The sequence below is a fragment of the Manacus candei genome, unplaced genomic scaffold (assembly GCF_025592945.1).
Source record: "Manacus candei isolate 608988 ecotype Guabito, Panama unplaced genomic scaffold, ASM2559294v1 h1tg000073l, whole genome shotgun sequence".
Classification (NCBI taxonomy): domain Eukaryota; kingdom Metazoa; phylum Chordata; class Aves; order Passeriformes; family Pipridae; genus Manacus; species Manacus candei.
In genome coordinates, this window is record NW_026138121.1 from 793,864 (window position 1) to 1,329,212 (window position 535,349).

General features: G+C 56.3%; 29 protein-coding genes and 1 long non-coding RNA gene across 63 annotated transcripts; 15 read left to right on the forward strand and 15 right to left on the reverse strand.

The window, feature by feature from the left end:
• The first annotated feature begins 13,533 nt into the window (after positions 1-13,533).
• Positions 13,534-26,770, forward strand: BAK1 (BCL2 antagonist/killer 1). 3 transcript variants are annotated; one of them, XM_051808710.1, is made up of 7 exons: positions 13,534-13,965; positions 17,051-17,169; positions 20,235-20,370; positions 20,466-20,609; positions 23,463-23,643; positions 23,959-24,036; positions 26,087-26,770. In XM_051808710.1, the coding sequence occupies exons 2-7, from the start codon at positions 17,082-17,084 to the stop codon at positions 26,174-26,176; spliced, it is 717 nt and encodes a 238-aa protein (XP_051664670.1). In that variant the 5' UTR covers positions 13,534-13,965; positions 17,051-17,081; the 3' UTR covers positions 26,177-26,770. The 3 variants fall into 3 exon arrangements, with proteins under 3 accessions (XP_051664670.1, XP_051664671.1, XP_051664672.1); XM_051808711.1 differs by having other exon boundaries at positions 23,959-26,770; XM_051808712.1 differs by lacking the exon at positions 23,959-24,036.
• An 8,266-nt stretch (positions 26,771-35,036) lies between these two features.
• TSPO2 (translocator protein 2) lies at positions 35,037-39,438 on the forward strand. The gene is made up of 4 exons (XM_051808720.1): positions 35,037-35,137; positions 36,174-36,380; positions 37,058-37,196; positions 38,083-39,438. The coding sequence occupies exons 1-4, from the start codon at positions 35,061-35,063 to the stop codon at positions 38,263-38,265; spliced, it is 606 nt and encodes a 201-aa protein (XP_051664680.1). The 5' UTR covers positions 35,037-35,060; the 3' UTR covers positions 38,266-39,438.
• A 5,187-nt stretch (positions 39,439-44,625) lies between these two features.
• On the forward strand, positions 44,626-49,859 carry APOBEC2 (apolipoprotein B mRNA editing enzyme catalytic subunit 2). Its single transcript, XM_051808474.1, has 3 exons — positions 44,626-45,019; positions 48,230-48,776; positions 49,312-49,859. The coding sequence occupies exons 1-2, from the start codon at positions 44,895-44,897 to the stop codon at positions 48,768-48,770; spliced, it is 666 nt and encodes a 221-aa protein (XP_051664434.1). The 5' UTR covers positions 44,626-44,894; the 3' UTR covers positions 48,771-48,776; positions 49,312-49,859.
• Positions 49,860-50,381: 522 nt separating this feature from the next.
• OARD1 (O-acyl-ADP-ribose deacylase 1) lies at positions 50,382-53,729 on the reverse strand. Of its 3 annotated transcripts, none has more exons than XM_051808477.1 (6): positions 53,578-53,729; positions 53,053-53,120; positions 52,311-52,455; positions 52,146-52,204; positions 51,332-51,444; positions 50,382-51,012 (listed from the first exon to the last, which is right to left on the reverse strand). In XM_051808477.1, exons 2-6 carry the CDS (start codon positions 53,086-53,088, stop codon positions 50,910-50,912), a joined length of 456 nt encoding a protein of 151 aa, XP_051664437.1. In that variant the 5' UTR covers positions 53,089-53,120; positions 53,578-53,729; the 3' UTR covers positions 50,382-50,909. The 3 variants fall into 3 exon arrangements, with proteins under 3 accessions (XP_051664437.1, XP_051664436.1, XP_051664435.1); XM_051808476.1 differs by lacking the exon at positions 53,578-53,729 and adding an exon at positions 53,393-53,546; XM_051808475.1 differs by lacking the exons at positions 53,053-53,120; positions 53,578-53,729 and having other exon boundaries at positions 52,311-53,036.
• A 198-nt stretch (positions 53,730-53,927) lies between these two features.
• Positions 53,928-68,505, forward strand: NFYA (nuclear transcription factor Y subunit alpha). Of its 14 annotated transcripts, none has more exons than XM_051808454.1 (10): positions 53,928-54,058; positions 56,449-56,547; positions 58,089-58,175; positions 60,442-60,588; positions 61,955-62,086; positions 62,723-62,828; positions 63,300-63,466; positions 64,094-64,267; positions 64,620-64,721; positions 65,421-68,505. In XM_051808454.1, the coding sequence occupies exons 2-10, from the start codon at positions 56,473-56,475 to the stop codon at positions 65,472-65,474; spliced, it is 1,044 nt and encodes a 347-aa protein (XP_051664414.1). In that variant the 5' UTR covers positions 53,928-54,058; positions 56,449-56,472; the 3' UTR covers positions 65,475-68,505. The 14 variants fall into 14 exon arrangements, with proteins under 14 accessions (XP_051664414.1, XP_051664417.1, XP_051664416.1 ...); XM_051808457.1 differs by having other exon boundaries at positions 63,318-63,466; XM_051808456.1 differs by having other exon boundaries at positions 58,089-58,172.
• Positions 68,506-69,218: 713 nt separating this feature from the next.
• On the reverse strand, positions 69,219-74,626 carry LOC127480375 (uncharacterized). Of its 2 annotated transcripts, XM_051808472.1 has the most exons (6): positions 74,122-74,626; positions 72,995-73,144; positions 72,520-72,613; positions 71,682-71,785; positions 71,394-71,446; positions 69,219-70,789 (listed from the first exon to the last, which is right to left on the reverse strand). In XM_051808472.1, exons 1-6 carry the CDS (start codon positions 74,162-74,164, stop codon positions 70,529-70,531), a joined length of 705 nt encoding a protein of 234 aa, XP_051664432.1. In that variant the 5' UTR covers positions 74,165-74,626; the 3' UTR covers positions 69,219-70,528. The 2 variants fall into 2 exon arrangements, with proteins under 2 accessions (XP_051664432.1, XP_051664431.1); XM_051808471.1 differs by having other exon boundaries at positions 72,995-74,626.
• A 238-nt stretch (positions 74,627-74,864) lies between these two features.
• On the reverse strand, positions 74,865-79,041 carry LOC127480374 (triggering receptor expressed on myeloid cells 2-like). Its single transcript, XM_051808470.1, is given in 5 exon segments — positions 74,865-75,701; positions 75,818-75,875; positions 76,207-76,551; positions 78,708-78,819; positions 78,821-79,041. Coding segments are annotated over 5 exon segments (828 nt in total). The 5' UTR covers positions 78,923-79,041; the 3' UTR covers positions 74,865-75,490.
• Positions 79,042-79,045: 4 nt separating this feature from the next.
• TREML2 (triggering receptor expressed on myeloid cells like 2) lies at positions 79,046-86,947 on the reverse strand. Its single transcript, XM_051808469.1, has 8 exons — positions 85,831-86,947; positions 84,599-84,916; positions 83,980-84,267; positions 83,348-83,677; positions 82,681-82,741; positions 82,066-82,181; positions 81,605-81,654; positions 79,046-81,149 (listed from the first exon to the last, which is right to left on the reverse strand). Exons 1-8 carry the CDS (start codon positions 85,877-85,879, stop codon positions 80,943-80,945), a joined length of 1,419 nt encoding a protein of 472 aa, XP_051664429.1. The 5' UTR covers positions 85,880-86,947; the 3' UTR covers positions 79,046-80,942.
• A 73,870-nt stretch (positions 86,948-160,817) lies between these two features.
• On the forward strand, positions 160,818-168,447 carry LOC127480506 (uncharacterized). Of its 2 annotated transcripts, none has more exons than XR_007907934.1 (3): positions 160,818-160,889; positions 168,144-168,264; positions 168,352-168,447. It is a non-coding gene; the product is annotated as an uncharacterized LOC127480506 (long non-coding RNA). The 2 variants fall into 2 exon arrangements; XR_007907935.1 differs by having other exon boundaries at positions 160,820-160,878.
• Positions 168,448-180,813: 12,366 nt separating this feature from the next.
• Positions 180,814-239,892, forward strand: FOXP4 (forkhead box P4). 3 transcript variants are annotated; one of them, XM_051808701.1, is made up of 17 exons: positions 180,814-181,081; positions 201,100-201,301; positions 209,272-209,361; positions 216,593-216,715; positions 218,196-218,282; positions 223,199-223,346; positions 223,849-224,053; positions 224,330-224,434; positions 226,715-226,802; positions 228,684-228,773; positions 229,141-229,342; positions 229,444-229,520; positions 229,742-229,843; positions 233,992-234,113; positions 234,240-234,306; positions 234,647-234,813; positions 235,030-239,892. In XM_051808701.1, exons 2-17 carry the CDS (start codon positions 201,116-201,118, stop codon positions 235,172-235,174), a joined length of 2,004 nt encoding a protein of 667 aa, XP_051664661.1. In that variant the 5' UTR covers positions 180,814-181,081; positions 201,100-201,115; the 3' UTR covers positions 235,175-239,892. The 3 variants fall into 3 exon arrangements, with proteins under 3 accessions (XP_051664661.1, XP_051664663.1, XP_051664662.1); XM_051808703.1 differs by having other exon boundaries at positions 228,684-228,767; XM_051808702.1 differs by lacking the exon at positions 180,814-181,081 and adding an exon at positions 191,390-192,417.
• A 5,494-nt stretch (positions 239,893-245,386) lies between these two features.
• On the forward strand, positions 245,387-260,444 carry MDFI (MyoD family inhibitor). The gene is made up of 4 exons (XM_051808507.1): positions 245,387-245,527; positions 255,238-255,420; positions 258,610-258,861; positions 259,254-260,444. The coding sequence occupies exons 1-4, from the start codon at positions 245,458-245,460 to the stop codon at positions 259,508-259,510; spliced, it is 762 nt and encodes a 253-aa protein (XP_051664467.1). The 5' UTR covers positions 245,387-245,457; the 3' UTR covers positions 259,511-260,444.
• A 20,145-nt stretch (positions 260,445-280,589) lies between these two features.
• Positions 280,590-295,171, reverse strand: TFEB (transcription factor EB). 2 transcript variants are annotated; one of them, XM_051808697.1, is made up of 9 exons: positions 294,873-295,171; positions 285,678-285,916; positions 285,346-285,600; positions 285,178-285,258; positions 284,413-284,533; positions 284,177-284,233; positions 283,695-283,770; positions 283,392-283,539; positions 280,590-283,063 (listed from the first exon to the last, which is right to left on the reverse strand). In XM_051808697.1, the coding sequence occupies exons 2-9, from the start codon at positions 285,870-285,872 to the stop codon at positions 282,623-282,625; spliced, it is 1,374 nt and encodes a 457-aa protein (XP_051664657.1). In that variant the 5' UTR covers positions 285,873-285,916; positions 294,873-295,171; the 3' UTR covers positions 280,590-282,622. The 2 variants fall into 2 exon arrangements, with proteins under 2 accessions (XP_051664657.1, XP_051664658.1); XM_051808698.1 differs by lacking the exon at positions 294,873-295,171 and adding an exon at positions 291,340-292,231.
• Positions 295,172-296,007: 836 nt separating this feature from the next.
• On the reverse strand, positions 296,008-299,242 carry LOC127480379 (pepsin B-like). Of its 2 annotated transcripts, XM_051808486.1 has the most exons (9): positions 299,160-299,242; positions 298,908-299,058; positions 298,330-298,447; positions 297,962-298,080; positions 297,263-297,462; positions 296,989-297,111; positions 296,766-296,910; positions 296,420-296,518; positions 296,008-296,221 (listed from the first exon to the last, which is right to left on the reverse strand). In XM_051808486.1, exons 1-9 carry the CDS (start codon positions 299,213-299,215, stop codon positions 296,069-296,071), a joined length of 1,164 nt encoding a protein of 387 aa, XP_051664446.1. In that variant the 5' UTR covers positions 299,216-299,242; the 3' UTR covers positions 296,008-296,068. The 2 variants fall into 2 exon arrangements, with proteins under 2 accessions (XP_051664446.1, XP_051664445.1); XM_051808485.1 differs by lacking the exon at positions 296,008-296,221 and having other exon boundaries at positions 296,508-296,910.
• A 1,230-nt stretch (positions 299,243-300,472) lies between these two features.
• On the reverse strand, positions 300,473-304,835 carry LOC127480380 (pepsin B-like). Of its 2 annotated transcripts, XM_051808487.1 has the most exons (9): positions 304,672-304,835; positions 304,245-304,398; positions 303,725-303,842; positions 302,983-303,101; positions 302,473-302,672; positions 302,192-302,314; positions 301,835-301,979; positions 301,067-301,165; positions 300,473-300,770 (listed from the first exon to the last, which is right to left on the reverse strand). In XM_051808487.1, the coding sequence occupies exons 1-9, from the start codon at positions 304,725-304,727 to the stop codon at positions 300,618-300,620; spliced, it is 1,167 nt and encodes a 388-aa protein (XP_051664447.1). In that variant the 5' UTR covers positions 304,728-304,835; the 3' UTR covers positions 300,473-300,617. The 2 variants fall into 2 exon arrangements, with proteins under 2 accessions (XP_051664447.1, XP_051664448.1); XM_051808488.1 differs by lacking the exon at positions 301,067-301,165.
• A 4,436-nt stretch (positions 304,836-309,271) lies between these two features.
• On the reverse strand, positions 309,272-319,747 carry FRS3 (fibroblast growth factor receptor substrate 3). The gene is made up of 7 exons (XM_051808960.1): positions 319,563-319,747; positions 317,569-317,697; positions 317,299-317,387; positions 316,130-316,316; positions 313,938-314,099; positions 313,244-313,401; positions 309,272-312,282 (listed from the first exon to the last, which is right to left on the reverse strand). The coding sequence occupies exons 3-7, from the start codon at positions 317,362-317,364 to the stop codon at positions 311,419-311,421; spliced, it is 1,437 nt and encodes a 478-aa protein (XP_051664920.1). The 5' UTR covers positions 317,365-317,387; positions 317,569-317,697; positions 319,563-319,747; the 3' UTR covers positions 309,272-311,418.
• Positions 319,748-321,741: 1,994 nt separating this feature from the next.
• PRICKLE4 (prickle planar cell polarity protein 4) lies at positions 321,742-329,230 on the forward strand. The gene is made up of 9 exons (XM_051808957.1): positions 321,742-321,770; positions 321,993-322,125; positions 326,079-326,231; positions 326,369-326,476; positions 326,553-326,690; positions 326,782-326,982; positions 327,232-327,418; positions 327,576-327,899; positions 328,175-329,230. The coding sequence occupies exons 3-9, from the start codon at positions 326,082-326,084 to the stop codon at positions 328,657-328,659; spliced, it is 1,593 nt and encodes a 530-aa protein (XP_051664917.1). The 5' UTR covers positions 321,742-321,770; positions 321,993-322,125; positions 326,079-326,081; the 3' UTR covers positions 328,660-329,230.
• A 77-nt stretch (positions 329,231-329,307) lies between these two features.
• LOC127480624 (basic salivary proline-rich protein 1-like) lies at positions 329,308-337,720 on the reverse strand. 2 transcript variants are annotated; one of them, XM_051808955.1, is made up of 15 exons: positions 337,314-337,720; positions 337,071-337,226; positions 334,767-334,880; positions 334,386-334,505; positions 333,203-333,367; positions 332,962-333,114; positions 332,691-332,770; positions 332,338-332,492; positions 332,105-332,244; positions 331,890-332,009; positions 331,504-331,620; positions 331,094-331,306; positions 330,779-330,937; positions 330,151-330,258; positions 329,308-329,846 (listed from the first exon to the last, which is right to left on the reverse strand). In XM_051808955.1, the coding sequence occupies exons 2-15, from the start codon at positions 337,080-337,082 to the stop codon at positions 329,664-329,666; spliced, it is 1,839 nt and encodes a 612-aa protein (XP_051664915.1). In that variant the 5' UTR covers positions 337,083-337,226; positions 337,314-337,720; the 3' UTR covers positions 329,308-329,663. The 2 variants fall into 2 exon arrangements, with proteins under 2 accessions (XP_051664915.1, XP_051664914.1); XM_051808954.1 differs by lacking the exons at positions 337,071-337,226; positions 337,314-337,720 and adding an exon at positions 336,143-336,384 and having other exon boundaries at positions 330,779-331,306.
• Positions 337,721-339,054: 1,334 nt separating this feature from the next.
• Positions 339,055-341,244, forward strand: TOMM6 (translocase of outer mitochondrial membrane 6). Its single transcript, XM_051808981.1, has 3 exons — positions 339,055-339,221; positions 340,204-340,305; positions 340,940-341,244. Exons 1-2 carry the CDS (start codon positions 339,082-339,084, stop codon positions 340,298-340,300), a joined length of 237 nt encoding a protein of 78 aa, XP_051664941.1. The 5' UTR covers positions 339,055-339,081; the 3' UTR covers positions 340,301-340,305; positions 340,940-341,244.
• USP49 (ubiquitin specific peptidase 49) lies at positions 340,335-368,322 on the reverse strand. 5 transcript variants are annotated; one of them, XM_051808953.1, is made up of 8 exons: positions 368,257-368,302; positions 366,744-367,163; positions 354,014-354,156; positions 351,645-353,052; positions 350,818-351,022; positions 348,888-348,996; positions 347,991-348,196; positions 342,057-346,911 (listed from the first exon to the last, which is right to left on the reverse strand). In XM_051808953.1, exons 4-8 carry the CDS (start codon positions 353,022-353,024, stop codon positions 346,721-346,723), a joined length of 2,091 nt encoding a protein of 696 aa, XP_051664913.1. In that variant the 5' UTR covers positions 353,025-353,052; positions 354,014-354,156; positions 366,744-367,163; positions 368,257-368,302; the 3' UTR covers positions 342,057-346,720. The 5 variants fall into 5 exon arrangements, 4 of the variants coding, with proteins under 4 accessions (XP_051664913.1, XP_051664911.1, XP_051664912.1 ...); XR_007907973.1 differs by lacking the exons at positions 366,744-367,163; positions 368,257-368,302 and adding an exon at positions 340,335-340,571 and having other exon boundaries at positions 342,602-346,911; positions 354,014-355,372; XM_051808951.1 differs by lacking the exon at positions 366,744-367,163 and having other exon boundaries at positions 368,257-368,322.
• Positions 368,323-369,052: 730 nt separating this feature from the next.
• On the reverse strand, positions 369,053-371,731 carry MED20 (mediator complex subunit 20). Of its 2 annotated transcripts, XM_051808972.1 has the most exons (5): positions 371,618-371,731; positions 371,276-371,427; positions 370,146-370,399; positions 369,497-369,708; positions 369,053-369,360 (listed from the first exon to the last, which is right to left on the reverse strand). In XM_051808972.1, the coding sequence occupies exons 1-5, from the start codon at positions 371,629-371,631 to the stop codon at positions 369,111-369,113; spliced, it is 882 nt and encodes a 293-aa protein (XP_051664932.1). In that variant the 5' UTR covers positions 371,632-371,731; the 3' UTR covers positions 369,053-369,110. The 2 variants fall into 2 exon arrangements, with proteins under 2 accessions (XP_051664932.1, XP_051664933.1); XM_051808973.1 differs by having other exon boundaries at positions 369,292-369,708; positions 371,618-371,730.
• Positions 371,715-374,466, forward strand: BYSL (bystin like). Its single transcript, XM_051808962.1, has 7 exons — positions 371,715-372,045; positions 372,127-372,283; positions 372,597-372,735; positions 372,843-372,976; positions 373,132-373,292; positions 373,369-373,471; positions 373,841-374,466. The coding sequence occupies exons 1-7, from the start codon at positions 371,775-371,777 to the stop codon at positions 374,187-374,189; spliced, it is 1,314 nt and encodes a 437-aa protein (XP_051664922.1). The 5' UTR covers positions 371,715-371,774; the 3' UTR covers positions 374,190-374,466.
• Positions 374,467-374,936: 470 nt separating this feature from the next.
• Positions 374,937-410,613, reverse strand: CCND3 (cyclin D3). 3 transcript variants are annotated; one of them, XM_051808975.1, is made up of 6 exons: positions 410,564-410,613; positions 409,647-410,521; positions 385,482-385,697; positions 379,620-379,779; positions 379,060-379,193; positions 374,937-376,665 (listed from the first exon to the last, which is right to left on the reverse strand). In XM_051808975.1, exons 3-6 carry the CDS (start codon positions 385,650-385,652, stop codon positions 376,507-376,509), a joined length of 624 nt encoding a protein of 207 aa, XP_051664935.1. In that variant the 5' UTR covers positions 385,653-385,697; positions 409,647-410,521; positions 410,564-410,613; the 3' UTR covers positions 374,937-376,506. The 3 variants fall into 3 exon arrangements, with proteins under 3 accessions (XP_051664935.1, XP_051664936.1, XP_051664934.1); XM_051808976.1 differs by lacking the exon at positions 410,564-410,613 and having other exon boundaries at positions 409,647-410,534; XM_051808974.1 differs by lacking the exons at positions 409,647-410,521; positions 410,564-410,613 and adding an exon at positions 387,207-387,754.
• A 328-nt stretch (positions 410,614-410,941) lies between these two features.
• TAF8 (TATA-box binding protein associated factor 8) lies at positions 410,942-417,507 on the forward strand. The gene is made up of 8 exons (XM_051808971.1): positions 410,942-411,001; positions 412,069-412,225; positions 412,820-412,918; positions 413,187-413,249; positions 413,623-413,747; positions 414,059-414,206; positions 414,931-415,073; positions 415,473-417,507. The coding sequence occupies exons 1-8, from the start codon at positions 410,942-410,944 to the stop codon at positions 415,614-415,616; spliced, it is 939 nt and encodes a 312-aa protein (XP_051664931.1). The 3' UTR covers positions 415,617-417,507.
• A 1,510-nt stretch (positions 417,508-419,017) lies between these two features.
• Positions 419,018-421,500, reverse strand: PIFO (primary cilia formation). The gene is made up of 6 exons (XM_051808977.1): positions 421,366-421,500; positions 420,898-421,040; positions 420,429-420,527; positions 420,144-420,277; positions 419,609-419,735; positions 419,018-419,238 (listed from the first exon to the last, which is right to left on the reverse strand). The coding sequence occupies exons 1-6, from the start codon at positions 421,388-421,390 to the stop codon at positions 419,170-419,172; spliced, it is 597 nt and encodes a 198-aa protein (XP_051664937.1). The 5' UTR covers positions 421,391-421,500; the 3' UTR covers positions 419,018-419,169.
• A 257-nt stretch (positions 421,501-421,757) lies between these two features.
• LOC127480630 (acidic mammalian chitinase-like) lies at positions 421,758-425,493 on the reverse strand. The gene is made up of 11 exons (XM_051808961.1): positions 425,406-425,493; positions 424,884-424,913; positions 424,224-424,425; positions 423,936-423,992; positions 423,666-423,831; positions 423,457-423,581; positions 423,127-423,250; positions 422,815-423,000; positions 422,450-422,569; positions 422,212-422,353; positions 421,758-422,101 (listed from the first exon to the last, which is right to left on the reverse strand). Exons 1-11 carry the CDS (start codon positions 425,428-425,430, stop codon positions 421,845-421,847), a joined length of 1,434 nt encoding a protein of 477 aa, XP_051664921.1. The 5' UTR covers positions 425,431-425,493; the 3' UTR covers positions 421,758-421,844.
• Positions 425,494-427,759: 2,266 nt separating this feature from the next.
• Positions 427,760-431,188, forward strand: LOC127480632 (acidic mammalian chitinase-like). Its single transcript, XM_051808963.1, has 11 exons — positions 427,760-427,865; positions 428,308-428,337; positions 428,796-428,997; positions 429,206-429,262; positions 429,368-429,533; positions 429,618-429,742; positions 429,948-430,053; positions 430,141-430,326; positions 430,475-430,594; positions 430,691-430,831; positions 430,992-431,188. Exons 1-10 carry the CDS (start codon positions 427,841-427,843, stop codon positions 430,823-430,825), a joined length of 1,152 nt encoding a protein of 383 aa, XP_051664923.1. The 5' UTR covers positions 427,760-427,840; the 3' UTR covers positions 430,826-430,831; positions 430,992-431,188.
• Positions 431,189-448,613: 17,425 nt separating this feature from the next.
• Positions 448,614-452,975, forward strand: BTG2 (BTG anti-proliferation factor 2). The gene is made up of 2 exons (XM_051808978.1): positions 448,614-448,834; positions 449,826-452,975. Exons 1-2 carry the CDS (start codon positions 448,675-448,677, stop codon positions 450,158-450,160), a joined length of 495 nt encoding a protein of 164 aa, XP_051664938.1. The 5' UTR covers positions 448,614-448,674; the 3' UTR covers positions 450,161-452,975.
• An 8,494-nt stretch (positions 452,976-461,469) lies between these two features.
• On the reverse strand, positions 461,470-468,145 carry FMOD (fibromodulin). Its single transcript, XM_051808964.1, has 3 exons — positions 467,838-468,145; positions 464,521-465,531; positions 461,470-462,683 (listed from the first exon to the last, which is right to left on the reverse strand). Exons 2-3 carry the CDS (start codon positions 465,515-465,517, stop codon positions 462,532-462,534), a joined length of 1,149 nt encoding a protein of 382 aa, XP_051664924.1. The 5' UTR covers positions 465,518-465,531; positions 467,838-468,145; the 3' UTR covers positions 461,470-462,531.
• A 24,252-nt stretch (positions 468,146-492,397) lies between these two features.
• Positions 492,398-503,077, forward strand: PRELP (proline and arginine rich end leucine rich repeat protein). Its single transcript, XM_051808968.1, has 3 exons — positions 492,398-492,518; positions 498,395-499,346; positions 500,986-503,077. Exons 2-3 carry the CDS (start codon positions 498,410-498,412, stop codon positions 501,162-501,164), a joined length of 1,116 nt encoding a protein of 371 aa, XP_051664928.1. The 5' UTR covers positions 492,398-492,518; positions 498,395-498,409; the 3' UTR covers positions 501,165-503,077.
• Positions 503,078-504,005: 928 nt separating this feature from the next.
• Positions 504,006-509,524, forward strand: OPTC (opticin). 2 transcript variants are annotated; one of them, XM_051808969.1, is made up of 7 exons: positions 504,006-504,123; positions 506,714-506,976; positions 507,361-507,496; positions 508,404-508,562; positions 508,674-508,876; positions 508,991-509,086; positions 509,190-509,524. In XM_051808969.1, the coding sequence occupies exons 2-7, from the start codon at positions 506,755-506,757 to the stop codon at positions 509,358-509,360; spliced, it is 987 nt and encodes a 328-aa protein (XP_051664929.1). In that variant the 5' UTR covers positions 504,006-504,123; positions 506,714-506,754; the 3' UTR covers positions 509,361-509,524. The 2 variants fall into 2 exon arrangements, with proteins under 2 accessions (XP_051664929.1, XP_051664930.1); XM_051808970.1 differs by having other exon boundaries at positions 504,110-504,142.
• Positions 509,525-535,349: the final 25,825 nt, after the last annotated feature.

Below are 535,349 nucleotides of genomic sequence, written 5' to 3' on the forward strand. Positions count from 1 at the left end.
CTTTGATCCCAGACACGAATGGTGCCCCAGCTGAGGGCACCTCGCCGTGCCCAGGGCTGTGCCATGCCAGTCCCACCAGCCCCATTGGGCAGGGCTGGGCAAGAAAAATCCTCTAGAAATGCAAAAAAACCCCATCACACTAAACAAACAGGCACTTGGCCTCGTTTCTCCTCCTCAGGAGAACTGGGAACAGCAGGACGAAGCCTCTTGAAGTGTCCATCCCTCCCATGGCAGAAGCAGCCCCTCCCCACACTGGGGTGGTGACAGTGTCCAGCTCGTGCTGGGGCTGAATGTTCCAGCTCAGCTGAGGGTGGGGAACCCAAAATGTTTCGGGGGTGCCCCCCTCTGCCCACCCTGCACCCTGGGGATGGTGACACTACATCTCCAGATCCTCCCTGGATGGACCTGGGGTGGATAGAACCCTCCCCACCCTTCAGCCCTGGCTCACAACAGCTCTGTCCCTGTGGTGGGCACAAACAGGGACCCCCAGCACCTGCCACCAAGGTTTGCCCACACAGAGAGCAGCACGGGCTGGTCGCTTCAAGGGAAGAAAAATTGCATTTTCCCTGTGGCTCAGTCGCTCTCAGCCACCCTCAATGGAGCTGTGACCACACCGAGCCATCCCACTGCCCACCCTGGGTGTCCCCATCCTGCACGGGGTCCCTTGGCTGCTCCCAACCTTCAGAGCCGTTCTGTGCACGGGCTCAGGCCCCAGAACACCGTGGGGAGCTGCAACCAGCCCGCAGTGCTCAGGTGAGCGGGAGCCCTGGGGGGCACCTCACTGGGCCAGTGCTCGGCCCCAGGCCCTGGGGAGACACAAGAGTTAAAAATAAGAGCGTTTCCTTCCTCACCCCCTACTTTAAGCCATGTGATAGAGAAAAATTGGGAGTTTCTGCCTCCTGGAGAGGAAGCGGCTGCGGGGAGGCAGCCGGTGAGTCAGGCCGGCAGCACATCCCTATCCCTGAGGCACAGCCTCCATCTCTGGCAGTGTTGGAGCCACATTCCTTTCACATGCTGAAATTGCTCCTTTGCAGGCAACTGTTCAAGCTGCAGGGCCCCCTCCCTGCCCACAGGATGCTCCTTTGGCAAAGCTCCCCTTACCTGCCCGCCCTTCCCACGGGGAGCCGGCAGCCAGCACTCCCTGCTGCGGGATGGTGTTGGCTTCCCAACCACACCACAGCCCTCCAGCAGGTCAGTGGGATTGTCTGGGGCTGGACAGGAGCCCACCTGGAGCTTGGGTTTGTCCTGATGCTTTGGGAGCAGACCTGTGGCAGATGGAGAGGACGGGAGTGGCTGTGCTGGCTGGGGCAGGTGGGCTGTGCTGTCCCAGCAGAACCCCCTGCCCTGCCAGGGCCCCCTCTGGCTTCTGCACGGGTCTCCTCGGGCATCCCAAACCAGGGCCGGGAACTGAAGGGTGAAACCACTTGGAAGAAGAAAGAGAAGACGAACTGTAGCTGCCTTTGTTTGAGGAGGAGGAAGGGAGACACTCAGTCCCTTGTGCTGAGCAGAGCAGGGAGCAAGACAGCTCTGCTGAGGGTCACACAGAGGAGGGGGATTCTTTGGCCAGGAGGAGAGTTTTCCCCCTTGTCCTGCTGGTTCTGGGTGTTCCCTGACCCCGCTGCTGCCCACAGACCCAGCACAAAGGCTGCCTGGGCTCTGTGTGGAGCCTTTCATGCTGCTGCCCAGTCCTCCCACCCCAGAGAGCAGCAGCCTTGGGGCAGGACCAATCCCAAGCTACAGCTGCCAAAAAAGGGTTATTTCAACCCTGTTTCTCCTTCTGAGTGAGAATTTCAGAGCCCAGAGCAGCTACCACTGAACAGAACCACTCCTTTGGTGCAGAAGGTGCTACACACACCTGGCAGCAGTGAGGGTTAGACCCCAAATCTGCTTTGCTCGAGGTGCAAGCCCAAACCTCCCCCCAGCAGCTGCTTGAAAGGCGCCCCAAGGTCTGTGGGGGCAGGGCTGAGCCCCCTCGGGTGACTTCATTAGCGGCAGAGACAGGAGCAGTTCCCTCCCGCCTGTCCCATCTGTGCCTCCGCCCGCGCCCGGCGCCTCCGACTGGGGCTGTGCCAACACCTCCGGGGAGCAGCCACCATCCCCCGAAATAGCTCTCAGACTGGATGACTTTGGCCCACATCCTCAAAGGTATTGAGGCTCGGGGTTACCTGGGAGCACCTGAGCCTCGGTCCCCACGGGGGTGGCAGGAGGTGGCCCGGGAAGGGGGCAGTGCTGGGGCACACGTGGGCCTGCCCGCCCGACCTCTCCACGCACGGGGCGATGCCCACGCGGGTCTCACCCCGGTGAGAGAGAGGAGGGTGCCAGAGGAAAATAGGACAAACCAGAGCGATTCCTGCACTCCCACACTCGCTTCTTGCCCCTGCTCCCATCCACACATCCAGGCCCACGGGTGGGTTCATTCTGCTCTGAGGGCGAGCAGCAGGAGCTGAGGAGAGGGGAAGGACCCCCCATTCCCACCCTCCCTCCCGGGAAGGGTTAAACGATGCTCACGCTGGAGACACTTTGTACTTGGATTTAAAAATACAGCCAATGCCCCGGTGGCTCAGCGCCGTGCAAGGCTCAGGTATATTTCCACACTTGAGCCAATAACCTTCCCCGAGGGAAATTTAGGCTTTTTATGATTAAAAGGGGAAAAAATAATAGTGGGGAATTAAATATAGTACAGAGCGAGAGAACAATTAGCAGTTGCCGTTAGCGACACCGGGCCAGGTTTGGGACAAACGCCTGGTTGTCTGGAGAGCAGCGGGGCTGGGGACAGCCACTGGGTGACATGGGACAGGGAGGGATGCTCTGTCCTTGGCAGATGGCCCTCAGCAGCCTGGACCTGGCATGACCCAGACCCAGAGCAGCCTGCCAGGCCTGGCCACACCTCACGGGCAGGAGTTTTTTCTACCTTCGCTTTATCAAAAGCAAATGGAAGTGTTTGCACAGGCTTGTAACTTCCCTAATAAGCAAACACGGGTTAATTGGGAGGTGGAGCAGGGGTTGGGGCTGCCAGCTGTACCCTCACCCCGGGCCACGATGGCAGCCGGTGGCAGAACAGATGAGGGAAGAGCCCCATTCCTCATCTCCCATTTCCCAGCCCTTCCGTGCAAGAGGTTTTGCATTGCCCAGCCCTCCTGGCTCCCCAGCCACTCCCTGCCCTGCCCCTCACCTGTCACCCCTGTGCAGCCACCCTGCAAGCTCCTCCACAGCTGTGCAACTGTTTTGCTCCAAATCAGCTGATTTTTGCCCACTGCAGCCATGCCCAAGTGGGACCATCACTAACGTCTTTGCTGGCTCGTCCCCAAAGGACACACACAATTTATATCCCAGGAAAAGCCTCCTGTTATTCCCCCAAGCCCTTCTTCACATCAGGGCAGGGCCCAGACCAGACTATGGATGTTGGATGGGGCTTGGAGCAACCTGGTTTAGCAGAAGGTGTCCCTGCCTGTGGCAGGGGCTGGAACGGGATGAGCTCTAAGCTCCCTTCCAACCCAAACCAGTCTGTGATTTCTGTGGGCGGATTTTCCTGAGCAGCCACCAGCTCCAGAGCCACCCGAGCACGGCTGGAGTCAGATCACACCGAGTGTCTCAGCCCCTGAAGCTCCAGAGGAGCCAGTGGCACAGCCTGTCCTCTCAGCAGCTCTTTGGAGATGGATTGCCTGGCCAAGGAGTGTTTCCTCTGCTCCCAAGGGGTCCATGCAGGCCCCTCGCCCGGCCCATGCTCAGCACTCAGCCTGAATGAGCAGCACATCCCATCGGGAAACGCTGCCCAGCCACAGCCCGGGCTGGGCACGGTGCCCACTGAGCAGTGCTGGCACCAGGGCAGGCTCTGCTCCATCCTCTGCCTCCAGAGGGGCTGTGGGCACGCTTTGCCAGGCTGACTGAAAGCGAGACACGACTGCCCCCGTTCCAGCTCCTCCTGGGGGTGGTCTGGTCTGGAGGGCACAGGGTCCTGCAGGAATGTCACAGAGAGAAGGGACAGAGGAGCTGGGTCCCTCTGCAGCCCTGCCTGGGCTCCATCTTTCCCTGTAAAGTTCCACATGAAATGGCTGAGCTGCAGTTCCTCCCTCCTCCCCAGCTTTTTAAGGTAAGTTAGTGCCAATCAACCTAATTACAGCCTTGGCTGAGCACACCACACACCTTCCTGCTGAGTGACAGGCTGGGTAACCAGGTGGCCCAGGGCCAGGACCAGCTGCCTCCCAGGTGGGGACAGGCCACTGCCTCTGCCACAGTGGTCACATCTCAAGGGATGGGGGACAGGCAGAGGCTGCTCCCCTTGGAGTGTGGGGCACAAGAGTGGGCAGACCCCCCCACTCCAGTGTCCTGGGCTCCCTCGGTGTGGCAATGGAAGGACAAGGGGTGCTGGGCTGCAGCACAGGGGCTTCTGCTCCCAGGTCACAGGACACACTCAGGTTATTGCTGTTCACCCCATGGGAGGGGATCCCATGCCCTGCTGTACCCCCATCCCAGCCAGGCAAGTGAGGGCTGTCCAGGCACCTGGTGCAGCCCACTGTCACAGAATCATGGAATGGTTTGGATTGGAAGGGACCTGAAAGCCCACCCAGTCCCATCCCCTGCCACAGGCAGGGACACCTTCCACAAGCCCCATCCAACCTGGCCTTGGACACTTCCAGGGGTGGGGCAGCCACAGCTTCTCTGGGCAACCTGTGCCAGGGCCTCACCACCCTCACAGGAAGGATTTCTTCTGTATTATTCCTTCTGTTTATATATTTACTGTCACCTCAAACTGGGGACCAGGTACAGTGCAGACTGCTGGGAGGTGAGTGCAGGGAGCAGGGTGTGCCCTGACCCGGGGTCTGTAGACAGCCAGAGCAAACCCCAGACGAGCCTCCTGCCAACCAAAGACCCCCCAGGCATGAGCACTCCCAGGGCAGGACTCACCATGGTCAGGCTCCACAGACCCCAGAGCTGTGGGAAGGAAACCACCCCTGGGAAATGACCCCTACCCCCTCCCCAGCTGACTCCCTCCCTTTTAAACCTCCACCCACCACTGCAATTAAGGGGCCAGGATGGGTTCACCTGCCCACACACACCTGGGTGATGCTGGACCAAAGACCTGGGCCCTCGGTTTCTTCCCGTTTAAGATTGCTAAGGAATGATGGGGTGTGAGGTAACAGTCCCTCATGGGACACATTTCCACCCTCCTCGTGGGGTGTCCCTCCCACGTGAGGGGCATCCTCCCATCCCGTCATGCAGGAGAGTGAAGAGAGGCTGGATGTGAACCCCAGCAGCAGTGAACAAACCCCAAAGCGGGTCCAAAACCTGCTGGGGAGGAATCGGCCCCGGCAGCACCGGGAGGATGGGCAACATCCAGCCTGGGATCCGATTTCAAGGGACCGGCCCCATCCAGTTCTGAGAACAACGTGCTGGGTGTGCTGGAGGGAGCGCCGGGCTCGGGGAGGGCAGGAGGAAGCTGCTCCCCCTGCTCCCAGCCCAGCCCTGTGCTCTGCTCCAGCTCCTCTCCAGCCCCTGCTCCTGCAGCGGGATCGGTGCGGGAGCAGCGCTGGAGGACCGGGAATCACCTCCTCGGGATGAGTCACCCTGTGCCAGGGCGGCTCCGAGGCAGCTTCCACCGGCACAGAGAAAGGCATGAACAAAGCCCCAAAATCCCTGTTTGTTGTGGAGGGAAGAGTTAGTCATGTTTGTGCTCCGTGCTGCTGAGTCACCCCGAGCCACGAGCGCGGGATGAGGGACAGGGAGGGTGGGAGCCGCTGTTTACAGACTTGACATGTAAATCAGTCGGGAGGTGGTGACGGTGCCATAAACCAGGACAGTCACAGGCCGGGAGGGAAGAGCCAGAGCTGGGCAGAGTTTAGAGCTGGGAAAGAAAAAGGGAACCACAGAAGTGTTTTATTTGTAGGGCCAGAGCTGGCTTTAAAAATTATAGGTAACATTATATCATATTTTATATCCCACCACCAGGGCCCAAAGCTGTTTTCTGTGCTGCAGCAGAGACAGCTGCATGGATGCAGCAGCTGTGGATGCCCCATCCCAGGAAGCATTCCAGGCCAGGTTGGATGGACCTAAAAGCCCATCCAGTTCCACCCTCTGCCAAGGGCAGGGACACCTTCCTCGAGACCAGTTTGCTCCAACCTGGCCTTGAACACTTCCAGGGATGAAATAGGTGTGTCCGTAGCCCACACTCACAAAGGGTTTCGAATCATTCCCCGAAGTAAAGCAGGAATGAAATCTGCCTGGCAAAGCAGCCCTTGTTCCCACTGCAGTAGAACCTCAGCCCGTGACAGGAGAGTTTCCTACCCACGGCTCCTGGGCCGCCTGCGCCAGGGCTTGAATCATTTCTCTCTTCCATGCAGAAGTCAGAGGATTTCCTTGAAAATAAAGTCTTTGTTTGGCAAATATTCCTCCCGTCTGGCACGGGGCTGTGAGTGCCCTTTGTTGGTTCTGTGGCAATCCCTTCCCCAGCCAGAGCGATGCCAGCGGCACAGAGGAGCCATCCCGGGGGCAGAGGGGGGACCCCACAGCCCCAGGGTGGTGCCAGGGGCACAGAGGGGACCCCACAGCCCCAGGGTGATGCCAGGGGCACAGAGGGGACCCCACAGCCCCAGGGTGGTGCCAGGGGCACAGAGGGGACCCCACAGCCCCAGGGTGGTGCCAGGGGCACAGAGGGGACCCTGTGTCCTGCCCAAGCTGCCGGGGCAGGGAGGAACTGCCGCCTGTGCCAGAGAGCAGGTTTGTTGTGTCACAAATACCAGGCTACATCCTTAGCGGTTTCGAATGTGGGGCACAGATTGTGGAGCTGTTCTGTGCTTTTGGAGCACCTGAAATAACGGGATCTGCAGCTGGAGGCGACCGCCTGGAGCCTCCCGGCCCCATCATCATACAAATGGGTCATAATAAAAAATAAATTAGTGTGAGTCCACAGAAAGCAGCAGAGCTCTATCGCTTTCACAGGCTGAGGATCCCCATGAATATTTCATTTAAAATATTCTATTCTGTTGGCTCGGATCACTGGAATATCCGAGTGGCTCACATTTGTAATTTGCAACTTTACAGCAGCTCGGTGAGCCCTGGAAATCTCAGCCTGGACGTTATTCCAGGCCCCAGCCATCTCTCTCCCTCTGTGTTGGTGCAGCATCGTGCCCAGAGGAGGCCACGGCCGGGTCTCTGTGGTGCTGCTGAAGGTGCAGAGTGAGCAGAACAAGCCCCCGTGTCCCAGGACAAGCTGCAGCCAAGAGCAGGATGATGGCAATGGCACTGAGCTCCCAGTGCTGGAGCGGTGCCACCAGCCCATCCATCTCCACAGCTGGAAGAGCCAGAACAGCCAGAGCACTCCAGCTCTGGATCCCATTCCCCATCAGTGTAGGGGAAGCCAGCGAGGTTGGCAGGGGCTCTTCAGCTCACACGATTTGTGAGCAGCTTCCCCTGCTCTCAAACCATGCTGGTGTTTGTAAACAACCCTAAAATACAGCGAGCAGGATGTGGGAGCATCACGTGAACCTTGTCAAGGTGACAAGTGCTCTCAGAGGGCAGAGCAGCTCCCCGAGCCCATCCCTGCCAGCCTGACCTGGCATTGCCAAGGCCAGCCCAGGGCAGTGTCTCCATATCCCACAGGGATGCTGGATGCTGTGGAAATGACTGGCTGCCCCTGCCAGACCCCGTTTAGCACGGGGCAGCAGCTGCTTCCCTCAGAGATGCACATAACCCTGAAAGGAGCTGCCCTGCAGTGACTCAGCCAAGGCAAACCCTTCCTCCTGACACCTCTGTGGTGTTTGACACTTGCCCTGGCAGAGGCCGAGTGCTAATAATACCCACATTTTATATAGTCCTTTGCTTTGGGAAATCTTGGGCGGTTTTGCACAGAAGTGAAGTCTATTTGGAGCTCAAGGCTTCTAAGGATGTGTCAAGGACACAGTTTTGTTACCCAGGAAGGTATTGTGGGCAGGGTCTATTGCCAGAGTGGCTCTGCATTGGCAGGAAAGTAACGATGCCCATGTTAATTTGCCATTGCTGAGTCCAAATAAACACCCCAGAGGTGGTCAGGGAGTGCATCTCTCTCACAGCCCTGGTTTCATGGGCTTGGGTGCTACATCCCCATTCTGTGATGTGCCCCAGAGATGGGCAGGAACACGAGGTGGCTGTGAGAGCATGCCACGCTGTGCCAGGAGCCCCATCCCCTCCTGGCAGAACCAAACTCACCCCGGGCGGGCGTGGGGAGGGACCCGGCGAGGCCTCAGGACGGCTCCCACAGAGCCCTGAGGAGGGCAGAGGGAAGCCCTGGGAGTGCTGCAGCCTTCACTGCTGGCTGTGTCCCGGGCAGGTCGGCTGGGTGTGTGCTTCCTGGCATACAATTCCCAGATTAGCAGGGGCTGGGCTGCCAGCAGCTCCTCCGGCCAGTGACCGTGGGCTGGGAACCACTGCAGGCTCAGGGTGCAGAGCCTGGTGCTGCCCAGCACGGGCAGGGCATGGGGTGGGCTGAGGGTGCAGGACTGGGACACCTCGTCCCTGCACCCAAGGGAAAATGAAGGGGCACTTCATAGTTTGGATTGGAAAGGACCTTAACAACCATCTCATTGCACCCCCCGCCACGGGCAGGGACACCTTCCACTGGCCCAGGCTGCTCCAACCCCGTCCAACCTGGCCTTGGACACTTCCAGGGATGGGGCAGCCACAGCTTCTCCAGCCCACAAGGACAGAACTCCAACCCCTCTCCAATACCTCTGTCAGAGGTTGGCTTTAGCTGCCGGGGATGGAGATCACCCCCAGCCAAACTGATCCCACTGGTCCTTTTACAGTGTGTGGGGAACAGAGGCAGAGGCCTCTTCTTACCCAGAAATTAATAAATAAAAACCTTAAAAGCCACAGAGAATAAATAATGAAAAAGCTGGAGGGTGGAAGGGTTGGGAAAGGAAGAAAGGTAATTCAGCGCAGAACAGTTTAATAAGGGAAAGTGAATAATCAGAGGGAGAAGTGAGAACATTTTAGTCACACTAAATGCTTAATCTAAGAAAAAAATAATAAAAACTTCAAACCAAAGCCAGGCCATGGCAGTCGGGCGGGTGAGACTGAAAGGTCCTTCCCGGGGAACAGGAAAGGGGAAAGGAAAAAGGAAAACGTGGTATGTTCATTAAGCAGATGGAAAAGAAGAGGACAGAGCTGGAGCTGAGGAGCCGTTCGGCCGGTACCGGGGTGGGGAGTGAAGCAGCAGCGCTGAGCTCTCCCTGCCCCGGGGCTGCCGGTCCGTCCGGAGCTGCTCCCGCCTCCCCCAGGAGCTGGATCTGGGGAGGGAAGGATGCGCCTCAGGGACCGAAGTGGCTGACACGGAGTGGCACCGCCACCCCCCTCCCCACCCCCTCCCTGCCCTGGTGCCCGTTCCCACCCTGACGGGGCTCCCGGGGCTGCCCCCTGCCCCAAACGGGGCCCTGCGGCGGGCACGGGGCTCTGGGCACCCCCGGCACCCCCGGCCGGGGCTGGACCCGCAGGGCACGGGGCAGGGCTGAGCTGGCACCCCCAGCTGCCGGCACCCCCTGGCCTCCAGCCCCCTGTGCTGCCCCGGAGAAGCCGGACAGCAGCAATTCCCAGGGGCTGCGGCTCCGGGAGCCGCGCCAGGAACGTCCCTGCCTTTATCTGCCCTGGAGCCGCGCTCATGAATCGGCATCTGTTCCCAGACACCCCTCGGGGGCTGAAAGGAGCTTCTGTGCGGCCCCGGGATGGCGGAGCTCACGGCAGAGGGGGCGCGGGGAGAAGCATCTCCTGAACTCCGGCTGCGTTCCAAAGCGCTCCGAGCACGGAGGGAGAACAGCCCGTGGAACGCCCGGGAGAGACAAAACCCGCCCCCGCGCTCCGCTTCCCAACCCTACTGGGGAGCTTCCCAACCCTACTGGGGAGCTTCCCACCCCCGGATGCGGCTCCCGAAGACGCGCCAGCACATCTGGCCCCGCGGGAGGCGGGGATGCTGAGGTGACCCCCCTGCAGACGTGCCCGGCGGGTAGTGAGGGCACAGAACCCCCTCCCCACCTCCAGACGTGCTCTTCCTGTGCAGGGAGCGAAGGAAGTCGCGTTTTCCTCTCTCCCGGGCTGTCCCTGTCTTTGGGAGGAGTGTGCTGGCGCTCGGCTGCCCTCGACTCACACTGGGGGCAGCTAAAGCGAGAGCCAGGCTGGGAAACTCCCCACGGGGATGGAGGGTTTCCACAGCCCTGGTCTGATACTGCCCAAAGCCCTTGCCAGTCCAAATTTTAGAGGCATTTAGAAGTCTAGCACTGACCCATGAGGCGCTCTAGAGGGAAGTAGCTGGTATGGAACCCCTCCTAGGAACGGGGAAACTGAGGCAGGGAGCACAGAGCCAGCCTTCTCACAGGGGAGGCTCAAAACTGGGCTTATTTCATCAATAACCTCACCTGGAACGTGCTGGGTTTGGCTGCAGAAGGCACCAGATTTTCTAAAGTGTTGCCCACCCGACATCGGCACTGCCCGGGGTGCCAAACCCGCAGGCGGACGGAAAACCCCTCTGGTCTGTGCTGAGACGGTGCCTTGCAGGCCCGCAGCGTCCTGTCCCCGCTGTCCCCGCTGTCCCCGCAGCCGGACCCGGCGCTGTCCGTGTCCCCCGGCTCGGCCCGGCTCGGCTCAGCTCGGTTGGAAGTCGGACAGTGCCACCTGGTGCTCCGAGGAGATTCAGAATCACAGAATCCTCCTGTGGTTTGGGTTGGGAGGGTCCGTAAAGCTCATCCTGTTCCACCCCCTGCCACGGGCAGGGACACCTTCCACTAGCCCGGGTTGCTCCCAGCCCCGTCCAACCTGGCCTTGGACACTTCCAGGGCTGGGGCAGCCACGGCTTCTCTGGGCACCCTGTGCCAGGGCCTCCCCACCCTCACAGACAAGAATTCCTTCCCTGTGTCCCACCTAACCCTGTCCCCTGGCAGTTTAAACCTGCCCTTTCAGTCTAGTTCTCTCCCCACGGCTCTGCCCAGGGGGTTCTGCTCCCCCCGGGCCCGAGGGGGTGGAGGATCTCACCTCCTGGCCAGCACCACGCCAGAGGGGTCTGCAGGGGTATCAGCAGCCACAGGCAGAAGAGACTCCTCTTCCCTCTCCATCTCACTTTCCAGGGCATGAGGCTGCAGTGGGGAAAAACAGGCAAAAGATGCTGTCAGTGCTGACAAAGTGTCTCTGCCCAACAGCTCGATTCTGATGTAACTGATCCCAGCAGCTGAGCTTGGAAAAATCTCTACCTCTCCCCCCACCCCTGCTGTGCCAATTCATCACCCAGAGATCTCAGAGCACCTCATGCAGCCGAGCAGACATCCCCTGGCCTGGATGGGAAACTGAGGCCAGCAGTGCCAGCACTGCCCACTGCTGACCAGCAGCACCCCAAGACCTTTCCCTGCTCAGCTGGGTTTTTTTTTTTTACCCTCAAAAAATATCATGTAAAAGGGCTATGACATCGTGACTGGTTAAACCCAAGATTCTGTCACCCTTCCTGTTCTCTCCCTCTTCCATCACCTGGCACAGAGCACAGCCCTCCTCCCCCAGGAAGGGTGTTGTCACCTCAGCCCCTCGCTCGTGCTGGCACCAGAGGAGGGCTCACACAGCACAGCTCCCTTTTCCTGCCCCCTTTTCCAGCAGCAGCACAGATTTAAACACCAATCATTGGTGAAACCAAGTTCTAAAATGCCATGAGAATCCTGAATGCAGAGGCCCCATCTCCACAGCTGCTGTGCACCTCTTATTTCCACCAGCAAATATATCTCTTTACTTCCACCAGCAAAAGGAGCTGCTGGAAGGAGGAGCTGGTGAGAGCTGGGAACATTTCATGTTGGCATCAGTGATCACAAAGCCAGGGCAGCAGAGCCAGCTGGGAATTGCTGCCTCCACGTCCCAGAGCCTCTGCAGCAGCACGACAGGCTGGCTGCACACAGGATTTACACCACTGCTCCAGCATCTTCCCACCAGCATTTCTCGAGGTCCATACTGGCCATTCCCATAGCAGAGATGGCCCTTTTTCCCTTTATCCCTGATATCCACCCCCCCAACCCCCTCCAGTGCTGTTTGGGGACACAGCACAGGAAGTCCCCACAAACTCAGTCCCCACAGCTCAGTCCCCACAAGCTCCTTGTGCTTTTGCTGTAGGCACAGATTTGTCCAACAATCCTGCACAGTTTGTTTTCCACTTCTTTTACTGCTCAACGTGAGCAGCAGGAGCCCTGTTATAGCTGATATTGGAGCATTTCTGGTTCCTAATAGGAAATTTCTGTGTTGATGCACCACAAAAAAAAGTCACCAGTGGCAGAGGCAGTTCACACCGAGGGACCTGGGAATTGCTGTTGGCTGCCCAGCACCACTTTCCCAGCTGGTTTTCTACAGCCAGACCACAGAGGTGTTGTGCAATGTATCCGAGGTGGAAGGGAAGTGGTTTGCCAAAAGGAAGGGTTTTAGAGGAGATTCACAATTGCAGAAGTTCTCACCAGAGCTGTCACCTAATGAGGTAATTCTGGGGGATGCTAAATCTGAAATGGTGGTGGGGCTCAGGAACAGCCTGGATTGATGTGGATGTGGTGGGGAGAAGCCCAGGACTTGTTCTGCAGTAGAGGAACAGCTTAAACCTGGCCACACATCACACCAGGTGTGCACAGGAACAACCACCACCAGCACAGATCAGTCACCCACAGTCAGGGACATCAGACCAAACAGCCACATTTACCTCTGAAATCAACTCAGAATTGAGGTTGGTGGTGGGAGCTGGACCCCCACCAGGTCCAGGAGCTTCTCAGTGGGTGCCCCTGGGAGGAAGGCAGAGCCCTTGGTACCAGGCTGGTGGGGACAGTCCCCCTTAGCTGATCCCTCACCTCCCTCTGCTCTGTGATTGTTTTACCTCCCTGAAAGCTGTCTCTGGCCAGGGCACCTCTTCTCCCAGCCCCTGTTCCCACAGTCACTCTGGGTGTCCTTTGCTTCTCCCTCCACATCCAGCTTTCCACTGTGTCAGTGCAGCCACCACCCTCAGCAGGGTCTGCCAAGGCCACATGCCCAGCAACCTCCACCTCCAAGGGAGCCAGGGCAGGACCCTCTGCAGCCAGGGGCCCATTTTCCATGGAAAAGCTCAGCCAAGTAAGCCAAGAGCTCAGAAATCTCTGGCTCTGGGGCAGGGAACATCCCCGAGGGCACACACAGAGCTCCTGCCGCTGGACAGGCAGGTGTGATAAGCAGCAGTCAGGCGTCTGTACCGGCCCCAAACCTCTGCTTATCTGGCCCTTTGCAGCCCCAGCAGCGCCCCTGGCAGCTCCCAAGGAGAGGAAAGGCAGCCGGGGCAGATCGCTGAACCCTCAGCACTGCAGCTATCTCGCTCCCCGCGGTGAATCACACCCCCTCCTTCCAGCTGCTGGGATTTTTCAGTGGATTTCAAATTTCCTAAGGCACTTGGTGTGAACCAGCTCTGCCACCGGTGGCTTTTTTTCTGGTGGATCAACACAAGTTTCCTCCTGGAAGCCAGAAATGCTCCAGTAGGGACTGTAACGGGGCTCCTTCGGGAACCTGGCAGAGGGCAAACCTTGAGATGCAGCCTTGAGGAGAAGGTCAGAAAACCACTGGAGAGCCCAGGGAGACGCCGAAGGCTCCCGGGGCAGCACGACGAGCAGAGTGCCGGGATGGGACGGGGTGTGCGGTGCCATCCCCGCAGCGCAGGGCAGCCCCCAAACCCCGCGGCCGGGGTGCCTCAGGTTCCCCTGGAGCCCCCCGAGGAGCCCCCCCGGTGCTCGGCGCTGCCCCGCGCAGGGGTTGGTGCCTCTAGAGGGAGCTGAGCGGGAGCCGCCCGCGTCTATGGTCCGGGGCTGGGTTTCTACTTGATGTTTTTTTTTTTTTCCTCTTCTTCTTTTCCCTCCTCCTCCCCGGCCCCGCTCGCTTCCTTTCCCCCGCCGCGCTCCGGGCAGGAGGCAGGAAGGGAGGCGGCGGGATGGAGCGGCTCCCGGCCGGGATGCGGTAGCGCCCCGGGACACGGTGAGTCGCGGGGGACCCCCCTCGCCCCCTCCCCGGGCTCCCCCGGAATGGGTTATCTCTGTTCTCCGGGCCCGGCTGGGACGGGCAGGGATGCACCGGCAGCCGCAGGGACCCCGCGGGGGATCCCGGGGGGCGGGAGGGGTGACAGAGCCGGGCCCGCATCCCGGGACAGGGAGAAAGTGCGCGGTGGTACCTCGGCAGCCGCGGCTGGGCGGACAACGGCCGGGCCGGGGCTGGAGATCCCGCCCAGGGCGGATCGCTGCCCTAGAGAGGGAATTTCTCCTTTTTTAACCGTATTTTCTCCAGCTGGGTTTTTTTCCCGCCTCGCGGGGCCGCGGCCGTGACAGCCACGCCCGACTTCCCTGTGCGCGGCATCCCCGAGGGGACGGGGGCACAGCGGTGGGCAGAGCTGTGCCCTGCCCAGGGGGTGACACCCGTCCCGCCACACCGAGGAGGGGGTGACACCCGTCCCGCCACGCCGCGGCCTCGGACACGGCACGTGTGGCCGTGCTGGCCCCGCGGGGACCTCCGGACACGCGCTCGGGCGTGGGGGGACCGTGGCTGCCGCGGCTGGGGTCGTCTGCCCTCCCTGGGGCCACCAAACCGAACAGACTGACCTGTTTGCTGTGCCAGGGCAGGCGGGGGGAGCGGGCCTGGCTCCGTGCTGGCCGGGCAGGGCTGGCAGCGGGCACGGGGTCCCGCGGGGTCTCTGTCCCGGGGAGGGGTCGCTGCCCTGCACGCTGTGATGGGATCTCTCCCATGGCCCAGGGCCAGGCTCGTCCCAGAGGATGCTCCGTGCGTTTCCTGGAACAGGATCTTCACACCGTGTCAGGGGCAGACTCCGGAGCCCCCTGGCTGGGCTTGGCCACAGGGGCTGTGCTCCCTCTCTGGGCCAGCCCTGCCATCTTCCCTGCTCCCAGGGCCCGGGAACTTTCCTTTGGAGGAAAGTTTCACTCTCGAGGTCTCCTCTTCTTAAAGGCCTTTGACCCATTTCCTGTGTGTCTTTGTAGCACACCCACCACTTCATCCAACTTCATCCTCCAAAGGAAAGTGGGGATTTTTTCCTCCCAAGGAAAGTTGGATGAAGTGGTGGGTGTGCTACAAAGACACACAGGAAATGGGTCAGAGGTCTTTAAGAAGAGGAGACGAGGGTGAAATGAGAAACAGTTGGAGGCAAAGGTCTTTGTTTTATTGGGGAAGGCTGGTGGGTTCCGGGAAGGCTCATTCTTTGCATGGCATGTGCTCTTTAATAAAGATAAGAGCCCTGTGCCACCTTGGAGGTGTAGCTAAACCCACACCTCAGGTGCTGGCTGCTGCTCTTAACATTTTGCAGCCTCCTACAAGACCAAAACACCTTGTAGAGTGGATCAGACCTTGCTCTCAGTGACCTGCAGCTTCCCCAAAACACTCCCTTGGGCCCTGTCTCGAGTCCTGGAGAGTTTTCATTTTGTGCAGCCTTGGGCTGTCTCAGTCTGTGGGTGTCATTTCCTGCTTCACACCCTTCCCTGCTCTCATGACAAAGGGGGAATGGGGCACATCGAGGGGGCTGGGAGGCAGGAGGAGCAGCAGCACTCTGGGTCCTGGAGGGGATGGTCTGAGACACTTTGCCCCCAGCAGAGGCGAGCAGAGAGCTGTGCTGGGCATTCACAGGTTGGCAGCAGTGGGAGTTTGGTGTGGGCAGTGGTTGGGGACCGACAGCACTGCCAGTCCCAGGGGTGTGTGAGCACGAGGCTGCAGAGGGTTGTGAGAGAAGAGAAGAGAAGAGAAGAGAAGAGAAGAGAAGAGAAGAGAAGAGAAGAGAAGAGAAGAGAAGAGAAGAGAAGAGAAGAGAAGAGAAGAGAAGAGAAGAGAAGAGAAGAGAAGAGAAGAGAAGAGAAGAGAAGAGAAGAGAAGAGAAGAGAAGAGAAGAGAAGAGCGCTGCAAGAACCCAGGAGGAAACCGAAAACGAAAGTTCTCACGGGGTTCAAAGGGTTGGCCAAATGCAAGCTTGAAAATCATGAGTCACTGCATCTGGGTGCTGGGCCCACCTGAGAGCTCCAGAGAGCTGCTGCCAGGCTGCTCCCCCCGAGCAGCACCGAGCCCTGCCAGGGCAGGGGCTCAGCCACAGCCCTGCTGGGCCCACCCAGGGACTGGGGTGGCAGTGGAGGAAGCACCCGAGGCTTCCTCAGTGGAGGAGGGGATGGGCACCTGCATCCACTCAGGCACTCCTCGAGCTCTCTGCATCATCCCAGAGCAGGGAATCCTGTGATTCCAAGAGCAAGGAGAGAGGCAGCTCTGGAGCCTGGGTCTCTGCTGATCTGGGCAAGTGGGAGCCAACTCTCTTCAAAGATCTGCTCTTGGTCTCAGCTGATGATCCTCATCATTTTTTTGTGGTTTTTTCGTCCATCCTTGGATGGGGATGTTTGAGCAAATCAGGAAACCCATTAGTTCAGCCCTGCAGAAGTCTGGCCTGGGAACATGCACTGGCATGTCAGACTGCAGGCAAGGAGCTGCTGTGATCCCTGTTAATCCTGACTGGAACCGTGTGGCCTCTCTCCCTTCTCTGCAAACCCTGGTGCTGAGGGTGAAGGGGCTGCCCCAAGCCCTGAACTGCAGGTCTGGGTTTGGGACAGCCGTGACCTTCAGGGGCAGGATGGGCCGTGCGTGTGGTTCTCATTTCATTTCCTCTCAGCCCCGGGTGAAGCCCTGCAGGTGCACTCTGCTCTGGGCTCAGGAAGTGTGGTGTTGCATCATTTCAGGGTGGAAAGAGCTGCAGCAAGCCCACGCAGAGAGGGAAGGAACCTTTTTCTGGCAAAAGCGAGAAAGTGCTCAGGAGGCATGGTAGGGAATTGTCCTTTTCTGGCAGATGACATCGGTGATAAAGAATCTCAAAGAGGAGAAATCCAGTGCAGTTAAAGGACTAAAGCAGAATTCTTTCAAGGAATGAGTGTGCCAGGCAGGGAGGAGCCAGGGCTCTGGCAGAGGATAACGGCAGCATTCCCACTCTCCGAGCACTTCCCGGGCTGTGAGGAGCTGAGAGGCCGCAGGGCTCCAGGGGTCCTGCCGGCTGCTCAGGCCACTCACTGACCCCCCCGTGGTGTTCCAGGTGCTGCTGACATTCCCAAGCACCCCCTGCAATGGCCTCAGGGAACGATGGTGACCCACCACGGGCCCAGGGACGCCGGGGCAGCGACGGGCGCAGGTTGTCCCAGGAGCTCAACCCAGGTAAGGAGCTGCTGGGACGTTCAGGGGACGAAGGAGTTTAAACCCTTTACTTATTTTTTTTTTCATTCCCTGCTGTGTTGCTTTGCTAACACGGGATTTCCTTCCTCCAGGGCCCTTTGCAAGGCTGGGATAACAAATCTGTGATACCTTGCTGAACTGAACTGGGAGGGCACGTGCTTGGTGCTTTTGGGAGATGCCAGGCTGGGCAGGGCTGGAGGCAAACTGGTCTGGTGGAAGGAGTCCTTGCCCACGGCAGGGGCTTGGCACTGGGAGAGCTTTAAGGCCCCTTCCCACCCAAACCAGCCGAGGATTCTGTGCTTGGCATTGGATTAGTGTGGTGGAAGCAAGGTGGGATTGAAGGGCACGGGGAGAACAGTGTGCAGGGAGCTGCTGGACAGGACACACACTGGTGCCTGGGGTGCTGTTTACTTTCCCTTCCCTGAGAGAGCAGGAGGTGCTTGGTGTTTGAATCCCAGAGGAAAGCACACCCTGGTCTCGGGCACTCGCTCTCAGGGTCTGTCCCTGCGGGTGACAGCAGCTCTCCTGGGCCTGGCAGAGCTGTGGGATGAGCTGCAGCCCACCAGGGGTGGGTCAGTCTGTCCATGTGTGAGCCCAGCCCAGCAGACTGTGCCACAGCATTTCACACTGATGGGTGTGAAAAACTGGGAACAGGGCCAAAAGGAACCTGGGAAAACCCTCAGCTCCCATTTCATCCCCAAATGATAAAATGTTGCTGTGGAACACGGTGACTCCTTGACCTGTTGGGCAGGTGAGATGTGAACCAGCTGAGTCAGCTCTGCCAATACCAGGGGCTGGGAGCTGCCCTGAACCCTTTGGGTGCCTGACAGTGCTGTTTGTGCTCTGGTATTGCCTGGTCTCCTGTCCACCTCAGAGTCCCATTTGTGCCAGATCCTGTGATTACACTGGAAGGAAAACTACCCCATCCTTCCCCATGCTGAAGTCCAGGAGGATGAAAATACCCAAACAGGAGCATGGTTTGCATGTGCTGGTTTCCTGTTGAGGAAACTGAGACACCGAAGTGAAAACCAGTGAGAGGGTCAGGCCCTGAGCTCTGACCACGCTGGGTCACAGTCACAGTTCTTGTTTGCTTGCAGGCACTTAAGGGCCTTCCTGGCATCCCTCTGCCTCCCAAAACTCAGGAGGTTCCTCTGGAATTTGGAGGATTCCAGAGGAATCCTGCATGCCTCTTAGGCAGAAGCCTTGTGGGCTCCAGTGGCAGCAGGAATGTGCAGATGTCACCAGCACGTGCCATGGGATTGCAGGGTGGAAGAAGGCTTTTGTCACAGGGGTTGAGCCTGGATTTCATTTGGGGTTCTGTTTGCTTATCTTTGGATGCAGAAGAGATTTATCTGCTGCTCGAGGATTTGGTTTGTTATCATTGTGACCCAAAGCAAATGTGTGTCTGTTCTCCTGTTTTTGTTTTACTAAAAATAGCACCTGAGGTAATTAAACCAGGGTTATTTTTAGCGCACCAATTTCCTCTTCTGTCTGGCAGTGTAACCCTCCTCTCCCTGAAACTCTGAGTCAGTCACTTTCCTTTTCTCAGGGGAGCCTTCACGGGCTCCTCTGCTTCCCAGAAGGTAACATCTGTTTGCCAGCAAATAAACCTGTTCCTGCAAAACAAAAACCACGCCCTGAAAACACAGCGATGGGGTTTGTCACTTCCCTTCCCTCTGTTTACCCAACCTGGAGTCGGTGTAACCTGAGCATGACAGGCCCTGTCCTGTCCCCACAGCCCTCTGGGACACCGAGATGGGACCAGCCAGAAAAACCCTCCAGGGAGGGCAGTGGTGTGTTGGGGGGACCTGGGTACGGGGTCTGTGGGGCAGCATGGCCAGGACAGCTGTGTCCAACAGGCCAGGTCCTCACTTCCCAGCCCCAGGACATTGCTCAGGCAGGAACATCTCAGGTTGGAAATGCAGATTCCCGTTGCTGCAGAGCTGCTTGGCCAGTCTGGATACCCTGGGATGGTGGGATGGGGTTTTAGCTGGGTTGGCTGCAGTGAGCTGCACTGCTGGACCTGCTGTCACCAGCCTGGCAGGACAACCCCCCAAACCCACAGTCCTGCAGGATCCTCCACTCCTGACCTTCCCCCAGGCAGCACCTTGACCTGGCTTTGCACCCCAGTTGTGTCTGTGAATCTCCACCCTGAGGGTGATGCTCTGCCAAAGGAGCCGAGCTCTGACCCAGCCCCAGCACTCCTGTCCCCTTCAAACTTTTATGCTGGAAAAGACACTGGGAAGAACAATGTTAGTGCTCCCTCAGGGCCAGCTCCCTGAGCCTGTGGGGTGGCTCTGCGGGGCTGACACTTGTTTGGGAGCTGCTGCCCCAGCCCACAGGGATTCTGGAGCCACCGAAACTGAGCTCTGACCCAAGACACCCCGTGACAGAGCAGGGAATTTCCCCAGAGCCATGGGATGGGTGTGATAAGGTATCGGTCACCACGGGGCCAGACTGCCTGGCCAGGGGCTCCCTGCTCCAGAGGGGCAGGTCCTGGGCACATCCCTGGGCAGTGTGGGCACAGGGACACGTGTGGGGCTGGAGAAGGTTGTTTGGGCACAGCGACACGTGTGGGGCTGGAGCCATCACAGACACGTGCACATGGGGGGACACCAGTTGTTCCTGCCACACAAGGGCACAGCCCTTGGTGATGCCGAAACCCAGCATTGTTTGCTGAGGGCTGATGGGCAGCACCAGGCTGAGCTTTGCCTCCAGTCCGAGCTGGGATCTGAGATTCCTGAATCGTTTGTGCTGAGCAATGTCCTTATCGAGAGGCTGGAGAGCTGCCAAGTGCTCCAACATCTGGTTTGTGTTGTGACAGTCCCAGGGCTGCCTCTTGCTGTGCCCCCAGGAGCACAACTGGCTTCAAAATTATTTTTCTGAGGCCTGACTTCTGTTGGGTGTTTCTTGGGTTTACTGCAAAAGGCAGCTGTTAATACAAATGGCACAAATTTAGGTTGAAAATGAGGGAATGGTCTCTTTCCAGCTTGGGAAAGGGGGACGATGAGCTTCTCCCTTGACTTTTCTCCCTCCTGTGTGTGTAGAAGCCCGAGTGGCAGCGGAGGCAGAGGAGGTGTTTCGGAGCTATGCCTTCTACCGCTACCGGCAGGAGAGGGAGGAGAGAGGGGCGGAGGTGCCCCCAGACCCAGAGATCGAGCAAATCCAGCAGGACGTGGAGAGGTAAATCCCTGGCACCAACCCCGTGCACGTCCCTCTGCCCATCCCGAGCCAGAGCCAGTCCTGCCCGGCCACACTGACCCCTGTTCCCTCGGCAGCACCGGGAGCCAGGTGGGGCAGCGCTTGGCCATCATCGGGGACGACATTTACAGGCGCTACGACGCCGAGTTCCGCACCATGCTGGACACCCTGCAGCCCACGGCGGCCAACGCCTACGAGCACTTCACCAAGATCGCCTCCAGGTAAGGCCCTGGCAGGTGGAGCCTTCTCCTGGAGCTCAGCAGGGAACGGGGTCAGACGGGTGCAGTGCTGTCAGTCAAACCCTCTCCCCCTCTCTGGCTCTGTCCCAGCACACAGCGATGGTCCCAGCACACAGGGATGATCCCAGCACACAGGGATGATCCCAGCACACAGGGATGGTCCCAGCACACAGGGATGATCCCAGCACACAGGGACTGTCCCAGCACACAGGGACTGTCCCAGCACACAGAGATGATCCCAGCACACAGGGATGGTCCCAGCACACAGGGATGATCCCAGCACACAGGGATGGTCCCAGCACACAGGGATGATCCCTGCACACAGGGACTGTCCCAGCACACAGGGATGGTCCCAGCACACAGGGACTGTCCCAGCACACAGGGATGATCCCTGCACACAGGGACTGTCCCAGCACACAGGGATGGTCCCAGCACACAGGGATGGTCCCAGCACACAGGGACTGTCCCAGCACACAGGCTCTGTCTGTTCAAGCTTCACCCACTGTCCCTGGGCCGAGCTCCCAGTGAGCCCACCCTGACTGTTTCTGTGTTTCCTGCCTGTCTGCTCCTCCTCCTGTGCCTTGCTAGGACAGTCTTCCCCTGACAGGCACCTCAGTCCTTGCAGGAGCTGACTGGGGTCAGACAGCCTGGGGGATGTGCCCGTGCATCTGTAGCCAAGTGAATGTCCCTGTGCCCCTTCAGGGGCACAACCAGCCCTGGGCCAAGGCAGAGCTGCTGCTGGTCCTGCTGCTGCCTGCTCCAGGCTGGGACATCCCGAGGAGTCTGGCTGCCAGAGGCACAAATGCAGCCACAGGATGTGGGGAGGGAACAGTTCTCACTGCCTTTGGTGTGGTCACAGGAGTCATGGAATCACGGAATGGTTTGGGTTGGGAGGGACCTTGAAGATCATCTCATTCCAACCCCCCTCCATGGGCAGGCTGCTCAGGGCCACATCCAGCCTGGTCCACATGGAGCAGGGATCCCTCAGGATGGGGGATTCTCCACAGGCTGGTAGAGCTTGTGCAGGTGCTGCACATCCAGCTGCCCCTCCCAAAGCACAGCCACAGGTGAGTGAGGGACAGACCTGCAGTGCCTGAGGTACAGCTCTGACCGAGGTGGCAGCCAGGGCTGCAGTGCCCACCCCGTGTGGCTGCAGGGACACCAGGACACTGCACACTCCGTTGTTTGCCCAGGCTCGGGCAGGAGGCAGAGGCAGGAGGGTTCTCTGTGTTCCCATGGCTCCTCTGAGCACCCCTGGCTCTGCACAGCCCCCTCTGTTTGTGTCTAACTGCTTCTCTTCTGTCCTTTTCCTGCTCCCCTGCCCGGGAAGCCGCGCTGGCTGAGGCGGTAACGCACTCAGGTAAAATAACCCCTGTCCTTCTCCCTGTGCTCTGCTCCCTCCAGGGCTCTAACTCCCCTCTCCCTCCATACCTGTGCCAAGGCTCTGCAGGGAGCAGTGCAGGCACCACCAGAACAGGGCAGCAGGTTGAAACACAGGGCCTCAGTCTACTCTCTTTTTTATTTTTTATTCCCTTCTCGCTTGCTTTGCTGGAAACCAGGAAAAACACCTTCAAAAACCGGTCTAGATAAATCAGTGTCAAACCTGCCCTCAGCAGCCAAACCCTGGAGTAGACACATTTGGGAGCCTCTTCCAGCCACAAAATCACCATGTCTGTGTGGCTGGGATGAGCCTCAAGGACTGGTGCAGCATTCCCAGCCCTGCAACCACAGAATCACAGAACTGTTTGAGTTGGAAAAGCCCTCTAAGGTCATTAAGTACCACTATTCCCCCAGCACCGCCAAAACCACCATTAAACCACGTCCCCAAGGGCCATATCCATGTGGCCTTTAAATCTATCCAGGGATGGTGACTCCACCACTGTTCTGTGCCAGGGCTGGACAACCCTTTCAGTGAAAAAACTCTCCCCAATATCCAACCTGAACCTCCCCTGGTGCAACTCTCGGGCTGTTTCCTCCCGTCCCGCCCGTGCCTCTCGAGCTCCCTCGGGCTGGGCGGCTCTGGGATGGCTCCGGGTACTGAGCTGGGGGATCTGAGCTGGGGGGTCTGAGCTGGGGATCTGAGCTGGGGATCTGAGCTGGGGATCTGAGCTGGGGGATCTGAGCTGGGGATCCAAGACGGGGGATCTGAGCTGGGGGATCTGAGCTGGGGATCTGAGCTGGGGATCCGAGACGGGGGATCTGAGCTGGGGGATCTGAGCTGGGGGATCTGAGCTGGGGGATCTGAGCTGGGGGATCTGAGCTGGGGATCTGAGCTGGGGGATCTGAGCTGGGGGATCTGAGCTGGGGATCTGAGCTGGGGATCTGAGCTGGGGGATCTGAGCTGGGGATCTGAGCTGGGGATCTGAGCTGGGGGATCTGAGCCGGGAGATCTGAGCTGGGGATCTGAGCTGGGGGATCTGAGCTGGGGGATCTGAGCTGGGGGATCTGAGCTGGGGATCTGAGCTGGGGGATCTGAGCTGGGGATCTGAGCTGGGGATCTGAGCTGGGGATCTGAGCTGGGGGATCTGAGCTGGGGATCTGAGCTGGGGGATCTGAGCTGGGGGATCTGAGCTGGGGATCTGAGCTGGGGATCCGAGACGGGGGATCTGAGCTGGGGGATCTGAGCTGGGGGATCTGAGCTGGGGGATCTGAGCTGGGGGATCTGAGCTGGGGGATCTGAGCTGGGGATCTGAGCTGGGGATCTGAGCTGGGGGATCTGAGCTGGGGGATCTGAGCTGGGGATCTGAGCTGGGGATCTGAGCTGGGGGATCTGAGCTGGGGATCTGAGCTGGGAGGTCTGAGCAGGGACTCAGCACCCCCCGGGCTCTGTTCCAGCCTCTTCGAGAGCGGCATCAACTGGGGCCGGGTGATCGCCCTGCTGAGCTTCGGGTACCGCATGGCCATGCACGTCTTCCAGCACGGCCTCCCCGGCTTCCTGCGCCGCATCGCCCGCTACGTCGTGGAGTTCATGGTGCAGCACCAGATCACCCGCTGGATCGCCCAGCAGGGAGGATGGGTGAGCAGGGCAGGGGCTGCCGGGGGGACCAGGGGCTGTCTGGGGGGCTGGGAGGTCCTCAATGGAGCAGGAGCTGTGCCGGGGGTCTGGGGGTCTCTGGGGGAGCAGAGGCTGTGCTGAGGGTCTGGGGGTCTCTGGGGGAGCAGGAGCTGTGCCAAGGGTCTGGGGGTCTCTGGGGGAGCAGGGGATGTGCCAAGGGTCTGGGGGTCTCTGGGGGAGCAGGGGATGTGCCGGGGGTCTGGGGGTCTCTGGGGGCTCAGGCAGCACAGCAGCCCGGCTCCAGCAGGACCGACCCTGGTCTCTGCTCCCTGCCAGGTGGCTGCACTGGACCTGGACAATGTTTACATGAAGTACATGCTGGTGGTGACCCTCATCGTGGTGGGGCACTTGGTGGTACGACGCTTCTTCAGGCTCTGAGGGGGGCAGGGCTGGGGGGTCTGGCCCAGAGCTCTCTCCGTTCTCTGCTCTGTCTCCCAGGAGAGGGGGATTCCAGGAGCCCCCGAGAGAGAGCTGGAGAGAGGTGGTTGGACCCCCTCCCACCACAGGGCCCGGGGTCTCTGCATCCCCAGGAGCCACGGAGGGAAGTAGGGGATGGGGGGGCTCCTCTTTGTTGTCTTTTTGGTGCCTCAACAAGCTGCTGAGGATGGGGCCCAACTGTGCTGGGGCATTGCTGGGACCCCCAGGTCCTCAGGAGGAGCAGAGGTGTGATGGCAATGCCTCTGTGTGTGTGTGTGTGTGTGTAGGGTCTCGTGCACCCCTGGGGCAGGTGCAGAGCCCCCCATTGCTGACAGCCCCAGCCCAGACCCCCTCTGTGTCTGAGCCCTGGCTGCTACAGTTGGTCTGTAAGCCCATGTGGGGCTGCTTCACATCCCCTCTGCTCCTGAGCCCAGGACTTGAGCCTTTTCCATCTTTATAACAGACACCCCGACCCCTTTCTATAGGAACACTCCTCCTGCCCCTCCTCTGGCAGGAGTTCCCTGCCCCAGCCCGGGCCTGGGGCCCTGCAGCTCCCCAGGGCTCAGAGGGTGCAGGGCTGGGGTGCAGCCTCACAGCCCCCCCAAACTCAGGGGCTCTGTGCTGGCTCCCCTGGGAAGCACCAGCAGGTTCCCAAACACTAAAAGCCTGTGGGTGCTCTCTGGTGGGGACAGGGGGGGTTTCCTGCCCACCCACCAGTCCTGCTGGGGGTCACTCAGTGGGTGCTGGCACAGGAGCAGCCCAGCTGTGACCAGTTGTCCTCCCTGGCTGTCAGTGGGGGGCACTGGGGCTGCATCCCACCCCTGGCTGCCCCAGGGCAGGGCAGTGACTTGACCTTGTTCCATTCCTGGTGATGCTTGAGTGGGATTTTTGGGGGAGGGAGGGAAGCTCCACTCTCCCATCCCCAAAGCTCCCTGACTTTTGCAGAACAGGGAGTTTAAGCTGGTTACTCCACGAGCTCAGGGGCAGGAACCTCCCTGCTGTCCCTGGCAGCTCCCTCCTCTCCCCTCGCAGCTGCCCAGGCTTAGCAGGACCAGCCTTCATTTTTTTAACACTCCCCCCCTCCTGTTCCTGCCTCTTTTTAACCGAATAGCAGACTTTTTAACCTGCTTCCATATCAAAGTCCTCCTGAGGGGAGAATCCCCTTGCTCCTATCCCTGCAGTATCCCTTTCCCTGGTGGAATGCTCTGGTCTGTGCTTAATAGAAAGGCATTAAAATATTGACTCTGTTATTCCTCTCTCTCTGTTTTGGTGCTTGCCCCGTGCAGGGCAGCCCAGCTCTGCCATGGCCTGGCAGTGCTGGCTCTGAGCAGCCCAGCCTGGCTCACCTGGGCCCACTGGGCTCATTTGTCCCCTTGCCAAGTGCATTTATTTGCATTTTTCCACACACAACTTCATTTCCCATCGTGCTGCCCCTTCTCCCAGTTTGAGATTTCCTCGAGTCCAAGACTCTTCTCTGCTGTGAAACAGCCTAACCAGTGTGAGCTGCAGTTCCCTCCCTCCTCCTCACCTCCTTTTTGGGTGCAAACACCACCAGATGGAGCCTTTTTGCCACGATGAAAATGAATATCGTTATTTCCCTTATCTCCTAATCAGCCACTCTGTTGGCAAATCATCGTCCTCCAGCCTGGTTCTCTGCTGGGGTTGTGTCTCCAGAAGGACTTTTTGGACGTCCTTGGAAAAAAACCCAGCACATCAGTTTTTATTCACTACTTCAGACCCACTCCCGGAACTCTAAGAGACTGGGGGGAGCTTTTGCTGCTCATAATTTATTTTCATTTCCCAGATAAAGTGTTTCCCCTTGCAAACCAAATGCAACTGTGTGGGCATCAGGCTTCAAATAAAGAATATTTTTCATATTTATGGTAGAGGATTGAGCCTTAGTGAAGTCTGGGGTACCAGGACAGAGAAGGGAACTTTTAACTGGGTGCAGTGCAAAGAAAAGTTTCCATTTTATGCGTTTTCTCAGGGGATTTGCAGGGAGGATTGTCTCAGGACCTCAGTGCATCGCCTCCCTCTGCTCTCACCTCTCCCAGCCTTCCCAGCACTGGTTAACTAGTGGAAAAAAGCTTGAACTGGGACTGTGAGATTGGTGTGTGGTGCTGTGTCCTGTCACAGCCCCAGGTGCCCCGTGGCTCCTGGTGCCTCTCTGCCAAAGGAAGAGTCTCATTTACTGAGCCTTTTTAAATCTCACCATCTCCCAACTCCTTCCCTCTGGCTGGAGGAATCTGCCCGAGCTGCTGCTCAGAACCTCCTCTCCCTGCAGCCCTTCCTCACCCCGGAGGTTTCCCCTGTGTTTGAACCCACACTGTGTCAGCTCTGGTTCCTCCTCCCTTGCTCCAGTGTCCCCACAGCTCCTTCCCAGCCCTGCAGGAGGGGACAGGGTGTGTGACAGCAAAGGACACTTGGCACTGGCTCTGGAGGGGAGGGACAGGTACATACACCTTCTTCTCCCGGGGGAGAGGAGAGGCAGACAGGTTCTCCCAGCAGCAGCAGGGAGGTGGGGAAGGAGCTCTCTGCAGGTCACCTTTGAAGGGCAGCAAAGGGGCTGTGTGGGACACGGTGGGCTGCTTTTATCTGAAAAACAGAACATTTCTCTCACCAAAACTCTGTATTTTAAATTATGTAATGTACATATGTCAAAATAAAAATGGTACCTTGAGTGCAAACTCATCTCCTGGCCGTGTGTGGGGTTTTCTTCCAGAGGCTTCCAGGAGCTGTGCTCTGGCTCTGGGGGGCTCTTGGGGGACGATGCTTTGGCAGCTCTGCCTGGGCTGGGGCAGCTGGGCCCGTGTCCCTGGTCTCTGAGCCCCCCAGACACTGCCCAGCTCTGCCCCCTCACCCCGACCTGCCCTCAGTGCTGCTGCCTCCCCCCTGCAGCCCCACGGCCCCTTTGGGGCTGGGGAACCCCCCAGTGCAGCCCAGAGTGTGCTGACTGGCTGTGGTGGGAGGCACCAGGGCAGGGCAGGGCTGTGTCCATCCCTCCTGTGTCCATCCCTCCTGTGTCCATCCCTCCTGTGTCCCTCCCTCCTGTGTCCATCCCTCCTGTGTCCATCCCTCCTGGCTGCTGAGCACGGAGGATCCTTCCAGAGCCTTCCCCTCCCTCCCTCCTCTGGGTCTGTTCAGGGGGATGGAGGGCAGGGCAGTGTCTGGGGGGCTGGGGGGCTGTGCTGGAGCAGAGGTGGCTGCACAGAGGGGTGGCCCTGCTGTCCCCAGGCAGGACAGCTCAGTGCCATCGCTCTGGGATGGATCCCAGTGACCCCACAGCTCCATCCCAGGTCCCCACCCCGGCCTGTCTGTCCATCAGGGCAGTGACAGCCCCGGGCCATCCCCCAGGGTCCCTGGGCTTGGGTTTCTGGATGCCACTGGGGTCAAAGGGGACCCAGGGCAGGATGCCTGCCCGGATGGCTGGGACCAGATGGAGCCACAGGGTCTGAACCCAGGCCGTGCCCATTCCCTGCAGGATTAATCCTGGGGAATGTGTTTGGAGCGTTGGAAGGAGAGGAGATGGAGGCTCTGGATATAAATTGCTGCAGGAGGAGCGTGGGCTCAGTGTTTCCACACAATCCACCAGTGGCAGATCAAGCATTGGAATCTAAATAAATATTTACCCCAGTCCCTGGCCTCCACAAATAGCCACATGTCACCATTCCCAGTTGGTACTTTGGGACTCTGCAGTGGGATTCCAGCAAGGGAGGAGCATTCCCAGCACCCTCTGTGCCCAGCCCTGCTCAGCTCCCCAGTGACCCTGGGCTGGGGCTGCCCTGCTGCCTCTGGGCAAGAAAAGGGTGAACTTTAGGGAAAGAGAAATGGCCCTAATTAAAGAGCCAGCTGCTCCCCTAATCCACTTTGTGTCCTGCCCCAAACCCAGATCAAGCTCCTAATTAAATTACCAAAAAAATAATTAAGGCCACAATATTTTTGCAGTATTTGCCTTTGGCCATTCAAATGGAATTGACCCTAAACCAGAATCCAAGATCTGGTGGCAATTTAGATCTAGAGCTGGTATTTGAGTCAAGTGCCTTATCTCTAGAACTGGGTCAAACTCCAAAACACCTGAGTTTCATGGAAATAAAGTTTTTTTCTAGATAATTTCCAGGACATGAAGTGAATGAGAGTGGGCAGGGAAAACACACTTGTTTTTGTCATCCTCATTTTTTGATCAGATATCCTTCCCTGCCAGGCAGGTTTCCCTCACTTGGCACGTGCCTGGAGATCCTCAGCCCCTGGTTGGGATCCAGCCCCTCTCACTGCCATGGCAGGATCTGCTCCCTCCCCAGGGTTTGTTCCCATCCATTCATCCACCTCACACATCATTTCTGTCCCCAGTATCCGGGAATCCACCTGGGACCTGCTGCCCTGGCACAGGGGAACTGAAGGGGACAGACCTTGGTCTCCTGGCTGAAGGGGAACAGGAGCTGCAGCACTGAGTGACAGGGCCTGGCACCAGCCCCTCCAGCAGCAGCAGGGCCTTTGGAGCAGCCTCTGAGAAGAGATTCCAGGAGCCCTGCCCTGAGCCAGAGCGTTTTTCCATCCTGCGAGTTGGCAGCCAGAGAGGCAGAGTGTTCTCATTCCCAGATCATCCTGACTTTCCCTGAGCAACTCCATGAATCACAGTGGTTTGGGCAAATTCAGGAGGAGAAAACCCTGGATGTTCCTGGGTCAGTGAGACGTGGGAGAGGAGCCTGTCCCAGCCCCTGGGGCTGCTGTGACCTGTGTGGGGCTGGGCTCTGCTCTGCTCTGCTGGCAGCCTGCAGGGATCCAGGCTGGAGTGTGTCCAGAGCTCTGGCAGAGCAGTTCCATGTCTCCACACAGCATTTTACACACCTGTCTCTGGGGAACACTCGGTAACTCAATGCCCTTGCACGGATTGGTTGTAAAGGCAAATCCTCTGCTACCAAAGTTAGTCCTGATTTAGCACAAAGAAAGCAATAAATCCAGTTTTCTACTTACAGCAGCCCTTGCAAGAGCCCGAACCATAACGCTGCCTTTACACAAGTCACATTCCTAATCCAGAACTCCCTCTCTCCAAAATAATCCCCCCATCTGCTCGGGCCGTGTCCCTGCCCATGGATTGTCCCACGGGAAGAGCTGAGGAAGGGCCCTGGCATTTCCCCTGGGCTGACTGTGCTGGGGGGGATTTACACCCGGGCTGAGGTGGGGTTGTTCTGCACTCACCCTGCAGAGCCTGGATCAAAGCTTGGGAAGCTGCCCTGGGATGAGCCTGCCCAGCTCGGGGGACCCCTGCCCCGGACCCCCGGGCAGCACAAGGTGCTGCACAGCCCCTTCTCCCCTGGGATCTCCTTGCAAAAATCTGCAGCTACACCATGGCCACGGGTGGGATGACCAGGGATCAGCTGAGTTTCCCTAAAAATGAAGCAATGCCACCATCAGGGCACCAGGCAGCAGGGCTGTGCCAAGGGAGCAGGGCTGTGCCAAGGGAGCAGGCAGCTTTCTCAGGAGAAATGAGTCATTTTAGCACTTGGCACAAGTGAGGAGGGAAAGGCAGACTCAGACAGACAGAGAAATCCTGGCATTCTCCAGCTTGTTCAGACTCTGAGCCTTGTCTTTTAAAACAGTCAGAGATGCTCATTTTGTCACTGGCAGCAGCATTCCTGCTGCATCCTCACCTCTGCTGTTCCCTCATCCAGATGTTGCTGCTGCTCTCCCTCCCAGCTGGTGCAGCTCTGCAGGAGGTGATGGTCACTGTGCTCACACACCTCCACACCTGGGGGGAAAAAGGAAGTAAAGGGAAAAACCAGGCTGGTACTGCCTCCCTCCCAAAGCCCAGCAGAGCTCCTGACTGGAAATGACAGCCAGGCTGGAGCTGCTCTCTCCAGAAAAGGATCACAGAATTCCAGAGTCACTGAGGCTGGAAAAGCCCTCCCAGCCCATGGATCCCCCTGTGCCCCATCCCTTCCTTGTCCCCCAGCCCAGAGCACTGAGTGCCACGGCCAGGCCTTCCTGGGACACCTCCAGGGCTGGGCACTCCAAACCTCCCTGAGCAGCCCCTTCCAGTGCCTGACAGCCCTTTCCATGGAGAAATTCCTCCTGATGTCCAACCTGACCCTCCCCTGGCACAGCCTGAGGAGGGGCACAAACCAATGAAAAAACCCTCACATTTATAATATCTTCCAGTATTGTGGGTTTTCTTCCTTTGACAAGCCCTCGATTTTCTGCAGAATCTTCACCTCAATTTCCCTTCGCCAGAATTCCCTCTGGTCCCAGTGTTCTTTCACCTTTTCACTTTCCATTTCTGCTAAGAGTGAAGAAACACACAACCCCCCACAGTTTTTCTCCAAAGAAAACCTTCTCCAAGCATTGTTTTGATGCATTTTGACAGTTTCACCGTTCTCAGCATAAATATTTAGACCAAAAAGAAGCAGCCAGGAAGGAAGTTTACTCTTCCCAGTAAAGTGGGCATTTCCTTCAAAAGAACAACAAAAATATTTTGATTTAAGTCTCTCAGTCAATCCAATCTTGGGATGAACTGAAATGCAGGTTTAGGGTGATGCTTGTCCAACTGTCCCAGTACATTCTCTGGGCAGGGAAATACCCAAGAGCTTTTCCTGCAGCTGCAGAAAACCCAGCTCAGGGCCCAGAGGTTTTCTGCTGCTTTTTTATGACCCCGGGGAGGTAAGTGCTGCCCCTCAGCTTCTGGTTCTCCTCTCGAAGCAGCCAGGAAAGGCCTCTCCCAGTATTTCATACCTGGTGGACAGCACGCCCTCACTCCAAAGCATTTCCTGGTTGGAAATGCATCCTGGCGTAATTTAGGGCACACCAGCACACGAAAGTGAACTTGATTTAAGCGAGTGCATCACTTGAAACTGCAATAGCTTTTCTCAATTAACTCTGCGTGTAGGAAAGACCTTGAAACGCAGCTCCAACTGCTCTATTAAGGCCCCATAAAGTCCTCTGAGAACACTATTTATTCTGGCTCACTTCAGAGCCGCTGCTCAGCCTGACACTGATCCAAGGGCTGAGGCTGTGGAGCTGCAGGACTGAGCAGCTGAGTGGTGATAACAAGGTCCTGCTGCACAACCCCCTGCAGGGACTGCCACCGTTTCTGTGGCTCTTTGATCCCGAGGGAAGGGCTGAGTCCTCTGGGACAGCACCCTGGCAGTGCCCACATCCCATGGCACAGCCTGGCCAGGGCACCAGGGTTCTGGGCTCCCCTGACTCAGGACAGCACCCTGGCAGTGCCCACATCCCATGGCACAGCCTGGCCAGGGCACCAGGGTTCTGGGCTCCCCTGGCTCGGCTGCTCCAGGTCAGCACCAGCGCTCCCAGTGCTCCAGCAAACCGGGACTGCTGGTCATGGGAGCCAAAGCAAAATGTTTCCTGTCAGTCAGTGCTGGGCCGGGCCTGTGCGTGGGGTTAATTAATGAAAGAGGCTCAGCCAGAGCGTGGTAATTTGGGAAGCAGCAGAACTCAGTTGCTGGCAGCCCTGTGCCCGCTCTGAGCCCCCTGGCAGAGGGCAGGGGATGAGCTGCAGCCGTTGGAATTCACTCCTTTGGCTGCAGAGGGGCAGCTTCTGGGGGAGATAAGAGCCAGCCCGTGCCCCAGGTTATCACACGAGGCAGCTCCACACACGGCCCCTGCAGCAAACAGGCACTGCCAGGAGGAGCCCAAATACCCACATTTTCCCCCCAACTCGGCTCCCAGCCGGCCACGGGCAGCCCTGGGGGAGGCAGAGCCCTGGCCAAGGGAGCTGCAGGAGCTGGAGTGATCCTGCTCCTCCCTCCTGGCACAGACAACCAGGGCTGAGCCCGAAAATATACAGGAGCCTTTTCTGCTCTTCAGCTCACAATATTTGTTTGTGGATTCACTGTAATTGGGATGGAGAAAGGATCCTTTGCCCCAGGGAAGAGCCAGTGCCCCTGTGCACCCCAACTCCGCCTGTCCCACAGGCAGGGCTTTGCAGCACACCAAAACTGGGCTTTAATGCTAAAAACGATCTGTTTGGAAACTGCCTCTAGTGGGGAGAGGGTGGGAATTCGGCTCACTGAGCAACACACATTGAAGTTGTGAGGAGCTGTGGGCTCCTGCACGAGCCAGCCCAGGTCCACCTCAGCCCACACAGAGAAAACCCCAACTGACCTACTGGAAATTCCTCCATCATTTCATACCATCCGGAATTTTTCTTTCAACATCGCCGCAAATTTTTAAAGAACATTTTTAGAAAAAATTAGAAATGAAAGTAGGGCGGTGGGGTTTTTTGGGGTAGGTGGGTGGGTTTAAATAGCCTTTCACACAGTAAATGCAGTGTTGGATGCTGCAGTGCCGGGCTGGCAGCTCCGGGGGGCTCAGAGGTGCCCCTGAGCTCCCTCCCCGGCCCAGTCGTGTCCTTGGGGGCAGCCGGGCGAGCTCCCGATCCCGACCCCGCCCCGGCAGCCCAGCCAGGACGCCTTTATTGCCCATGTAAATCAGGGAAGCTCCGCCGGCTTCCAGGAGCTCTGCAGATTTATGCCAGGAGCTGACCCGGCATCTCTATTTTCAAATCTAGGGCAGATTGAAATATGCTGGTTTTCAATAATATATTCAGGTTAACAGGGCTTTTATATTTGAGCAATTAATCTTGCATGGTCCGAGGAGCTCTGGGGAAGGCGTGTGGAGGTTGCTAAGAGGAGCAAACAAACAGGGTTGTGTAACCAGCTCTGCCAGGGCCCCCTCGGAGCCCCCCGAGCCCGGCAGGGATGGGGCTGCAGAGATCCCAGCCTGCCATGGGGATGGTTCTGCCATGAGGCAGCATTACCTCATCCTGCATTGCTGTGAAATGATTCAAAGCAGAAATATGGAGACATAAATCCCAGGAAAGCCAGCACTGTGCTGGAGGAAGCCTCCCTGGAGCGTTCTGGGTCTGCTCCCTCCTCCAGCACGTGCCCAGGACGAGGGAGCCTGGGGGCACAACACACTCACCTTGGGGTGTCTGTGCTTGGGCCAGAGGTAAATCCACACTGGGTCCAGCACTGATGGTGCCTCCAAAGTCTCTTCCCAAACCTGATCCTGGCCTTTCTGCCTCCCTCTCTCTGTCTCCTGCCGACCTGCTTGGCATCTTCAGCTTCACCAGCACCCAACAAACACCAGAAGAGATGCTCTTTGTGGGTCCAGGAACCACCTCCTCGTGCTCAGGAGACAGACACCTCCCAGGGAATGGGAGCCTGGTGGGAGCCACCTGGGGCAAACCTCTTACATTTCATCCCATTTTCCCACGTACCTCCTGTATTCACATGAAGAAATGAGGAAGAAATTCTTCCCTGGGAGGGTGGGCAGGCCCTGGCACAGGTCACCCAGAGAAGCTGTGGCTGTCCCATCCCTGGAAGTGTCCAAGGCCAGGCTGGACGGGGCTTGGAGCAACCTGGGACAGTGGAAGGTGTCCCTGCCCATGGCAGGGGGTGGCACTGGGTGATCATTAACAGCTCTTCCAACCCAAACCATTCCATGATTCCATGACTCACTGATCCCTTTCTTTGCTCTAAAGCTCCAGTTAGACCAATACACGACTTCTAGTCTTGAAATTGCCTCTGCTGTTTTTTCCCTCTTCCCATTTGCCATCCCCCCATCACGCAGCAGCATTCCCAGTGTCCCAGATTTACCAGATCCTTGTGATTTGACCCTCAGATTCTCGTTCTTCCAGCACATTAGACTCTAAACCAGCCTGGGCACACAACTGCTGTCTGCCAAGCCAACCAGCAATCATGGGTTTGGGCTCATGCCCAGGGGAAGAAATATTAGCTAAAAACTGTGGAATTTTGGGTTTTTGATGGAGTTGCCAGAGGGGGGGTCAGCCTGTGCTGAGCTCTGCAGCAGAGCAGTGCCTGACTCAGTGGAAACCATTCCGGCCCTTACAGTCCCTGCATCATTCCATGACACACATTTCCAATCACAAATAGCAACAGACTCTGGAAGAATATGCAGGTGGCTGTGGCGTGATTAATGAGTGCTGCATCTGTCACTGGAGTGGTAATTACCCTGCACAAACCCAGCCCTGCAACGGCAGGGCAGGATTTATTCCAGCTGAAAATCTGGCTCTTTACGCCGTTTTTTCCCTTTCTTTTTCCTCCCACAAAAAATAATTTCCTTGTGAGCCCAATAAGAGAGAAGCTTTCCCTGACTCATGTTATACCAGCAACATCCCACTCCGTGAGGAGCCAGCCCTGCTGCCTCTGGCCATGAAATCCAGGTAATGACCCAGAACTGCACTGAATTAGTGTTTCATTTCCCAGCCCTTGCCGACAGCTCCCTAATGGAAATTGATTTCTAGCTTTTTTCTTTTCCATTTAACATGCTTGTGTAACATCTTTATTTTACATTCCAGGGAATTTTAGCCAAAGGGCCAGTGCACAGGTGGCCCCTGAAAGCACCTGGTGAATCACTGCTCTGTTAACCAAGGTCGGGGTCCAGGAGGGCTGGGACACCCCAGGAGTGTGGCAGGACCCCTGCCCAGGGGCACCCCACACGTGCAACCCTGCCCTGTGCCCACCCCACTCTCTGGGATGGGTCCTCAGGGGGGTAAATGAGCAGATGTGAATCCAGGGAACAGGCCCAGCATTCCCAGTGCCACGGCCCCAGTCTCTCCTGCACTCCTACAACCAGCACGTCCCTTTGCACCTCACACACCACAGGTTGTACTTTCACACCCCCAGACAGATCAGAGCTGCCCCACCATCCCCTGCAGCCACCCCCTGACTGGCAGGTCCCCAAAGCAAGCCAGGAGCCTGGGATGTCCCATCCCTGTGGGGTCAGCCCCAGCCCCAGCCCTGCCCTTGCTCGGTCGCCCCAAATCCGCGGGAATTCTGCCCAGTCTGGGCTCCCTGGTGTAATCTGACCCAGCCCCAGCACACACACACACACACACACCCTGTTTTCTGTATTTGGGTGAAACTCAGCTGCCAGCTCCTTCACTTGGGGCAGCCCAGCAGCGGGGACGAGGCTGGTCCTGGATGTCCAAGCCCTTCCCTGGCCAGGCGGAGTCAGGCAGTGACACGCGGGGAGGCTTGAGCAGCTCCTGCACCTTCAGGTACAACAGCTGGGAGGGGAAATAAGGTTTTATAACAGTCCTGGGCCATTTTCAACCCTCCTTTACCTCCAGAGCCTGGAAGGTTTGGGTGGATGCTACAAAGGACTTGGGAAAAATCCACTTTTCTCATTTTCCTTTTCTGTAGTGTGTGGAGGAACCAGAACCCAGAGGTGCTGGTTCACACTTTATAGCAGAACTAAATTATAATTTTTCTCAGTTTTCAGTTATTTCCTAGTTCTGTAGGTACTTTTATAGCCCTATAAATTGTCTGGTAAAGGAATTGTTGGTTAGAGATGGTGTCTGGGGTGTCTGTTCCTTAGTGAGGGGTGAATTGGCTCGTACTGTTCCTAAACATGTTGTAGCGTGATGACAATAATAACAATTAGCTCAGGGTACAGCAGAGTGTTAATTGTGAGCTGAAATCCCAAACAGAGCTGTCTGTGCAGGTCAGTCCTCTCCTCTGCAGTGCCCAGGGATCCAGGACATCTCCCTGGCTGAGGGAATTCTCTGTGCCTGCTCCTCTCCTCTTGCATTGCTAAACCCCAAACCTTCCCAGGTGCATTTTGTACTTGTGCTGACAGCACAAACCTGCTGTGCTCCTATGTGTTATCCCTGATGAATGCTAATTTGGGTTTAGTTCCTTAATGGATCCAGAGGGAAGGTGAATATTGAGAGCAAAGGAAGGAGAACTGAAGAGTGGCAGGTTCAGAGCTCTGTAGAGATCAAAGGCAGGGGAAGGTACGGGACAGAGAAGGAATGCTGGATGTATCCCTGTGTTATCCTGTCTTGTGAAGCAACATTGTGTAATTATTAAAGCAAACTTCCCTTCCTTTTATACAAGAGGAAACCTGTGAGCAAATTAAGAAACTACCCCTGTGCCTCAACTCACTTGCAGGAGGCAGTAGCAGAGCTGGACACAACATTTAATACTTTCCCTCTGCCCTAGTGGCTGAAGTGGAATATGGAAAATTATAGGATAAAAGTAGGGAAAAATGGCATTTAAAAGTGATACTCTATTTTTGTTTTTAACTTACAGCAGGCAAAAGGTGACTTGGAGCCACAGAGGAAGGATGTGGGTTTACACTGTTGGGTTTACTGTCCTGCCTCACGTCGGGGGTTTCCTTGGCTGGTTCCTGAATCGAAAGGAAATTCCTGCCTGGTACGAGAAGCTGAAAAAACCTTCCTGGTGTCCATCCCGCAAGATGTTCCCTGTGGCCTGGACCGTCCTGTACACGGGTATGGGGTAAGTTCTGTGGCTGCTGCCCCTGTCCTGCCCCTGGCACACCCAGGGCAGCCCCCCAGCCCCTGCCGTGGCTCCCAGGGGTGCCCTGTCCCTGAGCCAGCAGGGCAGGGCAGGTGTGCCCGTCCCCCCTCAGGTACAGCCTGAGCCAGCCCCCGGGGGTGCCTCAGCCTGGCACTGCAGCAGTGCCTCTGGCAGGGACACAGCCCTGCCCTGGCTGGGAGAGGTGCCCAAACCAGCCCTGGGGAGGGGCAGGAGCCACACAGGTGTGAGAGGGCAAGGGACACAGGATAATAGAACTGTGGAATATCCTGAGCTGGAAGGGACCCATGAGGATCATCCCACCCTGTCCCTCAGAGCACTGTCCAAACCCTCCTGGAGCTCTGGCAGCCTTGGGGCTGTGCCCACTGCCCTGGGGAGCCTGGGCAGTGCCCAACCACCCTCTTGGGGAAGAACCTTTCCCTGAGATCCAACCTGAGCCTGTCCTGGCACAGCTCCAGCTGTTCCCTGGGTGCTGTCCCTGCTCCCCCAGAGCAGAGCTCAGGGCCTCATGTGGATGCTGCTGCCGTGCAGACACGACTGTCCTGTCAACCCCTGCTTGGAAACACTCCTACAGGAGAGACTTTGTCTCCCTTGGGGATTCACTCACTGCCAACACTAACCCGTGTCCCTCTCCACAGCTACGCCTCCTACTTGGTGTGGAGTGACCTGGGCGGCTGCAGCAGCAAAGCCATCGTCCCGCTGGGGCTCTACGGGGCTCAGCTGGCCCTCAACTGGGCCTGGCCCCCCTTCTTCTTCGGTGCCCAGAACCTGAACATGGTAATGGCCCCCGCCCCCATCACCTGCCAGGGCCTCTCTGCTGGGCTCCTGCCCCCCGGGTTTGGGCTGGCTGGGGTTCCCTGACTGACACAGAGCTGCCAGAAGGGCCTTTGCTGAGACACAGCTCCCACTGCTCCTGCTCCCAGACAGTGGTATCAGTGCCCCCAGCCTGGCCCTGCTCCTGCTCCCAGACAATGGTATCAGTGCCCCCAGCCTGGCCCTGCTCCTGCCCTGCGATACCGGGGTGGGCAGAGCCGGGGCTGCACCTCCCAGTTAAGGGTCCAGGGGGAGAGATAAGTCCTTTGGGGGGTCACACCCTGTGCCACACCACCATCCTTGGGGTGAGCAGCTGTGAGGGGCTTATCAAGCACACACACTGTGCAGTGCAGAGCACGGGGCTGAGGCACTGCCGGCTCAGCCACACCCGCCCTGGGCCACAGGGCACTGCCTCGAGTGCCAAGGCCTGGAGGGGATGGAAACACACACAGGGATTTATGTTTCCACCTGATTTTGTCACTCTGGGGGTAAAAGGCACAGTTAGAAAGTTTGTTTGGTGACCATGGCCATGGTATCCCCATGAGCATGTTCTGTGTCTGTTATCAGCACAAGGGGACGCTGATCACCAGAAACTGGGGGCTAATCTGTGGAATTTGATAATGAGCAAAGAAATGAACATTAATTAGTCTTGGCTCCTGGTGTGACACGTTCAGGTCTCACTGATTAGAGCTCAGGACCAAGCTCCCAGGCTTTAGGAACACTCCAAGTGACCGCTCAGTGCCGAAGGTCCCCACTGCTGTTCCCCCTCTCCAGCTGTCCCAGGGTGGTTTATCCTCGTGCTGGGAGGTTTGTCCTCGTGCCCTGACTCACTGTGCTCTCTCTGCTGCAGGCCCTGATCGACATCCTGTGCCTGGACGGGCTGGCCATTGGCACCCTGTGCTCCTGGTACCGCATCAACAGGGTGGCAGCGCTGCTGCTGGTGCCCTACCTGGGCTGGCTGGCCATGGCCACCTGCCTCACCATCCGCATCTGGAGGGACAACCCCGAGCAGAAGGCAGGGAAGAGGGAATAAATGAAGGCATTTTGTGTAGCTAAACTGTGCTGATGTGAACCAAGATCTAATCATCTGGGGGGTCCACTTCGGGAGTGTCCTGCTCCTCCTCCCATCGTGGCCCTGTAAAAGGTTTGCACGAGGCACCCACGGGCTCCTTTAAAGTAACTGGGCATCCTTAACCAGGGAGCTGTTTTCTCCAGCACTGTTGAGGTTTGGGGGCCACAGCTGTACCCTGCCCTTAATGCCATCAGGTCCAATTCCACCAGCCAAACTGGGATCTCACAATCCATTTTAATTCAGGGCAGCAACACCAGAGACCCCTCGACACTACTCCATCCCCCCAGAGCTAAATTGCATCTCCTCTCCTGGGACCAAACAAAAATGCCCTTCACTCGCGCACACCCATTTTTAAACACTTGATTTTTTTGCTATTTGTGCTGTTGCTTCACGTTCATATCACCACCATGGTTTGGGCTTTATACCTTTAACTTCTTATCTGACAGCTGCCAAGTGAGCAGGGATCTGTCTTGTTCTGCTGGTGCAAGGAGACTGGGCTCTGACTTCTATTGGGGAGTATCACACTCCTTCAGCTCATGCTCCAAGATAAAGCAGCAATGATTAGAATGCAAATGCTTCTCCCCAGAGGAAATTCCTTTCTTCCACCTCTGTGTGCCATTCCTCATCAGAGAATAGAAAAACTAACATCAGTGCCTTTGAAAAAATACTTATTTTTTTTTTTTAAGTAGAGAGACACAAGAGTCTGTAAAATTAAGGAACTTGCTCCCACTGCCTCGATGGTTGTAGCTACATAACAGGCAAAGAGTCTGTCAGGTGCAGTGCAAGTGCCTCATCCTGCAATCTTTCCATTCCTGAATATTATTTATCAGGGAAAGTTAAAGTACAAGGATTTCCTGAGCAATGGGACCAAGCCATGACAGATCAGACACAAGGGGTGCATGGACTTGCCTCTGTCCATCCCTTATCCTGGCCCTTGACAGACCCAAACCTGAGCTCTCACTATCTCCAGAGAGTATTTGCTATTATTTTGGATTGCTAAGAGCACCACTGTGCAGAGAAGGGGCACGAGGATCTTCCTGGCAGCTGGCTGGAGATTGGGGTGTGGGGGGGGACCTGCAGGGTGGGGGTGGAGGGGCTTAGCTGGGGCTGTAACATAAATTGTATTTGCTTTTAATAAAACCAAGCCACTACTTTTTGGAGAATAAATGAATCCAGTTCTGTTATTTTGATCCCATTCCTTAGTTTTCCCTCCTGGCTCAGGACTCCTTTGCCCAGGGCTGCTGCAAGCACAGGGCTGTGATGCCCCAGTCAGAGCTGCATGAGAACAGGTCGTGGCACAGCCGAGGTTGGGAGCAGGGGCAGGACCTCAAAGCACAGGCACTGCAGGAGGACTGGGGAGATCAAAAGCTACTGAAAAAAAAGGAAAGGAAAAAGAAACCCTCTATATTTCAGGGCTTTCTCTGCCCATCCATTTCCACTGCACTTATTTCCAGCAGCTGTGTCTTGCAGGGAGTCCCCTGCCAAGGGACGGGCACACAGGGATGATTTGTGCCCCAGAGGAGCTGGGCTCTGGCTGCAGGTTCCATTCCGGGCAGTTCAGGCTGATTTAAGGGCGCTCTGCCCGTCCCTTCCCAGGGAGCGCAGCACAGCCAGAGAACAGGGATGAGCAGGGCCCTCTAGTGAGGCCGGGAGGGATTAAACGAGCCTCTATCTGCTTTTGGAAAGGGAAGAGAATTATTTAAATCACGTTTAAATTGGTGACTCTAGATCTGGTTCAGACCTGCAACATTTTAATAACATTTCCACTTAAATAGATGGGCTCATATTTGATCAGCTTTCATAAATTAATCCTATTTCTCCTTCTTCCCACGTTTTTTCTGCAGGTAACAGAAAACTGGAATTAAGATTAATGGATTTTTTCCATGTTTCCCCTCCCCATTTTCCCAGCTGCTGGGACTGGCTGACTGGTTCTTGTTTTCATTCCAGTTCCTCCTCCTCCCCCCATCCCACCTGTAAGTGCAGCAGGAGCCTCTCTTTGCCTCTCTTTGCCTCTTGCCTTTTCTTGCAGGCAGCAAAAATAGCAAATGCTCCTCCATGTGATATCCAGAAGAGCTTGAAATCAATTGGCAAAATTAAATTCAGTGAAACACCCTCTTGTATTAATATTTAAAGCATTGTTTGGTGTATTTGCTGTTTAAACAGACAGCTAAACCCCTTTGCATAAAAACAACTCTAATGACATTTCAAAGTCAGCTGGAGAATTTCTTAGGCAGACTGTGCAGTGCAGACCCAAACCAGCCCCTGCCCTGGGGGGCCTCGAGGGGCCCTGGAGTCACAGGATCATGGGATCATGGAATGGTTGGGGCTGGAAGGGACCTTAGAGACCATCCAGTCCCACCCCCTGCCATGGGCAGGGACACTTCTGCTAGACCAGGCTGCTCCAAGCCCTGTCCAAGTCTGTGTTTGTCCAGCCCCCCCAGATTAGCTCATGGAATGGACACGACATTCCCACAGGAACGTGTCGTGGTGTCCATGACTCCCCAGTGGGTCAGACAAAGGCCACAAAGGCCAAAGGACAAAGGCCAAAGGCCAGCTGTCCTGGGGTCAGGGCACTTGGAGCCAAGAGCCACCTCGCAGGTCACCCTGTCTGTGCTGACCCTCCCTTCAAACCTCAGCCACTCTTTCCAGAGAGACAATTTGCTGTTAAACTGCTGGTTACACTCATGTCAGTGAGCACCTCCCTGGCTGCTGCATCCACAAGCCTGTGCATAAACAACACCTTTCTGCCTTTCAGCCCAGCCTCATTTCCCAAGCCCTGTCTCATTCAATAATTCACCAGCTGTTCCAGAAAACACTCTGGCTGCAGCAGGACGGGACTTTAATTGATTTGCTGATGTCTGGAGCCCTGTTCAAACATGAAGTCGATGCCAGGGAGGGTTTGCTGCCATGTGCAGGTGAGGCAATTGCCCTCCCCTGGCCCTCCTCTGGCCCTCCCTCCACGGGTGCTGCAGGACATAAATTCCTGTGCTCTGACCTTCCCCCCGAGCTGCTCCAGGAGCCCTGCAGCAGGAGCCCAGCAGGGAGGAGGCTGTGCTGCTGGGAGCTGTCATTAAGTCCCAGTTGGGCTCTGAATTAATTGGGGAGGCAGCAGAGCCTGCCAAGGCTCCTCGTGTCACAGGGGGGTGTGAGGGCTGGGGGTGGAGAGCCAGGGTTTGGCTGAGAAGATCAGGCAGGTACAGAGCTGAGAGCATCACTTGTCCCTGCCCCAGGGCTCCCCTCAGCCCAGGTGTAGCACCCTTCACCAGCACTTGGGTCAAACCTGTGGGACATGAGTGTTTCCAGCCCCTTCCTTTAAACCTTGGCTTTGTGGCCCTGCAGCGGGAGGAGAGGGACAGGTGAGAGCCCCCAGGGGCTTCCAGGAAGGAAGGAAGGAAGGAAGGAGGGAAGGAAGGAAGGAGGGAAAGCTGCCCCTGCACATCACGCTCAGTGTTTATTTATTTATCACGTAGCAGTAGTTACAGCTGGAAAAAGCAGGAGGGGGATTGCTGCCAGACAATGTCTCCAGGAGACGTTTTGTTAGTGCCACCAGCTGTCCCCTCGGAATAGAGAGCACGGCTGAGCCATGACTCACACCCCCCGGCTCTGATTTCACTCTCCCACCTATCCAAAAATGTTCCACCAGCCCGAGAACGCCATAAAAGCCACCTTTTCCTGGCAAAGCAGGTGTGTGTGCTCAGGACAGGGAACAGGCAGGATAACTTCGGGAACTCCTGCTGTGAGGGGGGCTCAGCTGGAGAAAAGGAGGCTCAGAGGGGACCTTCTCACTCTCTGCAGCTCCCTGACAGGAGGGGGGAGCCGGGGGGGGGTCGGGCTCTGCTCCAGGGAACAAGGGATAGGAGGAGAGGGAACGGCCTCAGACTGTGCCAGGGGAGGGTCAGGTTGGACATCAGAAGGAATTTCTCCATGGAAAGGGTGGTCAGGCCTTGGAAGGGGCTGCCCAGGGAGGTGGAGGAGTACCCACCTCTGGAAGTGTCCAAGGAAGGACTGGATGTGGCTCTCAGTGAGTGCTCTGGGCTGGGGGACAAGGTGGGGATTGATCACAGGTTGGACTCAATCCTGGAGGGATTTTCCATCCTCAATGATTCTGGGATTCTATGAACAAATTCAGAGCCAGTGAAATAAAATATCAAATCACTGGGGAGTGGGACAGGTGGAGGGAAACCTTGATAAAAATGCTGCTGGCAAGTGCCTGGTTTGGGGTAACCTGAGTCTCCCTGAGGCCCTTCCCTGAGCCCCGGCCCCTCTCGGCACTCGGTGCCCTCGGCCTGGCTCACAACAAGCTGATGGAAAAAACCTTCCCTGGCTGCCTCAGGCACTAATCCCAGGCTCACACAGCCCTGGACACACATGCACACGTCGGGGGAGCTGGGGTCACCTCCAAACCCCCAGCAGAAGTGCCCAAAGCCCTCACCCAGCCCAGGGCTGCACCGGGGGATTGACAGCAGCTCCAGGGTGCCCGGTTATAATTTTGGCACAGGCAGACACTGCAGGGGGGGATCATGGCTATTCCATGCACTGCCCTACAAGGAGCTGGGAAGCAGCTGGGGAAAGGCTGGAGAGAGGGAGAGTCTCGGTGCCACATTCCCCAGATTAGATTAGAGCTCAGCCCTGGACCCTGCGGAGGGGCCAGGCTGGTGAAAGCTAAAGGCTGCAGGAAAGGTGGGACCCCAGCCACCTACAGCTTCCAAAAATAAAGCAAAGTGGGTCAGGGGGACTGAAGAGGGGCTGGAATGCTGCTTTAGAGCATAAGGGTTAGAAGGAAACAAGCTGTCACTCACTGAGAGAGGATTCCCCTCCCCAGAGGCACCGCCTGAAATGTCAGAGGTGACAGGAACGGGACGGGGGAGCTGCAATCGGAGCGTGGTTACCACGCAGGAGGCAAAGGCTTCACCTGCCCTCCAGGAAAGTATTTTAAGCTTGAAAATAAATAAAACTCTGCACCATGAAAGATATATGTTCCATGAATAGGATGTCTTGGAACTTGTCAAATCTTTGGAACTTGTCAAATCGAGCTGTTGTCACAGAACTCCCTGTGCTCTGTCAGTCACCACATAAACAACCCTCATCACCAGCAAACAGAGGGGAAAGTTATCCCAAAACCTGCAGTAATGATGTCATTGAGGAAAAGCTCCAAAGGACATTCAGCACAGAAAGGCAGGCTGATAGCAAGGGGGCTGGAGGAGGTAGCAGAACTATTATAATAATTTATTACATATTGTTAATTATCTATTATAAGGTATTATTAATTTCCTATGATAATAAATGATCTGCCCAACTGCATAAATTTATTCCACTTTGTGATAGTGCAGGCTCCTCCAAAGCCTCTAAAAAGCTGACTATAACAGGATCTCAAAGGCTGACTTTGGCCCCAAGGCAGGTATTCCCACCTATTTGATCTCTGTGGAATACAGTTTATCCTCCCCAACACTAAGAGTGGTATTTTCACTAAGTACTGACTGAATACTCAATCAAACACAGCTGCATATTTCATATGGATCCAGATCTTGATGGTGGTGGGTTCTGAGCTAAGTGCAGAGCCCACAGTACTGAAGATTTGATTTCCAATGTGCTTTGGTTCCAACATGACTCCTGCACAGCCACACACTTCCCACTCCTTTGCCCAGTGGCATGCTAGGATCAGTCTCTGGGAAAAACCTCACCCAGGTTTTCCTCAAGCTTGGCTCATGTGGGATTAATACTAAGTTTAAATGATTAAAATTTAGAGTGAGAAATTGGAAGAATTTCTTATAATGCCGAAGGAAAATAAAAAAGAGAGAGAACCTCCCCTAGCCCAGAGATATCCCAGGACACTGGGAACTGATGGGACACTCAGGCAACAGGGAGGAAAAGTACAGAGCAAGGGGCAGAACCAGCACTGCTGCCCACTGTGAATTCCAATTGGACTTTCTGATATTTGGGAAAAGATTCTGGCTTGCATTTCCAGCAGTAGGATCTGACAGCAGCTCCAACAATGGGATTTCACCCTGTCCAGCTCCCGTGTTCAGTGCAGGGTGGGAGGAACCACAGGTCTCCTGCTCCTCTGGGCACTGCTGCTGGGATGCTCCATGAGGCCAAATCCACCAAAACCAGGCATTTTTCAGCAAACCAAATGGCTCAGCCTCGTGCCTGAGCCAAACCAGTGGTCCTTCAAGGTCAGCAAGAGGATCAGCTGGCAGAGGAAGGAGATGGAGAAGCTCCAGCTCTCCCTGTGCCAGGTGTCTGTCACAGGAACAGATAAATACACACTTGTGCTTCCAGGATTTCCACCCATTGCTTATCCCGCCCACAGCGAAGTTGTCACTTAATTTGAAATTAAAAGGGGAGCAGGAGGGATTGTTGAAAGGAGCTGGAGAAAGCAAGGGAAGGAGGTGACACCCGAGAGCCCTGGGTCACCCTACCCCAACCAGCCTCTGTCGCTGCTGCTTTGTTCCATATTTAGTTCCTGACAACTGTGCCTGGGGCAGGAACTCCCAGCTCTGTTTTCCCTCCTCTCTGCGCTCCCAGAGCTCTCAGAAATTGCTCTTTCTCTCTCCCAGTGGCCACAAGTGAACCCCACTGTGGTGCAGAAGATGGCAGAGAAGCAGGAGGAGCCCAGCAACGCCCAGAACGGGGAACCTGACAATGCAGAGGAGGGCGAGGGCAAGAAGAAGAAGGTGAAGAGGGAGGACCTGCCACCGTTTGAAATCGTGACAGGGTAAGAGATCTGGATTTAAACACGGGGCTGGGAGTGAAGGGGGGATGTTCAAAGGGCTCTGCCTCAGCTCTTATGGTGGGCAATTAAAGCAGCATCTTCTGCCAGTGCATTTCTGAATATGGTTAAAATTTATTTGGGGTTTTGTTAGAAGTTTTGCAGAGCTGTGAAGGGTGGATTCACACCAGGCAGGCACACAGATCCACTGGTTTTATATCAATGGGGCTGTTTCTGCACTGCTGGTTCCCTCCCAGGGCAGGCAGCCCTGGCATTGCTGGCTGAGGGTACCAGGATGGAGGGATTGGCCTTGATGGGAGCTGAATATTGATTTCTAGCTGTGATCAATGGCTCTTGTCGGAGAGTTTCTCTACCTGTGGATTAGGAAAAACACCCCTGCTATGGCTGATTTGCTTGATAGGCCTGAGGGACAGATATTTCAACAGACCTGAAGGTTCAGAGTTTCAAGGGCTCCACAGCCACAGCTGGAACCCGACTTTCATAAAAAGCCCAGCTTGCAGAAAGGTTCCAAAACAAGAGACAGTTTTCAGGGCAGTGGAGCAGCAGCGAGCCTGGCCCTTGAGAAAGGCAGATACCACTGAGACCTGGTGGAAGCTGAACCCTCAGCCATAACTGACAGCTGCAAGTAGGAAAAACCCTCAGGATCTGCTCTCTCCAAGTTTCCAAATGCTCACTGCAGTAGTAGCAAGATGCCCCTCGTCATTCTCCCCTTATCACTCACCAAGGCAGGGCCCAGCAAACAAACCAAAGCCATGATTTCTTCCAGCTGCTGGAACGTAAGGCTCAGGCCAGGCTCTAAAATCCCTCCTGGGATCCTCCTGCTTGTGCCATGGGCACTGGTAAGGAAGTTTCTGCAGATAAAATTTGGCTGGTGTTCTGACAAGGATGAGTGAGGCAGGACAGCACCTCTGGCTGTCACAAAATTGGGTTACATTCCTGTGCAGGGGTGAAAAAAACCTCCATTTTCTTCTCAAAATGTGTCTGCTCTGAAAAGATCCTTTCTTGGGGTGATCTCTGTCACACACAATCATAGAAATAACAATGCCAAGCAGTGGCTTTTAAGAAAAGCACGTCCCTCTGCTAGGAATGGAGCTAAGGCACCAAAAATTGTGGATATAAGCCATTGGACCAACTTTTGAACACTTAAAACATGTACTAAAATGACTGTCAATGAGGACATTGGATTTTTCAGCCTTAGCACCCAATTTACAATTAGAAATGCTGAGGAACTGAGCAGCATCTTCAAACTTCCTTGCTAACCCCAAGGATCTGTGCTAATCACGGCTGAAAAATACTTTCTCAGCATCATCTTGCAATTAAATTATTTGTTGAAATGCCTCGAGTGTTAGAGGATCCGACAGGATTTTCTACCCTGGAAAGGTGAGAGTGGGGAAGTAAAGCAGAAATCCCTGAAAGAGGTACAGAAACCCCAGGGATTTTTACTTTCATTTTCGGGACACCGAGAGTTCAGGACAGGCCTTGACCTGTGATCTCAGTGGGGATTTTTCTCATGATGTACAAATTTTCAGCCAATCAAGCCAGTTATGTGCATGATGAGGAAACACCCGACTGCAGCCATGGAAGCATTTAAACCCAATTACGTGTCATGTCAGCTTTAGCCCTGGGATTAGGGGCACCTCATGACTCACGGCCAAGTTCTCAGGCTGCTGCTCCCAGCTCGGAGGAGCCCGGTTTACAGGAAAGCATTGGGAAGCCAATTACTCAGTTTAAGAATATTAACCCCTTTTTCTTTGTCAGTATTCGGCTGAACACAGACCTGGGTGACTGTAATCCCAACCTGTGAGCATTTCCTCAGATCTGACACACTGTTCACACTTTCCCCAGGTGTAAATGAGGCTCCTCACAGCAGTGATAAGTGACCCCTTGGCTTCTGTTAGTCATTTACAGCTCGTTGAGATAATCCCTATTTCAATCCCCTCATTAGAAGTTCTCCTTCCCCTCTCCTGCCCAACGCACAGTGCCAGGGTCACGTTGGGCAGCTGCTCTTTCCCTCAGCCCACCTGATTCCAGCACCTTAAATCACATTATTTGGCCAGGCCAGTGAGATTCCCACAGACTCTCAGACTCTCAGTTCTGCCTCAAAGTTTCAATCTTTTTTGCCTCAATATGATCTAACAGGTGACAAAAGACTGCTAATCAGGGAAAACTTTGACAAATTAGATTTGAGCATTTAGAAATCCCTGAAAATCACCATTTAATGATGCTTTTCAGAGCAGTTGGAGAATGAAGGTTTCAACTTTTACCTTCCCACCCCCTCAGGTGAGTTGTGTCACAGCAAGTGATTTATATTGAGAGCATTGTGGGAGTTCAGTGCCTGCAAATAATTTTTAAAAGAACTTTCCATAGACATTTTTGCTCTCTACAACTCCCTGACAGGAGGCTGGAGCTGAGGGCAGGGGGTCAGGCTCTGCTTCCAGGGAACAAGGGACAGGATGAGAGGAAACAGCCTCCAGCTGTGCCAGGGGAAGTTCAGGTTGGACATCAGGAGGAATTTCTTCAGGGAAAGGGTTGTCAGGCATTGGAAGGGGCTGCCTTAGTGTTGTTTATATTCTCTATTGGAAAGTTATTTATTGGAGTGATGTATATTCCATGCTGCTGGGAGCACAGATTGAGGTGAACATCCCAGATAATCTCAGACACACGCTGAGATAAGCAATAAAATCCATCTGGAAGGGCTGACTAAATCCATCTCCAAGACAATCCATCCCAGAGTAGTCGCTGCTGCTTCAACTGCTCGTGAAAACCCAGCTCCAACCCCCTCGCTGCTGTAACCCCTTTGCTGACAGAGAGTTAAATCAGGCAGGGAGCTCCAGGTGACCCGAGGAATTTAAATACATGATGTTATTGTAACACAACTTATTGTGGCCTTGCAGAGTTTGCTCTGGAACAAGGTAATGGGTGACTTCTGTCAGTCACCATAGCTGGCCTTCAATAACCAATTAAAGAATTGTCAACCAAAGAACCACTCATTATCCAGGACAGAGAGCAGGAAACACGCCTTTTCATAGCAAGGTTGGATTTGAGCTGGGATATTTTAGTAAACAAGAGTCACAACGCAGACAAATACAGGGAGATGCAGCGGCTTGTCCACGGTCCTCCCAGGAACTGACCCAGTCCCCCAACCCCGACCTAAACCTGCCCCTGAGACGCTTCTCTGCTCTGCCCTCTCCCCAGGGAACGCCTCCCAGCCATATTCTTCAAATTCCAGTTCAGGAACGTGGAATACAGCTCGGGCAGGAACAAAACCTTCCTGTGCTACGTGGTGGAGACGCAGGGCAAGGAGTCGGCGCCGTGCCGGGGGTACCTGGAGGACGAGCACGCGGCCGCCCACGCCGAGATGGCCTTTCTGGACACGGTCCTGCCGCGCTGCGAGGCGGGCGGGCGCTGCACCGTCACCTGGTACGTGTCGTCCAGCCCCTGCGTGAGCTGCGCCCAGCGCATCGCCGACACCCTGCGCGGGAACAGGGCCCTGCGCCTCACCATCATGGTGGGCCGGCTCTTCATGTGGGACGAGCCCGAGGTGCAGGCCGCGCTCCGCAGCATGAAGGAGGCCGGCTGCAAGCTCAGGATCATGAAGCCTCAAGACTTTGAGTATGTCTGGCAGAACTTTGTGGAGCAGGAGGAAGGGGAGGAGGTGAAGTCGTTCGTGCCGTGGGAGGACATTCAGGAGAACTTCCAGTACTACGAGGAAAAGCTGGCTGAGATCCTGCACTGAGCTCACGTGAGTGAGGATTCCCACGTGGTCACTCACCCCCGGGTTAAATTAACTCTGTCCTCTTATTAACCCAGAGCCAATTTCAGCCACAGTCACTCAGATGGACCTGGCTGGGTTCACCTGTACCTGAACACTGAGAATAACCTCAGGCAGTAACGTTCCCCTTCCAGGGCAGGAACATGGCAGGAGCTCCCCCCAGCAGATTCCTAAGGGATTTAGAGCTTTTCTTTTTTCTCCTCTGAGCAAACACCTCCAGGAATAAAGAATTAAAAGGTATTTGAGTCACGAGGTGCCACCAGAACACCTGGTTTTCCCCACATGGATTATATGCAGGACACAGGTGGAAACAGGGAGAGGAATGTAGTGAAAAGGGGATTTTCCTCACCCCACGAAGTCTAACCCCCTAAAAAAACACCATTAAAGGAAATCACAATTGCAATTGCAAAATTCCCTGGGTTTTTGGATGGGGTACTAAAGAGTCACCTATTTGAGCATGAAACACAAAGCATTTAAAACTTCTAATATGTACCTCTTCATCCAGGACCTGCTCAGAGATCTATGAAGAGAAGTGACAGACCTGGACACCCGGGACACTCCACTTCCCAAAGCTTTGACTCCAGCAGGATGGAAAACCAGCTTCTGGAAGACAAAGCCCTGTGGGACTATGAACACAGACCTTTGGTGTTTGGGATTTTTTTGGGTGTATTTTGTTCCTCCCCCTCCCTGCCCCAACCAAACCCATGCTGTGGTGAAAGGGATGGCAGTGACCTACAGGACAGGCTGTGGGATCACATTCTGGGAATACTTCATGGGAAAAGATCTTAGAACAAAGATGCTGGTTAGATAAATACATTAGAAAGTCTGTACTTCACAAATGGGAAAAAGAAAGAGGTTTTCTCCCTCTGTTCTTCCCAACAGTCAGAGCTGTGATTTAATTCAGAGCCAACAGCTCTGCTTTAAGTTGTGATGGAGCCCAACAACTTGATTTCAAACACATCAAACACCTTCTCCCCTTGTGCAATGATATTTGGGATATAAAACTGGGAAAAGCAAAGCAAAATAAAATGGGAAGTCACTGCAAAAGCCAAAGCCCTGTTTATTCCTTCTTCTCTACTTGCAAGAAGTCCTAAATTGAACCTGCTTCCCAACTGTTATGTCCCATTTTTACATTTATTCAGCACACCTGGCACTTTTCTGGGCATTCAGTACGAGAAGTGAAAAAGATTTGTTATTGTGGGAGGGTGGGAAACCAAACATGAAGGAAATGGGGAGTCTAGTTCCAGAACTGAGCAACTGTCACAAACTTTCCAGAACCAGGTGTTTTCCAACAGTGATGAACGAGGGGTGTTACTGATTTACCTCTGCTGTGGGTGACGAGCTCCAACCTATGTGTAACACCTGAACTACAGATGCAGTGAACAAAGAAACGTGAAGATCCAACTTCAAACTCCACACTGGGAGTTTTTCAGAGCACAAGTCATTCCCACGTTCAGATTCCCCAAAAACTCAGCTCTGCAGACTATAAATTATATAGATATTGTATAAAACACACCCCCAAGGGGTATTTACACATTTCCAGCTTTCCCCCAGAAGAGCCACAGGGATGAGCTCTGATCCAACAGCAGGGCACCATTTATTTAACATCACAGCATGACCCTTAGTGAACACAAAACCATCAAACCCTATTTGTGGCTAGAAGGGAGAAATTAAACTGTTACACCTGTGAGAACAGGTGAAGTGAACGAGTGCCGGGTAGGACATTGCAAAACTTGAACAGCAGTGACAGGGCTCCCTGGGGCAGCTCCTCAGCACCGACCCCAACGAGAAACCAAAACCCAAACAACTCCCCCGGCAGCAGCAGCTCCGTTCCGCTGCCCAGGAGCTGCGTGGAGGCCCAGTGACACCTGGTGGCTGCTGGGACAGACTGGGAACACCCCGAGGGTTTCCACAACACCGCTGCTGCCTTCTAGTTAACACCCAAATTAACTCCTCTGGAGCTTGTTGCTGCTGGAAGCCTCTGTCACTGTCCCACGGGTGAGTGACCCCGACGCAGAACGTGCTCCCCAGGCAGGCCCCCCTTGGCAGTTCACAGCTTCCACTCCCAAAAGTGGGGGAAAAGGGGCTCTTTGACTCTTCTGCTCACAGGCTGTAAACTGTGATCTTGATGTCAGTGTTCTCAAACACTTCCCCAAGGATCGCTGAAACTTTATCCCACTGCAGGCCATCAAGTCCACATCCAATCCTGGAAGATAAGACATCCCAAGAGCTGGAATGGCCTCGTGCTGTGCCCAACCAGCCCTTGGAGCAGCTGCAGTTTGAAATGGCCCCGGCTCAGCTCCCCATAAGCCAACAGAACACAGTGAGAACAAGGAAACAACTCGAATTTGTTCTGTTGGTACTGAAGTGCACCGAGAAATGCAAATTTCATCTGCCCAGTTGAACAGAGGAGTTGGATAGGGGTGCATACTTGAATTCTTCTTTCACAGCAGGGGCTCATCCTGAAACATCTTTCTAGGCACGAAACACCCAAGCAGTGCCATCCCAGTCCCTGGTTCCCTCACCTGGGCATGGAGATGTCCGTGACCCCGTTGTGCAGGCAGTGAGCTCTCATGGCTTCCAAGCTCTTCCTCATGCTCTCGTACGTTGGTTTGTGAGACACCTTCTGCTTCGTGATCTGTGTCACAACACAAAAGGTCAGCTGAGCCTTTGGCATGACCACTGCAGACTACTGCCTGTTATAGAACATATTCCATGACATTCTCAAAATGCCTACCCGGATTTGCTACTGTGGAAAGACTTGAACAAAGCACTACGTTCACAGCTTAAAATACACTAATTCAGCAGCCAGTTCTGTCCATGTAAAGGTTAAATGTACATGCACAGGAACAGCCTGGCTGCTCCTCAACCAGCAGTGTTTGAGTAACACATGTCACACCTCTTGCTGAGACAACCTTTGCAGAAACTCCCTTCCTGTGCCTGAAGGGAGCCCACAAGAAAGATGGAGAGAGATTTTTTACAAGGGCCTGGAGTGACAGGACAAGGGGGAATGGCCTGACGCTGACAGAGGGCAGGGTTAGGTGGGATATTGGGAAAAAATCCACAGGTTGCTCAGGAAAGCTGTGGCTGTCTTATCCCTGGAAGTGTTCAAGGCCTGGTTGGACAGGGCTTGGAGCAAGCTGGGATAGTGGAAGGTGTTCCTGCCCATGGCAGATGCTGGGACTGGATGAACTTTAAGGTCCTTTCCAACCCAAACCATTCCAGGATTCCATGATTCCATGAACATGACCAAAAACCCCACAGATATTAAAGACTTCATGATATTGGATACTACAGTTTATCTACAGAGAGGTGCCCCAGGGACATCCCAGCTCTTACCAGGTAGTAAATGTATCTGTCATCTCTCTGCAGAACAGCCACCTCCCCCGTCTTCTTCTCTGTGAGCAGAAATCACAGCACATTTAAAACACCCACACCCACTCCACGAGCCCCGAGCAGCTTGGAGCAGCACCCCTCCCTGCAGCTCCTGCAGGTACCACTCACTTTGGTCCAGCAGCTCCTGGACGCCTCCGAACTTCTTCTTGAAGAGCACGGCGATGCCGGCGCCCATGCGGCAGTCCTCGCTGATGCAGTGCGCCAGCGCGTCCGACGGCGGGCACGAGAACAGGTCCCCCTTCACCTCCCGCAGCTGGGCACGGTCAGCAAAGAGAGCAGAGACAGCACAGGTGGGCACAGAAGGCCCTGGGCACAGGGAACGTGCCCAGCCTGCACAGGCTTTGACATGTGCTTCACTGACAGATGAGCCGGCGCGGATTACAAACCCCACACAGAGGATTTCAAACTCCATGCACAGAATGACAAGCCCCACACATAGAATTACAAACCCTGTACACATAATTACAAACCACTGCACAGGTAGCTAACTATCTTTACTACAAGATCACTTACGGGTATCACATGCCAGCCTGGCAGTTAATCTTACAAAATCAAAGCTTAAAAGGAGAATTATGTGATACAGCACAGCTGGATCAGTGCACACCCCCTGGTACCACCAGTGTGTCAGTGCTGGGTGTCTGGGCAGCAGGGTGAGCTCTCTGCTGTTGTGCAGCATCCTCACCACTGACAGAGGTACAAAAGCACAGGAAAATCTGCACTAGCAGCCACTTTGTCCCCCAAAGCTGCAGGATGCAGCCAGTGCCCTGCTGTTGGGGCTGCAATCGCGGGAAGGCCTCTTTGCAGAGACACGTGTCACAGCAATATCCCACGTAACCCATTTCCTACGCACTCTCTCCTCCTGATCCTTGGAGAAGTGGGTGGCCATGGTAACGTGGGGGATGGAGAAGGCTCCTGCGGCTGGAAAGATGAGAGAAAAACAGTTGTTAGGAACGCCAAGGCTGGCAGCAGGCTGGTGTAGAGAGTGCAAGGCTAAGCTGATGTATCTGAAACAGCTCAAGGGGAGGCCGGTACACCTAGGGAGGCCTGTGCAGGCCTGTGCGCCTGCTGCGCCCACAGCTCCGGCCGGGGTGGGGGGGACCGGCCCTGGGTCACCGCACAGCGGGCACCGCCAGGCTGCTGCTACCGCCCTCCTCCTCCTCCCGCCCCTCAGGGCCCCTCCGGCGCCGCACCCGCGGTGAGCACAGCGATCCGCCGGGCCGGGGCCGCGGCCTGCGCCACGCCGAGCCTGCCCAGCACCGCCCACATCGCTCCGGCCTCTCCGCAAGGGCGGCCCCGCCTCACTGGGACTCCGGCGGTACCGCCTCACGGGGGCATTGCCGGTACCGCCTCACACAACATGGCGGCACCGCCTCACCCCACACGGCGATACCGCCTCAGCCAACACTGCGGTCCCGCCTCACGGGGACATGGCGGTACAGCCTCAGCCGACACTGAACCAGAGCCGCTTCACGGCGACGGGGCTCTACTACCCCACACAACGTGGGCGATCCCGCCCCACAAAACATGGCGGCCGCGCCGCTCTGTGCGCGCGGGCGGACCCCTCTCTATGGTACCGGCCCAGAACATTCCGCGCCGAGGGGCGGGGCCTGTCGTGCCCGCCCCCGACGCGCGAGAGTGGGCGGGGCCCCCCCGCGCGTGCGCAGCGCTGCCCCCGCGCAGGCGCAGAGCCCGCGGGCGGGGCCCGGGAGCGGGTTGGGCGGCGGGGCCCCGCCCCTCGCCCCCTTTGTCCGCGGTTGGGCGCCATCTTGCGCGGCGGGCGAGTGCGGGCGCTGATTGGGCTTCGGGGCCGCGCGGCGGAGCCAATCAGCGCGGGGCGCGGAGCGGAGCGCGGCACGGTGAGCGCGCGCCGGGACGGGCGGGGCGGGGAGCGGGACGGGCGCGGGGCTCCCGGGAGGGGCCCGGAGCGGCGGGTGAGTGGGGCCGGCGCTGCACTCGCCTGCTCCGGGGCTGGCGGCGAACCGGGGCCTGGCTGTTCCGGCGCCGGGCAGGGCAGTCGGTGGCTCGTCCTCCCCCGGCGGGGCCCGGGGCCCGCAGCGCCCCGCCCTCCCCGGGGCCTCCCCGGCGGCAGACGGGCCCGGGCCGCCCCCCCACTCGTCCTGCCCCCCCCCGTTCGCGGCGGTTCGCGGCCGCGGTCGGTGCCGCCGGAGGTGTCCGGTCACGGGGGCTCCGGGAGCGGACCCGGCCCCTCGGGCAGCGGGGGGTGAACCTGCCCAGCCCTCCCGGAGAGCCCCGGGCCGGCGGTTCCCGCAGCACAACGACCCCCGGTCCCTGCCGGACTCGGGACCGATCCCGGGCCCAGCGCTCTGCCGGCCTGTCCTGCCGGGCAGCGCAGACAAAGCGCGGGGGTGAAACCCCGTCCGCCCTTCGCCACTGTTCTTGGAGGGACCGCGGCTCTGCCCTGGAAACTCCACCCGTTCAGATGGGACACGTTGAAACGCGTCCCGGGGCTGGGCATCACACGGGTCTGCCTTTAGAGCGGGCTGTCTGCTCAGGAGACTGGCACTGCTGCAGCTTCTGTGCACTCATATATATGTGTGTGTGTATAGACATGTAAATAAATATATATTCTTGGTGTGCAGGGCCAGGAATTGGACTTTGATGATCCCATCTGGTCCCTTCCAACTTAGGATATTCTGTGATATATATATTTATAGTGCTGGGACCGGAACCCTCAGTCATTCCCAGTGCATTCCCAGTGAGGAGGAGCTGCCTGTGAGCTCACTGGGGGAGGAGCTCCATCCTGCCGTCCACGGATCTCTGATCTTTAAAATTTAACTTGGCTGCTCTGTGTTAATGAAGGGAATGAGATAATCCCTTGCAGGATGAGGAGCCAGCACGTGGAAAATCCGGTCTGTAACTTTGGCCGTGGCTGGTGCAGAGCATTAGGATTACAGTGCTGCTGATATTGTAATTAAACAAGACAGGCTTGATCCGGGGGGCTGGGATGAAGCATTTCCGAGTAGAGGTTTGCCTGTGCTTGATTATTGGTTGTATCATTAAGGAAAACAGAGAACTCCTGGCAAATACAGTGTCCTGGCACCCTGTGCTGGATACTGGAACATTTCCCTGGAGAAGGAAATGTGGGAGCTGCTCTCTGACAGGCCCACAGGCATTTGGGGCAGAAATGAAGTATCCAGTGCAGAACTGAAAGGAGACACATGTCAGACACCAGCATGTTCAGGAAGAATATTTACTTGCTTTTATTCTGGCAGGTTGGGAGAAACTGTTAGTAAATGGGCAAAGGATGGAGCTGAAACGGCAGCAGTAACCACAGCAACTGTTCCAGGGAGTCTGGGACTACATTCTGTCAGCATTCCTTGGAAAACTGAGAGAGCCTGAGGGGGTTTGTTGCTTTAGGCTTTGAAAATTAAAGTTCCAGGCTGTGTTTTCTTTCCCTAATGTAGCAGGTACTTGTTCAGTCATGACATGAATCGAAGACCTTGTTACAGTAACAGTAAGAATTCTTCCCTTGATCCTGGGAGAAGCAGGGTGAGGGAAAAGGAGGTGCTGGAGCTGATGTTTTATTTCAGCACTGTGTTCATGTGTGTAGGGAAAGGGCCAAGGAACGAGAGGCAGCAGGAGGGTGGAGGCGCTGGGAAATCTACTGGTGGTTCCCAAAATATACAAGGAATATCTTTGAATATATAAGTTCTTTATGGGAGATATTAAGCCCTGTGAGGGTCGTGAGGCTCCCCCATCCCTGGAAGTGTTCGAGGCCAGGTTTGATGGGGCTGGGAGGGGGTGGAACTGGGTGGGCTTTAAGGTCCCCCCTGAGCCAAACCATTCCATGATTCTATGGAAATAAGAGGAAAGGGAAGAGATATGAGGAATGGTGTGTAGTGGGGGAAGGAGAGGGCTTCAGTTAGCTCTGCTGGATTCTTGAAATGTAGTTTGGTTTTACACCCAAATGTTGCATTTTTGGAGGTTCTTTAGCAGTGACACTCCCCCCACAGGCAGGTGTCTGTAGCCCAGGACATGCAGACTCCAAGAGGAGGAAGAACAGGTTCAGAGCTCCTGTTGGAGGCACTGAAGATCAGGACAGAACTGGGACACTCTGCCCCTCAGTCAGGGTAGATGTGCTTGAATTGACCTCTCTGGTTTGTTCCTGTCCCTCAGGAAGCAGCAGCTGCCTGTGAGCAGCAGATGCTTTGCTGTGCAGCCCCTGTAGGAGGACACAGATGTGCCACCTCGGGACAATAACGAGCTGCTCTGTCCCTCTCTGCAGGAGCCAGCCCAGGGTCCCGTGGCCATGGAGCAGTACACGGCCAACAGCAACAGCTCCACGGAGCAGATCGTGGTGCAGGCCGGGCAGATCCAGCAGCAGGTATGGAAGGTGGGAGGGGGCTGGGGGGGTCAGTGCTCACTGACACCCCCTTTGTGGCCCCAGAGGGTCACAGGAGCACTGAGGGGCTTTGTGACCCTGCCTGGACACGTGTTCACCTGACTCCTGGCACCTGCTCAGGGATCTGACTTGGCTGAAGGTCAGAGGAAACGTGGGTTTTATAATACAGGAATTATCAGATTAAATTGCAGGTGTGCAGGTTGCCAGATTTCAGTGTAGCAAGGAGTTGGCAGAGTTTGGGATGTGAGGAGAGGAACAAATCTCTGGAAATGGAGGAGACAGACTATGAACAGAAACAGGCAGTTGTCCACAGGAACAGTGTAGGGTCCCCTCCAAATTGAAACAGGTTTTGTTCAAGCCCACAGAGGCTTCCTCCAAGCTTCCTCAAAAGAAATATTTATTGAGATTCTTAATTTTACAACTACAGGTGGATCAAAAAGAACATACAGTACAGAAATTAAACAAACCATGTAGCTTGGGATGAACTGATCCCTTCCAGAAAGAAGTTCCTAGTTCATGTTACAATGTGCAGATGAGCAGGGCTGGATTTTTAAGGGCTTATTGATTTTTACTGTTAAACTTCCCCCGTTCAGATTTTGTGATGTATTTTCAGATAAGTTGTGCTGCTGCTGAATTTTTGTTGCATCTTCTGTTTGTTCTAGTTCAAGGCAAGAGGAGTTTAATAGTTTGTCATGCAAAGGGATGAGCCACTGGATCATGTTCTCAGCGAGATCTGCTTTGCTTTGGCTTCAGCAAGGACCAGCTTCTCCCATTGAATTTAATTAACTTTTTCAGGCAGAACAAGATTGCACTTGAGGTTAAAAAACTTTACATTAGGGTTTATCAAAAATACCTGCTTCCAGCAGACAACCAAAGATCTATGTGGTTTTATTGACACTTTCACTGTCAGTACATGCTCTTAAAGCCTGTGTTTGACATGAGATGTTTTTCTAAAATGAGTTGTTTTAACAGGCTGTTGCAGTACAGCTCTTAGGAAAGAGCTGTCCTTCCTCTCCCCAGCGCTAACACAGTTACACAGATTATTTTGGGACTCTTACCAAGGAGGCTAAAGATAGAGAAGGCTTTTAGCTCTAACTGCTCTTGCAGCCTCTCCAGATTGTCCTTCAAGGTCAGTGGTGGGCAGAGATTGACACAGAGGGCAGAGATGAAGCTCCCACTGTGCTGCAGGAAGGGGTTTGTGGCCTTTATTGTGACAAACCAGTGTAACCAAACCCTGCAGCCCTTCCCAGTGAGAAACCTGGGCAGTGAAGGGAGCACTGAGCAAGATAAAACCCTGAAACTGAGGTTTCACATTCTGCCAAACAATCCCTCCTGTCCCTTGTAGGTGAATTCAGTCGGGGTGTTGAAGCCTGTCTGTGGGAATTCCATCCGTAGGTTTGCTAAACGTTCCCACTCCTCGTGTTCCCAGAGCAGTTGTATGAATTTTACACTCACCCTCGTCGTTGTGTCGTGCCAGAGCTGTGCCTTTCCCTGTTTCAAGCTCTCCCTGTTCCTGTTCCCAGCAGCAGGGAGGTGTCACTGCTGTCCAGCTGCAGACTGAGGCCCAGGTGGCATCGGCCTCAGGCCAGCAAGTCCAGACCCTGCAGGTAGTGGTGATCTCTCTGATTGTGTTTCTGAGCACTGCATGACCCTCCCCACGCCACATATCTAATGCTGTGTTTGTTCAGGGCTGCAGGAGGGGCAGGAGCATGTGGCAGCAGCAGCACCTGTGCTGGATGCTGTAGGGCTCTGGGGTTTTCCATGGCCTTGGAGCTTGGCTGGGCTCTCCCAGAACCCCTGCTGCATTCAGGAATTCCTGCTGCTGTGGTTCTGAAAGGGAACAGTCATTAAATGGGGCTTCAGAGGAAAAAACGTGCAGGTGAGGAAGTGACAGTGGAGATAAACCCCAAAGATTTCCTGTAGTTCCAAGGAGATGAGTTTTCTGATCTCCCCCGTGGGGAGTTCTGTAGTTCTTCACTCCATGACAGGCAGAGGTGGTGGGTGAGCCCTGAGCTTGAAGAGTGAAACCTTTTCCTGTGATGGAAAGAGCACCTGGGGACAATATTGGCCTCTCTGGGATGGAGTGATCCAATTCCTTATTTACAAATGACTAACACAGGGCAACCCAGGAGCAGTGGGAATCCGAGCAGTAAATACATCACAGATGGAAAGAAATCATTTGTTTCAGTGTGAAGTATTTTCTGTCTGCAGATCCCATTTCCTTGCCTCACACAGGGTTTACAGGGGCTCACAAACCCTCTTTAAAGCAGCTGACAGACCCTGGGCAGCCCTAGCATTTAGCACTGCACTTTGCTCTCAGTTTTTTGGTTTCATTTAGTTTTGAATTCTTCAGAGCAGGAGAGTTCCAGGGGGCTGGAATGGTCTTGCCAGGTGCAAAGTGAACACAGCATTTTTTATGTTCAGAGTTAAAATCTGAATTGCTGGCTGACTTGGATTGCTTGGGTCCCTGTGGCCTCTGGTTGTTGCTATGTTCCCCACCCTCTCTTCATTTTGTCTTGCTCTAATTCATTAACAAAAGTCCTGGAATGTGTCGTTTTCCTTTCTGCTTATTGGATATTGTGCTGCTGCCTGTGCTTCTCTGTGGCTGACATGAGCATGCTCCTCCCTGTAACCCAGACCAAGTCCTGCTGATGTGGTGAGGGACGTGGATGTGACTGTACAGGCTGAGGGACAGCAGTGTCACAGCTGGGAGGTGACCTGTGAAGTCACCAGATTGGGGGTAGGACTCATCTCTGAGGTACAGCTGCATTCCCTGCATGTGCTGGGACCTCGCTCCTGAGGTGTGTGAACCCTGCAAGGTTCCCTCTGTTCAGGGATCCCAGAGTGTCCTGACTGTCCCAGGGATTCACAAGGAGAAACATGGGAACTCACTGACTTTTACCAGGTTATGTTACTCTTGTTCCCAAACAGCTCAGCTTCCTATTTCATAACTCATTTCACATTTAAGCTGTGGAGGAGAGCATTTTCCAAGATATATTTGGGGAAATGGGGGATGTGGCAGGTGAGGGTGTTTGAACAGAGAGGTTTTCCCCTTCTTTTTCTTTTCATGGACCTTTCTCCCAGAGACTTTCATGCCAAACTTACCATAGAATCCCAGACTGGTTTTGTTGGAAGGGACCTTAAAGCCCATCCAGTGCCACCCCCTGCCATGGGCAGGGACACCTTCCACTATCCCAGCTTGCTCCAAACCCTTCCAACCTGACCTTGGACACTTCCAGGGATGGGGCTCCACAGCTTCTCTGGGCAACCTGTGCCAGGGCCTCCCCATGCTCAGATATATATTTATGTTTATAAATCCACTCTAAGCCTTGTTGGGCTCAGAAGTGGCTGCTGCTCATCTGCTTTCACTTTTCCTCCCTGAACTGCATTTTGTGTTGCTCCAGTTACAATTTTCACTTAATAACTATGAAGAGTTTCTCTAAGCACATCACATGCTCCGTGTCAGTCAGGAAATGGAAATGTTGTAGGCATGAAATTGGAGAGAGCTGAAGCCACCCCAGAATCTCCCTGTAAGAGCAGCTTATCCAGAGCTCTCTCAATAGGAACCCCCATTAAAGATCAGTAATTGTGATGTGGAGAATGGAGTTTCTTTTATTCCACGTTGCTCTTGGGCTGTGCATGAAGGTAGCTACCGTGGCTCGAAAATCTAGTGCTGCTTTTCATGCTTTGTGGCAATTAGACTGCAAGAGAAGCAGATCATTGACTAAACCCCACAGCACATCCCGGGGAAGCTTTAGAAAGCCAGGCTGTTAGTGCCTGTTGCTGGGTTTCTGTGCCCACCCCGTCGCTGGGGGTGAGCCCTGGAGCTCTGGGTGGCAGTGCCAGGGGGTTTCATCGTGGCTCTCTCTGTTGCAGGTGCAGGGGCAGCCGCTGATGGTCCAGGTGAGCGGCGGGCAGCTCATCACCTCCACCGGGCAGCCCATCATGGTGCAGGCCGTGCCCGGCGGGCAGGGCCAGACCATCATGCAGGTCCCGGTGTCGGGCACGCAGGGGCTGCAGCAGGTGAGACAAACAGCCAGGGCTGGTGCCAGCTCACAGGGGACACACATGCTGGGTGTTCCCACAGCCACGGGGCTGGGCCAGAAACACCGTGGGCACAGGCTGCTTCCTGCGGGTGTGGAGCGCCATGAAGGGCCGTTGGGAACTCGGCTCTTGTGCTTTGTGGCTCGGTGCAAACCTTTTGGGTGAAGGTGCAAACCTTTTGGGTGAAGGTGCAAACCTTTTGGGTGAAGTCCACTAAAACACAGCTGGGTTGGTTTGGGTTTTTTTTGTACAGTTGTGGAATGGTTTGGGTTGGGAAGGACCTTAAAGCCCATCCCATTCCACACCCTGCCACGGGCAGGGGCACCTTCCACTAGTCCAGGTGTTTTGTTTGTTGGGATGGTTTTTTTCATTTTACCTGGCCCTTGCAGTGTACTTGGGGATCTGGTGCCTGCTCAATTTATGACTCAGAAAGAGGATTTGAAAAAAAAAACCAACCTGAAGAAAGCCTCTGGAAAACACCTCCTGTGCTTGAGCTCATCTAATATGTGATGGCTGAAGGGGAATTTAAACGTCCCCTTTGCACAGAAGGCAATACTGTAGAAGGTACAGAAGGTGGATTTTTTTGGAAACAATTATCTGGAAATACTTGTAAATTTAAAGAGGTGGTTGAAGTGTTTTTGTTTGTGAAGCAAAGGGAAGATCTGTAACCATGGCATAGTGGAAGTGTCCTGGTGATTTAGAATGGGATTTAGGAATCCAGTTCAGCAGAGTCCAGGAAGGCAAACAATGTCTTGGTGTTTTGAGAGGTTAATTTAAAATTTCTTTTGTTGAAAACGATTATATTTTGTGCAAGGTTTTTTCCAGTCTGGTTGTTGGAGGAAAATCAATAACTGGGTTTTTAAGCACAAGCTTCAAACCATGTTCCAGTTCCATTTTTTAATCTAAGAATGTTTCATGGTGGTGGAAAGACTTTGCAAAGCTGAGGACAACTTTATATATACCAGGAGTACTTCTGTATGCTGGATAATTAACTCTCTACAGATGTCTTAAATCTTAGTCCTCTTCTTCTTTCACCTGACTATTATTATTACCAGTTTCATGTGAATAATTTATTTCTTCTGACTGATATATTGTGTAAGCAGTGGAGAACTGCTGGAGCACAGTGACACAGCATGTTGGTCCCTCTGCTGTGTGGCTGTGGTGATGTGTCACAGGGAGGAATCCATTAAAACTCCTCATTTTAAAATGGAAAAAGAGAAGACTCGGTGCTTTCTTTTTCTGTGCAACAGTAAATCATCCTCAGAGATGACTTGGTCATGCTGAGGCCAAGGAGGGAGAAATCAGAGGCATAGTTAATGTTCCTTTCTGACTCTTTCTTCCACAGATTCAGTTGGTCCAGCCAGGTCAGATTCAGATTCAAGGTGGGCAGGCTGTGCAGGTACAGGGGCAGCAGGGCCAGACCCAGCAGATCATTATACAGCAGCCCCAGACTGCAGTTACTGCTGGCCAGACACAGGTAACTGCACCAGCATGAAAGGCTTTTCTGGAGAGGATCAGGAAGAGAAACTTGCCAAATGACTTAAGATGTGGTTAAGTAAAAAAGGGAAAAATATTGAGGAGAACTTGAGAATAAATGTCATGTTTTTGTAGTGTTTCCATACATAACTCTGGGGCAGAATAACTAGATTGCATGTTTTTATCCATTGTGTCTTTGTATTTTATTGGTTTGTGGTTGTTTTTGTCTATTTGTTGAATTTTGAAAACATGAAGCATTGCTAATTCCATACTTGGGCCATTTTGTGGAGTAGTCCAGTCACACCTGGGGTTTCTGCTGATGCTTTTGGTTAGGACCAAAATTAAATTTTGGAGCAGAATGGTTCTTCCTTTTGCATATTCATAGCGAGACAGGAAACCTAGAATTTGTTCTTTCAATATTGAACACTGCACTGTTAGAGGAAGTATCTCACATGTGCTTCAGGTGTTTTATCTCCAGTTATTTGGTCTGTGCTCCAGCCTGTTTCTTGATGCTGGTAATGAGGCAACAGTAACAGATGCCTGGAACACCTCAAGCACCATGTGCTAATTCAGGAATTGTAAAATGTGGGGAAAAAAAAGCACTCTGTAAAGTTCCTGTGTTGTTTGTTTTGTTTAGACCCAGCAACAAATAGCAGTGCAAGGCCAGCAGGTGGCCCAGGCTGCTGAGGGCCAGACCATCGTGTACCAGCCCGTGAACGCCGACGGCACCATCCTGCAGCAAGGTAGAGAGCTGGGGAGAAGGGGCTCTTGGGTTAGTTAGTGCCCTGGGGTTATTGTCAAAGAACACACTGAGCTGAGTGCTGGGATCACACTCTTGCTGTGTGAATGTGGGAGGAGATGCTTTTGTTCTGCTGGAATTCACTCCGAGGTTCTTTCCCCGGAACTGTGTACAATGGGTCTTGTCTTTGGCAAGGGCTGTTAGAACAGAAACCCTTAATTTTGCTGTTACACCTCAAGAGTACACGGTCTCTTATGTCACACAGGGGTTACTGTGCAGGCACAAATGCAAAAACCAGGAATTCTGATGGAATTTAGTTACTCAGTTCCGTGCTTTCGTGATTCTCTGCATGTTATGGAAGGATGAATGAGTAAAACACAGAAGTGGGACTAATGGTGTTCCCTTCTTTTTGTGTGCGTGTTTTTGTTTCGTTTTTCTTTTTTTTTTTTTTCTTTTGTGTTTTACTTCCTTAAAGTTACAGTCCCTGTTACAGGCATGATCACCATTCCAGCAGCCAGCCTGGCTGGAGCACAGATTGTCCAGACAGGAGCCAACACCAACACCACCAGCAGTGGCCAAGGGACAGTCACAGTGACACTGCCAGTGGCTGGAAACGTTGTCAATTCAGGGGGAATGGTCATGGTAGGTGTGAAACTTCCCACTGATGTCTTTAAGGGCTGAGGTTTAAGATGCCTGTACACAGACCTGCCTGGATTTTCACAGGGGTGTGGAGTGATAGGGAGCAATGGCCTTAAGGCTTAAATAGTTTGAGTCAACAGTTAATTTTCTCGAGGGTCCCTCAGGATTTGGTTCACAGAGGCTTTTCCTGCCAGCTCCTATTTCTTTTGTAGTGTGAGGCCCTTTACCTGGAGTTTTGTTGGTCCCCACTAGATGTCAGCAGCTCTGCAATGTTTGCTTAGAAATGCTCTGAAATTAGCATGTAATTCAAATAAGAGAGAACCCAAAAAAAAGGGAAGACTTGGTATGTCCTGTTTAACTGTACAAGAAGCAGCAACATGGTCATGGAATTGTGTAATTTATTGAAATTCTGCTTTTATCAGAAAAGAAAAAGCAAGCAGGAGTAATAAGTAATTGACTTGTTTAAATTTGTTCTGCAGTTTGAGAACAGCTTTGTTGCTGCTTTAAGCAGCTGCATTATCTGAGCAAAACCCAAACACTTTCCATTTTAATGGTTTGATTTTTTTAACTATTTTTAGTGTTCATTTTGTGTTGTGAGCTGCAAGTACTAAACCCACCTTCTCTGCACAGATGGTGCCTGGAGCTGGGTCAGTCCCAGCCATCCAGAGAATCCCTTTGCCTGGGGCAGAGATGCTGGAAGAGGAGCCCCTCTACGTGAATGCCAAGCAGTACCACCGCATCCTGAAGAGGAGACAGGCACGGGCTAAGCTGGAAGCAGAGGGGAAAATTCCCAAGGAAAGAAGGGTGAGAAGACAACTCTGATCTAACACAGGGTTGCTCTGAGAAAGGCACAGAACCACACCCAGGCTGGAAAATGAGGACTGGAATCTTGGTGGTTTTTAATGTTCTTGTTGTTCGTAAGCTACATCAGGGCAAATTTTTTAAGTCCTTTGGGGACAGTCCTGCTTCCTTTGGATGCCTTGGGGTGTCTTTGGAGCTGTGTTACAAGTGGGTGTTGACTGTACCCATGCTGTCTGGGGGCAGGGGGATGGATGGGGACGGGGCAGGCTTTTCCAGCGGTCGGGAATTTCCCCTAAGGAAGCACTGACCTGGAGATTGTGGCTGCTCTCTCACGTCCTGCTTCCCTTTGCTGCAGAAATACCTGCACGAGTCCCGGCACCGGCACGCCATGGCCAGGAAACGGGGAGAGGGGGGACGCTTCTTCTCCCCCAAGGAAAAGGACAGCCCTCACATGCAGGTCAGTGGGGTTTGGTCTGGCTGTTGGACAGCTGCCCCTGTCAGTCCTTCACGTTGCTCTTTACAGGTGTTGTACTGGTTTGTTTGGGTTTTTTGGAGCCTGCTGACCGTTGTCCTTCCCTGCCTTCGAATTTATGTTTCAGGCATTGGGGAAAAAACCTCCTGTCTTGTAGAGAGCAAGTGATGTTTGCCTTGAGGAATGTAATGACTGTAATGTGGATAGAAGTGTATTCGCTTTGTATTTCTTAGGGCAAACTCACACAAACATTCTGTGTTTGTAAAATAGAAAAATAAAACGTGAATATCTGATTCTTAGCTGCACATTGATTTGCATAGAAAGTGCAAGGCAGGTTTCAAAGGAAGGGATGCAATGGAGTAGAATCAGCAGGTTCTGTTGTTCATCAGTTCTTTGGAGCAGTCCTGTGGCTTTAGGGAATGTTTCTTATCCTGAAGTAGAATCCTTCCCAAATACCAGGCCAGTAATAGGTCTTCCTGATTATCAGGGATGGCACCTTCCTGGGAACTGTTAGGATTTTTGTATCCCAGTCTCTTACACTGGCCTGTAAAACCCAGGAACACTAGGACACATGTCAGTATGAAGGGAGGGGCAGGAGTGTCTGCTCCTGGTAGCTGTGTGTGCTTCTCCCTGCTTCATGGAGAAGTGTTGAAGTCCAACCTGGGATGTATTTTGTGTCTGCAGGATCCCACTCAGACCAACGAAGAAGCGATGACACAGATGATCAGAGTCTCCTAACCACTGCTTCCAGGAGAAAAGCACCTGGATGGAATTCCCAGACCTCCTGCCAGTCTGTCCTGTCTGTCCAGTGTGTCCAGCAAGTCTTTGAGTGGGACAATCACCCAGTCACAGCCTGTCCTTTTCTACAGAACAAGCACCACGTGTTCAGGGCGTGGTTGAGATTTTAACAACAGAAACTTCCAGACTTCCTTGGTGCACTCTCCTGATCCAGCACAGGGAATTTGGAGTCTCACTGCTCGTCAGCTGCACCACAGGACTGTGTTTGCCCAGCAGAGACTTATTTCCATCCACTCCTGACACCTTTGGACTTCGTTTCCCTGAACTGGTCCCTGTTGTTGCACTTCTGGACCTGGCAGAAACTGAAGGGGATTCTTTTCAGTTCCACCTTGTAAATGTGTAAAACAACAAGCTCTTCTCGGGGAAAGGTTCAGCCATCCAGTCAATGGTAGAAATACTCAAGATTACTGCAGGACTTGGTGTATTGTGTGTCTGTTCCAAGAACTAAGATAGGAGAGGGTGATGTGGGGAGAAGGATTTCATTAGTAAAAGCAATCTCTGGGGGGTTTTTATATGTTTATTGCCAGTAGTCGTTGCTTTGGAAGAAAACTGGATGCGAGTATAAAAGTGATTTAAACTTTTAAGTGAGTCTCTTCCAAAGGGTTTTTTGTTTTAAACCTTCCCTCTAACCTGCCAGTCGAGTGCAGAGTTCCTCCAGAAGACATCAAATCCTCAGTCTCAGAGTGTTGGCACTTGATCAGCTTCATGATGGTATTTCTTGATGCCCAGATCCAATCTACAATTCTGCAGAGTGAGGGGTGTTCATTACAGCAGCAGCTGGGGCAGCTCATCTCATCCTGAGGTACCTGAAGAACTGTTAACAAATGAAGGCAGATACTGAAGAACCTTTCAGGCTTTATTATAGGTTATTCTCTTTAAAACAAAAAAAGAAGTGGCACTTAATGAAAGAGGAGTACTTAGTTTTAAAAAAAGGGACTTTTTCATGACCTGCAGCTGGCTTTGGGCTGAGCAACTCCACAAACAGCTTTAGCTTTAATTCTGTAGCTCATTCCAGATTCTCAGCCTGCTCCATTTTTTCTGCTTTAAAATGTGGTGATAGGAGCAGTAGCCAAAAGCAGTTAACAGGTGAATCTCACATCATTCCATGCCTGTCCTCCTCCACCTTAATGAGTTTAAAGCTGCTCTGTGTATCAGGTGCCTGCTGGAGTTCTCAGATCTTCCAATTTTTGTGTTCTGTGGTTAAAACTGGATCACGGTGGTGAAACTTGGGATTGGGAATATTGCCAGGTAAATATGAACCTGGACAGGTGAAGCTGCAGAGTGAGGGGTTTTGGGGTTTTTGAGCAAAGCAGCCAAGGGTGGCTGAGACTGGGTGAAGTGCAGTGAACGTTGTTTTCAAGTGGAAAAGGAAGTAAATGCAGCTTGAAAAATAAACCCCACATTATTTCTTCCCCCTCCCCGCCCACATTTTCCCAGTTACTGGAAGCTTATGACTAAAGACAAAGTGGAGGATAAATTAGCAAGTTGTGGATACAAAAGACAGAGCCTTGAAAATTCTATTGACTTTGCATAAAAGAAAAGTACTAAACCTAAGAATATGAGAAGGAAGTGAGGGAATGCAAGAGGAGGGAGCAGAAATGTGGAGAAATGCTGGATGCTACATTGTCTGCAGGCAGTCCTGGAGGAAGAGGATGCCTGTCCAGGTACTAGGGGTGACTCCACCTGTGGAAGCAGGTGCCAGTGGAGGAGGAAATGCAGGTGGGTGTTCATAATTGGGCAGCTTGATGTTCTAAAGGATTCCAGTTCATTTTTCTGAATTCCTAGCTCTCTGTGCCCTCCCCACGGTGTTGATGGCATCGTTGGGGCCTTGGGTGCTTCTGCCTTAAATTCTTGCCCAATTCCAGCGTGGTGCTGATTTTCCTCACTTGGCACCTGAAACCCTCACACAGCATTTCCTGGGAGCTCCCCCATTTCAGGAACATGCAGCTCCCTTAGGGAGTAACATATGCTTTAGTTGGGTTTGCAGCAGCATTGTAAATATTTTTTTTAGAGCATTTGTACATTTTGTTGGTGGAATATTTTAGTGCTGGAATAAGAGCCTCTCCGTGATGTTTCTGCTGTTTAGCTGATGGTTAATCTCTGTCCTGAGGGAGCCCCTCTGAGAGCTGGAAATTGGGAAGCAAGGTTATTGCTCTGACATAGTTTTTGTTTTGGTTTGGTTTTTTTTTAAGGAGTAATTACTTTTCTTAAAGAACTTGTAAGCTTCTTCTAAACAGGTAGAACTTGTTTCCTGATAAGCCCTTCATATCTAGGTTCTCTGATCCATTGTTGTAGAATGTGTATGAAGACATGGATTTGTGTTATAGAAAGTCTTACTGTTGATACTTTAAATAGTGATGTGACAGCCTGAGTGCTCTGGTCAGATTTTTGTTTGTTTTGGGTTGTGTATCACTGCTAAAAGTCCTGTTTACTTGGTGAGACTGGAGTCACTGGTCAACACCACAGTACCAAAAATGTCTGTTTTCTTTTCTGGGGGAAATTTGTTAAATTGGAGACATCGTCCAGTTCGAACCTGTCTAGTAATTAAATGAGAATTCTTTGTTTATTGGCTACACTTGAGCAGAAACTTCAGGAGAGAGTAAAAGGGTGAGGATAAAAGAGGCTCGGGGAGAAATGCGGTCGATTGACCCAGAGCACCGAAGCAGTGAACCCCTCAAAAACCAGATTTATATGAGTGTAAAGAGCGGGATTTGGAAAAAAATGGTTCTCAAGTGATGCTAGATGGGTTTAAGGCCCTGCATGTTAAAAAGAAGGGAAAAATAAACTTTTCTTTGTGAATGGACAGGGGAGGGTCCTGAGGTTGAAGTAATGTCAGGCAAAGTTTGTATATAGTTAAAAGTTTATAATTTTTTTTATACGATGCATTTTTTCAAGTGTATTTTGGTCTTTAATAGATGCAATTGTAAGTACTGTGTACACTCTCCAGCTAATAAAATTTATAAACCGGGAAGCTTTTTCCCTGTATTTGGACGTTGCGAGTGACGTGGCAGCTGTGAGGGCAGGGGGTGGCTTTGGCCCCACTGTGGGGATGGCAAGGCCATCTTGGCATCCATCTCCCCTCAGCCCCATCCCGCCATCTTGGCATCCATCTCCCCTCAGCCCCATCCCGCCTTCTTGGCATCCATCTCCCCTCAGCCCCATCCCGCCATCTTGGCATCCATCTCCCCTCAGACCCATCCCGCCATCTTGCTGTCTGTCTCCTCTCAGCCCCATCCCGCCTTCTTGGTGTCTATCTCCCCTCAGTCTGACCCTGCTATCTTGGCCTCTCTCTCCCCTCAGCCCCATCCTGCCATCTTGGCATCCGTCTGCCCTCAGTCCCATCCCGCCATCTTGGCGTCCATCTCCCCTCAGTCCCATCCCGCCATCTTGGCATCCGTCTGCCCTCAGTCCCATCCCGCCATCTTGGCGTCCGTCTCCCCTCAGCCCCATCCCGCCATCTTGGTGTCCGTCTCCCCTCAGTCTGGCCTCACTGTCTTGGCGCTTTAGGAGACAGTTTCCATGCCTGCCTGTGATCCCTCTGGACATGCTGCTCTTCCACAAGTGCTGCTCCAGAGCTCTGCACAGGATTGGAACGGCATGTTCTCTACGGTGTTGGAAATATTTAATGGTATCGACCCCACACCAACGCTTCTGCCATCTCAAAAATGCGCCAAAGCACAAGGGTGAGTGTCATTAGTTCTTTCCAGAATTGGTCAATACAGTGATGATCATGAAAAAAAAAACGAAAAAAGGAAATAACTACGTAAGAACAGAGAATGGGAAGCTGGGACAGGAAGAGAACAATCATGCAAGGCTGTTTGGGAAGCCAGAAATAGGTTTCTTTAACTATTATGATGTAATTTTCTAGCTTTGCTTTCGTAAAATTTGCAATAGAATAACAAAACCATCTCAGATATAATGATAAAAAGCCTGATATTTTTTAGCCACATCAGAGCAGTCAACAGAATTTACTTCTGTCTCACTCAGAATCTCACAAGCACTCACAGGCAGATATATAACTCACAGAGTTTATACAGTCCATAGGTGTATTCCCTGCTTTTTCCCCTTCCTTCCCTCCTTTGCCACCCAGTGCCCAGACTGGAGTTTTCTTGCAATCTTAGTATCAAAAATTTAAACCTATTTTTGTGTTCTATTCAGCATCCTCAGCTCCAGCTTGCAGAATTAAGATGAATTTGGGGATTTATCCATAATCCCTGAGGGATGTGTGATCATATTGCTGTGATATCAGGGTTCTGTAGTTTGATCAACAGTTTATAGTAAAGTCAAGCTAGGTTTATCCTGGAGTATTGGTGTGTGTTAATGAACAACAAACAGGGAAATACAAAGTTATTTCTTTGTAAAACAAATCAATAATTTTGAATGTAAATTTCACCCCTGCATGTTCAAGCTGATGACAGTTTATATTGTAAAGTAAACAAATATTTTCTAACAAGACCCTTGTTTACTAAAACATGTCAAGTGCATTGCCTGTCTCCCTGAAGCCCAGGAAACACCTCGTGTGTTTCAAATAAAGCAGATTTTTACCACTTTGCTGACTTGGATCTTATCAGAGTGGGCAGTAATTAATGCTTTATCTGTGAGTATTCAAGTGAGCTGTCGAAGAAAGTCCAAAGGAAGCATCTCTCGTATCTCACAGCCCCTCGTTGGCTGTGGTGCTGTATCAGCTGCTGCCAGACAGAACCAGTTTCCTGTATTTGGGTTTACAGTTCTACGTCATTTAAAACCAGCAATTTGGAAAAGCAAACATACCACAGCTTTCTTCTGGATTTGCCCACCAGGAGCTGGGGGTGATGCTGTGCTGTTAGGAAAGTGCAGTTGTTTTCCAGGGAAGGTTTGTGCACCCACGTGTGTCCTTTCAGTTGCTTCTGCCCCCCACCCCATCGCCCACCTTCAGCAGCTGGGTACAAACAGGTTATTTTAAGTGCAGTTCTGAAAAATTCAGTGAACAAGCCCAAGACTTTGTGCTGCTTTCTTTAGGTGAAGCTGTTTTCCTCTGTTGCAGTGTCAGGATGTGGAGCTGTGGTTCTGAAGAGAACAGTCGCGTACTCCACAGGCCCCGAGGAGGCTGAACTTCCCGGCGGTTCCTGCAGGTGGAAGAAAAGCTTGGGAGCAGGCTGTACGTTGGCATACAGAACATCCTCGGGCCTGGGCTGCTGCTGGGGCCTGATCACAGCATAGACCGTGCTCCTGCTCAGTTCTCCTTCTGCCATCCCGCTCCCCTTGTGTCCTCTGAGCTGAGAAACCACAAAGAACAAGAAGTTAAAAACAGATTCAGCATTTTTTGCTTCTGAACATTAGCCTTGGCTCATCTACAGACACAAATATTTCCCTTTTGTCTTGTGAAGTTGGGGAAGAGGGGAGGGGATGTGTGGCAAAAGGAAACGTGTGCTCAGAGAAGTTTAGGAAACTTCTACACAAACTCAGCTTCCTAAAATTGAAGGGACTGGGGTAGAAAGGTGCAGCCGCAATCAACACACTGAATATTTAGGATTATAAAGTTTTCCTTTGATAAGAAGCTTTGGTGATGTTACTGCAGATCCAAGGCCAGTAAATTATCAACACTGTGTATTTGTTATTACATTTATTTTTCTGAGTACTATAAGCAAAATTAAGCAGAAAGGCTGGGATTTCCTCAAATAACCAAGGTAGGTTGTGGCTGCTTGGCAAAAAGATGTCAGACAACCAACAAGTACGGGCAGCTTTAGTCTGGGAGCTCGAGGGGATGCCTCTCACCCACTGCAGGATGATGGAACTGCTGCATGGTGACACAGAGCCAGTCTCTGCATGGCAGGGATCAACCAAAGCACCGGGAATGTGGGATTTCTGCTGGTGTCTTACCTGCAGTGCTCTCTGTCTGAAAGCAGGATGTTTGCCAGTGTCCATCCCTTTTCCTGCCAAGAACGACAGAAACTCATTTGAGTGTGAAACACGACCTTTACCTGTTCATTTTAAACCTGACTCTCCCTCCTGTCCCTTCCTGGATTCAGCTCACACCTCGCATTTGCTCCCAGCTCATCCCTGCCTCCTTGGAAAGGATTGCTGTGCACAGACCTTCCCTACATCCAGGGGGGTGGGAGGACAAGGTGAGGGGCAGGAAAACCAGACAGGAGGATTTGGGATCTTTACCTGCTCTTTTCGTTCTGATGTAGGTGGTGAGGAGGAAGAGAACAGCAGCAACCAGAGCAGTGGTGGGCAGGAAGGAGCTCAGCACCACGAGGGCATGGAGACTGCTGCAGGGAAAACCAGGATATCTCCATACTATTTACAGCAGCAGAGGTGATGAGGGTAATGTGGGAGGGGATTTTGTGTGTTTTACAATGAATTATGTTTCCAGGATAAGAACTCAGCACCCAAATACCACCCTTGCTGTCTCTAAACAAGTGCAGTTCTGTGAGGTCAGGACTGATCCACAGCCACAGAGGATCCATCCCACCAGCTGTGTTTTCCTTGGCACTTGGCAAGCCTGGGGAAGACTCAGGAGCTTGGATTCCCTTCCTGCAGTCATCTGCAGTGCTACCAGGGCTCAAGGGATCCCTCACCAGGATTCAGTAGCCCTTCTCAGGGTCTGTCTTTGATCAGGATCATTAATGGGGTCACTTTTGATCAGGGAACACCTCTGGTCTGAGGTGCTGTGGCCTTTGCTGGGGTGGATCTTGGGCTGGGCTGCTGGTACCCAGGCAGAGTCACTGTGGCATTGCCTGGCCCATATCTGTGCCCCTTTTTTAGCCAGTTAGAAAGCAAGGACATGGTCAAACTGAGCATCCTCAGCAGAAGCCCCACTTAGGGCTCCTGAATTTGATAGGAACCTTCTAGAGCTTCTCCTGGAACTGGGGAGGTTGGAACAAACTGTAGGGAGAAGGGGAAGCCTCTGTGTCTGTGTGTGTGTGTGTGCACATGCTGCAGTGTGTCACACTGCTCCTCAAATCCTGCTGTGCATCCAGAGTCTGGGAGTCGTTGGTTTTACCTCTGCTCCTTATTGGTGTCATCTGTGGCAATGTCCCCCTTCTCAGTGGCAAATGTAATGGGGTCAGAATCTGTATCCAAAGACCTATATTCCTCTTGAAAAAAAAAACAAAACAATGAGCAGGTGATTTTCCCACGTCAGTCCATCCCTGGGGATTCTTTCTCCTGCTAAAAAACTGGTGACTTTTTCTCCAGCAAAGATTTGGGTTGCTCAGAGCCTGTTCCATCTGCTGATGTAAATGTAAGACTTCATTAATCAATGAAGCCAAGCCAGGCCCCCCTCACACCAGTTGGCTCCAATTTGTTTATCCCATTAGTATGTATCAAAAATATGTTTAAAAAAAAGAAATTCAGGAATTACCTGTGTCTCAGGAAATTTCCAAAGGCAGCTCTTTAACACTGACCCGAAATCTTTCTTGTCAAGTGGTAAAAAATTGCTGACTCCTGGAAGATCATTAATTCTTTGATTAACTCACCCAAAACTTCCAGCTTGGTGCTATTCCGTGGTTTGTTTCTCCCCTGGAAATAGGTCTCGAGTTGATATTCTCCTGAGTCATTAAGTTGGAGCTTTCTCAGCTGCACTCTAATCATTTTCCATGAGAACTCATTCATCATTCCAGTCCCTCCTGCTTTAAGGAGACTTTGATCAGAGTTACCTTGAATTTGGGACACCATTTTGCACCAAATACAGCATTGGAGTTTCCTGGTGTTGTCTTGCACAGAAAGGGAGTGATGAGGGAGAGGAGTTCCCTTTTCTTTTGCAAACAGGCTCACGAATTCTGAAGAACCTCGAGCGGTGATTCATCAGAGGGAGAAGACAGGAAAAAACAACCCCCCTGGAGTGTCCGTGTCCCCCAGCACAGGGGCAGAGCCAAGGTCAGCACAGTCCCTGGTGTCCCTTCCCACCCAAACCATTCTGTGATTCTATGATATCTTCTGTCCCAAACCCACTTGGTTTTGATTAATACAATCCTACAACATGGCATTCATTGTTTTTGATGGTAACCAGTAAATTATTGATTCTTTTTTTTTCCTTTGAGACATTTTATTTAATATAGCAAAAATAATTTCCTGGACACTTCTGCCACTTGATACACACAGATACCTGTCGTGGTTCTATGTTGAACTATGTAATAGAGTTTTACCCTGTCCTGGATAACCTCTGGTGAGATCTTTATGTCCCAATGCAACATCTTTAGCTGTGAAACAAAAATGGGAATGACACATCATTCTTGATTCATTTTGGCTGTCTCCCACCCGGCACACTGTTGACCTCAGAGCTCACCCTCAGGTGAAACCACCATCTGTATTCCCTGCAGAAGAATATTCTGCAGATATCCACAGCTGAGGGCCAGATTCCCCCTTGGAAGTGCTGCCCTGATCACTGAAAACCAGAGATGTCCTGAGTCCATCAGTCCCCTGAGCAGTGCAGTGTGTGGAAAAGGTTAATCCTTTCTTTCCCAGGGAAGCTCAAGGCTAAGACTGGACAGGACGTTTCTGACAGCCCCTTGCACCGCTATCTCTTCTCCCATAACTTCTTGTTGGCTCTAGAGGACTCTCCCTCTGTGCACAGACACTCTTATATGGTTTCTCTGAGCCTTACCTGGTAGTGCCAGCAAGAGCAGCAGGGCTGGAAAACCTTCCATCCTGGAGCAGAGAGTGGTTTAGGGCACCAAGGGAAAAAACATCTCCTGGAGCTTCTTTATCCCCACACAGTTCCTGCTGCAGAGGAGCAAACTCACTCTGTCACTCAGAGGCTGCTGCCCCGTATGGTGATGCCAGTTTGGAATTGCTGAGGGTATCTTTTAACCACAATCTCTGAGTTATTTCTTGGGAGGGAAGGCTGCGTGGTGCTCACTGGCTGCCTTTCCCCTTTCAATACCCTGTGATAGCCATATTTAGCAACCAGGCCGTGGGGCTGGACAAGAAATGGGCATCTTTGGTCTCTGGTGCTGCTCTGACACATCCCAGACCAGCCTTCAGCTGGGAATGTTCGTCTGCTGCTTTGCACTTACATGGAATCATGGAATGGTTTGAGTTGAAGGGACCTTAAAGCTCATCTCAACCCACTCCCTATGTCACCTTTCACTAGCCCAGGTTGCTCCAGGCCCTGTCCAACCTGGCCTTGGACACTTCCAGGGATGGGGCAGCCACAGCCCCTCTGGGTAATGAGGGGTTGGGCTTTGAGCTCTGCTCCTGTGTGGCACTGAGTGGCTGGATGTGCCAGCCTGTCCCACTGGCTCTGAGCATTGTAAACACTCCAGCATGTTCCAGGTGTCACTTCTTCTTTGGGGGATGACTGTGACCTGGTGTCCTGCAGCCCACTACCATGAATCCATCCTAAGCCAGAGAATCAATTTTATTTTATTTAGTATTGCAGGGAAAAGAAGTGTGAATGCCCCTGGGTTTGGGGTCTGCCTGGGAGGCCCAAAGGCAGCTTCACTGTGGGGAGAGATGAACAACCACCACATGTTGGTAACATCCCCTCGAGTGGGGAGAAAAAACACAGGGAGAACTACAGAGAGACAGTTCATTTGCTCACCAAGTCCTTTCAGAAATGAGGAAGCAGGCTCGGAGCTGCAAGGAGACCACATCCCTTTCTGGGCTGTCCTGCAGTTCCTTATGCCTTTCCACAGGGACACCAAGGATCCACACTGTCCAAAGCAACAGTGGGAATTAGTCTTCCTCACCTTGTAAAGACAGAATCTGTCACCTGGCACTGCCCTGAGATGACAGGATGTTGATGGGTCTCAGTTCAGACTGTGGTGGAACGATTGGGGATGGTATCTGGAATAACTCTGCCTGGGGGTGTGATGCCAATGAGAAGAGGTGGTAGATGGTGACATTCCCTCTCCAAAGTGACAGGTTCATCCACACCTGTGTTTAGTAGTGATCCTTTTCTTACAGCAGGTGGCAAAGCTTTGCCTGCAAATGCCTGATGTTCCTTTTCCATGGACTCCCTTTGGCTCAGCTCACGCAGCTCTCTCCCGGGAGGGGCCAGTTCCGTGTCCGAGGTCAGCAGTGAAAGGGAGGACCTGCTGCTCACTCAGGCTTGGGTTCTGCTCTCTTTCTCTGTGCTTCCTGCTGATGCCAACGATACAGATCAGTACAGCCACCATGAACTTGGTAACCAGGAGCCCAGCAAGGATGTAGAAAACAGTGAAATCCACTTTGGGAGGGGAGCTGTGGGGAACCAGAAATACAACCATGGAGGAGATGGTTCAAACCTTTAAAAAACTCTTGAGGTACTGCCTTAGTCCTAGGAAGACTAGAGATCCCAGCACAAGTTTTAGGCTCACCTGGAGATGCTCTGCACAGCTCTGGGCTCCTCTGGCACTTGGGTCTCCAGGGCAGCTGCTGATAGAAATAGAACAGTTTAGTCTGCAGGTGCCTCTGGGTGATGTTCATTGGTGTCACCAGTGCCCCAGCTGGCAAGTGGCCAAGGTGAGGTGGGGCATGGGGCTGTGTGCCAGGAGATCACTCTGGGCAGCAAGAAGGGGATGGCGTGTTGGATGTCCAGCACCAGTGAAGTGACAGTGCTGTACCTCAGGAATAAAGAGAGGCGATGAAGCACAGAACCTCCACAGAGCGAGACAACAGTAGATGGTTACTGAGGTGACGCCTTGGCACCTGCAGGCACCCCTGAAATTTGAGTAGGAACTCGTGGAACTCAAACCCCAGGACGTACCTCTCAGCACTTCCACTTGCACCTTCCTCAGGCTCTTTGTGTCCCCCAGGAAATCAGTTCTGCACTGGTACAGCCCAGCATCCTCCTTCCTGAGCTGCCTCATGGTGACCGTCAGGACCCCGTCGTGGATGTTGTCCCTGATGGAGGTGGTGCTTTTCCTGCCCCTCAGGAAGGGCAGCCAGAAGGACCGGGCACTCACCACGTGCTGGCACTTGGTCTCATCGACCTGCCTGCACCAGCTCTTCTCTCTCCACCACTGCTGCTGGGGGTCGTAGGAGCAGTTGACAGAAATGGTGCCCCCCTCCATCCCATACACCACGGTGACGTTCTCTGCGGCACAGGAGGCTGGGAGGGAGGGAGGGAGGGGAGAGGGGTGAGCCCAGTCTCTCTCATGTCTATCCCTCACTACTGTGGTGATGCTGAACATCATTTTCACCCTCTACTGCTCTAGTGATGGCAGCTGTCACCTGTAGTGCTGCTACCTGGAAGGCTGTCACCTGTAGGGTTGTCACCCATCTGCTTCCCCCATCAATGATCAGTGAGCTCAGAGTCTTGGCTCAGGTGTTGTGAAAAATGTCTGTGGTGACCCTGTGCCTGGTGGGTGATTTGGCTCTTGCCAGGCAGCAGTTCTTGGGGTGGCACTGAGGGCAAGAGGTATCAGCTTCCTTAATATTTGCAGATTTTCTGAAGCTTGGGTAAACTTTGGTCCTTGCCTTCCCTCCTGGCCCTGTGGTGGCTGCTCTGGAGTCCGTCTGGAGCTCAACCACATCCCACCTCTGTCATCCCTGTGCTCCTGCCCAGCTTGTCTTCAGGATTCGGGCATTAAATATAAACTTGCCCCGTGCTCTGATCCTGAGGAGCATGGAGCTGGGCATCCAGGTAGGTTGAGCTGGCACCAGACAAGCTGCCCTGATTTTTAAAAGCTCTTTTACAGTATTTGGCTGTGGAATACCCTCTGCTGCAGAAAAACCCTTTGCAGTAAATGCCCATGAACTTTATCCCCATTTTGAAGCTCTTTACACAGGCAGAGCAAAGCCACACTGCCCTGGAAAATGCTGGAATCACACTGACACCTACAAACCACTGTCCTGCTTGCTGGCTAGGAGGTTGCTTCTGAATCCCACTCCTACTTCTAAATCCAGGCATTTAGCAGTTTTTTTCCACTCTATCTTTTAATATCTTACAAATTTTAACCATGTTGACAACTGGTCTTTGGCTGCTTGGCTTTTTTTAATTGTCTTGGTTCCTTATTTCTAATTTCCATTCCTCTTTGTGACAGGAAATGGCAGAGGGGACAGTCTGAGCTATTAATACTTCCAGAGAGAAGTACAGTGTGGTATTTGTGGAAATCTCTATTTCTAGTGAAAAAATTCAGAGGCAAATGTTTCTGTGAAACCATAAGTAACGATAAAACAGAAGTAAATTTAAAAATAGGCTCTTGTGAGGACTTTGTGCTGGCTGAGGCTTTTAATAACACTGCTTAAAATAATTTCAACAATTCTAAGTGAATTATAAACTAAAAGATCTGAAGTTCTTTCAGCTTGACTAGAACAAGACATAAAATAGATCTGTGCTCCCCAAGTGTCCAACACCTCCAAGTCTTTATCCCAGTACACTGCTGCACTCAGTTCTTCCAGTCAGGACTTACCTCAGACTGTGTCCTGTCCTGTCCTGTGCAATCCTTCCAGAACACTTTGCCTGCCTCTCCTCTTTCTCTTGAGGACCCCTCCTTCCTCCAGCTCTGCCCCATCAGTCCCTACAATTCCCACAGCACAGCAAAACACCTCTCAGTTGGAATCATTTAAAGATTTCCTGATTTCTCTGTGGAAAATATTGTGTCATTCTCTTTTCAACCAATTCTGCTGACAGATCAGAAACTATTTGTGTTCCTCCTCCCTTCCTGGGTTCTACTGGAAAAAGTATAGTGAACATTTTCCAAACTCATTCAGATTTTTGGGACAGGTTTCTGTGCTCCCACAGCCTGGGTTTGTTGCTATTCCCTGCAGTGCTGCAGAGAGCTGGAATCTCCAAAGTGGCTGGGGAGAGAAGGCAGAGAGCTGGGAGCCCCACCTGGGTCCTGTGCCTTGGTTCTCACTTCCAAGGGCTGTGCCTCTCCCAGCTGCAAAGAGCCAAGTGCCCGAGAGTTCAGAGCTCTGCCCTTCACTGGGTTTTATTTCCCTTCCCTTGAACCCTCCTGTGGTAATTTACACATATATAAATTACATTCAAAGCCCTGCAAATGCAAACACACAGGATTTTGCAATTCCACATTTCACAAAAGAGGTACACAGGACTTCTTTCATCAGTGTTTCCTGTTCTGACTCAAAAGGATCCCTGTGAGGAAAGCTGGGAGCACTGGGATCACCACTGGCCCTTTGGTAAATAAAAGGAAAGGAGAAAACTCCAAGGAAGGAGCCTTCAGGTGGAGACCAAGCTTTGCCCCAGTCCTTTACCCTGTCAACCCTTTTCCCTCGAAACCCAAAGCCACACGTTCCTCTTACCTGACAGGAAGACCAAGATGAGGTGGCCGAGCCTCTCCATGTGAGCTGAGCAGAGCAGGGCATGGGAGAGCAGCCTGGAGAAGAGGGACATGGGCTCTGCCCAAGGGCAGCTCCCTCTCCCCCTCCTTGCTCTGACGGAAGGAACGAGCACAGGAACTTGGCATCTTTTTCATCCCGCACGTTGAGCAATTACCAGGGACGGGCATTTCTCTCATGGGCTGAAAATTCAGGCATCAGCATTGCCCAGTCCCAGCCAGGGACTCAGCTCAGTCTAGACAGCCCAGAAGGGAGCATCATGTGATGGCCTCAAGCTGGGGCTGGGGGGTCCTGCTGGGCTCAGCTCCCACTGGAGCAGGACTTCACAGAGCCACGGAATCCCATGGTGGTTTGGGCCGGAGGGACCTCAAAGCTCATCCAGTTCCAGCCCACTGCCTTTGCCAGGAACATCTTCCACTAGCCCAGGTTGCTCCAGACCCCATCCAACCTGCCTTGAACAATTCCAGGGATGGGGCAGCCACAGCTTCTCTGGGCAACCTGGGCCAGGGCCTGCCCACCCTCACCAGGGGGAATTTCCCCCAGTATCCCACCTAACCCTGCCCCTGTCAGTGGGAAGCCATTCCCCCTTGCCCTGTCATTCCAGGCCCCTGTAAATGATTTACAGGAGCTGTGCATGGGGGGAATTACTGGAAAGCCCAAATGGAAAGAGTGGCTCTCGTGGGGATCTGCAGGTGGCTCTGTCAGCATCCCGGGGTGGAAGGAGGGCAAGGACATCATCTTGTGGGTTTTCAGGAGAAAGAAGATGTAGAAGAGCCTGCATATGAAGCATTTCTGTTTGCCAGCTAACCACAGGAGCTCAGGGGCACTGCCCTGGGTAAAGCTGTGGCTGCTTTAAATGAGCCCAACAGCCATCTGTGTTCTGGGCCTGGCAGAAAGGGCACAGGATCGAGGGCTGGGGGCACTGATTCCAAACCAGCTCAGGACTGCCCTCAGGGACCTCCCAGAGTGTCAGCAAACTGGGAGGCTGGGTGCTGGTTTCTGGTTTTGAATTTATTTATTTACTTGGAGATCTTCCATGCAAGTATGAGTAGACCCTGACTTCTTAACTGGTGTACTGATGAATCTGCAGGTCTGTCCAGTCTTAAATGTGCCTCTTTTCCTTTCCTTGAGTTAGTGGTTAAGAAAATGGTACCTCAGAGAAATTCTTTGTGAGGTGACTGATTGCAGTTTTTGTTCCTTCTTGCTCCAGTGAGCACAAATCTGGATTCTCTTTGAGAATCATCCTGAAAATGCCTCTCTTCCATTCCATTGTTTTCTACTATTACTCTTCCACAGCTTGACCCAATGTAACTGCATGAAGAGCAAATTGTTAGGGGAATCTTGGGCTGAATGAACCATTTCCAGAACCATTTTCTTTTTCTTTCTGTCACATCAACTCTGAAAATCTCAAAAATTCCATCAGCCTCCCTGCTGCAGCCCTAGCAAGAGAAGCCTGTTGGATGTGACTGGCCTGGGAATGAGGGATGGTTCAGGCTCCTTTGGTCTCAGACCTGTCTGCAGGGCTTGGGGCAGGGAAATCAGATGCCAGAGCTTCTGGTCTTTCGGAGAAATGGAGCTGAGCCCCAGAAAACTCGTTTCAGGTTGCTCCTCACATGACTGCTAAATACAGGCAGCAAACATGTCATTTGGAGAGTTTCCAGCAGAGAGAGGGAAGTGCAGATGTTGGTTCTGCTTATTCTTATAATCCAGCACTCCCATTCCCAACCCATTTCATGGGACATGAACCCAGGCACAAAAAGGTTCAAGTTTGATCCCTGCAGCACTGCAATGAGTTCACTCGGCCACAGGAGCTGAATCCTCAGGAATGGGGCAGAGTTTGTACCAGAGCATAGCTGGAATACCAAACCCAGCAATGTCCAGACAAATACTGCTCTTTTTCAAAAGCTCACACCTGCCTCTCCAAGAGTCTGCATTTTAATGGAACTGGAAAAACAGATGTACAAGGTATCCTGGGAATAACCCCACACCTCTGTCTGACCTGAGACAATCTGCCACAAGTGTGGCAAAGCCTCTACTGGCCATTAACAGCAGGGAGGTCAGAAAACGCACAGGCAACACACACATGGCAGCAAAACTCAGCTCCTCCCCAGTGTCCATCCACACACCTCCTAGTCCTCATTCCCACTTCGTATTCCAGTTTGTTTCTCCCATTTCTGGATTGTTTGGGGACTCTGTGCTTCATCCTGCATCATTCCTTGGGAGCTGGTTGAATGCGATGACAGCATATTCCACATTTTCCCCTTGGGGCTTCCTGTGAGCCTGGCTGGGTTCAATATTGCAGTAAAGAGGACCCTCAGAGCTGGGCTGGGATTGCAGGTCCAGGTTATTGTGTTTTAGGCCCTTGCTGTCATCCTTAGAACTTTCTCTTCTTTCAGTGCTGCCAAGCTGTGAAAAGAAAGGGAAAATACTTGTTAGCATGACACAGTGCCAGGTCACAGCTGTTACCAGGAGACCAAATTCTCCCAGAAGGAAAGGAGAAGCCATGTAAAAAATACCTTTGGTCATGACAGAGGTGAAAGAACAGAAGACTCTTCATCACCTCTCCTGGATAGAGGTAATAACTGCATGGTCTAACCTTGGTTACTAGTCCTTCAGTCATTTCTCAGGGGTTACTAGAATTTGGTCACCTGTGTTTTTTTCCTGTTAGAGTTTCCCTACATCTATTCCCCCCCGCCCCCTCCAGCTAGGAACATTCCTCTCTCTGGGGACATTAAATACCATTTCCCTCCTGCTCACAACCAAAGTGAGCTCCAAGGTCCTCATCAGGTGGGTCCAACAGCTCCTCACAGAGTATTGGTCAGGGACTCGGTACCACATGGGAAATCATTCATTTTCCTTACCTGTGCTGTGCCCTCTGAATTGTCATAGGTGTCCTCTGCTCCTTGGTTACCTTTGGAATAAACCAAAATCAGAGGTTTTAGAAGCAGAGAAGTCCATGAAAAGCCCTGGCATTGCCTGTGCCTCAGGAGGTGTGGGGAAGGCCGTGGGATTGCCCAGTGATAGCAGCAGTGGATGTGCAGTGGGACCCCTCTGCCCTGAGCCTGGGGAACACCTTGGGCTCACTTCAGTTCTCCCCTAACATGTTTGCAGGTTCCTGTGCAGGGTCTGCAGGAACCCAGGTTTGACTTATTGTGAGCAGAGATGGCAGCGAGGAATCTGCCTTGAGGCCTCCCAGCCTGCACCTGCCTGATCTGCAGGGCACTGGGAGCTGGGAAGGGGCTCACCTGGAGGGGGAAGCAGTGGCAGAGAAGGCTCTGTTTGGTACAGAGCAGGACAGGAGGCACCCCCCAGCTCCACATACCTGTTCTCTCCAGGAGCTTTTGCAGCCTGACACACAGCGCTGCCGAGGTGATGAGAGCCAGGATGAGCAGGATGCTCAGCACCACGGACAGTAGGATGAAGGTGTTGACATTTGAGCTGCAGCCAGGAGAGCAAGGGAGTTACCAGTGTTGGATGGTGTAACAGCCCAGTACCAAACAGTGACCAAAAGGGACAGGTTTCATGTTCTCGGTTCTATGCACTCAGAAGGAGGGTCTGGTTCTCCTGCAGCAATGCAATCTGATTTTTCTACCTGGTTGTGCCTTCTAAACTTTTCCTAAACTATTCTCCAGGCTTTAGAAACAAGGCACTGTTCAAAGCTCTGAGCACAATTCCAGGCTCCCTGGAACAGGAACTGTCTTTTCCTCCTGTGTTTTGCAGCACCTGGTGCACCAGAGCTGATTTTACTAATCTGCCTCCTCCTCTGGAATTATGCTCCGGGCAGGAGCTGGAACAGGAGAGGCCAGCTTTGGTAAGGATCCTACCATACTTAAGCCCTCTGTAGGCAGGAATCAGAGTACCCAGGGACTGCCTGCCCCAGATGTTTTGGGGACAAAACATGAATAACTTGTGTGTGTTCAAGCTCAGAGACTCTTACCTGGGTGTTGGGCTGTTGCCCAAAGGAGTTGCTTGACTTGAGCCTTCAGTGTCTGACAAAGCTGCAATGGCAGGCATGAAGAGAGGAACAGTCACAAATGCTTTGCATTTACCAGTGAAACCCCCCTGCCATTGCTGTTCCTGTGCCCAGGGGAGGGTGTGCAGAACCCACGTGTTGGGACTTTTTCCAGAGCATCACTGTCCCCTCCCATGGTCTGCACTGCCTGTTCCTCTAGTCCTTCAAGAGCCAGGTTGCAGCTCAGTGCCATCCCTTACTGTTAGAGCATCATGCTGAAAGAGAGCCCAAGTCACAGATCTTTAAAATACAGGTCTAAAGGTTGTTCCCTTGACAACCCAGTGTGAAGGTCTTAATAGCCTTTGAAAGCCAAGGGATGAGTCACTATAAAGGGGCAGAACTGGTATCAGAGGATGAGAGACAGAAACACCTCTCAGGACAGCTGAACCTGCTCCCAGGTTAAAGGGGAGCAGCACAGCACACGTGTGGTTCACCTCTCATCCCTGCTGCTACTCCATAACGTGGTGGCCATGAGAAGGTCCAGGCAGGTGTAAGGTGTGAGGTGGTGTAAGCTGGGCAGTGCAGAGGGACAGAGCAGGAAAGTGAGTCTGGGATCTACAAACACAGTGTGTGCTGACAGGTCCGTACGTACCCTCGGAAACCTCGAGCGTGACCTCCTCCATCCGGGAGAGACCAGAGCTTTCATGGAGCGCACACCAGTACACGCCAGAGTCCTGTGCCTGCAGCTGCTCCATGGTGATGGTGACGATCCCCTGTTGGGTGTCATCCTGGATCCTGACTCTGCCATCCTGAGATGTCCTTTGGTTCCCTGAGAGCCCTGAGCTTGTGGTGACCAGTATCTCACATGATGTCCCTGCTTCCTCTTTGCACCAGGCTTTGCTCACAGCCCCGTAGTCCGTGTTCTTGTACTGACACTGGACAGAGATGTTGCCTGACTCCTTAGCTGTGTACTGCTGGGTCCCTGGAAAACATCCGGAATGCTTGGTGAGATCCCAAAGCAGGCACAGTGGCACCCTGGATCTGCTTCTACCTCCAGACATGTGGAGCAGAAGGGGACTGGACCCAGATTACTGGGGGCAAAAATGACTCATAAACTGAGACACCCTGGGACACTGCAAGTGCAGTAGGTGCTCACTGTGGGACACTGAGAGGGCAGTAGGTGCTCACTGTGGGACACTGAGAGGGCAGTAGGTGCTCATTTTGGGACACTGAGAGGGCAGTAGGTGCTCACTGTGGGACACTGAGAGGGCAGTAGGTACTCACTCTTGAAGACAGAGAGCACGACCTCCATTACTCGGGTGCGGCCGGAGCTCAGTGCACACCAGTACGTGCCGGTGTCCTGGGCCTGCAGCCTCCTCATGGTGACGGTGAGAGTATTCAGGCGGTCGTACATCAGCGATGTTCTGTCGTGTGCAGCTTTGCTGTTGCTCCGTGTTGAACGGGATTCTGTGCTCGCCATGACTCTACACTCAGTCTGCCCTTCTCTCCGGCACCAGGTCGTGCTGTACGGGCACTGCACCTGCAGAGTGTCCAACTCCCACTGGAGCTCCTCTGAAACGCAAGGTGGTCACTTCCCAATGAGCAGTGGGCACAAGGGCATCCACCTCCCTCCCCGAGCTGGGCATCTGGGACAGACCCTGCCCTGGGGCAACGCCCTCATGGAGAGCCCCTCATCAAGGCAGGGGTAGGGGTGAGGTAAGGCAGGACAAGAGGTTGCTGGGAACCTGCAGGGCCAGCCAGGTCTGTGGAGCTCCTTCACTCACTGGGGAAGGCAGCAAATGAGGCTGGGAAGCGGGGCTGGGGGGATCAGGGGAAGCTGCTCTGCTCTGGGGGAGAGGGGAGCAGGGGAAGGAATGATGTGGCTTTCTGACAAGGTACTCACCCTTGAAAACATTCAGTGAGATCCTCTTCAGTGGAGAATAGGAACTTTCACAGGCATATGTGCCTGAGTCCTCTGCCTTGAGGTCCGTCATGGTGACGGAGACGATCTTAGCAGTGGGGTGATCCTTTATTGTAAATCTGTCTGGGATTTGGCTTGGGTACGTGGTGCTTGCCCATAAGTCATAGCATCGCTCATCTTTCAGGCGGCACCAGCGTTTCCACTGATCACCAGAAGTCTTGTCTGTGTAAGGACACTGGACATACAGAGTGCCCCCTTCCCGTCGTCTCTCCTCGGCAGGAGGTGCTTGGGCTTGGAGACCTGTAAATATCAGATGTGCTGAGGGAGAGGGGAGCTGAAGCAGGGCTGCCCACAGCCTTCCCACAGACACAGAGAAACAGGCTCTGACCTTCCCCTGTGGACAGGAAGGACTCCAAAAATCAGAGTCCATTCCCCCTGCCGAATTTACCTGCTTGCAAACAGGAGGGCTGATTTCTGGTGGGCAGTGCTGAGGTTTGAGCTGGGATTGCAGCTGTGGTTTAAAGCCCACAGACAAGTGGTGCTCAAGGTGTTGGACCTTCAAGCCTGACTGGAGACATCCGTGGCACAGTGTTGGGAGCTGTCCCAGCAAACTAGCTCCATTGTCACTGCTCCTCGTTCAGGCACATGGAGACCAACCCCTGCCCACACAGTGCCCTGGGTGTTGGTGGTCTGTTCAGGGTGGTGGGACAGGGCAGAGGGAAGGAGCCAGAGCAGGTGTGTGCAACCTGCAGCTCCTCAGTGCCACATCCCTGAGGATGCCCAGCAACCCCTGGCTGTGAGGCTGTGCAAGGTGCAGGTTGCCTTGATTCCCCAGCCTACCCCATGCTGGAAGCTTTGTGCTCTCTGCAGGGATTGGGGGCAGGCGGTGCCCATGAACACTGTCCTGATCCAGGGCTGCAATCAGAGGCACTGAGCTGGGCCAGTGTGATGAGAAATCCAACTGGGAGAGCTGCTAGGGCTGCTTTGGAGGTCACAGCTCTGTGCTTCCAGGCTGGTTTGTCCTGGGAGCCTGGAGGAGCCAGATGTGTGTGGTGGGAACTGGGGCTGCCCTTTCCCTCCCCACCCCTGCAAGTGAGTTGCCCCCATCAGAGTCCAGCTGAGGTTGGGGGTTCCCCCACTGTGGAGCTCCCCAGGCAGTGGGAGGTGGGGAAGGATGTCTCCCTCCCCTGGGACATGCCCAGCCCTTCTCTTACCTGGGAAGCAGAGCAGCAGCAGCAGGAGGGCTCTCAGCTCCATGGCCATGCTCAGGCCCAGGGAAGGGGCATTGCTGGGGGCTGCCCACCCTGTCTGCCCCTGTGTGTCTGCCGTGTGGTCCTTCCTGCCTCGCAGTGGCACGGCTGGAGGAAGTGCCTGAGGTCTTGCCTCAGGCGGAAATACCTCCCCATGTTTTGTTACAACATTGATATTAAGATGATTTCTGGGTGCATTTGGGGAAGTGCTGAGCACAGCCTGTCCTGATGTCAAAGGCCCGTTGCTTCTCTCGCCTGGCTGGTGTAATTTGCTTTGTCACTCTGCTCGTCCACCCCCCAGCCATGAGGCTGCCTCCTCTTCCTCCCAGGCGAGTGGGGGACGGGGCTGAGTTTGCTATCCACCAGCAGATCTTGGGCCCCAATGCCCCTGGTTGGTTCTGTGTCCTGGTGTGTGCAGGTGCTCACCAGCTTTTGGGTTGGTTTCGGGGTGTGGGGTTTGTTCTCTCGCACTCCGGTTGCAGCCGGATGTTTCTCTCTAAAACTGCTGCCAGGTGCTCCGAGGTTGCCAGCTGAGGCTGCCAGCACCAGCCCGGCTGTGTCCCTGGAGCACATCCCCAGAGAAGTCCCTCCCTCTGAGACACGGCCATCGTGTCCCCAGAGACAACACTGCCTCTGTAAGTCTGTGCTGGGCACTTCTGGCCGGGATCCGTCCCTGGGGAAAGCAGGACAGGGACTTCTTCCCTTAGTGCATCCTCTGAGGTGCTTAAAGGTCCATCTTAAAGAACTGATGAATGCTACTCATACTAAATTTATGGGATTTCCTTTAGGTGCACGTGGGAAGGGAATTATGAGGTTTTAGCTGGACTTGGTCTCTCCAGTTCCCACAGGAAAAGCTCACTCATCATCTATTGAATCTGGCCCTTTTTACTTCAGTGGATATTGTACATGGTTTTCCTGGGCAAACTTGGACTGTTTTAAGATCTTAATGAATTAATTAGATGAATGAATTAATTGGAATACTATGAGCAAATGAATTGTAAATAAATGGATTCAGGGATCTTAGTGCAATGTCACTGTGATGTGCCATAGGGAGGACACACCATCAGCCATATTGTCAAAATTTCCACTGAAAGCAAAGATAAGGAATGTTGTATCTCAGCATCCCTCTGCATTGCTAATGGAAAAACAGGATCTTTTCCTTATTCCAAATTCAGTTTTTATTATATTGTCAAGGATAACACCAATTTAAGTAAAGAATGATCTGATCTTTCATGGGAAGCAAATATATTTTGGGGTTCAAATTCACAAATATGCACTAAAATGTAGTTCTCCTCAAGCAAAGATTGCTGCCTGGCTGTGAAGGTCTGGTGTAGCAACTGTTCTTTGAGTTGCAGTGTTGGGGGATTCCTTGGTTTCAGTCTATCCTGCTGCATGAGTCAGGAACAGTCCCTTAAAAGAGGAAGGATCTGTGCTGTGTGGCTCAGGGCTGGTTTCACTGCAGTTCAGCCCAGTCCTTGGGATGGCTGGTGGGTTCAGTGTGTGGACCTGAGAGAAAGGGAGGGATCAGGCAGGAAATCAGTTGTCAAAAGATGAGGAGATTCTCCAGCTTCGGTTACAGCTCAGTTCTGTGCTTGGGGACAGAGCTTTTCATACCTATTCAAGCTTTGTGTCTAGAGATACAGTGAGCACAAATATCTATGGAATTATATTCCCTCTGTGGAATAGCTAACAGGCCTGAGCTGGCTCTGCGGAGGCTTCAAAAGGCTGAGGATATAAAAGGTTTGGTAAGGAAACAGAGGCCGTGTCAGTCGTGTGTGATAGTGAATCCCTGCCCCTCATTCCTGGGGGCTGCTGAGGCAGTAGGACACGGGGATTATCCCAGTTCCTCACGCCTTCTCTTACCTGAACAACAGAAGATTGGCAGCAGCAGGAATTTTGGCTCCATGCCCGTCTTGGAGTCTCAGAAACAGGGAGAAATGTTCCGTCTTTTGGCATCCCATAAACTTCCATGTGGCTGATTCTGCATCCGGGTGCTTTGCAGGCCTGGGCTCAACCAGGGAATGGGGAACAGCTTCTTCTGTAGCTTTTCTCCTCCTTTCCCTTGGCCTCCCCAAGAAACTTTGCTCCATGGAAATCCAGGCAAAGCCAGTTCTCCAAGTGAGCAAAGCCACCTGTGGAATCCTCCAGGTCAGTCACTGAGTGTGTGTCAGAGCCACCACCAAAGTCCCCTTTGGTGACAGCTGTCACAGCCCTGGGGGGATGCACTCATGGATGTTTCACAGCTGGCTCTGCCCCAAATAGCTGCTTTGGGAAGCACAAACAGCGAAAGGTCTTGTTTGCCTTGACTCCAAGCTTCCCTGGCCTTTGTCTCTCTAGCTGTTGTGAGGATGCTGGAGGAGGCCTGTCCTTCCACTCTGCTCCCAGACACCTTGTACTTGCCATGCTGGGAATTGTGCCTCTCATCAGCAGGGCTTGGCCAAGTCCCTTCTGCCTCCCCTTGACATCCCTGTGTCCTTCCCTGCCCTTGAAGGCAGTGACAGCAGAGCAGTCAGTGGCAGTGAGTCCTCTGCCAGCACAGTGCTCACAGCGGGGTCCCCTGGGCCAGTACCTGCCCCGCTCCACCAGAGCAGCACAGAGACCGTACTGACACCCTGGCTGCGAAGAATTTCCAATTATATGAATAAGCAGCTTATTAACAATACATTCTGGCTAATCATTTTGTGCTAGATATCTCCGCATTGTCTTGTCCCCAAATCCCTCTCTCATCAGGCACTTGATGCTCAGTAACGAGAAGAGGGAACGCGCTCGTGCTCTTGCGAACAAATCCCAGGAGTCTGCAATTAGTTCAGTTTCTGCAACCGGTTGCCTACAAACTGAGCCAAGAACTGTGCCTCATCCCTTCCCATGGCATTTGCTGCAGCCAGGAGGTCCTTTCTGAGGAGAGGCTCTTTGGGACAGGACAGGTCACGAAGAGATGCCTGCTCAGGACTCGGCATCTTGGAGCAGCAAGAACATAATGAAGGTGGTCCTTTTGCTGCACCTCTGACAGAGGATCAATATGACTTTTAATTATAGAATCACAGAAAAGAAGATGAATGTTATCTCAGAAGGTCACTTAATCCAGCCTGGTGACACAGCTGGATCAGCTCTTTCCATGTAATTTCTAAAGATCTGTTTAACCAGTTGAGGTTGCAGCGTTCCCAGTGACCTGCTCCAGTGCTGCATCAGCCCTATTTGAACATTTCTCCTAACTCTGACTCTCCCTGCTATTTAATGCCGGGGACTCGGAGAGCAGCCCGTGTTAACGTGGGTGGGTCAGCCCGTGGTACCCCGGGTGGATCAGCCCCTGTTAACGCGGGTGGGTCAGCCCGCGGTACCCCGGGTGGGTGGGTCAGCCCGCGGTACCCCCGGGTGGGTCAGCCCGCGGTACCCCCGGGTGGATGGGTCAGCCTGCGGTACCCCGGGTGCTCAGCCCCTGTTCCCGGGGGGTCCGCAGGAGCCCGGCCCGGCCCGGGGGGGGCAGCGGCCGCCAGGGGGCGGGGGAGGCTCAGGAATGGCGGCGCTCGGGGCTGAGCGGCCCCGGCCTCGGCGACCACCCCCGCCACGGGCACGGACACCTCCCGCTGCCCGGGGGCTCCAAGCCCCGTCCGAGGCCGTGCACGCTGCCGGGGATGGGGCAGCCTGTTCTGTGTAGGGCCTCACGTGCCTGGACGATATTCCCGGCTCAGCGAACTCACCACGTGGGGACCCCACCCGGGGGGCACCTGCTCGCTGCAGGAAGGTGCCCGAACACGGCGGTTCCTCCGTCCCTCCTCTGCCTCCCCTGGCTCCGGGGACTAGTGCCCACCCGAGCCCTCTTATCTGTGCTGCAGGGTTTGTAGAGAAGGTGGATGTTCAGTGAGACACCAGAACAGGCTGCCCAGAGAAGCTCTGGCTGCCCCATCCCTGGAAGTGTCCCAGGCCAGGCTGGACAGGGCTTGGAGCAACCCGGGATAGTGGAAGGTGTCCCTGCCCATGGCAGGGGGTGGCACTGGGTGCTCATTAACATCTCTTTCAACACAAACCATTCCATGATTCAATGATATTCTTGTCTCACCCTGCAGTGGGCCTTTCTTCCCAAAACTCTGAGCCTGCTGCAATCTTGAGACCTGACTGGTCAGATGATGGAGCCTTCCCAGTCTTTCCTGGGGCATCTCCACCAGCTGCTTCCTCAGCACATCAATACAGATCAACCCTTCACCCTCACCCAGGCCTGATGCTCTGCAGGGATGTGGGGCTGTGGGAATTGATCCTAAATTGTCTTGAAAAAGGAGAATATTAGGATAAGGGAGAAGGAGGAATTCTTTCAGAATAAGGTGGTGTAAGATGGCTCAGGGAAACAGTAGCAGCAGGGAGAGGGAAGCAGGGCTGGGGGAGGAAGGCAGAGCTGGGACCCCACACTGGCCATGTGTGTGGGGGCCGGGGCTGGTGGGCACGCGGGACCCTCGCTCCGTGAGCCGGACACGGGCTGCGGGCTCGGCTCGGCTCTGAAGGAGAAGAGGCCCCACAGCAGCAGCTTAGTGAGGGGCCTGGTGTTTGGTCTGTTCCACATCAATGGGGCGTCCAGCTGTGGCTGAGGATGAAAGCAAGCGAGAGAGAGAGGATTAAAGGCTCCCAGGGTCTCCTCTAACCCGCCTAAGACTCACCAAGAGGGCAGTGTGCGGCTTCAGGAAGGCTTCTTCATATGGAAAATATTATGTGAGGGAGAGAAAGAGGAGGGGGAAGGGAGCAGGGAGAGAGAGAGACTTCTGTCCAGAGAGTGCCGGGGGAAGACTGACCACTAAAAGCACTTTGGAGGTTCAGATCGAGCCCAGGAGAAAGCGCTGAGCTCTGCCACACCTGGGAGTGTGACGGGGCACAGGTGTGATGAGTTTGGGGGGCCTGCAGACAAGAGCAGAGGAAAAATAAAGGGATGAAAGAAGAGGGAAAGTGGAGAAGGGGAGTGAGGAGGCTGGCAAAAGGGAGGTGAAAGGAGAGAGATGGAAGGGGAGGTGGTGAAAGGCGGGCTGAGGGCCATGAGGGGAGCGGGAGGTGGTGACAGCCTGCCTGTCTGCTCCATTGTGCAGGATCCAGGTGGGCAGGTGGGAGCCCCACGCTCAGCCCTCCTGGCCCGTTCCCTACCCCGCCACACTGCTCCAGGAATGCCTGTGATGGGGAACAAATTGCTAACAGAAGTGAGACATTTTGCACTGCACACAAGCGAGTTTCCAGTGCAAGGTTTCCTGTCAGCGGCCGGGCCAGAGGGTGTGGAGCCCTCCTGCCTCTGGCAGGATAATCCCATGAGTTAACACACAGCCTTGGTTATGGTGCAGGATGAGGGACCTGAGGCCAGGCTTTCCTGCCTCCTGTTTTGGCTGCCACCGTTTCCCTGCTTCCATTCCCTGGTATTTTCTACTTCCCCTGCGTGTGGCATTCCCAGTCTCATTAGCCCTTCCTCCCCCACCACCTCCCACCGCTGAGATCTCCCCGGCATTCACAGGCTTCCACTCCACTTTCCTCCTTGATTTATCCTGGTGAACTGAGTGACCTTCCTCGACCCCATTTTCATGGCCATGTGAGCACAGGCAGGCACTCGGGGAGGGCAGGTCATCCCTCGCTCCCGTCCGTGAGCTGCGAGGACACCGACACTCCCCCTCACACCGGGCTGGGGTGGTGGGTGCTCACACTGGGTGGGTGCCCAGCACCTGGGTCTGCAGCAATTCCTTGCACACCAGGGTCAGAGACATGGAAAGTGCTGGCTGAAAAACATGGACCTGCTTGTCTTTGCATCTCTGCACACTCGGATGGTGTTCAGCTGAGCCCGTGTGTGTGCACCAGCAGTGTGCAGGGAAACACTCTGGTGTGTGTCCCTCTAGAGACAGGCACAGTTTTTCAATTTTCCATCACCTGTGCTTTGAGGGATCCCACAGAGATACCTGGTCTGTCCCTGTGAGAAGTGCACACAGATACCTTCTCTCCTTTACAGAATCCCAGAATGGTTTGGGTTGGAAAGGACCTTGAAGCTCATCTCATTCTCCGCCCTGCCATGGGCAGGGACACCTTTCACTAGACCAGGTTGTTCCAAGCCCCATCCAACACAGCCTTGGGCACTTCCAGGGATGGGGCAGCCAAAGCTTCTCAGGATAGCCTGTGCCAGGGCCTCCCCACCCTTGCAGGGAAGAGTTTCCAACCTGGCCCAGGTTTTGGTATTCTTGGTCATCACTGCAGAGGCTGAAAAGTCTCCAGATGGACCCAACAAGCCAAAATGCAGAGCTGGGGGATGTGCACTGACTCCCTGGTATGGACACACCTGCAAGGCGAGGGAACCTCTAGGACCACAAATATCCTGATGCCCTGTGACTCCTGATGGAATCAGTGAATTTTAACAGGAGAGAGATCACTTCTCCCTCCTCCCTAGAAAACACATCTCTGAGTCTCTGCTCTTGGGTCTGAGGAATTTTGGACAACAGTCTGAATGTCTGAAGTGTCAGAGGAGCAGCCAACCCAAAGGTGCTGCTGAGTTTTGGGGCAGCAACTCAGGTCTGATCCCGTTTGGGCACTCAGCTGCACCCCACCCAGGCTCCACTCCAACATCCCAAAGCTGAGTGTCTTCCACACATTTGCTGAATAGCTGGCAAAGTGGTTTGCCCCCTTCCCTCGCCCAGCGGCACATAAATCCCTTTGCCCCTAGTCTGGAAATCTGCCTTCCTGTCCCTCCCTTCCCTGCCTTCCTGGGAAGCCAGTGTGGATGCAGTGCTGCCGGCTTGCCTGTCTGAGCTGCTTAGTTAAGAATAATAAACAAACTCCTAAATGGAAGGATATTCTTTAAACCTGCCTTGTGCTGCCTGCCAGGGAATGCAGGCAGCAGAGCCCACCTCCTGTCCCCCTCCAGCCCCGGCTCCAGGCTCTCCTGAAACCTGATCTGCTCCGCTGTGGAGCTGCACCATGGCCTCTGCGTGCACCTTCCCCCCTGACCCTGTCTGGATTCTCCTGTCCTTTTCCTGACACACTCCCAAGGAGCACGTGCTGCTGGCTCACACACACCCCATGGAGGGGCTCACGGTGGCACAGCCACAGCTGCACTCCCAGGTCACTGTGCCACTGCCCAGCCGGGCACGAGGGGCACTTACAGGTGGAGAACCATGGAATTGGGGAATGGTTTTGGTTGGAAGGGACCTTGAAGCTCACCCAATTCCACCCCCTGCCATGGCCAGGGACACCTCCCACTAGCCCAGGTTGCTCCAAGCCCCATCCAACCTGGCCTTGGACACTTCCAGGGATGGGGCAGCCACAGCTTCTCTGGGCAACCTGTGCCAGTGCCTCACCACCCTCACAGCCAACAATTCCTTCCCAATATCCCATCTAATCCTGGCATCTGGCAGCATGAAGCCATTCTCCTTGTCCTGTGCCTCCAGGCCCTTGTCCAAAATCCCTCTTGAAGCACAGATGTTCCTGTGGTCACTTGCTCTGCTTCATAGTCTGCTGTTTGCAGCTCTTCTGACACAGGTATGTCCTTCCCTGTCTCTCCATGTTGCTCATGCACCTTTTATTCAGACACAAAGGCATCTTTTCCCACCTTCTTGTGCTTGTTCCCTCCTTCCAGCTCACACAGTTGCCCAGCTTTCCTTGTCTGTGTCCCATTTTCCTCATGCCAGCACTCACAGCCCGCAGGAAGCCGATGTCAGCTGGAGGCTGAGCAGTCCCTGGGACCCTCCAGCCCTGCCACACTTTTCAACCCACTTCTCATTTTTCTTCTTCTCTTTCTGTAATTTATTGTTTTCAGCTCTCCTCCTCCTCCTCAGTGCCTGCTGAAGGGAACTCATCTCCTGCCTCTTCTTTCTGTTTTCATCTTAAGAAAGAAGGGAAAAACCCATTTTGCTCTTTCCCCAGCTCCAATTCCCCTTCCACCCCCACACCCTCCCACCTCCCTTCCCAGCCCTGAAACCTTTTCCTGATAGTGTTGCTGTAACTGTTCAATTAAAGGAGCAATTACAAAATCAATCAAAGCGAACCGTGAGCCGTGTGCCGAGGGGGCAGCGCCGGGGAGCGGGGACGGCGCCGGGGCCCGGCCCAGCCCCAGGGCAGCTCAGCTCGGGCTCGGCTCCAGTTGTCTCCACTGATGGGGAGACGTTGCTCTGAGGACAGGGGCTGCCTTCTGCAGGGTCACACTGGCGTCACCAGCCTCACACACCTGCAGAACTCCCCTCTGGAACAAACCCTGGCAGAGCTCTCGGTGCAAACCACGCTTTTTGGGCTGAACCGGCCATTCCACGACTCCATGATTCCAACATGATCAGCCCCCACGTGGGTCTTGTGTGATTTCAGGGGGTTACTGACTCCCTGCTGATTCCCTCTCCCTCTGGAGTGGATGTTCCTGCTCCTGCTGCACCCAAGCTATGGAATCAGTGTGTGCCCTGGCTCTTTGCCACACGCTGTTTTCTCACCAAGTGGCACTCACACTGTCTCACTCCCCACTGTCCATGTCTCTTCAGAACTATATCCATGATTTTCACTGTGGGAATTCCCTTCCAACACCTGCAGCCCTTTGGTGCTGTCAGCACCAAGCCTGGTCCTGACACAGAGGAAGAAATCCTTCCAAACTCATCTCAAACAGGGGAGGATGAGCTGGAGAACAGGTTGGATTAAGAGGAAATTGTGCAAAGCAGATGAGTTTTGGTTCACATGTGGGCAGAATCATGGCAGCTTCCCAGTGGTGTGAGGAAGTCAGCTTTGGTACATCCAAGGAGACCCAGATCCTGCTCCTGGTCACACCAAGCCTTGAAAAGCTGAGGCAAACCACTGAGAACTGGGGACCAGAGACCTTAATGGAAAGCATGGGAAAGGCTTTCTTGTCTTCTTATGAAGACATCCATGAAAGGAACACCTTTTAGAAAGCCCTTTGCCTTAGTATAATCCATCAGAAGCACACCTTTGTCTTGCTTCTGGGTTCTGGTTGTGCTCTTCAAGGTACATTTCCCTCCAGATTGAAGGGAAGCAGGATTGGAGCCGTTTAATGATGAGCTCTTATCCCAGACTTGACCCTGATTTTGCACAGTCAGAGAAGCAGCATCCCAAAGGCTTATCATTCCTTTCAGAGCAGGAATCTGGCAGGTTTCCTGGGGCAGGAGTCCAGTTTGGCTTTAATTTTTAGTGAGTAATACTGAGAGCCTGGTCACCCTGCGGGTCCCGTGGAAACAGGACTGTGCTGACACACTTCCAGGGCAGCAGGAGGGACAAATCAATCTGCAAGGAGGCTTTAACGAGGCCCCCATCCCTGGTTTTCTTGTTTGGTCACACCCCGGTTCACTAGAGTTTTATAAATTAAATACTGAAATAAGCACACAACTGCTGCTGTACCCCGTTCCCAAGCTCCCATGTCTGACAGAGATGTTCAGTGCTGCTACAACACTCCTCTATTTCCCCACCCACCTGGAAATGACAGAATGAAGAGGGCTGGGAAGGGAGGAATTTGGCAGAGGGGTAGGTTGATTTTCCTGCAGTTTTTCCTGCTGCTGCCATGTTATCTTGGATTGTGCTGACACCATTTAGGGTGTATTTACCGGGTGTGCCAGGGGTGCCTGGAGCCTTTGGCCTTGGGGTTTGTATAAATCAAAGGAAATGAGTGTTTCCAAGCACTTTTAGGCTGTAACTTCAGCCCAGCTGTGCAGCCCCGTGGGGCGATGCAGGTCTGCGGGTGCTGCTGGGCTGGGACTGTTTTGGTCTTCTGTAATTTTGGGAGCTGCCCATGGTTGTGTCCTGTGGCTCTCTGTCCTACAAACATTTAACCTGTGACTTTCAGGCAGGCTGGTCCCATCCCCATCAGCCTTTGGTGACAGCCTGAAGGAAATTCTCATTTTTCTTGGTGGGTTTGGGTCCGAAGTGTCTGCGATAGGATTCATTCGTGGGAAAGATCTGAACTGCCAAGAGGGACAGGGAGGGATGTTATTTTGCAAGCCTTTTGTCCCAAAGCCACAAATCTGTCACTCACAGCTCTGCCTGTCCCTTGGCTCTGTCACCATGGGGGTTGTGGAGCAGCCTGGTCTGTGGCCCTGCAGGACCGTCCATCAGGGCACAGTGGGGAAGGAGCAGGTCCCAAATTTCTGATTAGGAGGGAGGAAAACCCACTTGGCTCCAGGGAGGACAAGTCCCCCTGCAGCAGAAAAGGACTACACAGAGGCTGCTGGTGTGAGAACCCTCTCAGTTCCTCCACTTCATTGCTGGGGCTGGAGGGAGGTGGAAAAGGGACCTGAACACGCTCTCGCTTGGTTTCTGCCAGGGGGAGAAACTGTTGTCTCCAAGGAATTGACTCCTGATTTATGAGGGTCTTGCTCCTGACTTGCAGTAAGATGAATAATGGGGAAATTTCTTACAATGAGGGTGGGGAGGCCCTGGCACAGGGTGCCCAGAGAAGCTGTGGTTGCCCCATCCTTGGAAGTGTCCAAGGCCAGGCTGGACGGGGCTTGGAGCAACCTGGGACAGTGGAAGGTGTCCCTGCCCATGGCAGGGGGTGGCACTGGGTGATGTTTAAGGTCCCTTCCAACCCAACCCAGCCTGTGATTCCATAAACACACAGCTCCTGTGCTTCCAGATCCCAGCCTGGAATTCCCTCACCCCCAGGCTTTGCTCCCAGGCTCAGGGCCAGTCCTGCCCAGTGTCCCTGTGGTGGGACAGGGGCTGGGTGGGGACAGGGCCACCTGCCCAGGGTGTTCAGGGTGCTGAGCTGTGGCACCGGGTATGAGCCTCTGGCCTTGTCCAGCTGCCTCTTTGCCATCTATATTTGGTAAAAAAATGATTTGGAATTGTTTGTTTGTGGCTCCTTGGAAACCCTCCGGTAGAAATGGCTTCTTTTGTTTGGTTACTTGGGAAAAATATTTCCCCCTCCTTCTTTCACTATTTTGAAACATTAAAAAAGCAAAGCTTTAAAGAGCCCAGGAATATCCCTGACTGTCACCAGCCTCTGTCTCTCCTCCTGGCTCCCTGCTCTCTCCCTGATACTCTGCTCCACCTTCCTGTACATCCTGACAACGAAAACACCATTTAAATGTCCTCCAAGTTTCTCCTTCCATTGAAAAAGGGGATTTATTCTCTTTTTTTTTTAATCAGAATTAATGTGATTCTAATGTGTTCCTTTTGATCTTCAGGGGATTTTTTACACTGATGATCCCTAATTTTGAATTTTTTTTTCTTCTTTTTTGGTTTTAATTGTTTTAAAAAGCTTTAGCGAAAGGGGAAAAAAAAAATCCATCCTACTTCTTTGGCACATCTTTAACCTTTAAGTACCTCCAGAAAAAAATGTTTAAAATATATTATACATTTTTAAAGAGGGTGCGTTTGACAGGTCAGTCTCAAACCTCTCTCTCTTTTCTTGCGCTGTGTTGGAATAAGACAATTTTGCAGCTTGGATTTTTTTGACAGTTAAATTGCAATGTAGGCAGAGGGTGGAATAGGGATCCTGTCTCTTTAACTCTCTAACTAGACAAAGACTTTTCCCCTCTGAGAGCTGAGCCCGGGATCAGAACTGTCAGATGATCTCGTAGCACTTGGGAGAGTTTGCAAAGTCATAATTATATCTTTTAACCTGTCTTGCTCTTTGCAAAAGAAAGGTCCTATTATATTGAAATGAGATTATTAGCCATCAAATACTTTCTTTCTTGGGATTCTTCTTCTTTAAAAAAAAATTCAAATACCTTAACTACTTTGCAATTGAATTTTTATAAGATTTACTTTTCGCTAAATAAGTGTTCTGCAGCAGCTATTTTTTTAAAGTATTTTTAAAAGGGTGTTTTCAATATGCAGATGCAAAAAAAATCAGACTAAATGTCTGAAATGTCACCTGGATAATTAAAGGAAGGTAAAGTTTCAGAGCTCAGTTCAGGTTTTTTCCCTGGCTTACTTGGTGAGCTTCGCTATTCCCAAACCCTGCTGCTTTTCCTCATTTCAATGCCAAAAATATATTTTCCCTGAAACCCAATCATTTTCAACCTTCCATTTTCTCTTTTTTCTTTTTTTTTTTTCCCTGTGTCTTTTCTTCATGAAAAAATGAAAATGAAACCCCAAATAACTGGAGAAGGTTTTTTTAATGCACACAATTGAAATCCCCGCACTGCAGTGTCAGTGTGGGCTGGAACAAAAGGGGACGAGTCTCTGAAGCAATCAGGGTATCACCAGAAATCAAAGGGAAATCCAATCCCAAATTCAAGAAAGAGCTTCTTAAGCAAGCTCATCCAGTACTAGTTGGCACAACAGTTACACCCAGGCAAAATTTGGAACTTGAGATTAGGAAACATGAGATATTTAACACGTTTTTAAATATCTGCCTGAATAAGGATTGGAAGGAATATGAAATAGTTGAAATTTGTGGACAATCTGTGCCTGATCCCAAGACCTCTGAAGCCAATCGAGGGTCCTTCCCCCTGCTCTGGCTCCAGCACCCTGTGCTGGGAGGGACTGGTCATTTTAATGGGATGATTAAAGTCATTCATGGCTGAATAATTCAGATTGTGTCAGCCTGTCCTTTATAAACTCTCTTTGCATGGGTGGGTTATGTGGTGGCCATAAAAATTCATTCTGAGATTAAATTCAGCATGTGCCAGTCTGACAAAGGATTTGTTCCTGGTGCAAACTCTGCAGAAACTCACAGGATGCCAGGAACTCACAACTCGTTTACATGGTTTTTAAGGGATTAGATACCTTTAAGTTTTTAAAATATAATTCTTAAAAGTAATTTTAAAGATGCTCTGTAGGGCTGCAGGACTCTCCATCACAGGAGTCTGGTGTACTTTTGAACACCTCAGGAAGGGCCTCAGCTGTGCTGTTTTGGTCACATGTATTTCCTGGTGACCATATTCTTCTTTTTTGTAATTCCAAAGCCTGAGAACAAAGACCATGGTTTAACACACCTGATTAACCTTCTCAGAGATGTCTGGTCATAACACAAACCAGGTGAGGGACAGAACAAAACAACCTCCCCACGCTGAAGGAGGCCCTGATTCAGAACGAGCCCCACCTGGAGAAAGGTTTTTAATGAAGAACCTCAGGACAGGAAGGTTCAGGAATTCGTTGAGCTGCACCTGCTGAAAGTTCCATAAACCCCAGTACCTGCTGAGAGGGACACACAGGGTTTCTGTCTCTCCAGAGTTCCCTTGTGCTCCTGGTGCTTTGGTATGGAAACCTCTCCCTGCCCTACCTGGTTTTAATACTCACAAGCCTATTGCAAACCAAAATATATGGGGTCTTTCCCTCGGTTTACAGGACAGACCCAGAGCCTTCAAGGAAACTCTTGGATACAATCACCAGGTGTTCTCTGTCCATCCAGCTTTTGGGTTTCATGCTGAAGCTGCAGCATCAGCCACCTCCGAGTTCAAGGTAGGAGCAAATGTCTGGTTTTACTCCTGCATTTGCGCCCTTGTATTTCTTTTCCAACTGGATGACTCAAGAGCAAAGAGTGACAGATATTCATATAGTACCTGACTAAGCTGCCTTTAATCATCTGTGTGTGCTGGGGAGCCAGGAGATAAGGCCAGAGAGCCAGTTCAACCTGTGTGAATTGGCAGTGGCCCCCTGACTCCCTGGAGCAGCTCCAGTTTACACCACTGAGGATCTGACTTGGAATTTCAAGGCTTTTCAGTTACTATCATAAATATCTCTTCTTTTTCTTGGCAATGAAATAATCTATAGAGTGGTTCCAAAAAATTAAAAGAAGCTGTTGGCAGATGTGTCTATTAGTTTGAGCTGGAGGTTTTTGGCTTTTTCGAGGCCTGAGCTCAGACGTGGGGTAGCCGGGAGGCTTCTGGGCGTCCACAGTAGCTTTACCTTTGGCTGTGCTGTTGTTCCTGGAGGAATGTGCTTTGTTTCTCGGGGTGTGGGAGAGGTTTAAATGAGAGACTCAGGAAGTATAGAACAAGAGGAATTCAAGAGCTGTCCGTCTGTCTTGCTGATGACCTCAGTGAGTCCGTGAGTCCCCTGAGTCAGTACCTGTGTTCCAGCCTCGGGCAGGGATGGTGTGTGGGTTAGGGAATGCAAGCACGAGGTGATGTCCAACTTTGCTTACTTAAAATATGAAAAATAGTGCCTTTTTAAGGGCAGATTCCTATAGAAAATGTTCTCAGCCTCCTGGGAGTCACATTCCTTGGCGGGGCAGGAGGTGCTGTGCTCTGGAGCCCGGCAAAGCCAGGCCTGCCAGTGCCATGGAGGGGATCGGGGCTGGCGCCGCCGTGGGTGTGGGTGTAAACACCAGCCAGCTGTGCCAACCCCAGCGTGCCCTGGCTGTGCTGCCTCTGGGGCCCTGCTCCACTTGAGCCTCTCCAGAGTGGTTATCAATGAGCTCCCGGTTCCGGGGGCCGTGGAAATCGCCGTGTTTACTCTCCTTTGGCAGCAGCCGCCGGCCCTCGGGGGCCCTGAAGTGCTTCCTTGAGCTCAAGAGCTGCTGCTCAGCAGCTTTGTAGGGCAGGTCTGGGAAGAAACCAAGCCCATTTTGGAGAGAAAACTGAGGTCTCCTTTGCTGTAGCTCACCCAGATGTACCCTGGTATGTCCTGCTGCTGATCCACTGCCGTCACTGGCCTGTGCTCACACTCACCTACACAAATCCAGGTGAAAGGTTGTATAAATTGCCTATTAGAGCACAAGCTGCCTGGATTTTATAATTTGGCCCCGGGACTCATTCAGGAAAGACGTCAAAGCCTTTTGCTCCGTTATTTGTGCTGAGCTAAAAATAACTTTGGGGGCCCCACCTCAGCTTACCACACTCCCTTGAAAACCCAGCACAGATGCTCCCGTGCTGCTCTCCTGGACTCTGGCAGCCACAAACCAGAGCCATCAGAAGCTCAGACCCCACTGCTCCTTGTGGTGACATCTTTCCTGATGGGAAGCATTGGGTCTCTTGGGACACAGGGAGCAGCAGCTCCTGCCCAGGGAGGAAGGACTTGGTGTGTTCCTCGTTCACCTCGTCAGCTCTCTGTGGTGACCTGGGGGAGGTTGGTGGTCCATCTACCCCCCACATTCATGGGTGCACCTGCAGACACCTCGTCCTTGGTTCCTGCCATGCTGCTGGAATGTCATTTGCCAGCACCAGAGACCAGTGCAGGCAGGATTTGTGTTGGTGTGCCCTTTTTGGTCAATACTAATATCCCAAACTTCAAGTGGAGCATTTTTCCTAAAGCAGCTCCACTTCTTGCTGGCAAGACAGTTTTATCACCCTCAGATACTCAGCACTTTCCAGGCTGGATCAATGGGCAATTGTTCCAGAAACACATTGAACTTCCCCAGGCTGTGTCTCTCTGTTGTGGTTTTTTATTTTTTTATTTTATTTCAGCCTTTAACAAAACCCCCAGAGATCTGAGCAAAAATAGTAAGAATAAGAAAACAAATTCTATCATAATTTTTGTCAAGGCCAGGGAAATAATTGCCCAGCCTGCTCTGCTCCTCCTTCACAGCCCCAGAAAGGTTTTACGAGCTGAAGCAGTTGGTCTCTCAGGAGGTGCTTGAGAGGAAAAGGAGACCACGAAGCCAGGGCCGTGTTTTCCATCTGGAGCTTCCCCATGGAAGCCGAGTGTTCTCCCCCAGCTGTGGCTCGGGCCAGCTGAGCCCAGGCAGTGGCAAAGCTCTCAGATCAGTGTCAGGAGCTGACACCAGGCCCCTCTGTGCTGACCATTCCTGGGGACCGAATACATCTTGATTCCATATTTTGGTTTTACAGGCCCTGCACAATAATCACCTCTTAATTCACCCTCCCTCCTCTCTCTGCTGAGGAACAGCAGACGGGAGATTTCATGTGCCATAAATATTTAGATTGTGCCTGTGTGTTTATAACACTTGCTGAGAGTGTAACTGGAGCAGCTCACACTCGGCAGCAACACCTGATGCCGGGGAAAGTTTTCCATCACCTCATGTGGGCCGTGGGGCAGCCGTGGGCTGGCCCACCCTGGGGACCAGTAGCCGTGTCGTCCTGCCCCGTCCTCTCCTGCCACCCCCGGGGACAACAACAGCACCAGTAATAACATGGATGGGATTTCGTGTCCCTGTGGAGCTGCTGCTCCAGAGGATGCTGGAAAAAAGCTGTGGCTGGGATGGAATGGAAAATTCCTGTGGTGTTCCTGTGGGGGTGTGATGGGGGGAGCAGGTCCCTCGTGTGACCAACAGGTTCCAGGCCTTGTGTGCCTGGAGATCCACAGGGCTTGTGTGTGTCTTGGCCTCTCCAACACAGAACCATGGAATGGTTTGGGTTGGAAGTGACCTTAAAGACCATCACATTCCCCCCCCCTGCTCTGGGCAGGGACACCTTCCCCTAGACCAGGTTGCTCCAACCTGTTCCATGGCTCAGTTCCCCTTGAGAAGGTGGAGTAACTAATGCAGGAGGTTTTCAAGAGCAGGTTGGACCTCAGGAAGGACGCTAAAGGTGATCTTTGGGAGCACAGGAAGGGCCTGGCTGAGGTTCTCAGCCCCTTCCCAGAGGTGGTGGCCCAGGCCTGGCCAGGCTGGGCTGTGCTGGTGGCCCTGTTGGGTGCAGACTGGGCAGACTGGGAGGTTCTGCAGGGCTGCAGCAGCAGGTCTGGGAGGGCACTCGGCTCAGCCCGGCGCTTTCCAGAGCAGCAGGTCTCTGAAGTGTTATGGAATTTTTTGTGCTTTAATAAATGTGTTTTTACTAATGTTTCTTTAGGGGAAAATATTTTTCTTTTGTTTCTCTGTGTAGCCTCTTTAGGACTTTCTGTGGAAGTGCAGCCAATAGTATGAGCTTTGGCTCTTTTTTCCCCTGTTCTGTGCTTTTTCTGCCTTTTTTTTTTTTTTTTGGAGAGGAAATAAATCTCAGTTTTCAGTCCCTTCCCTTGCTCCTATTCCACTTACCTGCTGGATTCAGTTCTGTGGCTTTAGAAACAGGAGTAATGACTCAATGGCAAACATGGGAAGGATTTTCCCTCCCTGGGCAGGAGCTCTGGTACTTGCCTGCCATGGGCTTTGCTCCAACCTTTTTCCTGGAGCCTTTAATGCTTGTCAGGGTTGGAGGTGAGACATCACATGAGATGGATTGTAAGAGGTGTCCAGTTTGGTGATTGTTGGCTCTCCAAGGGCTCTCTTTACCACCAGTGGCAAATTTTGAGTTTGGTGTAGGGAGGACTGGAATTAAGAAGGAAAAATGAGAAAAAGGGAGAGAGAAAACCCTTCCTCGTCCTGTTTTAGAATCAGCGGGTGGAGAGGAAACATAAACTCAATTTTATGTGGATTATAAGGCACCTATAAAGAATCATATGAACTGAGACACTTGGCTCTGTTACCCTAATGATACCTATGGAACAATATGTGAAACCTATTACACTATTCTGGATATATGTGTGTGTGTGTGTATATATTTATATATATGTACAGAGAATGAGGGAGAGAGAGACGAAATATGGGGCCTTTATTTTTATTGGCTTCTGCAAAGAATAAATTACACAGCAAGGGCAAGGTTAAATTATTGTAAATGTCTGTATGAAAGGCATCACTTAATTATTAACAGTCTGCTACAAATAAAAGGTACATATGCTAAAATGGCCTGACCTGCTGGATTGTGAGTTTGTTTAAAATTGTTGGTGAGGCCCACAGCTGACTTGTTCTGTTAGACAGGCTGGAAAAAGAGCCAGGGTAAGGTTTCATTGCAGGGTGGCTTTTAGCCCTCTTTACCAGATGTCAAATGAATGCCTAGAAAATGGGGAAGATGGGAGCATTCTGTGAGGAAGAGAGGATGTTTAGAACCACCTGGATGGATGGGGAAAGAGGGGAAGCTCCAAGAAGTGACTGCTGTAACTCACTGGGAATTGTGTCTCACAGTCTCTCTCCCTTACCATTTACCCACAAAGGGCAAGTCCACAACAGACACAATAGAGTTTTTTAAAGTGGATGCCTTCTCCTGTCTTAGTTAGGAAAAGGCTGGAACCCCTTTAGAGAGGGGGTTGCACCTGAGGAGTCTGCAAAAGGTAACTCAAAGAGAAAACCATTCCAGGATGGAATTTCCACAGGGAAACTTGGAGGCTTTACCAAGTTGGGGAGGAAAAAAAGGTCTGCAAATCCACTGGTCTATATGGATGAGAGAACCCTGTGGAAAGCTCCCCCCTGCACTCACCAAATTAAAACTGCTCTTGGCAAGGAAAGAGATGTCTCTGTGACTCCACATTCAGCCCCAAGGCCAGATGGAATCCCTGGGAGTGCCTGGGCTCTCCTCCTGCCCACGGCCAGCCAGGGATTCCTGCACACTCCAGCCAGTCCCTGGTGGACCTGCAGCACCATCTCTTAGGGAGAGACATCCCATCTTGCTTTAAGGATCCCCAAAATTTTGAGAATTTGCTGCCTTCCCCCCCTCCTTGATAAGCTCAACATTTGCTCATGTGGAAAAACAGGATGATTAAGAGAATGTTCAGTGTGAGTTTGATCCTGATGGATTTTAATGCAGTTTGGCACCTGAGGAGATGGGACAAAGAGGAGGATGCTCAGCAAGAGCAGGATGGCCTTGCTCTTGTTCCAAGGCTCAGGTTTGTGTAGAAGATGTTGAAGAAATTACTCCAGAAAAGGGGAATTTTGATGTGTTTTCCCATCACATCAGACTTCTTCATGAAGGTCTGGAAACATGAGCCTTGAGCAGCTGGGGAAATTTCAGGTCTAGGTGAAGACTGGTTGGATGGAATTAGTGACAGGTAAATTCTGTTCCACACGAGTCGTTGGGTCCCATCTCTGCATTTTACCTTTGTGGGAGTCTGATGTTTTCCCATAAAGCCCTCGATGACAGTGGAGCAAGAAAACACTTAACCCACTGCTGCTTTTAGTTTTGGTGGTGGATGAAAGCAGAGCAGAGGCTTTTGCTCTCCAGGCAGACAGGGATAGAATTCCTCCCTGGGAAAACCTGCCTCCACAGGAGGCTTGTCTCGGCACCAGGGGAAGCGTGTCGTGGCCATGCCGGCTCCAACAGTAGCACAGCCTGTGCAGCCCCATGGGCTGCTGAGGATCTCTATCATTCACATCTCGGGGGCTGCCTTGGCCCCTCTCCAAAGGCCCTTGGCAGCCGTTCAAGGCCTCGCAAGGTGCTGAACACGCTGAAGTTCCTTTTGTCTCCAGCGTGTGTGTGGGGATGGATTACCCGAGCTGCCCTGCGGGAGGGGGACGGGGATTTGGCTGGACAGAGCTGCAGGTGAAGGGTTTGTGAGGTGGCTTCACCCTGCCTGTGAGGTGCAGCTGTATCTCCAAGTGCTCCTGGCTGTTGATTACAGTTCCACTTGTAGCTACAGTGTCGGATGGTTGTGGGTGAGGCCACGGCAAAGTGTCAGGAATGTTGGTTGGATGGATCTGTATGAGGACAGGGATGGAGAAAGCCCCTTGTGTGCAGAGCTACAACAGCTCGGGAGTGGGAAGTGGTGACATTTGCTGCTTGGGGTTGTAGCTGCAAAGGGGTCAATGGCTGTTGGTTGAACAGGGTGAGGGGTTATGTCGTTGGGGTTGTGAGTAGGTGGGAAGGGCTGATTGCAGGTCAGGAACAGAAGGACTGTCACCACGAGCTGGGGGCAGGATGAGGAGGAGTCCTGGGAGAGTCAGACGCTTTCCCTGGGGTGAGAGGGGCAGAGTGTGTGGGAAGGAGCTGGTCCATGGGTGTGCTCTTGGCACATGTGTTCCCGCACACCCTTCTCCCAACTGGTCCTGGAGGGAGCTGAAAGGCCTCGGGAGCAGCTGGGGGCTGTAAAACCCGGGGTCTACACAAAGGGAAAAAGTGACAGGGGAGAAGCCAGGCCGGCCCCACCTCGCAGGGTCCGACTGGAATGTGTTTGCTCGGGGGGTGCAGTGTTGGGTTAGTAACGTGAACCCTCTGCAAATACCTCCGGGGCAGACAGGTCCGTTTGGGGCTGTGTTTATTTAATAAAGAGCCAGTGAAGTAACTGCAATTTCATTGTCAATTTACTAATGCGTTACAGTTATGTTTCTGAACCTCATTGTTTGGACTCGGGAGCTTGCAGTGCCTGGCCAGAACTTTCCTTTTTTCTCCCCCTTATTCCTCCCCTCAAGTGTAAAACACGTTTTATTATGACTAGAATGTCTTCTATTTATCAAAAGCTGGGATTAAAACCCTCGACTCCCCCCTTTCATGCACATATCCAACTTGGCAACAGGTCGATGATTAACCTCCTGAAAGCCTCACTTGCTCACTCGCCTTTTTTCTAGTCTCTCCCTTTTTTTTTAAGAGAGGTGAAACCACGCACGTTTGTGCACACACTGACACATGTAACACACACACACTTCAAAAGTTCATCTGGGAAGAATAGGATGGAAACCCTGGCTGGAGAGCGATGCAGCCGTGCGTCTTTGTGGTCTGGGGAGTCTGACTGTGGCCTCCTACTCTTTTGGATGGAAATCTGGGTTTGAAACACGACTGCACGTTCTCAATAATAATAAAAAGCCCCAACAACTACTCACCCCTCCCCAGTGGTGCCCTGAGAAATGAGCTTTTGAATGAATATGGGGAGAGGGTGGCAGAGCAGCTGCTGAGTTTTGGGCTTGAGCCTCAGTAGGTCCTTCCTGCAGCAGGGAGAAAGGGTGGAGAGCAGGGAGGTCTCCCTCAGCTGAGGTTTCGTAGGTTCCCTGGTCCCACAAGGTTTATTTTACCAAAGAATCCATGTAGGAGAGGACTTTTCCCTCTCTCCAAGTTGTGGGAAGGGCCTTGGGTTCGTCAAGTTTGACTTCAGGACTGATGTGATGGAGGTGGGAGCGGGGCAGGACCCTTGGGCAGAGCTGGGGGGGATTTCTGACTATGCCCAAAGGTGCTGGGGCAGCTGGAGTGCCCTGCCTGCCCTGCCTGCCCTGCCCTGCCTGCCCTGCCCTCGGCTGTGACCTCGCAGAGCCCTCCCAGGCCTTGGTCCAGCCCTGCACAGCACAGTCGTGACAAATGACCCAACCTGGCTTCAGGGGGAGCTGGGCTGACCCCCTGGAGCAGCCCTTGAACCCCACCTGGGGCTGGGGGCTCTTTGTGTGCGCGGCCCCTGCGGCACCGCCGGCTCGGGGCTTGTTCCGTAAGGAGAGGGAAGATTTCTGCTAATCTGCTCCTAAATGAGGGTCTAATTCCTCGAGCAGAAACTTGTCAGCTGCTTGTTAACAGCCTCTTGGACCCGCACTCACGTGGCCTTCATTATTTTTAGGAGGGTTTTCAGTTGTGCCTTCGGTTTGGAACACCAGTGTAAAAGTCGCTCGCGTCTGTGCCAGCCCCGTTAACAACACCCGGGTAAATCCCCTGGTTTGGGAGAGAAATACAGGGCACTGGTACCGGGGGACATTTCATAGTGAATTTCCCCCTTTTTTTTTTTTTCTTATTTTTAAATGTGGAAACTTTTAGACACAATCCCGGCCCTGTGTTTAAGTCATTAAAACATCTTTAAGCGTTTTCTGGTTTGAGTTTTCTTAGCAGCAGGCCTTTTCCTGGAATGTATTTTATTTTTCTTTTAAGTCGATGAAAAAAAAAAATAAATAAAAACCCACCCCTTGCATTTCCAGGCGATTTTTTAAGGGGAGTGAGGAGAGGGAGGGCGGGGGGAGGCGGAGGGAGGTTGTGGGATGAGGAAAGTGAGAGAACAGGGCCCTTTCTGTGCTTTATTTCTAATCCGCAGGAATCCATTTTAGCCTTTTATGGCTGTTGCACTTGCTGACAGGATTTACATTCTCCGTATGTTATCTGAAACATCACAATCTGGGGCTGTGGGATTGTTTCATGCCTGGGTTAAAAACACGCCAGTGCTTCTGGGAGGCTGTGGGGAGCGAGGTGAGAGCAGGGAGGGGGAGAGAAAGCTTTTAAAGAGGGGAGAAACAGAGGGGAAAGCAAGAGCCGAGCACTTTGCGGGAGCTGCTGCTGGCAGAGTTCATGGCCCAGACAAACTGATGTTTCAGTGAACCAGGGAGGGCATTATTAGATCCCTTTGATTCCGGCAGCGCTGGAGCACAGCTCCGGTCTAGGAAAGCAGCTATGGAAACACCCTCCCTTCTCTGAAGCCCCTCTGCACTGGGGATGTTTTGAGCCACGTCATTTCTGAGGCACAGGGAGACTCTGGAATCACAGAATGCTTTGGATCATCTCGCTCCACCCCCTACCTTGTGCAGGGACACCTTCCACCAGCCCAGGTTGCTCCAAGCCCTGTCCAACCTGGCCTTGAACACTTCCAGGGACTGGGGTCCACAGTTCCTCTGGGCACCCTGTGCCAGGCCCTCCCCACGCTCAGAAGGATATCAGTATTCCTAACCTAAATTTCACCTCTCATTTTGAAGCCATTCCCACTTGTCCTGTTGCTGAAGTTCAGTGCTGGTGACAGCAGTGCTCCAATGCCCTGGGGATGGATGGATGGATGGATAACGGGACACAGAGGCTTTTTTCTGCCCTATGTGTTGAGAGCTCCTTGAAAAAAAATCAATTGATTTTGGTAGAAACCAAATTAAATGCCATTAAAGTTCTAACTTTGCCAGGTGTTTGTTGAGAAAAGAGTGAACAGAGAGGATGTGGTAACTGCTAGGAATGCTGATGTGCCAATCCAGGGTGTCCACGAGACCCTGCCTTTTCAGAGGCTGAGCCTCTTTCATCCCAAATAAACATCCCTCTGTCTGTCTTAGTCTGGATACTCCAAAAATCCCTGCTCTGGGCTCTTTGGCTGTGCTGGTCCTGCAGTTCTCTGCTGTCCCCTGCTCAGTCCGAGCTGTGTCTCTGAATGCATGAGAAGGTGCCACTGCATCGTTGGTTTTCTGATCATGACCAAGCTCTAAGCTCTTAAGGTAGGGACTTCAGGTTTTTAATAACTCACGGGAGAACCCAGGGAAAATGTAAGTTTTATGGAGTCTAGAGAATATTTTTAAAGGATTTAGGTGTCTGGAAAAAGTGTCTTAGGAGGTTTAACTGCTTTTCAGTGGAAAAAAGAAAAATTAACAAATATTCTTATTTCTTTGTTAGTCCCTTTTGGAGCAGAACAGCCGCCACGTGTTCCAGGCAGGGCTGGGATCTGGAGGTTGTGGGCCAGACCCCAAATCAGTGTGAGGCAGCACAGCCCAGGTAGGGTGGGCTGGAACTCTGTCCTGTGTGTGTTACAGGGTGAAAGCTCCACAGTCACAGGAGATTTGAGAGGTGATATTTTTGTGGCAGTGTAAAAAGCTGGGCTGTGAAAAGCTCCATGCTGGAGAATCAGCAACATTATCCTGGATCCTAATCTAAACAAATGGGACTTTGGGCTTGCCAGGCTCTTCTTGTCCCCCCTCTGTGCTCCGTGACATTTTATCTGCTAAGCTGGGCTGGAATCCTGCTCTCCAGGAGCCACTGGAGCTGGATCATGTCTGGGCATCAGCTGGGGCTTTGTGCCCACGTGGGAGGTGATTTCAGGTTGGTCTGTGGTACCTGAGCTCTGAAAAGCAGATTTCCCAGGGTAGTGCTGGCATTTCCCAGGGTGGTCAGGCATCGGAAGGGGCTGCCCAGGGAGGTGGTGGAGTCCCCATCCCTGGAATTGTTTGAGGCCAGGTTGGACGGGGCTTGGAGCAACCTGGGCTAGTGGAAGGTGTCCCTGCCTGTGGCAGGGGGTGGCACTGGGTGATGTTCCACCTCCCTCCCCCTTGGGCAGTGTGACCCCCCAGCCCATGGCAGAGCCCCCTCCACATCACCCCCCTCTCCCCCGTGCTGGAGGAGTCAGGTTACTCCCCCATCCCTGTGAGTGAAAGAACCCACCTGTGTCTGCGGGGCCTGTTTTGGATTCCTGGGAAACTTTAACCTCTATTAATATCACTAAATTATTTCTTCATATGGCAAAGTACTTATGTAAACCGATCTGCTCCCGCCTTGGAGGAGGCAGGCGCTCTGCTCCGATGGATCTACCTGCTCTCGGGGGGCTCCCAGCCCTCCACATTCCTGCGCCGCTGCTTTTTGCTGCAGAAGGGAAGGACGTGCGTGTGCTGGGAGCGAGCACGTGATGGGAAAAGGGGGAGAGAGGAGAAGGAAGGGAGGAGTGAGATCACCGGGATAATTGGCTCGGAGGCCTCTGGAGCAGCAGCAGGTTGTGGCGGACGTTTGTCTGTCTCTCCGTCAAGTTTCACCGAGCTGGTGTCTGAAGGTTTCACTGGGTGTCTGGCTCAGACCTCCCCAGAGCTGGAGTAAATTAGGAGGAGGCTGGCTGGGGTCAAGTGGGCTTAGTTGTCATTTACACCAACACCTTTTTATATTGCACCGGCTCCCAGCACTGCCAGACTGGTGTGAAGGGACTCCATGGAAATGAGAACCAGGCCAGGAGGTTCCTTTTGCCAGTGGCTGCACCAGGTATTCCCAGCCACGAGCATCAGGAACTGAAATCGTGGGACTATCCTGAAATTCCTCAGATCTGATCATTTTTGTTTTGTATCTTGGGGCTTTATAGCTTCTGTCCTTGGCAGCAAAGGCTCAAAGTGTGCTTTTTAAATATGAGCAAATGAGTGAAAGATGAAATATGTCATGAAATCGTGGGACTCCAGCAGATGGGGCTCAAAGAAAAGAATGCCAAAATACTGCAACCTGGCAGAGCTGCTGGGTGTCCCTGGGGCAGAATCAGACCTGTCCCGTGTGGCAGGACGTTCCACTGGGAAAAGGGTTTTTTGCCTTCCTCCTGGCTGCCACCTGGCTGACACTTAGAATCATGGAATCCCAGAATGGTTTGACTTGGGAGGGACCTTAAAGCTCATTTCTACCTCCTGCCATGGCCAGGGACACCTTCCACTGTCCCAGGTTGCTCCAAGCCCCGTCCAACCTGGCCTTGGACACTTCCAGGGATGGGGCAGCCACAGCTTCTCTGGGCAACCCGTGCCAGGGCCTCACCACCTCACAGGGAGGAATTTCTTCCTAATAGCCAATCTAAACCCATTCTCTGTCAGTGGGAAGCCATTCCCCCTGTGAGAACTGGTGATTCCTGTGACTCTTGGTGACTTTGGACGGAGATGGCCTTTCTGGAAGGGGTGTTTTGGTCAGTGCAGGGGATTGGGTTAAGTCTGGACAAATGGAGACACAGGAATTACTGAGTAAAATGTCCTGGCCTGTCTTCTGCAGGAGGTCATCGAGATGATCTGTTTGTCCCTTCTGGTCTTTAAATCTACTAATCTATTTTCCCTTCCAGGAAATAGAACTGTATTCTGAGAACAGCCCCTTAGGAAAAGAGAAAAAAGCAGGCAAAGATGCCTTTGAAAAACAACAGCAAAGCAAAACCCCCTTCAACTACAAAATAAACTGAGGTACGAGGTGCAATTAACAATGCACCAACAGCAGAGCCTGGAATGTAAATTGTATTTAAATAGGGCTGTGAAGAATGTTTCAGTCCCCTAAATGGCTTCTCTCTCCTGCTGCCTTGAACCTCCAATCAAGCCCTGCCTGGGAGTAATTTGGGGCTGGAAATTGTTGCCACACGAACAGCTGAAGGCTGGCAGGGTCACCGGCCCCCCGTGTCACACCCTGTCATTTTAGATTAAGATATGCAAAGGCGACACGGCTGCGAACTTTCCCTGGGCTGCCGTGGCCGCGTCCGTCCCCATCCCCCGGCTGCAGCCAGGGGAAGGCGTAATTGGAGTCAACTGCTTGATTATGATAATTGCTACTGTCTGGGGGAAGAAGCAGTTGAGTCCTGGAGCTTGATCTGTGCTGCACCTTCGGGCTGATGCCTGTCTGTTTGCCAGCAGATGGGCCTGGCAGAAAGGGTCCTTTTTGGCCCCGCTGTGGCCTCTTGACCTTTGCTTGACCACTTGTTGACTCCGTGATTTCAGGCAGGGTCACGGGATTTTCTAGTTGTTCTCTGCTTCCCACCAGAGGATTGGGCCTGAAGGATTTATCCCCTAAGAGGGAAAAGGCCTTTTTAAAATTTATCCCCAGCTCTTCTCAGCCACACAAGCGGGAGATGAGGTGCCATATATTTCCCACTGGGATATTTATCGCTTTCATTGTACGTCTCGGCAACAATCTGTGGGAAATACCTCCAGGAAGCTTGGCTGGTCAATCTGTCATACCCTGCCCATTTTCATTTGCTGAGAGAGCAGGGATGGTCCTGGAGGTTGAAGCACTGGGGTGGGGACAGGGACCGGGCGCTGGGATTTCAGTGCTTCCAGCAAAGTTAACAGGAGCTAAGGCTGGAGTTCAGCTGGAGCTCCCTCATGTCCCTTTGCCTTGGTGCCCCTCTGAGAAGCAGCATCAGCCCCTACTCTTCATTGAGTTTATTTTTAAGGCTTTTAAACTGTCTGGAGATCGTGAGATAGGGAAGGGAGGATCTCAGGGTGTGAACCTCAGGAAATGCTGTTGTGTTCCCAGCTCCGTCCCAGGCTTGGGCAGGGCTCTGAGGCTGGAGCCTCGGAGCTGTTGGCAGTTCCAGTGGGAGTTAAACACTTCCACATCCCTGGGAAGCTTGGCTGGAAGCCCCATGTGCAGCAATTTCCCCTGGGTACATGGTAACCTTGCCCAGGAGTGGTGTGAGGCAGGTGAAGGCCCTGGAACAGAGATCACTTCCATAATTAAGGTGGCAAGAGCTTTATTGTTAATTCCTGGCTATTATCTATTAATATCAACCCTAAGTGCAAAGCCCAGCTCCAACTGTGGAGCAATAAGCACAGCCAGAGTTACAGTAGTAAATAACAACAAAGAAATTGAATCATTATTTCCTTGGTATCTTAAAAGTTTAATAAGATTGGGGGTTTTTAATATTAGAAGCAGAGAACCCTGATGGTGTACCTGCCATGATAGCTGCATTCCTTTAACAAAATAATGGGATAACATGTCTTTAGGCAACATTCTAGTAGAAGGTGTCTCTGCCCATGGCAAGGGGGTGGAACTGGGAGATATTTAAGGTCCCTTCCAACCCCAACCATTTGATGAGTCAATGACTGAGGCTGGAGTTGGATCCAGCACCGTTTCCCCAGGCAGGATTCCTGTTCCTTTACTTGTTCTCTGTTCCTGCCTGTTTCTGGCCTTGCTCTGGGACATGTGGCTGCTCTGCCCAGCCCTGGGCTCCGTCTGTCCCTGGTAATCTGCAGGAGTGCCCAGCCCCAGCTGCTCAGGGCAGGGTGCTCGTGCCCTCAGAGCACTTAATGCAATGACTTGGGACCCTGTGGCTGAGGGCTGTGACACTATTGATTCCATTAATTTATGGGATAACCAGTCCTTTGGGAGAGGTTCTTCCTAATCTCCATTAGTTGGAGATTGCTTTATCCTTTGCAGCAAGGAATTTTGCATCCCTTTCCTCTCTAAACTTTCTTAAGCTCTGTCCCTGTGGCTCTGGGTGTCGTGTATTTCAAGTGCTGTAGTTTTGTTTCCTCTGGTTTTTTTACCAAGGCCTCGGGAATATCTTGGGGAATGAGCAGAATAAGGCCTGCAGGTGAACTCTGCTTCTATGTAGAAGTCTAGATCTTTTTGACAGCTTTGTTTTACTTTACCAAAAATTGCCAAGATTCACTCAGGCTCTGTTCTCTCACTACTTTTTCATTTTCAGTAGGAAGCGCCAAAGGCAGCTGACAAAACTCCTCTGCTACACTCCCAAATTTATTTTACCAAATTCTGAGTTGTCACTTGCTGCCAGTGATTCCAGCTCTGTCATCCAGGAGCTGGGGATGCTCTGATGGAGGTGTGGGGTCAGGAGCAGGACGTGGCAGTGGGGGCTCTGTCCAGGTGTCCTGCCAGGTCACAGGCTGGGGCTGCAGACCCCGGCTGTATTCCATGGGGAGCTGCTGGAAGTTGCTCTCTGGAAGCTGGTTTGTCACAGGACAGGTTCTCCAGCCCCAGGGTGTCAGGGGGAGCAGCTCTTTGGCAGGAAGAGCTCAACACCCCATGGCTGAGCTGCTCTGGCTGTGCTCCCTCTGACCCCCGGGACCCCTCACGTGTCCCAGTGCTGCCCATCACAGAAATGAGTCCATGACCTCTGGGAAAGGCAGGTCACAGTCACAGCCCTGGGCACACAGGAACCCTGGTGGGATGGAAGTGGGAGTTGGTCATTTCTCGTGGCTGTCACAGGCAATGGGAGGCTGAAAATGGTAACCAGGAGGTGGTAAAAGATCTGCTTTTCTGGAACTTTCTGTGCAAGTGTGAAAGCAAACCTTGGGCCTGGGAGTGTGACTTTTCTTCCATCTTTGATCCCCAAATCAAACATTAGGAAAAGTGTTCACAAACCTTTAGCAGGCAGAAATTGTTGCCTCATGTCTCTGGTGCTGCCAAAGGAGTGAGGGAATACCCCCACCGTGCAGACCACCCCCAGCCCAGCTGCAGGGCCTCACAGCAGGAGGGGAGAAGCATCTTGGAACCATGGAATGGTTTGGGTTGGGAATGACCTAAAAGATCGTCTTGTCTGGGAACTGCAGTGGGTGATTTTGGAAACATGGGCTGGCAGCTCTGCCCTCCCCTAAGGCAAAGGAGCTTTCACCACCCATTTCCCTTCCATGGTGGAGGTGAGGGTTTTGTGGAGCCTCCTCCATGAAATGCTTGGGACTCTGGGAATACAAAATGCTGCCTGAGAGCAGGTTACTGGTGCTGCCTTGGGGCAAACAGGGAGCCCAGCTCGGTGCCACATTCCCACTGCCCCATTTCCTTCTCTGCACCTCCTGCAACATCTGATGGGCTGGGGGCATGTGGTGTTCTCTGGGAACTGAAATCCTGTCTCAGGAGGAGATCTGAGCTCGCTGCTGTCTCAGCAGTCAGTGGTTGGGTGCTGGAAGAGCTGGCAGTGGCTTTGGGCCGTGGCTGGGAGAGCTCAGGCTGTGGTGACACCCCAGCCTGGCACTGCCCCTGCCTGCAGAGGTGCTGCAGGCACCAAGTGCAGGCAGATGCTAAGCTGAGGTGCTTTAAGGAAGCTTTGCCTAAATCCCCATCAGAGGTGGACACAGGACTTCCCCCGCCGGCTTTGATGTGCTGCTGGAGCCCCGATGTTTATGCAGAGAGTCGGGAAGGGAAAGGAGGCATGGATGGCTGGGGAAGCATGGATGGAGCCTGGCTCTCCTGAGAACCCAGCCAGGCTTAATCTGCAGGCCACCAGGCCATCCTGCAAATCTGAGCTCCCAAAGCCCGAGGCAGGAGAGGCATCACCTCCATCTCCCACCACCTCCCACTCCTCATCCCCTCCCTGTGCCCGGTGTGAGGGACGGGCACCGTGCCCAGGTGTGAGCTGAGCATCAGATCCGAAAAGGTGCTGCGGGGAGGATGCATTTTTTTTTTTTTTAAAGAGCAAAAAAGAAACAGTAAATGCATCAAATAATAATAAAACCCCACCTTTTTCTTTGAGCCTGAATGTATGCTGGTGCAGTGCTTAGGGGATTAATCTCTTAAAAAATAAGTGCCATGTGAGTAGACAGGCAGTGATTAAGGTTTTAACTGATCAGTCTGTGTCTGACAGTGAACCAGCTATTATCTTAACGGAATCAAACGAACATTCAGAGCCTCCGCTCAGCCCCAAACATGAAAGGAGATGTCATCTGCTGGCAGTTGGCAAGCCGCAGGGGAAGGGGGAGAGGGAGAGAGAAGGAGGGAAGGAAAGCAAAACAAGGGTGAGAAAAAGGGGGAAAGGAGGGGAAAGAGGGAGAAGGAGTGAGAAAGGATGGAGGTGTAAATAAAAGGGAGCGACAGAGAGAATGAGACAAAAGGAAGGAAGAGCAGTAGAGGCTTGAAGAAGTGTAGAGGTCTGCTCTGCTCTTATGTTTCGTTCCTTCCTACTTTCCTAAACGGTTTGGAAACTGTTCCCTGAGCAACCTGGGCCTTTGGAGCCCTCTCCAACCCTTGCCCTGCCTTTTCTCACACTGGCTGTCGCAGTCGCCGCCAAGGTCTCCCCTAAACCAGGGAGGTCTGGCACTCTTGAACCTGAGGTCAAAAACAAGAGGGAGGAAAAGAATGGCCTTCAGGCCAGAGGAAGAAACCAGGGCAACCAGGCTCTTATCGTGATAAAAGGGCTTTATCTCAGAGCACTTAAACAAAACACACAAGCCTGAGAGAAGAGGCTCTGTCAAGTGTCCACTGGGGCCACAGGGAAGACTGCAAATCCCTGAGGGATAGAGGGGCTCATTCCTTAGGGGAGACTGCAAATCCCTGAGGGATAGAGGGGCTCATTCCTTAGGGGAGACTGCAAATCCCTGCAGGATTGAGGGGTTTGTTCCTTGCACTGTGCAGACCTCTGTGCTGGGCACTGGGGATGGAGGGCAGGATGGATTTACCTGGGCTGGAGGCTGGCAGCCAGCATGGAAATGAGAGTAATTCATGGGAGCTGCTTAACCCCAGCTCTGAGGGGAGCAGCCTGGAAGTGAGCAGCTTTTAAAGAAGGGATCCAGGGCACGGGGAGCAAGAAGCAGGTCTGGAGAGGGTCAGGAGGGAAGGGGAGACAAGGAGACATTCAGGAGCAGGCAGACACAAACCCATTCCATTCCTCTGAGGGTTTAGTGAAGATCAGTGCCATCCCTCCACACTCAGAGAGTTGATGCAGTTCACAGGAGCAGCTCTCTATGAAACCAGGAGCCAGGCTGGCCTCGGGGACCAGTTTTGCCCTGGGATGTGCTGGGGGACTGAAATGGAGCAGCTGCAGCCTCCAGTGCAGGGGATGTGGGCTGGAGAAGGGAGAGGCTGCCTGGCAGAGGCAGGTCATGTTTGCATGGTCAGTTCACATTAAGGGACAGCAGGATTTATGGGCTCCAGGGTACAGGAGGAGCTGGGCTGGAGGAGGATGAGAGAACCAAAACAACCAGGGCTTGTTTGCTGGGGTGACCCTTGGAGTGGGACTGAGCAGGAGAGGGTGTAAGCCAAGGAGGAGACTGAGGAACCCTGGAGCTTTCTGGGCCTCCTGTCAAAGATTACAGTAGGTTTATGCCGTGGAGAGAGGAGGATGAGTCTCTGAGTTGTTTCCTAGTGCATAGGAAGGGGAGTTCTCCATGCTGGAGAAAGGCAAAGATCTTGCAGCAGAGTTTCAGTCCCAGTTCCGGAGCTGGCAGTGCCTGACATCCCCCAGAGGTGCCCCTGGCACAGATGCACCTTCACAGGTTAAAGCTCAGAGGCAGAGCCCTGCCTTGTCCTTCCACAGCCCTCACCACCCCTGGGGTCTCCAGGCTGCAAATCCCACCTGATGATGCACTTTTCCAGAGGGGCTGAGACAGCTCAGTGGTACCCTGCTCCAAAAAGGCAGGTGGTTTCCTAGGGCTGGCTTTCTCCTTGATCCCTTTGGGACTCAGCTCCATCCCTCCCCATCCCTCCCTGAGAGACCTGTGATGCTTTGTGCCAGAAACCCCCTTTCTGGGGGGAGATGTCCTGTTCTCCACCTGCCTGCCAGGCTCCCCTCCTTGTTCTGTGGCCTTTGGCATGGGGCACATCCTCAAGCCCCTCAGTGCTCCCTGTGGGGACAGGTGACCTCAGGTGTCCTTCTCCACGGATCCCTCTCATCCCAGCCCTGTGCTGTGGCCCTGCCATGCTTTGGTGGATCACAGCACCCTGGGAGCCATGAATTTCCCTGGGTGCAGACCCCCCTGCCAGGCTGTTATTGCTCCGTGCTCTCCCTGCTGACTCCATCCGTCTGCCTGGTGCTGCTCCATGCCAGGAGGGCTCCGGGCCCGCCGGGGTCACGGCTGCCCCATTACAGGGGGAGATTTATCATTGGCAGGTGTGCTGCGGGATGGTATATTATCCAGGATTATGAACTGTAACAGGATAATCTCTCTAATGTAATTCAAGCTCTCGACATGGCTTATGGCTCCTTAATGTACCTCAGACTGAAGAATTACAAGAACATTTTCCCCCCTCCCTACCTTGTCAGCTCCTAAATGATTTAGGCAATCGCCTGAAGCCAGATCTTGGCCTCCAGTCATAACTCAGAGCAGTTCAGTAAATATGATGGGGAAGGAGTTTTCCTGGCTTTGCTCTTTCTTCCTTCCACTCTGCTCAGCCCTGGGTGAGCCAGGGAATGAGCAGGGAGAGCCGGGGCACACAGCTCTGTCCTCACCTCCCCATCATCCCATGGGCTTCCTCCCTGCCTGCCCTTAGCGTGGATTGCTGACACCCAAACCTCAGGAGCAGGGCATGGAGCACCCTGGGAGACACGGGACATGCAGCAGACCCTCTCCTGGGAGGGCTGTGTGTGTGTGAGCCCAGGACTGTCCCCCTCAGAGCATCACCCCTCCCCAACAGCCACAGTGGCCAAGGCAGGAGAGTGAGAGATCTCCCCACGAGCAAGGAAGATCCTTGCCTGTGCCTGGGACATGGCACAGAGCCACCTTCAGCAGCAAAAAGCACCTTCCCAAGGTCTCTGCCACATCCCTGGGAGATGAGACCCTCCCCTGTGCAGACTGGCAGGGTAAGATCTCTGCTGTCACCAGCAAGACAGATCTCCAGCCACCTCGAGGAGGGTTTTTTCCCCCTCTTCTTTTTTTCTTTCCCTTCCCTGGAAGCTTCTCCAAGACAGAGCCTCATAAATCTCACCTTCCAAACCCCTCAGGCGGCTCCATGTCTGCATCCTCTCCATCTTCATTTCTTTTCCCCCCTTTGATGCACTCAGAGGTGGTTGTGTCGTGCCAGGAGCCCAAGGTGGGAGTGGGAGACTCGATCCTTTCTGTCCCTGCCGTGACCTTGGTGGCATCTGGCAGTGCCTGTCCCTCCCTCGTGCTGGGGGGTGTCCCAGGGGACACTGTGTGGCTCTTTTGGGGCTGCTGTGATACAGGTGGTTAATAAAACCAGCCCCTCAAATGCCGGGAATCCCACTGGGTTCCCTGTTGGGTAACTCTGCAGTTGGTGGTTTGGTGTAAAATCCCCCAATGCAGGTGGTTATTTTGGGATGTCCAGCTGTACTCCAGCCCTTCCTGCTAAGCCAAGAGGAAGCTTTCCCATCTTTTACATAATTGGCTTTTAACTCTACCTCTCTGTTCATTGCTCTGAGTTAACAGTGGGGTTTGTGGGGCTGATTTTAAGTGGAGTCAGGCTCATTCCCAAGGAAAAGATGAGCAGTTGAGGCAGCACTGGGACAGAGCCCTCCATCCCAGCAATCAGCTGAGCAGGGGAGCAGCAGGATCCCAGGCCAGTCCTGCTGGGACCTACCAGGAGCCCTTCTCTGGCATCTGATCCCCTCTGCCCTCTCTCCTGGGGGCTCCCCCAGTCCCAGTTCACTCCCATCCCACTGTGATTCCTTCTGCAGCTGCCTCAGGTTCCCCGAGGACAAATTAAACTTTGTAAATGGGATAGAAGGAGAGGAAAGAAAGCAAAAGAGGAGAAAAAAAGCAGAGATTAAGAACAGGAACTGTGGGGATACAACTTCCACCCGGCAACAGACTTCAAATAAACATCAGCTCTGCAGAGCAGGGCCAGGGACCGCCGGGATGTGGAAAAAGAGGGATGCTGGAAAATGTCTCCTTCAGCATTCCCCGTGTGAGGCCTGGTTACCTGTTGCTGATGGGAGTGAGGCAGGTGTGTGAAGTGCTGAGTGATGGCTGGAGGGGGAAGGAAAAGGGGAATTTGCAAAAAGGAGGAAGAGGAAGAGAGAGCAGGTGAGGTGCAGTGTCAGACTAGGGAATGGCCGAGCTGCTCCTGGAGCAGAGGACAGTGATTCCCTGTAAGCACATCCCTGCCTGTCCCCCAAGATCCTTCCAGAGCCTCCCCAAAGTCCAGTAGGTCTGCCAAGGCCCACTTTGTGTCCTGTTGCTGTCCTGGGACTGCCCTGGGCACCACTCTGTGCCCACTCCAGTGGCTGGACATCCCTGAGGAACTGCTGGGGCTGCCTGGGGAGGGTGAGGTCTGCAGTGTGCCCACAACTCAGGAGAGGAAAGGAACCCTGGAGAGAGGGAAACAAAGGGCTGAAAGGGAAGAGGAGGGAGATGGGGTGCCTGCAAAGGAAGCAGCCAGTGGGTTGCACTCGGTGGCTCCTCCAAGGACACGCCCGGGAGCTGCGGGAGCCTGAGCAGGGACCCGAGGGAAGGACAGGAAAGCAGAGTCTCCCCTGGAGCTGCGGTGGCAGGGGGTGGTGTGGAGGCCTCCCGAGCCCCAGCCCGGGCAGGGCACCCGGCAGCTGTATTTACTGTTGCTATTTGTTGTCGCCCTGGCAGCCTCTGTAATGTGAATTTTCTGTGTCACTGGCTGAGAGGATTCCAGGCAGGTTTTTGATAATGTGGGGTTTTTTGTAAACCAGGGAGGGAGAGGGGGGGAAAGAAGCCACAGGCTAGAAAACTGCTGGGCCCTGAGCTTTTAACTCCTTCCTCACCAAATGGCTTTGGCTGGAGTTTGTGGTTCACAGAATCCAAGGACTGGGGGCGGCTTTGGACCAGCACCAGCAAATGTGGGGTTTCCACCACACTGTCCTCCACAGCAACCTCAGCCCATCCCTCATATCCCGGCACCAAGAAATGAACCCCCTGTTCAGCAGGTCCCACATCCCTGCCCAGTCCCCTCTCGTGTCCCTTCCCCACTCGGGATGTGGGTGCCCAATCCCCCCGTGCCTCAGCTTCCCCTCCTGCAGAAGGGGCAGTAGCTGCTGGCAGAGAGCAGTGCCCAGCTCGTGCCATGGCTCCTGGGGGTGGCCAGAGGCAGTGCCAGGTTTTCCAGGCAGGTGCCCACCCGGCCCCCACTCCCCACGGTGAGGAGCTGCATCCCCACAGCCCTGAGCCTGAGGCTCTTGCCACTTGAAAGCCAGACAAGGAGATTGCAGAGGGTTTGATCTCTCCATAAACAAACTCGAAATCCAAGTGTAATCTTCTGCTCCTTTGTTTTCGGGCAAACAGAGCAGCAGCATCTGTCCCCTCCCGGCACTGCTGCCAGATCCCTCAACACGCTGAAAGGCAGCACCAGGGTCTGTCCTTTCTTCCTTTCTTTCTTTTTTTCTTTCCTTTTTGTCTGGTTTGTGCTTTGGATAATTAGTGTATCATGGAGAGATGGTGTTGGGGGACAGGAAGGAAAAGCTGTTTACACAGTGAAGTAACTGGCAAAGCATCTTCAGACCTGTCTCTGCTTCCCAGGTGGCACCTCCGGCTTAACCTCTTCCTTCCTGTGACACAAAGGGGGATCCCTGCCAACCTTTGCCATCCCCTCCCAAAAAGCTTCCTCAGATTAACCCTTTGCTGACTCACCCGAAAGAGAGAGAGGGAGTTTCCTTCTTGTCTGGTCCCTAATTTCTAAGTACCCGTTGCCAGAGGAGGGGGCAGTGGCCCCAGGACCTTGCATGGGACAAAAAATGAGACTGAAATCTGTGTGGTTGGGCAAACATGGGGCTTCTCAGCCCTGGGTTTCTGGGTTCTCTGGCCATCACTGCTCCCCTGGGGTCCCTTTGGCCTGGCTGGGTCCCGATAGGGAAACTGAGGTGCTAAATTTTCTGGGATCAAGCAGCAAAGCAATGGTAGAGGCCAGCTCCAGCAACGCTTCCCCCAAACCTCGTGGGATTTAACACCTCCCTCAGACCTGCTCGGAAGCTGCCGGTCACCTCTGCTTTCCCAGCCCTCGGATTTAAACTCCTCTCACCCGGGCAGGAGCTGTGTGAGCCCCTGACTGACACTTGATTGACAGAGCCAATTAGCCAAACGAAGCCAGCTGCATTCAGCCCAGGCCCGCAGAAGGCTGGGGGAGGAGGGGGGAAGCGGAGGGGAGGCCAGAATCCAATTCCTCTCCCATCAGGCGTGATTGCTGGTTTTGTTTTATTCTCAGCCTTTTTTTGGAGCTGCTGCCTCTGGATGCCATTCAAACGGTGCTCACAGCTTCCCCCTCGGCTGTCAGAGAGCTCGAGGGGGTTGTCATCACCTGGGCACGTTTTCCCAGCTCTGGGATTTCCCCAGGTAAAGCGGGGAACTCCTCCTGCCGTAACACGTTCCAGATGAAAGCGCCATCCAGGGAAGAGACGTAGCCCCCTCCTTGCACCCGGGCACGGAGGAGGGAGCACAGGGAGAGGCAGGGTGGGCTGGTGCAGAGGCAGCTCCCAGGTGGAGCTACCTGTGCTTTGTTCTGTCCTGTGTGTCCCCGTGGCCTGGGGAGCCGTGGTGGGTTCGGGTCGAGGAGCGCGGCTGCGGGGAGGAGAGCGGGCAGGCGCAGGCATGAGAGGGACGGGCTGTGCATGGAGTTTGTCTCTGCAGAGATCTGGGTTTCTTCTCTCTCGATGTTTTTTGACTCATTTCCTCAGCTCACAGTCAGATATTTACTTAACCTTGCGACTGTGCTGTGCCGGGGATGCCAAGTTTGGGGGCCGCGAGCGCTCGCGGTGCTGCCGTGTTTGCACGGGGGGCTCACAGTGTGTGTCGGTATGCCCGCAGAGCTGGCACCTCTGTCCCTGCTCCTGGCAGGGCTCCATGGGGCACAGGCACCTGCCAACCCTTGGGGATCCATCGTGCCCCGCTCTGCTGCAGTGACAGACCCATCGTGCCAGCATGGACAGATCCGCCCGTGCCAAACCCTCGGGATGCAGGACACAAATCTCACTGTGTTTTGTGCTCGGGACCCAAATCCCTGCGGGCCCCTCAGGTGTGCTGAGTGCATAAACCATCATAGACCCAGCTGCTCGTGTTTTCATCCAAGCACAGGGCAGCCAACACGTGGGTTTTGGTCACCTCTGTTGTGCTGGGGACAGTCCAACAAGGCTGGGACATTGCAGAGTGGAGGAACCCACTGGGGTGGGCAGGGCATGTCTTTCCCAGCTGTTTTTTCCCAACCCGGCTCAGATGTTGCCATGCTCCCTCAAAGACTGCCCTGTGTTGCATTTCTGGGAGGCAAAGCCTCTTTGATGGGTGTAGAGTCAGCCCTGGCTGACCACCACCACAGTCTGGACAGAGCCCAAAGCCTTTACAGATTGTGACCACTGTTGAAAGGGTTCATTTCTTCCCCTAATGAGATGCAGCCCTCGCTGGGGGCACTGTGGCATCTGTTCAGCAGCTCGTAGCAACCAGGCAGAACAATTTGGTCGAGGGATAGAGTGGAGTGTGGTTTCAGCCAGGCCAGGGAGTTCGTACAGCCCTTCCTGCAGCACTTCCATGGCTCCTGCAAGAGGGATCCCATCCAGGCAGCCTTTGGGAACAGCAACACTTGCATGGGGTCAGTGGAGGAACCTGCAGTGAGAGCAGGGCTTGCACAGCTGGGGCACCCTGGGGCTGGCCCTGGCTCGGGGGAAGCATCCAGCTCCATCATCCTGCCCCCATCCTGCAGAGCCACCAGCCACTGTCCCAGTCTGAGCTGCTCCAGCCCAGGGCAAACAGCTGGAATGGATTGGATGGAGACCACAAACACGGTGCACAGACAGCCTGGTGTGCCAGAGAACTTCCTCCTCTTCCTCTTCCTCTGATGGCAGAGGCATCCCCAGGGCAGGGAGGGGGCAGGAGTCCCAGCGTGCCAGGCAGGAGCACCGTGTGTGTCTCCAGCTGGGAGAGGTGAAGGCGACAGCCCCGGCACATGGAACCTCACCAGGAGCTTTGCTGCAACCAATCTGTGCCCCAGCTTAGTGCACATGAAAAAGTCATTCCAAAGAGCCACTTGAAAACAGCTTCTCACTCCCATGCACACACCCAGGGTGTCAAGTGATTTCAAATCATCCAAGAAAGGCTGATCAGCGTTGGATGAATGGAAAGAATCCGGCTGACTTAGTGAGCTTTGGATCCAGCCTGCAGTTATTAGGAAGTAGCCATCAAACCCTGAAACAGGCAGCTGAGAGAAGTGAAACTCTACCCAGGTGTTAGAGATCCTTAAACTGGGAAGGAATTTTTCTTCCCCTTGGCCCTGGAACAACAACAACAGCACTTTTTTTTCCCCTTAAAGCCTATTTCTGAGCAGAGCAGGCAGGCAACTTTCATCCTCATCCTCACCATGATTATCTGGAGCTGTTTGAAGTCAGAAGTGGTTGCTGTGCCCAGGGGTCACACCCTGCAGCCTCTGCCAGCAGCTGTGACACACAGCCTGGCCGTGGGCTCTGTCCTCGGGCAGTTCCACGAGGGAGCTGCAGGAAGCAGGAATGCTGAATGCACCCCACAGCCTGGGCTCTGCCAGGGGAACTGTGCAGAGAAGGAGGAAACTGGCAGCAGTCCTGGAAATTTAAAGCCTTTTCACTGCCCAGTGCTTTAAAATAAGAAGTATTTGTGATAAATTAATGAATTAATATTGTTCTGCCTCCCCAAGCCATCTCACTCACTCTCCCTCTCAGGGAATAGGATCCTTATAAGCACCTCCATGGATAAACACAGCTCTGGGCCTCGCTGGTGCTGCCTCGCTGCTCGTCCTGCCCCAGCTGCCCAACAGCACGGGGAGTGTAATTCCCTTAATTCCCTTGATCCCAGTAACACGTCCCGGGAGGGTCTGTGGCTGCCAGGGAGGTTCCTACACCGCGTTACGGCTTCGCTGGCGTGTGCGGGTCCTTCCCGGAACCCGCCTTCCCAGCTCGAGCGTTTCTGGGAATGAGGTCCCAAGGCTGTTGGTTTGGGGAGCCTGCCAGGATGGTGGGGACTGGGGAGAAAGGCGAGGGGCCCCTGCTCTGGTTAACCCCTTCCCTGCCAGCAGCAGGCTTGGGATGGGCCCAGCTCTGCGGGGTGGAGCGACGGACGGTGCCTCGTTCCCTGCGCCGGCCAGGGACGAGTGCGGGAGCCTCGTGCGTCCCCCTCTGCGTGTGCGAGGAGAGATGAGGCTTCTCTGGGTGTCTGAGAGACACAGGCGGGGAGAGAAGAAACTTCCAGCCGGCACAAGGCAGCGAGAGCCGAGCCTGGGCCTGGCAAATCTGGGTCCATCCCTCACGGGTTAAGCGAGCCGAGGGCTGCGTGCGCTCGGGTCAGCACAGGCTGCACCTGCCCACGGGCTCCTGTGCGCGGCAGCACAATTGATGGCTTGTTCCTTTCATAAGTGCCGTTGGAGCGCGGTGCCCAGGCCCGCAGCCAGCCTGCTGATCACATAAAATATTATTTGTGTTTAAAAATTCCAGTAATTGACTATGCACCGGTTTTTTCCGAGCCTTCTGCCAAGGGCAGTAAAATCGAAATCCGTCCCAGGTTATTTTCATCATGCAAATTCCCATTTCTGTAAACAGGAGTGCAGCCGCGGGACCCGGCGCTCGCGGCCCTGCCGGGCTGGCTGCCAGTGTGTGCCGGGAGCGCCGGGAAGGTGATGGAGCAGGGGAGGCAGCAGCCAGGCCTGCAAGGTGCTGCCCCAGCCGGAGCCCCCCCTGCCCCGGGGGAGCGGGATGTGGGGCTCTGCTGTCCCCATCTCCCCCATCAAGGTCTTCCTGCGTCCTCCACTGCTGTTGTCTCTCTCTGTCACTCCTCCCTCTGTGGGATCTGTCTCCTGGGACACTCACTGGAGCCCAGCTCCTCTCCGTGCCCCGCTGCTGACTCTGAGCTCACACCCTCTGCTCGACCCTGGCTCTTGGGATGCTGCAGTCTCACACCGGGATCTGCCCGTCCTCCCTTCTCATATGTCAGCCCGGGCTGCAAGAAGGGAGTGTCCCTCAGACGGGAACTTGGCATTTCCTGATGGAAACCCCCTCACAGGCTGTGTGGAAGCAGAGGCGTCTGGAGTTGGTGTGTGGCGGGTTTTGGCTGCTCCACAGGGAGCACCCGGTGCTCCCACGCTGGTCCCTGGGCAGGGGGGGAAGTGCTGGTTACTCCCAGCAGGGCGAGGCTGGACCCCACCCAATTCCAGCACTTTTGTGCTCAGAAACCCATCAGGGCTGGCCAAGACCCCCATGGCAGGAGGGTCTGGTGGTTCTTTGTTGATGGTTTGCAGCCGTCCGTGGACACTGCAGAGACCACGGTGTGATGGGAGATGTCCCAAACCAGGACACAAATCCCAGACCCTCTGGGGAGCCTCTTTAGCAAAACCTGAGTGTTCCAGGGCAGGATTGGTGCTCTCGAGATGATGAGCAGATCTGTGGGGGATCCCAGCTGTTTGCAGTCTCTAGAGCTGCACAGGCTTTGAGGTTTCGAGGTCAGGGTTAGGAAGTCTAGAAAGCATCACCAAAAACCCCAAAACTTCTGAAGATGCATTAGAGAGAATAACAAGCTCTAACTGTGCCTCAGGGTACACACCAGCACCAGGCTGAGGTTGGGGCCATCAGCTGGATGAATTATCCCATTCTCGCTTGTTATGAGACCTCTTTGTACCCATTTTGGAAACATGTGGGAACAGCTGAGGTTTGGGATGGGACACTGGGCCACACAAGCCCCTGACCTACTTGGAAATGGGGTTTTTGCGTTCCTAAGGACCTTTTGGTTTTGCACACATAAGCAAAGATGACATTTTATCCTCTTTAAGGAGAGGGGCGGGAGCTCTCGCGAAGAATTCACATCTGTTTTGGAAACAAGTCAATGCAGGAAAACTGCCCACATGGAGCAGAAATGTGGTTTTGATTGTGTTGCACTCTATAGAAAGGAGGGCTCACGTATTAAACTCTATTAGACAGTATAATAACAGCTTACAGCTCGTCTGCCTTTCATCTGGCCGTGCTTCCCAAACGTCACAGGGATGCAGAAACCTCTCAGTGCCCCCGAGACTCAACCATCTCTGCTACACCTCTGTGAGCCTGGATCAGCCCAGCAGCATCTGACACCATCCACCCAGTAACCCCTGCCAGCATCCAGGGAAGCTGGACTTTGGAATCTGAAAGGTTCCTATCCCCTACACACCCCAAGAGTGGCACCAGGGAACAGTACAAAGGGAGCTACAAGACAGATGGAGAGAGACTATTTACCAGGGCCTGGAGTGACAGGACAGGGGATATGGCTTAAAACTGGCAGAAAATAGACTTAGACTGGATATTAGGAAGAAATTCCCCCTTGTGAGGGTGGTGAGGCCCTGGCAACGGGTGCCCAGAGCAGCTGTGGACCCCCATCTCTGGAAGTGTCCAAGGCCAGGTTGGACAGGGCTTGAAGCAACCTGGGCTAGTGGAAGCTGTCCCTGCCCATGGCAGGGGGTGGCACTGGGTGAGGTTTATGGTCCCTTCTATGATTCTCTGATTCTCTGAATAAGGGATACAGGGAAGCAACTGCATTATGTTTTATTTTAAGGTGATCCCTGCAGTCTAAATCTTGGCTAATTACTTTGGCTCCATCTTAAATGTGGCATGATTAATAGCTATGGATGTGTGTTTAACTAAAACCTCTCACGTTTGAAGGGAATAATAACAATAATAAGTTTTTCCATCCATTGAGATCTAGACCACTTATGATAATTAAAATTGCATGACACTGCCAGTGAGGGTCTTGAGCTACTTTCCAGTTACCCAGGTAATCCTGTTCTGCCTCCCGTTATTGCTCCAGGGATCTCAAATGGATACTGGCATTCTGTGTTATTTTTCCCTCATCCTCCTGGACCACTGCACCGCTCTGTGACACAGCCAATGGCTCCTGTCGTGCTGCAGGGTCTGGAGAAGCCCTTTTGCCTGTGTTTGGTGCAGACAAACCCATCACAGCAGCGTGGGAGCCCCTCGGAGGCCCCCTGGGACGGGGCGGGGTGGGTGTGCTCTGAATCCACCGGGAGCAGGGGCAGCAGAAGGGCAAAAGTGCTGCTCCAGGAGCAGGTCTGGCTCTGACTGGAGTTTTGCTGGGCCCTTCTTTGGTCAGGGTCCCACTGGTGTGGCCGTGTGTCACACCACGGAGGGGCTGACGGCTCGCCCGTTGTTTATACGCCGGCAGTGAGTAACAGGCTCCGCTCGGGAATTGCAGGAGGCTTTGTACAAACAAGGAGATGAGAGGCAGAGGGAGGGATCGGGCTTGGAAATGCCGGCTGTAAACACAACACGTCTCAAGCAAAGACAACTTGTAGCAGGGTGATCCAAACTAACAAATGTGGCAAGAGCGGAGCAACAGGGAGGGCGCCGCGCGCCCGCGTGGAGCTGAGCTTTCACAATAAATGATTAAAGCATGGTTCAGATCCCGTCAAATGGAACGGTGCTAATCTAATCACAATCCATCTGGCACTGCCACATCTGTCCCAACACCTCCACCTCTTCATTTTCAATCAGCCTTAAATAGTACATAATTATTAATGTCTACCCGCCTGTCAGACGGCGCGGGGGATTCACTTATCTCTCGCGATCAGCTACGGCGAGACACTGATAGAGATGGATCTAGCGCCAGGCTGGGGGGCAAGGAGCCTTTTGCCCTTGGGTTCAGTCCTCCCTCGGGCACTGTCGCTGCATGGATGGGAGAGAGAGTCACACAGGGACCCTCAGAGTTGGCACCAGCCGGGGACTTGGCAGCTGGCAGCGGACGGTGACCGTGGTGCTCGTTGGCATCACCGCTCTCCATCACCTCTGGCTCCCAGCAGCGGGTCAGGGAGGGGGTGTCGGGCTGGGAAAGGCTCAGATGTGCTGAGCTGCAGCCTGTGCAGGTGAATATCCCACCTGAGCAGTCCAGGGCCAGCTCCACCTGGGCAAGGCTGCCCTGATCTGCTGGGGACCTGCTCTCTGGGGACCCGGTGTCTGCTCGGTGCAACACAGAGTCAGGAGGGAAAACCTCAGACAATTCACCTAAACCTCAGTGGACTGCTCTGCCCAAATCCAGAGCTCACTGGCATTCACAGAGGCTGTTGCAATAGTTTTTTTCGGCTCTTCCAAGAAACAAGCCAACACCAAAGCCCAGCTGCAAACACCTCCTATGTCTGGGATAAAACCTGGACTCAGAGCTTTCCGTGTGGGCTCTTTGCAGCCCTGGGCCACACTGACCAGCCAAACTAAGCAGCCCCACATCTTACCAATCCTTAGGACTTTCATGGTGAGTCTCCCAGAATCTGGAGACATTTAGAGCCTCAGGAATCATGCGGTTATGTGAAAATCTCATCTCTTTCCTTTTTTATAAAAAAAATATTTTCTTGCCCTTCTGGCTGAGATAAAGCTCAAAAATATGAACCGGAGCAATGTGAAACCCAGAAAGTAAACACTGATCTTTCTTCATGATTTTTAAGCTCGTAACCTCAGGTGGGGGAGACATGAGCCGTGATTTCCTAACAGTCAGGATTAAATCCTCCTTCAGATCAGGCAGTCAGGACCGAGCCTCTGCCCCCACCCAAATACCTGCCCTGCCGCAGCCGCCGAGCCCGGCTGAGCCGACGGGAGAGGAGAGCTGGATGGCAGCACTCAAAAACAGCCTTAAGAAAGCAGAGCCGAGAGCAAATACCTCTTGCAAGTTGAGTGAGCCTCTCGTGGATGTTTACAGAATAAGTTACCAAATAACCAGTGTCTTGGGGATGTCTGGCGAGCCCTTGAAGCAAATATTCATTTTTTTGCTGGGCGCGATCGATGTGCGGCGGGCGCGCGGTGCTTAGGTGGATTTGGAGCTTGAAAGCCGCTCCGTCGCAGTTCACAGTTTGTTCACAGACAAATCCTGCTGGTTTGGTTGTTTGCGGCCCTTTCTTCTCGGAAAGAGCCTGCTCAGCATGTCCAGGTGAGGCAGCTGCTCTCACATCACCCTGGGCATCTAAAGCAGGGAGTTAAAGGCAGAGCTGCCGGGGGAGAGCTGAGCTGTGACAGGGAGTGCTCCTCTCATCTCCCTTCTGCACAGGAGGGGACATTTCCTTAGGGCTTCAAAGCCAATGGGTGCAAATTGCTCCTCAGTGCAGTGATGGAGGGGCCCAACCAGAGCCCCAGGGAGGTGGAGGAGCTCTGGGAAAGACTCATCTGTTCCCCGGGTCTTTTCCAGCTATTTTGGTTTCCTTAGAGACCCAAACTCATCACCTGTGTTGAACAGGGGATCAAGCTCTTGGATCTGGAGTTTGGGTGTTGAAGAGTGAGACAGCAGTTAGCTCTGGTCTGAGTCTGTCCTGGTTTCCCAGCGAATGCTGGCCCATGGGCTGTTTTGCTTAAAAAATAAGAATAAATCAATGGCTTCTCTTGGCTTGGATGCAAAAGCTGGGGAGATGGCTGTGATTTATAGGACTCTGGTTGGTTGGAGTTACAGGCTTGCTTGAAGTCTGGGGGGAAATGGGAAGGATGCAATGAAGGAAGGAAGAAACCAAACCCCATCTGAGACCAATGGAGGCGACTCAGGCATGGGCCACGTGCTGCATTTGTGGATCCCTTCTGTGTCCCTGGGCATCAGGGAGGATTTTGGGGATGGTTCTGCTCTGCACCCTAGAAAAAGCAGAGCATTGCTCTGCTCTGCTCCCTAGGAAGCCACCCTGGAAGCTTTGTTGGTTTTGGGGTACAAATGTGGCAGCAGCATGTGGACAAGGGCCTGGAGTGACAGAAGAAATGGGGAATGGCTTCCCACTGCCAGAGGGCAGGGCTAGACGGGATATTGGGAAGAAATTCCTCCCTGCGAGGGTGGGGAGGCCCCGGCACAGGCTGCCCAGAGAAGCTGCGGCTGTCCCATCCCTGGAAGTGTCCAAGGCCAGGTTGGACAAGAAGGGAAACCCGTGGGGCTCGGGGGTCTGGCTGTAGGCGGGGGATTCCCTGGGGCTTGCGGGCGAGCGGGACCCGGCGGGATGGGGCGGGGGTGTGAGGCTGCCTCGGGCGCGCTCCCCCCGCTGCCCCCGGGCCGCCGCCAGCAGAGGGCACGGTCCGGCCTGTGCAGCGCCCGCTCCCGGCTCCGGGGCTCCCGGGGCTCCCGGGGCTCCCCGCTCCCCGCTCCCTGCCCCGCTCAGCCCGCCGCTCTTCCCCCCTTTTCTCATACTTTCTTCCCTTTTATTGTCTCCATCATCTCTGGACACCGATTTTACTTTGATCTCCAGAAACTTTTGGCATCGCTCCTAAAATATATATGTATATTTTAGGGGGGGGGGGGGAAAGGGAAGAAGAGCAAAGCCGAGCCTTTGTTCCCGCAGCTGCTGCCGTGCTGCAGCAAAGCTCCACACAGGTATTAAACACTCACCATTGATCAACCAGCCGGTGGTCCGGTGTTCCCGGCACAGCCCTGCCGATGCTGGGTTATTTACACGAGGAATAATTCGGTTCCTGAGGTCTTGCTTGAGTTAAAGAGAAATAAATAAAAGCAGCGAGTAGCAAGGTGCAGAGATGGAAGAGCTGCTGTTCCTCCAAATAGCGCGGAGGGACCCGGGCCGGGCGCTTTGGGAGCACTGCAGGCCAGGACAGAAGCACCCTGTGGTGCCATGAATTCCTGGGATGGGGCTGCTTCCTCCCCATGGATACCCTGGAAACAATCAGCCCTCTAAGTTTCCTCATCATCCCCAGCCTGGCAGCTTCCGCAGTCCCATTGTCCTGGGGCTGTGCCAGGGGACCTGTCTGGCCTGGGACATCCGGGGAGGACACGGAGGGAGACCCAGTGCTGCCCAAAGAGGCGGGAGCATCTTCCCCCCTCGGGGCGATGCCGGGAGAGCCGGGGCCGGAGGGAGAAGGAGCGGCTGGCACAGGGCAGGGCTCTGCCCGCAGCTCCTGCCCGCTGTGCCGGGGGGACCATCCCTCGGCCCTGCCACGGGCACCCTCCAGGGCCGATGGGATGGAGCACAGCGGGCGGGTACCGCAGCGAAGCCGAGGGGAGAGGCCGGGGCATCGTCTGGCTCCCACATGTGCCGAGGTTGTTAGGAAGATTTATAGGGGAGAATGTGAGGCTTTTTCTTTTTGGCTTTATAATAATACATTAGGCTTTTAACCTCTGACCGGGAGCTCTGGAAAGGGGACGATCCAGGCAGCTCCCAGCCCTGCGGGGAGGGGGGGCGGTGGGGAAGGGTGCGGGGTCCCCGCGGGGGCCGGGCCGCGGGGCCGGAGGGGTTAACGCGGCGCGGAGGAATGTGAGAGTTTAGCGAGAGGCGTCGGCTGTCTTGAGGTCACCTGCGAGGGATTAGCTGGGCAGGCAGACAGTTGTTGTTTGAGGACTGTCTGAGGCCGGGGAAGGGGCGGCGGTGGGCCGGGATGCAGGGGGGGCTCGGGGGGCTGCGTGGCCCCGCGGGTGGGATCTTCCTGTCCTGCTGCGCCGCGATCCCGGCGTTTGTGAAAGCCCGACTGGAACTGGCCCGTCCTTTCTGCCGAGGACATAAACCTGTCGCCGTCGGGAAGGTGGGATATCCCCCAACGCCTGGCAGAGCCCAGGTGGGCAGCAGAGATGCTGAGGAGGAATTGAAAAGTTACAGGCATGGCCAGGACCCAGCAGGGCTGTCTACATCTGGGCTCCTTCCCGACAGGAACGGGCAGAGCTCCCTCCAGGGAGGACCATCAGGGCTCCCAAAGTGTTGAACTCCCCAGCAAAACCCCCTGTTCCCCGCACTGGGCTGAGCCTTCACCCCCCGTGTTTGTACCCGTGTCTGGGCTGTTGGAAACACAAAATAGGATGAGCAGGAGCAGGATGTCCGTGTGGACAGGCAGGTTCAGGAGGTTTGAGTGGGATCTGACCTGTCTGTCCAAGGCTGCTCCGTGACACCCAGCACCTCCCACGTGTCTCAGACCCAAAACATCAGTACCTTCTCCTCCATCTCCAAGCCTGGAGAACAAACCACCACGATTCACTGGCAGGGTGGAAGGGGCACGTGTGGGTGTGGGGGGCAGAGATGTGTGTGCCAGGGCTGTGAGGAGGAACTGCTGTGCTGAGCTCCAGGCAGGATCGAGCTGAGGGGTTATGCACCTTCACACCATCAAAACTGATTCAAAGGCTCAGCTGGGACTGTGGGACCTCACTGCTGCCTTGATACCTCTCAAACCAGGCTGTTCTCTGCCCCGGCTTTGCCCTCTCCAAAGCAGGGTCAGGGGATCTGTGCTCCTTCCCAACAGCTTGTGATTCGAATCAACACATGACTTTCCCCTGCACCTATTGCTCTAAGATCTGCTGTGCCTCTGCAGATGAAAGGTATTATATGAGGATAAATTCTTAATCATCACAATGATCAATCATTCTTTACTTATAATTTACTTGAAATTAATCTAGCAGATGAGCAGAGGGCCAAATGCTAATCTGTGTCCTGGGTGTCTTTATTGACTGAGAGGGAGAGAATCTTCCATGAAAATAAAGAGGAAAGCTTGAAAAAGTGCACCCAGAAGTTTTGCATTTTGAAAGGGAGGAAAGACAAAAAGAAAAACCTCATGGAAACTTTTAAAATTATACTTAAAAAACTGTCAAAACTTAAACAACTATACTTTTAAACCTTTACACTTTTAAACCCCTATACTTTAAAAAACTGTCCTGATTTTTAGTTGGTCTCTGGGTTTGGGCTGGATGTGACTCAGGGATTGAAATGCTGAAGGGAGGGTTCAGAGCTGGGAACAAGCAGGGAACACCCAGTGCTTACCTGCAGGAGGTTTATCCTGTGGTTTATTGAAATAAAGGAGCACAATTTGCATTTCAGGGCTTGTAGTTGCCCTCACGCCTGGGTTTACATGGAGGAGAGCTCTTTGTGGAGCAGGTTTAGGATAGAGCAGGAGTTGGGCTCTCCTGCCCAGCTCCAATTGGGAAACCTCCTGTGAGAGAGTCTCCCCGGGGCTAACAGAGGCTTGCTTTTATTGCACCAGCACTGCAATAAAACACAAAATAAAACAATTTTATTGAAATTAAAATGTAAATGGAAGATTTGTCTCACACCCCATCTCTGCCTCTAGCTGGATCTGGCAGCAGGAAGGAATCCTGGGTCCATTGGTGCTTCCATGGGCTCCAGGATCTGGGAATGGCACTGAACCTGACTCATCCTCCACTGCAGGTCACCAGCATGTCCCAGCGGGTTCCAGCCCCTGCAGAGGGACAGACTCTGCCCCGAGAGTTGGTGACCTGGGTCAGGACAGGATGTGGGCAGGGAAGGGGCTCCTGCTTCCCTGGGAGCGGAGCCAGGAGGGATTGCTCAGAGCTTCCCACTGGGGTTATTTGTAGCACTCAGCTTTAATCTGCTTCTGCTCCTCCTGTAGTCAATGAGCAGGGAGATTTTTTCCCAAAGGCAACACAGAGCACCCAAGAGAGCAGGAGAGGGGTGAATGTGGGTCTGGGGGACGGTGGTTCCAGCTGGATGCAGGGACAGCCTGGGCAGAACCACTCCTGACTCATCCTTAGCTCTGCCCCAACCTGTTTTGGCCATGAAAAGCAGCTGACAGAACACACACCTGAGGGGTGAGGGTCCCCTCAAGGGGCCACCATCCTGCCTGTGGTTTGGGGTGGCTGCCATCAGTCCCCCGGGCAGAGACATCTCACTGAGATGCTCCTGCAGATCCTCAGGCAACCTCAGCGGCTTCTGGGAATGGCCTGTCTTGGGGCTGGTGGCAGCAGGAATCACTCACGCCTGCACCCGAGGAGCAGCCACCCCCCAGCAGCGGTGGCAGGGCTCCCCCTGCCCAAATGCATCCCAGCTGTGGCCGAAGGAAACGCTCCCCGAGCCGGAGGAGGGTTCCTGGTAGCGGCTGAGGGACAGGATAATAAAACAGGAAAAAATTAACATGTAAGAAAACAGAGCTGCACCTGAAGCAACAGAGGCAAAGAGAGTCAATGCAGTTCCCCTCGATGCCAGAAAGGAACTGTAGGGAGGGGAACAGGCCGGTGCCCCCCTCCCTCCCTCCCTCCCTCCCTCTGCTCCCGCTAACTCCGATTTCAAAGGCGGACAAACAACCCACTGTACTGTGTGGCATCTCCACTCTTAAATCTTCCTGTCCTCGGGTTTGTGTAACGTGAGCCCAGGGCAGGATCTGACCCTCCCTGAGCTGGCCGGGGCACAGCCGGAGCTCTGCGGAGAAATCCCTGGGCTGGATCCCCCAAAGCCCCTGAACAAGCCGGAACGTGCCCTCCCAGGGAGGCAGCTGGTCCAGAGCACGGCTGCAGCCTCTGATCCCAAAGCCTCTGCTGCCTTTGGGTTCAACCTCGTGGGCTGCCCCCAGCACCTGCAAGGCACAGGGCAGTGCTGGCACAGGAACAGGCAAAGCTGCCCCATTTTCCAGCCTGGATGGGACCGTACCCACGGACCCCCCGAGAGAAGATCCTCCAGCTCTGCTGCACCGTGTGTGTTCAGGCTCTGCTCGGGCTGGGAGCCTGGAAGTGCATGTCTTCCCAAATATTTGTCCCCCATGTTGGGTTTGGGAAAGCAATGGGCAGTCAGACCTGTGTGTCTGTCAGTCACAGCTCTGTGGTGCTCTGGGTGTCAACCCTGTCTGAGACTGCTGGGAGCAGAGAGAAGCAGTGCCAGAACACCTCAGTTTTACCTCCTTGCTTCTGTCACCCATGAAAAGTGGGATGGGGAGGGGTCAATGTGCACCCACCTGGTCAGACAGACTCCCGGGCTGCTCCCAGAGGGCAGCATGGCACAACCCTCACTGCCCTTGTTGTCACTGGACCCGCCTTGCTTGGGCTGTTTTTTGCATTGGGAGAGCTTGGAAAGGGAGATGGAGATGGCTCTGGATGGAGCAGAGCTGGGACTCCATGGTCCAGCATCTGGGAAACCATCTCCTGCCAAGTGTTGCTGTGTGGGAGCTGTTTGTGTTGGTTGTTGGTTCTAGTTGACAAGGTGGTGATCAGTCAAAGGTGGGGCTCGATGATCTTGGATGTCTTTTCCAACCTAAATGATTTTGTGATTCTGTGATTCTGTTTTGCTTTGCTTTTCCTTCTTTCTTTTTTCTTCTTTCTCTCTTTTTCCCTCTTCCTTTCTTTCTTTCTCTCTCTCTCTCTCTTTCTTTCTTTTGCAAAAAACCCACCATCTCTCCCCCCCCCCTCGCTCACGCTCGGTGAGAGCTGATGCAGTTAATTGGAGCTTCTTGTAAGTGAACATTAACACAGGCAGAGCCAAGACGACGTCTTGGCAGCAAAATATCATTATCAGTTCTTGAGCTCCAGCCAAAATCCCCTTGCGGTCAAAACACAATTCTTTAAACTAAACAATTAAAGATTTGTGCAAGTGTTGCTGCCATGAGTTATCAAGGACGGGGAGGGGCCGCTCCGGGCCCGTGTCAGCACGAGTTAACAGCCCTGCTCCCTGGCAGGGGCGCAGGTGACAGGCTGAACCCTCGGGCAGCACCGAGGCACCGGGAAGGGGCCCTGGGAGAAGCTGGGAAAGGCTCTGCCGTGGTCGGGGGACGCCTGGGCTGGCGGCTCCTGGCTGCACCCCCCGAGCTCTACCCCAGCCTGGCTGCACCCCCTGAGCTCTGCCCCAGCCTGGCTGCACCCCTGAGCTCTGCCCCAGCCTGGCTGCACCCCCTGAGCTCTGCCCCAGCCTGGCTGCACCCCCTGAGCTCTGCCCCAGCCTGGCTGCACCCCCCGAGTCTGCCCCAGCCTGGCTGCACCCCCCGAGTCTGCCCCAGCCTGGCTGCACCCCCTGAGCTCTGCCCCAGCCTGGCTGCACCCCCCGAGTCTGCCCCAGCCTGGCTGCACCCCTGAGCTCTGCCCCAGCCTGGCTGCACCCAGAGCAGGGTGAAAATCTCTCTGTTCTGCTCTGCACTGCCCGGCCGGGACAGGCTGTGGACCCGCCCGGCGCTTCCTGGGGACAGTCCCGTGCCACCTGTTCCTATGGAGAAGCTTTTTATCACAAACACTTGGTAAACAGCTGCCGCCGGAGCCCCTTTCTGCCGGCCCGGGCGTTTATTCGGAGAAAGTCAATAAGGAAAAACAAACATTCCTGTCCTTGTGCACACACGGCCCTGGGCTGCCGGCGCTGGCCGGCTGTGCCTGCCAGACCAGGGGCTCCCAGATGGTGCCTGGAGCCAGGGCTGGTGGGCACGGCCCCAAGCCCGGCTGTAGGGCAGCTGGGAAGCCAAGGGGGACACGCCACCTCTGCAAAGGGATTTTCCCTTTTCCCTTCCCCAGAGCCAGGACACTTCCCCAGGAGCGAGTCCAGCAGGGTCAGACATGAAACTCAAACTTCAAGGGCTTCAGTTCCCAAATAAGTGTCTTGCCAGCAGGCTCTGGAGAGTGAGAAGTTGAGCCTTGAATCCCCCCGTTGCTCCCCTCCCGCTCCCACTCGCAGTTCCCGAGGAGGGGGAGAGGAAGGGGCAGACAGGATCCCCCATCCAGACAGGAGCTGGAGCTGGAGCTGGGAATTAACATGCTCAGGCTGTAATTAGGGCTTCAGCACCGTGACACCTGTACAAGTGTCTTTATTCAAAAGCAGGTAAATTGGAGCCTTCCTGGTTGGGTGCGTTAGCGGAGGGAGAGGTGGGGTGATGGTGGTGGGGAAGGGATCAGACAGGAGGGAATTATTTTTAGTGGCTTCCTCGTGCTGTGACAGGGTGACTGTGACCTGGGCGACGGGTGGGAGATGCAAAACTTGACAGAAGTTTCTGAGCAACCTGGTCTAGTGGAAGGTGAACCTGCCCCTGGCAGAGGGGTTGGAACGAGATGAGCTTTAAGGTCCCTTCCAACCCAAACCATTCCATGATTCTGTGGTTCTAAGTTGATTGGACTCAAAGGGGTGTTTGTGTAAGTTCTACATCTGTCCCTGTGGGAGAGCAGGGAAAGGGGGTGAAGCTGTGTGGGTCTGAACCTCCCACGGAGTGCCCGGGTTGTGCTCGCCCCACTGCTGGCCGTGTTCAACCCACCTGCTCCTGTCAGCACAGTTTGGCCTCTGCCTTTTTCAGCAGCAACCAGAGAGTGTTGGATGATCCGGTTGGGAAGGCACCCCACGGGCAGGGCTGGAGCAGGAGCAGGGCAGGGACAGGGGCTGGGGGAGCTGGTGGCAGGGGTGGAACCTCCTGCTGTCCCTGCAGCATCCCTGCCCTGAGCTGGGGCATCCCTCCCGCTGCCTTCCTGCTCCAAACCCCCAGCCTGGCTGCTTCAGAGACAACTTCAGCTTTTGGATGCAGCCGATAACAGCAGCAGCCTCGAAGTTCAAGATATTCAGATCTAGACCAATCTTGAGGCCTTTTTTTTTTTTTTTGACAGCTGCTGCCTCTACTTTAGGCAAGGACATTAGAGCCGGGAGGAAAAAAAATTTGATTTTAATGCAAGCCCCAGTAATCAGCTATTTGTGATGGAATTTTATCTGTCCTGGTCTCTAAGGGATGAGAAGCAAGCAGAGAGGAAAGAAGGGTCAGAAATTAGTATGCAGAAATATCTGATCAGCCAAAGTAATTTTCTTTAATAATCGTATTCATACTGGCTGCTCTCCGCTCACTAGAAGAATTAAGTATTTAATAGTAATATATTTCATCTGGCAGCAGTTCCGTTTCGTTAGGAGCTGTGATGCCTCGCCGGGGTGGGGGTGGGCAGGGGAGGCAGCCCTGGCACAGGGCGACCTGACGGGGACACAGAGCTGCCACCGGCGGGTCCCGGGGGGCTGCGGGCCCTGCCAGCCCTCCCTGCTGCCCACGGCCGCTGGGTGAGCTCGTTAGGGAGAGATAATTAACGGGGAGCGTGCTCGTGGCGAGGGGAGGGGGCGTGGGGGGACCGGGACGTGGACGTGGGGGAAGGACCCGCGTGGTTCCCGTTGGGCTCCGTGTCGGGAATCCTGGGCTGCATCCTCGAATCCTGGGCTGCATCCTCGAATCCTGGGCTGCATCCTTGGGGCTGTGGAGCAGCAGGTTCACCAGGGAGACAGCGGGTTCCACCCCGGCCTCAAATCCCTGGTTCTGTAATTGCCAGGAGTCGCACTAATTACTGTTGTTGGCACCCACTCAGCCAAGTGTTTAAGCGGTCGCTTGAGTGTCCATAAGTCCCGTTGGCTCCAATGGGACTTTACTACCTTCCTAAGTGCTGCCCTGAATACTGCTGTTTTCCCAAATCGGTGATTATTCACAACAATGCCGTGCTAAATGAGCAGCTCAGCCTGGGTCTGTCCCTGTGCCTGCCCCATCCCCTCGGTCACGCACCTCCAGGGATCAGCAGCGTCTTCCTGCCCTTCCCAGCCTTGCAGCAGCTCCAGTGCCGGGGCAGAGGGGAGGGAGCCTGGGACAGCAGCACCCCTGCACCTTTGTGTGGGCAGGATCACCCCCCAAGGGCTGGATGGGCTGGAGGCCCAGGGAAACACATCCCTGCTTATCATCCTCAGCCCCACGCCTCTGCCAGGGCTCCATCCGAACCAAGGGAATGGGATCACCCACCCCCTGCCAGGCCTGGCTCCAGCTCCAGGATTGGCACATGTAGGGTGAGAAATACCATGGAAAAATTAATCCATATTCACTCAAAAAAGAGACAGAGAGAGAGAAATTCAAGTTTGCGTTCAGATCCTCTCTGTTCTTTCAAAAGCACATGATATAAACATGTGGTTTATATATATATAAAGTGATAGTGGCAGGTCAGATCACTCAATAGTCTGGAATTAAAAACCTGTTTAACTGACAGTTCTCCAGGCAAAGGGGAAGGAGGCAAACAGGGATTTCAGAGTGCCTTGGCAGAGCAGTGACGTGGGGATAACTGCCCTGGAAAGGTGGGAAATGCACCCCTGTGGGCCACACTCCTCCAGAAATACCAGCAGCAAACCAGTACCACAAATCCTTATGTTGTCATTCCTTTCTGGACTATTTACAAGCAAATTGTCAATGACAAGGCCACGTATTGAGTGATTCAAGCTGGTCACAGGGGACAGACCTATTCTCTTTCTTTCTTTCTCTGTCTCTCTCTCCAAAAGTTTTGTGCTTTATGTTCCCAAATTTGCCAAGCTGCAGGAACCAGCACACCTTTCCCTTTGCTCCCTCCATCTCACTTCCATCCGTTCCAGCCTGGTGACGTGGGCTCTGCAGCAGGACCAAAAGCTGAGGTGCAAAACCAGCTCAATGGAGCTTGCAAATGCCAGAAAACACTGTTCTGTTGAGGCTCTGGTGAGCTGGGACTCGGCTCCTGTGATGAATTTACTGTAGTGTGGGAATAGTGAGTAAATAAATAGTGTAGCAGAGGCTGAGGTTTCTTTAATTGCAAAAATAGTGAACGTTCAGGGTGTTAAAGCTCTGAAGTGATGGAGAACTCTGATGCTGATGGCAGTGGGCTCTGGATAAAAGGCAGGATAAGTGATTGAGATGCAGAGCTTGTGTGATTGTGCATTTGGGGCTTTGCAAAAGGACGTGGCCTTGCCCAGGACACAAATGGCCTCCTTGGGGACAGGGAAACAACTGTGAAACCTTTTGGGGTTTCAGGTGTTCATCGATGCTCCTGTCTGGCCAAACCCTGGTCTCTTCTTTCCCTCCTGAATGACTGTTCAGGCACACCCTGTGTGTGGGGGAGGGAGGAAGGGATGTCTGTCTGTACCCTCTGTCCTCTTGTCCCCACGCTCTGAGCCTGTCCCGGTGTCACCCACTGACGGTGCCGTGCCCACGGGAATGGGCAGAGCTCAGTGCAGCCGAGGGTGCACCGAGCAGGTGAGATGTGGGCTCACCCCCTGCTTTCCCTGTTACCCAGCAGCACCCCGTGATGCCAGGCCCCTTTGCTCCACAGCTCCTTCCCACCTCCCTCATCCCCAGCCCCAAGTTCTCCCACCAGCTCTCCTCCCCTCGGCACCGGAGCTCCTCCGGGGCTGTCGGTGGCACAGGACGAGCAGTGGCCTGGCCTGTGCCAGTGGTCCAGCTCCTGGCCAGCACTCTGTGGATTGGTGACCCTGGACATCCGTCCCATGCACGTCTCCTTCCTTCCTCCCCTCCTTGCCGTCCTCCTCCCCGAAGCGCAGTCTGGGCGCGTGTTTGTGAGCTCACAGGGAACGGCGGGACACGGGCCTTTCTCTCAGCTCTAATGAAACCCTTTAATCATATTCAAATAGGTTACTGTTCAGGGGGAAAATAGAAATATGGATTTGATAGCAATAAATTTCCCTGGCTGGCTAAGCCCAGTTCTTAATTGTCCTGTCCCAGGGCTCGCACATTTCATTGTTCGTTAGGTGCTTAAGTCCCTGCTCTCATTTTGTGGCGGTGACATTACCGCTGATGGCTCTAATACTCTCATAATTTGAAAGGGGATTTGCATGATAGAACGCAGAGTATTAAAAGAAAAAGAAAAAAGGAGAGTTAAAAAAAAAAAAAAGGAGGGAGGGGGCGAAGAAGGAGTGTGTGGGGGGGCAGGGGAGCGGATTCAGCTTCCACTTAAAAAAAAAAGTCACTTTCTTCAAAGTCAAATCATTGTTTTCATTAAAGTGAGGAAAAAAAAGTGTCTCCTCTGCACAGCCAGTCCGGCCTGGCGCTGGTATTATCCTTATTGTTGCTAATGGTTATTAATTATTATTATCCTGCTACACGGAGCACTGCGGACGTGATGTCCCCAATGTCCTTGGGACAAAGAGAAAAAAACCGGCGGGTGTCCGAGCCGGGGCGGCTCCGGCGGCGGCGATGGGAAGCCAGAGGGGTTTGCCATTGTCTCCATTCAGCAGCGTTTTGGCAGGAGCCTTGGCAGGGATCCGCTGCCAGCCGGGCTCGGCTCAGCCCCTGGCTTTGATCCTGGGCAGCCGCGATGCTCTGCCTGCTGCCACCGCTGCCCACGCCCAGGAAGGGGTTATCTGGGGAGAAAACACGCCTTTAAACTGGGTCACCCTCATGCCTTTCTCCCCAAACCTCGGGTAGTGTTTGGAGACGAGCCCAAATATAGAATCACAGAATCGTGGAATATCCTGAGCTGGAAGGGACCCACGAGGGTCATCAAAGGTGAAGCTAAATTGTTGATCCTCGATGTCCAGAGGACATCGGGTGGCAGTGGAGCTGGGGCAGGTCCTGCACGGCTCCCCCTGAGGGAGAACCAGCCCCCACTGCAGAGCTGAGTGTTCCTAATCGCTGCTTTTAAAGCTGGGAAGAGCCATTACGATCGTCTGAACTGCAAGTACCAGACCCCCTCAGCACCTGGGGCGTCAGAAATCCTGATGTGGATTTTATAGTGGCAAACCTGTCTCTGCAGAAAGAGCGGGACACGAGTCCCCAGGCTGTCGTTTTGGGACATAAAGCTCGTGGGGAGCAGTGATTTCTGCCTCTGTGGCTGGCACAGAGTCCCCGGGCCAACACAGAACCCCTACACTGCTGATACCTCTGTTATTAGTGGGATTTGTGCCCTGTTGTGCTCATATCTCCCTTTAGTTCAGCTGGCTGGCTTTGCCCAGGCATGGAGAAATTCATCCCAATCCCTTTTTTCGCCTCTTTATGGGAAACCAGAGTTATATCCTGTAGTTGGTCTGAAATGTAATGTTGGTGCAGGGACACACACTGCAGTGTTCCCGTGCTCCAGGGCACAGGAGTCTCTGGGAAGGCTTTATCCATCAGCTGTTTATTTTCTAACAATAAAGTGGCAATCAGGAAGGTATTAATTATTATTGTACTGTCCAAGGCTTGAGCAGGATCATATTTTGGCTGCTGTTCTCTTACCGGGTGATTTAGCATCACTTAAGGTGAGCAGGGCCCAGGGAGTGAAAATCAGCCCAAGTCTGTTGATCTGGAGTGATTTTCCACAGCTCAGGATGCTGCTGTCACACCTGCCATCCCCTCTTTTCCCTGTAACTCCCTCCTCCATCCCAGAGACACTGGCAAAGCCCCAGGCTGTGAATCCAGATGCTTTCCTGGTTTCTCCGCATTTGCATAGGCTCTTTCCAGGCTTGTTTCAGTGGAAAGGATCCTCTGGCAGTTCATGGAGCTGATTTTAGCCCCAGAGCCACACTCTGACCTCCCTCCCACCACCTCAGGTATTTCCCAGCTGAATTCACCACATGTGAGGCCCCGAGGTCTCTGAGGTCTCCTTGCTTGGCCCATCTCACCAAGGGCTTCCATGAGACAGGGCTCTGGGCCCAGGGAGGAGTATTGCTGTGTCTGCCCATTCCCGAGACTGTTCACCACCCATTTCTGGGAATTTCACCATCCCTAATGCCCACGGGAAGGAACCCAAAGGGCAGAGGTTTGTTTGTGTGGTTCCCACCGCAGACACCCCAGCCCAGCCCAGCAGCAGCACTTGCAGGGAGTGCTCAGTCCAATTCCCAAATTCAGGTGGAATTTGCCAGCCCCATCCCGAGCTGTTTGCCCTGCCCTTGCTACCAACAAATCCTCTGGCAAAAGCCAAGATTCCTTGCCTTGCTCCCCCCAGGCCTGGAGCAAGGGGCAGGGATCAGCCGTGAGAGAACCCAGAGCACGGTGGGAGCCCCAAACCTGCCGGAGGGGTGTGGAGCTGCCAGAGCCCTGCTGGGGAGGGATGGGGATCCAGCACCTCAGGTGTCTAAACCCAGAGAGACCCTGGAGGGTGTGAAGGAGCCGTTTAGTGGCACCTTGAAGGAGGGATCCTGGTCAAAATAGGATCATCCCGTCTCTCTCCTGTTCTCTTTCTCTCGCCGCGCCGTTGGACCACTTCCCACTAACATATTTACCCGGCGAGGTGACTGCCATCTGTCTCCTCTTTATTAAAATACTCCAGGATTTTCCCCCATGAGTCGCCGCCCTTGGGAATGGGAAGAAAGGATGTCAGTGAGCTGGAGGGAGGGCCGGGAAGTGGGTCATACCCTTCAGGAGCGCTCTCAGCCCCTCAAACTGGGGCACGCCTCGAGTCCGGGGACACGGCGCTATCGGGCTCGGCTGCGCGACGGATCCCGGGGCGCTTTTTGCCTAAAGCTGCCATTCCAAAGGGTTCTGTGCGCTGCCAGCCCCCACCGTGCAGCAACTTGTTCCCTGATTACGTCACCCTGGATAAAAGGGAATTATTCAGACCTTCGTTTCAGCTGAAACAATACAGCAAATTAGCTAAACGTGTGCTCGTGCCCCCCACCCAGCTGCCGAGGAACGCGGCTGGAGCCAGACCTGTGCCGAGGTTCGGGGGATTAAGTCACTGAAGCCGATCTTGTGGAGTTCAGAAAACGCCTATTTCCTTTGGAAAAAAGGGCGAAAAGAAACCTAAAAGGGGCCTTGAAGCAGGTCCCTCAGCAGCAGAGGCTGCAGCCGCTGCCAGGCACGGCGAGGGTCTCTGGCAGCACCGAGCTCTGCTCCCAGAGCCGTGCCCACCCCGGCCAGGCCCTGCAGTCTCTCTGCACCCCTCCTGCTGCCCCTTCTACCTCGAGCCATCCCCTGTGTTTGGACAGCCAGAGGTCTGTCCAGATGCCCCCGCCAAAGCCTCAGCAGCCTCCACCACGAAGGACGTGGCCGTGCCCTTGTGTTGCCACCCCAGGGCCCTGTGCAGCTCTCGGGGGGATCCCACCACCCCCAGATCACCCCCTGTGCAGCAGAGCAATGTCCCCACTGCTCTCAGGTGGATGGTGGGTGTGGGACATCTCCCAGCACTGTCCCAAGGCCCGAGAACAAACCAGAGCCAAAGTGGAGCTTAAATATTTTTGTTCTCTCATTCACTTTGGGGTGGGGGAGGAATGAAGGGGGGAGAAGGGAGAAGAAGGGGAGGGGGACCAAGGGGGTTTAATAGGCTCCAGTGACAGCACAATGTCCACATTGGGAAAAGATTAATGACGAAAATTAATCGCATGACCTTTCTTTCGAGGAGCTGGAGGTGAGGCGAGCCATTAAAGCCTCTTATGTTGTAATTAACGTTTGAGGGGAGAAAAGACTGGCTTTAGAATGGATGCGATCATTTAATTAGGGTTATGCGTCAGTGCCACAACAGGTTCAGAGAAGTCATAATTTAACTATAGCTTTAAATTACCCAGTCAGAGCGAGGCTGGCAGGGTTTAATGGCAGGGAAGCACTGCCACCGAGGAGCAGGGAAAACAATTAAATAAACACCTCGCATGGCAGAAGGAGAGGGGACACGGCTGCAGGGGCAAGGAGGGCATCCCGGGCAGGGGACGTGGAGCTTGGGGTTGTTTGAGTGGGAATCCTGTGAAATCAGAGCAGGACGGACCCTGAGCCGCCTCTGTCCAGCCTTGCACCGCCAGCCTCATGTGTCCTCCCTGAACAGGGTTCCCAGGGCAGTGGGGCCTCTTCCCCAGCCCGGGATTCACTGACCAGCCCTGATTCCCCCTTTTTTTACCCCAGTGGGCACAGGCTGTAACTTGATTCGTGTCTGGGCACTGTGGCCCAAGATGCTGCCTCAGCAGAAACTCGTATTTGATGCTCCTGAGCAGCACGGGGCACCCACGATCACACGAGCAAAACAGCGTCTTTAGAAATATGAGACTTTCAAAAAAGGTCAGGAATTCTTCTTCCCTTCTAGGGGAAAAATTCACAAAAAAAAAAAAATCCAGAGAAATGCCAGGTTTCCCCTTCGCCTGAGCAGAAGCATCCCCTCGGTGCGAGGGGGAAGCTTTGTCACTTTGGGTGGTGACAAGGGACTGACGTGCTGCACCCCAGGGCTGCTGGCACAGCTCCCCAACCCTGTCCTGCCCAGCTTTTGGGGAGCTGGATCCGATAGGGAAAAGTTGGATTGCATTTGACTTTGGCGCAGGGGAGAGGTTTAACACTGCTCGTGTGTTAGCGAGGAGGTGAAGGTGGATGTGAAGAGTCTTTGCAAAATTATACGTGAGAAATGAGTGTCATGATCAAGTGCCGCATATTGGATGGATTATTAAGGTTCAAAATTAAAACATATACAATATTGCCGATGCCAAGAGCTCTCTAATCATAAATCAGTTCCCCTGACCCCTTCATAATCATGAGATTGCCCTAAAGAGCATGAGATTTTACATAATAATAAATGTGAAAGGGGTTTTTTTTTAATTGGCCTGCTGGTTTCCTGAGCCTGCAGTGGTCCCGTTTTCAAACTCTTCTTGGCCATTGGAAGGATATTTTATCTGGTTTTAGTGGAGGTTTTGCTGTAACGCCGTGTCTTTGTAAAATTGTGCTTTAGTAAAAAAACAGACATTCCTCATGTGCCCTTTCTTTGGCAGCACAGCAAACAGGGGTGAGGGAGTTGGAACTCTGAGATCCCAGTGCTGAGCTCCTGCATGGCATGGGAGGGGGGAGCAGCCTGGAATGGCAGGTTAAAGGCAGTGAATCAGAGCTCTGAACTTGGGGTAAATCACAAACAACTCTGCTGCCTTTGCAGAGGCAGAAATCTGGAGTAAATAGTGCTCTGAATCCATCCAGCTGCCTAAAATCAGCACAATACTCGTGATAAAAGGGAAGGAATTTTACATTCCCCTTTCTTGTCATCATTCCTGTGGTTGTCCTCTCTTTGGCTCACTGAGGGATGTGCTCACTTGGTCTGTGCCTCTCACTTTGCTTTTTATCAGCATTGCCTTTCGGTGAAGGTCCTCCTGTCCCCCCCATGCCTTTGGGTTTGGGCTGTGAGCCCTCACTGCTCTTTGGGGACAGTCCCTGGAATTCGTACAGCTCATACAAATAGGGAAGGAAGCCCCCAGACCCTCACATGTTCTGAACTGTGGGCTCTGCAAACCCTCCTCTCCCAGCCCACGTTTTCTGAGCGCCTCTCACTGAACCGGTGCCACCCCCGTGAGCAGCAGCCACCTTTGTGTCACCACCTTTGTGTCACCACCTTTGTGTCACCACCACTGTCACCCCCGGCCCACACAGCTCCCCAGGAGCAGCAGGAGCAGCTCCTTGCATTTTAATCCTGTTGGGGTTTTACTCTGAAATGAGGGAGAGCAGAAAGGAAAGGGAAAGAAGAGTCCTCAACCCCCGCTGTATTTCACAGAAGGGACCCTGGGCTGTGCTGGGTGCTGTCACTGCCCCCATTGTCATGCAAAATGCTGAATTTTCCACCCTCTCTGCACTTTGGCAAGCATGGCCACAGTCCTCCTCCCCGGGGTGGGAGCTGTGTGCAGGGATACAACTGCACAGGAGGATCTCAGGACCATCACCTGTTCCACCCCACACCCTCACGCTGTTGTGTGTCAAAGCAATCACCTAATTTCCCCCCTAAACACCTGTCTCTGCAGGAAAGCCTGGGATTTGGGAAGAATCACGTGCAGAAAGAGAGCAGTAGCCACTCCAAGCCCACATTACAGGGAGCCCCATCCTTGGGGATGTGCTGGGACCTCTGTGACCTGTCCTGGGCCCTGCCCTCCCCGTGAGCGTGGGGGCCACGTGCCTCATCAATCCCAGCTCCTGACTGTCCCATAAACCCCAGTGCCCTCAGAAGAGAGGAAAAATGGAAATGACTTCTCTCCTTCACGGAGGTCTCGTGGCCTTAAAACTTAATAGTCTCTCAAATGCCGTAATGCAAGAGGGGACTTTTATGGACTCGACAAGGGATAATATTATTAAGGTGTGTTATTATATTAATTCCAATATTTCACGAGATGGGGCAGGGGGAGAGGGTGAAGAATAAAACCTTTCCCTGGGGAGTTCTGGGTTGTGTTATCCCTTCCCAGGGATGCTCAGAGTGGTCAGTGAGGCTGCTGGGGGTCCTGGGGTGGCAACCTCAGCACTTTGCCAGAGGGGAAAAGCAAGTATCCAGGGAGCTCTCTGTCCAGCCACCACAGGCACAGGCAGAGGAAATCCCGGAGATTCTCAATCCACTGAACTCCTTCACTGCCCAAACAAGTGCCATGGGATTTTTTCCTTGCCTAATTCTACCTCTTTCTCCTTCTTTCTCCTAATTCCACCTCCCTGTTCCCTTCTTTTTCCCTCTTTCTACTCCTCTTCCCCCTCCGAGCCAAAGTGGCTGCCGGGATTTTGGAGTCCAGCCACTGCCCAGCTTTCACCGTGTGTGGGCAACCCCAAACAAACAGTCTGTAAATAAAATACCCCCTCTCACACACACACACATATTTTCTCCATTACCTCCGCTAATACTGTCTTTCTTCCATCTTGAGTTCAATGTTGTTTTTTGTCTCTCCCAATCCCCTCCTCCTCCTCCTCCCTGCAATTTATTCCAGCTGTGAAAACCTTCCTGCCACCCCCTCTGCCACACGGGCGGATAGGTGAGTGGCAGCGAGAGAAGCCCCTCTAAGCCACTGTGGCTAATCTATCCCACATGTGGGGCCTGGCGGGCGCTGCCGGCCGGACCGCGCGGCTCCGCCTGGAATCAGCCCGGCCCTTCCCGCTCCGGCTCTCCCCGTGCCAGCGGAGCAGCCCCGGCACGGAACGGGCCAGCTGGAGCTTTTCTGCCCCCTCTGCCCTTGGTGTGATGCTGTGGGGAGAGCCGAGGGGGCGAGGGGGAAGCCTGTGGGGTCACCGGGAGGAGGACGAGAGGATGTGCCATGAGCACATCCCGATATCCTGAGCTGCTGTGCTGACCCAAAGGGTGCCAGGAACCTTTGAATCTTTGCTCTTTGATACCGTGAATCTTTGCTCATCTCAGCACCTTTAGGGAGCACTTTCCACTCCAACATCAGCCCATTGGGTGACAGGCACCGTCCTCCCCACGGGCTGCTGGGGCAGTGGTGTGACACAGGTTGGGGTGACTTGTCCTGGATGCCACCTGAGCCCTCAGGGCTGAGGGAAGAGTTTGGCTTTTGCATGGCGTGTAACCACACAGGGTTCACCTCCACAAGCTGGGAAAGGGACAGAGGAGCTGTGACATCCCAGCTGGATGCACTAAACTGTTCAGCTCTGACGTGTTTGGGTCCCTCAGTGGCTGATGGAGACAAAACCGAAGTAAACCCGGCGCATTATTCCCGTCCCACGGCGCTGTATTAGTCAATAACCCATCCTTGTTCCTAAGCATAAAGAGCTCAGAGCATCAAATCCTTCCATCTCACTGTTGGTTTTTTCTTTTTTTTTAATAAATACGTATCGAGGCTTCTGCAAACCCGGCGTGTTTGGTGCTGGGCAGGACTTGGTGTGGCAGCCAGAGCGTGTCCTGCCCCGCAGATCTGCTCCTGTGTCACTCAGAGCTGCCAGTCACGGCACCCAGGGGACAGCTGAGAGCCCCAGCCCTGGAGAGCTGGGGGGGAAGAGCCTCACTAAACCCTTAAAGACCACTTGATTTAACAGAGAGCTTTAGCTAAGCAGTGGCTCCTGCTGGGCTGTTCTCCTGGTTTCCCTGTGGTCTCAACACCAGCAAACAGACAGGAATTCCTGTTGCAGCCCAGGGATGTGGTGAGAGGAGAGGTGTGCTCCTGGCTTTCAGGCAGGGTTGAGGCAGAAGGGACCTGCCCACTGTCCCATTGTGCCTGTTGCCACCCGTGGTGTGGAAGTCGTGTCTGTCTGACCACGTGGCTTGGCTGGATTTTAGGCTGATGAGAATCTTCACATCTTTCCAACTGCTTTCATCACAGGCAGCTGCTTCTTGCCCAGGTTGTGTTTCCAGCCACACTGGGAAGTAGAAAAGACCTTGAGGAGGCTGTGTCCTGGTGACACCAGGGGATCTAGAGAAATAAGCACAGCTGAGAGTTCCCATCCAGAGTCCATGACCACCCTCAGCCCTCCCCTGCTGAGACAGAACCTCCTCCAAAAACCACCTCCACGTGTGCAGACACCAACACCGTGACATCCACGGAGCACAGAGCCTTGCCACCCTCAGAGGGCAAGTTATCCCTAATTACCCAAAAAGAAACTGGGGCAGTCAGTCAACCCACCCACCCCCACTCCTCTCCCCTGCCTCTCACCTTCCACCAGGGCTGCAAGTAAAAACAAAGCAGAGTGTTGGAGGACCAGCGTGCTGGGGAGCTCTGTCCCACCACCATGAGCTGGTCGACCTGATGAGCTGCAGCCTGTGCTTTTAAATACAGATTTTAGAAAGGCAGGAGCTTGTTAAACAAATAAATAGGAGCTGCTCTTAGTGAGCCTGTCCCTGAGGCAGAGCAGAGGATCCCTGTGCTGAGAGAGCCGTGTTTCCTAAATGCAGTGTACGGGGCTGTGCAAGGCTCAGACACAGCAGAGAGGTCCTGACTCCTCCAGAGGGAACATCTGCTCCATAAATGTCATCTCCCATCTGATGGAAGCCGTTGAGGAAAGGTGTGGATTTGTTCCAGATGGGGAGTGTAGGTGCCATGGTCTGAATTCAAACCAAAACCCTGCGAGCTGAGCTCTGCTGAAGGGATCATCTTCCTCCTGCTCCCACTTCTTCCAAGCAGGAAGCAAAGCTGAAAAGGGGAGTGCAATGGGAAGGTGCAAGGACAAAGTGCTGGCTCCTGCTCCCCTCCCTGTCTTCTGTGCCTTTTCCCTGCTCTCCTTCTCCTCCTGGTCCCGCTCTTGCCTTGCATTCCCAAAATAGGATGCTGAGGTCTTTCCCTTGTGGGACTGCCCTGGTCATTCCAAAGAGCAACACATTTGACAGCAGGATGGAAATCCCACTGCTCAGAGGAGAACAGTTCCTGCTAAAGCCCCTTTACCACTTGGGCAAGGTTTGGGCCCCAGGTGATGGGGAACAAGGACAGCAGCCGGGATGGAGCGGTGCAGCAAGCAAGGATGGGAGCAGACCTGTCTGGTGGAACTCCTGGGGTATGGGCTGCTGGGACACAAAGGTGGGGAGAAGAAAGGAGAGTAATGGCCCTGGATTTCCCCCAGATGTGTGGCGGGCCCACATGATTGATGGCATCTGTCTCTCGCTTTATTAAACTTGTGCAGCCATGTTCAGCCAGGGATTTGCAAGCGGCTTAATGAGCATTAGGGAGGAATCTCCTGGCAGGACGGGGAGATTTCAGGGGTTTGCTGAGCCACTGGCAGGAAATGTCCTGCACCAGGCAGTGTGTCCTGCAGGACACCAGAGCACAGGGGTGGTGCCTGAGGGCACATTGCTCAGGTTGTCACCTCACCCTGTGGGGACAGAGGGGTGACACAGAAGGGTGACACAGAAGGGTGACACAGAAGGGTGGCAGGAGGGCTGGTGCTGTCTGAGGAAAACACACCTTTGTGCACAAGCGGGCCAGGACATCAGCAGGAATTGATGTCACAGCCTTGGTGTTCTCTCTGGGTCCTGAAAGCAGAGTCAGAGCTCAGATAGGAACATCCTGAGTGACAGTTCACTGGTGTGTTCGGGGACAAGTTGGCGTGACAGTCCCTTTCTGTGGGGATCAAAGGCATTTTGAGAGATGAGTTAACCCAGAACCTGAGCCCTGTCCTGGGCTCTGTCAGCCCTCTGCTGTGCACAGGCTCATCTGAGCAGCCTCTTCCTCCTCTTTCCCTCCTTGACAAGGGATTTCAGGGTGCCCAGACCTGTGTCATACACCTGCTTTTCTGAGCCAGGGTCAGTGTACCTGAACATGTGCACACAAGTGTATATATAGGGTAAATGAGTATAATCATATATATATGTGATATTTGAGTGTGTGTATGGAAGATTGACATGGAACTTTCCATTTGTAAACGTTTCCAACTCAAAAACCTGATTAAATAGAAAAGTTTCTCTGCTACAGAGGAACACAGTACCTTCCACCATGTCCCATGACCTGGGAAAACAGGGTATTTCCAAGTTGAGTCTCCATCCCTGTTACATGAAGCACCATGTGAGGCTGCCTGGGCTGTGCTGGTGTAAGGGCCCGGGTAAAGCTTCCCTTTCCTCTGCCCCAAGCACTCAAAACACACAGTGCCTCGGTCTTCTGCCAGACCCACTGCCCTCCAACCCTGCAGGTCACATTCCCTTCTTTCAGACCCTTTTCTGCATCACTTCAAAGTCTTTTTGTGATGGGAGACACCCCTGGATGAGCCACTGCCGTAGGAAACAGTTTGCCTTTTCCTCTGCCAATCTCTCCTCTAATCCCTCACCTACGTCACTCCCGGCTCCCTCCACACCCTCCACCCTGGGCACGTCACCATCACAAGTCTCTGCACAAACTCTGGCCTCTGAAGCACAAACAACAGTTTGAAATGGAATCACTCTGGTTTCGTTCCATTCAAATCCTGAGTTTTCACTTTATGGAGTTTGGGGTTATTTTGTTTAAACCATCTGCCTGGGCCACAGCAGCAAAATGGTTCATTTTGTGTTTTAAAAGAAATTCTGGGGTCCCACTTCCCCAGGGCTCATGCTGAAGGGCTTCCAAACAACTTTAAAGATTATAAAGAAAGGGGATTTCGGGAGAAAGTGGACCTGGAGCAGCAGGATCCCCGTGCTGGGGCTGGCTGGGGAGGCACTGGGAGGCGATTCCCTCCTCCAAGGCCAGACCCAAGGAGCAAACCCCAGAGCTGCAGCCCAGCCCCGCTCGGGAACATGCCCTCTGGCCTCCCATCCCTCCTTCCTCCCTCCAGCCTCCGCACTCCCTCCTTCCCCCCGAGCCTCCCCTCCTGCCTCCTCTCCAGCTCGGTTGTTTTTCTTATTTTAATTTTTTTTTTTTTTTTTTGCAGGGATTTTTTTTTTGGTGCCTCTCTTTGTCAGAATTAGTCAGGGCTGAACTGCCTCCACTCCCCAAGGAGACCCTATTTCACCCTGCCTAAAGTTCACCGCCTTGTCAAACCGAGCTAATCTCCTGCCGGGGAAGGAAAAAGGCTCATTTCAAACTGCTGCACATTCGGGGAGCGGCTGGGGGAGGAGGAGGTCTTCCTGGCTCCAGCCTGAAAAGACCCCGGACAATAATACCCCTTTTGTTCTAGGACAGTGGGAGGGGGCTCGGCGGTAGGAATGAAAGATGGGGGATATTAAAGGAGCAGGTGAAAGACATGCGTCTTCAACAGGCACAGATAAGAGCCGACCCCCTTCTAATCTGACTGAAGCTTATTATCTTACTGCCACAGTCATTACCATTAATATTAAATATGAAAAAAGAAAACTGCATGAGACAACAACCCTAAAGAGGCGGCTTTAAGGCATCAGCAGTGGCAGAGGTACCACCAGCGCTCCGGCTGGGCTGAGGAGGGGCTCCTTGGAATGCTCCAGTGGGGTCTGTGGGACAGGAGCTGCTCTGGCTGCGAGTGTCCCTTGGGGTCGAAATGTTTGGTGCACTCTGAGCCAGAGGCTCTTCTTACTTTATTTTAGCAGAAAGCAGCAAAAGTGGGGTCTCTGGGCACGGGAGGGCGAGGAGTGTCTGCACTGCCCAGCATGGCCCAGCCCTGTGAGGGAAGGGGATCCAGGGAAAAACTGGCACGTGGGGGTACACACTCCCTATTCCCCCCTGCACGTTCCTTCTGCCCCGAGCATCCCTCCAGCCCTCGCTCAGCCCAGGGCTGCCCAGGCCCCGCCGTGTCACCACCGGCTGTCGGGGGAAGGTGACCCTGAGCCCACCATGCAGCACCCGGGACTCGGTCTCTGAGTGTCCCCCCAGCTCCATCCCTGCCACAGGTGTCCTCGGGGAAAGCACTTGGGGGCTCTTTGTCCCCTTTCCCCTCTGCCAAGGTTTCCTTTGTTCCAGCAGCCGGTGAGCTCTCGGGCGGGGGATCGGCGCTGTTTGCTCAGCGCTCGCCCCAGCAGCCCCGGCCTCGGTAAATACCAGCTCGCAGCCAGTCCTGCTGCCTCCCGCAGTCCTGCATGAGCAGGAGGGGAACCAATTCCCCTCCCAGCACGAGCCAGGAGCTTCCCAGTCGAGCAGAGGGCCCGTTTCTGCTGTGGTTTGACAGACCCTGTTTCTGGGGCGCCGATGCTTTTTGCCCATGGAGGGGAAAGGAGGGATTTGAGAGTTGGGGGTTACAAAATACCAGCTGAGCATTGCACCAACCTAAGGTGCAACGCTCCCAGGCTGGCTCAGGGACTGAGCTGCTCTCCCAGGTGGTTCCAAATTCACTCCCCAAAGCCCCCAGAGTGCTCGGCCCCCCTGGAGGACCCCCCAGACCCGGGGCCAGCATCAGAGGGTCCGAGCAGGCTCTTTGTGTGGCAGCTGGAGCGCGGGCAGGCGGCAGCACTGGCAGGGCCGGGATGTTTGCTCTCCCTCTGACCTCCCCGTCCACCTCCTGCCCTCCCTGGCAGCTCCTCCTCTGCACGGTGGGGGGGCAGCAGGGATGGGCAGCGGCTCCTGCCAGATGTGGGGGTTTCCCTGCTGGAAAACTTCAGGGGGCCCTCGGCTGCCCCGGGGCCGGGCAGCAGCGCTCAGCTCTTGGTGCTTGCTGGGCCATCATTTATTAACCAGCTGGGACAGGAGGGACTGAGGGGGGAAAAGCCACGAGGAGGGGGTTGGCTGCTGATTTGGGGAGGGGGCTGTGGGGTGTAACCCCCTTCCTGACACTGATGGTTCAGTGGACCCTGAGTGTGAGGACACAAAGGGATCAGGGCCAAGCTCCTGGCACAGCTGTGCCTCTGGGGAAACGCTGCCCACTCGCAGGGACGGGCTGGCGTGGCCATGTCCTTCATCCAAAAGCTCCGGGGGCTGATCCTGAACCTCACAGACCTCATTCCAGTAAAACAACCCCCAAAAGGGCAGCCGGGGCCCTTTCCCCTCCAGCTGCACCTGCACGGGGCGGGCAGAGCAGGGTCCCGTGTCCGGCCGCCTTTCCCAGGCCGGCCCGGCGCGGTGGGAGAGCTCCCGCCCGGGTGAGGCACCGGGGAGGAATGTTTGCCACGGCCTCCTTCCCCTACAGTAAACATGAACGGGTGACCCCGCAGCGACAGGCGAGGGTTCAAACAGTCTGGCTGTGCTCGGCGGAGCCGTGGGAATGCGGCACCGGGGCCGGGGGTCCCCATGCCCGGGGGTCCCCGTGCCCTGGCCCAGCACGCGCCTCCAAACCTCGGGGGCTCGGCCGTGTGGGGAGGGAAAGGGAAGGTGATTATTTATTATCAGCAGCTGGCTGGGCTGGACGGAGCTGGGAGAGCTCAGATGGGTTGGTTGTATCGAAATATCCCTCGACTTTGGGATGGATTTGGGCATGGTATGTGAGGGAACAACCTTTGCACAGCGGCGTGGGTCCCTTGTTTCCATCTAAGACAAGCTTCTGGAAAGAAGCTGGGGAAATGGCTGCAGGGAAACAGCTCAAAGCTTTGCTAAAGTTTGCTGGGATAGAGCAAAAATGGGAAAGGTCTGCTCTTGGAGCCGACGGGCAGGTCCAGGACACAAGGAACAGGGCTCGTTCTGTTACACTTTCAGATTGTTTTGAGGGTTTTAAGAGGGCAGTTCCAGGAGCCCAAAGGCCTCTGGGCAGTTTTTTACTCTTGATGCCCAGAGCAGTAACCCAGACATGGAAGGGTGACTTGTTCCTTGGTTTCATGTTCCTGAGGAATCAGCCCACTGAGGTAGGGATGGAGGCTGGACCAGTTTCACGCATCCCAGCAGTTTTCCACTCCTGTTTTTCAAAGCTGGATCCATTTTTTTTTTGCCCTAGACAGCCTGAACGTGCAGCCCCTTATCTAATCTCGTATTGATGTGTCTGTTAGACAAGGAATGTGGCCTGTGTCACTCCTGAACACCGGCATGCAGGGCCTGCCACTGCTCTGGAGAAACCGGGAATATTTTTTGCATTTCACACTGCACAGAACTTTTTCTTTGCTGTTCTTAAAGCACTCAGGTCATTAGTTACTTCATTATCTTCCAGTTTATAAACTGGTTACAAGCAGTGTCTATCCAGACAAGCCAACCTTTGACACACACATGAAACCACATCAAGTGGAGGGAAACGACAGCAAAACCAGAGATATAACAATTGCAGGGAACCAGACAGCCCCAAAAATAAACCCAATTCCCCGGGCTGCATCCAGCATCAATGCAGTCCTGAGATGTTGGTTATTCTGGTCTTAACAAGTATTAATTAAACCTCTGAGGATGAATGTTTGTTGTATCTTTGGCTCTTGACACAACAAAGAAGCTACAAGAGCAGCAAACAACTGTGTTTAGTAAATATGTGCAAATACCCTGGCCCAGCTGGATGTTCAGGGAGGTTTTGCCCTCCTCTCCTTCAGGGGCTGGAAACAGACAAAATTCCAACAGAAAATGTTTGTTTCACTTTAGCTTTAAAGAAACATTGAGATGGGACAAACCAACCTTCTCTCTGGGAGCCCCAGATTCCTCCTCCTTCAGGCAGTACATCTTCAGCGGCCAGAATCTTTCCAGTTTTGGCCATAAATCCGTATTTAAGTGACTGAACAAGAATCCTCGGGATCCCGTAGCTCCTGGGGGATGGGGATGTGCTGTGGTTAATGCTGTGGTTGGTGTTATCATCACCAGCCCCCAAACAGGGTGTCGGGTGCTTTATAGCTCGTCGGAAGGAAGAGCCTCCTGTCGAGGACAGCGAAATCTGCCCTGGAATTAATTGTGGGAGATGGCAGGCAAACACATGGATGTGCTCACATTTGCACTGCAATAGGGCAGGAAATGGGGTTTTCTCTGCTGAAAACGTGACCTTTCCTCCAGGGGAGATGACAAATCAGCCTCAGTGCTCCCCTGAAATGGGGCTGCAGGAGGAGAGTGGAGGATGCACTTGGGGGATGTGCTTGGACCCGTTGCTGGATTTACCAGGATTCACTGCCTTTCTGGAAGGGCCAGGGGTCCCTGCTCTTGGTATAGTTTGGTTTTAAACAAAAAGTTGAATTATTCCTGGAGAAAAAGGCACAGAAATGTGTGGGGAGGAAGGGAAGAGACACAAATTCCACGGGCACTGGGTCCGTTCTGGGCACTGCGGGGTTTGGGCACGTTGGGTGGAAGCAGGGACAGGACTCGGGGGGTTCCCCACGTGTCTGTGGGCACCAGAACCCTCCAGGTCTGTCCATGGGTGCTGTGCCACCAGATTTTCCAACTGATTAAAAAAAATAAAAGGAAATAAAAATTCGAGGGGGGGGAGGGGAGGCAGGGAAGGTGGAATAAATAAAAGAACAGGATTAAAAAAAAAGTAAGGAGAAGAAAGTGTCAGGGAAAAGAGCAGAAGAAGAAGTAGCTTCACAAAGTGACACTTAATTCCAAGCTTTTACTTCGGCTTTTCCACCTCGGGAGCATGAAAGCAGCTAAATTAGCAAAACAGAAGTAAACTGTTGACTGCTTCATTGCAGGATTAAGTGTGATAAATGGAGGTTTTGTTCAGCCTCTGTCCAGATGTTGTGTCTACGCTGGGTGTTTTTTCTTCTTTTTTTTCCTTCTTCTTCTTCTTCTTTTTTTTTTTTTTTACATTCTTGGCCTAAGGCCCATATATATTTTGGATACTGCAGGGAGTATATAATATCATTGGAAAATGATGTGGTCTGGTAACCTTTTAAATAACATTTCCTCCCTCCTCTCTTTTCTAATAGTTTGTTTTTCTTTCCATGTTTTCCTTTTATTGGGGGGAAATTTTTGTTGGAAATTAATGAGGCCAAAGTTTTAAAACAAACAAAACAAACAACCCCCCCAAAAGCAAAAAAACACAGTATTTCCCTCTCCATTTAGGGGGGAAAAAGAGTTAAGGGACTTGTAAGGGCGCAGGCAAAGGATGTGTTTGGGACTTTTTTTTTTTTCCTGTCTAGAAAACCTTCCTGATTATTTTTTAACATTCCCAGTGCACTTGGCCCAGAAGCCAGGCTGGGTTTGGGACGGCACTTTCAGTTCCTCACTCTGTTTGTGATGTCGGAGCCCCCCGACCCCAAAAGCACATTTTTTGCCTGGTGTTCCATGGATCGGAAGTACCTGTCGCTCCTGGAAGCGCTGGATGGAGGAGGCTGATGACCTGCCTTCCCTGAATCCCAGGACAGCATCCAGCAGGAATTCAGGCTCCCAGTTTTAGGCACAACAAGCCGGGGAGCCGCTGAGGGCAGAAGAACCCTCGGTGGCACCGCCGGAGGGGAGGAGGTGCCCGACCCCTTCCCCACAGCCAGGCAGCATTCCCAGGGATTTTATCGTCCCCTCCAAAGCCAGCAAAGCCGTGGGGTTGACTCCCCATCACGGTGTGTTTTGGGAGTGCTGGGGGCTGCTGGGACCCCCTGTGCCCCCACCACGGGGGTTCCATGGTGGGCTCAGCTCCACGCTCCCCTCGTGCCTCCCGTGCTCCCCACAGGATCCTGGGGGTTTTTCCGGAGTCTACCTTAAGATCCCATCTGGGCGGCTGTGCCTCCCTTGGCTCGGGCTGGCTTTGGGAGCCGAGCCCGGCCCAGGCTAAAATTGGGCTGTTGACTCAGGCGCTGGCAGGGCTGGGGCCGGCACACCAGGCACACCACGGCAGGGCGGGACGGCAGCCCTGGGGTCTCACCCGGGGCACAGGGACCCCCTGGGTTAACCCTGAAAGGGCAGAGGGGGAGAGCCCTCCCCTTCCCTCCCCTTGGGTGTCTGTGGGAGAAGGGAGAGAAATAGGGGAGCAGCGTGGATGGCAATGAGGGGTCCCAAAATGGGTGATTTAACCCGTTTATCGCAGCCAGAGCAGGTCTGGCACTGGGGAAGTTGGGGCAGGACAAAACGAGGGTGTTCCCACTCAGACACAGGGTTTTCCCTCCTGGTGTGGCTGTCAGCACTGACAGTACTCAGGACTAGGTTTGCAGTGACTTTAAGAGCCCTGTACTGTCCCACTCTGCCAGCGCAAGGCGAAGGGCGAACCCACCGGCTGACCAGTGCCGGGGGTGTTGTGACTGTGAACATCTGGGAAGGGATGTGGGAGCATCCCTATGGTGGTGCCATGAGCGTGGCCAGCATGGAAACCCACTGTGGCTCTCAGATGCTGCCCCTGGTTGAGGCACAGACCCCGGGCACCCCTGCCTGGGACACGGAGCTGTCCCGGCATCGCTGCCGGCACCGGCTGGCCCAGGCTGCAACAGGACAAGTCCCCAGCCCAGCACGGCCCCGTGTCCTGTGTGTTTTGTTTTTTTCCAGGGTGACATTAAACAAACCGAACCCAAAAAGAAATAAAAAAAAAAAAGGTGAGAATTTCAGCAGATAAAACTGCAGCGCGGCGGCCGTTCGCGGCAGTAAACACCTCGGGAAGTCGCTCGCAATTTTTCTCCCCACCATCACCTCCCTGCCTCCCCTCCTCTCCCTCTCCTTCCCCCCTCCTCTCTCTTAAGGTAGCAGCGTGGGAGCTTTGCCAAAACACTGCGGTCCCGTGGGGAAGCTTTGCTCTCACTGAAAGAGCCCTTGCGCCTGCCAGCCCAATTAAAACAACGTGCAAGGAAAGCAGCATCTGGAATTGCGCTGCTCTCACAGCCAAGTCACAATTGTTTAGTCTGAAAGTCGTTTCAGGGAGAGCGGGGCTGGCGGGAGCGCCGTGGCCCCCACATCTGGATTTGCGGCTAGACAGCCTCTTTGGCTGCAGGCCTGTGTGCATGTGCATTTTTAACTTTAGGATATGCTGACAAGTTAAGAAGTCAGAAAGTCAGTCACAGTAACAGCCTCCGCGGCCCCTTCCTCCCTCCGCCCCTTTCTAACACACACACGCAGTTGACTAAATACAATTTTCTGACATCCTTTCATCTGGAGAGAGTTTCTTCCCGTTCCAGCCTGCAGCTCGGGTCCCTGATGAGTTATTTGAGCTGAGCCAACACATGTGAACAAAAAGTCTTCTCTTTGCTGCGTGCTCAGGGGCCCGGCTGCGCTGCCCCCGTTTCGTGGCAGTGGGGCTGCCCCACGCAGGGACCCCGGGGCCGCTGCCCGTGGGGGCAGGGACAGGCTGCTGTGGGGCTCACTCAGCACAGCCCTGGGGGTGTGAGCGGGGCCGAGCTGCCCACTGGGGTGCAGCACAAAGGGGAGGGCAGGGGCGTCCAAAAACGAGCTACTGATGCCGTGGGCGCTGCGGGAGCCGAGGCGGCCGCGCCGGGCTTGGGCCAAAGATTTTGCCTGTATTTATTTTCTCCTCCCCAACCCTGGCTGTGCTGAGGTGTTGGGGTGTTGGTCATTCGTTTATCAGGCAGGATCTCCCCAGAAAAGGATGGGGAGGGCCACTAAAATGGGGGATAAAATGAGGGACAGCTTCCACTGGGAGGTGGTTGCTGTGGGCTGGGGGACCTGCTTCCACCCAGCCCCTGCTCTCAGACCCACACCACCTGCACAGAGGCTGCTCCACACCGTGGTCATGGGTTTTCAAAAGTGGCCACTGATCTGGGGGCTGAGCACAGGCAGGGTCTGGGACACAGATCCCAAGCACCCCACACTCGTGGGTTCCCATGGAGAAACACTGACCTGCCCCATTAAGGCAAATGCCATAAATCCAAGGTCTGAAAAGCCTGGGGGCAACACTCCAAGGTTTTTCCCTCTGGGAAAGCAACGTTTGGGGGTTTTCCCTTGGTTTACACCTAAAACTAAGCTTATCCTGCCCCTACTTGTGTCAGGCCATGTTGCTTGGTCTTGGCTCAGCACCAGGAAATGGGACTCCCCCCGTGCTAGAGACAAGACTGGGAGGATCCCTGGGAATGACTGGCCACGCTGAGCCCCAGGATGGGAGGTGGGATGTTGTGCTCTGGTGGATGGCAGCTGTTCCAGCCGCCTCTCCCAGTGTCCCTCGTCCTGCCCTGCACACGCAGCAGTGTCGCCACCAAACTGGTTTAGCAGCTCTGTGGGGCGAGTTCTGTTGTTTCGAAAGGCTCCCAAATACGTGTTGTTCGAAAAGTTCCCCTGGATAAATAAATACTGGCATTTCTGCCCTGACCTTTGCTCTTTTGCCGGGTTTCTCCTAAATGCAGAGCACACAAAACCACCGGATAAAGCCCCGGAGCAGCCTGGACTGCCCTGTCTCCGTGTGCACGGTGGTGCAGGGACACCTGGGAACTCTCCTCTCCATCCTCCTCCCTCCCACAGCCTCAGACTTGGGGCTCACAAGAGACCCAGAAGCTTCTGAGCTTCTGCCCATAGCGGAGGGGCCGGAGAGGGGATGGAAAAGCTGTACCATCAATGCCAGCATTCACAAATCCCATGTGGGGCCTCCAGCTTATTCCAAACCAGGCTGGAAACCCACACCATGATGCTGCAATGGCTCTCCATGAGAAATCTGTTGGGGTTTTCTTTATTTGCCTTCCACTTTCCGGGGTAGCAAGGTCAGATCTCCAAGTGTGGCTGGGTGGCCAGAGCTTTTGCAATTGTGTCACGAGTCTCGTGGTAGCTGCTGTTTACTCTGAAACCTGTCCCGTGGCTTTGTTCCCTCCGGCTTGCTAAAACCCTGGGAGATCAGGGAGGAGAGGAATATTCATATGGCAATAAAAGGAAATAAAACCTCCAGGAGCCTAGACCCGGTTACAACTTTTCCCTGCAGAGCCTGCAGTGTAGGCTGATGATTTTTGGTGATGCAAGAGCAGCCCTTCGTCCTCTGTGTGAGTGAGGGAGGGACCCCAAGGGTATTGGATGTCAGAGCATGGCCTGTGGGCTCCCAGCCCTGGCCATCCCGAGGGTGCTGTGCCGGAGCCATCGACAGCTCCCTGATTGAGGGCTGGGTAAACTCACCTTGTTTACCAACGTGGGTGTCACACTGACAACAAACAGGTCCCTGCCTGAGTGTGTCATAAGCGAGGGAGGACAGTAAATACGGAATGACACGTAACGCTGCAGAGCCCTGGGCTGCTGGAAGCAGGGGAGCAGATTGCTGCTCTGCCTGGTGCTCGGTCACTGCCTTGGAAAGCACTGAGAAATGGTGTAAAGTGCTTGGAAAAAGGCAAATGTTTCACCCTGTCACTCCATTTGGGGTCTCGAGGGTGGGGACTGTCCTTATTGTGAGGTTTCCCAGCACGTGGCCACCGTGGCAGAGCTGCCAGGAGAGCTCCGTGTGGGCACCACGCACCCGGGGCAGGGCAAACGGCCCCAGGTACAGCCAAGGTGTGACTTCTAAACACTGAGGGCAAATGCTTTTCCCACTGCATGGTTCAGCTCCTCCAAAAGCACTTTCAGTCTGTTCTCTTATTTCTTCAGCTGGTGTAGGACTCAGAAGTAGCAGATCAGCCTTCCCTGTAGTGGGACCATCCGGCATTTAAACTCAGCTCCAGTTCCTCCCATTTACTTCCCAAGTGCCCTTGAGCACATCATTTCCCTCTGCCTCAGGTTCCCCACCTGTGAAATGGGGCTGAAAGTGCAGAGACAGTGTAGAGCTCCTCACTGTGCAGGTATTCCCGTCCTCATCCTCATCCTCACTGCTCTGGCAGTAACTCTGACCTCTCTTGGTTTTATGGCCCCTGCTCTGTGAAGTGAGCAGTGAGACACTGATGTGCCCGTGGAGGTGATGAGCTGGCTGTCATGGGCCCTGCTGAAACCTGCTAGAAATATATGTCAGGGAGCTCTGCACTGATCACTGGGATGAAACATTTCATGGGAATAGTGTACGAGATGGGATAGCAACACGGGATGCTGGACCCACAGATCAGAGACACTAAGGATGGCATTTCAGGAGGAATTTCTTCACAGAAAGGGCTGCCAGGTGTTGGAAGGGGCTGCCCAGGGAGGTGGTGGAGTCCCCACCCCTGGAGGTGTTCAGGGAAGGACTGGACATGGCACTGAGTGCTCTGGGCTGGGGGACAAGGTGGGGATCGGGCACAGGGTGGACTCGATGGTCTTGGAGGTCTTTTCCAACCTGGGACTCTGTGACCCCAGCAAGGACAAAACTTTCCCTTCCCTCCTCCCTGCCTGGTCCCCTCCACCCGTGCCACACGCACGCACACGCACACACGGACTCTCTGGGTTTATTTTATATTTTCCCTCGTAAAGATTTGTGCCCGCGCTGCTCTCGTATCAAAGCCAGCAGTGGCCCCTCGGATAAACATGCGGTCAGAAGACAGAAAACTCCAGGCTCAAACACTATTCGTTTCACCCAGAGCAGCATAAACTGAGAGGCTTTTAAGAAGGGCGAATGGTTTTCAGTAAATCTCTCATATCAGCAGAAACCTTTGAAAGAGTTTGTTTAAAGGCTGTGGAGATAAACAGCCCGGCCAAGTGTTTGTTTAAGATGTATGTACTCTGTGTCGACTGGTAGGCTGGTATTTATATCGAGGGGGGGAAAGCTGGGCTGGGATCTTTTTGACCCTTTGCTGGCTCTGGCTGCGTGGACTGGGGTGGTTTGAGAGGGGCTGGACTGGGTGTCACACAGGTCCTGGGTCACGGCTGGGGACGGAGCCCGGGCTGGGTGTGGGGGGTGCAGGGGTTTGGGTGAGTGTCAGGGTTTCCCTGCAGCCAGGGGAGTGCAGAGGTGTTGCTGAGATCGCCGTGCCAGGCACTGGGAGATAAATGTCTGTGAGGGATCCCCCACCTTGGACGGGCTGGGAGTGGAAAGAGCCCCACAGAGGGAACGGGAGGAAGGAAGGATGCACAGCCCAGGCTGCCCTTGGCCGTGCAGCAACCTTGGGGCTGATGTGGAGCTCAAAGTCACCTGAGCCCCACATCCCTGAACCCTGCACCCTGGGCCCCTCAGCCCTGCACCCCAGATCCCAGATCCCAGCATCCCTGAACCCCACAGCCCTGTGCTGTGCCTTCCTCTGCCCCCGGGACCGGCCTTTCAGCAGCTCGGCCAGGGCTGGATAAAGGTGTGTTGTGTTCAGGTGACATTGGCTGTAGGGCACAGAGCTGGCAGTGGTTGGCAGCCTGCTGGCACAACCCCACCACAGTGATCCCAGAGATGGGACAGTCCTGGCAGAGCTGAGGAGGGGTCTGGTAGTGCCCCAGGGGAGCAGCAATTCCAGCTGGGGAGGCACCTTCCTCCCTCCTTTTAATCATGACTGGCCCCATCTTGGTCCAAGACCCAGCTGTGCCTGTGATCTGTCCTCACCACGTGCCCACCCCAGCACTGGAGCTCAGCTCCTGGGGGTCCCACAGCAGGAGGGGAGGTTGAGGGGGGTCAGTCTGCCCTTGCCTGCCAGGACAGGAAAACACACCAGCAAAGAGGGAGTGGAGACTCTCCTGGAGACGAGCTGGTTCTGTCACCTTCCCTTCCAGACCTGTCCTGTAAATCATCCGGATGGCTTTTCCCCCCTAAACTAAACAGAACGTGGATGCTGAGCAGCCTGTCTCGGGGAAGGAGGTGCAGTCAGAGGGGACCTGCTCTAGATTTACCCTCGTGGAACAAGAAGCTGAATTTGGCCTGTTTCCTGGCCTGGAAGGGTGTGCAACACCCTTCAGCTGAGCTGGGCACGTAAATAGCACTTAGAGCATCTTCCCTCATCCTGAGGGATCCCAATAGCACATACAGACCTTCCAGGTGCACTCAGTGCTCCTCCTGCCACGTCTGGGACAGGTCCTGGGCTCAGTGTCCTGTTCACACCACCTGCTTATTGAAGCACCTTGAAGTTTGTTATGGAAATGCTCATTTCAGCCCTGCCCCAGCAACATTAACATCTGAGACCAGTTTAGGGTGAGCACCCAGCTCTGCTCTGCCAGTCCAGGTGGTGCTGCCTGGGGGATGCTCAGAGGATCAGGTCTCTCTCACAGGTGGCATCCAACCTCTTCTCTTAAGTCTTCTTGTGAAAGATTGTGACCTCCCCTGGTCACATATTGCAGAACCTTCATAAGAAGTTTTCCCTATCCCAAAACTGCAAAGGAAGCCCCTTCCTGCTCCTCCCACACTGGGAATGTGAGAGCAGTTGATCCCTGTCCTCACCACAGCAACCTTTTATAAAGCAAGGCCATTATCACCTGCCCTTCTCTGGGCCAGACTAAACAGACACAACTCCCCCAATCTCTCTCGTGGGTCATGTTTTCCAAACCTCTTATCTTCGGTTCTCTGCTCGGCTTTGAACTCCCTGAGCTCTCCAATCTCCCTCGGGTGGGTGATGGGCAGGGCTGGTGCCCAGCTGGGGGGTACCTGGCAGAGCCCCACAGCACCCCCTGACCCCACTGAGGGCTCTCTGGCCCTGCACGTTGTTGCAGGTTCACACCAACTGGTGTTCACCCCAACCCTGTGGTCAAACATAACTCTCCAAGCCTGTCCTTGCTTGGAGTGGTGGCAGCACCCGAGAGGGGATTTGTGACCCTCAGACCCTGGGGGTGGTGGCAGCTGGGGAGGCTGGGGCTTGTCATGGCTCTGGTGCCACGACCCTGCTCCTGCAGAGGGACAGGGATGTGCCAGACCATTCCCTCCTGCTCTTCACCATCCCCATCACCTCACTGCGTGTCATCAGACAAATCCTGAGAACCCACTTTCTGTGCTTGGTGGGAGTTTGGAGCTTCTTGGTTCTTTTTGCAGCCCATGCAAAAAGCCCATGCCTGTTCCCCTCCCTGGTCTGATTCTCCTCCACCCCCTTGCCATTTCTGTGCAAAGGAAAGTCCTGTGTGAGGCACTGATTTAAAACCCAGAAGCCAATGCTTTTCTTTTCAAACCTCAGCATTTCATGTCCCTCTCAGAAGGAAGGAAGCCCCTTTTGTTGAGTACACAGCCTGTAATTTCGCTGTCAGATCCAAGCAGCGGGTCAGTGTTGTGACTGACTGCCTGAGGATCGCTCCCTTAAGGGTAATTACACTAAATTCCCGTTTGAAGGACAGCTTTCTCTGGATATGATACAAGGAACCCGCTCTTTTCCATTCACTTAAATTCATGAATTCAGTGGCTGTCAGCAAGTGTGGAGCAGTCAGGGCCCTGCACCCCTTCCAGCTCCGTGGAGAAACCCGAGGAGCTGCTTTGGGACACGTGGGCATCGTCCGTGGAGAGCTGGGGTGGGATGGACCCTGCTGGGGATGGAGCTCCTCGTGGAGGATGGCAGAGGGCTCTGAGTTCTCTGCCCACCTCCACACATCTCCCCGCTCCCCTTCCCTTCCCTCCACCTGGGTGGCATCGCAAAGCTTCATCCATTACTTCCTGGCATCTCGACTGCTCCTGGGGGCTCACCCACCATGTGTCCAGGAGTCACTCATCAACAACAAACAGTTAAAAGGAAGAAAATAGGCTGGAAATATCAATGCACTTTGGTAACAATAAACCCTGCTTTTAATTTATGCTAATATGTAGGGTTGTGGTGACAGTAAGAACAAAATTACAGAGTGGCTTTCTAGCTGGTAATTATCCCTCCATTTTCGTTGCTCGGGAAGATGGACACACAATTATGCTCTCTTGCTGTATATTAATACGGATTCTTGACATCTTCAGCAGACCTGGAGCTGTCATCGGGCTTTTTGTCTACTTTAATTGAAAATTAATGGTTACTGTGTTACCACGGAAACCGTGGCAATGGACGCCAATAGCGCTCACATATCAAACAGGCACTGGTGGCATTGTCTGTCCGTGGTGACCTTGAAAGTTAAAAGAAAAACTTAAACAACAAAAAAAAAAGAAATAGGGAGAGGGGTAGGAAGGAAGGAAGGAAAAAAAAAAACAACCCACACACGGGAAACAGAGGGTGGGACACTGTGAGGGGAGGGGAGGGGAGAAGGGGAAAGAGGGACCTGAAGGGAAACTTGGTGCTTTTGTATCTCGGTGGGGAAAAAGAGAGAGCTCTGAAATGAAGGAGTGGGAGTGGTGAAGAGGAGGAGGGTGTTGGAGTGTGTGGTCCATGAGCATGTCTCGAGCAGCTCTGGGCCTCATGAGGCTCTGCCTCCTCGAGGTGCTGTGTGAGGAAAGGGTGCCTGTGGGGCCACTGGTGCAAACCAGGAACAAAGAGTGTGGAGGAGCCTCAAGGAGGGTGGGCAGCGCTGTGAGAAAGTTCCTAGTCTGTGTGGAGATAAGAGAGAAGGGTTAAAAAAGGCAAGAAAGGGAGAGAAATAGGCTGGGGGGGAAGAGAATCCAGATTTGCTTGGACTGGAAGTGTTGCCTGGACAGGGGAGGTTGCAGAGCCTGTGGATTAAAGCAGCCCCCCCTCGGTGCTCTGGAGAGTGTTTGGAGCTGGACACCTCCTCTGCCACACAGAGGGACCCCAAGCCCCTTCCCCTCCCCAGAGAAAAGAGCAGGAGGAGGGGGCTGGGGGTGTGGGGGGATCCCCCTCCAGTGCCTGGGATCGCTCAGTGTGGGAGGGCTGAGCCCACCCAGGGATCCTCAGCCCAGTCTGGAGCAGGTGGGACCTTTCCTTCATGGAAATGCAGTTTTAGGTAGGTTTTGCTTTCCTTCGCATCCATCTTGGGCTCTGTCCTCCCTTCCCCAGCTCACCAGGGAGAAATGAAGCAGTGCTGGTCCCTCGGGGGCTGCAGCTGGGGGAGAGGGCCCAGAGCAGCCTTTGGGAAGGGAGACCCCCAGCTCTGCTTGCTGGGGTGCAAAGACACAGCAGCCCCTCCCTGGGGACAGGGGAAGCAGGGCAAAGATGTGACACCAGGTGACAAGTGGCTGGGTCTCCTGGGGCCACGGTGGGGAGCAGCAGGGACTGAGGTGGTCCCTTGCCTGCTGGGGTCCCTGGTGGTCCCAGTGTCTGGCACCTAAATGAGCTGCACCACTGGCCTGGCTTTTCCTCCTCCTTTCTTGCTCTCCCTGAGGTTCCCACAGTTCCCATGGTCCTGCTTTTGGCAGGGGCTGGAGCGTGGGGAGAGGAGGCTGCTCTGCTTCCCCTTGTGGAATAAAACCACCCTGGAGCAAAGGGATTTGCAGCTGCAGGGAGAGTTGTCACCACCCTGGTGTCTGCTGCCCCAGCCCAGGAGGGAGTCAGGGATGACCCATCCCAGAAGCACTGTGGAAGTGGGAATAGTTTGGTCGGGAAGTGAAACAGTGACATTTTGGAAACTCCTGTGAAAAGGCAGATGTTCCTCAGGCCTCCAGGGGTGTTTGGTGCATCCTCCCACGGGGCAGCTCTGGGTCTGCCTGGGCTCTCCCTGTGACCACGGTCCAGCTGCTCCAGGGACAGCAGAAAGTCTCCACTGCATCCTCACTCCCCTCAGACACCTCCTGCTGCAGCTCCGAGGTGAACCCCGGCCTCTTTGGGAGCCTTTTAAAGCCAGGAGCCCGTCCTCCTCCCAGCAAACACGAGCACAAACACGGCGGAGATGCTCCTGAAAAGCCAGAGTCTTTTTTCATTTCCCCCACATCCCTGATCCCAACCTTAATCCCTGCTCTGAATCCTGTCAGCCCCGGCTGTTCTAGCACTGACATTGCTGCAGGCATCATCTCCGCTGCCTTCCCTCAGATCTGCCTCCTCCTGGGACATCTAAAGAGGACTCTGAGATTTCTGTGTTACCGGATGATTCAGCCCGTGCCCTCCAGCAAAGCGCGGGGTCCCGGGGGGCTGCAGGCAGAGCAGGACGGGGTTCGGGGCTGGTGGAGGCTCCAGAGCTCAGCCAGGACTCAGGGCTGCTGGTTGGTGGCTGTGGGATCTGGACATCCCACGGGAGTCAGCCAGAAGCAAGGGATGGGCAGGGAAAAGGGAGAGGGTGCTGCTGGCAGCGGGGCTGGGGGGGATGAAACCATCACCCCAGGACCCCGTGAGCCAAATTTGCTGCCAGGTCGTTATGATAATGATGTGCTGGAGTGTTTTCCCAACCCACCATCGATCGGGGGCTGTGAACACTCTGTGATAAACACATCACTGGGCCAGGGGCTGGGGGGGACAGCAGCTCTGAGGGAGCCTCCTGCCTTTCCCCTCGCCCACCCACGTGCCCAGCCAGGCTCGAGCGAGCCCACGGCCTGGCCAGGGTGGGGATAAACTTCAGGGAGGAAAAGGGGGGGTCTCTGGGGGTCTCCAGCCCTGCCCTGAGAGGGGCAGGTGCCACGAGCTCGCTCCTGTTGGTGTGACAGGGAGCAGACACTCCTGGTGATGTGCAGAGCCCCGGGATGAGCCCGTCTCACTTTGAGTCTCTGAGAGGGGGACAGAAGGGGAAAGGATCTGCAGGCTGGAGTCTCCTTGTTCATGTCCTGTTGCAACAACAGCACAGGGCCTGGATTGCTGCGGGGCCTGGGGATTTCTGCACCTCTGCAAATGGGATGGCCCCAAACCCCAGAGCCAAACACTTCCAGCGTGGGTTTATGACAGGAAAGGTGGCAGTACTACTGAACTGCTTGAGGCACAGGAACAAGAGTGGAAAGACATTTTCAGTGGGTCTCTAATAAATAACAAAGAACCCATCCATTAAAATGTTGTAAGCGATAAAAAATATGTGTATATTGTTGAAAATACACATAGTCCTCGGGAAGTTTAAATCCATTATTAATCTAAAAAGCCAACTTTGCCCACTGCCCAGACAAGAACCTCCCTGGGGATGCTCCATGAGGAGCCTGGCTGGTGCCAGGGCAGACACATCGCCGGGAACCCCCCGCCTTCGGGGTGAAGTTCTCCTGCTCTTTGAACACCCACAGCTGAAGGTAAAGTGGGCTCCGAGGCCGGCGGGAGGAGGGCTGGATTCCTGCAAGAGCCTGGAAATATCTTTCTCTTCTGCAATGTTTGTACAGCATGACTTGGCCGATTTACCTCCCAATATCTCACGCTGGCCTGCAGCCGAGGGCATTAGCGACACTGCGAGCCAGATAAATGATTCGAACGCTTTTCCTTCTCCCTATCTGCTGCTCCAATAAAAAAGGGCCTTTTCCATCCAAGTGCCTCCCGTTAACCCAGGCGGTGCCGGGGGGGAGCGGAGCAGGAGGCGAGTGGAGCTGGAGGGAGCAGGGGCCGGGTGTTTGCACAGCCAGGAGTGGAAAAAGCGATGGAGAGCCTGGATGCTCCCTGGAATGGCTGTGGAGGTGGGGGTGGAGGCCTGGAGAGGAGGGATCTGCAGGTAGAAGTGTTGCTGGAGGGAGCTGGTTTGGTATTCCCGTGCAGTTGTGTCAGATTCAGTTCCCAGCTGATGAGATATTTGGATTTTACGAGCCTGCATCCGTGGGTTTATGACAGGAAAGGTGGGTGCTTTAATGAACTGCTCAACACACAGGAACAAGCACGGAAAGACATTTTCAACGGGCCTTTAATAAATAACAAAGAACTTATCCTCTCCAGAGGCTTTGTATTCCCTCCAGCTGCCATCTAGATGGACTCCAGGATGGCACCTGCACCCGTGTTCAACTCATGGCAAGAGGATTTGGGGTTTGTCACCTGCTGGCTGGTGTGACCCACAGCAGGAGGGGACACAGGTAAAGAAGTGGCACGTCCCATGTGGGCCAGGACATCACCTGGGCTGCAGGAGCTGCTATGGGAAGGGGGAAGCATCCCTATCTCCTTTCCAGAGCACAAACCCCCTCTGTGCTGGCAGAGGTGCAGGAAGACACATTGGAAACATGTGCAACAAAGGTTTGGTTACAGAGGCAAAGGGGCTTTAATGTGAAATAACCCCAATTAACCTGCAACGAATTCCCAGCCCTTATTTTGTGGTGCTTGCGGGGAGAAGAGTGGGACTGGGAGGGCTGAGGAGCAGGTTTGGGCTGTGAAATTGCTGGGGCAGGAAAGGGGGTTGGGGAACCAGCAGGGTCCATCTTCCCCCAGTCTGCAGCTCAAGCCCTGCAGAGAGAGCTTGTTGTGACCTGAAGCAAGAAAATACTGATTTCTCTCAGTTAATTGCTTTAAAAAAGGACAAATCCATCAACGCTAAAGTGTTCAGGCACTCAGCACACGGCTCACACTCGGAACTGGGGTTGTTTTGCTGGGATGTGGTGGCTCCAGTCTGGGGAACAGCAGCCTTTGCAGCATTTGGGTAAATTTGGGCATATTTTGGACAACAGTCTCGCTGGCGAGGCCTCACCTCTGAGACCTGGAGGGTGCTGGTGCGACAGTTAAATACCATTTTCACCCCAACCAGTCACTGCTGAGCATCACCAGAGCAGATGTGGGAACCAGAGAGGTGTGGAAATGCCTGTGCAGTGTGTGCACACACGTGTGTGTGTGTGTGCAGGGCTGGGGAGCAGAGGATGATCCCCTTTCCAGTCATGCTGGGATTGTTGCTGTGCCAGGGCAGGGTCAGGTTGGATCTCAGGAAAAGGTCCTTCCCCCAGAGGCTGGTTGGGCACTGCCCAGGCTCCCCAGGGCAGTGGGCACAGCCCCAAGGCTGCCAGAGCTCCAGGAGGGTTTGGACAACACCCTGAGGGACAGGGTGGAATTGTTGGGGTGTCTGTGCAGGACCAGGGCTTGGACTCAGTGATCCTCGTGGGTCCCTTCCAGCTCCGTATATTCCATGATTCCATGATTCTGCTCCCCTAAACCCAGGGCAGTGAGTGGGGCAGGGATGTTGGGGGTTGGCACCACTCGGGCTCTCACACCCATCCAGCCGCTGCCGCATCCGCGCTCAGGTGCCTGGTTTGGCCTCTGGGAATTGTGCCACAACTAATTCCCAGTTTCCTGGGAGATGGGATGGGGCTCTGGAGCGAGCCCAAATGCTGGGTTGGGACGAGCCGAGCTCCTGGCACACCCCGTTTGGACCGGGCTGGTCCACACCTCCCGAACGTTGGTGACCTCATGCCGCAGACATGGATGAGGTCACTCGGATAATTGCTCTCCCAAAACGATGTATCTTGCGGGAAGAGGATGTTATGAAGCCGGAGAACTTGCTAGGGCAAAAAAACACATTGCACGCCCCTGGCCGAGAACGCTCCGAGGGGAAACTCATCCACGGGATGTGCCAAGAGCTCCCAACAGCGCCGGCAGCTCCGGGGGCATGGCAGGAGAAGAGACGCCGCAGCCGGGATGGGGCACGGGGGGGGGGCCAGGGGATAATTGCAGGAGGAAGGTGTGAGGTACCTGGCGGGGAGGGAGAGGGGCCGTGCAGGGACCTGCCCTCCCCAGGGCACGGGTGGGCAGAGCAGGATGTGCACCCTGAGCTCTCCCTGCCGCCACCCGGCCTGTGCCAGGCGCTGCCAGGGCCTTTCCTTCGGGGAAAGGGCCACGCTCACCCAAGATCTCCTCCTCATGTTGCCTCCTTCTCCCACCTCTTCCTTCTCCCCCAGTTAAAGCCCTGCTTCCGACACTCCCGGACAGATCAGAGCAGATGCCCGGGGCTGCACAGGGTACCTGGCTGCAGGGTCTCTGGGTGACCCCCTGCAGCACTCCCTGCCTCAGTTTCCCCACCTGCAAGTGCTCCATTATCCTCACAAAGCACCCGCAGAGCCTTGCTGCAAAACCAGCCCAGTTATCGCTCATCTACCCCTCCCTTCCCTTGCCAGGGGAAGCTCCAGCGTGTTTTACCCTCTGGTGTGAAGCTGCTGCAGCCGGAGCGACGTGGACTCAGCTCTGCTCGCCCGGGGTGCTGAGCCTTCCCTGCTGCTCTCAGCTGTTTCTTCTCCCCACAGCCCCTGACAGGTATTTGAAAAGAAGCTGAGAACAATCCTATCAAACCTCTGCAGTTCCTGGGACAAGCCAGACTTTAAGGAGTCTGAGTACGAGCGCGTTCCACAAGAAAACAAACAGAAATACTTCTGTCACTGCACTAGAAAAAAAACCCCAAGAAGTTGGGGAAAAATCGCCACTCTATGGAAAGAATCAACTCTTTCCTGAATAAAGCGGGGGAAAAAAAACGCGGCCGTATTGAGCTGTGACATATGGTTACACAAATAGAAACCACAGAGGGGAAAATCATGTTTTCTCTTTCATTATTTATCACTCTCTAACTGTCTCCAGCTGGGTGAGTAAACAGCCTCATTGGGCCGTAATGAGAACAGCCTGCTGCCACTGTGCTCGGGGGCTGCCGGAGCCCGACGGCGCGTGGCCGGGCCGGGCTGGGACACGGGGGCCTGGCCCGGGAGCCGGACCCGCTGCCCTCGGGCCTCGCCGCCAGCCCGGGATCCGGCGGGACCGCGGGCACGTGGCCCCGGCACCCGCAGCATCCTCCCTCGGCACCGCTAACGAGGCACAGGCGCGGAGTTAAATTAAGCGGCTGCTCCGGTTATTGTTCGGGGGAATTATGTGCCCAATTTCCCCCCTGAGCCGCGTTGCAAATTGACTCCTAAGTGTCCCGTGAAATGGCTGCATAATTCGCACATTTGAGAAGCAGGAGCAGGTCCGAGAGCTGGTTCTTTGCTTCGCTTTGCTTCCTCCTCCAGCTCAGCCGGTTTTTGCTGGTTTTATTGCCGGTTTTCGCCCATCCCGCGGCTCTCGCAGGGTTCAGTCACAGGGTCCGTGGGCTCTGCCTCTCTGAGTGCAGCCACCCTCCTGTCCCAGCTTGAACGGCTCCAAAAAGTGACTTTTGCAGCTCTCGCCTCTCTGGGACCAGACCCAAGGCCACGGTCCCTTCCCACACCCAGTGCCCTGCTCAGTCCCCGGGAGCCCCGAGGAGCCTCTGCGGATCCACAGCAGCTGGTCCCCAGCTCCCGAATCCCACTGCATCTTCCCATTTATTGGGAAGGGGGGGGATCAGACTTTAAGATTCAGATTCCCCCTGATTAGGGCAGGCTTTGGATTAGGCTCTGAATTAGGTCAGGGTATGGGATGTTCCAGCCACCCAGTTGCTGTTGTCTTTCCCTCCTGCCTCTTTCCCAGGGCACGGATGGACTGGATCCTCCCTGGCCGGCACACAGCTCGTGTTACACCCACAGGGTGAGTTACACATGGGAAGTGGGCACAACCACCACGACCCAGCTTGGAGCAGCCCCTTCCCTCCCCGCTCCTCACCCCCAGCACCCTGCCAGGACCCTCGGGAAGGGGCCGTTCATGGGCACCACTGAGGCACCACATCCATCCGAGCCTTTCGGGGGAGAAAGGCCTGAGCTGAGAGCCAGAAAGTCCTTGAGCATCACCAGTGGTGAGGAGTGATTTCCCAGGAAGATTAACCCATTTCTGCAGCCAAGAAGGGCAGCCGTCCCCTCTGCACCGCGCGGCGTCTGCAACCGATCCCAGTCCTTCCAACACATGAAAAACTATTAGTAAACGGAAGCGTTTTTAATGAAAACTGACCCAATTTTGAATGCCACTTCTCCTCCCACATCAAGAATAGGCTGTGCCAGAGTTTGAGTGAAATTAGGTCATTGTTGAACAAAGGTCATGAAGGAACTTGAAAAGCTTTTTGATGGGAAACCCCGGTTTTTATGGGGTTTTGTGGAAATCCCCTCCCAAATAAAGTTATAAATAGGGTGACAGAAAAGCACATGGAGCCAACCATCCCTGTGTTACCCATCCTGCCCTGCTGGGTCCTGTTAAAAATCCAACTGCAGATTTCCCCCTTCCTGAACTTGCAGAAAGCTGGGGGAAGAAATGGAAAACCTGGTGAGAACGTGACCTTTTTTCTGACTAAATCTTTGTATCCTTCAGGCCCAGCCGCTGCTGCCCTTTGGCAGGACGGGGATTTGAGGAAATGTCCCGGGACCTGGAGTTTGGAGTGCGGGCAGGGAGGGCTCGGCTGTGCCTCTGATTCAACACATTCCCAATCCCATTGACGGAGCCCTCGAACACCCTCCTGGCTGAATCAAAGGCCTCTTACAGTAAATACTCCCTCTGCTTTCACAATCGCCTTGGGATGATCTAATCCCTGCCCGTTTCCCTGGGAAGGGATTGCACAGGCAGCTCCTTTCTGCAGAACCCCAGAGGGGATGAGTGCCAGAGTTGGGATCACTGGGGAGCTTGTACAAATAAGAAAATACAAGCGGAAGTTTGGGGTTAGGTTTGCCCGAGAAAGTTTTCAGAAGAGCAGAGGATGGTTGAGGGGGCTCCTGTGAGGTGAGGGCCCCTCCAAACCGGCTCAGGAACAGACACCTCTGATCCACGGGGGTGTGCAAATGGAGCAGCAGCCTGAGAAACTCCTGCCTTTGGTTGAGTTATAGGATGAGGAGGCCTAATCCACCAACAGAGGCAGCTCTGATCCATTGAATGACTTGATTTTTGCAGGTTCATATTCACATATATTCGTGTCTGCAGGACAGGACTCAGTGTTCTGTATCTCTGACAGAAGTTTGGGCTCCATTGTCTGCCTTAGGCAGTGGCTCAAGGTGTTGGTGGGGACTTCCCTGGCTGGTCTTGCAGGACCAGCTCACTCCTGCCACTGTCCATCCCTGCTCTTGCTCATGCCAGGTTCAGAGCCCTGCTGCCACCCCGTTCCCATCCTGCAGGGGCTGGAGCTGGTACAAGGGCACAGTGAGCACAGGCATGGGCTGCATGTGTCCCTGCTGTCCCCTCGCTCCTGAGAGCAACTCAGTGGCTCTGGCCAGGCCCTGGATCTGGTGCCAGACCCAGGGATGCAGCAGTGTTGTTAAACCGAGGAGCCCTCGGTGGGGGCAGTGGCTCGAGGGGCTGCACTGCAGCCCAAACAAAGCGCTTTTGTGCTCCATGGCTTCCTGCTGCCCTGCTCTGGGGCTGCTTCCCCCTTCCTCCTCGTCCTGTCCTGCTGCTGGAGCACTGACCAGGCTAGACCCTGACCTCCAGACCTCCTCCAAACCCACATTTCTATCCAAGTGCACAGTCTGCTTCACCACCTTTCCCCTCCTCCTCCTCCTGCCGTGCCATTAGCATCCTCCCCGTGTAAATGTTAATGAATTGTCATCAGACCAAAGTAATCACCAGTCAGCAAAACTTAATTTTACTAAAAGACAAAAAGAGGCTTCGCTCTAATTGATGGAAAATTGGTCGTTTCTTGTCAGGTTATTGTTCATTTCCCGCCTGTTAATGACTCGATCCCGCCAGCCGTGCCCAGCCCGGAGCCCTGCGGAGCCCCTGGCAGCTCTCACCCTGAGTGGAGCTGCTAGGAAACCTGGGATGAAGAGGAATATTTTCATTAATAAACTTTAAAAAGGCAATGCAGTGGGAACTTCCAAAAGGAGCGAGGAAGAAGAGCTGGCATCCTGCCTGGCAGCTCTGGGGAAGTGGCATCGGTGGTTTCATCAGGGCACACAAACAAGCACCCAGTATGGATAAGAGAGAGGGAGATTACATTTTTGGATGCCTGTCTGTTTTAATCACCCCAGGGGGTTGGAACTGGGTGATCTTTGAGGTCCCTTCCAACCCGAACCATTCTCTGATTCTGTGGTTCCAAGACGAGAGCCAGGCAGAGGAGTCTGGAGTCCTGGTGCAAACCCAGCAGAGCTGTGCTGGATTCGTGGCCTCAGACATCAGAATGTCCCTTTACCACAATGTTCTTGGATCGTGAAAAATAAAAGAAGATAATTTCCTTTCTCCTCAAATATTGGCAGCCCAAAGGAAAGCAGACCTGCCTCCTGCCATCCCAGCCATGGGATTTAGGGATCCCACTGCAGCAGTGCCCAGGGACCTTGCTCCGGTCCCACCTTGTTTGGTGCCACCTGAACACACCCGTGGGGTCCGTGGAGCCTCACCCTGGGGGGAGCAGCCCCCGGGCTCCCCGCGCCGCTCCACGGGCTGGGTCTACACAGGCTATTACGGTAATTTGATAAGCCAGTTCTTCGTGATATGAATCTTCGCCTTCGTTAAAGGCAGGAAAAAAAACCCATCGCGTTTTGATGGCTCACGGGGGCAGTTCATTAAGCAATCAACCCTTTTAATGAAATATTTCTTTGTTAAAATATTCATTGATCTGCCGCAGGTTCGCGCGGAGCAGGGGAAGGACCGTGTGTCCCGAATGCTTCGCTGCTGAGTCTTCCCAGGCACACACTGGGTTGTGCCCTGGCATTGCCAACATGGGAATTTCCACAGCGACCCTTGGCAGGGACCCTCTGGGGAGCCTGGCTGAGCCCTCAGCCTGGAACAAGGATCTGGGGCTTTCCAGGTTTGTTTTCCCCACCTCTGTCCTGCTGTTCTGCCTCATGATGGCTGAGGTGTCACACCAGGCCCTCAGCCCTCGGGGGGATGCTGAGGTGGGCTCTGGTCCCCCTTGGGCAGAGTGTTGGTGCTGTGGTGGCCGGTGCCATGTGGGGATGTCATGGCAGAGACAGGGGAAAGTTGGGCAACTGTGGAGCCGTGGAAGGGGGCAGAGTGGGAAGAGGGGCATCCCAAGAGGAGGGATGAGTTCTTCCAGCTGGATATGAGGGAACAGGGGCCATTTTGCACCCATGGGACAGTGCAGCAAAGGACGTTTTACATCCCACAGGGACTTAGCCAGACTCTCCAGCCACAGTGTAAGACCAAGGAGGAGGGAGCTCAGGGAGCCAGAACGGAGAACATTGGCAGGAGAAGAAAGAGAGGAGGGGAAAAAAAATATATCAAAGAGTGAGAAATGAACAACTGCAGACAAAGCACCGAATCTGGCCTTCCCCCTCCTTCCTCAAACCTTACACCAATGAGTAATTCCCGCTCGGCACCGAGACAGCTCAGACAAGCAGCCACCACGTGCGAGTGAGCATCTCCCCAAAGGAAACAAGGCAGACAAACACCGGGAGCAGGGAGTGCAGACGGGAGTGGTGGGTGCCGGGTCCTGCTCCAGATGAGTAACGTTGTTGGAAAAGCAGAGAAATGAAAAAAAAAAAATGAGGAGGGAAAAAAATACCCCCCCAAACGGCGGCACACGCCCATGGGGAGAGGGGAGCCAGGTGTCCTGTGTCCGTGTGTCTGTGCTGGTGGCACAGCTTGGCTCGACACGGCTCGCAGGGTTCTGAGGGGGGGTCCGGCTCCATCGGGGCTGGGAGACCTGCAGCTCCTCCGCTCGCAGCTCCCTCCTCCCCCAGGCTGAGGCTTTGCAGGCACGGAGGGAAATCGGTCACTGTCTGGAGACCCCCCTCGCCACATCCTCCTCTCCCTGTGTGGGAGCAGCACTTCCAGGCACCGGGGGTTTTGCCTCACAGCTGCCTCTCCTTTATCCATCACCTTCGGCTCCCTAAAATCCAGTTGAGCCCGGGCTGCCCGTGCAATGCAGGGAAACTGAGGCACGGCCCAGCTGCCGGCCAGGGGGGCTGCCGAGGGCCGGGGTTAAGGTTAGGGCTGAGGCTGAGCCCAATTTGCTGCACTCCCCCCAATATTTCCCCATGTCCCCCTCTCTGTGTGCAGCTCCCGGGGGGTCGGAATCCCCCTCCGGGAGAATCCCCGAGGGATTTCTGGCCGAGCTGCGGGGGCCCCGTTGGCCAGGGCAGGGGGAGTGGTGCCAGCCCCCGGGCAGGCAGCGGCCTGTGGCTTTCGCAGGGAGCCAGGAGCCGCTCATCACTTACAGGAACTCGGTGCATCATCGCTTGGTTTTACGCAAGAGGCGAGCGGGGTCCAAGAGCTCCGCAGCGGCCGCGGCCCCACCAGCGCGTCCGGGCAGAGCCGGATCGCTCCGTGTGCTCGGCAGCCCGCGAGCCTCGGACCTCCCTCGAGGGTCTGCGCGGGACCCCTGGGCTCGCCAGCCCCGGGCCGGCGGGGATGCGGCGCCCAGAGCCGCGGGCTTGCCCGGGAGGGGCTGGTCCCGCTCCCGGGAGGAGCCCCGGGGGGAGCCCCGGACCCCCGGGCAGGGCAGGGAGCGGGCACGGGGCTGCGCCGTGGGCACTGCTGGGCACCGCAGCTCCACAGGAATGACAATGGCTGGAGTAATTTGGGTGGAAAACCGGCTTTGCTGCCCATCTCTTGGAATTTCCACCTTGGAAAGGATGGGACTCTGGGGTTTAGCTGTGTCAACGCAGAGCTCCATGCCCAAAACACTGCTCTGAAAGGGAAAAGGTACTTTCTTCCCTCATTTTCTCCATATTTTCCTATCCCAAATTCCCCTCTTTCTCATCTTTCCACATGCTTCTTTTCCTTGTTTTGCCTTGAAAGAAGGAGAGAGAGAATCTGAGACAAGGCGGGAAGCAGAGGAATTCAGGGGACTTGTTCCCATCATCAAATACAGATTTTTCAGATGAGCATCTTCAGAGAAGTCAGATTTTGTTTCTGAAGTTGCTCTTTCCATAGAGGAAAAAATAGAAACCAAAGGAGATGTTCTCCACCACCCATTTGCCAGAAATGCCAATTCATAACCTGTGGTAACGGGCTTTGGATTCATCTTGGAGAGGACTTTCCTGGAAGGATGAGGATGTTGCCTGATTCAGAGCTGCTTTGCCTTGGATGGGATTCAGGACAAACCCAAACTGACCTTTTCTGTGGAAGATTTCATCTTTCTGTCAACCTTATGCCAAAATGGGATTGTTCCCAGTCAAGGCAAACATGGGATCACAATCCTTTAGCTGAAAATTTTCACTTTTTAAAGGTTTTCAGTATTTTGGTTGCAAGATCAGACACTTTCTGGAGGAGGAAGAAAACCAGCTTTATTAGAAAAAAAACAGTTTCCCACAGTTCAGAGTTTGGGGGTAGATCGCAGAGGCACAGAGCGAGGATGAGCTGGGAAGAGGTGGGAGGAGGAAGGTGGAGTTTTCCTAGAAGAGCTGAAGGACACTGTGTTTGGGACTCATCCCTCACTCCACCCTGACTCTGCTGCTCTGGCCACGTGGCCCAGTGCTTTATATCTATGCAAAGTGTATAATCCCAGAGCTGTAAATCCTCCTGCCTCCTTGGACCCTTTGGAAGTGATCCATGCCCGAGGCTCTGCCTGGTGGAGAACAAAAGGAAGTTTTTTTCCCTTCCCTTTCCCTCTCTTTCTCTCTCTTTTGGGACCTCAGCACTGCTGCAGGAGCACCTTAGTCTCTCTTCCTGGGAATCTCCTCCTCCTCCCTGCAGCATCCCCAATGGCCCTGGGGGCTCTCCAAGAGCAAGGTGGATCCTCAGAGACCAGACCCCACTGAGCAAAGTGCTGTACAAACCCTGACTGAACCTGCTCCATCCCAGTCTCCTCACCCCGTTTCCTCCTCCCTCCTCTGTTTCATTTCCAGACTGACACAGATGAACAAAGAGGGATCTTTGGGCCACGCTCGTTTCACCAACTCCCCTCGGTGGAAGGCTGCCCATGTCCTTTTGTGCGGATCCCTCCCGCTCAGATGATATTTGATGTCTTCAAAGGGGCTCTTCTCATGTCAGGAAAAGAGGACAAGCGCAGGTTGGACGAGGCTCGGCACTCAAAGCTATTTTTTCGCTCAGAAAAGTGCCAGTTTGGGATTTAAAAAAATAAATATTCTGTTTTTCATAGACTGATATGTGGGTGGATAACTCATAAAGGTCTCGGAGCTTCCAACGCTCCCCGGGTTTGTAACGTGCCAGGAGGGATCTGGGCTGAACTGGGGGATTGAAGCCTCTGTGCTTCCCACGTGGGAACCCCCTAAAATGGGTTGGGGTGTCCTGTATCTCCGAATCCTGAGCACAGAAAGGATTGAGCCAAAAAGGACTGATCTGAGGGCTGGAGCCCCTCTGCCCTGGAGACAGACTGGGAGAGCTGGGGGTGTCCATCCTGGAGAAGGGAAGGCTCTGGGGAGACCTTAGACCCCCTTCCAGTGTGTAAAGGGGCTCCAAGAGAGCTGGAGAAGGACTTTGGACAGGGGCCTGGAGTGACAGGAAGGGGCTGCTCCATCCCTGGAAGTTCAAGGCCAGGCTGGACAGGACCTGCTCTAGTGGAAGGTGTCCCAGGGTGATGCTCTGGGATGCAGAGCCAGCCCCGCTCCACCATCCCGGCCACGAATCCGGGGCTCAACTGGAATCAGGGCTGGGGGTGGCTAAAGAGGTTCTCATCTGGTTTTTTGTGTCAAGGGAGAGGGGAATGCTGTCCCTGCCCAGAAGAAGGTGGTGGCGGGAAGCGGAGCCTCAGCACCGGGCACCGCGATTCCGGGAAACGGGCCTGGGGCCCCTTCCAAGAAGGTCGGGCTTCTGCCACCAGGACCTGGTTCTGCATAAGTGGGTGCAGCAGAGACTCCCCAGTGGGGGCTCCAGAGGGGCTGACCCCTCCAGAAAATCCTGGACCTCCAACGGGACTGGGTTAAGACCTGAGTTTAAGGCTCGGCACAGCCTGAGTTGGGGAAAACCAGCTTTTCCATCTCACAGAAATCCCCAAATTTTTCATTCACTAATAGATTAAAAAAAAAAAAAAAAAAAAAAAAAAAAAAAGCAAAAGCAAAAAAAGCAATTCCTGTAAAAAATTAAATTATAGGTGAAAAAAAAATCCAGGTGGGTTGAAATATTTTTCATTCCAATTTCATCTTCTAAAACTATTTTATCTACCCGTAAAATGGAAATTTCAAGAGAGTTACTTTTTAAATGAAAACATGAGAACGCAGAGTGGCCACACTTTGGTGCCATCGAAATGTAACTGGCTTTGGAAAACTCCATTCCACTCCTTCCCCGTGGGAGGGGCACCATCTGTCCCCAGCCCTCGCAGGTGCCTGTGGCAGGTGGGAATTCGGCTCCCAAACTGCTCGGAGCCAGGCACAGAGGCAGGGCTGGAGTGCTGCTCCCTGCTGTGCCCCCCTGACCTGCACAGGGGCGGCCCCAGCGCTGGGCAAGGGTTTGGGACCAGCACCTGGGTGATGGTTTGTACTCAGCATTTGGGTGCTGGTTTGGGTCCTGCACCCTGACGTGGCTCTGCCCCCCCCTCCCGGGGCTCTGGGGACCCTCTCCCTGCTGTGGGTTGGGCGTTGGGGTGTCACAGGGCCGGGCTGGGGCTGTTGGGGTCACCAGCTCAGCCCCTCGCTGTTCCCATCTGTAAAATGGGGTCGGCGAGTCTGTCCCGGCTCTGCCACGTGTGTTGGACTCGATGATCTCTCAGGTGTTTTCCCACCTAAACGATTCTGAGATTCCAAGCTGCGGGTGGAGGCCGGTCCTTCCCCCCGCCCCGGGACCCCCCGCACCCCACTCGCCCGTGCCTCAGTTTCCCTCCAGCGAACCCCCCGCCCGGGCCGGGGCTCCGCCGCGCGCCGGGGACCAAACGCAGCAGAAACCAATTAGCGCAGTCATTAATGAGCAAAACGCGGCGGGGGGGGCAGAGAACGGCGCGGAGGGGGGGAAGGGGGCTCTAGGCGGTGATGACACCTCCTCTCCCCTCCCCAAAACCAGCGAGCGGGGGGTGCGCTCCCCCCTCCCTCCCGGGCGGGGGAGGAGGCTCGGGCGGGGGGGGCCGGGCGGGGAAAGCGGCTGCACCTGCTTTAGAGGAACTATGGTAGGGCGGCCGGCGCCCGCCCCGCGCCGCCGCGCCCGCGCCGCCGCCGCGCCGAGCGGGACCTGAGCGCGGCCACGGCCCCGCCGCCCGCGCCCCCCGCACGGCCCCGCTCCGCAGCACGGCCCCGCTCCGCAGCACGGCCCCCGCGCCGCACGGAGCCCCCCGCCATGCCGCGCCGCTCCTGAGCTCCGGCCGCGCCGCGCCCGCCCCGTCGAAGTTTGGGGAAGGTGCCGGTGCGGGGGGGAAGAGGAGGAGGAGGAGGAGGAGGAGGAGAAGCGCGGCTCATGCCCGCCCCGGAGCGCGGCGCTCGGCGCGACCAGGTGGGTGCGAGCGGCGCGGGAGGGTCCGCGCGTGTCCCCCGCGTGTCCCCGCGCGGCTGCCGGCGGAGGGGCCGCGGGACGGGCCCCCCCGGGCAGGTGCGGGGGGCTCCGGCCGTGCCCCGCGTCCCCCCCGGCCCGCCCGCCCGGCGGGTCCGGCCCCGCGCTCGGCCGCGCCGCGCTCGGAAGTTTGTTGCGGCGCCCGGACAAAGGGAGCGGGGCCGGCGCTGGGCGAGCCGGGGGGGCCGGGGCGCGGAGGGGCCGGGGCTCGGAGCGCACCGGGCTGTGGGCGGTCCCCGGGGGGGTCCCGGGGGTCCCCGGGCTCGGCGCGCCCCGGGGTGCGCGGGGGTCCCGGGGCCCGCGGGGTCCCCGCTGCGGCCCCGGCTCGGGGCGGGCGCGGGGGTCGCCGCCGCCCCCGAGGCGTTTGGGCGGCCGGCGGAGGGGAGGGGGGGGTCGCAGCCCCCTCGGCGAGGGGGGGGTCGGGCCCCGGGAAACTTGCGCTGCCGGCGGCAGAGCCGCGCTGCCGGTGCCGGATCCAGACCCGCCTCCGCTCCGGCGCTTTGGGGGTCTCGCACCCCCCGAGAGGCTGCGCACCGGGGGGGCCCGGCCGCCCCTGCCCTGCGGCCGCCCCGGCGCTCCCTTTGTTGGTGCTTCCCATTTTCCCCCCGTCTTTCCTTTCTCTCGGGCAGTTTTGGTTTAATTCCGGCTGCTGGAGGGCTCGGGTGGGGTTTTTTTCCCCTCTTTACCCCCCCCGTCCCCCCCAACGCATTTTAACTCAGCGTCAACCCGCCGCTCCTCGGGCCAGGGGGTGCGATTCCCTCCTTTGGAGAGAAATCCCTAAGTCTGGCCCAAGTTTTGCAATTCCTGGGAGAAGGAGCCGCCGCCGTCCCCGACAACCTGCAGCCAGCCCGGCCGTCGCTCCCGCAGCGCCCTGGGAAAATCCATTGCCGTGTCCAAAAGCGTAACCCAGACTGCAAGGTGAGGGAGAGGAGGACAAGGCACGGCTTCGGATGGAGCTGGAGAATATTCCCGAGAAATCCCCGCAGGTTTGGATTCCGGAGGGGGTGACGGCAGCCGGCTGCCCCGCGGTTCACCCGTGCCTGTGTTTCACCCACTTGCAAAGTTTGCGAGGGTTCGGTGTGTCTTTGTTTGAACAGGGAGCGAGGCTGGGGGGGTTTTCCAGGGCCCTGAGGGGTCCCTCTAACCGGACACCGTGCCCGGTGCCGCGGGAGCTCGGGGCGGGCTGGCTGGGACGCCGCCGGCAGCGGCTGCTCGTGGTATCGGCAACAATAATGGGCTCGGATGGAGTTTTTATTACGGAGCGTCGTCTTCTGGGAGTTCAGAAATTCCCGGGCAAATAGCATGTGGCAGAGCTGGTGGTGGGTCACCTGGAGCCCCAGATCAGCCTCTTCCATCCCCTTCCCGCCCCGGTGTCCGCCGTCGTTTTGAGATGCTCTCCCGGCGCTGGCAAAGTTCAGATATTTCTATTCTTCCCGGCTCCCTCTCCCTGGTCCGTGGGATAAACAAACGCGCCTCTGTCTCCTCTCCCCTCTCCCCCTCTCAAGGAGAAAAGGCTCTTGGGGAAGTGCCTCGTTTGCAGCGGATGGCTCTGGATATTTCTTTTGGTGTAGGAAATCTGGTTTGAGTTGGCAGGCGCGTTCGGAGGTGTGGATGGGAGAGAACAAGTGGAGCGTAATTGGGTTTTCTTTTTCCATTTGGGAGTGATTCTGTTTTTTTTTTTCTTTCCCCTTTTAAAACAGAAACAAGCCAAGGGCCGAGTCTCTCCCTGTCTCCCTCCTGTGCATTTTTTAATACAAATGAAAAATGTGTGAAGGAGAAAGCAGGAATAATTCACAGGCGCCTGCGAACCCCACTTTGCTGGGAGTCGTGGTCGGGAAGTGCCCGCTTGGAAAACTTGTGCTGGGGTTATTTTTTTTTTCTTTGCTGCTCTTAATATAGTCCTGGAGGAATTTGTGTCCAAATTCCTGCCCGGGATTGCTCCTTGGCTTCAGGCAGCTCTTCCCTCCCCATCGGTTGATACCCCAAGATTTGCCTTTCCCCACCCTCCAAACCAACTTCCATTAGATTGAGACCTCACTTTTCCACGAGCATTGTAAAGCTGTGGGGCAGACAATAAAATTGTTATTAGTTTCTGTATTAAAAGGTTGGGTTGTTTTTAACCCAAACCAGAAGGAGGATTTACTTTTACAAATTTCTTCTGGTGTGTTAAAAATTTACACGAGAAATACGTTCTGTGGAGAGCAGGGATTTGATGTTAAATCAACCCAACATGTGTCTGGCGCGGGCGGTGTGACCCGGTCCCGGGTGTCGGCGGGGACGTGTTCCCTTTCATGCCTCCCTGTATCCTCAATTAAACATAGTAAAGTCTCAGGGTTTTGTGAGATTTAACTCTAAATTAGATGTTGTTAATTTTTTTTAATTTCCACCCCACCTTAAAGTCCATCAAAAAAAAAAAAAATTAACAGGCTCCAGGGGTGGGTGGATGGAGAAAATAATCAGATTTGGAAAAATTACCTCATTCTCCCCCTTTTTATTTATTAATTTTTTTTTTCCCCCTTCAGGTTGCTTAAATCAAACTGGGAAGGGGGAAAATGTGGGGGAGAAGGGACAGAATTCCCTGTGCCGAGCCTGGGAGCTTTGTCAGGTCTTGGAGCCCTGGGAGGCTCTGGCTCCTGCCTTTCTCCTGCCCTTTGTGGAGCGGGGCTGGGGGCTGTGGGGAAGAGCCTGGAGCCCTCCCGCTGCCTCTGCTCCGAAATAACGCTTGGGAGCGCCCGGCTTGAGATGCCCCCTGTTCGTTTTTATTTTTAAATTTTAATCTATTAGTTGTTGTGGGTCCCCCCCCCTCCCAAGCCCCTCTTCCTGGGGTGCTCGGGGTGGGGCCGGGGGTGGCTCCGCTCCCAGCCCGACCGAGCATCGCTCCGCTGATAAAAGCCAAGGCGGCCCCGTCGCACAGCACGAAGTTGGGTTTGGTGGGGAGGAAAAGTGCAGGAGGACGGGATCGGCGTGGAAAAGCCCCCCCTGAACCGGTGCAGCCCGGGATGTGTCGCCCAGCGGGGTCAGGGAAGGCGAGGGGAGGGCGGGGGTCTGCGGGCGGAGGGGGGAAGGCTGAGCAAACAGAGTGAAATGAAATAAAACGGATTAAAGTTGCTGCTGGGGGAGGCGGGGAAGGGGCTACTCTCAGCCCTGGAAAAAGATAATATTGAAAATATCTGTAAATGCCGTGTCCAGCCCTGCTCTCCTCCCTGGAAGCTGGGCGGCCGGAGGTTTTGCGTCCCCTTCGGAAAGGGAAGAGCAGGGAGCGTTTGAGGGGGGAAAAAAAAAATCTGTGTAATGTATAAAATCAAGTGACACTAAAATATCTCCTCGGGCCCTCGGCCTTTCTCTCCTAATAACCCGGCAGGAATGCGAGTGCACTCAGTTGTGAAGTTGCTGCCCGGAGAGCCCGGGAGCTTTTCTTTTCCGCCGCTGGCGAGGGGGATGCTTTGAGTCTGCTGATGTTTGTGTCTCGCTGTGGGGCTGGGAGGGGGGGCCAGGGCTCCGGCTTTCAGGGTTTTCTCTCCTTTTATTTTATTTTTTTCCCCCCTTCCCTTTCTCTTTTCTTGTCGGTCCGGCGGGGAGCGGGGCCGGGGGGAGCGGGGCCGGAGGAGGAGAGGTGCGGTGCTGGGCTGGCCTTTGTGGCAGCAAGGTGGGGGGCAGGCGGTGCCCCCGGCCGGGAACCGGCTCATTCTTCCCTCCGGAGAAAGGCGGGAGAGCCCGGAGGTCCCCGCGGGCAGAATTAACACACGTTTGTGGCTCTTTGCGCCGCGTTTCCCGCTGCACAGGCGGCTTTGGGAGCCCGAAGTATTTGGGAAAATTCCCTTATTGCTAGAAGGGAGAGCTGGGGTGGTTTTGCCGCTCCATCCCCGTTCCCCGTGGTGGGTTTGAAGCCTGGGAGAGCCCTGCATTGTGGCTGGCAGGTGGTTTGTGGGGGTCTTGAGGGGATGCTCCCTGTTCCTGGCATCTCAGCATCTCCCTGGATGCAGGGGGGGCTCCCATCTCCTCCTGGGGGGCCACCCTGCGTTTATCCTGCACTCCTGAAGTGACCCTGTGGCCGCCTCGGCGTCACCTGCCACTTCTGGAAGTGGAAACTTGAAATTTCCTGTCCCGTCCTCTTTGATTTCCAGCTCCTCCAGGGCGGGCACTGGGATTCCATGGGCTGGGGGACTCGGTCCTGCCCCAGAGGGGTGTTCCATGGGCATCTTCCCCATGGAGGGATGAGCTCTGTTAGTGGGAAAGGAAAGGAAAAAGGGGGAGGATAAAACCATGAATGCACTCAGAGCTTGGAATTCCATGCGTTTGCCTCGGAAGGTGTAAAAATCCTCCGTGAGCCACTTCTGGAGCTCCCGATGCACCTGATTGAAACTCGAGGGTAGGTGCTGGCTCAACACTAACCCCAGGAGCTGGGCCATCACTGGCTGGTGACCCTCGGGGTGGCCCCTGGCCCCCTGAGCCGCCGTGGGGTTGTGGCCAGTGCTGGCTCCTGGGCTCGCACCCATTTTATCGCCTTGCAAAACCTCCCCTGCTCACTGTGCTGCACCTTTTAAAGTCAAATAGAACTTGTAGATCAAGATGGGGCTGGGCACAGCTGGAAAAACTTCCTAATTTTTTCCTTCCCCCCCTCCCCCCTGTGAGTGTTTGTTGTATAAAATCCAGCCAAGATGCTGCTCGAGGGTTGTTTTTTTTTTTAAACTTTTCCTAATTCAAACTGCTTTTGGCATCGCGCAGACGAGTCTCCACGGTAAAACATGTTGCTGGTGATCCGGCTGCCCGTGACAAAAATGTGTTTGCAAGTGGAATGGCATCGGGGAGAGGGGAGAAGGGAGAGGCAGGAGCAGCAGAGCAGGAGAGCTGCTCCCTTCGGAGGCCAGCGGGGAAGAGGCAAGGACAGGCGTCCGTCCATCCCATGATTTATTTGGTAGAGATCCTGCTGGAGCAGAGATTAGATCTGGGACAGAGCTGGAGGGAAGTGGAGGGAGGTCATTAAGGGATTACAGGGCCGTGGGCACGGGGCAGCCTGTAACGGTCCCGGGGTGCCCAGGGAAAGGAGCCTGGCGGGAGCAGAGCGCTCGGCCTGGGGAGTCGGGATCCCTTCTCCTGGTTTTTATTTTTTTTTTTGAGGAAGAAGCAGTGCTGTGTTTGCAGGGTGTGCTGCCGAGCCTTCCCCGGGGTGGAGCGAGCGGGTGCCGGCGTTCCCCGGCCCTGGGTGACACTTCCCGCCGGCTCTCCTGCCCTGGCAGGTTGGCAGCAGCCCCTGGCAGCGCGTTCCGGCGGAAGCTGTCCCTCCTCCCGGCCGTGCAGCCAGGCTGGCAGCAAACACTCGGGTTGCAGAGTAAAATAGGGAGCGGAGGGTTGCTCTGGAGGAAATTTCACCCGGTCCCGGCTCTGCTCGGGGCTCCCGGTGTGTTCATCAGAGGCAAAAGTTAGGGTAATAGAATTATTGTATGGAAGGTTACTTGCAAAACTGTGGAAAGATGGGAAAAAAACACTTAAGGTGGTAGAGGAGGAAAAAAATCTCGTGGGGGGCCCTGATTTGGAGGTGATTTGAAAGCTGTTTGTTCTGCCTTGTTTGCAAACCTTCTCCCTGTGACCGGCTCTGGTGGGGAGCTGGAACTGGGCGGATGGGGCTGGGCAGCACTGGGATGGTCCTGGTGGGAGCAGGGGAGCTGCAGCCCCCGGGAGGAGGAGGAGGAAGCCCCAGTGTGGTGGGTCTGTGCTCTGGGTGCTGTGCAGGGCGTTTGGCAGCTCTGAGGCTCAGGGAGATGCTGCTCCCATTTAAACAAACATGGATCCCTGGCCGGGATGGGCCGGGATGTGCCGCTCCCTCGGAGCAGGTGGTGATGAAACAACTTATTTCAACACACCTTTGCCAGGTTGCTGCAGAGCCGGGTTTATCCAGTGGGACTTAACTGCTCCGAGGCTGATAAAGGCACAGAACAGCAGCGGTGCCACCTGGGGCAGCTCCCGGGACCTGGGCAGGACTGGCTGAGCATCCCACTGCCAACTTCCCTTGGGATCTGTCAGCTCGAGTCCCGAACCCTCCCTTCACTTGCTTTTTCCAAGCCTTGGTTTATTCCACAAGCTGTAGATTTTAGGTGAGTGATTTTCATTTTGCTGCTTACTGTGAGTCTGTGAGCCAGGGACTGGCCTTTATTTGTTCGCCTGTAGCCAGATGTGGCTGGGACCACCTGGGAGAAGCTGTCATGGACTGGGAAAAGATGCCTTCATCCTTCGAAAAGAGGGACAGTGGAGGAGTGCTTGAGGTTGGTGACTTAATGCAGAATGCAAGGCCGGGACTCGTGCTCGAGAGCGAAGGATGTGCTGGGATTCCGTGATCCCGGGAGTATCTCCTTCGTCTGGTGGCCCCTGGGGTTTGGATTCCTGCCTCCCAGGGGTCTGCTGTGCCTGTTGGTGGGGATGTGTTTGCCCAGTGACCTTCTGCTGTGCTCGTGGCCCAGGGACAGCTCACTCATGTCCTGGGGCTGGCACTGGGCTCGTGGCTCGGTCGGTGCCGCCCACCCCGTGCCAGGATCATGGCACATCCATGGGTTTGGCCACCATGGGATGGGGGTTCCAGCACGGGGGATCCTGCTTTGACCGTGGAATCCTGGGTCTGCTGGGGGGATGCTGCTGGTGCAGGACTGTCCCCAAACACTGCAGGGATGGGGGGCTTTGGGGGTACCTCAGCTCCTGGATGGCTTCACCTCCAGCTCCTGGGGAAGGAAGAGCCTGGCTGGGATGGCAGAGAGTGGCCATGTGGGAATGTCTTGCCATGTCTTGGGGTGTCACGAGTGTGTTGGAGGAGCTGCCCAGGGTGAGGGGACAACTTGTGGCAGGAAATACCTGGCAGAGATGAAGTTTCTTGTTGAGCATTGGGAGTTTTTGGCTGAACTGGACCAGGGTCAGGGTGGGAATGTTGGGCAGAGACTTTGTACTGGAGAAGGAGAAGTGCTCTCCTGTGACCTGGGGTGTTGTGTCCCCTCTGGGTGCCACTTGTCAGGCTCTGTCCCTGCAGTTGCCGTGTCCCAGCCGGGAGAGAGGCAGGAGGAGGTGCTGAGGTGCTCTGTGCCACCAGGAGGGTTTCCCAGTGGGTCACCATCACCCAGCAGGTTGGTCCTTCCTCCATAGTGTCCCAGCTGATCCCTGTGGGATGCTGCCAGACTTGACAGCAGGAGGGAAATTCCCTGGAACATGGGGTAACTCAGGTCTGGAATAGAAATACGGGCCTATTAAGAAATGGAAGAAGAAGAGAAAATAAAGGCGTGGGGAGAAGTGCCCCATAACTTTTGTGGCAGGAAATGTGAATTTTGGAAATGTGCTGTGCCAGGCAGAGCTGTAAAACCCCTGATTTTTGCCAAGGAGAATTCAGGTGGGGGCAAAGCCGAGGGTTTATGAAGTGCTGTCTCCAGCTTTGCCTTTCCCTGGGATTGTTTCCCGAGAATTTATGCTTTCTCTTTCACACCCCAACCTGCTTTCCCTGCAGTGAAGTCTCTTCCCGGATGGAGCAATCCCACCTCTGTTCTGCATTTCTGCAGCAGGGTCCTGGTGGGATGTGGTTTGTTTTGTGGGCAGAGGATGGTGTCCCCCTCCCCATCTCCTGCTGCTGTGTCCTGTGCTCGGCTCCAGCTCTGCCAGAGCAGGGTTTGGGGAGCCAGGCTGCCACAGATGTTCACTGTTAGTAAATTAAACCCTCAAAATCGGCAGGATTTCTCATTTGGAAAACAAAAGGAATCCTTGTCACCTGCTGAGGGGGTAAATCTGGGGCTGGGGGAGAAGGAGGAGGGTGCTGCTGTTCATCCCATCGCTCCCAATTTGTCTCAGCTTCTCAGCACCTCCAGTCGGGTCCATTCCCATCCCTGCAGCCCAGCTCCAGCACTGGGGGGTGGGTTTGTAGGGTGCTGCTTGCACCCCATGCAGAGGTGAAGGAAAGGGACAGGCAGGCTTTGCATGGGACCCGATCCTGACGGGGTCAGAGCTGTCCTGGTTTCCACAGGAGCCCCTGATGGGTGGGGATAAAGCCTACGGAGGCATCTGTGTGGTCTTGGGGAAGCTCTCCCCAGTTTTAGGTTTGTTGTGAGTGTTGGGGAGGGGAGATGCCCAGTCAATGCACTCCTGAGAGAAACAGGTTAAGGAAAATGTCCTAAAATCCATCCTGGGGGGGGGTGGGGGTGCGAGCATGCCAGAGGAACCCTGGGAACGGTGTTCATTTCATCCCTCCTGTGCCCCGGTGACAGGCGGAAGGTTTGTGCTGAAATTTGGGTCTGAGTTTTCCCGGCTCCTCTGCTCCGTGGCTGCAGCTCTGGGGCTGCAGGGTCCAGCTCAGCTCCTTTGCACAGGATGGATCCCAGGGCCGGGCTCTGCCTGCCCTGAGGGATGCTCGGGACCCTCTGGCTGCGGTGGCAGGTCGGGGTCAGCACAGCTCTGTTCGGGTTATTCACACTTCTCCTTTGAACCCAGGTTTTTATTTATACCCAGCGTGGCCTGTTCCGAAATCCCTTGAAGTCTTTCCCTTGATGCTGGTGGGCTCAAGCCCTGAACAAATGTCTTTTTCTCTGGAAGTGGAGCCGCAGCTCCAAAACCAGGTCAGACTTTGGAGCTGTCGGAGCAGCCCCATCCATGGATCAAACCCCACCTCGTCCCTGCTCCCTGCAGGAGTTACCCCAGTGCCGACACCGGTGCCGGCAGCGCGGGCTGCGGCTGGGCGGGAGCACCAGAGCGATTCCCCTCTGGTGGGTTTAAAATACTCCCTGATGATGAGTCTGGTCCATTTAGGAGTGCAATGGGATGGAGTTTAGCAGGTGAAGGGGTCATTTGGGGGTTGTTACTGGCTTTGGGGAGGGTTGGTGCCGTCTGGTCCCTCGTGTCCCTGCCGTGCCGGGGCAGCGGGTGCCGCGGTGGGGAGCGTCGGTGCTGCTGAGTTTCCAGCTGTAGATTTGGGATGATGCAGGAGGAGACAGTGGCTGTGCCCCTTCTTCTGGGAAAGGTGCAGAAGGACAGACCCCTGTCCCCTGCCCTCAGGAGGACTGTGCATGTCCTTCCATGGCAGGGTTGGTTCTTTCTGACCACCGTGGAGATCTCCGCTGGTCCTCGCTGTTACGGGTACAGATGCTCTGGGAATCACTCTGGGAACAAGCACAAGTTGCTGGTTTTAGAGGGAGGTTTTAAGTAATAATTGGTGATTGAAAGCTCCTGGCAGTGGGCAGGAGCTGTGGACTGTGTTGGGGCCGGAGTGGACAGGTACTGGTGGCTCGGGCAGGGAGGTGGGTTGTGCCCCTGGGGGACTTGGTGACCCAAACTGTGTCCTCTTCATGTCTTGCCTGATGCTGTATCCTGATGTTGTTGCCTTCCCTCACTATGATGTGATGATTTTTGGTCCAGGGAGGATGAGGGCTGTCCCCTGGGTTTGTGACAGCCCCCGTGGCACCGTGTCCTAGGATGGGTGATCCCAGCTCTCGCTGCCTGCCCAGGGCCATGTGCTCTGGGGACAGGGGAGAGGGCTGTGTGTGATGTGACCTGGTTGTGGGGGAGTGGTGCTGCGGGGAGCCGGGAGCTGTGGTGCAGCTGCCAAGGGCAAAACTTCTCGTGGGCACCCAGCCTGAGGTGGGCACCCTCATCTGTGGCCCCATGGGAGAGCCCTGGGCTGGGGGTTTCTGGGTTCCCCCCTAAAGAGAGCAGTTTGTGCCTTGCTGTGCTTCCCATCGGCCAGGAGGGAGTCTTGCCCTGTCCAGGGGACACAGTGGGAGCCAGGGGGGCACTGGGTACCTCGAGCCCCTTTCTGCCCCAGCACCCAGAGGTGCCTGTAGGGCCCCCGGACTGGGCAGCAAGAGCTGAGGTGAAGTGTGGGGTGTTACTGCAGTTGGTGAATCACTGACTGACCTTTTAAAGGCTGAGGGTTATTTTCAGGAGGGGTGGAGGGAGCACAGTTAATGGAATAACCCCCCAGATTTGCACAGTGCTGTCTGTCCCACGCCTTCCATGGCTGCTGAGCCTGGAGAATCAGCAGCCACCTGGATGCTGCTCCTGGGCCGTGCCTGGTTCCTGAAGCTGGGCTTGTTTGGGTTCTCGCTGTTCTTGGGATGAGCAGGGATTTGGGAGGTGCACAGCACCTGTCCCAAACAAAGCAGGGATCTGCTGCCTGGATTTGGGGAGATGCTGTGTCCTGATGTGCTGACTGGTACGGGCTGAGCCGTGGGGGTGCACAGGGCTCAGGAGTGTGGATGGATTGGCGTGACCTGGGAATGCTGAGGGTGATACTGGAGTGATGCCATGGGACCAGATCGCCTTCCCATGAACGTGGCTCATCTGGGTGACAGAGAGAAGGAACACGGGGCACCCTTGGTGACCCTTTGACTTCAGCACAGGGTCTGTGTGGGGAAACACTTCCTGCAGCCGAAGGGATGCTCTGCTGAGCCTTGCTCTGTTCCCGAGCACCCCAAATGTTAAGTGCACCTTCCCGCTCCCCTGTGTGGGCAGTGTGGCCCCGTGGCCACCCAGCACCATTCCCGGTGCAGGATCCCAGCACAGCCTCTGCCGAGCACGCTGCTTCCCAGCTTTTAAGAAAGCGCTGGAGAAATGTCTGGTGTTATTCCTGTGCCAGCTCCGAGCTGAGCTGTCGGGGCCGTCGGGAGCTGTGTTCGTCTGCGGGGCTGGGTTTGCTCTAAGAGGGTGCCAGGTGCCCAGGGAGACCAGGAGATGTTGAGTCTGTGCATGGAGGAGCCGAGCTGTGCAGAAATGAAATCAGGGAAGTTGTTTGGGAGCGCGGAGACGGGCTCTGGCAGGGCTGCGAGGTGGAGCCGGCCTCGGGTCACGGTGCCTCCGATTGGGATGCAAAAAAAAAAAAGGACTTCAGACCAGGAGTTTGAAAATGCCCAAGGATAGTTCTCCCCCACACTGCCTTTTTCTTCTCCCTCCTCGTGAGCAGCTTAATTTCTGGATGGAAACCAGGCCTCTTCCTGCACAGGAACGGGACTCGCAGTGGAAAGCATCGGCATGCGGCAGGGAGCGTTTAACCAGAGCGTTTTCTGGATGAATTTCTGCACAAACATGACGGAGTCTGGGAAAACTTGTGGCATCTGAGTTCCTCCCTCCTGCTCAATAGGCACCGTGACTGTTTTTTCCTTCCCTCTGGATTATTTAAAGGCCAGAAGAGACTTTTAGCAACCTCCGGTCTGACTTCACACGCCTCGGCTGGGAAGTTTCGCCGGGGTGTGACATGGGAACTGGAGTCCCAGCGCCGGGTCTCTCCTGGGGATGGCCCTGCCATCGCTCCTCGTCCTGCTCCGGTGTGTCCCTCACCTGCTCCAGGTCATTTTCTTCCTCCCTGGCTCTTTCCTTGCCCTTTGCAGCCTCTCCCCAGGGGCTGGGGCTGGGGCAGCTCCTGCGGTTTGGAGTTAATTTTGATGTAAGATCTTCCCCCATCACTGCCCCTTGCTGGGAACCTTCGCCCTTCCCAGGGGTGCCGGGTGCTGCTCTCGTGCTGCCGCACACCTTTCCCCCAGGGAAGCTGGGATGCTTTCCCGTGGCCCTCCTCTTTCTCAGCTTGCAATGTCCTTCGTGCCTCTATCCAAGAGGAAGATCTCTCCTCTCCCGGGGGTTCCCCAGGCTCTGGTAGGCGAGTGCCTCCGTGGGGACACCCGTGAGTGTGGGGCCATCCAGGCTGGCTGCCTGCAGGAGGCACGGAGGTGATTTTGGGGGTGTGTGGAGTGTTCCGTGTGCTCCGGGTGGGCTGAGGGCTCCGGCACCGCTGGGATGCTGCAGCAGGAATGCAGGGTGGGATGTAAACCAGGGCTGTGTGTCCCCACTGCGCCTGTGGCCGATGGGGTAAAAAATAGTGTGAGCTGGGCACTGGGCATGTGGGCAGAGGCTTGGACGGAGTTGGGATTTTTGGGGAGAAACCTTTGGAAAATTCATTTGGGACGATGGCCGCGTTGGTGGCATCTGCATCCCATCCCACGCCAGCGATGGGAGCTGCTGTTAATTATTTTAATAGGATTTGGGGGGTGATTGTGCTGAAAACCTTGTCCCATATCCTAAACCCCTCGTCCCATGTGGAAGTGCAGAGCGGCTCTTGGCCGCGAGTTGTGCGTGGTGGGAACTGCACCTTCTCCATCCCGTGGTATGTTTTTCTTTTCCCTGGGAGTTTGGAGGGCTTTTTTTGTTCCCTGTGATTTTTTTTTTTTTCCCCCACCCTCTTCATTATCATTTTTGTTAATTAGATTGTGCTGGGGAACGGTCTCTATTCAAAAGAAAAACCTCCGAGATGGGTTTTTACAAGTGCGTCTGCGTTTCGGGGCGGGAGAGGGGGGGAGAGAGCAAAGATGCTTAAAAGAAATAATTTTTAAAATAATTTCTTCATAAAGCTCTTTAAAAAGAGAACCCCGGGTCCCCTTCCCCCACCACGGCCACCTCCCCTCGCCCCCCCCCTAATTAAACGATTTGAATTTTCACGTTAACCGCTTGGTGCTTCCTCGGCGCCTCAGATGATTAGAAAGGGATATTCATTTATGCCTTTTAAACGCCGCCCCGATTAAAATCAGAGAGATTTTTTCCTTCATCAAAATCTAACATCCTTGAAAAATTAATTTGATGCCTCTTGTTATCAATTAATTGAATCTCGTTGGGAGAGAGGCTCGTGCGGCGGGTGGTTGGAGCTGGCCCTTCTGTTCTTAGTTGCTTTCCCCCCTCTCTGCTCCCTCTGCTGCTTCCAAACACTGTGACATTATAAAACTCTGCCTTTTTCTTTTTTTTTTTTTAAATATATTATTTTTAGTCATCTCATAAAATAAAATAAATGAATAAAACTTGGTCTCTCTCCCCGCCCTCCTCCCCCATTCCCTTGAGTTCCTCTCATATGAAAGACCCTTTTTTTCCCCTTCTTTTCTCTCATCCCTCTTTCCTATAACTTCCTATAAGGAAGGGGGAGAGAAAGAAAAGTTGGGGCTTTAGCAATTTCTCGGCGCAGCAAAGCGGCCAGGGTCCGTCTTTCTTCCTTTCTTTAACGGGGGATATTGGATATTTCATTTGAATCTCCTTTTTTTCAATTAAAAGTGCCCGGCTCCTTCTCTTCCAGCCTCTCTATTCTCCTCCTCTGGCTCGGCAGCCGGAGAAGCGATTTTCCTTTCTTTAATATTTCAGCTCTTCCCCCGAGACGGGCTGCCTGCCTTATTTTTTTTTTTTAATAGACTTTTTCTCCCTCTATTAAACTTTTCCAATCTTCGTCCCTTCATTTTTTTTTCCTTTCCCACCTCTTTAAACAAAAAAAAAAAAAAAACCAAAAAAAAACAACAGAGAAAGAGGAAAAGTTATAAAACGTGAAGAACTGGGTCATTCAGGAAGTTATTGAAATAACTTAAAAATTAGGCTTTCGCTTCATTTTCACTCTCCTTGGAGTCATTTTCCCTGGTTGCTGTTGGATTCGGACCCTTCCCTGGTGGCCCCATTATTTATGTCCTGTTGGGAATTTGGGATTGAAGGTTTTGGAGGAGTTTGGGGATAACTTGAGTGAGAGCTGAGAGGTGGTTTGGTTTTCTCCACAGGACAGGTCTGTGCCAGACACTGGTTGATTCCTGCTGGGATGGGGATGTAGGTGGGAGTGTCCCATCCGTGGACTCCTCATGGCTGGTGAGGGGACGTGTCCCCCAAGTCCAGTGCTCCGGGCAAGGGGTTATTTGGTGCCAAGACCCCTGGTGGAGGCATTCCCTGTGCCATGAGGGGTTTTGTGCTGAGCTGGATCTGGGATCCTACAGGTGAGAGGTGCCTTTGCCTCTTCCTGTCCTCACTGAGGTGCCTCTTCTGCTCCTGGGAGGGTCACCAAGGATTTCAGGGATGTTCTCGGGAGGTGACCCTGCTTCCATGGGCACAGAGGGCCACGTCTGCATTTTGGGATGTTTTGCCTTTGAATTCCCACTTGGAACACGCTGGGCAGAGGGAAAGCAAGTTTTTTTTGGAGATGAGGAATTGGAGGCTGCTTTAAACTCCCTCCCTGGTGCTAGGGCTGGACCTGGCACTGCAGTGGCTGGTGTAGCTCCACAGGGACTACCCAGAGCTTGAGCCCGGCCTTGCTCCCAGTGTGGGACACAGGAACCAGACCTGCATCCCGACCTGATGGGACACGGGAACCAGACCTGCATCCTGACCTGATGGGACATGGGAACCAGACCTGCATCCAAACCTGATGGGACACGGGAACCAGACCTGCATCCTGACCTGATGGGACACGGGAACCAGACCTGCATCCAAACCTGATGGGACACAGGAACCAGACCTGCATCCCGACCTGATGGGACACAGGAACCAGACCTGCATCCCGACCTGATGGGACACGGGAACCAGACCTGCATCCTGACCTGATGGGACACGGGAACCAGACCTGCATCCTGACCTGATGGGACACGGGAACCAGACCTGCATCCTGACCTGATGGGACACGGGAACCAGACCTGCATCCCGACCTGATGGGACACGGGAACCAGACCCGCATCCTGACCCACCGGGAGGCTCCAGCACTGCAGAGATGGTCCATGGTGGGTGCAGCCCACCAGCACCCATCGAGGGGCTGCCCTGCCCGGGGTCCCCTGGCCCCCCACGTGTGGCTCTGGAGCAGCAAGCCGGGAGCCCCCCATGCTCCACGTCACTATTTAATTAGATGTCCCTGATTAACAAAACTTGGCGTTCGGCTTCCTCCTGCCCTCATCTTTCCTGGCTCCGAATCAATGGCTTTGATATGCTAATTAGGGAGTAATTTAATTTCAAAAGGCCGCAATTAACAAGGGTGTTGTGGACATGCTGTAGTTAAGCAGCGTAATCTAATTTGCATTAGTAACAAGCAGGGACTAATTAGAAGCTTAATTAGACACTTAGACGGCTCTTGTGTTTACTTTCTTAATGAGATGGAGTGGGGCTCTTTTTTTTAATCTTTTCAAGAGCACAGCGAGGGAAGCCAGGATGGAGCAGGATGGAGCAGCGGCCCCGGTGCCTGGCACGTGCCCAGGGAAGCCAGGATGGAGCAGCAGCCCCGGTGCCTGACACCAGCCTGGCTGTGTTCAACCAGTCCCTTGTCCGCTCTGGGAGGGATTTGATATTCCTTGAAGCTTGGCAGGGCTTGGGAGAGGTGCCAGCCAGCCCTTGGTGTCTCCAGGAATGCCCCGCGTGGGATGGTTCGCTGGGATGGGCACCGGGATCTGCCGTGGGGTTGGTTGGCTGTGGTCGGGGTGTCTGGTGTGAGCTCTGGAGAGCAAAGGATGCTCGGAGAGGGACATGGTTTGGAGAGGCAGGTGGGGCAGTGCCGTGTCCCACTCACAAGCACAGTCCCAGGGCTTCCCTGCCGGAGGTGCTCGTGAGGAACCTCGCTGGGGTCGTTCTTGCTTGGTTTCTGTGGAGCAGCGACACTCTCTGCTGCCTGATGGTGATCCCGTGAGCGTGGCCAGGGTGTGATGGCACCAGACAGGTGAGGAGAGCCGGGGGGTGAAGGTGAGCGCCGCAGGCTGGCTCTTCCCAAAGAAGTTGCTGGGAGCAAGATGAAAGTGGGAGATGAAAGTGCCCAGAGGTGAGATCCCATTAAAGCAGTGACTGGGCTTAGCCAGTCCCTGGTTCCTTAAATATCTTCTAATTTACGGTAATGCTCTAGATTCGTCTCAGCTCCCCCAGACTTTTATTTTAATCCCCTTTCCACATTTCCATGTGTTTATGTGTTAATTAAAGGGTAAAAAGCCACTCTCGGAGCAATCCTGGCTGCTGCTTCTCTTCCAGCCAAAGCCTTTCAAGATTAGGAGCCGCTTCCCAAAGCCAGCGGTGCCGGAGCAGGACGGGCAGGCTGCTCAACTTTCCATAGCTCGGAGCAGATCCGGTGCCTGGGATCCATCCTCCCCGAGTCCTCTTCTCCCAGCTGTGCAGAGGAGCATCCCACGGACTTCCGAGAGCTCTGGGGGGATTTGCTGGGTCTGTTGCACCTCCAGGATTTACTGGTACCTGTGGGAGCAGCTGCTGGAGGGAGGACCCCCAGCGTGCAGCCTCAGCTCCCTCCACGTCCTGGACAGGCTGGAGCTGGAAGGAAGGGTCTGGAAAACGCACGTTGGGGCCGGGATGTGGTGGGAAGGGTGGAAATAGCCTCTGGAGCATCTCAGTGCTGTGCTGTGTGTCAGTGTGTGGTGTCACCTCTGCTGTCCCGTGCTGGTTCATCACCAGGGCATTGCTGAGCTCGTGGAGATGTGGGAGCATTTTCCCACTGGTGTTTCCCACCATTCTTCCTCGTCCCTCCTTGGGTGACAGTTTTGAGCTCTTTGAGTTTGGATCTGGGGAAACTGAGGCCGAGGGGCATCCCCAGTGGTTGGGGACAGGGATTTGGAGACAGGGACTTGAGGACAGGGGTAGAGGGGAGGAGGTGCCTGTGGCACTGGGCCCATACGTGGCACTGGTCCCTCTGGCAGCCCGTGAAGGGCAGCCCAAAGTTACAGAGCCCCTGAGGATCGTGGTATCGAGGATAATTAAAAATAGGGAAAGCTGCTAAAATAGGTGTTGAGGCAATTGCTCCTGAGGAGCTCGTGGTGGGGCTGTACCTGTTCCTGCGGGTCCCAGGGGCCAAGAGGTGCCATTTAATTCTCGTGTCCGTGGAGCAGAATCAGGTGGAGAAGTGGCATCGCTTTGGGTGGGTCTGGACACCCCAAAATTCCTTGGGAGCTTCTGGGGAGAAATCACTGTAAATGCTTCATCTGCTATTCCTGCTCCTGAAGATCCCACATCCTTTGGTGCAAGTGTTTGTTCCGAGTCCGTCGTCTCTCTCTTGCCTCTGTGTCCATCCTTCCCTTTCTCCCGGTACTCCAGAAGGCTCCGTGGCAGTGCCAGGCTCCGTGGCACAGCACCCACGTGGTGCTCCCACGGGAAGCGTGGCACACGCGTGTCGCTCGCATGCGGCGGGAGCCGTGTCCAACATCCCGGCAGCTGATCCGCCCCCTCCCTCGCAGGGAAGCTCCGGGCATCCATCAGCCTGTTAATTGCGCTAATTAGAGAGTGTGGAGGTGTTAATTGGAAAACCCTGGGATCGTGCCTGTTTGCGGGAGGGATGGATGTCAATAAAGCGGGATTGATGACTCGGCGTGGCACGTGCACCGCGCAGGTTCGCGGCGAGTCGGGGGATGTCAAGGAAATGTTACTGCTCAGACGAAGCAATTGTTAATTAAAAGCAAGGGTAATTAAAACACCCTCGTTGCCATATGGTCCCGCTGAAGGCAGGGGGATTCGTTGCTCCGTTTGTAATCTCCGTTTCCTTTTCTTTGTCCTACGGAAGGTGCGTGGTTGAGTAAAAGGGAAGAAAAAAAAAGGCAGAGCGTTGGTTCAGCGGGGAGATTTTGAGTCTGAAATGGTAATTAATGGTAATTAACGATCCACTGGCGCAGCTTCTGTTGCTGTTGCCATTGGAGGGGGCTCCTCCCTCCCTCCCCTTTTAACTAAACCCACCCTTTCCCACTTTATCCGGGTGTTGCATCTTCCCGCTGACTGTGTGGACGTGGTCCCTGCCTTTCTGCCTGGGGGAAGGTCTGATCCTGATTAGACCCTCTGGATACCAGCGTATGGAGAATCCCTGAAATCCTGGCTGTGTTTGAACTGCAGTAGATGAGAAGCAGGAGCTGGGATGCTGTGGATCCCCCCTGGCTGTGTGCAGGGCTGCACGTGTGCTCGGCATCGTTTCACTCTTCCCAGTGTAGCCTCAGTCATCCCGGATCAGTCCTGGCTGGAAAAGTGCTCATTCCTAGTTTAAATCCACTTTATAACAGTGCAGACACTGGCTTCATTTTTTTTTTTTCTTTAAGGTTTTGTAAAACTTTTATAGGAATGGAAATATTTTCATTATTATTATTATTATGACTTTCTTTTATGACTTCTCTTGCAGCGTTGGGATCCCAGACGCTCCAGCATCCCGTAGGGTTTGGGAACGGGAAGTCGAGTTTTACTAGACTTGGAGAGGGAACCCAACTGGCCCGGTGTCCCCGGCTCCGGGAATCACCCGGCCTGCGGGAATCTGCTCCAGCATCCCGCCTCTGGCAGGGCCGGGGCCGCCGGAACGAGCCCACAGCTCCTCCACCAGAAGAGATTTCCTCCTAATTCCCAATAGTTAAGCTTCAGTTTATGCCCGAAGCCAGGAAAGTTTTATATCCTTTCCAAAACCTTTTTTTTTTTTTTTTTCCCCTTTTTTAATACTTCCTGTTGTAATTCTGGATATTCTTGTTCTCCGTATAAAAGTCAAATCCCTGTTTGAATCCCGACGAGTTTCTGGCCGTGGTGATGCCGTGTGACTGCTGGACATGGGCAGAGCCCGGCACTCCCTGTGCTGCCTGGTCAAAACACGGAGCAGGCAGTGGATTTCGGAAGGAAAATGGGAATAGGAACAGCAATAATTTAACATTTCTGCAGGCATTTGTTTGAAATTGAAAAGGGGGAAGGAACAAATGTAGTTTTTAAGGCAAAAAGTGTTGTCTTTCTTCTAGATTTTTACTGCTAACGCAGCATCCTGTGAACACCTCATCCTTTCTCGAACCTTGGGAAGCTGCTCCAACCACGCCATGCTCTCATTCCTTCTCCTGTGCTTCAACCAACCCCAAATCCCAGTAATCCCGTTAACCTTGAACTGTCCCGCAGCTCCTGGTGTGTCACCCTGTGTGGATTCGGGAGCACCGGGACAGTGGGAGGGAACCAGCAGCTCCCCATGGGAATTAATGTCAGTCATATACCCTGCGGAAATGACTTTTGAAATGCATATAATCTCAAACATGCAAATGAGCAGCTCGCTGCACCCTGTTTAATATGAATGATCAGCCCTGAATAGCGATTGTTACACGCCACATTTCAGCAATTATGTTGTTCGTGGTTTGTCTCTCCGGCTTTTGGGGCGGGGGGGGAGGAAATGGGGAAAAAAAGAGGGGGAGAAAAAAAAGGGAGAGGCAGTGTTGCTTCTCCCTGTCCTCTTTATTCCCCTCTTGTTTCAAACTCTGCGAGCGGCGCTGGGTGAGACTGATCCCACACCGGCACCCACCGGCGGGGATGGAGAGGGATGGGATAAAATTGTCCTCTGCTTTTCCACTGAGGAAAGTGTGCTGGAAGGAGGGAGAGCCCCTCACTCTGGGGGGGTTCCCTCGCCCCTGATCGCTGTGTGTGTGTGTCAGGGCTGGATGTGGCCCCGGGGGTTCTGTGGATGCTGTCGGAGTGGCAGGAATTGATGTTGGATGCTGTGGTTCTGTTTCCTCCAGTGCCAGCCCAGATCCAGGAGTTTCTCCCAGAAAAGGGGACCCTCAGGTTCACAACCAAGAACCTGCCCACTAATCCAAGCCAACTGAGCAAAGGCTGGGAGGGAGGGAGGATTTTCCAGCTGATGTATCACTGTGTTCTCGCTGCTGTGTCCCAGCTCTGCTGAAACTTTGGGCTTCCTCAGCCTGCCAGCAAACCTTCTGCCGGCTGGTTTTTCCTGCCAGGTGGTTTTTCCTGCTGGGGAGTGCTGCTTTGCTGGGAGCTGAAGCACTTTGAGGAAGTGTTTCAACTTTGCTGGGATTTTCACAGTGAGATCTGTGGCACAGGCTCCTCACACTCCGTGTGCAGCCTCGCTGGGACTCCAGCTGTGCTGTCTCCAGCATCTCAAAGTGAAATATTTTGGGATTCAGTGAAAATACCTGGATTCCTGGGGCTTTGTGTCTTGCATCAGGCTCAGAGAAAGCTGGAATCATGGGTTTTCCCGAGGAACGGGTTGCACTTGCCTTGCCCAGGGATGTGCAGGGCCGACAGAGTGTCTGTGGCACCTCGTGCTTCTGCACGTTTATTTTTTGGGGTAAATTGAACGCAGCTAAAACTGGACAGGGTTTGACATCCCACCCCTGCAGGATGTCACAGGGATCAGGGGCAGGGCAGGCGGAATGGGGATGCCAGCCAGGGATCCCGGACTCCGTTCTCAGCCTCTGCTCTCCCTTCCTCCTCCTCCTCAGGTCCTGCTAGCGAGTCATGATGGTTGAATCTGCCTCGGAGACGATACGTTCCACTCCCTCTGCCCAGAACGGGGTGAGCAGCCTGAGCCAGCAGCCCGATGGCGGCGGGGGCGGCGCGGGGGGCGGCGGGCGCGACGGAGCCGCCGGCGAGGCCAACGGAGAGATGAGCCCCGTGGAGCTCCTGCACTTCCAGCAGCAGCAGGTAGGACGGACACCCCCGTTCCTTCTTGCCAGCCTTACAGGAGGCAGCACAGAACTGGGTATTTCCAGGGTGTGGTTTGGGGGCAACACTTGGTTTTACCCCTCCTGGTCCCGTGGGTTCCACCAGGCTTGGTCATCCCTGTTGAGTTTTGGGGTGCAGATGCTGCCCCAAAAAGCAGGTGCCTGTCCTTGGGGTGCACGTCCCTCAGGAGATGGAGCCCATCTACCCCTGGGGTTCCCGGTGCCCCAGAGATGGCTCTGTTTTGAGGGGGGAGATCCTGCCTGCTCTGTCCCCCATCGGCCTGGGAAAGCGGTGAGGAAGAGGAGGAATGTGAGGCCGAAGCCCTTGGCTGTAGCACAAGAGCAGGTGTTCTCCAAGTCTGTATTTGGTTGTCCAGGTGGGTGAGCCGAGCTGGTCCCCATTCCTTGGGGCTCCTGGTGCCTTCAGCTGAAGAATTAACCTCACACACATGGCTGAGAACACGTGTGACTGTGACACGTGTGTGCAGCAGCTCTGTCCCTGGGCACACGTGTGTGCCCCTCAGGGGGCCCCTGGCACACACATCCCCTCGGGCAGCCACGGGGAGGGGGGGCCGTGCCTGCAGGTTACCTTTCAAAACAAACTTTGGCAAAAACATAAATTTTCCTCCTCGGCTACTAAATAAGGCAATGATCCCTGCCTCGTACGGAGATCGCCTCCCTGAGCCATAAATTCCAGCGTGAAAGCTGTAAAAAATTGCTGTGTCTGATACTTTAGTAGTGAGTGCTGTAAATCCATTACCTGGATAACAGCCGTTTCGCACGCAGTTAAGCCCCTGTTCCCCGGATCCGAGGGGTAATCATGCGTGTAATGCTCCTGCCAGTGCCCGCCGAGGAGCCGCCCGCGCTCCCCTCCCCGAATTTCCCCTCCCCGAATTTCGGGGGGGGGGGTGGGGGTGGGTTGGAACAGGAGACCCGTGATCCCACACAGCCAAAATGATGCAAATCGTGGGTGTGAAACAGGGCATCTCCTCCAGAAAATCAGCATTAAAAAGGGCTTTTCCGAAGCAGAGCGCTGCGCTGTGCTGGCGGCTCATCCCTGGGGATGCTCCCTGGGCTCGCCCGGTGGATCCTGCCCTGCCCAAAGCAGGGCTGATGCTTCATTTCACCCTTTTGCATTTCTTCTCTCGGGTTCCTGGTGTGATCACCCTGGGAAGCTTGTTGGCACATGGAACTATTAAGGCAGAGAGGGTTTGGTAAACTTCCGAAACCAAATGGCATCTGCAGTGCCAGCGCCTTGGGAAGGGGGAGGACCCATCCCCAGGACTATCAATCTTCCTGCTTCAGGGAGCAGGCTGAGCACCAGCTGGGGTCAGGAATAAATGGCCCCATATCGGGAGTTTTGGACAATTAGGTGCTTTATGGAGGCTTTGCACCATCCTCAGGAGCATCCCAGCGTTCGCCCCGGGTTCTCGCACCACTGGGCTGTTCCCGGCTGATGGGGAATCCATCCCGGCTCCCGAAATGTCGGCACTCAATCCTTATTCTTACTGAACTTTATGAAATACCCAAGAAACCTTTGGAAGCCTGGAGGGGTGGGGGTTTGTTTGGGCGATGCTGCTCCTGGGGGCTCGTGCCCTGCCCTCGATTTTGTCCGGTTTGGACCTTTTCCAGTGCCTGTGGCCCCTCTGCTTTCACCCCCTTCAAGGGGTGAACCCAGACAGCTCTTTGCAGGGACTTTGTGGGTTCAGGCTCCTCTCTGAGGGTGCTGCTGGAGATGGGTGCCCTGGGTGGGATCTTGAGGGGAGAGGGGTGTGTCATTGGGTGCTCAGGGACCCCCGAGGCTGTTTTGTGGCTTCTGGGATGTCCCCAGAGCAAGAGGCCGTGGGTGTCTGGCAGCACCAGCCTGGTTTGCTGAGACAGGGGCTCCCAGCTCGGTTCCAGCTCTGCTCCCCCACGGAGCACAGCGTTCCATCATCATCCTTGTCCATCTGTCCTTCCCTACCCGTGCGACTGCAGAGCATCCCGTGGTCCGGAGTGTCTGAAGGGAGAGCAGGAGAGGAAGAGGGGCAGATCCGAAAGGAGAGTGGGATGGGGTGGGGAAGGAGCATCCCCCTCCTCTCCCTGGCTCTCCCCCAGCCCGGGGGCTGGCTCTGGGGTAAATCCCTGGATTTCAATGGTGGGATTGGGCTGAAAAGCCTGAATAGCTCCTGCCCGCTTTGTGCCGGGGTTGGCGCAGGGGAGAGGTCGGCCGGGGGCACGGGAGGGCCCGGGACCCCCCCGCCGTTGCTGTGGGAACGTGGTGGGACCTCTGGCACTGCCGGGCTCCAGAGGGCCCCGCTGGCCCCTCCTGCCATGCCAGGCCCCCCCAGGATTCCTGTCAGAGGAAGGCTGGGCAGGAAACGGGGGCAGTGGGGTGATGGGGGAGTCACATCCCTGGGCTGGGAGCAGGAGGGAGATCCTCTGGTTTGGGTATCAGGAGTGATGCAGCGAGGGGAGACCCAGGGTGGGCTTTGCACAGGCAACGGGTGCTGCTCTCCATGGCTTTGGGTTCTCCAGGGTTTCGTTGATTCCTAAAAAAAACCCGGGTTTCCAGCTCTTATCCTGGAGCTGGAGTTTAAATCCATGGTGTGCAGAGGGCCTGGGGCTTGGGGGTCACTGCAGCTTTGGTGTGCAGGGGTGAAAAGCGTGGAGGTGCTCGTGCAGGGATATCCTGGGGGAATCGTGGGGAAAATCCCCGAGTCTGGCACCGCACGGGAGCTTCTTCCAGCTTGCAGTCCTTGGAAAAGGAGCCATCTGGAAAATCCAGCTGCTCTAGCGTTGTTTGGTGTTATTTTATTATGCAAAAAGTACATTAAAAAGTGCAGTTTATTGCAGACAGACGTCAAAGAAATGGGGAATAATAAACAAAAATAAGTCTTGTTTTCGAAAAGAAGCAAATGGGACCTTTTTGGGAGTTGAGGAAGGGTGTGGAGGGGGAGGAGAGGCACTTTGCTGCCCTCAGAGAGATACCATTCCATAAAACATGTGATCACATCTCAAATATATTGTGTAATCCGCTATTATTAGGGTATTTAAGATAAAAACGAGGCTGGAGCACTTAAGTGAAACTCATCTCTCTATTTGCTTCCCTGATTCATATTTCATATTTTACTGAGGACAAACGCAGGAGCCTTTTTTTTTTTACTCTTTTTTCCCCTTTTTTTCCATGGAATGGGATTGTCAGGAGCATGTTCCTTGTGTTCTTCATTAGTGGGGATGGGTTTAACCCCTCGCCTGCGAGGACTGAGGAGGCAAGAGCAGATTAATAAAGTCCGGGAGCCTTAGAGCAGGGGAGCACAGCTGCGGCTGGGACACAGACATGGAGTTGGGTGTAAAAACTGCTTTTTTTTTTTTTATTTATTTCCCTGTCAAGAATTGTGTCATTTTTGTTAATTTGGATCTCCTGGAGTCATTTGGTTCTGGTTAAGCGGGGCCGGGCTGGGCTGGTGGAAGTGCTCCTCAATATGGCATCATTTACTGTTAATATCCAGCTAAAAATATCCCTGTGTGTTGTTTTAACGGCTCTAATTCTGGAATGTGACGATGTCATTTTTATGAGGTTAGTGTAAAAAATCTTCCTTTTTCTTTTTTGCCGTTTTTTTCGTCCCTTCCCAACCCCTTTCCACCCTCTGAAAGAATCGGAGGGAAAAGGGAAGATACAAACTCTCTTACAGGTCCTCTTTCCCTGCAAAATTCTCGGTCTGATGTCATGTTCAGGTGGTTTTTCACTCGTTGGGGGGTAAAACCCCATGTGAAGCTTTGATCCAGGTAGAAAACCCCTCAGCTAAGTTTGGGCAGCAGTTTCCATGGTGGTGACCCTGCTCCTGGCTCCGTCATCATAAAGTGAAATACCTGGTAAATAAGGGAATTTAAAATATCCCGGGCAAGATTTTCCATTGTACTATGATTTTTTTTGTTGGGTTTGTTTGGGTGGTTTTTGGGGAGTTTTTTTGGGAGGCTGGGGCTTGTGCTTTTAGGAAGACCTGTGGATGTCTCCACCCCCTCCAAACTTTTTTGAACCTCTTGACCTGTTTATTCCCAATTGGGAGGCCCTGGAGAGGCTCTGCTCGGGCAGGTTTTGAGGAGAAAAGGGCAACCAGGCAGGGATGAGGGGTTAATCCAACGTTATCCAGGCTGTAGGGTGGGATCCTGGTTGGGATGGGAGCCACTGTCTCCTTAACCTGCGCTTTTCCAGGGCTGGGACCAACTGGGACCTGGTGTTCCCTGTGGGAGAAAGGGAAGTTTGTGGTGTTTGCCATGAGGAAGGCAGCCAAAATCTGCCCCTCTTGGTGTCTGGAGGAGCCTCCCTCATGTGCAGGAGTGAATTTATGGAGCCTCACAGGCTGGAGCACAAGCCTGTGGGGGAAGAATTAAGGATTAATACCAGCAGGGTTTATTTATTGACCCCCTCCCCACCCCAACACACACCTTCCAGCATCTCCCATCTCTCCCTGCAATCCCTGGTGTGTTCCATGTCCCTGCACAGCCAGAGGGAGTTGTGGGCCTTCCCCAGCCTGGGTCACCTTCCTCTTCCTCAGCCCTGGAATGTGCTGCTGCTGCTGCTCTTGGGGAGGGCAAAGCCAAACCACATCAGCTCTGGATGTGCCTGAGACATTACAAAGTTTTTATGGGATAATTTGCTGATCAAAGGGAGCCATCCAGGAGCTGACACAACCCATTCGTTCCCAATTACGGGTCTCACAGTAACCACTGCTGGATGACACCGTGCAGCAGGAGAGGGGCTTTTTTAAAACAATCGCTTTTTCTCTGGTTCCCAGAGCTGGGAGGTGAAAGCCCATCCACTCCCACGAGGGGACTCTTCCTTCTGCTTTCCCATCTCCTCAGCCCCGAGGAGAGCCTGTGGATGACGCCTTCCCTGCTCCTCCCTATGGAAAGGCTTTGTCTCCCAGTATCTGGGCCACTCCTCCTGCCCTGGGAGGGCAACAAGTGCAGATAACCAGGGGCTCTGCATCCCAAAATTCCATCCTTGGTGCTCCACGTGCTTTGTGCAGCCGTGCAACAGGTTTTCATCCCTTGTTTGCAGGCTGAGCTCAGCTTAGGCTGGAGTGGGAATCGCTGCCGGGTGGTGAGGGAGGGAGGGGGCAGCTCTGGGGCGCTGGTGGAGAGGCCCCTGTGTGCAATTGTAAGGCCATGTCATTTTTTTTCCTCTAAATCTTGTAATTTCGTGCTTCAGAGCACAACAAAGTGAGAGAGCCAGCGGGGAGTGAATTAAATTCCCCCCTGAGAGGCGGCGCGGTGGGGCCGAGCCGGGCGGGCGCTGGGGGCTCGGTGGCACCAGCCACTGTTTGGGTTTAGAAAGAGAAATTCTGGGAGAAGTCCTGCGTGGCACTTGGTGCTGGAATTCTGTCCCTTCTGGTTTTCCCCTCTTTACTGTTTCTTCTGTCCCTGTTGCACTGGTTTTTGCTGGGCTGGGGCAGGGACCTGCCTCGCCGGGTCACCTCTGTGAGATGGCCCTTACAAACACCGCAGGAATTCCACGTGGCGTGCATGGAGAAACCAAATCCGTGCAAACCTCTGTTAAAGGACAGGTGGAAAAGCAGATAAGCTGAGGCAGTTGGTGTGTGGACACAGGGTGCAGCCACAGTCCAGCACCCATCCTGGTGGGCGCCTTGGCCGTGCCGCGCGTCGGCGCTGAGCAGCCGCTGGTTGAATTCCTCCACCCTCGGCTTTTAACTGGAATTACTGTTTTCATTTCAAAAAGTAATTAAAATATCAGACCTTGAGCTGTCATAACTGTCACATGGTTTTTGTGTTCGCATTACCGATGCACATCTATTCCTGCTAATAACAGGGCAGTAACGTGCCCGTGGAGAGACGCGCTGGGGCTGCGGCGGCTCCGCGAGCCGGACCACGGGCTCGTTCCATCGGTGATTCCCAGCAGTGAATCGCCGTGTTTGTCCTCCAGGATTTTAGTTTTTAACTGTTTGGATGAAGTGAGTTTGCGGGTTAGTGGTTGTGTAGCTTTTGAGTATCCCCAGGGATGCTCAGTGGCCGTGGGGCAGCTCTGGGTGTTCCCGTGCTGGGCACACCAAGCTGGGGGCAATCCTGGGATGCAGCCCTGGTAATTCATCATAGGAATATAAAATTAGGATCCATCTGCTTTTGGAACTCCTTGTTTTTTTACTTTCTTGGGGCTGTTTGGTTTGTATGATGGTGACAAACACAGCCAGGCAGGGCAGAGGGTGCCCAGTGCTGCGTCTGGGGCACAGTTGTTGGGTTTGGGCCCCTTGCTATGAAATTATAATTTTTTAAATTATATAAGTGAGACTGTATCTGTTAAACCCTTTGCTCAGCCTCCAGATTCAGCAGCAGCTTTAAATTCCCTCTCATTTTGCAAGTGCTCTTGTAGTGCCTGTCCTCCTGCATGGAGCAGGTTGGGTGGATTTGTCCACCAAAAAATAACATGGTACAGCTCAGGCATCCTTTGCTTTGGATCTGTTCATATGCTCTTCCCAAAAACCCCTGTGCAAAGGAGCACGGGGGGGACCTAAAATGCAGGGAATGAGTTTTCTTGGATGCCCCATTTGAGGAGTGGCCCTGTCTTGGGGTGCTGTGGCTGCTCCTTGGTTTCAGTCACGGGGTGAGCTCTGTGCTGAGGTGCGTCCTCGGGTGCCATGGGCAGTGCTGCTCCATGTGCCAGTGGGTTTGGGAGGGAGGGATGGAGAGGCAGTGCACAAGGCTGGGCTTTATTCTTTTTAGCTGGAAACACAGGGATTTAGCAAGCAGCCCTTCCTTGGGGTGCAGGGCTGCTCCTGGAAGCTGGGCAGGGATTTATGGGGGATGACAGGCAGGGGACCTGCTGGGCTCTGCCCCTGCACTGGCCCTAATGCAGCCCTGTCCTGCAGGCAGGGCCACAATACCCTGCTTGTTCAGAAACGTGCCCAAAAAAAACCAGAAGGAAGGAAAAGAATTCTTTAAAAGCAGAAATAAGGAGCGAAGGGGGAAGCAGATCTGGGAGCAGCGGGTTGTTTTCCTCAGAGCTTTATTCCTTCTCCTGGCTCCCAGCTCCTCAGTGAAGCTCCTTTTCTCAGCTCACACTTGCTCCTCTCTCCTTCTTGTCTCTTCACAGGATTTTCCTTCATTTCCCCTGCTTTCTCCAGCTGTCCACAGTGCTGTGCATGGCTCAGTTGTGCCTGGGTGTGTTTCACAAGTGTATTTGATTGATTTATGTTGGTTTCTCCCTCTTTTGCCTGTGGTGTGATTCCCAGCGAAATGCCTTCATCCCTGTAAACAGCTTAAGGAAACCCATCACTTTTTCTAGGCAAACACCCCCAGCAATAAGCAGGTTTTGTGGGAGTTGCTGAACATCTGCATCACCATCAACTCTGTGCAGACACATTCAAGGATTGATTCAGGGTGTGATCCTGCACTTGGCCTCACCCAAGTCTGGGTGGTGCCTGGAACTTTCTGGTGCTCCAATGTAACAATCAGATGTAAAATTAAATATTCACAGTGCTTTAGACACGAGGGACATCAGTGGCAGCAGAACTGTGGTGGTGGCTCCGTGCAAGGGTGGAATAAACCAGGCAGGAGCTGGAGCTTTGGTCAGGTACTGGTTGTGCCTGGCCAGGGGACACCTGTGCCAGGGCTGGAGTCTGGGAATGACCCTGGGGACAGTCTGCCAGTGGCACGGGGCTGCTGGACCTGGTGACTGCTAAAGATGGGGCAGGGGGTTCTGGAAGAGGATGGAGTTGCTCCCAGCTTCCCCTGGCCTTCCATGGCTCTGGGGGGTAGGAATAGGTGGTCTGTAATGGTGTGTACTGGTCATACTGGTGTGGCAGGGAACGCTGTCCTCCTCGTGCATCCCTCACACCCCGTGAATCAAAGCCATGGAGAACCAGAGCTGGAGGGGGAGTGTGCCCAGAGGAGGAGGAGGAGGAGGAAGAGGGCAGCCTTCCTCCTGCCCACGGTGCTGTGTCTCTCTTGCAGGCTCTCCAGGTGGCACGCCAGTTCCTGCTGCAGCAGGCCACGGGGCTGAGCTCCCCCAGCAGCAACGAGGGCAAGCAGCCAGCAGTGCAGGTGAGCCCCCAGCACGTGTCCCTTGTCACCCCCTGGGTGGGAAGGGCTCGGCTGCAGGAGTGGGACAGGCCACGGGTCACCTCCCTGGTCGGGATGGCTGGAGCACACAGGGAGTTAAATCCTCTGTAAAGTTCCTGAAATTTCTTGGGAGTTTTTTTTTTCTGGGGGGATGGGGGTGGTCCCCATTTTGTGCTGATGTGGTGGGAAAGGGGGATGCCAGGGAAGGGTTGGCTCCAGAGGAGAAAGGAGTGTGTGTGTGGGGGGAAGGTGACCATGTGCCACCTTACCATGGGACACATTTCAGATTGGGAGGCACAGAGTTTCCCAGGGTTCAATGCTGGGTGCAGTGAGTGTGGCACAGGGGCTGGAGCCAGGGCAAGTCCTCCCACGTGGGACAGCTGCTGGGAGCTACCTGGTTGAGGTGGGATTTGTAGCACTGGCAGGGAACCGGGGCTTTGGGTGGGTACAGGGATGGGGGGACCACCCCTTTGCTCCACTGCTCTGCCAAAGGAAAGGGGCTGAAAATGGGAAGAGAAGGAGCAGAAGAGGGGTGAAATCTGGAGAGAGGAGGAGGCAGGAAGAAGCAAAGCCCAAGCGATGGAAAGTGACAATTTAAATAGCTGTGTGGAGGGGCTCTCCCTTCAGGCTAATTAAATTTATCGGAGAACAGCAGGTTACCTTATTAGAGCCACGTGGGTTTAATTAACAAAGGAAAGTAATTAGCACAAGCACTCTCGGAGCTGGAGGTCCTGCCTGTGCCAGGCTGAGCCGTGTGGCAGTGGGAGGGCAGCAGGAGCCAGGCTGGGATGGGCAATCCCGAGCTCCTCTCCCAACCTGGAGAGCCAGGGCACGGCTGAGCCAGCCGGCAGCAGGTCCTGGGGCTCCCAGGGGTCAGGGCAGCCCGGGACCCCCGGCTGCCCCTCCGGGTTGGGGAGCAGCAGCTGGGTACGAGCAGTGGGAATTAGTCAGGGCTCCTGCGGCACAAACAGGCGGCTTTTTCCAGCGGTGCTTGCAGGAAGGAAATGCAGTCACTGCATGGAAAATGTCTGCAGAGGACAAAGGCAGCGAGGGTGAAGTCAGATTCCGGTAACTGGCGCCTCGCTCCCCTCCGTGGGTGTGTGTCCCTGCACTGCTCCTGCCTATCCCTCGGTGCTCTCCCCACCGTGTTCCCTGCTGGATACACGTGCTGCTGCTTGGACATCCCGTCCTCCCCTTCCCTGCTGCTCTCCAGCCTCCCCTCCCTGCCCATCTGGCCAGCGGCTTCGCCGGAGCGAACTGGATCTCCTTCCTCTCCCCTCCTCCCTTTCTGTGTTGCAAAAGGACTTGTGAAAGTTGTAGACGTGAGTCAGAAATAGCTCATAACTCAGCAGCGACCGGCTCTTCCTCCCCCCGCGGCCCCGCCGGCAGCTGGAGCGGGATCTGACCGAGGGGAGATAGAGGATTAAGCAGACTCCTTTGAAAGGAAGTTTATCTAACGGCAGAGTGGTGTGGATGAGACTGGCCAGGACGGCGGGAGGAGGAGGAGGAGGAGGAAGGCTGGGTCCCAGCGCAGCAGCCCCCGGCTGGGGAGGGAGCAGGGAGTGCGGCAGGATGGGAGGGTCATGGAAGTGTTTGGGAACTGGGGTGTCCTTGGGGTGCCAGCCTGGGGTCCCACGGGCTTTGCCTGTGGATGTGCAGGCTGGGGAATGGATTTTCACACAGTTGGGTATTTTGGGGAGGGGGTAGAAGTTGTGTCCATGGCCTCCCCTCAGCTCTGTGCCAGCCGGCTCCTGGCCCCCAATCCCAGGGGGAGGGAGCAGGAGGGTCCCGGTGCTGGCAGAGAGAGCAGGAGCCCCCACACCCAGCAGCACCACAGACCCCCCATGCTTGCCCACACTGTGCACTCTCCCTGTCACCCCCTGATGGGGACGGGACGTTTTCGGGGCACCAAGCCAGTGGGAATATTAATGACATTCCCGATGGCGTGCACTTAAAAACAACCAGGGAGCTGCTGGGCTCCGGAGCATCCTGGAGTTGGTTTGTTTTGGAGTATGGACCCTCTCTCCCCAGATGCCTGGAGGTGTGTGTGGAGAGCTTCACGCTGACACTCGAGTTACAGCTGCAGCTAAAAAAAAGGCAAAAAACCCTCCACCTTTGGGTGTTTTAAAATATGTAAAAATGGTTTTATTTCTCTGCAACTTTAAAACTCTTGGAAACTTGGTGGGTGCTGACAGAGTGTTGCATTTGAGGACTTTTGGTGCTGATGGACCGCAGGGTGTTCCCATCCTTGCATGGGGCTGGTGGAAGCAATGTATCCCCCTGGGATCTTGCTGGGATCTGGGGTCTGGGAAGTGGAATGAAGTGCTGGAAAGGCAGCACCCGTGTTCTCAGTGCTGGCTTGGAGACTCCTTGGAATCATGGGGTGACCTCTTTGGGGTCCCTCCCTGGCTCAGCCCTTGGAGCTGGGGGGTCTCCCCTCGCTGAAAGGGGAGAAGGGCTGAAGGGCACCAGGGGAAGGGAGAGGAGTTTGGAGCAAACTGCGGGAAATTGCTTTTCTTTTGTCTGCTGCGCGGGGAGGGCAGCGGAGCGGAAAAGTGTATTTTGTTGATTTGAAACTTGAGTGAAATGGGTAATGAAGACAGATCAATAGCAGCCCTTCTGCGTTCCCTCTCCAGGAGCAGACCCAGCAGCCCGTCCGTCTCGGCTTGCGCGGCGTTAGGCTTTTCCATTTGAACTTGCAGCATCACTGTCTGTCCCTGCTCCCACTCCTCCTTCCCGGAGCCCCCCCCACCATCCTGCTCTGGGATTGGCATTTTGGATAAACAGAGGAGCAAAGTCACTTCAGTCCCTGTAGACTGGTCAGTGTGATGAGCTGTGCCAGCACCCCGTGCCCGTGGTGTCCCCGCAGGGACACTGCCTGGGTGATGCTGAGGGCAGGGGCTCACCGAGGAGGGGGCTGTGGGCACTCCAGCACTGTCACCTCTGCTGCCAGTATCCCCAGCCAGCTCCTTCCAGCTTCCTGGAGCCCAGCCACGTGCCATTAGTGCCTCCCTGGTGGGAACACCATGCTAACGAGGATGCACTAATGAGGATGCACGTTGGGCTGAACACGCTAGGGATTGATTCCTCCTTTTCTTTACATGGAGCTGAACATCAGAGCCTGGTGTCCTCTACGCTGGTTCCTGTTCCCTTGCCCTCCTGCTGCCACCCCCACCGAGGGCAATCAGTCCTTTGGTGCTGAGGCTGTTCAGAGGGTTCATAAAAAACAAACCACAGCCTCAAAACCACATGGAGCTGAGCTCAGTTTCCCCTCTGACCCCGGGTAGATTTTAGTCCGTTGTCTCTGTCCCGCCCTGGTGAGGTTCAGACACAGTGTGGTGTGTCCTCCTGAGTGGAGGGATGGCAGAGCAATGTTTGGGTGGCCCTGTGCCACCCTCAGGGTTTATAGACCATGGCTGGGGTCACATTGGTGTCAGTGGCATCAGTGCCTGGCCCCGGGCGCTCGGAGCTCTCGCAGACGGTCTGAGCCAGCTGGATGTTGGAGCTCTCCCAGGGACGAGAGTGCAGGAGAGGATGCCTGGATGTGCCTGGAGGATTTGGTTTGCTCTTCTCCTGTGAGAAGTGGGTGCTCTGGGGTGGGGATTTGCTCACCCCCTGCCCCTGAAACAGCAGAACTCGAAGCTGCTCCTGGTGTTTGTTTCCCCCCTTCTATTCGCGACCGCCTCGGTTTGTTTCTGTTGGGTTTGGATTTGAAAAGGGTGTTTAAAATTAGGAAAAAAGAGCACAAACATGTTTTCTGTTGTTTCTAATGGGGACTTAAACTCCAAGATTAGATCATAGTGAGGATGTGCAGCCTTGGGCTCCGTGGGAAGCCCGGAACACTCCAGGCAGCTGCTGTGCACAGGGAGAGATGTGTTCATCCTGGTGGTCCCAGAGCCCTCCTCAGGTCAGCAGGGCTTGGGGACGAGGTCTGGGCTGTGCCTGCCCTGGCGAGGGAGCTGGGCTGTGTGGTTTAGGTGTGGTTTAGGTGTGGACCAGGAGATGCTCCTTCCCGTAGCACTGGTGACGTGCTGCCCCCGGCTCCCTGGGGACATCGTGGCTCCTGTGGTGACCTCCTGGCGTGGGTGACGGCACAGCTGGGAGGTGATGGTCGGAGCAGGGATGCTTTGAGGCTGAGCAAACCGCGGGCTGACGGAGGATGTCCCCATGCCGTGCCAAGCCAGCTGTCCCTGGGGTCAGGAGGGCACTGTCCCTCTGGCAGCCCCGCCGTGCTGAGAGCCAGGAGCAGCTGTCGGGCCGTGGCTTTCCCTGCTCTGCCTCGTGCCTGGGAGTTCAGTCTGCTTCCCATAAAAAAAAAAAAAATCCAAGAAAAATTTCCCTTAAGAGCCTCGCTCCCTCTCCTGCTGCGTTCCACCCAACCAAATCCTGGTTCCCTCAGCCGGCTTTGGCAGCGCTGCTCCAGGCTCCCGCCGAGCTTCCCTGGAATACCTGCCTCGTTTTCCACCCACTGCCTGCTGATCCGTGCCCGCCCGTCCTCTGGCACGCAGGGATTACGACCGGGACCGCCTGGAAAATCACCCCCGGAGATGCCGCTGGCCGGCCGGAGCAGCGCCGGGTGTTTCTGGGAGCAGCCGGAGCTGTTAGTAAGCAGTTCTGCGGGGTGGCAGCCGGCCAAGGCGTGAGTCAAACCCTTCCTGACTCGGTGTCTGGCAGATGCCAGCTCGTGACGCGTCGGCCGGGGACCAGCCGCTGCTGGGACCTGCTTCCCGAGGGATGTGCCGGCTGTGAGGACATTCCCCGGCTGCTCCGGTGCCCGGGGGTGGAGGGGGTGTGGAGGAGGCAGCTGGGTGACACTCAGCCCTCGTACCACCCCTGGTGCCCTTTGGCTTTCGCTCGCCTTGTTGACCACTCTGTCTGTCTGGGTCTCAGCTTTTGAGGTGATTGTTGCCCAGAGCCCCCCGTTCTCCAGGGATGCCAGGCTGGCCTCCGTTCCTGCCGTGGGGAATCTGGCACACCGGTGGTCACCGAGTGCCGTGGCTGCAGGTGAAGGGGTGTCCCAGGGTCACACTGTGCCCTCACCCTCCCCACTGGCAGATCAGCTGCCTGTGGGTGCCCCCATGGGGCGTTTGGCCAGGTTGGGATGGACGTTTCCATCCCCCTCTTGTTTTGCCAGGGCAGCAGCTGTCACCTCCCAACAGACGTGTCTGGGATGAGTGGCTGCAGTGGGAGCAAAACTGGCTGTAAGTGGGAATTTCCCCTTTTACTAAAGAAAGTTCCTGCTCTCCCTGGAAACCTTCACTGGGAGAGGGATGTTTTCCGTGCTGTGGGGAAATTCTTCATGTGGCTTTGGCATCCCCTGGGGCTCGAGGAGGCAGCAGAGCCCAGATGACTCTCACAAACAGCAGCACCGGTTCGCCCCGTTCCCACCTCAGCCCCGCACGAAGCCACCACCATTTCCCCGTGTCAGCTCCGCATCCGAGCACGGAAGAAAAAGCCATTTAATGCAGACAAAGGTTGTATGAAAATATAATTCTGCTTTTGTTAGCAGCCATCAAACTCTAAAAAGCGTCACTTTTGTTTTCTTGTAACATTGTGAAAACCTCGTGTCGGATCGAGAGCTGGGGCCCTCTCGACTAATCGCCTCTCCTTTGTGTTTTTAGATTATAGGGGCAATTAGTGTTGTCAAAACCTCTGGCAATTCTCTTTGCTCTTGACAGGGTGTCAGTCCGCTGGGCGAGAAATGGAAGGTGTTATAACTCTCCGGTAATTAGGATGCCTCCGATTTGAAAATGCCAGCAAACGTGTTGGAGGGGCCGCGCGGTGGGGGCGGGGAGCCCGCCCGGGTGGGGGATGCGGATGAGCAATTAATTAGGGGCTCTCATTCCGAGCACGTTGCCAGCTGATGAATTGGCAAAGGGAAATTAGCAGGATGCTCAGCTCCCGGGAGCGGGCGCACACCCCGCCCGTCTCGCCCTCCTCGCCGGCTCCCCTCCTTCCCAGATGTTCGCCGAGGGCTTTGCACAGCTGGCTGGGAGCACCTGAGCACCCAAACAGCAGCCCTTCCCTGCTGCTGCTGCTGTGGGGGGCTCTTGGGGCTCTCTGGTGGGTGCTGGAGCCTTTCCAGGGCGCTGTGGCTCATCCCTGAGGATGCTCCCCAGCCTCCGAGCCCTCCACGGCCGGAGCAGTGGGAGCAGCCCCAGCCCTTGGGTGGGAACTCGCAGTAATTAATCAATAACTGTGACACGGGGGCAGCTGGAGGGGGGATCACAAACGGAGCTCGACCCGTGTCCCACACCTCCCTCCAGCAGAATGCCTGAGTAAATAGATAAGCCTTGGCAGCCTCCCTTGAAGGTCAGAGCGCTCCCAACACCCACCACGGGTGGGAGGGACTGCACGGGGCTACCCTGTGGTCCCATCCCACTGGGCTGGCTGGAGGGGGAGGCAGCAGCCATCTGCTTTCCAAGGAAAAGGGGGGCACCCAGGAAGGGTTATTAAATTGCAGCAAAGCCATAACTTTGCCCAAAGCTTTGGGAAAGGCTTTGGGCTGGTGGGATCAGTGGAAGACTGGGACGAGGCAGCTCTCGATGGCTGTGGTTGGGAAGGCATCATTGCTCCACCTGGGCAGGACCCAGTAGGGCTGGAATCCATCACTGACACCTTCTCTGGAGCACTGCTGGGGGTGTGGACCCATATTTTGATAACCAAAGGCAGGGGCTGGCAGGTTCTCTCAGCCCTCCCTCCTCTTGGCATGGTAATTACGTGGGTTACCGGTGTCAGCTGGAGGTAAAGCTTTGATGTGTCTGTGGAGAACCTGGTAACCTCTTCCTCCGTGCTCTGCTTTGCAGAGTTATTTGGGTGATCAGTATCTTCCCACTTCCCTTGTGTTTCCCTCTGCCCTGCATGCTCCGGCACCTCAAGGGAAGCAGCTGTGGTTTGATGCCCAGTTCCCCCATCTCAACTGCATTTAAAGAAGAGCACCCTGCCCTCAGGGTGGGGGAGCTCACGGTTTAGGAAGCTTCACCCCAGTACCAGCTGCACCACGGGGCACCTCCCTGCCATTGCCACGTCCTGGCAGTAGCCTTGGCGTGCCAGGATGGACCAGGGGCCAAGGGCTTCACCTGAAGGTGAGGCAGGGATTGGGGGGCGTGAAAGATGTTCCAGGAGAGGTGGGAGGCACCTGTAGGCTGTTGGCACTTGGGGAGGGTTTGCCAGGGTTGGAATGGGGAGTGGTGACGTGTCCTTGCTCTCCCAGGTGCCCGTGTCCGTGGCCATGATGTCCCCCCAGATGATCACGCCGCAGCAGATGCAGCAGATCCTCTCTCCACCCCAGCTCCAGGCCCTCCTGCAGCAGCAGCAGGCGATAATGCTGCAACAGGTAACGCTGCACCTGGGCTGCATCCAGCCAAGCAATTCCCACTGGGTCTGGGAGTGCTGGAGCTCGCTGTGGGCAGGCAGGTGGGTCCCTTCCTCCCTGGGTTCTCGCATTCTCCACATATTTCCTTGGGGATTCCCAGCACGTTCAGGGACAAAAACAGCTGCAGGTGCTGACAGTACTGGCAAAGCTGGATGTTGCTGCTCAAAGCCCAGAAAATTCCTGCACGAGGTCTGGTTTGGGGCTGCCCAGCTCCTGGGAGGAGCTGTGGTCGGGGTGGGTGCTCTTGGCTCCATGCACCCCAAGCAGAGCCCCTGTGGCTGCTACTGGGCCTTGGGCATGTGCCTGTGTCCAGCTCCAGACCTGAGCACGTGGGTTTGTTTCTCATGGCCTGCTCAGCTTTTCCGGAGTGTTCAGTCGGATGGGGAGGGAAGAAAAAAGAGGAGAAGAAAAATAACAAACCTCAACTCCGAAACAAAACAGGTCTGCTTGGGTAAACACCTCTCGCCAGCAGGAGGGAGAGAGGGAGAAACCCCACAAGCATCCTCCACACCCTTCCTCCTGCCTCCAGTACCTGTTTACTCCAAACAGGCTGATAAGGATTCAAGGTTGGCCCCAGGGAAAGAACAAAGGGTAAACACTACCCTGGGTGGGTCCTTCCACAAGCCTCTTTGGAGCCGGATAAAGAAACACGTTTGACTGCAAATTAAACAACCCAGGCCGGAATAGCTCGCATTCTCCACCGGCAGAAAACCAAACATCACACCTCTCACCCCTGACCCAATGTTCCTGCGCCTGCTCGGCCCCGCTGCAGCCCTGGCTCCGGCTGGCTCTGGGGTAAACACCCAGCCCCTCCAAACCTGTTCTCCGGCAGAAACGGCGAAGTTGCTGCTGTCAGCGCTGTCAGCCCCGAGCTGATAAAGGATTCCCGGCATCCACAGGGGCATTCCTGAGCCCCTGCACGGGGAACGGGCGGGTGGGAGGGGGCTGCGGGGTCTCGCTGACCTCCCCGTGCTCTGCCCCCCCTGCACACACCAAATCCGTCACCCACAGTTTATTTAGGGCCAGACCAGGGGCTGTGGCTATTTCTGACCCCTTCCCAGCTGGGAGTCCCCCTGGCTCTCACTGCAATTGCCAGGGGGGTCTTGGGGTCCCACTGTGCCGAAAATGGGGTTTCCCCACAGCTGAAACACCCTGCTGCCAGAGCACCCAGGGCTGCTTCTAAGGGACAATAAAACAAGCAGCGGGTTTGGCACTGCTGGTGTTGGGAGATTTCACTTGCTGTGGGGATCCAGAGCCTTTGGGAACATGTGCCCAGGGTTCTTCTGGTGCCCTGACTCCTCTGGTGGGTCCTTTCCCTCCACCCTGTAGCCAGGAGCCTGCCCTAATGACACAGTGCCAGGAGCTGACGTGGCTGTGGCAAAGCCTGGTACTGGGCTTGGGGTGTTTCTGCTGCTAATCCGGTTGCTCTCTCCCCTCCCAGCTGCAGGAATACTACAAGAAGCAACAGGAGCAGCTTCACCTGCAGCTATTGACACAGCAGCAAGCTGGAAAGCAGCAACCCAAAGAGGTGAGCTCACGTGGAGGGCGCTGGGCCATCAGATCTGGCGGCAAATTAAAGGAGGACCGGAGCACAACAAGGTGTGCAGGAACCCCAGCACCCCGGGCAGCTGGGAGCCAGCAGGGATGGGGCACGGGGGCATCCTGCTCTGGGGGGTGTTGGATGGCCAGTCCAGGTGCTGGGAGTTGTTGTTCTTCCTCCTCCTGCCTGTGATCTGGCACATGCACTGAGCTGCATCGTTCTCAGCAGCGTGTCCAGGGGCTGTGGGGTGTGTGGGGAGCAGTGAGGTCAGGGCTGTGGGGCTGCTGGACCCTCCCCAGGGGCAGGGGCAGGTCACTGCCCCCAGCACAGAGCAAGGCTCCCCAGTTCCCCCTGGGGTGGGGGCAGAGGAGGCTCAGCTCAGCCCTTGCCTGGCACAGCTCGAGTTGGGCAGCCCAGTCTTGGCTGAGCTGGCACAGCAGCACCCTGGCAAGTAGGCAGGGCTGGTCAGATGGGAACTCAAAGCAGGGCTTTTCCTGCCAGGAAGGGCGGTTTTCCAAAACCCCAGCACTGTGTGGAGTAGCAGTGATGCCAGCAAAGGGCTTTTCCAACGGGAGACACTCAGCCAGGGGATGCTCTCAGCCCCTGCTGGCACCGTGTTGGCAGCAGTGGGCCCTGTCTGGGGAGGTGGGTGCCTGGTGGAGAAGCATTTCATGCCGGTGTGATTCCATCAGTGTTGTATAACTCCCTTTACACAACAGTTTTTGCTGTCCTTTCCCACAGTGATGCCCTGCCTGGTGTTGTGGCTGTATTTTGGGGATGTGCCAGTCACACAGGGGACCAGGGTGGCTGGAGTGGCTCAGGGTCGGGTTGGCACCTACTCCAGTCTCTGCAGACTGACCTGGGCTTTCACTGCGGGGTGGTGGTGTATTTATGGGGTCAGGTTTATCAGAGCCATCTGCAGGAGCTGGAGTGGCTGCTGGTGCTCCAGGAACGGGGGAGGCATAAATCTGAGCTTCCTCAAGGACTTTCCTCTTGGCCGTGGCGATGTTCTGTTGCAGCTCTGAGCAGGGATATAATTAAGCTCTAACAAAGCACTTGCTTAGCGGGCTCCGGCTTAAAAAGCGCGTGTTAACTTTTAATTAAATGGTACAGAGGAAATGGGAAATTCATCCACTAAGAAAGAGAGGCTGGTGGGGGGGGAAGGGGCATCAAATGCTGCTGGAGGGGTGTGTATCTGGCTCCTGGCAGCATCATGGCTAGGAAAAGCACCGAGGGGGTCCCAGCAAGTGGATGTCAGTGTTTCCCCTCCCCAGACCCCCCAGACGGGCTTTGTGGGGTTGGGTTCACCCCAAGAACGTGGGCAGCTGCTGTTCCTAAAGCCCATGCTCTGCTTTGCCTGCCGTGGCTGCCCCGGTGGCACAGGGAATAGCTGGCGTGTCTGGGATGCCGCCGCAGAGCCGCTCCTGGCCGGCGTCGGCTCCTTCCTGGAAACCCGCGGCCGTATTTCATTACAGCCCCGCTGCGAGGTTTGGAAACCCAGCGCCTCCTGCTTCCCCTCTGCCCCATTCCCGGGGCTCCTCTCGCTGTAACTGTGAGCCAGCGGCTCGGCCAGGGAGCAGCAGCCAGGAAGGTGCCGGGAGCAGCATCTCCTGGAGGAGCAGCATCTCCTGGAGGAGCAGCTCAGATCTCCTCGGGAGCAGCACAGCTGGGGGTCTCCCAGCAGGGAATGGGAAGGGGAGAACAGGAAAGGAGGATGGAAATGTGTCGGAAGCGCCTGTCGGCAGCATCCTGTCCTGGGGGGTGTTGTCTGTCTCTGGGCTGGGGGGAGCTGTGCCACAGTGGGGGGGTGAGGAAGGGGCCAAGCAAGGCAACTGATCCGTGAATCCATGAATCCCACTGGGCTGGGGCTGAGCTGCAGCACATCCCAATCCTCCTGGAGCATTTTCCTGTGCTAGGGTGTGATGGTGAACCCCCACCCCCAGCGGCATCCTGGGTGTGGGGGGAACAAGGAGCTGTGGTGCAGGGCTGGGAAGCTCCAGGCAGCCCCTCACCCTCATATCCTGCTCTTCCCTGAACATTTGGCTTCTCCAAGCCCAGTGCTGCAAGGGGCATGCGGCTGCAGAGGCCCCAGTGTTCCCTGAGGATGAGGCCAGAGGGTCTCTGTGCCCCCAGAGCTGCTGGGGGCGGGGGTCTGTCCCTCTGCCGAGGCAGGCGGGGTTGGGGAGGGGGTGGCACGGGGGGGCTGCTGGCGCCTCACCCCAGTGTCAGCTTAATGAACTGCTCCTGTCAGTCCCGCGTGTCACGGCGAAACTCCTCCTGATGTGCTCATAAATCAAAGTGACGGCGGCTCTTACCCCGTAGCTGCACCCGCTCAGCTGCGTCTAATGCACGGCAGCGCTCGGGACCCCGGCCCTGCTCTGGGACGGGGGCTGGGAATGGGCTGGGGGGGGCCCAGCGCAGGATTTGGCCCTTACACAGAGCCAGCTCCTCTGGTGGGTGCTGGGGGTCCCCTCTGGGGGGGACTCGGGCGGCTTTTCCGAGGGGAGCAGAGCTCGCGGGGTGAGGACTGGCACGTGAGGTTTTCCGTGAGGCTGGGGCTGTAATCCAGGCTCTCCCCAACCCACCTTCTCCAGGGAGAACTTGGCTTGGAGCCTGCAGGCTGGTGGGTGGGTCTGCAGGTGGGTGCATCTCCTCAGCCATCACTCTGGGGTTTAGAGGTCTGTGGTGCCACAGTTGTTCCCCAGCGATGGCAAATTGGCTTCCCCGGGGGGAGAAGGTCCTTGGTTTGACTCGGAGCAGCACCAGGACTCGTATTGCTGGGGCTGGTCCCTGTGTTTGTGGTCTGGTGAAGCTGGAGGGATGCACATGTGGATTTGAAGCGTGTCAAGGTCCAGGTTCAACCTGGACAACACCATCCCTGCCAGACCACGTGTGGGTCAGGGCTGCCCAGGGGCTTGGGGCATCCAACTCCACCGGCCACAGCTCCGGTCAGGCTGGGCTGGGAGAGCCCAGCCAGGATGTGGGGCTCAGGGACATGTGCAGGGATCCTCATGACTTCATCCCTTCATCCACTCCCAGTTCCTCCTGCTCCACAGTCTGGAAGTGACGTGAATGAGGCTGTGCTGGAGCAGAGCTCGGGCTTGCCCCGGGGCCCCCGGGGAGGGCGGTGGCAGAGCCGGGAAGAGGAGGAGAATCCCATCCTGTCCCATCCCATCCCAGCTGCTGTTTCTAACCAAGGCAGGGGCACTCGTGTCCATCCCACGTGGTGGCAGAGCTTTCTCTTGCCGGGAGGGGACACCGTGGGGGACAGAGCTGCCTCTGTTGAAGCCCTCTGGCTGCAGCCTGGTCCTGCCTGTTTTCCTGTATTCTGCTGATCCCATGGCCTGAAGCCCTCCTGGCTCAGGAGCGAGGGTGAGCACAGGGATTTCTCTTCACTGAGCAGAAATTGCTTTGATTTGTGCCTTAATCTTTAAGCCTCAGAGGTGCAGGGCTGAGGCAGAGCCAGGGAGGATCTAGACCTGACGCTGGGGGGGACAATTCCACCGTGGCCCAGAGGTGGACAGGTCAGGGAGGGTCTGCATATCCCTCTGAGGCTGAAAAAACTGGAATTAAACTGTCTCTGTGCCCTAGATAGGATTCATGGTTGTGCCTGACTTTGCAGAGCGTAGGGGTTTGTAGGGCAGTGTCTGGATCTCGTCCTCTCCCTCCGATTCACAAAGCCACGGCTGAGCATCCACAGGGATCTGCCTGCATCCCATGGGCCCAGGGTGCTGCTGTGGGTACAGCAGCACGTGCTCATTCCAAACTCAGTCATGGACTGGGATTGCCATGGAGAGTCTGTCTGCTGTTCCCTGCTGATGTAGCCTCGGGGATCATCAGGAGATGTGCCAGGTCCCTGGCATTCCCCATGCAGCGGGGCCTGAATCCCTATAACACTCAGGAAAAACAAGGACATTTCCCATAGCACAGCTCTTGTGCTCATCAGTAAGGACAGGGACATGAAAATACATCTTTTGGGGGCTGCAAAGTGCCCCCACTCCCGAGTGCAGCGAGCTGGGGGATGTGCTCCAGCACGGGCTTGGCCGGTGCTCTCCCGCTCCTCGCTCCCTGCCGGCACCGTCTGCCCCAACAGGGGGGTTCGGGGGGTTCACGGGGTCACGGAGCCGCCTGCCCCGCTAATGAGGCCGGGCAGCCCCGGGGCAGCTCCCCTCTCCTGCCCGGCTCGGATTAGCAGCTGCCTGTCCCCAGCCCTAATTGAATTCTCTCCCCTTCACTTAATTCTCATGGATTTCTCGGCGCCTCCCCAGGGACCCGTCCTGCCTAACTAGTTTAGGGCCAGCGATGCTGGTCAGAGCACGGCTGGCTCCTGGGGGCGGGGGGAGAGTCCCCTACCCGGGGGGTGCCTGTGGCTGGGGTGGGGGCACCGGTACTGGCACTGGGCACCCCCTCCCCTGCAGACAGTTGGTTTCAGCCCCTCACCACGGAGGGGCTCGTAGTGGTCGTTTTTGGCAAATAGGGATAATTTTCTGGCTTAAAGGAGGGTCCTGTGCATCCAGGGTGCTGGGAGCCCCCTTTTTTTGCAACGACGTTGCAGCTGAGCCTCCCCCATGGGACCCCACAGTTGGGGTTCACACCCACCTCCCAGCACAGCTGGTTCTTTGCTCCGAGCAACTCCCAGCTCCGCTCACTCCCTCTCTTTCCAGTGCTTTATTTTTCCCTTCCCCTTTTCCTTTCCTTCCCCTCCTCTTCCGATAGATCAAAGCCTCCGTCCGGCTCAGCCGTGAGCTGAGCAGGCCCGGCAGCAGGATGGGGACAGGGGCAGCCCCAGTGCCCCCACCACGGGCACCCCTGGCTGCAGGCACCCCTCCCCGCGGCCCCCAGCCCCTGCCTCCCCTGCGGGGCTGGGAATAAGGCACCTGGATTTGTCCCTTTTGTCTCGGCAGCCGTTGGGGAACAAGCAGCTGGCCTTCCAGCAGCAGCTCCTGCAGATGCAGCAGCTCCAGCAGCAGCACCTGTTAAACCTGCAGCGCCAGGGCCTGGTGAGCCTCCCTCCAGGGCAGGGCACGGTGCCCCTGCAGACCCTGCCCCAAGGTAAGGACCCCCACCTGGGGTGCCCCGCACGGGGGGGGCCCATGGCTGCAGATTGCCCTGCTCTGGGTGAGGGGGGCTGGGGAGGGGCTGTGCTGTTGCTTTTTCCAATGCCCCCGAAGTTGGGGTCCGATGGCATCAGTGGGCAGAGCTGGTGCAGGGTTGGGCTCTGGGTTCCTTTGGCAGAGGGGTGCAGGACTGGGGCACCTCTTCCTCTGGATAGGGGTGCCAGGGTGTGGGGAGAAGGGATCGCCTCCCTTCTGGAAACAGCTCTGTGTGGCTCCCTGGGTGCTGAGAGCACCTTGTTTTGGGCTCCCTGATGGGGCTGTGCAGCCTCCCTTTACCACTGCTGGTGTTGTGGGCTGGGCCTGGCTTTAGGTGATGGTTTCCCCGTGCTGGGCGAGGTCTGGGGAGCTGAGCTGTGCCAGGGGGCAGGGAAGGACCCTGTGGGTGCTGTGGGTTCTGCCCCATGCCCCTGCTGACCCCGGGCTCTCTCCTGCCGTAGCCGTGTGCCCCTCGGACCTCCAGCAGCTCTGGAAGGAGGTCACGGCTGCCCAGCCCGTCGAGGACAGCATTAAGCAAGAAGGTCTTGACCTCACCACCAACACCTCCAACTCTACCTCGTTTTCGGCCGCCAAGGTCTCGCCTCCCATTTCCCATCACCCTCTGCCCAATGGACAGAGCACCATGCACACGCCCAGAAGGGACAGGTAGAGCCGGGTCGGGCCCTGGCACTTTGTGTTTTTATTCCTGGAGAGGTGGAAGGGGCTGGGGTCTGTCGGCTGTGGGGTTGGCAGGTGGGTGAGGGGAGATTCTGCCTGCCCCATAATGGAGTCCTGTCACTGTTTTGCTGCACCCGTGTGCCCATGGAGGACAGTGAGCTGTCACTGGGGGGTCTCCTGTGGGTGCCCGAGGGCTGTCCCCTGCGTGGGAATGCTGGAGCATCCCAGCTGCCCTGTCTCATGGCCCCTTTCCCTCTTCTGCAGCTCTTCCCACGAAGAGACCCCCGGCTCCCACCCGCTCTATGGCCACGGAGAGTGCAAGTGGCCTGGCTGCGAAACCCTCTGTGAGGACTTGGGACAGTTTGTCAAGTAAGTGTTGTCCCCTTTTGGGGGGAGGTTTTTTTTTTTTGGACAAGGGGACAACCCACACTCTGAGGCTGGGACAGAATGGAGCTGGTGGAGGGGAAGACTCTGGAAGTAGGTCCAGACACCCCAAAGTGTCTGCCCAGAGCTGGGGGACCCCATGCAGAAGGAGAAAACGCACCAGGGGTTGCTGCTGGAGTTCCCCCATCCCTGGAAGTGTCCAAGGCCAGGTTGGACGGGACTTGGGGGCAGCCTGGGCTAGTGGAAGGTGTCCCTGCCCGTGGCAGGGGGGTGGAACTGGGTGGGCTTTAAGGTCCCTTCCAACCCAAACCATTGGATGAGTCGATGACTCTGGAGAAGGAGAGACCCCGTGCAGGAGGCAGGAGGGGGCAGGCGCCGGCAGCAGGCGCGGGGGGCTCCCAGCTCCCTCCTGGGGGGCGCGGGGGGAGCAGATGGCGGCGCGGGAGCCCCGCTGACACCGCTTGTGGGCTCCGGCGCTGACTGATTAACTCTGCTGTCGCAGAGCCCTCTGCCAGCGTCAGGGTCAAACAAATTGTTTTCACGCTTCGTCAGAGGTTTACTTAATTAGTTCATTTGCAATTAGATCTCTTTGTAGCCAGGATTTTTAGCAAAGACATCAGAAGGAACTGACGGGCTCGCTCGCTGCTTCCCCCGCCTCCCCGGCTGTCTGCCCGGCCGAGGCGCCGGGCTCTCCATCAGCCAGGTTTTGGGGTTTTACAGACTGACCCTGCCCTCTGCCACACCTCTGGCTCCAGTGGGAGCATCCCTTGGATGCCTCCTCATTCCCAGGGAAGGAGCTGGGCAGAGGCCTTACAGGGGAGGATGAGGAGGTGTGAAGGCAGCCTGGGGAGGTTGGGGTGGTGAGTGAGTGAGTGATTCAGGCTCCTGTGTCCTCCTTCCTCTGCCTCTGACTCATGGGGTGAACCCAGATGAGGCATCTCCTCCCACCTTGCAGGGCATGTTTGAATGGCACAGGGCAGATGAGTGAGCTCTGGTTTGGAAGCTGGAGCTGGAGTTGGCAGGGGATGGCCAGGGCTGGGTGACAGTGTCAGGAGAGCTGTGCTGTGCCAGCCAGGGCTGTGGGATCCCTGCATCCCACCTGCCTGTCCCCCTTCCCAAGGGACAGCCTCCCAAAAACACTGGTGAAGGGTTTCTGTCCCCTCTCTGCTAATGTGGGGACATGTCAGGCTGTGGGACAGGCAGATAGAAAACTTCCAGCTCCCAAAGGCCGAGCCCAGCTGGAGAGTGGGCCTGACCTTGAGTCTGAGCACTGGCTTTGAGCCTGCTCTGAGCATCACCTCCGTGGAGCAGCTCAGAGAGCCCCAAGGTTGGGGTGGAAAGGGGCAGCATGGCCTTTGAGCAGTGATTTATGAGGGAGAGGGTCAGTGGGAGATGTCTCCATTCCTGCTTGGCACAGCCTGGGCTCTGGCAGCCTTTTCCCTGGAGAAGCAGCCATGCCCTTGCTCTGCTGTGCAGGGAGAGGAGCGGGGCTGAGGCACAGGGGGGTTTGCTCACCTACAGGCTTGGCAGCTGGTCCCAGTTACCTGCCTTGTTTGTGCAAGTTGGGGCTGGAAGTCTCTCGCAAACAGCCGGGTGAGACTCCTGCCCTGCTCCTGGGGCACCTTCTCCTGGGGGCATCCCCAGGCTGCTGCTCTGCTGGGTTTGGGGGTGAGGAACCCCACAGGGGGCTGCTGGGATGTCCCTGCCTCTGCAGCAAGTGACATCCCCAGGAGTCCTATCCCCCCTCTGAGGAGGAGGGAGAGCAGTTGAGGACCAAAGGTCCTTCTGCTTCATAAACACAAAGCACCTCATAAACACGAGGCATGAAAGTGGTAGGATGAGGAACACCCTGGAAATGCCACCTTCTGCCTTCGGGGGTTTCCTTGGAGGGTGTAAGTCAACCTCCATAATCACACCTTTGTCCTGGAAACCTGCTTCTCAGGTCTTCCTGGCACCTCCTGCCAGCAGCCTTCTCCAGGAAAATCCGTGGGCTTTCCATCAGGCAGTGGCTGCTCCTAAACACCGTGTGGCTGCCACAGGCAGGGCTGGGTGGGTATGGCCCCCTTCCAGCCCAGGTCTGGGGAGATGCTGGTTTGCTCAGTCCCTTGCGTGCCTCGGTTTCCTTTCTGCTCATCCCACTTGGGGCACCGGTGCCAGAGCATCCCTGAGCAATTTGCAGGTCAGGGCTGATCCCAGGTGTGGCCACAGCTGAGGGGGAGCATTTTGGGCATGTCCAGGCATAACCCTCTGTGTTCTCCTCCCCAGACACCTCAACACAGAACATGCACTTGATGACCGAAGCACGGCCCAGTGTCGAGTCCAGATGCAAGTGGTACAGCAGCTGGAGATACAGGTGGGTGCTGCCCCTGCCTCCATGGACACGGGTGTAAAAAGCCATCTCCTTCCCCCTCTGCACTCCATGCCTTGGCTGCTCTCCTCAGGGGGGAGCAGGGAGGTTGGGGACCGTAACCACCCACCTGGGGACTCGTTTCAAACATCCTTCCCAAACAGCAGTGCTGGCCCTGGGCTGCATCTGGGTGGAAATCAATCCCTGGGCAAAATCTCAATCTGGTTCCCCCCATACCAGCATCCCTGTGATGGGGCTGGAGGAAAGGACAAGCCATCCCTCCTGCCCAGAGTGTCCCTGTGGGTACAGGGAGATGCCACAGATGTGAAAGGCACGTGCTGCCAGGAGGGTTCATGCCCACAGGTGGGACATGAGCTGTGCCACCTCCGTGGGAGCTGCAGGGCCACTGGGGTCCTTGGAAATCAGGCCACTTATTTTGGTGGCTGAGCGTGGTCTGTGGAGCCCAACTTCAGGGTGCTATTTTTGGAAAGGCAAGTTCTTTAAATAGAGCCTCTCTCAGCATCTCTGGCTCCCCAACGTGCTGTGCATAATTCGGTTAATGGAGAAGGGAGGGGGGGAAGAGGGGAGGAAATGGGGAGTTTTCATCTCAGGACTTGAAAGAGGGACAGGGCAGGGGTCTGTCAGGGGGTCAGTCACCAAGACCCCCGTGATGTGGCAGTGCCTGGGTGCCTGGCTGGGGCTGGCAGGAGCTCAGGGCAGTGTGTGCGTGACATCTCAGGGTACACTGGCCCAGGGGACAGTGGGATGTGATGTGGGGCACCCTTGGGAGCCTCCACCCTGAGTCACAGCAGCTCGGGGGGAGCTGTGGGATCGAGGAGAGGCTGCAGCCTCCTGGGTGATCCCTGCAATCCATCCCTGCTCCCCAGCCCTCGCCAAAGCGAGAGGTTGAAAGCAATTACTGGGGCTTAAAGAGGGGAGGGAAAAGAAAGGAAAAAAAAAAGCTGAAGGGCGAGCAGAGCTGTGTGTGCAGAGAGGAACCTGCCACGGAGCCACCAATTATGAAGTTTAGAGCGCGGAGCTCCCGCTGTGCCGGCGTGGAGCGTCTGCATCACGAGGGGAGACCTGTCAGCTCTAATGAGCACCACGACAGCACGAAGGCATCTGAGCTGCTCCAAACTTGCAGCAAACTCCGCTCTGGCTCCTGCCTTTAACTCCTTCCTCGCCCGGCCCAGGGCTGGGGCTGGGCTGGGCTGGCGGGAGCCGGCGGCGCGCGGGGAGGTGGCCGAGCCCCGAGCTTTGAGGGTCCTGCTGGAAAGGGAAGGTGACGGGGAGAGAGCGGGTGTCAGGTCCCATCGCCTCCGCCGGGCTCAAAATCTCTCCTGGTGCCACAGTGAATATTTCACCCTCCTCCGCACTCCGGGGAGCAAACAGGAGGGAGGTGCAATTACAGCGATGTTGGGCGTCCGGGGGGATGGATGGAGGGCTGGGGGGGGGGACAGGGAGCTGCTGGGGAGCAGGAGGAGGGCCAAGGGGACAGGCATGGCAGGCACTGGGGCACGGGCATGAGAGCACCCGGGAGGGAGCGTGAGGGCTGTGGTGGGGGGCCTTGCTGGTGAGTGGCAGCATGGAGGGGTGGGAAGGGGCTCCCTTTCACCGTAGATTTTTCATCTAACTGCACACATGAAGCTGGAATGGCCCCCGTGCCCCCCACACTGGGTGCTGCAGCCCCTATGGAGCCACAGCCCCACTGGGACTCTCAGGAACCAGCATCAGGCAGGAGGTGGCACCTGGGAAGGCACAGAGGGTCTGGGCTGCCTACCCAGACCAGGGCTGGGGGCTCATTGGCAGCTCCTCCAGGCCACAGGCACCTCCATAGTGAGTTGGGCACTGCCTGACCATCTCCCTCCTGCTCCTTGCCTCCCACAGCTGGCCAAGGAGAGCGAGCGTCTCCAAGCAATGATGGCCCATCTTCACATGAGACCTTCAGAGCCAAAGTCTTTCAGCCAGCCTGTAAGCGTGAGTCCCCTTCCTGCCCTCTACGTCCCCACAGCCACCCCCTCTCCTCCTCTTCCCCCTCACTGCTGTTCCCCCCCTGCCCTGTGCATGGTCACCACTGGGTGGGCTCTGTGGGATGGACAGAATGGATGTATCCAGGCCTGTAGGTGCATCCCATCCCATGGTTGTGTCCTCTCCTGCAGTTGCATCCCCATCCCTTGGTTGCATCCCATCCCTGCCAAGCCCAGCAAGTGTCCCCCCTGCCAGCCCCTCCCTGCCTGCTCTGGGGCACGAGCCAGCTCAGCCCTCCCAAGCTCCCTCTGTGCCGGGGGCTCTCCCAGCCCCTGCCTTCCCAACCACCCGTCCTGCCTCCCCCCTGTCTGTGCAGCTGAACCTGGTCTCCAGTGCCACCCTCTCCAAGAGCACTTCCGACACGTTTCCCGACGGTTTACCTCATCCCCCCACCTCAGCCACGGCGCCCATCACCCCCCTGCGGCAGGGCCCCTCCGTCATCAGCTCTTCCACTTTACACAACGTGGGGCCCATCCGCAGGAGGAACTCGGAGAAGTTCTGCACCCCAATATCTTCAGGTGAGCTCCGGGCTGGGGCTCAGCACCCTCCACGCTGCAGTCCCTGGCTGCCAAAGCGGGTCCCTTCACCCCTCGCCCTCCCCTTTCCTGTCGCCCCCCAGAGCTTGCACAGAATCACGAGTTCTACAAGAACGCCGACGTCCGGCCGCCCTTCACGTACGCCTCGCTCATCCGGCAGGTCAGTGGCTCCCCGTGCCCTGGGGTCCAGCTCTGCCCCCCGAGAGACCTGCCTGTGGGGCACCTCGGGCACAGCTGTGCTCTCCCCCACCCTCTCTGTCCTGGGGGAGCCCCCACATCCACTGAACCCCCGTTCTGCCCCTCGTGCCTCACCAGGGGATGGGCATCGAACCCCAGCGGGGCGCTGTGAGTGACGCTCTTGTCCCCTCTCTGGTTCCCCAGGCCATCCTGGAGACCCCCGACAGGCAGCTAACGTTGAATGAAATCTATAACTGGTTCACGCGGATGTTTGCCTACTTCCGGAGGAACACGGCCACCTGGAAGGTGAGAGCAGCCCTGCTTGGCACCGTGGGCTCACCCCATCCCACCTGGGCTCACCCCATCCCACCCGGGCTCACCCCATCCCACCCGGGCTCACCCCATCCCACCCAGGCTCACCCCAGCCCACCCAGGCTCACCCCAGCCCACCCAGGCTCACCCCATGCCACCCAGGCTCACCCCGTCCCACCTGGACTCACCCCATCCCACCCAGGCTCACCCCATGCCACCCGGGCTCACCCCAGCCCACCCAGGCTCACCCCATCCCACTGGGGACTCCCTGCTGCAGGAGATGCTCCAGCTTGTGTGGGCACCTCTGGTAAAGGACCAGTTCATTGCACAGCTCTGAGATGGTGCAGGAGATGATTTTATGGATAAATCCCCCATTTTCCCTACCCAAAATGCGTCGCTGGTCTGTGAGGGCACATCATCCCTGTGCTGGGCTTTTCTGTGGAGCTGAGGCTGGAGGAGAAGGGCAGAGACAAAAGAGAGACACTTGAAGTAACAAAGAAGGTTAATGATAACCTGGGGGCAGGTGACTCTGAGAGATGAGGTGGCTGGGCCTCAGTGCTGGCTGGGGGTGCAGGTGCTGGGCCAGGGGGATGGATGAAGAGTGGGGATGGCAGGGGGACCATCAGCAAGGGGAACTCCTCTGCCAGACCCCAAGCAGGTGCCTGTGCCCATCAGGTCCCCCCACCCGGTGCACGGTGCTGTACAGGCAGGTACTGAAAGTTTTTGTACCTGAGGAGCCATTTGTCACCAGCCTGGGCTGATGGAGGTGAATTTGGGGGCAGCACATGGGTGCTGGGGCTGCTTCCCCCTTGGTTATTTAGAAATTGAGATTTGAGAAAACACATCTCAGAGGAGCAGGGAGCTGTGGAAGGAGCAGTTCTGTGATTCAGTTATTGCCTCGACCAGGGAAGATTTACTTATTTATTGTTTCCTGCTGCATGTATTTACCGAGGCACAGCTCAGCTCCCTCCTGCCCAGGGCAGCAAGGAGTGAAGTGGCAGAGGGACACGTGTTAGTTTAAAATAAAAATAATTAGAATCAGCGAGGTGCAAGCGAGATGGAGCATTTTGAGAAGGTTGAGTAGGAGGAATCGGTTCTCCCTGAGCCCAGGGCCCCCGTGTGTCGCTGTGGCAGATCCGAGCTGGGATCTGCAGAAAACTTTTGGGTGAATAGCAGGGATTTTGGCTCCCCAGCACTCTTGGTGGGCTCTGCCTTCAGCACGAGCATCCCGGCACGCCGGGCAGGAGGAGGGCACTGGGATGGGGCTGGGCAGGAGCAGCCGGGTGCTGGGGCAGTTTTGGGGCTGGCCACGGGCTGTGTCAGTCTGGAGTGCCCCTCGCTGCACACAGCCAGCACTGCAAGTGCACCACGAGCATCACTGGCCACTGCCACTGCTGCCACCACTGCCACCACCCCGGCCTGGGACACCCCACACTGGGCACACGGTGGGCAGCAATGGGGAGCACTGGGGCAGAGCCCACTGTGGCCATCACTGCTCCCAGCACTGTCCAGGGCAACACTTCACCTGCTCCGTGCCTCAGTTTCCCCCTCTCTGGAATCAGAGAATGGCAAGTGAAATGTCTTTTTCCCACCTTTTTATTAGCTGGAAGGAGTAAGTATTTTGGGAGGGTTTTTGTGGCTTCCCTGCACCCCTTGTTACCAAGGGCAGGGTTGGAGAAGGGCATCTCCCAGCCCTTCTGCTTCCCATTGGTTTTTTCTTCACTTTTTCCTGTTCTATCGCCAAAGGGGATGGCAGGAGGTTAAAAAGAGCTGGAGGGGGGATACTTCTCTTCATAACTTCCAGTGTCCAAGGTCAGGCTTCTTCTGGAGGAGTGGGATACACAGGAAAAAATTGTGTATTTCCTCTCTTTGAAAACCACCATTTCTGCTGCGGCTTCTCTCTCATCTCCTGGAGCTCCCCTGGGATGGGGACCAGGGTGGGTGCCCCATGCCCACAGCAGGGGGGACCCACAGGGAGCCCCCAGCACAGCCCAGGGAGTGGGTGGAGGGTGTAAAGCAAACATCATTAGAGGAGAGAGATGAGAAGCAAACAGAGCAGCCGGGTCTGGCTCTGAACAAACACTCTGTCGAAACACAAAAGCCACGTTGGGCTGAGGCACCGTGGGGGTGGGTCCCATGCCATGGGGGGCTCACCTGGCACCTCCTCCCTGTCCTGGGCACAGCACCCTGCCCAACACCCAGCACAGGGATGGGGCATCCCAGGCTCTGGGGGTGCTGAGCCGCATCCTGCCCACTGCCAGGATTTATTTTACCTCCACTGGAGCCTTTGCAGGCACATCCCCACCCGGGTGCTTCAGAGCAGGGGGTTGTCACCGGGGAGAGAGGGGGATGTGGGCACTGCTGGGCCTGTGTCTCTGTGGGCAGGGAAGGTTCTGCTTTGCCACGCTCGTGGCTGCAGTCAGGGCATTGCTTGGACGAGGAGCCCCCTGCACAGGGAGGAGGAGGATGAAGGGGAGTGTGGGCAGGATCCGGCCAGGGAGGGACGTCCTGTGTTTGCTCACTGGGACAGGGGTTCAAGGGCAGTGGAAGGCCCCAGCCCTGGCTGGACTTCAGACCCCAGGCAGGGGATGGTGCGAGGACAGAGTGGGGGACAGGGGATTGTCCTACTCCCCCATGGATTTCAGGGTCCTCCTTGGAATTCCAGGTCCCTGGGATGTGCAGCCCGACCCTGGGAGATGCCAGCACGGGGTTTGAGGCTGAGTGGTGCCTCCCAGCAGGGCATGGCCCAAATGGAGCGTGTCCCCTTGGGTGACAGTGGCTCTGAGCTGGGACCCCAGGACCTGGCTTCAGCCACACCCGAGATGCTGGGTCAGCTCCCGATCTGTGGGGTCCTGCAGGGGTTCCCCCCAAAAAAATCACATCAGACAGCACTGGCTGGGCCCAAATCTCCTTCCCCAGGAGCCCTGAGAGCTGCTTACAAAGTTTCCCCTTTGGACTGTGCTCTGCCAAAGGGCCAGAGGAGCCAGAGCCCGGCCCTGCTGCCTGTCACCGTGTCACCCGGCCGTGGTGTCAGCACCGGGCACTGTGGCACGGCTGGAGGGAGGGGTCTGGGGGGGAAGGGATGGATGGAGGACAAGGGAAGAGCCCAGCTTTGTTTGTTTTTCTCCTTAAATGAGAAGCAAAAGGGGTGATGGTGCCATCTGATGAGGTTCTGGGCGCTCTGGCACTTGCCGGCGCGGGGGGGGCTCAGTCCTTGTGTCTCCTCTGGCCTTGTTGTGCTGGCCAACTCCTTTGTTTATCCAGCCCCCGCTCGACCTTTTAAATTGCTGTTAATGTTTTAGCGTAACGAATTAGTCTCTCATCACGAATCAGGACTCGAAATAAAAAAAAAAAGGGGAGAAAAAAAAAAACCCTCCGAGGCCAACTTCCTGAAATTGGGGTCATTCTCATTTGCAAGGCAGAGAATCTGAGAACCTTAATGCAAGGAAATTTATTCAAAGGCAGAGCCCCGGCGTGATTAGGCCCTTTGTAATTATAGCTCGGAGAGATTCCACTCCAGCCTCCTGCCTCCCTCATGGATTAGCAAGTGAGTCGGAAAAATACACAGGATTTAATTAGAGGCAAATTAAAATTGGTAATGAAATAGGGGCAGTAGCAAATGGCAGGGAGTTGGAAGGGGAAAAGGGAGCTGGTATCTCTCGGGGCTGTGCTGTCTGCCTACGTGTGTGTCTCTTTATTTTACATTTAGAAATGTAAAGATGGTCGATGTAAAGAAGAAAGGGAGGGAAAGGACCAAAAGGGGAGGGTGGGGGAAAGGAAAAGAAAGGGAAAGATTAGCTGGCTTTGCCGAGCAGAGAGGGTGGTTCTGCTCCCAGTCCTCGCTGCTGTCACTTGTTCCATACTGTCCCCTCTTCCTCAGCATCTGGCCAAGGTCCTCAGAACGGGGTCATGTCCCACGTGTGGTTTGGGGGCTCGACAACTCAACCCCCTCAGTGCTGGTGGAGTGGGGGAGCACTCACAGCAGCCTGGGTGGCTTTGGGGGGGAGCGTCGGGGTGGCCAGGACAGCCCGGAGCTGTGGGGACCTGCGGGGCTGGCTAAAGAGGAGAGTGGTGAGGAAGAGGAGGGTCTGGCCAGTGGGATGAGGGTCATGCCACTGAGCTCCTGCCCTCTCTGCCCACAGAACGCCGTCCGCCACAACCTGAGCCTGCACAAGTGCTTCGTGCGCGTGGAGAACGTCAAGGGAGCCGTGTGGACCGTGGACGAGCACGAGTACCAAAAGCGAAGGCCACCAAAGATGACAGGGTGGGTGCTCCTTTGCCACGGACACAGCCTGGGAGCTGTGCTCACACCTGCCCCTGCCACCAGCGTCCCTGTCCCCGGGCCAGCAGTGCTCAGCCCCACGTCCTTCTGCTTTCTCTCTTTCTGCAGGAGTCCGACCTTAGTCAAAAATATGATTTCAGGACTCGGTTACGGAGCACTTAATGCAAGTTACCAGGTAAGGACCCCGTCCTGTCCCTGACTGGGACACGGGGGCACAAAACCCCTCCATGGTCTTCTTTCATCAGGAACTGTAGTGAGGGACAAGGGGAATGGGTTCAAACTGAAACGGGAAATTTAGGTTAGACATACAAAAGAAGTTCTTCCCTGTGAGGGTGGGGAGGCCCTGGCACAGGTTGCCCAGAGAAGCTGTGACTGCCCCATCCCTGGAAGTGTTAGAGGGGCTTGGAGCAGCCTGGTCTGGTGGAAGGTGTCCCTGCCCATGGCAAGGGGTGGAACTGGTGATCTTTGAGGTCCCTTCCAACCCAAACCATTCTGATTCTGTGATGCCCCTGCAGGCTGCGCTGGCAGAGAGCAGCTTCCCGCTGCTCAACAGCCCCACCATGATCAACACCAGCTCGGCCAGTGCCATGCTGCACGTGGGCCACGACGACGTCAGCAGCACCGTGGAGCAGGTCAACAGCAACGGCAGCAACAGCCCGCGCCTGTCCCCGCAGCAGTACAGGTCAGCCTGGGGGACGGCAGGGACGGCGCTGGCGGGGGGCACTGGGGTGCTGGAGGGCTTGGAGCTAAAGGATGGTGACACATCAGGCACCAGGAGCTGCTTGTTGCTTCCCACGGCTCCTGTCCCCTGGGTGAGGAGGGTTTTGGACCAAGAGCTTTGTGGGGTTGTGGCTGGGGGGGAGCAGCCCCCCGAGGCTGAAGGCTTCCCCCCCCACAGCCACCCAGTGCACGTGAAGGAGGAACCAGCCGAGGCGGAGGACGACAGCAGACCTGTGTCGCTGATGGCCACCACCAACCAGAATGTGACGATTCCCGACGACAGGGACCTGGAGGAGGAGCTGCCAGTGGAAGACTTGTCCTAAGGACTCCTTCCTCCTCCCCACCGAGGGGCAAACCCTTCCCACCCTCCCGGCCGGAGACCAAGCGACGCTCCCACCTCCCCAAGGTGACCTTCGGCGTTAACCTGTTCTTTAAAGGCACTTCCACAAAGCAAAAGGGTTTCCTTGGGGCAACGACCCGTTGCTGCCGGCGCGTCCCCGGCGCTCCCACTGCCCCGCGCTGCAGCCGGTGACTGACCGACCCTGCCACGGGCACGTCCCGTGGCACGAGAAGCAGAAACCCAAGAGCTGGACTTTTTCTCCCCTCCTCCCTTGGTTAGTGACTGGTGAACGAGGATGGTAGGTTGTTTCTGTCCGAAATGGTCCCTTCCTTCCCTCCCTGTGCGCGGCGGGCGCAGGGAAGGCACCTCTGTCCCCTCCTCCCGGTGCTCGGCCGCCCCGAGGCAGCGATGGCAGGAACCCACTGTCGTCCCTCGGGCCCCCGGTGGGTTTTGCACTAGGAGGGACCGTGGACCCTGCCCACGTGTGCTGCCTCCAGCCAGCTTTGGGGGAAGAAACAGCAGAATCGGGGCTAAGCCCTCTGCCGTGCTCTGGATGTCGGGCTCGCACCGTTGTCTCGAAGCTGGGGAAGGACAAGGACTGGCACGTCAGTGGGACGGGGTCCCCTCTGCCTTGTCACCTCTGGCCAGTTGCTAAACTGCCTGGCAAGCAGAGCAGCCTCCCCAGGCTCTGCCTTCCACGGGCTGGTGGGGGCTCCTGGCACCCAGCAGTGCTGACCATCCACAGCCGACTGCCAGCGCCAGCAGTGAGGACACAGCTCCCCCCGTCCTGCTCCACGTGGCTGCAGCAGGTGACACCTCCCAGCCTGTGTGGGGATGGCATGGCCAGTGGCCTGACTTCGACTTCAGGGAAAGGCTCCCGGCCCCCTGCGTGCCTGTTCCACCTCCAGAGCCGGGGCAGGGTCTCAGTGGAGCAGGAGGGCAGCATCCCCCAACACCGACCCTCCTCCTGGGGGCACCTGCAGAGGAGCTGGGGGCCATCCCATCCCGCTGGGAGCAAAGCTGAGCCCGATGGATCCCTGTGGTGGCCAAACCTGGCCACAGCCCCCAAGCCGAGCCCGCTGCAGGGGGGCTCCCGCTTTCATCTTTTCTTTTCCTTATCCTTTTGTGTGCATCCAGATGGGAAGATACCAAAAGATTTCTAGAGACAGAAGGTCCGTAGTTCAGGTGAACAGATGGTATTAATGCCAAAAGAAAAAAATATTAATAATAATGAGAACAACACAACCAAACACCCCTCTTCTCCCTGCTCTTTCTTTCTGGGGTGGTGATGTGGGTACCCAGTGCCAGCCTCCTCCTGGCAGGCAGCGTGGCATCCTCAGTGCCCTGTGCTGGCTTCAGGGAGCATCACCTTCCCTGGGGAGCATCACCTTCCTTGGGGAGCATCACCTTCCCCGGGGAGCAGCACTTTCCCTGGCACAGCCGGGCTGGCACTGGCTGTCCTGGCACACAGTGGGGTCTTTGGGGACTCACTGTGATGGATGTGGGGCTGCTCACGTTTTTGAGCCCAGCTCCAGGCTCCCCCAGAGCGATCCCGAGGGTTGCTCCATCCCTCCCTGTCCCTGGTACTCCGGGATGTGACACTGGGGGGCTGTGTCACCCCACGGGACATGGGGCTGACACCCCGGGAGCAGTGTTGAAAATGCAACACACAGCTGTGGCTCATGGGGGGCTGTGTTTGTCTGGCCCCACGTCACCTCTGGGACCTCCCCAAGGGGCTCCTGGTGCTGTGGGGTATCCCCAGGGTGAGCCCATACTGGACTCATCCTTTTCACTGCCTGAAGCATCCCCAGTACCCAGGTGGCTGCAGAGAGGGGGTCCCTGGGCCCCCCCTGCAGCCGGGGGGACGTTGAGCAGAACCCCCCACCCCAGCCGTGTCCCCCTGTGCCACCCTGTGTGCCACCCCCTGTATCATCCCCTGTGTGCCACCCCCTGTATCATCCCCTGTGTCACCCTCCGGGGGCTGCCAAGACCCTCGGGGGGCAGCGAGGGGGGTGACACAACCCACTGGGGCTGTTAACGGGGGTCACCGGCACCCCCCCCCGGCTGGGGCTGCAGGGGTCCCTTTCCCATTCCCAAATCCGGGCTTTTCCCTGCTCCCCGCGGGTCCCCAACACCCCTGTAGGTGTCACCCGCGCTTCTCCCGCGCCGCGGCTGCGAGCGCAGGGACAGCCCTTCCCAGCCCCTTCCCAGCCCCTTCCCAGCCCCTTCCAGCCCCTTCCCGGCCCCTTCCCCGGCTCCCGGCCCCTCCGGACCCGGACCCGGCCCCCCCCGGGCTCCACCGGACACCAAAGACCCTGCCCGGGCCGGGGGGCACCACCCGACCCCCCCTTTTGTTGTCCCCCCCATCCTGCCAAAGGAGCTGTGAGGCTGGAGGCACCGGCAATTTTCCCCACCTACTTTATTTTATCCTTCTTTTTCCTTTTTTTTCCCTTTTCCCCTTTTTTCTTTTTTTTCCTTGTTTCTTTATTCCCCCTTTTTTTCTTTTTTCCCCCTCTTTCTTTCCCTTTATTCCCCTTCCCCCTCCTTTTTCCTCTTTCCTTTTTTCCTCTTTCCTTTTTTCCTCTTTCCTTTTTTCCTCTTTCCTTTTTTCTTTTTTTTCCCTTTTTCCTTTTTTTATTTTCCTTTTTTCTTTTTTCTCCCCTTTTTTCTCTTTTTCCTTTTTTTCCCGTTTTTTTCCCTTTTTATTTTTTTCACTTTTTCCTTTTTTTTTCCCCCTCCAGTTCTTTTCATTTTAAGTTATTGTAGTACCAAGTTTACAGCTGGCACGGGGGGATGTTGCTGGGGGGACCCATTGCTGCTTTACTCATACAAAGGGGAGGGATGGACAGGCTGGACCTTGGGGTGCAGCCCCTGAGCCCCTCACTGCTGCTTGGCCACAGTTCACCCTCTGTGGGGAATCACCTGCCTCCATCCAGGTTTTTGGGATTTTGGGTTGGCATTGGGGGTCATTGTGCCTCTTGGGGCAGTGCCAGCACCCAATGTTAGACCCCCTCACTGTTTGGAGGAGGTTTCAGTAGCTGCTCCCCTTTTTTTGCCCTTCCTGGTCCTTTTCCCTCACCTTCCTCCCGCTCTTTAATTTTTTGGCAGCTTTGCCCCCTGGATTCTGCACAAATCCAAGGTGGCCCCGGCATTGCCGAGCCCTCCAGGGCTTCTTCCTCGGGGTATGACTTTTTTTTTGTTTTTTTAAGCTTTTCCAGAGGTACAGACACCCCAGAAATGCCTCCCAGGGCCTCCAGATCCCCGTGGATTCAGCCAAAATCCCCCGTGTGCCACCCCCAGACCCCGTGAGGAAAACCTGGCACCTTCCCCTCCGTGCTGAGTATTCCCAGAGGTTTTCAGCTGCCATCCCAGCTCCCAAGAGCACTCTCTCTATATATTATATATATATATAAATAAATATATAAATATAAAGGAGTTTTTTTCTTTAAACACATGCACAGGTTTGGAAAGTCCTGTGGCTCCAGGTGATGCCTCTTCCCCGGGAATCCTGGTGGGTGATTTCACAGGAAACGTGCCCGGTTTGATACTCAGGGGTAAATTTAATTCCTTCTCTTACCCCCTGCCCAGCCCAGCTGCCTCTGCAGGGTCCCACCTGAACCAGGTACTGTGTGTGTGTCCCCACCCTCACTGCCCCCACCCCTCTCACCCCTCTGGTTGATTTTTTGCTGGTTTGGATTTTACTGAATTCTGCGTGTCTTACCTCAAACACACGCCGGAGGCCGGGGGGGAGGGAGGATCAAGGACCAAACACAACGTGTGGCAGAATTGTATGTCTGTATATATTGAGATATATATATTCTGGGTTTAAACCTACCAAAACAAATGGTTCTTTTTGGGCTTTTCTGTATTTTTGTGTTTTATTTCCTGTTTTTGCCCAACCCAGGGCACTTCTACGAGGGGAAGCTGTGGGCACCTCTCTGTACGTAGAGGCATTTTTCTGGTATCTCCCACTGAAGGAATTACTACTTTTTCCATGTGTTTTTCTTTTTTTTTTCCCCCTCAGTGACGTCTTCCCCCAAATAGCTCAAACAGGTACCCAGGGGAGGGGGTCAGAAACCAGCACTCCGAGGGAGGGGGTGCTGGCAGCACTGGGGGCTGCGGGGGGGGCCGGGGTGGGGGGGAAGGGAGAGCAGCAGCTGAACTTGCATCAAACCAAAGGGTTTCTTTGCTTTGTTTACACCCCTGGCCAGCCTCACGCCCCGGAGGTCCTCCCTGGATCTAGGTTTTTGTCCTGGAAGTGTTGGGGAAGGTCGGGACAGGCCAGAGCCAGGGGCTGGGGGGCTCTGCACCCCCGGAGGTGCCCGCCGTGGCCCCGGGGGAGCCCGTGGCTCGGGCACATCCCACCCCCGGCTGCTCCGGGAAGCGCCAGCCCTGCCACAACCTTTTCCTGTTTTTCCCCGTTTGTTCCCATCCTCTTTGGCGCTGGGTGGGAAGGTGATGCTGGGGAGGTGGGACAGGTCCGAGGGGGCCGGAGGGTGGAGGGGAGGGCGGATGTGTAAAGAGACCCCTCCCCTCGCTGCCGCCCTCGTGCTGTATAAAGGAAATAGCCTCGCTGTGTATTTGTACTCTGAGCTCCGTGTGTCTGCGTTGGCAGACGGTAAACCCTTGTACAGTAGGTCTAGCTGCATGTAATCTGTATGGACAATGGCATTATAAAATGCAATAAAATAAATTGCCTATCGTGCCGCTGTGCTGGCTGCCTTCTTAGGGTTGTTGGTTTAAAAAAAAATGTGCGTTTTTACAGAATCACTGAGGTTGGAAAAGCCCTCCGAGATCATCGAGTCCAACCTGTGACTGATCACCACCTTGTCAACAGACCAGAGCGCCACATCCAGCCATTCCTTGAGCACCTCCAGGGATGGGGACTCCACCACCTCCCTGGGCATCCCCTTCCAATGCCTGGCAACCCTTTCCCTGAAGAAGTTCTCCCTGCAGATCCCTGTAGGCCCTTCAGCAGCGAGGGGATGGGAATGAGGTTCCAGACTCCAGCCTCCTCCCGGCCCCCCGAAATGGCTGCTCCCATCTGTGTGCAGCCCCTGCCAATGTTAACAGACTGTTACATCCCCTTTCCCTCCGCCGCTCCCTCCCAGCCAAACTCACTTAATCTTTTTTCCAGTGGCCCTTTTCCAGGGCTCTGAGCTGTGTCCAGCTCGCCCGTGGCTTCCTGGGGTGTGCTGAACGTGCCTCTGCAGCCCCTCACCACCCACCCAGGGAGCTGAGCCAGCACCCATGGGTGCCCCAGCGTTAGGGGGGCTGCTGTCCCTGTCCCCCCCTGGTGTCCCCATCCTCTGCCAACTCTGTAGCTCCCTGGGGAGGGCAGGGGAGCATCTCTGGGGGGAGCATCTGGCTCTGATCGATTTAACACTTGCAGCTTTTCACTTTTAAACTAGAAACTTTTTTCCTTTTTTTTTTTTTTTTTTTTTTGACATGAAAAGCTTTCCAGAGTTGATTGCTAAACCAGTATGTGGATGGGGGGGAGAGACTGGGACCAGTCAGCCCCTCCCCTCAGCTCCTGGTGCAGAGCAAGTCCATGCACCCAAAAAACGCTGGCAGGAGGCACCCACCCCTCTCCTCCTCTTCCCTCCTGGTGCCCCAGAGCTGCACCCAGATGGATACCACCCTTCTCTCCAGCGCTCCAGATCCATGGGATTTTCACACACCCCTCCAGCAGGACTAGGGGGGAGTCACTGCCTTGAATGCACAGAGCCAGCACAGCTTCCAAAGAGCAAAGAGCCAAAAAAAGGAGCAAGAGCTTCGGGTTGCTTGTTTGTTTGCTTGTTTGTTTTAAATGAGCATTAGGAAATTGGAATATTGGGGCCAGGAGGGAAATGGCCAAAGGGTTCTTGCTCTGAGGTCTGGCCCTTCCCTGAGTTGATGGTGTCTTGGGGGTTGCTGGTCCCTGTGGCTGTATCACCCCAGGAGTGGGGCTGAGAAAGGGTCCCCAAACACGATGGCCACCCACCCCTGGGCTACCAGCAGGCTTGCTGTGAATCCCCTGCACCGGGGGCTCACAAAGTGCTGGGAAGAATAATTGTGGCTTTAGTAAGTGGGAAGGAAAAGAGCAGAAATGGGGGGAGCAGGCACTGGATGGGTGTGGCACCTGCTTTTGCCACCCCAGCCTCTCCAAAAGCCTCGGCTCCTGCCCGACTGTGCAGAAACCTGGGCCATCAGCCCCTGGCCTGCAGGTCCGGGTGGGAGGGAGGACAAAGGGGACCTTGTTGGTGGGTGTGAGCACACCACGCCCTGCCCGCAGCAGGACCCGCTGCCTGTGGGGCTCTGGGGGTGTTGGGAACCCAGGAGAGGCTCCAAACGGGGGGGGCTTTGCTGACCCTGCCCAGGAACGTGCTCAGTGTGAGCCCCAAGGCACCTGAGGGGCACCTCCCCATCCCTGGGTACACCGTACCCTCCTCAACGTGCCTCTTCCCACCTCAGCCCCTCCTGCAGAGGCCACAGGGGTGCTCAGTCCCTGGCTGGGACGGGGCCCTGTCACCCCACACCACTGGAGATCACTGAGACCCCCAAGCTGTGGTCCCCAGTGGTCCCCAGGGTGAGTGGCAGTGGTGGGGCTGCCCCAGCGTGCACACCATGATGCCCCTGTGCCTCTGCCCCCAACACCATCACCTGCCCACAGCCCCCCAGGGCGGAGCGTGGCACAGAGGGGATGGGGGAAGTCTTTAATTTTTCCATTTTCCAAAGATGAATGTCCATGGGGCCCTCTTTTTGTTGGTTTTTTTATTATTATTATTAAATGTCCATTTCCTTCTTTTTCTTTTTTCTTTTTTTTTTTTTTTTAATTATTTACAGAAATAGCTCGTGACTCATCAAAATCTTTCAGCAGCAAATGTAAAACAGTGGGGTCATTCACTGCGAACCCAGCGAGGCAGGCAGAGCCTCCTCCCCCCACCGAAGGGCTTGAGAGGGTTATTTTGTTTTAGAGACTCTGTGTGTGCACAGGGCCGGGTAACTCTGCTCCGCAGATCAGGGGGAGATGGCTCAGACCCCAAGCAAACACGGCTGGGGCTGCACAGCCCAGCTCTGTGCCGGGTCCCGGCCCCGGCCGGGCGGCTCGACCGCACGCTGCGGCTCCAGGGGTGTTTCGTTCCTTGTTTTCGGATCACACGCGTTTTCTCTTATTTATTTATTTTACTTTCAAAGGTTTCGCCGAGGGATAGATGCCGGGAATGTTGCAAAACCCTCTTTTGAACTGGAAAGTCGAGGCTTTAGTGCTAAATCCTCGCCGGAGACGGGAAGGTCAAGGAGGTTTAAAATCTCCGCCGCCCCCAGTCTGGGGGAGCTACGGGGGTGCTGGGGGACCCCCAGAGCCGGGGTGATGGGGGCAGACCTGTGGGTGAGGGGGTGCAGAGGCAGGGCAATGGGGTGCAGAGCCAGGGCAAGGGGTGCAGGCCCTGCTCCCCCCGAGGCACAGCCGGGAGCTGGGAGGGCTCGGGTGGATTTACTTTGGCGGCGGCGGAGCCGGGAGCGGAGTTGGAAGCCAGAGTTTGTGAATGTGGGTCAGTGCAGTCACACACCTACAGAAATGGCCTTGTTTTCCAAAATCCAGCCAGCTCCCACAGCGTTCCTCGGAGCGCAGCCGTCCTGGGTGTAGCCCAGGATTAGTCTGGGTGTAATCACTGTGGGATTAAATTGGACACTGCAGGGTGCCCCCAGTCCCTCTCCCACCCACCCCCAGCCCCCTGCTCGAGCTGCTCAGGGGGAGTTGTCTTTAGAGGGGACAACACTTTGGGGGAAAAGAATTTTGGTTTTGTGGAAAACACTGTTTAGGATTATGGCAGCAGAAAGCTGTTGGCATCATTATGCCGTGCCAGTGGTGAGTGAGAAAGGAGGGTGCAGACTAGTTTTGCAAGGTTGGATCCTGCTCTTGGCTTCCCTGTGATCCCTGTCACTGGGAGGGGAGCTACACCACTGGCACTGGGATGTCCCCACTTGGGTACAGGAGGCTCAGCAGGATGGCCCACGGGGAAGGCAGCACCGTGGCCCCTGTGTTGCTGCGGGTAAAGTCCTGCTGCTCTGTGGCCCTAAAAACCTTGAGAAGAACTTTCTTGAGTGGCACAGCTCCCACTGTGCCAGGGTCTGCCAGCCTGGGGAACCCTGTTCCCCCCCAAAGCCAGGCCTGCACAGGGGCTTATGGACCACCAAAGTTGTGACTCAGCTTCCCACCTACTCCTTAATTATTTTCTGGGTTGTCAGGTGGAGCTGCCAGTGCAGAGGAGGAGAGTTGCTAATCCCCACCCAGCTGTGCATCCTCATGGCCCGAGCTGAGCACGTGGCACCTGCATTCCCAGTTCTGTCCTTCCCCAGGCAGAGCACCCCCTGCTCAGGCAGCCACCCTCTGCCTCCCCCAGCTCCAGGCAGCCCCAGGGCTCCTGGGTCCTTCTCACATCAGCCCCCTCTGTCCAGTGGGGCTGTCCCTCGGGGCTGCCCTGGGGAGCGAGGGCAGCTCTGCCCCGGCAGGGCCGGGCCGGGGGTGTCTGGGCAGGTAAACAGGGAGGAATGTGCGACGGCAGCACATGGGGCTGGTGCGGTCCCGGCGTGATCCCGGCGTGACTCAGCCACTGCCTCAGCAGCCGGCGATGCCGACACACCCCACGGCCCTGCTTGCCATCACCAGCACGGCCAGCTCGGCAATGAATGCCATGGAAAGCTGGCAGGGTCCTGCTGAGAGCGGTGTCAGGTGAGGGGAGTGACCCAGCCCTGGCTCCCTGTGCCGGGGTGGTTTTCCCAGGGACTGGGAGTCACGGTGTCACTCGTTGCTTCACCCTCAGTGACAATCATGCACAGAGAAGGCTCTCTGCTTCCAGGATGGAGCTCTCGGAAAGATCCTGAGCAGTCAGATCCCTCCAGTCCCGCTTCGTGCCCCAGGCTGCCTCATTCCCACTTCCCGACCCATTTCCTTTCCATGTGACCGCAGTGGTGACGTCTCCCTTATCCCTCACCCCACCAAACGCTGCCCCAGAGCGTTGGTGACAGCCCCGATGGCAGCAGGGTTGTGGCATCACCAGGCAGGAGGGCAGTGGGATGTGAGGAGTCCCCTGGGTTCAGTCCTGCTCTGGGAACCCGGAGCCGAAGGTCTGGATTGCAAAATCCAGTTACTGCCCAGACTCCAGCGTGTCTGGGAAGGGGTGGCCGAGGGCAGGGCTGGCAGGGCAGGGAGGGCAGGGGGGCAGCCCCCAGTGCTGCCGGCTGGTCCAGCTCCAGGATCACACTCCAGGCTCCAGCACAGCCCGTGGCCATCCAGCCTCTCTCTGTTGTGCTTTGCGAGTCTGGGCTTTTAAACACAGGAAAACACGGCAGTGGGATGCAAAAACAACCTTGCAAATGTCCTGCCGGGTCCTACATGACGCTCAGCACGGGGACGAATTCTCGTGGGGCCCTGCAGGGACACGGTGCTGGAGCAAACACTGAACTCTGGGTTGGCCCTCTGGGGATGTGCTGCTGCTGCTTGAACCTGGGTGTCACGCTGGTCTCGGGGCAGTGACACCGTCACCTCTGGCCCCAGCAGCTCCAGGCATCGCCCCCAGGAGCAGAACCCCATTTTCCTGTTGGGGAAACTGAGGCAGGGAGGGGTGGGGGAGGCAGAGGCGTTTCCTGGACAGGCCATGGAGTCAGGCACAGAAGCTCCCTCTTTGCTTTCCTGCCTGGGGGAAGGCGGACAGGCTGGAGAACCCACCCGAGGGACCTGAGCACCCCCCGAAGGGTCCCAACGCCCACCCGAGGGGCCCGAGCACAGCTAAGCCCCATTACTCCCCCCGCAGCTGTGAAATCCCAAATCCAAGGCTGGCCCCGGGAGCCACCACCTCTGCCTGCCCCGCGCCTCTCCCCTCCCGGCTCCGCTCCAGCCTCCAGCAGAAGCTCCCGGAGCGCTGCGGGCGCGGGCGGCCGCGTGTTTGCGCTCCCAGCTTTTTGGTTGTTGTTGTTTTTTGTTTAATTTTGGGCTTTTTTTTTTAAGGAACTGGAAAAGAAAAAAAACCGAAAAGGCAGAAGCCCTGCCCAGAGGCAGCCCCGAGCCCGGCCGGCCCATCGCCGGGGCGGCGGGGCCGGGGGATGCGGGGCGGGCGCGGGGGCGGGCGCGGCGCCCCGCGGGGCCCCAGGTGAGCGCGGCGGGACGGGCGCGGGGCCGCCCCGCACTGAGCCCGCTCCGAGCCCGAACTGAGCCCGCTCCGAGCCCGAACTGAGCCCGCACTGAGCCCGCTCTGAGCCCGCACCGAGCTCGCACCGCCCGCCCCGATGTCCCAGCCCGGCAGCCCCCGGCCGAGCCCCCCGGAGCCGCCCCGCGCAGAGCCGGTCCCGCCGCCAGGTACGGGGGGTCCTGCCCGGGGGAGGGAGCGGAGGGGAGAGAGGGGTGCGCGGCTGGGGGGACACGGGTGGGTGCCTTGGGGGGCACGGGTGGGGAGTTGAGGGGGCGCGGCTGCGGGGAAGGGGCTCTGTGTGTGTGTGTGTGTGTGCACGGGTGGGGGGCTGTGGGTTCACGGGAGGGGGGGTGTAAGTTCACGGGGAGTGGAGGTGTGTGCACGGGTGGGGGGTGCGTGCAGAGCTCCGGGGGTACACGACAAGGGGATGTATAAATACATATGTGTGTGTGTGTACAGGGCTGGGGGGCACGGGTGGGGGGCTGTGGGTTCACGGCTGCGGGTGGGTCTGCACAGCGCCAGGGGTGTGTGGCTGAGGGATAGATACGTGGAGAGGTGTGCACGGATCGGGGGTGTGCAAGGTTTGGGCGTGTGGGTGCTCGGCATGGGGTGCCCCGTGGGGGGGTGCATTGCTGGAGACGGTGTGTGTGCACAGAAGAGGGGAGCATGAGTGTGTGTGCACAGAAGAGGGGAGGATGTGTGTGCGTGGCTGGGGGGCTGTGGGGGGGGAGCAGGGGGTGCGTGACTGGAGGGGTGCATGTAAGCACATTTTGTAGAGGGAGAACATACAGTTGAGTGTATGTGTGTGTGTGAGTGTGAGTGTGAGTGTGCACGGCTGCGTGGAGCTGAGGGTGTGTTGGTGCCCCTGGCAGTGTGTCCATGTCCGTGTTTGTGCGAGTGCAGCAGCTGCCGGGACCCCGCGGGGACTTTGCAGCACAGACTCTCCAGCAGTTTCTGTAGCGGGGCCAAGCACAGGGAGCGAGTCAAACCCCCGCCGAGGGATGGGTGGAGGGGCTGCTCTGCAGCCCCTGGGATGCAGGGGGGCAGGATCAGGCCATGGAGAAGTGGATGGAAAAGTTTGGGGAATCCCTGCATTTTCCACGGGGCAGAGCTGAGCCCCCCGGAGCCCCTCCAGGCTCTGCCCGGGTCGGTGCTCAGTCCCTGCCAAGGCTCACGTGCAGAAACGGCATTAAAAGTCCCAATGAGAGAGAGAAAAGGCAGGAGGCTGTTGGTGATGGTGGGACACGCCGTGGTGTGTCTGTCAGGCCAGACGCAAAAGGGGCCAAACCCTCACCGGGAGCAGCTCCCGCGTGCTCCAAAGGGGCCACGGGGCTGAGGGGCTGCGGGAGCACCGGGCACGGAGAGGGGCAGGATCCAGCACAGCTGGACCAGTCCCGTGTTGGCTTTGGCCCGGAGCACGGCTGGGCCCAAGCTTTGGAGAATACATCCTCTTGTTCTCTTCCCCCCTGCTCTTCCAGCTGGATGCCGCAGGCTCCGCTCCCCGGCTGGGCTCTTGTGCTGCTCTGAGCTGCAGCCGCGTCCCGGGGCCCAGGCAGCTGCAGGGGCTCTGTGGGACTGATTTCCCTGGATTTCCTTCCATTCCCTTTCCTTTCCAGGTGGGAAGTGGTGAACTGTTAGTGCACAGACCCTGTGCAAAAAGCTTTTGCACGGGAACTTGCCTCCAGCCCAGGTCAGGAGGAGTGCTGTGCACGGCTGCTGTGCCATCAGTTGGGGGGTATTTTAAAAAGTAGTTTAAAATTCTGTTGAAAATGCATTGGGAAAATGTTTTTGGAGCTTTTCTGCGTTCCCTGTGGCTGCACAGGAGTGGTGTGTAGGTAGAGTGTGGTTAAACTCCCAGTTGTACTGTTGTCCTGAGCAGGAGTGGTGGGACCCAGCCAAGGTGCCTGGGAGCATCCACGAGCACCCAATTCCATGTTGGAGGTGTAGCACTTCCATCCCAGAGCAGCCCTTAACCCACCCTCCCCTTCCCCAGCTCCTCTGGAGGGGAGTGTGGACCTGATGTATGAACTCAAGCAGAGCTGGACCAACTTTGTCTCCTTTAGACCCCGCTTTGGAGTGTTGGGAGCACAAGGGGGTCTCCAGGACACCCTCAATTTCCGTCTGACCAAGCTCCAGGGGCTAAATTTCATCCCGAGAGAATATCCCTGTCCTGCCTCAGAGGGCAGCTCTGTGGTGGCCCGTCTCGAATCCTTGCTCACACCACTCCTGTCTTTGTCTCCCTCTGTTTTTGGGGATGGCTCTCTGGGCCCGTTCGCTGTCGGGTACAGAGCCCTGATCCCTTGGGCAGCGGCCAGAGGCTCTGTCACGCACCACCGAGCCTGGGAATTTTCTCTCCATTCCCCTTCTGAAGTTTTGCAAACTAGACCAGCTCATTTGGAAACATCAAGGCTCTGGAATAAACAGGGAAACTGAGGTGCCAGGGCGGTTTGGCCCAAGTTAGCACATGATGGGCAGGTCGGGTTGGTTTTGCTGTGCTTGGTGCTCTTTCCCAGCCTGAGCAGAAGCTTATTTCCCCAAGTTTGTTCCCTGGCATCTCTGGAGATGGGCTGGGTGCCATCCCAGTCTCCTCCCACCCAGCAGGGACAGGGACATGGCAAACCAAAGCCTCGAAATAGCCACAGGTAGTTTGCAGAGGAGCCAGGAGAGAAGAGGTGACTGTCTGCCTGGAGGGGATGGGGGGTAATTACTTTTCAGAGGAATTAGCAGAAAACAGGAGGAAAACAGAAAGATTTTTGGCTGAGATTATCCTTCCTTCATGGGGAGGAAGAGGAGGGACAGCAGGGACAGAAGGAGAGGGTCTTTCCTCATGGGGAGCAAACCCATGTAAAGATGGTCGAGGCAAATCCACTTCCAGAAGCAAAACCTACCCCTTGGGTTTGACTCTGCTTATTCTCCCCTCCCTTCCTTCCCTTCCCAGCAGGACATCTACTGCATGAGACCACCACCCCAGCCCCTCCATGTCCCCCTCTATGCCCCCTCTCCGTGCCTGTGTCCCAGCTTGGCCCCTGGCAGCTCCCTGTGTCTTTGCTCGGAGCCAGCCGGGGATGGGACACTCACACGCACTTTTTTCCCTTTAATTCTTTCTGCCTGTTCCCAAGGATTTTGCCCCGAGGTGTAACAGGAGGCCAAAAGCTGTTGTGTGCTCAGCCCTAATAATGCAGCATTCAGACCCAAAATACCAGGGTGTGGGTGCCTGCACGAGGGTCTGTCACCCCCTCGGGGGGCTGAGTCCCGAGCAGGGGGTGCTGGGCAGGAGCTGGTGCCACTGCCAGGCAGGTACCCATTTCTGGGACTGTCCTGCACTGGGACAGGGGTAGGAACAAAGGGACCCCCCTCCATGGTCAAAAGAAAAGGGTCTTTGCTTGTCTTAACACTGATTTAAATGCAGGGTTGCAGAGTTGTACACAGGTACCTTCAAAGTGCAAAAAATCCCCCCTCAAAAGCCCTAAAAGAGACGAAATTATTTTTTTTTTAACCCCAGATAAAAACTTTTTGTGTGAAAGGGTCAATTTCTGCTTTTCTTTCAAAGATTCTTGTCAGCTTGTGAAAACACTTCGTTTGTGTTTTTCCTTTGAACAACAGCAAAACTTTGCAAAAAAAAAAAAAACCCCAAAACAAAACAACAACAACAAAAAACCCCAAATGCCAAACAGAAAAAGGCAGATTCCTGGCTTTTTTCAGTGTCTCTGGGTTCGTGCAAAACAAAGCAGGGCCTTCGGGCTGTGCCGCCCCAGCTCCCACTCCAGCTCCTTATTGAATTTCCTTGGAAAGCTCCTGCTCAAGCCTGGGAGCTGCAGAAACCCAAGCTCTCCTTGGGGTGTTTTCTGGAGTTCTGGTGATCTTCCCCAGAACTCTGCCTTGCCCAGCACAGCCCCCTGTGGGATGGGCACAGCAGCCCCCGGGATGAGCCCCCTCGGTCCCTCCCGCTCTGGCAGCCCCTTCCCATTTCTCCCCCCTCAGGGTGCCAGGTTGTACCAGTGGAAATGAGCTTTTACTTTAGTGCAGTGATGGGGTAATTGGGATTTTTTTTCCCAAAAATTCCAGTCTTCACCCATCTGTGATCTTGAGCTGCCTCGTTGGATTTGCAGACTGGGAAGTGGGCAGGAGCTCTAGGAAGTGTTTTCACCCCAGTCCCATCCTGTGTTGGGGTGGGTGCACAGGAGCTCCAGCTCTGGCTCCTTCCCCCAGGGCAGGACAGGGCTCACCTGGCTGGGCTGCTTTTGGTGCCAGGCTCCATCTCCAGGGGATGTTTCTTTGGGCAAATCCCATTTGTGTGCCTCAGTTTCCCCACCGGTCTGAGCTGTGCCGAGGTTGTTTCCACTCAGAGCTGCAGCTGAGCCCCTGGAAAATACCTGGAGCTCAGGTAACGTGTGATGGGCCCTGGGTTAAAGCCAGGGATGAAAGGGGCTGCAGAAGTGCAAATTATTATCCTCATTAATAACAGTGTCCACCAGCTCCCGTTGATCCGCTCCTCAATTAACTTCCTTTGAGGACTCTTAGCAGGGGGAAAGACACAAATTTTCCCTGGCAGGACCTGTGCTGGTTTAACCCCAGAAGGTTACACAATTACTGGACTGGCTTGGTCCTTAATTACTCTCTCCATAATTTTCCCCAGCACAGCTCCTTGCTCTGTAATTCCCAGAATCTCCTTGGATGTGATAGGCATCTCCTCAGCCGCTTTCCAGGCTTCAGGGATAATTGCTTTTCCTTAAGGACACCCAGGATGTCGCAGGATTTCCTCCTGCATCCTTCCCCCAAGCCAGGCTCCTGTGGTATAGGGTTGTTCCATCCTTTGAGGGGTTGTCCTGCCCCAGGGAGCCCCGAGCTGGCACAGAGCTCCTCACACCCAGTGCAAGTTGTCTCAGTCCCAGGCTGGGTCTCCGTGCTTTTGTTTTCCCATCGTTTTCCACCACTCCTTGGCCCCACGGTGAGTCTGGGAGGTTTTATGTTGCTCTTTGGATGAGGCAGAGCCCAGGCCTGATGCTGGGAGAGGAAAATAAGGAAGAAACCTGGTCCTGCTGGTCCGATTGGTGTCCTGGGAAGTTGTGTTGTCCCCGACCTCCAGTTCAGGCTTAGAGATTCCTTCTTCCCTTGCAGCTCCAGTTCCAAATGCTGCCCTAATATGTATAAAATATATATGTTAAATCTATTCTTACTGCATAAGCTATAGTTCCTCCCCAGTGCTGTGGTGACTGAAGTGCTTCTTGCAGTGATTTTACTTTTTATCTTCCCTGAAATCCCTTCTCGAGGGTCATCCTCACCACCCAGCTCTTGAGTGGGAGCAATTCTTCCATGAATTTGGTTGTTGCCTCCTTGGCAGGAGCTGGTTGGATCAACAAGGACCTTTGGGTGATGGAATTTGTAGGGACACCTTGGCACAGGGTCTGTGCCCCAAACCTGGAGTTGGGGTTTTGTCACTGAGGTCAAACTCCGAACACGGATGGACTGGATGGACACTGGTCCTGACCTGTCTGGCCCAAAATTCCTCCCTTCCTACCCACCCAAGGGCTATAAATAACAGATAACAACAACTCCCAGGCTGCTGAGCTATTTGGGGTTTTGTGGGTTCTTTTGCTTTGTTTTGCTTTTTTGCATTTAGGAAGTAACTTTTCATAGAAACCACTTTTTTTTTTTTTTTTACCGAATTCCTCATTGTCCCAGAACTGAACTGTTTATCCAAAGCACTGCCCAGGTGAGCAGAGAGACACTGGGGCAAAGGGAGGGAAGCAAAGATGTGCTGGGTCTGTCCCAGCTGTGCTCTGGTGCTCTGGGCATCTCTCCCCCTTCCCTTCCCACCCTCCTTTTCCTTTCCCTGAGTGTCACAGAATCTGAGAATGCTTCGGTGCATTAATTTCAGACTGAATGTAAATAAGCCATTTGGATTTTTCCCAGTTGAGCAAACTTTCAAACCAGAATTTTGCTTTCCTCTCCTCCATCCTGGCTCGTGGGATTGGAAGGATTTGCTTCAGTGCCGTCTCTTCTGCACTTGAAACCACTTAATCAGGCTCTAAAATACCCCTGGAATAGGTCAGACAGGCACCTGATTGGGCCAGGCAGAGCATAGGAAAACCAAGAGAGATTACACGCTCATTTTATCTGCATAAAAGAGATTAGAGAGCTCCCAAACCAAATACTGCTGCATGCTGTTCATGGCAAACACCTCCCTAGACCGTCTCTGTTTGTGTCTCCGGCCAACATTACCTGGTCCCTGTCCAGCCATTCCCAAGGGATTGAAGGGAGAGAGCAGGGGGGGACAGGAGGCTCTCCTGGGCAGGAGTCACATCCCATGGCATCAGACCTGGATGCTCCTCAAGAGCTCAGACGTGGATCCAGATGTGCTGGGACCCTTCTCCCTCCCTTCTGGTTGACACCACCTAAGGCAAACATCTGCCTTGCCAAAGAGGTGGGATTTGCTTCCACTCTCCCCAGCCCCAGCCTGTTTTCAGCTCCGTGTGTTGGAGGCATTTTCCCTCCCGTACTGTGTCTCTCTGGCCTTGGGCAGCAGGGATGGGGAAAGTGCCATGCTGGGAATGTGTGGCTGTGCTGCCTGTGGTGTGGCTCCTGTTTATGCTCTGCCCCATCCCAGCTCCCACCAGCTGCTGACACAATGCAGTTGCCTTTTGTTTGTCCAGCTCTTTGGGAATGGTTACCTCAGTCCTGCAAGCTCATCAGGACCTCAGTGTGCTTCCCACCCAAAGCACAAAGTGCTTTTTCCCCTGGTCAGGACCACGGGGGTGGCCCCAGAAGCTCCTGCAGACACTGGTCATGTGGAGAGGGTCCTTCCTGCAGCCATCACTCCCAGAGGGATGTCTGGACTTGGCAGGAATATTGCAGCAATGAAACCCTCCAGCTTTAATTTTTCCCTCCTCCCTCCTCTTTTCTCACCCTCTTGGTGGACTTTGGAGCTGACTGATGTCTTGGGCCTTTCCTGACGGCTGGATTTGGACTTTGGAAATGGGGAGAACAGTCAGAAAACCAGATCCATGTGCGTGTCCTGGGCTTGGCAACCAGGAGGCAAAAGAAAGTAGTGCCATGTCTATCGCTCCCCTAATCTTTTGTACCTTGGGGCAATGCTGTGATTTATTGAAGCTGGGCTTATTATTTTTAAATGCCTTATTAGCTCTGTTCCCATGAACAAGACGCCGGAGTCGCCCTCCCTGTGCCACGTCACCCTCACGTCTCCCTCCTGTTGTACAAGAGGTGGTGCAGAATGGGGGAGTGGAGACCCAGACCCTCATCTGTGATGGGCATTTATCCCACCCAGGAAGGGTCTGGGGGTGCAGCTGCCTTGGGGGTGCAGATGAGGAAAGGGATGGATGGCCCATCCTGAGGGCCATCTCTCCTTAGGGCTTTGCCTGGGCTTGTGGTTGGTTTCAAACCTGAGGGATTCAGGTCAAGCCTGGTCTGGCAGCAGGGGAGGGAGGGAGCCAGACCCTGCCCTGTTGGAAACTGGGAGAGGGGACCCCAGGGGGGCCTTGTCTTGGCAGGGCACCCCTGGAGAAGGGGCTGGGGGGGATTTAAAGGAGGAGAGGGAGCCAGGAGCTGTGGGATGAGCCTGTGCCAGTGCTGGGGGTCTGTCTGTCCATCTCTCCCTGTGTCAGCAGAGGTGATGCCTCCTCTTGGGTGCAAAAGGCAGACTTGGTCTGCCCATGGCCCTGCAGCAGCAGGGATGTGAGGCTGTGCAAGGCAGGGAAGGACCAGCTTCCCCAAATTTCTTTCCTGTCTATTTTTGTCTCTCTCCTGGCCACCTTGTTCCCGTGGGAGTTAATTTAATTGCCACCTCCCCCCCTGCATCTCTGTGGTTGTGTGTGAGACCTTGTGCAGGGTAATTACATGTGTGAGGTGGACAGGGCAGAAACGAGCCCTGTCTCCATCCCGGAGCAGCACACTGGGCATCCACATGGATCCAGACAGCCACTGCTGGGCTTTCCCTCAGAGCTCAGGGTCTCAACAGGCTGTCCTTGTCCTCATCCCCCTGGAACAGGCACAGAGAGGGCAAGGGATGTGATGGAAGCAGCACAGAGTGGCCACGGCAGGGGCAGGGATCAGCTGGAGCTCTCCCTGTGCCAGCCCCTGTCCCGCTGCAGCACCTGATTTTCCAGCTCTTTTTCCTAGTGTAAAATCACTGACCTGCAGGGAAGGGGATCTGGTGGTGATGGGGCTGCCCTGGGCTGCCCTGGGCAGCCCCAGAATCTGGGCTGTGGATTTTTAAGCCCTGGACTTCTCACAGCAGAACCCAGAGCAGCTCAGATCCCTTCCCAGGGACCTCGGGGGAGCATCACCTCCATGCTCTGTGCTGGGCACCTCTGGCTCAGGGCTTCATCCAGAGCTCCTCAGCCATCAGGGATCCATGTCTAGCTCTAACAGGCATTAGATCACGTCTGACTCAGGCTGGTCCAGGTCGGGACATGGCAGAGGCCGTGGATGCAGCAGCGTGTGGGAATTATTCATCCCCACACCTCACCCATACACTGTGGGTAGATGGCAGCTCTCTTCACCTCTCTGTTTTGCCCCGGGCTTCCCAGAGGCATGGGAACAACTTTTCTCCTGTCTGGGACTCACGTGCTCACACTCTCCAGCCAACACTGCCGTGTGAAATTCAGGTGGAGCCGCTGGATTTCCCTCGGCTGAGCCCCAAAATCACCCCACCTGTGAGAGCTGCGAGCAGGGCTCTGCTGGGATGAGCTTTCCTTCCCAGCAAACCCCCTGTCACAGGAGCTGTGCACCCCAGGCTGGATCAGCACCCTGGGGAGGGCAGAGAGGGTGGTCCTGTGGGGAAACTGGGGTGTGTGGGGTGTTGTGGAGCATCAGTCCAGACAGGCTGCAGCCCCTCTGCAGCTCCTGCTGACCCCGGGGTGCAGAGGAAGCCTCTCCCTCCCTCGTTATACTCCTGATTCCCCTTGTGAGCTCTGCCCACCTTCCTCCCTGGCTCCGTGTAGGACCCTCATCAGATGGAGGATAATGAATTGTCCCAGGTCTCTCTCCCCCTGCCCCCCCCGCCCCTGCCTGCCTGTGTGTGGGACCTCTTGTTATAGCCGAGGAAATTATGGGTCTCTGCTCTCCCTCCCTTCGCCCAGGCTATAATTTAGTTTTATATAAAGTGTGGTCCAGCCCCTGTTGTGCAAGAGGTTGCTATTCCAGGGGATGGGGACAGGGATGGGGCAGCAAGGAGGGTGGGTGGGGGACTGCAGCATTGCACTGAGCCCCCCTGGACACCCCACAGTTCCCCTGGACATCCCACATCCCCCATGGAAACCCACCATGAGGGGCAGAAAGCTCCCAACCTACAGCACTGGGCTCTGCTGAAGGGGGTTGTGGGTTTCTGCAAGGAGGTGTGTGGCATCAGAATTGATCCCATGGGGAATAACTCGTCTCCTTTTGGGTTTTACTTGCCCCATCGAGGGGTCCTGCAGTGGCTGCCCCTGTCCCAGAGTGCAGGAAGATGAGGGGAGGTGGCAGCCAGCTCCCACAGGGAAGACAGTGGCCCTTTCATGGGAAGGGGGATGAAAAATCCAGCTTGAACCGCTGAGTGTAACCAGATCCCTTGGCTTTTTGGAGAAGGAATGTGGGACCTCAGGAGAGTTTTTGGGATGGTGCTGCTGAGCTGCTGGCGCTGCACGAGGTGAGCAGCTGCAGAGTGGTGCAGCCTCCACGGCCATCCCGAGCAGCCCCAAATCCCTTGTGGTGCTCCAGCTCTTCCCCCCGCACTGTGTGCAACAGGGGCAGCTGGATTTGGCTTGGGAGTCAGAGCCCAGACGCCCTGCCCGGTGCTGATTGCAGAGTGTGGGGATGTGCTGTGGGTCCCTGTGGTTTGGGTGACCCCAGGGGCTCAGCTCCAGCCCCGTTTCTCTTGCAGAGGCCGGGGAGCCCTCACGCCCTTCGCCCAGGCCGATTCCAGCGGCGCCGTCGGCAGAGCCCCGGACACCCACCCGCCCCACGGTGCAGAGGAAGGAGAAACCCCTGGAAGATGAGGAGTCCCCAAAAGTCCTGACGAAGAGCCCCCGGGCCGAGCTCGCAGGCGCTCCCAAAGCTGTGACATGTGAGTGTTTCCCTCGTGGCAGCTCCGGCCACCTCCAGGTGCCAGTGCCTTGGGCTGCTGCCGCCTCATCAGGAGCAGGGCGCGTTAAAAAGGAGGGCAGAGGTGGGAATCCATCTCCTCCTCGCTTTGTTCCTCCCCACATCAAAGCAAAAGGCTTAAGCTGAGCGTGAGTCAGCTGGAGTGGGGAAAGTGAAGGGCGGCATCCGGGATGGCTCCGGCTCTCCTGCCTGTGGGCCCGGCTGGAGGGGCAGGAGGGGGGGCAGCTGGAGGAGCTCTCGGTGGTGTTGGGGTCCCCTGGGATGCCATAGTGGGAAGAGGGATCAGCCCCCCAGGGAAGGAGCTGGCTGCTCTATGGAACATCCCCCACAGCCACAGGGGGAGAGAGGAGACCCCCGGCAGAACAGCCCCGTGGGCGCTGCCGCGGGACAGGAGCACAGCAGCCACTTTGCTGGAGCAAAGGGAGATGCCTCCCCCCGGGACAGCTCTTGCCTTGGCGAGTCCAGGGCAAGGGTGAGGCTGGTGCAAATCCCGGGCGAGCCGGGCTGGCTGCTCGGAGGAGCTGGTTTTGCCGGAGGCGGATGTGAGGCCAGGCAGTACCTCCCCAAATCTGCTACCGCAGCCCTGCCTGTCCCCTCCCCATGAGAAACACCGTGCTGGGGAAGGGGCAGGGGTGGGGGCCCTCGATCCATTTGCCGTCGCAGGGGTGGGAAGGCAGAGCTGGCAGATGTGGAAGGCCACGGGCCAGGCGCTCCTGGAGTCCCGCTGTCCATCCTTTCCCTGGCCCCCAGCCTGGATCCGAGGGTTTCGCTCCCGGGCTGCCCCGTAGGCACAGCCAGTCCCCTTCTGTTGGATGCGAGAGCGCAGCTTTCCCTTCCAGGGGGAGTAAAGTGGACGGATGCTTCCCAACGGGACGAGGGAGGGTGGGAACGAGGTTGCACACCGCAAAGAGCGGGCAGGCGGGGTGGGAAGGGGAGGGGACGGCGGAACCCGGGCGCTCCCGAGGGCTACGTGGAGCGAGGAGAGCGCACGTTTCCTCCAGCAGAGTTTGAGCCCTTGCGAAGCATCTGGGAGCTGGGCCGGCTGCCCACAGACATTCTGCACGTCTGAGTCACTGCACAGCCGCTGCACCCCGCGGGCCTGCACAGCCCCCTCCCCAGCCCCCCCCGGGCACCCCCTGGACCCCGGGGCTGGCAGGCACCACCTCGGTGGGAAACCCCAAGCGAGCACCCAGGAGGGTTTTGGTCGTTGAAGATCCACAGGCAGGCTGTTCCGCCCAAAATCCTGATTTCCCACCGTGGTGCTGGTGGGTGGCTGCAGTGGGGGCTGTCAGGTGGGCTGGTCCCCCCCACTCCTGCCCTGACACCCATGTTGCTGGGGAGCACCACACTGCTGAGCTCGGGTTCAAAGTGTCTCTTTTAGAAGAGCTTTGGGCTCCTGTGAGTTGAAGGCTCTCCTAAAAAATGGAAGCTATTTTCCCTAACTTAGAGGGGGGGGATTCCTGGCTGCCTTTGGCTGCCACTCTCCAGAGCCAGAGCGTGATTTTGATTTACAAACAGTTTAATCTGAGGAATGCAGTGAAATGGGGAGCGCCAAGGCGAGCGAGTTGCATCCTGCTGCAATCCCAGAGAACCCGGCTGCTGTTGGACACTGCTGGGCTGCTGCTGCTGCTGCTGCTGCTGGGTCCCTGCAGGCTCAGCCCCTGCCCGGGTCCCTGCTGGCCCATCACAGCTCTGGGCAGCCCCAGGCACTGTGGTTCATCCTTGGTGCCACTTGGTGCCAGCTCGGTGGAAGCACCAGGGCACAGGCAGGTGAGGGCACTGGAGAAGGGTGAATGGGAAGTCAACACCATGTGAGGTTTTTTAGGGAGGGGGCACAATTCCCATTTTATCCAAGACCTGTTTTCCATGTCTCCAGTCTGCTCTTCTTCCATCTCTCCTGCTTCCAGCCCACTCTTCCCGCTCAGCCCTGGTTATTTTAAGTTCCCTTCCCAGCGTGTGTCAAAGACCAAGCCCCTGGTTAAACCTCCCTCTGCAGCCCAAGTCCAGCTCAGCCTGGCAGAGCCAGGCTCCAGGACCATCCACTTGTGTTTTTCACCTCCACCTGTTTTATTTTCGTGGGTGCAGGACAGGGCCCGTCTGTGCCCACCCCACCCCTGCGTCCCCCTGTGCCCTGCACAGAAAGCAGCTCCTGTTCCCCAGTGCCAGAGGTGCCTTTGCCCTCGAGCCTCTTGCCTGAATCATCCCTTGTTTACTGCCACGGGAGAGCAAAAGCAAAGTTTGGCCAAAGCACCATCACACAGGATTTTATTTGTGGCTTCCACTGGCATTGCTGTGGGGGGTGATGGATGCTGGAACCTCCTCCCTTGTGCTGGTTCCCAGTCCTCTCCCATGGATTTGTGGGGACAGGACACAGCACTGGGCAGGAGCGAAGGGCTGAGCCACAGCACTGGCTCTGGCAGGACACAGGGCACTGGCTCTGGCAGTGTCCCAGCAGGACACAGGGCACTGGCTCTGGCAGGACACAGGGCACTGGGTCTGGCAGTGTCCTGGCAGGACATGGGGCTGTGGCCGCTCACGGCTGCAGCGTGCGAGGCTGGAGGGAGGCACAGACAGAGCAGAGAGTTATTTTCCTCCTCCTGCAGGGAAGTTCAGCCAGAGGTTGGGGAGACCTTTAGTGAAGCAGCCAGTTCCCGCAGCCCCGGAGAGATGAGCACTCCGGCTCTCCAGTGGTGCTTCATCTCCTCCGGCTCTGCCGAGGATGGTGGGGACAGCCAGGAGCTCTGTCTGGCAGCCTCGGTGGCTTCATCCCTCCTGCCTGTGCCGGCAGTGCTGGGATCCCGGGAGACCTCCTTCTCCTTCTCCTCCTCCTCCTCCTCCTCCTCCTCCTCCTCCTCCTCCTCCGGGTGCTCTGCTGAGTTTCAGCAGTTGCAGCACGTCCTTCACAAAAAAATCTCTACTTCTTGCTCTTTCTTCATCCCTTCCTCTTTTGGAGCCTCTGCCTCCTTCCCTGCAGCCACCTCTTCTTCTCCATCTCCTTTTCCATCTCCATCCTCTTGGACCATCCACCTTTTAGCATCACTTCCCAGCCACGCTGGGGACCAGGTGTGGTGACAGGGGACCAGGCCCGTGTTTCTCCTCGGTGGAGCACTACAGGAGGGCTCGGGGGGTAACGTGCTGCTCTGCCCCCCAGGCCAGCCCCAGGTGAGACCAGCCCTGCAGCCCCCCGGCCCCTGCACCCACCTCCTGCAGAACGGCGCCGGGCGGGGGCCGGACCCGGGCGGTGCCAACGGGGACGCGGGGAACGGGCTCTTCCGGCCCCTCCCCAGCACGAAACCTCACCGAAAGCTGCAGCCGCACCACTCCATCAACAGCCAGAGCAGCAAGAAGAGCAAGGGCAGCTCCAAGTCGGCCTCTTCCCACATCCCTATTGAGGCCCAAGAAGGTACCAGCTCTCCCCGGGGGGTCCCCTTCCAGCCGTTTTCCAGCCCTTCTTCCCTTGGGGTCTCTCGTGCAGCATCCTTTCAGCCCATCGGGACCCCTGGAGCTGAGAACCAGCCGAGCTCCCCTCCTGGCAGCCTCTGTAGGGTGGGTGCTGAGTGGGGCCATCTCCTGTCCTCCAAAATTGGTCTCTCTTGAGGCCTGGGCATGTCCCTAGGTGTTGAGGGAGGACCCTGGGGCAGTGCCTGGCCCTCAGACCTACTTCCCATCCCTTCCTTTAATTCCTGAGGGAGGATTCCCACCCTCACAGTGCTCCCCGGGCATCCATCCGTGCCGGGTGCTGCCTCACCCATCCACGCCCATCCCCTCATCCGCTCTCTGGCCGTTCCTGCCCAGATTGCTGCGTCCACTGCATCCTCTCCTGCCTCTTCTGCGAGTTCCTGACCCTCTGCAACATCGTTCTGGACTGTGCCACCTGCGGCTCCTGCACCTCCGAGGACTCCTGCATCTGCTGCTGCTGCTGCAACTCGGGCGAGTGCGCGGACTGCGACCTGCCCTGCGACATGGACTGCGGCATCATCGACGCCTGCTGCGAGTCCGCCGACTGCCTGGAGATCTGCATGGAGTGCTGCGGGCTCTGCTTCTCCTCCTGAGGGGCTGCTCGGCGGGGGGACCTGCGCTGGGACCCCCCCAGCACCCCCCGCAGCGGGTGAGGGTCCCCGAGCCGCTGGGAAACGCTGAAGGACAGAGCCTGGTGAAGGAGGAGAGCACGTCCCCCACTGCAAACCTCATCCCCGGAGCTGGTGAGCCGGACCTGGATCCTGCCTGGGGAAGGGTGAATCCGTAGGGCCACGGGGACTCCAGGGGTGGTGGCATCCTCTCATGCTCTACCTCCTCCCCACACGGGCCGGTTCGTGAAGCACCTCCTGCCACCTGAGCCGAGAGCAGGAGCGCCCGTCCCGCAGAGCCCCCGGGTGCCACCCCAGGTCCTGGCCTTGGGGACAGCCTGTCCTGCTGCCACCACCCGGGGCTGCCCCAGGACAGTGCTCCAGGTGCACGGGGGGCTGACATGGGGGGGCACAGAGCAACCCCTTCCCCCCAGGACACCTCCAGGGCTGGTGCTGCACAGAGCCCTGCTCCCCACCGGGACCCCCAGTGCTGCTGGAGCCTCCAGCCAGGCACGGGGTCCCGTGCTGGGGACACCTCCTGCCAACCCCCCCTCGGTGCTGAGACCGGCAGCCAAGTGCAATACAGGCAGCCCGTCCCCTTCTGGGAAGAAGCTTTTCCTGCACCAGCCCCTGCAGTGGGATCGAAGCTGGGGCTGGGGAGACCCTGGAGCTGTGCCAAGCTGTTCCTGACCCCCCTGTGTCCCGGGGCTGGTGGGGCAGGGTGGCTCAGTTGGTGCCCAATGACCCCCATCAGTTGTTGTCCCCATCCCACCGTCCTGGGGGGAGGGATCTTGGCTGGGTGGGGGTGGCAGATACCCAATGAAGGGCTGGGGAAACAGGGAAGGAACTGTCACGGTATTTTATTTTTTTTTGTCCTTTTTGTTTGTTACTGTAAATAAAGGTCTTTCTTCATTTCTGACCGACAGTTGCCCCACCACATGCTCTGCAGGGCACTCCCTGGGGACAGCTCTGTGTCCCCCATCTCTGTGCCTGTGCCCCATCCTATTCCCAGCTGCAGGGGAGCCTTGGGCCCTGGGGACATGGGACAGGTCAGGACAGCCCCAGGGTGCTCCTGCTTTGGTCCTTGTGCCAGAAGGGAAAATGTGAGAGGACTCTCTGTCCTTCACTCCAGGGAACAGGTTGAGGTCCTGGAGCGCCCCAGCTCCCCTGGGACAAACCCTGGCCCTGTTGTCCCACTGTCGTTCCCTGCTCCTTCCCTGCTCCTTTCAGGCTCCTGAGCTGCTTCACCAGACCCAGGGCACAAATTCCCTAAAGGAGACAATAAATCACATGAATTCCTGGTCGAAGGGCTGAGGCTGCCCAGGGTTGGCATGAGGCTATGGGAGCTGGCAGCCCTTGGAATGTGGGTGGCTTTGGCCACTCCTGCTGCCACCCATCATGTCCCAGCCCAGTGTGGGACCATCAGCCATGCTGTGCCAGGCCATGTGGGTCAGGGACCACAGCCCCACACCAGGGTCTCGCTGCCCCTGGGGGGCTCAGCTGGCCCAGCTCAGCTGCTGCCTGGGCTGAAGTTGAACGAGGAGGGAAAAATACTTAAAAATCAGGGCCAAATGGGTCAGTTGGTCACGGTGACATGGGCTGGTTTGGGATCTGGGCTCTCTGCCCTCCGGCGCTGCCGCTCAGCCGGGAAACCTATTTTTAGTGGTGAGCGAAGGGCGGTCGGAGCCGGCAGGGTGCAAGTGCACAGAGGGGAAGAGGCTGGGGCAGGCAGCCTTCCTCCACCCCACACACCCCGGGGAGGGCTCGGCGTGCTGGACTGAGGCTTTATCTCTCACTAAAGGAGTGAGGGGCCAGGGGATGGGATGCACATCACTGCCCACCCTGGGGTGGACAGGATCGGGGCCCCATGCAGCACTCGCAGGGTCGGTGGGAGCTTTTCCACGGGCTCTGGCTGAGGCTCTGCTCCAAACTGTTTGCATCCTTGGCAAGGAGGGATGGAGGCGCTGGCCTTCCCCAGCCTGGCCTCACTTGTGCTGCTAATTAGGGAAGTTGGGGCTGGCAGGGCTGCTCCCACCAGCCACGGCACTGCCGGAGTCGCTTAATGGGGAACAGATTCCCCTGGTGTGGGAGGGCCCTGCGGGCTGGCCCTGCTGGTGTCCCACGTGGGTTGGGGGTCTCACACACCCTGTACACTCCAAGCACTCAGCTGCTCTCCCCCCCCGCTCCCCCTCATTGCTCCAGCCCTTCTAGTGCTGCTCCCAAGGGTCCAGGTCCCTGTCCCGAGCAGGGGGTGGGGGGCAGAGCCGGGCTTGTCGCAGAGATGATGTTCTGCTCGATGGATGTGATGTTCTGCCCGATGGATGTGATGTTCTGCCCGATGGATGTGATGCTCACGCCTACGAATGTACTGCAGTGAGAGCTGCTGCACTGAAAAAATGCAAATAAAGAGCAGTAAGCAGTGCAGGGCTACCCAAAAACTCTGATCAACGCTGCAGTGCTGCTCTGCAAACCCACCCTGAGAGAGGTCCCACCTTCTCCATCAGCGCTTCAGGGCTGGGTGTTGGAAGGGGCAAAGACAGATTTATTTCAGCCCTGACTCCAAACCTGAGGCACATCCACTGCCCTGAGCAGTGCTGGTTGCTCTGCTCGTGTCCCAGGTGCTCCTGAAAATCACAGGGATGGTCCTGGGATGTGGGAATGATGGATCAGAGCAGGGAACGATGGACCAGAGCAACTCAAGTCCCTGAAAGGGCTTGAAAAGCCAAGTGGAAGCCCTCCTTTAATGCAAGCTGATGTTGGCCATCCAGGTTGCAAAGCATCAGGGAAGGCAAGAGTTAAACTCTCCTGCCTGGGAATTAATTAACAACAGATGTGCTCTGGTTTAACTAATTACTCTCCTGCCAGCACTTGGTTTTTACGGTTCTCTCAGAGCTGGGGCTGGACCACTGTGCCCATGCACATGCTGGCCCTGCAGGCTGGGCTTTCCTGGGCACCCTGGGGTTCCCTGCCTGCCTTCCCCAGCCTGGCTGGCCCCATGTTTGCTGTCTTAGGTGAAACAATTCAGTGAAATGGGCTAAAATTCCTCAAAAGATGCAGTCACCTAAATTAGCCTCGCTGTGTTTCAGGCACTCGGTGCAGGGTCCCCCCAGTGCCACAAGGCTGTTCCCCAGGATGGTCAGAGCCTGATCCCAGCTGGCCAGCAGTGTTTCCTTCTCCCATATTCCCCTGCTGGTGATTCATTATGGATGGCACACTGGGGGTGTTCATGATGGGAGCTCATTGTCTAATTGCTAATGGGCTGCCAGGGCTGCAGCCAGTGCAGAGCAAGATGTGCCACTCGAGGCTTGGAAAGTCTGCAGGAGCCGTGGCAGGCAGGTGAGGAACCCTCGGGTTTCAGGGCTGGCCCATCCCAGTGCTGCAGGAGCTGGATGGTGCTCACGGGATGAGCCCCACGTCCAGCACTTGGCTGCTCCTTCAGTGGGGACGGCTTTCAGCAGCCTGGGCTATTTCTGTCCTCAATCACGATCAATAAAGCAAGAGAGGGTTTTTATTTTCCACTCCAAATACTTTCTCCATCCTGTTTCCTCCCGGTTCACACGGCAGACTGGGGTGCGCTCCAGCAAGGAGGCCCACAAAGCCATTTCCTCCTCCTCCTCCTCCTCCTCCTCCTCCTCCTCCCAGTTGCTGCAGCCCCCACTTCTGCTCCCACTCCTGCTCCTACCCCATCCCTGTGCAGCCCCAACAGTCCCCTCTAATTCCCAGCAATCCAAGGGGCAGGTTTAGCAGGAAGATGAGGGAAAGGCATCACACACGTGTGCACACACACACACACACACACTCACACACCAAAGAAAACACTTCCAGAGCCAAAGGGAAAAAAATAAAACCAGGACTTTGGAATACAGAGCAGCTCATGTAATCCCAGGTTCTGCTGGATGGGGGACGGGCCGAGGGGAGACGACTGCAGTCTATTAAACTTCCTTTGAGAACCCGCCAGACTGACAACAGCTGGAAGGAATTAACATTTCGGGTCCACCAGCTCCTCTCCTCACTTTCACCCTTCCCCAAAAACCAACTTGAGGCCAGAGGCCCAGCAGCATCACTTTTTTCCACTCCTTGGTGTCCCACAGTCTCTGGCCAGAGCTGATCTCTTTAATCCTGAACCTGCCAGAAGCGTGAGCATCTGCTGAATGAAAAATCCAGTGCCTGTGCTGGCACAAGCCCCCAGTCTGGATCCTGTGTGTCCTACAGGACTGGGACCAAGGTGTGGTGTCACAACAGCTCTGTAAGGTGGCTTTGAGCCATCTGGCACCTCTCAGCCTCCTGCACGAGAGCAGCACTGCCAAGGAAGGGAAAAATACCCCGGTAGGGGAGGGAAGGGGCAGGAAGGGTTTGCTTGGCCCGGGTTTGCTGTCGCTTCGTGGTGGGGGGAGCGGGGTGGGACAGGTCGGGGCTGCTGTCACCAGCAGAGCTTACCCAGAGCTGGGGTATCTCGAGGGGAGGGGGTGCAGGAGCGCCCTGGGCTCGGTGAGAGCTGAAGCAGTGCAGAGCTGGCACATGCCGGGGGTTTGGCTGCCAAAGGGCAATTTGCCTGGAAGCGCCGGCTCCTCCAGCCGGGCTCGGGGGCTGGGACCCGAGCAGAGCCCAGAGATCCCCACGTTCTGCCTCGCTACCAAGTTGGAGAAGGAAAATGCTGGAGTGCTCGTGTTAACCCTCTCCTGGAGCCTGGGAGGGGGGTGGGGAGAAGCCCAGCCAGCCCCTCACCCTTATACACTGCCAGAGACCTGGGCAACGAGGGCAGGAGAGGAGGTTTGTCCCCAACAACAGCAGGGACAAAGTCAGGATGCACAGGACAGCCAGACCCGTGTCCATACCCACATATACACCAACAGGGACATGGATCCAGGGACCCCACTGGATTTAATGCTGTGCCTTCAGCTCCTGCCCAAAGGGAGGTGGAATCCCAGGCTCAGGAGAGCTGGACAGACACTGTGAGCCCCTTGCTGGGTGCCGGGCCCCCTGTGCCTGCAGAGCAGCGGCCTGAACCAAGAACCATCACCAAGAAAACAGATCAGCTTAATTTTGCTTTTATTACAGCATTTATTGTTTCACCGAGGCATTTCTCAAGCCTTAACACACTCCCTGTTTCACCTACAGAGCTGCCACAAACCCCACCAGCTCGAGCATCTCCTTTTTTTCCTGCTACAACAGCCTTTTGAGTGGCTCTTGAGCGTCGCCTGGTCCCTCCTGGCCAGGAGGTGCCAGGGGCTGGCCCAGGACCCCGCGGCACAGCCGTACCTGCCCGTCGGGCGAGCAGAGCCTTCCCCGCACGGCTCCTCAGGAAGAGGTGCCTCCAAACCCAAATAGTGATTTCCTGCTGCAGCCGGGGGAGTTGTTTTCTTTAAAACTGCAGCTGAAACTGGAGAGGGGCTGGAGTTTGCCGAAATATCTGGGAGCTGGGGGGGAGCTGCGGTGCCCGCAGCCAACACACACACCCCGCACGCACCCGCCGGGGGTGCCAACATTTGAAAGCCATTAACGGGGATATTTGGGGAGGAAAAATTCGGGCCCTGCCTTTAACCCCACACAGAACAGCCCCGGTGAGTTATGGGGTGAAAAAAGTGGCACCATTTCTCCACGATTATTTTATATATTATGTATATTGTATAATATATATAATATTTGTGTTTAATATATAAAGTGTAATATATGTAATATATATTGAAAAATATATATATAAAAAGGCACATACACACACATATATATGCATGTGTATATAGACACATACCTAGACACACACATACACACATATATATATACACACAAATATTTTTGGGCATTCATTCTTCTGTATATATTCTTTTCTATGCTTACCTTAGTAGTACTATATCTGCACTTATATATAGATTTATTAATATATATTTTACACCAAAAAATATTTTTCTATGCTCACCCCAGTGGTATTACACATATATATATATACACACACATATATATGTACATATATATATATAGAAAAATACATATATATGGACATATATATAAATACATATATGTGCATATATATAAAAATACATATATATGGACATATATATATATATAAATACATATATAAATACATATATATGGACATATATATATATAAAAATACATATATATGGACATAGATGTATGGTTGTACTTAATGATCCTAGAGGTCTTTTCCACTGTTGATAATGGTAACGATTCTATTTTGCACTAATACTTATTTTTCTATACTTTCTCCAGTGACACTGTCTGCATTTTGGTGCTAGATATAAATTTATTTATATAGATTTGCACACACACACACACATATGTATATATATTTTGCACAAATACGTATTTTTCTGTAGTTGCCCTGGTGGCACTATATATATATAAATATATAAATATATAAATATATAAATATATAAATATATAAATATATAAATATATAAATATATAAATATATAATATATAAATATATAAATATATAAATATATAAATATATATATGTGTGTGTGTGCGTGTGTGTATTTATATGTATTTTTTATAGAGAGATTTGCACATATATATGTATGGTTGGACTTGATTATCTTCAAGGTCTTTTTAATGAGTCTATGACTCTAACAATTCTATAGTATTTCACACAAATCTATTTTATTTTATGCTCAGCCCGCTGGTACTATATGTTTTATATATCCATTATTATACATATATTATTATCTATATTTTTATCTACTGTTTTCTATTTTTCTATTTTTATTTTGAAGTTATTAATTGAAGATACATGTTGTTATATCTCTATTGTCCTGGCCCCAGGGACACTCTGCTCTCCGTTGTTGTCTCAGGCTCCAGCCCTGGGCGGGCTCTGGGATTCGTTTCCCTGCGGATGGGTTTCCCCTCGGTGCCAGGGCTGGGCTTCCCATGGAAAGCTGAACCTCCTGCCCCATTCCAGGGCTCGGCAGCCCCTCGGCGGCCCGGGAGCTGCCATGTGGAGCTCGTTATTTGCTGGCACGGCTGGAGGGATCCTGGTGGCTCCCAGCAGGTCCTGGCTCCATTTCCACCCCAGCCCCGTTGGTTTCCAAGCTCGTTAGTGCCTGAGCCCCTTCCTGGCCACGGGCACTGAAGGATTTTTTCGTGTAGGGCTCTTTAAAGTGCCTCAATCCATAAGTCCCCTGAGTCCTCATCACACGAGACACCCCAGAAAGTGCCTTTAAAGAATCCCCCTGGTTGCTGGGTGTCTTGCTGTGGTGCCCCTTCCCACCTCAAAGGGCAGACGTGCCCCTCGTGTCTGCTTTGGGTGTTTGGCTCAGGATTTTGGCAGCACGGAGGGGACTCCTGTGGCCCCCACGTGCCGGGTGTGTGGCCCCTCGGCTCTCTGGCTGTTTCCCGGGTGTGCTGCTCCCTGCAGGGAGTCCTTGGGGCTCCCAAAGCCCTGTGGTCGTGCCCAGCCTCCTCCCAGGGAGCTGCTCTCCCCTCTCCACACACCCTCCGGGCAGTGGAGCCGCTCACAAATGGCTTCCAGATGTTGGGAGCAAGCGGCTCCTGGAGGAGCTGGAGCTCAGGAGCCCCGGGCACATTCCTCAGGTCCATCCCGACCCCAAAAAACGCCCCGTGCATGCAGCTGGGCTGTCAGCTGTGGCAGTGTGGCTCTCCGGGCAGCTCCCGGAGCACAGCCCTTGGCCCTCCACGCTGTCGCCCTTGAACGCCCTCCTTGCCCAAGGTGTGAAGTCCTTCGGATGCTCCCACCTGGCTGATCCCAAATCGCTGCGATCCTCGGCAATTTTATCGGCTGGATGCTGCCCTCTAGTGAAGGCACGACCAGCGCTCCCAGTCTCACTGGGCCCAGTTGCCCAACAGCCCTCGAGCCCCTGGTTTGCCCCTCCATCGGAAAATCCGGACACGAGGATCACGTTTTTATTTCGGGAGTGCTCAGCGGCTGCACCTCATGCAGAGACACCCATCACACCGGCAAAGATTTAACACAGCTTGATCTGCAGCAGTTCTCTTAAAAAAAAATTTAAAAAATTATTCTAAGAGAGATTTAAAGGGATGCCAGAGGCTGCATTGGCTCCAAGCTCCCTTGCCCTGGCTCAGTGAGACCCCCAGACTGGAGGTTCCCTGGGCTCTGAGGTGGGCTGCCCTGCCATGAAGCTATTCTGGAGCTGTTCCGTCTGGGGAAGTGTTCCCAAGTTATTTTGAAGTTATTAATTTTTAACTTAAGTTAAAATTGAATTGTCTGGACACTGAGTTCCAGCCTTGCTGGGGCACAGGGTGGAGGACAGGGATGGCTGAGCTTGTGCTGGCAGGTGGGTGGACAGGGAACAGAAAAACTCTTCAGAAACTCAAAAAATCCAAGTAATTCTTAATCTACGGGGGGGAAATAGGCAATAACTGCACTTGCTCTTTGGCAAATTCCTTTTGCTTTCAGCCCAGATGAGCCAAGAGGTGCTCGAGGGTGGCAGGTTCATGGAGCTGAGCTGGCACCTTCTGTCCACACAGGTATTCCAGAAATCTTGAAGCTTTAGGGAAAGAATAAATAAAAGTTGGCTGTTAGTTGGTACCAGCCTCGAGGACTCCTCCTTCCTGCAGAAGAGTGTGGAGGAATGAATAAAAGTAGTAAAAAAGATGGGAGAAAAAAAAAAAAATCTATCAAGTTCTTCTTTTGCCACTATCTCCAAGTATAAAAGAAAAAACCCTGTCCCTTTGTCCCCTCACTTGTCCTCTACAGATGCACACGCAAAATCTAATTAAAATTTAGCAGAAGAGGGGAAAAAAAAAATTACACAGGGTTTTTAGCTTTAAAAAAAGAGAGAGAAAGAAAGAAGATCCTCAACAAAGGCCATAATATTAACAGGGCTGATTCGTCAGCCGCTACCTGATAATCTAGAGTTGAGCGAGCTTTATTAACGTTGGAAGCCTTGGCTCTTTGTTAATTACGGGCTTTGCTAATGATTTGGAATATTGGCCGGTTCTGGGGGATGTTGATGAATAGAGACCTCGCCAAGATTTATTCCTAATTATCTCATTTGTCTCCCTCCATTACTTTTTATGGCTGAAATTTATGGAGCTATTACCAGGGACCTCGCCACGGCTCCGAGATGATTTGGGAGAAGAGAGATGTTTAATAATAATAACAATAATAATAATAATAAAAAGCCAGATTAATAGGAAAGCGATTACACGGCGGCGGGGGCTGTTCCGGGGTGACCCCCGGGCCCGGAGCCACCCGGCCCCTGATGGTCCCCAGGAGGGAGTGATGTCCTTGCTCAGCAGCTGAGGGGCATCTGGAGATGCTGAAAGAGTTGGGGAAATCCTCGTGGCACCTGTAAGAGTTGGGGAACTCCTTCAGAAGGAGGCAGCAGAAATCCAGCAGGGTTTTTCCCACGGCTTCTCCCCGCAGCTGTTCCCAGCCGGGTCTCCTCCCTCCCCTCTGGACGAGGCTCTTGAGCCACTGTGATGCTCTGGCTCCTGGTACAACCCGGGACCTCAAATCTGTGACCCCGACAAAACCCCCAAAGCGTCCCAGGGACATCAATTTAACGCCGGTGTTGCCATTTCTCTGCTCATCCCAATAAAATAATTCAATGCTTTAATATTTGACACCTCCAGATGTTCAGAAAGGGATTCTCCTGGGTCCATGAGGGGTTGTGGTGGCCGTGGTGATAACAAGTCACGTCTGCCGTGTCTGGCCCAGAAAATCCAAGGGGTTTCCCAGGAAAACAACCCTTTGCCCCCACCCCATCCCGGGGCTGAGCCCACCATCCTTTAATTATCATGCAAAGCAATTATTTTTCTCGGCTGCGCTGGGGACTAATTCTCTCCCGAAGTCTCCCAGTAAACATTTTCCCAGTCCTATCGAATTTGCCACACAAAGGAGAGTCGGGGCTGCAGCTTATCTCCGTGGAGTATTATTCCCGTATCTTCCAGCGTGTAAACCTACTCTGGTCCCGATAAGAGGCCTCACACAAAAGATCAAAGGCAGCCAGACTCTCATGGAGAGGAGGGTTTGCTGCTGCTTTTTTTTTATTCTTTCCCTTTTTTTTTTTTTTTTTTTTTAGCACTATTATAAATTTGCCGATCCAGAAGAAGCCGCATTCCCGCCCAGTAATGCAGATTAAAATAATTACCCACAGCTGGTTTCATTAGCCAAGAGGGAAAAAAATGTGAGCATTAGGGATCTGGGGAACCCCCAAATCACAGCATCACTCGTGGGGGCTTTGCTGCGGGGATGGGGCTGTGGGGGGGACAGGGACAGGGACAGGAGTGTCCCAACAGACATCCCGGGGTGGGACAAGGGCCAGCACAGCCAGGTGGAGGTTGGTGCCAGTGGAAATCCAAGGCTGTCTGGAAGCTGGGGGAGCTCCTTCTTCCTTCAGGTTGGGAGGAAGATGGTGAGTGATTGCCATGGATATTTCTGGTCGGAAACGTCAGAGATGAGGATGAGGGAGATGGCAACGAACGGGACATCCAGCACAGCCCCAGCCATCTCCACCCAAACCGCCCTCCCAGCGCCCCAAGGACCAAGACAGTGCTCAGACTCTCCCTTTCCCAATTTTCCCTCTGGATCCAAGCTCTGCCAGCGGCTGAGGATCGGGCTCAGCGTGGGATTGAAGCTCCCCCTTCCCACCCGAGCTGCAGCCCGTCAACACAGATGGCAAAATCTAAATGTTATGATAAGGTATTTCTCCCAAATTTCCATCTTAATAGAATTACGAGCCTGTAATTACCCTACAAGCCTGAAAACCTGCCGGAATCCCAATTAGGAATCTGAGGGCATAATTGGCCCCTAATTAGAAAGATTTGTCAAATGCGCACAATTTTCTCACCTCTTCATTTTTTTCCCCCCACTTTCTTTGCCTCCTCTTTTCCCCCTGGTGAAAATACAGATATTTTCCTTTCCCCTCCACCTCTTTCCCCATAAACACAGGGCTGCAGTCCCAGCTGCACCACACTCCACATCCCGCTCCTCCAGGCTCTTGGGAAAGACGAGCTCTGCAGCAGGTGTTGGGCCAGTTTTTTTTAATATTTCCTGGAAAACTGAACTACTAAAAAAATAATAAAAATTATATAAATGAGAAAGAGAGAGGGAGAGACCTGCCAGACTGCAGCCTTGGGGTTTTGACTTTGCTCCCCTGCAAGGATGGACACCCAGGGCTGGTCGGGGTGGTGAGGTGGATGCTGGAGCAGCCCTTGGGGATGGAAGATCTGGAGAAGATGTTGGATGCTGGGCACAGTGTGCTGTGGTACAGAGCATCACCCCATGGCTGCCATCCCACCGGGGTCAGAGGGTTTTGGTGTGAAATCCACCCCAGGAGCCATGGTGGTTCTTGTGAGGCCCCAGCCAGGTAAGAGCACCCACTCACCCCAGTGTGCCAGTTTTGGGGAGGATGGACCCTCACCCCTGCAAACAAACAGCCATGTGAAACCTTGAGGGAGTTTTGGGCTCATCTCAGGTAGAGCTGGAGGGAAGGGCCTGGAGTGGGGCTCCATGGGGACATCTCCAGAGGAGGGTTGTGCTTCCTCACTAACAGTGTCATTAACGACCCCCATGAATGTTCCCACTGCCCCCCACAGGTGTTCCCACACCCCATCCCTGTCCAAAAACCCATCCAGAGCCACACACCGTCCCAGTGCCATGTGCTGGGAGCACAACCACCCCCCTCATCTTCCTCCCCCTCTTCCCACCAGAGGCTCTTTAGTTAAAAGCGACAACAGGAGGGGAGGGATGGGGGGGGATAGGGGGAAGCCTGGTTTTCCTAATTAACAATTAGCACAGAGTGTGCTGCTAATTATGTGGTTCCATGTAATTAAGAAGCTAATTAGTGCAGTGTCAATTAAGATTTAATTAGTACCCTTGTCAAAAATACTTGAAAGCGCCGTTTATATGCAAGTACTTCAATATTTCAATGGTCACGATCTCGGCGGCGCGGGGAGCACCCGCTGCCAGCCCTCACCAGAGCCTGGGAACAGCAATCCCCCCTCTACTGATACTGTCCTTTAAAGCCCTGCCACGTGCATCCTGGAACAGGCACCTGTATGGATTCTGCAGGCAGCTGGGGACAGGCAGAGCTTTGCTTCCCCCCGGGACGGGGCTGGCGTTGCCCACCGGCATCCCCAGGGATGGGCCAGGCGGGTGTGGAGCATCTCCTGCCTGCAGAACATGGCACAGGGCTGGGGGTGCCAGCCCCTGCAGGACCCTGCTGCTGGGAGCACAGGGCTGGCAGGGACTTCTCCAGCATCATCCACAACCCAAGCCCATGCCCAGGCAGCTTCCTCTCCTCCCCGGAGCTCCCAGGCTCTTACAAAGCCAAGGTGTAGCACCCACAGGGTGGATGTTTTCTGTACCCAAGTGCCCTGGTCCTTATAATCATTCCTGCTTCCTCCAAAGGTGACAACAACAAACCTATGTCCTTCCAGTCTGGAAAAGAGCAGAGCAGCTGGACCACATTGCATGTCCCCAAAGGGACACCTCGAACCAGTGCCGGGCCCAAAGCTGCTCCACTCAGCTCCAGACACAAAGGTGGGGCAACAAAGGTTCCCAAAAAGCCTTGGGAACCAAAGGCAGTGATGGCAGAGTAAGGAGGAGGCAAGAAAGGGAGAGCCAGGGGGAATAACATCCACCCCAACACTCACATTAACACAGAGAAAAGCCTCCCCTTGTCTCTGCTTGGCCCTGGTGAGGGTCCCACGGCCACCAGCAGCACTCCCAGCTCCTGCCCGTGGTCCCCAGGATTGCCCAGGAATTCCTCATGTCAGGAAGGGTGTGGGCTGAGGCAGGAGGAGGAAAGGAAGAAATATGTCGAGGGCTCTCAAGGCTTCAAGAGACACATAAACAAAAACCCACCTACACAAACACGCCAAGGAAACCCTCCACAGTTTGTAAATCATCCTCTGTGAGCGGCTCGGAGGCTCCCGAGCCCGGAGACGACGGAACAGAGCCAGACGTGGTGATTTTGCAGCTGGAAGGTGTGGGGCTGAGCAGGGAGCGAGCTGGGATGTGCCGTGGGAGCAGCTGGGAAGGGGACACAGCTTCCCGAGCTCACAGCCCGTTTCCACAGGCCCTGGGAGCTGTTCCGTGGTGGCCACAGGAGCTGCTGTGTGTTGTGTTCTCCTCCAGCAAACCCCTGCCCCGTCCCAGGAAATCCTCCATGGGTAAATCCAGCCCCAAGCACACACTCCTGCAAAGCCAGTGTCAGCAAATCAAAGCCTTATCCCCAGGCAGCAGCTCTGTGCCAGGCCAAGGGACCGGCCTGGAGCCCAACAGAGCTGGCATGGAGCATCCCTGGGTGATGGAGCATCTCCAGACAATAGAGCATCCCCAGGTGATGGAGCATCCCCAGGTGATGGAGAATTCCCAGGCAATGGAGCATCCCCAGGCAATGGACTTCCTGCCTCATCAGAGGGTTCAGCTCCTGCCCAGGTGACAGCAGTGGGTTTTACACCCCGGGGAGGAACAGGGGTGGGTTTCTTACCTCCACACTAATTGTCTCTCAGTGGGGAGCTCCCAGTGGGAAAACATCCGAGGGACTGAAAATGGGTGAGGACAATCCCCCAGAGTAACTCCATGGAGGAAATGAGCCAGGGAGGAAGCAGGGACAAGGACAGCAGCAGAGTGAATAGCTGGGGGGCTCCCAGTGCCAGCCTTGGGAAGGGACCCCAGTCTGATCCACAGACAGAGCTGGGACCTCGTGTTTTGGGGGCTGGAGGGGACAGACCCCATGTCATGGCTTTGAGCAGAGTGTCCCACGCACTCGGCTCCAACAGGTCTCTGTTGTCCCCCCATGGGAACATGGCAGAGCAGGACAAGGCGGGTTATCACCTGGTTTTAAAGCAGAGAAAGGAGATGAGAGATGGAGCAGCTCACCCTCAACCAGCTGCAGCCATCCCACCATCCCGAGCCGCTCCCGAGGGACGGGGAGTCCGGGGAGCACAGAGGACGCACAGGAGGTGCAGGGATTTTTTTTTCCCCCCCCTTCCCTTCTCCCTCCCCCCCTGCCTCGTTCGTGGCTGAGCCGCTGCTCTCCCACAACGGCTGCCAAAATACAGCGAGACAGGGTATAATTACAGACACTTACTGCGGCCATTACACCACCAGCACGGGCTGCGCAAAGTGACACACGACCCGTCAACTCCTTATTCACGCCATTAAGGGGACTCATTAGCATCTTCGCTCAGAAGCAAAATTACCCTCACTGCTCATTTCAAGATGTCATAAATTTTAATTTAGGACCCAAAGATAGCACAATGGGAGAGAGCTGGCTCTCTCCGGCAGTCGCTGGCTGGCTGAGGGAGGTGGAGGTGGTGGGAGGGAGGGAGGTGGTGGTGTTGGAGGGGGAGGAAAGAGAAATGAAAGGGCTGGTTTGATAAAAGATGGTGGGGTTTTAAGGAGAGATGGGGAAGGAGGGAAGAGAAGACGTGCCCAAAGGCCTGGCGAGTGCTCTGCCCCGCTGGAGGCAATGGAGGAGGAGGAGGAGGGAGCCCGCTGAGGGAGCAGCACTTCCCAGGAGGAGTGGGAGCAAAGGGGCAGTGCCAGATCCTGCCAGGGCACAACATGCAGCAGACTTGGAGTTTTGAGCCACCAGCACAGCCCAGCATCACAAATTCTCTTCCTTAGCAGACTGACCCATCCCTGGAAGTGTCCAAGGCCAGGCTGGACAGGGCCTGGACCAACCTGGGCTAGTGGAAGGTGTCCCTGGGCTAGTGGAAGGTGTCCCTGAGATGAGCTTTAAGGTCCCTTCCAGCCCAAACCATTGTGGGATTCAGTGATTTCATGACCCAGCAGCATCACCCAGGGCTGGGCTCTGGCTGGGGTTTTCCCAGAGATCTCACCTGGAGATCTCCCTCAGCCCCACCAAGGGGGTTCAGGCTCCCAGCCCAGCTCCCAGCACGGGAAAGCAGAGTCTGGGAGATCATAACCCAGGGCTGTGATGCTGCAGCAGCAGAGAGCAAATCCCTGTGAGAGGATGCTCTCCGTGCCTGTGACACACACTCTGCCTTCAGGCCCATTAATGGGAGACACAAACCATCTCCCACAATCCCATTACACGGCTCCATATGTTCCCACTCAGCACTGAGAGCAGCGGTGGGAGTGCTCACTCCACAGGGCTCAGCTCAGCCCCTGGGGACTGAGGCACCCACAGGGCATCCAGCTGCAGATTTATCTGGATTTATCCCCACTGGACTGGGATCTTTGCAGCCAGGGACTCAGCAGAAGAGCAGGAAGGTGTTATAACTCCCACCAAAAAAAAATTGCTTCTATTTTAGTGTAAAAGCAGCTGCTGGAACTGTGTCTGCACAGGGCACAGGGGAGGTTGCAGGGCAAAAGCCCCTCCAGTCCATCTCTCCCCCAGCCAAGCCCTGACAGCCTCCCTGACAGGTTTGGGGTACCCAACCCATGCCAGGACACCTCAAACTGTGGGTGCTGCTTAAACCTTCACAACGAAGGAGAGAGGAGAGACCCCTTCTCTCCCCCTTCCCTGCAAACTCTGCCAGCCCAAAACGCAATTACAAACCTCTTAAACTTTACCAGCTACCAGGCTCGTGATTAATGAGTTCAAATGTCCACATCTCTAAAAAACAGGGCGGGGGGGAAGAATTAGAAGAAAAGCAGCTCCAATTACAGGCAGCCGAGGGACTCTGGCCCACTCCTGTGCTATAAGAACATATATCCAGAAAGGTTATGTTAATTTTTAATGTACAAGACTGTAATTAATTTCTGGGGCTGGCTGGATTAGCAGAGAGTGTAAATTCCAGCCTCAGCTCAGGCTGCAGATAAACCAACACTGCTGAGGGCTGGGGCTCCCCAGGGCTGGAGCAGCACCAGGACAAGGCCACGGCTCTCGCTGGCTCCTGGAGACCCCAAATCCTCCCACCTGGCAAGAACCCCCTTTGCCAGCCCTGGGCACGGTGCTGGTGGCAGCAGGGATGGGGTTGTCACTGAGGGTCCGTCCACCCCTGCACCACATCCATTTGAGATGCTAAAGGACCCAAAGACACTTCAGAAAGATAAAAAATACCAAATAATCCCTCCAGAAGCCTTGGGAGAGGCTGGAAGGGAAGGGTCCGGACCTGGCAAGCAGGGATCATGTGGCCTGGAAAATACAGTAAGTTTTTAAAGGAAAGAAAAGGCTCCATTATTCTCCCATTAAAGTCTCCCCCTCTCTCCCTTCCCTCTGTCAGTCTCTCCTTTGCTCACTGACTTCCCCCAGCCTCTCCGAAGACAGATCGTTCCCTTAATCATTCTGGAAAAGAACCCCAAGCCGATATAATATTATAATTAATTAATTCACTAAAAAGGTATTAAATTTCTTTTCCCCCCTGTGGATATTATCTGAATTCATTGACCTTTAGAAAAATCACCCTCTAATTGTAACCAGGTTCAAGTGCATTTCCAGCCTGTCCCTTTTACATTAATAATATCTTCCAGGACTCCACTATGCTGCTTAAATATTGTATAAATTTCACTGCCCCCTCAAAAAAGGAGAGAGAGAAAGGCATGAAATGAAAACTATGAGCTGATTAAACCAGCTCTGGAGTGTGGGGGGAAGAGGGAAAAGGAATCCACAGTGGTGTGGGAGATGGACAAACCCACACTGGGATCCTGAAGTGGCTCAGGATGAGGAATCCCACATTCCCAAGGTCCCTGTGATTGCCCAGCTGGGAGAAAAATCTCAGGATCGGGGTGCAGGGTGGCTCCCAGGCAGAGCATCCTTGGGAAAGCAGATCGCCCAGGACTTTGGGGTGCAGCTTGGTGGGAGAAGGAGTCTCTGTGCATCCCTGGGGAGCTCCTTGTGGTGTCCACGTGGCTCAGGAGGGTTGGATTTCCAACAGGATTTCTAAACATCGAGACAATCAAGGCACAGCTCCCCCCAGCCTGGCCCTCCTCGGGGTCCCAGCACCCCAGGGTGCATTCCAGGTGCCCTGTGCTGGAGGCAGGGACAGGGCTCTGCTGCTCCCAGCTCAGCACGACCACACTGGAGTGCCCAGGCAGCAGCTGCTGCAGCATCCAGCTCTGTAAATCCAGCTCCAGCACGGAAAATCCAGGCAGACTGTCGAGTCCATCGGGTGTCCCGGGCCAAAGCTCACCCTGGCAGACATCCCAGCCCTGCCAGGGCCAGTGGAGCTGGGCCATTTGGCTCCAGAGGAGAGTCGGGAGTGCAAACTCCTGCTGATCTACCCAGGAGGCAGAACTCAAACTCTCCCAGTGCCCCAGCTTGTCTGAGCCAAACCTGAGCCAGGGCTGTGCACAGCCAGCTGGAAAACGGGGGTTTGCTCCCTGGGGGTTGAGCCTGGGAAGTTTTCATCCCATGGGAAAGGGGCTGCTCTGGCATCACTGCTCCACACGAGCTGCCACCTGCACCACAGGGGCTCAGGCCAGGGCCAGGTCCCTTCCCCAGAGCAGCCTCTGCATCCTCACTCAGGTGCTGAGGAAACTGAGGCACGAATATTCTACCTGCACCTCATTTTCCTCTTCCCAGAGCTTTTTTCCAGCACATCCACAGCCCTCTTCAGAACTCCACCAACCCTTCAGCCCCTTGGTTTACAGCACACAGCCACTTCCAGGAATCCTCACAGCCATCAAACCATGAGAGCTCCACTCACAGTCCAAGGAGCTCCCCAGCCCCACAGCCTTAAAAAGCTGCTGATGGAAAAACAACAGGCCAAACACATCCAGGGAGTGACCTTCCCGAGCCAGCGACTCACCCAGGGACCAGCCGAGACCCTTTGCTTTGGAAGAAATTTCTGGACAGGCATCAGAGGTTTTCTGGTCTCTCCCTCTTTATTGCATGCAAAGATTTATTTGCAGGGAGCTGTTTTGGTTTCTGGAAGCCAAGGCGGACGTGTGACTGTTCCCCCACCTGAAAAAGCCATCCCTTCCCCTGACCTCATCCCAGCCGTTGCCACAACCACCCCTGGAGAGACATCAGGGCAAAGGGTTTGGGCTTCAGGTGGGGAAGGAGCAGCAGAAGTGCTCAAACCACAGAGAGAGCTCGGACAGAGCCAGGAAGGAAATGAAGGGACATGGGGGGAGAAGGAAAACTCAGCAAGAGCCCATCACTGAGTCAGGGAATGCCTTCCAGATCCATCACTGAGGCAGGGAATGCCTTCCAGATCCCAGGTCCTGCTCTGCCCCGTGCCAGGGATGCCATGGAGCCACGTGGGAATGATTCAGTGAGGTCTGGGATGAAGCAGGGGAAGCCTCTCAAGCTTCCCACTCCTCTTGCTGCTCTCCACTGCTCTTCTGCTCATTTTTGGGGCAGAGCTGCCTTGCTTGGCCAAGCATCTCTCTCCAGAGGTGCTGATTGGCTTGTGCTCATTCTTTCTTCCTGCAGCATCAAGCCCATATTCTGTTTCCTTGAAGGTTTTTTCCCCTCCCCAGGAAAATTTTTTTGAAGAAAATTCTCTGGGATTTGAGAAACAACTTGGCATTTCTGAGGGGGTTGGAGATGTGTCCAAAGGCCAGTGCTGGGAACTCCCAGCTCTCTTCACACAGATCTCTGCTTTCAGACAAATCCAGTCTGACCATAAAACAACAGAACCAAACCCAGCCCTCAGACCTGTCCCATGGAGCAGTCCAAGGGGATGTGGTTCTAACCCCCAGAGCATGGTACCCACTGCTCCTGCTCCCAGAGGGTGTCAGCTCCAGCACAGCACACCGAGCTCACAGGAACAGGCAAATTCCAGCATCACCCACTGGGGAGACCTGGGTTCTGTGTGGGGTAATTCCCACTTAGAATCCTGAAATGTTATGGGTTGGAAGGCTCCTTAAAGCTCACCCAGTGCCACCCCCTGCCATGGGCAGGGACACCTTCCACTAGCCCAGGTTGCTCCAAGCCCCGTCCAACCTGGCCTTGGACACTTCCAGGGCTGGGGCAGCCACAGCTTCTCTGGGCAACCTGTGCCAGGGCCTCCCCACCCTCACAGGGAGGAATTTCTTCCCAATATCCCATCTAAGCCATTTCCTCTTGTCCTGTCCCTGCATCCCTTGTCCCAAGCCCCTCTCCAGCTCTCCTGGTGTGGAAGGGGCTCTTGGGTCTCCCTGGAGCCTTCCCTTCCCCAGGTGAACGCCCCCAGCTCTCCCAGCCTGGCTCCAGCCCTTGGAGCACCTCCCTGGTCTCCTCTGGACTCACTCCAGCAGCTCCAGGTCCTTCTGATGTTGACTCCCGGCAGCTGGAGGCAGCGCTGGAGGCAGGTGGGGTCTCACCTGAGTGGGGCAGAGAGTGAGAACCTGCCCCTCCCGTGTTGCCCCCACAGCCGGGTCTGCAGCCCGGGACACGGTGGATTTTGGGCTGGGAGCCCAAATCGGCGGGTCGTGTCCCGCTCACACCCCGAGCCCCGGGGCGCTCCCGCTCCCAGACACCCGCCCCGGGCTCCGGGATGCGCGTCCTGCCGGGCGGGCTCCCGGCCGGAGCCCCGGCTGCTCCGCAACCGTCTGGCTCTCTCTTGTGGCTGCTCAGCCCCGGTGCAGCCTCGCCGCTCCCACCCCGACCCGCCGGGAGCCCGCGGAGACCCAGCCCGGTTATCCCATCCCGGTTATCCATCCCGGCTGTCCCGTCCCGGCTGTTCCATCCCGGTTATCCCATCCCGGCTGTCCCGTCCCGGGTGCCACGGCCACGCGCGACGCCTCCACCCTCCCGGTCGCTCCCTCCTTCCTCCTCCCCGTGGGAACAGCCACAACATCGGGAAAAAGCGCCACAGGCAGCCTGGGACCGGCGATCCCACTGGGAGAGCCCGGCAGGGGTGGGGGGACAGAGGCGAGGACCCCCCGGGTGCAGCCCCAACCCCGGTGTGGTGACACTCGTCTGCTCCCCATCCCACGGCTCTGTGCACCCATCCCATCCCATCCCATCCCATCCCATCCCCACGGGCAGAGCCCTGCCGCAGCTCATCACACCCGCCACAGCCCCAGCCGCTGCTGCCTCCCTTTTATATCCCACTCGGAGCCCTGACACCGTTTTTTCCGTGGGTGGCTCTCAGACTGTAATTAAGAGCCTCCTCTCCCGCCTGCCCCAGCTCCCGTCTCCGCAGCTGCTGTGGAAGCCAAGGAAACCCCCTTTCGTCCTCTCTCTCCTTTGTAATTTTATTTTTCCCCCTCCCTTCGGAACATAAAGGGATGACAGTGCTCCGAGCCAGGGTCTTTTGCATTTCTGAGTTGGTTCTGTTAATTGGAAGGAGGGTTAAGAATCTGCAAGGTCGTTTCAATCTACATCTGACCTTCAGAGTAATCCTCTATGCCAACACCAGAGCATGTCATTAAAATGAGGCCCTCTTCCATATCCCGGCATCCCTTTATTCTCTCCTTGTGCACATTAATTGCTCATAAGTTGATTTGATCTCCCTATTCTGCAAGAAGTAAATTGCCCTCTTATTTCGCCATTTTCATCCTGTTTTCTTAATTAGGCCCTTAAAAATCTCTAGGGCCTCAGCCGGGCCGCAGGCCTCATCCTGGGAATAAATTTTGATCTCAGCCTGATAAAGAGTGAGCAAACCCGGAGATGGAACAATGTCATTCGCTCCCCTCCCTCCCTCCACACTATTCTCCTGACATGAAAAGGCTATCAGTTTTTCTCTGTGTTAATATAGGAAATAATTCACACTTCAGGCGTTGTTCTCTATTTAGTGTTCACACTCCCCAGATAAATCAAATCAGGGATTTTTTTTTTATTTTTTCTCTAAAGTGTCTGGAACCACTCGCTCCTCCTCTCCCCCCTCGGACTCCTCTCGCTCTTTTTTCCCCTCCTTCTTCTTTCAATAAAGTTTCCAAGATTAGCCCCTGTGATTTTCCATCCTGGGAAGTCTATTTTAAGGTGGATTTGCTTTCTTTTTTTCCCTCGTGTGTGTGTTTAACACCATCACAGAGGGGGAGTGATGGGGGGCAGTGGGAACCTGGCACGTGGCTGCAGATGTGGCGTGGGATGAGTTTTGCCAGGCACGGGCTCAGCAGGACACTTTGTAAGCAGATTTTTCCCAGGGGTGATGCTAATCCAGCCCCAGCAGCGGGAAAAGCCCCCACTCCTGCTCCAGAGGCCACCCAACAGGTAGGAAACACAGGTGAGCTCCTGGGACAAGAAGAAACTGCAACTGCAACGCTCCAGGGTGTTGTAAATAAATATATTTTAATGATTCTTCTTCCATTCCAGTTCATTCTTTTATACATTTATTTATAAAACAGTAGTAAAATTTTTTAATCAGAGCACAGTGCATTAAAAAAAAAAAAAAAAAAAAGAGAAAAACAAACAAAACCCCCAAAAGATTAAAAAAAAAATAATAATAATTATAATCCACAACTGTTTACTCACGGCTGGGGGAGACGCCACATCTCGTGCTCTGGTTGAGTCCTGCCGGTGCCCGAGGGCCCAACAGAACCACCCTAAAGCCACGACAATCCCAATTTCCTAGGGGATTTCACAGGCCTGCCCTGAGGCAGCCACGCAGCTCCTCTGGGGTGCACAGATCCAGGGATCCCCCCTCCCCAGGGACCCAGCACAGCGCCGGGTGCTGTCACCCTGCCAGGGGATAATTCTCTTTACAGGCACTAACGGCAGCACACAGAGGGTGCCAAGGCCTCCTGTGAACACCCCCAAACCCAACAGCTCCTCAAACCAAGAGCCCCTCGCCCAGCACCCTCCTTCCTGGCCCCTGCCCTGTCCCAGCGCTCCAGGGCCACTCCAACACCTCCTCCCTCTCCCTCCCCCCTCTCCTCCCCTCCTTCTGCACTTCCCCACACCCTCACACCCCACAGGCACCTCTCCAGGGGGGCACTGTGGCTGTCCCCCACTTCCAATCCCAAACCCAGCCACCATGGGGCATGTTTGTCCCACCTTGGCTGGGCTTTCCTGACCCCACACATCCCCCATCCCTGGTCCAGGACGGGGGGCACTCAGGGAGCCCCATCCCCGAGGGCACCCACAGCCCAGAGGGTGATGGTTGCCAAGGGGGTCTCCTCTCCCCCGCCTTCCCTCCTCTCCCTGAAGAAATCCATGCAGTATTTTCCCTGTGAACAGTGTCCCCCTGCCCTTCCCAGCTCCCTCCCAGCCACCTCCCAGGCTGGGAGGGCAGAAGAGGCAGAGCCCAAAGCAGATCCCCAGCACGGAGCCATCCTGGCTGGGGAACGAGCTGGTGACACTTGGAAGGGAAACAACCCCCAGAGTCCAAGGCAGAGAGAGCAGCAGCTCAGTTTGGCAACTGGTACAAACCATTCCCTGCTCACAGCCCAGACCTTCGTGCCCACATGGGGCAGGACCTTCAACAGGTATCCCCAAAACAGCGTGAAACCCCTTTATGCTTCCAGCAAAGAGCCAGAGCTCCGTGTCACAGGGCACCTCTGTGGGGGCATCTCAAGGGAGGCTGGAGGTCACCTGACACCGTGTCCAGCCCTTGTCCAGAGGCCAGCGAGGTTCTGGGGTGGTGGGTGCTGCCTAACCCCGAGCTGGGGTCCCCCCACAAGGTGGGGTCACAGCAGGGGGTTGGTGGAGCATCCAACACCCCATCCCAGCTCTTCTGGATGCCTTCAACACCCACCTGAAGTTGTAGCCTCAGGCCCATCTCACTCAGGCAACACCCCGGTGCCATGTTAATCAATGTGCTCCAACTAATTGGAGCCCCTGGTCTGCCCCCAGCCCTGTGACCCCAAGAGGTGGCTCGGAGGAAGGAGGAACCGCAAGGGATGTGGCACCGCGAGGCATCGGGGGCTCGGACACCACACTGGACAAGACTCCTTGGGAACGGGGGCTCCCGGAGCGGGGCGAGGAGGCAGCAAAGCCAGACACAAAGCTCGGAGCATTCCCTCTGCTCCCAGGGGCTGGGGGCTCCCAGAGGCACCCTGGGGAAGGGGGTCGGGCCGGGAGGGTTTCGCTGAAAGGCAAAGCAGCCGACACCACGCTCCCGGGCCGTGGAATCTGCAGTCAGGCCAATGCCACGGCAAGCCAGGAAGGTCCATCCCCGCCCCTGGCAAAAACAAGCTGAGAAAGACACGGTGGCACCCGGCGGGCACGACCCGAGCCCCCGTTGCATAGAGAAAGGTACTCCTGGGAAGATTCAAGTGCGTGGCAGGACGGGCTCCTCCTGCCAGGCGTGTCCTGTGACTTCACACCCCAAACCTGACGGGCCAGTCCTCGCAGCAGCTCCTCATCACAGCATGTCTGTGTCCTCCATGCTGAAGCTGCTCCGGCGACTGCTGGCCTTGGAGGCCTCCGGGGACATGGCCGAGAACAAGGGGTCAGAGGCCAGGGGCAGCATCGTGTCCTGCATCAGCATCAAGTCCAGCTCCTTCTTGGATAGGGATGGGAAGGAAGCGCTGTGCCCAGGCTCCAGGCTGTCCGGGAAGCCCTGGGAGCCGTCGTCGAAGCTCAGGCTGTGGGTAAAGTCCAGCTGGTGGAAGGGAGACTGGGGCGGCGGGGGCAGCGCCGGCTGCGGCTGCGATTCGGGGTCCGGGGGTGGCAGCAGTGGCTCCAGCGTCCCCTCGTCCCCGCTGGCCTCCTGCTTGACCACCTGCTGAGCCAGCTCGGCCACGTTGACGCCCGAGGGCGAGGAGGTGGGCAGCCCATGGACACGTGCCTGCATCTCCAGCTCCTGCAACAGGACACAGCAGGGCTTTGGTGGGATGTCACACACGGGGACACACGGACATTTATGGAGGTGGCAGGGACAGAGGGACTGAGCTCACAGAGAAGGAGCCCCTGGGAGAGGTGGAAGATGGAAAATGGGTGACCCATGCCAAGCTCAACAGGGTGCAGCGACCTGAGCCTCAGACATCAGGTTTGTCCGAGGACTTTGTCCCTGAGGACTTACCAGCCAGAAGAGGGATGAGAGCCCCTGCCTGTCCCCTTAGCAGGGCAGGAGTGAGCTGCCCGTGGGGCTGGGGCCGAGCAGAGGGAGGGAGGAGTGCAGGGAAGCTCACCTGGATGCGGAGCAGCAGCTGCTTGTTCGTCATCTCCAGGCGCCGCGAGTGATTCTCCAGGTCTCGTGACCTCTGCAAGTCCTTCTGCATCCTCTTGATGTAGTCCACAGACGCCTTCAGGATTGTCCCTTTGTTCCAGCGCACATCCCTGTCACCCAGGGTGGAAAAAGAGAAGGGCCTGTGTGCCAGCAATGTGTCTCCTCACCCCTGTTGCACCGAAAGCCCCTCTGCAGGTACCCCCGTGTGCTGAGCAAGCCCCCAGGACCCACAGTCATCCCCCCTGCAGGAGCCACAGGTACATACAGGTCGTTGGCCTTGGGGATCAGCATCCCCAGCTCTTTGATGCGGTCGTTGATGTTGAACCTTCGCCGTCTCTCAACTGCAGGTGAGAAGAGAGGCATGGAAATGAGGGGGCAGCAGGAGCAGGGGAGGCTCCACATCCCACAGCCCCCCCCAGCCACGCTGCTGCTCCCGGCTCAAGGGGCTGGGAGCCACCACTGTGCCCCAGTGCCTCTGGAGCTGAGGGGCTCAGGATGAGAAACCTGGAGCCAAACACCAGCCATGGCCCAGCAGGCCTGGCCTTCCCCCAGAAGGACAACGGGGTGTTTCCTGCACTGCATTTTGGAGAGTCAGGAAAGAGGGAGCCATGCAGGGTCTGGGGGTCTCTCCTGACAGTGAGGTAGGATGGGAAGGGAGACACAGCTCAGAGAAAGGAGGAATGAGGATGAAGAGTGATGGAGAAAGGGCTCTGGGGTCAGGACAGGGAGAGCCAGCACTGAACTCACTCAGGTTGTGATTGTCTTTCTTCTGGCGCTCCTTGGCCAGGGCTCGGCTCTCGGCATCTGCAGGAGACCCACAACATCACCCAGAGGGGACAAGGCTGTGCCTCACCCCACCAGCATCCCAGGCTGGCATCAGAGCCCCCCAGGACTCCCCAGAGCCGCCCTCCCTGCCCATGGGGATAGAGCAGCCCCAGCCAGTTTTGGCACTCGCTGTCACCACCCCAGCTCTGGGGACGTACCTGTGAGTTCCCTCTTCTGGGTGAGGTCAGCAGGGCAGGAGCTGCTGGTGACACCGACGAGCGAGGCCGTCACCTGGGGGTCCCCACTATAGACATTCATGTGACTGCTGGACATGGGCAGCTGAAAAGCAGAGGGACAGGTGGGTTGGCTCCATCCAGGATGGGGACCGGGATCAAGCCCAGCCCCTCGGCCTCTGGGATGGGAGTGCGTAGCCCAGGCAGGTGGAATTGTCTTCCCATGGCCCTTAAAGCAGCAATAATCAGAGCAGCAAAGAAAACAGGACTTCAAAGGGCACAGCTGATCCCCTCCCACGGCCAACATCTAAAATAGGGCAGATGAATCACATCCGAGAAGGGCTCGGCAGGATGAATCCCACTGGGAGGCACAAGCTGCCATAAGGATCTGACCCAGGAGATGGGGAGGCTCTGAGGGAGCTTCTTGCTGGGAAACTTCTCCCAGCACTCACATCCCCCCATGCTGTAGTGGACACTGGGTCCCTCCCCACGCCCCTCTCCCACCTCTCTGGCTTTTTAAAAGGATTCCCAACTGTCATTAGAGGGAAAGAAGCTGGAGAACTGGCTCTCTTAGAAAAAGGGAGACATTGCTGCCTGCAAGGATGGGGCTGGCTTGGGCTGGCACCCCACATGTGGAGGAACGTCCCCTCTGTGCCACCTCTGTCCCTGCAAGCACAGGGCTGTGGGGCCCCCAGAACCCCTCCCTCCCTCAGCCCCGGGTCTGACCCGTTCCTATCACCCCCCACTTACCGTGTTGGGCATGTGGACTTCGGGGTTCATGTAGCCCAGAACGTCATCCAGGCGCATGATGTCATCGATGACCTCATCGAACTGAAAGGAAAAGCGCAGGTGCCAACGGGCTTCCCTGCCCCTGCCAGCACCCTGTGCCCCCCCAGCTGCGCGCTGACACCCCCTCACCTCCCGCTCGGGGTTGGAGCCGATGTTGAGCATGGCCATGGGGCTGTTGGGAGCGCTGTTGCCCGCCGAGGAGGACAGGACGTGGCCGGGCCGGACGCCGGGGGACGCGGCGGGGGGCGGCTTGGGAGAGTGGCTGGCGGGGCTGACGTGGGCAGCGAACTTGTTCCCGTAGGTCTCAGAGAGATAAGCCTGAACCTTCTTGTCCCGTGACTTCTGCAGGTGGTACGTGGTGGGGTTTTCCAGGTAGGACTGGACCTGCGAGGAGACGAACCGTGAGGGACCCCCGCGGGCTCCCCCACGGCTGGGCAGGGGGGACACCCCCAGCACGGTACCTTGAGGACCTCTCCGGGCACTGGCGGCGGGGACTGGAAGTGAACGGGGGTGTTGATGGCCGGGGTGGAGGCCACGGGCATCCTCTGCTGCTGCATGTAGTTCATCATCATCTGCTGCTGCACCCGCTCCCGCTCCGCTTCCTGCTGCGCCTGCTGCTTCATCAGCTCCATGCGCAGCCCGATGCGCGACGCCATGGTGCTGGGGGGACACGCGGGCACCACCGGGCACGGAGCTCACCCTGGCAGGGGGACACGGCACGTCACCAGCAGCCTACTGTGCAGGAGGCAAACTGAGGCCCAGGGAGGGAGCAGACACCCCGGAGCACCCGCACCGGCCCTGATCCGGGATGGACGCCCCAACGCCGGCTGGATGGGTCTGTCCTCCTGCTGCAGCCTCCCACCACACCACCGCTGTCCCCAGGGACAGCCAGGGACCCCGAGGGGGACAGGGAGCAGCCAGGCCAGGGACCCCGAGGGGGACAGGGAGCAGCCAGGACCCCGTGCCCGGCGAGCGTGGACTCACATACCACGGCTGGAGAGCGCTTTGAGCCGCCAACTTCCCAAACACCGGAACGACGGGAAAACCCAGAGCCAGGGAGCGAAAGGGAAAGAGAAAGCAAGGCAAGAGCAGGAAGAAAAGGCCGGCGGGTGCCAGGAGCCGGAGGCAGGTTTAACCCCAGCCCAGGCTGTCCCAGAGCCGCGCTCCGGGGCGGGATGAACAAGGCGGGCTCTGTGCGGGGCCCGCACGCGAGCGCGGGGGCGGGGGGAGCGGGCGAGGCCCCCGCCCCGCACAGACCGGCCCTTGTTCCCCCGTACAAAGGGGACGGCGCCCGCGGAGGGCGAGAGGATGCCGGGGCACGGGGAGCTGCCCGAGCCGACCCACCGCGGCAGCTTTCCACGGGCGCCTTTCCCACGCGGGGCCGGGATGCGGGAGGTGCCGCGCGGGATGGGGGGTCCGGATCTGCGTCTGCAGGCTGGGAGGGAAGCAGAGCACGGGACCCGAAGCAAAGCTGCCAGGGGAACAGAACACCCGGGGGGCATCACCAGACGAATCCGGGGGGCTTTGCTATTTAAATACAAGGTGTGATGGCAGACAGAGGGGCCACGGCAGACACGAAACACCGGCCCTGGGACGCGGTGCCACGCGCTGTCCTGGGGGGAAATTAAATCAAGGCAGCACGGACAGCAATACGATTACACAGCTCAAGAGCAGCTATTGACCGGCAAGGGGAAGGGAATTAATTAGCCATGGTGGCCCGTCCGAAGGGGGATGGGAGCCGAGAGCCTAGGACAGTTATGCACTGGAGCTTCATTAAGGCTGATGTTGCACATGGCCTTAGAGGAGGGGACAGGGGGCTGTTTGAGATGGGAAACAGCAGAGGTCCATGGAAAAGACCCCAGTGACACCAGGGACAGCCCGCAGAGGGTGTCACGTGAAGGGTGCCAGGGTGTAGCCACCCACAACACAGCACCCACTCACCCCCACCGGCCCCCATCCCACTGCCCTGCCTGGCTGTGAGACCCCCTTATAGAAAATAGGGGTGGGGGCATCAAAAGCATCCCCTCTCCCAGGATGAGGATGGGGAAGGGTGGCCAGAGCCGGGCCTGATAATGAGAGGGGGGAAATTAGGTCAGGTTTAAAATAACCCCCTTGGTTCTGCTTGGCTTCCCCCCCACCCCCCGAAACACGGAGCAGCTTCTGCTTTCGCTCTGAGTCAGCCCTGGCGGGACAGGATGGGGACCCGGCTGTCATCGTGCAGGCACCTCACCCTGGGGGACACATCCCACCCTGGAGACACATCCCACCATCCAGGGGCACAGACATAGAGCACATGGGATGGCAGCTCCATCCAGGATACCTGTTATTCCTGGGAAGGTGCCCTGTGGTTCTCCAGAGCCGTCCCTGCACCAGTGGGAGCCCCAGACTGGTCTCTACTGGGAGGAGAGCCCAGCAAGGGTTCATCCTGGTTCACAGGGAGGCAGGACAGTGGGAGGCCCAGGGTGGGTGATTGAGCAACAGGAAGGGGATGGAGAGGCAGAAGAGGGGCTCAGGGGTGGGAAGCTGGAGGGAGGAGGAAAAAGGTCACGATCTCTCTCCACACCCCAACTCCTCTTTTCCTCTCTGGGGGGGACACAGAACACAGGGCTGTCCAGGCTCCAGCCGTGTTCCATCACCACCCGCCAGACCCACTGCCAGGGAACGCATCTCCCTTCCAAACATCTCTGCTGCTACTTAGCAGCGTGGTTATTTCTGGACCTTTCTTGCTTTCCCTCTGGGGGGTGTTATTTCATCAAGAACCCAACATGCCAGGATGGCACTCGGGGGTGGCTCCAGCCGGAGGATCCCCAGTGGCACCCAGAGCTGCCCCAACCCTCCCTAATCCCCTTCAGGACTTCACAGAGCCCCGAGCTGTCCCTCATCCCTGCAGTGACAGCCGGTGGCACGGGGTCGGCTGCTCAGCAACCACCGGGACGTGCTGGAGCTCCATCAGGTGCTGCTCCGCAACGCGAGGGGCCAGGCTGGCGACAGACCCGCTGCCCAGAGAGGCTGGGGCACCCAGAGACACCTGAGGGGACACAACACCTGGAGCCACGCACCCAGGCCCCAGAGCACCCCCGGGGGCTCCTGCCCAGGCGTGGGTCAGAAATCAAAGCTGCCCTGAGGCAGTTTCCAGATTTAGCCCCTGCAGAGTGCAGGGATCAGGTTACCCCCCCCCCCCCAGGGTGGCCATGGGGAGGTGGCACCCGCGGTGCCCCCCCTGCAAATGCCACACAACTGCCCATCACTCTGGACGGAGGGAGCGGTGCCCCACTCGGCTGAGAACCCCCAAACTCGGTGCAGGCGCCGCTGCCCAGCCCCGCTCCCGTCTGTGGTTATTTCCCGGTCGATCGTGGCCGTTTCATGAGCGGAAAAATCAATCGGCAGCTCCAGGGGGGAGTGGGACCCCCGGGGCAGGGGGGGGGGCCGGGGCCATCCACCCACCCACCCCCGCTCCGGGCTGGTAACTGAGGGGCAGCAAAAAGGAAAGAGAGAAGAAAGAAGTGAAAACAGCTTCGCTTCTCGCTACTGGCAGCGAGTGCCGGCTGAGCCTTCCCTTCCTTCCTTCCTCGTTTTTCGTTTTCAAATGCCAGGGGGGTGGGGAGAGACACCAGGGTGGCAAGTGAGGGAGCCTGGGGGTAACCCAGCCCAGGCAGGCACAGCTGGCTAGGTCCAGGTAGCCACAAGCCCAGTGGTGTTTGCTCCAGATCAAGGAGCATGAGCTGCCACCCCACTGGGCATCCACAAAGCCACCCCACAGGTGCCCACGGCCTGGGGGTGGGCTCTGCTGCCACCCTGCTGTGTGGGAAGGGGGACAACAGGGCAGGGGTTACCTGGGCGACCCTCCAGTGCCAGGGCCAGCAGGTCAGGACTCCTCCGTGCTCTGTGTTCCTCATTTTCAGGCCCCTGGTTTTAACGTGGCAGCAGCCACACGGGGTGCAGGGGGGGAAGTTGCAAAAAACCTCCGAACCTGCTTGTTTTTCTCACTGCAGCACAGGAGTGAGTAATCAGGCCACCTCCATCAGAATGAGGAGGGTGAGCAGCCCCAGGAAGGGGCAGCAGGACAGGGTCTGCCCTGCAGTGTTAGGAAGGGATTCCTCCCCACAGGGAGGGAAGTCTGGCAGTAAGGAAGGCAACCTCCATCCTTGGAGACCCTGATCCAGCACCAACATTAGCCATGCCCGAATCTACACCAGAAGCTCCAGAGGTCTCACCCAGCCTATGTCCCTCTGGGGTGAGGATGGGGAGGTGGGAAAGCAGGGGCAAAGCCCCATTTCCAACCCCAGAGAGCAACAGCGCCCTCCCCATCACCCACCCAGCGGGCAGGAGATGTGTCGGGCAGGTGGATGGGCACGGCCACTCCAGCCCTGCCCGGAGGCTCCTTCCCCGCCCGGGGGTCACGCAGCCCCGAAAGGGAGAAGGAGCAGGCGGAGGGACTTGGCAAAGACCGGCCGGGGTCAGTTGACAAGACCAGCGAGGGACTGAGTCACCGGCACCGTTTTTAGCCGCGGCATCTCAGAAACGTGGCCCGCGACGCTGTTAACAGGCCTCGGGTCAGAGGCCAAATGTTTTCCCTGCCCCGCGCTAAACACCGCGCCTGGAAGCGGCCCAGGGACCCGGCGCAGGAAAAACATTAACACCGGGCTGCAAGGCAGCACAGCTACAGGGCTCCCCAGAGCGCCTGACCCACCGAGGAGGTGGCAGGGACCCAGTGGAGAGAAACCCTGGGTATCACACAGGGCTGAGCGTCCCTTGTCACAGTGTCACTCCCAGGGCTCAATAAATGGGGTCCATAAAAAGCCCCCTGGTTCTGGTGGTGCCAAGGTATGTCCACAAGAGCCCACCTGTGCGTGGCAGCAGTTATGGGGTTAATAATACACAGCCTTGCTCCAGTGTTTCTTCTTCACCCCAAGAAGCTTCTTTTTCACCCCAAAAAGCCCCTCTGCCCAGCGTGGCACAGCTGAGGGATGGCACGCAGACCAACACACCAGTTAGACACAGCAGATGGAGACTGGCACCCATGGGCCAGGTCCAGGGCTGGGAGAGGCAGGGGGACCCCTGGGACCCCACCACAGTGGGGCCAGTTCCTGCCTCCAAACCGGAGCAAAACCCCTTCCTGCAGAGCAGCTGGAGCAGAGCAGGAGCCCTGATTGAAACATCACTGTCCAAATGACCACCCGGGGAATTCACAGCCCCTGCCGGCAGCCCCTGGCCCCCCTCCTGCCCCCCCAACAGCAGCAATCAAAAATAAAAGTGTGAAGAGGCAGGAGGACGGGGCTGAGCCAGCGGCAGCTTCACCACCCCGGGCTCGGTGATTAATCAGCCCCGTATCACGCCCGCCTTCAGGGGAGGCAGGAGGGGAGCGGGGTGACCTTGGAGGGGCTGCTGGGGACAGAAAGGCTCCACATCCCACTCTCAATCCCGCTGCACGTCCTGCTCACCTCAGCAAAGGAGACGCCCAGGAGTGGGGGCCCAAAGCAAACCCTGTCCTGCCCCAATTCGGGGTGACTCCAGGCAATTTGGGTGTTGGCTTTTTTAAATAACCGCATAAATGAGCAATAAGGGGAACTGGCAGGACAGCACATCCCGGCCCCCAGCTTGGATCCAGCAGGGCAGATAATCCACCACGGCGCTGGGATTTAGAGCCACCACACATCCCAAAATCCTAGAAACCATCCTGGCGAGCTGGGGTGCTCAGCCAAAGCAGCCCTTGAGCTCCACGTGCCCCAAGTTCACTGTGCCACTTGCCACGAGCACAAGGTGCGAGGTGACAGTGGCCACCCTGTGCCCCCCCCAGTGCCAGAGGCACTCCTAGCGCCGCCTCCATCCCTCCTCCCTCCCTCCCTGCAAGCCCCGTGCTGCTGGAAGGAGGTAATATTTATAAATACGCCGTGTCCAGCCCCCAAGGCCCGGCCCGGAGGCTCGGCGGAGGCAGAGCTCATGTAACCGGACCGTGCCCGGCAGCCCCAGCCATGGGAGACACAGCTGTTCCCATTCCCCAAGAATAAACAAGTTGGAGACAGCCCATGACTTGCCCTCCCAAACCTCCCCAGGGCTCATCTCGCTGCCATCCCACCCCACAGCACCCCCATGCCCGGGGAGCGCCCGGCCACCGCCGCTTACCCGCTGAGGAGAGGCTCCTGCTCTTCCCTCCTTCCCCCCGGCTCAGCCCGCCGCTTTCCTGCTCCGTGAAGGTCAAACTGGCCTCTGGGGAGCCCCCGCTGCCAATCCAGCCCCTGCCCTGGCACGGCACCGCTGCAGCCGGGTCGGGCCCTGCCACGGGCGCTGCCGCCTCCCCGGCACACGCTGCGCCGGTTCGACCACGGAGGAGCCCGGGGGTTTTTCCCACCAGGCTGGGATTTCTCCAGGCGAGCCCTTCGCCTGCCCCGAGCCTGGAGCGTTCCCCGAGGAGCCGCAGGGCCGGGGCTGAGTGTGGCACCCACCCTGCTGCAGATAAGGCAGGAGCTGTAGCCAAGCCCGTTGGCACCAGCTCCCTCCTCCCCTGGGGTGTGCGATCCAGGAGCAGGGAAAAGCTCCCCGTGTGCCGGGTGGCTGCAGCCCCCTCTTCATTTCATCCTCAAAATTCCCTACCCAACGCAATTTCACGAAAATCCCACACAGCCTGGCCAAGAGCCAGTGCTGCTGCCCTTGCTGGTCCCTGAGGCTCCCAAAACTCCCCTGCCCGTCCCCACGCTGGGCATTTCAGGTTTATCCGGAAAGAAAGTTGCACCCATTTAACTAGAGGGGATTTAAGCAGAGCACAGGGCGTGGGGAGTTTGTTTGGAGCTGAATGTGCTCATAGGAAAGGTGACAAAACCCCAGGAGCAATTCTTAGAAGAGACTTTAATGTGGCACAACCTCCTCGGAAAGGCTGTAGGACCGTGGGGATGTGGCACTGAAAGACCTTGAACCTTCCCCGGGTGAGCCCATCTAGGACAACCCACCCACCACCCACTGTAAATCCCTTGGGCATCCCACAGTGCTCATCCCACAGTGCTCCTCCTCCAGCCCTGGAGAACCTACCTCCCCAAAACACCTCCCCAACCACCCCCGTGCCTCCAGGAAGGGAGAATCCCCCACTCCCTGTTTCCTCAGCAAAGCACTGCCTTCACCTCCAGCCAACTCATGGGTCTCCCTGGAAGGTGAGGAGAAGGACACGGACCTCATCCTGGAGCACAGGGCTCAGCTTCCCGGATTCCTGGGCTGACCATGGCATGGGAATCCACATGGAAAACCTGCTCCGACCGAGAGCCAAGCCCCAGGTAGAGGGGCACGACCTTGGACTGAACTGGGGGGGAACCACTGAGGTTCCTCACGTACATACCAGTGGGGGAATGAAAAGATGAGCAGGTGCTTCCTGTGTGCTCAGGAAGGGACCTTCCCTTTCAGCCCTCCAGTGACGAACCCCCATCGCTGCATCCCATCCACCTCTGCACTGGGACCACACAGCGGCTCAGAAAGGCCCAAGTGGTGCCATCCTGGCTCATGGAGGTGATGCCACTTCCTCTTTGGGTGGGAAGAGGGATAATCCCATGCAGGGGAGTTACAAAATGGCTCCCTTTGGGCAAGTGCAGCTCAAGGTGCCCCCAAAAACCCACCCACAAACTCCAGCTGTCCCCAGGGATGGAGCACAGAGGTGACAGGGATGTGCCAGCTCCGTCCCTCCCCATCAGCTGTCTGCACCTCAGGAAAGGAGAAACAGCACTCCAGGGATGAGATCCTTGCTGTGCCATCACATTAGGCCTCCAGCTCCCCCCTCCCGTACCCCATGTTGTGGGAAGACCCACGAGGGTGTTTCTACCCTCAGCACTTGTGGCTTTTTAGGGGGACGCCCCCGGCATGGCCTCCCCAGCCCCGTTTCCCTGCAGGGCTGTTTTTTCCCCGCGGGGTTGTGCTGCTCCAGCCACCCCACCCTCGGCCCCGGGAATGTCCCCCCTGCTCCGATGATTCATCATTTTGTCCCACGGGGCTCTTCCCGTTCCCCACGGCACCGCCAAAATCCGGCAGCCGGGGCACCCTCACCTCGGCACAGGGGGGGACCAGGAACACACGTGCCGTAAACTCGGCGCCGCGGAGCGTGGAAAAAGCAATAAAAGAGCTGGCTGGAATCACAGCTCCATCCCAAACACCCGGATGCTGGATCGCCCCGCCGCAGCCAGCTCCAGCTCCACCCCGGAGCGGTTTCCTACTGATAAGGGCGGGCGGCCAGGCCGGCATCCCATGGAAAACACACGCGGCCAGCATCCCTCGGGAAGCAAACCCAGAATCCCTCAGGAAGCAAACCCAGCATCCCTCGGAAAACACCCGGCTCCTCTCCAGGCCCGGCGGGGTCAGCACGTGCTGCCGTGACCCGCCACCACACCCACCCCGATAGCCCAAATCCGGCGGTTTCCCAACTCCGGCCGCCCAATCCCCAATTCCCACCGGTGCCAGCACGGTTCTCCCTGCCGGATCCCCCGGCGGCAGGTAAGGGCAGGCTCGGCACCCGCAGCCGGGAGAAACCAGCCCCATTCCCTGCTCTGGCCGGAGCAGCCGTGCATGAAGCCAAGCAAACATGGCAGGGAAGTACAGAGGAGGGGGGGGAAAGAAAACATACCCCGCCGGTCCCCCTCTCCGCTGCTGCCGGACTCCCTGTTATATAAAAAACACAAACTCCCCCGTGCCCCAAGGGCCGGGAACGCGCAGGAGCGCCGGGATTCCTGGAAACGGGCCCTGCTTTCCCCGGACTCGCACCGGCTTATTTATTTATCTTAGAAGAGCACAATAACCACCAGATTTTCTCTGTCGTTCTGTTTGGTTGGTTTGTTGTGTTTTTTTTTTTAAGGAAATTTCCCCATCATCTGACTCGCTGAAGCTCCGGAGAACACGGGGGGCTGGCGTAATCCTTCCTGCCTCGCAATTAATTCATGAATATCATTAATCGGCGGCCGTAGGTTCGGGGCAGCCCCTCCTATGCCCCCTAAACTCCCCGGGGAGGAGTGTCTTCTTGGTGACCCCCTAAAAGCCGCGTGACACGGGGTACCCCCCACTCCTCCCAGCCTTTGCAGACCCCAAAAGCAGCAGGGCTTGGAGGGGGGGGACACTCACAGGGCGGGTCCCACTCTCGGTCCCCGAAACCGGGGGGGATTTTTGCGCCCTGTCCCGGGGGGGTGGAGGGGTGCACGGCCCCCCCCAGCGAACCCCGGGTGTCCTGGAGCATCCGTGCCTCGGTTTCCCCACGCGTGGGGTGCCGGGTGCGGGGGGGTGGTCCCGCCGGGAAAGGCGACCGGGGCAAGTCCCCTCGGGCTGCCGGTGGTCTCGCAGCCCCCCGGGACCCTCATTCTGTCGGAGGGGGCACCCGGCCAAGCTGCCGGAGACCCCCGAGCCCTCCCGGCAGCGGCGGGAGCAGCCGCGGCCCCGGCCGGGCTGGAGCCTCCCGTGCGCGGGGGCCGCTGCCGGGGGCGCGGGGAGCGCGGGGGGGGCGGTGTTATTTACCGCGAAACGGGGGGAAAAAAGAAACTACGAGTTCAAAGCGCCCTGCCGGGATGGGGCAGGAGCGGGGCGGGGGGGAGAAGGGGGGCACCCAAACACCCCCCACACCCCCGCACCAAGGTGGGCTCCCAGCCGAGCGACCCCCCTCCCCGGGACCACCCGGGACCCCGCACCCCTGCACTCACCCGGGGGGGAGGACGGAGAAGGCAACGAAGTGGTTCGGCTGCGCTCAGCCCGGTTCGGCTCGGCTCAGCTCAGCTCAGCTCGGCTCAGCTCGGCTCAGCTCAGCTCGGTTCGGCTCCGCTCGGCCCGGCTCGGTTCGGCCCTCCGGCTCGGTTCGGCGGAGTTGGGCTCAGCCCGGCTCAGCCCGGCTGCGCTCGGCCCGGTCGAGCTCAGCCCAGCCCGGCCCGGCTCGGCCCCGTGCCGAGGGAGGGCAGCAGCGCCCGCCCGGCCCGGCGCGGCCCGTTCCGCCCGCCCCGCTGCCCTCGCTCGCTCCGCCGGCCCCGGGCACGCCGGGAGCTGCAGTTCGCACCGGGGCCGGGCCGCCCGCGCCTGCCGGGACTTGTAGTCCCCGCCCGGCAGTTCGGGGTTGGTGGTAATTTCCTCCCCGGAACGGGAGGGCTCCTCCCTAAAAATGTTTTGGGTTTTTTTTTTTTTTTCCTCCCCAAAAATCGGGTTTTCCACCCCCAGAGCGGGGTGAAGGCGGGGCTGTGCCCGCGCCGTGCAGCCCTTTGCACCAGGATCGTGCAGTTCCTTGCACAAGTGTCGTGCGTCCCCTGGCACGGGGACCGCGCAGCCCCGGGGTCATGTCGCTGCTCGCACCAGGATTGTGCAGCCCCTCGCGCAAGGATCATGAGCGCCCTTGCATGACACTTTTAAATCCCTAATTTATTTGCAAATACACGTGGGCAATTCCCCCAAACCGAAGGAACCCGGAGCTGTTCACACGCAGCTCCTTGTTCTGCACGTCCTGCTCCAAACTGGTTCCTGAAGCCTCCAGCCACCACAGCAGCTCAGCCCTGGAGTCTCTCGAGCTGAGCACATGGTGCAGCCTGAAATTCTCCCACTCATCCCAGTTTTCCCAGCCAGCCCCAGCAGGCATCCGGGTCCCATTAAAAAAAAAAAAAACAGCCCCAGTTTGCCATTGCTGCAATCCAAAGGCTCCGAGCACATCAGGAAGTGCCTGAAAATCTCGAGCATGAGCTCAGATTTTGCTGTTCCACCAAGAAAAGCTGTGCCAGCCCCTGCTCAGCTGCAGCCAGAGGAGACACGAGGCAGCTGGATTTGCAGCCCTTTATTCACTACTTATCACCCCGCACAGATCCAAAGGAGGAGAAGGTGTTCCAGGGACAAATTCTGCCATGGGTGATGCTCAGCATCCCTAAGTTGCCAGGGCAAAGCCAACTCTGTTGTTGGCCATGTCGAAGATGGAGTAATACTGCCTGAGGAAGAGGTTGCCGAGGATCCAGAGGGGCTGGCCACTGGCAGAGGGCACATAAGTGCTCTCGACCCCCACGGTGCAGATGCCATCGTTCTGTTGGGGGAAAAAGAGCAAATTTCAGCTCCAGTGAGGAGCTGCTCTGGCTGGGAACAGGATCCCTGACAGGCAGCAAAAGCACCGTGGAATCGGGTGCTGGAGGCCTCTGTGCCCGAGAAGAAACTCGGATTTTCTCCCGAGCAGAACTGCCCTGGGATGGCAAAGACCTGTTGGGAATGGTCAAATCCCACCTACCTCTAGGACATAGACAGTGGGAGGCAGCGACAACCAGGCCCCACTGATGGCAAAGTAGAGGGTGGGCATGTTTGGGACACTGCTGCAGTCAACGAGGAACTGCAAGAGAGGCAAAGAGGGGCAGAGGGGTCAGGACCCCCGGGCTGGCACTGGCCTTATGCCGGTGGCCACACTCCTTAAGGGTCAGCACGGCTCTGATGGTGCCAGGGTTGTGCTGCCCCACACTTGTCACGTTTGGAAGAATTATTTCTGTTTCACAGCACTGCAGGGCCGTTCCAGGTGAGATGTTTTGCTCCCAGGTGTGTCCTTGTCCCTCGGCATCACCCGGTGCCTCCTGCCCACCTACCCCGTAGTCGCTCTCCTCTGCGCCCAGCGCCTGCAGCAGGGCTGGCATGAACTGCCCTGGGATGGTCAGCAGGAATGTCCCAGTGTCCACAATGCCATGGCAGCCCTGGCTGCACCAGCTGGTGACTGAATACCCAATGGAGAACCTGGAGAACCAGCAGGAAAGGCGTCAGAAAAGGCTCCCCCGCTCCAAGACCCGCCCTGAGCTGTGGGGCAGCACTTACTCCTCGATACTGATCTTCCAGTACAGTTCCTGGACCACAGGAGCCCATAAAACCTCCCCGGAGTACAGCTGGGGGTCAGCCCCCCCCAGGATGACTTCCCCACCGTAACTATATGTTGGGTTGCTGGAAAGACACAAAATGAGACCCAAAATCAGGTAGGATGATCCACGGGAAGCGCTGGAGCACAGAGGTGAGTGGGGAGAAGGTGAGGATGCAGGAAAGGATGGACCCACGCTGCGCCCGTGGAAGAGGGACCCACTGCCAGAGGTCTCACCGGGAGAAGTAGAAGCTGAAGATGGGTTCACTGAGCTGGTTCTGCTGCAGCATGTTCTGCATCAGCGTGTTGAAACCACTGATGGCAACGCCTGGGTAAGCCATGCCCAAAATCCCATCAAAATCCAGGTAGTAAAAGGGTCTGCTGGGCTCATACAGGCTCAGGCCAAACTCCTGGTTCCTGATGACGATGTTCTGGATCTAGAGGGAGAGGGAAGTTTGGTCACAAAGGCAAATCTACACTGGGAGATGCTGAGCTCATGCCCATCGCCGATGGGGTCAGGAGCAGCCTGACTCACAGTCTTTGTCCCATCACTCATTGTTTCATAAAAATACTCACTAAATGGTTTTGCCTCTTAAATTAATTAAAAACCAGGGCCTCTTAAAGTAATTTAAAATCACATTTTCACATCTCTTATGTCCTGTAAGGACAAAGCTCAGATGTATATAAAGCAAATTCTTGTGGCCAAAGGTATCCCTTATCCCAAACCAGGGGTGGAAAGCCCAGAGGACTCGGAATGAGTTTGTTTGCAGATCCCAGTGTTGGAGTAAATTCATGCTGACACACCTTAAACTAACCCCCAGAATGAGAAGGTACTTTCAGCTACTCCCCGAGTTTTTAAGCAAATTAGACTGATTGTAACCACAGGCACCTCTTACCCTGATGCAGCCACACACCAACAGGTCAGGAGTCACTTACTGTCACCGTGTCATATCCCAGCACCACCGACAGGTCCCCGAACCCATATCTCAGGGTGTAGGTCACGTCGGTGCCCAGGAAGGTGGACGACAGGCTGTGGTTGAACCTGGTGTGATCCTCTGCACAGAGAGAAGGTCACAGCCCCCAGATCACATCCTGCCCTCACCTCAGCACCCCTGTCCCCACAGGGGCCCCAGCACGAGGCTTTGCAGGGAAGGGACCATCCAAACCCAGCCCCGCGGTGTCACCAAGCGGAGCAGACACCAAACCCCCCCAGCTCTCACTGTTTCCCTGTCACAGCTCCAGGGAGCACTGAGGAGGGGGGTTCCAGCCCCCTTGGCACGGCTGTGTCCCCCAGGGGTGCTCACCACAGGCTGGACTCTGGCAGTAGGTGGAGGGAACCCACAGGTTGGAAGAGCCGGTGTCGAAGATCACCAGGAAATTCTGGGGAGGGGTCCCGATGCTGACCTCCCCAAAGTAGAAGGTCTGTGAGCAAGAGTGGGAGTGGATTTCTGTTTCTGCCTGGTTTTTCCAATGAGTTTTCAGCCCTGTGTCCCCTGCTAGACACCCAAACTGCTGTGGGGCCATAGGAAAGGCTCGTGGTCCTTGTGGGACAGTGATTTGCCTTTGACACAGAGGAGCAAGGCCAGGAGCAGTAGCTCTGCCCTAGAACCATCAACTCTGCTTTTCCTGAGAAGGCATTTCCCTGTTCCAGTTCAGGAACTGGTGCCTCCCGCCCTCCTCTCCCAGCATCACCCAGCCCTTGGAGCCAGGCTAAACCCCAGCAAAACCCCTGCCCACACCCAGCACAGCCCCTCGATGGGGAGTGGGGAGGGAGCCAAGCCCCCACTGCAGAGCTTCCCCCAGCCAGCCAGGAAAGCAGGAGGGCATCCCAAAAAACACCCGAGGGTGGCTCAGAGGAGGCAGGAAAAGCTTTAGCACTTACATCCAGGTAGTTCATGAGAGGTTCATAAGCCACAGCACCACTGAGCTGGTATTTCCTCCCCGGGTCCCCTCTGAGGTTGTTCAGGAAACCCTCTGGCAACCCCTTCTCTCTCATCAGCTCCCGGATGGACCTGCCCCTCCTCAGGGGGATCCTGGGGGATGCAGGAGGCAGCGAGATGCCGAGTGGCCCCATCCCTTTGTGCCCCCTCCCCTTGCTGAGTCCCTGCCCCTCACAGCCCTCCCCAGGACCCACCTGAGCGTCCCCTCCCCGAGCGGGAGGCAGAGCAGGGCCAGCACCAGCCCCCACATGGTCCCTGGTGCCGGTGGCTCCGTGGCAGCTCCTGTGCCAGGCAGGGTGTATTTAGCCAGAGCCGTGCCCAGCTCCTGCTCCAGACACCCCTTTGCCCTATCGCTGCTCCCACCCTCCACCAACACCCGCGGGCTGTTAATCACGGCAGCCGCCCTGATTGCCCTCCTGGCCAGGCTGCTGGGGCACCCAGAGGTTGGCCAGTGCCTCTGAGACCAAGTAAGTGGCATCTGACAGAAAGCAAAATCCTGTGGTTATTAACAAGCTCAAGTCTTTTCTCTTGCCCTCAGCACCAGCTCGATCTTTCCAGAAAACAAAGGCAAAACACACCCCTCACAGCAGATGGAAATTCCTGCTGCTGGCATTCCAGGGATGGGCAGGAGCAGCCCTGCTGTCCCCTGCTACAGGTGCCTGCAGAGCCCCAGTCCCTGCTGACAGGGGCCCCCATTCCCATCCAAGTCATGGAATGATGTTTGAAGCCTGCAGCAGCTCAGGAAACCCCTCAGCATCTTTCCTCCTCCATCACATCCTGATGGATCTGCCTCAGCTTGGACAGACCCTGCAGGGAGCAAAGGGAAGAGCAAGGATCAGCAGGGATGTGGTCGGCCCTCACCTGTCCCCTCCTGCCACTGCCCCATTTCCACCAGAAACCTCCCAGTCCATGGGGAGGAGGGAAGCCCTTCCCCGCTGTCCGCGCCCACTTAATCTCCTCTCCCTGCACTCAGCCTGTGTCAATATTTTGACACAAAGCACAGAGCAGTTTGTGTCCTTCCCCCGGTGAAATGACAGAGCTGTGAATACATCTGATAACGAGAAAGAGCTCCTACAAAAGGAGTCTGGATCCCAGGAAGGAGCAGGGTTACCCAGCCTCCCCCACCCGAGGGGTTTCCCATCCCCTTCGGCCACACCACAGTTCTGGTGCAGTTTTACCTGAGTGAATAGCCCTGCTTCAGGGGTTAGGGGTCATTTGGGTGTCAGGACTCACCTCATATTCCAACTTGGACTTAAAGCACAGGACTTTGGTAAACCTTTTCCAGCTGCAAGGAAGGTCAGGGGCTTCCCACATGAGTTTTCCCAGTGCCCAGGATGAGGGTTGGAGGTGGGGACTGACCAGCCCTGTGGCTTTATCCTCAGCCCTGGTTTTGTCACAGCACTTACCTTGCTGGAGAAAGGGAGTCTGAGACCTGTAACCCATCAGTTTGTGCTCGGCCATCGCTCAACAAACCCGGGAGGTCAGAGGTGATTTGGGATGTTGTGGTTTATTTGTTACAGGAGACACCCTCACACGGGAATCCCGAGGGATGGGGAGTCATGTGGGCAAGTAAAGGAACATTAGAAGTCCCTGGGAATGCCATGGGGCAGTGCTGGGCCAGGAGAGGGGCCGGGTGGTGCTGCCCCACTGCTCTACGCCGAGCAGGCGAAGCCGACCCGGCTGTAAGCTGTGTCAAAGATGGTGTAATATTCCTTGAGGAAGACGTCACCCAGGATCCAGAGCGGCTGCGTGTCCTGGGAGGGCAGGTAGGTGACCTCGATCCCAAGGGTGCAGTAGCCGTTGGTCTGTAAGAGGGGAACAACAGGGAGTCAAACAGGCACCGGCACCCTCCAGCTGGGCTGCAGGGAGGGAGAACATCACTGCTGGCCAAGGAGCTCCAGGGACATCACTGCTGGCCAAGGAGCTCCAGGGACATCACTGCTGGCCAAGGAGCTCCAGGGACATCACTGCTGGCCAAGGAGCTCCAGGGACATCACTGCTGGCCAAGGAGCTCCAGGGACATCACTGCTGGCCAAGGAGCTCCGGGTCCTCCCCTGGCCCTCTGGGACTCAGCAGGAGGAGCCCCTCAGCTGGTACGCACGTTCAGGACGTAGGAGGAGGGGTAGAGTGGGAGCTGAGCACCACTGATGGTGAAGGTGATGGGGGGCATGTTCTCGATCTCCTCACAGTCCACTGCATACTGTGGAGAGAGGGAGAAGAGGAGATCGTGGGTGGGACAGCACCCACAGCGAGGGGAGAGATACCCTCATATCCCAGGGGGACACAAACTTCATCCCATGGCAGTGCCACACCATGGAATCACAGAGTAGTTTGGGTTGGAAGAGACGTTAAAGTTCATCCAGTTCCACCCCCTGCCACGGGCAGGGACACCTTCCCCTAGCCCAGGTTGCTCAAAACTCCATCCAGCCTGACCTTGAACACTTTCAGGGATGAGGCAGCCACAGCTTCTCTGGGAAACTTGTGCCAGTGTCTTACAACCTCACAGGGAACAAATTCTTCCTAATATCTCACCTAAACATATTCTCTTTCAGTTTGAACCAATTTCCCCTCGTCCTGTCACAACAGTTCCTGATGCAGAGTCCCTTTCTTGCTTCCTTGAAGTCCTTTCAGATACTGAAGGGGAGAGGCTGTGAGGTCTCCACACAACCTTCTCTTCTCCAGGCTGAATAGCCCCAACTTTCCCAGCCTGAAAAGACTTCAGGGAAGGATATGACTTCATCCCCCCGACACACCTGCAGTACCATGTTCTGCAGGTGCCACATAGGTTTTGTGGGACCTGGTTGAGCCCACAGCTCTGACTCCCATGCAAGGCTCCCACTGCTCCCCCCCCCAGAATCCCTGCACTCACTCCATAGCTGGTCTCCTGGGCACCCAGGGCCTGGAGGATGCTCTCGAGGTACTCCTCGGGCACAGTCAGGAGGAACGTCCCCGTGTCCACGATGGCCTGGCAGCCCTGGCTGCAGCAGCCTGTCACTGACTGCCCAACAGCAAACCTGGGAGGAGAACAGTGGGAATGACATCGCTTGAGGCACCCACAGCACCTGAACATGCCTTGGCTTGATCTGTCACTCTGGGGTGCTCTGAAATGCATCCAGCCTGGAGCCTGTGCCTGCTGCAAAGTGCAGCTGCACCCAGGGGACAGCTGTGCCCCCTCCTTCCATGAGCTGCCCAGGGGATGATGCCCAGAGGCACAAACACCACTCACTCCTCAACTGTGACCTGCCAGTAGAGCTCCTGGGTCACCGGTGCCCACGTGATGGCCCCGTGGAAGAGCCGAGGGTCGATCCCCCCGAGAACCAGCTCTCCCCCGTACTGGTAGGTGGGTTGGCTGCAAAATCAGAGACACAGCAGCAGAGATCAGGATGTACAGAGATCGGTGTGATGTACATGGGCTAGAGAGGGATAAACCCAGAAGGAACACTCCTGGGGACAGGCAGGGGACACAGTGCAGGGGACACAGTGCCGAGCGTCCCGGCGGGTTTTTACCGTGAGAAGTAGAAGCTGAAGATGGGCTCAGCGAGCTGGTCCTGCTGCAGCATTCCCTGCACGGCCGTGGGCATCCCTCCCACTGCCAGGGAGGGGAAGGCCATTCCCAGGATTCCGTCAAAATCGGCAAAGTAGAAGGGCTGGGTTGGCTCTTCCTGGCTGAGCCCGAAATCCTGGTTTGTGACGGTGATGTTCTGGATCTGGAGGGGAAGGGGAGACCAGGTCAGCAAGGCAAACCTGAGCAGCCTTGGGAGGGGTGGATGGTGCTCTGGAAGCCCAAGAGCACTGCAGGGTCACAGCTGGTGAGAACAGCACCAGGCAGCAGGGAAAACCAGCAGGAATTGGGTTAAAACACAGTCGAAGCCCAGCTGGGTGACTGAGGGTGGCAATAACCACTTTGCACCCACACTTTGCCCAAGTGTTGGCTACGTAAAATCTGCTCTTGGGCTGTCCTGGGGCTCCTTCCATGGGGACACCCAGCTGGGACAGGACAGGGCCGGGGTCCCTCACCCTGAGTGTGTCGGAGCCCAGCACGACGGTGACGGAGCCGCTGCCGTAGGTCACGGTGAGGGACCGGCCATTGGGGGTGAAGGTGTCGGACTCGCTGGGCTTGAACTTGGCGTGAGTGACTGGGAGAGAGAGGAGGGGAAATCCTGGGCATGTGCTCGTCTGGCTGTGGTGGGATTTCACCACCAGTCACTCCGTTGGGAAAGCAGCTTCCCCGGCAGGGAGCAGGTCCTGAAGGGCAGAACAGGCTGTTCCTCTGCCTTGTGGGACTCTCTCAGGCAGGGTTTGCATCCCAGTGTTGCCTGGATCCCTCTCCAGGGATCACAACCACAGCAGCCACCCAGCAAAGCCATCAGCAGTGAAATCCCTGTTGCTCTCCCACTGGCAGAGTGTTCCATGGGGTGAGCTGTGCTGGGAGCAGGACATCAGCTCCTCTAGTCCTGGCTTTGCTCTTCCCTCTGCCTGGCTACGGAAGGTCAGGCACCACCACTGAGATTTCTGGGATGGCCGTAGGGATTTGTCCACCTTCATTAGCCAGGCAGAGGGCTCTGTGCTTCCCAGGGAAGGCATCAACCAGCACCAGGGAGCAGCTACCCCAGATCAGAATCCTGGGATCATTTCTGGTCTGGCACTGTGTTGTCCCTGACACGACTGGGCTATGCAGTGCCCCAGGGTAGTAGCTACTAATAACTGCTACTACAGGCAGTAGTAGTAGCTCAACTCCCAGCACACCAGGGGTACTCACAGCAGGCTGGACTCTTGCAGTCGATGGAGGGCACCCAAAAGTTGGAGGAGCCGGTGTCAAAGAGCACCAAGAACTTTTGGGGAGGGGTCCCGATGCTGATCTCCCCGAAGTAGGAGGACTGCAGAGAAGAGAGGGGGCACCTGCATTGGCCACGGGGTCAGGAACAGAGCAGGCTCTCACCTGGCATCCCACTGCCTTGCAGGGAGGTGAGGAATGCCAGGCTCACTCTTGCCCATAACCAACCAGGCAGGAGCAGACTGAGCTCTCATCCTGTTTTTTCTCCCCAGAAATGAAATATGAAATAATTGCTGTGTTTTTGTTACATACAGAAAGGTTTTTGTGACTGGGGCAAAACTTCCCTGAAGTCTAAACCAGAAGCTTAGAAGAGTGGGAGAAAAGCAGTTTCTCACTCCTGGAGGAGGCTCTGGGGTGACCAGATTGCTCCAGCAACTGGGAAGGAGGAGGGAAAGGGGAATGGGGTGTGCAGAGAGGCAGCGAGAGGGGAGCCTGGGCTACTCACATCCAGGTGGTTGGTTATCGGCTGGTTCACAACGTAGCCCTTTTTGGAGCTGTATTTCTTAACTGGATCATACTTAATTTTCTTCAGGTAGTCATCCAGCACTCCAGCTGCCCTCATCTTCTCCCGTATGGACTCGCCTTTCTTCAGATTGATTCTGCACAGAGGGAGGAAAAAAACCAACAAAACACGGCAGGAAATCAGGAGAAGATTTGGGCATTTTCAGATGCTCAGTTCTCTGGACTCAGTCAAACCCTGCCACAACAGGAGCCCTCCAGGTGCCCGGGGATGCCCTCCAGGGAGAGATGCAGCCTGGGCTGAGACCACAGTGTGGCGATGCTGGAGGCTGGAGCCGCTCCTGGCCAGGTGCCCTGCAGGTCAGGGCTCTGTTCTCCGCCCTCTCCCGCTCCTCCTGCCACAGGACACCCACCTCACCACCCCCTCTGCGAGCTGGAGACACGCCAGGGCCAGGACGAGCCGCTTCATGGTGCCGAGCTGTCCACGCACACCCCGGGGCGACAGCGGGGCCGGGCCGGGCCGGGCGGGCTCCCGGCTTTTATAGCGGGAGGCAGCGCCTGCCCTTATCTGCTGACCTCCCTTTCCATTCCCATCGGGCACCCCCGGCCTCAAGGGCTTCTTTGTGCTTCGGGGCCGCGAGGAGCCTGTGCCCTCAGCGGGCAGATCTCTGGCCCCGCTGGGGAGATCAAAGCGCTGCCATCGATAAGGGGTCAGAGCTTATCGGGGCCGGGGGACCCGACGTCACCGCCGGCCGATATCTGCGCTCGCCAGAACCTGTTCAAACCTTTGCCCGGGACAAAGGCGCTCTTGGCGCGGGATGGAAGCGCTTTGGTCTGCCCTCCTTCCGCCCGGGTGCAGGGAGGGATGGCTGCCGGCGGCCAGGCTCTCCCAGGACACGGGGCAAAGAGCCGGAGGACACCGGGATCCCTCTCTTGCCTTGTCCGGGATGGTCTCCAGTGCTGCTCTGCCTTCAGTCCTTCTCCTCTTCAGCAGCCTCCCAGCCCTTCGCTCTCCTCTCCTCCAGGAGGAGAGCTTGTTTCCATGTCATGCACCTTTCACTATCCGGACAGAAATCACATGTTTTTCCATCTATTTTTTAATTTTGGAGCACCCCATTCCCTCCCCATCCAGCATCCAAAGGCAGGTGCTGTGCCTCCCTGCGTGGGAAGGTGTAACTCACCCACAGGGGAAGCCCTGGGGGTTTAACCCACCCACCGCCTCCTCACACCAGCCCAGAAAGTCAGAAAATTCCTTGTTTGCTTTTTTTTCCTGTGGAAAAAAAAAAAAAGAGGACCACAAACACAGACTTCCCAGATTGCCAACAAACATCCAAAGAGACCAAAACGTTTTCGGTTATAACCCAAATATTTTCCAGGAAATGGACCAAAATGGGTTCGGTCATGATCTAAATATTTTCTAGCAAACAAATCAAAGCAGTTTTGGTTATAACCTAAATATTTTCTGGCAAATGGGCCCTCATCCTCTCAGTTACAGCCTAAATATTTTCCAGAGCTCCTCCAGCCCTGCTTGCATCCCCAATCCAAGCAGCCTGGCTCTTCCCAGTGGGGAAATCACCCTCTCCATCCTCCAGCATCACTATCACTGCTCATCCCATGTCAACACCCCGCATGGATTTCATTCCCTCAGGAGCACCAGGGAGTGTGTGTCCTTTGCTGGATATTGAGACTATAATAAAGCAATTATCTTGTTTGCCAGCAGGATTGATAGAAAGATCAACTTATTAAGATTGGATAAAAAGCAAATTCTGGTTGGAAGCAAAGTGTGGTTATCAGAACATCAACAGAGGGACGGCTCCTGGCACGGCCCCCCCGGGGCTCGGCCCTGCCACGAGACACAGGAATCAGGTGCCCTCTGCAGCACCCACACAGCCCACCTTTGGGCACTTCTTGACCCAAAGCTGGGCAGCCCTGAGGTGTTTGGTCTAACGGGAATCACGGATTTGCAGTTTCTAACATCAGATCCGGTGTCCCCACGTGGAGCAGGACTCGGCCAACACCTCCTTCCCAGGCAGGACGTCCCTCTGGAGCAGGGCCGGGGCATCTCCCCTCCTTTGCTTTCAGTTTCTCTTCTGTGTTGGTGCCACGGCCCAGCCCACACCGACAGCTCCAGCCCAGGGAATCCCATCTCCCTCCCCATCCCACGACTCCCCCACCAGCCATGCAGGATGTGAAGGGGCCTGCAAGGAAGCTGGGGAGGGACTCCTCATCAGGACTGTAGTGACAGGACAAGGGGGACTGGGTTCAAAATGAAAGAGTGTTAGATCGGATTTTTGGGAAGAAATTCCCCCCTATGAGGGTGGGGAGGCCCTGGCACAGGTTGCCCAGAGAAGCTGTGGCTGCCCCATCCCTGGAAGTGTCCAAGGTGAGGCTGGACGGGGCTTGGAGCAACCTGGGATTGTGGAAGGTGTCCCTACCCATAGCAGAGGGTAGAATGGGATGAACTTTAAGGCCCCTTCCAGCCCAAACCATCCTGTGATTCCATGATTCCATGAAGAAAGCCGTGGGGGAAGCTTTGCCCACGATGGCACGTGTCTCCCTGAAGCAGCTGTGTTTATGAACCTACACAAGCTCCTGGATCCTTTACCCAGTGCTGCAGGAGCTGGTTTTGGTGCTTTATTTCCAAAACAGAGATTACAGTACACAGGTGAACAGCTTCCATCCACATTAAAATAAAGGTTCCTCTTTTCCTACACGGCCATGAGAACAGCACCTGAACTAAATGGTTGGGCTCCAGCTCGGACATTTGACATCCCAAACCAGGTGAGGATCAGCCACTTCCTGATCCTGAGAACCTAAAGGGTCTCCAAGGGAGCTGGGAGGAGTTTGAGGTAACACTGAGGCATCTGGGCCTTTCAACTGGAAAATCACATTCACTTAGGAAGAAAAACAAATTAGATCCCTTCTTTACAATTAGCCTTTTCCACTCCCTGGCCTGTAATTGCCAACTTCAAAGCTCTCAGAATTCTCACTAATGAATTCACCTTCAGCAACAGGAACCTAAACCTGTTCTGCTGCCTGTGTGTGGAATTTCTAGACAAGCCAAGGTTGGGGGAAAGACAAACTTCCCAGAAAGACTGAGGGCAGCCCTCCCAGAGGCTGGATTTGGGCAATGGGCTCATTAACAACCTTTCATTAATGACTTTTCACAGGCGAGACACCACCCAAGAGGGCTGAGCAGCATCACACGGAGGGACAGTGGAAAGATTCCCGGAGAAAATGGCTGAGAGAGCAGGGAGCTGCAGTACCACCCCTGGCTTGGTTTGTCTCCCAGTGAACAGCAGGGCTTAGCTAACAAAGCCACCAGTGCCTCAGAAACAACGAACACATTTGAGTCTCTTTGCAGAGATATCGATCCTTTAACCCTCACCACCAGCCTCTCCTTCGCCATCCTCTCCCTGTAAGGCAGGAACACTCACAGCTATTCCAACCTCCTTCCCTGGGGGAAAAGCAGGCACTTAAAATGGGTTAAAAGAAAAAACCAAACCCTCCAATGATGAGCACTGGGAGAAGCTCTATTCCTACAACAGGTTCTTGGGAAAGGGAAGGGGAAAAGATCTATTTATGCATTCATCAGGGGAAGAAATCTGATGGATTAACTCAAACTTCATCAAGAACCACTCAAAAAGGTCAGGGCAGCCAAATTCTCTCTGCGCAGCCCCTGGCTGTTCACCAAGCCTTCCCTCAACTTCAACCCCAGAGTGGAGGAAGGAGCCCCCGAAGGGGTGAGAGAACAGGGACTCGGGTTCCCCCCTCACCTTCCGTCCCAAACCTGGATTCTCCTCCGGAACCGTTTCCCCCGCGGCCACTAGAGGAAGCTGCGACACCGCGCCGGGAGAATCCCAAATGTGTCACCTGTCCTTCCCTGCACTTTCACACCACCTGGAAAACCGAATATGAAGAAGTTCTCAAAGAGTCCTGGCGACTTAATGCAGACACAGCTCTTGGGAAGTTTTCCAGAAAAGCAAAAAAAAGTGGGAGAATCGCTGGGATGTGAACACGTGCACCCCGAAAGCCATAAATGCCAACTGCTTTCCCAGCTGCCTGCACGACACTTCCACGGCTTAAACATGGAACAACCCACTGTGAACAATGAGCTGTGACTGGCTTTTCATTCCTAAAGCTTCCCGGGGAGCTTGGGATACCTCTGGAGCAGAGCCTGCTGAGCCAGCAGAGCCGAGCCCCAGCGGGGAGGGGGAGGACACAAGGGGAGATGGAGCAGAGGATGCTCCACAGGGAAGCAGTGGATGCAGCCAACATCAGCTCCATGCTTTCTCTTCTTTGAGGTCAAGGAAATTCTTCTCCCTCCCTCAAGAGGTGCAGCATCTCTGGTGTACCTGGGATAAAGGACGTGTCGGAGAACAGCCCTCACGTATTTCTGTGTGAGCAAATCCCCCTGGCACTGCTGCTTTCAGTGCCCTTTGGGAGCACTGCATTTGCCAACGAGGAGAGAGAGGCCCAGGTGGGACAACCTAGACCTGGAGGACATGAAAACCAGCAGTTCAAACGATCCAAGCCAGATTTCCCAACACAAAGCTCAGGGGAACCACTGAAATGGGATTGCAGCTGGGAGCTCAATGTTTCTGAGGAACACCAGGGAGAATTCCCTGCTCCTGGGAGCTCACAGATGTACAGACCCTCACAGCAGCCTCATCCCAGCCTTGGGGACACGTGGCCAGGCTGGTGGCCACAGGCAGCACCCAAAATCAGCCCCAGCCCTCAGCTGCTGCCACCCAAGGCACAAACAGCCACCCACCGGCACCTTCCCTGGAATTCAACCCACCTGCAAACCCCCCGTGGGGGTGGGAAAGGGCCCTGACCTCCTCCTCCATGGAAATCCTCATTGCATTTCAGCCTCACCTCCTTTTCTGAGGAAAAAGGGAATAAGTATTTTGCATTTCTCAGCTCAGGCAGTGGAAAGGCAGGTTCACACAGAGGCTCCAGGGGGAGTTGTTGGTGCTCTCTCAGAGGGTGACATTGACAGCTCAGAAACTCTTTATTTAAATACTTTATTTAAAGCTTAACGCAGTTAACTTTTATATATATATATATATATATAGATATAAACAATTTCTTCTCTCACTTCCCTAAATGAAAGCTGGATTTAGGGGGATACATTACTTGGGGGGTTGTTTTTTCCTTCAAATAAAGTCATTTGTTATACATATAAAAATATATTACTTGGGTTTCCTTTCAGTTATAAGTGACACGAGGGTTGGGGTGGACAAAAGAATGGAAGACAAGCACAAGGACTTCCAAAAATAAAAACAAAACCAGTGAATTTAAGCATGTGGCACACTTGGAATTTATAGTGCAACAGCAAGCCAAGAACTCCACGTTCTGCGACACAAACATGGCATCACTCAGACTTGGATCACACGTCCTTGCTCCCAACAGGGTCACGGCTCAGCAGGACATTACAGCACCAAAACCCAAAGAGGCTGAACTTCCAAAATCTGGAAATCAAGTTCCTGGCCCTCAGAAGCAGGTTGGAACTGGATGATTGGGGTCTTTCCTCTTTCACGGACATCAACACCAGAAAACATCGAGGACAAGGGGAACACAAGGTTTGGCAACATCTCTGCAGGGAGAGGGACCCTCGCTGAGACTGGATCCAGCTCCCGAGCCAGGAGGAAGATGGATACAGACAGCAGGGAGGAGGGACCCCAGAGCATCCCAGAGCACTTGGATACAGACAGCAGGGAGGAGGGACCCCAGAGCATCCCAGAGCACTTGTCTCCACTGAAACAGGCACAGAGTAACCCAGGGAGGGACTGAGCTGCAGCAGGACACGCAGAGAGGGCTTGGGGGCCATCCTGGAGCAGGACAGGAGCAGAGACCCCGCGCAGAGGCAGCTCAGCCCAGCCCCAGTACCAAGACAAAGATCCACATCAAAGGCCACAAAATTTACCCGAGAGCCGAAATTTAGCCCTTCCAAGTCCGTAGTTGCAGGAAACAAACTGCACACTCACTCACAACACTGAACAGAGATTCCTCGAGGCCCAGCCAGGCACGTGGGTGGAGGCACCGACTTTGATACCACTCCAAGCTCGGCTGCCCGGCGGCTCCGCTCCCACTCCCACGGCTCCCATACCATTTCCCACCCACCCTCTGACAGTCAGGCCCGGTTAATGCATTTTTGATTTCCAGATCATCTTTTCCCCAACTTTTTTTTCCCCAGCTGGTGTCTCAGCAAAGCCACCAACCTCTTCTGAGACCTGTCCCCCAGACCGGAGCGAGCCACAGCGAGCACACGCTTCATATTGGCACCAGTTTGGCAATTAACTGGGAGGCAAAGGAGCATTTCATAAATAAATAGGTAAACAAATAAATAAATCGACAACACTTCTGAGCAGCTGCCAAAAAGAACCCTTCAAAAGCACACCAGGGTATGGCACGAGTGAAGTTTTCTACACCAAACCTCAAATCTCTCTCACGGTTGTGGCCCTTCCCTCCTCTTTTAGAGCAGGAAAAGGAATTTTAGGATTTAGGAAATCAGGTTTCTGTGATCACAGTGTGTGCCTATGGCTCTCTGTCCTCCTCATTTAATTTCAGCTGCCCAATTTAAATTGAATCTGAGAAAAGGACAGAAGTATAAAAAGCTTCAAGAAAACAGGTTAACAGTGAGGGTGGAAAGGCCACGGCATGAGCTCCCTCATCACCAGGGACCAGGGAAAACACAAGGCAGGTCCCGACTTTGGAGTGGCCTGGCTGCAGAGCTCTCCTGGAGGTGTCAAATCCACAGGGCACAGGCTGGATTTGCAGTGGAGCTCCAAAAGCAGCTCGTTTTTGGGAACAGGCCTCCCCCATGCCACTGCCCTGCCCTGGCACTGCCCTAACCCACACGAGTCTGTGCCCACACAGTGCCACAGTGTTATTCCTGGCATCTCCTGCCCAAGATTTAACCTTCTGAGTCGTCAAATATCCCACAAGGCTTCAAAAATGAACGACACGGAGACAGAGAGGGGTAAGACAGACAGACAGACGGACGAGCCTCAACAGCAGCTGCAGGAGCCCCGCCGTGCCTGCAGGGAAGGGGCAGGCAGGGAAGCAGAAGGCAATGGCGAATGGAAGTCACGGCGGGCAGGGCACCGAGGGGCAGGACCGAAGCCGCGACGCGGGGCTGGCACTTGGGGGGGCCCTCAGAGGGGCAGGTCAGTGCTGTTGTGCCGCGTTTTCCGCGAGGTCCCGTCGTCCCTGGGCAGGGCCCTCTGCAAGCTGGACATGGCCGCGGTCTTCTTGAGGTCAATGACGGCGTACGAGTCGGTCCGGCGGGCGCCGGGCGGGGCGGGCGGCGGGGCGCGGGGCGGCTCCCGGTGCCCCTCGCCCGGCTCGGCCTCCAGCTCCACCTGGATGTAGTTGAGCTGCCGCGGGGGCTCCGCGCGGGGCCGCGGCAGGAGCTCGAAGCCGAACACGCCGGGCAGGCGGGCGCGCCGGGGCCGGGGCAGGAGGGCGCTGCGCCGGGAGTTCGTGGGGCGGCCCTGCAGCGGGTCCTCCTCGCCCGCCTCGGAGAAGCCGCCGGGGGACGGCGCGGGGGGCTCGTCCCGCCGGGAGGGCTGCAGCTCCCACACCGGGGGCAGCGCCGGCAGGTTCTCGTAGTGCAGCAGCGCCGAGCGGCGCCGGGAGCAGCCGCCGTCCTGCCGGGACAGCCTGGAGAGCCCGGCCCGGCACCGCGAGGAGCTGCCGCCGGGCACCGGCCCGTTGAGGTTCTCGTAGACGCACTGGGGCGAGGGACAACCCCCCTCGCACTCGTTGTTGTTGTTGTTGGGGGGGCAGAGCGGACCCCCGCACTCCCGGGGGTGCCGGCACACCCGGCGGGAGCCGGAGGAGGGACCCAGCACGAATTTAACCTCCCCGGGCTGCAGGAAGACCTGGGGGTTGCGGTCTTCGAGGGAGCAGCTGTGGTTCCTAGGGGGGAAAGGAGGGTGGGCTTCAGGCAAGGAGTGCATACAGTGCCGGCCCCTCGGCTCCTGCTCCCCACTGGCCGTGTTCACGTAGGTGTGGGACTGCAAGGAGAGAAGCAGAGGGACAGTGAAAGGAGAAGAGAGCAGAGGCAAGAGCAAAGCAGCCGAGAGCAGCTGAGAAACCACCAGGAGGGGAAAATTCATCAGTGGCTGGTGAAGCAGGAGGAGAATGGAAGAATTTCGTAAGTCGAGAAGGTTTTGGGAAGCAAAACGCAAAAGCCATTTTAGGATTTGTGGGCTGGAGGAGAGACAAAAAGGAGTCCAGCTGCAGACACATAATGTATGTGTCCACATGGCTGGACATCAGGAAGAATTTCTTCCTGGAAAGGGTGGTCAGGCATTGGAAGGGGCTGCCCAGGGAGGTGGAGGAGTCCCCACCCCTGGAGGTGTCCAAGGAAGGACTGGACGTGGCCCTCAGTGCTCTGGGCTGGGGGACAAGGTAGGGATTGAGCACGGGTTGGACTTGATGGTCTGGGAGGTCTTTTCCAACCCCTGTGATTCTGGAATTCTGTCTGTGTCACGCTCAATGCATGTGGCACCGAGCAAAAAGCAAAGCCACTTGCAAAATATTTCCTCAGGTGGCTCCCACGGGGATCCTGCAGCCCTCACACCTACCCAGGCCTCCTGGGGGATGGTTTAGACAAAGCTGGATTTCGCAGGGGAAAATCCTAAATTCTAGAACTTAAAACAAAGATCTGAACATCAAAAATGAAAATGAGTCTGAATTTGGGGTGCATTTGCACACCAGTTTAGGGGCTGTGTGACAGCTGACACATAGTTGCCACCCAAATACCAGTGGATTTAGGACAACTCAGTTGGCTTTGCCAGGCTGATGTTCTAGTGAAGTGTCAGAGAGCAGGAGCCTCCAAGAGCAAAGTGAAGTAAAGAGAAAAACGGAATGACAAGGTGTGAGGATCCCCTGAGCTCTGAGTGGGAGAAACCCAGAACTGCAGAGCAAAACCAGCTGCTTGCCCCCAGCAGAGTTTAGGACAGGCAGGTTTACCTGCTCCTCAGGCCCAAGGAGGGGATGAGTGGAGTCTTCCCCCACGGAGGAATATCTCAGGCTGCTCGCTGAGGGGTGCCGGGCTGAGGAGTAGGACAGGCTTTCTCCAGGGAAGCTGTGAAATCCATTGGGAAATCCTGGGACAGTGTACCCCAGACCTGGGAGAGGATCAAGGCAGAGGAGCATTAGATTGGTACAAAATAAGAGTTATTTCACTTTGCTGCACCCTGGAAGGCAGAACCAGCTTGCCTGGGGGAGATCCCAACAGCGAAGAACCCAGCACCAACACAAGGGCCAGGGCCTCGTTTAAACCTCGTTTAAAACTTCAGGGAGACAGGAATTGAGTCAATCTGAGTTATTCCAGAGGTGGTTTCATGGAGAAACCACCTGACCTTTGTAGGTGCTACTTAGGAAAGGCCATTTGGTAGTGGCCCAGTAGAACCCAACTGAGGGGTGACAACTCAGGGGACTGTTTGAAGGAGGTTTTTGTTGCTGTTTCCTCAGAAACAAAATTCCACACAGGAATTGGGGCCTCTAAATAAACATGTTGCATGGGGTACACGTGGCCAAAAAGACATGGGACAGCACGTGGGAGAGACCCCTGGGCTGCACAGGGCAGTTTGATGGGAGCACTGCAGACATCACCCCATCTCTGTGTGCCCCCCACTCCTCCCCAGACACTGAGGGGTCTTACTGTTGGGGGCCTGGGGGGTCCGGGACAGCTCCCGCTCCGTGGGGTGACTGTTCCTGGTGATGACAACAGGCTCCTCCACCACGTTGATGCTGTTACACTGCATCAGGTCCTGCAGCAGATTGAAGATCTCCTCTGCTCGGGAGCACTTGAAGGCAAAAATCCCTGTGCAGTGACAGAGAGGAGGCTCAGAGGAGCAAGGAAGTGATCCTGCTTTTACAGGAGTACAGGAATTCCTGGCTCTAAACAAACAGGGAATTCTGGTTGCTTTTGCTGTGTTTAACACAATCAACCCACAGCCGCAGGAAAACAACCAGCAACTGGTGGATTATTCATGAAATAATCACCAGAAATCATGGAATCCCAGAATGGTTTGGGTTGGAGGGACCTTAAAGCTCATCCATTCCACCCCCTCCATGGGCAGGGACACCTTCCACTAGACCAGGTTGCTCAGAGCTCCATCCAGCCTGGCCTTGGACACCTCAGCATTGTGTTATCTGACAACAGCCAAGCCCACAGGTGTGCAGGGACAGGTGAACTGGTCCTCTTTCACCTCTGATCTGTGTGAACTCCCCCAGCACCCAGTGCAGTCCTCAGTGCCAGGGAAAGGCTGGGCAGTGCCTCCTCCAAGCTGGACTGGGCCCTCTGGTGTGTGCACGTGAGGGAGGGACAAGGACATCACACTTTTAAAAATCCCTGGAACTAAAGAGTGTCTCCCCAAAGGAGCAGCCCAGACCAGTAACCAATCCCAGGCTGGCACACACACACACCAAAGCCATAGCAACAGGAATGGCATGGCAACAAGGGCTGCTCCCAAAGAACCAGGTTTGCAAGGTTCTGGCCAAAAAAACCAGCTGGATCTGCCTTGAGTCAGGTAGGAAGCAGCATCAGGAAGGAGTCCTCCAGATAAAATCAATAAGCAGAGTAAAATCCTACAAGGAAGGGAGAAAACTCATCAAAACACATCATCCCTCTCATTTCTGCTTTGAGACTGATGAGTGTTGGCTACAAATTTTGTAGTATGTGAAGAGCTTTGCTTCTTCACCTCTGCCTGGACCTGAGCAGAGCAAGCCACACATGGGGCAGAATTTTAATCACTGGATTCAATTGTAACCACTGATCCTCACCCTGCAATAGGCAAAACAGACTCCAGTCTCCCACCACTGATAAGCACATGGCTCCAGGAGAGGGAACCCCCACTTAAATAAATATTAAAAAGGAGCATATGCCACTGCAGATTTGCACAGACCCTGAACACTCATGTGAGTCCTTCTGGATACGAAGGAGTTTACAAACACATTGTTAGAATGAGGAAACAACTTTTTTTTTTCCCGGGGATGTAGATGCCAAGAAAATGTTCAGCTCTTTAAAAGCAAGAGAGACAGACTGGTAAAGGAACTAACAGGCACCATTGTAAAACTGGAGACTATTCCCAGTGCTGCTGATGACTTGGCATGTACTCCTGGGTGACTCACTTCCCTCCTCCATGCACAGCATCCCCATGCATAACATCAGTGAAACGTAGGACTCCTTTCCCTCGCTGTTACAAAGTGCTGCCAGACCCCAAATGCAAAGCTTTGGGCAGAACCAGCACTGACCAAGGCAGGGGGAAAGCACCAAGGAAAACAAAATGTGCCCAAACCACTGTTGCCATCGACAGGCTCTGTGGAATAAACAATCCTAAGAGGGACCTGGAAGAAGGTGTGGGAGATGCCCTTTTGCTTTATCCCGAGTTAAAAGATGCTTAACAGCTTCAGTCTTGCAAAAAGTGCTTTCCAGATCCTCAGGAAGGTCCTGCTACCAGCTGGGCATCCTTTGGCACCGAAGCACAGCGCTGGCAGCGTAACAACCTCTGTGGCATTAAATACACCCCAGAAATGCTTCAGCAACCCCCTTGTGAGCACCAATGCACCAGCAAAACGAGACCACCAGATTCACGCCCAGGCCCTGAGCCCCAACGCTGTCTCGTGGGTGTTTGAACCGGGAGCATCCACTGGATGTGCACACACACACTGTGGTGTCTCTCGTGGGTGTTTGAACCAGGAGCATCCACTGGATGTGCACACACACACTGTGGTGTCCTGGGCACGGGGCTGCAGGGGAACCTGCTGACTGACCAGGGGCAGGAGTTTGGGAAGACGTTTGGGAACAGAAGGCTGAGCCTCGCTGCCTCCAGGAGGCAGTGCCACACTCACCCTGCCCCGTGTGGCAGCGCCGGCCGCTCTCGAAGGAGAAGAGGTTGGAGTCGTAGCCGTAGCGGCGCAGGCACAGGAAGGGCCACCTGACGGCGTCGCGCTTGTGCGTGTGCAGGATGAGCTCCCGCTGCGTCAGCTCCATGATCCCAGAGCCCAGCTCGTGCCCTTCATCGTCCACGTTCGTCACCTGCACGGCAGCAAACTCTGAATCCCAGAGCCACTGAGGCTGGAAAACAGCTCCAGGATCATCGAGTCCGCCCCGTGCCCCATCCCCACCTTGTCCCCCAGCCCAGAGCACTGAGGGCCATGTCCAGTCCTTCCTTAGACATCTCCAGGGGTGGGGGCTCCAAACCCCCCTGGGCAACCCCTTCCAATGCCTGACCACCCTTTCCATGGAGAAATTCCTCCTGACCCTCCCCTGGCACAGCCTGAGGCCGTTCCCTCTCCTCCTGTCCCTTGTTCCCTGGGATCAGAGCCCGACCCCCCCCGGCTCCCCCCTCCTGTCAGGGGGTTGCAGAGCCAGAAGGTCCCCCCTGAGCCTCCTTTTCTCCAGGCTGAGCCCTCCCAGCTCCCTCAGCTGCTCCTGCTGCTCCAGCCCCTTCCCAGCTCCCTTCCCTTCCCTGGACACGCTCCAGCCCCTCAATGTCATCCCGAGGGGCCCAGAACTGGACACAGCACTGCAGGTGCCCCTCACCAGTGCAACTGGTATCCAAAGCAGCCCACCCACCAAGCACTGTAATTCCATGGATTCCCCCCATTTACTGATGCCTTTCCCCAGCTGAGAGCAGGGATTCATGGCTGGCAGCAGGCGCCGAGCTGTCAGCCCTGGAGACTGCGAGCTTGGCAGCTCAGCTGATGTGTCTGAGCCCAGGCTCTGGAACACAGCCCTCAGCAATAAAAGGTTTCTCTCCAGTCCCCCATTTCCTTGCATTTCCCAAGCAGAGGCAATTTCCACAGCAAATACAAACACATTTGCAGCAGAGATTCCTTGAGGAAAGGAAAACAAACCCAAACCAAAACTAACACATTTTCAAATCCTCTCAAGTGACACTTGTGTGCAGGAGCAGAGCCTTTCCCTCCTCTCCTGCCCGAGTCCAGCCCACGCTGGGCTTTGCCAGCAGTTGGAGCTGTCACAGACTCTCTGACGGGGTTGAAGGTGCAACACTTACCTTAAATTTGGTGGGGTGGTTGTCTGGGATGCTGTCTGTGCACAGACAACTGCAGCAGCTCCCCATGACGCCAGCCAAAGGGGCAATCCCTGGGGAGAGGGCACAGACCACAGCACAGTCAGTCCAACCCTCCCACCCGCTCCAGACACGCAGCATTTACAGCTGTGTCCTCCTCCATCCCACTGGGTTTGGAGCTGAAACTCTTCAATCTGTTCCTTGATTAATGAGCACTGTAAATATAACACTAATTAAAAGCAACGGCTTTCTTACCATCAGGCAACTGTTGGATTTTTTCAGAGGAGTGAGAAGGAATTCCCACTGCTGTCCCTCTGTCTCCCTCGGGACTTCATGGTCACCAGGTTTCACCTAAAACACGAGGGAAATGGTCCCATCTTCCACCTGACAAGGGGAACACAATTAAATAAATGATAAAACCGGGAAAGACTAAAAAGCAGGGCATGGGGGTAGGGGTGTGACTAAAGTCCCCTTCAAATATCACAAGGAAGGGAGATGTTTGGGTTTTTTTTTTTTAATTAACTACCTGCATTTATATCAATAGAGAAAATTCTGCACAAAAATACGTAATGAACAGCTAAAAAAGCAATTAAATAAGAGATATTTTACTTCTTGGCTTTGGGATCCTGCAGGAGTGGGGCAAATAAAACACAACAGTAAAACTGAGGGTGGTGAGGACACAGGGAACCACAGGCAGCTGCTGCTGAGGAATGTGAAGGTGCCTTCACTGGAGGGAAGGTCCTTCAGGGTCAGAGAACCAGCAGCTGCTCTACTTTGGAGTATGAAAAGTAACTAATGCCAGAAAACACTCAAACTCCGATATCTGACACCGTCAGTGCAGGTATCAAACAGGCAGGAGTTGTGTGCATTAGCAGTGAGAAATACTCCTGGCTTTCTCACCAGTAGTGAGAAATATGAAATACTGCTATCTCTAATGGAAACTTAAGGGATTCCAGATCCACCCCAGGGCAGGGACTCTGGAAACTTGAAGGACTCCATGGGATGATGCCATGTTTGCCCTTGGTGAGAGCAGCTCATGGTCCCTCCATCTGAGCCCCCAGGATCACCAGCCTGGCACCAGAGCAGTAAATGAAAGGCACAGGCCATTGGGAACCTCTCCCCCTGCCATGCCAGAATCTGTCCCCTCTTTCTTCTTTATCCTCTCTCCCTCTGGTGTTTCCTCCACCTGCAGCTGTGAGGGGTCAGGCTGAAGTGCTGTGGCTTATCCTGAGCAGTTTTTATGGTGAGAACTGAACAAATGAGGAAAAAAAACAACATTGTGAGCTCCCTGAACACTCCCTTGGCGCTTCCCACTGCTCCTCAGTGGTGAATATTTCAGGAGCATCCCTTTCACACAGAGACTGGGGCTCCCAAGTCTCAGCACTTCCAACACACCTTTCCAACACCTGTTTGCCAGTTCAGAGCCTCAGCCAGTCAAAGCAAACACTCCAAGAGCCCAACACGCTTCCCTGCAGCAGGAGTGTGTCCCTCCTAAGACCACCAGCCCCATCCAGCCTCCCACCTTCCAGGATCCAAACCTAAATCGTCCTCAGACCTCCACAGCCCTGCCTGGCCTCCTCTCAAGAGCACAGCTCACCTCTCCCGAATTCCCAGCCAGGTTGTTCCTCTCCTCCCAAACCCCCCCAGCCTGCAGAAGCCCCTCGTGCCTTCACCCTCCTCCAAGCCCTTCTCTTAAACCCAGGACTGGAGAAGGGAGTCCCCACGATCCCAAAGGACCAGGGCACCCCGACCTCCCCCTGCCCAGGGATGCCTTGTGTGTCCCAAACCAACCCCCTGGGACAGGCAGGGACAGACCCACCGCCCTCCTGGAAGGGACGAGGGAACAGGGGGGCACGGGCAAGGAGAAGGGGCTGGAGGGAGGAGGAGAGGGATGGGGGGTGAGGAAAGGGATGGTGAGAGGTGGAAGGAGATGGAGAGAGGTGGAAAGGGCTGCAGGGACGGGGAAGGGGCTGCACGGAGGAGGACAGGGATGGTGGAAGGGGATGGAGGGGTGAGGAAGGGGATGGAGGGGTGAGGAAGGGGAGGGAGGGGTGAGGAAGGGGAGGGAGGGGTGAGGAAGGGGAGGGAGGGGTGAGGAAGGGGAGGGAGGGAGCAGGACGGGCCTGCACAGCCCGTGGGAACGGGGGGCCTGAGGAAGGGGCGAGTCCCGGGGCAGAGGGTGCGGAGGGGACACGAGGGGACCCGGGGGGCACGAGGGGAGGGGACGGAGGGCGATGCCCGGTCGGTACCTGAGGCGCTGCCCGGCTCCGCCATCCGGGAGCTGCGGCCCGGGGCCCCCTTGCCGGGGCCTGGAGCGTGTCGGGGCCCTCTGGCCGGCCCTGCCCGGCCCGGCCCGGCCCTGCCTGCCCTGCCCGGCCCGGCGGGTCCCGGGTCCCCGCTCGGGGCCCGGAGCGATCGGGGCCGGGCCGGGCCCGGCGAGCAGCGACACCGCAGCGCCGCGGGGCCGCCAGGGGGCGCCAGGGGGCGGGAGGGGCGGGGCCAGCGGGGGCGTGGTCAGAGGGGGCGGGGCCAGGGGAGCCGAGGGAAAGATTTGGGGGGTCAGTGGGGAGGATTTTGGGGGGTCAGTGGGGGGGATTTTGGGGGTGCGAGACGGGAGAGGGTGCTGGGGGGTCAGTGCGGGGGGATTCGGGCGGTCTGGGTTGCGGGGATGCCCAAGGGGGGTCAGTGAAGGGGGATCTGAGGGGTCTGGGTTGGGGGGATGCTCAAGGGGGGTCAGTGAAAGGGGGCCAGGGGGCGCGGGGGCAGGAGGGGCTGCTGGGGGGCACTTAAGCAGTCACAGCCCCCTGGTTCCCAGCCCCACCAGTACCGGAGCACTGAACCACTGCAGGCAATGGCAGCTCAGTGCTGGGGTCCCACAGGCGGCCGCACCCCCAGACCACCTCGATGGGCACCTGATTGCTCAGGGCCAGGCTCTGCAGGATCCCGACTCAGCCCCAGGACTCCTGATGTGATCTAATAAACGATAACACCCACGGAGGGCTTGTGGCCTGGGATGGGACACAGCTTTCCCGCCGGGAACACGGGGGGTCCCCAGGGATACTGCCGGTCACACTGGTCACCCCACAGTGCTCCAGCAGCAGGGACCCCTCGGGCTGGTGTCGTGCCCCTCACACACACCTGGTGCAGGTGTGGGCTCACCTGGCGCCCAGGGGATGTTCCCATGGGGCAGTGGCTGATCCCACCTGGGAAAGCCCTGAGTGACCCCTCTGTGCACTCAGCCCCCGTGTCTCCCAGCGAGGACTTTGCCCATTAACCCTCCTGCCCTGTGGAGGGATGGAGGAGTGGGGGAGTGCAGGGTAGGGGGGGGGCCCACCACCACCCGGGGGTACAAAGTCCACTGCAGCAAATGGGCCGAGATAAAGCTGCAGAAACCAACCTCCCATCAAAGCCAAACAGGGAATGAACGTCCCAGTGCACATCTGAGACCTTAAAGGGACCCTGGGGAGTGACAGCACTGGCTGGACAGCCCTGACAGGACCCCCGTGTGGGGGAGGAGGACACTGGAGATGGTCACCTGCCCCATCTTTTCCTCCTCCTTCTGCCCCTGCCCAGGTGATTTGGCAGAGAATCCTCGAATGGTTGCAGAGAGTCCTCGAATGGTTTGGGTTGGAGGGACCTTAAAGATCCTGTTCCACACTGGACGCATTCCACTAGCCCAGGTTGCTTCAAGCCCTGTCCAACCTGGCCCTGAACATTTCCAGGGATGGGGCAACCAGAGCCTCTATAAAGCACCAATAACCTGTGCACCAGCACCGCCCTGCGCGGCCTCGCCCAGCCTGGCCACGTCCTCTGACAAATTACCATCCCTGTGGATTTAGGCCACAGTCCTGACCCTAATCCCAAAACCTACACAAGCCACCTGCACCTCTCAGGGCTCCCAGCGGAGCCCCAAAACAAGCCAGAGCTCCTGAGGCACGTGGGTGGCAGAGATCCAGGCTGACCCCCACGGACGGCTGGGTGTCTGTGCTCATCCCCAAAGTCACACCAGCAGGCAGGAAAATCTTACAGCGTGTGAGAAATCCACAGAAGCACAACAGAGACGCTCTGCCTCGCGTCAGGCTCTGATAAATTTTGCCCTGGCTCCTGCCCGGGTGGAATTGCTGAGCCGGAGCCGGTCGGAATGGCTCGTAGGAACCTCGTCAGGTGTTCAGGGCTTGTGGAAACTAGGACATCCTGACTTGCCGCTGGCTAACTCCTTTGTGAGAGCCCAGCCAAAGTTTCTCCACCTCTAAATTGGGGTGTAATGACACTTCCCCCTCTTTCATGAAGCTTCAGCTCTTTCTGATGTCGGTAGGAAAATAAATCACCGCGCGGGATCATAAAAGCCATCAAACGGCAACCTGGGGTGAACCGAGCCGCAGAGGGAGGGAAGGGCGCGGGCGCTCGGAAAATGAGAGGTAGGAGCAAACCAGATGTCATCGGGAGCTCTTTCCCCTGTAGGGTTAATGTACCCCCCCCTTCCCCTCCCTGCCTGCCCTGGAATTCCAGCCATTGGCTGGCTCCCGAGGTTTAGGCTAAAAAGCCTGTAATTAGGACCCCGGCTGCCGCGGAGCCAGTGCCTGGGCAGGCAGGGGAAAAAAAAAAGAGAGAGGGAAAAAAAAAAAAAAAAAGAGCGTTTCCCTGAGTGAGCTTGGATGTTTTCCTTTCGCTTTGCAAAGTTTTCCCAGCCCGGGCTCCATTCCCTCGCGTCCTCCGGAGCAGGGCGGGACGGCGGCGGCCGGCGCGGGGCTGGAGCGGGCGGCGGAGCCCGCAGCGGCGGAGCGCGGGGCCCGCAGCGCCGGGAAGGGGCAGGTACGTGCCGCTGGAAGGGATGGCCGGGGTCGGGTCCCCCAGCTACGCGTGGAGCTGGAGCTGCGGGAGAAGGGGATTGGGAGGCGGGGGCGGCGGGAGGGTCCCCGGTCGGGAATCGCTGCGAGGGGAAGAGGACGGGAGCGAGGGGGACGGGGGAATTTCGGCTGTTCTTCTCCGGGAGAAATAATTGGGGCCGGGAGTGATATCGTTGCCCCCGCGGCCTTTGTTTTCGGGAAAACGTCCCCTGAGAGCGGGAGGTGATGCCTGTTCCATCGTGCCAGACCCTGCCAGCCCGGAGCAGGCAGGTGCGCGGGCAGGGGGCGGGCAGGGCTGCCCGGCACGACGAGGGGCTCCGGGAAGGGGCGTTGGCTCCACCATCCCTCCTCTACCCGAGATCCGGCGGGAATGGGATGTTTTGGGGTTGGAGATGGAGCTTGGCCCCCTCACACATCGATGTGCTGGGCCATGATAGGATGGCCGTGGGGAGAAGTGGAGTGATGGGTCTTCATCCTGGTGGCCACGGGGACACGAAGGTGGTGGGTCTTCATCCTGGTGGCCGCAGGGAGAGGAGGGCTGGGGGTCTCTGTCCATACCTGCGGATGTACAAAGGCTGAGTTAGGGTGGGTTAAGGGGTTACTGCTCCCCGCCCAGCTGGGACAGCCAGCCATGCCTGTGGGATGGGGGAAAACACACCGAGAAAAGCCCTTTGCAGCACTGGCACATCATCTGGTGAGCAAACAGGCCACAGCATTGGCCACCGTCCCCTCTGGTGGCGTGCAGAACACGGTGCTGTGTGGCAGAGCAGGATGCTGAGACCCCCCCCATCATCTGGGGGGCTACACTGAGCCTGGCCCATGATCTGCTGTGCCCAGCCAGTGGCACTAAGCATTGCTGCACCTCGGGCCATCCCAAATCCAAGAGGCACAGCAGGCTCCTCCATGAGACTGGCTCCAGGTCTCCAGCCTGGCTCGGGCTGTGCTGCAGGACTCGCTGCTCCAGCTCGCCCTGCCAGACCTCAGCTTATCTCACCCCAGAAGATACATCTTTATTGCTCTGCATCTTTGTTCCACGCACCTTCATCGCAGCTGTGTTGACAGGAGCTCAAGCAAAAACAGGTTATCCCGTGGGTGAGGTGAACACGGAGCTGTTCCTCTGGAAGCTGCCAGTGCTGCTGGGCGCTCTGAGGGGATCAGGGCTTTTTGGTCACGGTGAGATGTTGTGTTTCCTGGGGGTTGTGGAGCTGGGGAGTGTTTGGTGGTTCTGAAAAATTGGCTGGAGGGGGTCTGGAAGTGGGTCTTCTAAGGTGGAGAGGTGGTTCTAGAAAAGCAAAGCTGTGGCAGAGATGCAGGTCGGCCCCTGCCGTGCTGGGAACAGGGAGCCTGTGCTGAATTCCGAATGGGCTGGGGTGGCTGCACTCCAAGTTAATGTGTGACCTTGGCAGGAGAAGGCTGGGAGCCCACACATGCTCCCTCAGCCAGCTGGAGACAGGGGCTGCTCCCGGGGAGCCAAATAAGATTAATATTCCCAGGAATTTTAGCCGCTTGTACCCAGGGAGCTGTGCCTGCTTCCGATCCTTCGGAGAGCAAAGGGAGCAGAGCAATCGCATCCAGAGGAGCTCCCAGAGGCTTTTACAGCAAAGGCAAATGACAGCCAGTGGCACCCAGCCTGTCCAACTGGTCTGTCACGTGTGTCCCTTCCTGGGGACTCGCTGGCAGGGAGAAGCAACTCCCCAAAGTGCCACTGTGCCCCTGATACCTGGTCTGGGCTCTCCCATCCCTGGGTTTGAGGGCAGGGGCAGGCTGGGAGCATCCCTGTATCCCAGCAGGGAAGGGCAATAGCAGGAGTGCCTGGAGGCAGCGAGGGAGGGCAGGAAGGAAGAGGGGACAGGGATGGGGAGCAGAGGAGACAGACCTGTTGGGGCTGCCTGGCTCTTTAGCATGGGAGGCGCGTACCTGTGTCACCGTCTGGGGCTAATTACAGGGACTTGTTTACAGCCCAGACGGCTGCCAGCCAGCGTAATCACATCAAACTGGGCTGGGCTGGGCTCTCCAGCACATCCCCATGGATCCACAGCAGCCCTGCCCAAGCCACTCTCCCCCAGCATCACCCCACTGTGCCGGTGGCCCTGGGACAGGGTGCCCAGTGCCACAGGGCTGGGGCCACGCTGGCACCACCAGCCCCACTGAGTCCCTGGAGCATCAGCGGGGTCTAATTACAGCAAAGCCCCAGCAGATTAGACAAATGCAGCTTGGAGGCTTAATGAGCCAAGCACAGCCTGGGAATGCCTCCCACTGGGGAGAGAGAAACAGGGACACGTTACCCAAACCAGGCAGAAACAGAGCTGGGGCCGGACACTGAGCCTGCAGAAGTCCCCACTCAGCATCCTCAGGGACACACAGTCCTGCTCCTCCTGTAGAGCCAAGACTGTTTCCTGGCCCAGCAGTGGGCCCTCACCAAGCCAGCAAAGCGAGGGCTCTCCTTGAGCTGCAAATACAGAGTTGGGCCAGATTATTTCATCCCTATCCCAAAGCACAGCTTTGAACAGCACCCTGCACCCAGCCCTGCACCCTCCTGCGCTGCCCCAGGGCTGGCAGACCCCAAAGCCCAGGAAAAAGCAAGCAGCCCTTTTGTTTTATCCTGCTGATTAGCCAATGTGCAGCGTTAATCATTGACCCAGGTGCAGGGCAGGGAAACCTGAGCTGCCCGGGCTGAGCCCACCCACTCCCAGCTCCAGAGCTGCCACATCCCAGCACCCCGAGATGCTGCATAGGAAAGGGCACACTGGCAGCAGGGGCTGAGCTGGGGGTGTTGAAGGTGTTTAGTGGGAGCAGTGGGGATGCTGGTGCTGGCCAGGATATCCCAGACAGTGCAGGCAGGGGGAATACACCAATCCCATCCCAGTGTGGGGAAGGGAACGGGTCCTCATGGTGGCAGAGGAGTAGGAGGACCCAGGTAGACAGTTTGGGGGTTCCCATCCCTCAGCCCTGAGCCCGAGATGAGCTGTTTTCTGCATGGAAACACTTTCCAGAGCAGTTGATCCATCCATGGTGGGCGTTGCACTGGGTGAATGCGGGGGTGCCCTGGGGCCGTTTGGTCACACCCCCCCAAGCAGCAGTTCAGCTCCATCCCACCCACAGCCCACCTGCATCCCACCGGGGCAGGAATCACGGGTTGAGAGCTTCAGGCTCTGGGCTGGCGTCCAGGGAACCCCAGGAGCCACCACATCACCATCTCGCCTTTGTTTTGGAAAGCCAGGGCAGGAAGGAAGCGCGTGGTGGAAAGGAGGAGGGGACGGCTGGGGATGGGTTTCCACTGTGTGACCCCGGGGCAGGCGTGGTGGTGGTGGCTGGGCCAGCCGGGCAGGAACAGCCGCCCGGGGCGGAACAATGGCAGCCCAGGGGGAAGGAATTATTTTCCACTGAGTTGGGCTAAACCTCAGCCTGTTCCCACTGCCCCCGCTCAGGGCTGGGCCACTCGACCGGGGATTAGCCACCACCCAGCAGAGGACTGGTGGCAGTTGGGGAAAATCTCCTGCTGTGGATGAGCAAAAAGCCGGAGCTGTTTTCCAAAGCCTCTTCCAGCTTGAGCTCGGACACCTGGGGTCTTCCCTACTTGGCTTCAACCCATCACCATCACATCCCCTCCCAGTACCTCCTGCTTGGCAGATAGAGCCCCAGCCCTGCTGAGTGCCTGTACCCTGGGTGTGGATTTGCTGTAAGTTTTGCAGAGAAAGGAGCCCCCAAAAGCCCTTGAACTCCTGCAGTGGTTCAGCCAAAGGTCTTGAGGTCGTGGTGACACAGAGCATCCTCCCGGCTGGACCTGCTCCAGGGTCCCTCCCTGGGACAAGGGGCTGCTCATCCTGCTACCACGTGGAGACAGATTACGTGTCCTGGGGATGGTCTCTCCTCCCTGCCTCACCAAGGGTCTCACCAGCCCATGCCCTCTCTCCCCAGCTCATGTCCCTGCCTCGCCCTGCATGGCCCCAGCGAGATGAGCCCCCGTCCTGCGGCACCACCACCGGCCTCCCTCCGGCCTCCTCCGACAGCGACTCCGGCTGTGCCCTGGAAGAGTACCCGGAACCCCCCGCGGACCCCGCACCCCCCGAGGTGGGCAGCATCCTGGTTCTCCCCCAGCTCCGTGGGTGCCATGCATGGGAGGTTCCCACAGCAGAGCCCTGGGATTAAACACATTCTAGCAATGCAGCTCAATCCCCCTAAAATTCTGCCCGTCTCTCTCTCCCAAGGCCCCGCCGTGCCTCGGCCCCCGCTCGCCGCAGCCCGGCTCTCCCTCCGACAGGACGCGGCTCCGCGCCAGAGCCCTCCTGCAGCAGCTGCCTCCCCAGGACTGCGATGTAAGACACTTATTTTTGGGTGCTGCCCACCCCTGGGTTCCCCCCCGTGCCCCGCTCACCCCGTGCCCCCGTGCAGGAGCGGTACTGCCCCGAGCTCGCCGAGGAGGAGCGGCGGCAGCTGCGAGCGTTCAGCGCCCGCCGGAGACGGGAGGCCCTGGGCCAGGGGCTGGCACGTCCCGTGCCCGGTCCCTGCCATGGCTGCCCCTGCAGGAAGGTGAGGTGTCCCCCCCAGCAGCCCTTCCCTGGTGGGGATCTGTCCCCAAAAGCCAGCCTGGCCCCAAACCCCGCGTCCCTTTGCCTTGCAGTGCGGCAGGAGGCTGAACAAAGGCGACCCGGGGATTTCGGTGTCTCGGCTGGGGGACCAGTTCTGGCACCCGTCCTGCTTCTCCTGCCACTTCTGCCACCAGCCGCTGGTGGATCTCATCTACTTCCAGCAGGATGGGAGGATCTACTGTGGCCGGCACCACGCTGAGCTCTTCCGACCCCGCTGTGCCTCCTGTGACCAGGTGGGTGCTGGGCAGGGCGTGGTTTGACCTCCCTTCGGCTGCTCAAAGCCCCTGCTCTTGGCTGGGGGCTGCAGATCCAGCAAGAACCGCTGATGGGCAGGAGGAAATGTTCCTTCCTGAGCCTTGCTGAGATCCCCGTGCCCATGCCGTGGGATGGGAGCTCTTCCTCGCTCCTCAGCACAGCAAAGCATCCTCCAGACTGTGGGTTCTCCCGCTGGGTGCTGAGGATGGGCTGTTTTCCCGCTCCAGCTGATCTTCATGGAGGAGTGCATCGAGGCCGAGGGCCGGCGCTGGCACCTGGAGCACTTCTGCTGCCTGGAGTGCGACGTGCCCCTGCGCGGGCAGCGCTACGTGATGAGGAGCGGCCGGCCCTGCTGCCGCGCCTGCTTCGAGAGCCTCTTCGCCGAGCCCTGCCAGGCCTGCGGGGACCCCATCGGTACGGCCCGACCCCCAGCCCGGGGGGGCTGCCCATCCCTGCCGGGTGGGCTGGGAGGGCTGCAGAGGATGGGTTTTGGCACACGGGGTTTGGCACACGGGGTTTTGGCACACGGGTGCGGGAAGAGCCTCCCCGTCACCTGTGGTTGCCCCCCCAGGTGCTGACAGCGAGGGGGCCACCCACCAAGGGCTGCACTGGCACGCCCGGGCCGCCTGCTTCTGCTGCAGCCTGTGCCGAAAGCCGCTGCGGGGACAGCCCCTCACCTGCCGCCGCGGCCGCCTCTTCTGCTCCGACGCCTGCAGCCTGTGCCAGGGCTCGTCCTCCTCCTCCAGCACCTCCGACTCCTCCGACTCGGCCTTCGCCTCGGCTCCGTCCCCGGACTCGACGCCCCTGTCCCGAGCTGGCCCGGCCGGCAGGACCACGCCGGGGTCCGGCGGCCCCTCGGCTCCAGGGGGCTGCAGGCAGCATGTGGAAGGGGCTGGTAGGATCCTATGGGGGGGTACAGGGGCAATTCCAGGCTCTGCTCAGCCCCTGGGTGCTTCATGGGGAACGTCACACGGGGCAGCCCAGTTTAGGGCTGGAGCAGCAGCGATGAGCCCCCAGCCCACCTCCTGTGGGAGGGCGAGCGGTGGGAGCTGGGGGTGGGCTGCTGCCACCCCCCCTGATGTCCCAGGGCAGCCCTCAGTGCACGAGGGTCTGTGGGAGGGCAGGCTCAGCCTTCTCCTTCCTCATTTACCCTTGCTTTCCTTCTTCCAGAGGCGTTTTTGGATCAGGCCCCTGTGCATCCTGCGTTCAGGAGCCCAGAGGACCACGGAGCAGCTGCCAAGGAGCGGAGCAGCGATGCTGTGCACGCAGGACCACCAGCCACCCACCCCTCCGCCCCCCAGCCCAGCCCAGAGGGGCCCAATGAGCCTGGAGCCTTGGGCCACCCGGTTTTGGGGGGCCCTGACCCCCGAACACCCGCGGGCCATGGAAACCCCCCCTCCCGAGCGGGCACATCTCCCCCCCGGCACAGCCCCTGGCCGGAGCACATCGACCTGCAGGACATCACGGAGGAGGAGGACTCCTGGTGTCCCACCTGCTCCTCATCTTCGGACTCGGACTCGGAGGAAGAGGGTTTCTTTTTTGGGAAGCCCATCCCCAAGCCCGGGATGAATTCCCTGGGCAGGGAGCCCCCGGGGAAGGCTGGGGGCAGGACGGCCAAGCCCCGGGGCAGCAGCAAACACTGCAGTGTGTCCTAGCAGTGGGGACACGGGGTCCCTGACGTCCTGCCAGCCCCTGCTGGGTGCTGCCACGGTCTCAACATGTTCCAAGTGCGTTTTGGACGTGGCCCAAGGCTGGTGGGAGAAGCTGCTGGGATCCTTCCCCCCCGGCAGCTGCTGGCAAAGCGCAGCCTGCAATTCCTGCTGGCCTCTCCCGCAATTAGGAACAGGTAAAGCAGGAAGGGAGCAGAGCTCACCTGGGCTCCAGCGCCTCAGACATGGCAGCAGCTCCAGGGAGAGCGGCCGGTGCTCCAGACAAGGGCAGCTGCCTGCACCAGACCTCTGGGCCGGGGTTGGATCCTTTGGATCCTTCCCTGGGACTCCTCCTTGCAGGATGAGCACCACTGCCACGTGCTCTCCATCTCTGGTGCCGCCGTGTCCTGGTGGCACCGTGGGGAGGGACCAGGGGGGCAGCTCTGCTGCTGCCAGTGACGAAGCTCCAATAAAGTTTGGCTGAAATCTGAACGCAGGAGGGTCACCCACTGTGACACCGACAGTGCCACCAGGGCAGTGTGACCCCAGGGGTGACCTCTGCCCTCTGCCACACCCCCCATGCTGGGTTCACTGTAGGAACCCTCCCTCACCCACCCCAGGAGAGCAGGATCAGAATGACAGCGGAGAGAGGGCTGCAACAAGAACAGGGTTTATTTTTAGATTTTAAACCAAGAACAACTCCCGGGGTTTGTGGGCACATCCCGGGGAATCAGGAATGGAGTGAGGAGACTGGATGGAGGAGAGGGGCTGCTGCTCTCCCTCCCTCCCACCACCAACCAGTAACACCAGCTCCTCCTTTGGCTGCACACAGAGGTTTGGGCAGGGCTAAAACTGAGCATACCCCCACCTTCCTCCCTCTCCAAGAGATATGGTGGGACTGCCAACATGTCCACGCCACCCTGACCCGCAGGCTCAGCACCACCTGAGCACAGCAGTGCCCTGGCACGGCTCCCCATCCCTCCCAGCCCGGCTGGAGGGGGGGTGTCTCCTCAGGGGCTGGGGGTGGCCGAGTCGTAGCTGTCGATGAAATTCTCCAGCTCCTGCAGGTGGTGGATCCGGCCCTGGCGCAGGTTGGCCCTGAGTGCCAGCCCCAGGGTTGCCTCCATGGAGGGCTCCTTCTGCAGCAGCATCGTGGCCACCACCGCGAAGTTGAGGCTGAACTGCTGGTACGACTGCAGGGCCAGGGGGTCAGCACCCCAAACCAGCAGCACACAGCTCCCCTGAGGGGTATTCCTCCCCCCACGCCCATTTTTTGGTCCACAACCCTCCTGGCAGCACCTGAGCCTCTGCAAACCCCTTCTGAGCATCTTCCCCTGCCATCACCATCACCAGGAGGGGATTCCCACTGCCCCCCAAAACGCCGAGTGCACATCCCGTCACCCAGCATCGCTCCAGAAGGTCCTGGGCTGAGTCCCCCTCATCCTGCAGCAGGTCCCAGAGCCCCACACCCCTCAGCCAGGGGCCCCCAGGACTCACCAGCTCGATGGCTGCCTTCCTGGCGAGGACGGCGGCGGAGCGGAGATCCCGGCGGGATGGGGAGGGTGTCGGGAGCCTGAAGCAGAGCTGCTGCTGTCCATCCCCAGCCTGGGGGTGGGAAAGGCAAGGAAAGATCAGATACTTTGGCAAGGGAGAGGGACTGGGCCAAACTGGGGCTGCCAGTACTGATTAGCCAGAGACTGGTGACCTGTTGGGACTTTGGCTCCCCAGGGTTTCCCCCCTTCCCTTGGGTGGCCCCTCTGCCCCAGCCCCAGCAGGGAGAGCTTCCAGCAGATTTCTGTCCCCCATTAGGCAGTAACTAAGCTGCTCTGGAGTGCTCTCCTTGGCTTTGTTAAAGCTCCAGTCCCAGGGTTGTTCATGCTCCACACACTCCCCCACACAAAATAATTCCAGTTATTTTGTTGGCCTTTCTCCAGCCCTCTCCCATTTATTGGCATCAGGGGCCGATACGGGCTCTGCCTCCAGACAAAGCAGCTCTTTAACCCCAGCCCAGAATCCTGCTGGGGTTCCAGAGGGATCCCACTCCACTGCTCCTGCTGTGGCAGTGCCCCCAGGCCCAGGGGACCAGCCCCATGTGGGGACCCAGGGGGGCACCCAGACTCCATACCAGGTTTGTCTCACTGGAGCCAGGAGAGTGCTGGGGCTCTGGTGAGGTCCTTGGTGAGGTGCAGGGATCAGGACAAGCCTGGCTGGGCTCTGCATCAGCTTCTGCTGCAGGTCCTGGTGGGACCTGAGAGTTTTCAGGTGGCTGAAGGCTCTCGAGAAGCTGTGGGAGAGAGAGGGGCTGGGGGAGGAAGGCAGGGGCTGTGCAGGAGGGGCAGCCAGTGCTGCCAGCACAGCCCCACCTGCAGCAGAGGCCTCGAGGGGCTCTCACCTGGGGAGGGGGACACGCCACAGAGCTGCCCCATGCTCTGAGACCCACCCCATCGTGGGCAGCTTCTGCCTCAGCTTCTCCAGCTCCACTTGGCAAACGCTGCTCTCCCCGGGAATGGGGGCTCAGCTCAGCACCCACCTCTGCAGAGCAGCTGGATGCCAGGTGTTCCCTCTCAGTGGGATCCAGAGGGGCTGCTGGGCTGTGGGGATGTGACCCATCACCTGTGCCAGCCTCGGGGACAGCTGGACTGCCCCGCTCTACCTGTGCAAGGGGTTACAGGTGTGCTGCAGAGCCCACGGCGAGGGCGAAAAGGGGTCTGGAAAGGGGAATGTGCCTCCTCCCAGGCACTGATTTTGGGTGGGAATAAAAACTATCCATAGGGGAAGCAGTGTGCTGCTGGTGGGGAGGATCTGGGGAGCCCTGTGGTGACTCTGTGCTGCTCCCTGGGAATCCCATACCTCGAGGTGCTCCCCTGCCCCAGCAGAGTTCTCCTCCAGTGGGATTGGCTCCGCTCCCAAAGCACAGGGATCCTGGTCCTGGCTGCCCAGAGGTGTCTGCTCAGCTCCTGGCTCAACCTGGGGACAGGCAATGGCGTGAGACTGGGACATGCCTGTCCTGGGAGAGGAGCTGTGGGACAGGACCCACGGGGTGCTGAACCCCAAAGGAAACCACGAGGCTTTGCAGCCCCAGAGAAGAGTCCGGAAAAACTCCCATGCCTGGCAAGGAGACAGCGAGGTGGAGAGTGAAAGGGCTGGACTAGAGAGAGGAGGGAGGCATTACAGTGGCTGAAGAGCCCTGGGGGTGCAGCCCCCCTGCCTGCCCCGGGAGCAGGGGAATCTCCTACCGGTGTCCCCGGAGCCGCCTGCCCCAGCCCCGCAGCGCAGGGATCAGTGGCCGGGCTCCTCGGAGGGGTCCTGGCCGGCTCAGGGGTCTTGGGGACCTCCCCACTCCCCTCTGGCAGGTCCTGGGGGAAACCACGACACCACACAGGGCTCAGACCGAGCCCCCTGGGGTCACTGCTGGGAGCTGGGACGGGGGGGGCAGGTAAAACCCCACAACCTGGCTCTGTTCCGGCCTCTCCACAGGACCCTGGGGGGACACGGGTGGCTGGGGAGGATCAGGGGGCTGCAGCTCTTTCCTGGCCGCTGGCTGGCTCGTCTTGGGGCGGGGAGGAGAGGCCCTGGAGGGTGGTTTGTGCCCTGCAGAGCGGGAAACAACGGCAGCAGCTCCTGGCTCTGCTCAGGGAGATGCTGGAGAGCACCAAGGAAGCAGGAACGGGGGGCAGCACAAACCTCTGGGGGGTCTGGGACCCCACTCACACGGGATCAGGGTCAGCTCCCGGCGGCTCCTGCGAAGGCGTCGGCCGTGTCTCCCCCTGGGGGGGTCACAGTCCCAGGGGGGGTCACAGTCCCAGGGGGGGCCCCTGCCACGGAACCCCCCTCGTCTCCTGCAGCAGCAAAGGCAGCCCCGGGGCCGGGGGGCACTTTAGGAAGGGGTCTCCAGTGCAATCCCCCTCTATGCTGAGCAGGGCCAGGAGTGTCACCCCGTGGCTGTGCCCCCACGCAGTGCTCACCCCCAGCGCCCCTTCGTGCCACCCCACAGCCACACGGACCCCCTGAACCCCCACCCTGGGCACGGCACTCACCCTGGTGGGCCAGCTGGATGCCAGGGTGGGGGCCGCTCCTCCTCCAAGGGGGGTTCAGGACAGGGGCCAGGCTGCCACTCCTGTAGGAAAGGGGGTGGGTTTAGACAGGGAATGGGACAGGGAATCCTCCAGCAGAGCGGAGGCTGAGCTGGGAAACCCGTCCCTGCACCCTGTCCTTGTCACCAGGGCAGTGAGTGGCCCCTGCCCCATTTTACCCACTCCCCAGCCTCAGTCCTGCAGCTGCTACCACCCCCCCAACCCACAAGCTCACTGGGAACCAGTCCTGTGTGAAGTCCTCCTCAGGTCCTCTGCCATCCCAGGGGGGCGGGGGGTAGTCGTGGGGTGCCCATATCCTGTCCTCCTCCTCCTCGTTCCAAGGGATGCCATCAGGGCCAGGGAAGGGTCTGGGACCCCTGGGATGATGCTGCAACAAGGAATGGTTGCCCATGAGGATGGTGGCACACTGGGGACACTCACAAAGCTGCCACCCCCTCAGCCCATCTGCCCCTCACCGGGTCCCAGCCCTCTCCAAAGTCATCCACAGGTCCTCGGATTTCTTCTCTGTCATCCCAGGGGGGTGCTGGGGGATAGTCATGGGGTGCCCATATCCTGTCCTCCTCCTCATTCCAAGGGATGCCATCAGGGCCAGGGAAAGGTCTGGGGTCCCTGGGGCTGGGCTGCAATAGGGAATTGTAGGTGAGGACAGCGGCTCACTGGGATGTTCTGGTTTTCCTGCTGTTCCCCCTCCCCACTGAGACCCTCAGCTCTTTCTGCCCCTCCTGCTCCCAGGGGAGCCCCTGATTTTGGCTACCCTGGATTTGTAGGGGAACCTCGACAACACCTTCTTGTAGCAGGACACAATTAGGGTGAAACAGGTCAAATTTCACCTAATTGCAGAGTTACCAGCGGTGGAGGGGGAGTCACGCTGCTGGTGGTGTCCAGGAAAGCTCAGAGCAGCCTGGCTCAAATATCCCAAAATTAAACACCACGAGGATGTGAAACCCAGTGTGTCCTGAGAGCAGCTGGCACTGGAGGGGATGTGGGGGACAGATGTTTCCTGAGAGGAACCAGAGAGCAGAAATAACTTATTTAAGGATAAATGGAGTTGTGCTGAGCTGGCAGGGCTCCCCCAGCAACGCCTCACTGACACTCCGTGGTTTCATCCTATAAAAGCTCAACCCCACCTTCTAACAGTGGGATTTCCAGCACAGTCCTCCTAGGAGTGCGTGTGGATTCCTCCCTGGAGCAGGGACACCCCTCAAGGTCCCTTCCCGAGGCTGAGCCAAAGAGATTTGTGTTGGTCTGGGTGAGTAACATCAATCTCTACTTAATAATTATTAATTTAACTTTGAAACCATTGATTTAATAAACAGTGCACTACAGCAATGGTTACAACCATCTATAACATGATTAAGGCCCTTCAGTCTAATCATTACCACCAATGGAAATAAATAATTTATTTTACCTATGTAAATGTATTTGTTTTGCCATTCTTAACCCTGTGGGAGGGAAGTGGTGTGAAGCCTCCATTACACCCGTATAATCCTTCAGGCACAAACTTCTGACCAAGTCTGGGGCTGGATCCACGTGTGCCCAGACTCCTCTGTGCCTGGGGGCTCCAGGGGAGGGTGTCCCTGAGGAACTCTGGCTGAGGGTCCCACTCTGCCCGTGGCACATCCCCCACCAGCCCCTTACCCGGAACCATCCGCCCCGGCCCCTCCTGCGCCGGTGCTTCCAGGGCGGCTCATCCCAGGCGTCCTCGGGGCCGTGAGGGGGGCACGGCCCTGCTTCTGCTCCATCCCCCCACGGGCAGGGCTGTGCAGAGAAGAGAGTGGTGAGACCCCCCCTGCACCCCTGCCCCGGCCGGCTGCTGAGCAGGGGTGGGAGGCAGGAGCCCACCCGGCTCCTCTGCTGGCCGAGGGCCCAGACTGTTCCCAGTTCTTCCCCAAACTGCAGCAATGTTCCCAGGCTCCTCCATGCCCCCAGGGATGGAGCAGCGGGTGCCCACCCTCGCCCCCCAAAGCTCCTCTGCTCCCACCCGCCCTGGCAGTTCCCAGAGCGCCCAGACCCACTTACCTCCCTGGGGAAGCCCCTCCTGCAGCCCGGCGGTGGGAACATCCTGCCCGAAGGACGTCCTGGCCCCTGTCCCAGGGGAGGGGCGGAGAGGGGCCCCCGGGGGTGTGGGATCTGCTGGAAGGGAGAGGTGAGGGTGAGCACAGGGTGAGTACGTCCCACAGGACGTCACTGCCGGCTCGGGAACGCTGCCACCCGGGTGCCACCCTGCAAGGGGGGGACTTTCGATTTCGATGATCAGTGGAGCATAGAGGGGGAGAAAGTAATTCTATTAGGATGTGAAACCAGCCAGAGTATCGTACAATGTTACTTTACTGCACGAGTTAGCTGTGAGGCCCATTTTGTCTTCAGCAAGTTAACTGGATGTCCCCTATTATCAGAGCCGAGTTCCTCCTTGGCTTGCAAGATAGACACAAACAGCCTTGAAACAGAGTGGTAGAGGTTGTACACAGGGGTGAGAAAGATGCTGGTGAGAGGAAGATTCTGTGGGCAGGGGTCGCTGGCCCCTTGCCCTACAGCAGGGCATGCACAGACGTGCTATCAGGTGATGAACAGGCGGGGTTTGGCTGCCACCTTACACTACGTCCTGGCCCTACGTGGTGCAATGTAGAGCTGCTAAAATGGGGTGTCAGGACTGCTGGGGTGAGCAATACTCATCGAGACTGTGTTGCTCTGTGGGGACGCCCGCTAAGCCTGGGCACCGACCAGCTGCTGCAGATCCTGGCAGCCCTGGCCTGTCTGTGTGGGTAAGCACAGTTTATTGAGAGAAACCCAAAGTTTTATATCCTCTTTTGTATCCCTTTAATTCCCTTTTTACTAGTCAATACTGTAATAAAAGCTGTTTGTAGTATTGTATGAATGCCAACCGATAAAGTAGTTTTTCCTGTATTCTTTTTCAGCTTTTGATTCTCTTTGCTAGTAGTTTTTTTTTTTTCTCGCTGCAATAAAAGATTTTGTTTTTTCCTGGTAGTGTTTGAATGCCTGTTGTACTTGCCTTTATTCCGGGCATGCATTCAAAGGAATTAACACGCACCCGCGGCGCTCCCGGAGCGCTGGGACACCTCCAGAGCCCCCCCCGGCCAGCCTGGCATCGCAGTGGGGTGCCAGCCCCGCTCCAGGTTCCATCCCTGCTCCCACGGGACGGTCTGGGCTCTCCACAGGGACGGGGGATGCTCCCCAGGGCAGCCTTCGTGGCTCCCTCCCCGCCGGGCTGGGGGGGTCAGAGATCGGGGGATGCTCCGACCCCAAACCGCCCAACCCCCGGGGGCACTGAGCTGCAGAGCCACCCTCGCCCCGGGCACCGTCGGCAGGGACCACCCCGGGGTGGGGCCGGAGGGAAACACAAAAAACACGCTTTTGTCCCTAAATTGCGGTTTTACCTGGCACGGCAGTCTCGGGTCCTGCAAAGCAACTCTGAAGTACGGAGGAGGGTGGGTTGGAGCGCCCTGCAACCCCGAACCCCAATCCTGCACCCCAGCCCTGCACCTATGCACTCCCGACCTGCAGCTCTGCACCCTAATCCTGCACCCCTACACCCCAATCTTGCACCCCTACGCCCCAGTCCTGCAGCCGCACACCCCGCTCCGCTCCCCGGGGACGCCGGCTCTCCCCCAGCCTCTGGTTCCACTCCAATATCCGCCGGAACCGATCCCCCTCTCCGAGGAGCTCTCCCGGAGCGCTCCTGTCCCTCCCCCTGGCAGTTTTCCCTCCTCTTCCCATCCCGCTAACAGCACTGATTCTGCTTCCGAAAGCAAACACTCCTTACCGAGGGGGCACAGCCCCCCCAGTGCCCGAGGGTGCGCAGACCCCGGGCAGCGCCGCTTCCCTGATCCCCAGGACAGCCAAAATCCTCCGGGAATCTCGGGTCCATCAGCAAACCGGCCCCAAAGCGGAGTGGGACGAAAGACCCTCGACCGGCACCCCATCAGCCCCTGGGTCTGCCCCGACCCCACCTCTGCGGAGCAACCCTGGAACGCGGGTCCTGCACCCCCAGGGTACACAAAGGGCGTCCCTGCACCCCCAGGGCATGGAGCATCCATGCAGGAGCGGATCCTGTACCTCCAGGGCATGGAACAACTGTGCAAGGAGGTTCCCTGCACACCGTGCAACCCCCCCCCCCCTCCAGCGCCTGCCACCGTCCAGCATCACCTGGAGCAACCACACAGTCCCCGGGATGCTCCAAGCCTTGTGCCGGGATATTTGGGGGGGCAGGGTTGCAGCAGAGCCTGCAGGGCCGAGGAGGGGAAAGGAGAAGGGTGAGGGGGTCCGGAGAGCCCCGGCAGGACGGGACCCTCCCATCGCACCCACCTTTGCTGCCATGCGGGAGGAGCGGCCCCGGCACCCGGACGGGCTGGGGGCTGCTGGAACTGCCCGTGTCCGTCACTTCCCAGCGTGTCCCGATCACCTCCTGCCGCTGCAGCCGGGTTTGGGCCCGACTTGCAGCATCACCACTCCCCAGCAGCCCTGGGGACGAGGCTCAGAGGGTCTCCCAAACTCTCTGCCCCTCCTCCTTATCTCCCGGTATTCCCGCTGGCAGTGACGCTCCCGCACCTCGTTAGCAGCGGGCAGATGTGTTGGTACCAGGTACAGACATCCCGCCCAGCCCCCGGTCATTTATCACCTTCCCCTGCTCCGAGGCCTGGCTGGGGAGGTCTGGGGACGCTCTGATAACAAACTGGTCTGAACTGGTCCGCCCAGCAATGCAAATTCCTGCATCCGCACGAGGTGAAGACGGGCCGTGACCTTGCAGGGGCTGAGATAAGGGCGGAGAAGGGAGGCTCCGGCTGAGCTCGCTGATCCCAAACGCCAGCGAAGGAGGGGATGAAAGGGAAAACCCGAAGTGCGAGGGGGAGTAAAACCCTTCCAAGAATCCAGACGAGCCGCGCCGGGTGTGGGGCCGGGGCAGCCCTGGGCCCGTCGGAGCTGGCTGCTTCCCAAGGCTGCTCCCACCGGGCAGATAACACACAGCTCTCCAGCTGGCCCCTTAATGAGAGCCCCTAATAGCCCTAAATCAATTAACTAGCTGGGTGGATCAATTAGCTCGCTGGGATTTGGGAAGGGGATGCAGCAGCAGGGACAAATGTGGACGGACAGTGTGGCAGGACTGTCGCAAACAGTCTGATAAAATAACCGAGGTTGGATCATAGGGAAGAAGTAGCTGTGATTAAAAGGTGGAAGATGGCAAAGCACCGTGTGTAGGGTTGTTGGGAGTGTTGTGTTGGAAGTGTGCAACCACAGAAACCCCACCAAGAAGTTACTGGACCATTTATGCTGCTTGGAACCCTCCTTACCCTTCCCTTCCTGATTTGGGTATCATGGATTCCAACCAGGAGAGCTCAGTGGAACTGACCAGGGATTGTTTTGGAATAAAGATCCATAACCTATGGAACCAGTCACTGTAAAGGTTACATTTAAGAATGGGCTTAAGTAACAGAAAAGAAGTATAAAAATGACACACAGAACACCCCAAAAATGTGCAGCTATTGGGTTTGGGGCCCAGCCCTGACCCTCTGCCTGGGCCAGGCTCCCTCGGCAGGTCTGTCCCCCATTTCCCAGGCACAGGAGCTCGGGAGCAGAACACAGGGGACAGTGGAGGTCGAGGCTCCATCTCAGTGTGTTCATCTGCTCCCAGTTTGCCCAGCAAACGCCCTGGCTCTGCTCCCAGTTCTCCCAGCCTGTCCTGCTGTAACCAGCCGTCACGGTGACCCTGGCTCTGTCCGGGATTGTCTGTGGAACCACGTAATCCAAGAGTATGGAAATGGAGGTGGGGGGCCCACAATTATGACCTGAGCAGCTGCAGAGGTGGTGAGTGCCCCGGTCAGCACCGGTGCAGGGTGTTCCTGGGGACCCCGATTGCTCCAGGGATCCTGATTGTTCCTGGGAACCTTGACTGCTCCCGGGACCCCCACCTGCTCCCGGGGGGACACCCTGAATGTTCCTAGGAAACCCCGACTGCTCCAGGGAACCCTCTCTGCTCCCAGGGGCTCCCAAGTGCTCCCGGGAGAGCCCCAGCTCTTCCCGGGGACCTCGACTGGTCCCGGGGGGAACCCTGAACGTTCCTAGGAAACCCCGACTGCTCCCGGGAATCCCACCCCCCCCCCCAGTGCGGCTCAGCTCGGGGGCTGCCCGGCTGCGCAGCGGGGGCTGCCGAGCCCAACCCGGACCCGGAGGGGGGCCGGGAAGCCCCGCACTGATACTGATCCCGATCCCGATCCCGATCCCGCCCCACGTGGCGCCGAGCGCCGGCAGTGACGTCACTGGGCGACCGTGACGTCACTGGGCGCCGGTGCCGCCCCGGCCGGCGCGCGCAGGGGCAGCGATGGCGGCGGCGGCGGGACCCGGGTCGGGGCCGGGGACGCCGGGATCGGGACCGGCGGCCGTGGCGGCCCCGCCGAGGGGGCTCCGCGCCTGGCTCCGCAGCGCGTTCCGCTTCGCCACCGACCGGAACGACTTCCGCAGGTGCGGGGGCACCGGGAGCGGGGATGGCATGGGGTGGGATGGGATGGGATCAAGTCCGGGACCGGGACCGGAACTTAGATCGCGTCCGGGACTGAAACCGGGATCGGGATCGGGAGCCCGCGGTTCCGTCCCGGCAATGGCGTGTCCAGCAGGAGCAGGGCAGGGACTGTCCCCCTGTGCTGGCGCTGCTGGAACCTCAAATCCTGTGTCCGGTTCTGGTCACTCAGTTCAGGAGGGACATTGAGGGGCTGGAGCGTGTCCAGGGAAGGGAAGGGAGCTGGGGAAGGGGCTGGAGCAGCAGGAGCAGCTGAGGGAGCTGGGGGGGCTCAGCCTGGAGAAAAGGAGGCTCAGGGGGGACCTTCTGGCTCTGCAGCCCCCTGACAGGAGGGGGGAGCCGGGGGGGGGTCGGGCTCTGCTCCCAGGGAACAAGGGACAGGAGGAGAGGGAACGGCCTCAGGCTGAGCCAGGGGAGGCTCAGGTTGGACACCAGGAGGAATTTCTCCATGGAAAGAGTGAAGTTCTGAGGCCTGAACAACAGGCCCTGAGCCAAAGCTGACCTCTTGATGAACCTTCCAACAAACGTTACTTCTGTCTGCGTATCTGCTCGTTAAGGAACTGATCATTAGTGAAAGAATTTATTTATCTTTCCATATTTAGAGGCCGGTCAAGGCCATGGAATCAGATGCCTGGCCTTGTTTGGCAGGAGATGAATGGTCAAGGTTGACTCCCTTGGTTTTCCCCCTTGAGCCCTGGCTAGGCTTTGGGTGGAACCCAAGAGGAGAAGGAAACCAGATGTTTCTGCACTAGAAGTTATGTAAACTTGCTTTTTCAATAACATAAAACAATAGAAAAGCTGGAGTCCAGGGGAGGACTGGCCGTGGCACTCAGTGCTCTGGGCTGGGGGACAAGGTGGGGGTCAGGCACGGGCTGGAGTCGATGGTCCCGGAGGGATTTTCCAACTGAAATGCCTCTGGGATTGCAGGAACCTGCTGGTGAACCTGGGGCTGTTTGCTGCCGGGGTCTGGGTCGCCCGGAACCTGACGGACATCGACCTGATGGCCCCGCAGCCCGTCCCGTAGGGCCGGTGAGTGCAGGGATCTGTGAGTGCAGGGATCTGGGCGGGATCTGGGAAGGTGGGAACAGCTGTGCTTGGAATCACGGAATGCCCCAGGTTGGAAGGAACTACAGGGACCATCCAGTCCAACTCCTGGCCCTCACAGGACACCCCAGCAATCCCACCTTATCCCTCAGGGCATTGTCCAAACCCTCCTGGAGCTCTGGCAGCCTTGGGGCTGTGCCCACTGCCCTGAGGAGCCTGGGCAGTGCCCAACCAGCCTCTGGGGGAAGAACCTTTTCCTGAGATCCAACCTGAGCCTGCCCTGGCACAGCTCCAGCCATTCCCTGGGGCCTGTCACTGCTCACAGGGAGCAGAGATCAGAGCTGGACTCGTGAGGAACCTGCAGCCCCCTGAGGTCTCCCCTCAATCTCGAGGCTGAACAAACCCCCCAGATGTGTCCTGACACCCCCCAGGACGGGGCTGTCCCCGTGTGAGGTGACACAGATGAGGAGTGACCAGCGGGACCAACCCCTGAGCCCACCCCAGGCCCAGAAGCACCAAAGCCCACACGACCCAGCCTTCACACAGGGTTGTAAAGCTGTCACTAAGCTGCCACATGCCAGAACCCACCTCCACTAACACTGCTGAATCCCTGTCCCAGGAATTCCTGGAGCTGCAGGGAGCAGAGCTCACCCTCCCAGCAGGACCGGAGCCGTGTTGGGCCGCGACGGGTTCGCTGCATTCCTGGAAGGACGTCGTCGTTCTCCTCCCCTGCAGAGCTGCTGCTCCCAGTCCCTCCTGTCCTGCTCCAGGCAGTGACAAGAGGGAAAGATTTAAGGCTGAGAGGAAGAATTTGTTTCCAGTTCATTCCTCAAGGCACAACAAGAATGGTTTTCTCAAGGATGGTTGTGGAATTTCCTTCTGTACCCCCCCCAGATGTTTATTAAAGTCTATGGAATAACGACATGGCCCTCTGGAATTTCTTCTTCTTTTTTTTTTCTTTTAATAAGAAACTTCAGCTTACAAAAACAAGGTGTAAAAAGAGTAAAGATTTACAAAAAAATCATAAAAACATGATTTATATTTCACACCCGAGAGACAAAAGGGCCGAGCCCAGCCCTGGGGCTGCACCCGAGACCCATCCACTGATCCTGCAAAGGAAAATCCAAACTGGGACGAGCCCGAGGGGAACTCCAACCACCTGGGTTCCTGGGAAATGTCCCTGTGGGATAAAGCTGGGGTATGGAGAGGAATGATGGCTGTGTGTGGGAGGAGAAGCCATTTGGTGTTGCATAGCATGGGGTGCCCTGGGCTGAGGCTGGAACAGTCCAGCGGCCGGGGGACGAGGGAAGCACCACTGGGAGCTGGGATCTACTCACAGGGGACACACCAGCTCCTGGGATTTACTCACAGGGGACACACCAGCTCCTGGGATTTACTCACAGGGGACACACCAGCTCCTGGGATTTACTCACAGGGGACACACCAGCTCCTGTGAATTACTCACAGGGGACACACCAGCTCCTGGGATTTACTCACAGGGGACACACCAGCTCCTGGGATTTACTCACGGGTTACACACCAGCTCCTGGAAGGTGCTGTGGAGGAGCAGGAGGAGCTCCCAGCCCTGAGAGCCGTGGCAGTGGGGTGCAGCATGGCTTCACATTCTTTGGACAGTTTCACAGGGTTTTAGTTCAGGACATTCTCCTGGAGCAGCTTTTCCCATGTCTGGAGGACAGAACTGCCCCTCACCTGCTCCTCCCCCCCCCCCAAAAAAAACCCCTCACTCCACTCCCCATAAAAATCCTTAAAAATGCTGTTTTCAAAGCTGGTGTTTGGACATCCTGTAAAGAAACTAAATTCTTTTGAAGTCGGGATAATCCAAGTTATGCAGAAACAGTTTCTGCAGGAAAAGGGGATTAATTAGAACATTTCAGTCCCTTTATAGTTAATCTCAGTTTTGATTTACTCACACTAATCCCCCCCAGCCTGGGGTCAGGCAGGGGCCAGGCCGTGCCCATGGAGGCTGCCAGGGGTGACTTGGGGATGTTGGGAACAAACCTGACTGGAAGAAAAGCTGATGGGGATCAGGAGGCAGCTGGACAGACTGCCAGGAACAGTCAGGAACCATGGAATATCCTGAGCTGGAAGGGACTCACAAGGACCATCCAGTCCAACCCCTGACCCTGCACAGACACCCCAACAATCCCACCCTGTCCCTCAGGGCATTGTCCAAACCCTCCTGGAGCTCTGGCAGCCTTGGGGCTGTGCCCACTGCCCTGGGGAGCCTGGTCAGTGCCCAACCAGCCTCTGGGGGAAGAACCTTTTCCTGAGATCCATCCTGAGCCTGCCCTGGCACAGCTCCAGCCATTCCCTGGGGCCTGTCCCTGCTCCCAGGAGCAGAGATCAGAGCTGGACTCGTGAGGAACCTGCAGCCCCCTGAGGTCTCCCCTCAGTCTCGAGGCTGAACAAGCCCAGTCAGTGCCCTCAGCCACCCCTCCCATGGCTGCCTCTCTAGAGCCTTCACCATCCTTTTAGCCCTTAATGAATTAATTGATTAACTGGATTCTCTCTCACTTGCTGCTGCCTGGCAGTGTCCTTGAGGAGGACACTCCCAGCCTGGCACAAGTCAGCTCAACTCATTAGTGATGTCAGGAATGGAGCTGGAGCAGAAACATGAGGCTGTTCTGACTTAGATCCACTGAAAAATCCAGGGAATCCACCCAAGCTCCAGCTTGGCTCTTCACCCAAACGAGCACTTCCCTCCTGTTTTCACGAGGGCTGCCAGGGGATTCCATACCAAGGGAAAACTCCTCTCCTGTCCAGCCTCTGCCAACAGCCCCCTGCCAGGAACCTGAACCAGAGACTTATTTGGGGGTAAAAAATTGGAAGGTTTTTTCAGTGCTTTGCAGAGAAACTGTTTTTTTGTGGAATGCATAGTTTAACTTGGGAATACAGGCAGGAAAAGGGATAATAAAGGCAAATTTATGTAACCAACTTGCTAGTGGAAAAAAGTTACCTACAGTAAAGTGGCTTCCAACTGCTACAACAGATGCTGGATGACACCTGGCCATGGATACATGAAGATTCTTCACTCTTAAGAATTAAGGAAATCCCATTTAGTCACAGGTTGGATAGGATAAGGATATGCTGGGAACAGTTTCCTCCCAAAGGCTGCACATCCCAAGCCTGACTTCCTGCTCCTCACACAACAACCTGGGAGGTGCCACCAACCTCCCACTTGCTCCGAGCATCTCTCAAGGCAAACGGCCCCTGCTGCCAGAGTGGGTCCCCAGGACAGGAATCCCAGCACATGGAACAACAGACTGACTCCCAGTTGGACCAAAACAAAGGGGGTTGTGTTGCAGACACTTGGTTTGCACTCCCAGCTGTGACTGCTGAACTCCTCCCAGGAGCTGAGTCACCTCATCTACCTGTAAAACTGGTATTAATTCTAATAATTAATTCTAACAGAGCCTAAAACTGGAATTAATTCTAAATCTGCATCAGGGCAGGGGCAGAACTGGAAGCCACATGGTTAAGCAGGGACAGATCTGCTTTGGAGGCTGCCCCTTGTCAGACACACCTCAGTGGCTTCCCTGGAATTCCAAGCAGTATTTTCACCTTCCTGATGGAGAGGGTGACTTCCATGAGACTTTCTGGCAAACAGGACACTCTAAAACAGTGCCCACATGGAGGGAGCCTTGGGCTCTGCCTGTCTCAAGCCTGCAGGAGCCAACTATAAACCAACCAGCATCAAAAGTGCCTTACACTCTCGCTTCCAAAGAAAAGCTAAATATTCCAGAAACCTCACAGTGTTGGAAAAGGCAGGTTTATCTGAGTTTACTTCATTCCTTCCCTATCAGGGCTATCGTTTTCCTGGCTGCAGGATCTCCCCAGCTCAGCTGATGCCCCTTGGAGACTCATGACTAGAGATGTCACCTCGAGTCCTACAAACCCTGGCTGTGGGAACACTCCCAGCTCCCTGTGACCCCCCCTGAGAGCTGCAACTCCAGCTGAATTCCAAGATTAATGCCAAACACTCAGTCAAAAGATGAGCACTGATGGCACAGAGCCTGGGCTCGCTGCAGGAACAACTCAAGCTGCAGTGGGTTTGCCTTTCTATGGGATTTTTATCCAAAAAAAGGGCCAGCATGGCTTTGGGATGCAGGGAGGGAACCCAAGGGCCAGTTGGGAGCAGAGCAAACCACAAATAATCCCCTTAAAGGGCAGGCAGGCAGGCCTGGAAGGACACAAGGATGGGGAAAACACCTCAGATGAGGTGTTTCTAAGCACTATTTTGCCTTTAATTTGAATTTTCTCTGCCTCACAGAACATATTCTGCTCCAGAACGAATCCATCACGTGTCTGACAATCACAAGCACTTCTGATTCCTTCAGGAATGTCAACTTCTCCCTGGCTGAGCCCAACTCAGCTTCCCCTGCAGTCCCATTTGTTGCTATTGGATCTCAATTTGGCCTATTTTACATTTTTTGCATCATTACTGATTTCATTTACTGGCAGCACCAAAAGTCCCCCACCCAGTAAACACAAAGACATTCATTAATCCCTCCAGCCCTTGCAACACTTAGAGAACCAAAACTATACCTTTTTCATCAGGACTGTTGCAAACTGTCTCCAAAAAATAAAGAGTATCTGATCTCAGAACGACACTGAACTGTCAAAAAGACATTCTTTTAGGCTCAAAAAGCAGCATGTTGGTCAGAGCACAGGAAATGGGAAACTCAAAGGGCAGGGGAGCCCTCGTGTGATGCTGAGCTCTGGCACAACCCAAATTTCTTCTTGCTGTGCTCAACTTGCCCAAGGACAGGGGGGGTAAAAGTCCCAGGAGTGGCAGTGGGAAGAGTGGGATTTGGGAGGGTTCCCTTTTCACCCCCTCCCACGATAACGTGGGTGTCTGAGGGGCAAACACCGACAAGGATGAAAGGAGAAGAGGAGAAACACACTTTGGGAACTTCCCTACCTGAAAATGGAACCATTTTTTTGAAGAACCTCGTATTTTAGATTATTTCACCTTTTAACAATTAAAAAAATAACCAAGATTGAAAGACATCACCTGTTGGGTTTTTGTTTTTTCTTTTTTTTTTTTGCAGTTCCATATTCAGGTTAAAACATGAAACGTGAACAGCCAAACCCCAAATTACAAAAACACACCTGAGGTGCAACTGTAGGCTGAGAAGTGACTACAAATAGTCCACTAAGGCTCTGTGTTTCTCACAGGATTCTAAAATCAGGATGATTTCAGATACAGACATTTTTGCAGCCTTTCCAACTCGACGTGGAATTTGAGATTTAACTACATTCCTTCCCTTGATGGCCCAGCAGGAACAAAGACCTCACAGGGGGAATTCTGGGCACTGCCTGGATCCAGGGCCACCTTCCCCTGCTCTGGGCTCCTGTGACTACTGACTGTTCCCCCTCCAGAGGCAGTGACAGAATCCAGCTCTGTCCCCCACACTGTGGCATTCCCACCACTGCTCCCCTGAGGAAAATGAGCCACATTTGTAAGAAAGAGTGAGTTTGCCACTGTGAGATGCCTCCACACCACCAACTTCTGCTGCCACAGCTGTGCAAGCCACAGACTTTCTAATCCTGGGGACAGTGATGCCCCTCCAGCAGAAACCTGGAGCACAGGTTTTGGTTTTGCTGCCAGATCTGGCACACAGGTACATTCCTGGTTTATTACAGGGGTTGTTTTTTGTGTTTAAACACACTTTCTCCAGAGAAGAACTGTATTAACATCACATTCTGAGTGAATTTAGCTGCCAGTTGAGTTCAGCCCAGAGAATAAGCCATGAAGTGTGACACAGCCCCAGTGGCACTGACACACAGAGCTGCTGGCAAAGCTTCAGCCAGGGCTCTGCCCCCAGCTGATGGCAGAGAAACTGGTGTCACAGGGGCAGCTGAGCCCTGGGGGAAGAATGAAGAAGAACTTACACATTTCTGCAGCAAGAACAGCTCTGGGGCAGCCAATCCCTTGCAGGCAGTGCCTGTGATTCCCCTGGCAGAGGGAATGGCCACTGGAGGGGAGGGGACTGTACCTGCTCCTGCTGCAGTTTGCCCAGGATTGGTGGGGACTGAAGGGCTCTGAAGCCAGCTGGATGCTCCTCTTTCCTGGCTGTGCTCACTTGTCACAGACCTCACGCAGCCCCTCTGAGATGAGATGAAATTCAGCATCAAACTCCCTAATTTCCTTCCTGTGAGCCTAATTCAGCAACGAGACTCTTTAAAGCCAAGGTTCTGACAACGCCCTGACGTGTCAGAACTCCCCAGCTCCAGGGGCTTTCCCAGACCCGGGGTGGCAAAGATCCTGCTCTGATCCCACTCCTGCAGCCAGTGTTCTTCCCCACGGGAGGGAAGATGTGAACACCAATGGTTCCAGAAAGAGCTGAGCGTGCTGATGGAGTGACAGGGCTCCCCGTCATGGGAATGTCAGTCTTCTGTCCTTGTCACTGCTTTTGGGTGGCACCTGAGCTTGGAGTTGTTTTTCTGAGATTCCTGCTTCGTCCTGCACCGTTCTTTGAGTGTAAAAGAGAATGTAGGCCTGGGTCTTGCACACCTCCTCCACACTACATACATTCAGCTTGGAGTCATTGCAGTGGACCCAAAACCCTGGGGAGCAAAGGGAGAAAGAGGGCATTAGGGAGGGAGGCAGGATTCCTCCTGAATGCATTTTGAAACTGTTCATAGGAAACATCCACAATGCAGGAAAAAAGGCATCTCTGTTTGTTCCTCCACAGATGCTTTGGAGTTTCTAATCTGGAAAACATTCTGAGCCTTTTTTTTTTTTCCCCTTTTTTTTTTTTGTGCTTTACAAATACCAAATATTAATTTCATCAGTGATATATAACATCCCAAAAGCTCAATTAGGCAGACAAGAATCCCCTGGAGATGGCCAATTTGTCCCCCTTCCTCCAGCCAGCAGGCAGAGTCGATGCTAATTCAGCTGCTGGAGCCTCACCACCCCCTGCGGATGTTATTCATGAATAGTTCCTGTCCAGGCTCAAAACACTTTCTGTTTATCTCCTCGTCCCAAGGATACTGAGCAAAGACACCCAGCTGGAGCAGCTCCACGGAGTGACTCTGCCTGAGAAAATGGAGCATTCATGGTGCTCCCAGCAGGCAGGAAAAGGATCCCCGAGGGCCACGGAGCCGCAGCGGGGCCTTTGTGTGACCAGGAGTCCCAACCCAACCCCTGTGCCACGAGGAGTCCCAACCCAACCCCTGTGCCACGAGGAGTCCCAACCCAACCCCTGTGCCACGAGGAGTCCCAACCCAACCCCTGTGCCACGAGGAGTCCCAACCCAACCCCTGTGCCACGAGGAGTCCCAACCCAACCCCTGTGCCACGAGGAGTCCCAACCCAACCCCTGTGCCACGAGGAGTCCCAACCCAACCCCTGTGCCACGAGGAGTCCCAACCCAACCCCTGTGCCACGAGGAGTCCCAACCCAACCCCTGTGCCACGAGGAGTCCCAACCCAACCCCTGTGCCACGAGGAGTCCCAACCCAACCCCTGTGCCACGAGGAGTCCCAACCCAAACCCTGTGCCACCAGAAACACACCCGGGGGCAAACAAACTGCTGAGCTCGGCCCCGAGGAGCTCTGGAAGCACAGAGCTTCACGCCAGGCCACGTCTGTGGGATAAAAGGGGAGTTTGTGGGGTGGGGCCCCCGTCCCCAGGCACACGCACCTCCCTCCGTGTTGTAGCAATAAGCTGTGTAGTGTCCTGAGCCAAATCCCTTCCCGTGATGCATCACCACAGCCGAGAGGTCATACACAAGGGTCTCCTTGCCAAGGGAGGAGAGGGAGTCCCTGCAGCAGTAAGGTTCCATGTTTAATACCTGGTCAAAGAGGACATGGACCCCGATCTTCTCGCGGTGATTGCGCTCAGACCACCTGCAAACACAAGGGATCAGAGACTCGGGGTCTGCTCGGGGCTGGGGGGGTGCACAGGCAGACACTGCTCCACAACCCCCCAGTGAAGCATCACTAACTGTTTCCCTTGTTTTCACTTGAAAATCTCCTACAGCCACCTTTCCCACACAGCTCCTTCCGTCACTGATGGCATTAGCGGGGATGCTGTTGAGGTCACAACAGCCAAACAGCCTTTAAAATCCTCAGCTCTGTCAATAAACCCCCCACACACACCTGGCCTAACCATTTTAGAAGCTTTTCATAATATATTGAGCTTTGTCTGCCATTTATTCAACAGGTAAATACACAATACTGGCATTTAACTCTCGCAACCTTCCACCTTTAACAAATCTCCCAGCTCATCCACTGATCACCTCCCAGCCATCCTCCCAAGCTGTCTGCAAACCCAGCAAAGGCCCTCGAGGACAATTCAAGGAAACCAGGACTAATATTTACAAAACATTACACGGGGTGCGTGGCAGAAAAGATACCAGAAACAAATCTGCACGCCACAAAACTGCCCCTGGTTGCGAGGTGAGAGGGTTTCACACGTCTGATGGGTAAGAGGTGATCCACCTGCACTCAGCAGGACGTGGGAGAAGTTATGGGCCCCCAGTTCTTCCCCAAAAGCAGAGGGCAGTGTCTCTGCTGCCCCCACAGCGTGTCCCCTCACCTGAAGCGTTTAAGGTGCAGCCGGAGGACCTGAGGTAGTCTGTAGATCAGCAACTGCTTTTTAGCCTCACTCAGAACAAGAGGTTTAGGAGAAGACTTTCGCCGTTTGCCTGACAAAAAAAAAAAAAACCACCAAAAAATCAAAGGAAAGATTGTTAGGATTTGATTAATTCCCAGGAGAGAAAACCAGCACGTGATGACCTCTTTGCTCCAGCAGCAGTCGAGCTCAGGTGTGCTCGGGAGGGACACACAGGTAAATACTCATGAATTCCTTCACAGGAACTTCTCCAGGACCAAAACTCCCCCTTTTGTGATGCTCATAATCACACAATCAGTTGTCACCTTCAAGCTGCTCGTGCTGATGTTTTGCCCTGAGAAACACAGCAGGAATATTAAGACAGAGCCAAGGCCAGAGACATCTGAGGCTGCAGCAGTTCCAGTTCCCACAGGGCAACTCCAGCACACAAATAGCAGTACCTGATATTTTATTCTGTCTGCTACTTTGAGCTTCTTACAGCACTAGAATGAAGCTTGTAGCAGCCTGCACTAGCTCAAGGGTATTAATACAAGTCAGAAAATGCTTCCATCAAAGTCCCACCAACAGCAAACAGCCCCTGAACCAAAGCTGGAGAAGAGCGAGAACGGTTCCTCTTCCCAGGGCTTGCTCTTTGCAGGACACTGAACATATGACTGTCCCAGGAGGAAGACAGGTGGCTGTCAGAGCTTCCAATAGGAAATGTACCTGTTAATTAGATTTCTGCACCTCAGTGCACCAGCTCAGAGCAGATGGGTGCCTCCTCCTCCGGCACGTCTGACACGCACTGCCCAGATCATTCCTGGCACCTGGACTCGGGCTGGTGCCTTTCCCTGGCTCTTTCCAGCTGGTTAATGCTTCCCGAGCCATTTAATTCTGAAGTAACCATTAAAATTCAGCTTTCACAAAGAATCAAAGCAAACTGAGTTAAGATGAAGCTGAACTCATCCGCATCGACAATTTGTGAACGTTATTTGTGAATCAGAATCCATTCAAATCATATTTGGCTTTTTTCCAAGAACATCCAGTCAAGGATTATTTCCTAACACTCTGAGAAGATGTTTGGTAACAGATTTGCCAGTTGATAGAGAACAGATCTCTACAAGTATTTGCTCCTCCAGCTGCTTAGTTGCAATGCAAGTCAAATCGCTGGCATTTTCCTCCCAAGGGAATGAACGTTTGCCATAAATACCTGCATGAAAAAGAATCCAAATCCAGCTTATCAGAGTAGCTGAGCTGAATGGTAATACACAGGCTAAAGTGATTTTCAGGGATATAATGACCTTTCACTCAGAGCTGCTGCAGGAAAGCAAAGTCATCTACTAGCTGAGCACAGCAAAATCTGTGCATCACCTCACAGGTAATAACACATTACCTGAGCCTCCCTGGATAATGCCAGGTCAGTGCTTCCCAACAAATGCCCACACAGGGATGAAACTCTCACCTAGCACAGCTACAAACCTTGAGAACTCTGATTTCTGGGTCAAGGATTCAATCAAGAACAAGCAGCATAGAGAGGATGTGTTAGAAGAGCTTTCCTGCCACGCAGAGATGAGTAAAGCACGGGGGATAAAGCCCTTCTTTTGCCTCTAAATCCACCTCCCTCTCTCCCAAAAAATTCTTAGAAGTCCCCTCTAACACAAGTGAGGGCAGTTCTGACCAGGCTTGTATCAAACCTGTAGTGAATTGTGCTGCTGAATGGCAGAGATGAGAGAAAAAAATGACACATCAGATGCAAAAATGACACGTCGGGTCCCAACCGGAGCCCAAAGGAGCAGCATCTACCAACGGCAGGAACCAAACCAGCACGGAAGGACGGAGTTTTCCCACCCAGACATGTTTCCAGGCACACAAGACCCCCCTCAGACGCAGAGCTGGTGCCTCAGAGCCCACTCACTGTTGCACTGGTCGCAGGCGTAGATCCTCCCCTCCAGCGCCTCGGTCTCGGTGAACTTGGCCAGCATCTCGGTGAGCAGGCACTCTGCCTGCTGCACGGGCACAATGCCCTTCTCCAGGGAGTGGTAGCGCTCGGGGAACTCCAAGGAAAGGTCCCAGAAGGGCTCCACGGTGTTGGATTTGTAGTTGCACGTGATGCAGGTGACCTGGGGATGGGACAAACACACAAACACTGCTCTGTACCTGCACTCTGGCACTGAGTGTCACAGCCACGGGGCAGTTTTGTGCCCAAAGGGCAGAGCAGTTCCACAAAGACCTGTGAGACAAGAGAAACACTTCTCATGTCCAGTCTGAAAGCAAATCATTTAAAACTTCCTTCTCTCTTCACCTTTCTGGGATTTACTTCCTTCCTCAGATAAACACCAACTCACAGCTGGCACGTTTGGTGTCTCAAGATGACTTTCACATGCTGGCAAAAAAATTGTCACAGAGCTTGTGACCCTCATCGTATTCTTCCTAGGCATGGAAACAACACCAAATAGGGATAAAACAAAGGAAAAAACACTTTAAAAATCACACTCAAAACTTCAATCTAAGGGGTCAGAACTTCTGTACTTGTGCAGATTTCACCCTGAAGTGACAGAAGCCAAGTGATAATGCATGTGACAAATATGGAAATGCTGACACCTGCACAGCAACCCAAGGGATTTCTTCCCCAGGAGTTGCTCCTGAGCCACTCCTCACATATCTGGGGTCCTCAACACAGAGAGCCTTTGCTCCTCAGTGTGAACGGCTCCAACTGATCCCTGTGCCAGAGCAGGTCCGTACCTGGCTGAGCAACTGCCCATGGAAGATGGTGTTGACCACCTTGAGGACCTGCTTGGTGAGCTTCCTCTGCGAGAAGGGGATGAGGATCCTGCGCTTGGTTCCTTCCGACTCCAGCTCCTGCTGGACTTTATCCAGCAGCTCGCAGAGGAATTCCTGAGCGTCCTGCTGATCGTAGCCCCGGAAGGCCGGGATCAGGCTCCACACGGAGTGCAGCATGGCAAAGGGGGACACGAGGGCCCACTTGCCAGACCACATCACTCTGAAGAGGGTGTGCAGTTCGTGGCAGAGGGAGATGTGCTTCGAGCTCGGCTCCTTGGGCTGGATCAGTTCTAAGCTCCGGCTTATGGAGGAGCTCCCATTCAAGCCAGCTGGCGAGCTCTGCGTGCCAGATGATCCCACTTTGTCAGTCTTCCCTGACTCATTAGCAGCAGACCCATTTGCCAGTTTGCCAGGGATCCTGGCCCTCCCGTTCACAGTTTTAGCCAAGAGTTCTTCTGTTTCACAGAGATCAAGTGTCAAAAAACATTCTCTGAACTTCTGGAGGTGACTCAGCACTTGCAGGATGGAGTTCATGTAACAGGTGTTCCCCAGGTTCCTCAGCCCCGTGACCCCGGGGGTCATGAGGGGCTGGCGCCGGATGGAGTAGAACTGTCTGAACCTGCTGCTCTGCACCTGCCTTGAGGTAGGGGAGGAGGCCACCTCCCTGAATTTCCTTGGAATCAAGTTCTCCCCGTGCACGTGAGACAACAGCCTCGCGCTCTTCCTGGGGGGGGTGTTCGCCAGCTCCTCCAGGAGCTGCCTCTTCATCTCCCGCCGCCGCCGCCGAGCCGCCTCCTTCTTCTTCTCCAGCTCCTCCATTTGCCTCTCCTGCTGCAATTTCAGCTGCCCCCGAGAGCTCTTGTGGAACCAGGTCCGCAGCGCCCTGGCCAGCAGGGCCTGGCGCCGGTGCCAGAGCGCCGTGAGCATCTGGGACTGCCCCGGGGGGCTCCGGCGGCGGCCGCGCGCGCCCTCGCCCAGCGCCATGGAGCGCAGGGTCCTCCCGCTGCGCGCCAGGGGCTCCCGCCGCTGGCCCTGGATGGCCGACAGCGAGCTCCGCAGCAGCTTCAGGTCCCCCTCGGGGTTGTCGTTCAGCACGTAGTCCTGGCACAGGTAGCAGAACACGTACAGGTCGTGCACCTCCATGGCCAGCGGGTGCCGCGTCTCCTGGAAGTGGCGCAGCGCGTGCTCCTCCAGGTACCGCCCGCACGCCACGTGCGAGCACTTGAGGCAGGCCCAGAGCGACTCCGTGGTCTGGCAGTCCACGCACTGCCACTTCTGGGGGTTCAGGATCGAGTGGTCCTGGGCGAGTCGTAGCCGCCCGACATGTTTGCATCTATCCATGTCTCACAGGAGTCGTCGCCGCTCTGACCTGGGGAGGCGAGAAGAGAAAACGGAAAGGAGAAGGGTTTTAGAGCCTCGACACGCAGGTAAGATTTCTTTTCATCGTGGGAGGGACCCACAAGGATCAAAGCCCAGCTCCTGGCCCCGCACAGGATGCCCCCAAATCCCACCCTGTGCCTGAGAGCATTGTCCAAACTCTCCTTGAGCAACCTTGGGGCCGTGCCCACTGCCCTCCTTCTGTACCAGACCTGTGAAAACACCAATGTCGTGTCTTGTCAATCCCTCAGCCAACGACATTATTTCCGTGCACAGTTTTTTTTTTTGAAGCAGTTTTTAGCACCAGTGAAAGATATTGGATGGACCAGGTCTAGAGAATAAAGCTCTATCTGTCTCCTAAGGCCGGCCCAGGCAGCTGCCAGCACGTCTGGCCCAATCCACGGAGAGAAGGATTCATTCAGTCCACACACACGTTTGATCTTTTGCTGCCCCCTTGAAATTGATACACTCAAAAGGAATTTGGAATTGGAATGCATGTCATCAGCAACCAGGCTGAGGTTACCCACTTCAGGCAGAAGCCACTGAAATATCAGCTAATGGTGGTAACCAGAGCGTTTGTCCTCAGGCTTTTTCATCCTGCCCCCGAATTCCCTGATTTCCCACAGCCTCCCAAACATTCCGGTGCTGGAAAAAAAATCAGCATGGGAAAAAAAATTCAACGTGTAGGGGAAACCTAAAGGAAAATCTGTGTGTGTCCAAGAGAGACACACAAACAGAGAAAGCAGCTGATTTACTGAGTGACCACTGGAACTGCGGGGAAACCCGGGCAGGGACCCAAGGAGGTGCAAAGAGTGTCCCCACTTTGGCAAAAGACACTCAGCCCTGCCAAAGGCCCAGCTGAACCCTGGTGTGCCAGTGCTGTGCACCCTGGAGGGCAGTCCCTGCAGGGCTCTGACCCCAGGGCAGGAGCTCAGCCCCACACCCCCACTCACGCAGTCCTGGTCACACATCCTTTCCTCCGCCACGCAGCATCCCGGGCACGGGGCAGCCCCATGTTCCAAGGCAGTCCTGGCACTTCTTGGAGAATTTAATTGCCAGTTAAGTCTTCACTGCAAGGCAGCCCATCTTCAAAGCCCTGGAGAGAGAATATTCTGGTGATGCACGGAAACAAACCCAGGCAGGGCTGCTTTGGAGCACCATTAACCCCCTCAGCACACTTTTATTACAGACACCAGCATTTTCTGGAAGCCAAAGCCTGCTCACGCCCAGGAACCCAAATTCTCAGATGTTCAGGCACGTCACACGCAAGAGCCACTCTGGAATTTCATTTTCTGCTTTCATTTTCGGGCGAGCTGTAAATCTGCTGATCACATGGAGCCTCTCCACGGTGAGGCTTTTGTAGTGGATGACCCAACATATGGCAGAGGAAAAATGGGAGTTTAAAAAAAGTGAGGAAAAACGTGCCCCTCCTGTGATCACTTGGATTTTGGCGGCTTCGATCACTCGGTGAACGAGGGGGGAGGAGATGGGGGAAAGATTTAAAAAAAAAAAAAAAGAGCTGTGCTGAATACATTTCATTTCTAGGTGATTCTTCAAACAATAAAAAGGAAGTAATGGAGAGTTGTCAAGTGTGAACTGCAGCAAAATAAGAACTGCAGAGGAGAGAAAAATGGGTAAAAACCTGCCGAAAGGTAGAAGAGGTTGTAAAAACAGATCTGTTGGAATAATCCAGGAGAGACTGAATTAAGTTGCTTCCACAGCTACGACTATGGTATTGAGCACACACAAAGTAGTGACAGGGGACAGCAATCCCAGGCACAAAGTGGTTACAGATGGCACAGAGAGTGTGGAACCTGGCACACAGAATATTTGGTTAAAAAATCATTTTATAAGGGGCAAAGTTTAACACAACAAAGGCCCCAGCACAATGCTGCCAAAGCTTTGGCACAGGTACTGAGCCCTCACCTGGATGGGTGGGCAGAGACCTGGCCCAGGCTAAGAAAATATATTTTTAGTGGTCCTAAATCATGCAAGTTTGCTTTAATCACTGCCTTTTTCAGTGATATTGCTGTTAAAGATGGAATCTCTCAAGGAAAAAAAAATCAAAGCTCTTCAGTTCTTTCCTCCACTCCAGATTAAAGCTCAAGTGGCCACTTCAGCCCCCGCCTGCTGGGGGGACCCACAGTGCCTAAAGAACCATTGGAGCTGTTTATTAAACCAGCTCAGAAACCTCCCCACCCCTCCTTTGGGCTGGGCTCATTCCCTCCCAGACCCCAGGACCTGGAAAGGCACTTTTGGAAATCCTAAGCTGAACAAAGGACCGGTTTGGTCTCCTCCTTCCAAGTTGGAAACATCCCTTCCCACCTTCCTTCCTCCCTCCCCACCTTCCTCCCTGACCCTTTTCCCCCCCTCTCTTTCTTTATTTCTCTCCTCAGCTCTGGATAAAAAAATTGTTGGAATAATCCTGTCTAGCCTTGGTGAGACCAAGTGGCAGAGATTCCAGCTTGAGAGAGTATAGACACTATGGTAACATTGACAGCCTTCATTTACATAAAAGAATACTAATTATGTTGTATCATCAACATCTGTGATTCTGCTCACTGCCATATGCGACAGTGTGGGGAATTTAACCCTTGAGTCTCACCAGCGTGTTCTGAGGAACAAAAAATGGGCCTTATACACACAGTTTGCTAGAGAATAATCAAACAGCCAGTTGCTCACCAGCCCTGCAAGCTCTCAGGACACAGGGTTTTCAAAAACCACCGAATTTATCCCCAGTTTCCAAGGAAGAAGAACCAGTGGTGCTGGTTCCAGCTGGGTAACAGGCTACCAGGAAATCAATCCCACACCAGACCCAGAGCATTAGGGAACCGTGTTTGACAATGCAGGAGGCTGTCAGGAGATAAATCACCAGCCTTTTGTCAACTGCTTTTGCTTTTCCTGTGTGGGCCGGGAGATTTCCTGCTTGGAAAGGGAAAGAGACCCTGGCCACGGTGGGTCAGTTGACAGAGCAGCTTTGTTACACCTTAAGTCAGTAATTCTCAGCACAAAAGCATCTTTGATGCTGCATGTGAGACTCCCCACCTGGTTCTCTTTAGGTATCCACGGATAATTCCCTTGCAAATCCAAGCCCTAATTCCCTGTACCTTGGGCTGCTCTCAAAGTTAGAAAGAAACTGTGTTTATTTAACCCAAAACCACTGGAATGATACATTTTTCCTCAGAGAGGGGCTTCTCCACCCACCACACTTCAGAGTTCATCCTCACATTAAAGGTTTCTATTACTGACTCGTATTTTTGAGCCCTTCCATGAAAAAAAAAAAAAAAAAGGATTAAAATTGGTTCTCCCATGATCCAAAGGCAGCTGGAATGGGTGCAGGTCCAGCCCTGCAGCCCCCACACCCCAGAGAGCAGAATGAGCCACCAAACACTGGCACATGACTAAGAAGAGAAGTTTCCCCCTCTCTTCTCCACAGGTACACAAGCAGTTTGCCACAACCTCCTCCAAGAACAGGCTCCCAGGAGGAATGACAGGGCTGGGATTAAAGGAGGACACAGCCATGAGTCAGAACCTGTAAACAAGGGGGAAAACAAACCTGGCTGAGATCACAGGGCTGGAGCTGCCTCAGAGGCTGCAGGGCCTGAGCACAAATTGCTGTGGTTGGTGTGACAGACCATGAGCAACAGGAGGGTTTGATGATGGAGAATCAACACCTTGGATTTTAAAAGCCTTGGAAACACTCAGAGCTCTGCTCTCTGCAATTATAGGTCATCACCTTTCATTCTTGGGTTTACAAATTTTTCTTTTCCCATTAAGGTAGATGTCATTTTAAAGAATCTCTATAAACTCCTCCTTTCTCACCTACTTAGATCTTTCCCAGATAAGGGCTGGGGGAAGGAAAAGAGGGAGGAGGGATGACTTGATTGCTCTGCATGGAGAAGAGGCACCAGCAGCAGGAGGAGCTGCACTGCAATGCACTAAAGATGAGTACAACTGCAACAAAGTAATAGGAAATAAAAGAAAAATAAGGACATTAGTTTAGCCAATGACATTTTAGAGACAATCTGAGTATTTCTCACATTGCAAATCACTTAAACACGGGGTCAAACCCTACTTTCTTTCCTTGCATGGCTCATAACCCTGGAAAAACTCATGGCAAGAACCTCTAACAACTTCAAGAACCAAATGCAGCAGAAACAATTTGGCTCCTGACCCCAAAAGAGTGTTAAAATAAACCACATGATTTCATTACGTTTCTTTGTCCCATTGTTACACATTTGGAACCTGATTAAAGACATCTGTAGGGATCTGTTGACACCAGCTACTTTCTGTTTCTAAATCAATCTGCAGGAAGCAAAAAGAACAGTTCAGGGCTCAGGAGAGGTGCTGCACGTTTGGCCTTGGAATGATGCATCTTTTAGTTGTCCAACAGTTGATTCCACTCTTGTCCAAGAGTGTTCAGTACTGGCACAAACTCCTGGAAATCATCTTTCAGGACAGGTGGGAAGCTCAGCCTGAATGATTCTTTCATTCATTCCTTCCTCCCTCTCCTGGGAATGGCAGAAGTGAAACACAGCAGCATTTCACCAGCCCAGTGGGAATTGGTCCCACATTAAATAAAGCACACTTGCTTTTTTTTTTAACTTCTCACTTTGTTTTAAAACATTGTAGGAAAAAAATATCCTTGGGTATTCCTGGTTTCCATCAAAACTACATAATGAATACCCAGCATTTGGTCAAACTGCAGTGACAGGACAAGGGGGATGGGTTCAAACTGCAAGAGGGAAGGTTAGATGGGATACTGGGAAGAAATTCTTCCCTGTGAGGTGGGGAGGCCCTGGCACAGGTTGCCCAGAGAAGCTGTGGCTGCCCCATCCCTGGAAGTGTCCAAGGCCAGATTGGACAGGGCTTGGAGCAACCTGGGCCAGTGGAAGGTGTCCCTGCCCATGGCAGGGGGTGGCACTGGTGGCACTTTAAGGTCCCTTCCAACTCAAACCATCCTGTGATTCTATGATACCATGAAATAGGTTTAAAAATTCAGATGCAAAACCCCAAGTACTTTCCACTCCCCCCTGCCCAATAACCCATTTTTATGTGGAACTCTGGATTTTCCACCCTGCTGCAAACACCCAAAAATGCAACCATGGCGATAGCAGAGAGGAGAGAGCTCCAAAATTGCACACAGCGACTCCAACCCGTTATTGCTGTGATTGTTTCAACCTCCCCGTTTGTGAGGAACCAATTATTGAACCAGATGTCTAATGAAAACATGTAATCTGAGCTGCACTGGAGATGGGGGAAAAAAACTCCTGCTCAAGCATTCATGTTCCAGTTCTAAGGGTGTACTCACAGCAAAGCCCTGTATTTACAGAATCCCAGAATCCCTGAGGTTGGAAAAGCCCTCCAGGACCAGGGAGTCCACCCAGAGCCCCATCCCCACCTTGTCCCCCAGCCCAGAGCACTGAGGGCCACCTCCAGTCCTTCCCTGGACACCTCCAGGGGTGAAGACTCCACCACCTCCCTGGGCAGCCCCTTCCAGTGCCTGAGTGCCCTTTCCATGAGGAAATTCCTCCTGAATTCTTCCTCACCTCTCAAAGACTCTGGCAATGACATTTTTTTCCAAGCAGAAAAACTCATATCATTGATATTCTGTTAGAAAAAAAGGAATTGCTGCATCAAAAAACGTCACCACCACGTCCCCATCCTCTGTCCTTAGAGGAATATTCCCCATTCCTAAAGCAAGTCAGTGCCTGGAATGGATGAAATAACCTTATCCTGCCTTTTTTTGCTCTTCTCAGTCCTGGTGAACTGGTTTAGCTGCACTCCCCAGAACAACCTCCCTGCAGGCACACACACACACTCACACACTCACACTCTCTGCTTTCTGGTGAACTCCAAGGAGCCAGAAAAGCCACCAAGCTCCTTTGGTTGGGTTGGAATAAATTTATGACTCCAACAAAAGACTTGGCACTGCTGTGTCCTCCAAGAGCCATAATTCCAACTTCACACAGGCCAACAAATCCCTGCACATGTGTCTTCTATCCACATTCCTTCCCAAGGAAGATCCCATTAAACCGGAGCCAGTCCAACGTTCCCTACAAATGGAGCTGCAGCTCAGGGTTTGCAAACAATCCTGGCAAGGCAGAGGGAAGGTGCAACTCCTCCCTCCCCCTGGGAATGGGCTGCTCTGTGCTCACACTGCCACTCAAATCCAGCCACACCAGTCTAAACTTGGAAGTTTTTATAATTTAAAGTATTTTAAAGATGAAATAGGAATATTCTTATCGAGCCAAACTCACACTGTCTCTCATCTAAGAGATAAATAGAAATAATTGACTAAAACCTCAGGTAACATCCCACCTCTTGACTTTAGCTCTAAGAATCAATGTCCATGTGCAATATTGACTATATATTCTTTAGAGTCACTGTAAAACACACAAACAAACAAGATCCATGTGCTACAGGTCCCTGAAAATGTGGGAATTACTATTTAACTACTCGGGATGTTAAAAAGCATTATTAAAATGCTATATACACCTTAGCTCACAGCTTTCTAGAAGTTAATGCTTCTTCATTTCTTACAACACATAAAATCCCTCCTCCCCTCTCTTTCCATAGGCTTTGAGGCTTTTATTTTTGGGCTGGGTTTTTGCAGTGTCAGTAAGCTGAGAAGCACAACCTGCACCCCCTGTGCACAGAGGCCCTCTCTGGACATTAAAACAATTCCCAGAGTTTCCTCTGGTCCTCGTGAACCAGCCCAAAAGGGAAGGAATCAACGCAGCAATTCCCTGGCTTTTCCATCTGGAGAAGCCTGAAGCAATTACAGCAAACACATACAATTTGAATTATCAGACTCAAACAGGAAAGAGAACAGAATTAGAACAGGCTGGAAGCAGACACCGACTGCCCGACGGAAAGTTATAATTTCACTTCACCAGTCAAGCAACCAACCTGACAGAATCCACGAATTACCCAAGAATTGTTTCCACAGCTGTGACAGAGAGTTACATGTAATAGTGTCCTAAAGTTTTCTACCTGTTTGCCCCCAAACATTCCTCCTGAAACACCTCAGCCAGGGCAGGAGCTTTAAGGGGCACAAAATCAGTGGCACTGCCTCCCAATCAGGGGGAAATTCACTTTTTCAGCCCTTCCCATCCCAAAACTGTCAGGACTCACACCAAAACCTGGGTCTTTGCTTCCCTTCCCATTTCCCCTGCCCGGGGCACCGCTCCTGCTCCAGGCCCAGGGAGGGCTCAGGGCTGTGCCCAGGTTCACGTGGCAGCTCCAGAACCATTACCAAGGTGCAGGTTAAACCAAAGCAGCCCCGTCCATCCCAGCGTGCCCTGACAAAGCAGCAACAGAGATGGAGAGCCTTCCTCTTGGCTTCCCACTTTCCCTGCCTTATCAATCCTTTTAATCACAGCCAACCACACAAAACCCCACATTTTTCCAGACTGCAGAAAGCATTTTTTTTTCTTTTGCCCACGCTCTTTAACCATTATTTTCACGTTCAGCACATCACATTTACCACCAATTGTCACGAGAACAGCACATTCAGAGGTGAGTTCACGGCAACAGTTCAGAGATCATACATTAAAAATATTAAAAATCTCACACTCAGCCTTTTGACAGGGAAAATCCTATCAATTCCCACCCGCCTTCACAACAACACCAGCAATTGTTGGATTGCTGATCATTTTTGGACTGATGATCCTGAAGTCTTTCCCAGCCTAAACGATTCCGTGACTCTGTGACCGCAAGGGCAGAGCCGGTCACGTTTTGACCCCGGAGCACCTCGCCCCGTCCCCCCCCAGCATTCCAAAACCTGACTAATCCCGTATCAAAACACGGGGAATTTCCGAGCAAACAAACCCAGAGCCCTCGGTGGCACAGGGACGAGGGGAAGTTTGGCAGCTCCGGCGCGTCGGGGTCCTGGCGCTGCCGCGGGGATCCACGAGCAGCCCCGGGATTCGGAATAACAGCCTCCTCCAGGATCCCTTTGTGACAGACACAAAGAGGGATTACGGCACAGAGTGAAGACTTGCTAAGTTCTGGGTAGTCCTCTGCTGTTCTTCCTCCCACATTTTAATTCATATCCATCTTGGCAGAATCTCCGACAGACTATTAACAAACCCACCCCAAATCGCAGCTGATACAGCGCCGAGAGCCATCAGTCAAACGAACATGTCAGAGCCATCTCCAGAGCAATAAAGCACCAGACAACCCCAGCAGGCTGTGCCTTATTATCTTCACAGCCATAATGAACAGGCAAAGAGCATTAAATAGAAGTGCAATATTCCACAGGCTGTGGTTTAAGCAGGGAAGGTGCCTCTAATATGTTTGAGGAGCAGCGATTACAACAAGACAAAAATAACGAAGGGTTTTGACACACCTCTCCATCATTTTCTTCTCCTTCACTTGCCAATCAATTTATTGGTGGTGGTTTTTTTTTTTTAACCCCAAACGAGTGAGACAGAACAGCAGTAAATTTTCTATGGGTTTTATATATAAATGTATAAATGGGTCAATGGAGTGAAACACAGTGACCAATTTATCCAAATGCAGCCAGGACTTTGTTATCTCATTTGTCTGACTAACAAACCCCAGACATCAGCCCAGGATGCTCCATGGTATTTATCTGTAGAGTATCCATAAGCATTCCCACATCCCCAGCTCTGGAAATAGCAAATCTCTGACCCCCCACACTCAGACCATGGGGCTTGACCAAGGGCTCCTCTGTTTTCTTGTCAACAAAGAATTAGAGGGATTTACACATCCTCTTCCCCTGCTTGACTGATGGGCCTGTTTTGTGCTGGGAAAACCAAATTTACCCAGCAAACCCTCCTCTTCCTCAGTGTGCAAACGGGGACCTGAAGTGGCATCAACAAAACTAAGATTTGTGTTTTCAGTCCCAAACCTTCCCAGCCTCACACAGGGTTCGTGCCTCTGTTTCTGTTACATGAGGGAGAATTTCACTTGCCCAAATGCACCTTCCCCCCCCCCCCCCCCCGATGGAATTATTCCTGATTTGAATATTTTGAATCCTGTTCTGGCCGAAATCCTTTTTTTTAGGAATTCCAGGCAGGATCTGAGGGGTGCCTTTGTCCTCCCCACAGCACGAGGTCGGAACAGGGAACCCCATTTGTGAACCCTCAGGTTGTTAATCTTCCTTAAGAACTGAAGATCAACCCAGGCCCGATTCTAGAGCAGCTGTTATTTTAATAAATTATCCTACTAAGAGGTTAGAGTTCATCCCTTCAATTTGCCTTGAGATGGAACAACAGGACAAGGAAAGCAAAGAGGGAGAGGTGAATTTGGGTTTGATGCCACAAAAAGCTGCTCCTAAAGCCCTCCAATTTTATGATAAACAGGGTATTTTCTTCCTTATTCGCTGCCTCATTTCTACTGTGTCAAACCATCCTCAGAAGTGCAGAAGAAGAGCAGTGCAAATTCCAAAGCACATTTTTTCCCTTTGAAAGCCACTCACTATTTTTACTCTCTAGTATGAATATTATATTTTCTCAAAATAAACTCCTGTGAGAAGGATCTTCAGCCTTGCTCTGGTTCAGGTGAATTAACTATTCTTAGTTAAATAGATTTGCTTCTAGTCTTAGTCTGATGACAGATTAACTCATGACTGGTCGGATTATGGACTTACCTCTGGAACTAAATCACTTTTGAATCTGAGTTATAGCTTTTAGTTCTTTATAGCTCAGCTGAACAGCTTTTAGTACCTCCTTTGTGTTTCTGAAAGAATGATTAAACATCATTAAACCCAAGCTAAGGGCTCTTTCTCACAACTCCAGTGAATAAACAGCTGATCTAACTTTCTTTTTCTTTTAAGAACAGCACACTGTTAACATGGATTTTTTTCAGTGTAATTAATACCATTCTAAGTCTAGAATGTTTGTCTTTAAAATTAAAACATGCTTTTTGCTTTTGTGTTGCCCAGAGAAGCTGTGGCTGCCCCATCCCTGGAAGTGTCCAAGGCCAGGTTGGACGGGGCTTGGAGCAGCCTGGGACAGTGCCCATGCCCATGGCAGGGGGTGGCACTGGATGGGCTTTAAGGTCCCTCCAACTCAAACCATCCTGTGATTTAATATAAACCAGAGTTTTGCTGTTTGAAGAACGGGAAAGCACATTTGTCAGGAACTTACTGGCGTGGAGTCGGTCTCAGAGACACTGATCCCTCCCAGGGAAAAGGGAACAAAGCCCCGGCAGTGCAGAACCAGGAGCCAGCTCTGAGTGCCCTCCTTAGGCCACTCTTTCAGCATTTCCAGCTAAAATCCACTTATCTTCACCACCTCCCCTCCCAGGCCCTCCTTCCACACCACTTGTGTCCCAACTTCAAACCCCGGGATTGTCTCCAGGGGCTTTTCAAAGCCTGAGAGAGAAGGGGCAGAATGTAATTAGGGGACAGTATTTCTTAATCAAATCTGAGCCGCCCACTGCAAGTGAATGGGAAAATCTGGTCCCAGGGCAGTGCTCCTCCACAGAGGGCATGGATCTGCCTTTCACAGGGAATGAGGGACGGGATGAGGGCATGGATCTGCCTTTCACAGGGAATGAGGGCTGGGAGCGTGGTCACCATTCCCTAATCAGCTCAGCTGATCCCCCACAGAACCCTCAATGCAGGGCCACAGCTGTGGCCCATAACTCTTGACTCGATCTTCCATGGTTGGCCTGAAAGGCCTGAAAAGCCCAGAAATGCTCTAAAGCTTCTGCTCCAGTAAATTGGGGCTTTGAAAAGCCGGCCCTGGCTGCGCCCGGGGAGGGAGGGGGGGAAGGAGTTTCTTTCTCAGTGCACTTGCTCTGAGGTTGAGGGTGAAAGTTTTCCCGAATCTACACCACACCCCAAACTGTTATTTGCTTTTTAAAGTCCAAGCTGGAGCAGGCTATTTAGCAATTCCACCCTTCTGCAGGGATTCCTGTGCCCCAGGATGTGTTTTTCCCTCTCGCACTCCAGTCAGCAGAGTTACAAAACACTCGAACGCACCTCCTTAGTCTGAATTTTTCTTTAAATAGTGCATTTGTCATGACTGACACGTTACACAAGACACATTTCAGAGTAACTGGGAGCTGTCAGATCCCAGGATTTCAGTTCTCTGTCTCCATTTGAAAACGCAGCTGAATCACAGAGCCAAGCAGCGAGACAAGAAAGCAAGTGTGAGCACCGTGGGGAGGAACAAGAAAAGCTCCTGGTTTTCAGGTATTTTCTACTCTCTCAGCAAAGCTCTTAAAAAGCCAGACTTCTCAGTGAATTACTTTATAATTACCTAATTAAAGGAACCTACCTAGTGAGTGTGCTTTCAAAAATCTCAGGGTTTGTCCCAACAATTTGCCACTTTCTGAGGCATTTCAACCGATTTTTGTCATGTACTGAAGGTGTAATAGTTCATATGCACTCACTGCCACATTGTAAGCAAAAAGCTCATTAACAACACTTAGCACAACGCAGCCAGCTTCATTTTTTTTTGCCTGTCTCCTGTATGCTACAGACACTTCTCAACACCGTTGCAAAAAAAGAGGTTTTTTTTCCTTTCAAACCCAGTAGAACAGTGTATTTTAGCAGTGCCTTTTAATCTGCATTTTCCTCGGCACACCAGGATATAAATTACTGCAAACACACAAATAATCAGCTTTAGTTCACTGAGAAATTATTTCCCTGTGACACTGGCAAAGGGCAGAACCTCACCCCTGTTTTTACCTCCTGTCCCCTCGCTCCCCCTTTAATCTGTTTTGTTTCCCTGGGTGCCAGAGCTGTAATTCCCCGGCTCCTGAGCCACAAACGACTCTGCAGCCTCACATGAGCCATCTTTCAGCTAAAGTCTCATAAAACCAAGGTGAAGAGCGTTAGGGCTGGTACACACAGAGATATCAACAAAAAACCTGGGATATTCTCACCTGTAAATCAGATTTTTAAATGGTTTCTGTTACACAATTTGGATTTGCTCCCTCCAGAGCAATGACCCTTAACGAGGATGGTCTTCCTTTCACTGGTATTGAAGGGGGGCTTTTTTTCCATCCAACAGCCCCGGGTGAAGTGTTTGGGAAAGGTGAAGTGTTTACCCACCCAGCCATTAACAACAGGCTGCTGAGACAGGAACATCTCCCCAAAGGGGAAAAACCCAACAACAAAACCAACCCCCGATGAAATATTCAACATGAAAACCACAAAGGTTGTTAAACGAAGTGAGAGAAACTTCTCATTCACTGGAGAGGATTCCTGCAGAAAATAAAGGATTGGGGGGATCTTTGGGGTCTTTTGTCCCACCAGGCAGCTCAGGGTGACCCCAGCTCCCCATTCCCCCCTTCCACCTCACCTGCTGCTCCCAGTTATCCACAAAGATTTCAAGCAGCTCACTGAGTATCTCTCTGTTCATTTACAACAATTTGAAACCAAACCTCTTAGTTCTGTTTTGCCTCAGAGCTGACAACAACTTCAGAAACCCTCTTACACTTCCCCAAAGCAAAAAACTCGTGTGAAAGAATCCATGAGGACCTCATGGGACAGAAGCTGAATTCTGTAGTATTTCCACTTATTAACTGTTCTAAGTCAATCCAGTAACATCCTCTAAGGGCTGAGAAAACACTAAATTTCAATTTAGGAGCCTCAGCAAAAGGCCTAAGACATTTCAGTATAAAAACAGGTAACAAAAGGGAAAAAGGCCAAAAAAACCCAGGATCTTAAAATGCATTTTCAGTAATTTATGCTGAAAAAACCATCTTTGCTGCTGAGAAAGTGCTTCTTGTCACTTGTTCTGAGACAAAACAGAACTGCTTAAAAATAATAATTAACAAGTGAGTGTTTTAGCACTGCAGAAAACAACCTGCAGGGTGTGATGTGGACAGAGCTGGGTTTAAGGCAGCAAGGACCAGCAACAAATCCACTGCAGCAAAAAAAACCCAGAGCAGAGGGGAGACACAGAACCTAAAGGTGCCTTTTTCTGTCCCAGGGACCAGCAGCACAACACCCCATGGATACATCCCAATCCAGCCGATCCCCAGCCCCGGTTCATTCCGCAGGCTGATCCCCAATCCCTCATCCTCACAGGCCTCTTGTCAAGCCCAGGGCTTTGTACCACATGCAGCTGGAATCTCCGCAGGAACTGCAGCAGGAGATTCCTCACTAACAATCCTTGGACACACAACAGCCAAATAAATCCCCGGTTTTGGCTTCCCGGCTCTAACAGCCCCTAAACTGTTGCATATGTGACTATTGTCCAGCCCCGCTCCTGAACAAGCGGAATTCTCTGTAACAAACCCAACTTGCACAAGACCAAGAATTATTCCAGAGCGGAAAATCTGCCAACTTCAAAACACCCCTTCCACTTGGAGCCAGCTCGTATTCGCAGGGAGAATGATCAGGGGAGGAATAAACACACATTTATGGTTTGCAGCCTCGTGCTGAAAGCCCGGAGACACCAAATGCTGCTCACGCTTGGCACATCGTTTCCAAATATTTGCACCCAGCCTGTTTGGAAACCAAATAAAACGCCAAACGTTTTTGTTGCCCGTTCCTTTTAAAACATCCTCCAACCTCTCTGACGCTGGATAAACTGCAGCAACCCCCGGGTGCAGCTGCCCAAGGCAGAGCAGCAGAAATCCAGGGAAAATTCGATACGGTGCAGCTCCAGCCAGTTCACAGGGACACTTGTTTAATCCTAATCCACACTGTTCACACCCACACGGAGCTTTTAACTCACCATTCCACTGATTTACCTGCTCCTCATTCCCGTGCCCCTTCATTCCTCAGCTCCAGCAGCAGCCCAGCTCTCAGCCCCCTCCCTAAAACCTTATTTTCACTCTCCTTATCATCCCATTTAATCTGCTCCCTATTTCCTGCCTTGCCAATCGATTCTCCTCCAGGAGAAGCTCCTGCCGAAGTCAGAGTCTTCCCTGGAACGAGGAATCAGCAGCTCTTTCCCGGGTTTCCACGAGCATCTTCCCCGAGGCGGCAGCGTGTGAAAGGACCGAATTTTGCATCATTTCACGCCAGACGAGCTCAGCGACTCCGGGAGTTCGCAGCATCTCTCCGTGACTAAGAGTACAGGAGTAACTCCGCAAAGTAAAGGCGCTTCCCACCCTCCGGCTCCAATGTTTCGGGATAACGGGATGCTCTCCCCGCTCAGCGTTCTCCTGCTGGAGACCCGGAGCTGTCCTGACGCTCGGATCAGGCTCGTTCCCGGTAGTAACGCGATTAACGGGCGCCTTTCCTAAAATTAGCACCTTTCCCAGCACCGACTCCCCGTTCTAGGGGCTCAGTTATCCCTTATCCGCTATTCCCTCGGCTCTGGGAGCCCTCGTGGCGGGCGGGGGGGCTGTCACTGCTGCGACCCCTTTTGAGGTTTAAAAGGGGATTTTGAAGCAGTTTCTCTCCCGGGGTGGACATTTCCCACCAACAAACCCAACCTCAAGGTGCACCCAGGGCCCCCCCGGATTAACTTCTGCTCCTTCCCTCCCTGCGAGACACAAAACCGCGACTTTTTTGGGTTTTTTTGTATGCGTTTTTTTCTCCTAAATAAATACAAACCCGCACAGATTTTCCTCATTCTGGTGCCCTCCTACACCCCCCCCTCCAAGCACAGCACGGGGGTTTAAGGGGGATATTTTTAAGGCGCGTTTCTCCCCCCTCCCAGCAAAGCCACGACCCCCAGCACCCCCCCAGGGTCCCGGGGAGGGGAAGGGGTTTGGAGGGGGGGGGTCAGTCCTTGGGACGGGGGGGTCCTGGGGAAGGGGGGGGGGATGGAGCAAGGCGTCGGTGCCAGAGGGGGGAACTGTGGAGAGGGGGGCCCCGGGGGTGGAAGGGGGTCAGGAGGGGGGTCCCGAGGAAGGCGGGGGGGGATCCCGACGACATTCCAGGGCAGGATGGGGGGTTTGGAGACGGGGGTCCCGGGGATGGCGGGGGGGGGGGTGTCCCTCAACAAAGGGAAAGTTGCGGAGCCGCCGAACCCGGCGAGGGGGTCCCGCCCGCACACAAAGGCGGCGACCCCCGTGATGGGGAGAGAAGGGGTAATAAAGGGGTAATAAAGGGGTCCGCCTCCAACCCCCCCCAACCGCACCGCGCGGGGGGGCAGAGGGGGGGGCGCCGCTTTGAGGAGCAGGGGGGCAGCAAGGACCCCTCAGCACCCTCCTCACCCCCCTCACCTCCCGCAGCCCCTCACGGCTCTCCCCCCTCCGTGCCCTCGGGGGGGTCGCGTCCCGTGTGTCCCCCCCCCCCGTCCCCTTTATTTACCGCCATCACCAGCACGCGCGAGCTGTCACCCAGCGCGAGACGCCCGCGCCGGCCACGCCCCCTCCCCGCCCATTGGCCGCCGCGCCCCGCCCCGCTCCGCCATTGGCCGGGGCGCGCGTCACTCAGCGCCGGCTCCCGCCCCCCGCTGCCCGCCGCTTACGCCAATTGCGCAGCGCAGCGCCCGTTGCTCCCTACGGGGCCCCGCGCGCCGTTTGCGTAGGGCACGCGCGCCTTTTGCGTAGCGGGCTCGCCGCCGGCGGGCCGTACGCAGTCTGCGCGGCCGCCAGGGGGCGCTGCTCAATGGGCGCCGGGGGGGACGGCGCGGGTTCGAGTCCCGCCCCCCGCCCGTGACGCGCCGCGCTTTGTGAACCGCGGGGCCGAACTTCGGGCGAGTCGCGGGAGGGTAAATAAAGGTGTCTCGGAGACAAAGAGGCTCTTAAAGGGGCAGCGCGGGGGCTCCTCGGGGGGCTGCGTGGTGGCGGGAGGCACCTCGCGGGGTCCCTGAGGTGACAGGGTGGGCTCGAGGTGATGGGGGACCCTGAAGTGATGGGGGGCCGTGGGGGCTCTGAGGTGATGGGGGGGAACCCCACAGGGTCTCTGAGGTGATGGGGACCTCAAAAGAGTAATTTTGTCCATCAATAAAGTAAAAAAGCCCCACAGTAACATAAGGCAGCAGATCCCAGAATGGAGACCAATAGGCTTTGCTGAGACATGAATGACTAAGTCCTCCTCATCCTCTCCCCCGTGGAAACCCACTGACGTCGGGGGGTAATTGGAAGCAGAACGCGGCAGAGACTTCTCCAAAAATACAGGTTTATTGGGGTGGAATACAAGAAGACACCTTTATGTGGATATTAAAAAAAGAAGTAAAAAATTAAAAGCTCTGTTCCGTAGCTGTTTGCAGTCACAGAAGCTCTGCCCTTGCGTTTGGCTGGAATTTCTCCTTTTCCTGCAGTTTCCTGCTGATGGACACTGATTCCCTGCACGAAGCACTGCCCAAAGAACCACAGAACCACGGATCCAATCCGCAGAACCATGGATCTAATCCCAGACACGCTCCAAACCACGGAGAACAACCAGAAACACACACAACACTGGAAAACTCTGCTTTGAACCAGGGGAAGGAGATGCAGAAGGAAAAAAACCCGTCCCATGCCGCGTTTCAGAGGGACTCCCGATCCTGCTGGGCAGGCAGCAAGGAGGATGTACTCCCAGGAGGAGCTCCAGGGAATCCTCTCACCTGATCCCAGCCACGGGCACCTGCTGCTGCTTGCGGATCTTGTTGAAGAGCTCCATGTACTGCACCATGGTGTCCCCGGGGCTGTACACGCTGTCGTGCTTGGCCCCGAACACCGACGGGATCCCGGGCGTGTGGCTGCCCATGAAGCTCTGCATGAACTCCATGAGCAGGTTCCAGCAGTCGTTGGCGATCACACAGGGGCAGTATTCCACCTGGGAACACAGCCCACAGCCCTGGAGCTGGCAGGAGGGGCAGTGCCCTGCTCCCTGCCTCTCTGCAGGGTGTGCTTTCCTTGAAAACATCCCAGAATGTTTAGCATGTAACACGGAGGGGTAACCCCATCCAACCTGGCCTCGCCCCAGGGTTGGGGCATCCACAGCTTCTCTGGGCAACCCGTGCCAGGGCCTCTCCACCCTCCCAGCCAAGAATTCCTTCCCAATATCCCATCTAAGCCTGCTCTCTGCCAGTGTGAAGCCATTCCCCCTTGTCCTGCCCCTGCAGGACCTTGTAAAATAGCATCTCTCCATCTTCCTTTTCAGCTCACTGGACAGCCACAATTCGGTCACCCCTAAACCCTCCTCCTCCGTCCTCCCTCATGGAATTTCCCTGCGTGTCCTTGTATTCCCCACCCTTCCCAGAGGCCCCTCACCTCCACGGATATGCCCCTGGCGCTGGGCCCCATGGTGACGGTGCCCAGTTTCACCAGGAAGTCGCAGTACTGGTAGCGGGTGCCGCGGCTCTCGATCTTGTTGGCCTTGGCGTTCTGGAAGAAGCCCTTGAGCTTCACCATGAGGGTGTCGAAGTTGGCGTCGGCCACGAGGCAGGGCCCGTTCTCGAAGAGGGCGAAGCAGCTCAGGGGGTACTCGGAGTTGTGCATCACGTACATCAGCTTCCCTGTCTGCCCTGCAACGACAGCCAGGGGATCCGGGCTGGGAAACCAGCACTCCTGTGCTTGTACCCGCCTGACAGCACCACCTGGTCCTCCCTGTGTCCCCCCTGGTGCTTTAACTCTGCATCCCCACACGGATGTTATGTTATCCAGCCATTCAGGGAATAGATGGGATTTCATTCTGAAGGTTTACTGGGAAAACTAAATGTTCTGGTGCCCCAGGACAACACCAGCACGACTCTGGAGTCTGGGGGGGATCAGCCAAGAGCACCCAGCCCCCCCATCCCTGGCTGGGCACCCCCTGCCCACGGGCACAGAGGGAGCCTGGGCTCAGCCTCTCCTCCATGGAGATGTACAAGTTCCAGCTGCAGAAAGAGTAGGAAAAAGCTGCTCTGGAAGCTCCAAACTGCTCTGTTCAGGAACACTGGCTGAGCAGAGCCTGGGGCTGCACGGGCTCAGGGCCACTGAGCCACCTCTGACTGTCACAGCAGGGTCTGGAAAGGACGTGGGAGTCCAGGGGGAAGGAAGGAGAAGGGAAAAGGGGAAAGGAAGGAAAAGGAACAGTGGAATCACAGAATCGTCAAAGTTGGAGGAGACCTTCAACATCTTCAAGTCCAACCACCAGCCCCACACTGCCACTGTAACCTGTAAACCATTGAACCACATCACCCAGCGAACACATCACCCAGTGACTGACGGTGCCTCTTAAACACCTCCAGGGAAGGCAGGGAAGGAGAAGGAAGGTAAGGAGAAAAGAGAAAGGACGAAAAGGAAGGGAAGGAAAAGGGGAAGAGGGAAAGGGAAATGGGGAAAAAACCCAAAAGCGGGGGAAGGAGGTGAGAAGCCCGGCGGAGCCCCCCGCGCCCCGCCGGGGCCGTGCCGGGGCTCACCCTGGGTGCCGATGGCCCCGGCCGTGTGGTAGGTCTCGCAGTCCACGCCGAACGTGCCCTGCTTGTCCGCGCCCAGCGCCTCCAGCCGCCGCGCCAGCAGCTCCACCGTCTGCTGCACGCTCTTGCCCTCGGCCACCGGCACCTGCGACACGCTGGGACACGGGGCCGGGGGGTCACGGGCGCTGCCCTCCCACCGCCGGGACCCCTCACCGCTCCCTCGGGGCTGGCCCCCCGCCCCGGGCACCCCCTGCCCGCCGGGAGCCCCTGCCCGGTGCCGGTCCCACCTCCACCGGGAGCCCCCCCCGGGGCTGCCCCGTGCCCCCCGGAGCCCCCCGCCCTCACCAGGTGACCCCCATGGTCCCGGTGCCGCCGCCGGAACGGGCGGGACGAGCAGGCCCCGGGCAGGGGCCGCCCCGGAACGGGCGGGGCGAGCACCCACGTGCCCGTTCCCCTTCCCCGTTCCCAGCCCGGGCCCGCTTTCCCCTCCCGGCCCCCCGCGATGCCCAAGGCCCGGCGGGCGCGGGGCTCCGGCCCTGCCCCGGCGCTGCCCTTGGCCGAGCAGATCCTGCAGGACGCGGCCCCGCGGGCCCGGGCGCGGGGGAAGCGCGGCGGGGCCGGCCGGGAGCAGGGGGAGGATGGCGGGGACGGGTTCGTGGACGCGCGGCTGTCCCGGCGCATCCTGGAGCAGGCGCGGCGGCAGCAGGAGGAGCTGGAGGCCGAGCACGGCCCCGGGGCGCCCGCAGCCCCCCGGCAGCGCAGCGCGGCCTTGGGTGAGACCCCCGAGCCCCCCGGCACCCCCCGGCATCCCCGAGGGTGCGCGGCCCCGGCTCAGCCCCCGGCGCTCCCCGCAGGTCCCGGCTCGGACTCGGAGGACGATGAGGAATGGCCCTCGCTGGAGAAGGCGGCGGCGGCGGCGGGACGGGGCGGGGAGTACGGCGGGGAGGTGGAGGTGGACCCCGAGGACGAGAAGGCCATCGAGATGTTCATGAACAAGAACCCGCCGCTGAGGTGAGGAACCGCCGGGGAAGGGGCTGCACCGGGGCAGGGGCTGCTTCCCTGCACGGCCCCAACTCACTCGTGCCCCATGTCAGCCCCCGACTCACGCCCTGTCAGCCCCCAGTTCACCTTGTCCCCTGTCAGCCGACCCCGGCCCCTGCTCACCCATCCCCTGTCAGTCCCACACAGCCCCCGGCTCACCCTCGTCCCATGTCAGTCCCACACGACCCTCGACTCGCTCCCTGCCCCCTGCCAGCCCCCGACTCACCCCATCCCCTGCCAGCCCCTCCTGGCCCCCCGCTCACCCTGTCCTGTGCCGCCCCAGGCGCACTCTGGCTGACATCATCATGGAGAAGCTCACGGAGAAGAAGACGGAGGTGGAGACGGTGCTGTCGGAACTCTCGGGCTGCCCCATGCCCCAACTGGATCCCCGTGTCCTGGAGGTCTACAGAGGGGTCAGGGAGGTGAGGCCAGAGCAGCTGAACCCACAGTCACCCCCCTGAGGTGCTGAGGGAGGGGACAGCCCTGCTGGCAGTGCCCACAGCCATGGCCTGTATCCGTGTCTTTGAAGGTGCTGTCCAAATACAGGAGTGGGAAGCTCCCCAAGGCATTTAAAATCATTCCTGCCTTGTCCAACTGGGAGCAGATCCTCTACATCACCGAGCCAGAGGCGTGGACAGCTGCTGCCATGTACCAGGCCACCAGGTAAGGTCAGGTCGCCCCAGGGAGCCTCTGACATGAGCCCCTGACTCATTTTGCTTTTCCTTTCCATAGCTGGAATCAGATTTGCAGACCACCACCCTTTCCCTATTTGACCCCCTTTCCCCACCCCTCCTCCCTCCATGCTTTGGTGTTCCCAGGATATTTTCATCCAACCTGAAGGAGAGGATGGCCCAGAGGTTCTACAACCTGGTGCTGCTGCCGCGGGTCCGGGACGACATCGCCGAGTACAAGCGGCTCAACTTCCACCTGTACATGGCTCTGAAGAAGGCCCTGTTCAAACCAGCAGCCTGGTTCAAGGGTAGGGGCTCCTGCAGGGGCTGATCTGGGGCTTGTCTGGGTGCCTGGTGGGGTTTGCCTGACTCTCCCCTCCGCAGGGATCCTCCTGCCCCTGTGTGAGTCGGGCACGTGCACGCTGCGGGAGGCCGTCATCATCGGCAGCATCCTCACCAAGTGCTCCATCCCCGTCCTGCACTCCAGGTGAGGGGCTGGGGGGTGTGTGGGGCAAAGCTTCTCCTTCAGGCACCCTGGGAAGCACCTTGGATCTACCCCTCAGCCTCTCCAGCCCTTTGGAGGTGGTGGTGGGGTCACTCAGCTCCCTCTGGGGTTGAGAGTCAAGGCTCAGTTTTGCGTCCGGGTGCCTGGTGCCCCGTGCCTCCAGCCCAGCCCCCCAACCCCCTCCTTGGTCCCTGTGGCTCCTGCCTGGCCCCACTCCCCCCCCATGCTCCCTCCTCCATCCCCGTGGCTCCAGCCCCTCTGACCCCTGTGCTCCCTCCTCGCTCCCCGTGGCTCCAGTCCCCCTGTCCCCCGTGCCCCCAGCCCCCCTGACCCCTCTCCCTGTGCCCACAGTGCAGCCATGCTCAAGCTGGCAGAGATGCAGTACAGCGGTGCCAACAGCATCTTCCTGCGCCTGCTCATCGACAAGAAGTACGCGCTGCCCTTCCGCGTGGTCGACGCCCTCGTGTTCCACTTCCTGGCCTTCCGCACGGACCAGCGGGTGCTGCCCGTGCTGTGGCACCAGAGCTTCCTGGCCTTCGCCCAGCGCTACAAGGAGGACCTGTCCTCGGAGCAGAAGGAGGCCCTGCTGGAGCTGCTCAAGTTCCACAGCCACCCGCAGATCTCGCCCGAGATCCGCAGGGAGCTCATGAACTCCAAGACGCGGGACGTGGAGGGGCAGGAGCCCGTGGCCATGGAGTGAGCAGGGCCAGGGAAAAGCTGCGGCCTGACCTGCTCCCGGGATGCTGCTGGATGCAGGAATATCCATCCAGGATCCTCCTGCTCCGAGTGGTCATTGGGAATGGACTGTGCCCACGGGGCTGGACTGAGCTCCCTGTGCTGCTTGTCACAGGACAAGGCAGCCCCTGTCCCACCCAGGGTCCTGGTGCCACCAGCACTGAGTTTGGCTTGTTCCTGGACTGGAAAATAAAACCAGAGCCATGTTGGTCAGTCAGGGCTGGTTCTGCCCTGCAGCCACATCCCTGTGTGGTCCTGGACTGTCCCTGCCCCAGCTGACCCATCCCCTGTCCCCACCAGCCTCTGGAATGCTGGCCCCCTCCCTGCCCCAGGGATTTCCCCCCCACACTCACAGAGGGGTTTATTTACCTCCTCTTGGCAAGGCTGGTGAAGCCACGGGGCCACTGTCCTCCCCTGCCCATCGAGGCCTCTTGCCCAGCCTGCTCGTGGCACCTGCCCGTGTTCCACCTTCGCTGGAAAACCCAGGGGGGACCTTCCCCTGTGTCCCACGAGGGTGCACTTACCTGGGAACCTCTCAGTGGGGCTGGGGGTGCCCTGCCTACCCTCTCCCTGTTCCATCCTGGGAAACACAAGGCTGGAGCCCCCCCGAGGGATCCCCCAGGTGATGGGGGGCCCAGCCCAGCACTTTGAGGGACAGGGATCTGAGCTCTGCCCTGGGAATCACACAGGGAAACCCTCAAGCCTCTCAGTCTTCTTTAAAATACTTTATTGCAACATCACAGGGTTCTCTGGCTCTCCCAGCAGCGGAGTGAACACCAAACCAGTTTACTCTTAAATTAAAATTCATTTATATATAAAAAACATTTCCTTTTGCACAGCCAGGCTCTGTCCCAGCCCTCCTGCTGGCAGGAGGCAGTGGCTCCGGGGCCCTTCTGGACAAGGCAGGCTCGGGGAGGAGCAGCAGCCCCACCTTTTTCTGCCTGTTTTTTTGTATCTAGTGGCATCCAAAAGGGTAGATTTCTATCTCCTTCTCCACATCTCCCACGGGAGGGCAACAGCCATGGAGCCATACGTCCAGAGGTCCCCAGGCAGCAGCGTCTGCCTCCCATCCCTGCGGAGTCTCTGGCTTCTCCTGGTTAATACAATTCCACTCTGTAATGGTTCTCTCATAGAAAAGCAGCATTATCTTTTTAAAAAACACTTTTTATAAAAAACTAACAGGATCAACAACAACAATACAAAAAACGCAGTAATTGCTTTTCCAACTCAAGTGCGCAGCAAGTTTTCCACCCTCTCAGGGTACAGCTCGGATCCACATGGATACACCTAACACAGCCCCCCTCCTGAGTGTGATCCGAGATCCCTGCCCTGGGAAGGTGGAGATGCATCCCAGACTATAGCAGCACATTCAAAGGTATTCCTTAAATCCTAGTCTGATGCCTAAGCTACCAAAGGACCAACCAGCTTCCAAGTGAGAGTCTCCCATTGCCCAGGGAGCCAGGGAAGGGGCGAAGGGGGAAGGCACTTTTTTGGGAGGGGAGGAGAGCAGCATCCAGGCCCCACAGCAAGGAATGCCACGTCTCCTCCCTCCCTGTTTCCCAGCAGTTAATAAATTAAGCAGCCTCCATGGGCCAGCGAAATCCGAGGAGACAGCGCCCAAACCTGCCCCCTCCCAAGGCCAGGACCCTCCTGCTGTCCACACAGACAGGGAGCACATCCCCAGAAATCCCATATCCAACAGCAATAACAAACAAGCCCCACAGTTCCCCTCCAAGCAGAAGCAGCCACACAACTCCCCCCAGAGCTGCAGGAATCTGGCACGAAGCAACGGGGACCGAGGGGCCACTGAGCAGCTGCTCCCTCCTGAAGGGAACCCTGTGGGTCCAGAGCCACAGGGGGGGAACTGGGGAGTATCTCCCTGCTCCAGGACATGCAGGTCCCTCCCACGGCCCCACAGCCCCAACTGGGGGAGGAGTTGGGGGCTGTGAGGGGTTTGGTCCCGCAGGGCAGGTCGGGGCTCGCCGTCCATGATTTGTGGCCCACGTGGGGCTGGAAGTCACCGTAAACACCCCCGAGAGCCAGGGAAACACCAACAGAGAAACAACTCCAACTTCTTCTGGGGTCCTGCTCCCCTCCCCAGCATTCTGGTGCCCTGACACCACAAAACCAGTCGCTTCACCCCGAGCCACCCGCGCGGCTCCGAGCGCGGCTCCTGCTCCCCGCGGGCGGGAGGGATCCCCGGCGGGCACGGGCTGGGCGGGTGGGATGCGGCGAGCTGGGGGTGCCCGGGGCGAGGGGCGGCTCTCGGGGCCGGGGGCTGGTCACAGGTTGACGTCGGTGACGTCCGTGGGGGTGCCCGTGGGCTGGCTGCCCCCGTACGCCGCCGCCTTGGCGCTGAACTCCGGCTGGCACTGGGACGCCTGCTTCAGGCTCTCGGCTAAGGCTGCCTCGATCTGCTCCTGGCAGGCCTTCAGGCAGTCCTGGGGAGAGGGAGAGAGAGACAAGAGGCTTCAGTTCTCTGCTCCTCGGAGGTGGGAGCCTTAGGAATCGCTCTGAGCAGCTGCTGGGCTGCATCTCCGACCCCCGGAGCATCCAAACACGCAGGACAAAGGAGCTTTTCTCCACCGAGGGGAATCTTCAGCTTGTCTGTGCTTTGGGCCCCTCCCCAGGCGAAGCCCCACGCTCTGGTTGTCCTCTCCCCACCTCCCTGTTTGAGCACATTCTCCAGGAAGAAACACTGTGCCCATCAGAGCTTCCCAAAGCATCTGGCCTCGTGTCTGGAAGCAGGGTGTGATTTCAGGATCATGGCAAGGGCAGAGCAGCTCTGCACAGGCCAGGTTTGGCTTTTACAACCCAAACTTCCCAGATCCACAGTGGCCTGCAGCACATGGAGCCCATGGAGCCCCCCTGCCTCCCCAGGCTCTTCAGCCCAGCTCTCCCAGAGCTTGGGGTGCTCCTGCAGCAGAGCTGGGAACAGGAATCCTGCTGGATGCACTGGCTGATGGGCACTGCCTCACTCTGGGAGTCTCTGAGGCAGGGACCTCCCTGACCCAAGAACCACCCATGTGTACCCACACCACCACACCCCAACATGCTGGGAGGACGATCCTGTGGCTACACAGCTTCTCACAAGGTTTCCTTCTCACCAGGTTTCCCGTGTTCCCCCCCGTGCATCCCCCAGGGACCCACCCCAGTGCGGGGGACACACCAGCCCCGCTCACAGGGAGGCTCAGGGGGCTGCAGGCAGCACCGCCACTCGTCACAAATGCAAATCCCACACGAGCTGTAACCAGAGGAGGAAACTCCCACTGGGATGCCGGAGCCCCCCCGGACGCGTCAGCGCCGGGCACGGCCCAGCCCGGGGAGCTCGGGGGCAGCTCACACCTCGGGGACATTGTCACACCCCGAAATCTCTTACCAGGAATCCGCCGGCGGTTCTTAGAAACCGACAGAGGATGTGGCGAGCGAAAATAGCAACGCCCAACTCCCCCTGCCCGCTCCCCCGGCCCGGCTTCCCGTCAGCACAGCCTCCTCCTGCCAGGGCTGGGAGCACCGGGGACAGGGCACCAGCCCTGGGCTCTGTCACCACGGCCAGTCCATCCCCAGGCTCTCCATCCCCACTGCAAACCCACCCCCAGGCTCTCCATCCCCACTGCAAACTCCATCCCCACTGGGTCACCCTTCCAGCTGGAGCCAGGGGGGAAACTGAGTCACAGCCCGGGGACACCACAAGGCTCAAGGAGAAGCACCTGCACCAACAGACATGGGAGGCCACGGCCAGGGGCTCCACAGGGAGCCCTGCAAGACTGTGGATACATCCCGGGATCCTCCAGGAGCTGCCATAATCCTTCCTGGGCAGGGGCTGTTTGCTGGGGGCACAGCAGATGCCCTGGGGAGGGAGGGAGGGTGGTAGGGCTGTGCCGGGCTCCATTTCGGTTCCCTCCCTGCTTCCCACCTGTTCCCCCCCCAGCCCTGACCTGGAGCAGGTTGCAGCCCCTGCCCCGTGCCCGCAGCAGCTTGTGAGCAGGTGGCTGCACTGATTCTCCTGAAAACAAAACCATTCCATCGGCACAGGCGGCTCGGGAGCCTCCCGCCCGTCCTCCTGCCCGGACAAAGGCCCGTGGAACCCCCCCAGCCCGGCCCAGCCCAGCCCAGCCCTGCCAGGGGACTGTAACCGACCCTGCAGCAGGAGGAGAGATCAAAGGGGGCCCTGGCAGAGGGAAAGCTCCCCATTGCTGCAGCAGGAGCAACCTGGGGAGCCCAACAGGATCCTCCTTCCCTTCTCCAAGGGCAGTGCAGGGGCTGGCAGATGCCCCCCTTCCCTCCCAGCCTGGGCACCTGCAACCAGACACCGCAGAGGGGAGCAGATGCCGAGCCCGGAGCCTCCCTCTGCCCCTTCCCACCCCGTCAACCCGATCCTGCCAACACCTGCCCGTGCAGGGAACAGACGCTGCCCTTTGTGTGGCATTTCAAAGGCTGCCCAGCCCACCCTGCCCTGCCCAGGCAGGAGCCACTCTGGCCACGGGGCTGCTGGAGGTGGTTGTTTTAGGGATGCTCTCTCTTTCCGTGGCTCTCCTCAGACCAGGGTCAGCACCATCATCAACAGCCCAATTGCAAAGACTCACAGACCAGTTTGGGTTGGAAGGGTCCTCTGGAGTCCACCCAGTCCCACCCCCCTGCCAAGGCAGGGTCACCTGGAGGTGACACAGGGACGTATCCGGGTGGGTTTGGGACGTTTCCAGAGAGTGAGACTGCACACCTCCCCCGTCCCAGCGCTCTGCCACCCTCCACGGAAAAGCTCTCCCTCTCAGAAGGAGCAGCAGGAGAGGGAGGGCTCCCAGCAGCTGCAGCAGCTGTTCCCTGTGCCCACTCACCACGTCGGTGCCCGTGATCCCGGCCAGCAGCTCCGTCACGGCCTCGTCGCTCACGGACACGCTCAGCCCGTGGATCGCTGCTCCAATGCTGCCCGTGGCGATCATGGACGGGGGATACATCACAAACGTGGAGTCTGCAGCAGCACAGGGACACGGGGCAGAGAGGGGCCCTTAGTGAGTGGGGCACGTGGCGTTTGGGATCGTGATTTCCCCGGAAAACTCGAGAGGGGCTGACAGAGGGGTCTCTGCAGCTTAGGAGGGAGAAACGGGGGTGAAGGAAAAGAGAACAGGCTGAGCAACAGCTCCACAGAGCAACAGCTCCAGAAGTGCTGAGATGAGGGGGCACTGGAGACTGAGGGAGAGGCTGCAAAAAGCTCGGATTCAGCCCCAGACACCCTCCCACGGGCACAGCAAGGGGCTGGCACACAGCTCTGCTTTCCTGGCACCTCTCAGGCACCCAAGGCCATTATCCCACCTGGAATGGCTCTGACTGGAATGCAGGCAGGCACTCAGTTCCCCAGAAGGGCAGGGGAGAGCAGCCCTGGCGAGGCAGCACCCACCTGTGGCACACAGGGCGATGAAGGTCTGGGCGTGTTTCTTCACCAGCTCCACGTTGTCCGGGGGCAGCGGGAGGCGGTGCAGGATGTGGGGCAGGAAATCGTTGGCTATCACTGACACCAGGTCCCACTTCAGCTTCTCCAGGACCAGAAGCTCCCAGTGCTGCAGAGGGAGGACAGACGGGGTGTGAGGGAGCAGGGCGGGAAGAGGGACTGTCCCCACTCTGTGCCCAGCCTGTGGCACAATTCCAGCTGCAGGGCTGGGAGCACAGCTCAGAAGAGGAAGCAATAAATGTGGTTTCTCCTTTCCAGGGAGCAGAGGGATCAGCCACTGACACCCCTCTCTGGTCACGCTGCTGCTGCAGCCCCCGAGGGAACACCAGGGCAGGGAGCAGCAGGCACAGCATTCCCACATCCCTTCTCCACTCCTAAGAGGACAGGCTGATGTCCAGGCTCCCAGAACAGTTCAGCCCAGGGTATCCCTGTTACAGCAAAGGGAACAGAGCTCGGGGGCTGGGAATGGGGGTCCCAGGCTGGGAATGCAGCATTTTGGCAGAACTTCTCCTACTCATCCCACCTCTTCTCCACCAAGAGAGCCTTCAGCTGTGCTCAGCAGAGCAAGAGGCACTGAACAGCCACACCAGCTCCCACCTCTGCCACCAACATACAGCCAAGGGCTACTGATGCTTCCCAGTGACTGCCAACACCTCCATCCCAGCTGAGGTGCCCCCTCCAGGCACCCAACAGGGACTTCTGTGGCATCTCCACGGGCCAGTCAGTGCTGGCTGTGAGCTGGGGAGCAGATGGTGGCAAGGCTGGGTGCCCTGCATGGGTTTGAGCTGGAGCTCTGGCTGCTCCAGGCACCTGCTGAGCCTCTCCTGGCTCTGCCAGCCCTGGCATCAGCCCTGGCATGGACACACAGTGCAGGGCAGCCCTGGAGCAGCCCTTGGCAGAGCCAGCACCCAGCAGGTCCCAGGGCCAGCACCCAGCCAGGGTGTACACAAGGTCAGACCTTCATTTTCTCCTTTCTTTGCAAACCCCCTCTTTCTCCTTACACAGCAAACCAGCTTTGAGTTGCCTAAATGAGCAGCATTGCTCAACCTGCTCCAAACTCCCTCCCTGAGGTCCTGTGTGCTGGTTGCCACTTCACAGCCTGCACTTTTCCACCCAGGAAGCCATTCCTCGCCTCCACAGGCTCCCACCTCCCATATGGATGGCCAGCCTGCCAGGCCTGCTGGAGTTTTCAGCCAAATCCAAAGGATAAAAGCAAGAAGAAACCTTGCAAAGAGCTCCAGAGCCTGAGGATCCCAGCACAGGTCACGGAGTGCCTGGTTTGAGGTGGGATTGGAACAAAGGGGAGAGATCAGGCTTGGGAAAAGAAGGAAACAGAGGTTTAGAATATCCTGAGTGGGAAGGGACCCACAGGGATCAAAGTGGGTGCTGGACACTGGTTAAACTGCAGCCACACAGGAAAGAGCCACTGGGAATGGAGAGCTCTGTGCCTGTGGCTCACCTGGAGCCTCCAAGGGCTCCAGAGGGTTGGGAGAGCTGGATGCCTCCTCCTGCATCAGCCCAGTTCCCTGGGAAGGGACACAGGACACAGCTGACACCTTTGGCAGTCACTGCCCTGAGCTGGGAGCACAGCCCAGGCCCAGGAAGGTCAGGAGGACCTGGAAATCCCTCCTCACAACCAGCAAATCCCAAAGGGATCTCGGAGTCTGAGAGGGGAGCTCAGAGCAGAGGGGACACAGCCCATCATCACTCCTGCCTGTCCTCCCAGAGCTGCACCCCAACGTGTCACTGTGTGTCCCTGACACACAACACCCTCTCTGGAGTGGCAGAGCCTGTTCCTGTTGGGATATTGTCCCAAGGATCCAGATCCAGGTGCAGCTCAGCCACGAGCCCTCACCCGGGACACGGACTGATCCGGGACAGCCTGTCCCTCTGCAAGGCACCACAGCAGCTCTTTTGCAGACACAGGTTCCTCACCATCACCCGCAAGCCCTGGCTGTTCCAAGAGGCTGATCCCGGGGCCCCGCCGGCTCCAGGCCGGCAGCTGAAGGCGCCCGGCGCCAAGGACTGTCACCAGCTCACAGGATTTAGCTCAGGGAAGCCTCTCTCCTGCCAAACCACCCTGCTCCTCGCTTCTCTCCTGCTAACCCTGGGGACTGCCCGCCCTCAGATCCGTGTCAGAACCTCTGAATCACTTTATCTGTGGAAGGAGCAGAACAAAAGCAGCGAGGGACAGGACAGGCAGGTTTGCTGATGGAACAAACATCCTCTTCCTGGCATTTTGTTTTGCACCTCGTTCAATCAGTCCCTGCCCGGGTAATGAAAGAGAGGAAGAAAAGTGGAAAATGTCCCTTTGTTTCTCCAGCCTGCAGAGTTCACCCTCCTCGTGGAAGGGCTGAAAGCTGCCAGCACTGCTCGTGGAGCATCCCAGCACTGCTCGTGGAGCATCCCAGCACTGCTCGTGGAGCATCCCAGCACTGCTCGTGGAGCATCCCAGCACTGCTCGTGGAGCATCCCAGCACTGGGAATGCATCAGATCCCCTTCTGCAAGACCACCCCCCAGGGCAGGGCTCTCTGTGCCTGGCCAGCATCTCAGGGGGTGGAAACCACAGAGCAGAGCTTCCCCTCTGCAAGTCTGATCCCTCCTAGCTGCATCCCAAAGCAGAGGGACAGGAGAGAAGGCAGGACAGCAGAATTCCCACTGCCTCCCCTGCTCGGAGCAGGTGAGCAAAGTCCTGCAGCCAAACTGCCCCCTCAGACAGACTCGAGCCACAGGCAGGGACTGCCTGACTCCATTCCCAGCTCTGCAAACTGTCTGGGATGTGCCAGTCCCAGCAGCTCCCCCTGCCATGCAGTGACAGCCACATCAAGCTCTGCCTTCCCAACACCCACACACCCGCTGTGCCTGCAGGAGCCTGGAAATCCATCTGGGAGCAGAGCCCACCCCCCGAGCAGCAGGAGGGAAGGGAGCTGTGCTGGATTGTCCCTGCAGCTGAGAAGGGACCATGGGACACTGTCACAGCCCTGGTGACACACTCAGTGCTCCCGAGGTGACTCACAGAGAGGGTGGAGAGAGCAGCCTGTTACCCACCCCCAGAGCAGCTACAGAAATGAGCAGCCTCCAAAGTCCATTTGCAAATGGGAAACAGGCTCTGCTTCCATCCCCTGGGCACCTTCCAGCCTGGATGTCAAGGCAAAGGGACCAACTCCAGAGGGAGAAACAGCCCCGTCTGTCCCACCTGTGCCTCAAGCAGAAGGGAAAGCAGGGAAACACCAGAGTGTCTTCTGGAAAACCACAAGTGAACATCCTTCTCTACCCAGCTCTTACTTCTCTTATTTTCACTCTTCGTGGCCCTCGGGGCCACTGCTGCTCCCCTCATCATCTGCCTGGAGGCTCCATCCTCCTCAGGCTTTGCCAGGAAATTCCTGCTGTTGGCAAAACTGACCTTCAGGTTGAAGATTTCCAAGACAAGCCAATGTATCAGGAGCAAAGCAGGCAGATGGAGGTGACTTACAACTGCTCTCCCCAAGCAGCTGAACACCCTCTTGCACAGGCCAGAAAAGCCTTCATTAAAAGATAAAGAAAAAGGGAAAAAAAAAGAAAAAAAGGAAAGGTAGGTCAGATAATGCCCCTGACGGAAATCCAACTTCCTCCAAATGGACAAGTCCCTCCTTGCATCATTTCCTTCTCCCTAGAATAACCTCCCCAAGAGTTTGTTTCAAGTGTGTCCCTTCTCAGCTGCTGAGCTGGTGCCAAGCATCCCAGCAGGAGAAGGAAGCAAACCTGCTGGGAATGTGAGCCAGCACCCCTGGAGTCCAGGATGGCAGCGACCCATGGGAAGAGGCCAGGATGAACCATTGTCCAGACCTTGATGAAGAAGCTCCCCTTCCCCTCCCCACCCTGGGAGGTTGTGAAAGAGCAGCAACATCCCCTGATTAGCACAGAGGGGGAAGAGCAGCCCCTGGGTGTTGTAATCCAGCACTAACTCCAGCGGGTCCCAAAGCCCAAACCCTTCACAGGCCCTCAGATGTTCCCTCCCCTCCCTCTCTGCAGTGAGGACAATGGGAGACTGGAGTGGGATGTGCTCCAAACAGGGTTAAAATCCATGGAAACCGTGGTGGGCAGGGAAAGCTGCCCACCAGGTGATGGACTGTGGAGCAGCTCCTGCCCAGAGATGTGCCACGGCCTCAGGTCCCCTCTGGAAGGGCCAGGCTGGCTCCTGATGCCTCTGCTCAGCCCTTGATGACCAGAATAAACCCCTGCACTGCTGAGTGGGAAAGGGATTCTATTTGCCTGGAAAAGCTACCTCTGGCTAGCCCAAAAAAGGACTTCTGACCCTCAAAATGAAGCCATTTTCATCCACCTCAACTCCAAATTGATTCTGGAGCAGAGAGATCCAAGAGATCTGTGCCAGCCATCCATCTGTGCCTCCTGAGAGCAACCCAGGATCCAGGGAGGGAGAACCCCAGGACTGAGACCTGAAGGATCAGCAGTGAAGAACAGGCATCAGACAGTGCTTTCCTCCTCCAGCTCCACCCCAGGAGGAGGGAGAAGGGAAGATGAACATTGTGGTGCTGCCTGGCCACAGCTTCCTGCTGACAAACCTCGGGGGAAGAAATAAGAAAGACTCTGAGCAAGGAGGAATTAACACTGGAGTCTGAGGGGGAAGGAGAGTCTCCAGGGATGCTGCACATGCTCTGCCCACTCCCCACCTGCACCTCTCCACTCTCCTTTGGGAGGAGCCTGCTGCAAACAGGTCCCAAATTCAACTGGGAACAGCAAATCCTGCCCAAGAATTCACCAAACAAATCAGAATGAAATAGGACTGGGACCCACAGGATGCAGGCACCAGGTGTCCACCCGAGGTCTGGGCTGCAGGAGCCACCAGAACTGGCTGTGACTCCCTCCTGTCTCAGGGATGTCGACAGGACTCAGCATCCAGGAAAGAAACAACTGCTACTGTTTCCTCTGTGCATTCCCACCCCTCCCCACGATTAATCACCCACCCCTGAGTGCTAATTGAGATAATCACCACCCACAATGACTACAGGGTCATGGAGGTGAGGGGATTTTCCCCAGCCTTTCACTGGCACTTGGAAAAACCATGTTCATACCAGAGCTCCCCAGTTACCAGAACTGCCCTCGGCTCACACCTGAAAGTTTTGTGGGTTCACTCCCCACCTTGGGGACAAATCACACTCAGATCACCCCAGCCCAGCCCCAAAAAAACAGAGACACTCAATAAGGTGATGAGTAACCCTGAGAAATTCTCGGGGCAAACGGTCCCCAGGGATGGTTCTCAGCCCAGGTGACCGTTTCCTCCCCGGGGCCCTGAGCCACCAGCATGGAAGGCCCCAAGAAAAGGGGCTCTCCAGTTTCCTCCTGCACTGGGGGAGTGGAAATCAAGGGGTTTGGATCTCTGAACTTTTATCAGACACGAAAACACTTTGCCTCTCAAAGCCTCAGAACTGAACTTCTGCCTGAGCGTGCAGGGTGAGAGCCCAGGGTGAGAGCCCAGGGTGAGAGCCCAGGGTGAGAGCCCAGGGCTGGGAACGAGCACTGCAGGCACAAGGAACTTCCTCTACCACCTGGAGGGGACAATTCTGCTCCCCACAACAGGGAAGGTGGAAAGGTCTCCACCAACAGGCACCACACCCTGCAGGACAGGGAGGAGAGAAGGCTGGAATGCAGGGGGAGGTGAGGGAATGGGAGGAAGAGCAGGGACAGGGAGGAGAGAAGGCTGGAATGCAGGGGGAGGCGAGGGAATGGGAGGAAGAGCAGGGACAGGGAGGCAGGTGGGATGGCAGGCAGCAGGATGCAGAAGAGCTGGGGAGGAGGGAGAGGGTGGTTACCAGGAGCTGCTGAGGTGTGATGGAGTTGTCTGTGTAAATGCAGAGCTTCTCCACGGTCAGGGGCATGGTTTCTCTCAGCTTGGAGGCCAGCAGCATGCACACAGCCCCCAGCAGCTGCAGGCGATTCTTCTGCACGGGCACCGATGACAGGAACCGATCCACGTAATTCATGGCCAGGGGGAAAACCTCTTCCTCACACTTCTGCTCCTCACACACCTGGCAAAACCCAGGGGCAGAGACACAAAGTAAAGGCAGGGCTCCCCAGCCCCTGCCTGCACCGCAGCTCCAAAGCCTCTGGTGTTTCACACTTGCCAGGGCTCTGGAGGCCTGGGGTGAATGAGCTCCAGGTGTTAACTCTGGTGACATCCCTGGGGTTACACCAGCAAGGAGCTTCCCCAAGGCCTCAAGACTTCAGCTTCCTGGGGAAAGCAGCAGAACTCAGGTGCAGCTAGAAAGAGTGCACAAATGAGACCAAACCGGCCTGATTTGGCCCCGTTTCTGATCTCCCCTGCTGGAGATGTCTCCAGCCAGCTGGACAGCAAAGCTGCCACCTCCTGCCCCGTGGGGACTGGGGATCTCTGGAGAAAGTGAGCAGTTCCAGCATATTCCCAGCTGGAGACTTAACAGAGCAGGATCCACTGCTGGCAACTGCACCTCGAGTGCTCCAGAGACACAAGAAGAGTCAGTGGCAGCACCCAAATCAATGCTGGGTCCAAAAGTCCTCCTCCCTCAGCCACAGAATCCAGCAGCTCCAAATTTCAGCCCTCTGCCCTTATCTCCCAACAGTATCAAAACACTTGTCATATTTAACTTCCTTCTTTCAACACGACCATAAAAACATTGCGGTTTCTCCCCATTCTGCAGCAAACACCATCCTCCTCCCAGCCCCGGCTGCCCCAGCGCCGGCGACACCGACACGGGTGTGACAACTGCCACTTGTCACCCGCTTGTCACCCCTTCAGGGCTTCACAGGGACAGGTCCCAGAGCAGCATTTATTTAACACCCTTCTCGTAAAGGGAACGGCAGAAACAAAATAACAGGAGAGGGGGGGGAAAAAAGCCCCTTTAAAAAGCAAATGTTCGTTATTTCTTTTGACGGAGCTTCCCTGCAGCAGCCGCCGGGCTGGAGGACGGGGGAAGCTCCATCCCGACCTCACCGCTCCTCTGCAAATCGTTCTTTATCGAGACTCTTCACTGCGACCACCTCATGCAGAGCCCCCTGAGATTTCCCCCCCCCCCCGCCCCGAACTCCATCCTGCAGCGAGCCACACTCATTTTTAATTTGGGGAAGTAAATAGTAGCGTTATTATTTCCCCCTCTAACCAGGCACTCGCAGCCCCGAGCCCGAGGCTCTGACAGCCCAGCTCTGCCCGGAGCTTTTGGGGGTCTCTCACCACAGGGGTGGGGTGAGCTGTGGATTCAGGAGAGGGGGGTCCTGCTCCTCCTGCACGGGGCGAACACACGTTTTAGCCTTTTAGCCCAGCCGGCGCTCACGGAGCGAAGCGCCTGCAAAGGAGCAAAGCGCGGAGCCCCCGCGCTGCCCACCGGCATCGCCCCCTGCCCTGAGCACGGACCTCCGGGCTGGCGTGTCCCCCGCCTTGTCCCCTGCACCCCTGACCCCCCCAGCACACGCGGGCCGGGGGTCCTGCCCTGCGCTCCCCCCGCCGGGGCAGGAGCAGCGCCGGTGTCCGCGCAGGGGGAGCGGGGCGGCGGCGCGTCCCGTACCTCCAGCATCCAGACGGCCAACATCCTCCGCATGTAGGGCTGGATGTCCCGCTGCACGCACTGGAAGTAGGACACGCGGGGGCTGTACCGCTCCTCCAGGCTCAGCAGGTTCTGCAGCACCCGCCGGTCCTCCAGGAGCTGCGGGTCGCGCCCCGCGCGGGGCACGCGGGACGCGGACTCCACGCACAGCAGCTCCATGGGCGGCGGGGAGGCCGGGATGGAGGCGGCAGGGGCGGACGGACACGGGGACGGAGGGGCAGGAAGAAGGACAGACAAGGGGCAGGCGGGGGGAAGGAAGGACAGACGGACGGACGGACGGACAGGGGGCTGGAGGGACAGGCAGGGGAACGGAGGGACGGACACGGGGGGCTGGAGGGGCAGGGACGGGAGGGACGGGGCTGGCGGTGCGGGACGGACGGACGGACGGAGGGACGGGCGGACGGAGCGGCCGCGGCCGCGCTCCCCGGACTGGCCGCGCTCCCCGGGTGGCCCCGCCGAGCTCGGGGCTCCGCCGCGCGCCGGGGGGCGGGGCCAGCGCCCGCCTCGGCCAATCCGCGGCCGGGACGGCCGAGCCCCGAGAGCTGAGGGGCGGAGCCATCTCAAGGCCCAGCCAATCCGCACCGAGTGCAAGCGGTGGCCACGCCCCCGGGGGCGGGGCCCGGAGCGGGCCGGCGGGACCGGAGCACGTGGGGGCGCGGGCGGCGCTGCCATGTTGGGGGGGGACACGGGGGGGACACGGGGGGGACACGGGACCCCCCAGCCCGGGGCTCCCCCAGCCACCGCACATTCCCCCCGCACCCCTCTGCTTCCGGCCAGCCCGCTGTCAACCCCGCGACACGTTTCCAAGAGTGTGTTTTTTTCAGCGTTTAAGTCCTATAACTTTTTCTTTCTTTTTTTTTTTTTTCTTTTTTCTTTTTTTTTTTTTTGGAGTGTCTCAGCGAAGTTTTTCAAGGCTGTGGAAATAATCAGCTGTGCGCAGGCTTGGAGCCTGCCGCTTTCCATAATTTCCCCTGGTGCGGCTCCATGGGAGATAACAACCGCGGGGGCTGCAGAGATAAGGCTTTGTCAGCCCTGACTGGTTCTTCCGAATAATTAGCAATTGTTTGGGAACACCTTTCAGAAGTTCACTCTCTGGCTGCTTACTGTAGGAATTTCAAAGGAATTTCAAAGTCTTTCGGTTAATTTTGCACGGTGACTTTCCCCAGCCTCTGATACCTGAGGCTGCTTCTCCTCGATCCACTGGAATTGCTTACTGGTCTGGGAAGCTGCAGACTGGTCTGGAAAGCTGTAACTGGCCCCACTGCTCTCTGATGTTTGTCTCTGGCTACAGGAGCTGCAATGTCTTGACTTGGCTACCGAGAAGTGCCAGAAAATAGTATAAAATTATAAAATGCACAACAGTCTAACTGGCAGGGGGATGAACTGCCTTCAAACTTGCACATTAAAAGCTCCCCCCTGAGTTGAGAGGATTGGCTCAGAAGGTCCATTTCTACTGAGTTGGAGGCCCCTGTGCCCCAAGGGGTGACCGGGTGGGACCAAACGATTCTAATCACAAATGGGAGAGGTGGGAAATGCCTTCCAGAGCACCCTCATCGGGACACAGGGGAGTGGATGGAGACAAACCCAAATTCATCTCACAGCAATACCCCCCATCTGCACTCCTGGGAAGGACCCACTCCACACAAAACCCCGTTCTGAAGGGAACAGAGCAATGGAAGTGGTATCCAAAATCCTGCATCCCAAAAGGATGCAGGGCCACACAAAGGGGACTCAGCTGGACACCTCTGACCAGCCCTGCTGGAATATTCCTCTGTAAATACACTCACATGTATTTTTAGGCAAAGGAACAAAGAACCAAAGGAGAGATGTGCCACAACAGCTACTCCCCCACCCCTGAAGTCACTTCTACATGTGCCATTTTGACACATTTAGTATTCTCTTGTCATCTGAAGAGTCTTTTAATGATGAACAAACACACAAAGTTAATAAGCCTCTAAGTAAGACAAGACCCAAGTCTTTGTTCTCCCTGCTCAGGATTGTTTTGGTTGTCGAAAATGAAAAGCATCTTTTTGATCAGAGGTTTAGAGGTTCAGAATCCTCCTCATGACAGTGAACACAGAGGTCACACACCCTGGAATCACACACTGGAATCCCACAATCCTCCCCTGGGCAGGTGGCTTTAATTTACTGCAATTCCTGTGATACACTGCAAACTTTTAATGATGTCGTGGCATTTGTGTTGCTGAAGGCCCCCAGAAGCCCACGGTGATGCAGGACTAGAGAAGAGAAAGGGGCAGAGAATTACATCAATCCCCCTGCCTTAAAATGAAAAAGGGGGATTTTTGTAGGTGAGATCAGATTCCCTTTTCCCGACTAACTTCCTCTCACCTTACAAATAAATCTTCCCATGGTGTGGGCAAGAAATATTTGAGGAATCTATGGGAGAGAGTTGTGTGGATCAGTCAGCTGGTTTTAATCCGGGGTGACCCCCCCACCCTCTCCTTGTGAGCAGCGTCCCCCCTTCGAGCAGGGGAAGGGAAGGGCCTCACGTCCCACATTTTCAGTAAAAATAGCAGCTCTTTTCTTCAGTCAGGCAAAGGGAAACCACAGCACTGGGTTCTTGGGCCTTCTGGTTTCTGGGCTGCGTCTTCTGAAATGGAAAGTTTCGGGCCCTTTCCCAGACTTCCTGGGCTCCCTCCTGTTCCCAGAGTCTGCCCGAGGGGCAGGAACGGGGCTCGGTGGCTCCGGGGGCCAAGGGAACATTGCACAAGCCACTGTTCCTTCCAGATGATGACTTGGCAAAAGCGGTGCCTCTGCAAGCCACATTATCAGGCTGGAAAGGCAAATTACAGACTGCAGGCATCCTAAAAAGCCCATTGTGTGGGTGTGCGGAGGGAAGGAGGGAAAATTCCAGGAAAACCAAATTTTGGTCACTGCTGTCCATAGATAGTCGACTTCCTGGGGCTTGGGCAAGAGCACAGCAACATTAAAAAAGGAAATTCCTTCAGAGTAAGAATTAAAAAACCTGCTGGCCTCCAGACTTCCAGGAGCTCGACCCAGCGATGCTGTTCCTGCTGAATCATAAAACTGGGATCATTGTTTTTTTGGTAAATTGATGATAAATTGGAAAGTTGCCAAGAGCTGGAGCTTTTAAAGGGCAACACAGATGTGGGTCTGATTCTGATGGCAGCTGGTGTCACACGTGGGCTTGGATGGAGGCTAATCCCATTTATCCATGTCACTTTGCATCATGGAATCATTGAGGTAGGAAAAGACCTCCAGGATTGAGTGCAATCTCTGCCCAATCCCCACCTTGTCCCCCAGCCCAGAGCACTGAGGGACACGTCCAGTCCTTCCCTGGACACCTCCAGGGGTGGGGACTCCACCACCTCCCTGGGCAGCCCCTTCCAATGCCTGACCACCCTTTCCATGGAGAAATTCCTCCTGATGTCCCACCTGACCCTCCCCTGGCACAGCCTGAGGCCGTTCCCTCTCCTCCTGTCCCTTGTTCCCTGGGAGCAGAGCCCGACCCCCCCCGGCTCCCCCCTCCTGTCAGGGGGTTGCAGAGCCAGAAGGTCCCCCCTGAGCCTCCTTTTCTCCAGGCTGAGCCCCCACCCAGCTCCCTCAGTTCTCCTGCTGCTCCAGCCCCTTCCCAGCTCCCTTCCCTTCCCTGGACACGCTCCAGCCCCCCCATGTCTCTCTGGACACAGTCCTGGCTCCAAAGACTGTCACAAACCCCATCAGCCCCTTTTCTCCCCTGGTTTCTCTCTCTTATATTTCATATCCACCATCTGTCCAACTCTGACCTTCTCAGAGCTGAGCCCTCCTCTTCCTCGCTCATACCACGAGCAGGGTGTCACCAGTGACACCAACTGAAACTGCTCCTGAGATGGGAGGGCCTTGCAAGCCAAGTCCAGTGAGCAAATCACTCCGTCCTCTGCTGCAGGAAATCCCCCCCAGCAAATGCAAACCTGGCACCCTTCTGTGCCCGGCTCAGAAAGGGCTGAAGGCAGCGTTTCACACTTCCAGGTGTGAGGATCTCAAAGCACAACCCTTCTAATCTGCCGTGGTTTACACAGACTTTTCCCCGAGCAGGGAGGTGGTGCAGCTATTCCCGGCTGGAAGGAGCGAGGGCCGTGGCACAGGGGGCTGGGGGTGCTTTGGTGTCACCTCCTGGTGCAGGAGATGGCCCAGTTCATGGTCCATCACACACAGAGTGCTGGTGAACAAGGGGGAATGGCCTCAAGCTGGAGGAGGGCAGGTTTGAATTGGATACTGGGATGGAATCCTTCCCTGGGAGGGTGGGCAGGCCCTGGCACAGGGTGCCCAGAGAAGCTGTGGCTGCCCCAGCCCTGGAAGTGTCCAAGGTGAGGCTGGATGGGGCTTGGAGCAACCTGGGCTAGTGGAAGGTGTCCCTGCCCGTGGCAGGGGGTGGCACTGGATGAGCTTTGGTCTTCCCAACCCAAACCATTCCACGAGGAAGGGCCAGGAGGAGCAGCTGAGACCAGGACACCACAGCATGTTGGCCCATCCAGGAGTTTGTTCCCGTGCTCAGGAATCCCAGCCCCCAGGCACAGGGAGCTGAGGCATCTTCCCTGCTCATCCAGCCATTCCCTGCTCCAGTGGGCTGGAAAGCCAAGGATTTCCATGGCTCTCAAGCTGCTGACTCCCCACCAGAGCTGGGTCTGTCTCCTTCTCATCCCTCAGACATCCTTAACGGAACAAAAACGCTTCCACTGAATCAAAGGGGGGTTTGGTTGAGCACAAGTGGAACATCTGACCCAGGGGACGTGTTTCCCAATGTCTTTCCCTGAAAGGGAGGCTTCTGAGTCCAACTCATTAGCTCCCAGTGATGTCATCGAATGCTGAATCCCAGCAATCCCAGATATATCCCGTACTGGCACCCATGAGGATCCTGCAGGATAAACCTTGGTGCTTCCAAGCTTTTGTATTCCAAAATACAGCTTTTTCATTGACTTGAATCCACTTGTTAGAGCAGGTTTGGGCCCGATTTGGAGGAATTTTCTATTTAAATAAAAGTGTGACTGTTGCTGCTCTTTGGGTTCACACTCTATCCCTCATGCCTGCATCCAGCTGTGCCCGTTCCTGGGGTGTATATCCACTTAATCATGAGTTCCTCAACCAGGATCATATTATAGGAAATGAACAGTCGGATGTAGGGAAGCCTTTTGCTGAGGTGGCTTCCAGAACAGAGCAAAGAAGTGATGGGAAAGGTATTAAATAGGTGAAAAGAGACATTTGTAAACGTGGACTGAGCAAGCGACTCGCAATGTCTTTTGGCCAATCATTTAGGAGAAAATTCCTAATTTTTTAGGAAATTTCTAAGTAAAATTTAGAAAATGTCTAATTAAAGTGGCCATGGCTTTGGAGGGTCTCAGTTTTGGAGCAGCTGGGCCAGATGTGAGTCCAGTGGAGCCCCAGTTCAGCTCAGCTGACAGTTCAGGCCAGAGGAGAATTTCAGTGTCATTTCACCTGACTTTTTATGAAAAGCACTTGAAAAAGTTTGTCATTTTAGCAGCTGGTTTTTTGCCTTAGTTCCCTTTTCCTGATGAAATCTTAAAATTCAGTCGCATTTTCATTGACTCAAACTCGTAACCAGAGTGAGCCATCCCCAGGTGAATGTTTGGTTTTGCTCCCAAATCGGCATTTTAGAAACCAGCCAAATTCAGGTTCTTCTTCTGGGGAAGACAGAAAGAAAGAAAGGCCATAGGAAAAAAAAAATGCAAAGCTGAAACCAATGAATTTCATAAAGCAAACTGGGCCTGGAAAGCCCCCAGCTGGGATATATTTAGGTCATTTCAGGGGATTATCTGTGGTCACCAATTATGCAAATTGCTAAAAAACACTGCCCTGACACATTTTACATACGAAATACATCTTTTTACAACACCCTTCCCTTGTCCATCCTTCCTGCCCGTTCCTGCCCTGCCCTGATCTCGCTGCCTCTGCCTGGGCGGGACATGAGATGCCCTTGGGTTTCTCGAAGAATTTGGGGTTGCAGGTTATTTTCCATTTGATGTGGCGGCTCCGGTGCTGGGCAGGGAGGCACAGCCAGCCCCAGGCTCCCCAGCACGGCAGCAGAAAGGGAATTTCCCGTGGATAGACGGGAGAAAGGATCAGGGAAGGGCTGAGGAAGGGGGTCTGGTCCAGCTGGAACAAGGGGAAAGGCAAATCCTTGGAAGCTGGGCTTGGTGTTCCTGCTGGACGTTGGGTCTGCTGTGGGATGGGGCAGCACCCATGGCCTGTGTCCCAGCTGATCCCTGCATGGGAGCATCCAGCCACGTTTTCCAGGAGCTCACAAAGGAAAACAGGCAGGAAAATCACGGCAGCAGGGCTGGATCAGCCTGAGGAAAGGGGGTGTGATGGACTGAGCTTGGGCTGGGCAGGAAGGATGGATTTAAGGAGTTTAAACAGGGCTTGGCTGGGGCTGGAGCCTGGGCAGGTCTGTGCCCAAGGCTGGACTGGGAGGATTGTTCCCTCTGGAAGGGCAGAGGAATCAGGTCAGGACAAGGCTCAGAGGGGGGTGCAGTGGGAATTCTGTGGGATCAGGCTCTGGGGTGCCAGCGAGGGGCAGGAGGAGTCTCATCACTCCAGTCCGAGCTGGACTTGGTTCCTTGGAGGGAGAGGACTGTGCTCTGTGCCTGGGAGTGTTCTGGGGGGTAGAGGGGCTCTGACTGATACCCCACTGCCTCCCCCACTCGTGGGGCACGTGCCTGGCTGTGACCCCCAGCTCAGGCTGGGCTGGGACCGGGGCTCTGGGCTGGAGGCAGAGTGAGCAGGAGGCTCTGCCTGCCCTCGGCTCCCGGGGGTGCAGCCAAAAGCAAACATCTTGTCCCAGCCCCAGGGCACCAGGCTGGGGCCAGCAGAGCAGCTGGGGCCGTGTGTGGGGCAGACCCCCCACTCTGACCCCCAGGGACCCCCCAAAGCTGCCGGGCTGGTGTCACCGTGCGAAGCCAACGCCTGCGTGTGTGTCCTCCCCAGGAGCCCTTCCCTCCAGTTCAGGCTGCAAAGCCAAGGAAAGGGAATTCTCAGCACCTGCAGAGCACAGTGGTAGGTGCAGGGGAAGAGCAATGCCAGCCCCGTGTCAATAAAGGGCAATAAAGGACAATCCCCCAGCACAGCCGTCCTCCCAATAACCCAGAGGACGAGTCTCGTCCAGATCCTGGGCTCTGCTCCCAGAACACCTTTCCCTGATGGCACAAATGTCTGTTCCTTGTGACTGTGGCAGCCAGGTACCCCTGTACATCCCAGCAGATCCATGGAGACCAAACTCCCCGGGATGCTGCTATCCCTAATCAAATATGGATGCATTTCTCCCAGCAGTGCTGGCAGCTGTGTATTATCTGCATAAACTGCTGCATTAATGCACCAGTAATTACTGACATTAACAACATGCTAATGAGGTTCACCCTATGAACACATCAGTGGGCAAGCAGTATTCCCACTGTATTTAGGGAGATTTTTGGTGGAGGGATTCCAGCAGTCGCCTCAAATATTCCCCATTTATTTCAGCACTAAGCTACTGCCTTACCTGTGCTCTGAGCCCACTGCTGCTCCTGCCTGCCCACTCTGCCCTGAAGATGCACCCTCTGAGACCCCCCAAGTGGAAATCAGTACTGGTTTATATGGCTGAGTCAGAAAAAAAATGGTGTTGTGCCCTGTTGAACTGTTCTTACTAGAGAGCCTGGCTTTGGAGAGGCTGGAGAGGCTTCCCTGGGGGCCAAAAAACTCCTGTCCTGGTGCTGGGAGCAGAAATACCATCCTGCTCACCTGAGTACACGAGTCTGGGCAGAAAGGAGCCAGAAATGGGTCAGAAAGGAGTAGAAAGGGGAGCTGGCAGCTGCTGTTGGCTCTGCACCTCTCCTGGGGACACTCCCTGCAGCACGGCCACCTGCCAGCCCCAGCCAGCCCCGGGGCACTGATAGAGCAGAGCTGCTGAGCTGCCCTGGCCGGATTATCCACACGGCTGGGGCTGGGCAGGGAGGGCTGCAGGGCTGCCAGGAGCTGGCACTGCCACAAAACTGCCCCCTCCCTCCTGAGGGCTCTGAGCTGAGGGATGCTGGCCCAGCTGGAGATGCTGCAAGTGCAGCTGCTGTTCTGGACCCCTGAGGTGTCACACAGCAGGTAAATAAATGGGTGTCACACGGCAGGTAAGTGGGTGTCACACGGCAGGTAAGTGGGTGTCACAAGCACTGCAGGGATTGTTGAGTTGGGGCTGTTCAGCCTGGAGATGAGAAAGTTGTGGCTGCCCCATCTCTGGAAGTGTCCAAGGCCAGGTTGGACGGGGCTTGGAGCGACCTGGGCTGGTGGAAGGTGTCCCTGCCCATGGCAGGGGGTGGCACTGGGTGAGCTTTAAGGTCCCTTCCAACCCAAACCATTCTATAATTCCATAACTGAGCAGTGCCTGGGGCTGTGACCTCTCTGGGAAGGTCCTTGCCTGCTGAAGGCCTGGGAGGGAATCAGGAGCACGTGACAGGCGAACACTGAGGGATGTGGGGACAAGGACACGGGGTCGTCGTGGCCCGGTGGGTGCAGCGGCGGCTCCTTTGCTGTTCCTTTGCTGTTCCTTGACCTGGAATGGCCCTGCCTTTGTTCTGCAAGGGTGACTCTGGAGCAGAGATCTCTGGAGTCTCTCCTTTGGCTTTTCCTGCTGAGTTTTGGACCAGCCTGGTCCCCTGGCCAAGCTGAACTTGTTACTGTGACCCTTGGGAGAAGAAAAGGAGAGAGAACCTTCACCCCCAGCACGCCTGGGAAGCAGGAGAGAACTGAACGGGAGGAGAGCTGCGAGCAGCAAGTGGAGGAAGCAGAGAACTGGGCAAAGAGAAGATGAACTACATTGCCCTGCTTGTTCTGTGACAAATGTGTGAGGTGACAGGAGCAGACGGCCGGGCAGACTCAGCCAAGGGGCTCCCGTTTCCCAGGCTGAGCCCTGGGCACGCACATGATGGGAAGCAGAGTGACTTGTTTCTCCTCCCACCTGAGCTCCAGGGGCTTCTTGCATTCAGAAGAGGCAAATGTCAAATTGGCACGAGATTTTCACTTCTCAGCCCGGGCAGAGACAGAGGCTGGGAAGATGCACGCTCAGGGAGCTGGGGAGAGGAAGGAAAGGGAGGATAAGGAGGGAAAACTAAGAGCTGGATCAAGGGCTGGGTTTTCAAAGGCACTCAGCAAGTGTTTTTCTCTTGAGGCAGTGGAATAACCAGGGTCTGGATTTAGAAACCTGCCCCCTCCCTTCCATGCCTGAGATGGAGATTGCCCCGAGATCAGCTCTGTTTGATTTAAAGCTCAATCCTGATGCAACACACGGGTCTGGGTGTCTGAGCAGAGGCTGCAAGGGACTCCCCACCTCCTTCAAGCCACACAGAAGCAACGAGGAGACCCCGGGAGCCTCCCAGCACCCCCTGCCAAAGCCTGTGGTCCCCCTGGGAAATCCTTGGCTCGGGGGGAGCTGCTGAAGGGCATCGGAGCAGCTCTCGCCCCTTTGCTGCGGTCACGCTCCAGGGCAGAGGAGCTCAGAGCACATTTGCAGTCCCCACTTGGCTGCCTGGCTCAAGGTGCAGCTGTGGGGTCCCTGGGGGCTCGGTGAGGCCCCCCCAGGCACACAGAGCTCCCTCAGAGCCCGGCTCAGGCGATGAGTTCCTGCCCAAAGCACGGCCCGATGCGGAAGGGCTTAATTTCCCAACAAAAGCTGTGACCAGCAGCAGTGCTTAAAAAAAAAATAAAACACCCTTTCTGCTGGCAAGTGTAGTGAAAGGAATGAGATCTGGGTCTTCTTAGCAAACTGCTGGGCCTGGGAGTGCTTGAAAGGTTTCCTAGAGACACCAGTGCAGTGCATGGCAATGCTCCCCGGCCCAGCAGCTCCCACCTCCATCTTCCCACTGCCCCAGCCTGAGCACGACCCTCGGGGGCTGACAGCTGACAACCACTCCTGGCTCCTGCCACTTCCTTGGGGCCTGCAATGCCAACTTCCCGCAAGGTTACAAGCCAGAAAGAGCCTGGATGCCCTCTGGATACCGGGAGGGTCCCGTTTCTAAAAGGCACGAGGGGAGATGTTGAACCACGGGCTGCGGAGGCAGCGCCGATAACGGTTCTTGCAAATTATCCCTCCTCTGCCCGTGCAGGTTCTTCTGCCTTCCTGACTCAGCTAATTCCGGCCTCTCTGAGAGGGCAGACTGTTAAATCAGCCCCAGGTTTCAGCAGCACAGCAATTTCTGTTTTCTAGTTTCTTGAACGAGTTTCCCAGAGAGAATGATGAGCGTTTTCCCGCTCACCTGGATAAAATGTGTACCTGACTAACGTTTACAGTGCAAAAAGTACACATTGGAAAGAGCCAGGAGGTGTCAGGGATTGATTTCCCAACTCTTTTGTGCCTTGCTCAGCAGCCTGGGCAGACCAAGTAGCTGCTCTGTGCCTCAGTTTCCCTCCAGACAAATGGGATAAAGGAGGTCCATAAGTCTCCATTGAATTTATCCAGACACTCCAGGGAGCAGGTGTGAACATGGAGCTCAGCAAACACATTTATTCTGCACCTACCTGGCACTAAACCTCCCCAATTCATAGTTAGGTGATTAATCATTAATGATGTTCCTGTATTAATGATGCTAAAGGCCTTCGAGGTGGTAGAGATGGTGGAAGATGCTACAAGATTATGTCTTCAAAAGAGCTTTATAAACACAGAAGCAAAGGATTTAATTTTCCCTGAAAATGCCATCGTGCAGTGGAATGACTGGATCAGACCCTTGGAAAGGCACCTGGTAATTAACCTGGTGTAAATTAATCAGCTTCAGACAGGATTTAGGGACTTTAATAGCCGAGTGCTGGCTTTTGCAGTGACAATTCCCAGCAGGACTTTGAAGTGGGCTGCCTGCTCCAAGGGGTGGCACAAGCTCCAGGATTTGGGATTTGGGAACCAACAGCCTTACAAGGGGTATAAATCACCTCCTACCCCAAAACCAGGGCCCTTTGGGCCCCGACACACACAGGGAGAGGCTCAGGAGGTGCCAACCTTGCTAGATAAGGCAGAAACAAAGGATCTGCCTGAGAACCCAAGAGCCCAGGGAAGCAGGGACAGGTGGGATCTGTGTCCTGGGTGAAGCCACTGAAGTCCCACGGCTGCCAAAGGGTCTGTCCCGCTGTCCCTGCCCCAGCCTGAGGGGATAAACTCTGCCAGGCCAGGGACAGGACCTGCCTGGCTGCAGAGGGTGCCCACAGGAGAAGCTGTGCCTGGGAGAGAGTTAGGCCAGCTCAGGCTCAGGCTCAGGTGGGCTCCATCCAGATCAAAGCTTTGCTCCTTCCGCCACGCAAAGGATATTGTGGTGGCAGAACCACTTAAGTATAACTATATTTAAATCAGTATCTATGTAAAATAAACTGTGTCGATGTAAAGCACAACCATATTTGTGTGGGAGCATCTGCTGCTCTGACTGTGCTGGCAAACAGAGCTCCCCCAGCTCAGGAACCCCTGACACGCTGCAGCACAGCCCAGATCTCCATCTCCTGAGCCCCAGAGGTTCAGCCCTGCTGGGAGCACACACTTCGTGCTGCATAGGCAAGAGCTGGAATAAAGAAATGCTCATTATTATGAGAAACACAGAAACTGAGACTCCTGCAATTAATTAAAACGGAAATCAGAGCTGGGAGCCTAAACACTGGGGGGACCAGAAAACAAGCTGGGGAAAAATAGTAATATTCTCAAGGGCAGATGAAGATAACCATCAGAGGCTACACCCCAGCTGGCCCTGAGTCACCCCAGGCCAGGGCACTGGGCTGGCAGGGTGTGGCTCCCAGCATCTTACTGGGGATCTGTCCCTCCGCCCACCACGGCTCCAGAGACAGGGAGGCCTCAGCAAAACACGAGACTTCAGAGGATGTTTTTCTCCAAAGAGGCTGGGAAGGGTTTGATATTTCTACCTGAGAATAACTGTGTTATACTGTGCCCAGCTGATCTCTCCTGTTGTTCACCTCCAGGCCAGGCTGGGCTGCCCGTCCTTTGTGGAGGAGCAGGATTGGGCTGCGATGCCCATGAAGGGGAATTCTGACTGAGGCTGCAGGACACGAACCCAGCCTGTGGTGCCCTGTCTGCTGCTCCAGCCCAGGCTCACCACAGTGGGTGGACTGGAGCTGGGCAGCAAACATTCCTCCCATCCCACAAAAATCCTCCTGCTCTCCATCAGGACGAACCCGAGACGTTTCAGCACTTCTGGCCCTGTTTGCTAAAGAAACAAGCCAGCTGTGTGTGCCTGTCCCCCCTTTCCCATAAACTCTTCATCCTTTCCCTGACTTCAGCCAAGCCTGGCTGACCAGGTGGAGGTGCCCCGGTGGGACAGTGCCCCGAGTGTCACACCAACAGGCAGCTCCACAGAGACTCAGGTCACACTTCCAGAGCCCAGGTAGCTCCCCCAGGAGCCTCAGTTCTGTGGGAAGGCAGCTGTGCTGCTCGGGGAGCAGTGCCTGGGGAGCTGTGCCACGTCTGGCTGCCCCCAGATCTTTGCAGATGCACCTCGGTGCCTAATCCTGCATCCCAGCCCGGGGGGTTATCAGGGCCCTGTGGCCTCCCTGCCACCAGACAGGTCACAGATAAGCAAAAGGCCCTTTTGTGCTCCTGCCTCCCTGCCTGGGTTTCTTGGAATCCAGCTGCTCTCAAAAGAGAAATGAGACAAACAACTGCGAGGGGCTGGGGACTGATAGAGCTGCTGGGAGCCCCTGGCACTGCCTTCCCATGCCCAGGCAAGGGGGAGAGGCTGCCCTGAGGTATCATCAGGCTCAGGCCCCTGCACACAGAGAAGATTAAGGGGGGGAAGAGCTGAGGGCACTTCCAGAGGCAGCTGTGCCACGGAACTGCAGGTTTTCAAGGGGACACCCCATGGGTTGGCTCAGCCCCCTCCCTTCCCCCAGGGGGTCCAATCTGCCTGTTCAGGTGTGTCAGTGCTTTGCTGGGGCTGCTACAGCACATAAGGGACTGGAAATAACCTCCAGTATTCATATTTGCACTCCTCCTGGAGTGACTGCTCAGCCCCCTGCCAGGGCAGCTCCTCTGTCCCACTGTCCCCCGCTCCTGGGTTGGTATGAAGGGATGCCAAGTGTCTGCAGGAATTGTTTCAGGACAGAGATTGTGATCTGTCTGAGAGAGGGGAGACACATTCATCCAAGTGTCAGCTCTTGCTCTGAACACACCAACCAGAGGCTCACAACATGCCCTGGAAACTCCTGCTTGGGTCAGGAGCTGGCTCAGCTCTGGAGACCAGTGTGACATCCAGGGAAAGAGCAGATCCCTCTTCTTCAGGCATAAACTAGAGGAGATTACCCACATGACCCTAATTAGTAATAACCTATAAACCATGGACTGTGTATTTATCCTGACAGGACTCTCCTACTAGATGGGGTTAGGAAATGCTGCAAGACAGACCAAAGCCCTAAGTTCTGTAGTTATAACCACCAAAATCCTGGATGATTCCTTCTGTGACACAAACAGGGGAGCCCTCAGCCCCCTCCACACCCACAGGCAGGATGGTTACCCTGTGGCTGCTGGTGGCAGGGCTGCAGGGCTCCTTTCCTGGGTGCCAAGAGCAGGGACAGCAGGGTAGAAAAGGTTCAGAGGCAGGGCTGGTGTTTGCCACCAGTCATCCCCCGCAGCCCCCACTGAGGTTGGTCCCCACGTGTGGCACAAAGCCCATCCAAACAAACCTATTTTAACCTGACAAACACGTTAAAAGTATTCATAAGCGCTTATTTACTTCCTGCAGGGTAAAAGTTAGGGAGAAAAATAGATGCTCAGCAACGATCTCTGCTCACCTGCAGAGGCTGATGGTCGGATGCACAGCTGAGGAGAGCAGGGCAGCCCTGAAGGCAGAGCAGTTTCCCCTCCCCGTGTCTTGGCAGCCTCACACCTGCAGCCCTGGCTCAGCCAGGCCCTTGCAGGCACAGGAGGTGCTGAAGATGTGTCTGGGTGCTTTGAGCTAAACCTGCAAACCACTGCTGAGAGCAGAGATCCTGCCGGGGGTCCTGAGCCGCCTCCGAGCTCTGCTCACGCCCTGGGCTGAACCCTGAGCTCTGCAAAGCTTTCACAGGGCTTTAACAGTTGCATCAGAGTTGAAAACCAACTGAAAGTGAGGCAGAAGAACGTGGCACAAGGCCTTTGAAGAGAGGCAGGGCAGGAGTGTTACACAACAGCTCTGGGCAGCAGTTTCCCACAGATTCTCCCCACCCTGGTGCTGTCCCTGCTGCTCTCACACCCCATCAGCTGTTTGCATGTCACTGGGATGCCAGGGCTGAGCATCCCCTCTGCTGAACCCTGGGCTCGCCCTGATGGCACTCGGGATTCGGGGCATCCCAAATATTGGGATTTCGTCATTCCCTGCGTTGGCCAAGCCACACAACTCGGGATAAGTGACCTGCACACCTGTACCCAGCAGGCTGGAGGGGTGGCCTGGCTCCCTCTGTGCAGGAGGACAGAAAACTGCTGAGGTAAAGATAAAAACCATCCTCTCCCCGGATGAAGAATTTGGGGAAATCTCTGAAAATCTGAGACTTTCTGGGGTATTTCCAGTGGGGAGGCTGACCTGGGCTCTGCCTGTCAATGCAATTAAATACATCAGCCAAAGAAAAGGGCAAACCTCCCACTTTATTTATTTATTTCCTGGCTCAGGCTGGAAATTCACCCAGGACTGGTTTGGAAGGTACTTTCCATAAGCCTGGAGTCCATCTGTGCTTGCCTGGGCCCAGCTCCCCCATAAAACATGTGCACATGGAAACCTGAGCTGGCCTGAAAAGCACCAGCCCCTGAATACCTGAGTTCAGAACAGGCTTTTTCCAAGTGAAAAGCCCTTGGAAGACAAATCCCCAGCTGCTGTGGAAAGGAGTAACACAAAGTGCACAGAGCTCCTGGGCTGGAGCTTGCAGACTCACATCCCCCAGCTCCACTGCCAGCCTCGTGCCAGCAAAACGCCTCCCAGGGCCAGGAGTGCAGGATGGATGTGTCTCCACGGGGATGCTGCTCCTCCCCTCTCTCAGGGCTGATACAGGGGGGGTTTGGCTACAAACCCAGCCCAGAGCTGGTTTGGGCCTTGTCTGATCTGGGAGTTCAGGCACCAGTGCAAGTCTCAGCCCCTGGGCATTCCAGGCAGGGGCACAAACAGTTGCTTTGCTGCTTTGCCAAGGAATTTGGCACAGCCCAAGGACGCCCTGCACTCAGGTGGGATGAGACCAGCGAGTGACCTCCACAGGCAGCAGGGCTGGCCTGGGCTCTGATGCAAAGAACAAAGCAAGACACTTCATATGTTTGAGCTCTGGGGTTGTTCCCTGCCCTGAACCTCCCGTTTGCCCAAGCTGAGGTTCCTGCACTGCAGGGCCAGGGGCAGGGGCCAGGGCAGGCTCCTGCAGCAGCCTCCCTGCACCCGCTCCAACTTCTGCTCTCACATAGGAAGTTGATAAAAACCTCACTTGGTTGCAAAAAAGAAAATCAGATTTCAAAACCGCTGCTCAAAGGGCTCCAGAGCCTCGCAGAGGTCCTGGCATTAACCCTTTCCAGAAGGTCCCTTCCAGCTGCACCCGGGCCAGGGGCTGACACCAGATCCCTTGGTCTCACCTTGCTCAGATCTTTGGGGACTTTTTGTTCCCTGAGCTCTTGCTCATGTTCTCTTGTGATGTGGCTTTTGCCTTGGGACCTATCACATGTCAAATTTCATCAATAACCAGGTTGGAAGGAGGAGGGGATGGAGGAAAGGGGGGGTTTGGAAAAGCTGCTCCCTCAGTGTCCACCCACTGCCAAAGGGGAGCAGAGAGGGGGAAAAAAGCAGTGTCTGGCAAACCCCATCACCCTGTCAGCAAAACACTTGGCTCCTGCTGGGAAGATCCACCTCCCTGGTGATTGCAAAGGCTTTCCCAGTTCTGGGTTCCAGCCCCCAAATCTTGATTCCGAGGGGCTCCTCACCAAAGAGCCAAGTTTCACCTCTTTTCAGGGTATTTTCCACCCAGCCTAAGTGAGAGTCACTTCTGCAGCTGGGAACAGATCCAGGGACCCAAATACCTGTCCCCTGCCAGCCTGGGGCTGGAGAGATGTAGGCCAGCACTGCAGAGCCCAGGGAAGCCACTGATCCATGGTCAGGAATCCCCCTGGCACACGGGACATCCCAGAGAACCATCCCCTTGGTTTGCTCAGAGGGTCAGCACAGCCCTGGCTCTTTGTGAAGGGTCTCAAAAAGATTTGGCCTGGGGGCTTCAGTTTGGGAAGTCCCAGTTTTGCCATCCAAGATAGGCAGGAAAAATGTCCCAAACCAGGGCAGTTTTCAGCCTTTTTTCACCCATTTCCTTCAAGACCTGACATTGGGGCAGAGCAGAGGGAAATGCAGCAGCCACAGCTCCAGCTCAGCCATCCACACACGAGCTGCTCCTGCTGCCCCAGCAGGCAGTTAAGGAACAGCCTGCTTGCAGGGGAAGAGATTCCACGTTTTCCAGGATCTGGGACACCGGATTTGTCCCATCACTCAACACCCTCCTGCAAACACCCCTTTGGAAACCACGATAAGGAGCTGCCCAAACCCTCCCTGCCAGGCCTGGCTCCTTTGCCACGTCCCTGCCACTGCAGAAGAGCTGGGCACAAGGTCCCAGCCATCCCACTGTCCTTCCCCAGGCAGGATCCGGGCACTTCCCTTCCCCCTGGGCTGGGTGGTGCTGCCTGGGGAGCAGGTGCCCTGTGCTCCCTCCTGAGCCCCCTGCCCTGCTCTCCCCGGGGCTGTGATTAAATCGAGCCTGTTCAACCGCCACAGCCAGATGTGGGGCCTCCCCTCCTCACAGACCAAGGGCAAACCCAGCGAGGTGCCCCGTGGTGACAGTTGTGTGCACGTGGAGCGTGGCCCGTGCCCCCCGTGGGAACTCAGCCCTTCAGAGCCTTTTTAGCCCAGAACAGACCCTGCTGGTGGTGAGGCTGAGGAAGTGGCTGCTCTGCCAGGCTCCACGTGCCCCCTGTACAAACACAACCCTCCCTGAGAAGTGTGGGCAGAGCTCAGCCAGGAGCCTTTCCCAGCACAGCCCTGCTCTTCCCCATCTCCAGGGGCCAACATCAGCCTTGTCCCCTCCATCTCCTTCCCTCCAGCCAAACTGGACAGTTCCACAGCCACAGAAAACTCGCTCAGATCAGTTCTTGGGGTGACCCCAGAATCCCCTTGGCTCGGTGGAATTCCTCACACCAAACCCAAGTGACACAGAGGGAAACTTTGCCCAGGGATGTCTTCGCTCAGTTTTTTCCCTGTCTCTTCAAAACTGCCTTTCCTGGGACGGAGGAATCAGGGATTTCCCAGCCCACCATCCCCAGGTGGGACCCTCAGAGGGACCAAGGCCACTCCCCAGGGCATTGCACAAGAGGGGCAGCGAGTGCAGCCAAGGCAGAAACTCTGCCAGGGAAAGTTAAGGGAGGTTTTGGAGAAACCTTCAGCCAGAGAGAGGAGGAGACGGAGCCGTGAGGGAGGAGGGGGCTGATCTCTGTCCCTGTGCCCGGGCAGGGAGGTGAACACACAGCACCTATCGTGGCCTCCCAGCTGGGGCAGCTCCCCGGGGCTGTGGGGCACAGGGGACACCCCCAGGGACCTTTATCAGGGGCTGCTCCTCCTTTCTCTCTGCCTTGCTCCAAACTCTCGATGTCCAAAAAGGGCGGGAGATGTCACGGAATCAGCGGCACATCCTGAACAGCTGCTGCCACCCCCTATCTCTGCCTCACCCCTTGTGTCTCACTGCTGCTCCTGCAGCCCCCAGAGACCAAACTGCCCTGCCAGGCTGGGCTGGAGGGGTGTCAGAACCCCCCGAGGGCTGCAGAGCTCTGGGGGGATTCAGCTCTGGGTTCCCTCTGGCTGATTCAGGACCTCCACAGACCTTTGGGTTGGCAAGAGCCCTCTGGAGAAGTTTTCCCAGCTCAGGCTTATTCATGACATGACCAGGAGTCTCCCTTTCCTCTCAAGGAGGGGAGAGGGTAGAGAGGGTGTTTCCAATGCCCAAGGCTTCTCCTGGAGCAGCCTGGCTGCACCTCCCACCTGGACAATGGGACTGTTCCATGGGCACAGGTAGAGGGAGGAGGATGTACAGACCCAGCCAGGTCTCTCCATCCATTTGCACAAAGATCCTTAAGCACCTAATTCCAGTTTGAATGCACCTCCACACCAGCAAAGGAATCCTTTTTTGAAGGGTCTATGATTTTTAGCAACAGGGTTCCTCCTGAAGTCAAGGAGGGCTGTAAAAAAGCCATTTTTTGAGGGGGCAGGAAAAAAAAAGTCCTTGAAAGAAAACTAATGTTATTCAAGTGATTTAACAAACCTCACTTTCCAAACAGCCTATTTCAGGATTTTTTCCCAAGAAGCCTCCCCTTTCCCTGAAGATCCTTTTTTTTTTTTTTTTTTTTGAGCACAGATGAATCAACCTCAGGCTTTGTTCTTAGGAAGAATCTTTTATCAGCTTCTTGCCCTGATAGGGACAATTTTCATTTCATCTGAAAATGGGGACAAGGAGCTGATTTGATCAAACAAGAATTGGTCCAAACCCGAGCTCTAAACTCAGCTTGAGCTGTTGAGAGGGTCCAATAAGTTCACACAAGTCCCTACATTTCATCCATTGCTATTGCTTCTGTATTTCCAGGATCCCACTGGGAAGAAAAAAGTGCCTTTCATCAGCCTCTGGGCTCAGATTTGTGGATACAGGCATTTGCTCAAAGTGCTTTGCTAAGAAACACCAGTAGATTAAAATGACAGATTTAATGGGCAAGAAAAGGTGACAACTGTCCCTCTCAACCCCGTTATTGTCACCCCCCTCCTGGAACTCCAAGCATTTGCCCAACTCTGCAACTCTTCCAGTCAAACCACTGCTGGCTCTTCACTGTTTCCCCCCACCCCATTTCAAAGGTGGGTAAGAACACCCTCAGCAGGGGAAGGTCACTGTCAGACACAAAGCCCACGAGCAGAGCCAGGCCCTCCAAGGCTCTGCTCAGTTCCCAGCAGCAGAGGAATTTTGCACCACATCCCCCAGACCCCCCAAGTCCAACCTGGGAGGATTTACCAGCCATGTCCATGTCTGAGGCTCCTCAAACCCCCCCAAACCCTCCCCTTGCCCCTCAGAGATGCTCAGACAGGACCCACGGGCACCACCACGGCCCAGGAGGGTTTCCCAAACCTTGTGAAGCAGAGCCAGGTCAGCCCACGATCCACTGCAGGAATGACTCAGCTGGCCCTGGATGCTCCAGGGGGAATGTGGGAGCTGCCCACAGCCCATCCCACCCCCATCCCCATCCCTGGGCCGTGCATGGAGCAGCAGGATTCCTTCCCCTGTGCCTGCCCCAGGAGGCACCACCCTGGCTGTGGTTTCCTGCAGTGCCAGTGGGGTTTGGCACAGCCAGCAGAGAAACCCCAGTGTGGGGAGTGCCCTGTGTGAGGCTCCTGCTCCGGGAGGGGGGGAAATGTGACCCCCCTGGGGCCACCAGCACCTCCCTCTGCACAATCCCACGGGAACACACAGCACGGAGCTCTCTGGGAGCACAGGGGGCTTCACCTGGCAAGGTGTGAGCCAGAGGGGTGTGCAGCAGCAGGCACTGGCCTGGCTTCACTGCCATCTGCGTTCCGAGGGTGCCCTCTGTGTGTGCAGCACTTCCTCTGACAGCCCGAACCTCTGAGCCTCTGGAAATGACATTTAAATACAGGCAGCCCCCCCTGAGGTGGGGAATGGGCTCATGGCCCCAGGCAAAATATGCCCCGTGTGGCCAGAGGGGTCAGCAAAGAGGGATAATTTGGGTTTGCTGTGACCACACCTTGTACTGGCACCTGCTCAGTCAGTGAGTGAGAAGAGGAGGGTTCAGTCCATGCCAGGGATGAGGCAGAGGCAGTGTCCCCTCTCCCAGAGTCCCTCCAGCTGGTTTGAAGGATCCCCCAAGGGGCCAGCTCATCATCACCCCTGCACAAGGCAGAGAGGCTGGGCCAGGCCAGTCCTGGCTGTGCCAAACGTGCCACCAGCTGTCCCTGACACTGCTGGGGACGGGATGGTCCAGAGCATCCCTGATCCCAAGGGACTGCAGCAGGGGCAAGGCACAGCAGCAGCACTTTGCCCAAAGCCAGGATGGGAAGTCTGGGCAGAGACCTCGTTATGTTTTCTGCAGGAATCTGCCCTGGGGAGCACCCCCTAAACCTGGGGGGCTCCTCTGCCTGTTCTCTCAGCAAAACAACACCTCAGAATTTCCTCAGAAAACAAAGTTCACGCGAAACCAGTTGCACAAATACAGCTTTAACCCATCTCCTCATCACCTTTGGACCCCAGAGCTGGGGCAGAGGGACAGGAGGAGCAGAACATCCCCTGAGTCACTGGGGGGGCAGGAAGAGCTGAGCAAGATCCACAGCAGAGGCTCTGCCCAGCCTGGAGTGGGGGTGACATGCCTGGAGGATTAGATATGGCCCTGACTCAGGGGGCAGTGGGAAGGGACAGTTTGCACATTGGCTGAATGTTGAAATAAAAGGCCCAGCAAACACCAATCACCCCAGGGACGGGTGATGGGAGCAGGAAAGATGCTCTGACATCCCAGCCCAGCCAGACAGAGCTCCTGGGACCTCCTTGCTCCTACAGGCTCATCCTTATGGAGCAAGACTTGCTGAGGGAGACACGGGGTGGGGGGAGCTGAGCCAGGGACCCTCTGGGGTCAAACTCCAGCATGGACACTGCCAGGACAAGCTGGGAAGGGACCCAGCTGGGACTGGCTGGGAACACCTGTCCAGTTTATCTGCCCATAAACAACAACACTCTCCAAAGACAGGCAGTTTTCCTGTGGAGCCTGGCATTTAGGGAGCACGCTGCACCCTCCAGGAGCCCAATCCCCTTCCCCTGCGAGGGGTGCAGCTGATTTCGTGCTCTCCCAGTGCTGCTCTGCACTCCCAGCACCTGGATCTTGTTATGTCTCTGTGAGATCAAAGAGCCTCCACCACAGACACCTTCTCCCCTGTGGTTATTTGGAGGTTTGACTAAACCTCTCCAAGCTTTACTCTGAAAATTCCACCCTGGAACACTTAACTCACACCCTGAGAGGTGTTTTGCACTCTGGAAACTCTCCTCCACTCCCTGTGCCTGTTGCATCTTTTGGAAATTGAGTATAAATTCCAGAAGGGACCTCTCAGAACTATCCAGAGAGTTTATCCACACCCCCACACCTCGCTGGGAAATCCTTTCTGGATCAGCCTCCTCTACCAAACAACAGACCCGGCAAGAAATCTTTTACTTAGAGAGCCTTGAACAACCCCCCAGGTACATTGCCAACAACAACACCACTGCTGCTCTGGACTAAAACAAACAATGTTTCCCAAATATAAAAACTTCCTCAAAACTGTAAACGAAATAACAAGAACCAGCAGCCCCAACGCTGTAACCTCCCTGTGGTTGAGTTTTCATCCCTGCAAGGCACAGGCCAATGTCCTTAGGGGGGAAAAACCCCAAAACCTTCTCAGAGGAGCAGTTTATTCCCTCCTTGCCCAGCAGCAGCAGCTTCCTTTGCCTGTCAAGTGTTTGTCCTTATCAAACTGCACCACAAACCCCCCCAGATCTGGTCAGTCAAGGAATCTGGGGGGCTCAGAGGAGCTTTTGGTGGCACCCTCGCAGCTGAGGGGGGGAGAGGATCTACGTGACTTCACTGTGGGTGATTTTGGCTGCCGAACGGGGTGGCTCAGAAATGAGGACATCGTGGTCACCACGTGCCCTCTGGTGGCAGCAGGGCTGGGACAGACCTGGGCAGGAGGGCACCTGCCTCCTTCGGGGACCAACTGCTCCAACCAGGGCACACCTCGGGATCTTCTGCCAGGCTGGGAGTACCCTGCTTGTGCTGATCCCACACGGACAGCACTGCTCTGGGGGAGCTTTCCAAGGGCACTGAGCCACCAACAGCAGTATTTCAATGTCAGCTGCTGCTTTTTATCAGCTCTGAACGCACCTCAAGTTCCTCAGCTGGAGGGCTCAGTGTCTCAGCACAGGTGTCCCATCCCTGGAAGTGTCCAAGGCCAGGTTGGACAGGGCTTGGAGCAACCTGGGCTAGTGGGAGGTGTTCCTGCCCGTGGCAGGAGGTGGCACTGGATATCTTCAAGGTCTCTTCCCGCCCAAACCAGTCTGGGATCGTGTGTTCCTACCTCTGAACTCGGCTCTCCATCCCCTCAGCCCACGCTGGGCTGCCCCTGCACCCCCAGCCCTGGCACGCAAACCCCTCCCTGCTGAGGGGACAGGGTGGCATCACAGCCTGGCAGAACACACCACAGCCAGACCTCCAGATTCCCCCCCCAGCCATTCCAGGGAATTTTGAACATCCCTGGCACAATCCTGCCCCCCCAGCCCTGCCCACAGCTCTGTCATCCCTGAACCCAGAAGGCAGATTTCCCCCCTCAGCACACTGGCAGCCCCTGAGACAACTTTGCCTCCTACCTTTGGTGATCAAGAAGTTTGCTTTGCTCCAGCAGGTGCATTTGCCTGGAACGATCCAACCTCCCCCTTCCTCTGCCTCCTCCTCTCCCTGTCTTTGCAGGGGTTTTGGTGCTCCTGCAGGCGAGGACCAGCAGCCTGTGGGAGCTGTGCTGCCACCCAGCCCCGGTGCACTCAGGACCTTTAATTCCCAGCGTGGCAGCTGTTGTTTACATCACTTTTTCCCCCTCTCCCTCTCACGGGCAGCAATTGGTTCTCACGCCGTTCTTGCTCTCCCACACATGTGCTAAAACAGGAAGCGAGGGGTGGGAGCTGGGGGGGGGGGTGGTTTCCTGTGCTGTCTTTGTGAAACACTTTGGTGAGAGCAAAGCTTTGATCACGGACGCGTGAGTACACGAGGCGGTCACACCGAGGAGCAGCTCAGAACACACAGTACTTACAACAGGAAACCCTCGCTGCTCCCATGGTTACAGGGCTCCTGGGGCTTCCAGAGGGGGTTTAGTAAATCATTTCCGAGTGGGATCGAGATGCCGGGGCAGGAGGTTTGTGTTCCTGGTCACCCTGCAGAGGCAGGGGCTGGGCTTGCTGTACAACGTGGAATATGACAGGATTGGCTCGAGTCAGGATGTTCTTTGATGGAAGAACTTGTGTGCTTTCAAGCCTAACCAGCAGGAAGGGAGAGCTGCTCAGAGGCACAGGCAGCAGTTCCACCCCTGGCTCCAGGACATCCCGGAATTAACAAGCCTTAGGGACGCAGTAAATCAGGATGTCGAGGGGGCAGAGGGATAGAAGGAGTGTTTGTGCAGACATTGCTGACTTGGAAAAAACCTCGAGGTCCCCTTGCCCTAGAGCTGAACTGTCTTCATTATAAATCCCACCTGGACATTGTAACACCCAATTATCATCATTATAAACCTCACCTGGACACAATAAATCCCACCTGGACATTATAACACCCAATTATCATCATTATAAACCCCACCTGGACACATCCCTGGGTCACCTGGAGCAGGTGACCCTGCCTTGGCAGGGGGGTTGGACTGGATGGGGGGATCCAGATGTGCGGGTGGGATCCAGGTGTGTGTGTGTGGGATCCAGGTGTGCAGGGATCCAGGTGTGTGTATGTGACACCCAGGTGTGCAGGGATCCAGGTGTGTGTATGTGACACCCAGGTGTGCAGGGATCCAGGTGTGCCGGTGGATCCAGCTGTTGCCGCCGCCCACGTGCTCCCTCCCTGCCCGAACTACAACTCCCACAGTGCCCCGCGCGCCCGCCCGTCCTCGCAGCGCCCCTGGCGCATGCGCACAGCTCCACATGGCTCCAAGATGGCCGACGCGGCGTCCGGCGGCTCCGGCACGGTGAGGGCGGCTCGTCCCCGGGGCTCGGGGCCGCAGTGGCGGGGCCGGCGGCGGGGTCGGGCGGAGCGGCAGTGCCCGGTGCCCCCGGGGAGCGGGGCAGGCCCAGGTCCGGCCGCGGGGAGCGGGGGCGATGGCCCGAGGGAGGGAGGCGCTGATTGGCTGAAGGGCCCGGAGGGGGGCGGGGTTTGATTGGCGCGTGCGGCGGGTTCTTAAAGGGGCCGCGGCCCAAAGGCATCCGGGGGGGATTTAAATGTACTTGTGCGTACATGTGTGTGCACATGTGTGTGCACGTGTGTCCATGCTGAGGTACATGTGCGTGTGTTCCTGCCCTTGAGTCCTTCAGCCCACCCTTGTCCCCATTCCCTGGGGGTGCCAGGGCAGTACCTGCTCCCAGACCCTTCCCAGCACCTGTTCCCTGCCCCTTCCCATCACTTGCTCTTAATCCTTCCCATTACTGTTCCCAAACCCTTCCCATTACCTACTTCTGGGTCTGTCCCAATACCTGTCCCCTGTCCCTTCCCATTCCCTGTCCCCTGTCCCTTCCCATTCCCTGTCCCCTGTCCCTTCCCATTCCTTATCCCCTGTCCCTTCCCATTCCTTATCCCCTGTCCCTTCCTGTCCCCTGTCCCTTCCCATTCCCTGTCCCCTGTCCCTTCCCATTCCTTATCCCCTATCCCTTCCCGTCCCCTGTCCCTTCCCATTCCCTGTCCCCTGTCCCTTCCCATTCCCTGCTCCTGCCCCTTCCCATGCCCTGCTCCCTGTCCCTTCCCATTCCTTGCCTCTTCCTATGCCCTGCTCCCTGTCCTTTCCTATTCTCTGTCCCTGCTCCCTGTCCCTGTCCATGCCCTGCTCCGTGTCCCTTCCCATTTCCATTCCCTGCCCCTTCCCATGCCCTATCCCATCCCCATTCCCTGCCCCTTCCCATGCCCTGCTCCGTATCCCTTCCCATCCCCATTCCCTGCCCCTTCCCGTGCCCTTCTCCCTGTCTCTTGCCATTCCCTTCCCATTCCCTGCTCCCTGCCCTCCCGGCCGTGCCGTGCCGCTGAGGCCGGTTCCGGGTGTGGCAGCGCCCTGGCAGCAAGCAGGCTGGCACCCCGGCCGACAACTACCACCTGGCCCGGCGGCGGACGCTGCAGGTCGTGGTGAGCTCCCTGCTCACCGAGGCGGGGTTCGAGAGCGCCGAGAAGGCGGCGGTGGAGACGCTCACCGAGATGATCCAGAGCTGTGAGTGCCCCGGCCCTCCTCACACTGCCCTCTGCTCCTTCAGTTTGTTGGGGTTTTCTCCCCATTTTTGTTATCTGGTGTTAAAGGGTGTTTTAGGAGTGTTGGTGGCTGGAGTCACCTCTGTGACACTTTGGGTTTGCCCCAGCTCCAAAATATGTATTTGTCTTACTCAGTGGGTACTCATCAGATACTCACAGAGGCTCCACGTGCTGAGATGCTGCCAGAATAACAGAGGAACAACAAAATTCCAGCCATTGGTTCATGGAGTGCCTCTGTTCCTCTCTTTCTGGGTGATATGCTGAGAACCTACTTATTTTTATGAAATCAAGACATAATCAGCTTCTGGGTGGGTTTTTTTTTTCATGCCTGTGATGCAGATTTGCCTTTTGCGTTTGTGGAGAACATCTGACTCTTTAGTCTTTAATGTCTCCATGCTCAAATTTTAAATGCCCAGGTTGCAGGATGCTCCATTCAGGGAGCTGTTTCTCATTCCTTGCCAAATCTGTTAAAAATTCCCATCCCTGAAGCTGGGCTTGGGCTGACACAAGTGTGGGCACTGTAAGAATCAAATATGTGGTGGTTTTGTCCCCCCAGATATCTCAGAAATTGGAAGGAGTGCCAAGTCCTACTGTGAGCACACAGCCAGGACCCAGCCCACGCTCTCGGATATCGTGGTTACTCTGGTGGAAATGGGTGAGTAGTTGGCTGTTCCTGCTCATTCCAGCTTTGGATGTGCTGTGCTGGTAGGAAAATCTGTCCCCTGTGTCTCTGGGGTTTGTGTTCTAAGCCCTGTCCTGAGCCTCGTGCAGGGTGCATGGTGCAGTGTGAATATATACAGTGCATGGTTTTCCTTCTCATGCCCTTTGGAGCCCCTGGAAAAATTCTGGAGAAGCCTGAAAGAAGGGATTTTTGAGCAGGGTAAACTCCTGGTGTGACTCCTGTTTCCTCTTTTGTGTTCCAGGGTTCAATGTTGAAACCCTTCCTGCGTATGCCAAGCGCTCCCAGAGGATGGTCATCACTGCCCGTGCGTGGGAAATCCTTTCTGCTACACAGGAAGCCGGGAATAATCCGGCATTCCTCTCTGCTGGCTTCCAGAGGGGTGACTCATTCCAGAGCTCCTGGAAGTGCAGTTTGGTAGTGACCCTGTGATAGGTGCAGGAAGAGTCACTTCTCACCAGTGTCCTCACTGCACACCAGAGTCCTCGGGATGGTTTTGTTCTCCTTGTATGGGAGGGAGGGGCCAAGTGATCCCTGTTCCCCTCTGGGATGCCAAACAGCCTCCTGGGATGTGCTTGGGCAGGGCCTGGGAATCTGGGGCCCAGCTCAGCAGCAGCACTTTGTGCCTGGCCCTGGGCAGGAGGAACCCCCCTGATTTCTGTGCTTTTGAACTCCTGTAGCTCCTGTGACAAACCAGCCCGTGACCCCCAAGGCCCTGACAGCTGGACAGAACAAGCCTCACCCCTCCCACATTCCCGGCCATTTCCCTGAGTTCCCAGATCCCCACACTTACATCAAGACGCCGGTGAGTGAAAACAGGAGTTTTGTGCTGTTTGGGGGCTGTCTGGAGTCCAGAACAGCAGGAGTGGTGTGTTTTTACTGCAGTGCTGGTACTGTCCATCCAAAACATTGCTTCTCCTGGTTTATACGTTCCTTGGGTTGTGGACGTCCCTTGCTGTCCAGAAATCATCCAGAATCCCTGGATTTCTGGCTGATGGACATCTGTAGCTCTCCAAAAGCCTGTCAGGAGCAGAGGTCAGAGCCTGCCTGTAGCTCCTGCAGCCTTGCAGTGTTCTGACCGTGAGCTGTTCCCTCCCTTCCCTCCCTGCTCCACAGACGTACCGGGAGCCCGTGTCCGACTACCAGGTGCTGCGGGAAAAGGCGGCTTCCCAACGGCGGGATGTGGAGAGGGCCCTCACACGCTTCATGGCCAAGACAGGGGAGACCCAGAGCCTCTTCAAGGATGACGTCAGCACGTTCCCACGTGAGTTTTCTGGGACTCTCTGTGCCCTAAATGTGTGTCCCTGAGCATCCCCCCCCCCACATTGGGGTTCTTGCTGCTGCAGGGAGTGAGCTGTGAATGATCACATTGTGTTATTCCCTGAAGGAAATGAGGAATTTTGTATTTAAAAATACAAATTCGTATTTGAATTTTGTATGAAAACCAAAATAAGGCTTCTACCCTCACTATGGCTCACTGTCTTCTGCTCGTGGAGAAGGCTGAGAGGGGCTAAATTCAAAGCTTATCCCAGTCCTGACTCCACTCCCTGTGACCTTGGAACAAGTAATTTCTTGTCTCTGACATTTTAGTGGTAGTGGAGGCTTTCCTGTTTCTCTGACTGCAGAGCAGTGCTGAGAATTCCCACCTTCCCAAGGCTCACTGACAGCACAGGTGTCAGCGTTAACTGAGAGGGGGACCAAGTGATGCTTCAGCCTGTGACATAATGGAACTTTTGTGGAGGTCAGGAGGGATTTTTCGTGTTGGAATAATGTTGGAAACATAAAGGGGCCTCAGAAAGTAGGAAATTAGAGACTGCTATCTTGTAGGGACAGCATATTTCGTTCCTGATCCCTGGGAGCAGCAGGAAGAGGTGGTGTGTGTTCTAAGCCAGAACCAGCAAAAGTGTTCGTTCTCTTTGTGCTTCCTAATTTTTGAGGGGAGGGTTTTTCTCCCAGCTCTCTGACTGTGGCCTTTTCCCTGACTCCAGTGATTGCTGCCAGGCCTTTCACTGTCCCCTACCTGACAGCTCTTCTCCCCTCTGAGCTGGAAATGCAGCAGATGGAAGAGACGGATTCGTCGGAGCAGGACGACCAGACGGACACCGAGAACCTCCCGCTGCACATGAGCACGGTACAGCCCCCTGAGACAGCTCTTGGGCCCTGCTGCCCTGAGCTTCTCAAACCTGGTTCTTCCCCAGGGGATCTTCTTGTGCTAGAAATCAGGAAGCCTCACCCTTAATGCAGCTCCTTGTGTGCTGCTGTTGATTGTCTCTTCTGCCCACAGGTTGTGTGGTTTGAACTTAGAATTACGGAATGGTTTGGGTTGAAAGGGACCTCAAACATCACCTGGTTCCACCCCCCTGCCATGGGCAGGGACACCTTCCACTATCCCAACTTGCTCCAAGCCCCGTCCAGCCTGTCCTTGGACACTTCCAGGGATGAGGCAACCACAGCTCCTCTGGGCAGAAAGATTTCTAAGCCTTGTTTTGCGTAACTCTGGTTGTTTGGGTTTGTGGGTTTTTTTGTACAGGATGATTCAGGACCTGAGAAGGAAAACGCCTCAGTGTTACAGCAGAACACCTCCCTGGCAGGCAGCAGGAATGGGGAGGAGAATGTGATAGACAATCCCTACCTCCGGCCAGTGAAAAAGCCCAAAATCCGCAGGAAGAAGTGAGGTGGGGCTGGAGTTCCTCTGGCTGCTCAGAGAAGGAGGGTTCAGGAGAGGCAATCCAACTGAGTGGCCCAGGAATGGTCTCTGCAGAGTGAACTCCACTCTCATCCTGGTTTCCAGTGCTCCCTCTCCCCCTTTGCTCTCCTGCTGCCTTGGAATGGCCGATGGTCAGTTGTCCTAAAGGCACTGAAGGGGTCACAGGTGGGATTGTCTGGGAGGACTGGGCTTTGTTTCCACTGTGGGCAGGATTGACTCTCTGAAGAGCTGGGGGACACCAGGGTTGGAGCTGGGGCACAGCAGGTTTTTCCTGCTGCCCTGCAGGCTCTGCAGAACACAAAGGCATCACTGGTGCGTGGCTGCCTGGCAGGCAGGAAAGGAAACTTTGCCATCAACCCTGCCAGGCTTTAATTCTGAGGAATGTGTATTAACAGAGACAGAAGAAACCCAGGGAGGTTTCTTACTTTGCATTCTTGGCAGATAAAAACAAACAGACTTTTCTTTTATAAACTCAAGGTGTCTGATGTGTCAGCAAGGAGTGAAGTGTAAATACAGAGCTAAGTTGGCATTTTATTCTCACTTTGCTGACTGCAGCTGCACTTGGGACTTAAAAGCTCTTAAGTGTGGTGTTTACCCTGCCCTGCTTTGAGATCACTTTCCAGCAGAAGGACTGGCAACATTTCACAGCTGCTTCAGGCTGCTTTTCAGTTCTGTTGTTGCTTTCAACTCAGCACAAGCCCTTGGAGAGTTCACTCCTTCACCAGTTGTTTTGGAACTTGGAATATGGAATAAAGCTGCATTGATTGCAGGCTGCAAGGCTGTGCTAGTGATCACATTTCTTTCATTTTATCCATTCTCAAATATGTGCTTTTATCAACAGAAGTTCCTCTTTTTTCACCCTTTTATTTCCCCTGAGCAGAAGACTTTATTTCAGCAGTGAAAACGGCTGATGAGGGGAGTTTTGTAATTATGAGCTGGTTCTGGAGGGCTTTGCTTTAATTTTCCTTCAACATTTTCTTAGGGAAAATACTGGAAATTTTTTTGACAAAAGACTCCTGTGGTTTGGTCCAGTCTCCCAAGGATCCCCAGGTGTTCATGTTCACCTCTATGCAGTGAGAGAATCCTCCCAGGCTTCCCTCTTCCCCCATCACCCAGGGAGGAGGAAGAGAAAAGGGAATAATTATTTCAGTGAGAATGGAGGTGTTTCTGACAGACAGTCTGAAATTAGATCTCTCAAAAATCCTCTGCGTGTGCCATTGTCACTTCTGCTGGTACCTTGGTTGTACAGAATGACAGGTGTACAGAGACATTGTGTATTTATGTATATATCAAAAGTTCTATCTTTTTTTACTTGGATTAAGGTTTTTTTGCAATGAGAAAATCCCTCGCTGGGGAGGGGAAAGAAGTAGAATGAAAATTGTAATTTTTATGTTCGTAATAAAAGAAATTTTATCTCCTGAGACCAAAACTGGCTGAGTCCTTCAAGTTTTAAAGTGGAAAAGGACCTGAATGGAGCCTGAGTGTGTTTTCTGTGGGGGGTGTGAGAGTAGGAGATCTTGTCTTTCCCTCTGCATCTCTTCCTTTCTCTTAAGGAACATTTGATAGCTGAGAAGGTAGAGAATTTCATCAGAAATGACAACAAAGGGCCCTTTGAAATCCCACCAGTCTGGCAAAAACTTTAGTAGAAGGTTTCTCCAGCCACAGGTGGAACATGGTGAAAAATCACAGGTGCTGCTGACTTTGTTCATCATCTCACACCCCTTTTTCTCCTGGTCAGGTGGAGGTGAAATGCAACATCTGCCATAAATACAAAGGTAGGACCTTAAACAGCCATAAACCCCAGGTTTTAGGACAGTAAAAATTCCAGGGGGTCACACCCCCCCCGTCCAAAATCTTGCACCAAAAGGGGCAGCTGTGAATCGACAGCTCCATCCCTGTTTTGGCAGATGAGTCTTGTGGTTGGGAGGGAGGGAACCAACGTGCCTCAGAAAGCCTGTGAGCAGCTGTTGTGGTACATCTGCGAGAGCTCTCGAAGCCCGAAAGTGGGAAATTGGAAGAATGTATTTTGGGTTTGCAACTGAAACTGGACTGCAGGTGAAATTTGCTCCAGAAACAGGGAAATAAAGCCAGGGAGTTGGAAAGGCTGCTCTGGGGCTGTAGTTACACCCAGAGTGAGTGTTGCCTGCTCTTGGTTGTCCCCTGGGACCACACCAAGGCTGTGATCAGTGTGTGTGAGGGTTTGTAAACATTTATAGAAATCCCCAGGGTTCGAGTGCAGGAAGAGCTGAAGATGAACCCCAGGGCCTTTCTGCTTCAGGCTACATTTACTTTCGTGGCCAGATTCTTAATTAGCAACCTATTGCTTGCTCCTTGCTTGAGAATAGATTCATATTGAGAATAACTTCATATTCTTGAGAATATCTTCATGTCTGTAAGGCCAGAATGCAAAAGTGCATCTTGCAGGTGTCTGGTGTGACCTGGCCCAGCACGGAATCTTTCCCTGGGGTGTTTTGTGGGTGTTATTTTGTGCACAAAGCCATTATACTCTCTCTGAGGGTACCACAAACACCCTCAGCTCTCCTCTGGCTGTGGGTGAACCCCGAGAGGAGGAGATGGGGGTGAGGGGGCTGAGGGGGAGATGGTGCTGCTCACTCCCAGCACAAAGGAGATGGAGCAGCAGCTGAGCTGCCCTTTAGACAGGTTCATTTGGCTCCTCTCCTGTCCCAGGGGGGGCTGGATTTCGGAGGGAAGAGCGTGAGGAAAGCCCTGTTGGGGAGGGTGCTGAGGTGAGGGGTTTCCATGGTGTCGTGGTTTCCAAGCCCCTCACAGCCCCTCGTTCGCTCCCACACCAGTGGGATCAGGGAGAGAACTGGAAGGCTAAAAGCTAGAAAACTCGTGGGTTGGGATAAAGACAGTTTAATAGGAAAGCAAAGGAAAACAAGGAAATAATTCCCTGCTTCCCATGTGCACATATTGAGCACCTCCAGGAGAGCAGGGCCCCATCCCACGTCATGGTGACTCGGGCAGACCAGCGCCATCACTCCAAACGTCCCCCCTTTCCTCTGTCTTCCCCACACTTCATGAACTGAGCATGTTGTCCCACGGTCTGGAATGTCCCTTGGCTCACCTGGGGTCACCTGTCCTGGCCGTGTCTCCTCCCAAACTTCCCCCTCAGTGGGGCAGCACGAGGGGCAGGAAAGGCCTTGGCTCCGTGTAGGCCCTGCCTGGCAATAACACACTCAATAACAAACCCAGGACCAATAAACCTCACTGTAATGTCAACCCCGTGTTCAGCACAAACACAAACACAGCCCCACAGCAGCCACTGGGAAGAAGTTTTAACTCTCCCCCAGCCCAAACCTGCACCCAGAGACAACATCCCCCGGGCGAGGGCTGAGGGGAGCAGGGCCCCGGAGACACCCAGACGAGACAGCCAGCGGCCACAAATCCCTCTGTTTGAGACGATTTTATTCGGACTTTTAAAACATTTGAGACGTTTTATTGGTTCTTTGAGCCTGGTGGTGCAGGTGGGTGTCTCCAGAGGAGGGGGCACAGCCTCTCAGCCGAAGTACAGCTTCAGGTAGGCCGCTCGCTCCTGGTGCTTTTTGGATTCTTTGTCCATGGTCATCTGAAAGACAGCCATGCATTAACAGCAGAGACAACACTTCAGAAAAGGAAGGTGTGAGACGGTGTCGAGAACCTCAGCCTGTGTTCTCAATGAGTTTTTCCTCCCAGCAGAGCTAAAAGGGGCAGTCGAGGCTCTGCTTCGCTTCACTCTGCGGGGGGGAAACTTCCGGAGGAAATTTCTTAATAGAAGGGTTTTTTGAAGGACTGTGGCTGGTTTTGCAAACAGGTGTTTTCTCACAGGAAATCATATCTTGTGCCCCAGGCAGGTAAGGAAAGGATAACAAAACTTAGTGCAGGTGCAAAGTAACGAGGAAATTTCCTTTCTCAGAAGCCTTGAGCCAGGAATAACATCCCCTCATCCCGGTCCTTACCTCCTGTACTTCCCTTTTCACCATCTTCTTTGGTGGCTTGGGCACTGAAGACCAGTCTGGAGACCCAAACCTCATGGGCCAAGTGACTTTTTTGTTCAATGGCTGCTCTATGTTGTAAGTTCCAGGCCTAAGGAAAACAGGCACAAAATGTCTCAATTCTGGAGCTGGTGTATGATGTTTATAATATAGAATTTACCTCAATGACCTGTTCATGGTCATCTAAAATACAGCTATTCTTTAATAGCAATGATGGTGCCATAGAAAAGGAAGACGTGAGATGGTGTTGAGAACTTCAGCCTGTGTTCTAAGTGAGTTTTTGTTTTCAGCAGAGCAATGTGGGGGAGATCCATGGGAGAAATGCATGTTGTGGTGTTCTAGTCATGGTGCTAAGCTAAAGACTAAAGCAGGGGAGCTCTTTGAAGACAAAAAAGCTTCACTGAGAACTCAGTCTCCTATCTACCATCCGTGTCTTAGCATTTCTCTCTGTCAGTACTCCTGCTTATTGTGAAAATTGTAAGAAAATGAGTTATGTTACCCAGGGAAAAGTTCTCTGTCTGGAGGCCTGGATGGAAATCGTGGTGTACTGGAGGAAAATGGGGCATAGGCAGGCTGGCACTTCCTCTTCTCCATCCGGAAGGGCTCGTACGCTGCTGGGCCGGGGGTCACCGTCTGCAGGGGGGAAAACATTTGTGTGGAACATCTGGTTGTGCAAACCATTCCCACATGCTCAGGGCAGCAGCCAGCTGGGTGTTACAGACCTGCTCTTCAACACTTTGGCTGCCCTGAGAGTGTTAAAAACTCAGAACTCCCCGCTCCTCACCAGGTTCCTCCGCATGAAGCGTGGGCCTGTCCTCGCTCCCATCACGTAACCCTTGCTGCTCATGGGTCTGGTGCTCAGGGAGGGCTGCAGGATGGTTGTCTGCAATCCAAAAGCAGAAGTGTCTTACTGGCATTTCAAAGACACTATTTGCAGGGCAGAAGTACAGGAGCAGCAGATGTTATTCCTATTAATGTTATTCCTACTGATGTTATTCCTACTGATGTTATTCCTACTGATGTTATTCCTATTGATGCTACTCCTATTGATGCTACTCCTATTAATTCTCCCATTTTCTCACTGCTGTGGAGCTACATAAGGACTGGTGTGTTGGGAAGGGAGAGGATTTTTTTTCCAGGTTTATGTGGAGACATCCTGGGGTGGGTTTGCAGGGCGGGTGTGGGGCTGGCCATGGCCCTACTGCTCCTGTCCTGTGTCTTCTGCAAAGGACCACAACACTTTAACAACTCACCTCCTGGCCCAGGTAACAGCCTGGCCCAACCAGCGGGTTTCCCCCGACGGCCGCCACCTCGATGCCCAGCCTGTCAGGGGCGTAGTAGTAGGGGAACATCTTCCTTTCCTGAGTTGTCCCAAATGAGACATGCTTCTGCACATCTGAGGGACCCGGAGGGGGAAGTGCCACCAGTGTGATAAACAACAACAACAACAAAAAGATAAAATAGATGTGACCACATGCTGCTTTTTTACCTGAAGTGTCTGCTGCTCTCTGCCTGAGGCCAACCACGCCCTCACCTCCCAAATGGGAGCTTCCCCTGACCCTGGATATCAACCCTTTGGATGCCTGTTCCCTCCTGCCACAAAGGCCTGGCTTTTTCCAGGGGCAGGGAGTCATGAGCAGCCCAGTAGGGGAGCTGTGAGAGAAGAAAAGCCTCGAGCCCCAGAGTCCCCCCCGGGTGCCCCCACCTTGCACAGCTCTCACCCCTTGTCTCCTGCCCTGCTGACATCCTGCCCTGCTGGGCTGCCCGTGTGCTCCAGTCACTGTGGGTGCAGAACAGGGGCTGCTGGAGGCCACGGCAGCACGTGGAGGGTGCAGGGGAGAGCTGAGGGTGAGTAACGGCCCTGTGGAATGTGCTGTGCTGGCTCGGGGGAAGCAGCCCAGGGTTGTGATGTCACGACCCTTCTGCCCCGTTGGCTCCTCTCTGCTCCCCTGTGGCCCCTGGGGTAGGGCAGCAAGAAAGCCCTGGAAAATGCCATATGGGAATTAAATCCAGCTTGTGGATTCAATCCCTTCCCTGAGCACAGGTTTGGGTACCATGGGAGAATCATGAAACATCAAAATATCAAGAACGAGATGAGCTAAAACAGGGAGGATTGTCGCTTTTGCAGAAAGCTTTATTGAATCATTATTGTGTACAGTTGGATCAGGGGGGTCTGCTGGCTGGAACAGGATTAGGAACTTCATGGCCAGTTGCAGCAGGAGCAGACGGGGTCGAAGACGAGGCCCTGTTGGCAGCTCTGCACGAAGGTCTGGCCGTTCAAGCAGTTGTAGAAGTTCTTGCTGTTCTCTGGGTCTGCGTAGATGCCGTTGGCTTTGCCGGTGCAGAAGCCGCTCCCACCAGAGCCACCACTCCCACCAGAGCCACTGCTCCCACTTCCACTGGTGGTAGTGGGGGCCTCAGTGACTGGAGGCAGGGGCTCAGCAGGAGGCACACAGTCTGCAACCAAAGCAGGAAAGGGCTTATTTTTGTGCTGACAGAGTCTCATCCCTCCCCTCCCTTCATGGGAGTTCCCGTCAGGGAGCTGCTCAGGTACTCAAAGCACTCACCACCGTTCTGCAGACCAAGGCCCTTCTTCAGGGTGGAGATCAGGGGGTATTTGCCTTCATTGCAGAAAGTGCCAGTGAAATCATCCATGTCGAGGGCCCAAACCATGGCCCCTCCAAAGTTATTCTTCTTCAGCCAGTCGACCTGTTTGGGGCCAGGAAGAAATCCCGATCAGCCCCGGGAGCTGCTCCTGCAGGAGCCTCCTGCTCCTTCCCAGCACAGCCCCACGTCCCACCAGACCTTGATGCTGAAGCTCTTTGTGTTATCATAGCCAACCCATTCGCTCTCCTTGTAGGCATAGGGCACGTCCTGGGGTTCATCCCAAGCCTGGGTGGCTCCAGAGCTCAGGAGAGAGCAGATCTAGGGAGAAGCACCAAGAGGTGGAATGTTAATTTCAAAAAGGGAAAAGTCCAGGCTCTGCCATTGTCTGGACTTTATTCTCTAGTTTTGTGTCATTTGTCTGGTCCCTGAAAATAAGTAACTTTTTCTTAGCAATTCTATGGACAGTTTTGTGTCTGAGGCAGCCATTCAGAAAGCTCCACGGGTGCCTTCCTTATACATTCCTTCAGATGATTGGAACAAGGAATGTGATTAGACAGACGTACCTCATAGTAAGCCAGTGTCCCAGCCTCCCTGGTGTAAGGTCCAGCTGGTCCAGGGCCTGATGCTGGAGCCCCAACAGAGGTGTCAGATGGGTTTTGCAGGGTGAAGCTTTTTCCGTAGGTTGGGAAGCCAACAAGGAGCTTCTCAGCTGGGGCACCATTGTCCTTCCAGTAATTCATAGCATATTCCTGTAAGAAAACACTCCTGTTGAAGTCTTTGCCCTGGTTTGCAGGCAGGATGATGAATTCCTCAATATCTCCTCACTGGTGCAATCACAGAGCTGAGGCCTGGGGTTCTGTCTCACAAACACTTACGACGTTGAAGTACTTGAAGTCCCCAGTGTCAGCTGGGCCTGTGAACAGGGGGCTGTTCTCGCCAGTGTTTCTCTCCCAGGAGCCGTGGAAGTCGTAGGTCATCACGTGGATGTAGTCCAGGTACCTGTGGAGAGCATTGGCTGTGCCCTGACCCGCTCAGGCACCAGAGCTGACGGTTCCTGCAGCGCTGGCCGGTCACCCCTGTCCCAGCCCGGCCACGGCCCCACTTCCTGCACATCTGGGTCCCTCAGGGGCTCTTTGCACCTTTGACTGCAGCGCTTGCAGGGAGACAATCCAGTCCCACAAGTGATCCCAGGCTTTGCTACTCACTTGCCCAGCTCAGCAATCTCGTAGCCAGCCTGGATGGTGGAAAGTCCTCCAGCCACAGCCGCGGTGACCAGGAGCCGGGGCTGGTTGGTCTGTTTGGCTTCCTGCTCAAAGGCTGCCAGCAATTCCTGAGGGATGCCAAGGAACAGGGCTCAGACTTTACATCTGCCCAGGGCTCTGGCCAGAGCTGTGCTGAGCAGAGCAAAACTCACCTTAACCAGGACAGTGAAGAGCCCCTTGTCCTGGGCTGGGCTGCCCCTGGAGCCGGGGTATTCCCAGTCCAGGTCCAGCCCATCAAACCGGTACTGGCGCAGGAATTTGATGACAGAATTGATGAAGGTCTGGCGGTTCTCAGCAGAGGAAACCATCGTAGTGAACCTGGGCAAGCAGAGCAGGAGAGCGTTGGGCTTTGTTTGGAGCATCTTCCTCCTCTCCTTCCCTTTCCAGGGTGCTTTTATGGGCAGGACATGGTTTGAACTTACTTGGCTGTGCCAAAATTCCATCCTCCAATCGCCAGGAGTGTCTTCAGATCCTTGTTCCTGCAAAGGAAGGACAGGTACCAGAGTTACTGCAAGTCCACAGTAACCTGAGCCACTGTCACTGTGGTCAGAGGAGCGGGGCTGTCACCCTGCCCTGCCCTGCCCTGCCCTGCCCGTCTCTGCCTTCTCTCTCAGCATCCCTCGCCCAGGGCTGTGCAGAGAGCAGAGGGTGAACAACAGGGCAGGACCTGAGAGGAAGAACAAGCCCTGCCCTCTGTTCCCAGCACATACTGGTTCTTCAGGCCGTTGAAGGATTTGTAGAGGGTCTCGTCGTTCCATTCATAAGTGGTGATCTCGTTGTTGTTCATCCCGGCGAAGGCGTAGATCAGGTGGCTGCACAGGCAGGGGTCGACATTTTCGGGTGTGTATTTGCCCAGGCCAGGCCTGTACTGGGCCCAGTTGGTGAAGTAACATGTCAGCACGTAGGCAGTGCCTGTGAGGAGACACAGGAGCTGGAGGGGCTGCCTGCTGCTCCTCAGACACCAGTGGCTTCAGGCAGAGCATCAGGAGCAGATCTGCTGGGAAGGACTGGGCAGAGTTTCCTTCTGGGGTCAGGAGTTCAGGCAAAGGGCACTGGGGTTGCTCCTCCCTCACACACTGCCCAGCTCTCTGGGACACCAAGGGATTTGTTTCCTTCCTCCTCTGTCTCGGGGGATGGGTCGGCCTCGAGGCCTCTGGTGCCCTAAAACTCACGACTCAGGGTCTCTCCCCCAGGCTGAGCCCCTGTGCTGTGCTGCCCCGGGAGGCAGGAGGGAGGCAGGAGGGCTGGCTGCAGAAGGGCCAGCTTGGTGGGAGGCTCTTGGTGTTGGCTGTGCTGCCTGTTTGCCCTGTCTGGGAGTGCTGGGGCTGGGAAGGGTTGGCAGGAGTTGTTTTAGGGAAGGAAGCACCTACCGAGGTGGGCGTTGAGCAGCAGGGCCAGACCTGGGAGGGCAAAGGGAAGAACAAACCTGTCAGTGTTTGCACTCAGAAACACAAAGTTCTTCTGCAAGACTGGGCTGAACCCAGAATAACCTTACCCTGCCACCTCTGTGTTCTATAGCAAACACACCACACTGCGCATTCCCAGGCTGAGGCACCTCAGCCTGGGTAACATTTGTCAAATGATTTCAGGTAAAAGCACAGAAAAGAGAGCAAACAAGTGACCAAGCATTAGTTTGAATGTTAGATTTTTGTTCCAAAGCACATCTCAGTTTCCTACTGCAGTGAACTCTATTCATGTTCAAAGCAGAACAGATCCCCAGCAGCAGCACTAAAGAACAGAACTCTCCCTCCTTAAAGGAGGTTGTGAAATCTCTCCTGAAAAGAGGGAGCAGCAGTTTTATACCCCCAAGGCCCTGTGCAGGCACAGTGGGACAGTGACAGAGCCCCAGCACTTGTCAGAAAGGCAGAGCCCCGGGTTGAGGCGGCACTTACCGGTGAGCAGAGTGAGCTTGGCCATCTTGGAGCAGAACTGATGTGCTGCACAAAGTCTCTGCTTTTGTACCCTTCTCCCCCCTGCTGCCAATCTTGGATCAACACGGGTGGGCAAACATTGCGAGACTTGGCAAAGATCAGCATCACCTCAACTGAAACCCGGACAATGGGCCTGAACACTCCAGCTGGAGACATCACTGGTGGTGGGTCGTGCCATGTGCTGGTGTTGCAAGAGCAGCTGAAGAGCCAGATTAGATTTCTGTCATTGTTTGGAAGTTCGTTCCCAGCCCAGGTTTGTGTCCCCGCTGGGACTGGGCAGTGACCGGTGGCTGAAGGGTTTGACCTTGTGCTGTCCTTGAGTCCTCCCACGGCCGGTGGCACTGCCAGCAAAAGGGTTGTGCTTTACAAGGGTTTGGTCTCCTTGGTGGGACCAAGTGAAGGCAAAAGTGAGCAGGACTTCAGTCCCCAGCACTGGGCATTTTGGAGGACGTGGGAACTGGGCTCACTCCCTGTAGGCACAGTGTCTGTTGGGACAGAGGGGCTTTGGGGTCTGAGTCGTGTCTTGCCCACACCAGTTGAGGTGGTGTCACTTCAGGGACACAGAAGGGGTTTCCTTATTTCTTGGAGCTCAGGCTCTCTGGGAGGGAGCTCAGAGACAGAGCAGGTTGCATTTCCCTTCAGACTTATCCCCCCCTCTTTTTGCTCAGATGTTTCCCAAAACCAGAGACCTCTCTGTTGCCGAGGGTTCAGGTTTTTCCTTAGGTTTCTGTGAAGTCCCATCGAGTCAAATTACCCAAATGCCTCAAAATACTCTTTCCTCATTTTCATCTTCTCCCCAGGCAGAGACTCAGCAGCTCTTACCCTGTGTGAGGAGATAGGTGGTTTCTCCCCTTTTGCACCCTCAGGACTAGTGCAAATGGCAAAGGCACAGTGGGCACTTGGCCAGTGGCCCTGCTCCAAGATGTTCCTTTATTCCTGTTCAGGTGACATGAAGGTGACTTCCCAGTAGGTCACCCAGGCTTGGCTGAATGGGAGCCTGGAAAACAGCCTCAGAGTTACCCACGTCACACGTTGGGTGACCTGCAGATTAAAGTGTGTTGGCCTGACCCTTTGGGTTTCCTGCAGGCACTGGGTGTCCTGCGACCGATAACAAGACAACCACCTCCAAGGGGGATTTTTCCAGTGTGTTTCTTGGTTGATAAAGTAGCATAGTATAAATTAAATTGGAATAGATTTGGGAAATCCCACCCTCAGCAACCTCTGGAGCCTTTTCAGGTCTGTTTTGGTGTGGAAAGGCAAGCTCAAGGACACTGATTTGCATGTGGTGGTAACAAATGGCAGTTGGTCAAGTCCTGGAGTTTTCCTTCAGGACTTTCCCTGCCTTCTTTCTATCTAAAGAAAGGTATTTTTCCATGGGCTCCCTGGGAATGGCAGTAGGTAATTAAGGGCAGAAGAACTGGTTCCTGATAAAAGGATTCAAGTTAAAAAAGGGTCAAGTCTGCAGAAGGGGACCTCCCACACTGTTCCAGCAGCTGAAGTGTTGGATTGCAGAGATCCACCACTCTGGGTTGTTTCTGCTGTAGTTTCCCTCCACACACCAACTAAAATTGTCATTCTGCTGATTCTGTGGCTGTGCTGGAATAAGTCTGTCTGTCCTTCAGCTGCCTGGGCTCTTTTCTGATGGGTCAACGGAATGGAGACCCTGATATTCCAGTTGTTCCTTTCAGAATGGTTCCTTCTTACTGTGTGCAATTAGATCAGAGGGGTGACAAGAAATAATGCTTCTCTGAGAAGAATATTCTCTTCATAAGGGGGAGAACGACTCAGCAGACACTGACTTGGTTTTCCTTTGGTGATGGGATACCCTGGGCTTCCCTAAGGTGACCACACGGGGGCAAGAGCCTACTCAGACCCCAAAGCCCCTCTATCCCGACAGACACTGTGCCTACAGGGAGTGAGCCCAGTTCCCACGTCCTCCAAAATGCCCAGTGCTGGGGACTGAAGTCCTGCTCACTTTTGCCTTCACTTGGTCCCACCAAGGAGACCAAACCCTTGTAAAGCACAACCCTTTTGCTGGCAGTGCCACCGGCCATGGGAGGACTCAAGGACAGCACAAGGTCAAACCCTTCAGCCACCGGGCACTGCCCAGTCCCAGCGGGGACACAAACCTGGGCTGGGAACGAACTTCCAAACAATGACAGAAATCTAATCTGGCTCTTCAGCTGCTCTTGCAACACCAGCACATGGCACGACCCACCACCAGTGATGTCTCCAGCTGGAGTGTTCAGGCCCATTGTCCGGGTTTCAGTTGAGGTGATGCTGATCTTTGCCAAGTCTCGCAATGTTTGCCCACCCGTGTTGATCCAAGATTGGCAGCAGGGGGAAGAAGGGTACAAAAGCAGAGACTTTGTGCAGCACATCAGTTCTGCTCCAAGATGGCCAAGCTCACTCTGCTCACCGGTAAGTGCCGCCTCAACCCGGGGCTCTGCCTTTCTGACAAGTGCTGGGGCTCTGTCACTGTCCCACTGTGCCTGCACAGGGCCTTGGGGGTATAAAACTGCTGCTCCCTCTTTTCAGGAGAGATTTCACAACCTCCTTTAAGGAGGGAGAGTTCTGTTCTTTAGTGCTGCTGCTGGGGATCTGTTCTGCTTTGAACATGAATAGAGTTCACTGCAGTTGGAAACTGAGATGTGCTTTGGAACAAAAATCTAAACCTCAAACCACTGCTTGGTCACTTGTTTGCTCTCTTTTCTGTGCTTTTACCTGAAATCATTCCAGAAATTTTACCATCTTCCCTAGAAACCCTCATGTGCCTCAGCTTAGGAATACAGAGTCCTGCACAAGAACTTTGTGTTTCTGAGTGCAAACACTGACAGGTTTGTTCTTCCCTTTGCCCTCCCAGGTCTGGCCCTGCTGCTCAACGCCCACCTCGGTAGGTGCTTCCTTCCCTAAAACAACCCCTGCCAACCCTTCCCAGCCCCAGCACTCCCAGACAGGGCAAACAGGCAGCACAGCCAACACCAAGAGCCTCCCACCAAGCTGGCCCTTCTGCAGCCAGCCCTCCTGCCTCCCTCCTGCCTCCCGGGGCAGCACAGCACAGGGGCTCAGCCTGGGGGAGAGACCCCGAGTCGTGAGTTTTAGGGCACCAGAGGCCCCGAGGCCGACCCGTCCCCCAAGACAGAGGAGGAAGGAAACAAATCCCTTGGTGTCCCAGAGAGCTGGGCAGTGTGTGAGGGAGGAGCAACCCCACTGCCCTTTGCCTGAACTCCTGACCCCAGAAGGAAACTCTGCCCAGTCCTTCCCAGCAGATCTGCTCCTGATGCTCTGCCTGAAGCCACTGGTGTCTGAGGAGCAGCAGGCAGCCCCTCCAGCTCCTGTGTCTCCCCACAGGCACTGCCTACGTGCTGACATGTTACTTCACCAACTGGGCCCAGTACAGGCCTGGGGAGGGGAAATACACCCCCGAGAACATCGACCCCAACCTGTGCAGCCACCTGATCTACGCCTTCGCCGGGATGAACAACAATGAGATCACCACTTATGAATGGAACGACGAGACCCTCTACAAATCCTTCAACGGCCTGAAGAACCAGTATGTGCTGGGAGCAGAGGACAGGGCTTGTTCTCCCTCTGGGCCAGGGCAGGGCAGGGGACAGCCCCACTCCTCTGAGCACGGGGACAGTGGCTCAGGGTGTTGGGGACCTGCTGTTCACGCTTTCCACCTAAAGGACGGGGCCTGGAAAGGCCACAGCTCCACCAAAGCCTTGCAGTAACACAGGTTGCTGTCCCTTCCTTTGCAGGAACAGAAACCTGAAGACCCTGCTGGCCATTGGAGGATGGAATTTCGGCACAGAAAAGTAAAATTCAAACTATCTCTTTCCAATAATGGTGCCCTGGAAAGGGAGGGAGAATGGAAGGAGGCCCCAGTCTAACCCCAACTCTCTCCTGCTCTGCTTGCCCAGGTTCACTACGATGGTTTCCACCCCCCAGAACCGCCAGACTTTCATCAACTCCGTTGTCAGATTCCTGCGCCAGTATGGATTCGATGGGCTGGACCTGGACTGGGAATACCCCGGCTCCAGGGGCAGCCCAGCCCAGGACAAGGGGCTCTTCACTGTCCTGGTTAAGGTGAGTTTTGCTCTGCTCAGCACAGCTCTGGCCAGAGCCCTGGGCAGATGTAAAGTCTGAGCCCTGTTCCTTGGCATCCCTCAGGAATTGCTGGCAGCCTTTGAGCAGGAAGCCAAACAGACCAACCAGCCCCGGCTCCTGGTCACCGCGGCTGTGGCTGCAGGACTTTCCACCATCCAGGCTGGCTACGAGATTGCTGAGCTGGGCAAGTGAGTAGCAAAGCCTGGGATCACTTGTGGGACTGGATTGTCTCCTGCAAGCGCTGCAGTCAAAGCTGCAAAGAGCCCCTGAGGGACCCAGATGTGCAGGAAGTGGGGCTGTGGCCGGGCTGGGACAGGGGTGACCGGCCAGCGCTGCAGGAACCGTCAGCTCTGGTGCCTGAGCGGGTCAGGGCACAGCCAATGCTCTCCACAGGTACCTGGACTACATCCACGTGATGACCTACGACTTCCACAGCCCCTGGGACGGCTCCACTGGCGAGAACAGCCCCCTGTTCAGCAGCGGCAGCACCTTCAGTGTGGTGAGGACATTTGGGGAGCCTCTGACACTGAGCTCCTCTTCCTGCCAACAAAGCCTGGCACTCACTTGAACCGTGGGATTTTTACAGGAATACTCTATGAACTACTGGAAGAACAATGGTGCCCCAGCTGAGAAGCTCCTGGTTGGCTTCCCAACCTACGGAAAGACCTTCACCCTGCAAAACCCCTCCAACACTGGGATTGGGGCCCCAACCTCGGGCCCTGGGCCAGCAGGACCCTACACCAGGGAGGCCGGGCTTCTGGCTTACTACGAGGTACGTGTGGCCCTCACCTCCAGACACCCAGAGCAGCACAAACCATCCTCTGCCTTCCCAGCCAAGAGTTCTGACCCCAGGCAACACTGCACAGGCCCTTTTTGGCAGGTCTCTCTCTGACTTGTCCTGCTCTGCCCTTCTTTCCTAGATCTGCTCGTTCCTGAACACCGGAGCCACCCAGTCTTGGGATGCCCCTGAGGACGTGCCCTATGCCTACAAGGGCAACGAGTGGATTGGCTACGACAACACGAAGAGCTTCAGTGCAAAGGTCTGGTGGGACGTGGGGCTGTGCTGGGAAGGAGCAGGAGGCTCCTGCAGGAGCAGCTCCCGGGGCTGATCGGGATTTCTGCCCGGCCCCAAACAGATCGACTGGCTGAAGCAGAACAACTTTGGAGGGGCCATGGTTTGGACCATCGACCTGGATGACTTCACTGGCACTTTCTGCCATGAAGGCAAATACCCCCTGATCTCCACCCTGAAGAAGGGCCTTGGTTTGTGACCAGTGGTGAGTCCCAGCAGGAACACGGCCTTGGTGTCCCTCCAGCAGCTCCAAAGGGCAGGGGGTGCTCGGAGCGCCCTGGGGCCATGGAGAGAGGGCAGGGAGGAGGGTCCCTTCCAAACAGAATCCCTTCCCAAGGGCAAACTGCTTCCTGCTTTCTTTTCAGGCTGCAAGACCTGTGAACAGTCCAGTCCTCAAGTCCCTGTAGCTCCTAAACATGGAGGCAGCAATTCAGGGGACTGGCCATGAAGATCCCAGTCCTGTTCCAGCCAACAGACCCCTCTGACCTAATTGCACACAATAAGAATGATTAAATAAAGCTTTCTGCAAAAGCAACAATTCTCCCTGTTTTAACTCATCTCATCCTGACTATTTCCATGCTCTCGGCTTCCCGACAATCCTGTGGGCTGTGCCTGGGAACAGCAGCAATTAAAAACGCCAACAGCAGGTGTCAATGTTGCCCACTCTTCCCAGCCCTGTGGATGGAGCGATTTTCTTGAAGTCTTCTGCTAACATTTCCAGAGGAAATGTGATTGCGGGGCAGAAAGCTCAGTTCTTGTTCCTCTTTGTTTAATCTCAAACAGAGATCTGGGATTAAGAGGAATTTTTTAGCACTTTCATGTAGAAATGGAGCACTTTGATAAATCCATTCTTTTTGGCCATCTCAAGTGTTTAAGTCACCTGCTTATCTATCTAACCAAGAATTTAAGCTCAGTTTCTGTCTCTTCTGCCTTTCCTTACCAGCACAATAAACATTTACTGCAGGAAAATGGGCTTGAGGGGTCAGTTTAAAGATAGAAACTAATTGGAGCTGAGCGGGACATGCAGGGGAAGGAATAGGCCATGCAAGCCAAAACTTGATTAGGGATGCATGGAGCATCATTTAATCATGGAGCCTGGTTAAAGAGGCCTCTCTGGGCCTCCTGTGGTGATATTGCCAGTCTCTCAATGGCTTAACAGCTTTTAATGACTGAGCTGTACTTGGGGACTACTGACCTTCTTAGATAAACTGTCCCCTCTCCAGGAGTGTGACAGAATGAGGGAAATGCAACCACAGTGTCAGTGGCCAAATATGTGCAGAGCTGGCCCACATCCAGCCTGGTCTGTGTGCACTCGCTGGAGCTGCTGCCACTCCAATCCAGTGCCTGTAAATGGAGTCAGGAGAAGGCTCTCTCCCACCTCCCAGTCGTGGAACCCCCACACATGTCCATCAGCACACAGAGCTGATGGAGCTGATGGTGTAACAGGAGCTGTGCAGGGAGGTGGCAGGAACACCAGCAGGGCTGGCATCTGCTCAGCTGCCTCGTGGAGGGCTTTCAGAGGGGTCTGGGAGCTGGCCTGGGCCAAATTTCTCTCTCTGTTCCTCCAAAACAGATCGTTTGGTGCGCCTGCAGGGCGCAGGTTGCAGCTGCCGTGGGATCCATCCCGTGGGAAGCCCTGGCTGAAGATCCAGCACCGTGTAACACAGAGCCATGGAATCATTCAGGCTGGAAAAGACCTCCGAGGCCATGGAATCCACCCTGTGCCCGATGCCCACCTTGTCACCCAGCCCAGAGCACTGAGGGCTACATCCAGTCCTTCCCTGGACACCTCCAGGGGTGGGGACTCCACCACCAACACGTTCCATCCAGCAAATCTCTGGCATCTGGTTTCGTTCAGACTCATGGCAAGAAAGCCTTAAAGCTCCTCAAATTCCCTCCTCCTGAAGACAGCAGGTCTTGGCCAGGAGGCTCCACGCAGACACCGTTCAGGGCAGCCAGGAGGGACTCATCTCTCTCTGATTCTCATGACATCAGGTCCTTTGTTGGAAGGTCTCTATTTTTAAGCTGTTTTCCCCAGTCCCAACTCCTTGTTCCAACGGCTGGATCTGCTCTGCTTCACACCCGTCTTCCTCTGGCATCTGGTTTCCCTTCTCTCCACAGCTCATTGAGTGGAACTAAAGAAGTGCTGATTTTCAGATACCAACCATTCCCTGCTCCCCAGGGAGATTCCTGCCTCCTGCATGCACATTCCCAGAAATACCATCTGACTCACTCTGATTACGAAATGCTGCAGCCATTTCCCACCCCTCTACTTCTAGAGTGTGGTTAGCTCACCTTTTGTCCCCAGGGATATTTTATAGGGATTTAGAAGAGTTTTTTTCATGAGGATTTGATGCAGTGCTGCAATTGCCCATTGTATATTCTTCCCTCACAGCACATCTTTCATCTTTCCTCTTTCTCTCTTGGCACTAAACTGCTATAATTAGGCTCTGTAAACGAATCTCAAGCTTCTCTGATGTTGTGAAACACTCAAACTCGATTTCTGACCATCCTGTTCCCCAAATAGACCTTGACTCTGCACTGCAGGCATCTCCCTGACGTTCCCTGGTGCTCGGGGTGGAGGCAACGCGTCCCCCAGCTCCCTGTGGTGGTGAACTCCAGGGACCAGGGTGCTCTGTCTGCCTGGGAATGGGCTGCAGATCCTCCCACCTAGTCCTGTATCCAAGTGTTAGTCCCTACATCATTGCCTGGTCTGTTGGCAGGTGAGAACAGGCCTTGGAAAGGCTCCTGTGTTCACCTGAGACAGATCCACAAATCCCTCACCTGCACGTGAACGTCTGTGCCCAGCACAGGTGGGTGCAGGTGGGCACAAGGGGCTGCAGAAGGGTTGGATGTGCATGGATGGACTGCACAGGGGTGTTATTGTAGCTCAGGAAATATCACATGGAGAACTGGAGCTTCCTTTCAGCTGCTCTGGATGGTTCCTTATTTTTGTGGACCTTACGTTCCGTGAAATTTTTTTCATAGTCTGATCTTTCAAAAATTGGATTTATTAAAGCATTTAATCTTCAAAAATCCACTTAAGATTGGTAACGCATATTACAGCCTGAACTAATATAATCTATTACTTAGGAAAATGTCAGCCCTGAGCACACAGATCTCCACCTCCCTGCAGTCAGGGTTCCAAGGGGCAGGTTCAGCCATGGAACATGACCTGTTTTCCCCATCCATCCTACCCCGACAATCCCCATTATCAGGAAAGAACCAGATGCCCTGGAGTGGGAGCTGAGACAAGCTGGGAGTGCTGGGGGCTAATCCTTCACTGAACTGTGGCTGCCACTGGGCCGGACACGGACGCTGGGACACTGTCCTGCATCTCATCCAGTGCTCAGGAGCTCTGCTCCTTGCCAGGACCTCAGAGCAGGGAACAGGAACTTCCTTTCAGCCCCGTCCTTTTCCCTCTGAACCCTTCAGAGGATGCTCTGCCCCCACACCACCATCCCAGCTCATCTAATTACTTACTAAGCTCTTTTTCTGGTTAGCCAACATCTGCCCATTTCCAATTAATCCGTGTTCACAAGCTCAATAACCTGAGCCATCTGGGGAGGTAAGAGAGATAAGCTTCCCATTAAACATTTACAGGACACAACAGGAGTACTGAGGCAACTGTTGCTGAGACAACCCAGGCAGGGAGGGGGAGCAGCTGATCCTGTGCCTCCAGCGGCCACCGTGCCAGGGAACCAGGAAAACAAAATTTAGGGGTCTAAAAACGGATGTGGACCCTCACCCCCCCTCCCCAGGGCACGGGCTCCTCTCACTTACACCCACGAACGCCCTTGCTTCATCACAATAAAGGTTCTTAAAATAATTCAATAGCATTTCGGGCCCTGGAAACCCGAGCAACCAAATAGCCTTTAAATTAAACATTCGGTCCTGAAGCAGCAGCTCCAGGTGCCCTTCAACCCACAGGGCTTAAAATAGCCCAGAAGTCAGGCTGACCCCCAGTTCAGCTTTCCTGAACGGGGTGAAACGTGGCCTCGATTCTAAGCAGAGACGTTATCTCTGTCCCCACACTTCAGCAGCCACTGGCCTTGTTTTGCAAGAACAGTTTTGTTTCCCAATCTTGCTGGATGGGGTTTATCTCCCCAAGCACCTCCACCCTTTTTCCCATTCAGAGTTTCTGGGGCAGCAAGGGAACAAGATCCTTTGCCAGTATATCCCATTCCCTCAGGTTAGTGCAGCAGAAGGGGGGAGCCTAAAAACCTTCATGGAAACGAAGGAGCCTCAGGAATAAACTCAGAAATTGAGAATATTTGAGTGTGTCTCAAGATCCAGGGAGAGGGTTGGCAGATTATGTGGAGTTTAAGGGTGTGGAGTTTATGGGGCCACGAAATTCCACACTTTGAATCCTGTGTCCAGCTCTGGGCCCCTCGCTCCAAGAAAGACATTGAGGTGCTGGAGCATATCCAGAGATGGGAATGGAGCTGGGGAAGGTACAGCAGCACCTTTGAAAGAGCCTATCTTTCTGGATACAGGAGGTTCCTGTCCTGGGACAGGGGGTTGGAACAAGCTGATGATCTTTCAGGTCCCTTCCACCCCAAACCAGTGTGTGATTTGATGTGTCACCCCGAGAGGATTCAGCCAATAATTCTGAATATTGCAGACATGGGAGAAAACCCGTTTAGGCTGAGAACTGCCGTGAACTTGAAAGCAATAAAAGGGAAATTCATCAAAGAAACTCCCAATTACTGCAGGCCCAGGGCTGTGCTGCAGGGAGGGAACACTGGGAACAGCGTGTGAACCCAGTTCGGCTGACGGGGGAGTGGGGAAGCTGCACTGGGGGTACTGCCCTGGGTTTAATCCTGTATTCCTGGCTGTCACTGTGGGGACTCTCCTGGGGCTGGCCTGGGGCTGAGAGAGCCCTGAGAGGCTGCCAGGGCTCGGGGGGAGAGAGGGAAGCGGAAGTAAAAGCGTTCGTGTTATAATTTCTTGTAGCAGCCGTAATTCCTCCTCACGGGGCAGACCCGGGGATGGGGGTGGGAAGGGGCCCCCCTTTAGTTTGCTGACCCTTTATTTTACCCACAGAGGAGTGAACACCCCCTTGTCCCATCCGTGGCTGGGACATGGAACATGACCTGTTTTCCCCATCCATCCCACCCCGACAATCCCCATTATCCCTGAGGAAAGGTGCCCTGGACTGGGGTGCCCCACACGGAGCTGCCCTCTGTGCCTCCCTTCCCTTCCTCCCTCCCTTCCAGGCTGGATGCATTCCCTCTTCCAGGCATCCTGGCACCCTGAACGTGCTTCCCACCGGGAGCCCTTTGTTCCCATGCCAATGTCCATAAAAACTGGAAAACCAGCCTGTGCCCCCCCCCCCAGCAGCACCCCTGGAGCTCCCGGGGCTCCAGCGCCCCGGCCACGGAGGGATGTCCATCTTTGGAAGCGGCTCTGCTCCCCAGCCCACTCCCCCTGCCCTCGTGGGAGGCTTTTGCTGTGCTCTGTGGCTGCTCCTACGTCACTTGTTTTGCAGAAGCTCTCGCCAGCTTCCTGCTGAGGAGCTGGGCCTGCTGACGTGCAGGGAACAGCCACGTCAGGCAGGGCCGGGAAGGGAAACGCGGCCCTTTTTTGGGTGCAGACGAGAGCAGAGTCCACTGGAGAGCACAGGGGAGGGCTGAGATTCGGGAACAGCTGGGCTCTGTCAGTAACTCAGCACTAAGGGCTTAAACAACCCCCGGGATAAACACACTCCAGGGCTGGCAGACCTCCCTCTTTTTTTTTTTTTTTTCCTCAGCTCAGCACAATATTTTCCTTTCTCTTTTAAAAACGTTGTTTCGCTGCTAATAATTAATTGGAGTGGAATGCTTTTCCAGGGTTATATTTGGATTTGCTTCTCCAATGGTGCTCCCCCATCCCACCCTCTCTAAGGCAGCTGGGTCGTTTTTTTGGAAGTGGAAAGGGTCGTTTTCCCTCCACAAAACTTGGGAGGTCCGTGTCCCGAGGCAGAGCCTAAACTGGGGCACTTTTGGGGGATCCAGCAGGCTGTGTGTGTGGAGAAAAAAGAGCTGGAGCAGCAAAGCAGAACCACTTCATAACACACCTTCAGTCTGGGGCTTCGAAATGCCTGGAAAAGGGGGATTAAAAAAAAAGGGAGGCATCAAATCAGAGCATGCTGACAGTGGTGTGCTATTCAGAGCAGGTTATATATTTGCTCAGGTGTTTGGAAATCTGAGCAGTTTACAACAAGTCTTTAAGACAGGCTGAAGTCAAACCCCCACCTGACTGCTCCTCAGCTCCTGGGAAAACCCCAAGCCAGACGCAGAATCCCTGGCAAGGCACCTTTCCCTGGCACACACGTCCCACCTGCCCGGCAGGGCTGTGCTCTCCCTGCCTCCCCTGCAGCTCTGACGTGGCTGCAAAGTTCCCCCTTTCATGTGGGTGGCTGTGAGATAAGACACACGCTCTGCTCTGGGCCTACGTGGCATGGCTCAAAAAAACCCAAAGAAATGGGGGGAAAAAATCCAGCTCCCAAGGTTCCAGGGCTGGGAGGAGGAGGAGGGAGTCACCTGGGAGCAGATCCCACCCCAGCACAAACAGCCCCAGCTGAAGGACAGCCACGGTGCTGCTCAGCTGGAAAGTCCCCGTATCCCCAGCCCGATCCAGGAGTGTGTTGCCATCACTGGGATCACACCCAGGGCTTTCATCTTACCTGGGAACCTGCTGAGCAGGGTCAGAGAGCAGGAGGCAAAGTGGGTCCATCAGGAAGGCTGCTGGTTTTCTCACGTTGGCCGTGGTGTGGTCAGAACCTTTTCTGTCCCACGTGTGATGCCTTTCTTTGCATAGTTAAAGCTGCATAAAGTGTCATTAGGCAGCCCCGTGTAATTAAGACAATCATGTAAGGTAAGCACCCCACAGAGTAATTGTGGCCAATTTTTCGCATACCCAGGGGCATTTATAGAGTCCAAGGTGGCCCTTCAGATGATTTACTTGCTTACATGTCTCTGAAGCACTCAGATGCCTCTAAAGGCCTCAGCTTAGGTGTGTCTCAGGTGACACCTTTGAAGTGGACACCCTTGTTCTGCTCCTGCTGGGAAAAAGCTGGCTGGAGAAGAACTCTTTTTGTTTTCTTCCTTCTTGCAAAAAAAAAAAAAAAAAGAGGAGTTTTTTTGTCTTGTTTTAGTTCTGAAGGAGACAGAACCTGAGATTCTGGGGGGGAGTGATCCAGGTCCAGGTGGGACACATCAGAAGAAGGGACTGACATGGACAGCTGTCACCCCACAGGTGACTCTAGGCAGAGGCTCACTTGCCTTCCTCCCTTGCTGTTTGGGGAGAAATTCCAGCCTGGTTCTGAGAAACCTTCCCAACAAAACAGTGCTGATGTGAAAAAACTCCCTTGGAGTGTTTGGTTTGCAGTGGAAGGATCTGTCTGTTCTCCAGCTGACTCCTGTGTTTCAGACCCGAGCGTGGATCTGCAGAGCCAGTTCCTGTTTTCAGTTTTCTGCTCAGCAATAACCTTTCTTTAATTAAAGTCTCACCCCTTGCAGGAGGGCAAGAAAAGCCTCAAACATGAGGAGACTTGTGCCGAGATCTCAAGCGCTGGCAGCTCCGAGCTGGAATTTCTAGTGGGGGAGCACAACAGTGGGAGCACAATGTGGCCTTGCTAGAAAGAGGGAAAACAGCCATTTATGGCTGACAAGTGTGGACAGACGCCAAGGAAGGGCTCTCCTGGGCTCTGGAGCAGGCAGGCTCAGGGCTGGCAGTTATTCTTAGCTGCTTTGTGTGACCAAGAGGCCTCCGGCTGCCTGGTCTCTGTGAAAGCTGCTCCCCTCAGGAGCACTCCTGAGAAGAGGGAGTGGAAGGCTGGAATTTGAGACCCTTTTAAGGTCTGTTTACTCTTCCAGCCTCCGCAGATTTCAAGGGCATGTGCAGGAGGCCAATCTGAACTGGTTATCTCGGGGAGAGCTGCAGGCACAGGAGGGAGTGGAGATCCCAGGAGCCCTGTCAGCCACGACTAATGGGGCACATGGGAATGTTTCCCTGCTCCACTGGGCCATTTCCATCCCCAGTGTTCATGATCCAGGCTGAGAAATGCCCCTCTGCAGGGACCAGAAGAAAACAGTCCTGGGCTCTGTGTTTTCTTCTGGCTGTTGCTCCAGGGAAGCTGGAAGGCGATTTTCCCCTCCCTTCCCCTCCTGTGCCATGTTTGCTGCGGGGAGACCTTCCCAGCATCCATCCTCTTTCTGGCAGGAGCTGCCTACAGCAACATTCCCAGCTCCTTCCCCTCATTGGCAATGCACCTTTCCAGGCTCACAAGTCTCCAGGTGCTTCCAGAACGGGAAGTGAACCTCCCTGTGCAGCAGGAAACTGAGGAGCTGGAGCAAACCAGCCCTGACACAGGAGCCCATCGGTACTGGAGCTCCTGGGAGTGTGTGACTGGGTGGTTTGGAATCTCAGTTTTGGGGAGACATCCCACTTCAACCTCTGGCTCCTTCACAAACCACTGGCCTGCCCCAGGCAGGGCGTTCTGCTCTCCTGGGACTCAGTTGACCTCCTGGGAATCGGAGGGGGAGAAACAGCATCTGACTTTGTGGGCTGGTTTTGGGGGTAGCTGGGTTGAGGACACTTCATGTGTGCAGGCCTTGGGGTGCCCTGTGCAGGTCAGGGGGAGCTGCTGAGCCCTCTGTGTCCAGCCAGGACGGGGCTGGCTGGGAAGGGAAGCAGCAGGACACATCCTGCTCGAGCAAAGGGGCTTAGTCCCTGCCTGGCACCTCTGTCCCTGTGCCCTGTCTCTGCCCACAGACCCAACTGTGCTTTCCCAGCTGTCAGGAAGGTTTCTCCAGAGCCCTGTGTGTAATTCCCTCGGCCTGAGGGAATTACAGGAAGGGAAGGGAAAAGTGAGTTATTGTCCTCACTGTTTTTTCCAATCCTTTTGTTTTCTAAGGAATGTGGCTGCAAATCCCTGCTGCCAAAGGCTCTGGAGAGTCCTGCTGTGACGACAGGCCCTCCCTGGGGCTGCTGTGCCCAACAGGGAGCTGTGCCAGCCACGATGTTGTTTCTTCTGCAGCCGGGGAGCTCCTCCCCTTGTGATACAGCTCACCCCCCCTTGCACCCAGAGCCTTCTGCTCTCCTTTGCACAGCCTTTTCCTGGTGGGGAACAGTGTCCATAGGCTGGATTTCCAGTTGTTCTTGGCACAGCTGAGCCACCCTGTTTGTGTCTCGGTGCCTGCTCAAATTCCAGAGGTGCCGAGAGATCCCAGACGGCTTCGCTGCCCTCCCCGTGGAGACAGGGACAGAGCTGTCTGGGGTGGGAGTGGGACTGTCCCTGCCACTGCTGCTGGGTGGGGAGGGGCAGGGCTGGGGTATAACTGGGCTCCCCAAAGCACTAATTACAGTGTGAGACAGTGGTGCAGGACAACCACTCCAAGGATTTTTTGGGAACGCTGCTCAGCAGCAGTGGATGGAGCAGCCTGGGCTGGTCCCTCGTGGTCACCTCTGCCCTTGCAATGTCCTTGGGGCCATCACATCCCTGGCACACCTCAGGGCAGCCTCCTGGGGACTACTGCCAGGATACTGAAGTTATGTTTAGCTCAAGCAGGTTTAAGTGTCCCTGGTTCGTTCCCAACCTGCTTCCACTTGGAGCTCTTGGGTTTTTGTAAAGTGAGACCAAAGTCCTGAGCAGACATTGAGCAACAGATCAAACCCTTGGACAGGCACCAAGATCTGACCTGAAAATGGCTCAGGAATCCAGCTCCCACCTCCTCCCCTCAGCTGTACACAGATAAAATCATGACTCTCTTCATTTCCTGAGTGGAAAAATGCCCCCAGAGCCTCTGCCAAAGCCTTGCCTGTTGCTCGAATGCCAAAATATGAAGGGGGAGCTTATGAGCTGCTCCTGTGAGTAACAGACGTGGCTCTAACCCGAAATTTGGGGTCCAAACGCAGCTGAACTCTGTGTGCAATCCAGACCCAGGCTCTTGAGTACATGAGCCCTACTTGAACAGCTCCCACCCCCAGCAGTGCAGGGCCAGCTCCAGCTCCGAGCCCACGTCCCAGCTCCGCTCGGCCTCCCGGGCTTTCTTGAGTAACAGAACGTTCTGTGGGACTTCGCAACAGGCAGGGTGGAGAAAACCACATCTGCTTCCTCCTTGGAGGCTGCCAGCCAGACAGACAGAGACGTGTGAAGGCTGATACTGAGCCTGCCCGTGCTCTGCTGCTCAGCTGGCCCTCGGTGTTCCCTGCGGAGCAGCCGGGCTGTGGTTTGGGAGAACACGCCGGCCGGGGGGGACTCGTGGATGGTGGGGAGGTTTGCAAAGCCCCGGAGGGTGAGTCCCTGTGGGACACCCTGCCCCTGCCTGCCCCTGCCTCCCCCTGCCCAGGTGCAGCACCCCACCAAAACCAATTAGCCACCTTTGCCAGGGAGGGCGAGGAACCCTTGGGAACAGCCTGGAGCAGTCCTGCAAGAGTCCACCTGCTACCCAGGAGGTATCTCTCCAAGCTGGGATCAGCTTGGGAAAAGGCACCACCCAGACCTAAGCTCTGGCAGGGTGTTGCTCTGCTTTATCTGGGCCTCTTTGTGCCCTAATTGCTGTTTGCAGGGACTGGGATCTTTGCTGGGCCCTGGGAAGCAATGGCCTCTTTCATATTTGTGGGTGTAGCCTGAGAAGCACCCCAAGGACCTTCTCCCACCGTCCCTGCTCTCCCACGCTGGGGCCTGGGCCAGCAGCAGCTCTCGCTGGCTGGAGCACAGAAGTCCACCCTGGACTTGCAGTCTGGGCACAGGAGAGGGGTGGATTGGGCAGAGCTTTAGCTGTAGATTATTCCTGACATAATCCAGGCTGGGCAGTTGAGCTGCAGACTAAGAAGTGGGCTGGTGGGGAGGGAGAGGAGGGGAAGCCGGATCCATCTGGCCAGATCCACAGTCTGGGAGGGGAATGAGATCTGGAGCCAGCCCTGACCAGGTCAGCGTGCCATGAACTAGAGCAGGCCCAGATCTGAAGCTCTAAACCTACTTGTCTTCTCTTCTGCTAAGCAGCACCTGCTACACCAAGTCTTTGAAGTCTGCTGGGACTGACTGGATCCCTTCAGCCTGGTGGGAAAGCACAGAACTTCCCAGAAAGGTCCCGTTTTCTGGTTGACACTGTGTCACACAAAACCCTGGAGCAAAGGGCTCCGTGGTGGCAGCTCAGGTCTGTGGTGCCTCAATGGAAATCGCTTTAATCTGTGACCGTCTCCTGCTCTTCCCCTCCGAACTGGGGGTAAATAACCTGCTTTTCACAGCCTTTCAGAAAACACATTCAAGCCCAGCAGAGACTCGGGGTGGCTCTGAACAGGGTCAGTAAATTCACTTACCAGCTGCTCCAGCCACAGAGCCTTTGGTGCTCCTGCCCTTGTTTTTGTGCCGGTGATTGGGGTTGCCATGGAGCTGCACCAACGTTCCCCTGGGTTAATGCTTTATAAGCAATAAACGCAGATTTCGGCAATGTGCTGCCTTGGCAGCTCCTCACAGCCTGGCTGAGCTGGAGTTTGGCAGCCAAGTCACATTCTCACCACCTAAAAAAAAAAATTCCCGTCCTGTGGTTTCAGCCAGAGGGGTTCGTTGGTTTGGGGTTTTTTTTTAACTTCTTGTTTCTAAGAAAAGAAAAAAAATCCCTTTTTCGTAGCACGGCTGCGTGTCAGTGAAGTGTGAAATCCCTAAATATATCCCTCCCTCCAGCCTCCCTTAGAAGGAAAGGTGTGAGAGAGACCCAAGGAGGAAGGTTTGCCCGAAAAACACTGGGAAAGGGGAGGAATGCTGGCCCCTTATCCCATTATCCCAGCGGGCAGCAGCACCGGCACAGCTCCCTGTGTCCTGCCTGGGCTTTGTGGCGTGGAACAAGACACGGCATCTCTGTCCTGGAAACAAGACCTGGCATCTCTCAGGCTCAGTTTTCGGCCGTGCTGGCTGTGCCTCTCCCACATCAGACCCCAAACCCCCTCGAGGATGGTTTTCCGTGGGTGCCTTTGCGGCGCTGAGGAGGATTTGTCCCGAGTTATCCCTGGGTTTGCCACCACAGTTAGTGCTGGGTTCACCTGTTCCCAGGTGTGTGTGTGGGGGGGAAATGGTGTTTTGACTGGAGTCAGGATTTATTCAGGGAGTTTCCAGAGGGGAAAGAGCAGGGATAGGTGGCCACACCCCAGGGTGCTGCGATAAGGGACAATTAGCAGGGGCAATGGCCTCTGCGGCCCAGCTGTGTCTCACACGTGCTGTTTACCCTGGGCTGGAGCAGGGCTGGGGGAAGATGTTATCGCCAAGGGCTGCTGAAGGGCAGAGGGGTGGAGCAGGACCAGGGGGTGTCCAGGGCACGTCTCACTGCAGTGCCTTATCCTGGAGCTCTGCTGCTCCTCGTTTCCGAGACAGAACCAGGGCTCTGGACTCGTTTTATCTCATGAACCAACAAGCCTGACCCAGGCTTCACAGCTGACAGCTTTCCCTGGCCCTGACTGTGCAAACACCTCCATCCCCACCATGCCCCAGGTCCCCTGGCCCTGTGCCAGGGTCCCCTTTCTACCCCCTCACAGGGACAGAGGTGGGTGGAGGCTGTCGCATCCTGCAGAGAGGACGTGGAAAAAAAACAATAACCCAATGCAAAGAACAGGAAACCACCTCAGAAATCAGCGTGAGGTCAAATCCACACCTTCCCCACCGAGGCGGCTTCGTGAGGAGCCAAAGTCTGAGGCTTCATCTCTGCTTGATGATATTGAGCTTTGAACAAACGTCCTCTTGAACCATCAACGTGGTCCAGCAGAAATCTGGCGAGACCAAGGAGAAAAGCCCTGTGGCAGCTGGAGCTCAGCACCAGTGGAAAACTAGGTCCAAAGTCCTAAGGAGTGTGAAGGAAAGCAACGCTTTCTGCTGTTACTCCCTTGAGTACAGCAATGTTTGCTTCCCAAAATACCTCTGAACAGATATGACAGGGTCAGATAGGTTGTTTTCCATGAGGGAACAAGGCGGGCAGCAAGGGAAGTGGAACAGAGGGAGGGTGTTCTGTGAAAGAGGGCTCTGAGGAACACCGTGGTCCCTCGCTGCAGCCCTGGGCTTGGGCTGCAAAAGCCACTGTGTGCAAATGCTGTGGGGAAATCCAGCTCCCATCCACACAGAAGCAGAGGGGAGTATTTGAAGGTCCTTGGTAGGACAAATGGAACTGCCTGGACATGCCCAAAACGTGTCCTGACATGTCCCGTCCGCACATCCCGAGGTCCCAGGAGTGGGATCCGGTTACAGGCGACAAAGAGCAAACAAAGGGTCGAGCTGACAAAAGACATCCAGGCACCAGAATAGGTGACGAGGTGCTGAGCAGAGCCCAGTGCCCTGGAGCCAGGGGGGAGATAAGCTTTGAGGAGCCTGGTCTGCCTGACCTTGGTCTGGAGTGCCGGGAATGGGGACGTGCTGGAGAACATGGGCTGAGGGAGCAGCTCGTGGGTTAAAGGGGGTTTGTTTCCTGCCCCTGCCCTCCCTCTCCCCCCAGTCGCATTTCACACGGTTCAGTCACGGCCTTATTTCACAACTGTGTGTTTTGAAAGGACTTATTAGCTATAAGTGTAGGCTGGGCTTTAGAGTCTTGCTTTATTGTTTACCCTGCCTGCTAGGCCTGTTTCTGGGGTCAGACCCGGGTTACCAATTACAGCTGTGATTAAACATATTAGCCCAGCTTACCCCTGGGCTTTTTTCCCCTTAAATTCCCAGTGATTGTGCTTAACTGGTGTTAGCAACCAGGTGGCTGCTGGCACTGCAGGCACAGTTGTCTGTGCCTCCTCCGGCACAGCCACGTAATGAGATTTGAGCCGGCCCAATACATCTATTATTTTTACAGTTCTGGACTGTTCCCAGAGGTTCCCCCCCCACCTTAACTTAAAGAAAGCCAGCCCTTGGCTCCTCAAATCTCCACAGATAACCTCCAAACCCTTCCCAAAGGCTGGGGGGACTGGGAGGGACCTGGCTGGGGGAAGTGACAGCTCGTTTAGCGATCTGGGGGACATGTCTGACGAGGAGGATTTGGATGTTAAGTCTTGATTCTGTGGAACTATTTTCCTGCCGGTAACAGGGGGTGCAGACTCCCACTGTGGCCGTGTGACAGCTCTGATGGTGTTCCAGGACGGCTTGAAATTGGGGTTTGTGTCTCATGCCTTATAAACTTGAGCCCAGCAGAATTAAGGGTGTCGTCACCCCCAGAAAAGCATAACGAGCCCGAGTGCAGCGTGGGAACTGTTGCCTTTTAGGTGAACATAAAACACCACGAGTTGCTGACTTGCAAAGCCTCAGTCCCCGTGAGCAGCCTGGGCTGTCCCTGCCGAGTTTTAACCCTTGATTGAAAGCCAAATGTTCCCCTTTTATTGTAAAATTTCCAGCTCGACTGGTTTTGAGCCTCATTTGGATAAACAGGCCCAGAGTGTTTGAAAGCCTATCCGAACTCCTGATTCCTGTCAAACCAGTTACAGACCCAGCCTGGCCAATCGCTGGGGAGAAGTTTATTGGGTTTGGGTTGTTTTTTTTAAGTTGAAATCTAAATGCTCTCAGCCATTTCCAGCTAAACACAGGGCGGAAACTAATCCAGCCAGAACAGCATTAAACCCAGCTCTAACTTCTCTTCTTAAAATGAATTTTATTTTCTAATTGTTTGTTTGCTCTGTAACTCCTCAAAGCAGTTTGAAAGCGTGCATTAAGCCTCATGCCCTGTCTTTAAGACTGCAGCCTTGTAACAGGGCCAGAAATTATGAGCACATAACCCGCTTAGAGGTCCTTGAGCTCCACAGGAAATCTCCTATTGGAAGGGCTTAGCAGAGACAATCAGATTTGGGAGCCCAGGGCCTGTGTCCCACCAGATGAACACACACCAGACAAAGGCCCTGAGCTGGGCACTGGGAGCCTGTGGAAAGGTGGTGACTAAGGATAAATGGAAGATCTGAATTTGGAGAATGGTGCCACCACTTACTCCATCCCTGGCAGAGCAGGGGGGACCAGGGGAACCTGCCGGCCCAGGGTGGCTCATCAGCAGCACTTAATGAGCACAGTTACCCCTAATGGCAAATAAATAGCCCTGGCTATGAGTGCTATTCTTGGCAGGCTGGAGGACAGACTTGCTACAACTACTGTCCAGTGACTCAGGACTGGTTGATACCATCCAAGTATTCCTTTTGGATGGGAGAAACCAGCCCTTCTCCCCGTTCCCAGCTGGTCTGGTTGGATGGCGAGCTCAGCCCAGGCCTCTCCCGTGGGTTTGGGAGAGCCAAAAAAAAACAAGAAATAAAAGTTGAGGGTTTATTTTCGCCGTGGCTTTTCCTGCTGTCTTTGCACAAAGGCATCTCCCCCGGGATGGTTCCCCTGCTCCCCGGGTTTGTGCTGACGGTGGCTGTGCCCACGCGCTGGGAGCGTGGCTGGCTCACAGCACAGGTGTGTTTAAAGCACTGGGGCTCTGCGTGGACAGGCTGGGGCTGGGTGTTTATCCAGCCTCATCCAGGGGCCTCTGGCTGCAGGATAACCAACCCCCTGCAGCGTGCTGGGCTCCGGGTTTCACAGGCCCCCACGGGCTCTTTCATGTGTGTTGCTGACTTAAGGGGAAAAAAAAAAAAAAAGTCCTTAGACTTTAATCCTTGGGTTTATTTCAAAGCTTACAAAGGCAAATCTGGTTTATAGCAAGAGATTTGCTTGATTTCTTCTGCTCTGTGGATGAATGGAGTGGCAGATGGAGCAGGGAGGGGAGGACTCCGGGAACCCTTGGCTCTATCTCCTTGCGAGCTTGACCCCACCCTGTGCCTGCTGCACTCGCCTTCGAGCTGCACAGAGCACGAAACGGGGTCAGCACAGAGCCCTGCTTGGCCAGGATCTGTTATATCCACCTCTTCTATGACTTCAAAAGCCATTTTCTTCCTCTGAGCTCTGGCTCAATGGTCACACTTTGCTGCACAGCCACCGGCTCGTCCCATGGGTGTGACACCCTGTGTGCAGTGTGTGCACCCAGGAGTGACAGGGGGGTGAGTAAAACGAGCTGCAGACTGCAAGCAAAAGGCCTCAAAAAATCCTATTAGACCCTGGAGCCATGGGAAACAATTGGAGTTTGAGAGCTGTGTGAAGAGGTGCTGGAAAGGCTCCCATCCTCTCTGTGACATCCCCCCTTTGGAGGGGCACGGGTGGGTGATGCTCTCACTGCCCCTTGCCAAGCGTGGTGCCCACATAGGACAGGACCCCGAGGGGCTCAGGGAGAGCTCCACTGATGTGGGATGTGCTGGGGCTGAGCAGCCCCAGGCTCATCCTTATCAGGGAGCACCTGATAAGTGACAGGAGCAGCACTGTGGGAACGCTGCTCCACGGGCACAGGCAAATCCACAGGAGCTCCTTCCCTGCCCCATCTGCTCCAGCTGCACCCACTGCTTGAGGAGATGCCAAATGAGGCCCCAGCCACGGGAGGAGAAAGAGATCTCACTGGGGATCACATCAGAGCTGTGGCTTCAGATCCTCCCCCGGTGCACGCTGAGGAGGCATCTGGGGCTGGGAGACAATGGCCTGGAACAATCCCGGTCCTCTGCCAGGGAATATTCATTCACAGTCCCGTCCTGGTTTGATACTAACTCTCTCATGGTTGATCAAAGCAAAGGCAAGCAAAGAGCTTGGCCTCCCACTGTTCTTTAGCTCCGGGCCAGTTTCAGCAGGAGCTGGGCCAGTGTTTCTGCTGGGCAGCGTGGCTGGGCAGCTGGGCCAGCTGGGCCAGCTCCCGGCATTGTCGTGGCTTTAAGGTGCTCCTTCATCTCCCACAGCATCAGGGCTTGTGCTGCTTCTGCTCTCCCCTCCTGCTGGGCTGGAGGAGGCACCCGAGGACGTTCTGCTTCGTGCCTGCCTTGGCTTGTTCTCCCTGCTCCGTGATGGGACACGTCCTCCTGCGTCCCGCTCTTCCTCCAGCCTGGCTTTCGGCTGGCAGGAGGCACCAAGTCCCGGGGTGTCTGTCCTCACCCCTCACCCCAAACCCTCCTCAGGCAGCAAGAGGTGGTCATGGCAGTGCTCTCCCTCATCCCCCTCACCTGCCTGGGACAGTGCAGGCAATGGCAAGTTCTCCCTGCACTCCTCAGGGATCTCTGGAAAGGGTTTGGACTTGTCTGGGAGACAAGGATCTGTGAGTGTGTATTGGGGAAGGAAATTTGGTGATGGAAACATTGCTGGGGAGAAAAGACCCCCTGTAGGGGGGTTTCTCTAGGGTCACAAAGGGCACCTGGGCTGCTCTGGCATCTGGAGGAGTGTTTTGGAAGGGAGACCTTAGAGCCTCTTCAAAGGGGCTCCAAGAGAGCTGGAGAGGGGCTTGGGACAAGGACCTGGAGTGACAGGACAAGGGGGGATGGCTTCAAAATGACAGAAAATAGTCCTAGATTGGATATTAGGGAAAACTTCTTTACTGTGAGGGTGGTGAGGCACTGGAATGGATTTCCCAGAGAAGCTGTGGCTGCCCCATCCCTGGAAGCGTCCAAGGCCAGGACAGGCCTTGGAGCAACCTGGTCTAGTGGAGGGTGTCCCTGCTCAGGGCAGGGGGGTTGGAACGAAATGATCTTTAGTGTCCGTTCCAACCCCTCCGATGACTCGATGATTCCACTGCTCGGGGCGGCTCTGCCGTGGGTGACTGCCAAGGAGCCGCAATCCCGCGACCCCCGGAGCGCACGGGGGCCGTGCCGCGGGTCGAGGGTGGAGTGTGTCCCTGTCCCGTCCCTGTCCCGTCCCTGTCCCGTCCTTGTCCCTGTCCCGTCCCTGTCCCTGTCCCGTCCTTGTCCCTGTCCCGTCCTTGTCCCTTGTCCCCCCCGGGTCACCCCGAACCTGCCCCGTAACCGCCCCCCCCCCGCGCTGTGACGTCACCGCTCCTCTCGCGCTGAGCTCACGCGCTATTAGCATACCGCGATTTGCATACCCCTCGTTTGCATAGCGCCTCAGCCAATGGGAGCGCGCCGCCGCCGCGGCCCCGCCCCTCCCCGGCCGGGCATAAGGCGCGCGCGGCGCCGCCGGCGCAGAACGGGCGGAGCGGAGCCCTCGGAGCGGGACCCCCCGATCCCAGCGGGAACCCCGATCCCAGCGCCGGGATGAGCCACCGCCACGGCCCCCGCCGCGGGCCCCGCGCTGACATGGTGCCCGAGATCGCCGCCGCCGTCGGCTTCGTGTCCAGCCTGCTGCGCACGCGGGGCTGCGTCAGCGAGCAGCAGCTCCAGGTCTTCAGCGGGGCGCTGCGGGAGGCGCTCGCAGGTGAGTGCGGCGAGAGAGGCCCGCTCGTGTCCGGGCTCCTCCTGTCCCCCTCGGGGCCGGGCGCCCGCTGCTGTCCTTCCCCGGTGCTCCCAGAACTGGCTGTCTTTCTCCGGATGCCCCCGCCCATGTGGCTCCCAGGACCTGGGACAGGACCGGGTGTCCTCCGGGTGCCCCCCTGTGTTGCTCCCAGAACCGGTGTCCCTCTTTGGATGCCCACCTGTGTCCCCTGGGGTCGGGCACGCATCGATGCCTTTCCCTGACACCCGGCTGTGCCGTCCTTGACGCCGGATACCTCTTCGTGCCTTTGCCCGGGTGCCCACCCGTGTCCCCCTGGGGACTGGCACCCACCCGTTTGACCCCAGGGCACCCACCCGTGTCCCTGTGGGGTCCTGCGTGAAACTGCCTCATCCTGGGAGCGAGCAGATCCCCTGCCCGGCCTCCGAGGGCTTTGTGCTCCCTTTTGGAGCCCTCCTTGCTGAGGGTGGATACAGACGATCCCAAGCCAGTCTGTGCCCCCTCCCTGTGTCAGCAGAGTCTGGCACTCCCCTCCCCACGGGCACGTCTGGGCTCGGCACGAACTGGGTGGTTCAGGGGTCCCCTCCCAGCCCGGCACAGCCGGGTGTTATCGCCCCGAAGGAGGGATGGTTTGTTTGTTGCTGTGCTCAGATAAGAGGTAGCAAAGCGCTCCTGAACTTAGAGAACGACCTGGATGTTGCTCCCGGGCCGCGGTGCTTTGGGGTGGGTGATAGGGTATCTGCCCCGGCCACCCCGGCAGCCTTGGGGTCCCTGCACTGCCCTCCGGGGGTTTGGAGGAGCCGCACCTTGGAACAAGCAGTGACCAAAGAATCGAGCACTCGGCTCCGGAGGCAGCCTGAGGAGCACTCCCGAGGAGCCCCGAGCTCCCTCCAGGAGATGTGGGAGCCCTCGGGACGACGGCGGGACACAGATCCCCCTCCACGCCTGCTCACCGCTCCTGTCGCTTCCCTTGCAGAGCACTACAAACACCACTGGTTCCCCGAGAAACCCTTCAAAGGCTCCGGGTACCGCTGCATCCGGATCAACCACAAAATGGACCCCATTATCAGCAAGGCAGCGAGCCAGATCGGACTGAGCCTCCCGCAGCTCTACCAGCTCCTGCCCAGCGAGCTGACGCTCTGGGTGGACCCCTACGAGGTGTCCTATCGCATCGGCGAGGACGGCTCCATCTGCGTCTTGTACGAGGCCTCGAAGCCCCCCAGCTCCTACGGGATGCTCACCTGCAAGAACCAGATGATGCTGGGCCGCACCAGTCCTTCCAAAAACTACATCATGACTGTCTCCAGCTAAATACTCCTCTTGTCCTTACACTGCCAAGACACAGGCTACTGTAATACCTCACCCGAGGATCTATTTTTAAGATGAAGAGCTATTTATATTTTTTAAAAAAATCCAAGAAAATCCAAAATTAAAATATCGGGCGCCGCTCTGAACAGAGGCGGGGCTCCAGGTGCCTTTTTTAAAGCTGTTGCAAGCTTGTGAGTTTTTCTTATGAAGCCGATATCTACCTAATTAGTGTTGGATGGCAATTTTGGGCTGGCTCGCTCACTTGGGCAGCTTGGAGTGGAGGATGAGGGGGAAGAGCCAGGCTGGGAAGTGTGGCTGGTGGTGGGAGATGTGTCACCTTCTCCCCATCCTGGTTCCCAGCACTATTGCTATAGCACCAGGTATTGCAATACTGCTGAGAAGGGGGGAAGGAGGTGCTGCCTTCCCTTCACTGCTTCACTCCCCAGCTGGTTTGATCTCTCTGGGGCCTGGATATAGTTCTGGGGGAGCCTTGCCTTGGGGCTGGGTGATGCTGGGGACCCTGGGATCCCTCTCCTTTGCTCTCACACATCTCCTGGACCTGCTCCTGTTGCAGCTCTGCTCTGCCCCACTCCCAGCACAGCGAGGGGAGCTTGCCCTGCCTCCAGCCCCTCCACCTTCCCTGTCCACTGCTGGGCTGGAAGGGCCACGCTGGAAGTGGAGCAAGGCAGAGGTTCTGCACTGGGGATGCAGAGCCGTGCCCAGGATGACTCGTGCAGCTGCTGAGGTGGCACTGGAGGACTGTTTTCCCTGGTGCTCCCAGTCCCTGGCTGTCTCCCACGCTGCACACGGAGCCGGGCACTCCAGAGCCCGAGACCAGCACGGAACAGCTGGGAATTACAAAGCCTCTCTGCTCTGTGTGGCTCAAACATCAGCCCAGACCTGCTCTTGTGTGGCCTCCCAGTGCTCCCGGGCGTGGGCTTGGCCTCCTGCCTGCACAAGTTGCCCAGTCCAGCGCTCCTGAGTGTCACTTCTCCAGAAGAGCTGAAGCAACTCTCCCTGTGCTGTAGAGGTTGGTGTGTGAGAACCCCTTTGCTGCCCTATTTCTTAAAATCAGAAGTATTGGGGGGCTCTTCCCCCTGTGTGTGGGATGCTCAGATGCTTTGGTGTCCTAACTTTGCATTTAAAGTCACAGCACTTCCCTCTCCTCCTCTCCTGTCCCTGGGACCTGTCTCCAATGACCCCCTGGTAAAGGGCATGGTTTAGTTCTGATCTCATGGAACATAACTTTTGCACAATTAATGCCTGGTCCTGTGCTCTGCCTGTTCCAGCAAAGCTCCTTTTGCAGTCCCAGTGGAACCTGTGTTCAGGGAGACTCTGCCCAGATGTTGTTCAGGATTTGGCCTTTAAACTACAAATGGGGTGGGAGCTAAAGGGCTGCCCTAAACTTCACCTGCCTGTTGGGAAGGAGCCTTTACTGGGATATTTGGATGTCCTTGGCCTTTTTACCAACCCACTGGTGCTCCTCCATTGATCCCAGGAGAAGGGATTGGAGCAAAGGGCATTGACATGGTTGGTTGTAGCAAAACTTCCCAGATTAGTCTCTCAGCCTACTCTTAACCTTCCTCTCTCCTGACCTGGCAGCTAACTGGCAAAACCAGGGTTGTTCCTGCCCAGCCTATGATGACTCAAGTTCTCAAACATTTGTGCAATATATTTCCAAATCTTGGGCTCTCTGGGAGAGGAAGGAAGCTCCCATCTGCCACAGTTCTTAGCTTGGTCTTTAATATATTAAACAATTCAGCACAGCTCCCCAACTCTGACTACTAACATGGAAAAGTTCAGATTTTTGTAAGCTTCAGATCATCAATTCCAGAACTGGAAAATCAGCCTCGACTCTAAAATGCTTTTCAAATGTCAAGTGGTTGTTTGTCCCTGAGCAGTAAGAGCAGAGCGTGGCCCTGGAGTTGCATCACTTCCCTCTGCGCCACCGAAATCTCTCACGTCAGCAAAGCAGAAGTTGAAACAAAGCACTGGGGCTTTTCCCATGGTGAACTTGTGCAATAGGTGACCTCACCGAGAGGGGAGCGCTCGGTAACTTCCAAAAAAGCAAATTCCCTTTTCAGGGAAAAGGGATCTCGGTGCTTTTTGGAGTCCTCCCTCGACCTGCTTGCGTGGAAAGCCCACGATGAGACCCACACCCAGCAGGAGCTTTGCTGGGCTCCTGGGCTGGCTGTGGAGGCTCCTGAAGGCTGGTACTTCCTTGGGTTGCAATTTGTCAGGATCAAAGCAGTCTTAAGATTTACACCCCCTTTTTAACTCTCTATTCCCTCCCTCTTCCCAGAAGAGTTTTCCAGGAACAACAGCCCCCACCAAAGGAATACACTCTAACTGCTCCTAACGTGCCCCCACCTCCAGAACCAAAATAGCCTCATTCTTCTTGTCCCTGGTGTGGAGGAGCCTAATGTTAAAGGTGTCTGTTTGTAGCTTCAAAGCCAACCAAATTTGGGTATAATCCCTTTCTCTTGTAGCTGGTTACACGTAAAAGCTGTGAATTCGTGTTGCTCTGTTGCCTTCTGCCTACAAGCCTGATGTTCACCTGCAGAGCCGAGTGATGTGGAGTTTGAGACAGTGGATTTGAGGGGTTTTCTGTCATTTTTTTTTTTTTTTTTTTTAACCAAGCTGGACTGTTGAACGGGACCTGCTTTTTGTATTTGGTTGAAAATGGTAGAAAGTCTGTAAGGACTTGGAGGAGGGAGTGGGGTGGTTACTAATGTACAGTAGTATTTTATATCCAGAGTGTACAGATCCTTTGACAGACCGATGCTTTTGTTACTTTAATAAAAATGTAGCATTATAACCAAGGCCTGTGTTCTTCCTGGGAGCTGCCCTGTGCTGGTGGAGAGGGTGAGGGTTGGGATTGCAGCCCAGATCCCACCCTGGGAATGCCACGGGCTCGGCTGGAGTGTGGGTGACTGCGAATATCCGGCTGCGTCACGGAGGAGGTTTAACAAAAAGCTGCTTAGTCAACGTGCTGACTCCAAACCTGACCCTCTAAACTGCAGGAATTAAGGCTGGGAATTGGTCTGATGACTAATGCTGGGCTGTGGGTGTCCTGCCCTTCTCCTTCCCCGTGCTGGGCTCTGGCTTGGGCAGCAGGGGATTAATTCTATGCTGGATTGTGGAAATCCTGCCAGGGTGGGAAGGTGTGATGGACCCAGTCCTAGGAACAGTTTAAATGGAGTCTGGGAAAGAAGGGATTAATGGTCTGAGGGAGCCATGGGGCAGTTCCTGGTGAAGCCTCCCTGCCCCCACTGTCCTTCCAGCGGTGACTGAGCCAGCAGAGGAGGAAGGGTGAGGGATCACTGGATTGCTCTGAGGCATGTGGGGGATGCTCTGGGCCTGTCACGATAAAGGCACCCGGGGCTGAGTCAAGGCAGATCCTGTTTTGGCTGTGTCAGTGACCTCAGCACGGAGCTGTGACCCTGATCCCCAGGACAGGGACCCCCCTCCAGGAGCAGACCTGGCTAAATCAGCTTGTGCTGCTTTTGATCCAAAGCTCCATTTTTATGGAGCTCAGGAGGGCTTGAGTTGCAGCCTGCCAGTGTCCCCCTGACCCAGCCCAGGCTGCTCCCTCTGCCCTCCCGGGCTGGGGATGCCAAGGGGGGGCACGGCCCTGGTCCCACCACTCTCCCTGGAGAGGGCAAAGCATCTCCTCCCCTCCTGCTTGTGTCACAACGTGCCACCTCCCAGAGGGAAACAATTTGTGGGCAGATTTGGGTGCCGGGTCAAAGCCGCTCCTGTTTGAGCTCATCCCTTCATTAGTTTGCATAAACACACCCCAATTGCTGCTGCTTGTGAAACAGGGCTGGTGGGGAGGGACGGGCGGCTCGGCTGCTGATTAGCTGGGGAGTCACCCGGGTTCAAAGGCTTGGGGAAGTCAGGTGATGGTGGCCTTCCTCCCTCTGGCTTGCCCAAACCAGCGTGGGCTGCCAGGACATGATCCCGGGCTCCAGGCCCGTTCCCAGGCTGGTGCAGTCCGTGCCATGGCCAGCCCAGCGTGCCGTGACCTGTGCCTGGCATTTGGGCCAGCAGGCAGGGCCAAGATCAGCTGAAATTTGGGCTGCCCCCAGCCAAGATAAAAATACAACTCTTACGCCATGGATGGGAGTGAGGAGTCAGCGCTTGGCACGGCCAGACCCCCCCAGCCTGTGCATCCCTGACGTAGCTGCTATTTTTATCTCGCTCGTCATTTTTGTTCTGGTAGGATCTGGATACCTCAGGTGCAAGCTGGGTTAGTGTTGTGCATCTGTATCTGCCCCTCAAAGCCCTTTCTAGGCCTTCCGAGACCCTTGAGCAGCTCCCAGGACTGACACAGGGAATGTGGAGTTACAGCTGGGGACACGGATGCCCCCAAACTGCTCGGAGCAGCTCCGGAAAAGACTGAAAGTAGCTAAATCCACGCACCTCCACCTACTGGAATCTTGGCTCGTTTTCTGCTGCTGGGTTTCTGTTGGGATTTTTTTTATCCAGACAGGGCAGGGAGGTGTCTGATCCCAGGAGCCAGGGTCAGATGCTGTAATCAGAGACCCGTGTGTTGCACAAACGAGGGTTTGCCTTTGCTGTGCCCTGGGTGAGAGCTCAGCCCTTTGCCCGGCACACCTGCCTGCCCACATGGCCATGTGTTTGGGTGGTTTGTGGGTGTTTGTGTGTTCCCTTCCCCGGGGTCCCTCGAGCAGAAATCGGGCGTTTCTCAGTTCTGAGTTACCACAAGAGCAACATCAGCATTTAGGATGTGAAAGCGCTCGTTGGGGTTATTTCTGCTCTTCCCACAGGACCCAAACCTCGTCCCCCACCAGTCCTCTTGTCACCATCACTGCCTCGAAACGCTTCCCCCTGCCCACCCTGGAGCAGGGAAGGGAGCCAGGTCCCTTCCAGGCTGCTCAGAAGGGAGGAAGGCGAGAGGGGACGGGGCAGCACCGCAGCTCTGGGTTTTCCCTGCTGCAGCTGGAGGGGGGACAGAAGCGAAACCGGGCGCCCTGAGCCTCCTCCCCGCGCCCACGGGCTCTGCCAGGTGCTTCCTGCCCTCCTTATCTGCCGGCAGGGCATGGGGAGGACGGGCTCTCTCAGCCCTGCCGAGGCCAATCCGGCACTCCCTGGGCGCAGCCACACTCGCTGTATCTGGGCAGACAGAGCCGGCAGCGCCCAGACCCACCCTGGGAACGGGGGGAGGAGGGGCAGGCCCGGGGGTGCTCCCTCACCTGCGCTGCTCCAGAGCCTGGGTGAGCTACCCAGGATCCACCAGAGCCGTAGGAACTCTGCGAGCACGTGGCCTGGCAACGGGGAGGTGATTTGTGGGGTTTGGAGGGGTTGGTGCTGTGCCAAGCCCGCAGCGTTTTGGGCTGGGGCACTTCCAGTGCGTTCCGGCATCGCTGCTGCCTGTGCCAGCAGCCTCTGGCACCACCAAACTCCGGCATTCCCAGTGTTTGCTGCCACAGTGGAGCCCCCACACCAGCCCTGCACCCCACAGGGTTGAGCCAAGCCCTTCTCCAGCCCCTGGGGCATGGCCAGGCACCGGGTCAGGATCGGTGTTGGCACATGGGCTCCTGGTGGATTCTGTCCCTTGGCTGGGATGTCGGAGCGATTCCCGGCTGGGGACTGCCCTCCCTGTCTGCCCTTCCTCCTGACAGACCTTCCTCTCCCTCCTCTTCCCTGGCCCAGCTCTCTGGCCCCCCTTTGTCCCTCCAAGGCCACAACCCATCTCATCTGCCCCCAAGCACCCCAACAGCCTCACACCCCCCCGGGACCCCCAAACCAGCACCGAGGAAAAGGCACCAACCACTCTGCCTTCCCAATCCTTGCTAAAAACTGAGCCACCTGATGGAAACCCCCCCTCCTTCCTCCCCAGAGGTCACGGGCAGATGCGGGTGTGTGGCAGCCGCCGTCGCCCACGCAGATGGGGCGGGCGGTGGCCGTGCCTAATGCCGGCCTGAAACAAAAAACCTCCCCCCAAACAACCACAAAACCTGTCGGCAGCTCCAGCCCCAGCCTTGGCTCCGTTCCCTGCCTGCTCCCTGCCTCCCGTGCCATCCCCCCTCGAGGTGGGCAGCTGGAATGGGACAGAAGTGGGATCTGGGGAGGGACGGCCCACCCTGGTCCCCACACCTCCCCACTCCCAGGGTGTCACTGAGGGGTTTGGGGGTCCCGGGGACCAACTCGCCCCAGCCACTCCCCTGCTGTGAGTGCCTGGGCGAGGGGCCAGTTGGGCAGAGGGAGAGGAGCCACTTGAGCCGCTTTTTTTTCCACTGAGCATCCCGTGGGGAGAGCCAGCCCCATCCCCACCCCATCCCTAGCCCCATCCCCATCCCAACCTCATCCCCACCCCATTCCCATCCCCACTCCATCCCCATCCCAGCCCCATTCCCACCCCATCCCCATCCCCACTCCATCCCCATCCCAACCTCATCCCCACCCCATCCCCATCCCCACTCCATCCCCATCCCGGCCCCTCCTCAGCGGCTGCTCCCGGCGCTGGGGCCGCTTCCAACGCTCCCATTTGTGACCCGGTGGGGATAAAAGGGGCTTGTTGGCGGCAGCAGCAACTGGTGTGCGGGGCCAACTGTTGCCATCTGTCTGCTGGGGCGGGGGGGGGCCCGGCGGGGCCGGGGCCGAGCCGGGGCCGCGGTTTTGTTTCTCCTTTCATGCACCACTAAACTTTGCACCTTTTGTTTCCCAGAGAAGGGCTGAGAGCCGGGAGAAAAGAGGCCTCAGCGCCGCACGGGTCAGGGCAGAGCTCACTCTGCCCGCCGGGAGGGTTGTGTACGACTCCTATTCTGCATTGTAACAGTAATTACTGTGGTTGGAGGGGTCTGCCGGGGTCGGGCAATGCAGTGCTGAGCCCCCTCCACCCCAGCCCTGTGCCACACCCTGGGACAGAGGTGTCCTGACATGTTCAGTGCCACAGCGGGCAGAACCCACTGCTGCTGGTGCTGGTGGGTGCAGCCCGTGGGGACCCCAGGCTGGGTGGCCTTGGAGTGACAGCTGTGCCCTGGCACCCCTGAGGAGTGCTGTGCCCTCATGCCCAAGGGATGCTGTGCCCCCATTCCCGAGGAACACCACGCCCCTGTCCCCATCCCTGGCAGTGGCAGTGAGGAGAGGGCAGGGCACAGGCAGCAGGATGGTGGGAGCAGCCAGAGCCTGCATTCACTTCCTCAGGGCAGTTTTCCTTCCCCTGGAGCCGTGTCTGGGATGGGAAGGCAGAGCCCGGGGCAGGTCCCAGCCCTGTGTGAGTCTCAGCTGCTGCCGGGGTTTGTTCAGGGCTTTGAGTCCCTGCTTTGCTCAGCATCTGCTTCCTGCTGGGCCACGTCCCTGGGCCCAGCCTGGAGCTGATGGCTGGGATGGGCCCTGCCTGTCTGGGGGAACATGTTCCCAGCTCCCGGGAGCACCAGGGGGCTCGTGGGGCTCCCCCCTCTGCCACATCCCCAGGAGTCACCCCAGGAGTGTCCCACAGGCTCCATCCAAACCCCACAGGTGCTGTGTGAGGTGCTGCGTGTCCCTTGTGCATCTCCCCTCTTCCCCTGGATACCAAAGCTATGGAGAATCCCTGCCAGTCTTGGCTGGCTCTGACAAGGCAGATGGGGAAGGATTTAAGGGATCTGTGCCCCAGGACCCACCAGCTCATGTAGGGATGTTTTGGGGCATCCAAACATCCCAACATCCAGGCTGGTACCTGCCCCATCCCCTCTGCAAGGGCCACTCATCCCTGAGGGTACCCCTGAGGGTATCCCTGTGCCTGGCACAGCAGTCCTGCTCCACAGGGATGGGGCAGCTCTCGGTGTCACTGCTGAGGGGACACAACACCCACGTGAATGCGACACCCGCTCCTTTGGGGAACCTCCCGGAGATGTTACTGGGAACCAGTTGGAGTAAACAATCTCCCTGAGCCCCTGATCCCAGCATTCCCAGCTGCCAGACAAGGGCGAGGCCCCTCTTCCCTCTGACAATGCCCTTTTACCAGGGAGTTTGTGCCTATTATAGCACCGGATAAAACCGGGAAGGGGAAGGGCTGAGGGAGCAGCTGCCCCGGCTGACTCGGACGCTGCTTTGTTGTCATTAAAAGGCTGGACTGGGATGGGACATGGCTGGGGGGGCTGGGGGGCTCCCTCAAAGCTTGTCCCCCCACCCCAGCCCCCCCGGGGGGATTCCACAGAGGGTCTGGCTGAGATCTGCCCCAGCAGGTTCCCCTCTGGGTGGTCAGCACAGACCAGGGTGTGATTTTGGGGGGCAGCCCAGAGATGGGGAGCCTGCCAGGGGTCTGAGCTCTGCCGGGCCGAGAATTCCTTCTCCTTCCTTTCCCCCTTTGGAATGAGTTTGGTGATGGGGTCCATCTCCATCTCCAAGGCCGTGCTCATGGATCACATGGATGGTTGTGGTGGCAGATCAACACCCCCCCTCCCAGTGCCAACCCGAAATCCTGCTGGGGCAGGAGGGAGAGGAGCGATGCTGAGCCTGTGCCCCCCAAAGCCAGACCCACCCCGTGAGCCCCCGGGGCTGTGCCAGCCCCCAGCAGCTTTAGGGGCCGTGGCAGGGCTGGGCTGTGGGGGCCACGCTGCCTTTTGGAGCAGAGACAAAGCCCAGCTTGATATTTATGGCACGTGCGGCGGGAGCGTGGGGTGAGCGGGGCTGGGGACAGATGGCCGGGGAACAAAAGGGGAGGCAAGAATGGGAGCTGAACAGATTGGGAATTTCCTGCCCAAGCCTCTCCCCTGTGCCCAGACGCTTCTGGGGACGTGTGGGGAACAAGGACACCTTTCCCCAGAGGTCCCCAAAAAATGTTCAGTCCCTTCAGGGGGCCGGGCCCCCACATGCTCCAAGACCCCAAGCTACTCATCCTCCCGGGGTGGCTGGAGAGAAAAATCCTGAGCCCCCAAATGCCAAACTCCCAGCTCTTTTTACTCCTGACGTGGGGCTGTGAGAGCAAGACCCCCTCATTCCCCCAGGGCTCAGCCTGTTCCTCTGTGCAATGGGGGTGGGGGGTGTCCCTGTGCCCGGGCCCCTCCCCGGCCTCTTTTCCCGCTGCCTCCACAGTTTTCTTATCTCTTCCCAGCAACGTGGCAGCTGCTGCGGCCGGAGCCCGGCAGCTTATTAATAATCAACTTTTATTGCCGGCCCCGGCACGGCCGCACATGGCCCGGGGGGGCGGCGGCCCCGGGACCCGCCCGCCCGTCCCTTTGTCCCCGGGACTCCCCCAGACGGCAGCGTTTGGGTTAAATCCGAGAAGAATCGAGCAAAGGGAAGCGCTGGAGGACGTGACACTTCCCTGGGCCGGGACTGCAAACACTCCCACGCTCAGTTTGGGGCACGGGGACGTGCCCAGAGCTCGTGTCCCTCGGGTGGGTGAGGGGGGATCTGTCCCACCCTGGGCCCCTCTGGCAGCGTTGGGGCAAACCCAGAACCTGCTGCCTCGCTGCTGCTTTTGTGTGTGTGTGTGTGTTTCTCCAAAGGAAAATATTTTTGAGGGGTTGTTTTTAAACAGAAATTTGCACTTCCTGAGGAAACATCCTAAAGGGATGTTTACAAACAGTCTGGGAAGTGTTGGAGCTGAGGGATGATGCAAAGGGGGGAAAAAGAAAAAAGCAAGGGGAGGAATTAGAATTAGAGAAAAAAGGTGGAAAGAAGTGGAGGTGGAGTCTGGGGGCTGCTGGGGAGCTCTGGAGAAATCCTGCCTGACCCCGTGGGGGGCACCCAGTGGGAGCTGCTGCTTTTTGGTGTCTCATGCAAGGAGAGCCCCAAGGTGGGTGCCCAGGTCCGAGCCCCTCCGTGGACAGGGGTGATGGAGAGAGGCCTCGGGAGAACCCCACAGTCCAAAGGAGACCTTGAGGGGCTGCAGCTGCTGCTCCCCCTTGCTGCAGCCCCCCAAAGCCCCCGTGCTCAGGGCTCACCTTCAGGGGGGCTGGGGAAGATGGGTTTGGGTCAGTTTGGGGTTTCCCCCTTCTTTATCCTGCTCTGTGGATCCAGACAAAACCCTACACTCCCCTCCCTCCTTCCCGGTGGGATTCAGGCTGCTGGGGCCCCCCAGACCCCACACCTCTTCCAAGCAACAGGAGGAGGAGGAGAAAGGGGATGAGGAGGGGGGCCAAGCCCCCTTCCCTGCCATTCCCACCCCAACAAGGCAGAGATTGGGTGCCTGTGGGCTCGCCCAGGACCAATGGGGTCTCTCCCTTTCTTTTGGGGAGGGGGAGAAGCAGGGCAGGGGGCTGCCCTGACCCTCTGCCCCCTCACCTCCCCCCAGCTGGTGTAAATCAGCAATCCCATGGCCCTGCCTGGAGGAAGCAGCTGCTGGAGGAGCACTGGAGCTGCTTCTCCCGGGTTTTGTTTGCTCCCCCCAGACCCTCCTTCCCCCCAGACTTCTTCCCATGTCCCTCCTGAGCTGATGAGCTTGGCTGCCTCACAACCCCCCCCAGCTCACCCCCCAGCCCCTTTGGCTCCTGCAGGCTGTGTTTTGGGAAGGAGTGTGGATGCCCTGGGGCACAGACCTGACCTTAGGACCAAGAGGAGGTGGGTTCCAGCCTGGAGAGGACCCCTTGTGACAGGCAATGCCAACATCCAGTGACATTCCCCAGGTCCTTGGCCAGCTGGGCACGTGGTGGGACCCCAAAGGAGGAGTCCCCAGTCCTGGTGCCTCCAGGAGGATTTGGGTCTCTGCAGGGAATGGGTTTTGGCTGTGGGAGGTTGTGATGAGGATGGATGTGGGTGTCCCTGTGCTGCCCTGGGATGTGGGAGGGGATGGGGAAGGGGTGGCCCGAGGGGATGGAGTGGGATCTTCTGGCCTCCCCTTCTGCCTGGCTCCTGCAGGAGCCTTGGCTGGAGCTGGGGGGCTGCCCCCAGCCAGGGACCAGGGATTTTTGGGGAGCCCAGCTCCTGCATCCCACAGAGTGCCCGCAGCCTCTGCCTCCCCAGCTGCTCCCAACCTGGAGCCAGAGGAGCCCATAGGCTGGGAAATGGAACTTTCTGGTCCCCTCCGTGCGAAATTACCATTTTTTAAAGCATCCTCCAGCTCAGCTGTTGAAAACCGGCGGGGCTGAAGCCCGGAGAACCCCCGGAAAACAACAGCCAGCGGTGCCGCCCTCCCTCCCTCTCTCCGCCGCCACTTTTCCAGGTGTGTTTTCCCTCCTATGGATGTCCTTGCAGGGACCCCGCCGGGATGCGGTGGAGCGGCAGCTCCGCGGCGCGGGGAAGGCTCCGTGCGCACATGCCATGCCTGGGACAGCCACTAGTCGGCAATTCCAGCCTGGATTGTGGCTGGAAAAAGAAAAAAGACCTGGCCTGAGAGAGGGGAGGCTGCGGTGCTCGGAGCAGCCCCGGGCAGGGGCTCCTCAGACGCGCTCGGTGCAGTTTGGGAAGGGCTTTATTGGTGGGTTTGGTGCCTACAGTTCATGCCGGGAGGGTACAGGGGTCTCGGGGGGGTTTTTGCTCTTTCGCATGCAGGTACAACGCGGAGGGTCGGGGTGACCCCTGCAGGTCATCCCCAAAGCTCAGCTGCCCCTTTGGTCCTCGGACTGAACTGCCCAAGGGTCCGACTTGGGTGGGTTTGGCGGATTCAAACGTGCTGTGGGAGCACGCGGTGCCGCGGGAATTTATTTTTTTGTTTGGTTTTTAATTGAGGTACCTCGGCTGCCTGGGCAGGGAGGGAGCTCAGAGCCAAGCTGGGGGGTGCCCAGGCAGCTGAGAGTGACAGCACCAGGAATTCCCACATCCCTCAACCCCGGTCCTGCCCTGATCCAGTGGGCTGGGAGCAAGATTTGAGACCTGTAACCAGGCTGTTCCTCAGGGGGCTTCTCTCTGACTCCAGCAGCAGGAAAGGTTTCTCTCCTTTAACTCTGGAGCAGGAGGCTGATGGAAGGGGGGAGGGGGGAAATGGAGGGGAAGGAGTGGATTTGCTCTTCCTCATCCCAGACTGAGGGATGCTTCAGACTGATATTTTAACCCTTTACTGCTGCAGCTCCCAACCTCCTGGATGCTTCTCCTGTGGCCAGGGGGTTCAGAGCTGCTGGTTCTGCAGGACCCCTCACCTAAACCCCCCCCCGGGGGTCGGATGCTCAGGGCCAGGTTTGAGAGGTGGGATGAGCCCCGTCCCCGCTGCATCCCCCCCAGGCCGGGGGAGAAGGTGTGTGGGGTGGCTGTGGTGGGGTCAGAGGGGGGTGAGTGCTGGGATCCATCCCACCCTGCGTGGCTGGAGAGTCAGGAAGAGGGAGAATTCTGGGAAGACGAAGAGTTTGGGGTCGAGAGGCTCCGGCTGCCGGAGCCCCCTGATTGCACTACTGCGAAGCCGAGTCAGGCTGAGAAGCTGCACTGGAACGGGGCGAGGGTCTCCCCAGGGTCGGGGGAGCCAAGTCCTGAGGGTGGGAGGGGCCGGGTCAGATCTCGATGACGGTGGCCCGGCGCAGGCACAGGGGGGCGTCGGGGGGCACCGCGTTCCGCTTGATCTCGTTCCCGTCGAGCCGCAGGACCTGGAGCCGGGAGTAGTTCATGACGTCCACCACGGAGCAGAAACTGCTGATGGAGAACTCTGTGGAGGACAGAGGGTGGAGCTGAGCACAGGCTTCAGCCCCCTCCAGCCTCCCTGATGGGGCTGGTTTTTGGGGACTGATGTCAGAAATGGCAAAGGGGATGCTGGGTCAGAGGTATCAACCTTTGAGAGTTGGTTTATGCTAAGGTGGGCAGGGAAAAAAACAAAGCGCCCCCAAATTGCTGTGAATTCAGACTCAACACGCTCCTCTCTTAAACTGAAAGGGTTCCTGATGCTCCTGGCTGCAGGCAGAAGGAGCAGGCAGGTTTGTGCCTACCCAAGGGTTTGGAAGCAGGTCCTTGGCTCCATTGCCCAGCCAGGGTGGAGCTCATAGGGTGGAGTAGGATGGAAAACATCTCCTTTCATCAGGAATTGCCTCTGTAGCCCCTTTTGGAGGCTTCACAGGCTGCAGTCTCCATCCCCTGACCCTGCCTGGCCACCATGGGACCCCCAGGCAGCATGTCCAGGAGGAAGGATGTCCCTGTCCCCATCCAGACATCCCCTCTCCATTCGAATGCTGCCAGCGCCAGGCAGGGAAATTCCAGCCCAGCCCAGACTGGGTTTGGAAGGAGGAGATGGAACAAACCCCAACGTACATTTTTCTGTGCAGGATTTGGGACTAGAGGGCAGCAAAGCTCCAGGCCGGGATGCTGCTGGGGAAGGCGGGGGGGTGCGGGGGGACCCCCGAGCGCACGGACTGGGGGCTGGAGGGGCACGGCCCCGGCCCGGGGGCACCCCCAGGGGTTGGTGCTGCACAGCTGGACCCGGGGGTGCCGCGAGGGTCGGTGGCAGAAGGTGCAGCGGGAGGAGAAGCTGCTGCCAAGCCCGAGCGGCTCCGCGGTGGCTCCGTGGCATTTGTGGGCAGACGGCAACAGCTACAGATTTTGAAAGCAAACATTCGGGAATCTGTTCTTGTTTCTGTGTTTCTGTCAGCTCCCCGGTGCGGGGTTGTGTGTTTTCTCTGCAACACTGACACATCCCTGTCCCAGCCCTGGGACTCCAACCCCGGGGGCTCCAGTGCTGCTCCGGGAGGGTCCTGCCCTCGGGGTCTGGCAGGTGAGGGGGCAAGGCTGGATTTTTCCAGGAGATTGCTTGGGGGTTTATTTTTCTAGCTTATTTTTATAAATAGCAGCCCCAGAACAATCTGTTCCTGTTATTTATTTGTGTATTAAGTGGAGTGGATTTCAGTCCTGGCAGAAGATGCTGCGTGGAGGGCTCTGACCACTGAGAGCTCCTGTCTGGCCCAGCCCTGGCAAGGACGAGCCCCTGGGCTGCAGGCTGGGACCCCTGGGGGGCTTTGGGACCACGGATGGGGCCATGGCCTGTGGTGGGGCCCTGGAAGGTGGGCAGAGGGGGCTGTGCTGGCCCTGGGCACTGCAGGGGAATCCCTGACCCCTGTGTTAGTGCTGCCCACGTGCAGTGGCCATGGCAGAGGGGACACCCCACCTCTGTCCACTGCTGCTGACCCCTCCACCCGTGAGCACTGCTGGACTGGAACCACAAACCCCTCCCCAGGTGGTGCCTCACCTGCTTTCTGGCATCTCCAACCAGAAGATGTTCAGGCTTCTGATAAACAGCCAGGAAAACCAATGCAATGACCCCCTGGATCACACCCCAGCATTCTGGGCTCCATGTGTGTTGGGATGTCACGGGTCCCATTGCTGCCTTGTTCAGACCTGCAAGTCTCCCAGATTCCACCTTCCTGCTCAAACAATTACCCCAGGTGGTCTCCCACATGTTCTGCATCCCCATCTCCTCATCCCCTCCTGCACCTCCATCCATCCCCTGTGCCACCCTCCCCTCTCCACCACGCCTGGGTCGGCACCTTCCTGCTCACCATTGATCTGGTTCCCCTGCAGGTAGAGGTTCTCCAGGTTGGTGTTGACCCGGGGGATCTTCTGGAGCCGGTTGTAGGAGAGGTCCAGCTCGAGGATGCTGCTGCTGTTGAACGTGTTGGAGGAGAGGCCTTGGTTTGTCAGGCTGTTGTGGGACATCCGGACATAGAGCAGCCTGGGAGACACCTGGAAATAGTCATCAGGGATGGCGTTGATGTAGTTGTACTCGAGGTAAAGCTGTTCCAAGGACACTGGGAGCCCGTCAGGGACTTTTCTGAGGTGGTTGTAGCTCAGATCAGCAAGGATCAAAGACTTGAGCCCTTTGAGGGAAGCCCCCATCTCAAAAATGAAGTTGTGGCTGAGGTACAGGGCCGTGAGGTTCTCCAGACCCTCCAGAGCGTTGGAGGGCACCTTGGAGATCTGGTTGTAAGACAGGTGGAGCTCTCTCAGGGAGCGGGGCAGGGGGCTGGGCAGCTTGGTCAGGTTGTTGTTGTTCATGTACAGCCTCTCCAGGTTCTTGAGCTTCCCGAAGACCCTCTTGCCCATCCTGTCGCTGCTGATCTGGTTGTTGTGCAGCGCCAGCCACTCCAGCTCCGTGGCGTTGTCAAAGGCGCCCTCCTGGATGGAGGTGATGAGGTTGTTCTGGAAGTAGACGTACTTCATGCGGGAGGGCACGAAGGGCAGGTACCTCAGGTTGCGGGTGTCGCAGTACATGGCCGAGGAGAAGTTGGGGGGACAGTCACACTCCTGGGGGCACTGCCAGGAAGGGGCCTGCTGGGGCTCCGGGCCGGGCTCCGGCTCCGTGTCGGGAGCTGCGGGGTAGGAGTACACGTACGGGGGGCTCTCGTCCTCGTAGTAGGGCACGTAGTTGTAGGAGGCCACGCGGGACTGCCTCAGGTAGTACTGCAGCCAGGCCAGGTCCTCCTCCTCATTGTACTGGCCCAGCGAGGCCCCGCAGAGCCCGGCCACGACGAGGATGGTGATGGTGACCCAACACATGGCGCCGGAGGGACCTGCCAAGGGAGAGGGGGGGAGGGAACCGTCAGCAGGGTCAGCTCTGGTTCTGCACTGCCTGGGAATCCGGCGGGGTGGGATGTGCTGGATGGGCTTGGTGGTACTTGGCAGCAGAGCTGGAGAACCTGAGTGAATCCTACCCAAAAAACCCACAGCTGCTGACATCTCCTGTGTGCAGTTACCTGATCTTCCCCCTTTTCACCTCAAGCCTGTGAGAAACCTCCACCCCAGTGGAGATTTACCTGCAAAATCCTGGTTTATGGATATTTCTGCTAGGAGTGAGAAGAGGATGGAGACACAGGACCCACGGTCTGGATTTGTGTAAGGTCACATGAGGTTTGCTCTGAGGTGCCCTGGGCTTGGCTCTGCATGGGAGGGAGGAGAAGGGACTTGAAAGCTCTCCAGCTGAGTGAACGAGAGGGAAAGCTGCCAGCTCAGGTTGATTTGGGAGCTGAAGGCATGTTTTGATGGAGCTCAAGGCATCTTTCATGGAGCTCTATTTATGCCACACTCACAGGTGACACGACTCGCTGTGGGTTCCATCCAGCTCTCCCTCCCCCCACGGAAACGCAGGATGCTCGGGACTGATGTAAATCCTGGTAAACAAGTTCTGCCTTATTTTTGAAATGAAACCACTCCCGAGCTGAGATTCCCCCAGCTCAGCCCCGACAGGAGAAGGGGCAGCACCCGCCGGGCCCTCGGTGTGACCAGGGACAGGGAGTGTCACCAGACCTGGCGATGGGCTCTGCTTGTGACATCCAGCCACGAGGGCTGGGATCCAGAGGAGAGCAGGGCTGGGAGCTGGGGGCAAGGCAAAGCCAGCCCTGACCCCCGTGGCTTGGCGTGGGCTTTGCAGCCCCCCCTGCCATGCCCAGGGCACGGCGGGGCTGCAGCAGGAGGGACTCCAGCCACGGCTGCTCATCCCGGGCTGAATGAGCACACGGAGTGTCCTGGAGCCAGGCAGCTTGAAATCCCTCCAGGAAATGCTGTTGGGAGCGGGAGAGGAGTCGCTCCCTCCTGTGGCTCCTACATACGTGGCTGGGAGCTCAGCCCTGCCAGCTCAGCTCTGGCAGCCACGGGCCGGGCGGGGGCTGAGCAGGGACCAGTGTCCCCCCTCGCCGTGCCAGGGGTGGCCACGGGGTCACCTGGTGACCCCTCACCATGTCCCCAACCCGCAGCACAGAGGGGGTGTCTGGCCTGGCAGACAAAGTGGGCACAGTGTGCAGGAGGCAGTGGCCACCCTGGCACGGGAAGAAAAGAGGGACTGAGCTGGTGGTGGGCAGACAAGCTCCCTGGCTTTCTCCTCCTCTCCCTCCTTCCTCCTGTGTGGAAGCAGAGCAGACATGATCCTTGGGGATGCTGTGTGCCACGGGGGAGCTTGGCAGTGGCAGAGGAGTTTCTCCTCCTCCTCCTCCCGCTGCTCCAGGGCACTGTGCCTGCTGACATACCAGAGCCTCCGGCTTCTCCACCCATGCAGAGCCACTTGGCAGCCCCTTCCCAGGGGCCCCTCTGGGGCAGGACCCAGCCATGCAGTCCCTCCACCTTTCCTAGTGCCCCCCTTCAACCTGCTGGTGACCCCAAGCCTGTCCCCAGCAGACACCACTGACCCTCTCCTCATTCATGGGTGGCTTCTCCCCTCCCTGGTGGGCTTCATCCCTGGTTTTGGGGTGGGATCTGACCTGAGTGTTCCAGCCTCGAGATCTATGTCACCTCCTGGTGTCCCTGCTCTGTGCCAGGGGCTGCTGAGCTAAGGGGGTCAGCTCCTCATTCCAAGAAGGAGCAGGTTTTGGAGTAAGGGGCTTTTATGGACTGTGGCCATCCATGGACTCGGCCCGTTGCTGCTGTGCCAGGCACGAAACCAGCTCCCCCTTTCCCTGGGGATGGGATGGGCAGGGAGGCACTGCCAACCCTGGATGTGCATGGGTGAAGGTGTCCAGCTCCCAGGCGAGCGGGCATGGAGCTGCCAGAGGGGCAGGAGGGGAGGTGGGTGGGATGGGAGGTGGGCAGGAGGGGAGATGGGCAGCAGGAGAAGTGGGCAGGAGGAGAGATGGGTGGGTTGGGAGATGGGCAGGAGGGGCGGTGGGTGGGATGGGAGGTGGGCAGCGGGAGAGGTGGGCAGGAGGGAAGGGCTTTCCCAGAGGTGTGGGAGCTCTGGCTCTCCCAGCTGTGCCACCCGTGTCGCTGGCGTGTGCTCCCCGCGGCAGCCGCGCCGGCCGAGGCGCAGGTACGGAAATCAGGCTTCCAAAAAAAAATAATAATATAAAAAAAAAAAAATCCTAATAAATATATACAGAGCCGGACTTACCAAGGTGAGATCCTCCTCTCCAAAGCCTGGCTGTGCTGCTCCGGGCTCGCCCGTGTGTCAAGCAGCATGGAGTGAATCCCGAGCCGCAGAGCCTGGTGCCCGCCCCAGATCCCAGAGCAAATATTGTGCTTGCAGGTCACGGGCTCGCCAGGGTTTTTGGGGAGTGACCTCCCAGCAGCAGCCAGTTTGCAGGAGAGACTGGAGAGACCCTAATGCTGCCTGGCGTTATAAATAACCTGCTTTTTCTTTCCTCCCTCTCCCCCTCTCTCTCTCTCTCTCTCTCTCTTCCAGTCTTTTCTCATAGGAGTGTTGGCACTTTTCAGGCTCTCTCTGTTTAACGACTTAGTGGAATTGGGATGTTGTTTTTAAAAGGGCTGTTGTCAGGTCTCCTGTGTTTCTCATCAGGGAGTGATGAGGAGGCCTCTGGCCAGATTAAAAAATATCGGATTTTGAGGTGCTGAGGATGGGATTCTTTGGGAGAGACAAGGAATTATCCTTAACTTTTACAGTACCAGGAGAAGAGATGTTAGTGCTGCTCCGATGGCAGCCTGGGCTACCTCTGCAGGAAGCCTCAGTTTATGCAGTCCCGCTATTAAATATTTGGGATAAACATTTCCATGAACGATAAGGCTGCAGCATCCAAGGTAAATAAATTGCCTACCAAAGAGCCACTGTGACAGCAGGAATTTGTCTCCAGCTTGGCAGGACAGAGATGCCAAGCTGGCATTTCAGCAGGCTGTGCTCACCCCCCGGGGATGAGGGGTCTCATCCATCCCCCCGAGGCTGAGCTGGGGGTGGTGGGATGGGACAGGGGAGAGTGTCCTGAGGGTGACCCGTGGTTGGCCAAGTGTTAGGGGCTCTCTGTGCCACAAGGCTCATCCCAGTGCCAGCCTTGCCCTGAGGGGATTCCTGCAAAGTGGGGGCTCAGCGGGTGCTGTCACAGCCCCCCCCCAGTCCCCACCCTGGCTCCCTGTGCACTTTGGAGACAGCTCTTCCAGGGCTCTCCAAGCATTTCCTCCCACAAGGAAAGGAAAGGAGGAGCCCAAACCGCCCATCGCCGTCCCCTGCCCGGCTCCAGCAGCACGCCCGGGTCCTCCCAGGAGCCTGGAATTACTTAGTGGAGCTCAGCAGGTGCCAGCTCCCTCCGGGCTTGCTTTCTCCTCGATTTACAGAGAGATTTCCCAGCCAAAACATCCCGTTCCCCTGGGGAGCCTTGCAGAGATCCTTATCGCTCCCCAGGCCCTGCTGGGAGGAGGAGGAGGGATGTGCAGGGAGGAGGGATGTGCAGGGAGGAGGGATGTGCAGGCTGCTTGGTGGCCGGGCTGGAGGGACACACTGTACAGTGGGGACTTTGCCAGAAATCCTGTCTTTTTGGGAAGGAAGAGTGTGCCTGGAAAGCACAGCTCACTGTGCTGGGATCTGCAGGGAGAGAGGATCTGGAGGAAGCCATGCCTTCGAGTGGGAAAAGAGGCCAGGGAGGAAAACCCCAGGAAAATGGGGCTTTTTTGGAAGCAACTCTTTGTGCCCTCCAAACCTTGCCGTGGCAGCTGCAGTGGTGTGGGGCAGCTGCAGGAGGGATCTCACCATGGCAAGGAGGGGCTCGAGGCTTTGGGGGGATGTGGAGACTGACCCTGCTTGGAGGGGTTTGTTCCCACTGCCAGGGAGCTGAATTCCAGGGAAAATGGTGTGAGGGCAGTGGCAGCCAGGCCCTTCTGCTGCTCAGCACTCAGATGGTATCAACCACCATCACACCTCTGGCAGCTCGAGGGGTCCCAGTGACCAACAGCCCCGAGGCTTTCAGGGCCTGGATGTTCTTCTGGAAAAGCAGACAGTCCCCAGCTCGGTTAGAACAGGAGCAGGGCCTCCCCAGCTTCTGGAAGTTTAAAGTACTCCTGATCCAGGACATGCTCCCTTCGGAGGAGGCACCTGCCCTGGGTGCCAGGGGCTGGTGGTCCCTGGGGGATGCTGAGGAGCCCTCCCTGCACGAGCTGGCCCTGAATGGGGCCATTCCCCAAGGTCACATCCCCCCTTCCCAGCCCAAACCAGGAAATAACAGTGTGCTTGAGCTCAGTCTGTGCGTCCCCTGCAGTCCCCAGGACGTGCTGTTCAACCTCATCCTGACCAGATTAGAACTATCTCAGGGAAGTGAAAACTTGCTGTTGGAGGGACAACATATGTCTTGGCTTTTTTCTCCATCCAGCCTTGGGATCTCATGCTCCACTTATCCTCCATCTCCCAGGCTGCTGGCACAGCTCCCTCACCTGGCACGTGGTGGGTGTTGATGGGACCTCTGCGCTCCTGCTCATTTCAGCCCAGCACAAACCAGCTCCTCTCGCCTCCCAAGTGATTCCATGGAGCTTTTTTGACATCTTTCCTCGTAAACACCAATTCCCCTTTGCTGATGGTTCAAAGGAAGCCCTGAACTGGTGACAGGAGCTGGGAACATGCTGTCCTGCTCGCTGGAAGCCAGTGGTCCTTATCAGCACATAATCCCATCCGGTGTGGTTATTCCAGTGATCCCAGTCTGGGTCTCATCACTGCCTCTGTTGCTTTGCTTTGGTTTTCCAGCCCAAACTGATGTGAACAAGGACTATTTTGGTTGAGTTTGTTCCAGTTGTTTTGATCAAATGCTTTGGAGCTTTTTAGCTGAAACCACTGAATCTGGCCCGAGTTTGCCTTTAATCTGCAAATCTGGGAGCCGGGAGCACTGGCTTCCCTGTGGATGGACATGGATTTATCAGGAGGCTTTTGGCACGGGGGCTGGATGCTTCACGGCATAACAAAGAACCAAAACATTGCTCTGATGCTCCTGCTAAGGCTGGAGCTTGTTCTGCCTGGATGAAGGGAGGATTAAACCCACCAGGAGCATCCAACGACAGCAACTGTCACAAACACGGCTACTCCGGCAGCTTCCCTTTTTACTCATGGAAAAGTTATTCCTGCCTCTTCCATGGTTCCAAGAAGTTTCAGCTTTGCTGGAGCTGTTGGCTGCTCTGTCCCCCCACTCCTGCTATTTTCCTCTGATTCCCCTGTCCTGGGAGGGGGTCACCAGTCCCACAGGGCTCTGGATTGTGGCTTCCCAGTCCCTCCATCCCACACCTTCTGCAGGTGATGCCCCAAACTATTCCACCCGCTCTGTCTGAGCAAGGCTGGAGGTGCCAATGGATTCCTTGGCTCCTATTTGGACTCTGGTCACTGGAGTCCCCTAAAAGAGCAGTTGGGACCTTCGCCCTCCAGGGATCTGCCTTTAAAGAACAAGGTCCAGGAGGGGACCTGCAGGACCAGCCAGGGCAGGGCACAAGCAGCTCTGTGTTCAACCCCTGGGAACACTGGTGTCCACAGGGCACCTTGGGATTCCCTGTGCCTGGGGGAGCATCCCTGTGGCTTTTTATCACCTCAGACGCCCCCCCAGGGCTCTGCTGCTCCTGCTCAAAGGGCTGTGCTGGAAAAAGCTCTCCCGGAAGCCCCCACGGCTGCAACACAAGCAGGCAGAGGAAAGATGGGCAGGGAAACGGAGTCCTGAGGGGGTGCAGGCAGTGGGGGGGTGCAGGGATCGCTGGGTGCCTTTGGGCTCAGCCTCAGCTGAGCTGGGTGGGGGGAGCAGCCTCAGCATCTGGCAAACGGCTGCGGCTCCCGGGACGGGAAGGGTCAGGGAGGAAGAGCCGAGCGAACCCTCCCTCGACCTCCCCGCTCACCCCGGCCTCCCTTTTCCCTTTTTTCTTTTACAGCAATACATTCTTCAGCCCAAACAACATTCTTGAACCGAGATTTGAGGGAATCTGGAGGGAGTCGGTCACTCGGAGACGGAGCAACAGCCGAGTGAGCCCCGGAGCTCTGCTGGAAACTCTGACGGGTTCTGCGGGCGATGCTCCGGCCCCGGGTCCCAGGGGCCAGCCCCGGCTGCTCCCGGCGCTCCTGGGATCGCCACATTTCCAGGGGAGGTGCTCCACAGCTTCCCTTGCGTGCAACGAGCTGCGAGGGCTGAGCCCAGGCCGAGGGAGGGAGAGCAAAGCCCCCCCTGCCCCTTCCCCTGCCCAGCTGGGACTTGGCTGCGGGCACTGGGACTGCTGGGAGCCAAAGCAGGCTGGGGAAGCCTTTGCCCCATTCCACTGTAATTACAGACTGCCCCTGCCACTCTGGAGCCTCAAGTCATCACTCCCTGCTCTCTGGGGGTCTGGGAATTATTATGGGGTGGGCTCAACCCTCACAGTGCCCAGCCCCAGGAATGTCCCTGCAGCCCATTCCACAGCTCCCAAGGCCCTGGATGTGGCTCTGGATACCCAACAGTCTCAGCATGTGGGCTCTCATCCCCCTCCCTGCAAATCCAAGGCACTGAATCTCTTAAATCCCCATTTCCAGGCCCTGGTGCCTCTCCCCTCACAGCATGGCTGGTGCCCTGGGCCGTGCTGGGAGAGGATGGCTCAGCACAAAGGGGGTCAGAGCTCATTACAGCCGCTGTAAAATGTGTTTGAAAAGGTTAAGTGTTTGATTTGGAACAGAGCTGGAAACTCTGAAGCGTTTCCTCCTCCCGTCGCTCCCTCGCCTGGCCCTGGCCCTGTGCTGAGCTCTGCTGACACCTCCCTGGCCAGCAGAGCCTGCCTGGAGCACACAGTGACACAGCCCGGGAGCCCCGGGGTTTGCAGAGCAGCCAGGAGAGCTTCCATGGCATTATCCAAGTGCAAATCCCCCCGGGAGGGCAGGAGGGAGCTGCCAGGTCCCCAAGTGCCATGGGGTGTCCCAGCCTGCCGTGGGTTGCTGCCTGTTGGGTTTATTGGGGTTGTGACACAGGTCTGTGCCCAGGGCTGGGTGGGCATCGCTCTGCTCTCCTGCTCGTGGGTGCCACGTGGTGCCAGGACCAATCCCAGCAGGATGCTGACACCTTCCCAGTCCCAGCCTGGCACCCTGCTCCCCAGGGGGATGGATGTCCACACCCAGAGCCCTGCACTCAGCCAGCCCAGGATGGGGCCCTTGCTGGACCCTGGGAGGGGACACGGGCACGGGAAGCTCCAGAGCTGGGATGGTGGCTCTGTGATCCGAGGCTGAGCAAGGTCCTGGCTGCCTCTCCCTCCTCCCCTCCACGGCATCCAGGCTCTGAAGGCATCCAGGTGCTGCCTGCAGCTGCCCAGGGAGCAGAAGGAAAAAACGCAGCGTTTCCTTGCTCCGAGCCCTCAATTCATGTTTTCAAAGGCCCTTTGAACGATGGGCTCCTCTGCGAAGCCTCCCAGCTCTCCTGAACAAACAGCAGCAGGGAGCAGGTTCATTCCAGCCCTGGTTGAGGCTCCTGGATGGGGAAAATCTCACGTCATGTTTCCCATGAGCAGGGAGCCCCCAGAGCCCTCCTGCAGAGTGCTGTCCCCAAAAGTGTCCCCAGCCCTGTTCCCAAACCTCAGGTCTCTCCTCTCCAGCCTTGAGGGCTTAGTGGAAACCTCCTCCTCCTCTTCCTCTTCGTCCTCCTCAGTGAGTTTGGTACCCAAAGCTCTCTGCAAACAGGGCTGCAGCCACACTGGGAGCCAAACACAAATCCATACAGGACAAATTTCAATCCATATAGAGGTTAATAAATGATCACCCAGCGGTGTGAGCTGCACTGGGCAGCAAAGAGGGGCAGGGTCCTGGGGCACAGTCAAACTCTGGGGGGCCCTCCTGGCTCTGCAAGGACCATCTGAAAGGAGCAGGCTGAATGTCCCCTGTTCCAGGGTGCCTTTATCTGTCACTGCTGATGCTCTGCAAACGTACAGACCCCCAAATCCACTCCCCTGGGAGAGGGGAGCTCTGGAGCAGGGGCACAGAGCTGGCAGGAGAGGGGGAGATCCTGTCCCAGCTGGTTACATCCCCACAGCCCAATGGGCACCCGATCCCAGCAGTCCCATGGCTTGCTCAGCCCTTCCCTGGTGCCTCCTGGTTGCCCCCAGGATCCGGGAAGGTCATGGCACTGATTTCCCCTCCCAGATGGGCTGTTTTTCTCTCTAAAGCATCTAAACTATGAACAAAAAAAAAAAAAAAAAAAGAGAAAAGAGGAACATCAGCTGCCTGGGAAAACCATCAGCATTCCCGCCTGCTCCTGCCACCTGGCTTCCCAAACCATCCCACTGCCCCGAGCAGAGCTGAGCCCTGCCAGGGCCACTCCAGAAAAACCTCTGCCCTCGCTGCTCCGGCTTCTTCTGAGCTGCAAAACTCCTCCAGATTAAAGGCAGAGGAGTTTGGGAGGTTTTTTTTACGGGGAAAAAAAGGCTTTGGAGATAAACAGGAGCGAGAAGCGGAGCGTGGGCGGGCGCTGCTGCCGCTGCTGTGCAGCTGAATTGAGTCCCCTCGTCTGGGGGAGACTGGGGGTCCTGGCAGCGATTTAGGGAAACAAAAAGAGCATCTAGAAGGGGGTGGCGTTGGATGGACCTGACCCCCTGGGTTTGGGGTCGTACTGTCCCTCTCTGCCACGGCCCGGGGTTTGGGGCGCAGCCCTGGTGCCCTGCTCACCTCTCCCCCCTGGATGGGGGCTGTGGATGTTCCCCCGTGCAGCGGGGCCGGGCTGGGGGGGCCGTGGGCAGGCTCAGCCGAGCTGGGGGTGGGCAGGGAGCCGCCGAGCCCCGGCGGGTGCTGTCAGCCCGCGAGCAATAATTAGCGGTGATCAAAGCGGCTCCTTCCCGACAGCCCTGAATACGGATGCTTGGAAATCTCCCGGCTGCTGGCAGGGAGGGAACAACGCCCGCTCTCGTCGGCGGGCGAGTCTGAGCCGCTCCCAGGACCCCCAGCACCGGTGGGGGGGTTCCGGGGGGCTGGGGGTGAGTGTCGCCATGGGGCAGAGCTCTGTGTGGGTCACGGGGCATGGGGGGCTCTGCTCCCAGCCTGGCAGTGTCCAGGCCTCAGTCCTGGCATCCCTCCTCCCCGAGAAGAGGGAGCTGGGAAATCTGGAAGCTCCTCGGGGCTGGAGCAGGCTGAGCAGCGTGACCCACCCCAGCTTGGGATCCGGCCCCTCCTGCACTGCCGCTCACCCGTGTCCCTGCCCGGGTTATCCCAGCTGGACATCCCCGCTGGAGCTGGCACTGACCCCCTGCCCTCGAGCCAGAGGTGGGCAGACCTCTGCTCCTGTGCCCTTGCCTGATTGTCCAGCTTGGGAGAGGCCATGCTCTGTGGGCTTTGATTAATTCCTGCCTTGTTTCCGTTCCCAGAGCCCCCTGGGGTTTGTCTCCCCCGTTCTCTCCATTCTTCCCTTTGGAATTGCACAGTGGAGCACATCCTGTCTGGGTCCCCAGGACCTCTCCCTGGCTCTTGGGCTCAGTTTTATCTCTTCCTTCAAACAGAGAGGGAATCCACTGCGGAGCTGAGCCGGATACCCGGCCCCAGCTGCCTCGGGAATGGAGGGAAGGGCTGATCCTGAGAAATTGGTCTGGATTTGGGATGCTCTCTGTGCTGCCCCCTTTGCTGTCCGCAGGTACCTGTCCCCTCAGCTGTCACACGCTCCGTGTCAGGGACACGGGACAGCCCCGGGGTGTGAAAACACTGGAGATGTTCCTGTATTTCCCGGGAAGGGCCAGGCTGGCTGCAGCTCAGCCCCAAGGGCGGCGTTTGCTCCCTCCCGGAGAGCTGAGGAGAGGGAAGGGGGTGCCCGGACCGCGACCAAGATAAACACGGGGCTGAGAGGCAGGTGGGCTGTGAGTCCCCAGGAGTAACCTCGGGGAAAACAGCTCCCGCTCTGAGGATTTCCTTCCTTCCCAGTTTTATTCTGGAGCTCGCTGCAGCTCCCGCTCTCCCTCCCGGCCGGCGCTGGAGGGAGGGGTTGGCTGCCTGCGGCTTTCTCCCTGCGAGCCCGAGATGCTGATGTGTAAGCTCTGGGTCTCCTTGGCTCCCCAGGTTCTCCATGGCTGGCTCGGCGGCTCCGGGAGGAGGCAGCCGCCCCTATAGGCGCTCCCCTATTGCTCCCGGCTCCTGCACACACATTTCCGCCGCTGTGTGGAGCGGGAACGCGCGTCTCCAGAGCAGCGCTGGGATTAATGGGCTGCAAGGAACAGGGCAGCTCCCACCGCCTCACCCCTGTCCCTGCCGGCAGCGGGTGCAGCCCCGGCACTGCCGAGCCCGGAGCCGGCTTCGCTCCGGCGGCTCCTCCGAAACATCCCATCCCAAAGCAATTTTCCGACAAGGCTCCGCTTTGCAGGGAGTCTGACCTTTTCATTAATAAATCAGCTGTGTTATTGAACGCATGAATAATGCATGATCACACCCAGCCCTGCGCTGAGCTCTGTGTGTAAAATGTAATTAATCCTCTCCCGTAACACCCCCGAGGGCCGGGGATGGATGGGGATGGTGCCAGCGGCACCCGGCGATGCTCCGGAGCATCCCGATCTCAGCGATGGCTCCGGGGCATTCCCTTCTCAGCAACACATCCCGCTCACCCTGAGGGGGGTTCCCTCTAGGAATTTTTTTTTCCTTGCTTTTTAATCCGGGTGTTTTAAAGAGGAAAATTTCCCTTTGCTGTGCAGCTGCTGGAGGAACCCCCGGCAGGATCCTTTCCCCGAGCGTTTCCTCTGGGAAATAACATCGGCTTTTGCTTTCCCCGACCTTTTCCTGCTGTGGCTGTTAATAACGTGAAATCCTGAGTAAATGTCTCCATTCAGGTGTGTTTAACAGGAACCCGTGAGCAAACACTGTCACCGCTGGTGCGATCTCCAGGAGACCCCCAGGCATTTGAATGGGATTCAGCCCCGAAAATGGCCTCGATCCCAGCGGGGTTTCTTCCCTCCAGCTGCCACTCGGGAGGGGTGGGAAAGCGTTTCCTTGTTTTTAAACTCAATAAAAATTTGACCCGGTGGATGGTGCCGGGGATGGCGTTACTTTGACCCCGCGGGGGCTGTTTGCTCCCTGCCCACCGCTCCTCTCGCTCCCGGGGGACGTGGAGGGGGGTTTTCCAGCAGCTGCCCTGGCACTGCCCCCCAAAATTCATCGACGGCGGAGGAAGGGGGGGGTCGCAGGGAAAACCGCAGCAGCGCGGGGTTAATTAGCGAGCAGCATAACGAGGTCTGGTAGTAATTACACGCACCCTCGGCCAGGAAGCAGCTGCCGAGTGACGTGGCCGGTGCATGGGGGGCCCCCCCTGCCCTCCGGCCGCCCCCCCGGCTCAGCACCCGCATCCCGCGGGGCCAGCACCCACTGCCGCGCTCCGCGGGGCCCCGGGGCGGCTGCGAGGGTGTAGCTGGAGCCGGGGGGCTGCGTGGGGGGGACCCCAGCTCCGGGGGGCTGCAGGGACCCCCCGCCCCAGCTCTGCCGGGGCTCTGCGCGGTGCCCGAGGTGGGAAGCAGCCGCCGCACTCTCCCTCTAGTGGACACGGCCCGTGGGTGAGTAGGTGAAAGTGGGGACCCCCACTCGTGTCCCCACTCCGGGTGCTCCCGGGAGTGATGTGCCGTGGGGTTTTTGGCTGCCCCCATCCCTGCTCTCGGCTGTGGAAGGATTGGTCTCTTCACACGCAGCTGTCGCTGCGGGGAGAAAGAATCCCGGGACGATTTAGGTTGGAAAACACCTCTAAGATCATCGGGTCCAACCATGAGGAAGGGATGTGGGTGTCGCGGGGATCACCCAGGGGCGCCGGGGGGGGGTTTGGGGCGGGTGTGAGCTGGCACTGGTCCCACTGATCCCGGGAAAGCTCTGCCCCCTCCCAGCAGCCCCGGAGCCCCCGGTCGCTGCCTCCTCCCCCCTCCCCTCCCGGAGCACGCAGCGGGTCAGGGAATGTGCTGGAAAACAAACACGTTTCCGTAGAGCTCCACATGCACAAATGTTGCCCTTGGCCGCAGGCGCGGGGCGGCCGCTCCGGCTGAAGGGGCTTTTTGTGGGGCAGCTTTGAAACCTCCTTCCAGACTCCCCTTCCTGCCTCCCTCCTCCCAGCCCCTCCTGAACACGGGCCCGGGGGATTTACAGTGCTGCCCCTCATGGCTCTGGAGAATCCCCCTTGGCCGGGGAAGCCGCTGGAGCCCAAACCCCTGCACTGCCAGTTCCTTCCCAGCTTTCCCCCCCTGGGCTCCCTCCCCCCTCCCTCCCGGCCCTCCCAATTAAACGTTTCCGAGCGAGGTTGTCCTCGGAGCGGCTGCAGCTTCAGAAATCCCAGCAGGTCTCCTCTGAGGAGCACTTTCAAAGGCTTCATCCACTCTCTGATCCTGAATCCACGCCGCTGCCGGGAGCTGCTGCAGCTCCAGGGTGGATGGAGGCAGCCGGTGGGACTGGGAACAGGGAGAGCCAGGGGATGGCACAGCCCAAGGCACTGCTGTCCCCAGGTTTTTAGGGAATGCCAGGTCAGGATCAGCAAAGCCACCACCTCCTTGTGCATGGCTGGAGCCCAGGGACAACCAGGAGGGGCTGGAGCCAGCCCAGCATGGGAACATCCCAGCTTTTGCTCCAGTGGCTCCATAAGGAGTTTGATTCCTATGCCAGGATGGCTCGAACACCCCCAGCTTTCCCTTCAGGGCTGTATCAATATTAATTTCCAGTCCTGCATGGAACCCACTGAACCCTGGTGGGACTTTTTCCAGAGCCAATGCTTGGGGGGATGTGGGGGTGTGGAATGGTTCCTTGTTGGAAATGTCAGGGAAGTTGGTTGTGAAGCATCAATGTTTTTCGTTGGAGGAAACCACTCCATCCATTCATCCATCCATCCATCCATCCATCCCCCCCTCTATCACTCCAACCATCCATCCATCCATCCATCCAACCATCTATCCATCCATCCAACCATCCATCCATCCATCCATCCATCCATCCAACCATCCATCCATCCATCCATCCCCCCCTCTATCACTCCAACCATCCATCCATCCATCCACTGCCCCCCCAGCAGGCTCTGCTGCCCCACGTGGGCAGGGGGGAGATGGATCCCCGAGGAGAGGGTGGAGATGTGTGGGCTGCACGTGCTGGGTGCTGAGGATGGTGAGGGGACCGGGGGTGACCGTGGCGTGGCCGTGGCCGTGTCGCTGCAGCCGCCGGGGCTGCTGGCAGTGTCCAGGCTGCTGGCGAGACACAGCTGGATGGCTCTGCTTTTTTCCAGGCCTGTGTCTCAGTTTCTCTTCGTTTTATGTGTTTTTATTTCCTATTAAAAGTGCGCTGTCTCATTTCCTCCGTGAAAAACAAGGCCTTTTTCAGCGAGATGAATTCCTCCAGCTCCAGCAAAGCCCCGGCCTGCACTGAAAAATAAACAGGCTCTGGGGGACAGGCTGCCTTCACCCCTCTCCTCTCCTCTCTCTGCTCCTTGACCCTGCTGGGGGGATGCTGGATCCCCTCTCCAGGGGCACATGGATTCAGACATCCCTGGTCATTGCTGGAGCCTCCCCTTCCCTTCCAGAACCTTCCTTGTTTCAGGCAGGTTTGATGGTGGCTAAAGAAGGAAACAGCGACACCTTTTCAGGCTGTTCTGTCCCCTTGCCGTGCTGGGAAGATGCTGGGAGCTGCAGGAAGGGGCCTGGAGCCCTCTCAGTGTCCCAACATCCCCAGGCAGGAGAGGCAGCTCCTCGGAGGCCACGGGAGCAGCTCCCAGAGCATCTGCCCGGGCTGGAAGCAGCGGCACAGATGCCTTCGGGATGAAAACACTTCCTCTGCCTCCACCTCCACCTGACATTTGGGAAAGCAGAGCCACGGAGCTCCCTGGAGCTCCCAGATCCTCTGAAGTGGAGCCATCCCAGAGGCGGCTCGTGGTCCGGGGGGCGGGAGGGGACGCTCGTGGTTCGGGGGGCGGGAGGGGACGCTGGGCAGCGCTGGCTCCGGGACAGCCCGGACAGGAGCCGCCCCCGCTGTTGCCCGGGGAACCGGCTGTTTATCCCGGACCGGACCTGGGCGGGTTGTCTGGAGCCTGGGATGCAGCTGGGGACGGGCTCTGGGGGTGCTCTGAGCTGGTGGGTGCTCAGCACCCTTTTCTGGAGGCTCTGATGGGCACCGTGGGCTGTGCCACCCGTGGGAGGGGGCTCTGGGCGAGGGCTGAATGCTTTGTGCAGGGGCAGAGCTGAGCTGCTGGGGCTGGAGCACATCCCGACCTCCTTCCCCGTGCCCAAACACCCCAGGGTGATGCCATCGGGCTCATCCCCTCATGGGCTGCAGCTCAGCCCCCCCAGAGACCCCCAGGCCTGCAGATTGTCACCGTTTGGGGTTAATCTCCTTTTAGGCCACGCTGCAATTCAGCATCCCCCTGTTGGAAACAGATGGCAGGTTTTTGGGGTGAGACTGGGGGGGTGATGCCCCCCAGGGCACAGCTCTGCCCTCCTGGCTCTCTGCCCCTGTGGAAAACATGGTGATGGGCAGGACCAGAGGACAGCAGCTCCTGGGGAGGGTCCTGACAGTGGATTTTACGGCGTTGGCAGCTCAGCTCAGCTGTCCCTCCACTTCCCCTTCCATCACAGCAAATGTGCAATATTGAAGTACTGGAGCTGAACTCCCCGGGCAGAGAGACACAGAAAGATGTTTATTTTCCAGCCTGGAGCTATGGATTTATGATGAAATGTTGTTGCTTGTCGGGGTGGAAGGGCTGGCAGAGCTCTGTGGCTGCAGCTCCCAGCCCCGGAGCACTCCAGGACACAGCAAGTGCCTCCTGGCAGCTCCTGCCTGTGCCCAGCTCCTGGCACTGTCCCTTGAGAAGGGAAAAAGAAAGGGAAGGCATGAGATGAGGCTGAGGAGTGTTGCTTTGAAAACCTCCCATGGTTTCCTTTGGAGGCTGAAGGCCACAGGAACAAACTCGCAGCGGATGGGGCTTGGGGATGCTGGGAGAGAAGGGGCTAAGGAGGGGAGCAGGGGCTGGGAAGGGGGATGTGACCTGCCAGCAGGTCTGGCTGAGGTTGGAGACATCCAAGGTGAGGCACATCAAACACCTGACCCCGGGTCTTCTCAGGATTGGGATGAGAAGCAGCTGCAGCCACTGAGGGTGGGTCATGGTGTTGGCTGGGAGGTTATAAATGGCCTGAGCTGGTACAGCTCAGCTCCTTCAGCCAGTGATTGCAGCCAGTTTCCAAGCTTGGGGGAACTGGTGAGGCACTGGGGGACGAACCAGGGAAGGTCCTCACCCCAGGCTGGGTGTTGGTGCTTTGCTGGGAGCTGGGGACAGGCAGGACAGCAGAGAACGGCCCCAGGTAAGGTTTGTGTCTTGCGTGGAGCCTTCACGTCGTGGCTGGCAGATGTTTGGGGTTCATGGGCTGGACTTTGCTGTGGAAATGTTTGCGTCTTCATCTGAGGATTTTCAGGGCTCTGCAAGTCAGGGAAGATGGAAAGTGCAGGTCTGGTGGTGGCCTGTGGGACCGGCTGTTTACTGGGCTCCGGGGTGAGGGAGGAAATAACACACGCACAAAATCCTCCAAGGATGCAGAACTGGGAGGATTTGCAAATACCAGAGAGGACAGAGGGGTTAGAAAAATCGACAGGAAACACAAAGGCCCAGTTTGGAAAATGCAAAGCAAATCCATCTGGAGGAGAACAGGGAATGGCAGCGGCGTGTCGGGAATGCTGGAGATCCTCGGGCAAGGGGTCGGGGGTGCCTGCTCAGTGTCCCCCTCTTTGGGGAGGGGGCCAGAGGGGCTCGGAGGGGCTCTGTCAGTGCTAATCCCAGCTCGTCCAAAGGGCTCAGCTCCCGGCTGAGGGAGCAGCCAGGGTTTTGGCAGTGCCTGTGGCTCAGGGAGTGCTGAGCTCTCTGCAGAGAGGTGCTGGCAGGAGCCCCTCGGGGCTGTGCCACCCTTCCCTCTGCCCCACAAACCCAGCAGGGCTCAGCACCCCCCTCCACAACCCCTCGTGTGCTACAGAGTCCCCAGTTGGTGTGCAGGAACCCCCTGGCCTGGGAGAGCCAGGGGGATGCTGGTGGGGGGGATGCTCTGATGGTTTTCCTGGACCATCCCCATCCATTTTGGTGTCTCCAGGGATGTGTCCCCTTGCATGGGGTGGCCAAGGTCAACGGGGGCAGCTTTAAGGGGGTCAGTGGGAAGCTTTAAGGGGTCAATGGGAAGCTTTAAGGGGGCTGCAGGAGGATTAAAGGCAGGTTGTCTGGCCCTTAATGGCTCTGCCATAAATTCCTTCTCCGAGCTCAGTGAAACCCCGGCGTTCCCAGAGCTCCCTTGCTTATTAAACAACCTAATGAAGTGATTTGATTAAAGGCAGGGAAGTTGTTCTGCCTGCCCTGGTGCCTTGTAGCAACCTGGGAATATCCGTGCTGGTATTTGGGAGCTGCTGCTCCTCGATGACTCGGTGCTGACTGTGTGGGGGTTGGTTGCCACGAGCATTGTTTGTTTGCCACTTGAATTGCCACGGGCCTTGTTTGTCACTTGTGGGGAGCTCCAGGCAGGTGCCTGGATGCCAAGGTGCCAGGCTGGGAGCCAGGGGTGCAGGAGGCTGTGCCTGTGCCCAGTGTGACAGGGAGCTCAGGGACAACGTGACTCTGTGGGAGGTGAACTCCGGGTTTCTCCCGTGGGAAATGCTGCAATCTGGGGGCCCGAGCTGCAACCACAGAGCAGGGAGGGATGGATGTCCTGGGAAGAGCAGAGCAAGCTCTGGCTGGGAGGGTTCCTGGGATGGGAACTGGCACCCGGTGGGATGGGCAGCTGCTGCCAGGAGCTGCAATAATTAATGGCAATAATTAATAGCAACGGTATTAAAAAGAGCTGGTGAGAGAAGAGAGAAGAGCAGAGTCCAGGCTGCGGAGGGAGAGTGGGAAGGAGCAGAATGAGTAAGAGGCATAAGAAGAGAGGAGGCAATGTGACCTCTGCAGAAACACAAATTACTCAGCTCCTTCTGGCTGCATCAAAGATTTTCTGACTCACCAGCCCCGGGATTTAACCCCTGGCTCCCGGGCTGTGCTGGCAGACTGGAGGGATGCAGGGAGGCTGCTCCAGCTCCTCGTCCATGGCAAGTGTGCCAGGGGCTGCCCAGCCCTTCGAGGTGAGGAAGGGTCCCAGGCTCTGGAGGGCACGGTGGGTTTTTATGGGGACCCCAGGAGTGAAGAGCTGGAGGGATGAGATCCATCCCTTCCAGCCACCTGCAGCATCGGATCCCAAATCCTACAAAGGTGCTTTGCTTGCCCCCTCTCCTCCCTCCCCACATCCTCGGGAGGTGGATAAGTCCAGTGGGTGACCAAGAGGCTGTTGGGGGCTCTGCATTCCCAGATTCTCCATGAAAACTCAAAAAAAATCCTGTTTTAACCCCACCCCAGCTTCACCTTCCACATCCCCGTCCCCACTGGGGATGGAGGGCTCAGCTGCAGCCTCCAGACACCTTCATCCTTCCCTGCTCTCCCTCCTCCCAGGGGTTAAACTCTCCCAGGCTCGGGGTTGTTCTCTTACACCCCTCTGGGGGAATAATTGGGAATAATTGGAAGCAGGTTGCTGCTGAGTGGAGCTACTTGGTTGGAGAGTGTCTGAGCTGCTGCTCAGTGAACCTGCCCTGGAGTGATGGGAAAGAGCCCAAGATGCTGGTGGACATTGGACCCACAGCCACCCCTGTTCCAAGGGCAGGTCCCGAGGGACACCAGTGTCAGGAACTCGCTGCTCCCTCTCACCCCAGATCACCTGGGAAAAGCAGGAAAGGAAAGAGGAGAAGGATGTTCCAGCAAAGGAGGGGAACCAGGAGTCAGGAGGCAGGATGAAGGCTGTGCCCAGGGAGCAGTGCCAGGGAATGGCTGGAAAGGGCTGGGGGCAGATGGGCAATAAGGGATGGAGCTCGCAGAGGTGGAAAATACGGGAGGAGTTTGATTTATTTGCTGTGTCCCTTCATCTCCTTTCCTTCCACTTTCCATCATGGCTTGTCAAGAGTTTACCTTGAGCCTGTGCAGGGACTGGACCAGCTCCACACAGAGGCTGGAGCAAAACCATCCCCAAAACAAACCTGGAGCCCGACCTGGGCTGGGCTGGACAATCCGGGCTGTCGGGGCTCTGGGCTTTGTTTAGACCGAGCTGGGATTTTCACCAGGACAACTTCCAATCTGCGATTTCCTGCTCTACCAGGAGGGGCAGAAACCCCGTCAGAGCAGCCTCTGTGTCCTGCCTTTTCCATTCCTGGGCACTGGATGATCTCTGAGACAGGAGAGTGACTGTTGCTGGACAGGACCTGGGGTTTCAGTTTCACTGGAAAGGCCCCATATTCTGCTTTTTTTTCCACTCCAGGATAATACAAAAACAAAATCAAGACATTTCCTGTGAAACAGAACCATTGGAAAAAATCTCTTTTGGAGTTGAAGGCAACATTTATTTTTTTTTAAATACAATCAAAACATTTCAATCCTATTTTTACCTTCAGCAAAGTCCTTAATGGGAAATGGAGGCTGTTTTTAGGGATGAGATTTCACCCACACTCGATGGTCTTTGCAGCACTTGGCTCCCTGGGGTGGGAACTGGGGGGGTCTCGGGGTGCTTGGCCAAATTCTCTCCCCCTGAAGGTGCTGCCCCATTTCCAGGGGCTGAATAAAGGGAATTGGGGGATATTATCCAGCATCTCTCCCCGCTTTCCCAGCGAGCCCCAGCGTTCCAGACCTGAAGGTGACACTCCTGGAGCTGCTGCTCCCACGCAGGAGGGGCTGAACCCCCATCCAGGGGAAACTGGGGGCTCCCTCCCCAGTGGCTGAGCAGACTCCTCCCCACCCCTTTGCCCGAGGGAGCCTCAAATATTTGGGTGATGAGCAGCCAAAGGCAGGGGAAGGGCTGGGGGATGAGTCCATGTTCTGGATGATTCCCAGCTCTGCCCAGCCTGGGGATGATCCCAGGTTATTACAGCCCTGCTCTCTGCCGAGGTGGAAGGGAGGTGTTTATGGGGAGAGGGGTGTGAGGATACAGCCCTTGGAGGACCTCCTGGAATAGGTTGGGAAATCTAACACTTCCCTGCTCCAGCTGTGACCCTGTGCAGGGCCTGTGAGGAGGAGTTAACTCTTCCCTGCACACGCTGTGCATCCTGTTCCAGGGGAGGGGAGAGGGCTGGGAGACCCCCTGGGCAGGCTGGATGCTTGGGAATGAGCAGTGGGAGAGGGAAATAACCCGGCTCAGGGGAGGGGGCAGAAGAGAAGGGGGAAAGCCCCACCTGGTGTTTCTGGAGGAGGGAAGGGAACATTTCCCGTGGGATCTTTGTTCCTTGAAGGAGGTTGAGGTGAGAAAATGGAGCATTTGGCTCCAAAGGGGAAAGGAAGCTGGGCAGAGCTGGTGGGTTTTGGTTTTGTGGCGAGAGTGAGGGAGGCAGAAAGAGCTGGGGACCGGCCACTGCCTCCTGAGTAGCCCCAAAAGTGCTGCAAACGTGGGAGAAAGGGGGTAACTCGGCAGGAGGGCCATGTCCAAGGGCAGACAGGGGGGCCTGAGGTTGCCCAGGTGTGGGAAAGCACAGCTGGGAGCTGGCTGGGGTGGGATGGTGCCCAGGGCAGGGGCAGAGCGTGGACAGACAGGATCTGGGATGCAGGACCCGGGCGAGGAGCCGCGGAGGGACGGGAGCCTGCGGGGTCTGGCACGAAGGCTGGGGAGAGATGGATGGAGGCAAAGCCCCTGGCAGCTCTTAGCAGTTAGAAAAATGAGCTGAATTTATAGCTGTAATATTTGGAGCCGTTGCTGGGGATCTCTGGGGCTCTGACAGGAGCCTGTTCTGCTCTCGCCGCTGCCAAGCAATGGAGTGTGAGACAGGATCGTGCAGCGGAGATGATTCCCCAGCCCCGGCCTGTGCATCCATCATCCCACCTTCCCCCAGTCCCTCCGTGCTCCCTGGCTTTGTCTGGAATGCTTCTGGAGGTGCCTGTCCCCAGGCTGGGGTTTTCCAGGGGACAGCTGGGCAGGCAGGTGGCTCTGGTGGCCGAAGGCTCAGCACTGTGTTTCCAGCAGGGTAATGGGTTGTTGTGCCCTGGCTGATGAACATTCTCCATTATTTTTCCCCTCTCGTAGAGGAGGAAAATATTTATTAACAGAAAGCATCAATGAAGAGGCTCTCCCCCACCGTGCCTGCTCCAGTGGCTGGGGTGGGGCTGGTCACCCCATGGACATTGTTATCCCTGAATAGGAGCGTCCCAGTTCATTTTTCCAAAGGGAAGCAGCCCCAGGGAGGGCAGAGAGTCCTGGGGGCTGTGCTGGTGGGTGTCCCCTGCCTGGGGAGCAGGGGGGAGCAGTCGTGCTCCCGAGGCAGCTGATGGCACACGAGGAACAGTCCAGCTGGGTCTGGCTTAGGAGAGGAAAAATCCTGGACCAGGAGGAGAAGGAGAAAGCCAGGAGGGAGGCCAAGCCCAAAGGAGGACTAGACACAACTCAGGTGTTTCCACTGCAGGCAAATGTCTGGGCAGTGAAGCCCAGACAGGGGAGGGAGGTGATGGAGCTGTTGGCTCCAGACACTCCAGGCATGGGAGGGCTTGGGGGGGCACCCCCTGGGCACCCCCTGCTTCCACCCCCAGGGGACAGCAGTGACAGGCAGATGTTCAGGCAGCTTGGTGACCCCTTTTCTCCTGAGTCCCAAATGCCTTTGGGACTGTCCAGGTCTTTGTCCCCATTGTCTCCTGTCCCCCCCATGTCCCCAGCTGGGGGGGACAGGCCTTCACATCCTTTATGATGGGTTTATTTAAAGCCCTGGGCCTCAGTGGCATCTTGTGGTGATGGCTCCCACCACTAATCGTGGGTTTGACTCGAAATATTCCCTTCCATGGTTTCTGGTGCCTTTCATTCGGGGTTTCACTGAATCACCCCCTTGTTCCTGCTCTAACCCACACTCAGCTCATGGCTGAGGTGACACCAGCAACCTTCCACCCTCCAAAGTGCTGTCGTGGCTGGTACCCCCCATCCCTGCAGTCAGCTGGGGCTGAATCCAGGGATTCCTGGCTGGGAGGTGTTGGATGCTGCTCCCCAGGTGCCTGGGGAGGGTGTCAGGGGGTCCCCCTGCCCCTGGCTGTGCTGGGCACAGGGCAGTGATGCTGCTGCCTCGTGCTGAGGGAAACCAGCAGCCAGGAAAACTCCATTGCTCGGCTCCAAAATGTTTTGTTCCCAGTGTCCTGCTAAACCTGGCACCAAGAGGAGCTGGGTCAGTGACAGGTCAAACTGCTGGAGCTCCTGGGGAGCGGGGAGGGCACGTCCTCACTTCCCAAAGAGGCTGGGGCTGGATGTGCTGGAGCCTGGCAGGGACTGGGTGTAGGAAACCTGCTCCTTGCTCCCAAATCTCTTCCCTGAGCACGTGCCTCAGTTTCCCCTTCTCTGATAGATGGCAGATGCTGGAGGCAGGTTTGGAATCAGCAGACAGGATGTGATTCCCAACAAGCAGCAGCTTTCCTGGGGGAGGGGGTGAGTGCCTGCTTCCTAGAGAACAACCCCACGGTGAAATCCAAGCCCTGGGAGCCTCCTCGGGCTTGGAATCACCTTTTCTTTGCTTATTTAAAATATCAGCCCTAACATTCCGTGAGCAGAGAGCCAGGACTTCTCACCCCTGTGCCGAGCCCGGAGCTGCCCAGCTGGGCAATAACGGGGGACTGTGGGTTTGGGGGTGCAGAAAGCTGGTCTGGTTGTCACTGGGCTTTGCTGACCCCGAGTTTGGGGGCTACAGCCCAGCAGAGGGGGCAGGGCCGTGCTGGGGGGACCCCAAGACAAGGAGGGGACTCCGAGAGAAGGGCCCAGGGCCCCTGGTCGGTGCTGCTCAGCCCCCAGCACTGTGGCCACGAGCTGAGGTAGTTGGCCCCACTGCCAAGAGCTAATAAGTGGCTGCTGAGCCTCACAGGGGAAAAAAAAAAAAAAAAAGGAAAAAAATAGGGGTTTTGGACTTCTCTCCCTCGGAGAAATGAGTCGGATGATTTAATCCGCGAGAAATGTGAGGTTTGTTCTGCTCTGGATCCCCTCCCTGCGCTTAAAGCAGCCACGAGGCCAGCGGGGAGGGTGGGAGGTGGGCTGGGAAGGGGCTGGGGGATGCAGGAGGGCGGGGGGGCTCGGCAGAGGGAGTGGGGCTGGCGGCCACCCCACGGCATCACTGGGACAGGGCCTGTCCTGCTGCCACCCCCCGAGGGCCGGGCAGCAGGGAGGGGGTCCCGGGTGCCCCCGTGTCAGTCCCCCACTGTGCTGGTCCCTGTCCTGGAGAACTTCAACCTCCTCCCTTCTCTCAGCAGGGCCTGAGGCTCCTCCAGGCTGTCCCAGCAATGAGTTTGTTCGGACTCAGCCCTCCTTGGAAAGGCTGCTCCTCCCCTATGGAGAGACCATTGCTCCCAGTTTAGCCTCTCTCCGGGGCAAGCTGGGAGGATGGGGGTGATGGAGCGGGTCCTTCAGGCCGTGGAGGGGGTGCAGGGAACCCTCAGGGCTGGGATGTGAGTGCTCCCAGCCCATGCTCAGACTGGGGTGTGCGTGTGCCAGCCCAGCATTTTCCATTCCCTAACCCTTCCCTTCCATTCCCAAACCCTCCCCTGGCTCCACAGGGCCTGGGCTCGGGCACCCGCCTGCTGGGGCTCTTCTCCAGGGAGCTCTGCCCGGACTTTTAACGACCAGAGCAGCAGCTGTGCTCCAAACAGGCTCATTTCTTGTTTTCCCTCTTTTCTTCAAACACCTGGCCTGGACAGGGATCAGCTCCTCCTCGACTGCGTTTCCCACCCGGGAGCAGGAGCAGCTCGTTCTGTCCAGCCTGGCCCCGTCCCTGTCCATCTGTGCTGGGGAAGCTGCACGTCCCGAGTTCAGGCACTGGGAGTGCTCAGGGATGGAGGGAGAGCCCAGGCTGTGCCTGGGAAGAAGGGATGGCTACCTGGGAAGAGCAGACCCGCACGGAAGGGATGCAGGCTGCCTCCTCCTCCTCTTCCTCTCACCCCCTCCCTCCCTCTGCGCCGGGATCCCTGTGCTGGGGTGGCCAAAGGGACTCGGAGTCCGAGGTGAATTCCCACATCCTTTGGGCTGGGGCTGCTTTGCTCAAGGGCGGCTTCAGCACCTTCCACACGTCCCCTCAGCGGCCACACTCAGGGACCACATTGCTGGGTGCTTTCCAGGTGTTTGCTGGGGGTGGAAACGGAGGCATGGAGCTGTGCCCCTGTCCCAGGTGGAGCTGTGCCCCTGTCCCAGGTGGAGCTGTGCCCCTGCCCCACACGCAGCCAGAGGGGGAGGAAGCCCCTCACGCATCTTCTGGGCCACGTGAGACGGGATCTGTGCATTACAGACCGAAATACTTTTCCCCTTTGCTCACTTCCCCCTCCAGAGCTTTGCCCGGAGCCAAGAGTTTCTCCCGGGCTCCTGGTGACGCTCTCCCAGCTCTGGCTCTCGCGTGTGGAGGCTGCTGTGAGCTCCCTGCGGGGTGGAGGGGCTGCAGGCACGGGCAGGAGCCTGTCCCCGGCTCCTGCTGAGCTTTGGGGGAGGCTGAGTTGGATTTTCCAGCCCGGTGGCCACCCGGCACTAGCGGCAACACCCTGCAGAGCCCCGGGCAGGGCAGCACAGCACCTTCCCCCCGCAGTCCTGGGAGACTGGGGCCGTCCCAAACTGACAGACAATGTTTTGGGGGGACCCCTGGACTCCTCTTCTCCCTGCCCAGTGGCCCCTTCCCTTGGAGAGCTCGGTGGCTCACGAAGTTTTGCTGCCAAACACCCAAAATTTGACATTTTGCACAGAGCACACGCTGCTGCGGTCGAGTGGCCTCGGGGCCAGCTCAACTTTCCTCCTGCTGCCTTTTTTTTCTATTTTTTTTTTTTTTTGCCCTTTCTGAAATGAAATTTTTTAGCTCTCTGAAGGGAGGTTTAAGATCTGGCTTTAGAAAAATGTGTAAATCATCTATGTTTGTGCAGCACCGAGTGCAGGGGAGGCTCGGCTTGGGATGGGGTGGTTGGTGCTGGGATAACACAAAGAATAATCATCTCCCTCGGGCCAAATAAACATTTTAAGCCGCTCCTGAGGAGTCCAGGCTGTGGTGTGGGGAAGGCAAGCGTGGCTTGAGGACAGACCTTTGCTCTGGAAATTCCCCTTCTTGGAACCCTGGGGGCTGGGCCCGGCAGCTCTTGGCACACTGTGGTGTTCCCTGGGCTGGGATTGACAACTCTTGGTGTGCTGGGGTGTCCCCCTGGGTGGGACCACCAGTCTTGGTGTGCTGTGGTGTCCCCAGGGCTGTCCCCTCCGTGTGGGAGATCCAGGAGATGAGGTTCAGGATGGAACCACTTCCCAGGAAAGGGGATGCTTATTTTAACCACACCTGGCAGGAGCCACTCCCACTGTGACACGGTGCAGGAGGGTCTGGCTGGGATGGATGGGGAGGATGGGGAGGATGAAGGTGTTTGCTGTTTCCCAGCTGGACATCATGGAGACATTGGTTATGATGGGGATTTTTTTGCTCACGTCATCCCCTTAAACCCTCTGCTGCCTCTTGTCCGTATTTCCTCCTTTGAGATGTGGGTGTGGCTGCTGTCACCTCCCTGCTGGCATGGCTGGAGTGACCAGGGCATGGCTGAGTGCTGGGAGCCCCCTGTTCCTGGTGGGCTGATGGGACACAGCCCCCGGGCTCGCTGGGGACCACATTTACCCACTCCAGGCTGCCCCTCGTGTTGTCCTTGGTCAGACCAGCCATTCCCTCTGCCCTGGCTCTGTCTCCTGGTGCTTTCACACTCAAACATTTCCTCTCCCACCTCTGCCAGGCCAAAGTGGTGTTTCTGTTACAAACCTCTGCAGAACAGAGCGAGAAAGGGGATAAACCAAAGGGATGTGGCATCAGGGGACCAGGGATGGCCGGGATGCTGCCCCAAGCCAACCAAATCCATGAGAGCAGGTTTGTCCCCCTCCATCACCCCCTTTGCCTGCAAGAGCAGGGCCAGCTTTTGCTCCAGACGTGGAACAAATGGAGCGTGTGGTGCCCAGAGCCACGTCCGAGGCTGCAGCCTCTGGGGTTTGAAAAATGTGAAAGGACGCCTTTGAAGGTGGATTCGAAACTTGGACAGGGGCAGAAATTCCTGCAGGGAGAAAATTCAACAAACACAGTCCCTTTGGCTGTGAGAGCAGCGTTTGCAGTCACCAGAACTGCCGAAGGTTTCGGTGCCTCCCAAGCACCAGGAGCTGTGGGAACAGCTTCACACGGTGGGGAAGGTCTGGGATGTGACACCTTTCTGTGTCTGGCACTGCTGGGTGATTTCTGTGCAAACAACTGCCCCGTTTGGGGCCTCAGTCTCCCCCTCCCAGTGCCCAGCTGAGTGGCTGTTCGTTAGCAGGGAAAAACCCGACCAAACAAGGAACATGTCCCCGTGGATTTGGGGACTTAGGACCAGTTTTTAAAGCAACTGGCATCAATCTCCAGCAGCAGATCCTTCAAATAGCATCTCCTTTCCCTATTGATTCTGGGCCCCCTCCAGCTGGCAAACACGTGCCTCCAGCTGACTCTTTGTTTAAACACCATCAAATACCCCTGGGGGTTCTCTCCATCCCTTTTCCTGGCTTCCAGTCGAGCTACCTGCTGGTTTTTAGGATCCAAGTGTCCCAGCTCACTGCAGGGGAGGGCTGTGCCCTTGGATCATCCCAACTGGCAGTTGCAGAGCAGCACCCACCAGAAATCCTCCAGTTTTGGGGTAAGGAGAAGGGTCCCATGTTGGGAATAAATATATTTAAGTGTTGTAGGGAGCCCAAGGCAAAATGGGGGAGTCCAGCCAGTGGGAATTTTGGGGGAGCTCTGATGTTTGGCTGTTAGCCACCCTGAACCAAGTGTGGAAGTGCAGGATCAGCCTGGATGGCTGCCAGCCCCTGGCAGGGCTGGGACTGGGATTTCAATGAGCCAGAGTAGCTCAGGTTTCCTGAGCCCTGCTGCAGATGGGCTTGGCTGGAGAGGGGATGGTTGGTGGGGGGAAAGGGGACCCCTGAGCCCCACATTCCAGGGGTGCTGGGATGGGGGTGCCTGTAGGAGGGTGATTCCCATGGTTGCTGTGCCCCCCCTGGACTTTTCCCTCTGCCCGGGCTGTGTCTCAGAGCTGTGAATATGCAACAGGTCATGGTTTCCTCGGAGCTCCTTGAAGCAGAAATGTCCCCCCTGAGCCCCTCTGTCCCTGTCCCCCCAGTGCCCAGTGATTTTCCAGCCAGGACCTGGCTGACTCTCCCTGCAAACCCCAGTGTCCCTGTGCCCATGAACCCTCATTGGTGGCATCACTGGGACTCCCCCCCTTCTCTTTATTAAGTGCCATCAGGATTTAAATTAAAACTTATCACCAGCTGGGAGCAAATGAAGCCCTGCATCACGTTTTACAGGATCCATCTGCCAGGGAGGAGAGGGGACCCCGGGGGGCTGGTTCCCTTCAGCAGGGCTTGGGGGGGCAGCTGGAAGTCACCCTGGGGGTGCCACGGGCGGGACACGGGGGCCGGTGCTCGGCTGGAACACCCCATCCCAAACACACGCTCCTGGAAACCGCGGCAAGGGAAGGGCTTATTTCAAATTATTAATTGGCTTTGTTTTTAAACACGGGCTGGGAGCAGCCTCCGCAGCAGAAGGAATTGTTCCCGAGCGCCAGCCCTCCGGCGGGCCGGCCGTGTGCGCGCCGAGCCCGCCGCGCTTGGCTGCCAGAGAAAGACGTGATTGTTGTCATCGAGCCTCCGTCCCAGCCCTCCCAGCCCTCCCAGCCCTCCCAGCCCTCCGCCCCCCGCGCTCCCACCGCCCTCGGCTCCCAGGAACAAAACCTCCGCGCTCGGCCCGGGCTCGCTCGTGGCGGAGCAGAGAGGAGGAGGAGGAGGAGGAGGAGGAGGAGGAGGAGGGAGACAGCCAGAGAGAGACTTGTCTTGGGGATTAATAAGAGGCAGGAGGAGGGAGAGGTGCACACAGGTAAGCTCTGGGCAGGTGTTTTCCTCCAGGCTCTTCTCACCTTGCCTGAGCCTCCGACCCAGGACTCTGCGCTGGTCCACGATGCTCCTGCCCTCTCCAGCCTCCCTTACATCCACAGCAGCATCTGTTCTTCCCTTTTTCTCCTCTCCTCTTGTTGGTTTTTCTGTTCTGCACCAGTTGGAGTCTTTGTTCTCTCCCTTTGCTCTGGTTGTAGGAGTTTTTCTCGGTGTGGGGCAGTTTGGGGTGGACGGGGGGGGGGGGGACTGGGGGCTGCAGAGTCCCACGGAGGTCCCCGTGTGACAGAGTTGCAGTTACTGCCAGGAGGTTTTTGAGAGAGGGGGTGAGGACCCCTTTGTGTGTCCCCCACACCGACCTGAGCTCTCACACACTCACAAACCCCTGCACGTTTCCCTCTGGCTCTGCAGCCAAGCTGGGGGTACCAGGGGGGCTGCACAGCCCGAGCTGAGGGTACCAGGGGCTGCACAGCCCGAGCCGTGCCCAGAACTGTCCCCTGCCTTGGGAAGCAGGAGGGAAAACATGCAAGGACTGGGGGGAGGGAGGCTGAGAGGAGAACGGGCACCTCGGGAGCCAGGAGTGCTTCCAGGAGCCTCCGAGAGCATCGGGTCACCTTGTCCTTCCTTGTGCACGATCTGAGGACACGGTCGGGGCTCGGGGGGCTGCGGGGTCCTGCTCCCGTGGGAGGGGGGCTGTGCCGGGGTGGGGAGAACGGGGGGGCCAGCATTGCTCTGCTCCGAGAGCGAGGTGGGAGCGAGCAGCCCGACAGCGCCAGGGCCACTTCCAACAAGCTGGTTTTCTGCCCAAAATGTAGGTGGTAAAGCCCTTCTTTCCTGCCTGGATCACACACAGCATTCCCAGGGCACGTAATCCCACTTTTCCTCGTGGAGATGGGAGCCAGCTCAGCTCCAGGCAGGCGGAGAGAGGCAGCCCCCTCCCTGCACCCCCCCCCGGGGGTCCCGTTTGGAGCCGACTCTTTGTCTCCGCTCCGGCAGGAGCCGATGGGAGGAAGCAACAGGGCAGTGATGTTCGCTGAAATCCTGGGAAAAGGGTTTTATTGCTTGGAAGAGATTCATCCCAAACCTGTCCTTCCCCGCCTGTTCGAGAAGTTTAGAAAAAGCATCTACAAGGCAAAACATGGAAATTCATCCCCTTGGCACCGAAGGCGAAGCATCAGGGCTTGGAAACCTTCCTGGGATCCTGCGATCCCGGCCCTGCCTTATGTGGTGCTCAGCCGACGGCATCCCAGAGCCGCCTCCCGGGACGGCGCGGAGCGGGACTGTTGGGTGTCCCTGCGCCCCGGGGAAGGAGGGGCGAGAGGTTGAGCGTTCCCACCTGGGAAGAGATAAAAGCGCAGCCGTGGGAGGTTTTCTCTGCCCTGGAAGAGGCTGGAGGGGAGGGATGAGGTGTCAGAACAGTTTCCCACCCTGAGGGGAAGCGGAGCGGGGTGAGGTGGCTGTCGGGGGGGAGCGGGGCGTGTGTGGGGTCCGCGCTGCCGGCGCTTTGGCAGCATCTTCTCCCCTGGTTTGCTTTTGTCTGTGTCCAGCCGGTTCCACCGTGTGTGGCAGAGGGATGTGCGGGCAGGCTGAGCCGGGAGCAGCGCTGGGAAGGGTCGGGACATGCAGGGAGGGAGGAGGAAAGGGAGGAATTGCTGACACGGAGAAGGCAGCGGGAAAGGTGTTCCCTGCCAGGGCTGCCTTCCCACGGACCCTGCGGTGGGAGGAGGTGGCTGGAGGGAGCAGAGAACGGGATGAGCCTTTCGCAACGGGTCTGGTGACTGTGGGCCAGCGAGGAAACGCTCCTGGCACGCAGGAGCCCCTCGTTGTTGTCCCCATGTCCTGCGGTCCTTGGCTGAGCCCAAAACCGCTGCAGAGCCCAGGAGCGTGTCCGAGCTGCTCCCTGGCAGGGTCTCCTGGGACACCCGTCCCTGCAGGACACACACCATCCCTGCCGAAGGAATGCAGCAGGACCTCGGCCGTGTGCCGGCTCCAGAGAGGCTGCTGTGGCTGCGCTGCTCCCTGGGAAAGGGCTGGGAAAGGGCGAGAACAGCGGGATGTTGCATCAGGGCTGTGCTTCCCCGGGGACCCTGGGGACGCCTGGGTGACAGCCTGGCTGCCCTCCCCTCGGAGGACGGCCTTTTCCATGATTCCCAGCGCTTCAGAGCCACTGGATAAAGGGCTCCCTGCTCGGTTCAGCTGATCAGACCCAGACTCTTGCAGCGACACGAATGGGCTGTGGCTGTTGGACACGAGGGAAGCCAAGGAGGGAGGTTTTTCTGGATCCTTTTGGTTATTTTTAGCTTGCCCTCCTTGTTCTGCTCCGATGTGCAAGTTCCCAAGCTGGGTGGGGGCGTTTCTCCCAGCAGGGATGATGGAAGTTCCCAGTGGGGAAGGTGTGAAGGGAGCTAACAATGGACTGGAAAGGGCCCTTGTTCCAGCCATCCAGGCTCTCCCAAAGTTAAAGCTCCCTTTACCCCTCCCAGCCCCTCCACAGGAGGGGGTCCTGGACAGTTGCTGCTCCCTGCACGTCTCTCTGCTGTCAGAGCAGGGCAGGGGGCACCCAAAGGAGAGCACTGGAATTTCTGCCCCTGCCAAATACCCCCCCGTGCCCTTTCCACAGCTCCCTCTTGCCCCGGGGTGGTGGTTTCTGCCTGCCCTTGGCACCGGGCCCGGGGCTGGCAGCGAGCGCTGCTGGGAGCTGCGGGTTACTGGGAGGCAGTGAAGATAAACTATGTGGAAAGCAAACACCAGTGGCATTTGGGGCTGGAATTTCCAGCTGTTGCGCCGATTTTTTTGTCAATTGTAATGGGATGAGTGAGGGAGCAGCTGCCTCTTTCTGGGAAAAGCCCCGGGCTGGGATCTGTTGGGTGCCTTGGTCTCGCACTCAGGCCAAGCTGGTCAGCACAGCCTGTGGCTCAGGAGGTGTCAGAACTGGTTTTGTCCGTGAGTTGTGCCTTTTCTCCACGCCAGGCAGTTGGTTTCCTGAATACATTCATTGCTTCATGCCTTAACTTTATTCCAGTTGCGTGGATTCCTGGTGGATAGGCGGGATCTGAGCTGTCCCGTCCGTCGGGAGCGATGACAAAGGTCAAGTGGAGACGTTTGCAGAGCAGGGGCTGTGCTGGGGCTCTGGCCCTGCCGGCGGCAGCTCCTGCAGAGTCAGGGTGTGGGATTTGGAAGTTTGGCCTCTTGCTTTCACGCCAGTAAATTCAACTGGATGGAGAACAGACTTCCAACTGTGCCGGGTCCAGGGAGAGCTGGCTTTGAACCCTCCAGCGTGGTGGAGGCAATTGTCAGGCCTGTGGTGGCCCCAGGCCTGTTGCATCCCCGTTATTCTGAAGGCAGGGCTCTCAGCTGGATTCCTGCAGATTGCTTGGGAGTGGGTCCTGCTTTCCCCGGGCAGAGCTGTGGCTTTGCAGGGAGGGGCTGGTGGGGACCAGCAGAGAAGGGTGGTGGCAGTGCTGGCCCTGCCCAGTGCCACAGGCAGAGGGGCTGTGACAGTCCCCACGGGGATGTGGCAGCAGATAAAAGGGGCTGCATCTGCCTCCTGACACTTCCCTTCTGTGCTGACAAATGCCACAGGATGTGTCGCTCTCCAGCCTGGATTTCTGGCTCGGTGACTGTTCCTGCTCTGTGCCGAGTCCCTAAACATCTGCAGTGCTAAATCCTGCTGTGGAGGGGGATGGTGCAGGCTCAGCCAGCTCCTGACACCAGCAGGGTCACAGCTCTGCCCTGGGACATGGCTGGGTGGCCCAGGCTGAGCATCACTCCAGGGGGGAGGGAGCCCATCCCCCAGATCACAGCGTGTCCCAGCTGGGATATCCTGTCCCAGCTGGAATGTCATGAACCATCTGCCTCCTCACCTCTGGGTGAGGTGAGGGCCAAACCCAGAGCTCAGCCCCCGCTGCTCCCCTGGGCCTTGGGGGTGTCAGAATCCAGGTCTGAGTTTTGGAGCAGAGGCAAAATCCTATGGAATGGTCAGGGACAAGGTAGGCAGAGGGTGCAGGGTTGGCTGTGGCTGGGGAAGGAGCGGGATGTGAAGGAATGGGGAGGGGACATCCCCACATCCCTGTCATGAGCTGGCCCGTTCTCTGCAGCCGGACGCCGAATCTGGACTCTTGGAGACAGAAGCACGTCCACCCCCAGCAGGGACCTCCTGCAGCAGGGCTGGGCTGAGGGTCTGGCAGCATTTGGCTCCACGGCTCTCCCCCTGATCCTCCCTCCCCCCAGCGAGATGCCAGAGCCCTGATTGGAACCAGCCGGCCTGGGAGGAATGTGGGGTTAAACAGAGCCAGATGGGAGCTGAGCAGGCAGAGAGGAGAGGAACAGGCTGGGCCTGGGGGGGGGAGTGAGAACAGGAGCTTTTCTTGGAGAAAGTCAATTACTTGGAGCCCCAGGAATGTGTGGGATCGCTTCAAAGGGAGCCGGGCTGGCAAAGGCAGCCCTGGGAGCAGTGGCACATCCCTGGGTGGGATGTGGACCCCACGTGGGAAGCTGCAGGCAAAGGGGCTTGGTGTGGCCCCAACCCTGACCCTACCCCTGGTCCCTGTGGCCACGATGGCAGTGAATCCCACTCTGCTGTGTTGCATGGGAAAGCTGGAAGAGCCTGATTTTGCTCCAAAATCGGCATCACCAGCTCCAGCATCACCAAAGGCTTCTCCCATCCCAGCAGCACTTGCTCCCACAGCAGACACCCCGTTTCCTCATCTTCCTTTGGCTCTCATCGTCTTCCTCCCTCCCACCTCACCCCATTCTCTCTCCCACCCTTCCATCTGCCTGGCCCTGCATCCAGCTTGGCTCTGATCCCGCTGGGGTGACAAGTCCTGCCGGGAAGAGCCTGGCGAGCACCCCGAGGAATGTGCCCAGGAAACCCACCCCCAGCCTGCCCTGCTCCAGCTGGCCCTGGCAAGTCAGAGCATCCAGAGCACCTTCTGCACGGGGCTGTCTGGGGAGCTCATCTGCAACCAGCTGGATCCCTCCACCCTCCGAGGCATCAGCTGGAGAGCTCCCAGCCAGTCTGGCAGGGATGATCACTGCTGTTCCAGGCAGCAGCAGGGAGAGCAGAGAGGGGACAGGCAGCTCTGTGGGCTTGATAACGACCCAGAGAAGAGGGAGGGGTGACAAGGTGTTGGGCTGGCGTCCAGGAGAAACTCTGGCTCAGGGCACACAGAGACCTTGCTTGGTCCCTCCCTATCTCCACTTCTCCAGCGTTTCTCCCCAAATAACCATCCCTGCAGCGGGACTGGAGGTGATGGATGGGTTATTTGGGCAGCACAGGGAGCTGAAGAGCCAAACACCTTTGGTGCTGCCCATGTGTAAACTTGCAAATGCCCTTTTTATCACTCAGCCTTGAGAAAGGGCTGAGCTGCCTCCCAGCCTGGTCCCTCAGCACAGGGCCATCCATCTCTGCTGCCCTGCTAACTGCTGCTGGCCTCCCGACACCAATCCACAGCCAATTTCCTACTGAATCATTGATTTGCTGGCTTAAGTGCAAAATTGAGCTTAATCCATCACGGCCTCTGAAGGGCCAAGCCATCCTTCGGGGAGGGGGGACGGTGCTGCCCTCCCGGGGGGGCCCAGGCTCTGTGGGGTGGTGCTGAGGGTGGCACGTGAAAAAAATCCAAACAAATCAAATGATAAAATCCAGCACCCCCCACGGCATGAGGCTGAGCCAGAGAGAGGCACCTCAGTGACTCGTGCTCTGGAGGGGGGTTGGATTTGGAGATGACTTCCAAAGGGAAGGAGGGAAAACAGCAGAGGAACTGGGGGTAAATTCCTGCCTGTCAGTGGTGGGGAGGTGATGCAGCACCTAAATTGGGCCGTTTTTACACTGCTTAACCCACCTCTTGTTGCCTCCCTCAGGGAAACACCTGGACCATGAAGGTGGCCCTCGGGTTGCTTCTGCCACTCGTTCTCGTGCTGGTCTGGGGGGTGAGCGGGCAGCGGAGGAAACCCCCCCGCAAACCCACCCGCCCGCCCCCGCCCTTCGTGGAGCCCGTGGAGCCCACAGAGCTGCCCCCACCCCTGCCCCCGGGCCCCCCCTCCGTCTTCCCAGACTGCCCCCGGGAATGCTACTGCCCCCCGGACTTCCCGTCCGCCCTGTACTGCGACAGCCGCAACCTGCGCAAGGTGCCCGTCATCCCGCCCCGCATCCACTACCTCTACCTGCAGAACAACTTCATCGACGACCTGCCCGAGGAGTCCTTCAGGAACGCCACCGGCCTCAAATGGGTCAACCTCGACAACAACCGCATCCGGAAGGTGGACAGGCGGGTGCTGGAGAAGCTGGAAAACCTCATCTTCCTCTACATGGAGAAGAACCAGCTCAAGGAGGTGCCCGCCTTCCTGCCGCCCAACCTGGAGCAGCTGCGGCTGAGCAGGAACCAGATCTCCAAGATCCCCGCCGGGGTCTTCAACAAGCTGGAGAACCTGGTGCTCTTGGATCTGCACCACAACAAGCTGAGCGATGGGGTCTTCAACAAAAACACCTTCAAGGGACTCAAGAACCTCATGCAACTCAACCTGGCCCACAACATCCTGAGGAAGATGCCCCCCGGGGTGCCCAGTGCCATCCACCAGCTCTTCCTGGACAGGAACAACATCGAGGACATCCCCAGTGACTACTTCAAGGAGTTCCCCAACCTGGCGTTCATCCGGCTCAACTACAACCAGATCTCTGACAAGGGGCTCCCCAAGGACTCCTTCAACCTCACCAACCTGCTGGTGCTGCACCTGGCCCACAACAAGCTCACCAACGTCCCCTTCATCAGCCCCAAGCTGGAGCACCTCTACCTGAACAACAACTCCATCGAGAGTGAGTTCCACTGGCTGTGCTGAGGTCTGGGGGGGAGGAGGAGCACGAGGATGGGAGGTGTTTTGTTGGAGAGCTCGTTCTGACCCCGTGGGACGTGAACCCTGCAACGGGGGCTGTAGTGGGGAGATGAGCTGGGAGCTCCAAGGTGAACAGGGAGTGATGGGGATGGCTCTGCATGCGGGGAAGGAGGAGCAGAGCTCAATTCCCCCTGGTGCTGCACGGGGCATTTTTTTGTTGGTTGTCATGGGCAGCTCTTCTTTGGGGCCTCCTGGCCATCTAAACAGCTCCTTTCCCAGCAGGGCACAGAAATGGGGGGATTTTAAAAGGAGAGCCTGTGCACATATTTTAGGAACAGATGCCAAAGACACAGTCAAGATGGTTAGAAATAGCCCAGCTCAGCTCCCGAGCTGAGCCTGCAGGGAGGGAACAGGGAGAACAAGGCTGAGCTGGAGCTGCCTTGGCAGAGCAGCCGGGGCCTTTCACACCCTTCCAGGCACAGCTCTGCAATTCCATGGGAGAGGTGCCGGCCTGGAAATGTGTAAACAGAGCGAGCACAGATGAGCAGACAGAAATTCAGCACTCCCATTCAGCCTTCCAGTGCCTTGAGGGGCTCAGAGGGAGCTGGAGAGGGACTTGGACAAGGGATGGAGGGACAGGACAAGGAGGAATGGCTTCCCACTGCCAGAGGGAGGGTTACTTGGCATATTGAGGAGAAATTGTTCCCTGTGAGGGTGGGGAGGCCCTGGCACAGTTTGCCCAGAGAAGCTGTGGCTGCTCCATCCCTGGAATTGTCCAAGACCAGGTTGGACAGGGCTCGGAGCAACATGGTCTGGTGGGAAGGTGTCCCTGCCCATGGCAGGGGGTGGAACTGGGTGAACTTTAAGGTCCCTTCCAACCCAAACTATTCCATCATTCTATGATTCCTGGTCTCTCCAGATGTTTCTGCTATCAGAGGGGCTGTTTGGAAGCAAGGGCAGGATGCTGTGAAAAGTGCTGGTTAATCTGCATTTTACTCAAACACCACCAAAGTGGAGCTGGGGGGACCTTGGGGTGAAGGTGATGACTCCTGCTGGCTTCACCCACACCAGCACCCAGGTTCTGCTACCACTTTCCATGGAGAGATGCCCCGTGCACACCATGTCCCAGCTCTTCCTTGCCTATTTTGCCCAGTCTTTGTAAGGTTTCAGTCCCTGGAGCCGGGTAATGACATAAGAATCCCTGGGTTTATTTTCCCTACTGCAGACCCTGGGGCGGGGAGGGACACGTGGAACTCCAGAAGCGAGCAATGAGCCGGGCACTGACGTTATCTCCAGCAGAGCGGGGCTGGAGCAGCTTTCCTTGATGTTTCTGTGGAGGCTCAGGGCTGGCTGGGCAGGTTTCATGTGCCAAACGATCCCTTTTCTCCCTGCAATGACACCGCATCCCTCGCCGCGCCTCGCGCCAACGCGACCTACTTCGGCTCTGATCAAAGGCGAGATCTTCCTGTGCCGGCTTCGGGAAGAGGCTGGGGACTGTCCCCCTTGGCAGCAAAGCAAAACCCCCAAATGAGGTTCGATGCACAGGCAGGGAGGGGGGCTCCAGCGTCCTCTGTGCCTCCCTTCCCTCTGACCTGCCTCCCGCCCCCCCTCTCTCCCCGCAGAGATCAACGGGACGCAGATCTGCCCCACCTCGCTCGTGTCCATCCAGGACTTCTCCCCCTCCGACCTGGACGGTGTGCCCCGACTCCGGTACCTGCGGCTGGACGGGAACCTCCTGAAGCCCCCCATCCCCTTGGACCTGATGATGTGTTTCCGCCTCCTGCAGTCCGTGGTGTTCTAGCCCTGCCCCTCCTCCCCCAGGACTCGGCTTTGCACAGAGACTTCACCCCCGCCGGTGTTTGACACGTGGGACCCCCTTTGCCTCCCTCTCCCCCTGCTCTCCCCCTGCCTCCCTTCCTTTCCTTTCCCCCTTTTCCTCCCCTGCAGTGGCCGTGGACACACGTGGCACGTGCACCCTTGGGGACCACTGTCTGCAGGACGGCACCGTGTCCCCGCAGCCACCCCGGGTCACAGCATCAGCCCAGGGTGGCTGCCACGCTCACCCCAGCTCCCTGCCTGGGGGTCCTGCCTTCTCTGCCCTCCCCCAGGCCGACCCCGGAGCTGGCTCCGTCCCTCCCTTTCCACCCGGCAGAGTTTCAGGAGGTTGGGTTGGGCCCAAGCCAGGAGCATCTGCAGGTGGAGCTGCTGGACTCGGGTCACATCCCTGCTCTGGGTGGCTGCACCCCGAGAGCCCGTGGTGTCCCTGGGGAACAGTCCCCTGTGGCAGAGGTGGAGCAGGGATGGCCTGGGCTGGTGGCCGGAGGTGCAGGATCCCAGTCAGGTGGGACCCGTGGAGGTGGAGGGGGGCTGGATCTGTGGAACATCCCAGGGTGCCGGGCAAGGGACACACTCCTCTCACCTGGGCCCTTCTGGGGGCTTTTGGCTCCACACTGCTCTGGAGAACGAGGATCTAAATCCCTGGGGGAGGTGTGGATTTGCCAGGATGGAACGGGGAGGGTTTGGGGCCCCTGCACTGGAGCTGGGCTCTGCTGTGCCCTGTGGGGTCACACCCTCCCCTCAGACACCCCCACACCCCCTCCTCTGCACAACCAGCCCCTTCCCAGCTTTCATCCCTCCATGGACTGATGCTGCTCCCCCAGCAGTGCTGAGCCCCATCCCAGCACCCTGCATCCTTCCCCCGATCCGGGGGGATTCAGGGCTCAGTGCCCTCCCCTCTGCAGGCAGCACCCAACACCCACAGGACCCCGATGCCAACACCCTGCCCTGGGCAGGGATCCCCCAGAGCAGTGCCAGCTGCTCTCCAGCAGTGCCAGCAGGACACTTGTCCTTGTTTTTAGGTCCCTGGGGCCAGATGCTGACACGGGTGTAAACCCAGGCTGGGCTGATCCCTGGGGGTCTTGGCTCTGCTCTCACAGCTCCCCTGCCCTGAATTCCACCTCCTGGAAGTTTCACTCTCAGTTGCTCTCTGGAACCAAGCACACAGGAGTGGTTTTGCCATTTTTATTAGGAAAAAAAAGGAAAGAAAAAGCAAAAGGAAGGATTACTCTTTGGAAAAGCTATTTTTGTCCCCGTTCTCCCTGTCCTCACATGTATCGCTTCCCTCTTTGATAGCTGTACCTGCATATATAGGGTGTCCGGGTTTAGGGGGATTATTCTCTTCTTTTCTTCCTGATTCTCAGGATTTGGATTTAAGGCCGAGCATTAGAGGGAAAAAAAAAATCCAACTGCAATAAGCATTAAAGCAATAAACCAAAGAAACCTCCTTTGTGTTCAGCCACCAAAACCGACCCTTCCCTGAGACGGGCACGGACGGGCACCGTGTCCTGCTCCCTGGGAATGGGACAGGGATGCTCCCCACAGCCTGGGGACTCAACAGCCACCCTGAGATGCTCCCCCTTTCCACTAATTAAAACCCTGTGCTAATTGAGGCTTGTTTTCTCAGGATAAAAGCCTCTTCTCCAAATCTTCCTGCAGTTGGCTTTGTTGGGTTCGACAGGTTTCAGCCTCAAACCCGGAGCCCCTATGTATATATTTATATATAATGTGTATATAGACTGGTAGACTGTACAGATATATCTAGAGACATATGTACCTCTCGACTGATTTCAACTTAATGGTATTTTCACTCCTACTCTCCCCAGCAGTGAAAATAAAATGATTCACAAGGGACCCAGAGCCGCAGTTGGATCTGCCTCTCTCTGATCCATCCTCATCCTCTCTCATCCTCCATCCTCAGGTGTGGGAGCTGCTGCTTCATTCAGGACCAGATTTCCTCTGTTGGGGCCAATTCCCAACAGTTGGAGCCTGTGAGACCCTGGGGGGTCAGTGGACTCTGGGGTTTGGGGTGTGCACTCCTTGAACCAACGATGGTTTAGGTTAGAATTTGGGAAGAAATTCCTCCCTGCGAGGGTGGGCAGGCCCTGGCACAGGCTGGCCAGAGAAGCTGTGGCTGCCCCATCCCTGGAAGTGTCCAAAGCCAGGTTGGATGGGGCTTGGAGCAACCTGGGCTAGTGGAAGGTGTCCCTGCCCATGGCAGGGGGTGGGATGAGATGATCCTTAAGATCCCTCCCAACCCAAACCAGTCTGTGGTTCAGTTTGGACTCACAGGTGTCAAAGCAGCCTCCACATCTGCAGCGTGGTTCATGGACCATGTGCCTGCATTAATGAGCATCTCTGCTAATTACAAGAGCCTGATCTTGGCTGCAGCTCCCAGGGCTGTGGCTGCTGGTGGGTGTCACTGTCCCTGCGAAGCGCCGGGAGAAGGTGATGGCTGCGTGTCAGGGTGGGCGTGTGAACTCCTCCTGAGCTGCCCGTGTCACCAGGGAAGCCCTACAAACATCCCCAGGGTGAGTTTTCCAGCCTCAGGGCGCGCACCAGGGAGGAGGCATCTCTCCCACCCCCAGCCACGAGCCGGGATCCATCGCCGGGCTCGGGCGCGTGTTTCCACACGAGCACGGTGGGTGTAGGCAGCGACTTCTCCTTCTGCCCATCGCCTGAGCTGCAGCAAACCTCCTCTCGCGGCTGCTCTCCCCACGTGGATCCCGAGCCGGGAGGGAGGACGGGCCGTGGGCGAGGGTGTGAGCGCGGGGGCTGTGCCGGGGGGCTGCTCACGGGAGCGCGCAGGGTGAGTGTGAGAGTGTGTGTGTGAGTGTGTGTGTGTGTGCAGAGCAGGCACAGGCAGCCACCTCCCCTTAAAATCGCTGTATTTTGTAACCAGGACGTGAATCACCCACCCCCAGGTGTGTTTTCGCTCCCTGGGTAAGTCAGCCCTGTCTCCTGTGGGAGCCGAGCTCCCAAAAACAGGGGGGGCCCCGTTTCTTCTCCCTGCAAACAGTCGCTGCCACCGTGGGGGTGGGACTGGGAAGCCCCCCCCCCCCCGCCGTGTGTGTTGTGGGGTCACTGGGAAAGCTGGAACACCCTCATTAGTGGGGGCTGCGAGGGGCACCCCAGGGTCTTCTCAGTGCGGTGGGTGCTGGGAGGGGCTGGATTTGGCGAGAGGCACTTCGGAGTGGGGGGAGTTTTGCTCAACTCAAGCCCCCTCGCAGCTGGTGACCCCCCCCAGCCCGTTTGTGGGCGCCTGACGGGGACCCCCGCGATGGGAGGGTTTGCACGGCCCCGTCGGGGGCTGCCGCGCACACGGACACCCTTCGGGTCGTGCCGTCCTTGCAGGGCTCTGCCGCGGCCGCTCAGTGGCCTCTGGGGACGAGGAAAGAACGGGGCCAAGGGCAGGACTGCAGCTGCTTCTCCAGGGCAGCAAAGCAGCTGCCCCGGGGACCCCCCCGTGCCCCGAGGGACCCCGAGGGCCAGCACAGGCTTTGGCTTTGCCGCAGTTCCCCCCCCCTCAGCTGCCACATCGGCTCCATCACGGTGGCCACCGAGCCGCCTAATGAGGGGCTTAGCGCGGATTAGAGGCCGCTCCGTGCTGAGCGGGGCCGGGGGGATCGCCGCGGGCTGGGGGGCTGCGGGGGCGCGGACGAAGCTCGTTCCCGCCGGCGGGGAGGGGAGGGGGGGCTGCGGGGGTGTCCCCGCCCGCCCAGCGGGCCCCGGCAGATGGGTGAGCGGCGGTGGGTGGGTGGGTGCGTGGGCCGGGAGCTGCCTGCGGGAGACGGGAACATTTTCGCGGCGGTGGGTGGGTGGGCGGGTGGGCGATGGACGCGCGTGCACGAGGCTGCCCCGCGCTGCGAGGAGCTGCCGCGCACGCCCTGCCCATCCCCGGGTGTCCCTGGCAAAGACAGCCCTCCCCCCCGAGCTGAGCCCTAGGTGGGTGTAGGAGTCCCCCCGCCCCAGGGCACGTGGGGGCACACGGGGGGATGGGGGATGTCTCCCATCCTACCCCGGGGAGGGGAGCAGCACTGACACCCCCCCCCCCCCCGCATCCCTTTCCCCAAACTGCCCCCAAACCACCGGAGTGCAAAGGGAGGGGGGTGCTGAGCCCCTCGGGAGGTGAGTCGGGGTGGATGAGCTGAGTGTCCCCAGCTGCTGGGATGGGGCTGTGCCACACCTTCCCCAGGGCTGGGATGCTCACTGGGCCCCCCCCAGCTGAAACCCGGATCAGCAAGGGGGTCGTGCCCGGTGCTTGGCCCTTCCTGCATCCCTGGGGATGGACACGGCTGGAAATCGCTCTCTGCTGGCAGGGCCTGGGCTGGTCGAGGCAGGGATGGCGCCGGCTCTGTCCCCTCTGCCCAGGGCTGTGTGTTCCATTGCTCACGGGGACGCCGGGGCAGGGAGCACATTCCCCATCCCTCCCACCCCATCCCGTTCCCCCACAGCCCCAGACACCCGGCTGGGCTGTTGGAGGACAGCCACTATTGGGGCTGGCTCGCCCCTGGGGACAATATAAGTTCCCAGCAGGGGGGTTCTGGCTTGATTGGCCGCATCCTGCCTCTCCCCTCGGCGGCGGCCATGCCAGACCCCTCCGTGCAGCCCCCCTCCTCCTCTCCATGCATTAAAAGCCCGGCAGCCCTTCCCCAGCCAGCGCACCAGCCCGTGGAGCCGAGCGGGGCTCTCCCACGCCGAGGAGGAGGGGACGGGGGTACGTCCATGCCGCCTTCCTTTGGCTCCTCCAGCGCCAAGCAGAGCCCCCCTGGGCTGGGGTGAGCTGGGGGGCCGGCAGGGTTGGGGGCTGGGGGGCTCAGTGCACTGGGAAGGATTTGATTCGGGGGAAGACGGCAGGAACTGGGGAGCAGCACCCTCAGCTTGGGGTGCAAAAGCTCCGGACTGGGTCGTTGCTTTTGCTTTTGGTTTTGGAGAGACACGTGGGAGGCTGGTGGGTGCCGGGACCCTCCTCCTGCCCTGCCGGGGGAGCCCCTGTGGACGTGCAGCCCGGTGGGAGGGAGATCCTTTGGGAATGGACTCCGGCGGGTTTGGATGTGGAGCTGCCAGGAATGTGTGGGTCCTGTGCAGGCAGCCCCTGGGCTCAGGGTCGAGTCACAGGGACCCTGTGACTGGTCCCCCCCCGGATGCTGGAGGTTCAGGAGCAGCATCCTGGGATTTAGTCCTGGGGGTGGGAGCAGCAGTTCCTGGGATCCTGGGGCCATTTTTGCTCAGCTGCTGGGTTTGTTGGGCCAGTGACCAGCTTCACCCATCACCTCGGGGCCGGAGCAGGACCCCGACCCCCTCCCAGGCTCTGTGGGGCTGGGAAAGCTGGGAAGCACGGGCAGCCCTGCAGGGCCACGGGGCCTCCCCTGCACAGCCACAGCCACCCAGCCGAGCGTGAAATGGGCTGAACAGAAAAGGGACGTGGAGCGGCCCCGGGGCCGGGGGCTGTTCGTCCCCCCCGGCTGCAGAGCAGGGCTGGCTCCAGCCACTTCCCAGCTCTGCATCCCCCAGGATCACAGTCCCCAGGAGCAGTGACCCTGGCCGGGGGCAGGATGTGGAGCCTGGCCTGGCTGGGCATGGCCAGCCTGTGCCTGGGGGCAGCCTGGGCTGTGCCAGCCAAGGAGAGGAGGAAGGCCGAGAAGCCAAAAGCTGACCTGGCCCTCTATGAAAACCTGGACCTGGACAACTATGACCTGACTCTGGACAGCTACGGGGAGATCCTCGACCTGAGCAACTACGAGGAGCTCTACGACTACGGGGACCTGGCTCCCAAGGTGAGGGGGTGCAGCTGTTCCCAGGGTGAATCCCAAGGAAGGGGTTTGGTCCAAGGGTTGGATGGGGCACAGCTGCAGAACCAGCCTCTTCCACAAGCCTGCAAACCCTGGCAGCTCTCCCACCGCTCTTGCTGGTGGCAGGAAAGGCTTTACCCGACCCCAGCCTCTGCCTGGTGGGAGCATCACTGCAGGAACCTGGACTCGAGGCTTCCTGCATCCCTCTGGAAGGAGGGGGGGGTGTTGGAGAGCTGGGGGAGCTCGTCAAGGAGGAGCTGTGTTTTCAGTAGAACCCATCCAGTGCCCTTGAGCAGCGCTGCCCACCCTGGAGAGGGGAAGGGCAGGATCTGCTCAGCCTCTCCCCCTCACCCCGGGCTGTGCTTGCAGATCGAGGTTGGCACCTTGGCTCCTCGCCCCAAGGACCCCGAAACTCTCCCAGACCTGGGTGCCACGGCTGAAACCCCAAAACTGCAGCCTCCAAGCACTGCTGGTCCCATCCACCCAGGGCCCATCCCCGTGCAGGGTGAGTGTGGGGCTCTGGGCTCGGTTCCTGTGGGATCCATCCACGTGTCCCAGGATTGGCAGGGCTGGGGCTCTGGAGAATAAGGAGCGAGTTCTCGTGCCACCAGCAGGCAGCAGCAGCTATTTGCTCTGCCAGGCCAGCGAGGAGACAGGGTGTTGGGGGTGAGTCTTCTCACACAGCAGGCAGGAGGGCTGCAGAGAGATTTCTGGGAAACAAGAGCTCCAGCAAAGCAGCAACATTTTAATGAGCAGAGGCATTGCGACAGTCGGACAGAGTAGCAATTAGATTAGTGACAATTAAAATCCTGTAGCGAGGGATAAATATCTTTATTCATTTTCTGTCACTCAGGACTGGGACAAATTAAGTGGGAGGCAAAGGGAAATTGTTGCCTTGCTGCTTTGAACTCCCCCACTAATGGATGCAGAGTCTTGTGGGAGACTTGGACAGGAGCTGGGGGAGAGGAGAGGGAGTACGTGTGGGGGGGACATGGCTTTACCCCCCTGCCCCCCCTGCCCAGTGTGCTGGGACCCTCAGGCAGCCGAGACAGATGTTTTGCTCGATGCAAAACTCTTTTCTCTTGTTTTGTTTCATTCAGTGGCCAAACTCAGGGGGCTGGGAGAGCCCTGGGTGTGAGGCTGCTGCGCTTGGCAGCTTTACATCCTCCCTTCTCCCAGGAGAGGGATTTGGCCCTGACCAGCTCGTTTATCAGCAGCTCCTTTGGCTGGGAGTGTCTGGTCCTTCCCTGGGTGAGGTGCCCTGGGCTGGTCCTCTGGGGAAGGTTTTGGGGCCGTGACAGCTCTGGGTGATAAAAACTCGGTGCCCCCTCAGCATGGGCAGGGTGGGCGCGTCCCCCCACCTCCCTGCATGCTTCGGGGGGGCCGTGCCAAGGGTGCCCGTGCCCCCCCAGGGCTGCCCAGCTGCCTGCTCTGCCTGTGCATTGGCACCTCCGTGTACTGCGACGACGCTGACCTGGAGCACATCCCGGCCCTGCCCCCGGACACCACGTACCTGTACGCCCGCTTCAACCGCATCGGGGCCGTGCGCGCCGGGGACTTCACGGGGCTGGGTACGCCGGGGCCGGGGAGGGGCTGGGGAGGGACCAGGCCCTGAGTGAGGCACGGGGAATTAAAGCTTCTGCCTCTGTCCCTCTTCATCTCCTCCCTCCGCTGCCCCCCAGAGAAGCTGAGGCGGATCGACCTGAGCAGCAATTCCATCTCCTGGGCGGACGTGGACGCCTTCCGCCGGCTGCCCAGCCTGCAGGAGCTCCTCCTGCCCGAGAACAGGCTGACGGCCCTGCCCGAGCTGCCCCGCAGCATCGTCCGCCTCGACGCCCGGCTCAACAGGATCCCCAGCGCCGGCCTCCGGCCCGAGGCGTTCCGGGTGCGTGGGGGGGAATCCCGGCGGGTCTGAGCCCAAACCTGCCGTGCCGAGGGGTAAAGGGATGGTCCAGCAGGGCTGGGAGCAGGGAGGTTTATCTCTCCCTTCTTCCCACAGGACCTGAAGCAGCTGCAGTATCTCCACCTGTCCGATAACCAGCTGGATTTTATCCCGGCGCCCCTTCCCGAGAGCCTGCGCTCCCTGCACCTCCAGGTGAGGTGGGCCCGGGCCCGGGTTTGTCTGCACCTGAGTCTGGCAGAGCCCACCTTTCCCTCCTCCTCCTCCCCCTTATCCCATTGATCTGTCCCTTTCCCAGAACAACAACATCCGGACGATGCACGAGGACACGTTCTGTGACAGCCAGGACCACAGCCAGGTGCGCAGGGCGCTGGAGGACATTCGCCTGGACGGCAACCCCATCAACCTCAGCCTCTTCCCCGACGCCTACTTCTGCCTGCCCCGCCTGCCCACGGGCCGCTTCTCCTGAGCCCCCGTGCTGGGAAACCCGGGGGAACATTCCCAGAGCACCCCAGAGCCCTCAGCCCCTGCTACCCGTGGAAAAGGTGAGGTGAAGGCTGCTGTGTTTCACCCCAGGGTGAGCTCAGTCCCGGGCCAGAGCAGGGATAATAAAGTAATAATGAAATGAGGACTTTTAAATGCGTTCAATGTCTTGTTCTCGACAATGAGAGCAGCAGGAAGCCCTTGCCCAGCCCCAGCCCAGCAGCTGCTTTGGGAACGGTGCTGGTTTGCAAAGATGGGACTTCCCTGTGTCCCATTTCTTCAATTCCCTCCCAGGGCCTTGGGAAGACCCCTCTGTGTCAGCTTTTGGAGGTTCCTGGATAGGGGTCGGCAGCTGTATTGCTCCAGGGAGATGTTTTGGCCACATCAGGTTTGACCTGTCCCCAGCTCCATCAGGTGCTATTCCAGAGGGGTGTTGGCCCATCCAGGTGTGAGCTGTGGCCACAGCTGGACTGTCCCTGTGTGCTCCCCAAGAGGATGCAACGGGAAAACCCAGCAAAGGGCATCTGGAATCCTCCATCACCTCATCCCAGACCCCCAGAAGTCCCGTGGCCCCAGGGACACTGGGATTTGGAATTGTCCTGGCACTAAGTGGGATCTCCAGCATGAGCCTCTGCCTGGAGGGAGAGCATCCCTGGGTTTGGGACTGCAGAGAAACCTGGAGCAGCACCAGAGCCTGGAGTCAAACAGCCCCAGGACCAGCAGGAAAATCACTCGAAGAGAGTTAAAATATCTCATATCAACCCAGCTTTCAACACCCAAAAAGAGCTGCCCAGTGGTGAGATATTTTAAATCTAATGTATTCATCCTCTATATTTTTATACACATGTAACAAACACGCACCGTGAGAGGGATGACACATCCCTGGAGATTCCAAACTCCTGAACCTAAACCACTGAGCTCAGCCCACGTCCTCCAGGCCCGGGGAGGCAAACGAAGGCGGCTGGAGAAAACCTCAGAGGAGGATCCAGCTCCTCACCCAGGGGCACCTGGAGAAAACCTCAGAGGAGGATCCAGCTCCTCACCCAGGGGCACCTGGAGAAAACCTCAGAGGAGGATCCAGCTCCTCACCCGGGGCACCCGGTGAGGCTGCGGCTCTGGCACAGCACAGGGAGCGTGTGTGGGCACCCCCCTCTCCCCTTGCCTTTCTCTCCCATGCTAAAACCAACTTGGACGTGGATTATGCTGATCCAAAAGCCAAGGCCCTTGGTAAATGGGAATTTGAAGCTAATCCAGCTTTTCCTTTCAGGCTGGATCTGAAATGTCAGGATTTATTACTGCTGCTGTCGTGTCATCTTTGGAACAGCTGCACCCACGGACCCCCTGTCTGTCCATCCCCACAGCTCTGCTCCTTCCCCATCCATCCTTCCCACACCTTCACTCCATCCTTTCCCTCGGTGACGTCACCTGCTCCCGTGGGACGCGGGATTGCCGCCAGCCCAGCTCGGTTCCAGCGGGATGGGGTTGGCCAACTTTTCCCAACAGCACGTCCCGGCCCTCCGCATTCGTCCCACTAGAGGGCAAGGCAGAGTGTTTGGAAAGGCCTGACCTTAACACTGGACTGCAAACTCCCTCCTCTGCTGGTTCCCTCCCTCACGGGGTGGCCTTGGCACCTCTCAGGAATGCCCAGGTGCTGGGAATAGCTCAGGCACTGGGAATAGCCCAGGTGATTGGAGTTGGCAGAGGAAGGATCAGGAGGAGCTGCAGAGGGGAGAAGGGTTGGTGTCATGGGGAGCACAGTGAGGTGGGTCGGGTTGTCTGTGGGGCTCCTGGATTTCCAGAAACCCAACTTTTCTAAGAGTAGTGGGGGCTCTGGGGGGACTCTGCTGGGGGACAGTTGAGATTCGGGGGGGTTGTCTTGCCTTGTGTGGCTTTTGGGTCCCCTCAGCCCCAGGGGAGGAGGGAGCAGGCTGGGCCAGCAGGTCTTCCTTTGCCCAGAGCCCTGGAGGGGGCTGAGCTGGGGCTGATTTTGGGAGAGGGCTGAGAGGGGCTCAGCCCCACTGTTTGCTGTTATTGATTGTGGAGAGGATGATGGGCAGTTATTGGTTGTGCCCTTCTTGTTGCCACGGTGGGGGAGAGAAACAGCAGCACGGGGCAGGGAACAGCAACCCCCTCTTGCCACTGGCCCCACAGCCCTTTCCTGGGGGAAAAGCCCATGGGAATGGACTGTCCCCAGGCCCTCCCCCAGCACCCCAGGCTGCCTGGCTGGATCCTGTCCTGGAGCCTTCCCCGGGGCTGGGGCTGGCAGTGGGTGTCAGAGAGGCTCTGCCCTCCCGTTCCCCCCATCCCTCCCCCCTCGCCCGGGGAGCATCTCCGTGTGTAATTCCTGCAGCTCTGCTCCCTCCCCCCTCCCCTCTCTGCCTCTCAAGGTCACCTTGCTCGCCTGGGCTGGATTTTCACATATTGATTGCTTGGCTCTCGCAGTGTCGTCTCGGAGAGCTCCCGAGCTCACGCCAGCTCAGCATCTTGCCGCTCTCTGGGAGAAGCTTCTCCATATGGGCCCCCCTCCTCCTCCATCCTGCCCTCCCCCGCCCCACTCTCCTCCCAGCCCCAGCCCTGCATCCTGAACCAGCACCAGAGCACAGACAGGGAAGCCTCCGAGCCTGGAGAGCAGGATCCTTCTCCCTCCCCTGGCTCTGTCTCCTGGGGAGCGTGACATGAGCACACTCCTTCCCTCGGGCTGATTTAGGAGCTGGGACAGCATGTGACATCCTTGTGGGACTCTGTGGCTGTTTATGGGCTGCCTTCATCCTCTTCTGTCCTCTTCCTCCCACAGGTTCTCATCCCCCAGGGAGTAAGGAGCTCCCACTCCCTGCTCCCCACCCAAATTTCTTCTCTGTTTTCCTCCCACCTGCGTGACCAGGAGCAACCTGGTGTCCCTTGGCCACCACGTGGGGACAGAGCCATCCTCTCCTGTCCCTTTGCAGCTTCTCAGCCAGGGCAGCCCAGGGTTGGGAGGTCTGAGTCAGGAGCAGAGCAGTGCTGGCCGGCTCAGGGCTGTGGAACAGGAATCACAGCGGCAGGAGGAGGAGGAGGATGGAGGCTTTTAGCCTTCCTGGGCCCCAGGCAAGCTGGGAAGAGGCCACATGGATAACACAGGTCTCTGTCTGGGACAGTGGCTGTGTTTGCCTCGGGCAGGCAACCGGTGGGTTTATCAGCCAAGTGCCAGATCAATGGCAGGCTGGAAAAGGGCCACTGCAGTGGGGATGCTGACAAGCTCCTGGCCTCCTCCAGGCCAGAAATCACCCTTAAACGCTGCTGGGGAGGAAATGCTGTGGCCCAGCTCGCCGAGGGAGCGAGGCAGGGATGATAACAGCGTTATTTATAGCCCTTCCCTGGCTCTTGGCTCGAGGCACTGGTTTGTGCTCCGCGTGCGATCGCTCGGGGCGGCTGTTTGTGCTGCTCCAGGCTGGACCAGAGCCCTCAGCCACCTCCCACCACCCTGCACCAGGGCTGGCTTCCATGTGTCCCACTCCCTGCCCCCATGCCAGGCAGCTGGACTGGCACCAGGCTCCCCCAGGCTGAGCAGAAACTCGTTTTCCTGCCTATATTCCTGAAGCGTCACATCCAAAGGGTGCCCTGGGCTTGAGGGGTCCCACGTCCCTGGCACTGCTGGAGTCAGGAACAGCGACCACCCCGTGGTGCTGCTCCAATTCCAGCTCTCTCCCTTTTTTTTCTGAAGGATCCCAGTGCTGGGATTCATTAGGTGGGAGCTGCGAGGGCTCTGGAGATGAAAGCGCCGCCCATGAATTATCTCCGGGGTGCAGACAGTTCCCCGGGTCCCTCCAGGGAAACTCAACAATGGAAATATGGGGGGGGAAACTGCTTGGGCTTTTCTTCTCCCCATTTTCCACTTCACCACTGGAAAAAAAAAAAAGGAGGAGGAGAAAAAAAAAATGCAGCAAAAAATGAAGAAAACACATTCTTTGCCTTTTCACATCCCCCCTCCCTCCCCCCCCAAATTGTGAATGTTTAGTGTAAAAATAATTCAGATTTCTCCAGATCAGCCCCCTCCCTGCAGCACCCCCTGGGGTCTCCAAAGGGATGGGGGCTCTCCTGGCTCTCCCCCACCCTGCTCCAGAGCAGGCCCCGTGCCCTGAGCGGCTCCAGGGTGGGAGATGTGACCAAGACACTGCTATTATTGGCAGCGCCGCGTTAGGGCTTGTCAACAGGAGCCCTGACGCCTGGGAGAGGCTCCGTGTCGGGAGCACGTGTCCCTGGGGAGGGGGGCTCGGCTTAACCCAGATCCTGCAGAGGGAAGAGGGGCCTGGCCTGGGGGGAGGGTGCAGGGAGATGGGGGGGATGGAGCCGAGGAGGGGGAATCTCTGCTGGAAGTGCCTCTCCCAGGGAGATGGGGTGGGCTGGAGGATGCCCATGGAGTGGGAGCTGATGTCCCTGCTGCAGCCAGGAGTGAGCATCACCTCCTTGGGGGGGTGAAAGATGGGTGTCTGTCTCCCCAGAATGAGGGGATTCTCCCCCTGATGGTGATCCCAGATCCTGGATCCTGCCCCTGAGCATCCTGACCTGTTGCTGCACAGGGCAGAGTCTCTCCAGCATCGTTCCCAAGGTGATTCTGTTCCTGCACCATCTCCCTCGGCTGGGTGTGCCAAGAGTCTGACCAGGGAGAAATGATGAAAGGGAGGAAAATTCCAATAAGTGGCTTTTCCATGCTGCAATCCAGGCTTCTCCAGAACTGCTGGGACAAGGACCAGCGTCCTGCTGGGCACGAGGGTCTCCCCCACTGGAAATTCATTCCCCAGCTCAGGGTTTCTCCACTTCTGGCTTTAGATTTTACTTTTTTTTTTAATTGGCCCGAAGCCAAGCTCTCCCAAGAGTGATTTGGGGTGGCCACGCGTTGGTTTGGGGGTGCTGCTCCCCTCGGGAGGGGTTTGGGGAGGCAGCAGCAGTGTGTTGGTGAGGAGGGGAGCTGAGCCCGGCTCTGATTGATCGGCGCCTTTTAAAATAACCACCCGGAGCCTGGAGCTTCCATTTCTGTAGGATGTGGAAAAACCTGGAGTGGGGGAAGAGAGAAACAGCTCTGAGCGAGCGAGTGCAAGTATTGCTAATTTATGATCAGAGAAATATATGTTTGAGTTGGAAGATTACAGGGAAAGGACCCGGTGTTCAGCCCATGAGAAATCTGTTTTCTCGAGAGGTTGGGAAAAGGCTTCCCCGCAGGGAAAATTGTGGGAACGCAGAACATGCTTACCCCAAATTGCTGCCTGAGTAATTATTTCTGCCTACCTGTCCCTCCCCTGGTGCTTTCAGCTGAATGGAGAGGTTTGGCTCTGCTGAACAGCCAAAGCCACCGTGCAGCTCCCGAGGGCTGTGCCAGCCCTGTCCATGGGGATGCACTTCCCTGCGAGGCTTTGGGGCTCACTGCCACTCCAGCCCCGCACAGGAGCTTCCCTTTGGCTACTTTTTCCATGACTGCTTTGTAGGGACGTTGCTTTGTGTCACCACATGTCCACCCAACCAGGCAGGCTGGGCTTGGGGGATTTGAGCTGTCACTTCCCAGGACACTTCCCTTGCCGAGGGGGCAGCAGAGACCCCCGGGAGAGCCCCTGTGTGCTGCCAGGAGGGGATTTTCCCCCGTGTCCATCCCTGGGGTGAGTGACCCTGGCTGGAGGTTGGAGGGTCACTGCTTGCTGGGGACATGCAGCCCCCCCGCTGTCCCTGTGCCCCCGGGCTCCTGGTGATGAGGTAATGAGGGTTTTACTGCAGTGGGCCGTGGACAGCTTTGCTAAGCACCGGCTCCCAGCCCTTCCCCGAGAGCCAGGCAGGCTCCCAGGCACATTAGGAATCGATTCACATCGCAAATGGATTGCCTGTGCTCTCTCTCCTCCACCTTTCCGTGCTCTCTGGCTGTCTCTGTGCCTGTCCCCTCCCCAGGGCTGCCAGCTCTGCCCTCCCAGTGCCAGCTCTGCCCCCTCAGCTGATGGGGACGCCAGGGATGGTTCCCCCCCCCCCCCCCCCCCCCATCCCGTGCAGGACTGCAGCAGACAGCTCTGTCCTCACCCCTGTCCCACCAGGATGGACCATCAGCTCCAGGGAGGTGTCACCCCCTCGCTCTGCCCCCGGGGACCCGCAGGACAGGCTGGAGCAGGTGACAAGTGTCTGCAGGGACCAGCCAAGCAGAGAGAAAAAATGACCCCAGCGAGGGCAGGGATGGGCTCTGCATCTCAACTGAGTTCCTGGGAGATGCCAGATGGTCCCTCCCATGAGGACCAGGGACCTGTCACCCCCCAGAGCCTCTGTCTGTGGAGGGGAAGTGACAGCCATGGTGGCAGCAGGAGGTCGAGGTGTTTGGAGAAGGGTGTGTGGATTTTTTGGGGAACAGCCATGTTCTCTCTCATGGGAGTTTCTTCCAACTCCATCAACAGGTTGCTCTGATTGACCCCTCATTAATGAAAGGTGATCAGATCTAAAAGGGCTCTGAGTGTGCTGGTCACACCCCCAAAACTGCCCCTCCTGCTCACCCCCAGCTCAGTGCTGATGGCAGAGAGGGATGAGATCTCTGAAGGTGAGGGGAACTGAGACACAGGGGGAAAGGGGCATTTCCCAAGGATTCAGAGAGCCATGGAAGAGGACACCAGTCCCTCACACACCTCTGTGGCCTCTTTTTCCCCCCAGCTTCACCCAGGTGACCTGTGGCTGGGATGGAAAGCCCTGCAGGGGCTCAGGGGGTGCTGGGCCCCTCCATGGGATGGGAATGGTGGAGGCTGTGGAGCAGGGATGGGGGGACTTGGGTCAGGGGCCCACTCAGCAGCTTAAATGCTCTTTTGTCTAAATGGAAATTATTCCCTTTCCCTGCCTGGATCCAGAGTGCCCAGGGTTGGCTGAAGAGGCAGAGGACACGAGCTGAGGACAGAGGGACACCTGGGATGGACAGACAGGCTGCAGCAGCACATCCTGCAGGTAGGTGGGCAGACAGGGAGGAGCAGAGGGAGCTGGGCTGCAGCAGGTCTTTAGGTGGCTTTGCCAAGACGTTCCTTAGGCTGGGAGAATCCCCGGGGGTGGCAGAGCCAGATCTGCCCCTCCCCATCCCACTGCTCCTCACTGCCCGGCTCTGGAGGGGGCTCACAGGGCCGTGCCCACCCAACTGGCATGAGGGCACGCACAGGGATCAATAGCTGTGCTTATGAATTAATGATTCCTGGGTGGATCGATGCCTCTCCCTGTGCCTGCCGTGCTCCTGATGAACACCAGCAGCGGGAGGGCCGGGGAGGTGCCGCTGCGGCGCCTTCAGCACCTCCATTTCTTTGTCTTTTAAGTGTATTTGCTTTGCATTTGCCCCCAGAGCTGCTTTAGGCAGAGAGCAGGTGATTCCCATCTAAAGGTGGGTGCTGCTGCTTCTTGGAGGGGGGGACATTGGGAAGGGCCGATGGCTCCGTGCTGGAAGGGAGGCTCTATAAATATGGATGTGGGTAATTTCTAATTGAACAACACAGCTCTCGGTGCTGGCGTGTGTCACTCCCTGTATTAGCTCTGCAATTAGAGCTTTTTTTCCCCACAATTGCATAAGGAGCTCTGGTGACTCACCGGCTTTGGGGGGGGGAGCGGCTCCGAGGCAGCGTCTGAGGTGTGAAAATCCGCCGCTCAGGTGCTCCCTGCTTTGCAAACCTTCTCCCAGCCCCCGCCACTCGCTGCCCTCCCAGTGCCACCGCCCATGCCAGTGGCATCCCCGTGCACCCAGCAGCGCCTTCAGCTGGGGGGGGATTCTGCCCCTCCCGTGGGGCTCTGTCTGCTCAGCAGTGACCCTTTGGTTCCAGCTCCCTGATTAAAACCCTGCGGTGTCAAAATCAATAAACGTCAGCTGCTGAGACCATAATAAGTATAAAAATCCCCATTAGGGTGATGAATGGGGGGGAGAGAGTGCAGGGCTCTGGGTTGGTGATGCCGTGGATCTGCTTCGATCTGCAGGGGCCACAGCTCTGTCCCTGTTTGCTGCCCCGGCCATGGGCTGGGCCCCGGGTTGGAACACTTTGAATGGTTCGTTAATGGCTCTTCATGAATGTGTTTGATGGTGTCACCAGCGTGGGAGAGGGGCCAGGGCTCAGAAAAATTGCTTATCCTGCCTCGAAGCTGAAAAAAAATGTGAAGACAGATTATGGAAGAGCGGGAGGAATTCCCTCTCTGCCCCATCCTGCTGACCTGCCCTGCAGGGATCGAGCGTGGCAGGGGCAGGAGGGAGGGGACCTCCAGTGCCATTAAGTAGTTGCCTGGGAAAAAATAGAAATCAATATGTAATTGTGGCCCCACCGATCCGTGGCCACGCTGCTTCTGCAGGAGAGAGTCCCGGCAGCTCCGGGTATGGAATGATGCCAACACGTTTCAGGTGAAAACTATGGAATTTTTCCTTAAATAGAACCAAAATATAGCAGCAGATGCAGGGACTGGAGCAGCCACAGTGATCCTTTGCAAGGAGGGATGTTATTGCTCCCCCAGGGCTTCCCCGAGTTGCTGGAGTGATGCTCCTGGCCCGTGGAATCTCCTTGGTCCCTTCCAGCTGCAAAAAAAACCAAAACACCTTCAACACCCAAAAAAGCTGCCAGCCAAGCCCTGCTGCACTCAGGGAAATGCTTCCAGCGGTGGGGAATGGTGGGATGGGGCTCAGGAGAGCAGTGCACCCTTTAGGGGCAACATCAAACCACGTGCTGTGGGAACGAGACCAGGCCCAGGCAGAACCAGTTGGTAATTTTTAGACAAATTGCTTTTGCTGGGAAAGTGGAGGTTTGTTGAAGCCCGGCTTGTTTACAGGAAAACATTGGTTTCAACAGATTCCTGTCTCAACGTGTTTTTTTGGGAGGGAAAGGAAAGCTTTCCAAATTGCCAAAAGACCCCAGCTGAACACTTTCTCGGCAGAGCATAATCCATTTCTCAGCTCCAAAATTACTTTTCATTTTGCAACGCAAGTAAATGTGTTGCAAAATCCCCTTTGAAAGGGGGCTGAAATCCTGCTGAAACGGCTGGGGAGGATCTCGGCAACAGACCGGGATTAACTCGTTCCAGCCTGGGGTCTGGATTTTCAAACAATGTCCTTTTCCCCTTTTTTTTTTCCCCCTGTGGTGTTTTTCCATCCCGCTGCAGGATGGTTAATTCAGCAATTCCTTCCTGGTGTGGAAATTGCTTCGTCTACAGGCACTGGGAATCAAGGGCTGGCAGGGGACCCTACATGGGGGCAGAGCAGCTCGGTTTTGTGCTGGTTTTCTCCAATTTCCCCTTTTTCTGCAGGATTTTTGTTGGCCTTGGGCAGGGAGAGGATGCTGGGCAGTTATTCCTCCCGTGCTGACGGGCGATGCTTTGTGGCCAGACCACTTGTTGTTGCACTAATCCAGCAATAATTCCCTTCAATGAGGCATGGGATGGCGTTTTGGATAGGGACCACCTCCATCCTTACCCTGCAAACACAGGTTGGAAAAGCAGCCTCTGGTGGTTTTTCCTTGGGAGCCCAGAGCAACTGGTTTATTAAACTGGCACCTCCATAGATTTCCTAAGTATTAATCAAACTAGTGACTCCAGATTTTATGTTTCCTGGATGTTTTCCAGCCTGTGGACTGCACCTGGCTGGGAAAGATGCTGGGGCAGAGTTTGCAGCAGGATGCAGCAGGAGCTACAGGGATGCAGGAGGATCCAGAGAAATGGAATAGTTTGGGTTAGAAGGGACCTTAAAGCTCATCTCATTCCACCCCCTGCCGTGGGCAGGGGCACCTTCCAGTAGCCCAGGTTGCTCCAAGCCCTGGCCAACCTGCCCTTGAACACTCCCAGGAATGGGGCAGCCACAGCTTCCCTGCATTCCAGTGGTTTGGGGTCTGATGCCTCCCTGGCAATCAAAAAACCTGCAGTTATCACCATAAACACACCCCTGGGAGCCCGGGATGGGTTGGCAGTGGGATACCCAGTTCCCAGCTGGGGAAGGTGTGAGGAGGGTGGAGTGATGCAGGGAAGAGCCAGGAGCTATTTCAGCTCCCTGTGCCACCCCCTTCCTCCTGCTGCTCCAGCTCCAGTGCCACCAAATGCTTCCCAGGGAGCTGTGCCAGCACTGCTGGGAGCACAGCCCGTGCCCTGCCCCGCACAGGGAAATCCCTTGGATGCTGGAAGGGCTGCAGGGGAAGGAAGAGGAGTGGGCACAAGAGAGGGGCTGGTTCGTTGAGCAGAGCCCTGGCAGCCTCTGCCACGTCCTGCTGCTGTTTTCCATTCGTTCTGTCGGATTTGGTCACTGCAGCAGGCTCGGCTGCCTCCTCCCCCCTGGAAAAGCGCTGTTTGCTCCACGATCCCGCGCCAAGAGGGGTCTCCTCCAGCTGGGAGAGGAGGGCTGGTGCATCCCTACCCTCAAGGGCGGGGAGAGGGGGATAAACCCGGGTGTGGGGTGAAGATGCTCAGCCCCCGGGATAGAGCCGGGAGAAGGGGCAGTGTGTTACTTTTACAGCATCCCGCCGTGCTCCCCGTTTTCCCCTTCCTTCCCGGGGCACAGGGAATTGCTGGCGGCTGGACAAGGCTCAGGTGGCCGCTGGGGTGTTTTCCGGGGGCGGGAGGGGCTGGGCAGCGATGCCGAGGCTGCTCAGTGTTGTCCCCGGTGACGCGGATGTGTCACCGTCCCCTGGGGTCCCGTGCCAGCTCCTGCCGGCGCGACAGTCCCTGACTCCGCGGGCACCCGGGGCAGGAGCGTCTGTGCCCGCAGCGGGGATGGGCACGGCTCTGGGAAGGGCTGTGCTCCCGGCCTGGCCCCGAGGGGCTCAGGGCAGGGTGTGGGGGGGACACGCTGGCTCTGCCTGACCCCTCGGCCCCCCCTGTCCGTGTGCAATCAGGTGCCAAAGCACCGTGGTTTGGGCCTGGGCAGAGATTTGCCTATCCCTGGATTTTGCCGGGTTTTCCTTGGAGCGAGGGAGGAATTAAGGGGAGCAGAAAGAGCAGGACATGTCGCCTTTCCCAGACCATCCTGGGAAATGGTGGGAGACACGTGGAGCTGGGGTTAAAACCTTGGAGCAGCTCCAGCTCCAACAGCAGCAGGACTGGGGGCAAATCCCATCTCATCCCATTCCATTCTCTCCCATTCCTTCCCCTGCCCTGAGCCCCCCAGTGCCCTCACACACGTGTGTGTCTGCACCAGCAAACACCCAGGGATGCTCCCAATCCCCTCCTGGAGCTGTCACATGGGATCTGCTCTGCAGGACTGCTCCAGGTCCCTGCCTGATGGAGCATCCCTGGGACCAGCCCCAAATGCCAGCCCAGGTTTTGCTGGGAAGGGCAAAGCCTGGTGGGATGCTGCTCCCCTCCAGGGCTGTTCCATCTCTTCTCTCAGGCTCTTCTCTCCCTCACCTACCCCCCTTCCCCCAGGCTCCCCCTCACATCTTGGTCCTCATCATTTCTGGAGTTTCCAGGGGGTTTGCTCCTGCCTTTCCCCAGCAGCCTCCCTGCAAAACCACTTTCCTAAAAATTCTGACATTAAAAAAAAAAAAAAAAGAAAGAAAGAAGAAACCGCCCCCTTGTTCTGCAGCGCTGAACTGGCTCTTTTTCCAGTCACAAGGGTGAGCTGAAGCAAAACTTTCCACCCTGAGCAGGAACAGAAAGAGAGAGGGAGAAGTAGCCAGCCTCCTGCCTTTAATATTTATTTTACAAAATATTAAGAAAGCGGCAAAAAAACCCCAACAAAACCCAAAAGACAGCAAAGTGCAGAGCTGCCTTTCCCCTGCATCCCTCCTTTTGGGAAGAGGGCAGTGACTTTGCAGCTTTAAGCAGGAGCAGATGCCACCGTTCCTTGGGCCGGGAGGGGCGAGTCGAGCCCGGGGGGGACGTGGAGATGGAAAACAGATTGAAGCAAATAGTTGGGGTTTTATTTTATTGCAGAGCAGGACAGCTGTGTGAGGGGCACTGCTGGGTCCTGTGCCTTGGGCACCTTGAGATGTGGGGGGGTTAAGAGGGTCTGTGGGTGTGTGGGAGCAGGGGAAGAGCCCGAGGTGTGGTTTCAGTGCTGAAGGTCCCTGTGAAGCCTCAGGATTTTGGGAGCTGCATCCTGACTGAGGAGAGACGGGCATCAGGTGCTGCCTTTGGGCTGGGAACTGGCTGGGAGCACCAGTGGGAGGCCTTGCAGAGGAGAAGGGATGTTTGGGTGCAGGTTTTTTGGGGGGACGCTGGCTCTGCAGCACCCTTTGCTTGAGCAGAGGCAGAGGTGCACCCAGGGGTGCCAGGGAGTGGTTGGGTGCCCGTAGGATCCCTGTAGGATGCCTGCAGCCATCCCTGCTGCCTGGAAAGCACAGTCCTGGATATCTGCAGTGGATATCCAGGCTCAGCTGGAGTGGTGGGCACACAACCTCCCTCCTCCAGCCTCCTGGAGCGAGTCCCAGCCCTGCTCCAGGGGCAGCTCTGGGGACAGCAGGACAGCCTTAAAAGGGGTGAAGAGAGCAGGGCTGGGATGCTCCAACGGTGGCAATTCCCCAAGAATTTCCTCCTTTCACCATCTCTTTCCCAACATCAGCATCACACCCAGGCCTGGGGGCATCTCCCTGCCCAAAGCAGGGATGGTGCTGCTCTGCTTGGGCTGTCCCCAACCTTCCCAGCTCCACAGAGACATGTCCTGGCTGTGACGTCAGCACTGGGGAGCAGCACCCACAGAACTCTGGCAGCTTTCTTGGGAACCTTGGGTGTTTTTTGCAGAGATGATGTGGGAAAGATGAAAATCCCCCTCCCCTGGAGATGACCCTCCCTGGGGACACATCTCTCTCTCTGGGAGCTGCCTTCTCTCCCTTCAGGAAAGTGGTGCTTTGAGCAAACTATTTATAAACTGAGTTTTCTTCATCTCCTGAAATTGAGCCATAACTTCAGACAAACAGTAAAAAAAAAAAAAAGAAGAAAGAAAAAAAAAAGAGAGATGTGGGCAAATTAATGCAGGCAAAAATAAACACCCAGGCAGCCTGGATTGGCAGAGAGATGGTGATGCTGGGAAGGGTCTGGGTTGGGAGGTGTCTGCAATGGGGATGGTGAAGGGGCTTCTCCAAAGGCTGCCATGGGCCCTGGGGGGCTGAGGGATGGGGGTGGCACTGCCTGGGGGATGGGGTAGGTGGGATTTTGCCCATTGTCCAGCCCCACATCTGAAATTCTGGTGGTATTTAAGCCCTACCTCACCTTTGTCCCTCAGTCACCACCGTGGTGGGGACTGCCAGGCAGTGAGACCTTCCTGGGCGTGCTCTGCATGGCTCCCACCTGGATCCCTGCAGGGGCTTCATGGCCCCAAATCCCCCAGATTTTAACAGGTTGGTTTGTCCTCACCACCCCAAATTCCAGCAGGGCTTGGTGGCACTGGCAGCCCGTGCCAGGTGCCAGGGGACACGTCCTGGATGGCACAGGGAGCTCCACGGTGCTCCTGCATCCACACGGCACCGGGGCTGCTTTGGGTGTGGGATGGTGGCACCTCCCTCTCCTCTCAGACCCCCTCTTTCATTTTAAGCCCTTTTCCCAGCTCGTGCTGCTGTGGCACTGCTGGCACGTGCTGGCCCACGGTGTCCCTGTGTCTCCCTCCCCACTCCCCCCTGGCACCCCCAGCCCACCCTTAAACATTCATCTGCTGCAGGAGGGAATGGCTTCGGGAAACAGGCCCATAAATCACTGGATAGCTTGGAAATAAAAATCATTATGGTGATGAATGGGGTTTTATTTCTCTTTTAAGAAGAAGGACCCGGGGCAGGGGGGAGTGGGGAAGAGGAGGGGCTGCATTTCCCATTGGTGACAAATTAGGGGATAAAGCTGATTGCATGAGAGGTGTGGGGAGGGAGGGGGGAGAACTGAGGGATTGCTGAGTATCCCTTGCTGGGGATGGAGGGAACACGAGCAGGGGTGAGGCCTTTCCATGAGACTCTGCATTATCAGGGTGCTCATGGCACTGCTCAGGTCGGGCTCACCTCAGAGAGGTTTTCCTGGCCGTGGTGTGGTACAAACCCACAAGAAAGTGTTATCCCTGGCCCCAGGCTGGGGGCAATTACCTGCTGGCCTCACCAGCACCCACAGCACCCACATCCTGTTGTACCTGCATCCCTCAGCACCCTCCTGGCTCTGGCTGCCACCACAACCACCCTGGGCTCGGGCAGCAGCCACAGCCAAGGGGAAGCTTTGCACAGAATGACTTCAGGATTTGGCCCCGGGCTTGAGGGGATGGGAGCTCGTATTAATTAAGCATCGATGATCCAAGTCACAGGGCATTTCCTGGGGATTAATGACTGGCTGGGAGGAGTTAATGACTTGACATGAGTCCAAAAATCCCATTTACCCCAACTGGTGCTCAGTCCCAGCACACGCTTTGTGCCAAGGTCAGCAGCACCTTTTGAAGTCAATTTTTAAAATTGTTATTAATAAGAATAATAGTGTTGGGAATGGATTCTCCTTCCTGGCACAGCGATGCCGCTCAATACCCGTGGGCAGGCTGGGGAGGGGGGGATGGATACCCCTCACACAGAACCAACGTGTCAAATGGGAGCCTTTCCTGGCTCTCCCAGCTCCTGCCGGGGACAGGAGGGTGTTGGGGACAGTGCTCGGCCTCTGCCACAGTTCCCAGCCCAGCTCCAGCGGGATGGGGATGCTCGGGAGGTGCAGGGGGGCGGTGGGGGCAGAGACAACCTGTGCCGTGCCCGGAGCAGGATCCGGCCTCTCGGCAATTATCGCTGATGAGTGTTTGCGGGTTGCCACGGCAACGAAAGAGCCTGGCTGATCCTTGGCTTTCCTTTCTCCAAAGGGAGGGAAGTTTGTGTACCTGCCCGCGGGTGGCAGCGCGCTGCGGGACCCTCGGGCTCGGCGCTGCCCGCGCTCCCACGCGTGTGCGCTCCCGGGGACACGCGGGGACACGAACACGAGCACACCGGAGCAAAGGCAGAGCAAATCCATCCCGAGGAGCAGGAGAGCCCCTCGCTCCCGCTCCTCATTTCCACGGGGCGCCGGGCGATCCGGCTGCGTGGGGTCCCAAGGCCAGTCCTCCCCTTGGGGTCACTGGTTTTTTGTTTGCAGCCCCATCTGCGTCCCCGCCTTTCCCGTTATCCCGTGCAGCACCGGGAGGAGGCCCTGGATGCTCCCCTGGGCTCTGAGCTGGCCATGGACAGGGATGCAGCCTGGGGGTGGGTGCAGCTGATGGGATGCTCGGGGGGAGAGGATCCAGAATATGTCCAAGAATCCATTAAAGGTGGAAACCAGGCCCCGGGCAAATCCTGCCCCTGGCTCTCCCTCTCTCCCCAGCCCGAGGAGAGCAGCCCCAGAATGAGCAGAGGGGTGTCCTGTGTGCCATGGAGTGGAGTATCCAGCCTGGAGAGCATTCCCATCATCCTTGCCAAGGAGACACCTCCAGCCAAGAGCTCGTCTCTGTCCCAAGTCAAAAGGGAGTTCAGCACTTTGCGAGCAACCAGGGACATCCCTGCCTTCCTAAACCCTGCTGGAAACACAGCCCTGCTCCCCTGCTCCTGCAGGAGCCTCCTCAGCTCCCGAGCTGCTCATCCCTCTCTCCCTCCCATTACTGGAAAGTTTTATGGCCGCTCTCTGTTTGTGATTAATCATTTTGTTTTAATTGCCGCTGCTGGCCGAGGTTCAGCTGGAATTTTATGCCTCTTGGCTGCTTCCCCCAGGTATGTTCCAGGAAGGTGAAGCCCTGACCAGGAGCAGCCCTGCTGTGGGGGTGGGGGGCAGGTTTGGGTGGTGTCCCTGCACCAGATGCCAGCTGGGGAACCGGGATCCTGATGGAACCAGGATGCTGATGGAACCAGGATCCTGATGGAACCGGGATGCTGATGGAACCGGGATCCTGATCAGGATTGTGCTGATGGAGCCCCAGCACAACCGTGAGCTCCCCAGTACTGCAGCCAGACTGGGGCTTGAAAATGTTCATTTTGGTCCATTTTGGTCCAAGTGCTCAGGGTTTGACCCCGACTGGGAGCCAGCAGAACTGCTGAGAGCACAAGGGTGGTCCGGGATATTCCCATATGGATCTCCTGGTGCCCTCCCAGCAGGTGACACTGGATGGCCACACGTGAGAGTTTTCATGGGAATTACAATGATTTTGCCAGTGGAACAGTTTTGTTCCTGGAGGTTTTTCCCTCTGGTCTCTTGCTGGCTCTGCCCAGGATTCCCGGCCAGCCCCAGCACATCCACGTCCCACGTGGCCACCGTGTCCTTCAGTGCCACTTGGAGAGCCTGCACACAGCTGCTGGAGCTGCCTGCACCTTGCCTGCACTTTCCTGCTGAATAATTGAAAGCTCATGCAACAGCTACAAATATTTAATAACCTGTTCATCAAAAATTTACCCTTGTTAAAGCTGACGGTTTTAGTTGTCTGACGGCGGGAGCGGAGGCAGAGGGGAGGCACGGAGGGCACAGCAAGGAGGGGGTGCCCTGGCCAGAGGGAGCCATGAAGGATTGGGAATTAGGGATGCCACGGTCCCGTGGGCAGCTGCTGGGCTGGGCAGGGGGATGTCTTGGTGATGGGACCCTCCTTGCTGAGCACGAGGGGGTCAAAAGGTGTGTGGTGGTGCCACCAGCTCATGCTCAGCCCCTCCATCTGCTCTGCTGCAGCCCCCCCTGCCCAGGGGAGGGCTTTGCACAGACTCAGCCACTTCAGTTAAATCCTGGCCCCATATTCCTGGCTCAAAGCCATCCCAGGCCCCTCCAGGGCCCAACAGGGTGTTGGATGCACCCAGATGGTGCTGGTGGCTGGTTCCTGGGCTGGGTGCAGCCCCATGCAGAGCTGGCATGGACGTGGCGTGGGGATGGGCATGGGGGCAGCCCAGCTCTCTCCTTGGCTGCCAGGCAGGCAGAGGGGGTGGCCTGGGGGCCCGGAGCCTCCACAGCCACTGTCAGTGATGGCAGAAGGAGATATAAAAGGCCGTCCTACTTAACAGTGTTTACATAAGGAGGCGTCTCCATGGCAGGAGGGGAAAACAGACGGGAATTGGAAGTGATGCTTTGAACACCCTTCGCAGGGGAATCCCTGTTGATGGGTGAGGTGGCACCTGGAACTCGCTGTGGCACCCGGGGGGCTCAGCCACCCCCTGCTTTGTCCTCACCGTGGCCCCTCCGTGGTGGGAGCACCCCATGAGGGGGTCCCCCAGGCAGGGCTGTCCTTCTGCTGGGGGGGACACAGGCCAGCCAGCTTCTCTCCTCCCCACCTGCCCTCCCAGAGCCTTCTCATCGCTAATTAACACCCATTAATTAACTCATTTAACAGCCCCTCTGCATTCAGCTCACACGGGGCTGTGACCTGCAGGTCAGCCCTTGCTGCCGCGTTCAGGGTGGGGAGTGGAGGTGCTCCTGGAGGGGTGGTCTGGGGGGGGCTGTAGGTGGGCAAGGGGTGCCCAGCAGACCCTGGGCTTTGGGTTTTGTGGGGGCATCCATGCCCCTCCCCTGCCTGGCCCCCGGTGACTGCTGGCCTGGAAAGGAGCCGGGCCGGCGGCACCTCGGCCAGCAGGTTCTGTCCCCTTATGGAAAGGCATGTGGGACGGGATGTGTTTATTCCTGTCAGCCCTTGGCGGGTGGCACGGAGCAGGATTACTGGGTGAGGAGTGGGCACCTGCTGCCAAGTTCTCCTGAGAGGCACATGAGGCTGGGTGAGGGTGGCCCAGTGCCACCGGGGATGAGGGGGGGTCCCGTCTGGGGAGGCAGCTCTGCACCATCGAGGGCCGTGCCTTGGCAGGGGGATGCCTTTCCCCCCTCCCAGGGACCTGCTGCTCCCGGGAGGAGCAACCACAGAGGCTGCAAATTAAAGTGTAGGAAAGGGAGGACAAATCCCTGTAATTACAGAGCTCTGGGAGCGGAGATTTGGGAGAGGCAGCAGATTCCCTCACAGCCTGGCTCCTCCTCGGAGGGCACTGCCACAGCTGGGGTGGGGGAGCAGTGAGGGCTCCGGAGCTCCAGTGAGGCAGCAGTTGGGAGAGGATGCCCTTAAAACCCTGTTCCCAGAGGATATCCTGTGAAGGGGGCAGGGGTGGCACACGGGTGGCCAGCAGAGCACTGGAGCTCCACTGGAAACCCGCCTTTGCTCGGGTCCAGCCCTGGCAGCCCCCGGATCTTCCCGGCCGGGCTGCAGGGAATGCTCGGAAGTGCTCCATCTAATTAAAAGCCGGCTGACGTGGCCGGCAGGCGCTGGTGGAAAAGCAGGTTAATGTCCCGGTGGCCTCGGGGCTGGCGCTGGCACAGGGCCAGGGGAGGCAGTGGGAGGCCAGGGCTGCAGCCGACCTTGTTCCCTCAGCCCAGCACAGCCGGGCCCCAGCGCTTGTTCGTGGCCATAATTCACATCTATTATTCATCAGGTGGCTCTTCGGAGGGAGCACAGGTACCAGTGCACCTTGTGCACTGCCCCTGCCCATCCACAGGGCACCCACAGCCCTGGCACCTGCTCTCTCTGGGTCCCTCCACACCCATCACTGCCCACTCCTGCCTGTCCGTGCCCAACTGACCCCATTACCCATCTCTTTCCTCTCAGCACCTATTTATCCACCTCTCTTGCCCCCATCCACCCGCCCAGGTGCTGCCTTAGGGCTGAATGGGATGTTTAGGGGATGCTGCTTCTCTCTCTTTCTCCAGGGTATCCTCACTCAGACAGGATCAGTGAATATCCCTCCGTTGGAGCTGCCCAAGGACCTGGTGATGGCCTGCAAAGCCCCTCTGCCCCAGGCAATCAGCTCAGCCCCAGCCTGGACGTGGATGAGCTGCAGGGAAAGTGCAGTTTTGTGAGGATGGCCAGGCTTGGAGCCACTGCCTCGTGCAGAAATCTGCCCCCACCAAGAGCAGGGTCCCCATCACAGAGCCCATCCCTGGGGGATGGTGACCCAGCCTTGAGGGGAACCAGTCCCCCATCCCCAGCGTGAGTCACCCCAGCTCTCCTGACATCCAGCCATAAACAGCTATTCCGGCTCAGGAGTTGCGTCCCAGTTTCCCGTGCTGTTTACATTGATCTGCCTTCCAGGGTTTGCTTTGCTCCAGTTTTTAATGTAATTTCACCAGCCATTAGCCCAGAACTCAGCTCAACTCCTCCCTCACTTAGCAGGCTTTTTTCCCTAAATATCTCCATTTGAGATCTGTGGAGCTGCTTTGGTGGCAAAGGCCTCGAGGGTCCGGGACCCTCCCCATGACCTGGCAGAGATGGGGTGATAATGGGGCTTGAGTATCACCAGAACAGCCCAATTACGGTAAAACTGCTGAAAAACAACCATAGGAGGTTGGTTTTGACCTGCTGGGAGCCTGGAGCTGCTGCTCCCCAACCCTGGGAATGATCCTGTGGCTTCAACTGCCAGCTCGTGATTTCCTGGGGGGTCTGGGTGTAGGGGGGGTTGTTTCTTTTCGTGCAGAGTGTATTAGGAGGGAAAATTAAATGCTGAGGCACAGAAAGACTCTCACTTCCCTTAAAGCTAATAATAGCAGCCAGTGCTTTCAGGGCCACTGCAGCCAACTGGTGTCCTGTGCCTTGTGCTCCCTGCGGAGGTGGGCAGCTGGGGAAACTGAGGCATGGAAGAGCTTCACTTGGTTCGAGGGGGTTTAGGAAGGGGTTGTGCTCCCCTCATGCCCTGCCTGCTCAGAGGGTGGTGATGCCACATGATGGGGGACGTTCCCTGTCCTTCCACGAGCTGACCCCGCTGATTTCCCAGGCCTGTGGAGCGCCCACGGCACGGGGAAACCCCGGGAGAAAGCGGGGCCCTGCTCCCCAGCGCCGGCCCCGGGCTCTCCCAAAGGCTCGTGGTACCTGGAGAGGAGTCAAACTGCCAGTTCCGAGTGATTGCTCTGGAAGGGCTGTTCCAGCCCCGGCTCCCTCGGGGCTTGGCCGTGGTGACAAGGAGCGGGCAGGCGGGGACACGGGGCTGGGGCGAGCGGGGACACGGGCGCTCTGTCACGCCAAGTGCGGCTCCTTGGGCTGCAGCGACAGCCCCTGGGGCTGCCAGACCCTGCCAGCACCCACGGGCAGCGGCTCTGCAGCACTCCCAGAGCTCCGGGGGAAAAAAAAAAAAAATCCCCAAATCCCACTTGTCCCAGAGCCAGGTTTCTGCTGGAAGCCGCCAGCCCTCGCTGTCCCCCTGCCAGGTGCAAGGGCTCTGCCACAGGTTTGGACGCTCTCTCCATTCGTTCCAAACCGATTAACCACTCTGCTGCCTCCTCTTCCAAACAGAGCTGCATGTCCAGGCACTCATGAACGACTCCGGCAATTAATTGCAGGGGTGAGTCCACTCCTAATTAGGAACAGATTTAGGGAATGAGCACTAGGAGAGCTCTTTGGCTGTTGGTTGCCTCTGGTCGAGCGTGGGGCTGGGCATTGCAGTCTGTGGGGCTTTTTAATTAATAATTGAGGAATTGATTAAGCCTGAGCTCGTGCACTGGGGGAAGTGGAGCTGAGGAACAGGAGATGCTGCTGTGGTTCCTGTTGGCAGCGCTGGCTGGGGAGCCTAGCCTGGCTGGGAGTGGTTTTGCTGCCAGGGAAGCAGGTGTGAAGGTGGCTGGGAGCTGTGGGGTGCCCAGCTATGCTGGGAAGCTGCAGCAAAGCTCCTGTGGGTGTGAGACTTTTGCCAGCTGCTTTCAGATTCCCAAAATATGCTTAAATATCTGAATTTTTCATGTGTTATCAGGCTGGTACCTGGGAGGGAGCAGGTCTGTCCCTTTTGGATGTTTGGGTGCTTCAGGCTGGGGTGCTGGAGATCTGCCCTGGGGTGGCAGCTTCTCCTCTGTGGCTCAAGCTGCTGCTCCTGGCTCTCCCTGACAAATCCCAGGGAAAGGGGGATGCTGCATCCGTCTCCCTGCCTGTCCTCGGCAGAGCTGTGCCTGGTAAGGCTGGGACCAAAGCCTTACCAAAGCCTTGTTGTGGTGGGCTGTGGTTTGCACCCTGCTGTGCCCAGGGTTGGAGCTCCTTTGCTGGGAACCCCCAATGATCCATGTGGGAGGGGGGTGCAGGGGAACGAGGGGCTTTTCCTTGTGGGTCGGAGCAGAGCCAAGTGAGCCCCAAGCTGGGAGGCAGCAGTGCAGTGCCAGGGGTGATGCTCCCACTGTGAAGGTCTGATGATGCCGAGAGACAGCTGGGAAGGCAAAAAACCCACCCAAAGCAGTGCCCTGGAGAAGGAAGGGCCGGAGACCGGGCGAGTTTCCATCAGCGCTGCAGAACGACGGGTCACTGGAAAATCTTAGTGGGGAGCAAGAGGGAAGGAAGCAGCTTCTGCTTTCTGATAGTGGTTCCTGTGAGGGAGTGGGAGGGAGGGAGTTAGTCATCGTGGGCTCAGAGTGCTGCCTCTCCTCCAGCCCCCCCAGATCCCCTCTCCCTCCACGGGCACTGCTGGAACAACGCTCCACTGGCTCCGTGTCCCAGCACTGCAGGGCTGTTCCTCGGCTGATAATGAATGACAAAAAGCATCTGATCTGTCCAAAAGCTGGACACTGATCCGCTGGGCTGCCTGAGGGAGTCACATTGGTCCTGCAGCTGCTCTGTCTCCTCTTGCTTAGCTCTGGGGTTTGGGTGGAAAGCCACGTCCCCAGTCCCTGCTCGGCTCAGCGGGGGTTGCAGGCAGGGGTGGAAGCAGAACAGGCTGAATAGGAGGAAGGATATTAGTCAGAGGGGGACCAGGACAAAGGGTGAGTGGAGGGACTGTGAGTGGGGCAGGGTTGGAGGGCCCGAGCTCTGCCAGCCCCTCCTCGGTGGCACACAGGCACCTCTGCCTGCTCTCCCTGCTGCAAACACCTCCCTGCCTGGTTTCCTCCTTGTCTGGGATGGCTGGGCAGAGCTGAGCCCACACCTGCCACCGTGGTGCTCCAGAGGGATGGCACCAGCCTCCTCCTCCTCCTCCTCCCCGTCTGCTCACGGCGCTGCCCGCAGCCAAGGACTGAAAGGAGAGTCTGTTCCCAGCCCCGGGGCTGGGAGTGGGATCTGCAGCCAACTCCCAGCTCGGCAGAGCAGAACAGTTTCTGTTGAGATGGGTAAAGAGAGCAAAGGCTGCTCTCCCCAAAGGTTCTGCTCCCAAGAGCCATCACAGGCACTTGGCTCGTGTCCTCCTCTGCAAAGCAGGGGCTCTGGGTGTTTACAAACAGGGGAAGGAGCTCCAGGGCTGCCAGACCACACAGCACACACAGCCCTGGGGCTGCTGCACCACTCACAGTCCTGGAAAGGTTTGGGTTGGAAAGGACCTTAAAGCTCATCCAGTGCCACCCCCTGCCATGGGCAGGGACACCTTCCACTAGCCCAGGTTGCTCTGAGCCCCGTCCAACCTGGCCTTGGACACTTCCAGGGATGGGGCTCCACAGCTTCTCTGGGATCAGCCAGCCAAGCACAGAGCATCCTGGACACAGGTCTGTATCCCTGCCTCCAGCACCTGCCCTGGATATTTGCACCTTTAACCACCCAGTCCTGCAGAGATGCAGCTCCATCCCCTCAGCTGCAGCACCCCCTGCCCTGGGCGCAGCCTGTGCTCGGGGAGCAACACTCACCCCCCTCCTGCCTTCACACCCTCTTGGTTTCCCTTCCCAAAGCCAAGGCCGGTTGTTTTTTCCTGGGATCTCTTCTCCATCCCCATCCCTGCTGCATGCAGTGTGTCATGCATGACCTGGGTTCACTGGGAGCTGCCAGGGACGCTGCTGGCTGGCACGGCCAGCCCGGCCCGTGCCCTCTGTCAGCTAATTGCTGCTCAGGAGCCCGGGCTGTGCCAGCCCTTGGGCCTCCCAGCATCACTCAGGGTGCTTCATCACCGCCTGTCATGTCCTATATGGAGCAAACTGGGGCTTGGCAGAGAAAAAAGGGAAGGGAGGAAACATATTGGTGCCACTGGAAATTAAGGGCAGGTTCCCACGTCAGAGCTGGGGAGAGGATCGGCTGCCTCAGCAGTCAGCGGGGAAATAAGTTGCTGGCGTCACCAGTGATGTGAGACACAGGCACGTCTTGCAGGGGAGATACATCTGTGCCAGATCTGCAGCACAGGCTCTTCCAGCTCGTGGATCAGTGTGAGGCACTGCGGTGTCAGGCTCGCTGGAATTCGGGATTTGATGTAATTCCTGCAGCCAGACGTGTTCACAGGATCACGGACTCACTGAATTTGGAAAAGACCTCCAGGAGCATCAAGTCCAACCTGTGCCTGATCCCCACCTTGTCCCCCAGCCCAGAGCACTGAGGGCCACATCCAGTCCTTCCTTGGACACCTCCAGGGGTGGGGACTCCAAACCTCCCTGGGCAGCCCCTTCCAAGGCCTGACCACCCTTTCCAGGCAGAAATTCCTCCTGATGTCCATCCTGAGTCTCCCCTGGAACAGCTTGAGGCTGTTTCCTCTTGTTCTGTCACTGGTTGCTGGGAGAAAAGCCCGACCCCCCTTGCCTTCAACCTTTTTTTAGGAACTTATAGAGAGCAAGAAGGTCCCCCCTGAACCTCCTTTTCTCCAGGCTGAGCCCCATAAGTGTTGTGGGGCAGGGAGAGTTTGGGGCCAGCAGATTGGCTCTGGTTTTGGGGGAGCAGAGCCTTCAGCATCCTCCTGGCTCTGGGGACCCCATTGCTGTGGCTGTGGTGCCACCCTGGCTGTGCCACTCACCCTCGTGGGAGCCTGGGAATGGAGCTCAGCATCCAGCAAGGACAACTGGTCCAGACCCAGGTGAGGCTTTTGGTTGCTGACCATCACCACGCCGTGTGTCAGGGCTGGGAATCCCCATTCCCTTTCCAAAGGAGACAGGGATCTGCCTTCCCAAGCCAGGGCTTGGTGTCTGCAGGGCCGTGGGGAGAAGTTCTGCCCTCAGCTTGGTGGAGACAGGGCGAGGGAAGGTGCCCTCAACAACACAGTGGCTGCCACCCAAATACCCACCTCTGCTGGGTGTCCCGTGCCTTGGCTGCTCTCCAGTTAATCTCCATCCTCCCTCCTGGTGTGCTCCAGCCAGGGCTGGACGTGCTGCTGTGGCTCTGCCGTCCTCAGCCATTTCAGATGCCGTGAGCTCCCTCTCTCCCTGTCATGACTCATTCCTTTCTCACCGAGGCTTTAATTTTTAAAGAAGCTCTTGGAGGCATGGAGGGTTTAATACCTGCAGAGGTTCCCAGCGGGTGCCACTGAGCTTTGTGTGGATGGGCACACGGGAGGGGATGGCTGGGGATGGTCCAGGAGCCCTCAGGACCCAGCACCACTCTGAGACAGGCAGATGGATCCCAGGCTTGGAGCTGGGAATGGTGCCTGCAGGATTGTCCCTCTGCTCAGCCCGTGCAGGAAGGAGGCAGCAGGGATGGGGATGTCCCTGATGCTGTGAAGTGCCTGGGAAGAACAAGCCAAGAGCTGAGAAGGAAAGGGAAAACACTTTGGCCTCGGGAGGATCCTCTGGGTCTGCCACTTGCTGCAGTTCCTGAGGAGCCCCAGCCCCCCACCCTGGCTCCTGTCAGCTCTGGGCATGGAGCTGGTTGGGGAAGGGGGGAATGGCTCCAGCTGCACACACCTGGAGCACTGCCCCATCCCTGGAAGTGTCCAAGGCCAGGCTGGATGGGGCTTGGAGCAGCCTGGGACAATGGAAGGTGTCCCTGCCCATGGAAGGGGGATGAGACTGGATGAGCTTTAAGGTCCTTCCAACCCAAGTAATTCTGTGATTCTGTGAAATGGCCTGGCCCTCCCTCTGTTCCAGCTCTGCTGCTGCTCTCCTGGGCTGGAGATGATGCCCCTCAGGACCTGTGTTTGCTCTCCATCAGGGAGGCAGTGGTTTGCTGTCCCCCTGCACGGTGACATTTGCTGGGGGCTCCTTCCCTGCTCCCTTCCCTCCGGGGTTGGGAGGGCAGGAGGTGAGGGAGAGCTGCCAGCCCGGCTCCTGGGCCTCTCTGCTCCTCTGGATAGCGGAGCTGCTGTTTGGACAGCGATAGGAGGGGTGTTTGCTCTGTCTGTTGGCTTTGGGAATGCCAGGGCACAAGGTGTGCCGGCGTTATCTGCTCCCCAGGAGGGATCTCCTCGCCTGCCCCACCGCCCTGCCCACCAGCTGCTGGCAGGAGAGCTGGTGGGGTGCAGCGTTCCTGCGTGACTCAGACAGTCACAGGTCACCCCCTCCTGCAGCCCCGGCACGGAGGAGGGAGCTTTTCCAGCCTTATCTACGGCATTCCTCGAGGTTTTTCCCGGCAAATATTTGCACTCTGCATTTCCCAAGGGATCGCCGGCGCCCGTGCTGGACCTGACGTGGTGCCAGCGGCACCTGGCAGAGGCAGAGCATCACCACCCAGCCACACTTGCACCTTCCAGAGCAAAGCCCGAGCTGCCCATCCCCGGGCTCCCCGTGGGTGTTGGCACATGGTCCTCGAGGAAAGTTTCTCCTCCGTTTACGTGATTAATTCCTTCCTCCCACCACGGACGCCTGCAAACCGCATCTATATCCATGGCTCCCCACTCCTCCTCGCCTGTGAAATATTTATAACCCCCCCACATTAGGGCTCTTCTTCTCCTCTCTTCTTGCCTGTTTTTTTTTTCCCTTCTCTCCTGCCTTCCACCCGGGCTCCCTGGCTCTGTGGAGCTCCAGGAGCCGCTTCATTTTCATATATCTCGGCGAGCAGAGAAGCTGTGAGGGATAATTTAGGTTTTTGCTCAGGGAATGAAGCGCTTTTTTTAATTGCAGTCATCTGCAGCTTCCCGGCAATGTATTATTGATGGTTATTATTCGAATAAAAGAGTCGTTTCTGTTTTGTTTTCCCGCGGACCCACTTGGCAGCGTTCATGGTTTTCCCTTCTCCCTCTTTCTCCGCTTTGGGAAGAGGTCACCTTGGCATCTGGTGATTTTTCCACCCACTTTCACTCCTGGTGAGGGTGTTGCAGGGGCTGAGCTCACCCCAGCTTTGCCCCGTGGCATCAAAACCAGCAAAATACCAGTGATGCCCCTTAATATTGCCCAGAGCCCCCCAAGCACCTTCAGGTTGGGTTGGAGGGGGTTTAGCCCTTTTGGAAGTTGGGTGCTGGAGGAGGTGACTGTCTGCAGGCTCAGGGGGGCTTTGCTGGGGCCATCCCAGCCCTTTGTGGGCTCCACACGT

Coding starts and splice junctions, on each gene's coding strand:
- TSPO2 (XM_051808720.1), top strand. CDS start 35,061: ATGTCCAAGCCCTTCCCTGGCCAGGCGGAGTCAGGCAGTGACACGCGG. Junction 36,381..37,057: donor GTCCTGTACACGGGTATGGG/GTAAGTTCTGTG, acceptor CCCTCTCCACAG/CTACGCCTCCTACTTGGTGT. Junction 37,197..38,082: donor GTGCCCAGAACCTGAACATG/GTAATGGCCCCC, acceptor TCTCTGCTGCAG/GCCCTGATCGACATCCTGTG.
- NFYA (XM_051808454.1), top strand. CDS start 56,473: ATGGAGCAGTACACGGCCAACAGCAACAGCTCCACGGAGCAGATCGTG. Junction 56,548..58,088: donor CCGGGCAGATCCAGCAGCAG/GTATGGAAGGTG, acceptor TCCTGTTCCCAG/CAGCAGGGAGGTGTCACTGC. Junction 64,722..65,420: donor AGGACAGCCCTCACATGCAG/GTCAGTGGGGTT, acceptor TTGTGTCTGCAG/GATCCCACTCAGACCAACGA.
- USP49 (XM_051808951.1), bottom strand. CDS start 353,024: ATGGATAGATGCAAACATGTCGGGCGGCTACGACTCGCCCAGGACCAC. Junction 351,023..351,644: donor ATGGGCAGTTGCTCAGCCAG/GTACGGACCTGC, acceptor TCCCATCCCCAG/GTCACCTGCATCACGTGCAA. Junction 348,997..350,817: donor CGCCTGCGACCAGTGCAACA/GTGAGTGGGCTC, acceptor TTTTTTTGTCAG/GCAAACGGCGAAAGTCTTCT.
- PRELP (XM_051808968.1), top strand. CDS start 498,410: ATGAAGGTGGCCCTCGGGTTGCTTCTGCCACTCGTTCTCGTGCTGGTC. Junction 499,347..500,985: donor GAACAACAACTCCATCGAGA/GTGAGTTCCACT, acceptor CTCTCCCCGCAG/AGATCAACGGGACGCAGATC.
- OPTC (XM_051808969.1), top strand. CDS start 506,755: ATGTGGAGCCTGGCCTGGCTGGGCATGGCCAGCCTGTGCCTGGGGGCA. Junction 508,563..508,673: donor CGGGGACTTCACGGGGCTGG/GTACGCCGGGGC, acceptor GCTGCCCCCCAG/AGAAGCTGAGGCGGATCGAC. Junction 509,087..509,189: donor TGCGCTCCCTGCACCTCCAG/GTGAGGTGGGCC, acceptor TCCCTTTCCCAG/AACAACAACATCCGGACGAT.
- TREML2 (XM_051808469.1), bottom strand. CDS start 85,879: ATGGCCATGGAGCTGAGAGCCCTCCTGCTGCTGCTGCTCTGCTTCCCA. Junction 84,917..85,830: donor GCTGCTGCTCTGCTTCCCAG/GTAAGAGAAGGG, acceptor TGATATTTACAG/GTCTCCAAGCCCAAGCACCT. Junction 82,742..83,347: donor CACGCTCGAGGTTTCCGAGG/GTACGTACGGAC, acceptor CTGCCATTGCAG/CTTTGTCAGACACTGAAGGC.
- FOXP4 (XM_051808701.1), top strand. CDS start 201,116: ATGATGGTTGAATCTGCCTCGGAGACGATACGTTCCACTCCCTCTGCC. Junction 223,347..223,848: donor CCTGCAGACCCTGCCCCAAG/GTAAGGACCCCC, acceptor CTCCTGCCGTAG/CCGTGTGCCCCTCGGACCTC. Junction 229,343..229,443: donor CTGCACCCCAATATCTTCAG/GTGAGCTCCGGG, acceptor GTCGCCCCCCAG/AGCTTGCACAGAATCACGAG.
- MED20 (XM_051808972.1), bottom strand. Junction 369,709..370,145: donor CCAGGGGCATATCCGTGGAG/GTGAGGGGCCTC, acceptor CTGTGTTCCCAG/GTGGAATACTGCCCCTGTGT. Junction 369,361..369,496: donor GTGCCCGTGGCTGGGATCAG/GTGAGAGGATTC, acceptor GGTTCAAAGCAG/AGTTTTCCAGTGTTGTGTGT.
- PIFO (XM_051808977.1), bottom strand. CDS start 421,390: ATGTCAGCAGGGCAGGAGACAAGGG. Junction 419,736..420,143: donor GACAGAGAACTTTTCCCTGG/GTAACATAACTC, acceptor TGTTTTCCTTAG/GCCTGGAACTTACAACATAG. Junction 419,239..419,608: donor TGAAAAGGGAAGTACAGGAG/GTAAGGACCGGG, acceptor GCTGTCTTTCAG/ATGACCATGGACAAAGAATC.
- LOC127480375 (XM_051808471.1), bottom strand. CDS start 73,193: ATGGTGTCCCAAATTCAAGGTAACTCTGATCAAAGTCTCCTTAAAGCA. Junction 71,786..72,519: donor GACACCAATAAGGAGCAGAG/GTAAAACCAACG, acceptor TTTTCCCTGCAG/CAGTCTCCATGCCCTCGTGG. Junction 70,790..71,393: donor TCAGACAGAGAGCACTGCAG/GTAAGACACCAG, acceptor GTGGTTTCTCAG/CTCAGAGGACACAAGGGGAG.
- BAK1 (XM_051808710.1), top strand. CDS start 17,082: ATGGCCTCAGGGAACGATGGTGACCCACCACGGGCCCAGGGACGCCGG. Junction 17,170..20,234: donor GTCCCAGGAGCTCAACCCAG/GTAAGGAGCTGC, acceptor CTGTGTGTGTAG/AAGCCCGAGTGGCAGCGGAG. Junction 24,037..26,086: donor TCGTGGTGGGGCACTTGGTG/GTACGACGCTTC, acceptor GCGTTTTCTCAG/GGGATTTGCAGGGAGGATTG.
- LOC127480624 (XM_051808954.1), bottom strand. CDS start 334,808: ATGTTCCCACCGCCGGGCTGCAGGAGGGGCTTCCCCAGGGAG. Junction 334,506..334,766: donor GGAGGGGCTTCCCCAGGGAG/GTAAGTGGGTCT, acceptor TTCTCTGCACAG/CCCTGCCCGTGGGGGGATGG. Junction 333,115..333,202: donor TTGGAGAGGGCTGGGACCCG/GTGAGGGGCAGA, acceptor TCCTTGTTGCAG/CATCATCCCAGGGGTCCCAG.
- BYSL (XM_051808962.1), top strand. CDS start 371,775: ATGCCCAAGGCCCGGCGGGCGCGGGGCTCCGGCCCTGCCCCGGCGCTG. Junction 372,977..373,131: donor GCCATGTACCAGGCCACCAG/GTAAGGTCAGGT, acceptor TGGTGTTCCCAG/GATATTTTCATCCAACCTGA. Junction 373,472..373,840: donor ATCCCCGTCCTGCACTCCAG/GTGAGGGGCTGG, acceptor CTGTGCCCACAG/TGCAGCCATGCTCAAGCTGG.
- LOC127480630 (XM_051808961.1), bottom strand. CDS start 425,430: ATGGCCAAGCTCACTCTGCTCACCG. Junction 424,914..425,405: donor CAAGCTCACTCTGCTCACCG/GTAAGTGCCGCC, acceptor TTGCCCTCCCAG/GTCTGGCCCTGCTGCTCAAC. Junction 423,001..423,126: donor ACTTCAAGTACTTCAACGTC/GTAAGTGTTTGT, acceptor GTTTTCTTACAG/GAATATGCTATGAATTACTG.
- FRS3 (XM_051808960.1), bottom strand. CDS start 317,364: ATGGGGAGCTGCTGCAGTTGTCTGTGCACAGACAGCATCCCAGACAAC. Junction 314,100..316,129: donor GCGCTGCCACACGGGGCAGG/GTGAGTGTGGCA, acceptor GTCACTGCACAG/GGATTTTTGCCTTCAAGTGC. Junction 312,283..313,243: donor TCCTTGGGCCTGAGGAGCAG/GTAAACCTGCCT, acceptor CTCTCCTTGCAG/TCCCACACCTACGTGAACAC.
- BTG2 (XM_051808978.1), top strand. CDS start 448,675: ATGAGCCACCGCCACGGCCCCCGCCGCGGGCCCCGCGCTGACATGGTG. Junction 448,835..449,825: donor GCTGCGGGAGGCGCTCGCAG/GTGAGTGCGGCG, acceptor CTTCCCTTGCAG/AGCACTACAAACACCACTGG.
- FMOD (XM_051808964.1), bottom strand. CDS start 465,517: ATGTGTTGGGTCACCATCACCATCCTCGTCGTGGCCGGGCTCTGCGGG. Junction 462,684..464,520: donor GCAGGGGAACCAGATCAATG/GTGAGCAGGAAG, acceptor TGTCCTCCACAG/AGTTCTCCATCAGCAGTTTC.
- LOC127480632 (XM_051808963.1), top strand. CDS start 427,841: ATGGCCAAGCTCACTCTGCTCACCG. Junction 428,998..429,205: donor TTCAACGGCCTGAAGAACCA/GTATGTGCTGGG, acceptor CTTCCTTTGCAG/GAACAGAAACCTGAAGACCC. Junction 430,595..430,690: donor CGAAGAGCTTCAGTGCAAAG/GTCTGGTGGGAC, acceptor GGCCCCAAACAG/ATCGACTGGCTGAAGCAGAA.
- LOC127480380 (XM_051808487.1), bottom strand. CDS start 304,727: ATGAAGCGGCTCGTCCTGGCCCTGGCGTGTCTCCAGCTCGCAGAGGGG. Junction 302,315..302,472: donor TTCAGCTTCTACTTCTCACG/GTAAAAACCCGC, acceptor CTGATTTTGCAG/CCAACCCACCTACCAGTACG. Junction 300,771..301,066: donor CCTCCTCCTACGTCCTGAAC/GTGCGTACCAGC, acceptor CCCCTCTTACAG/ACCAACGGCTACTGCACCCT.
- TAF8 (XM_051808971.1), top strand. CDS start 410,942: ATGCGCACAGCTCCACATGGCTCCAAGATGGCCGACGCGGCGTCCGGC. Junction 412,226..412,819: donor CACCGAGATGATCCAGAGCT/GTGAGTGCCCCG, acceptor TTGTCCCCCCAG/ATATCTCAGAAATTGGAAGG. Junction 414,207..414,930: donor TGACGTCAGCACGTTCCCAC/GTGAGTTTTCTG, acceptor CCCTGACTCCAG/TGATTGCTGCCAGGCCTTTC.
- LOC127480379 (XM_051808485.1), bottom strand. CDS start 299,215: ATGTGGGGGCTGGTGCTGGCCCTGCTCTGCCTCCCGCTCGGGGAGGGG. Junction 299,059..299,159: donor CTCGGGGAGGGGACGCTCAG/GTGGGTCCTGGG, acceptor TGCATCCCCCAG/GATCCCCCTGAGGAGGGGCA. Junction 298,081..298,329: donor CTGCCAGAGTCCAGCCTGTG/GTGAGCACCCCT, acceptor CTCTCTGTGCAG/AGGATCACACCAGGTTCAAC.
- TOMM6 (XM_051808981.1), top strand. CDS start 339,082: ATGGCGGCGGCGGCGGGACCCGGGTCGGGGCCGGGGACGCCGGGATCG. Junction 339,222..340,203: donor GACCGGAACGACTTCCGCAG/GTGCGGGGGCAC, acceptor CTGGGATTGCAG/GAACCTGCTGGTGAACCTGG.
- PRICKLE4 (XM_051808957.1), top strand. CDS start 326,082: ATGTCCCTGCCTCGCCCTGCATGGCCCCAGCGAGATGAGCCCCCGTCC. Junction 326,232..326,368: donor CGGACCCCGCACCCCCCGAG/GTGGGCAGCATC, acceptor CTCTCTCCCAAG/GCCCCGCCGTGCCTCGGCCC. Junction 327,419..327,575: donor GGCCTGCGGGGACCCCATCG/GTACGGCCCGAC, acceptor TTGCCCCCCCAG/GTGCTGACAGCGAGGGGGCC.
- APOBEC2 (XM_051808474.1), top strand. CDS start 44,895: ATGGCAGAGAAGCAGGAGGAGCCCAGCAACGCCCAGAACGGGGAACCT. Junction 45,020..48,229: donor CCGTTTGAAATCGTGACAGG/GTAAGAGATCTG, acceptor CCCTCTCCCCAG/GGAACGCCTCCCAGCCATAT.
- TFEB (XM_051808697.1), bottom strand. CDS start 285,872: ATGGCGTCGCGCATCGGGCTGCGCATGGAGCTGATGAAGCAGCAGGCG. Junction 284,234..284,412: donor CCAGAAGAGGGAACTCACAG/GTACGTCCCCAG, acceptor GGTCTCCTGCAG/ATGCCGAGAGCCGAGCCCTG. Junction 283,064..283,391: donor AGCTGCTGCTCCGCATCCAG/GTGAGCTTCCCT, acceptor GTCCTGTTGCAG/GAGCTGGAGATGCAGGCACG.
- CCND3 (XM_051808974.1), bottom strand. CDS start 387,404: ATGGAGCTGCTGTGCGTGGAGTCCGCGTCCCGCGTGCCCCGCGCGGGG. Junction 379,194..379,619: donor CATCGCCCTGTGTGCCACAG/GTGGGTGCTGCC, acceptor GTGCTGCTGCAG/ACTCCACGTTTGTGATGTAT. Junction 376,666..379,059: donor GGATCACGGGCACCGACGTG/GTGAGTGGGCAC, acceptor CCCTCTCCCCAG/GACTGCCTGAAGGCCTGCCA.
- OARD1 (XM_051808475.1), bottom strand. CDS start 52,662: ATGTGTACAGGGTTTGTAATTCTATGTGTGGGGCTTGTCATTCTGTGC. Junction 51,445..52,145: donor ACAGATACATTTACTACCTG/GTAAGAGCTGGG, acceptor GTTGTGACACAG/ATCACGAAGCAGAAGGTGTC. Junction 51,013..51,331: donor ACGGACATCTCCATGCCCAG/GTGAGGGAACCA, acceptor CTTATCTTCCAG/GATTGGATGTGGACTTGATG.
- MDFI (XM_051808507.1), top strand. CDS start 245,458: ATGTCCCAGCCCGGCAGCCCCCGGCCGAGCCCCCCGGAGCCGCCCCGC. Junction 245,528..255,237: donor AGAGCCGGTCCCGCCGCCAG/GTACGGGGGGTC, acceptor TTTCTCTTGCAG/AGGCCGGGGAGCCCTCACGC. Junction 258,862..259,253: donor CCCTATTGAGGCCCAAGAAG/GTACCAGCTCTC, acceptor GTTCCTGCCCAG/ATTGCTGCGTCCACTGCATC.